General features: G+C 49.9%; 9 protein-coding genes, 1 long non-coding RNA gene and 1 pseudogene across 29 annotated transcripts; 6 read left to right on the plus strand and 5 right to left on the minus strand.

The window, feature by feature from the left end:
• Positions 1-50122: 50122 nt before the first annotated feature.
• METRNL (meteorin like, glial cell differentiation regulator) lies at positions 50123-65655 on the minus strand. The gene is made up of 4 exons (XM_069541843.1): positions 65028-65655; positions 58864-59249; positions 51913-51972; positions 50123-50946 (listed from the first exon to the last, which is right to left on the minus strand). The coding sequence occupies exons 1-4, from the start codon at positions 65186-65188 to the stop codon at positions 50624-50626; spliced, it is 930 nt and encodes a 309-aa protein (XP_069397944.1). The 5' UTR covers positions 65189-65655; the 3' UTR covers positions 50123-50623.
• A 22240-nt stretch (positions 65656-87895) lies between these two features.
• Positions 87896-219627, plus strand: B3GNTL1 (UDP-GlcNAc:betaGal beta-1,3-N-acetylglucosaminyltransferase like 1). Of its 13 annotated transcripts, XR_011246830.1 has the most exons (16): positions 87896-87995; positions 89883-89999; positions 90100-90199; positions 108126-108190; positions 132420-132485; positions 144867-144962; positions 172001-172096; positions 174686-174876; positions 178015-178139; positions 185100-185235; positions 185354-185422; positions 185864-185938; positions 193103-193207; positions 209463-209538; positions 215183-215441; positions 216982-218164. XR_011246830.1 is itself a non-coding variant. In XM_069541862.1 (14 exons), the coding sequence occupies exons 6-13, from the start codon at positions 132429-132431 to the stop codon at positions 193181-193183; spliced, it is 735 nt and encodes a 244-aa protein (XP_069397963.1). In that variant the 5' UTR covers positions 87906-87995; positions 89883-89999; positions 90100-90199; positions 108126-108190; positions 124172-124274; positions 132420-132428; the 3' UTR covers positions 193184-193207; positions 194418-197094. The 13 variants fall into 13 exon arrangements, 6 of the variants coding, with proteins under 6 accessions (XP_069397957.1, XP_069397958.1, XP_069397963.1 ...); XR_011246827.1 differs by lacking the exon at positions 174686-174876; XR_011246828.1 differs by lacking the exons at positions 174686-174876; positions 215183-215441.
• Positions 195513-337997, minus strand: TBCD (tubulin folding cofactor D). Of its 4 annotated transcripts, none has more exons than XR_011246826.1 (39): positions 337647-337997; positions 336418-336468; positions 329368-329465; positions 328311-328412; positions 326939-327085; positions 324972-325027; positions 316633-316765; positions 303773-303818; positions 302203-302335; positions 298476-298612; positions 297774-297834; positions 296650-296724; positions 296296-296390; positions 257854-258010; positions 248343-248400; positions 242755-242784; positions 239759-239844; positions 233179-233259; positions 229577-229650; positions 228024-228141; positions 227387-227447; positions 225776-225798; positions 220536-220567; positions 217512-217574; positions 216516-216592; positions 214812-214893; positions 211083-211201; positions 209787-209878; positions 208969-209109; positions 207970-208053; positions 207318-207476; positions 207098-207236; positions 205874-205995; positions 203907-204100; positions 201495-201584; positions 201030-201117; positions 200017-200123; positions 197840-197924; positions 195513-195729 (listed from the first exon to the last, which is right to left on the minus strand). XR_011246826.1 is itself a non-coding variant. In XM_069541844.1 (39 exons), the coding sequence occupies exons 1-39, from the start codon at positions 337852-337854 to the stop codon at positions 195715-195717; spliced, it is 3603 nt and encodes a 1200-aa protein (XP_069397945.1). In that variant the 5' UTR covers positions 337855-337997; the 3' UTR covers positions 195513-195714. The 4 variants fall into 4 exon arrangements, 3 of the variants coding, with proteins under 3 accessions (XP_069397945.1, XP_069397946.1, XP_069397947.1); XM_069541844.1 differs by having other exon boundaries at positions 204023-204100; XM_069541845.1 differs by lacking the exon at positions 195513-195729 and having other exon boundaries at positions 197706-197924; positions 204023-204100; positions 337647-337984.
• ZNF750 (zinc finger protein 750) lies at positions 279765-288575 on the plus strand. Its single transcript, XM_069541847.1, has 3 exons — positions 279765-279840; positions 285374-286998; positions 287138-288575. Exons 2-3 carry the CDS (start codon positions 285557-285559, stop codon positions 287805-287807), a joined length of 2112 nt encoding a protein of 703 aa, XP_069397948.1. The 5' UTR covers positions 279765-279840; positions 285374-285556; the 3' UTR covers positions 287808-288575.
• An 876-nt stretch (positions 337998-338873) lies between the features above and the next one.
• On the minus strand, positions 338874-348397 carry FN3K (fructosamine 3 kinase). Its single transcript, XM_069541871.1, has 7 exons — positions 348245-348397; positions 347612-348055; positions 345255-345406; positions 344143-344234; positions 343582-343664; positions 340177-340299; positions 338874-339317 (listed from the first exon to the last, which is right to left on the minus strand). The coding sequence occupies exons 2-7, from the start codon at positions 347750-347752 to the stop codon at positions 338979-338981; spliced, it is 930 nt and encodes a 309-aa protein (XP_069397972.1). The 5' UTR covers positions 347753-348055; positions 348245-348397; the 3' UTR covers positions 338874-338978.
• A 7545-nt stretch (positions 348398-355942) lies between these two features.
• Positions 355943-363612, minus strand: FN3KRP (fructosamine 3 kinase related protein). 2 transcript variants are annotated; one of them, XM_069541869.1, is made up of 6 exons: positions 363371-363612; positions 359499-359650; positions 359036-359127; positions 357868-357950; positions 357115-357237; positions 355943-356904 (listed from the first exon to the last, which is right to left on the minus strand). In XM_069541869.1, exons 1-6 carry the CDS (start codon positions 363509-363511, stop codon positions 356566-356568), a joined length of 930 nt encoding a protein of 309 aa, XP_069397970.1. In that variant the 5' UTR covers positions 363512-363612; the 3' UTR covers positions 355943-356565. The 2 variants fall into 2 exon arrangements, with proteins under 2 accessions (XP_069397970.1, XP_069397971.1); XM_069541870.1 differs by having other exon boundaries at positions 359499-361742; positions 363371-363542.
• A 15436-nt stretch (positions 363613-379048) lies between these two features.
• RAB40B (RAB40B, member RAS oncogene family) lies at positions 379049-410270 on the plus strand. The gene is made up of 6 exons (XM_069541872.1): positions 379049-379776; positions 405024-405084; positions 406695-406755; positions 407370-407447; positions 408119-408341; positions 409241-410270. The coding sequence occupies exons 1-6, from the start codon at positions 379635-379637 to the stop codon at positions 409510-409512; spliced, it is 837 nt and encodes a 278-aa protein (XP_069397973.1). The 5' UTR covers positions 379049-379634; the 3' UTR covers positions 409513-410270.
• On the plus strand, positions 396110-397931 carry LOC138414427 (uncharacterized protein C5orf34 homolog; annotated as a pseudogene).
• A 7723-nt stretch (positions 410271-417993) lies between the features above and the next one.
• Positions 417994-441420, plus strand: WDR45B (WD repeat domain 45B). 4 transcript variants are annotated; one of them, XM_069541863.1, is made up of 10 exons: positions 417994-418220; positions 422098-422172; positions 430306-430407; positions 433879-433966; positions 434999-435093; positions 437447-437586; positions 438167-438252; positions 439087-439188; positions 439667-439788; positions 440165-441420. In XM_069541863.1, the coding sequence occupies exons 1-10, from the start codon at positions 418154-418156 to the stop codon at positions 440269-440271; spliced, it is 984 nt and encodes a 327-aa protein (XP_069397964.1). In that variant the 5' UTR covers positions 417994-418153; the 3' UTR covers positions 440272-441420. The 4 variants fall into 4 exon arrangements, with proteins under 4 accessions (XP_069397964.1, XP_069397967.1, XP_069397965.1 ...); XM_069541866.1 differs by having other exon boundaries at positions 418013-418220; positions 437396-437586; XM_069541864.1 differs by having other exon boundaries at positions 418017-418220; positions 437396-437586; positions 441225-441420.
• Positions 441421-451841: 10421 nt separating this feature from the next.
• Positions 451842-503608, minus strand: FOXK2 (forkhead box K2). The gene is made up of 9 exons (XM_069541848.1): positions 503112-503608; positions 479242-479436; positions 476464-476611; positions 473944-474090; positions 468802-468995; positions 467864-468039; positions 466470-466766; positions 465793-466002; positions 451842-455076 (listed from the first exon to the last, which is right to left on the minus strand). Exons 1-9 carry the CDS (start codon positions 503522-503524, stop codon positions 454880-454882), a joined length of 1977 nt encoding a protein of 658 aa, XP_069397949.1. The 5' UTR covers positions 503525-503608; the 3' UTR covers positions 451842-454879.
• A 186-nt stretch (positions 503609-503794) lies between these two features.
• On the plus strand, positions 503795-506881 carry LOC138415307 (uncharacterized). Its single transcript, XR_011247180.1, has 3 exons — positions 503795-504058; positions 504681-504827; positions 506562-506881. It is a non-coding gene; the product is annotated as an uncharacterized lncRNA (long non-coding RNA).
• The last annotated feature ends 11048 nt before the right edge of the window (positions 506882-517929 follow it).

A 517929-nucleotide genomic window follows, 5' to 3' on the forward strand; every position in this document is an offset into this window, starting at 1 on the left:
GGAATCAGCGAACTAAAATGGACTGGAATGGGTGAATTGAACTCAGATGACCATTATATCTACTACTGTGGGCAAGAATCCCTTAGAAGAAATGGAGTAGCCATCATAGTCAACAAAAGAGTCTGAAATGTTCACAACAGATCTGGGCTAAAACAGAGGCTCACACACCACAGATTGCCCAGACAGGCTCACCTGGCCTTGAGGGATCGGAGGGTACATGGGGAGTAGAGGCAGGGACCCCAGGGTCACCTGGTGTTGGAGGGACCTCCACTGGGAGGACAGATCTGGGCACCTGGATCCCTTGCAATGTGGGCAGTTTCGGGGGGTGGGGGGGGGCTCAGGGTTCTTCAGGCGAGAAAGGTGTTTCTCATGAAGGAACTGGAGGGTTGACCGAGGGATGTGAAGGGAGGGTGAAGCACAGAGGGAGATGAGATTAAAACCCATCTGTCCTTCTCTAATGCAGAGAACATCATCTGGGCCCTGTGGGTCCCGTTAGTCCCTGGGAGAGCGCTGACAAGATCCAGGGGCTCCCAAGATCCCCGTGATTCTCTGGACCGAGTCCCAGAGGCCCCTGGAGGCCCCTTCAGGCTCCTGAACTCTGGGACTCCCAGTATGTGGCCTGAAGTGGGCCTGTTGCTGGTGTAGAAAAGGGGGATCCCTTTGGAGCAGGTTTGGGAAGAGCTGGTAGAGAGATGGGATGGGTGTCCCAGATCCACTGATCCCCCCTGCTGCCCCCAGGCTGGAGGAGGGGCAGGCCTGACCACATCCAGCTTTGTCTCCCCTGCGCCTCCACTCACCCTGAACCTCAGCAGGGAGAAGCCCCCACAGCCACAAACCCCGTCCAGGCTGGATGTCTAGGGAAGGAGGCAGGACAAGCGGGGCAGTCACTGATGCCCCGAGTAGGGCCCTAGGGGATTGAAACCAGCAGTGGGTGGGTGGGGGAGCCCCAGGGCAGCATGTCCCCCAGTCTGGGCCCCCACTGAACTCCCAGGAGTGGCACCTGCAGGAAGGTGACCGGCCATGACCTCAGGACCCTCGCACCCTCCCTCCTGCCCCGAGGGGTGAGGACAGGGGTACAGATATGACCCAGGCATCACAGGCCAGCCACTTGCAAACAAACTTGAGAAATGAGGTGTCCAATTGTAATTTTTTTTAAAGAGCCAGGCCGGACACAACCAGAACCAGGACGCAAGAAGAAAGTAAAAGGAAGAAGCAAACTGAAGAATCAAACCCAATCTTAAGAAGAAGTGGTGAGAAAACAGGGAACAGAGAAAGTAGGGGTGGGACCCAACATTTGTGTTTCCAATTAGCCTATTGCGGTGATGCTCTGGGGAAAAGGGCTGGTGACAATGAGTAAAACGTGGCTGGAGGAAAAGGAGCTGGCCAGGTGGCGGGCAAAGTGTGTCTCACAACTGCAGTGATTTGTTTTCACAAGTAAAATCTCTCTCATTTCAGATCACAAGGGAAAAGGCTTGGATAGCGGCCTGTCTGATGGCCCTGGGGCCTCAAGTCACACAGCCTTGAAGTTTGACCCCAGTGTCCCTGCTCCGAGCTGTGTGCCCCTAACTGTACTCTCGTCTGCCCCTCCCTGCACAGATGGGGGTCTCCTCTCTGGTTCTGGCCCAGTTTCCTTTCCAGGGACCTGCCTGGTGTTCGGTGCAGACGAATTAGGTCAGACTTGCAGCTTCACTCCTTCCTGTCTTTTGTAAAGGCCCGGGGGACCTGGCACCATCTCCTCCTCACGCCAAGCTCCCCACCCGCCAGCCTCACCCCCAGGACTGTTCCTTCTCCATTTGCCTCCCTCCCACTCACTTTTCCGTCTGGATGTTCTCACTCTCCACCCTTTCTTCCACACTTCTAGTTGAGGTGTCCTGACCTCGTCAAACAGCCAAAAGCACAGTCCCCCTCTCAGGTGCTTCCCCAGCAGGGCTGCCCCAGGTCCCCTTTTCTGAGGTCCTTCAACAAGAGTAGGTGACCAGGACAGGGTGGGTCCCTGCCTCCTGGCCAGACCTGGAGAGAGGGATGAGCCTCCCACCTCCACGTCTTCACCCCCGAGTAGAGGGGGAGTGTGCTGACCATCCTGAGCCTGTGGCCAGGCCTGTCAACCCTGCAGGTCGGCCTGCAGACACCCTCCCCTCAGCTCCCTGGGATGCAGATTCCTCACTGCCTGTGGGAGGAGGGGATGCCATCACCTCCCAGGTCAACTGGCATCTGTCTGCACCGTAGTATGTTCTGTCCGCGGCCGTCCGTGAAGTCCCAACGTCGATGATGGGGGTGGGTTTTGAAGCTCCATGCTGGTCTGTGCTCCCAAGTTCCCAACAATTTAAGGAATGCCGGAGGTCTGGGGTCAGAATGTAAACAAGGCATCGCACAGCATCAGCAAGGGCAGTGACCTCGCCGTGAACCGCAGGGTGTCCCTGACGCCTCAGAGGGCCCTTTGTGACTTCGGTCTCATGAAAACACAACAGTTCGGCTCTTACGAGTGTGAAGTTCAAGTCTGAAGTTAACCAACTTTCAAGTTCCAGAAAAATTGCCTACTTGTTATTTTTTCTCATGGAGTTTTTCCTCTTCTTAGGCGTGTGGCGTGGGTCAGCAACCCTGACACGGACCATCTCGGCACTGCTGCCCTGGTTGCAAGAGGATCAGCCCGGAGGGCAGCTGGAGGGCCAGGACGGGACCAGTGTCTGTCCCCGAGAGACCTCACTGGCCGGCCCGAGAGGCAGAGGGACAACAACTCTGAAAGGGGCTCCTCTGAGGACAAGGCTGCAGTGAAGAAAAGGCAGCGTGCAAATGTCAAGGGGGAGGGAAAGAAGCTGGCTTTGTAGGAAGATATTCCCCAGGAAGAAAGCGGGGATTATTCGAGATCTGATGATTCTGCCATAAGAAACAGAAGCTCTGATAGGAAAATATATACACAAGGGCATGCGAGGCGGGGTAGGGTGGGGGCGGCGGTGGTGGTGGGGCAGTAGCACCCACGTCCTGAACTTTCATACTGTTTGCATTTTCTCAGCTCGCATGTGCATTATTCGTAGAAAAAAGTGAAGTTGCTCAGTCGTGTCCAACTCTTTGCAACCCCATGGGCTGTAGCCTACCAGGCTCCTCTGTCCATGGGATTCTCCAGGCAAGAGTTCTGGAGTGGATTTCCATTTCTTTCTCCAGGGGATCTTCCTGACTCAGGGATTGAACCCGGGTCTCCTGCATTGCTGGCAGACACTTAATCGTCTGAGCCACCAGTGAAGCCCAGAAAGAAAAAAAAAAAAACTGATATGAAGAAAATTATGTGGGAAGGACTGAGGCCATGTGGATGCTGCATAAGCAGGGCAACTTGTTATCTCCGCAAACCCAGGACATGGCCCCAGACACCGCCTCCCAGGCTGCGAGTTGGACAACTGAGAACATCAGAGTCACCTCCTTAGTCCCGGAGAACCTGCAGGCTCTGTAGCTGCAGCTGCGCCTCCTGCCTTCCTGGTTGCTGCCTCCTGTGCGAGGGCTGGGGGACTCGCAGTACCAACCTGTCTGAAGATGGATTTCCCAGATCCCAAGAGGAGCAGTTGTTCTAGATCACAAAATTAGTCTGACACAAGAAAAGAGAAGGGGTAAGAAGAAAAGTGGGTTCTAGGACAAAAGTCATGATTCTTTAATGTGGCTCAGGAGGTGCAAAGCCAAACCCCTACCCTGCTCAAGGGTTAGGACTGCGCACTGTTTTTGCAGGATGGCCCCTTCACGGATCACTGTCTTGTGGCTCATCTGGCGTGCTGCAGTCCATGGGGTCGCAAAGAGTCAGGCACGACTTGGTGACTGAACAACAACTTGCAGGATGGAGAGGCACCCTGGGGGACCCAGTCTTGTCCTTTGGGATGGTCCCAGGGCTCTGACCACTCACACCTGGACTTTCCTGGGCAGAGCAGACACTTGTGCCCCGTGTGCCCCGTGTCTGATTTCCTCTGAGTCTCTAGAGGGGAGGCAGGTTCACCTGGAGCTGGGCCACCAGTGGGGAGAGAACAATCCTGAGATGAATCCAGAATGTTCCAGCCGCTCTACCAGAAAGAGGGAGGGATGGGCAGGTGGCCAAGCCGTGGGTGTCTGGAAAGCCACAGGGCCTGTCACAGGGGCCACCACACAAGGGACTCACAGAAGTCCTGCCTCATTTCCCAGAGACCAAGGACAGCGGCTGCAATGAGGAGCCGAGAAGGGGACTCACTTCACAGTTGGTGTGGGCCCAGTAGAACAACGTGCCTTCCCTGCTGGGGTCCCTGGGCACGGAGCAGGGGGGCCCGAGAGGGTGAGGGAATCAGACCAGCCTCTGCTCACTGGTGACACCACCAGGAGCCCAGCCAGGAAGGTGCCCCAGGGCTGTAATTTAGAGTGCTTATGGCCTGGGCTCCGTGGTGACAGTACTTGGACAGTGTGTTACTCTAACTGGCAGGGTTCTGAGCCAGACTCTGGAGAGGAGTCAGTAAGACTCTCTCAAATCTTCACAAGCAGCTCTCAAAAGTTGGGGGGAGGACCCTGTAAACAGTGCCTGGTCAGGACCCACATACACGGCTTTTAAAACAAAGCTCTTCTCTGCTCTTGCTGAAAAGATCACATGAGCCCCCCAGGCAAGGCCTCCTAACAGGCCATCAGGATCCCCTCATCTGGGGAGTTCCTGTCCCACTGTTTATGCTTAATTGGTTTAGATAGGAATAAAAATGTTAACAAGGAGGGCAGCAGCCAAAACCCACATGGTTCCAACCAATGAGCAAGAGTCTGTAGGCATGCTTTCATCTCTTACTAGCATTTACAACTCGATTGTATTTGACTCCAATAACATTTTTCATTATGGCTCCTTAAGGGAGAGGAAAACAGAAATGCCAAGAAGGGAGGGTCTGTCTGGGTGGCCCTTGTTTGTAAAGTACATCTTCCAGATCTGACTGGGATCCTCACTGTGGCCACTCCCCATTCCAGATGATGGGTTCAGCAGGAGCGAGTCGGGGCCCCAGTTCAGTGTGGCCTGGGGCCAACACAAGGAGGAAGGGCACACAGACACAGCAGTGGCGACTGGCCAAGCCCAACCCCCAACATCCACCCTACCTTACCCTTCCCTGACTCTAAGCTGGCACCAACACCAGCTGTGCCCCTGGAGGTGGGAGTCCACCAGGCTGTCTATGCTGACCGCACTCCAGCCCCAGCCCCTTTCCAAACATCACTCTTTGTAGGAGACACCGTAGAGAAATGCCGAGTACTGAGGAGTCTGGACTCCAGCACACTGAGGGTTTGTCTTTCCTGCGGTGGAGGAGGGCATCTCTGCACTCGGACCGGCTGCCCTCCAGCCAGCATCGGAGGAAAGAGGTTGGAACTCTTGTATCCAGGCCATGTGGGGACTTCACCAAAGTCCAGGCAGGTTCAGGGTCAAGGAAAAGAAAAAAGGGAAAAAGCTAACGTTTACGGAGCCCTTTCTAAGGCCAGCCATTGAGGTGCACAGCTGTGTTATCGCACGTGACCAAAAAGCCCAAGTTAGATGACCACCCAAAGGGAGCTACTGGGGATCAGCTTAAGAGGCAGGCTCCAAGGCAAGGAACAGATGCTATGAAGCAGAAGCAATGTGAAGGGGCAAAAAGGACAGGAAATACCAGAATCGGGAAAAAAAGAGGAGTTGGTTACCATTGACCTTACAGAAATAGAAAACAACACTATGACCAACTCTATACCAATAAATTAGATAGCTTAGATGAAATGGACAAATTCTGAGAAAGACATAAATTACCAAAACTGACTCAAAGAGAGATAGAATCTGAACATGTAAAGATAATCAATTAGTAATATCATCCCACAGGAAAAACCAGTTGACTCCATTGGTGAATTCTACCAAATATTAAAAGAAGAAATGACACCAATCATTCACAAACTATTCAAAAAAATAGAAGTGGTGGGAACACATCTCAATTCATTTGATGAGGTCAGTATTATCTCGATATTCTAACCAAAGACATCACAAGGAAAGAAGACTATAGCCTGGGAAGCCTCATGAATATAGACACAATAGACTTCCTTGGCAGGACAGTGGTTAAGGCTTCACCATCCAATGCAGGGGGTGCAAGTTTGGTCCCTGGTTGGGGAGCTAACATCCCACATGCCTCATGGCCAAAAAACCAAAACATAAAACAGAAGCAATATTGTAACACATCCAATAAAAACTTTAAAAATGGTCCACATCAGAAAGAATCTTAGACAAATACTGTATGACATCACTTCGATGTAGAGTCTAAAAAGTGCAGCAAACTGATGAATAGAGCAAAAAAGAAACAGAATCACAGATATAGAGAACAAAGTAGGGGTTACCAGTAGGGAGAGGAAAGAGGGGAGGGACAATAAAGGGGCAGGGGATTAAGAGGTACACAAATTGTTATGTATGAAATAAGCTACAGGATATATTACACAATGTGGGGGAATATAGCCAGTATTTTTATAATAATTATAAACAGAATATAACCTTTCAAAGTTGTGAATCACTGTGTTGTACACTAGTAACATATGATATTATACATTAGACTTTAATAAAGCAGTTAAATGTATTTATATAGAAAAAACTGTACTAAGTGCCTCACGTTTGTGTGTGCGTGCTAAGCCACTTCAGTCGTGTCCAGCTCTTTGCAGTCCTATGAACTGTAGCCTGCCATGCTCCTCTGTTCATGGGTTTCCACAGGCAAGAATACTGGGGTGGGTTGCCATGCCCTCCTTCGGGGAACCCAGGGGCTGAACCTGCCGCTCCTGCAGCTCCTGCATTGCAGGTACATTCTTTACTGCTGAGCCACTGAGCAAGCCCTAAGTACCTCACCTATTCTGTTAGTTAATTAAAAAAAAAAAAAACGTTTTAAGTAAAAATTTGTCAATGGCTTTAGGCACATGAAAAGATGTTCAGTATCCTTAGTCATCAGATAGCTTCAAATTAAAGACCACAATGAGATACTACTCATATCCACTGAAATGACTATTATCAAAAAGACACAATAACAAGAGTTGGCCAGGACACAGAGGAACTGGAACCCTCAAACACTGCTGGTGGGAAAGGAAAAATGGAAGAGTTATGTCAGAAAATAGTTCGGCAGTTTCCTTTAAAGTTAAGTATAAACTTACTGTTTAACCAAGTGATTCCACTCCTTGGTACCAATCATGGAGAAATGAAAACATGTTCTCACAAAGACTTGAATGTGAATGTTCACAGCAGAATTATTTATAATGGCTGAAACCTGGAAACAATTCAAATGGTCATTAGCTGGTGAGTAAACAAACAAGGTGTGGCCTATCCACACAATGGGATTCAGTTCAGCAACGTAAAGGAACACACTATTGATGCATGCCACGTGGGTGAGTCTCACAACAAAAGGCTACCTATTTTATGATTCCATTGATATGAAGTGTCCCTAAAGGGCACATTTATAGGGACAGCAAGCAGAATAGTGGTTGCCTGGAGTTGAGAGGGGTTTGGGGGATTGACTGCTAATGGGCATGAGGAATGTTTTGGGGTGAAATGAACATTTTCTAAAACTTTCAGGGTTATGGGGATCACTGCACAATTTATAAATTAGCTAAAAAGCATGCATTTTACACTGAAATGAGTTTTATGCACATTATACCTCAATAAAGCTTTTTTTTTTTTTTTAGTAAAGCTATTTGTAAAAAGCAACATCAGAGACCCTACAAACCAGTGTTGCTGCAATTTGAAAGAAGAGTACACAGTGAGGACAGGAGGAAGCTAGAGGGGTGGCCCTCTCAGGGGACTGACTCACAATAACCAAACCCCTAGATACTGATGTACAAACCAAAAATGCTGACATTTCAATTTACCGCTCATCTGCCCGTCAGTATTTTCTCATTCAACAAATCAAAGGAAGCTAAGTTATAAGCAGAAAATTAACAGAGAATCAGTACTAGGGGAATAGACAAATGAGCCCAAGAGAAGACTTGTTAATACATAGTAGGGATGCCCACCTCCACCACAGGACTGTGCCTCCCATGAAGTTCTGAAGCCCACATTCAGGGCCAAAGCACCCTCCTTCCAAGCAATGCTGAAGAGCAAAGCCAGATCTGTCTCCCTGCTCTCCCTTTCTAGGTGCCATGCAGACCACACCCAACCATTTATACATCTTCCCTTCTCCAGGGGATCGTCTGGACCCGGGGATCAAACCCAGGTCTCCTGCATCGCAGGCAGATTCTTTACTGTCTGAGCCACGAGGGAAGCTCTACTTTTCAAGCAGAGCAATACAATGCCTTAGAGAGGCACTTCTGTATCAGCGCGTATAACGTAAATACCTCACAGTCAGAGCCAATCTGTTAGGCCATTTCCCAAATGGTTCAAATCTTACATTTGGATTCTCCTTAACCTCATTCATTTGGGGAGCATTATGTGCCAGTCTGGGTCAGCTTCCCTGCTTCAGGATCACTCTCCCTGGCCTGGGCTGTGGATCTTCAAGGACTCGGCATTTGTCTGTTGGAGTTTCTCCAGGCGGTGAGCCAATAGCGCCAAGGAAGTCACTACATGACAGTTTAGCCAGTCCCCAAATTTCTCAGGGACCCTGCGGTGTTCAATGAGCTAAAACACACATGCCCCCCTGCCCACTCCTCCCCCAGACTCCTGTTCGCACACAAAGGGTTACAAACCAAGCAGAGCATGAAAGATGCCCAAGCCTCCACACCTAGAAGTCCTCAGCTTAATCCTACAGCAGGAGAGCTGAACAACACTTCTGTGATGGACTGGGGTAAGTGGCCCAAATAGGAGAACCCCAGAGTTTGGGTAATTGGGTGGTAGAGCCCTGGGCTTGTCTGCTGAGTGGTGGGTAATGGTCCCTGGACCACTTGCCCAGGGCAGCTGCAAGGATGGGCAGCCGGCTCCACTCCTGCCAGGACCACTGATGCCCTGGAACTGTGGCTGTGTGTGTGGTGGGGTCTGGAGCTCCAGGAGCCAGTTGGTCTGAGGCTTGTGAGCACCATGTTGGCACCTCTGGGAGCTGGGCGTGGTGTGGATTGCCCAGCGGCCAGCAAGCCCCACAAAGGTGCCTGCCCACGTGGCCTGGCAGCGACCAGCTCTGCTAGGCAACTGCAGCCTCATCTCCTGGTGGCCTCTGCTTCTTAGCTTTGTGTTGCTGGGGGCAGCCACTCAGGAAGAATGCGGGCATGACCCGTGTCAAGCCATGCAGGATTATGCCTCCCCGGCGCTCACAGAAGAGTCTCCAAGCAGTGTTTACTAAGAGCCAAAGGCAGAACACAGAATCACCAGCTGGGGCTCCCAGGTCCCTTCTGAGCTGGAAGAGAAAGGCTACACCCCAAATGCCTGGGAGCACGGACAGCGCCTTCCTCTTAGCTGATCATCCAGCCTGCTGTAAGGTCTCTGAGAGCCATCAGCCTTCTTGGCCTCTACCATGGAGTCAGCGAGGCCAAGAACCTTCCCGTGGGCGGCCCCATGCCTGGCAGCGGGGGTGTGAAGTGAGGGCCTGGCTGCACTTTGCTCAGCACCAGCACCACTTCCTGAGGGTTACATGGGGGATCTGGAGAGCAGATTAAAGTCTTCTTTTGATTAAAAACACAGAAAACTTCTAAAATACATACAACTAACACTAAAGACCAGCTGAGGTGGAGAGATCAAAGGAAAGTGGAAAAGAAAAGAAAAAAGTAATGGAAGCAGAGAGAAAATTGACAGGCTGGGGAAAGGAGGAAACCAGCAGACAGAATGAGCAGAAATTGCAGGGGCCAGGGCAAGTCAGTGAGTGTCCACAAACCAGCCCATCTCACCTGTGTCCAGCCATGCTCTGCAATCCTTGAAAGGTTTACCCCAAGGGTTTTTCCTGCATCCCTAGTTCACCAGTTAGCTGAGCTGTGGCCAAATTCACATCCAATTAGCTTTTATCAAGCGCTGAATATGTAGAGCTTTGAACACATAGTTCTGCCTGGGCAGATTCTAATGGAAGGAGCCCTGGGAGGTGATGATGGGAGACATGTTTTGTTCTTAGAAGTCCCGTGGTTGACTATGACCTGCGGAGACCCAGCTGGCCAGAAGCTCACCAGTGCTGTCCACCCAGCTAGGAGGTAGGGGCCCTTCTGCGGTGAGGAAACTGCTCCTTAGCATAAGGATTCATACGACCAAGGTCACAGACAGCAGGCTGCAAGAAAAGATTCCAGGCCAGGACTTCTGACCACATTCAGGGATTTCAAGTGCTCTACATGAGGAGTAGACAGGATCAGACTATAGCCCAGACCAGCCCAAGGCCTGTGGCAGACTCTCACCTTGGGAGAGGTGATCCAGCAACGGCTTTTGGAGTGTCTAAACCTGAGTTCGGTGTGAAAGTGTATGGCTTTCTGGGAAGAAAATCTAGAGCTTTGAAGATCTTTTCTTTTTTTTTTCTTTTTAAAATTTCCCTTTACTTAAATGCATATGTAATTTTCAATAAAATGTCATCAGGTGTTATCACATTATGAGTCTGTAGTGTTTTATTTCCTCCTCTTTTTTTTTAACTTTTAAGTTTATATCGGAGTATAGCTGATTAACAATGTTGTGATAGTTTCAGGTCCACAGCAAAGGGACTCAGCCAATCCATACGCATGTATCCATTCTGCCCCAACCTCCCCTCCCATCCAGGCTACCACGTAACATTGAGCAGAGTTCCATGCGCTATACAGTAGGTCCTTGTCGGTTATCGTTTTAGATACAGCAGTGTGTACATGTTGATTTCAAGCTCCCTAACTATCCCTTCCTCCCATCCTTTCCCTCCTCCTCTGTTTTTGCCCTGCTGATCTTTCTTTCCTCCCCCACCATACCAACCCCAAGCCCTTCCTAGGTAACCCGAGCTAACAAAAAATTGTGTTTACTCCATGTTTAACTTCATGTTCATATACATCATATGCAAATACACAGTGGCTGAGCAAGACAGGAAGCAGTGGCAGCTGTACCCGCTGGCAGGGAGAAGTGTTTTATCACTAACAGGGTTTAGAATTGCTGATGCCAACGGTGATACTAAAAAGGAGACAAACTTCTAGGCACTTGTATTATTAAGACTCTCTACAGACAAGGTACCCAATTATGGTCTACACCTGCGACAGACTGCACCATCTCCCCGCCTTGGTATCACACTGGAAACACACACACGCAGATGGAGACAAATAAATGAGAACTTGTCAACCCATTTTTGTAAAACTGTCACCCCTTCCATGTCAACATTGCTCTCATTCACGTCTTTGTGTGAATAAAAGTACATGTTATATTTGATGGATGGTCTATTGTTTCTCAACCATGTCGCATTGATGGGATCCATATTGCTTTTAGTTTTCATTGTGTCTTCTTTCTTGAAGACTATTTTCTCTTTCTTCCTGTTTCCCAGAGCAAGCACTCCCCACCGGGTCCTTACTCCTTGGAAGACTGACCCAGGGAGGCTGAGTTTTTTCCCCTCATCTCCAGCTCCGAGATCACAAGCCCAGGATGCCTGTAGCCTTTAAGCCTCTTGAAGATACCATTTATACTTGAGCCTCTTCTTTGAACTTTTAGAGCCTGCAGATCTTTATCAGCAAAGTTGCTGTTGTTTAGTTGCTAAGTCGTGTCCAACTCTTTTGCAGCCCCATGGAGTGTAGCCTTCCAGGCTCCTCTGTGTATGGGATTTCCCAGGCAAGAATACTGGAGTGGGTGGCCATTTCCTTCTCCAGGGGATCTTCCTGACCTAGGGATTGAACTTACTTCTCCTGCATTGGCAGGTGGGTCCTTTACCACTGACTCACCAGGGAAGTCCTTACCAGTAAAAGGTTTTAGATAATTCTCCCTTTTCACATTTTTTTTTTCACCTTTTATTCTTAAAACAATGAGCTTCCATAGGAGGCAACCTTAAGAAGAGTGTGTGTCCCAAGCAGAGATGAGGTGCCCTCTCCATCCCCAACTCCCAGACTTAAACCAATGGAAAATCTCCCAGTGACATTCCCTCCCTCCACAGTGGATCACCCACCACATCCCAAGATGATGTGTGTCATGCCAAGGTTGGCCTGAAAATAAAGGCTGAATGTCCTTTTGAAAAGTTGACCCGGAAACTTCAGAAGAGACAAAGTCCGCAATCTGCCATCACCCTATCCTCCCACAGAGCTTGTGGGTTTCCAATACATCTCACATCTGTTCTCTCCATGAGCTGAAATATGACTGTACTACATGGGAAACCCAGAACCAGACCCAATCTTGGAGGCTGTTTGCACCTCCTGTGCCCACAAGGGCCTCATTTCAGCAGCTTGAACTTCCCTTGCCTGGTTTCTTCCCTTTCCTTTTTTTTTTTAATTAAAATTTTTTTTCTTTCTTCCCTTTCCTTTTCTTCCTCACTTTCCCCCATCATAACCCATGCGGTCTTCCCCCAGGTTGTTCAGTGAAATTGCAGGGTTTGGAGGTTGCTACCAGCACAGAGCTGAATCCAAGCAGGTTCCTTAAGATGAAATTGTACTTTAGAAGGTGAGGAGTCAGGGTGCTGAAGCCGAAGCCCTGGTCCTGCTCTTCCTGCCTCTGACATGAGGATGGTCTAAGCATCACCTTCCTCCTTTAGAAGCCTCCTCACCGCCGTCTCTGGATGGGGGAGACTATATAGGCAAAGCAGCCACAGTGTTAACACAAATCAGGTGGTTGATGAACTTATCTACAGACTATAAAGCCTTTTCCTTTTTTATAGTTTATTATATTCAATTTATAAAGCTAATAGAAAACACTTTATGAGACAGTAAGTTGGTAGTGTGGAGACCAGCGATCTTTGATGGGCACTGTGGGTGACGCAAAGACTTCTCGGGGACCCCTGTACACGTCCTCTGCTCCTGTCCTTGTCCTGCCTGGCTGATCCCAACCCCAGCCACCATGCAGGTCCCTCCCTCCACCCCAGGGCTCCAGCCATCTCCTGGGGCCTTGCTGTGTCTATGGGCTTACTCTCTCGGATAGTAATGTCACTTGACTCCAGTGGAGGAGGCCACCACAGGCAGCCAGCTCCTGGGAGAAGCTGTGAGGTCCCACCCACAGGGATGAAGCTCTCAAGTAACATGAGAGGAAGAGGAGAAAGTGAACTCAGAATAAGCTCCACGTGATTCTGTGGGTGAGGTATTAAGGACCCTTGAACAACCCAGACTAATCTCTTTCATTTGCCTGGATCCTATTCAGGCATTCTTCGGGGGAGAAAGTCACACAAAAGAGTATTAATCACCAGGAAAAGTGCATCCTGGTGCATCCTGATGTAGTTCATGTGTAGCTACGTCTCCCCTCCAACTTCCCTTTCACTCCCTGACATCTCACCACGCAAATAACAGAATGGGAAGTGAGAGTGAGGGACGGGGACCGGGGTGGGGTTTCCTGCCTATGATCTGAGCCACCCTGGGGGGACCTTCCCCTGCCCAGGGCAAATCCCCACTCTTTCATCACCGCTAAAACCCCAGCATCACAGGTGGAAACTTCAGAATTCGTCATCACTCATTACACCATGCAGCTTGGTATTTTGACTATGACTGACATATAACTCCCTAGCAAGATAAAACTAGGTGAGGTGAAGGTTGCTCCATGGTGTCTAACTCTTTGCAACCTCATGCACTAGGGCCCACCAGGCTCTTGCTCCAAGGGATGTTTCAGGCAAGTATACTGGAGTGGGTTACCATGCCCTTCTCCAGGGGATCTTCCTGACCCAAGGATCAAACCCAGGTCTTCTGCACTGCACTTCTTTACTGTCTGAGCCACCAACATGAAATCAGTTATCAAAGCATGTAACGCTATAGCTTCTCTTTAGATTTCCCATCATTGTTGCCTCCTTCCACCGTGTTCCAGACAGCACCCAGGCATAACCGTCCAGACGGTGAGATCACAGGGTGCAGCAAGATCCTCTCGCTGTGCTTGTCAGGGATGCATTTTATGGAAGTAACTTACTTGATTGACCATGTCTCTGGAGAGAGCCCCCACGTGCGCTGGAATGTGGCTCCATGCGGGGTTTTAAGGCCGCAGGCTTCAGCCCTGGCATCTCCTGGTCTGTGCACTAGATTAGTGACCCGTGGGCACCAGGGTTTCTGTGCAACCTTTGGGATCAGGTAGATGAGGATGGCCTCTGTTAGACTTATAGCCTCTCTCTCACTGACTGTGTATGATCCAGGCCCCCAGGCTCATCAGGGGATACTGCACAGCCCTGACTGAAGACCACGGGCAGACTTCAGACACCGGGGCGGGTGGTTCACCTGGGTTACCCCAGGCAGTGGGGTGACTGCAGCCACCACGGTGCACACGGATCCAGTGGGGATGTGGGCTTGCACTGCCCTGTGTGGACCCATGGCTTGATCACAGACAGTCAAGATGGAAGTTGTTGTTGTTCAGTCACCAAGTTGTGGCCGACTCTTTGCAACCCCATGTACTGTAGCATGCCAGGCTTCCCTGTTCTTCACTATCTCCCAGAGTTTGCTCAAATTCATGTCTGTTGAGTCGGTGATGCTATTTAACCTTCTCATCAACATGGAAGGTAGGGGTGCAAAGGACTGCATACAGCTCCTGGAGGGCCTCATACCTGCTGTCTCAGCTCAGCTGTCTGAAGCTGGCTGGGCAAATGAGTTAGGTGGAGGGTACTTACTGATTTTCTAGAATCTCCTATCAGAATACCCATATCCTCAGGAAGGAACAGCCTCTAAGGTCTAAGTTGAGACCTCATACATTCAAGGGATTTGCTGACCATGAGTTGGGGGAAAGGGAAGGAAGATGCATCCGAGGAGTATCAGGAGGAGAAAGAGGAGCTTTGGAGAGAATGACTGATTTACTTGCTTTATAACTTGCCTAGTAGGGGCTTTGGTGGGTAGGGTGTGGGCACACAGGGGTACAGGGACAGTGCAGGGTAGGAACTCAGGATGGCCACACAGACTTCCCCAGTTCTAGAAACTGCTGCGCTGTGACCGAGCACCTTTGCTCCACGGCTACAGAGAAGTCAGAGAACCAAGGCCATGTACTGCTGAGCACCAAGGCGTACGTTGCCTGGTTTAGAACTCAAACAGCTGTACATACACACAGCTTGTCCTAGGTGGAAATTAATAATAGCAATTCATGAACTATCCTAAAACCCTCAACACCCTTCAATTCACTTCATGAGCCCTGGGGGCTGAGAAGAGACTCCCAGCCCTGACTTCAAGGAGCTCAGAGCTCAGATAAAGACAAACAAACACTTCCCTGCAGTTTAAGGATGATGCCTGGGAGGCAGAGTGGCCCAAGCAGGACGCAGTCACTCTGCCTGGGGAAGGGGAGAGGAGTCAGGAAAGCCTCACCTGAGCAGGTAACACATGCTCAGATGAGAGACAAGGAGGCTTCCAGCAGGGATCGGGCAGCCTTGTCCACACACAGCTGGGGAGGAGGGAGGAAAGACCTTGAGCTGGCACAATCTGAACTTCACCCTCAGGTCAAAAGAGTGATCTTGTGAAACCCCAACAGAACCTTGTTCCTCTCTGAGACCAGCATTGCGGCCAGCGGGCTGCATGGCGCCTCTGTGAGCCCCAGATAACATGGCAGCTTCTGAGATCTCAGCACATAGATAAGGAACCTGGACATTTTGTCTTCTGGTCATTCCTGTTTAACTCACCCCTCGGGGGGTGGGAGGATGGGGGAGTAAGAAGTCACCCTGGTGAAGAAACAGGCTGGCAGAGCCACCCGCCCAGGAGACCTTTGGAGGATACTACTCCCCAGAGCCTTGATGTTCTAATCAGCAAAATGGGACATCATGTGACCTGCCTCCTGGAATACACCTAGCCAGAACATGGAACAGAACAGAGGCCAGAACAGGGGATGCTGCTGTGTGTAAGGGTGGTGCCAACAAGGCGTTATGAATAGATGCTCCTTGAGCAACAAGGTGACCAGTTAGACACACAAGTTAGACACACACCTCTCACCAGACACCAGCATCATTCCAAAAGGATCAGAAATGTAAAGCAGGAAGATCCTAAGAGTACTAGAGGAAAGCATTAAAAAAAAAAAAAAAGCACCTTTCATCACCTAAAAAAACCCAGAAACAATAAAAGATAAAAATGTTTTAGTTAAAAAACTTTTTAATGGCCAAAATAACTACAACACAAAGTGCAAAGGTGAACGACACCAGGCTATTCATACTATGTAGGAAGGACTAATCTTTATATTCAAAGAGCTCTTACAGACCAGTGAACAAATTGTTCACCAAAAAAACCAGAAATACAAATGTAGCCCCTTGAAACACATGATATGCTCAAACTCTTCCATGATAACAGAAATAAATTTCAAAACGATATCAAGAAACTGTTTTCCATATATCTGATTAGCAAAAGCCTAGAGTTTACCCATACACTGGTGGGCAGCACAGGAACACAGGAAGGCGGTGAAATGGTACAAATTCCGGCAGAGAGAGGGCTCTTGCTCAGCAATTTGACTTCTAAGAGTTTATCAGATCTATGTAAAAACTAATGTTTGAGAGGAACTGATCACTAAATAGTGTGTTTAGAATCTACACAGTTATTTGAGCCTTACTTTTTAAATATCTCTGAACAGTCTTAAGCTTTGTCAGTATTATCACTTACTGGTATTTATATTTAAAATATGGCATTGTATATTGCTTTACTGCCTTTCACAGTAAAGTTACAATGAGAAGATGAATTTGTTCATTATTTTTCCTGATGGTAGGTGTGAAATGGTGCTTCAAAAAATTGTCTGTCCATGTGTGTGAGTGTGTGTGTACTTGGACATACGTTTTAAGTATAAACTGGCTCTTTCAAAATAGGGCTGCCATCTGAAAATGGGAAATTGGGATCTGAGACCTGCTAGGGTGTAGAAGAACTTGATGGAGGGTTTTTTTAAAAGCCCTAGTGAAGTTAATAATGAATTTAAAAAATATATGTTCAAAATTCATGTATTGGTTTTGAAAACTTTATTAAAATTAAGAGAATAATCATCCTATGTACTTACATTAAAAATAAACCTAATGTTTGAAAAATTATGTATGTTCACATTTGGAAGACATAAGTTAAATTCCCAGCTGGTACTATGCTCCAGAGGAAAAATTTAGGTGTTTAAAAAGCCAAATTAACAAAACAAGATGAAGTATTAGGTTAAAAATACAGGATAATATATCTATAATCCTGGGATAGGCAGGCTTTTTATGTCTTTAATTTAAAAAAATCTTTATTTTGAAACAATTTAATTTGGAGATGTTACAAAAACAATCACCAGATTCCCTAAACAGTTAATATTTTAACACATTTGCTTTTTCTCTCTCTTCCCTTCTCTCTCATATATATGTAATGTATATAACCGTATATTTATTTGTATGCTGTGTCCTTCACAGTGTATCATATTGAGATAGGCTGGGACCCGGGACCCTTTGCTTGCACTTACATCTGTCTCCTGGAGCAACAGAATACAAAGAAACTACAAGGGACTAAAAGTAACTGCCTACCTGCTCAGTTGGGTCCAATCATCAACAAGATAGAAAAAGGCCACAAACCAACTGTCATTTCTGAGGGGCCAGGAGCAAAAGCTGGGTCCCTCACAGGATCTCTGCACACAGCAGCACCAAGAGGGTGGACCCACCACCTAAGTGGCACCTCCAGCCCAACCCACTGATCAGCCCCCACTCTCACACCATTTAAGGAACCAGCTCATCCACCTCAGAGAGCAGGCAAAGGGCACCTGTTATTTATTTTTATTCCCTAGTGCTGCACGAGTCCCAGCACAGCTTTGTCTGAATTCCTTGTCTGGCTTCTCAACAATTTTTATTGATTCAAGAGCTCAAGGACCCTGGTCTGTAACAATATCAAGAGGGAAGTGATATCTATTTGTCTCATTACAGATAATGTCAACTTGGATCATTTGCTGAAGGTAGTATCTGCTTGGTTTCCCCACTTTTATTCTTTTGTAATTAATAAGTATTTTGTGAGAGATAATTTGAGACTATTAAATATACTGTTTCTCATAAACTTTTATATCCTAGTTTAAAAAAAATTATGCAAGTTCAATATTCTTTACATCCTAAATGTATACTAAGGAGAAAACTGGTCAAATTAGTGATGGCAGGTACATACAGTGGAATACTATGCAGGTGAGGAAAAGAATACAAAGTTCTTTAGTATCAAAAGGAAACGCTCTGCAAGAAACAGCAGTGAGGGACTTCCCTGGCAGCCCAGTGGTTGTGACTCCATGCTTCCACCGCAGGGGGCACAGGGTTCCATCCTCGGTCAGGCAACTAGAATCCTGCAAACCACATGGAGTTGCCAAAAAAAGAGAAAGAAACAGCATTAAATTAAAAAGAAGTGTGCATCCCTTAAATGTGGGCAGTGGTAGTGACTTCCTAGGATGCAAAGGGAGAGAAAAAGGAACCTGTCTCCCACACGCTCATGAATTCGGGCGTGGGGGTGGGGGCAGGGCTCCATGGGTGAGGCTGGGTGGTCATCTGAAGCGCTGGCAACTCTGCGCCATCTCCGAGTCCCTTTGTGATGACCAGGGTCCAAGAGCCCAGTGGCTGGGGAGATGGACAAGTGCAGTGAGCACTTGCGAGTGAAAGGCCCAGCACATGGGCACCAACATACATCTTCCAGGGATGCTTTCACTGTAAAACCCGCAGCAAAGCGTCCTTGGAAAAATCACAGATCCGTCGGTAAATCCTGAAGCAAACGTGCTCACCATGTCAGACATCTGAGACTTTCACGGTGAGAGGACCGCCCACTGGGCTCAGGGGCCCCTAGACTCGCTCAGAGCCGGATCCGCCCCTTCTCACTGTGGCTCCTCCCTTTCTCACCGTGCCCCCGCCCCTTCCCACCATGGCCTCTCCCCCTTCACATCGTGGCTCCTCCCCTTCTCACCGTGGCTCCTCCCCCTACGCTCGGCTTAGGCTGCTCAGTTGTCGGAAACCCAGAGAAGCCTCGATGGCCTCGAGCAGTGTGATGTTAACCTCATGAGATGAGTAAACAACGGTGGTTGTTGAGGTATCCACTGGCGGACAAACATGCTCAATCACGTCTTAAACTCCACAGACAGGTGAAATGCACACGAGTCACAGGATGGTCCCGGAGCCCCAGAAGGTCTCCAGGACCCTATGTCCATGGGGTTTAGGACCACCCTAGGGAGGGACACCCCCAGCCCCTGCCCTCTCAGGGGAGTGGGGTGGAGTATAGGTGTGGCTGAGCAGGCCCCCCCACTCCCCCTCAGATGGGCTACAGGGAACGTCTTTCTCTGTGGGGCGGGGGGTGGGACTTCTGTCTTGACCACAGTGTCCCTGCAAGCACAGTTGTGACTTTGCCCATCAGAGAGAGAGAGGCCTGGCTCCCACCCACCCCAGAGGAGGACACGCCGTGGCGTGGCTTTGGGGAGTGGGCCCCTGAGTGGGCAGCAAAGAGAGTGGCCGGTGGCAGACGTGACCACCGTCTTGCCCAGAGAGACCAGGCAACCTGAGTCATTGCAGGCAGCCTCTTGAAGGACACAGCACTTGCCGAGGGTCCTTTCCTTATACCTCTCAGTGCTCTGAGGTCTCAAGGGGCCTCAATTGGTCAGTGACCTGCTCAGGGAAGCGGGGCAGAGTCTTGAATGCCTGTGCCGGTGAGGCCTGACCACCACTGCAGTGAGCAGTGTCTTTTACTCTGCAGCTTCCTCCTTCCTCATTTCATTCTCTTAAGTGATGACAGTGGTGACTTTTGCAGTCGCTTTATTTTTAATTTGGGTGGGGGGTGGGGATCAGGCAAGACTAAGTCAGTTTGACCAGTCCTCAGACTTGGGGGGATCCTTAACTGGTCCCTGAAATTCAGAGCTAAAATGCTGGTTTGCTAGATTCTGGTTGAAGCTTGTTCTCCTTGAGGAGCCAGATCTTGTGCAGCTGTGAAATAGACCAAGTTATAAATCACACGACATAAGTATCCGAAAACCACAAACAGGCTATTTCCATAGACGCCCAGGCATCCATCAGAACGCACAGCATCACTTAGAGGAGAACAGGCTCTGGGAAGCTGGCCACCTTGGATGAGGCCAGAGCCCTCCACTCTCTTCACAAATACCCCAAACAGTAAATCTCACTGTGGTGTGAGACGAAGTGGGATAAGCTCCAACCTCCTGTGTGAACTACAAAACCCAAGCCAGCTGGTGTGGGTGGTTGCAGTTGTCCCTGGTCCTGACCTCTGACCCTCACTGCCACCGGCTCTGAGCTCCGGGAGGTGAATTCTCAGTGACTGTCCATGACAAGGGGTATGGATAAAGGGACTGATGGCTGTCAGCTTATCACAGAAACCTCAGGTCAGAGGTGGCGGTGAGCCCAGCTGAACCATGGAGCCCTGAGCTGGCCCAGCCTTGCCAAACGCTTCTCCATCTTCCCCCAGTTTCTCGTCTATGAAACAGGGACAAGGGGCTGTTTCAAGGAGGAGACCGCACCTGGCCACACCACCCAGGCCTGGCTGCCTCCACAGCTGTGGGGCTGTCACACTGGACAGCCAGCAGCACCAGTGTCCAGCAGCACCCAGGGCTCAGAGCAGGAGCCTAGGGGTGTTTGCACGGGAGCAGATGGACAAGACAACCTAGGGATGAGCCCCAAGATGCTGACTTAACAGGAAGTTTTGCTCACCGCCCACGAGGGGCTGATCCTCCTACCAAACTCACAGGGAAACAGAGCTTCCGGCAGGCGCCTGGGCCCCCCTGCCCCAGTGGAAGGACGGAGACCAGACCTGAGCAGCCCACCCGGGGTTCCCCACCCTCCCCGCTCAAGCTCCACTGCAGGGACTTCCCTCCCCGGGCCAGGTCAGGCTGGGCTTCACCTGCTGTAGGAGCCGAGTCTGAGGGCGCGGGACTGTCTCTCCTGGCAGCCCGTCCCCACCCCACGCAGATGTTTCCTGCTGATGCTGCGCATTTCTGCTTTAATGCGAGGCCTGCCCAGCACTGAGCACGTGGTGGAAATATGCCGACACAGCCATTTATCTCCCTGTGTCGCAATTCACCCTCTCGGGGCAAAGTTCCAGCTGATGCCTCCAGAGGCGCCGAGGCTGAGCTAGAATCTCGGTTCTCCAAGGACCCAGGCGGCCCGGAACCCAGGGCGCGGCAGGAAAAGCGGTTGGGAGTGACGCATCACGGGCCAGGGGAGCCGTCTGACCACAGCCGCTCAGAGGATGTGAGACATGAGGGCACTGCAATAGCCTCACGCCTGCAACAGGGGGACGAGCACGGCTGGCCCTGCCGGGGCTGCTGCCCCCACGCAAGTGGGAAGCGGCTAAAGGACCCGTCCCAGAGCCCTCGGGCTGCTGCTTCTTCCTGAAGACTTGGAAGGTGGCTGCAGTCACCCCCTGGGTATTGCCAGAGGTGAGAGTGTGTGGAACAGAACGCAGAGCCAGAGGAGGAAACTGCCACCATGGGGGCGGGGGCCCAGCGGGCAGGTTCCCCTGAGTCTGACCCCTAGGGTGGCATCCGGGTGACGCCCTTCTTCCTTGGGCTTCTCAGAACTTAGCTCCACACGCCACCACCAGCCCTGGGCCAGCCCCTCTTTGCTCTGCCTTGTTCACCGACTGGACTCCGGTCAGCTGATCTGCACCCTTAGTCTTGATCAAGCCCATAGATGGTGGTACACTTGCCAGGCCTCTGCCAGGGGCTCCACATCCCCTCCACCTGACAGCTGAAGTCTCTCTAGGATCTTACCCCTCCCCTTGGATGGCAGGCTGCTCCTTTTGCAGCCTCGGCCTTGGACGTCCAACTCCTTGACTGGACTGCTGTTCACCCCCACCCACCCCTATCTCCAGTCACTTTCTCAGTGAGACCCGCCCCACAACTTAAATCGTAACACCCCCTACACATACCCTCCCTCTCCCTTGAATTAATACACAGTGCAGCGTTCTCACTTATCCACCTCACAAACATGCACAGCAAAGCGTCTCTAAGCTCCATGGGGGCATCGATTTGTAATGTTTTTACTATGGAAAATCTCAAACATAAATGCTAAAGTAGACAAAACAGTATGATGAGCCCAACGTCCCATCACCCAGTTTCAGCAATGCTCAACCCTTGGCCTGGCTTATTCCGTCTCTGCCCCACCTTCACACATACCACATTTGCCTGTAAATGCTGCCAAAATAGACGCACTTTTAAAGAATTTAACCACACTACCATTATCACCTAAAAATTTAGTAGTCTTCAAACCAAATAAACGGCCCCTGTCCAGAATTCCCCAGTTGTCTCACTTCATACAGCTGTCGTTTTTAAACATCAGAATCCAGAGTCTAAAAAAGGCAATGTGTTAATATGCCCCAAGCTTTATGAATAACACTCTCTTTCGTTTTAATTTCTTGTTGAAGCAACTTCTTATTGCTTACCCTGTAGAATGTACCACATCCTGGCTCCAGCGGGCTGGGTCCCCAGGTTGCCTGGCTATACTTCTGTGCCAGTATTTCCTGCAAGCCCGTAATGGGCACAGAGATTGCCCCATGTCAGGTTCGCTTTTCAGCAAGAGCGCATCCTCACTGGGCTTCCCGGCCTGTCTCCTGGGGGCTTTCTCAAGGATGTTGCCCTTGACCAAGGGTCCAGGGCTGTCCAAGGCTGCTTTTACCTTCCCCACTTCCCTGTATCTGTCAGGTGGGTGTTTCTCTAAGAACCTTCTTGTCAACTGTGTGGTTACTGTTCATTCAGGAAAAGCAGGATAAATGCCTGCTGCTTTCCTTTCCTTACCCATTTTTTTGAGTAACGAGTTGGTTTCCAGCATTTCCCAAAGGTGACTGAGAGCTCTTTATTTCCCGCCCCCCCAAGTTTTCTTTCTTTTCTGGATAGTCGTGGACTCATGCATTGTAATTTATTTATCGCATTTCAACCCATTTTGGTCACTATATTTCCTGATGCTCTCCTGTCCCGCCTGTGGCCAGGGCGGGGTCCCTTCCCATCAGCTGCATGTCATTGGACGAGAGTCAGGATGGCCCAGGCTCACATAGGTGCCCAACCCCAGCAGCCCAGGCCCTAAATAAGGACGAGTGCAAGAGTGGGCCGTGGCCCCAAGGGGACAAGCACACGTGAGAGCCTCATTTCCAGACGAAGCCCCGTGCTTCTTCATGAGCTTGCGTGGGGCTCCTGCAACGCTCTTTCTTCTGGAGGTAATAATGCCTGCTCTCAGCTCCTTAATATCTCCCCTCTCCCTTTCCAACCTGCTGTGATGGCCCCTGTCCCGTTTTTGGCTCCGTGGGCTCCACAGCTTCCCAGCCCGGCTCCCAAGGCCCGCAAACCACCCTCGACACCTGCACCAGACCGCACGCTCCACGCTCTGTGCTCTGAGCTTCCGAAATGTTTCTAAAACCAAACAAAGCCAGACACTGGCACTGGCACTGCCCCCTTGATGCCATCCTGGTGTGTCAATTCACTCCTTCCACAGGTGCCACGGTTTCAGTCACAGGGCCGCCTACCCTCCTCTGCCATGTCCCCCCCTCCACTCCAGATTCCCATCACACTGTCAGCCTCCACGTCCTGTCCCAGGGACCCTCCTCCGCAGGTATGTTGGGCATGCATCTGGGTGGACCCCTCGCCTCCTGTCTGGGCCCCCTCCTCCTCCATCAACTCCTGCACCGTGTCTTCCTGGTTTGGGAGTTGCCTCAGTCACCACCATCGCCACCATCACTCACCCCAAGCCATGCTCTTCACTCCATCAGTCCACAGACCTCTGGGCCCCCAGCCCCACTCCCATCCCCTCTTTCCAAATAAAGCAAAAACAATTCACATCTCCTTCCAGCACCACCTTTGCAAGCAGTTTCCCCCATTTCGTTTGTAGGAAGGACGTACCATTCAGAAAGCAGACCTTTCTGCCTCTTCTTTTAAATCCAAAATAATCTAAGAAAAGAGCTGGGCTCTATGTAATAGTTTCCTAGCACCCTTATCGTTTATGGTTAAGCAAAATGCTCCAGCACACACGTGTGCTCCCTTACCTGCTGGCTGGTGAGAAAAGCCCAAAGCTGTCTTTTGTGGAGCAGTAGACTCTCCGCTCCCTCAAAGTGAGCCTGTATCAGGTGAGGCTCATTCCCTACAGACACGGGCCCCATTTGGCACTCAGGTGAGATCATTTACCTGCGGACATGAGCACTACTCTGGTGAGGCTGTTCACCTGCAGCACGGGGTCCCCCCTCGGCACTTGGCATGGCTTCGTGACATCTAGGTCCCACCTTCCTGTCTGCAGCTACCCATCTAAGTGGATTCTTGCCCTGCGTGTTCCTCTTCCCCTTCTCCTTTCCCTTGACATCTGCCTCTCCTTCTTTGTCAAACAGCTTCATTGAGAGAGAGCTCACACACCATACAACCCACTGTCTGAAGTGTACGATTCAGTGGTCTTTAGCCCATTCACAAAGTTGTGCGACCAGCACCTAATCTCAGCACATTTTCATCACATACCAGAGACCCCATACCAGCAGCGGTCACTCTCAGTCTCCCTCTCGGAGCCCCTGGCAAACACTCATCTCTTTCTTTCAGCGGATTTGCTTTTTCTGGATGTTTCGCATCAGTGGAACTGTGGCTCTTTTTCACTGAGCATCACGTTGTCAGGGGTCACGCACGTTGCAGTCTGGTTGGCAGTTCATTCCTTCTGTGCGGCTGAATAACTGTCCACCGTGTGGACAGACCATGTTTTGTTTACCTGTTTGTCCACTGATGGACATTTGGATTATGTTGTAATTCCTAATGGCTTCCCAGATGGCACCTGGTGAAGAATCTACCTGCCAGTGTAGGAGATGCAGGTTCTATCCCTGGGCTGGGAAGACCCCCTGAAGGAGGGCATGGCAGCCCACTCCACTGTTCTTGTCTGGAGAATCCCATGGACAGAGGAGCCTGGAGGGCTACAGTCGCAGAGTCAGATGTGACTGAAGCGACTTAGCATGTGCACATACATTATTCCTGACAACACTTTGGGATTTATATGAATAACGTCATGTACAAGGTTTTGTGTGGGTGTAGGTTTTCATTTCTTACAGGCTTACCCCTAGGAGTGTTATTGTTGGTCCCATGGTCACTCCATCTGACACTTTGAGGAGGTGCCAGACTGTCTCCCATGTCAGTGACCAGGACCCCCATTTCCCCGGCTCCTCCCTCACCAGCACTTGTTATCCTCTGTCTTTGTTTGTAGCCAGCAGACTGGTGAGGACCTGCGTCCATTCCACTCTGCTCTCAGAGGCTCCCTCCACATTACCCAGCTGTGCTCGGCCTCCTGAGTCCAGGTCTCCACGTCGGGGAGGCTGGAGCCTCCTTGCCTCTCCGCCTCCCCATGGGCCTGCCCCTCTGCTTCCACTGGGGCCTCAGGATGCTCCTTTCTGCTGCCTGTCCTGTGACCCCTCCCCAACACAGCAAACTTTTCCACATTTCTTTGTTAAAATAATTAAGCATGAATATTAAGAACATGTTTTTATGTCAAGTGCGCTGTAATGACAATTGATCAGGGGAGAAAGCTTAGCGCTCCTCTGAATCCCAAGCTTCACAAACCTGGTCTCCCAGCACCAGGGGAGGACTGAGGACAGGCCTGGGAAGGATCTCCCTGGGTCCAGAACATTCTCCCCGTCCTGCTCTTGCTGTCCTGATGGCTTCTCCTGCTCTTTCCTGGTTCTTCATCTTGATGTTCCTTGTACCTCCCTCACCTCCCCATTTCCAACAGGACAAAACCCAAACCTGTTTGCCAGCTGTTGCTACAGGGTTTCATGATGGCTCAGGCATAAAGAACCTACCTGCCAATGCAGGTGACACCGAAGACATGGGCCTGATCCTCGGGTCAGGAAGATCCCCTGCAGGAGGAAATGACAGCCCACTCCATCATTCTTGCCTGGGAAATCCCATGAACAGAGGAGCCTGGCGGGCTATAGTCCAAAGGATCGAAAAGAGTAGGCCACGTTAGACATACACGCTGCAGAACAAGAATTAGTGACTTAAAACACCAAGAAGCACTTGCTGGCCGCATAGATTCTATGGATCAGGGATTTGGAAGCCACAAAGCTGTGTTGCTTTGTGGTCTCAGCCCATCTCACCTGAAGACTTGACTCAGGCTGGTGGTTCCCCTGCCAGGGTGGCCCTTCTCAGGGCTGGGGGCTGTTGCTGGTTGTTGGTGGAGGCACATTCCCTCAGGACAGGCCTCAGGCTGCTAGAACGTCCTCTGATCATGGCAGCTGGCTTCCCCTAGAGTGTATGTTCCTTGGGAGAGCGGCCCTTCCTCTGGCCAAGCCCCAGAGTGCACACAGCATCCCATCCTCCACTTTCTGCTGACGGGTATCAGACCACAAAGCCCAGCTCACACTCAGGGGCAGGGGACCGGTCCCCACCTTCTGGACAGAGTATTGTCAAAAACCTGCAGGTGTTTCCACAACCATCATGCCCACATCCAAGGCCCCTCTGCTGGGCCTGCTGCTTAAGTAGATTCACAAGAAATACAGGCTAAGGTTTCTGACAAGTTCTGCAGGTGCAAAACCTGCTTGATTTTTGTTAATTCCAAGGTCTCTAAGGAAGGACAGGTGGGGCTGGTGTGGGCCCACACACCCCAGACGCCACGGGAGATGGTGCCCACCTTCGGGGGTGAGTGGGCACTGCCCCCTAGCCAGTGCTGCCCCCAGTCAGCATGGTCCAGCGAGAGCTGGGGTCGGTGTTCATTCTGTTTGCCCTTCTTGGCCTTTTCTCAGGCTTGGTGCCTCCTTTTTTTGTGTTTGGTCAACAGTCCTCCGCTCCCATCACAATTTTCTCAGTGTTTGCCCACCAGGGCTGCCTGTCAGCTGTAAGAGGGCCCATAAAGCTGCCCGGCGCTGCAAGGCCACAGTCGTCCAGGGGCCCTGGCTGCCCCCACACACATTCTTCACCTGCCTTTAATTTACTTTTGACACCAGGGGTCTGAAGTCTCCAGCCCCAGAGGCCCCTCGGGTCCCCAGCTCCACAGCAACCCCACACGGGTCCCCGAGCTAACGAGAGCTCCGGAGTGGCATTGGGAGGGGCCGCTGCCGTGGAGACAGCTGGCAGTCACCCAGTTATCTCGACGGCCGGCCGCGCCCCGGATTGGCCGAGGGAGTCATCTAGAAATATCCTGCTCATCTTGTTTGCACCGAAACTCTGAAGTCAAAGCTCTGCCCCTGAGCTAAACCCCTACAGTGTCACACAGAAGGTCTGAACTGAGCCCCTTGCCCAGCTCCGCAGCCAGAAGGCCTCCAAGGCAGGCTCCTCCCAGCCCCTGACATGCCCTGAGCTTAGAAGAACCCACAGAGCTTCAGGAAGGGGAGGGCTCAGGGCAGTGTGGACCCTGGATGGCAGGGTGATATTCTGAGGGCTGCGACAGGAACCCGCTGTGTCCTGTCACCCCATACCACATCCCCTGCCCCAACCCTTCTCTCTTCAGACCCCACCATGGAGAGACCCATGCCCTCCCTTGCCAACCTGGCTGCCCCCACCCCTGGGCCACAGTGCCCCTGAGAATGGCACCCCTCTGTCCACATCAGGGCCCCTCAACCCCCTCCCCCCCAGCAAAACACCGTCACATGGGAGTGAAAGTGGAAACAAGGAAGCAAAGGGAGCTGTGTGATGAAAGCCCACTCTGTGCCCCGCTTCTCTGCTCCCTGAGGAGCCCCGAGAGGCCAAGCAACTGGTCTAAAGTAGAACAGCCTTGAGTGGCAGCCCTGATGCGAGCTGAGAACCTGCCTTTCTGACTCACTCTCCCCAAGGAGGGCGTTTAAGGAAGACAGACGCCTGCCTTAAAGGGACAAAACAGAGGACAGTCACCCACTAGAGCGCGAGCGCGTTGCTGTCCTTGCGGCTCCAAGATTCCAGGACAGGCTGATTCCCTGAGTCGCACAGGACAGACACCAGCAGCCTCTGTGGTGCAGTGCTCCGCTCTGCTCGGTGTTGGAGCCATCCCCCCACCCCACCTCCTGCCCCAAGGTGCCGTTGAGAATGAGAGCTAGTTACATCTCAAGGGGCACCCCACTGGACAGCAGGCACTGGATGCAAAGCTTCCAGGGTCCTTCTGTGTCCGGGTTTTACTGTTGACAGTGGAGCGTGGGAGGCATGCCAGACCTGCTCACCCTTGAACTTCCAGCAAGTTCACAACACAGCTCATGACCCCGGGTGTGTGTGTTGCGGGGGCGGGGGGTGGGGGTGGAACGGAACTGCCAAAGCTGAAAAGACTTTCTCCAACACTTTCACACACCTCCCGATGTTTAATGTCACTGTACAAATACTGGACAGGGACTTGGGGCTAGGACCACCCAGCCCTGAACAAAGATTCAGAAAAACTCACAGAAAACGCAGACCCCTGAGTTTGTCTCCACCATCCAGGCTTCTTCCTGCTCTCAAGCCTAGACTGCTCAGATTCAAATAGCATCTGATCTGCGCCCCCCACCCCAACCCCGCAGCCCCAGAAAGTCTGCCTTGCCTCAAACTCCCAACATGAAAGGGCTTGAGGAAGATTGTCAGGAAGGCAGACCAATGCCGCCCCACCCTCAATGAGCGACACACCCCTCCTCAATGAGGCACACTCCTCTCCTCCCTTCCTGCCCATCTCAGATTTCTTTGGGAGAAAACGGTGGAAATCTATAGAGATAATTCCTGTGAGGCTTTTGGTTTTGCGGGAGGCATTGGTTTGGGGGGTGAACTCTTCTCTTTTGCTGTCTCTCCCTCCTCCTCATCCTCTTTGTGAACCACGATACAGAAGAAACATGGGTTTTCAGACGACTGGAATTCACAATGGCACACAGTATTGCCTACAAGACCCTTTCGCAGCTTCCTATCGAAGCCAACCCTTGGCCAGCGTGTGCGTGTCTGGGGTGAAGGGGGGCTGAGCATGCAGCCTGGCGCTCAGGACCGAGGTGCTCGCTGCCACTGGGGAATCTCCGCAGCTCATATCGTCAGCACTTGTCACTCAGGACTGCTGGAGTGTGATGCCACTCTCCCTGACCCTCACCACCTGCTCCTCTCCAAACGGATGGCACTCTCCTCCAATGATGGTCATGGAGACTCCTGGGCTCCTCATGGGCGATGTCTGGAGGAGGCGGAGGAGGAAAGTCCTCGCAGAGCTGCTGGGTCCTCAGCCCCGGGCAGTGCTGTGGGGAGGGTGTCGACCCACAAAACACAGATGGAATCACTGACGTGGCTGAACCACATGTGCACTGAGAGGTGCTTTATTTACCAGAAACGTGGGGAGTTCTTGAGCATTGTCCTATAAGCAGTACAGTTGATTGGATGTTCAGTTCAGTTCAGTTGCATCGGTGGTTAAACATCTAAAAAGCAGTCTGCTGGGTGTTAGGGACCCACGGTGTTTGGACCCCGAGTCTCCAGCCTCCAGCTTAGTCAGGACACAAGCCCAACCTGCTTGGGCTCAGGCCAGTGGCCAGAGGACAGGGGTGTCTGTCCGACTCATCGGCTTGCAGTTTGGCTAAGCTGCACCCTGCTGCTCGTTTCAGACATGAAACTCTCTTCACGGGGAGAGATTGTGCAACCCCAAGGAGCAGAGGGAACTGGAGGAATATCTAGTCTTCAAGCTGCAGTATTACTCATCCCGTTGGACGTGACTGGGACTCCCCAGACTCTTCTAGAACTCTGCAGAAGGCTCCATACAAACCAGAGCGGTGTTGATTATCACCCTATGCTTATCGTTTGGGTCGTGTCCAGGTTCTTGTCACTTTGCAGCTAATTACAGGGCAATGAAATGGTGCTGGCTGTACTTTGAATTTGCAAGCTCAGAGCAAAAGTCCTGATTCCTCTTGTGTCCCTGGCCTGCAACAGGACATGTTGCCAGCAAGTAGAAGAAGCTGCAGGGCCTGGCTTTTTAGCCCAAACAGCCAACGCTCTCAAAGGCAGGGACACGTGGTGACCCGTCCCCTAAGAGGGAACCCAAGCGTCATCCGACCTCACAAAGGAGAATTCCTTCCTCTGGGATGCTGGGCAGCAGGGGACTGTCATGCCCTAAGCTGACCCTAGGCTTTGGAAGCGACTCAGGCTCAGCCACCAGCCCTAACCCACAGGGTCCCCTCCCCTTTCCAGGATTGACTACTTTTCCCCCATCTCTTCTGAAGACCTTGGCTGCAGCCCTGGTCCACCTGGCCCTCCTATGAACCCCACTCCATACCCTTAAGATTTAATCATGTCTGATCGTGGGACACATTCTGAATGATTTCCCTGGACTGCCATTTTACTCCCAGAACTTTAAACTCTGCGTGTGCCTCTCACAACCAATCAGCTCTATTTGTGGGAGGGCCATGCATGAGACAGCACTGGTACAGCTTAAGATCTCAGAAAATGAACGCAGATGAACAAATATGCTTTAGTTATTCTTAATATACTTACTTGTGAAAACGACATAGCATAAACTTTTACAAATAAGACAGATAGTTTTAAACCTAGTATATTTTACAAGGGGGTTTCCCAGGTGGCGCAGTGGTAAAGAATCCACCTGCCAATGCAGGAGACTCAAAAGATGTGGGTTTGATCTCTGGGTCAGGAAGATACCCTGGACTAGGAAATGGCAACCCATTCCAGTATTGTTGCCTGGAAAATTTCACAGACAGAGCAGCCTGGTGGGCTACAGTCCATGGGTCACAAAGTTGGACATGATTGAGTACACACACACACACACACACACACACACAGTGTGTGCGTGCATACACATGTTTTATTGGAGAAGGAAATGGCAACCCACTCCAGTATTCTTGCCTGGAGAATCTCATGGACAGAGGAGCTTGGTAGGCTACAGTCCACGAGGTCACAAAGAGTCGGACACGACTGAGTGACTTCACTTTCACTTATAGGCGACATCGAATCCAAGTTCCAAACCTTTCTCATTGCTTTGGGTCCTCCTTTTCCTATCCTGGCCCCACCTCCTCCCCTCCTGGCCCCACCTCCTCCCCTCCTGGGCCCACCTCCTCCCCTCCTGGCCACACCTCCTCCTCTCCTGGCCCCACCTCCTCCCATCCTGGCCACACCTCCTCCCTCCCGGCCCCACCTCCTCCCCTCCTGGCCACACCTCCTCCTCTCCTGGCCCCACCTCCTCCCTTCCTGGCCCCACCTCCTCCCCTCCTGGCCCCACCTCCTCCCCTCCTGGCCCCACCTCCTCCCCTCCTGGCCACACCTCCTCCCTCCTGGCCCCACCTCCTCCTCTCCTGGCCACACCTCCTCCTCTCCTGGCCCCACCTCCTCCCTTCCTGGCTCCACTTCTTCCCAATGACCCAAGTGCCATTGGGAGGGTCAGTGCTGGAGGGGAAGGGGCACATTTCAATGTCACACCCTGAATCTGAGATTCTTTCTTGTTGTTCAGTAGCTCAGTTGTGTCTGACTCTTTTCCACCTCATGGACTGCAACCTGCCAGGCTTCTCTGTCTTTCACTGTATCCCAAAGTTCGCTCAACCTCATGTCCTTTGAGTCGATGATGTCATCCAACCATCTCATCCTCTGTCTCCCCAATCTCCTCCTGCCCTTAATCTTTTCCAGAATTAGTTTCTCTCTAGTTTCCAGTAAACAAAGGTGTGCAGCCCTGGAGGACTTTGGGCTTCTGGTCTCAGGGAATTCTCAAACAGCTTTTTTTTTCTTTCAATTAAGGTAAAAATCCATGTAGAAAATTATTTAGTCCTTTCACAATGTTGTGCAGCCATCACCTCTATCTAGTTTCAGAATATCGTCATCACCCCAAAAGGACATCTTGTACCCATTAGCAGTCACTCCCCATCCTCAGCTTTATGCAGCCACCAATCTGCCTTCTGTCTGTAGGTCTGACTGCTCTGGATGCTTCTCATCAATGGGATCATAAAAGGTACAACATGTGGCCACATGTCAGCGGCGGGTTTCCCAGGTTCCTTGTGCTGTAGTACATACTGGTGGGCCCTTCCCTCTCAGGACTGAACAGTGCTCCATTGTGCCCACCTGCTTGGCCCTTTCTGAGCTTCTGGCCCACAGGCTGCTGGGTCATCCAAATTAGGGAATGTCCAGAGGGACCCTGTAGGAGCTGGGCGGGCAGGGAGTGTCTGACCATGAGCATCAGGGCATTGGATGTCCGATCGTTTTCCTGTGCAGCCACTGACTACTCTAGAGGAATGTGATCTATCTACAGAAAGGGGAACTGGTACCCAGTTCTCAGGAGCAACATTATGGGATGGCTAATACTCGGCAGGAGAATGAATGGACCAGAAGCTGTCTGTGCTCAGCCCCAAATAAAAGACAAAATTGTAACACTTAGTTTGTCTATGTAGGAAAAACGGACTTCCCTCATATCCCAGTCGGTAAAGAATCTGTCTGCAATGCAGGAGACCTGGGTTCAATTACTGGGTCAGAAAGATTCCCTGGAAAAGGAAATGGCAATCCACTCCAGGATTCTTGCCTGAAGAATCCCGTGAACAGAGGAGCCTGTCAGGCTATAGTCCATGGGGTTGCAAGAGTCGGACGTGACTTAGCGACTAAACCACCACATAGGAAAAACAGCAGAGCAAAATCTTCCTAAAATACACGCACAGATGCTAGAGAGAGAAAACCAGTGTGGAGGCCCTTCTAGATCAGACGGGATTCCTGCGTCCCACGCCTGTTGGTTGCCCATGCCTGTCGGTTGGTACGTCTCTAGCTGCACGAGGGGAGGAGGATGGAGAATGTGTCTGCCTCCCTGAAAGCGACAACACACACCCAGGCCGCACACCCTTCCTGGTCACCTGCCCCGGGAGCCCCTTGCCGGGACCACGTACCTCAGCTCTGGGGTTTTCACCCACTCCCTGAAAGCCCCGTGAGGTTCCTGGGTCTTAGAGAGATGCATGCCAGCCCAGACCAGCCCCCTTCTTGCAGAGAATGAATCTCCATCTGTTTCACCTCCAACCAGCCTCTCCCTCTCAGCCAGCCTTGGACACCCAGCAGGCGTCTGTCGTGGGGTCACCCGCTGCCCATGGAGGGGGAGTTGCATTTGAAGTCGCCCTGAGCCAGATGAATAAGCTTTTCATGGTCCCCCCCCCCCGCCCGCCCCACCCACGCTGGACTCAGCCAGAATGTCAAATGGTAATTAGCAGCAGACCCGGCTCTGTCCCGGGCGATATTATCATCAGACTTCTTGGGTTTCAAAGTGAGCAGCCGACATGAAACGGTAGGCGGACTGGTCTCCAAGATGGGCCTGGTGGGGCCCGAGAAGTCTTGGAACCAGGACAGGGAGGAAGTCCCCCCACCTGTGGAGCAGCCCTGAGGGTCTGCACGGATGACAGTGGCCAGTGTGATGCCCTTGGGGCCTCAGCGCCTGCATTCCTGGGGCCCTGCACACTGTGCCCCTTCCCTCGGCCTTTGGCCCTGAGGTCACAGAGATCAGCCACCATGGCCTCTCGGGCTGGCCAGTGAGCGGGACTCCCTGGGTACAATCTCGGATCCTAGCCTTCTCAAAGGTGATGGGGGACAGGCTGGTGTCCACACAGACAGGGGCTGTGACCAGGAAGGGGAGAAGACTCTGCAGCAGAGAGAGGGGCTGGGGAGAGGAGGGTCTGGCCTACCGTGAGGTGAAGCCTCCTCTTTCCTTCTAGAACCTTCTCTGTACCAGGAAAGGGCTCTGTATCTTAGAATGCGACGAACTTCCCTGGTGTTCAGGGACAGCGGCAAACTCCATGCCCTCAATGGCCCTGGAGCAGTAGGACCTCAGGAGCCCCCTGCCCTGTGAGCCAGTGACTAGGGCCTGGGGGCCAGGCACATCCTCTCACTCCAACACCAAGCTGCCTCTCTGTTCCCCAGGCTAACACTTCTGAGAGTTTGTGTGAAGGACAGAATGAGAGAAGGGTCAGATGGTCACCATGGCCTTCCTTATCCATTCAAGGAGAAAAAGGAGACTTAAACCCTAAGTGTCCATCAACTGTACTTGCAAAATAAATCTGATGCAATTATTAGCCTTCATTTGTGGTCACGGAAATCTGTCTGCAAGACATTAAATTAAAAAAAATCAAGCCAGAAAACAGTAGATATAATGTGATCCTAATTTTGAAAAGCCTGGAAACATACCTGTGTGTATTTACAAGCGGAGAGAATGAGCTACACCAAAGATTAAATAGATGATTCTGGGGTGTGACCCCAGCGGGTATTTTTTTTTTTTACTTATTTTTTTAAGTGGGAGAACAATAGTCATTTTGTGGTTTTATCTATTTTAAAATATTTAAAATATATTTTTGGCTCTGCTCAGTCTTTGCTGCTGTGCGTGGGCTTTCTCTGGTTGTGGCAAGCAGTGGCTATTCTAGTTGCAATGAGCAGGCTTTTCATCGTGGCAGCTTCTCTGTTTTATGGAACACTGGTTCTAGGTGTGCGGGTTTTTGGAGTTGCAGCTCGCCAGCTCTAGAGAGAGAGTTCAGAAGTGGCAGTGCACGGGCTTAGTTGCCTGCAGCCTGTGGAATCTTCCTGGACCAGGGATCGAACCCATGTCCCCTTCACTGGCAAGAGGATTCCTAACCACTGGACCACCAGGGAAGTCTCATTTTGTGATTTTTAAAAAACAAGCCCCTCAAAATCTGTTCTCAAAAGTGTTGAAGAAGGAATCTCATATCCCCTGACTCAGGGAAGGCCGAGACACACCCAGAAACAAGTATCACTCATTGCTGGAGATTCACTCAGGCTCACCCTGCGTAGGCACACCAGAGCTAGGGTGCAGCGTCTTGTCTCACAGGAAGCGGAAGCCTGAGGGAGGGACAAGGACCCTCTCTGAGGCTCCACACAGGTTCCTCCAGGGCGCCCCTGACTCTGACGTCTCCCGGGGACTCGCAGGGTCCTGTACCCCATTCTCATTAAGCACGTCCCCCCATGCAGACCACCATGGGCCTCTCCCAAAGCCCTTCTGCAAACCTTCTCCTGTCCAGCTTCACAATAGATCTTGTAAGTTCTCCTGTTGGTTAGACTTTGGTCTAAAGTCTAACTTCTGCTATTATCTGGTTACTTCTATCTCAATGTTCTGCCTGACCACACTCCCTTTCGTAAGGAAAAAAGGAAATGAATCCTTCACACAATCTATCCTCATGAAGAACTCACTGCCAGAGTGCGCAGGCGCTGGAGAAACAAAAATGGCGCAGGGACCAGCTTCGCTGAGGGCCCCGGGACCCAGACCAGCCGAGGCCCCTTCCCTGCAGGTCAGGCTTGGCGACCCCGTGCCTGTCTTCCCTCGGGAGTCCCAGCAGAGGATGGAGCCCGTACCCTCCTCCTCTCTCGCTCTCAGTCAGCAGAGAAAGCATCAGATGAGGAGGGGAACCCCAGCACCCTGCATTCCGTCGGGGAGTCTGTGGGCCTAAAGTGCCCAAGGGCAGAAGTGGCATCTCCCACCAAGGAGTAGAGTTTGTAAGCGCAGCCGTCATGCTGTCAGAGTTAACTGGCACACACGTTTATCCTCAGAAGAGGAAACAAAGAAATAGACTCAGGTTGGCAGCGAGGCTGGGGACAACCTGACCCTTCAAACGTGAAACCCTGAAGACCCAGGATATCATGGGTTCCAAGCACACCACTTCTGCCAATTCCTGGGTCTCTGGGATGCGACAGGAAACAAGAACATTTTGGAAGAGAGGAAATGTGTTTTGTTTGAAACAAAACATTATACCATATTTACACACCCATGTTCATAGGGTAATTCAGAGTAGACAGAATGTAGAAACAGCCCAAGCATCCATCGATGGATGGATGGGTAAACAAAATTTGGACAATGAAATATGGTTCAGCTTTAAAAAGGAAGGAAATTCTGGCATACGCTACAGCGTGGATGAACTTTGAGGGCACTGCGGTCAATGAAAGACAAATAGAGTGTGATTCCACTCACATGAGGTCCCCAGGGTAGATGAAATCATAAAGAGAGAAAATTAGATGGGGGGTGGGAAAGGGGAGTTGGTGTTCAATGGAGACAGAGGTTCAGTTTGGGAAGATGAGAAAGGTCTGGAGATGGACAGGGGCTCTGGCTGTCCTGCAGTGTGAAGGTCCTTAATGTCACCGAACTGTATACGTTAAAATGGTAAATTTTAGGTTGTGTGTATTTTACCACAATAAAATAAATGTTTAAACATATACATGACCCCGTCATGGGAATGCACACACACATGCATAAACACACACACAGACATATGGTTTAAGCGATTCTGAAAGAAACATACCAGCAGGCTGACGGTTGTCAGCTCTGCTAGTGAGATCACGCTGCTTTCCCTGCCTGATCTTTGCTGTGATTTCCAAGTTTTCTGAAAGGGGCAGCAGCATTTGCACAATGGAATAGAAGTTATCAAATGCACATCTTTCCCCACTGAGCCTGCTCCACTGGCCTTTCAGCCTCCACACAATGGGTCATTCAGCCGCTCTGCCCACTGCCCGCGCACTCGGCCATAAATCAGCCTGCGGCCCCCTCGGCCTCTCTTCTGCCTCCTCCGGGGCCGCAGCAGGGCCCCGTGTCACGCCCACCTCCCTCCCACGCATCCCCCACCCCTCAACCCCAGGCCGCCCATACCCAGCCCCTGGAGGACAGTGACCCACATCAAGGCGGGTGCTGGGTACCCGCCAGCATCTTTCATCTCCTTGAGCGGAGAGATGCTTTCCCAGCTGCACCACTTTGCTGTCGCCTCGGCTCTTGGTAAAATAAACAGAACCGGTGGCATCTACCGGGTTTCTTACGCATATTCCCCAAACGCATAATTATCTTTCTACGAGACACATTCTTGGTGCATTGCCATGCCTCCATGCCAGAACCCCAGACTGTCTTCCTGCATTCCTGGGCCATGACACCACCACGCCGTGGCCTGCTGTGCTCGACCAGATGTGTGCAGAGTGCCTGCCATGCCGGCTTGGCCACGCAGGCTCAGCTTGGGGCGAATGGACGCTGCAGGTGGGCACCGCAGCCACTGGGATGAGGGGCTGCCCAAATCCACAGCCGGTCAGAGTCCCCCGAGCCCAGCCTTGACACTTCCTGCCTGCTGCAGGACCTGGACTTGTGGTGGTCATTGTCCCGCCAGCCCCGGGGTGACTGCCCTGTTTCCGGTTCTGCAGAAGAGAGGGCCCACTAGGTCTGAGATCCAAGAGCAGTCAGCAGGCCTGGGGAGGACCTTCCCTCTGACCCCAAGCTCTGCTGTGAGCGGCCAGCCAGAGACGCTGTAAAGTGAAGCCAGATGGGTCAAAACAGCTTTCAGTCTGCTCCGGCCAGCTGGACCAAGACCTCTGGGTTAAGAGACTGGTGGGCCAGCTTGGAAGGGACAGTTGGACCCCGCAAGCACATGAGGGGTCCATAGGCCAGGACAACCCTCACTTAGAGATCACCCCAGGAGCCACTTGGAACAGCCCAGCCCTGGGGCCTGGCAAGCCAGGGTCATCTTCCTCTGAGCTGCTGAAGAGTCTGGGAGAGGGGAGACCTCTCACCACAAACTCACCGAGGGCAGCGGAGACCTCAGTTATTAGAGTTGACCAGACTCCATCACAACCATTACGTGTACAGTACCTGTTGTGAATGTTGCCTGAAAATTCTGAGTTACTTCCTCGGCTGTGTGGCCTTGGCCTAGTGACTCACCCTCTCTGTGTTATGGTTTCTTCACTCGTTAGTGAGGACGTGTGTGCGTGTGTGTGCTCAGTCGTGTCCGATTCTTTGCAACCTTGTGGACTGTAGCCCGCCAGGCTCCTCCCTCCATGGGATTACCCATGCAAGGAGAAGGAAGTGGGTTGCCACTTCCCAGTCCAGAGGATCTTCCCAGCCCGGGGATCGAACCTGAGTCTCCTGTCTCCTGCATTGGTAGACAGGTTCTTTGCCAACTGAGCAAATGAGCATGACAATAGTGTATATTTCATTGAGTGGTTGTGCCATAGGCAGAATGCAGGTTCCGGTACGTGCCCTACACTCGGTGTTCCCATTGCACAAATGAAGCTCGGATGATTGAGGAGGTTCCCCCTGACCGGGAACCTCACGGCCTCCTGATCCCCGTGCTTCCCAGGCATGCAGCCCAGGCCCCTCCACCCCCCACCATCTCCCACACTCGCCTCATCCTCCTTCCAAAACCCCAGCCTTGTCACTAAATCCCCTGTTTGGAAGTCTTAACCAGGAAGCACATGGGCCACAGGGATGCAGGTGCCCAGAGCCATCGCTCAACTGGCTGCATGTGACAGGTGATGGGACGATGGCTCATTTCTCTTACTTATTTTCACTTTTATGACTTTTTCCTTTTTCTTTCATAGCACACTTTTCACATGTTGTTTAAGACTATAAAGGCTTTATTTTCAAATCCTCAGCACTGGCCCTCTCCTTAGTACATCTTCTCTGCTCTGGTCAATTTGACCCAGGCCCGCCCCCACCTCTGCCTGGACTGCCCACCATCTACCTTCCTTTTAGTGTCTCATGCGCACCCCCCCCCACCTCACACCCTCCATCTGGGGGCTTCTCAGCACAGCTGAGCCCACCTGGACCTTCCTCATTTTCCACGGGGCCCCCTGGAGGGGCGACAGGTGACGGCAAAAGAGGGAAACCGGGCCTGTGGGAAAATTCATCCCTTCCCACGCCTCCCCTCCTTTGTGACAGGAACATCCATCACCACTGGCCATGGGACCTGAGTCTTCTGGACTCTGTCCTCAGGAGGAGCCCCGGGAGGAGACCTGGGGAGGACGACTGGGGAGGAGTTTTGGCAGGAACCCGAGGAGGGGAAGAGTCCCAGGAGAAGAGTTGGGGGGAGGACTAGGGAGGACCTTCAGGAGGAAGATTAGGGAAGAGCTCTGGGAGGAGCCCCAGGAGACCACCTCGGGCTGGGTGGAAAGAATGAGGGGAGGAGCTGCCTGAGGCTCAGGTCTGTATCTCAGACAGCCTCTCACCTGAGGGGAGATGGAGGCAGGGTACCCTGCTCCCAGCAGGGGGTCTCCCCAGAGCCCCTGGCTGGCTACAGACTCAATCAGGTTTCTGAGGTTCCCAGTCAGAGGACTCAAGACACTCTCATCCTTGGTCTTGAGGCTGGCAGAATCACAGAGGTGGCCTCCTCACCATGCCCTGTGCACAGCTTCTGGGGTGACCTTGGAGTCTCAGGGTTGTTCTGAAGTCCGGGGGTGCTGCCTTTGGACTCTGAGCTGCCTGGAGTTGCCATGGACATCCCAGGCACCCATGGATGACAGGCCCATGCTGGGGGATAGGAGGCAGGGGCCCACTGTCTGCACCCCCCAACCCCTGAACTGTACCAGGCTGACCAGCCCAGGGTCAGGAAGTGTGCATTGTCTAGCCCACCTCCTGAGAATCCTGCAGCCTCAGCTGCCATCCACACTGTCTCAGCCCACCGTGACCTCCCCTTCCTGCCCCTCTCTGCCCCTCTGTTCACACTCCAAGAAACTGCGCTGAAGGGATTCAGTTCAACAAATTGGCCCTTGAGCCTACTCTAGGTTCTCCAAAGATGCAAGATTGCTTGCTCCCCACATCCACTTTGCACGGACCATCTTCGTCTTCCTCCCTGACCCCAGACTCCCTGCTGTTGCCAATTCACCCAGCCCAATGGCCAAATTTGCTAACAAGGTTCTGTATATATCAAAGCTATGATTTTTCCACTAGTCATGTATAGATATGAGAGTTGGACCATTAAGAAGGCTGAGCACCAAAGAAGTAATGCTTTCAAACTGGTGTTGGAGAAGACTCCTGAGAGTCCCTTGATCAGGAAGGAGATCAAACCAGTCAATCCTAAAGGAAGTCAGCCCTGAATATTCATTGAAAGGACTGATGCTGAAGCTGAAGCTCCTGATGCGAAGAGCTGACTCATTTGAAAAGACCCTGATGCTGGGAAAGATTGAGGGCAGGAGGAGAAGGGGATGACAGAGGATGAGACGGTTGGATGGCATCACCAACTCAATGGACGTGAGTTTGCGCAAACTCCAGGAGACAGTGAAAGACAGGGAAGCCTGGCATGCCACAGTCCATGGGGTTGCAAAGAGTCAGACACAACTTAGCTACTGAACAACAACAATGACCAAATTCCCTCCTGTTTCCTCCCATGTCCGGGACCAACAGTGCTGGCCTGGCCAGGCCAGGGCCGTGACAGCCAAGACCGCCCACAGCGGCCCTCAGTCCAGCAATTGTCTCCCCAAAGGATCCAGCAAGTTTGTTTCAATTGCTCTGATTTTCATTTCCTTCACAAGGCCCTTTAAATCCAGATTTTAAAATCGCTCCAACATTTGTCATCCTGACAGATGCCAGGAGCAAACACGAACCAGGCCTGAAGTAGGGCATCCTGTGGACTGAGGGTCTCCACCCAGGACGGTCTGGTGCCTCGCAGGCAGGGGTGTGTCCTCTGCCCAGTGCCGAGACCCCAACAAAGCTGGGTTTAAATCCTGGTGAGAGATTCTGATTGTCAGGCTCAGGTCATCCTCAGGTCCTGGTGGCAGGCGGCAAGGGTCTCAGGCAGGAGTGTGGGCAGGCGCCTGCGGGGACATCATCATGGGTTTGTCATGCTTGACCTCATCTCAAGGCCAAACCCAAGAGCTCTCTGGCCAGAGTTGACCGCTCACAGACACACCCTGCTGTGAACTGAACAATTAGTCCACCCACCTCTTCAGCCTTTGAGGACTTGAAAATGAACTCAGGGAAGGGACCCAGAGAGGATTCTTTTCTTAACATTTATTATTAAAAACAATTTTTTTAGCCACGCTGTGTGGCATGCAGGATCTTCGTTCCCTGACCAGGGATCAAACCTGCACCACCCCCAGTGGAAATGTGGAGTCTTAACCACTGGATCACCAGGGAAGCCCCAGAAAAGGCTTTCCTGAGAGGAGAAGCCTGGCGTCCCAGAACCAGGAGGGAAGGTGAAGAGTTCCCATGAACTCAGTTCCACCTGTTTCCATCTGTCCACAGTCACAGGCTGGTTGGGCTCATTGCCCCGGGATGGGCAAGGGAGCCAGACTTCAGTCCAGGTGTGCTGGGCTGAGAGGCGGGGGGACTCCAGCCCAGGCCCACTAATAACGACACTTGTGAGTCTGTGAGATGGAGCAGGAGGAGGTGGAGGCCCTGGGAGCAGCCAGGACATGGGGAGTGAGGTGGTGGCCACCTCTCTGAGCCACAGACTTTGGGCTGAGGGTCATCCTTCAATCCTTGCACTTTGGCTAAGATTCCCCAGGCATGGGCCCCGCCTCCTCCCTGTGCGGGACAGGTTGCCAGGTCCCCCCACCAGGGCCTGGTGTTGGTCCCCAAAGTGCCTCGTGCTAGGCTCAGGTGTCACCACTCAGACAAGGGACACAGAGGAGTCTGCTCGTCCCTCTGACCAGCAGGGGCCTCTGGCGGGGGGGGGGGGGGTCCCATCTCCTATGATCCTCCCGTGATTAGACCTTCAGGGTCTGCCCCACCTGGATGAGCGCAGACTCCCCCTGAATCTGCAGCCATTCCACTTGGAGGCCCTTCCAGAGGTGGAAGGTAGCTGCCAGTGCCCAGATGCCAAGAAAAACACGGACGGTGGGGTTCATGTCCTCAGCCCTCCACCCCCAACCTCCCCTCAGAGGCCAGGCCAGTTCACATAGGACAGGAAGCCACGAGTCTGATGGCTGGACCGGCTCCCTCACATCTCACCAGAATGTATTCTCTATCTCATCAGGAAACGCAGGCCGGTCCCGGGTTCGGCCTCTTTTACGTGGGTGGAGGCAGAAAGCTTCTCGCAGGCCCTGGGGGCCCTAGAAGGAAAGTGCTTCCACCTGGGGCCAAGGGGCCGCCCGTGGGCTTGGCTGACCTTCCTTCAGCCTTGGGAGCTCGCCCCTCACTGAGTGGGATTTATAAGCTCATCACCCTGCGATGATAACGACTTGCACATGTGTGATCAGCGTGTGTCCTGCCTTTCGCTTTGATTCGGTGTCAAATGCTAGAGGAGGTGGGCGTTTTGTGGCAGAGGGCCAGTGCCGGTGAGGGACAGCCTCCTGTGGGGGCTGGGGGCAGAAGTCACATGGTCTTTGTTATGAATGGCGTGGTCACATCGAGTACCCCTGGCCCGGGATGTGTCTCCTCTCCTCTGTGTCCGAGCTACACTGAGGTGGACCAGGCAGATGCCCAGGTGGAAACAGAAAGGATAGGGTTGGAGGAAGGTACCTGCCCGACACCAATTACCTGTGATCAAGAATGTGCCCTGGACTATTTTTACTTCGTCTGTATTTTCTTTATTTCCCTCCCATTCTGGTAGAGCTGCTTTTGGACATTTGGTCCAGTTCAGCAGAGCTAAAAGGGAAAGAGGGGTAGAGGCCCCCATGCTCCTTACCACGGTAGGATGCTGGCATGGGAACATCCTTCTGCACTGCCCCCAGCCCTGGTCCACAGGACCACCGAGGACTCAGGTCAGGGAGCTGCAGAGTGGCCATGGGGCTCCGGGCTCTGACACTGCAGGGGTCTAGCTGGGACCACAACACACACACACACCCCTGCCTTTTTTGGGTTCAGGTGTGAAGGCCATAACACAGAGACAGACATACAGACACACACAGACACACACACACACACCTGCCTTTCTGGCCCTGAAGTCTTGTTTCTCTGCCTTCCCCTCTCCATCCCTCACACAAAACCCACAGAAGCTGTTTTTTTTTTTTTAAGCATTTTTTTCTTCTTACCCCAATCAAATTGATGACCAGGAAAATATGTGGCTTGGTAAGCAAAATTCTTGTGAAGACAAAATTCCAAAGCCCTTGGCAGCCGTGACCTCACTGCACGGATACGCAGCAGATCACGGCTGTTTTTATAAATCGCCGCCCGCCCGGGGGCAGCACACAATGGCCAGTGTTGACACCGGATTCCTCACGTTCCCCAGGCCCCCACTCTACATGCTGCTGCTTGGGGTGCATCCCCTGTGTGGCTCCGCGTCCGTCCCCAACCCTGGAGCCCAATCTGTCCTTGAGTGGACGCTCACCCGTGACTGCATGAGGAAGGACAGGCTGGACCCTGGGGCAGGTGTAACCCCAGGAGCACAGGCCATGGCCCAGGAGGGACAAGCCTCACTGGGAACTGAGGTCCTGCCCTCCTCTCAGCGCTCAGAGCCTCCCTGGGAGACCCAGCCCCGCACCCTGCATCTCCGGCTGACTTTGTCCTGGTGGGAAGGTCTAGGGTAGGGGAGGTGGGGCCAATGGGTGTTCAGGGTGCCCGGGACTATGGCTGCATGCCCCTCGCCCAGAGGACTTTCCAGGACCCCTCGAGGTGGCTTCCTTTGGCCTCTGCCCCAGCACAAGCCCCTCAGACACCACCAACCCTCTATTACCATGTACTGATTTTTCACAGCACTTAGCCACCTGCCATCCGGAGTGGAATCACCAAGCAGGCAGGGACTCTGGATCGTGCCGGCACACAGTAGGCTCTGCTCAGAGTGAATGTCAGCTCACACCTCTGGGGGTCTCACCAGCTCTCTGGGGGCCCCCGCCAACTATGACCACACAAAACAGCCGCTCAGAAGGGCGGCCTTGGGGGAGGGGACGGCACCCAGGCCTGCATGACTGATCTCACGGATCCCCTGTCACATGACGCCCAGAACCACTGCTCAGGCAGAAAGCTGCCCCAAATCTTACTCTGCAGAAGGGAATGCTGACAGCCTGGCCAGGCCAGTTCCCACCACACAGGCCTGAATTAAACAGTTTAATCAATTAGTGAGATGGAAGCCTCTGTGTCAGCTGCAGCTCTAATGAGGGGCTCCCTGCCCCCACCCGTGGGACGCATCAGCCTTCTCCCTGGGCGCCTCGACAGGGCCGAATTCAGCCCAGGTCCTCCCCAGGCGGTCGCAGCCCCAGAAGCCGGTCTGGGAGCCAGGCCCCAGGGCCTCAGCTGGATGCTCGGCCACAGAGGGCCAAGCCCTCCCTGCAACCAACTTTCCCTCCACAGCCCAAGCGGCAGAGCCAGGAAGGCCTGGGGTGGGGGCGGTGGGGACTTGGGGGAGAACTACACAACTGTCTCTGTTTGTGGATAAGGACACAAAACTCCTGGGGACCTGGATGTGGCCCAGTGGGACTGAGGTCACAGGGATGACAGGTGGACGAGCCAGCCCACCCCGCTCCCTTCCTAGCGTTTCTCAGCCTCGAACACACACGCACCACAGGTCCATGCACAGACACAGGAGCAGACACACGCATCTGCACGCACGGGCTCCCAGGCTGCAATCTCCCAGCAGTTTCAAAGCATTGGCACGGGACCCAGGCACCCTGCAGAGACTCAGGCCTGGAACCTCCCCTTGATCTGTCCAGGTCAAGGCGCAGGGTCAGGGTCCATGCCAACGTATATGCGTGATCATGTGACATGGTGGGGGCATGTCTCTTTGTTTCTGCCTACCCCCACCCCCACCTCCCAGCCTCTGCGGTGTGAGTGACTCGGCACTGACTGCACCAGGCTGTGTGTGTCCTTCTGACAATCAGGTTGGACTTTTCTCAGTGCATTAGAGATAAAGCTGCCAACCCGCTCATGATCACTAGAAAGTTCCTCATATATTTGCAGCGAGGGGGATGGACATTTCAACGCTTGGCTTCAGTGAGCAGGAAAGGCCAGCCAGAAAGAAAGCAAACCTCAGCCCAGCCCAATGTCCTCCGACTTCCGTTCTAAAAAAGACAGGGGCTGTGGGTCGCTGACCTTGCACAGGGACTGGGCAATAATCTGGTGCAAATCTCTTTTCTTCTCTGGGCACTGACATGTCCTGGAATGGAAGCTTGCCCGCAAGCGTGGGGTCAGGGCTGCATGCCTATCTGGCAGGGAGACCCTCACCCATACCCCCAGGCCCTGGGGTAGCTAAGGAGATGGCTAGGGAAAAGTCCATTTAACACCCACGACAATCTCCGCTCTCCTCAGAGAGGACCCTGAAAAGGAACACAGGAGCCCAGGCTCACACATGCCGGCTGCAGACTCCATGCCCCAACACCCCAGCACCACTCACCTCCACACACTGTCCTTTGTCCACTGAGGTGTTGAACGGTGGCCCCGCCTGGGGGTCCCAAGTGGGGGTCCGGTAGTGACATACCCACCGCAAGGATGCAAGTAGGACGGCTGTTGTAGTTGCTGCTGCTGCTGCTGATAGTTGCTAAGTTGTGTCCAACTCTTTTGTGACTACATGGACTGTAATCCACCAGGTTCCTCTGTCCAGGGGATTTCCCAGGCAAGAATCCTGGGGTGGGTTGCCATTTCCTTTTCCAGGGGATCTTCCCGACCCAGGGATCGAACACACGTCTCTTGCATCTCCTGCTTGGCAGGTGGATTCTTTACCACTGCGCCACCTGGGAAGCCCACATGTCATGTTCAAAGTCACCGAGGGCCATGCAGGCTGGGGTGCGGGCTTCCTCGGCCTCTGGGAGCTGGGGACAGATCCTGTAGTGAGAGTCCTCCACCAGCCTCCTGGGTGCTGAGCACAAGGGACCAGGGAGCCCTCTCAGGGCAGGGAGGTACCATCCCACTCTGCCCTTCTTCCCCTAATGCTGTGGGGAGGGCAAAGGACAGAGGGGCCTTCGGGAGGGGCCTCGTCTTGGAAGTGCCTTGGCAACACTTTGGAGCACATTGAGGGTCATCTTGGAGGGTGAGAAAATGCCATCCATCCATCCAAGGCGGCAGGACGCAGTGTTTCACGGGGAAAACCCCAGGCTGGGCTTCCTATTTACTGTACTTACTCCCATCTCAAAGTGGGCCCACTCCAAGGGCAAAGCCATCTGAGGCCATGACAGGACTTCTATGGACCAGCAAGGAACCAGTGAGTCCAGACCCGCCCCACCCCCAGCTGTGCCTGCAGCTGCCCTGGTGAGACTGTCCCCACCCTTCTGAGCCCACCCTGTCATGCCACATCTGTGTCAGCTGTGCAGGTGAGTGGAGCCCAAACACAGGGCAGATGGGGCATCTTGCGGGGAGGGGGTCAGGGGGGACAGGTGAGGTCCCGAAATCCAGCCAGAGAAGAAGAGAAGCTGGGAAAGATGGGACGGGGCGGGGGTGGGGGTGGGCGGTCCACAGACAGGACAGGAGAGAGCAACGGGGAGGAGGCATGTGCAGGGCTTGAGAGGGGCCACCCACAGTGAGAGAGGCCTAGGACGCTGGGCAGAGGGGGGCTGCGGGTGGGCCTGGTAGGCGGTCTCTGGGCCACCGGGGCCCGTCATCACCCTTGGTGCCTGGGGCAAGAAGGTGACTCAGGACAGGTAGTGCTGGAACCACACCTGGACTTTCCTGGCAGTGAGCTCAAAGGCAACCGGTTACAATGTAGCATCAGGTGGCGGAGACACCTGCGATGGGGGGTGGAGGGCTAAGAGAGAGAAGGAGAGACAGAGAGACAGAGACAGACGGGATGGGGAGGCAACCCGGTCCCTCGCATCAAAAACCACACCTGCCCCGTGGCTTCCACCTACACAAATCACTGAGCTCTGAGAGTCAGATACAAGTTGGGGGCCAGTTTTCTAAAAACGCAGACACAGGCACATACACGGCACGCTGCACACAATTTTAGGGGGAATTCACAAGCACTCAGGCTGCCTGGGGACACTGCCAAGCCCCCTTCATCGCAGGTAAGGAGGTACCTGGGTGGGTTTGTCTCCTATAGATGTGGCAAAACATTCCCACAAACTTGTTGTGGCTTAGAAAGCAACACAAGGTTATGATCGCCTGGCTCTCGAGTGTCAGGTGTTGGCTCTCTCTGCAGGACCCTCCTCCACCTCCATAGCCAGCACACTCTGTCTCTTTGGTTCTCGCTCTTCTCACTCTCCTCCTTAGATGGGTTCTTTTAAGGACGCCTGTGATGACAATAGGTTTCCCCGGTGGCTCAGCGGTAAAGAATCTGCCTGCAGTGCAAGAGCCGCAGGAGCCTCAGGTTTGATCCCTGAGTCGGGAAGATCCCCTGGAGGAGGGCATGGCAACCCACTCCAGTATTCTTGCCTGGAGAATCCCATGGACAGAGGAGCCTGGCGGGCTACAGTCTATAGGGTCGCAGAGTCAGACACGACTGAAGCGACTTGGCACACGTAATGACAGTAAGCCCAGCAGGATAATCTCCTCATCTGATTAGCAATCTTAGTTCCATGTGCGGCTTTAACTCCCCTTTGCCATGTCAGGTAACATATTCACAGGGATTATGTGGATAATTACTCCAGGGATTCCAATGAGACACCTTTGGGAGCCACTGGTCTGCCATCCCCTCCACAGCGGGTGAAGAGGACAGAAGGGATATGGACTAGATTCGTGGAAACGTGGCCCAGCCAGCAGGGGGTTGAAACGAATTGTCTCCAGGAGACCCTGCTCCTCCTCCAAAACCGAGTGGTTTCCTCAGTGCTCCAGAGGCAGACAGCAAAGGGAAAGGTCACGTGGTGCTCCATCACTGTCCCCGCCCACCGTTCCTCCCTCCCAGGCCTGTTTGCTCCTCCCACACACCAGCTCCCCCCTTCCTCAACGCCTGGCTCAAACCCCACCTCAAACACCATGGATAAAACGGCAGTTCATCCGCCTCTGCCCACCCACACTGCATCCCAGCCCCAGCTCTGCCCCCCAGCCCCAGCTCTGCCCTGTTTCCCTCGGCACCAGCAGTCACCTCAGTGTGATTCAGCACCTGTCGGTTTACATGCTGACTGTCCCCCAGCTCTGGGGCAGCCTCCTGGTGCTGGAGCTGGAATGGAAGCCCCGCAGGTGCGTCTGACTCTAGGCTCCACCCTCGCCCAGCAAAGAGGAGACTCAGAGTGACAGCACATGTGTCAGGCCATCCAGTCTGGCCTGGGATGTCCACAGGGGCCCTTACCTGGAGGCCAGCTGGCCTCTGGAGGCCAGGCCAGGGACTCCCACATGCAGCAGTCTGGAGGTTTCCCTGGGTCCCAGTGGACCACACAGGCAGGCGTGGGTCAAGGCCAAGCCCTGGCGAGCACACAGCCCCTACACCTGGGGTCCATCCCACCCCGGCTCCTCCGGGCAGGCAACGATGGTGCTGGAAATGAGGTCTGGGGCATATGATGAGCAGCCCCCAGCTGGAGGTTGCAGGGTCAGCCTGACTCCTCAGGTGGTCGGGACAGGGGAGAGGTGGGTGGTCTCCTTGCTTTGGGGTTCAGGAGCCTGAGGCTTCAGGAAGCCCAGACCAGCAGGAGGAGAGGGCCAGGGACCCATATGTGTGCTAGGAAAGCACCCTTAGCACAGGGGTGCCATCAGGAAGCAGGAGAGCTGCTGCCCATGGATGCCATGATGGCTGAGTCTCAGTGTTTCCTAACCTTGATGTTATTGGACAGCCCAGGACTTGGGGCTCCCATCAGCATGCCCAGTGTCACAGGCCAAGAGAGTAGGGATCTCACTTAGGGTCTGCCAGGAAGAGGTGTTTCTCGGGTGGTTTCTGGGCTTTGGCCGACCGGTGCAGAGTGTGCAAGATGAGAGGGAGTGGACACGAGGGGTGGGGGTGGGGGGCACCACTTGGCAGGACGGAGGTGGGATCCAGGGCACCCCGGGCCAGGACTCAGGGCTCCTCCACGCCTCCCCTTCAACTTCTGGATGGAGCCACAGCGGGCTGCCGGCCTCTCCATCCACAGAGAGACGGGGGTTGCCCAGAGCCAAGGGCCACTGGTCAGTCATAAGGACCCTCCAGAGAGCCTCTGGGTGCCTAGTCCCCTCAGGGCTCCAGTGTTGAGGGGGCAGGAGTTCTGGTGTTAAGAGAGTGGGCTGGTGCATGTGGGGGCCTCAGACCCCACAGCAGCCCCTGGGCAGCAGGAAGGCACAGGTTGGATGGAGGTGGGGGCTCTGCACCCCCTCAAAAATGGTGACCTTTCCAGCCCCTCCCCAACACCCAGCAGCCCTGGACTACTGCCAGGGCTCTGCTTGGCCAGAGAGAAACCTCCCACGTGCTGGCACTAGGCACCCACCTGCGGGGCCACACTCTCAGCGCCAAACCCCACCCTCTCCCCAACCTGTCCAACACGCTCCCTCCAGGCTCCCTCCAGACTCTCGCCAAGAGGCCTCTACCCCCAGGCACTTCCTGCAAAGCTTCAGCCTCACGTGGAGGAAACACTGCTGTCCACCAGACATCAGCACATGGGGTCAAGGGCCCGGATCCTCCTGGGGCAGATCCTGGCGTCCCTGTATTGACTGACGTGAGGGACGCCAGCCCAAAGCCCGACAATCTGGTTCTGCAGCATCCGTGTGCCCAGCCAGCCCAGAAAACCCAACGCGTGAACCCAGGAGCGGGTCAGCTCCTCCCCTGCCTTGGACCAGGCACGTCTGCTGCTGTTACAGGCGTCCTCCTGGTGTAACGCATCCCAGTGACTAGCCACAGTGGGACCTGTGCCCGTCACCAGACCTGCTGTTTCAGGTCATCACCCTGCTTCTTGTTGGGCAGGTATTGAGCACCTGCTTCTTGTTGCGACCTGCAGGAGCCCACAGGCCTGAGCCAGGGCACACCTGAGCTGACCCACAGGCCTGAGCCGGCAGACAGCCGCTCCTCACAGTGTGCCTGAGTTTTCCCTGCAGGGGATCAGTGTCAGCCTCTCCCAGGTCCTTGGCGTCTCAGCAGTTGCTTGGGAAGAATCACAGCCTTGGGTCTGATTACATGACAAACCTGTTAAGGTGAAGCCCTTAGCAGGATGAACAGAGTATCTCCTGAGATTCTTATCTTACCCAGAACCTGTGCATGTGAACTCATCTGGAAATGAAGTCTTTGTAGGTATGGTCAAGATGAGGTCTTACTGGATCAGGATGGGCCTGGGTCCAGCAATTATTGGGCGTATAAGTGGAGGGCCACGTGGACAGAGATACTCAGAGGGAAGAAGGCCAAGGAACAGCAGAACAGAGACTGTGATGTGTCCACCAGATCAAGGGCCAAGGACTGTTGGCAACACTAGAAGCTGGAAGAGACAGGGAGGGGTCTCCCCTGGCACTGTTGCAGGGAGCGCAGCCCTGCCCACACCTTGATTTTGAATTTCCGGTCTCTAGAACCGTGAGAGAATAAGCATCTGTTGTTTAAGCTCCTGGGTTGTGGTCATCTGTTTCGGCAGCTGTAGGATACTGACTCATCCTTGAGGATCTGGGGCTCAGAACAGCCCCTAGGTATCTAGACACTTGCCCTGGGATCAGGCATTTGGGGGAAGCTGAGGTCAAAGGGCAGGATCTGGGTTAACAGGAAGGGGGTGGGATTGGTCCACCAGAAAGACAGGGGTTGTAAGTATGGAGGTAACAGCCTCACTTAGAGTTGGGTCCAGTATGAAAGGTCCCTCACGGCAGGGCTGGCAGTGGGGGGCACTGACCCCAGGAGAAGATCTGACCTGGACCCCCAGCTAAGGGCCACACACCCCTGACCAGGGCTAAAGACAGACGCGTCATTGATCCGTCAGAGGCTGGTCTTTATTCCCTGGAATGGAAACACCTTGCAGTCCCAAAATGATGATGACTGGCAAAGCCCCTCCTTTAAAAATCCAAAAACAAAATGAAAAACCATTAGGTGTCTGGCTCCATAAATTTCCATCATAAGAAACAACTTTGAATGGTACCCAAGCCTGGTGTTGGGCGTCCATGGTGGGCTACAGCCCCCACACTTCACCCAACAGACCAGCCAAACACAGTGACTTCAGATGCCCAGAAAACAGTACGAAACGAGACACAAAGGCATTTTACGACACGGGAGTTTGCTTCCTATGGACATTTCTTTTTTAAAAAAAATATAATAACTTAGTTGGCATGTTACAGCATCTCCGATCAATCCGGCAGGGAGTCCTTGGCTGGAACCTCGTGAGGCCGCAATGCAGCGTGTGCCTACTCGGCCTGAGCGCCAGGCACTCACCACAGTGTGAGTGTCCACTGCTGCGGCCGCGGTCACCTGGCGCTTACTCCGTGCCCATCTCGCAGGGGTTCAGCCCCCTCTCCTCAGCGTCCCTGTACATCCTTTGGAAATCCTTGAAGCGTGGGGCGCAGCCAAGCCAGGCCTCCCCAAAGTGCATGTGGCCGGTGAAGAGAAACTCGCCGTGCCCGGGCCGGACGCCGCACTCCAGTAGCGTGGAGACGCGCCCCCGCCAGCCTCCGCCCTCGCCCTCGGGGGCCAGCCGGAACACCCTGCTCTTCTGCCGGTAGAGCCGGCTCACGTTCAGGTGGATGGCCGACTCCTGCCTCTCCGGCTCGTGGGTGACTTTCTGGATGGAGCCTCGGACGACTGCAGAGGAAGGAGGGGGGGGTCAGCAGGGTGCTCACCAAGCCAAGAGCACACCCCACACCCCGCAGCCAAACTGGGAACTGATCCTGAATGCTGCCTTCCAGAAATTCTCATTAAAAAGTGCAATCCACACACAAGAGGCTGCCTAGGGGCTGCTCTGCCACTCACACTGTCGGGGGGCAAAGATGCCCTTCTTTCAAGGTCCAGTCACAGAAGTGGGGGGAAACAGAAGGTACAAACCTCACTGTGCACCAGCTTTTCAAGTTGGAACAAGAAAAATGACTGCAGTTAATACCGAAGTTCTGCTGTGGTTCTGCATCAAGATCGGACAGAAAGGGTGAAGCTTGGAGAAGAGGAAGGTGACAGGAAGAAGGACAGAGCAGGCACAAGCTTGGGGACCCCTAGCCTGGCCCCAGATCCCGTCTGTGTGGGGCCAGAAAGAAGGGGGATTGCACTTCCTCTCCCCAACTGTCCTGGGAGCCTAGGGGGCTGAGTCAGGTCCTACTGGGCCGGTTCCAGCAAACTCATACTGAGTGTTGCCACCCTTAACCCAAGAACGTTTGTGCCAATGTCACAAACAGGCAGAGGCTGAGTCCCTGACCTCAGCCCTAGCCCCGTCAGTGCCTCTAACTCCCACTTCGGTGCCTGCAAGGAACCTGGCTATGGGCAGGGGCGCCAGGACTCGGGCTCAAGCACAAAGCAGGAAAATGCTCAATATCCCCTCAAATAGGAATTCCCACCTTAAAGAGGAATTCCCAACTCTCGCCCGGTCCTGCACACAGGTCCCTTCCCTTGGGCTGGGGTGGGGTGGGGGTCACTCTAAATGAGTGGAAAGGAAGGCATTTTCCCATGACCTGCAATTGGTGATGGTGGGGGGGGGGGGTCAGCAAGCCCAGTCTTAAGCACAGTCTCTTCCCCCCGGGGAGTTTATTTCTCCCACATGTTGGGACCCTCCAGCATACTCACCAAAGTCGCTGGTGCAGACAGCCAAGAGAACCTCTGTGTGGCTGCAAGGGCGGCACGGGGCTGCAGGGAGAGGAGAGAGCCAGGTGCGGGGTCAGATGGGGCCTGTGGAAGCTCGAGAAACACAGACCCTCCCACCCTCAGCACACAGGCCACATGACATCCTATAAATCCTCTGCTGTCAGCAGCAACTGTCTAGGCCCGGGGGCCTCTGCCATCAAGGTGCCAAGAGAGAGCCAGCAGGAGAGACCATGACCTCCACCTCGTGGGTGGGGAGACGTCTCTAGAAGCTCCAGGCTCACCTAGGCCGCCTGCGATGGCATGAAAATGAAGGGCAAGTGGAGTTTTATGCTGGACTGCACTCAGCTCATGTCTGCAGTCACACTTGGTAAGCAACCACTGGGCTCTAACTCGCTTTTCGGTGCCGAAACCAACCTGAGCTCATCTGAAGCCGCATTCCTGACACCAGCCTGGCCAAGAGCCTTGCGTGGCCTCGGTGGTCAGGCCTGGAAATGCCAGGGCCTCCCACTCACATTGCCTGTCCCCACGGTCCCATCTGCCACCCCCATTCCACAAGAGGTCAAAGCACTGTCTAGAAGCACCACGAGGCTGTGGCCCTGCTAAACGCATTGGTGGGAGTGAGAGACGTGTCCACCTGCTTCAGTGGTGGAGTCCTTGTCTAACCGATGGGACCGGATGACCACCTCCAAACCCCTCCAGACACCTTTCACAGCAAGTCCAGTTCACAGGATCCCCTCTGAGATCCCGAGATGTTGGAGGGGGCTGATTCCTCCAGACAAACCAGTCCCTCTCGGTGGGCCTCTGCCCCAGGTCAGTCCTCACTCTGCCCTCCACCTGCTGACTCAGACGGGCAGGAGCCCTCCAGAAAGGCTGGGGATGGGGGAAAGAGAAACCTCGAGACTCAGGGGACCCCTGGGGACCACGGTGCGCCTAACTCAAGAGTGGATGTGGGGAGACACGAGTTTATCATCTGGCTCTGATTTTGCACTTTTCCTCACCTGTTTCTAGGGGCCCAAACTCCCTAACAACAGAAACATTAGGTATGAACGCTCACCAGGACAAGCTTCCCTCGGCCCTTTCATATTCTAAAGGCCCCACAGGGTCTCCAGCCTTGACACCCACTGGGCTGGACAAAGCTACAGCTGTCTGCCTGCCTGGCTGTGAACTGGGCTGAGCCGTCACCTGCCCAGGGGCTGTAGTGACTTGGGCCCTGGAGGAGACAGGGAGACGCGGAGGAGAACAGGAGGGGCCTCCAGGACCCAGAGTGTGTGGGGGGGCACCCAGAGATGACCCTGGAGTCTCCAGCATCCTGGGACCCCCGAGGATGGACATGACGTGTCCAGAGCACTGGCCTTCCTGTCCTGCCCCTGGTGGGGGTGGGTGCACGCATCCCAGTCCAGTCTGGCGAGTACATGACTCACGGGCGCTTCTGCCAAGTTATCAGGAAAAAGGAGAAGCCGCAGAACAAGAACAGCCTGTTGGACGCGTCGGAAGCATCTGAGAGGACGGAGCACCTCCCACCCCAGCTCCAAATCCCGTGCCTTCTGCCCACCTGTGGCTCTTGGTCATGAGTGTGGACCCCCAGCCTTGAGGCCTCCCCTGAAAAAGAGGGTGGTCCACTGGGGGTCCCCCACCTCTAGCCTGCTGGGAGCCTCCTGCCCACAGTGGGCCTGACAGAGGTCACTATGGTGAGGAAAGTGGGTTGCACGGCCTCACGTGCACTGGGGGGACTTGTATCTTATGAGACATGGCAGTGGGGAGACTTCCCATCCTGGCGGTACCCCCAAGGGGCAGAGGCCCCCATCTGGGACCCCGGGGCCAGGCCTTGCAAACTCCAAGGGCAGGGGGATGAGAGGTGAGGCCCGCACAAGCTCTCCAGAAGCTGAGATGGGCCCAGGCCACGCACCCTGGTCGGACTGCAGGCCTAGGTATGTGTAATTGCCAAGCCCTGGAGCCTTACCTTCTGTGGGTCATAGGCCCCAGGACCTTGGCTGACTGCTGGGGAAAAAGGTGGCACAAGCTTGTCCCGGGTCCTGACTCAAGCCCAGTCCCATGGAGGATGTCCAAGGACCCGGTGGCCCCAGGGGCAGGTGGGCAGCAGCCTGCAGACCCCTCCTGCCGAAGCCTCAGTGAGCTGGCGCCACCCTGACAGCTGGAGCTAACAAATCCCGCACCCCCTGCGACTCTCTCTGACCCTGAGCTTTAAGAAGTGTAGGCACCTTCGTGGAGAATCCGGGCTGCAGATGCTAACAGCAGCAGTCTGGAAACAATTATTAATCGGAGTCAGGCTTGTAAAGGCAGAGTGGAATGCGCTGGTTCCTGACACATCGAATCTCGTTTCCTTGCGGGGAAGGTGGGGAGGGGGTGACCCAGGGGCCGGGTGGAATTCTGGCCTGTGGTTCTCGGAAAAGGGGAGGGGCAGGGGAGTGTGGACATGGAGCAGATTACTCTGGAATGTGTAAAAAATGAACTGAATGAAGTGGGGAAAAAAAACAGGGTCGAGGAGACCAGCCTGGGGGTGGCAGGACGCAGGTGAGAATGGCAGGTACAGATGGGAAGGGCAGCACCTTACTGTCAGGCTCCGGGCAGCCCGACGCCCAAGGAGATGTTTGCAGATGGTGGGGTGCTGGTTCAGCAGGTGGGACGGCCCAGGTGAGGATGACTGGGATGGAGATCTTGTGTGAGACACTCTCTGGGGTCTCCAGCACAGCCTCACCAGGTGGGGAAACGCAGCATTTCAACAGGGAGGAAAGTGCAGGTGGTGAAGTGGCCAGTGTTCCCTAAGCCGAGAGCCTCCTCTGATTGGCACGACAACCCCGCGCTCACCCCAACTCCAGGCTGCAAGGTAACATCGTCCCACAGGACCCTGAGGGGCCTAACTCAGGCTGGCCACCCCGTTAGAGGCCCCACAAGCACAAGGAACTCCCCCCCAGCTCACCAGCCGTCTCCTCCACACCTGCTCTCCTCCCTTCCTTTTCCTGGTGGGCAAGGAGTCACACCTTCCACCCCAAGAGCCCGGAGCTGGATAAGATGAAAGGTAATCTTAATAATGACTTGGGGAGCTGGAAAAGCACTGGTGCAAGAAACTAAATTTTCAGGGAAAAAATTAAGTTCTGTTTCCAGGAAATAACCAAGTTTCTTCTCATTCCTGCACGCTGTTGTTTATCTCCCATGGCCCCTCAAGGCCACTCCTATATTCTAAGGTGCCTGAAGGGGGGGAATCTCAGCAGGGACCCCCCAAAGGGGTCATTTGCCTCTGACTCATCAACAGAGCGGTTTCAAAGGGGATGGGGAGGTGAAGCCCATCAGAAACTGTGGGACCCAGGCCGCCTCACCCCACCTGGCACCCACAAGCAGTGATGGGTGCCACTCCTGAGCCTTCACAGCTGGCACAAGGGTGAGTCCTCCTGCCCCTCCCCACCCTCCAGCTGTGGATCTGAAACACTACTGCTGTCCCCCTTCACCTGCACACAGGGGGCCAGCTCCAGGTGGGCATCACACACAGCCCTCCCCTGCTTCTCTGCTCCCTAAGCATTAAAAGAACAGGCTGGAATCAAGGGTCCCAGAAGAACCCCAAAGATGGGGTCTACCTCTGTCCCTTAGAACCAGACCGAGTAACACCCCTGCCCTCCCTTGCTGGCCACCCCAATGGGTCCCCCAGGCCACTGGGCCACGAGGGTGCTGCCAGCGCCTGTTTACCCGAGTATACTGGGACCCTGCGGAAGATGGTCAGCCGGGGCCACAATGAGGCCTCAGCACACGGTCCAGGCGTGGCCTGGAGCTTCTTCCACTAGTGAGTTGCATCTGGCTGCTCGTCTGCCTTTTATATCCTGCTAGACTTTTCCAGCACCAGAGGAGGGAGTGCTGGGTTCCTCAGGTGCCTGGCGAGGCCCTCATGGGAGGGGGAGGGGAGGGGGCAGGTTCCCCCGCTCCGGCCATGTGGCAGCCCAATCCTGAGTCCCCCAGGGCTGAGGGACCCCTGCCGCCCGCCTGCCCCCGTCTCCGCCTGCCTCTCTGTTCTGGCCTCCTCTTTGGCTGTCGGCACGTCTCAGTTCATACGAGGCAGCCGATTGTGCAACATGATGAACACGAGGCTGACACGCTCACCGTCAACATGCCCGGCGGAACCACCCAGAGCTGCGGCCGGCGAGGCTCATGCACACCTCCCCTCCTCCGGGATCCCGGCCCACAGGGCCTCTGCTCTCCTGCCAGCACCAACTGGAACTCGTGACTCATCGGCGAGGGGGAAGGCTTGTCCACCTCCCCAGCAGGTTGCTTCCTGGGCTTCTCGGCCCCAGGACGTGCGCTTACCTCCAGGGCCCACGCACCAGGGATCTGGCTTCACCGGGGTCTCCCAGATGGAGCCAGGGCCAGACAGGAGGGCACTGCCCTCTGAGAGCCCGCCCGGTCCCGGGGGAGGTCACTGCTGCCAGATGGCTGGGACCAGCATTCCACATTACGTACCCATTCCTCTGGCATTAAAAGCTTAGGGACGCATCCCTGGGGAGAAGGGACGGACCAGCCTTCCCGGATCCCTGCTACCCTCGCCTTCTTCAGGACAGAGAGGTGCTGGGCCCACAGCTGCCAGACCCTGGGAGCGTCTTGAGTCCCCAGCTCCAGTTCTGACAGTCACTGCATCTATACTGCCCCAGGCCAGCGCCCCAGCCACTGGGCAGATAGACGGACACTCACGCCCCACCACCCCCAGGGTCCCTGGGATCGCTGCAGGCCCCAGATTTAACGTGACACTCCAGGGCCAGGCAAGCATATGGCTGGGGGTAACAAGAGCACCCCAGCAGCCCAGTGTCCAGCCGCAGCCATGCAACCAGTGTGGGGCCCTGGCTAGTGACCAGATGACCCACCTCATCACATGGGGCCTCCTCTCTGGGACCCCACGGGGCTCTCCCAAATCCACTTACTGCCCTAGCCTGGAGACATGGACCTGGGGTCTGGGGGAAGGGGAGAGAAAGTCTCAGGTCCCCAGGGCTGAGTCACAGGCTGAGTCATCCCAGGTTGCATTTTCCACCAGAGACTCCAGTCTGTGCTGACCAGATCACCCAGGTGGCATCGCGGAAAAACCTTTACACCATGGCCTCTGAGAATCTGGTGGGAGCCGCACAGCAAAGCAGAACAAAATTCCAGCCGGAGAGAACAAGTGACCAGTAGCTCATTGGTCTCAACCCTTCAACATTTTAATCAGTAAAAGGACTGCTAGCAAGTTCCTAATATCTGCCCCCTCCGCCAACCATCGCCATGGTCAGACACATCAAATTTGGGGACTGGGTTTTTCCAGATTTTGTTTTTATGGCGAGTTTATCTCCAGTGGCTCCCCGCTCCATACGCATACACACCAGAGAGAGCCCTGGTGATCACTTGCTGGTGATCAAGATAAAGGCTGTTGTGGTTAAAGTTTTATTCAAGTCCTGGGGTTTTATAGCCACTTTCAGCATTCCTGACAGGGTCCTACCCAGTCAGGCCCTGGGGGAAGGGGTCCTACCTGGGCAGTCATACGCTAAAACTCTATAACAGACCAGTTTAGGTCGAGAGAGAGTTAAGGTTTTAGAAAATCATCGGAGTCAAGAACAACAGGACAATATTCTATAGATTTACACTCAGGAGAAAAGTCTACATTTCAAATCCTAGGAGGTCTGAGTTTTCCCAGTGGAAGATTTTATTCACTAAAATGTGGAGATTCTACTATTCTTGGGGCTGATCCACCCCTCATACCAGGTGCTTCACCCTCAGCACTGCTGACGCGTGGGGCCAGGCCATCCTCCATGGTGGAGGGACCATGCCAACACTTGGGGCCAGCTCATTCTCCGTGTTGGGGCTGCCCCATGCACTATGGGGTGTGAGCAGCACCCCTGCCTCACCTCCATCACTTGATGCCAAAGCACCCCCAAGGGCCCATCATCTCAGCCGGTCACTGAAGAACAGCTGCCTAGAACCTGCCCCCAAGCTAATCCGAGCTCCCACCTTCCCCTTGGGAGGCATCTTGCTACCAACTAGTTTTGGAACTGAGGAAGATGGTGCAGATGGTGCACCCAAGTGCTACCAGCCCCCACCCCACACACTCGGACCCTGCAAAGCCATCTGTGCCTCGGGGCTACAGCCCCCCGGGCCTGGTTGTCCCTGATGAAATGATGAGGACCCTGAGTTTACCCTGTGTGGGAGCTCTTGGAGCCACACACTCCTTTCTGCCCACAGAACTTCCAGAGACCAACACTGCTCTCCCCACGGGGTTCAGCAGAGCTGTCTGCTGGCCTCAAAGAGAAGGAAGGAAAATCTGAAGCCAACACACCAGCCCTCAGCCACCCAGAGACTCCCTTGGGGACCTCGCCCGGAGTCCCCGGATCATCACAGCCACTCAGTCGCCCCGCCTGGCATGGCGCTGGTGCCCTCGCTCCACAGGGGCGAGTCCTCACTGACACCCACACATAAATCGGCTCGGGAACCTGGGACTGGCTCATGATTCAGGACACCTCAGCTCCGGAACAGGAATCAGCCTCAACTCCCACCCAGAACTCAAATGTTTCAGGGTCTGCAGCCGACACCCAGAGCACCTCACCGACTCGTGTCTCAGGAGAAACTCTGGAGGAGTTTGGACGGTAAAAGCACCCATTTCAAATTGCAGTCACAGCTGGTCCAGGGAAGAAGAGTGTACTAGGGGCCAGGACCGTGTCACGGCTCTGTTCTGACCCACGGCCATCGTCCTGAGTCCAAACTGCCCACAGCACACCAGGGGCAGCCTCGGCCACCCTCAGGCAGACCCGCCAGGTCTGAAGCCCAGACTCAGGTAGCGTGTTCTTGCCTGGATATTCTTCCCCATGGGAGGAGGTCAGGGCAGGAGACGATGGATGAAGGACAGGCCCAGCAAACAGGAGAGGACCCCCCCCCCCCGAGGCCACCCCCGCACCTGCGTGCCACACTCACCCGACAGGGCGTGCAGGTCCAGCCCCGCGCGCCTGCTGGTCAGCTCGTACTGGAAGCCCGTGGTCCTCCTGCTGATGTCTTGCTGTGGCGTCGCCTCCACGAACAGGCCCCCCTGCTCAAAGCCTAAGCACGGCGCCTGGCCAGGCCCGAGGTCCCCGTCCCGCACCAATAGTTTCAGTTCTCCAGTCTTTTCCAAATAAATATTGGCCCCCGAGGAGCCCCTGAGGGGCTTGATGCACAGAGTCAGGTTCCGGGAGGGCGAGAAGGTGTTGGGCCGCAGGTTCACGATGAGCGCCCCGGTCGGGTACATCCACTCGACGGTGCCCGCCGAACAGCGCAGGTAAACTTGCTCCACCTCCTTCCTGTGGGCCTCGTGCGTCAGCCCGCTGTGGAGGGGGAGAGACACGTCAGTCGGGAGATGCACCTGAGCACCGCGGTAAAGAATCCACCTACAATGCAGGAGCCACAGTAGACATGGGTTTGATTCCCGGGTCAGAAAGATCCCCTGGAGGAGGGCACAGCAACCCACTTCAGTATTCTTGCCTGGAGAATCCCATGGACAGGGGAGCCTGGCAGGCTACAGTCCATAGGGTTGCAAAGAGTTAGACAACGACTGAAGCAACTTGGCAGGGCACGGCAGCACCCCTCGCCCACAGACAGGTGGCCGCTGTGGCCACCATGCAACTGAGGGCCCATCTCCAGGGAGGAGGTGCGGCCACGTGGTCCCACTCGTCTGGCTCTGAGCTCTCTGGTGCATGTGGGAGCTCCTGGCTCCTGGGCCCTCTCAACACCCCGACACTCCACTGGCCTTGAGCCCAAGTCCTTGGAGTTTCTCCCTGAGCTGGGATGGTGACGGGTGCAGTGGAGGTGGGAAACATGGAAGGGACGGATCTTCCAAAAAATAAACAGGGAAACACCAGCAAGATGTTGGCACCAACCCAGGTTCCAGATGACCAAATGAGGGTCAGGAAGCTCATTTGATGGGAGATTCCCATTGAGTGGAGTAGAGACCAGGGAGCAGATTCAAGTGACAGGAAGCAGGCTGGAATGCCATGCACAGACAATAAAGAATGCACTCCAGGGAGCAGCTTTTAAACCAAAGGGAACGTTAGCAATTTGGTTGGGGGGGGGAGTTGTTGGTAAGTTTTGTCTTTAGGGTCCCCATTAGACACAATGTTCCTATTGTCTTGAAGGCAATGATGTGACCGCTTTGTCATTCATTTGTAAACCTGAAGACCCTGCATTGCCAATCTTTTTTTTTTTTTTTCCCCAAAACAAACTCAAATTTCATCAAAGCAAGATACACAAGTCAAGGAAAGGTCCTCCATGGGGAGACACAGGAGGGAACTGTGGAAAAAGACCACAAAAGATCTGTGGGATGCCTGTCTTCCCGATGGGGACTGCTGAGGAGTTCAGTGGGTTTCAGTCCTAATAAATGCCAAACAGGAAAAAATGAAGTGTGCTCTGCTCTCGGGGTGGCAGGTCTTGAGTAAGTTGTAACACTATGTTTTCGAGAAATTGAAACCATCAAAAACGTTCAAGTTTCCCTTACTCAAGACTTGTAAATGTCAGCTTGTGGTAGCGGTTACGTCATGACTGAGCAGCCCTGGAACTCAACCCGGCGACTTCAACTAAGTGTTTTATTACATGAAATTTGGTTCTGATCAGATCTCAGACAGGTTCACCCACATTCTTAGGATTTTCACGTGAAATAAACAATGCTATATTCAGAGCCCTGGCCTGAGTGAGTTACCAGAAACCTTTTCTGCAGAGGAGAAAACACATAACATATGGTCTGCATTTACTGTTGGTGACTCATGCTCGGGGCCCCGAAAAGCCTCGCTTTTCATACGACGGCCAGCTGCAGGCTGGGGCTGCACAGTCACCCTGCAGACCACATCAGAAGGAGGTGTCAAGGAGGTGAACTCCCTCCTAACCCCACTCCCCACCCCCAAGGCCTTGGGTCATAGGCAGCCTGGCCTCAGACGCCTACCGGGGCCGCACACGCAGAACAGACTTACAAATTACAGCCACATAAAACTCACACAAGCTCATCTGACACACAGGAGGGGATGGGTGTAATTACAGTGCTGGGTGACAAAATTAGACTAAATGGTGTGTGGCTGCCACAGATGACTATAATCAGCCCAGCTCTTATGCAGCCAAACAAACTTTATCACAGTGTCCCTCCTCTCCTGGCTCCAGCCTCAAGGGGCAGCTGGACACTTGCCCGATGCCCAGGCACCAATCCTCAACTCTCTCTCCCACAAAAACCATCCCGTTAAAGGTTTTACTTCCTTCTCAGTGGGAAGAGGGGACCCTAGGGGCCAAGGGAGTGGAGAACCCACGGCAGAGGCCGTACCTCTCACTAAGCTGCCTTAACCTCAACAGTGGAGGGGGGAACAGGGGTGGGCTTACTCTCCACCCACGTCTTGGCAGGGGTGAAGGCAGCCCTCATGGGGACTGATGGCCAGCCCACGCTGCCCAGGGGGAGGTGGACCCGGGGCCCCGGGGGCTGCCACCACCAGCCTGTGCACATGACCACATGCATCCATTTACTAACAAGTCACTCACCACCTAAAAGAGGACTAGCAACAAAGAGACAGTGGACAAACAAGAAATCACTTGGCACCCATCACTTTACCCTCTAGCAGGTCCACCCCATCCCCAGAATCTGCACAGGCTCTGCTCTGCCTCTTCTCTCTTTTTTAAAAATTATTTATTTTTATTTATTTATTTGGCTGTGCCAGTTCCTACTTGCGGCACATGGGGTCTGCTATCTTCGTTGTGGCACACAGGACCTTTAGCTGCATCATGTGAACTCTTAGTTATGGCATGTGGGATCTAGTTCCCTGACCAGGGATCAAACCCGGGCCCCCTACATTCTGAGCACAGAGTCTTAGCCACTGAACCACCAGGGAAGTCACCACCTCTGCTGCTTCTCTCTTGTTCTACTAAAACATCAGGACCAACAAGACTCCCACTAGGCACCCAACACAGGAGTGTCCACGGTCGCATTACAGCAAGAGCTCCATTCAGACAGACATCTGCTCAGTTCAGCCTGGGGCCAGCTGAAGTAGAAGATTCACGGTCTACCTAGTACCTATCGGAAAATCTAGTCACCACTGAAACACTGAAAAAAACTTCTGTTAATGCAAAAGTGCTGGAGATGCAAACACACAACACATGGGTAATGGTCACTGGTGATGGTATTTTACGATTTTCATATGACATGCAAATGACATCCTAACCAAGCAAAAATGAAATAACTATGCCCTGATGTGATGAAGCTCAAGGATGCAGGGAAAAAATACATGGTTCTATTCAGCCTTAGGAAACTGAGAAAACTGATTTGATCTTGGATTATTTTAACTGAATTAATGCATTAAAAAGGGGGGGGGGTGGGAGTTGGCAAGAGTCACTCCCCAGGAGGACACACACCTGTGGAGCACCTTTATGGGAAAGATGGCAAATTCCAAGTTGCTGCAGGGACTATCTGACGGGGTCAGTGTGGTGGCAGCAGAGCCCACACCACTCATACCCACAGCCTGGTCCAAACCTTGAGTCACTAGAAGGAAGTGATGGTCTCTGGTTGACTAAAGTCAGGAAGAGCTTCAGATCAAGGGCGAAACCAAAAGGCTCTGCTTCCTGGAGTTACCTTTCATTTCCCCACCTCGCAGGAGAGACAGCCCAGGTGTGACATACCAGCAGTGCCCAGCCCATCACAGTGGGAAAGTTCATGGTCCACCTTTATGACCAGGGCCTAATAAAGATAGGACGCATCCTGCCCTGGCCGAGGGAGAGGGATTTCAAACCCTTCTACTTAATTGTTTGGATACACCCAGAAACACATCCAGCCTGTCAAATAAATGTGAGTGGCCAGTGTCATAAACAAGCAACTCCCTTCGTATCAGGCGATCAGAAACCGCCCGGCGCATTGGGGCTTGCACCACCCTGTGCCGTCTTTAGAACAGCTCATAAAAAGTCATAAACGCTATAGAATCAGCAGGCAAACCGGTGCACCAGGGTAAGAATCTGTCAGCTGATCTGCGAGAGAGAAAGAAAAAAAAAAAAGGTAACTGGAGGGGCAGCGATTACAACGCCAGAGGCGGTGGGGGTGTGGGTGGGTCTTTATGCTCCTGAAATGTGACTTGGACCTATCTCTGCTCCAGATCCTGCCCGTAACTTCTACAGCCACGGCAGCCACCCTTGACAAGTTTCTACCTTTAGGTTGAGTGGAGGACACTGGAGGGTGTCCAAGACCAGGGGTTCATTAGCAATGATGGAGGGAGAAGGGGGTACAGGCAAGTGGCTCTGCTTCTGCAGGTAGGTAAGAGGATGCACAGGAAGAAGAGGGATTCCTCTACCCAATACAAACACCTGCATGGTCCTCAGCTCCCTCGGGTCTCCAGAGGAGACATCCTCTGCACACTGGTCCTCCAAGAATGTGAAAAGGGTGTCAGCTCCTCCTCTGGAAATTCAAGCTCACAGGGGTGGGACTGGGTTTCTGTTTTTGATCTGCTGAAGCAGGACACCCCACGGCCTCATTTTGGGGATGCACTGATTCATCCAGCAGAGGCTGCAAAGCAGGGAGTTTAATTACCAGCGAGGGGGGAAAGGGCAGCCCCAGAAGAGTGTGTCAGAGTCAGAGGCTCCCAGCCAGCTCTGTGCTGGCGCCAGCATTCTCCAGGCCAACCCTCCCCCAGAGCTCGGATCTGCCGCGCAGGGCCCAGTCTCAGCTCCACCAACCCCTGCTGGCGGGAGACCTTCTGCAGCCCAGAGGGCGGGTGACACCAGCCCAACCTCAGGACACCGGGACCTTCACTCTGGGATGGGTGGGAAGTAGAGAGAAAGGAGCAACGTGATTGCTAATTTCCACAGAGAACTGGGGACTTCCCGGGTGGCTCAGCAGTAAAGAATCTGCCTGCAATGCAGGAGACGTGGGTTTGATCCCTGGATGGGGAAGATTCCCTGGAGAAGGAAACAGCAACCCACTCCAGTATTCTTGCCGGGAAAATCCCACGGAGGAGCACGCACACTGGGTCTGGACGTATCCAAGATGACCAGCAGCTGCCCTGCTGACGCACAACCCAGCACCCTGGCACAACCCTGCCCTTCTCGGAAAAACCGTCTTCACTCAAAATAACCCCATGACACCCCCACAGCATGAGGCGTCTGCCAGCGGGAGTCTTCCCACCAGAAGGCAGGGTTTTAGGGGCCCTGCACGGTGGGACGCCCGGACACCCAGACCCCAAGGGAGTCCCGGCCCACAGTGTTTTCGGAGAAGACAACGCTAGCATCTCCGTTCCTCTGCAAACTCTTGAACCCGCAACTCCCGAAGCACATGCCGTCTTCTCCGACAGCGAGGTGCCGGGCTCTGGCCGGCGCCCTGGTAGACGGGTGTTCTCCTCCTGAGTAGCTGCGCTCTCACCAACCACCCCCACTCCCCACCCACGCTTGTGACTTGCCTGTCACACTGCAGTTAAAAAAAAGAAAAAAGTCCTCGGCTGCCTGCCTTGGCGGAGGGCGTGAAGGGGGGTCGCCGAGCCCAGCGCGCGCTGCCAAGGGCGGCCTGACCTTCACCGGGCGGGGCGGGGGGCTAGACCAGGCCCAGAACTCGCCCGGCGCAAGGTGCCCGCCCGCGCGTCTCCGCCCGCACCGACGTGGTCAGCGCGCGGTCAGCGCCAGGGCCCCCTCTCCGACCACCGGAGCCGCCGCTCCCTCCTACCGACCCGTCAGTCCCTTCCCGCTCGGCCCTGAGCGCAGGCCCGGCTCCTCCCGGCCCGGGGCGAGCAACTCCTCGCAGAGGGCAGAGCCCGGGAAGGGAGAGAGGGCTGACCCCCGATCGCCTCTAGTGAAGGGTCGCGGGGTCCGGGCTGCGGCTCTCTGGGAACCGAGTGGCGACCCGCGCGATCCTGCGCCGGGAGAACGGGCTGCCGGACCGAACCGACCCCACCGCGCTGCAGGAGCTCCTTCCCTTGGGCGTCCTCTGGGCCGGGGGACCGGGACGCCGCGGGCTCTTTTGTTCTAGAACCGGGGGCGGGGGAGGGCGGGGACCGCACTCTGGCTGGAGAGCGGGCCCCCGGGCCCGCGAGCCCCCGCGCGCTCGGCCCGCGCGGGAGGGGAATGGACGCGAGGGCCGCGCTCGCGCCGCGCGGACTCACCTCCCCTTCCAGCTGCACAGGTCGCTCGAGTACTGCGCGCCCGCGCCGCCCAGTAGCACGGCCAGCAGCAGCAGCAGCGGCGGCGGTCCTGGGCCCGGGGCGGGGGGCCTCGGCCACAGCTGCCCCGCGCGCCCCCCAGCCGCCCGCGTCGCGCCCCGCATGCTCTGGCTCCGGCTCGGCCGCCTGTCCCGCGTCCGCGCAACAGAGCAGACCCTCGACCCGGCGCGGCCGGGCGGCCGGGCTCCGAGTCCAGGCGGTCAGGTCGCGCGCCCTCCGCGCCTCCAGGGCGGCCGCCCGCCCATCCCCGCCGGAGTCGGGGCCGCCGGAGCCGCTGGAGCCGCTGGACCCGTGCGCTCAGGTCCGCGTCCGCCGCCGCCGCCAGAGCCTCTGAAGTCTGCAAGTCCGCGGTCCCGGTCCCGGCTCAGCTGGGGGGCGGTGCCCGTCCCGCCGCTCCGCCCCCGCCCCGGGTCCGCCCCCGCGCGCCGGAACTCCGCCCCTTGCGCCCGCGCCCCGCGCCCCGCGCCCAGTACGCCCGGCTGGACGCGGCGGATACCCGAGTCTGCGGCGTGGCAGGGGCGCGGAGCGCCGGGGGCGTGTGGCTCAGGGGTGGGACAGGCTAGGACGCCGCGGAGAGGAGAGGGCTGCGCGAGGGACGGGGAGGAGGGCCCGGGAGGGAAGAGCCAGGTTGGAAAGTGGAATTTCGAGCGGGAGGGGGAAGGGCAGCAGCGCGTCCCGGGCTTGTAAGGTGCGGGGGCGGGGTAGAAACCCGAGACCCGGTGTCTGTGCAGACCCTGGCCGAGCGCCTGGCCGGCAGGTCCCTCCCGCGGGCAGACTGAGTCCGGAATGGCCTCTGGGGTGTAGCAGGGGCGCCTGGCCATGTCACTGCTGTGTGACCAGCCTGAGGCCGTCAGGGATGTTCCTGGCACCCACCCTCCACGGGATCTGAGTGTGCTTTGCGGAAGTTCAGACTGTCCCGTCCCGCGGCCCACGGGGGAGCGGGGAGGCCCGGCTGTGGCCGGGGATGTGGCTGACTCACAGTTGAGTGTGCGGTGGACCCTGGGACACCCATTTCACAGAAAGGCTCTGGATTTGCCGGCCGAGGTCACCGCTCCTGTGCGTCCCTCCCCCTGGTCCCCCCCACCCGCCATCCCTGCTCAAAAATTAGTCTCCTGCCCGATTCACCAGCTTCGCACTTGATTTTCGAGGTGGGGACCCTCTTGTGTACTGTAGGATTTTAGCAGCATTCCGAGTAGCAGTCCCCACACCGCCAGGCTTGGCAACAAGACCTGTCTCTGCCGAATGCTTCCTGGGTGCAAGTTTTCCTTCTGAGCTCCCTGTTTGCGCAGCACCCAGCCTCGTGAGCACAGCATGAGGAGAGCCGCTGCCTTCCCCAGCTGGTCACTGGGGCCAGCAAGTGCCTGACATCCAAATAGGAGGACATAGGCAACTCAGAGGACCCTAGCCTCTGGAAGGATGATAAGGATCTACCAGGTGGAGGGAGGGAGCCCTGGCACACCAGCCAGCCACCCGCCACCCCAGGAATCAGAAGCAGGTTTTTCTGCTTCCTCAGACTCGGGTGTTGATTTGAGTTCCAGATTCTGAAACTCCATCAAATAGTAGAGAAATCTGACCGGGTTTTAGCACTTCTTTTCTGGCCAATATACATTTTGGGAGGAATTGCAAATGACCCGTGGGGGAGGTGAGTTACTTCCTATTATTTTTGCGTTGCACCCTTTCATTTGGTTAGAGTTTGGAAGTCTAAATCGGTAGTAGAGATGGAATTATCACCCTCTGGAGAAACTGGAGGCTGCAGGGTCCAAAATAGATGAGTCTGGGAGACAGCCTCTGGAGTGCTGGGGCAAGGCTGGGTGCGTGGTTCACCCTTGAAGGGGGTTACAGTTGAATCTGCTTAAGGCAGCCCCGAAATAGCAGGTCAACCCACCCAGCCTAAGCCTGGAGCAAGGACCTTGCCTGGTTATAAATGGTGATGTCATCCCAAGACCCAAAGTCAGCTTTGAGGCTGGAGGACTCTACACACATCCATTCTGGGCTTGAGTGCCTGCTGCACCCCTCAGCACATCCCCTTGGAGTGTGTGCCCCCTCCCCCCCCCAACTTGCTGCAGGTACCAGGGTGCAGAACTGCTCTGAGAAGTGAGTGAGCCAAGTGAAACTGCCACCCAGGCGGCAGGGGAGTGGGGTCTGCTGTTTGCAAGTCTGGAAACTGCAACCACTTCTGTGCACCCCGAGCATGTCTGCATAGCAGCACCTCTCACCCAGGGCACTGTGGGTGGTAAGGAAAGGCTATACAAGCAGCCTGGCCCAGCTCATCGACCTCTGAAGGGCCCTGGGACTGGTCAGGGTCCAGGTCTTCATACAAAGGAAGGTGTGGGTCGGTTTGAGGGCCCCTTCATGTTACAAATGCAGATACTGAGTGCTGTGAGCCTGAGGGATCTGCTCAGGGTTTCAGAATTCCATAGTGACCGCTGGACCAAAGAGGAGAGCCGTTTTGGGGGGGCAAAGTGGAGCTGATTCCTGTCCCAAGCTCAGGACTGTGACCTGGAAAGCTGCCAAACCACCTCTGCTCAGGTCCACTTCCCTAAAACAAGCTCTGCACAGTGGTGCTTGCCGGACCAGTGGAGCAGTGACCAGGAGCCAACTCTGCAGCCTTCAGTTAATAATATATCCACATTGGCTCAGCGATTATAGCACCGGTGCACATTAATGCAAGATGTCAGTAAGAGGAGTTGGGCAGGGCAGGGAGTATATCGGAACTCTCTGTAGTATCCGCTTAGCTTTCTATAAGCCTAAGACATTTAAGACAATTGATTTAAGACAAAAGTTCTAGCAGTGTTCCTGGGAGAATCTGATAGGCTCTTGGGACCGTCCAACCTAAGTCTCTGTCAGGCCCTCACTTCTGGGGACACAGGTACCTCTGGATTTCTGGAAGGTCCCTGAAGCAGGAATTTCCTGATTTCCCTCCTCATGTCAAGCGCCAGCCTTGAGGTGGGGCCACAGCAGCAGAGCTGGTTCCTCACTCGCCTCCGGGCCTCCTGGGCACCTCTCTGTCCTGCAAGGTGGGGCTGACGACCCCTCCTGGCCACGCAGAGCCACCTCCTGGTGCTCACGGTGTCAGCTCTTGGGGGGCATGTGATGGTGGGGGTCGGGGCAGCACAATGCAGTGGGTCATGGCTGGTTGAGGCTGCCCAGCAAAGACCACCTGCCCCGCTTCATCACCCCCCGCCCCATCAAATGCAAAACAGGGAAACCCTGCAGGAGTCCAGTCAGAGAAACTTGGGGTGTGTTAGTCCACGGATGGCTGGGGTCAGAGAGCACTTCCCAGTGAGACTTTCTCCCAGTTAAACCCAGGAAGGTGGTGTCCCCACCCCCACCCATAGTGAGAAAGAAGATGGGTGTCGTGGCGTCTGAGAAAAGCTGGGTGCTGCATTCACGGTCCTCCCTACACCAGCATGCCCACTGGAAGGCAGAATGGAGGACCAGACCCACTGTGGTCAGACAGCAAAGCTGCCCATCCGCACACCTGGGTGACAGCCCCACCGTCTTGCCTGAGTTCCTTCCACGGCCCCATGAGGCCAGAGGAATAGGGCTCAGCAATGACAGAGACCACGCAGCTCAGCGTGCCCTTGAGGTGCATACCTCTGCTGCGCCTCGCCTCTGCCTCGTGTGGAGGGGCAGTGATGCAGAGCACTTAACCACAGAACCGCCTGTCCCATCTATGGGTCCATGCAGAGCACATAATGACGGAGTCCATGGCCCAAACTCAGGTCAGTATCAACCTTTACTCCTGATCTGTCCATTCACTTAAAGAGATGTTTCCCAGGCACCTGCCTGGCACATCTCTGGGGTGAGTTCCAGGGCCGCAGCCCCGGATCTGGGCCAGGCTGAGAGGCAGCAGCGATGGCCTCCAGTGAGACCACGATGACGGTTATGGCCGGAGAGCTGCAGCTCTGGAGTGTCCACCTGACTTGCAAGCGCTCATGCGCTCCAACCTCTCCAGTTGTTCCTTTTAAGTGCGGCAGGGACCCACCACCTGAGGAAGGAAGCTCGCTGGGGTGGGATCTGTGGGGCCAGACACGCTTTACCAGCCTCTGAATGTCAGGGTGCAGGAGGCCCTGTGGGTGGTGGATGGACCGCAGACATGGGCTCCGATATGGCCGCCCTCCATGGGTCACACGGGTGGAGTCAGGGTCTGTTTCTGAGTCTCGTTACCTGCAAAGTAGGTGGAATCTTGATTCTCAGGGGGATATAGAGTGTGTGACATCATCACACAAAGCCTTATATAAGGTGGGCGTGATAAACCTCAGGTCCACACAGATGCTGATGCGGGGGTCATGGTGCCACCCGACTCTCAGCAGGGCTCAGGACCTCATGGGGGAACCCTCTCCCCAAGCCCTGCCCTACCACTTTCATTGCATCGTGAGTTCTTTGAGCCAGTAACGCTCGGTCCCTATAAATGCTTTCATTTTCTGCCCAGTCTTGGGGATTTCAAATGTGTATTGACGGTCATTCTATCATGCATAATGTCCAGTCACTTGAGTCTGCTCACTGAAGAATTAACTTCCTCCCCTAGAAACTGAACACTTCCAGAAAAACTTTAAAGGTTTTCCCAAACGTGTCCAGGGAATTCATTCTTTGGCATTCGAAAAACACATGTTGTTGACGTTGCTAAGTCATGTCCGATTGTTTGCAACACCATGGACTGTAGCACGCCAGGCTTCCCTGCCCTTCACTATCTCCTGGAGTTTGCTCAGACTCATGTCCATTGAGTCGGCGATGCCATCCAGCCGTTTCATTCTCTGTTGCCCCCTTCTCCTCCAGCCCTCAATCTTTTCAAGCATCAGGGTCTTTTTCAGTGAGTCAGCTCTTTGCATCAGTTGGCCAAAGGACTGGAGCTTCAGCTTCAGCATCAGTCCTTCCAGTGAATATTCAGGGTTGCTTTTCTTTAGGGTTGACTGATTTGGTTCACATGAAAACACCCAGACCCCCATCTGCCAAGGGAGGTTTACACGTGGACCCAGCCCTGTCCCTCCTCAGCCCCTGGATCACCGTCATTTCTGCCATGCTGCTTTCCCCTTCCAGGTCATTTTTGCTGACCTTCTCACCGGGACATAATTGTTGTAATCGTGGTGAAATGATGGATCACGAGCAAACGCTTGTAATTTAACATTTAGCAACTGTAGCCAGCAGTGTGTAATTACAACGTGAAACAGCCGGGAGAGTGCCTGCTGGCCCCAACCCAAACACCTTCACCCAGTCACCTCTTTAACCTAATTTACTGGTATGTTTGCTGTCTGTGCGGTTGAGAAAAGTGGGAGGGAGAAAGTGAGGGGATCCTGCCAGTCAGCCAGGTGTGCGCGTGGGTCAGCAGCGAAGGTGGTATGATTATTCCTGCGCCCTCGTTGCCATTGTTTGCAGCAGCCACCTTGGTTCAGCCTGGGCTTGACAGCATCTCACTCTGCCTGGCCGTCAACAGGCCACACAGTGTTGATCTCTGGTGACCCCACGGCCATCACACCAGCAGGAACGTCTCTGTTCTCTGAGTGCCTTGAGGCAGCACCCCACAGGGGAGAAGGACCCCCACCCTGGCACCATATATTCAGCGAGTACATGCTGCCAGTAGTTTCACAACCTTCCTCCTCACCCAGCTCAAACATCACTTCTCCTGGGAAGCTGGCTGAACTCCATCTCAATGACTCTGTCCCAGGCAGCTACAGGCCAGGCCTGGCAGTGCCCCCCAGCAGGTACACATTTCTACAATCCAGCGGCTGCACCTGATCGGTCATCAAGGCTCCTAAGCTGGGCTGGGATCATCTCCGAGGCCTGGCGACCCCAGGGAGGCAACACTGAGAGGGTGGTGTCCCGGTTGCTGAGGGTGGCGTGCCAGGGAGCCAGGCCCAGAGATCCTCCTTCTGTGCATGGATGGTGGCCTCACTGTTTACATCCTCACCTGCGCCAGGCTCACCACTCCGCTGGAGCTCCCAGGTGTTCCCAGGAGACGCTCCTGTATCCTCCGGTCGCTGCTCATGTGTCTCCTGGTAGGTGTGCCACGTGGGCTGCTTCCCACTCAGCCACCCAGCTGAACTGCTTCTGAGGAAGGACTCAGAACCACACTGCCTCCTTGAGGAGCAGAAGTTTCTGATACAGCAGTTACCAGTGCACATCCCAGGTGGGCATTTTCAAGTGTCTGAAGCTGCACAAGTCAGCTGCCGTGCGCCCAGCACCACACGCCCTTTGATTCACCCCCTGTCAGCTCGGGCGCATCTTTGTGTGTCTCGTGTGTGCACGTTTGTCCATTTTCCACTGGGCCATTTGTGAGTGGCAGAGGTCGTGAGTTTCGCCTTTAAATTCTGGAAGAAGAGTTGCTTGCTCCCTGGATGGTGCCGACACCACTGTGGTTCCGATAGCAGGTGAGGAGCTCACAGGGAGATGAGATCCCTCTGAGGAGAGGTCCGAGTCCCCGTTTTCTCATTTGTCCCCAAAACATCCAGTATGAGGGACAGAGTCTGTCTCTGCCAGCAGACTCTTCCTTGTGCTGGGATGCACTAGCCTGGGGCAGGTGGCCCTGGGGCGTGGCCAGCGCCCCATTCACATATGAATTCCCAGCCACGCCTGCTGACAGCTGGACATGGGCTGGCGGTGGCCTGTCTTCTGTCTGTGGGCCCGGGAATCCAGGCATGTGGCATAGAGACAGTGACCAGGGGCACTCCGGCCTTCAAGTAAACCAGGTGTGGCATCCCCTTCCTGCCCAAGAAAGGAGAAACAGAGAAGGCAGGTCCTGCAGAAGTTCCTGTGCACTCAGCGCCCCGCCCCCCGCAACGGGCTCTCCCCTCCCAGGTCCCACGGGTGCCAGCGCACTTGGGGACCCTTTTGTGGTCTCAGCCGGGAGCCCCGGCGACAGGTTCCTGAGTCAGTTCTGGGTCACCTGCACCTCTGTGACTCAGCCCGGGCAAGCAGGCGGGGGCGGCTGTAAAACACGCTTGTCTGGAGCCTGGGGGGCGGGGCCTCATCCCTTAGCTTCTCTCTCACTTGCCCCGCCCTGGGGAGAGGCCATGGCGGGCTGGGCGACTCCGGGCTGGCCCCGCTGGAGGGGCTGAGGGCAAGCCTGCGGGCCCTGCCGTGGTGTGGGGGTCGGGGTCGCCCCAGTTACTGGAGAAGGCCAGAGGTCGTCACTGCAACCGTGGGCCATCATCTACTTGCCCAGAGGGCTCCATCTGGATGGACAGTCCCACTCAGAACCAAGAGAAGCAAGGAAGCTAGTCTGGGAGGACAAGTGAGGGTCACTTGCTGAGTTAGTGGTCCGTGCCATGCAGATGTTCTGGGACATCCTGTGTGCCAAGGGGGCCTCACCTTCCCTGGGCCCCAGAACCGCGCAAAGGTTGGGTGTGGAGTGTGGGTCCTGGGGCCTTGGGGGGCTCCGGAGGGTGATCACATGGGCTGGGCAGACCAGGAGACAGGCAGACAGTGTCAGGAGGATGATGCAGGAAGGGGTGGGGGAGGGGAGGGACAGGTGCTGGGACCTGGGGCAGGAGGAATGTGGGGGCAGGGCCGGTGGCGTGAGGAGTGTCAGGTCGGGTCACGGGTGTGCTCCCCCAAAACTGGACCTAGATGAGCTCACCAGGCGGTGAGCTGTTTTCATTACAGCCTTGTTCTTCTGGCCTCTGAAGTCGTAGTGGGATGTGTCCAGTCCTTAGAGAAGGCAGAGGAAACCTATTCAAGAAAACACAGGACAGGAGCTGGGAGGTGGGCAGAGGTGATAGTTTGTCCCAAGTTAAAGAGAAGATGTGGGTGGGGCACTCAGCGCCCAGCCCCGAAGGTGGCCCTCCTCCCAGAGCAGCACCCACGCCCCCAGTGATGTCAGCCTCTCCCCCTACTTCTGAAGAGGTCAACCCCACACTGCCTGGGTGACCAGTGTCGGCCTCCCCTGAGGCTACCGAAGGTGGATAAGAGGTGTGACCCACAAGGAGGAGGGCTACGCTCCCAGAGAGGGGCTTGAGTCTTCCGATTTATGGGAGCAGCAGCCCTGGGCACGTGTGACGGGACAGAGGAGGGTAGGGGATGCAGTGGGGGGAAGATCAAGGTGTCGGACACGGGCCCCACTGCGTGGAGACTGCAGCGGAGGTCGTGGTGCCGGGGCAGGAAGGGCTCTAGTGGGCTGTTTGGCTGTGAATGAATTGGAAATGCAGGACTTGCCTGTTTCCTGCAGGAGGGGCTCAGAGGCTGGGGGAGATGGCCCATCATTTGAGACCTGCTCACCCACGTGGGAGGGTCCAGAGGCACAGCTCTTCCCACAGCGGTGAGAAACCTGAGACGGGAGCCCTGGCACCCTTGAAGGGCTCCAGTCACTTCTCTGTGGGTCAGAACTTATAGTGGGAGCCACGGCCACTCAGTCTGGAAAACTGAGTGCCGTGGGAGTGACTGGCTCCTGGGGTGGATGGCCCCGGGGCAAGAGGGATATGGTCCCCATGATGGACAGCAAGGAAGCAGGCCACCTGGCACAGACTATGGCCTTGGTCTTCCTGGGAGTGAGACGGATAGGAAGCCTGTTGGATCCTTACTTCATCTGTGTAAGCAGAGAAGTTCTAGGTCAAGCAAACAAAAGTCTAACCCGATTCATAAAAGCAGACTTATGGCTTTCCATCACTTCTCAGACAAGAGCCAGTTTACAGACTTCAGAAGCCCCCAAATGAAGGGGAGGCCAGGTCCCCTTAAGGAAGAAGCCCGGTAGAGTGCCAGCAATTCATATTATTACTCTTTCTCCTCATATTCTCTGAGGGATTTGTGACCTTTCACCAAGGTAACTGTGCCTTTAGAAAATGTAACTCTTTTGGGAACAACTGCATGCTGCTGACTCTGGACTGACCCTGATTCCAAGACCTGAAACATCACAGTCAGAGTAGGGCTGGTGGAGGTCACATGGTCAATGGAGTCTTCACTCAGGTCCACCTCACAGTGAGTCCAGTAGGTCCTGGAAACCATCCTGTGTTTATTTCCCCAGTTCCAGGCCTGACTGGAATAGGCATTCTCAGCAACCAGCAGAATCCCATGTTCCTTCCCCAACTTGTGGAGTAAGGGCTTTTCTGGTGGGAAAGGCCAGGTGAAGCCACTATAATAGCCTCCGCCTAGTAAACCAAAAACATCTGCTTTATTGACTACGCTAAAGCCTTTGACTGTGTGTTTCACAACAAACTGTGGAAAATTCTTAAAGAAATGGGAATACCACACTACCTTACCTGCCTCCTGCAAAACCTGTTTGTAGGTCAAGAATCAACAGAACCGGACATGGAACAACGTGTTCCATATTGGGAAAGGAGTACGTCAAGGCTGTATATTGTCACCCTGCTTATTTAACTAATATGCAGAGTGTATCATGCGAAATGCTGGGCTGAATGAAGCACAAGCTCGAATCAAGATTGCTGGGAGAAATATCAATAACCTCAGATATGCAGATGACACCACCTTTATGGCAGAAAGCAAAGAGGAACTAAAGAGCCTCTTGATGAAGGTGAAAGAGGAGAGTGAAAAAGCTGGCTTAAAACTCAACATTCAAAAAGTGAAGATCATGGCATCCAGTCCCCACTTCATGGCAAATAGATGGGGAAACAATGGAAACAGTGATAGACTTTATTTTCTTGGGCTCCAAAATCACTGCAAATGGTGACTGCAGCCACGAAATTAAAAGACACATGCTCCTTGGAAGAAAAGCTATGACAAACCTAGACAGCATATTAAAAAACAGAGACATCGCTTTGCCAACTAAGGTCCATATAATCAAAGCTGTGGTTCTTCTAGTAGTCATGTATGGATGTGAGAGTTGGACCATTCAGAAGGCTGAACACCATGGAATTGATGTTTTTGAATTGCAGTATTGGAGAAAACTCATGAAAGTCCCTTGGACTGCAAGGAGATCAAACCAGTCAATCCTAAAGGAAATCAGCCCTGAACTGGAAGGACTGATGCTGAAGTTCCAATACTTTGGCTACCTGATGCAAAGAGCCAACTCATTAGAAAAGGCCTTGATGCTGGGAAAGATTGAAGGCGACGGCAGAGGATGAGAGGGTTGGATGGCATCAATGGACATGAGTTTGAGCAAACTCTGGGAGATGGTGATAGACAGGGAAGCCTGGTGTGTTGCAGTCCATGGGGTTGCAAAAAGTCAGACATGACTTAGCAACTGAACAACAATTTGGCGGAAGACAGTGGGTCTTGGAAAGTGACTGGAGTGTCGTAAACTTAACCAGGTGGTGACTGCAATTGCAGCTGCTGTTACAGCTACGGTTCCACTGATTGAGCAAATTAACGCATCCCTCGGTACCTGGTATGCAGCCAGCGATCTGGAAAATGCCTTTTTCTCCATCCCATTCCATAAGGCCCACCAGAATCAGTTTGCCTTCAGCTGGCAAGGCCCGTGACACACCTTCACTGTCCTAGTTCAGGGGTTCACACCCCTTCTTTAGGCCTACATCGCAGTTCAGTTCTCAGGGAATATGAGCCATTCCCTTCCACCAGATAGCACATTGGCCCCCTGCCTCGATGACATCATGCTGATTGGAAGTAGTGAGCAGTAAGGAGCAATTAGACTTACTGGTCAGACACTCGCATGTCAGAGAGGGGGAGTTAGATTGGACTAAATTTCCGGGCCTTCTCCCTCTGTGCGTGGGGCATGCTGAGACATCCCTCCTAAAGTGAAGGATGAGCTGCTGCGTCAGCCCGTCCCAGAACCATGACAGAGGCACAAGCCTCGTGGGCCCCTTGGGATTTCGAGGCAACCTGTCCCTCACTTAGGTGTGTTACTCTGCACCTTTTTCTGAGCGACCTGAAAAGTTGCTGCTGTGAGTGGGGCCCCAGGCAGGAGAAGGCCCTGTAGCAGGTCGTTCTGCCCTGCAGATACACTGACACATTCTCTGCGTGTTGTTTGGGGAAAACCATCTTTGCTTCGATTTACCATTCCCCATCTGTAAGCTGATCGGCTTCCCAGGTGGTGCAGTGGTAAAGAGTCCACCTGTCTGTACAGGAGATGAAGGAGTATTGGGTTCGACCCTTGGGTCAGGAAGATCTCCTGGAGTCAGGTATGGCAACCCCAATCCAGTATTCTTGGCTGGGAAGTTCCATGGACAGAGGAGCCTGGTGGGCTACAGTCCACGGGGTCACAAAGAGTGGGACACCAGTGAGCGCACACACATCTGTCAATGGACCTGATGAATTCACGGTGTGGATTCTGCAGGGGCTGTGGGGGCCCAGTTGGTTTGTGCCTAGGTTCCAGGGTGGGTGAGGGTCCCGTTTTCCTTTGTGATTCAGGAGCACCAACCCTCTCCTTCCTCATCCTCCCTGCTGTCCAGTCCTGACCCCCTCTTCCTAGTGTGGCAGCACAACCACTGGAAACTGCTGACGTCAGTTTCAGCCTGGAGGCACCAGGGGCTGATTCTGGGTACCCTGGGCCCCTTGCTCGCTCATGGCTGGTGGGGAGGTGCCTTCCCACCACCCTTCGACTCTGCCAAATAGCCACATGTGTGATGGAGAAAACAAGGTGAAAGATCATGATTGAGTCTAGAAAGCTCACTGAAGTGTTTACAGTCATTCTTCTTCATTTTAAAAGTAAATACACTTACTGAAAGAAAGGTCAATTCTTCTGGAAGTGCGGAGAGAAAAGAAGGGGTTTCCCTTCGGTCCTCCCGACTATGCTCCACAGTTGGTGTGTTTCCCAGTGTCCTCTGTGTGCTGCAGGTGTGTGTCTGCACACACACATGTGTGTGTGTTGTGTGGATGGGGATTCGGCAAACTAAGTAAGGAGCATCCACAGTGGGCCTGTTGCACCTTCAGCCCTGGCAGGAAATCTGCAGGGCACTGTAGGGGCCACGCGTCTGGTTCCGATGTCTGTGGGGCAGGGTCTGGATTTCCAGCCCAATTTTAAAGAACAAATTACCACGCCAAGCTGTGGCTGACGGCGTGACTTTCCTTCTTGTCTTCTCGTGGTAGTGTTGTCGCCTGGGGGACGCAGCGCCAGCCAGGGCGCCGGCGTTGGGGTGCGAGGAGAAAAGACTTAAGCCTGTTGGTGTCAACAGGAAGCCCTTTTGTTGGCGTCTTTGAATTCTGTCTGTTCTCACTTCTTTCAAGTCCGGCCGAGGGCGGGCAGAGCGGCTGCCATCTCCCTGGGTGACCAGCCTCTGAATGTCCACAGTCTCCTTTGCTGGCGACCGTCCAACCTGCCCACCCCACAGTCCCCCCTGACCCTTTCTAGGGTTTCAGACCACCCCCCCCAAGGCCACAGCCAAAGGCAGGGATGTGACATGGCCCTTGGGGTGTGGGCCTGCTGAGCCCAGTCCCTCCTGCCCACCCCCAGCCCCCACCACCTCCACCCAGTGAAGGTCCCAAGCAGGCTCTCCCTGGGAGGATGTCAGACTGCCATCCTCAGGGTGGTGGTCAGGGCACTGCTACCAGCTAGGGAGGTGGGAGCCCCCAGGCCCAGCTCCCGGAGGCATCCATGTCTTACTCAATCCCCCACACAGTAGGTGTTCAACCGGACTTTAAATCTGTGAAGCATTCTGACCTCAGCAAATGCGTACTTGAAAGGCCTGGGGCAACCAGTCTCCAAGACATCCTCAGGGGAAGGTGCCCTGCACAGGACGCCATGGCTGTTGGGTGTCTGCTCCTCATGACGCATTGCTCAGGCCACGTGGGGCCGTGACCCAGACGTCCCCCATCTCTCTTATCCTCGGCACTGTCTCCCAGAGGCTGTGAACCCCAGCCCAGACCCTTCATGTGGCCCAACTTGGGAGGCTGACTCCAGCCTCCGACACCTCCTTCCCTGACTTGGAAGAGAGGTGAGAAGTCCCTGGATTAACTGGTGTGGCTTGTGTGCCCGAGAACGAGGGCCATGACGTGGAAGGAGGGGCGGGCCCTGGTCTCAGCCTCAGGTCACGATCTATCCTCCAGGGCTCACACCCACATTAGCTGTGGGGGAGGGAAAGGCATCACCTTCCAGAAGGGCCGTCTCTGGCTGTCTGAGGGTCCCAGGGCCAGACCCCATCCCCAGCACTCACTGCTGAGGGCTTGCTGCCGAGAGCATGGTGGGCAGGTGTGGCTCATGGCCTGGTTCCCTGTTCTCAGCTCCACTGTGGGGGCCACGACTCTGTGTCCCTGCCTGTGTCATGGGGCTGATGATGGTGGCCCCTTGGGATGACCCCAAGAGGCCCCCTGCCACCGCCCTGGGATCAAGCTGGTGTGCAAAGCTGTTCGCAGTGACACACTTCCGTGCTCTCTTGTTTTGTTTTATTCGCCGCATTCCCATGCTTACAGGGGTGGTTTCTGTGGATCATCAGTGGCTTTGACCGTTTCCTAAAACGTCGCCGTTTTGGTAAACTGCGAGGATTTTTCCTTCAGAGAAAGCCGAAGTGAGAAGGGATCCTCGAACTTCCTAGCAAAGCAGTGGTGCCTCATCCAAGTCCGATTTGGGCTTTTGTTCTCCATTACCTACGTGTGAAGGACCTCAGCCCCACCGGGCACACTCCTTGTGGAAGATGAAGGTTTTGGAGGCACTTTCCCTTAGTTAAACCCCATGTGTTTCCTGTACTTCCAAAAATGTCCAAGCAGGAAGGACTAAACCTCAAGAGGCAAAAATAACTGTGTCTCCCCTGCCCGAGGTGGCCCTCACGGCCACAGAGCACCGTCTGGGCTGCCCGCACTTTTAGGTCCTGGGTTAACGGTTCTTCTCATTTTAAATCTGAGCCGAGCCCACCTAATCTAACCCCACCCCATTCCCCCAAAGACTAAAGTTTGCTTTTCTTAGCCAGCTCAGAGGCCTTAACTATGGCCTGTCTCACTGAGACAGACTTCCCTCGTGGCTCAGATGGTAAAGAACCCACCTGCTATGCAGGGAGACCTGGGTTCGATCCCTGGGTTGGGATGATCTCCTGGAAAAGGAAGTAGCAACCCACTCCAGTATTCTTGCCTGGAGAATCCCATGGACTAGAGGAGCCTGTAGGCAGGCTACAGTCCATGGGGTTGGAAAGAGTTGGACATGACTAAGTGACTAACGTTTGCGACTTGTCTCTGTGGGGTCCCCAGGAATCTTGCAGGGCAGCAAGACAAACACAACTGCAGACACCCAAGCAGAGGGAAGGGAGTGCAGGGGTCAGGCCTAGTCAGTGCGGGCTGTCCATGCCTCCCAGCCCAGGGACCAGGAGCAGCCAGTGTGGTCAGCTGGATGTAATGGCTGGGCTCAGAGTGTCTATGGGCTGAAACAGCTGTCCTGGGGATGTTAGGGGGATCTGAGAGACGCCTGGCCTGGGGCCTCATGATGACCCCCACTCCAGCCAACATGGCATTCTTGTGCTTTTTGTAACGTTTCTCCACTTAAGGGCTGACAAGAAGCCAAGCGTAAATCAGTGAGGATGACAGGTGACTTGGTGTCACCCTTCTCAGAGGCAGCCCACCGGTTTGTGCCCTCACTGGGCCCTCCTTTTTCAGTCAGGAAGCAGGCTCTGGGTCCCACAGGCTGGCTATGGGAAAGCCGGTTCCTGCCTGCAGCTCCGAGGGGTCCTCCTGACCCAACCACCAGTCTCCCCTTGGGTCACACGAGGCCTGGACTCTGACAGTCAGGACATACAGGCACTGTCGTCGGGGCAGGACCTGGGCCAGGCAGTGACTGGATAGAGGGGAGGGCAGAGCTGAATCTGGGAAATGACCACCACTGCTGTTGAAGTTGTTCTTGTATTAATACTTTCCTGATAGAAACGGATAAAATGGAGAGGAGGAATTCCCAGGGGAAAGGGCAGCCTGGTGACATTTCAGGGTGTCCTCACCAGGGTGGGGATGGAGGGACCATGGGAGAATCCCTGGGTGTAAACTCAGGAGCTCCTCACTTTGGACATGGCCCGAGACGCCCAAGAGTATGGTCCCTCAGGACATGGCATCTGTTCCCGGTGGTGTGGCTAGTAAGGCAGATAATTTGGGGTGATTTCGGGTGTCTACAGGCAGGGCTGGCTCTGCAGGGGTGCTGATGGCCACAGATGGTCAGGAGTCCTAGCCTTGTTACCTCCCAGAGTCATCCTGAAACATTCTGGGCCAGAAAACTCTCCCAAGGTGAGCCGACCAGGAAGGGGTGACTGTCTCCCCCACACTCTGGGGTGTAAGAGCATCCTTGACCCCATCTACTGGGGGGCTGGGCAGGCCTGCCTGGGACGAGGTGCCCCTCCCTCTCATGGGCCCCCGTGTGTGCCCCCCAAGTGTATGCCGTGCCCATGTCCTGTCGGCCGGCCACTGGTTCTTGTTGGAGCTTGGTGACCAACAGTCCTGATTTTCTGGGACTAAGGGGATACTGGGACATTGGACTCTCGGAGTTAAAACCAGAACAGTTTTAGGTAAACTGGGATGAATTGCCCAAGGCCGATTCTGCCGAAGCTAGAGGGAGGGGGGCTCTGACCGGGGTGCCCACACTGGCAGGAAGCTCTGCTACTCCTGGTCACGCAGGCATCTAGAGGACAGTGGGGCCCATGAGCCGACAGGGGGCACATCCAATGACGTGCTGGCAGCGCATAGACTCAGCTTCCCCGACACCAGTCTTACCGGGACACTGACAACCAGCCAACTCTATGTTTTTTTTGTTTTTTGGTTTTTTAATTAATGTATTTTTTATTGAAGGATAATTACTTTACAGAATTTTGTTGTTTTCTGTCAAACCTCAACATGAATCAGCCATAGGTATCCCCAACCCTGTGTTTTTTAAAGTCAGGAGTTCTGATTCACACATACTCCAAACTCATGCGTTGGGTGATGCCACAGAGTAAGGTCAGCAGGAAATCTGAAAACCGGATTTGGGCTCCATGAGAATGTTCCTCGAGGCTTCGTGGACCACACCCCATCTGGACATTTCCCCTTGTCCCCTTGCATGTCCCGGCCAACTGACTCTTCCCCGTGACAGCTCCAGCAAGGGCCCCATGTGGACGCTTTTCTCTCCAGCTACCCCTGCAGCTCCTCCATGGTCTCCCTGTCCCAACCCCTCCCTTGGGTCCTTCGCATCACTCAGGGATATAGACATTATTCGTCTGCTTTGAAGGCAAGGACGTGAAGCTGAAGAGAGGCTGTGATGAGCTGAGATCTACATTGCACCTTGGTGTCCGCCCAGTGCTCTGTGTGGGCCAGGACCTGGCTGGAAATGCTGCTGCCCTGGGGTGAGATGATTCAGGGGTGCTAAGCAGTCAGAGCGTGCCTTTCTCCACGGCCAGGCCACTCCAGGGTGGCAGGGCTGAGGCAGGACCTGAAAGGCCATGAAGAAGCCAGGCAGCTCCCAGCTCAGCTAGGGGTAACCAGGGGCATCTCAACTCCAGGGGGAGTGAAAGACCCACCGGTTGAGCATGCATGCTGTCACTTCCGTTGTGTTCAACTCTTGGCGACCCCATGGACTGTAACTTGCTGGGTCCCTCTGTCCATGAGATTTTCCAGGCAAGAATACTGGAGTGGGTTGTCATTTCCTCCTCCAGGGGATCTTCCCAACCCAGGGCTCAAACCCGGGTCTCCTGCATTGGCAGGCTGGCTGTTTACCACTAGCGCCACGTGGGAAGCCCCACTGGCTGAGAATTGAGGCCAAAAACTCCTCACCTGTTCATGGCTTTGTGGTTTGGGCCCTGCGTAGTTCTCTGTAAAGACCCCTTGCACTTCCTCTCTCTTGGCCTCCTGCAAGTCACCGAGACTTACCAGTCCAGTCAGCATCCAGATCCCCGCGCCAGGAAACCTGCAATTCACAAGCATCAGCACACAGTTTATCAGCAGTGCCTCTCATTCCACTTACTAGATCTCCGTATATTTGTAGCTCTTCTCAGGAGAAAACCCTGACTTATTTCAGCCAGTCGGCTGTGGACCAGCAGAGGACTGATGGAGAGCTCTCAGCAGGCTGGTTGCAAACTTGGGATTTGTTGAATCGCTGGTTGGAACACCAATCATTAGACTGGGACAGACTGGCAAGAGTCAGTGTTCCGGGGCCAATGCCCCTTCCTTCTGAAGTTTGGCAATGCTCGGTGTTGCTGATTATTATTTCTTGTTTTTCCGTATCATTAATTCAGGAAGCTTAACAGTCATGCTGACAGGCATAATGGGCAGTGCAGAAATGCCAGACATGGCCTCAAGAGACAAGTTTTGCTTTAAAGTACTCTTACATTTGAGTGTTGTTTTTTTTTAACTAAATGCTCCTATTTGATTAGGGCTGTATCCATTTTAATAGAATTTTAGACTTTACAGTATGTACAGAAGTGATGCCAAGCACCCTTACAGAGAGATCTTCCTGCTCGGGAAAAGCAAATAAGTCACAGACATCGGTGACCAGTGAGGGGGCTCGACTTGGGGACAGGTTCTCAAAAACTGCAGCTGTGATGATGGTGCACTCACTTGTCCTGGGCAGTAGGGCCTGGGCAGGACTTGCAAGAGAACCCCCGCCCAGCTCCCAGTGTGGATTCCAGCAGGGGACGGCATGAGCCCAGGGTTGTCAAACAGTCCAGTTCTAAGAGAAGCCAGGACCCAAATACTGTGGGACTGCTAAGAAGCTGGATGTGGCTATGGGAGGGGGAGGCTTGTAGCCCCACCCACAGCCTTGGAACTGGACCATGTGAATTCCAGGATAGCCTGAGTTATCAACTGACTTTACTGACCACATCAATCAAAATAACCAGCAGTTTATCCAGACAGAATATACCTTGTTCAGTTGCTAAACTGTGCCTGACTCTTTGTGACCCCATGGACTGCAGCACTCCAGGCTTCCCTGTCCTTCACCATCTCCTGGAGTTTGCTCAAACTCAAGTCCATTGAGTCAGTGATGCCATCCAACCATCTCATCCTCTGTCGTCCCCTTCTCCTCCTAACTTCAGTCTCTCCCAGCATCAGGGTCTTTTCCAATAAGTCAGCTCTTTGCATCAGGTGGCCAAAGAATATAGCTGGGGTTAGGCAGTTTCTACACTGACCATGTGAAATTTTGAGTTATTTGATAACATTATTAAGGACTCTAACTGGGCTCCCCCGGGGGCACTAGTGGTAAACAACCCACCCGCCAACACAGGAGACATGAGGCTTGGGTTCAGTCCCTGTTTGGGGAAGATCCACTGGAGAAGGGCATGGAAACCCAGTTCAATACTCTTGCCTGGAGAATTCCATGGACAGAGGAGTCTGAGGGGCAATAGTCCATAGGGTCACAGAGAATCAGACATGACTGAAATGACTTAGCGCAGCACAGAACTCTAACTAGATCTAGTGTAGGCACATCTCATTGTCCAGATTTTGTTATGGGTGGGCTGTCCCGCCTGCATTCATTCATTCTTTCCTTTCTTCTTTTGTTCCTGGTCAGGTACCCTATGCCGTTCTGTTCTGAGTCAGAGGCTCCAGTGAACAGCTGAGCAGTGTCTTCACGGACCTGGCTTCCCAGAGCTGGCTTCCCAGAGCGAGTGAATCAACTTGGGGATTTCAAGGACAAGGGTGAGTGGGGAGCAGGGCCGTGCGCTCTGCCTGGGGAAGCGCCCCCACCTCTGCTTCACCGGGCTGCGGGCTGAGGTGTCCTGGATGCAGGTGTGCAGCACAAGACAGGGGCTCGCTCTTGGGAACCAGCTCCCCCATTTCCCAGCCTCCCATCCTGGCCCCGCATCGGCAGCCGGCTCACGTGGCTGCTGGCCTGTGCCAGCCGCAGAGAGCTGGCAGTGGACAAAAAGACGGTCCCTGCCCCCACCAAGGCGGCAGCTTAGGGGGAGACAGTGCAGTGAGCACTTAGCGTAAGGACCCACGCAGATGGGCCAGGGGGGTGGCGGGGGCTCTGAGGAAGTGAGCCATGGGGGAGGCCCGAAATTGAGAAAAGATAAAAGTGTGTCAGTGTTGGTACTTGCCCCGTCATGCTGGGGTTTTGTGCACCGATTTTCCTCCCTGCCTTTCATCGGCCGGGACTCCTCAAGCTGGTGGGTCCAGGGCAGGTCCCTGGAAGGGAGGAGGGGGTTGTGAGGGTGGGACGCTGCCCAGAACCGTGAAGGAGTCAGAGCTTTCCCTCCTCTTCAAGCTAATGGGATGGCCAGCTGGTCACATTCTTCAGGTGCTGACTGAAAATACAGGCTCCTGTGCATATTGTGTGTGTGTGTGTGTGTGTATGTGTGTGTGTGCGCACGCGTGCGTGTGTGCTTAGTCATATCCGACTCTTTGTGACCCCACGGTCTATAGCCTGCCACGCTCCTCTGTCCATGGAATTCTCCAGGCAAAAATACTGGAGTGGGTCACCGTTTCCTCCTCCAGGGGATTTTCCCGATCCAGGGACTGAACTGGCGTCTCCTGCATTGGCAGGTGGATTCTTTACCACTGAGCCACCTGGGAAGGCCCCAAAGAAGATTATTACTTGCAGGAAAAGCAGTGCTCAGAGGGTCAAGATTAGCATGTGTGTTCCTGGAGCCTCCATTCTCCCGGGGGTGACACAATGGAGCCCTGATGGACACTGATGTGCAGGGGGAACAGGACAGAGGCAGCAGGCAAGCCCGCTCTTCCTCTTGAAGGGCACCATGACCTCATTCCTCAAGGCTGCTCAGGAAACAGGCCAGGTAACCAGGGCGCCCAGCTGAGTGGGGAAGAGCTCGGGAGACCCATGCAGGAGTATCTCCCAACAAAGGCCAGTTAAGGAAGCTTTGAGATCCAACCTCAGGTCTCGGGGCTCCGGGAGGCAGCTCTGAGGGCCAGACGATGCTGTTCTCAATTCACATACAGGCCACTGATTCCTTGGTGACTGCTGGGTGCTGTTCCCTCGTCAGGGTCAGGGTCCTGCCTACCTCTTAGGCCTGATGATCTGTGTGTGGGCAGCACCCTGGTGTGGAGCCAGCCCTAGGAGGCAGGAGGCCTGGGTGTGGGCTGAGGGGACAGACAGCTCCTCATGGGGAGGCATGGCTAACGTTTCCCTCTTTGCATCCTGCAAACTCTCACTCTGCCCCATAAAGGGGGAAACTCACCACTGGACCTGGGCTTCCCAGGTGGCTCAGTGGTAAAGGATCCACCTGACAATGCAGGAGATGAAGGAGATGCAGGTTCCATCCCTGGGTTGAGAAGATCCCCTGGAGGAGGAAATAGCAACCCACTCCAGTATGCTTGCCTGGAGAAGCCCATGGATGGAGGAGACATAGGGTAGCACAGAGTTGGACATGAGGAGCGCTCACACAGGCACTGCTGAATCCAGCCCCATGGTGCACCCCCTTCTAAGATACCCCACTTACAGCCTGGCCCTGGCCTTGACAGTGATGCCAGCAGCACTGGCAGGTGGCCCCTAAAGCCTCTGGTGTGCCCACTCTTCCACCAAGTTCTATCAGATGTGAATTTATCCACGTCTCTGCTCCCACACATGACATTTTTCTGTTAATATTTAGGAGGAAGATGTCTGGTTGGCCTCTCCTGGCCTTTCACTGAATACCCAAGGGCCTCAGGCACTAGCACCCCGTGCTGTGCACACATCTCCTGCAGGCACCTGGCGCCCACCTGTGCATCATCCCAGATTTGAAAAGCAGTTGCTTAAATCACTCCAGAAGGATCCACATGTGCTAACTGTACAACAGGGCGGTTGGAGGGGATGCTATTTTGAGTTTCCGTCTGCCTTCCTGGTCACACATCAGGCTCCTCTGGCCCCTTGCTCCACCCTTCCCACATTCCTGGTCCGAACTCAAGTCCAGCCGCTGCACACAGTTCTGGGCAGGTCTCACCTGGCCTACAGTGTGCTGTGCACGCCAGTGCTGAGGGCCACCTGTGGGATCCTGAAGTCACCACCCAGAAGTGTGGGAGAGGTAAGGTTTCCTTCCTTCTCGCTCAGGTGGTCAGCTCTCCAGGTCTCTGGGAAGGTCTAGGGGCTCAGCTCCAGTGTCCATGATGGGGGCTGCCTCAAACACAGCATGCTGGTCCTGGACTGTCTCCTCCCCTGCCTTACTCCCCTGCTGCAACTTCCTGGGAACAAAAGCCCAACTCAGGCTCCGCTTTCTGGGCTAAGGGGGTTGGCATCTAGGACATACAACCATTCTATGTGATACTTGAATGCTCCTGTCAAATCCATACCAAACGTTTGCCCAACTGTTAGTTGAATGCTTCCTGTGATGGGAACCTCATTACTTCCCACAGCTGGTAAAAAGTCCAGCTTCAGTTTCTTAACTCAACACGGTGAATCTCAACTAGTCATTTTAAAAAAAAAATGAGAGAGGAGAAGATAGACACTGGTGCGCATGACACAGTCACACGCCGGCTGCTCTGCTGTGAATGGATTCATTATCAGGGTACTTTGGCCACCACAGGCAGCCTGTCTTCACCCATTCAAGTGCACTGTCCTTCATGGTGCTGGGCAGTTCCTGACCTCCCAGCAGTATTACTGCCCAGTAGAGGTCCAGCTGGAGCACTGTTGGGGTCTGTCCCATCAGGAAACTTGGACAGGATGCTTGCTTGGTAGCCTTGCAGTGTGGGCTGTAGGGAAACATCGAGCAGCTGGCTTTAAAGCTTGACTTCACTCTTCATGGGCACACCCAGGGCAGACTCATTCTGACTCTGGATCCAGTGTAGTCAAGCCTAGACCTAAGCCCATCTTTGCTGCCTACACCCACCTCATAAGAGGGCTTTTAAATTTTGGAGGCCTCGGCAGTTGGCACTGGGTTTTCTGAATATAACCAGGATTCGCCAACAATCTGCAGAAACAACATTTAAAAATAAAGAAAACTGTCACTCATGGGGTGAGCCAAGAGCTTTGGGAGACCTGCATCACTTCCTCTCCAGAGGCCCATGACTTTGTCACCTCCTTATCCTACCCTATGTTCATGTCCCTCGTGGTGGTGGGGGGAAAGGGATGGGTTGGTGTCAGGCCTCATAGCCTGGCCCCTCTGTTGAGAATCTTCCTACCACGAAGAGAAGAATCTAAACGTCACCCCACCCCCATCCCCAGCCAGATCCTGCACTTTTGAAGTGCCTCTTGGCACTCTGAATGTTTGCAAAAAGCAGACTCTAGCCAAATTTTTATTAGGGGGAAGGCAGTGAAAAGCAAACTTCTGGCAGCAGGAGATGTACAGGAAGCAAGACAGGAGCAGCCAAGCCCAATTCTGATAGCATGTGCTGTGGAGTGGAGGTGCCAGACGCCGTGGGGACCCCTTATCTCTTCCTCCCACTGATTACTGAGCCAGTCGAGCTCCAAAGCCCACAGTACGATCTGGAAGTTACAATGTGACTTTTTTACGGAGTCCCTTAAAATGGAACTATTCCTAACGTACCAACCCTTGGAGCACACCAGGTCCTTGGAAACAAATCCTCAGATTGCTTTTGTCCCATTGTAGATAAGGATGCATTTTTCACTCATCTGGCCTAAGTGTTCCAATTTTTACCACAGGCTTTGAAAACACTGATGCAATTTAAGGAACAATGACATTTGAAGCAATGCTTGCAAGACATGAAACAGCGGTTCGGCTCTGTCATAATTGCTGGTTTGTCGAATGATTTGCATTCAACGTTAGTTTGGGTGGTGAAGGCTATGAAGTTGTGCTCACTGACCCAGATGGGTCGGGGCGCCCGCGTGACAGCCGGTGCACTCGGGCGCCACTCAGGCGCCCCGTCCCCCGAGCCGGGAAGCGGTCACCTGCTCTTCACATAGAACCTTTCCATGTCAGATGGCGCAGTCTTCCCACCAACCCCACCTCCTGCACAACCCAGGCACTCCAGTAACACAAGCGTCCCTGAGGATAAAGAAGCTGACAAGCTCTCTGGGGAGCCCTCCAGCCCCTCTAGACCGCTCCTCTCCACTGCCCGCGGCTCCCCGCTTGATCGGCGTCCCACTGCGCCAATCGGAGGCGCTCGGCCTCGGTCCCGCCTCCCGGCGAGCCGCCCGCGCAGGCGCTGTAGCCTGAGGTGGGCGGGGCAGCCCGAGGAGCGCGCGCCATGCTGGCCAGGGGGGATCCAGGCGCTATCGGCCCTGCTCGGGCCCCCGCCCAAGTGGTAGGTGCCCGGCTGGCGGGGTGGGGTGTGGGGGGGCGCCCCGCCCCTCCCCGGCCCTCCCCGCCCCTCTGCTCCAGTTCAGGTCCCAGTCTCTCAGATTCCAGCTTCCTCTCATCCGCTCCTCACGTCACACCTCGGTCCCGCTCACCTCCATCCCTCCACTCTCCGCTCCTCCTCTCTTTTCACCTCCATCCCTCTTCCCTCCATCCTCCTCTTCTCCGCCCTGCTCCATCCCTCCATCCTTCTCCCCTCCGTCTTCCGGGGTCCCCGTTTCACACACTACCACCACCTCTTTTGGGCAGCCTGTGAGGATCTCCGCCCAAATAAACGTTTAAGCACCAGCAAGCGTGCGGACGACCAGCAAGCGTACGGACGGAGTAATCTAGCTCATCTCTGGCAGAAATTCACATTATGTTTTGTATTGTAGATCTCGAGAACAGTAAAAATATCCTCTCCTTTTTTCCTTAAAAAAAATAATTCCAAAGTAAATATGTAAGTAAGCTAGGGAGCTACTTTTGTGAATAACATAAATCTAGGAAGGGATAGTATTGTTGAATTAGATCTTCAGAGTAAAGAACTTGCCTTGACAAAACTATTTTCAGTACTTATATCTGTGAGCTTTTCATAACCATATTCAGATTTAGCATTTAAAAGTCCTATCTATGTTTTGTATAGATGTATTTGCACATGTGTACCCATACATGCATATGTACACACTCACTTGGATGATCTATGTTTCTGTTCTCTTGTTTAGAAATATGTCCACTCTTCTTTAAGGTATAAACTCAAGAGTGAGGACTGACTGTAACTTCTGTTTTCATACCCAAAGTCTGTATTGCTTAATGTACTCTGGGATTTCTTTGGAAGGAATGATGCTAAAGCTGAAACTCCAGTACTTTGGCCACCTCATGCGAAGAGTTGACTTATTGGAAAAGACTTTGATGCTGGGAGGGATTGGGGGCAGGGGAAGAAGGGAACGACAGAGGATGAGATGGCCGGATGGCATCACTGACTTGATGGACGCGAGTCTGAGTGAACTCCGGGAGTTGGTGATGGACAGGGAGGCCTGGCATGCCGCGATTCATGGGGTCGCAGAGTCGGACACGACTGAGCAACTGAACTGAACTGATACAGAAGATAAATCCTGTAATCAGTCATTTTGTTGGCACTCAGGTTTCACTGTTTTTACTTTATACACTTCAGAAATGTTTGTTTTATGTGGGCCTGTGAGAAGAGGACAGTGCCAAACTGTCCTAAACTGAATAGACCAAAGGAAGAGAGAGCTGTAGGGAGGTTGCCTCCTTTTTTCCCCAACCCTGTCCCCATACTTTGTTAAAGTATGTGTGTATTAGTTGCTCAGTTGTGTCTGACTCTTTGGGACCCCAGGGACTGTAGCCCTCCAGGCTCCTCTGTCCATGGAATTCTCCAGGCAAGAATACTGAAGTGTAGCGGGTACTTAAAAGGGTTTCTTTGTTGCAGTTCCTCTAACATCATGGTTTACTGAAAATGCTTATTTCATGAGTGGGTTCAGAGATACACAGATGCTTGTTTCAACCAAAATGATGATGTTTCTGACCACTGATTGGGAACCACATGAATTTGCCATTGAATTGGGAACATTTTTGATGCCTTTCAGATTTTGTTTCCTTTTTAAAAGCAATCAGAGCAATTCAGGGAAATCTAAGACAACAAATCTTGAGGCATAGGCACCTTTTGTTTGTCAGGTTATACTCTCCCTGGAATCCTTATTCTGGGTTGTTCTGTGAGTCATGTCTTGAGCTTGGAAAATGAGCATTGTGCACATGGTAATGGGGAAGTAAATTAGAGTCTTGGAAAGAGAATTCAGTTTCCACACTTGTTTCTCAATTCATTTGTTTTGAATTCCAGTCTGTTATCCTCCCGGTCCATGACGCTGAACCGTGGTTGGACGAATGCTTGGGGTCGGTTTTGCAGCAGGACTTTGAAGGCTCCATGGAGCTCTCCATTTTTAATGATGCCAGTAAGGTATTTACAAACTTCCTGTTGGTCATTTAGCCTTAGCGTAAGTCACCTCTGACCATTTGGAGGAAAGTTTCCTGACCTGCCAACCTCCTCATACTTTCAGGACAAGTCCATGACTATCATTGAAAAATGGAAAAAGAAGCTGGAAGATTCCGGCATCCTCGTGGTCATTGGAGGGCATGATTCTCCTTCTCCCCGAGGAGGTCAGTAACCGTCTTTAGTTTATTATTCTTATCAACTTATGTACTTAAATAGTTTCCTGTTGTTCAAATCTTGGTGAAAAGTATGCTAAGTAATATTGGAGTGTACCACTTATTAAGGACCCGGTAGGGCTGGTTTTCTTGTGCTTCAGTAAGGATTTGTGTACGACCTCTGCTCATTCTTTTTTTTACTTTTTATTTTGTATTGGGGTATAGCCAGTTAACAATGTTGAGGTACTTTCAGGTGAAGAGTGAAGGGACTCAGCCATACACATACGTGTATCCATTCTCCCCCATACTCCCTTCCCATCCACGTTGCCGCATAACATTGAACCCCTGCTCATTCCTTACTGATTTAGCCTAACAGAAAGCCCTTAAGTGTTTTTATTCCTGATGTGAATGGTCATTATTGATCATTTCTAATTCTTTTTTTTTTGGCTGTACTGGGTCTTCGTTGCTGTGTGTGGACTTTCTCTGGTTGTGACCAGCAGGGGCTGCTCTTTGCGGTGCACCGGCTTCTCACTGCAGAGGCTTCACTTGTGGAGTATAGGCTCTAGAGCACATGGGCTCAGTAGTTGTGGCCCATGGCTTAGTTGCCTCTCGGCATGTGGATCTTCCCAGACCAGGGATCAAACCGGTGTCCCGTGCATTTCTCGGTGGATTCTTAACCACTGAACAATCAGGGGAAAAAAAGTGAAAGTTGCTCAGTTGCCTCCAGCTCTTTTCGACCTCGTGGACTGTAGCCCACCGGGTTCCTCTGTTCATGGAGTTCTCCAGGCAAGAATACTGGGGTGGGTAGCCATTCCCCTCTCCAGGGGATCTTCATAAACCCAGGGATTGAACCCAGGTCTCCCGCATTGCTGGCGGATTCTTTACCATCTGAGCCACCAGGAAGCCCTGGAGCACCAGGGAAAGTGAAAATGAAAGTGAAGTTGCTCAGTCATGTCCGACTCTTTGCGACCTGGTGAACTGCAGCCCACCAGGCTCCTCTGTCCATGGGATTCTCCAGGCAAGAATACTGGAGTAGGTTGCCATTTCCTTCTCCAGGGGGTCTTCCCAACCCAGGAATTGAACCCAGGTCTCCCGCATTGCAGGCATACGCAGGCACGTGCTTTAACCTCTGAGCCACCAGGAAGCTCCCCCTCTAATTCTTAAAATTCTTTTCTTGTGACATTAGATTTGTTTTTGTCCATTTAAAAAACAATCTTCTTGAAGAATCAGCTTTTGGTTTCATCGATTGTTTATATTGTTTTTCTTTTGCCTATTTTGTCTGTTTTCTATTTCCACTCTGAATTGCATTTTCTTTTTTTCTGCTTACTTTGGGTTTAATTTATTCTTCTTGGAATTCTTAAGGTGAAAGCTGAGGTCACTGGTTTGAGACCTTTCTCATTTTCTAAAACAGGCATTTAGTGATATAAACTGCCCCTAAGTATCGCATTAACATCCCACAAATTCTGATATATTGTGTTTTAATTTTCATTCAGCTGCAAAATACCTTCTAACTGCTTCCTTTGATTTTTTAGTTGATTTATGGATTATTTGAAGTAGAGTATTTAGTTTCCAAATATTTGAGGGATTTTCCAGATATCTTTATGTTATTTATTTCTTATTTTAATTCCTCTGACGTAAGAGAACATGTTTTTTTGATGTGAATCTTTTAAGTTTAGTAAGATTTACTTTACAGTCCAGGATAAGGCCTATCTCGGCAAATGTTCTGTGTGCACTTGAGAAGGTTGTGTATTTGCTGGTGTTGGGTGGAGTTCTCTGTAAACGCAAATGCAGTTGAACACAGTCTTGTTTAAATCTTCTGTATCCTTGCTGATGCAAGTTCTGCTTGTTTTATCAGTTACTGAGAGGGGTTATTGAAATCTGCAACTCTAATTGTAGATTTATTATTCTTTCTTGCTGTTCTGTCATTTTTGGCTTTATGCATTTTAAATTTTACTCTGTTAAAATTTGAGACTGTTGTGAAGAATTGACCCCTTCATCATTACCTAATCTCTGGTAATGTTCTTTGCTCTGAAATGTACTTTGTTTGATATTGATTTAACTGCTCTGGCTTTATTTTGACTAGTGTTAGCATAGCGTATCTTTTCCATCATTTTTTCCCTTAACCCTTCTTGTCTTTATATTTAAAGGATGCCCCCTTCGTTATAGATTCTTATAGGGGCTTCCCAGGTGGTGCTAGTGGTAAAGAACCTGCCTGCCAGTGTATATTTATGAGCCATGAGTTCCATCCCTGGGTCAGAAAGATCCCCTAGAGGAGGGCATGGCAATGCATTCCAGTATTCTTGCCTGGAGAATCCCATGGCCAGAGGAGCCTGGCAGGCTACAGTCCATAGGGTCACAAAGAGTCAGGCATGACTGAAGTGACTTAGCATACATACACATGTAGACAGCATATGATCGTGCTTTTTAAATCCAGTCTGACAATCTCTGCCTTTTAACTGGGATGTTTACATTAGATACATATAATGTGATTATTGGTGTGGTTAGATCTGAGTCTCTCTTCTTGCTATTATTTTGTTAATCATATCTATTCTTCACTCCATTTTCCTCTTTTTCTGCCTTTGTTTGGGTTAATCAAATATATTTTATAACAGTGTTATTGAAATATAATTTATACACCACATAAGTCACCCATCAAAATATATAATCAAGTTGTTTTTAAGTAGATTCACAGATGCGTGCAGCCACCACCACAGTCAATTTTAGAACATTTTCATCACCTCAAAAAGGAACCCTGCATCCTTTCATTGTCACCCTCCATGCCCTATTCCTCCCAGTTCTGTGCAACCACTGATTTACTTTCTGTCTATAGATTTGCCTATTTTGGACGTTTCAGATAAACTGAATCATATAATATGTGTTCTTTTTGTGACAGGTTTCTTTCATTGTTCAGTGTTTTTAAAGTGTCTGTTGAGGCATATATTAGTACTTCATTCCTTTTTATGAGAGAATAATATTTCATGGTATAGGTGTACCACATTTTGTTTATCCATTCACCAGTTGAGGCACATTTGGGTTGGTCTACTTTTAGGCTGTTGTGAAGCATGCTAGTGTAAACATTTGTGTATAAATTTTTGTTTGAACACGGGTTTTCAGTTTCTTCGGGTATATACCTTGTAGTGGTATTGCTGGGTCATATTGTAATTCTTTGTTTGAACACATTGAGGAACTGCTGGACTATTTTCCACATCAGCTGCACCATTTTACAGTGCCACCAGCCATGTATGAAGGTTCCAGTTTCTCCACATCCTCACAAACACTTCTTATTTTCCGGGTTTGTTTTTGTTATGGCCATCCTAGTGGGTATGAAATGGTTTCTCACCTCATTGTAGTTTTTATTTGCTTTTCCCTTCTGACTAATGATAGGGAACTTCTTTTTGTGTTTGTGTTGGCCATTTGTGTATCATCTTTGGAGAAATGTCTATTCAAGTCATTTTAAAATTTAATTGTTTTTTTTCTTGTTGAACTGCAAGTTTTTTACGTATTCTGAATACTAGACTCTTATCAGATATATGGTTTGCAGATATTTGCTTTGGGTTGGGCTGTCTTTGGGTTGTCTTCTCACTCTTCTGAGAATATCCTTTGATGCACAAAAATTATAATTTTGATGAAATCCAATTTATTTTTGTTGTCATTACATGTACTTTTGGTGTCATATCTAAAAACTCATTGCCAAATCAAAGTCATGAAGATTTATTCCTTTGTTTTTTTCAAATAATTTTATAATTTGAGCTTTTCTATGTAGGTCTTTGTTCCATTTTGAATTCATTTTTTATAGAGTGTAAAGTAAGTATAACTTCATTCCTTTGCATGTAGATGTTGAGCTGTTCTGACAGTATTTGTTTCAGACTATTCTTTCTTCGTTGAAAGTTTTGGTACCCTTTTGAAAATCAGTTCAGTTCAGTTGCTCAGTCATGTCCGACTCTTTGCAACCCCATGGACTGCAGCGTGCCAGGCTTCCCTGTCCTTTACCAACTCCTGGAGCTTACCCAAACTCATGTCCATGATGAGTCGGTGATGCCATACAATGCTATCATTCCCTTCTCCTCTTGTCTCCAATCTTTCCTAGTATCAGGGTCTTTTCAAATGAGTCAGTTCTTTGCATCAGGTGGTCAAAGTATTGGAGTTTCAACTTTAGCATCAGTCCTTCCAATGAATATTCAAGACTTATTTCCTTTAGGGTTGACTGGTTGGATCTCCTTGCAGTCCAAGGGACTCTCAAGAGTCTTCTCCAACACCACAGTTCAAAAGCATCAATTTTTCAGCACTCAGCTTTCTTTATAGTCCAACTCTCATATCCATGCACGACTATTGGAAAAAATGTAGCTTTTACTAGATGGACCTTTGTTGGCAAAGTAATGTCTCTGCTTTTTAATAATGTCTCTGCTCTCTAGGTTGGTCATAACTTTTCTTCCAAGGAGTAAGTGTCTTTTAATTTCATGGCTCCAGTCACCGTCTGCAGTGATCTTGGAGCCCAGAAAAATAAAGTCTGTCACTGTTTCCATTGTTCCCCCATCTATTTGCCTTGAAGTGATGGGATCAGATGCCATGATCTTAGTTTTCTGAATGTTGAGTTTTAAGCCAACTTTTTCACTCTCCTCTTTCACTTTCATCAAGAGGCTCTTTAGTTCTTTGAAAATTAGTTGCTGGAAATGAATGTCATTTCTGGACTCTAAAGCCAATAAGCATCACACTGCTTTGATTACTATAGCTTTGTGGTAGGTTTTGATATTGGGAAGTATGAGTCTTTCAACTTTGTTTTCCTTTCTCAAAATTGTTTCACAATTTCATATGAACTTTGGGTGGGCTTCTCAGGTGGCACTAGTCGTGAAGAACTCACCTGCCAGTGCAGCAGACGTGAGTTCGATCTCTGGGTCAGAAAGATCCCCTGGAGGAGGGCATGACAACCCACTCCAGTATTCTTGCCTGGAGAATCCCATGGACAGAGGAGCCTGGCGGGCTACAGTCCAAAGGGTCCCAAAGAACTGGACACAACTGAAGTGACTTAGCATGCACACATCCATGAACCATAGGATCAGATTTTCCACGTTTTTAAGAAGGACCATTAGAATTTTGATGGGCGATGGCATTGAATCTGTAGATCTATTTGGTTTGTATTATCACTTTAACAGTAGTAAGACTTCCAGTTCGTGAACACAAGAGTGTCTTTCCTTAGGTCTTCTTCGGTTTCTTTTATCAATGCTTTGTAACTTTCAAGGTACAAGTGTTTCACCTCTTTCTTCAGCATTTGTTTTTTCATTGAATTTGTGAATGGAATTGTCTTTTTAATTTCCTTCTCAGATTGTTCATTGTTAGTGTAAAGGGAAACTGATTTTTCTGCATGTTAATCTTGTATCCTGAAATTTTGCTGTACTCGTTTATTAGCTCTAGCAAGTTATTTTGTGTGTGAATTTTTAGGATTTTCTATATTTAAGAGTATGTCATCTGAAACTGAAATAGTTTTACTTCTTCCTTTTTAATTGAATGGCTTATTTCTTTTTCTTGCCTAATTGCTCCAGCTAGAACTTCCAGTGTTTAGTAAGAGTGGGGAGAGGAGACATCCTTCTCTTGACCCTGATCTTAGGGGGAAAGCTTGTGGTGTTTCACCTTTGAGTATAATGTTAGCTGTGGATTTTTATAAATACTGATTTATAATCATGCTGAGGAAGTTACCTTCAATTGCTAGTTTGTTAACTGTATTTTTCTTAATCATGAAAGAAGATTTTGTCCATCCTTTTTTCTGTATCAGTTGAGATGATCATATAGGTTTTTTTCCTTCAATTCTATGAACATGACATATTAACATCGATTGATTTCATATGATGAACTACCCTTGCATTACTGGAACAAATCCCACTGGGTCATAGTGTATAATCTTTCTAATATGCTGCTAGATTTAGTTTGCTAGTATTTTGTTGAAGAGTTCTATAAAGATTCATAAGGGGGTATGTAGTTTTCTTTTCTTTGGATGTATCTGTCTGGCTATAGTATCAAAGTAATGCTGGCTTCATAGAATGAGTTAAGAGGTGTTTTCTTTTCTTCTTCTTTTTTATTTTTGGACGAGTTTGAGAAGGATTGTTGTTAATTCTCTAAATGTTTTGTAGAAGTCATTAGTGAAACCATCTGATCCTAGCCTTTTTGTTGGGGGATTTTGATTACTGATTCAGCCTGTGTTTTTGTTACAGGTTTGTTCAGATATTTTATTTCTTCTTGAGTTAGTTTTGGTAGTGTGTTTATAGAAATTTGTCCTTTTCATCTAAGTTTCTAATTTGTTGGCATGTAGTTGTTCATAATATTCAGTTATAATCCTTTTAGGCTTCTGTTAAGTTTAGTAGTAATGTGCACCCTTTTTTTGGGGCTATGCTTCACAGCTTGTGCAGAGTCAACCACTGGACCGCCAGGGAAGTCCCCCCACTTTCATCTTTCATTTTAGTAATTTGAAGCTTCTTTGTTCTTAGTGTAGCTAAAGATTTGTCAATGTTGTTGATCTTTTCAAAGAACCAACTTTTGGTTTCATTGAGTCTCACTTTTTTTTTAACTCCCTATTTCATTTTGTCTCTGCTCTGAACCTTTTATTATTTCTTTCCTTCTGCTAGCCGTTTGTTTAGTTTGTTCTTCTTTTTCCAGTTCCTTAAGGTGTAAAGTTAGGTTGTTGATTTGAGATCTCTTATGTAAACATTTATAGCTATAAATTTCCCTCTGAGCACTGATTTTGCAGCCTCCTATAAGTTTTGGTATGCTGTATTTTTATTTTGGGGCTTCCTTGGCAGCTCAGCTGGTAAAGAATCCACCTGCAGCACGGGAGACCTTGGTTTGATTCCTGGGTTGAGAAGATCCCTTGGAAAAGGGATAGACTACCCACTCCAGTATTCTTGGGCTTCCATGGTGGCTCAGACAGTAAAGAGTTCACCTGCGATGCAGGAGACCTGGGTTTGATCCCTGGGTGGGGAAGATCCCCTGAAGGAGGGCATGGCAACCCACTCCAGTGTTCTTGCCTGGAGAATCCTCATGGACACAGGAGGCTGGCGGGCTTCAGTCCATGGGGTCACAAAGAGTCAGACTTGACTGAGCGACTAAGCACAGCGCATTAGTTCTTTGAGCATATGTATAATGGTTACTTTGAGGTCTTTGTTAAATCAAACACCTGGTGCTCTCATTGGAAGTTCCTGTGCCTTCTTTTTCTTTGGTGTCTGGGTCTTGCTTTCTTGTTTCTTCACATGTCTCCTAATTTTGTTAGAAACTGGACATAGTAGATAACATGTCCCAGGTACTGGTTTCCCATCCGTCTAGGGTTGTTACTCTTATTGACTTGTTTGCTTGTAAAGTGACTGCGTGGATAGTCTTAGTAAAGTCCGCTCCCCTGTGCCTGCGGTATGGAACCGCTAGTGCTCTGCCTCAGGAGTACAGTGCCGGCATGCCCACAGTCATCCTGAGGGGCAGTGGTGTGGGCCGGCCTCTCTTTCCCTGACCACACTCAGCTGTCAAGCTCCACTGATTGCCGGCTGCTTTACTGTTTTCAGCTATACCTAGGGGCATAAGAATAATTCAGGTGAACTCAAGCTCCTTCAAAGGAATAGTTCTTGAGGTCAGTGTTTATAGTTTGTTCTGACACTGGGAGAGCTCTTCCCAGCAATCTCTTACCCATTTATGTTTGACAAACTGGTCGTCCCACAGCTTAACCAGTATTGTCGATGAATCTATCAGTCGCTTCTTCCAGCTGCCTTTACTTCTGTTTTGAGCGTACCCTAGGGCTTAAACTTCACACCCTATTGCAAGTGAAGTAGGGGAAGGGCAGCAACCCCTTATCTCTCTTCATAGGAACCCCCTACCCCACAAGCCAGAGCTAGGGCATTTGGGTCCCCAGTTTTCTACCCAAGGTGACAGAGCATCCAATGCAGCATGGGGGCTGGTGGGAAAAGGGAGCCCCACTTTTTGACTGCACTTGCCTGGGCCTCAACCTCAGCAACAGGTACCTGGGGTCAGGATGAGAAATATCACTGCCCTGTCTCTTCCAGGAAAACAGCTTTTGACAGGCCAAGCAGAAGAGGGAAGCTTGTGTGTTTGGCTATATCTGTCTAGGGTGGGCTTCCTCCTTAGGGGGAGGGAAGGAGCAGATCTCAGCTCAAACATCTTGTTGTTGTTCAGTCTCTCAGTTGTGTCCAACTCTTTGTGACCCCATGGACTGTAGTGTGGACTGCAGCCAGACTTCTCTGTCCGTCACCATCTTTTGGAGTTTGTTCAAACCCATGCCCATTGTTGTCAGTGATGCCATCCAATCATCTCATCCTCTAACGCCCTGTTTTCCTGCCTTCAATCCTTCCCAGGATTCAGGCTTCTTTCCAGTAAGTTGGTTCTTTGCATCATGTGGCCAAAGTATTGGAGCTTCAGCTTCAGCATCAGTCCTTCCAGTGAATATTCAGGGTTGATTTCTTTAGGATTGACTGTTTTGATCTCCTTGCAGTCCTAGAGACTCTCAAGAGTCTTCTCTAGCACCACAGTTCAAAAGCATCAATTCTTTGGCGCTCAGCTTTCATTATAGTCCAACTCTCACATCCATGCATGACTACTGGAAAAACCATAGCTTAGACTAGATGGACTTTTGTTGGCAAAGTCATGTCTCTGCTTTTTAACATGCTGTCTAGGTTGGTTATAGCATTTCTTCCAAGGAGCAAGTGTCTTTTAATTTCATGGTTGAAGTCACCATCCACAGAGATTTTGGAGCCCAAGAAAATAAAGCCTGTCACTGTTTCCCCATCTATTTGCCATGAAGTGGTGGGACTGGATGCCACCATCTTAGTTTTTTGAATGTTGAGTTTTAAGCCAGCTTTTTCACTCTCTTCTTTTACCTTTATCAACAGGTTCTTTAGTTCCTGTTCCCTTTCTGCCATAAAGGTAGTGTCATCTGCATATCTGAGGTTTTTGATATTACTATTACTGAGTTTTAGTAGATTTTCTTGAATAATTTTTTTTTCATTTGCTTGGTGCCCTTAGGGCTATTTCCAGAAACTGTAAATGGTTGGGTTTTTAAAAATAAGTTTCACCAGTTTTGCTGGCAAGCAGCTGTGGAGCTCTGCATGCTATCATACCAGCTCCAATAAAAATTCCTTATGGTTCTTCTTCATCTTCTTTGTTGGCTTAATAGTTACAGTTCCCTTTTTTGCTGTTTTAATGGTTGGTTTGAGTTTATAGTATATACAACTTAGCAAGTTCAATCCCTCAAATGTATGTAGAACCTCATGTATAGTGTGAGAACTGGACAGTGCATGGCCATTTCTCCCTTCCTACCTTTTTTGAAGCTGTTGTCATGCATTCTACTTTTACATGTGCTGTAGACCCCACAAATGCTGGTATTAACTTGGTTTAAATAGTCAATCATCTTTTTAAGAGAGTGAAATAATAAGAAAGAAAATTACTCATTTACTCATAGAATTATGGTTTTCAGTGCTCTTCATTTCTTTGAATAGAACCAGATGCCCATCTGCTTTTTCTTCTGCCTGAGGGGCAGTTTAAAACATTTCTTGTAGTGATGGTCTGTTGGCAATGAATTCTTATACCTTTTGTATGTCTTTATCTGGTGCATTTGAGTGTTGGCTGGTGAATACTGTGATGAAGAAATTTCATCACAAGCTTTATTATCCTTCTTTTCGTCCATGAGAAGGAAATGGCAACCCACTCCAGTACTCTTGCCTGGAAAATCCCGTGGATGGAGGAGTGTGGTAGGGTACAGTCCATGGGGTCGCAAAGAGTCGGACTCGACTGAGCGACTTCGCTTCTGCCCCCAGAGCCCTGCCCCATTCAGGTGAGCTTGTCTCTTGGGTAACCTGCCTGTACTGCTTTTGCCTTCCTCCCTTTCGCTTCCCTTCCATTCGTGCTTCCGTCTTACTCTGTTCCTTTTCAGAGTGGACAGGGAGAAGAGAAGGGGAGGCCTTAGGTGGCTGGCCTTGTGTATTTGCGGGAGCAGCTTCTCCCATCCTGTGCTGTCTCCTGAACCTGCAGTTCCTGTGCTTCGCAGAGATGGAGGGACGGCTGGGCAGTCGGCTCGCCAAACAGCAGTGAGGGGAGGAAAGAACACGGTCCAGAAGTTCCTGCCAAGCAAGCCCCCGAACTGCGGTGTTGGGTTTCCTTCCACACCAGCCTACGGCCTCTTTCTGGCTCCTCTTGAGGTTCCTACAGTTTTTCAACTGGGTGTTCAGAGCCTTATGATCTTTTGCCTGTAGTGTTGACTTGGGTAGAGAGGGAAGACTCCCAGTTTCTTTGGTTCCCTGTCATATCCAATGCCAATAGTTTATCACATTATCTTGGATTTTCTAGTTAGGCAATCTAATCCTGAATAAATATTTCAGTTTTGTTTCTTTATTTCTGATTTATTCTTTGTTTTCATAAGTAGCATTGGGGTAGGAAGTCTAGAAGAACAATGTGGGATCACACTAACTTTATTGTGCTGTCTTAGTGGAAATGTTTGTAGTGTTTCCACGTTACAGGCATGATATTTACTATTGCTTCCTGATAGATACTTTTATCAGGTACCTTGATATCTCTAATTTAGTAAGCCTTCAGAAAATGAGGTTTGAGTATATAATTTAATTAAATGTCTTTTAGATATCTGTTAAGGTGATTTTTTTTTCCCTCCCAAAATTTTTATTGTGGTAAATTACATCAGTATTTTTCTTAATAATGAATCACTCTTACAGTGCCAAAATTAATCAACAGTGACAGTATAGTGTTTTTATGCAATGAAATTGATACGCTTTCTTAAGGATTTTTACATCTGTGTACACAGAGAACATTGGTTTGTAGTTTTCTTGTGTGAGTTACATGTCTGGCTCCATCTGGGGCTTGATAACGTAGCTTTGTAAGAGCAATGACTGCATAGAACAATTCGGCCCCCTTTTGTTTCAACCTCCCCAGTAAACTAGCTTCCAGCCTACGTTTAGATGGCAGGAAAACCATTTACTTATTTTCATGAATAAATGTCTGCTTTGACTAATTGCAGATATTTTTAAAATAAAGAAAATGTGGTTTAAAAAAAAATGTAGGCATATAGGAAAGTCTGCAATGAAATGTAAAAGCCCCATACCCTAGGAACAACCAGTGTTTCTTAGTTCCTACTGGATTTATTTAACTCACAGAATCAGTTGATACTTGCTATGAAAGAGGAAACATTTAACCCACTGAAGGGACTTCACACTTCCCTTTCTCTTTTTTCCTCCCTCAGAGTTTTAGTTTGTTATATTTATATTGTCAGCGTTTATAATCTTCACATTCTGTTCTGTAACTCTTGTTGTTTTATAAACTTGATTAATAAGTTGATTCCAACCGTTTAAACCTTGTAAAAACAGCGCTAGTGGTTTTTTAAATAAGTAACCGTTCTTCACTGCAGACCACCTAGTGGATTAGACTTGGAAGAGGAACTGAAATGACTCTGCTGCTAACCCCGGGCTGCACATTGAGGGGATTCCCAGGTGTCAAGATCTATGGAGCCTTTAAAAAATCTTCTGCTTTATTCCCTTCTACTTTATATGCATGTGCCACTGTTTGTTTTTTTTCCCCTTCGCTTTTTATTTTATTTAGTTTTATTCTTATGTTCCTTTTTCCTTTCTCTGAAAAACTTCTTCAAGTAGTTTTTCCATATCTGGTATGTGGATTGTAAAATATTCAGGGTATTTACATGTCTGAAAATGTCTTTATTTTGTACTATGCTTATTTGACAGTTTAGCTGTGTATAGAATTCTAGGTACAAAATATTTTTCCTTAGACTTTTGGAGTAATTGCCTCATTATCTTCTGGTGTCTGCTGATTCCAGTAAGAAATCTTATGTCAGTCTGATTCTTATTATTTTAAAGATATCTTTTCTGAAAGTGTCTAAGATTTTTCTCTTTTTGTTTTGAGTTTTGAAATTTCATGAAGCTGGGTCAAGATGTGGTAGTTTCTTCATTTACCCTTGTTTCTTTACAGAATGATCAGCTTTGCATTCTTAGCTTTAATTGTAATGTATTGTGCTTCTAGTAGTTTGACTTTACAGTTTTCAGGTAAAACTTGAGAATAAGTTTATATGCCTGCACAGACTGCTAGAACTGAAGGTGGATGCAGGACAGATGATAAAGACTGGCTGGTGGAAAGGTTCCTGTAACTTTTAGGAGTCATATCTTTCTTTAATTTTGGCTGCATGTTAGAATAATCTAGGGGGCTTTAGGAAACCTGATGCCCAAGTCCTGCTATGCTAAGATTTTCTTGTGTAATTTGTCTGGGGTACAAACATAGCAGGGGGTTTGTAAAGAATCTTCCCAAGAGATACTGAGGTACATCCACTCCTTTAAAACCCTCAGGAATGTGCAGCTTCACCTCCACTCTATGGTGGGCTTGGTCCTGAGTGAGTCTTGTTAGCTCCTGACACAGCTAAAGATTTTGGGATCCTCCTGGAATACCCCTCAGATGAGATCCAAGGGGGTGTTCACTTTGAGATCCTGTTCTGACCCAGTGGGTGACTTACCAACACACAGGGTCGCCGCTGCTCAGATCCTTTCCCGGTGAGGGGGTCAGTATGGTTTGGGTTAGGACTGGAGCAATCAGGATAGCTCTCAGGGGAAAGGTGTGAGTGGGAGAGATAGTCCTGCTCTCTCTACACCTCTCGTCCTATAAGCCCCCTTCTCATCTTCCTGCTTTCTCTCTGGTCCTTTCTTCCATCGCGGGGCGTTCACTTTCACTTGATGATTCTTGCTTGTGCCCCTTGCAAGTTCACGTGGTTCTCGCCTGAGTTCTGGGAGGACTGTGTTGCCGCCCCTGGGGGACTTGCTGATTTACCTGGAGTTCATCCCCCACCCCCGAGTTGAGCTTTCTGGGGCCCGCCCTCTAACGGGTTTAAACATCTCTGAACACTATCTGTTAAGGAACACTGTTCTGTGAAGGGGCTTATCCTCCCACCGAGGGCAACCAGGACAAGTGCCCTTTGCTTTGCCTTTTGTAGCTTCCAGCCAGTATTTTTGTTTTTGTTTCTTGGGGGAGGGGGACAAGTAAAGGGTGAATGTTGGTGAAGGTGAGTTAAGAAACAATTGGACTTTTGCGAATGAAACAAACTTCTCTCCCAAAACAGGCTCCCCTGCCCTGCCTCGTGTTCCTCACAAATAGCAGCCAGTGCCCTCTACCTAGGAAAGCAGAAAACTGTAGAAAATATTTTAGAAAAAAATTAAAAATCACAAATAGTTTTAAAATCTTGGTCCTTTAAAAGAAGAAAGCTCTTTTTTTTTTTTTTCCTGCTTTTAGAAGGTTCCTATGGAAAGACTGTGTTCTTTGACGTTGCACAGTGACCCCATGCAGAGGTGCCTGTTGGTGGGTGAGGGCTCCACAGTTGGGTCCACTGCACCCAACCCATGCCTTGATTTCCTTCTTTGTGAACAAGCCATATCAGTAGTGCCCACGTGGGTGTTGGGAGGGTGTAGGACAAGCTGATGGGAGCAGGGTTCCAGAAGAGGCCGCATGTGGTGGGCTCTCAAGAAGTGTAGCAGCTGTTCTGTTACTGTCTTCTTCCTCCTCCTCTTCTTCATTATCTGGTGCACATTTTTAATATATCCCCCCAAATATTTCTTGTTTTCATTATCTTTAGTCTGTTCAGTCAGTTCAGTTCAGTCGCTCAGTCATGTCCAACTGTTTGGGACCCCATGAATCACAGCACGCCAGGCCTCCCTGTCCATCACCAACTCCCGGAGTTCACTCAGACTCACGTCATCGAGTCCTTGATGCCATCCAGCCATCTCATCCTGGGTCGTCCCCTTCTCCTCCTGCCCCCAATCCCTCCCAGCATCAGAGTCTTTTCCAATGAGTCAACTCTTCGAATGAGGTGGCCAAAGTACTGGAGCTTCAGCTTTAGCATCATTCCTTCCAAAGAAAACCCAGGGTTGATCTCCTTCAGAATGGACTGGTTGGACCTCCTTGCAGTCCAAGGGACTCTCGAGTCTTCTCCAACACCACAGTTCAAAAGCATCAATTTTTCGGCGCTCAGCTTTCTTCACAATCCAACTCTCACATCCGTACATGACCACAGGAAAAACCATAGCCTTGACTAGACAGACCTTAGTCGGCAAAGTAATGTCTCTGCTTTTTAATATACTATCTAGGTTGGTCATAACTTTTCTTCCAAGGAGTAAGCGTCTTTTAATTTCATGGCTGCAGTCACCATCTGTTTGGAGCCCAAAACAATAAAGTCTGACACTGTTTCCACTGTTTCCCCATCTATTTCCCATGAAGTGATGGGACCGGATGCCATGATCTTTGTTGTCTGAATGTTGAGCTTTAAGCCAACTTTTTCGCTCTCCTCTTTGACTTTCATCAAGAGGCTCTTTAGCTCCTCTTCACTTTCTGCCATAAGGGTGGTGTCATCTGCATATCTGAGGTTATTGATATTTCTCCCGGCAATCTTGATTCCAGCTTGTATTTCTTCCAGTCCAGCGTTTCTCATGATGTACTCCGCATATAAGTTAAATAAACAGGGTGACAATATACAGCCTTGACGTACTCCTTTTCCTATTTGGAACCAGTCTGTTGTTCCATGTCCAGTTCTAACTGTTGCTTCCTGAACTGAATACAGATTTCTCAAGAGGCAGGTTAGGTGGTCTGGTATTCCCATCTCTTTCAGAATTTTCCACAGTTTATTGTGATCCACACAGTCAAAGGCTTTGGCATAGTCAATAAAGCAGAAATAGATGTTTTTCTGGAACTCTCTTGCTTAGTCTGTTAGAAATTGTTTATAGATCAGTTATTGGGGAACGTGTATTTCAACTTCCTTCTGAAACATGCCGAAGAATTGATGCTTTTGAACTGCGGTGTTGGAGAAGACTCTTGAGAGTCTCTTGGACTGCAAGGAGGTCCAGCCAGTCCAACCTCAAGGAAATCAGTCCTGAATATTCACTGGAAGGACTGATGCTGAAGCTGAATCTCCAGTGCTTTGGTCACCTGATGCAAAAAACTGACTCACTGGAAAAGACCCTGATGCTGGGAAGGATAGAAGGCAGGAGGAGAAGGGGATGACAGAGGATGAGATGGTTGGATGGCATCACCGATTCAATGGACGTGAGTTTGAGCAAGCTCTGGGAGATGGTGAAGGACAGGTAAGCCTGGCGTGCTGCAGTCCATGGGACGGCAGAGTCAGACATGACTGAGCAACTGAACGGCAACAACGACTATGAACAACCTTTGAAGATTTTTTAAAATTAAGATGTTTTGCATCTTCCGTAGTGGAATGAGAGTAAGTTAAAGGCATTTTGATGATTCCTGTGATTGGTTATATAATGTCTACTCTAAAAGCAAGTTTTATCTTTCATAAAATGCTTTTTATAGAGTAGATATAACTTGAGCCACATCACCTTTGTATGTATTCTACAAAAAAGTAAATTGTAATATTGTAAAGAAATGATTCTGCTGTCTCTTTGAGGTTGGATAAGGCGAATTCATGGGAATCCTGTGTTACACATTAATAAAATGGAGTTAATTTGATTATGTCAGAAAGGACACATTTTCCTATAATAATATTTTCTTAAATAGGCAATGTTACATCGACTATTGGATACTGTAGATCCAAAGTATCTATTTTTAGAAGTGTTGGGTATTTAAATTGAGTTAAGATTCATTTACTATTATTTCATATCATAATAGAGCAAAACATTTCTTAATAATGTGATCACTTGCTAAAACTGAAGTAAAACACAATCCCACCCTCTTCTCTCCAAGAGTTAGGAATGTTAATATCGCACCGAGGCGGGAGATTTCCTGCTGTGACCATGGCAACCGACTCCCCTCACAAAGGGACAGGCCTCCCCAGACATCAGGCCCTGGCACAAACATTTGACTTTTCAAGGCAGTAATATTAAAGCAAATTCCTTATCTTTGCCAAACACAAGACTCATCGTGAGAAACTTTCAGCTTCCTTGGTAGATGCGTTTTCCTTCATTACCCAAATTCTTGGGGTCAATTTTTCCCCTTCTAAAACCCAACGCCAATAAAACCACTTTCTTGCTGATTTCAAAGTGATTATGAAAAGTCTCTTCCCATTTTTTTTTTCGTTTTGATTCCATGCGCTCTTTCTCTGGGCCTGCCTTGCTTTGCAGTGATGATGGAGATTCAGCTCTAGCTGCTAATCCATCCCCAGGGGTCAGGAGGCAGGCTCCTGCCTCCCCTTCTGTGCTTTTCCTTTGCTTGCTTGTTATATATACCTGTGGTTCTTTGAAATCTGTGACAGTCCCACTAAGTGGTTTGGGTTGGCCAAGCTCTAGGATTAATGCTGGAAATTAAGGTGCTACTTCACGTGATAATAGCCAGACACGGCTCTGGGTCATACCCTTTGACACCCTGCGCGAGGGCCGTGGTCCATCCTTGTGGTTGCAGTGCTCCAGAGCATGGCTGAGTAACAGGAGGGACCTGCTTTCTCCACCTGCTCCCCTAACTGCAGAAAATTGCGGAGCACCTGGGGTGAGGCCTGGGACAGACCTTTGCTGGTGTCCCCTGGGACGGACCACAGTCTTCAGGTCATCTCAGCTTTGAGTCAGAGGGATTTATTGTTTTAATTCTGCACACACCTGTTCTGCTTTGTGTGACTTTCCAGGGTGGCACCAAATCTGTGTCTCTGTAATGCGATTAGGGTACTGGAACTTCTTTTCTAGGGAGGTGGGAATTGTGCCCCACAAAGGCCCCTGGCTCCTTCTTTGGTTCTCAGTGCCTCCTCTAACCTGCCCCGCCCTGGGCATGCCGACTGGGCCTGCTGTGTGTTGATTTCTGCGCTCTTCCTGTTCTGAAGCCTTCCCTAGCTGCCCTCCCTGTGAGTGCTGTCTGTGCTCCCCATGTTGCTCACTGCCCAGCCCATCACTCGGAACCTCATTCTCTGAATTTACACTCCTGTTGCCTCTCTGACCTCCTCTGCCATGGTCTCATCTCCTCTCCATAAGCCTGCCTAGTGCTTCCCACCATTCGTTTGGCACTTTACATAGGTTTTTGGTTACCTCTCTTTCCAACTCTGTTGTAATTTCTTTGAAGACTGGGATTTTAAACCATTTTTTAAAATGTAATATCCATGTAGGAAAGTACACCTATCATCAAAGTACAGCTCAATTGTTTTTCCACAAACTGAACACACCCTGCAGCCAGCTCCCTGAGGCAGAGCTGACCTCACCAGCCCTGGAAGCCCCCATCCCTGGGGCACCGCTTCCCTGATTTCTAGGCACAGGTGAATCTGCAGCCTTTGTGCTCCACGTGCCGTCCCGGTGCTCAGCAGTGCAAGTGGCACCAACTCTGTGTGTGGCCAGGATTTTCATACATGTGGTCTATTTTCTATTCCATGAGGGGTTCTTGTGCCAGTCACGTCTTGTTGAAGTTCAGTCTGCATCTTCTGGGGGAGCTGGGGGGTCCCAGGACGTGTAGGAAGAGTGGACACTGACAGGGCCTGTAACTCATCCCCGGAACACGTGTTCAGTGAAACCTGTGCCCGTGATGCGTCCAGTCCAGTGAGCTGCTTCTGCAAGCCGATCTCTCATGTGTTTGTGGCCCCATCTGTCAGGTAACTGTATCGTGACTTTTATCAGCAGAGGCTTTAGAGAAAGTGTTTCTGCCAGTTCTATTCAAGTCCTTCCATTCAGGGACATTGTAATTTTGTGCTTTAAAGATACTCTCCAGGGTTACCTTAGTGCTGTGCTGGGTAGCTGTTTGCCAGCTTTATTTCCCTTCTGTGAGCGCATTCTGCCTTTACACTAGTACTGGGTGGACTATTGTCTGTTATCATTATATTCACTGCATCAGTTTCACCTAAATTGGTCTGATTTTTTACTTGGCAGTGAAGAGTGTTCCTAGCTTTCCTACCGTGTATATCGCAGTAAGTTTTATGCAAGAGAATCCACTAAAACTGAATTCTAAAAGAGCTTTTCCTTTTCTCTTTTATCAGTTGGATATTCTAAAAATCAAGCAGTAGCACAGAGCTCAGGGTCTTACCTTTGCTTCTTGGATGCGGTAAGTAACTGTTTTGTTTAACATGTCTGACTATATGTTGGTTCAGTAAATAAGAGATATAACATTTTAGTGTAGGTCTTCAAAATCATTATTCTAATATGTTATAATCAGTCTCTGACATTGGCAAGTTGTTTCTGTGTAATTCCTGTAGCACCTGTTGAGGGGATTGATTTTTGATAAATGGGGTTACATAAGAACAGAAAATTGTACAACAGAGAAGCATATAAACAAAGTGAAGATAAACTAAGGAGATGTTGGCAGGTACAATACTTAAAAGATTAATAGCCTTTAATAGAACTAATTCATGCAAGTTGGTGAGAAAACACAAAGAATAACAAATAGTAGATAAACATAAAAGGACAGGAGTGGAGACTTTCAAAGGTAGATATGCAAGCAATGATTTTTAAAAATGTTACATCATTTGTGATCAAACACAAATTGAATTAGTTTGGTGCTACTTTTAAAAATAAAATTAACCAAGTTCTCTAAACATGTAGATACTCAGTGTTTGGAAATGCCGTGTGAACTGGTAGCGTTGACAGCATAATTTTGCATTTTGTATTAAGAACTTTAAAAAGACTTATGCTCTGGACCCTGAATTTCACTCTAGGTATCCTTGAAATTCTGAAAAAGATATATATACAAAGAAGCTCTAGTGTTATTAATTATAATGGAAAGTTAGGTAATGGAAACAAGTTAATACTGGACAGGAGAGTAATGGTGAAGTTAATTGTGGTCAATCTGTATGAGAAAATTAGTGTAATGTTCATAAAGAACTTTTAATAACATGACAAATGATGATTGTGAGTGAAAAAAGAACCCGCAATTGTATGTGTTGTGTATACTCATGTGTAGATTTTCTTTTTCGTGGCACTCTGAGAACATTTATCTGTAGGCAGTCTTCCCTTGGCCCCCTCCAGGCCTGGGGGCGTAAGGTGGGGCTGCACTCCTTTTGTCTGACCTCTGCCCTTGGGGCTCCTTTTCCTCTATTTCTGTTTGTTTCTTTGATTTTTGATCTTTGTGGTTTTGCATCTGGATTCGTCCTGGTGCTCCACCTCTGACACCTGAAATTGGACCCTGGGCTCCATACTTGCAGCCCTTCCCCTTCTCTGAAGTGCAATGTAAGGCAGTCGTTTTCTTCTCGTGACAGCTGTGTGGTGTCCCATAGGTTCTGAGCAGAAATCTTAGTTTATTTTCCAGTGTCCATGGTAATTCCTTTCCCTCTTTGTGACCGTAAGTCCCCGGGTCTCAGGGGCACAGAACTGGATGAACCCTGACCCTGGGTTCAGGACGCATCCTTGTTGCTGGGCCGTGCATCCATCTCCTTGTTTGTTTCTGTGCCCATGTCTCTTTTGCTAACGCTCAGCACCCATAATCCTGCTGTCCAAGACTAGTGCTAACTCCTGCTCCAACCTTGTTTACACTGCCTTCCACTCCTGGCAACCACCACACAACACCCTGTCCCCACTCCCTGCTGAACTTTTTGGTGTCTAAGCAAATCTGGAAAAAAAAAAAAACAATTAAAAAATTTTAGTTGTATTTAACTTTATAAGAAGGGTACCAGGCTGTATAAAATATTCTGGAACTTTTTAAACTTATATTGTTAAGGTCCATCCGTATTGTTGCACGGCATTGTAGTTCGTTCTGTTTTGTTTTTGTTTTTGAATTGAGGGAGAATTTATATACAGTGAAAGGCAAGATTTTCATTTTGCATCAAAATGTGAAAATGTTGAACAAAACGAGCAACGTGAGGGTTCTGACATCCGTACACACCCCTGTCACTCACAGCCGAATCGGAGCAGACGATGATTCCGTCAACCAGAGCTGCTCCCAGACAGAGGCCACGCGGTGTGAGCACCTGCATTTAGCATTCAAGCAGTTACTAGTTTGGGTTATTTTAATAAAAGTGCCATAAACATCCCCATGTAAATGTTCCTGTGGGTGTGTGTGCCATTTCTCTCGGGAAGATAAAAGGTGCGGGGTTGAAGAACCACAGGTAAAGGGACCTGCCAGGGGCAGTGTGGCCCATCTGTCTGTTCCACATTCTCCCAGCACTGATGAGTCAGCCTTGGCTTCAACCCCTCTAGCAGAATCGAAGTGCATTTCATTTTTTTCAGTTACATTCCCTGATGGCTAGTGATGTTGAGCACCTTCTCATCGCTTTACGGGCCATTCATAAGTCCTCTTTTGTGAGATATCGAAATCTTTGCCCATTTTTAAAAAAAATTGGATTGTCTTATTGGTTGTCAGTGTTTGATATGTATTCTGGATACAAGTCCTTTGTCAGATACCTGCTTCCTGAGTATTTTCTCCATGTGACTTGCCTTTTCATATTTTAATGGCGTCTTTTGATAAGCAGAAGTTTTAAATCTTGATGAAGTTCAAATCATTGACTTTTCTCTTTTTATAGTTAATTTTTTTTTTCTGAGAAGTCTCTGCTTGAAATTATTCTCTTGTTTTCTTACTTTTGTATTTAGACCCATCATCCACCTTGTGTTCATTTCTGTGTCTCCTGTGGTAGGAAGCAGGGGTTAATTTTTTCATATGGATATTAAGCTGCACCAGTGTTGAAGAGACTTTCTTTTCGCGGTTGTATTGCCCCAGTGCTTTGTTGAGAATCAATTGGCCGTGTCAGTGTAGGTTTATTTCCAGACTTTCTGTTCCGTTCTGTCTCTCTATTGTCTGCAGCTCATTCATTCGTCCGCTGTACAACATTCCACTGGGCAAACACACTGCACGTATTCACCCGTGCTCCCACTGACGGGCACCCAGGCCGTTTCCACGCTCTTGCCCTTGTGCATAGCTGCTGGGGACGTTCTTGCACGCACCCCCTGTTGTACACATACGAGAGTTCCTCTGGGGTTCACACCCAGAAGTGAGTGCCCAGGCCTCCAGGGACGAGCAGTTTATCTACAGGAGAGGAGCTGTGCTGCTGCCATGTGGCTGGAGACTGGCTGGAGATGTTGTCGCTCCTGGTGGGTCACTATGGGTCCCGCGCCTCCCCAGCGCTGGGTGCCCTCAGGCTCTTAGATCTCGACCAGCGGGCAGGAGTAGGCTGGAGCCTCACTGTGCTTTGATGTGTGCGCCCTGGTCTTGAGCCATGGTTGGTATCACCCCATGTTGATTGGCCCTGTGGGTTTCCTTTCTTCATGATGTGTGTTTGCATCTTTTTACCCACTTCCCCTTCCAACTGCGAGGAAAGCTGTAGGGATAGTACAGAAAACTCTGTTTTCAAGGCCAGCATTGCTGACCCGTTCCTCATCATCCCTGAGCCCGTCCGTGTGTATTTCCTGCAAACAAGGACATCTCCTCTGACCCAGAGCAAGGATATCCTGCCAACAGGGGGCTGACCCTAGTGCCCACCTCCTTCACAGTCACCTAAGGGCCCCAGAATCCATGTTGCCTTTACCTGGGAGTCTCTCATCTCCTCATCTGGAACATTCTGCAGGCCCTCCCTGACTTTCTTCATCTTGATGTTTTCAGAGATTCCCAGGCATTTTTGTAGAATGCCCTTTAAACTGAGTGATGGTATTAGGCCAAGTGTCTGTCCAGAAATCTCAGAAGGGGCACTGCCTTCTTCTCGTTGCCTCCCTGGGTACCTGTGATTTGTGCCCCAACTCTGACAAAGCCCTCTGGTCACTTAATGAAGAAGGCATCTCCTATGTGGGATGCCCCACAGGGCCTCCTGTAGAGACCTCTCCTTTGGCCTGGGCTTTGGGCAGGGGGTGTGGGAAATGGGTCTCAGCCCGCTGAGCACGTGCTTTCTGGGAGAAGATGGTTGTTGTCTCCAGTGAACACCCGGCTTGAGCATGACCAGTGTGTTCTCAGTGCAGGAGTGATGCCAGTGCAGCACGACCACAGCCTGTGTCAAAATGGACCATTTCTGCAGGAAGAGTGGGTTCACGAGGCCCCTTTGCTGGGGCATCGAGGTTGTATTTTGACTTGTTAGCTTCCTGGGATGCAGTCTGGTGACTGTGTCTGGATTCAGAATGTATTTCATTAGGAGCAATAGCATAGCTGGAGGCCAGCTCCCATGCTGCTCCTGGACCAGAGCTCCTTCATTCATCAGATCAGTACCTGGGTGTGCCAGGTGCCTCAGCGGGTGCAGGGCATACAGCAGCAGACAGACAGATGGAGACAGCGAAGGCCAAAGCTCAGGTGACCTCAGGCCCTGAAGTCGCTGCCTCCCCAGCTGCCCCTGACAGCAGCTACCGTGCCTCCCGCTCCCACCCCAGGCCGTGCCCTTTGTCTTTCTCTCAAGTACTTGTGTGGCCTACTGTCCCCTCTGGCTTCTCAGTGATACTCTCACCCCTCTGCGTGGTGGTGGGACCTGCCTGCATCTGGGATGTCCCTGCCCCTGCATCTCAGTTCTGCACGCAACATTTCTCACCTTCAGTGCTGTGTCCTTTATTATTGTCTTTGTTTGCCTTCCCTTGTAGAATACCAGCTCCACACCGGACGGAGTAGGGCTTGTTTTACGGAGTAGGGCTTGTTTTTTCCCTGATGTTTCTGAAGCACCTGGAACTTGGCAAATAGTAGATAGCAATAGATGGTTGTGAAATGAATTAGTGGGGTTTGGGTTTATGTGTTCAATGTAAATGGTTACATTAGATTGAATTTGTTACTTCTGTATACTTATCTTGGAACCCAGCCATTCTGTTGGCTGTCATTTCCATGGAGAGCGATCCTGAGTGTGTTTACAGATGGATTTTTGGCACCCATCGCTGTAGTATAGCCCTTCAGAGAGCGTGCTCTTAGGAGCCGTCCTACAGACTGCTGCCTGGGTCCAGTGGTGCCTTTCTAGTGGGTTGGAAGGGCCACCCGGGGCAACCTCAATGTCACTCCCAGTCCCTGATGTGTCCAAGGATATTCATCTTGGAGAGAAAGTGAGTCACACAAAGATCCCAGTTGTCTCAGAGGGTGTCCCATCAGCAGTGTTTCGGGTGAGCGGGAGGTTGATGCCCATCCCCTTGTGGGAAGGTGAAGTCCTCAGGTACAGTCCCTCCAAACCTGAGAGGCAAAGCACAAAGCTCAGGAACACAGGGACCCGCCCCAGAGGGAACCCATGCAAAGCAGGCCTGGCGTCTCCCGTGGGGCTTAAAGGCTCTGTCTCCAGCCTTCAGACAGAGGACCCACACTCTGTGACCTGGGCACTGCTGTCAGGAAATAAATTCCTACTTAGAAGGGGGTGTCAGTGTCCTTTCGTAAACATACGTTTTGCATTTGCTTACATCATCTTTGATTTCTTTCATCAACATCTTGTGGTTTTTCACGATACAGATCATATACATATTTTGTTAAATTTGCACCAAAATATTTCATTTCCTTTGGAGGACCTGTTCATGAACATAGCATCTCTAATTTCTGTGTTCATTGTTAGCATCTAGAAATGTGATCATTTTATCTGTTGATCTTGCAAAACTCACTGGTTCTAGGTTTTTAAAGTAGATTCCTAAGGATTTTCTAGATGGACAGTCACATCATCTGCAAATGGTGGGCAGTTTTATTTCTTCTCCTCTGATCTCAAGGCCCTTTTATTTGCCTTCTTGCCTTACTGCTCTGGCTGGAACTTCCGTGTGTGTGGAGCAGACATCCTCACCCTCTCCTGAACTGGGAGGGAGCACCAACCTTTCATGTAGTGTATTGTCTTCCATTCCTAACGTGCTCAGAATTTTTATCGTGTGGACAGGTGTTGGATTTTGTCACATGCTTTTTCTGTATCAGTTGGAATTTGTTGGTTTTTAAAATATGGTTGTTACCGAAGAGTTATACGATTTTTTTCCATCTTCTTGGAATTTGAGAATTTTTCTCTGTGTGTCAGGAATCATTTCTGGAATGTGGTGAGCTCTTTTAAAATGCAGACTCAAGGTTTTTTTCAGATGAAATGAAATTTTCTGTATTGGCTGTTAATTCCTTCCTTGTGCCTTGTTTCTTCCTTTGGCTTCTGGTGTTTGAATGCTGGGTCTTATCATTTGCTCATTTCCCTCTTGATTTCTGTTTCTCTATAACTTTGCATTTTACAGTTTGACCCTCCAGTTCATTTATTCAGTTGTGAGCTGTGACCACCCTTTTTGTCTTCGCCTTTGCTGTTAGAAGTTAGATGTATGCTTTCCATTCCTCCACGTCCTAGGGCACCTTTGAGAGCTCTTCTTTTTTGTTTTTTCCTCCAGCAACTCTAGAGGACTGCTACTTTGTTTTGTGTCCTGGGTCCTCTTAGGTTCATTAGTGGTTGTTTATGGCTCTCTGCTCCATTGGAGGCCAGACCGCATGGCCCAGGGACCGTGGCAGCAGGTGAGCCAGGAGGTGTGCGGCCTCCACTCCTGGGATTGAGCCCTTCTGTCCGTGGGTGAGTAGTCTCTGCTGGGTCTGGGAGAGATCTGTCCTCGGGTGTCCTATGTTTCTGGCCAGTTCAAAACCCAGCTCTCTCCCAGCCTCACGGGTGAAGAGAAGCTTAATCGTTTGGTGTCCCTAATCCTCCCAGCAGCTCTGCAGACCCTCCTGGTGTGCCTGGGCACAACGGCCCTCCCCAGGGCATCTACGGCTCTGCAGGCTCCTGGAGCTTGTGGTCGGTCCTGGGGCTGCTAGCTACTCTCCCCGCGAGTTCCTGTGCAGTTGTGGCCTTTTGTTGCACTCTGGGCTGGCCATTGAGTTCCTGGAGAGACTGTCCTGGACCCTCACGTTCTCGGCTCTGTGCCACCCTTCCCCCACCCCGTTCACCTTTGGGTCTAAAAGGAGATGTGGGACGGGGGGCCCTGGGCCAGGCTGAGTCCTCCTTGTGCCATGCCCACCGCAGTCTGGCTTTTTTAATTTATAGGATCAGAGAAGGAACTGGCTTACAGAATCTGGTTGGGGGAAGAGAGGTCTTTTAAATAACTGATTTACAGGTGACTGGAAAAGTGATTTCAGCCTCTTTTGCCGTTAAACATTTTTTCCAAACTTCTGGTAAGTGGAAATATTGGCCGGTGTAGATATTAGTGGTTTGTATTTCTGTTTCCCCAGTTCTTCCCTGTGCTTGTGGAGAGGGGGAGGAATGTGGACGCAGAAGAGAGAGGACTGAGTGCCTCCCGCCACGTACCTCCTGGGAGTGGAACACAAGGCCACGCACTTTACTCTGAGGTTTCTTGAGAGCAAAGCTTTTGACCACAGGGCATGGTGGTTACCACAGGGCTACTGAATAATGTTATTTTCACTATATTTAGAATGGCACCCTTGCCAGTAACTTACTAAATGCAGATGTTCCCAACAGAGTGAGGAAGTTTGTTTCTCCTGTCTCCACAACACATGCCACCTTACTTTTTAAAAAAATTTACTGAAGTATAGTTGATTTACAATGTCGTATTAATTTCTACTATACAGCAAAGTAACTGTATATTTATATGTATATATTCTTTTTCATATTCTTTTCCATTATGGTTTATCACAGAATATTGAATATAGTTCCCTGTGACCACCTGATTTTTCTGTTTGACTTCAATTTTAGTACGGGATCATTCAGAAAAGAATATTGTTATCAGCTAGAGAGAATCTGCTACAACTTTAGAAAACAGCTGAGAAATGTGCGTTCAGGTCTGGAACAGGTGGAGGCTGCTGCTTTCCCAGGTATGCCACCTGGGAATTTCAGCTCCACAGGTAAGGGTTGCTGCCCCTCAACCCGAAGCGGAAGACATGTTGCTTGGAAGCCCCAGGAGAGAGGCAACCAGGCCGGGAAGAGCCAGAGCATGAGATGCTGGGGACCCTCCAGCTACTGTCTCTTGGTATCTCGCTGTCCCTGAGTCCTCTCCCCTGGCTTAAAGCTGCTGGTGCAGAGGAGGTTGTGTGTTTTCATGTAAATATGTTTATAATTGAGCTGAACTTTAGTGGTTTTCACGTCAAAGATACTTCTGCCATGTTTTAAAGTTATACTTTGATTTGAAAACCACTGAAGTTCAGCTCAATTTTAAACATCTAAACACACCACTCACTTTCCTTTCTGCTCCCCCTTGCCTCTTCTTTCCTTAGAGAAAAATTATGGACTTGTGTGGACCCAAGGCCTGAAGGGTATTAGTTAGCTCAGGAGCAGGGCCGTGTGCTTTAGTGATGGCTGTTTCCCAGGAAGCTCAAGCAGCACCGCTGGGAAGTGGATTGGGCCCTTGGTTTATTGAGGGGGGAGGAAGGGGTGAGCCCTTATTTGGTGGCAGCTGCAAATTGGTGAAGATCCATGTGTGTAGAGTCTTCTACTTCTCTTCTTTGAAAGAAGAGACAGTCCTTATTCTTAACACTCCTGTTCAGAAGGGTTTTTCTTGAACAGAGGAAAGACAGAAAAGAGTTGAAGAAAGACCTGAGGAATCTTGGCACCCTTGCTACCCACACTTCCTCAACGTCAGCCGCTCGGCGCCCTGCATGTTCTTGTTTTGTCGGTATCATAACCTGTTGTGCTTGGAAAGCTATAGTTCTTGCCAAGTGCCAACGAACTTGGTGTTTTAAAAGAGAAGATGCTTCAGACGCTAGTGAGCTTTTGAGATATTTTTTATTTGTGCAGAGTGTTTTCATTTTAAGGCTTGGGGAAGGGAAGTGACCTGGGTATTTGTTGGGCTGCTCCTCCCCAGCGCTGGTTCCAAAACCCGGTGGCCAGGGAGAGAGCCTGTTAGAAACGCAGATTTGGGGCCTGTTGCTGCAGGGGCTCAGGCTCCAGGTCTGCTCAGCAGACTTGGTTTTAAGGAGCTCCGCAGTGGCTCTTCTGTACCCAGCCCAGGCGGCATGCGTGTTTCTGTTCCCATCACGGTCAGTGCTGGACCATGCTGCCCCAGGCTCTTCATCCACTGGGCTCCTGAGGTCTGAGTGGTCATCTTGTCCACTGCTGTGTCTGGCCCTTACTGCCAGTTTCACTGTCCCTCACTGTCTTACCAAACTGTGGGCACTGTGAAAGCAGAGGCCTCTCTGCCTCCTGCGGTAGTGTCCTGGGCCCAGTGGGCACTAAATTCCAAGCTCCTGCCCTGCAGAGCCTACCCCCAGGGTGGACTTGCGGAGAAGTGGCAGAGTTGTAAGGAAAGATGGTATGGATTCCACCCCAGAGATGGCGCGCTCTGCTCTGCATGCGTGTGCTCTGGGCGGACCAGGACCACGGACAGTGCCAGGCGTGCCCTCCGCCTCCAGACTCCCTCTGCCCGCCTTCCTGCCAATCTCCTGCTGGTCGGAGAGGATTCTTGTCTTTTCTCCCAATTAAAGGGAATTCCTTCCTCTACCCACCCAGGACAGAGCAAGAAGCGGGGGCAGGGGCATTGGCAGCACTCAGGTTTTGGGTTCTGTTGGGAGCGCTGTCAGCAGAGGAAAAGGCACAACTTGAATTTTTGTGTATGTAGTAAAATTGCATGTTTGATTCTAAGTTATTTTTGTGTTTTTCTTATGCTATAATTATAGCTGTTGAAAAATTATATATGCATATAGATAGAGACTAGAAGGGAACTTAGAATGGTGAAAATAGTATGTTCAGAGGATGATGATACTGTGTAATATATAATACTGAGCATTTCTGGGATTCCTGCTGTGGAGCTTGTGCAATAAGCCCAGAATTATAATATTTTTAAAAAGCGTCATGGAATGAACTCAGGTTCGTTGTCCCCTAAACACTGAGTGTCCTTTTCGGTGGGCTCCAGCAGCCTCCTGCCCATGGTTGTGCACTGGATAGCCGCAGTCTCCGCGCTGTCTCAGGAGGGGAGGGCTCATCCTTCTACTCCACCATCTTGCACCGGAAGCCCCACGCTGAGTGTACTTTGTTAGAGACATTATACTTTAAAAGGGCTTCCCCTGTGGCTCAGCTGGTAAAGAATTGGCCTGCAATGCGGGAGACCCAGGTTCAGATCCCTGGGTTGGGAACATCCCCTGCAGAAAGGAAAGGCTACCCACTCTAATATTCTGGCCTAGAGAATGCCGTGGACTGTATAGTCCATGGGGTCACAAAGAGTTGGACATGACTGAGCGACTTTCACTCACTTACCTTAAGAATCAGTATTACTGGAATAGTACTTACATATAATAAAGTACACTCATTTAAGTGTACATTCCATGAGTTTGACAAATGTATGCACACATGTAAAAGCCAACTTAGTCAAATTTAGAATGTTTCCATTGCCATAAAAAGTTTCCTCATGCCTCTTTGCAGTCATTCTCCCATGCCTTGAAGCAACCGCAAATGTGATTTCTTTAGGTTAGTGATCTAATTATATTATCTGTTCTTTCAGTACATTAGGTTTTTTCTCCTGTTCTAGAACTTCATGTAAATGGAATCATACAATATGTACTCTTGTGGTTGGCCTTTATTGGCTCAGCATATGTTTTTGAGATTTATCAATATTGTTTCTTATACCAATACTTCAGTCTTTTTATTGTTGACTAGTATATCCTAATGCATGGATTAACCACAAATTGTGTATCTATATAGTCATCCATTGATGGACATTTAGGTGGCTTCCTGTATTTGGCTCTTATGACTAAAGATGCTATGAAAGTTTGTGTACAGGTCTTATCATGAACATATGTGCTCATTTCTCATGGATAAATATCTAGAGATAGATTGCTAGATGATACAATACATGTACATGTAACTTTGTGTGGAACTTCAAAACTATCTTACAAAGAGACTGAATCATTTTACACTCCCACCAGCAGTCTGTGAGACTTCCAGTAGTTTCGTGTTCTTCCAATACTTGGAATTGTCTGCATTTTAAATTTGAGCCCTTGTAGTGTACATGTGTTTCTGTTTCATTGTTTTAGCTTGCATTTCCCTGATGACCAAATATGTTGAACATTTATTTGGGCACTTAGTGATCATGCTGGAGAATCCCAAGGACAGCGGAGTCTAGGTTGCTTCCATGTCCTAGCAATTGTAAAAAGTGCTGCAATGAATATTGGGGTACATGCGTCTCTTTCAACCCTGTAGCAACTATAGTGATAAAGCTACAGTGTCATTTTATTGAAAAAAAAAAATCAGGTATTGTAAATCCTCCAACTTTGTTCTTCCTTTTCAAAATTGTTTCAAATCTCTTTAGCTCTTTTGGGATTTCTGCAAAATTTTAGAATCAGCTTGTCTCGTCTGCTTGGATTTTTTTATTGAAATTGCATTGAATATATAGTTCTGTTTGGGAATCTTAATATTGAATCTTGTAATCTATAAACATGGTATATCTGCCGATTTATTTGGGCCTTCTTGAGTTTCTCTCAGAAATATTTTGTAGTTTTCGATAAATTTAACAAAATACTTCCCAAATGTGTTTTGGTGCTAACAAAAATGGTTCATCTTCCAGTTTTATTGCTATAAACATACTATTAATAGATTACCTTATTTGTTTTAGTTGGTTTTGTTTTGCCTTTGGTTTTTTTCGATTAAGAACTCACTGTTTAGTGACCATGGTATCTGTGAGTAAAGACTCTGCCTCTCTCTCTGGTCCACGTGTTTTTCTTCTTTGTTCTTGGCCCACTGTCCTGGCTGGGACACCCCCATGCAATGTCAAGTAGGAATGGTTCTGGTGACAGTCCTTGTCGTGTTCAGATTTTTCTTTGTTTCATCATGTACATCATGGGGAAAAAAAAAAAAACCACACATAGAGAGGAGCATAAACCGCAAATATACAGCTCAGTAAATTATCATGTGGCAAATATTTCTGAACTAGCACAGAAAATAACCACCTCAGTAGCACCTTTCTTGCCCTTTCACAGTTACCTTCTTCATCCTCCCCAAAGCTAAATATTGCCCTGCCTGTTTTGGAAGATTTTATAAGTGGAATCATGTATAATCTTCCATGTCTGGCTTCTCCCACTCTGTGGCTTGTCTTTTCACTCTCTGAAAGCTGTCTATTGATGAATAGAATTCTTTAAGGAGTTTGATTTAGTGATCTTTTCCTTTATGGTCAGTGCCTTTTGTCTTCTTCATGAGTTGTTTTCTCTTACTTGAAGGCCCTGAAGTTATTCTTTAATGGTCCAGATGCTTTTTTTTTTTTTTTTTAACCTCTTCTATTTTGATGTAAACCCCACTTGAAATTGACTTTGCTTATTTCTGTTTAACATGTAAACACAGCACAGATCATAAGTGCCCAGTCTGCTGAGTCTTGAGGGAGTGAACACTCCAGGGCAGCCCGTGGCCCAGCCTGGGAGTGGAACACGGCCGGTGTCACACATGCCCCCCTGTTCCTCGTCAGTAATTCCCCTCCTCTTCTCCACAAGTCAGCTGGGATACTAACACCCTAAGTTAGTCATTTTGACCTTTATGTGATTCCTCGTGTGTTCTGTGCCTGCCTTGTCTCACACAACATTACATTTTGGAGACTAGTTCACATTATTTTGTGGAACGGAAGCCACTCCTTTTCATTGCTATGTAATATTCCATGATATGAATATGTCCAGTTTATCCATTCTGCTGTTTGGACATTGGGGTGTTTGAGTACTGCTGCCAAGAAATCCTTGTGCTTATCTCTTGTCACACATACAAATGCACACGTAGGGGATGGAACTGGATGTCCTCGGTGCCTGTGCTCAGTTTTGCTGGATGCTGCCAGGTTCCCATGTTGGCCGGTCAGTTTGCACTCCCTCTAATGAACAGATATCCTGGCTGATTCGTATCCTTCCTTGCAGCTCTGTGAGCTGACTTTAGCCCAGCGTGAATGTGAGTGTGGCCTGTTTCTGGCCTGTGTTCTGTCTCGTTGGGTTGTCAGTCTGTCCTTTTGTCCGCTGATACCACAGTGTAGCTTTATTGAACATCTAATTTCATGCTATATGCTCTCTTGTTCATCTATGTAGTAGTTAGGGCTATTTTTTAAAAAATCTTTTTGCATTTTTTGGATAGATGTTAGAGTAATTTTGTTCATTTTCACAAAATCCGCTTTGAGGCTTTTGATTGGATTATATTGAATCAGTAGATCAATTAGGTGAGAACAGCTTCTTTACAATAGTCTTCCTAACAATGACTATATGTTTGTTGATTTTTTTAGATCTTGTTTAATTTATCTCAATAGCCACGAGTAGTTTTCATACAGAGGGCTTACAGTCCTTTGTTAAATTAATTCCTTGATATTTGATTTAAAAAAACACATTTTTATCAGCTCTCTTGAGATGCAGTTCACATAAAATCCACCCATTTAAAGTGTACAATCCAACGGTTTTTGGTATATTCACAGTGTTGTGCAACTGTCACCACAATCTAATTTTAGACTTTTTCCATCACCACAAAATTAAACCCCGTACCTATTAGTAATCACCCCTCATTCCCCCAGCTCCCATCTGTGGGCAGCCACTAGCCTTTCTGTCTCTATGGATTTGCCTGTTCTGGACATGTCATATAAATGGAATCTACATTATGTGGTCTCTGTGAATGGCGTCTTTCACTTGGCGTGATGTTTTCAAGGCTCGTCATGTTATAGCATAGAAATGTACTACATTTCTTTTAATTGGTGCATAGCAGTCCTTTGTGTGAATATACACTTTATCTGTTTGCTAGTTGATGAACATTTGGGTTGTTTCCACTTTTTGACTGTTATAAATAATGCTGCTATAAACATTCCTGTACAAGTTTTTGTGTGGCTAGGTGTTTTCAGTTCTTCCTGGAGTGGAATTGTTGGGTCATATGGTAACTCTATGTTTAACATTTTGAGGAACTGCGATAATGTTTTCCAAAGTGACTATACCACTTTACATTCTAACCAACAATATATGAGAGTTATTTGACCTTTCTTGATACTACTGTAAGAGGCATCATTATAAAGAAATTACTTATTGATCTTATATCCAGAAACCTTATTAAATTCATTTTTAATTCTAATATTTCTCTGTTGATTATTTTGGGTTGTTTATGTAAGCAGTCATTTTTCCTCTTTCTACTAAGCCTTGTAACTTTTATTTTTAATACTTATTTACTTGGCTGTGCTGCGTCTTAGTTGTGGCACGCAGGATCTTTACTTGTAGCACCTAAACTCTTAGTTGTGGCATGTGAGATCTAATTCCTTGATCAGGGATCAAACCTGGGCCCCCTGCATTGGGAGCTCAGAGTCTTACTCACTGGACCACCAGGGAAATCCCAAGCCTTGTATCTTTTATTTCTTTTTTTTGACTCAAGTCTCCAGTGAATTGTTAAATAGAAATCATGATAATAGGCATTCTTGTCTCCCTTCACAGAGAGAGCTTCAAAGAGAGAGCTGAAATGTTTCACTGTTAAGTATAATGTGTTGTTTACCGTAGTTTTTTTTCATATATAGCCTTAATAAATTCTCTTCCAAATGCCAAAGAAATATAGGATACCCTGAGACAGAAAAAGTGTACTGGGATTGGGTGGAAATGCTTCAGAAAAGTGTCATTTCTGTTTCCTTCCACTTTAACTGCTCTCCTGGCACTGTGAGCTCCATCCCACTGTGGTCATCGTCCCTCGGTGGTCGTCACTCACCGGACTTCCATTCAGGATCTCTCCTTCAGCGAAATGCAGTAACACCCGCCTCTGCAGCAGACTAAAAGATTAAATGTCAGGAAGGAAGTCGTGTCTTTAGGGTGATACTCCTTAGTGCTGGATATAGAATTTGCAAAGATTTTCTCCCATTCTATGGTAGTCTTTTTACTTTCTTGATGAATTTATACCTAAATTCAGTTCAGTTCAGTTCAATTCAGTTGCTCAGTCATATCTGACTCTTTGCAACCCCACAGACCGCAGCACACCAGGCCTCCCTGTCCATCACCAACTCCCGGAGTTCACCCAAACTCATGTCCATTGAGTCGGTGATGCCATCCAACCATCTCATCCTCTGTCGTCCCCTTCTCCCACCTTCAATCTTTCCCAGCATCAGGGTCTTTTCAAATGAGTCAGCCCTTCACATCAGGTGGCCAAAGTATTGGAGTTTCAGCTTCAACATCAGTCCTTCCAGTGAACACCCAGGATTGATCTCCTTTAGGATGGACCTAAATTAAAACACAAAATTTTTAACTTTTGAAGAAGCCCAGTTTGTCAGTTCTTTTTCATTATTTGTGCTTTTGTTGTCATATCTAAGAATTCTTTGCTTAATTCAAAATAACTAACATTTATTCCTAAGTTTTTTTCTGAAGAGTTTTTTTAGTTTTAGCTCTTACATTCAAGTCTGTGGTCTATTTTGAGTTAATTTTTGTGTGTGGGTAGGGTCTTATTTACCTTTTCCCTGTGGTGATCCACTTGTCCTAGCAGTTTGTTGAAAAGACTGTTTTATTCCTGTTGAACTGCCTTGAATCAACCATAATTGCCAAGGTATTTCTCTATTCTCAGTTATGCTTTACTGATTGCTATGTTTATCTTTAGGCCACCACTGTAGCTTCCCAGTAGTGAGTTTCAAAGTCAGAAAATGTGCAGAAGCTAACACAATTGTGGTAAAGCAATTATATTCCAATTTTTTAAAAAGTCAGAAACTGTAAGCCCTCCATCTATAATATTTCTTCCTTTTTCAACATTTTTTCCATTCTGGATCTTTTATATTTCCAAATGAATTTTAGGGTCATCTTGTCATTTTTACAAAAGAAGCAAGTTGAGATTTAGATTTCAATTAGATTGAGTCTATAGGTCAATTTGGGGAGAATTGCTTTGCTGAGGAATTGAGTCTTCAAATCCATAAACATGAGATGTCTGGTTTGTTTATTTAGGTCTTTAATTTCTTTCAGCAGTGTTTTGTAATTTTTACCATACAAATCTTATACTTCCTTTGTTAAATTTATACTTCAATATTTTATCCTTGTGATGCTATTGTGAATGTATTATTTTCTTAATTTTATTTCAGATTGTTCAATGCCAATATATAGAAATAATATTGATTTTTGTATCTTGATCTTATATTATGTGACCTTGCTGTACTTGTCTGTTAATTCTAGTAGTTTTTAGATCTAGTAGTTTTTGATCTCTTAGGGTTTTCTAAATATAAAATCTTATTGTCTGCAAATGGAGGCAATTTTTCTCTTTCCAATCTGGATGCCTTTTATATCTCTTTCTTGCCTGATTGCACTGACCAGACCTCAATACAGAAGTCACAAGAGCAGATATCGTCCCTGTTTCCAGCCTCGGGGAAAGCATTCCATCACTCACCATTAAAATGTGGCTGCAGGGGTTTTGTAGGTGAGTTTTATTGGGTTGAGAAAGTTCCTTTCTTCCTACTTTGTCAAGAATTTTTATCATGAATGAAAAGTGAAAGTGGAAGTCACTAAGTAATGCCCGACTCTCTGGGACCCCGTGGAATTCTCCAGGCCAGAATACTGGAGTCCAGGCCAGAATACTGCAGTGGGTAGCTCCCTTCTCCAGGGGATCTTCCCAACCCAGGGATCAAACCCAGGTCTCCCGCACTGCGGGCGGATTCTTTACCAGCTGAGCCACCAGGGAAGCCCAAGAATACTGGAATGGGTAGCCTATCCCTTCTCCAGCTGATCTTCCTGACCCAGGAATCGAACCGATGTCTCCTGAGTTGCAGATTCTTTACCAGCTGAGCTATCAGGGAAGTCCATGAATAACCATTAGATTTTATGAAATGCCTCTATGTACTTACTGAGATCATCATGTAGTGATTCTTCTTTTTTTTCTTTCAATATGATCTGTGACATTAATTGGCTCTCAGATATTAAAGCAACCTTGCATTTCTGGGATAAATCCCACCTGATTATAGTGTATAATCCTTTTTATATGTTGCTGATATTTTGTCAAGGACTTTTTAATCTGTATCCATGTGGGATATTGTTCTGTACTTTTCTTGTGATGTTATTTTCTTCAGTATCAAGTAATATGAGCCTCAGAGAATGAGCTGGGAAGTAATGCTTCCTCTTCATTTTTCTGGGAGACTTTGTAAAGGTGGGATGTTCTTTATTCTTTGAATGTTTATGGAATTCACCATCTGAGTTTTTCAAATTACTAGTTCTTTTTTTTTTTTTTCACTTCTTATATAGATCTATTCAGATTCTATATTTCTTCAGTCGGTTTTAGTAATTCATGTCTTTCCAGAAATTTGTTCATTTCATTTAAATTGTCTAAATTGTTGGCATGTAGTTACTTATAGTACTCTCTCATAGTCCTTTTAACTTTTGTGAAGTCAGAGCTGCTGTCTTATTTTTTCACTCCTGAATCAGGTATTTGTGTCTTTTGTTTTCCTTGGTCTGTCTAGCTCAGGAGTCTACAGACAGCAGCTCATAGGCCAAACCCACTGGCAGCCTGTTTTTGTATAGCCTCTGAGCTAAAAATGGTCTTTATATTTTTAAAGTGTTGTAAAAACAAGACAACAACAAAAAAGAATATTGACAGAACCCATATGTGGCAGAAAAGCTAAAATATTTACTATCTGACCCTTTACAGAAAAAGCTTGTTCATCTCCAGTCTAGCTAAACGTTTGATACATTTATTGATGTTTTCAAAAGACCAACCATTGTTTTAATTGATTATCTGTTTTTCTTTTTCTTTTTTTTTTCCTGCTTCATTGATTCCTGCCATAATCTTTGTCTTCCTTCTGCTTACTTTTGGTTGAGTTTGCTTTGTGTGTGTGTGTGTGTGTGTGTGTATGGTTGGTTCCTAAGATCTTTCTTTGTTACTTTAGGCATTAACAGCTATAAAATTTTCTCCAAGAATTGCTGTATCTGTTTTGTATTGTGTCCTGTTTTCATTTTCATTCAAATACCTCAGAGTAGTTTCTGATTTCCTTTGTGATTTCTTCTTTAACCCATTGCCTATTTAGAAGTACATTGTTTATGTCCATATATTGGTGGTAGATTTCCCCAAATCCTATTTTTGAATTCTAATAATTTTATGTGGTCAGAGAACACCCTTTATATGCTTTTGTGTGCTGTGGCTAGTCGCTCAGTCATTTCTGACTCTTTGCAACCCTATGGACTGCAGCCCACCAGGCTCCTCTGTCCATGGGATTCTCCAGGCAAGAATTCTGGAGTGGGTTGCCATGCCCTCCTCCAGGGTCTCCCTTATTGCAGGCGGATTCTTTACCAACTCAGCCACCAGGGAAGCCCAAGAATACTGGAGTGGGTATCCTATCCCTTCTCCAGGGGATCTGATCTTTAAAATTTTACAATCCCTTTTTTGTGGTGTAGTATACAGTCTGTTTGGAGAAGGCAATGGCACCCTACTCCAGTACTCTTGCCTGGAAAATCCCATGGATGGAGGAGCCTGGTGGGCTGCAGTCCATGGGGTCACTAAGAGTCGGACGTGACTGAGCGACTTCCCTTTCATGTTTCACTTTTATGCATTGGAGAAGGAAATGGCAACCCACTCCAGTGTTCTTGCCTGGAGAACCCCAGGAACTGCGGAGCCTGGTGGGCTGCCATCTATGGGGTTGCACAGAGTCGGACACAACTGAAGTGACTTAGGAGCAGCAGCATACAGTCTGTTGTTATTGGGTGGGAGTTCCATAGGTAGATGTCAGCAAGTTGATGTTATTGGGTGGGTGTCCATAGACAGAAGTCAGCTGGTTGATGTTGTTGGTTGGTGGTGCTCATATCATCTGTAGCTGCACTATTTTGTCAAGTTATTCTGTCCATTCTTTTTAAAATATATTTATTTTTTATTGAAGGATAATTGCTTTACAGAATTTTGTTTTCTGTCAAACATGAATCAGACATAGGTATACATATATCCCCTCCCTTTCAAACCTCCCTCTCATCTCCCTCCCCATCCCACCCCTCTAGGTCGATACAGAGCCCCTGTTTGAGTTTCCTGAGCCATACAGCAAATTCCCCTTGGCTATCTATTTTACATATGGTAGAAGTCATTTGAGTCTATTCTGTCCATTCTTGATGGTGGCTTATTGAAGTCTCCAACTCTTATTGTTGAATTGTCTATTTTTCTCTTCAATACCATTCATTTTTGTTTCTTTTTGTTCCACTGTTGTTATATACATGCCTATTTATAATTGTTATATCTTTCTGATGGATTGACCATTCTGTCAATGTTTAATGTCTCTCTTAGTTTCTTTTAATGTTCTTTGTTTTAAAGTCTGTTCTGATTCGTGTTAGTAAAACTACGTCTCTCTTATGGTTATAGTTTGCTTGCTGTATCTTTTTCCATTCTTTTACTTTAATCTATTTGTGTCTTTGAACCTGAATTTTTGTCTCTTGTAAATAGCTTATAGGTAGAACTTGTTTTTGTTTTTGTGTGTGTGTGTATGTGTGTTTTATTGCAGTTTGACAACTTTTACCTTTGATTAGAGTTTTGAATTTATTCACATAATTTAAGTTTTTTACAATTGGATTTATGTCTGCCATTTTGCTATTTATTTTCTTTTCTATTTTCTATGACTCATATTATTTTTGTTCCTCTGTTCTTTATTTACTGCTTCCCTTTAAAAAAAAATGAAATAGATATTTTCTGCTAAGTCACTTCAGTCGTGTCCAACTCTGTGCGACCCCATAAACGGCAGCCCGCCAGGCTCCCCCGTCCCTGGGACTCTCCAGGCAAGAACACTGGAGTGGGTTGCCATTTCCTTCTCCAATGCATGAAAGTGAAAAGTGAAAGGGAAGTCTTTCGGTCGTGTCCGACTCTTAGTGACCCCATGGACTGCAGCCTACCAGGCTCCTCCATCCATGGGATTTTCTAGGCAAGAGTACTGGAGTAGGGTGCCATCGCCTTCTCCAAGATATTTTCTAGTGTACTATTTGTAATAAATTATTGATTTTTAACTCTTTTTAAATTATTTTCTTAATGGTTGCCTTGGGAAGTCTTTTATTATCTGTTCTTTTGTGTGTTTTTACTTACATGTCCAGTTGTCTTTGTGTATTGGCCATTGTATTTGAATACTTCTCTGTGGTGTTAATTTGAGGCCATGGATGAAAGTTTTTTCCCTCAGAGATTTTCCTCTGCTTCTTCCAGGTGCTTGGGAGAACCACCATCCTGGGACCCTTGTTACCCTGTTTTGAGGCTTCTGGGCTTTTAGGCTTCATATCCCATTCACCTTTTGAGGAAGTAACCTGCCTTAGCCTGAGCTCAGAACTGTTGTGGGTTGAAAGCTGGCCCCGCCCCGACTCCCAGTCTTGAGCAGACCGCTGACTCTGATCTCCATTCCCTGCAGCCTCGCAGGGTTACCAGAACCATGGCTCAGAGTTTAGCTCTTTCTCATAGATCAGTGAGGACTTGCGGGCAGAGGTGGCTTGCTTCCTCTCTCAGCTGATGATTCTCAGAGATTTGGGCTCAAGGTAGTGAGCTACCTTGTTAACTCTCTGTTTAAGACTCTTTCAGTATCTTTGGGAACTGTTTGTGTGCCATTAGCCTGTCATTTCTGCAACTGGATGTGGAGGCGTTGTGACCTCTGTGGGGGTCCTGCCCTGCCATGACTTAGTTACTCAGGCTAAGTAGCAAATCACAGAAGACAGCTTCTCTCAAGCAGACTCGCTTCCCCTCAGTGTCTCAGGCTTCAGGAAAATGTAGGTGAGTCACGTGCGTGAGTCCCTGATGCTGTGCTTTGGAAATCGGCTCTCGGCGTGCAGATGGGGCTTCCTCTGCTCTCTCCCCTGTCCTTCAGGGTCCTCTGTGTGAAATGTGCATCCTGAGGTTGAGGTGTGACCAGGGAATTGCTACCTGTGTCTTCAAATCTTGTCCAAAAGTCAAGCATAGGGAGACTTAACATCGACCTTGCTTTCTTCACAGATCTCCTTGACTGTAGGCTGCTATTTCCTTCATCTGCAAGTGGTTCCTCCTGCCCCTCACCCATCCTGGGAGTTGGTCATCCCTGGGGGTCCACAGCCTTGCTCCCTCAGGACCACCCTCTATTCACAAGCTACTGAACTCAAAGATGCAGGTTTCTTTTAACTCAAATTCTTTGACCAGATTAGTTTTTCTCTACCCAACATTCTTATGGTCAGAAAGGGAACAGTGTTTCATCTTGAATTAGTGTTATTTTTATAATACATTAAAATTCTTTCCCCTTGGCTGCCAAGAATATTTCTTACCTGGTAATCATCGTGGAATCTTGCACACTTTCAGCAAATAAATCTGGAGGTTTTGAACCCTTCCCTCCTGTGGTAGGGAAAATCTGTTTCCAGATACACCTTGGGATCAGGACATGCAGACTCTGGGTTTTTGTAGTTCATGCTTGATGACCTTTTATATCCATCCTGTAGGCCCCCTCCTGTTTGCATTGCAGATACCAGCTGACTTTTATTAAAACCAGCTCCTGGTATTGGGTACCAGCTGTGAGCACAGTGATCTTGACCAGAGCAGGCCCCCTCCCTGGGATGGACATCAATGAAAGGCAGTGGGATCACGGCAGAAACACATCTGGGCTTGTTATTAAAGTATCACATCACTTTTCATGTATAATAAAGACCTTTTCATGCTCCCATCTTTCAGCAAGCTTTTCCTCTTTCAAAATGGTCTTGGGAGAGCAAGGAGCTTATCTGTAATCTGCAGTCACTGTGCAGCTGAGACAGTCTGTTACCCTGTTACGCTATCACTTTTTGACTTGAATGTTTACTCATTTTGTTCATCTTTGAGCTTCTCAGCTTAGGGTCAGGGGTGTGTTAAATGTCTCCTGTATGCTCCTTGTACTTGCAGATGTTCACTTTATTCAGACACCTAGCAGCAGAGGTGATAGAAGACTGTATTAGAATGTTCTTGAGAGCTAAGACTTTTGGGGCAATTTTGCTTTTTGTGTAAATCCTTGAGCTGTACAACTGGACCTGCATTCAAATTTTAATCCTGACGTGTAATTGCTATGAGATCTTGAATGGGTTCTGTAGAGATTCCAAACCTTGGTTTCCTTGGCAAAAAATGGGGGTAATACTAGCTGCTCTGCCTCCAACTGTAGAAGATGGTGATAAATAGCACACACACAAAAAAAGAGTGTTGTGTAAATGGTGAGGTGAATTGAAAATACAATTCCGCCCTGAACAGACACTTCATTTACTCGGCAAATATTTTTGAGGTCCAGCCAAATACACCAGCTGAGCTGGTTCACACACCATCCCCATTGCAGTGGCTGTCTTGGTGTCATTGAGTGTGTATGGGAACTAGAGGCCAGAGGCTTGTGGTGCTGTTCCCGGGGTTCTCACCTGAGTTTGGAGGAAGTGGGGCTTGCGTGTGTGGTGCTAAGGTCCCAGGGGAGGTCATGCTGTGGGCAGAGGCCAGCGCTGACCCTGACCCTGTCTGTGGCTTCCTCAACCCTCCCCACTTTCACTTTGAAACACTCGCCTAGTCCTATGCTGACCCGTGCACCTTCCCACTTGTCACCAGGAGTGGGGGCTGGTTTAGGAAACCCTCAGAATTTCTAGGATTCAGCATGAGGCCACCTGACACGGGGTCACTTTTCAGGAATTTAATCAATAGACCTCCCCTTTCAGGGAAATTTCCCGCGTTTGTCTCTGCTCTGCTGCTTTGCTGTACCCTTTCTGGGAGAGAAATAGGCTGAGCTCTAGCATAACTTCTTTTTATTCTCCTCACATTGCTCTCCCCACCCCCCAACCCCTACCCCAACCGCCACTTCAGTTTTCCTTGTTTTCCTTTTTACTGTCTGAGCAGCCAGGGAAGCCCCCCTGGTTTTCCTTTTTAAGATTCCCAGCTGTGGTTGACCACGCACATGCCCACAAGCATGGTCCTGATGGGAGCCAGGGAAGGATTCCCGCCTGGAATAGACAGCTCCTCCACTCCTGTTCTGACAGCTTCCTCCCTGCGTTTCTCTTCCTGCCTGCTGAGGGCGCCACTGTGCATGGAGGGGCCCCTGCCCTGCCAATCCCCTCCCCCTCCCCTCCCTCCCCTCCCCCTCCCCTCCCTCCCCTCCCCCTCTCCCTCCCTTTTCCTCCCCCTTCCCTCCCTTTCCCTCCCCCTTCCCTCCCTTTCCCTCCCCTCCCTCCCTTTCCCTCCCCTCCCTCCCTTTCCCTCCCCTCCCTCCCCTCTCCCTCCCCTCCCCCTTCCCTCCCTCCTCCCCTTTCATCACCTCCTTTCCCTCCTCCTCACATTAGCCACAAGCTTCCTCTCAGCTTACTTCATCTGCAGTTCATTTGATTAGCACATTAGCTCATGAGGCTATGTTGAAGAAATGAGAGACACAAATACAAATCTTTCCGTTTATCTCATTGCTCAGTTTAAAGATAAATATCCTCCCAATGACATTATTTTTAGCTCTTCTATTGGGCATATTGATACCATATTTGAATTTTTATCAATTTTAAGGCAGTTTTAAAATTGTGAGATGAAACATACCTATAGAAAAATACACAGAACATACATGTACACTTTAAAGATTAATTAGGAAGTAAATACACGTGTATTTACCTCCCAGCAAGTAACTGCATTGCTAATACTTAAGAGTTATACCCTGATCCCCTCTCTACAAAGTCACCACTATTTTGACTTTGGGATTCTAATTGTCTTGCTTTCTTTATGGTAGTTCATATTATATGTATGTGTGTATCTTAAATAATCACGTTAATTTTGCTTGATTTTTGATTTTAAATAAATGGAATAATACTATATATATTCTATTGTCTCGCCTCTTTCCCTCGGCATTGTAGCTGTGAAATTCACTTATGTGTGTGTAGCTGTCTTTCACTCTCAGACCGCAATGGTATTTGACTATAGAGATGCACACGATTTGCTTACCTTTGCTGGTCTGTGTGAACATCAAGCTGTTCCCCATTTTGAACAACACTGTGGTGAACATTTCTCTACACCTCTCTGGTGTGTATATGTAAGCCTTTTTCTGCCCATTGAGTAAATTAAGTTACTGGCTCTCGGGGATCAGAGTCTCCATCTTGCTGGACGTGCCCCACTGTCTTCCTCAGACCCTCATTCCTGCCTGCTGTGTGGTTCTTACTGGAATTGTCCAGCTTCTCACTCGTGCTCCACTGCATCCTGGGCAGCTGAGTTTCCCGGATGCTTGATGGGGTCGTGGGTCACTGGGCACTGTCTGCACTGCCTGTTCTGGTCTCCTGCCTGCTTTGCCGTCAGGCTGTCTGTCTTCTTGCTTGTTTGTCACAGTTGCTTCCTGGAGTTTCTTTTTTTTTTAATTTATTTATTTTTAATTGAAGGATAATTTACAGTATTGTGTGGGTTTCTGCCATATATCAACATGAATCAGCCATAGGCATGCATATATCCCCTCCCTTTTAAACTTCCTTCCCCACTTGCACAATTCTTTTTTTTTTCTTTTTTATTTATTTTAATTGGAGGCTAATTACTTTACAATATTGTAGTGGTTTTTGCTGCTTTGCTGTCGGGCTGTCTGTCTTCTTGCTTGTTTGTCAGAGTTGCTTCCTGGAGTTTCAAGTGTGTTCCCTCCTGCAGGACGACGTGATGATGCCTCAGAGAGTGAGGCTGCAACACGAAGCCGCTTTGCGACACCCGGAAAGTGTGAGTATGGATGTTTATGCATGTCTCTACAAATTTTGGTAGAAATGCCGTTATAGTGTTTTTAGATTAGGATTCTTCCTTAGGACTGAGAGAGTCAGTTTGTAGCCAGACTGCCCTCTTGGAGAAAGATGTGTGCCTGGTGTGTCCACACGCTCACAGGTGTTTTCCTTTCAAGAAAAATGTGCTTCTTGTTTTGAGTAGCACTTGTTACTTTCAAATGGGTCCAGAGGGGTTTTAAATTTATTTTTTGGCTTGGTTTATTTCTGTCAGCATTTTTGAAGCTGTGTGCCTTGGACATGAAAGCAGATTGAGAGCTGTAGGGTGTATCAGTTTAAAAAAACTTATTATCTGCATAACCTCAGACTACGCTCTCATCTTTAGAATGGCTTCCTCAATGGCTCCCATGAGTGAGGCTCGCCAGGACCCGTCCTCCAGGCCAGGGAGGCTCACGTCCCCCCACAGGAGCCCCGTGTAGGGGAGCATCTCCCACCCACTTAAACTTGGAAGGACATCTCAGGCCCATGGGTCACTCGCCCCCTTGAGGTTCAGGGTCCAGGGTGTCTGACCACAGGACTCACTGCTCAGATATCTGTGCTGAAGTTTTAATACAAACATCTTTGAATCCCTGGTTTTGAAGGTGGGAAGGAGAAGGTCCAGACTGTCTTGGGTGCGTGTGCCTGGCTGCCGAGGAACGGCCCCTGGGTTTTGCTCACCTCTGTCTCCCTGTGCTGTGTCCACCCACAGTGTCTCCAGGTCGTGAGTGCACAAGCCCCTGAGATCTGACCCCGGTTGTCTGTGAGGCCCGAGACTATGCATTTCTCACGGGCTCCAGGTGCTATATTTGACTGACTATTGCCACTTGGCCTTCATGAAGGAGAGAGCCGGTTCCTGGCTCAGGGCTCAGGGCTCAAAGCATGCACCCCATGAAACATGTACTGAGTTACGACAAAGGTTCAAAAACATACTTCCTTCAGATGGTTTCTCAAGGAGTTTGAAGGATGTTTCTTCATCCAAGATGAATTCTTTTTCTTCCAATAGCCCCTAATTTTGGAGCTCTGAATTCAATCTGCTGATTTTCTCCTTCTAAGAAACAAAGATCTGTATAGTCAAAGCTATGGTTTTTCCAGTAGTCATATAGTGAGAGTTGGGCCATAAAGAAGGCTGAGCACCAAAGAATTGATGCTTTTGAACTGTGGTGTTGGAGAAGACTCTTGAGAGTCCCTTGGACTGCAAGGAAATCAAACCAGTCAATCCTAAAGGAAATCAACCTTAAATATTCATTGGAAGGACTGATGCTGAAGCTGAAGCTCCAATACTTTGGCCACCTGATGCAAAGAAGTGACTCACTGAAAAAAATCCTGATGCTGGGAAGGATTGAAGGCAGTAGGAGAAGGGGACAACAGAGGATGAGATGGTTGGATGGCATCACCGACTCGATGTACATGAGTTTGAATAAGGTCCAGGAGATGGTGAAGGACAGGGAAGCCTGGCACGCTGCAGTCCATTAGTTTGCAAAGAGTCAGACACCAGTGAGTGATTGAACAACAACAGCAACAAAGAAATGTACCCCTCCTGCTGTGTCCGACGGCCTAGCCCCACACACGTGACTAGGCTCTAGGACTTGGCTGTCCTGTGAACACACCTGCACACTCCTCCTGAGAGCTTTTGTTGTCTTTTCATGGAATAGGTGATTTTCACAACCTTAAGTTTGATGTTGAGGATTCTTATTCCCTAAATTGTGGTTACACTTATATTGCTTACATTTAAACATTGTTAATATAAACAGGTCCTTGAAATATGCCTGTAAGAAGATAAAAATGGTTGTCAGCTATGTCTTGAGAGTCTACGCCACTGCTTCTCAGGCTGAACGTTTCCAGAAGGCTGGACTTGAGAGAGGCTCGAAAATGCCCAGCTGCTCCTTTATTGACAAATGGCCCTTTGGCCAAGGTAGCATCAAGGGAACCAGTGTGTGGCCTGGGGGCTGGTGTCGCTGACTCACTACGGCTGCTGGAATCCTTGGGCCGGTTCCTCATGGCCCAGAGTCTGTTCTGTGACCAGGAGGTCAGGGGTGGTGGTAGCTAGAGCCGCCTTTGGAAAGGAACCCGCATCCTCTACTCTGGCTCAGCAGCCAGCACTGCCTACCAGAAGCTGCTCCCAGTGCTCCCAGGTCCATCTGCAGTGTCTCAGAGGTCTGCTCTTCCCAGAAAACTCCCCTGCATGCTGACCAGGGCCTGTGGGTTTGTATGTGTCCTTGCCCTAGCCACCTCCCCCATTCCCACAGGTGGACATCCCAGGCTTCCGGAGCCTTGGAGCTGTCTGAATGAGACCAGGCTGCAGTACCAGTCCCTCTGTGGGTTGTGCCAGCGTATGACACTAGCTTGCCTGCAGACCTGCTCTATCCATGGGTCCTAGGGGAGCCCCATGAGGCTGTGGGTGCAGCTGAGGAAGAGGTCGGAGCCACAGGTGGGTGACCTGGGACCTCCACTGTCGTCTGCATAGCTGTAGGGCCACTTGACCTCATGCTTCAGTGTGGTCTGAGAGTGCCCAGCTGCTGGTGGGCAGTGTGACCATGTGCCCCAGCCACATCACGTTGACTGGCCCACAGCTCTGTGTCACAGGGTTCTGGGGCTTGTGCTATGACAGCCCTGTTGGGGCTGCTGGTCTCCTTGTTGACCACCACCAACTTCCTCCAGGGCTCTGTAGCCTGAGAGCCAGACAGCAGGCCTATATTTCTCCAGACTCCACTCTCAACAAGGTCAGGGGTAAACAGGACCCCAAGAGGACCAGGGAGACCTGCCCAGTCCTGTGCCTCTCTCTCTGTGGACCCTCACCTCAGAGAGGGAGATGTGGTGCCCAGACCTCTGGACCTGAACGTCTTGCTCACCAAGTGCCACAGATGTCCTCAACGGGGTGGCCAGTGAGGGAATGTCCAGCATCCAGACCACGGAACAAAGTGAAGACAGCAGAGAGGGTCCCTAGTGCTGACTTGCTGATGCAGTGTGTGAGCGAGACAAGTGGTTCTGCAGGGGTGTGTGGGGACCAGCACCCCCATCCTGCAAGCCTCCAGGATGGCCCAACCTCTGCCTTTTTTTCAGAATGTGATGTGGTGTTGGATTCCACTCACCTGGCCCTTCTCTTACATGCACCCCCAGTCACATTCCAGGGAACCCACGTGAGGGCTCGGCCAGGCACTGAGCCTGCGCTCTCTGATTGCACCTCAGGAACCCGAAAGTGGTCGTTGGTAGGGCCTGTGTGCGCATGAGCCCAGGTTATCACTGACCCATGGACCCTTGCTCCAGTGGCGTGATGGGCCTGGTGTTGCCGGTGTCCTGTGTCCAGCTGCCTCACATGATCAGGGTCGCCTCCTAGCCCTACATCCTGCATCCTGGGTGCATCGCCCTTGGCATCGCAGGTCCGTCCTCATGGGTGGGGCCTCTCCCTCAGCTGTCGGGCCTAAGTCTGAGAACGTGTCCAGGCTGGAGACACCAGAGGTGATTTTCACATAACTGGATATGGCACACAGTTTCCAAACATGGACAACATCTTTTGCATTGAAAGAAATTTTGTGTGAAGAATTTTGTAACCAGTGTTGACATTGTAGAGAGTGAGATACGTTTAGATATATTGTTCCCCCCACTTTTTTGTGATTGGCTCACATGTGAAGTTACTTTTGGCGGTTCTCACTGGAAAAGGTCAGTTTTCATTCCAATCCCAAAGAAAGGGAATGCCAGAGAAGTTCCAACTACTGTATATTTGTGCTCATTTCACATGCTAGCAAGGTAATGCTCAAAATCCCTCAAGCTAGTCTTAAACAATTTGTGAACTGAGAACTTCCAGAGGTACAAGCTGGGTTTAGAAAAGACAGAGGAACCAAAGATCGAAATTGCCAACATCCATTGGATAATAGAAAAAGCAAGGAAATTCCAGAAAACATCTACTTTTGCATCATTGACTACACTAAAGCCTTTGACTGTGTGCATCACAACAAACTGTGGAAAATTCTTAGAGATGAGAATACCAGACCACCTTACCTGCCTCCTGAGAAACCTGTATACAGGTCAAGAAGCAACAGTTAGAACCAGACATGGAACAATGGACTGGTTCAGAATTGGGAAAGGAGTACATCAAGGCTGTATACTGTCACCCTACTTATTTAACTTATATGCAGAGTACACCATGTGAAATGCTGGGCTGAATGAATCACAAGCCAAAATCAAGATTGCTGGGAAAAATATCAACAACCTCAGATATGCAGTGATACCACTCTAATGACAGAAAGCAAAGAGGAACTAAAAAGTCTCTTGATGAGAGTGAAAGAAGAGAGTGAAAAAGCTGGCTTAAAACTCAACATTCAAAAAATGAAGATCATGGCATCTGGTCGCATCACTTCGTGGTAAATAGATAGACAAGAAGTAGAAACAGTGACAGATTTTATTTTCCCAGGCTCCAAAATCACTGCAGTGACTGCAACCATGAAGTTAAAAGATGCTTATTCCTTGGAAGAAAAGCTATGACAAACCTAGACAGAATATTAAAAAGCAGAGACATCACTGCCAACAGAGGTCTGCATAGTCAAAGCTGTGGTCTTTCCAGTAGTCATGTATTGATGTGAAAGTTGGGCCGTAAAGAAGGCTAAGCATCGAAGAATTGATGCTTTCAAATTGTGGTGTTGGAAAAGACTCTTGAGAGTCCCTTAGACTGCAAAGAGATCAAACCATTTCATTGTAAAGGAAATCAACACTGAATATTCATTGGAGGGACTGATACTGAAGCTGAAGCTCCAATACTTTGGCCACCTGATGCAAAGAGCTGACTCATTGGAAAAGACCCTGATGCTGGAAAGGATGAAGGCAGGAGGAGAAGGGGGCAACAGAGGATGAGATGGCTGGATGAGATCACCGACTCAATGGACATGAATTTGAGCAAGGTCCAGGAGATGGTGAAGGACAAGGAATCCTAGCATGCTGCAGGCTATGGGGTCGCAAAGAGTTGGACACAACTGAGCAACTGAACCACAACATGTAAGTTCAAAGACCTTGAAATCTAGGGATATATAAAGAATTTGGGGAAAATATAGACCATGTCAGTTTATGTTGTGAAGTGAAAGTCACTCAGTCGTGTCCAGCTCTTTGCGACCCCATGGACTATACAGTCCATGGAATTCTCCAGGCCAGAATACCGGAGTGGGTAGCCTTTCCCTTCTCCAGGGGATCTTCCCAACCCAGGGATTGAACCCAGGTCTCCCGCGTTGCAGGCTGAGTCTTTACCGCCTGCAATACAGTAAAGCTTATCTTAATCTTCCAGTTTGTCTTAATCTTAATTGAAACACATTGTCTTGTCCTTTTATAAGGTTTGAGGTTAGGGCTTTTCTCGCTAAGCTTGTGTTAAGTGCACTGGATACTCTGATCCAACAAAGGAGAAGCTTTGCTCCCGGCAGTGGAGCAGCTGTGCCTCCTCCTGCCCCACATCACAGGTCTGCAGCGAGACCAGGGATTCAGAGCAGCCCTGCTGCACTAGACAAAACCAGCTCAAGGGTTGTTGCTGTGGGGCCGGGTTTTATAAAAGTCATGACCTACAAAAATCTTGATTTGCAGTTGCCAGTTGGTGGTTTTGTTGATTATATCATATAGTTTGTTTGGAAAGAATGAAATGAATGCTAAGTATATGTTTGTCCTTGGTCATTACTTTAAGGCCATTTACAAGAAAGCCATTTGATTATGAGGGTGGCCACGCCCATAAATCGTGCAGCTGCACATTCTCTGCAGAGCTTCTGAGATGGCGTGTCGGGCGTTTCCCCACCCACCTGTGGAGCATTTTGGAGCGGAGATCCACTCTGGGACAGGAGTTGGGTGGGCTCAGGGAAGCTGCTGTGTTTGGTCCGGGCCCCTCCCTGAGGGGTCACCTGTGATGGGCAGAGGTGGGAAGCTCTGTATTCTCAGGAATATGGAGGCACTGAGGATGGAGGTGGGAAGGAGGCAGGGAGCACCCTGCAGAGGTTCATGGCGACCCAGAGCTTTTCCAGCACTCCTGGGCGGGTCCTTCCCTGTGGTCGTGGGACAGGGCGGTGGCAGGACCTCCCTACATCCTGGATGTGAGTCTCCAGGGGGCTCAGGAGGAGTCCTTGGTGACCTGGCCTTTGCCCACCCTGCCTGGTGGGAACATGAGGCGGGAGGTAGGCACTGTGGATCAGTCTCCATCTTCAGGTGACACCAGGGCCGTCATCTCCCCTCTGCTCAGTGCAGCCTCATCCCGCCCTGTGGGGGTGGCTACCGTGCCTCCACAGAGAGGCGCTGACTTGGTCAGGCTGAGGGTGTGCCTGGGGATGGTGCAGCCTCATCCCGCCCTGTGGGGGTGGCTACCGTGCCTCCACAGAGAGGCGCTGACTTGGTTGGCTGAGTGTGTGCCTGGGAATGGTGCAGCCTCATCCCGCCCTGTGGGGGTGGCTACCGTGCCTCCACAGAGAGGCGCTGACTTGGTTGGCTGAGTGTGTGCCCGGGAACGGCGCCGGCGCTGCAGAGAGGGCACAGCTGTTTGAAGGGGCTGACAAGGAGCTCATGCTACACGAGGCTGGGAGGTGGGTGGGTCTGCTGTCAGCACCTAAAGCCCAGTAGGCGCCGCCTCACTTTGGCTCAGTCCTCACTTTGGCTCAGTCCTCACTTTGGCTCAGTCCTCACTGCACCTCACACACAGTGGGCACCATCTGTGTACCCAGCAGAGGCTGGAAGAAGTGAGTGCAGATGGGGGCTTCACTTAGTCACATAGGACGGAGTCTGGTGGCCAGACTCCATGGTCCAGCTCTGCCTCACAGTGCAAGAGACTGGCTGGGGAGCCTTCTGGCCTGCAGTGCCTGGGGATCGGTTTGCAGGTGGGCTTGGGGGCCTCTGTGTCCACGGCTGGCCCTGATGGAGCCTGGGGAGGGGGCGTGTTGCAGGCCAGGCACCCATCTCTTGGTATTTGGGGGGTGGGGTGAGTCGAGAAGGGAAGGCTACAAGAGCCCTGCTGAAGATAGACCTGGTCCAGTGCCTGGGAGATTCGAGAGGCAGAGGCGATGAGGGCACCTCACCTTCTACCGTCCGGAGAAGTTTCTCAGGTTAAAAATCACAGTGATGGAGCGGTGTTCTTCCGCATCTGCCCCATGTTGACGTGACTACCACACGTGGACAACACACGTCTATGTGTTTAGGTTTCGTGGAGCGTGGCCGCCCCACATCCCAGTCACACCTGATACATACCGCTCTTGATGAGTAAACACAGGTGTGCCTCTCGGGAGCTAGGAGGGTGTTTGAATGACCCTGTTTCCTAGTGGTGATTGTTGCCCAGGTGATTACACGTTGATCTGTAAGTCATGATTTAGAAAAGATTTTTGATGACAAGAAGCATTTGGGAGTATGAAATAAGGAAAATAGTTAATCTAACTTAAAATATCAAAGCACTGCCTCCATTCCTAAATGTACCCACTTTAAGTATTTTGAGGATTGGATCTATAAGGCAATTAGTTCTTAATGAAATCTAATTTTTGTTTATATTTTAGTAATCTTTAAACTGTTGATAAACATAAATTAGGAACTAATTTCATAAATGTAGTTAATAAAATTTTATGCTTTACATTTCCCCCCACCCCTTATTTTTCATCTTCAGGCCGTGGTTCTGAGAGGCCTTGCGGGAGGGACCCTCCAGCAACACTGTGAGGACAGTGGGTGGGGAGGGTGGGCTGCCTTCCTCTCAGAATTCAAGGTGCAGGTCCTGGGCTCATTTTACAACTTCCTATTCAAGCTTGTTGTCTGGTTTGTTATGTGGGTTTGCAGTATAATTTCTCATTTCCATGAAGAACTGAGGTTAGTGAAGTTTAAAAAATTCAGTTTCTGGGACTTCCCTGATGGTCCAGTGGTGAAAACTCAATGCTCCTAATGCAGGGAACCCAGGTTTGATCCCTGTTTGGGGAGCTAGATCCTATATGCAGCTAAAGATCCCATGAGCTGCAACTAAGACCCAGCTCAGCCAAATAAATAAAAATAATTAATTTTTTAAAATAAATTTAAAACCTCAGTTCCTCAGTAAGAGCTTGAATGTGGGTACTGATCCCAGCAACAGCCAAGCCAAGCCACCTTGCACTGGCACCCCTCCTAACTCGGCCACATGCCAGTCCCTTCCTCCTTTTTATTTTTTTCTATTTTACTGACTTTTGCTGTTTATTACTGTGTTCCTTCTGTATTTTATGTAATTGGTCTTCATCTTCTGGTCTGGGTTTTGCCTCGAGCCTCTCTCCTCCTGGTTTCCTCTTCTCCGTGTTTTGCTCCGTGATCCCCTCTACCTGCGCTGTTGCTCTATCAGCTACACCTCTCTGTCTCCCTAGTTCCCAGGGGTCGGCTTAGGGCCGTGTGCAGTGTGTACCTTGTCCCTTACACTCTACCGCAGATAGATGGCAGAGTCTCACGTGGAGCATGAGATTACAGGATCACATCCTGTCACACAGTTTATGCTGTAAACCCCACGCTATTTGTTTTTATTTTTACCAAAATGAACTATCTTATAAAGAGGTTACAGATGGCAAAATGTCTCCAGCTTTTACACGTTTACCATTACTGCCACTTACCATTCCTTCTTATCAGTCAGATCGTCTTCTTTCCCCCAAAGAGCTTCCTTCATCTCCTTTGGTAATTTAACTCTTCTTGTGATGAATTATTTTGGCTTTTGTTTTTCTGAAAAAGTCTCTTTTGCTTTAAATTTTGAAAGCTATAGTAGCTGGCTAATGAATTCTAGGTTGAGGTCCTTTCTTTCATTAAAGATGCCTCTCCCTGGCCCTTCCCGGTGGTCCAGTGGCTAAGACTGTGCTCCGAATGCAGGGGGCCTGGTTTTGATCCCTGGTCAGGGAGCTAGATCCCGCATGCCTCAGCTAAGAGTTTGCATGTTGCAACTTGAAAAAAGATCCTGCATGATGCAACAAAGATTGAAGATTATGCATGCCACATCTAAGACCAGGCTCAGCCAAATAAATACAAATAAAATATTTTTTTAAAAAGATCCCTCCCCCTTGTCTGGTTTCCATAGCTTCTGCCAAGAAGTCTGCTGCCTTCCTTATGCCTCTCTGTGTAATGGGTGTTTTTCTCTTGACTGCTTCTAAGATTTTTTTTCTTTAATATTACTTTTCAGCACTTTGGTTATGATGTACAAACCAAAGTTTGTTTTTTCTTTTTTAAAGGTTGACTCTAATGAGGCTTTGTTGAATCTCTGGGATCTGTGGTTTTATAGCCTGCATCAAATTTGGGAAATTTTTGACCATTATTTCTTGAAGCGTTTGCTCAGTCTCCCGCTCTTTGTGTCCGTTCAGCCTGTGCCTGTTGAGCACTGACTGTGTACAGGCCCTGTGCTGGCGTGGTGTCCACAGCGGTCTGGCGTGAAGGCAGGGCAGGCAGCACAGGAGAGGAGCTCGGCGCCCTGCTGCAGGCGCCTCTTTTTATGATTTGCCTTTGTCTGCCCTGTGGCCCAGGCCAGCGTTCTTTTAAAAAGTGTTAACACAAACAAAGGACTGCCCTGGTAGGTCAGATGGTAAAGAATCTGCCTGCCAGTGTAGGAGACCTGGGTTCAATCCCTGGGTCGGGGAGATCCCCTTGAGAAGGAAGTGGCAACCCATTCCAGTATTCTTGCCTGGGAAACCCCATGGACAGAGGAGCCTGGCAGGCTACAGTCCATGAGGGTCACAAAGAGTCAGACACAACTGAGTGTCTGACTTTCACTTTTCACTTTCACAAGGCAAACAAAATATCCTTTCGTTCTTTGTAAACCAACACTCACATTGATTAAAGCCTCAAAGAACAGCTAGCCCCTGAAGCTCCAGCTTCATTTCATGTCCTCCTAGCCCTGCTCCCTGTGAGACCCCACCCAGTGTGGTTCAGCCTTCCTCAGAGGCAGAGAGTGGAAGGTGAGGTTTGGGAAGGAGGCTCAGGTGTTCACTGTGGAACTAGCGTGAGTCAGCTCATGTCCCAGCAAGGCCATGTCCGCCTGCCCGCGGTCTGGCTAGAAGTGTGTCTCTCAGCGTGGGCTGGGCTGTGCTAGGCTGACCCTCCACCCCCAGCAGCTGTTCATGACACAGCAGTGTGGGGCCGGGGCCTGGGTGTTTATACAGAAGTTAAGCCTCTTCATCTTAATGTTTGGGAATACTTTTGAAACAGAGGGTTTCTATCTCACAGCTTTGATCCACATGTTTCCTTTTTTCTTCAAAACCTTTTCTGTTCAGCCATCAAATGCAAACCAGTGTAAACGATACCAGAAAACAGATGGAATAGACAGTTAAAAATATACGCCTTGGTCACATCAGTCCTGCAGCCTCGCACTGGGCAGGCTGCTCATTCAAGAGCTGTTCTGATTTGTAACTGTGTTTAGTATGTGCTTTTAGGAGAAATACATAAAAGGTTCACAGAATTCAGTAATATGTAAAAAGAATACACACCTATGGCCAAGTGTGTTTTATCCTAATAAAACTTCTCTGGAGGGCCAGGCAGATGAGAAATAAGCCCCCGGAAGGAGGTTCAGCCTCACGAGCCATTGGGGATGCGTGTTATAAGTGCGAGTCACCGCACACACCGGTCGGAAAAGCTAGACCAAAACACACGGCGAAGATGTGGGGGAACTGGTCACATGTGCTGTTGTGGGGATGGAAGTGGTGCAGCCGCTCAGGGAAACAGTTTCTTAAAACGTGAAACTACTGTATGACCCGCAGTCACACTCCTGGGCATTCATCCCAGAGAAACGAAGACTTCTATTCACACAAAAGCCTCCACATGAGTGTTTGCAGCAGAATAATAGTAACAGCTTCAAACTGGAAACAGCCCAGGTGTCCTGTAGAGGGTTAAGCTGTGGAGTATTTTTCAGCCAAAAAAAAACAGGGAACAAATCTCCAGGGAATCACCCAATTGCTAAAGGCTACACACAATGTGATTGCATTTTTGCAGCGTTCTTGAAAGAATTATGGCATTGAAGTAGCAGGTTTGTGGCTGTGAGCTAGCAGTGTGGGGAAGGAGCAGGGCGGGTGGGGTGGGTGTGGGGGGTTGGGAGGGGCGGGAAGCAGCCATAAAGGCACCATGAGGGCCCCTGTGGCCGTGGAAACGCCCAGTGTCCCTGAGCCCAGTGGAGGCCAAGTGTTGGTTTTTCAAGATGTTACCATTAGAGGAAACCAAGTAATAATACACATGGGATCTCTGTGTGTTATTTCTTACTACTACATGCGAATCTACCATTTCTCTCTCTCTGTCAAGAACAGATTAAAAAACCACAACAAACAAGGACCTACTGTGTAGCACAGGGTATTCTATACTCAGTATTCTATAATAACCTGTGTGGGAAAAGAATCTGAAAATGAATGGAGATGTGTATATGTATAACAGGATCACGAAACACAACCACCACAACAAAATGCAAGCAAAGCAGACGAAAACCTTCTGAAACCTTCAGTAGCATAACTGAATTAATATAAATTAATCACCATGTGTAAGTGTTGTGTATATTAGAGCAAGTTTTAAGAAACTCATGAGATGACTTTTGCTCATTTCTCAATAAGGAGACTTAGGCAGTGACATAAGTCAGCCAGCCACCCTTGACCTTCCTCACTGTGTTACCCGATGGTCTGGAAGGTGGGGAAGACAAAGCCTGGGATCAGAGGTTAGTGTCATCTTCCGAGGTCAGCCAGCCTGTGAGAGCCTCATAGGACCCTCACCCAGGAGCGGGCTTTCTGCCACCCTCGGATACCCCAGCTGCCCTCCCCTGGCCAGAAAGGGGGAGAAAGGCCTCCTCCTGCTGCTGCGAGGGGCCCCTCCCTCGGAAACTGGCCCATTCTCTGCATCTGAGCCCTGGGGCTGCTGGTGTCTGAGCATCAGGACCCCTGATATCTGTGGGAGGGCCCAGCCTCCCTCCAAGCCTGCCTCACTGATGGGAGGGCTGGACCCTTTACCTCTGAGCAGTCTTAAGGATGTTTAAATGCACTGCAGGCAGATACCCGAGGAGAGTGTGCAGGGGGGCTTCCCTAGGTGTTGGGTGCTGGGAGTCAGCCTGTGAAGCTGTGGAGAGGGGATGGTGTCCATGGCCAGGAGGAGGCAGGGCCAGGTTCCAGAACCAAGAGTAGAAGGAGGGGTGAGAAGTAATCTGGCAGGGTGCAGGAGAGGATTTAGATGGCAGCTAGCATGGCTTCTCCTGGGGCGGGAGTGCCTGTCTGATGGCATCACCGTGGAGGCTGCTGTGGCAGCCTAGATAGAGGGAGCCGGCCGGGGGCAATGAGCTGTTAGGGCTGCAGCTCTTGTTTATTTAGAAGCTGAATGGAGAAAGTTATCAAAACACAGGGCCGCCCCCAAGGCTGCATGGCTTTAAGTCCTGTTTGTTATTGTTTTACAGATTATTGGTTGTCAAGTGACAAGGGAGCCCCCCAACTCCACTGAGCGGTACATGCGGTGGATCAACCAGCTGGCGCCCGACCAGTTGCTCACCCAGGTATGTCTGCCGTCTGGGGGTGGGAGGGAGTTTCTGTGCTCTCAGCACCTGTGCCTGCTGCCTCCTGAGTGCCAAGCACCATCCTGGTAGGCGCTGCCTGGAGGAAGGGGAACAGCGTTTCACAGGAGCCTGGCTTGGGAAGGAGCCAGAGCCAGGAGGCAAGTGTGGAGGGCCTGGATCAAGATCGGGGAGCAGGACCCATGCAGCCCGGTCACATGGGCTGAGGTGGATGGAGGCAGAGGGCAGGAGGTGGGGGCCTGGGCAGTGCTGAGCAGCTGCAGGGGTGGGGGTATCCAGGAAAGGTCTGAGTTTCTAGTGGAGCAGGGCCACCCCTGAGCAGGGCAGCTGGAGGGGGCCCGGGTCTGGGGAACCAGCTGAGATGTGCTGTGCAGGGTGGGCAGGTAACAGAAGTCCACGGAGCTGGAAGTGGGTGTAGGCTGAAGTCAGACTAGAAACCACGACAGGGCAGGGGCTGGAGGAGGAGGTCAAGAAGGGTCTCAAGGTCTTAGCCTGGGGGAGGTCCCAAAGTCCATGGGATGTCGAGGGAATCCTGCGAACTGACCACATGTTGATGAGGTGTTAAGTGAGGATGAGAACCAAATATTCTCTCTTCGTCCAGCTTTGAAAACAAGCCACTGCCTCAATGTGTCAGCACCCACTCTAAGCTCTGTAGCACGTTACCCCAAAACAAAGACCTAAAGTTGCCCCAGGCTCTTGGGGATGGGCCCAGGCCTGTTCTGTTTGCCTCCTGGTCCCGCCCTGGCTGCCCCACTGACAGCAGACACTTCAGGCCCCATCTTGCTGGACAAGTCCCTCCCAGGACCTAAGTCCTCAGGGCGGGAGAAATGTGTTCCTGGGGGCAGGGGGCCCCAAAGCCCAACCAGGAAGAAGCTCTAGGAGGCGTGGAAATGTTCTCCCCCCAGTGAGGTGCTGGGGTCTGTCCCACATTGCAATTTCTTGCGATCCTACCATATAATGAAGTGCTTTTTTCTAAACTCTCAGTTTTGAAAACTGAAATCTCAGTATAATGGAATGATTTATAATGATAATCAGCTTCTGAAATTAGAGCCGCTTATAATTCTGACATCAAGCATTCTGTTCACTGAACTCAAAGTGATGCTGAAGAAACCCTGAGAGTTGAATGGTGCCTGGGACCACCACGTCCCTCTTGTGGGCTATTTCACATAGTTCTCTGGATGATCTGAGTTCTTTACCCTTTCCTCTTTAGTTTTGGGTTTGCCTGTTGCTTCTGTTACCAAAGCTGCTTCACTAGCTTTTAGGTTCTGTGCCACTCGTGCTGGTTCACACACAAAAAAAGTTCTTTTGCATTTGGATTTACTTTTCCAAAGGAACCTTTTTGAGATGACTATTCCAGGAGCGGCCCAGTGGCCGCAGGTGGTGCACTCAGAGCAGGTGGTGATAATAGAGGCACTAGTAACGGGAAGGTGGCGAGGGCACTGGGAGGCTCAGTGGTTTTCCTGCTGCTCCTCCAGCTATGAGGGTAGGAGGAGAGCCAGCATGCATCTCCCAGGAGCTGGCAGGGTCTCTGGTAGTGGTGGGAGCACTCGGGTTGATGTTGACAGTCATGCGGGATGGGGGCAGCTCTGTCCTGTCTGCACCAGGTGGTCCTGGTTCACCCACAGCCACACTGAGCGCTTGGTTGTTGCAGAGCTGTTGGGAGGCTGTCCTTCCCCTCCAAGGAGTGTGTGAGCTGGTGGAGCTCTGAGTCCATGGCAGCTTCAGGTCTCTGAGGAGGACGGAGTTTTCTGTCCTCCAGGTTGTGACCTGAGCATCCAGAGTCAGGAAGCCAAGGGCTCTAGGCACACACTCGCATCACCTTGCATCTCAGCTGGCATTTGGATATGAGTCTGCAAACCATCATTGGCGCACGGGGAACAAGCACCGGGTCTGGGACTTCTGTCGCTACCCCGGTCCTTCTGTCCGTCTGTGGAGCACGTCCAGCCCACGGGTCATGGTTCTGGGATGTGCCCACCCTTTTACAGATGATTTCCCAGCACACGCACTGCTGGTTTTAGAACAAAGAATCACAGCCATTTCGGTGGAGAGCTAGTAAGAGCTTTCATATCCTAACTGGGAAATTAAAATGTCCCATTGCGTGTGAAAATGCTGGCTGGTGGTCAGCCCTAGGGGCCCCTGCTTTAGCTCCCTCAGATGTGGAGCTCTGCACCCGCAAGGGGTCTCTGGACACGCTCATCTCAGCCCTGAGCGTTCAAGGGTCAGCGAGTCAGTGGGGAGGTGGCCTTGTGAGAGAAACTGCTGAGTCGGCTTCTGCCGTGTGCTGGATTCTCTGGGAGAACGTGAGTCACGCGGAAACTATGTGACTGAATACTGAGGGTATAATTTACATGCAGCACACTCTCAGCCAGAATGACGAGTTCTGAGCCCAGGGCAGACTTAACTATAAAGCGTCACAGAAATAATTAAGGGACGATCTTCCTTAGCAGTGTTTCTCTTTAGGAAGTTAGGGGAAATTAAAGAATAAGGTTTCTCAGAGCAAAAGAAAGTATCTCTATTTAAGCCATTTCTTAACTGTTACAGTTGCAGGAATCACCAGCACTCTGTAGGGTCTTTGTTCATAGTCTAAATTGAGTCATGTTTGTGAGATGGGGAGCAACGTACTTTGGTTTGATTTTTTTTTTAACTTTTTATTTTGTATTGAAGTATAGCCAATTCACAACGTTGTGCTAGTTCCAGGTAAACAGCAAAGGGGCTCGGTCATACTTATTGGTTTGATATTTGTGTGTCTACTTGAATGTCTGATTAGATACCAAGTTCAGTTCAGTTCAGTCGCTCAGTTGTGTCCGACTCTTTGCGACCCCATGAATCGCAGCACACCAGGCCTCCCTGTCCATCACCAACTCCCGGAGTTTACCCAAACTCAAGTCCATCAAGTCAGTGAGCCATCCAGCCATCTCATCCTTGGTCGTCCCCTTCTCCTCCTGCCCCCAATCCCTCCCAGCATCAGAGTCTTTTCCAATGAGTCAACTCTTCGCATGAGGTGGCCAAAGTACTGGAGTTTCAGCTTTAGCATCATTCCCTCCAAAGAAATCCCAGGGCTGATCTCCTTCAGAATGGACTGGTTGGATCTCCTTGCGGTCCAAGGGACTCTCAAGAGTCTTCTCCAACACCACTGTTCAAAAGCATCAATTCTTCAGCGCTCAGCTTTCTTCACAGTCCAACTCTCACATCCATACATGACCACTGGAAAAACCATAGCCTTGACTAGACGGACCTTTGTTGGCAAAGTAACGTCTCTGCGTTTCAATATGCTATCTAGGTTGGTCATAACTTTTCTTCCAAGGAGTAAGTGTCTTTTAATTTCATGGCTGCAGTCACCATCTGCAGTGATTTTGGAGCCCAGAAAAATACGGTCTGACACTGTTTCCCCATCTATTTGCCTTAAAGTGGTGGGACCAGATGCCATGATCTTAGTGTTCTGAATGTTGAGCTTTAAGCCAACTTTTTCACTCTCTTTCACTTTCATCACGAGGCTTTTTAGTTCCTCTTCATTTTCTGCCATAAGAGTGGTGTCATCTGCATATCTGAAGTTATTGATATTTCTCCCAGCAATCTTGATTCCAGCTTGTGCTTCTTCCAGCCCAGCGTTTCTCATGATGTACTCTGCATAGAAGTTAAATAAGCAGGGTGACCAAGGACAATGTTAAATCAGAGTTCAATTCAGTCCCTCAGTCATGTCTGACTCTTTGCAACCCTGTGGACTGCAGCATGCCAGTCCATCACCAACTCCCAGAGCTTGCTCAAATTCATGTGCATCGAGTCGGTGATGCCATCCAACCATCTCATCCTCTGTCGTCCCCTTCTCCTGCCTTCCATCTTGCCCAGCATCAGGGTCTTTTCCAGTGAGTTCCAATAAATCAGAGTACCATAAAATTAATGTTCTGCTAATTCCAAATAAACTAAAAGATGGAACATAGCCTGGACCAATGGCCTCAGGCCTGTGCCAGCCTGTGCCAGCCTGTGCCACCTGTTTCAGGCAGTGCCCACTTTACACCTTCATTGAGAGGCTGTTCCCAACAGAGCTGCACCTCCTGGATGGGGGTATGGTGAGGGGGAAGGGAAGGCAAGGCCAGACCACATCCCTGCCTCAGAGGCTGCCCCTGGAGGGTCCTGGCAGCTCCAAGGAGAGGTTGGGGGTCAGGGCAGCTTGCATGTGTAGCTGTGATCAGCTCTGGTTGCCTGGAGTAGGTGCTCAGGTTCACAGCGGAAGGAAGACAGCAGGTGTGGGTGTGAGATGCATCCCTCATCTCAGCCCCACCTGGTCCTCATCCTTCACACCTGCTCCCAGCTCCCCTTGCGCCTCTCTGGGGGGTCCGTGCTTCCTTGGTGTCTTAGCCCACTCACACTGCCACAGCACATACAGCAGACATCTATTCCTCACAGTCTGGAGGCTGGACGTTCGAGATCAGGGTTCTGGCAGGTGGTTCCTCCTAAGGCCTCTCTCCTTGGCGTGCTGATGGTCATCTCCTCCCTGAGTCCTCTCATGACCCTCCTTCTCTGCGCTTACTCACTCCCGGTGACTCTTGGATTAGGGCCCCACCCTTATGACCTCATTTAACCTTAATTACCTCTTCAGAAGCCTCATCTCTGAATACAGTTTCAGGATGGGGGGTTAGGGCTGCAGTGGACTTTGGGGGACACAGTTCAATCCATAGCATTTGTACACGCTCCCTGGCTCCTCCACAGACCCCTGTGGTCGCCTTGGCCTGGGCCCATAGGACACAGTGGTATGTGGACAAGGGCTGCACCAAGGAGAATGGCCCGCCTCCTGTACAGCCTCTCCTCTCATTCATGGCCCCGTGTGTTCCACGGAGAGGGTGCCACCCAGCTACCATTTCCCTGCAGTGTCTGAGCATCCTGAACATAAATGAGAAAGATGTACAGCCCACCTGCCAGTGCTAATGTACAAGCTCTCACTTTATCTAGCACCCAAGGACTCCAGAGAAGCAGACTTTCTAGATGATTAAAGTTTACCTCTGCCTCCGTAAGTACAGTCTACCTAAACCAGTGTCCCCAGACTTGTTTGATCATAAAATAGCTCGAGAACTTGAAAACAATGCAGATTCCTCATCTACTTCCATAGTTTCTGATTTAGTGGCTCTGGAAATGTGCATTCATAACACATGCCTGAATATTTTTGATGAAACTCTTCGAGAATATTATTCCTGCTTAGAAAAACTGCTTCCCTATAGATCGTAGAGTCATTTTACGAAATCTGCCCAATTTAAACACTGTATTGACTCACATAAAAGTTGCAGAAATAGAGTCCTGTGTGCCCTTCACCCAGATCCCCATCCGAAGTGTCTTACACCCATAGTATGATGTGCAAACCATAAGATGCACGTTGGTACAACCCTGCTCGGCGTTCATGCATTCTTGAGGGGTGTGGAGTATATGGAATTTCATCACAAGCATCAGCACAAGCCCTGCCACAGTCAGGATATGGAACTATCCTTCACCCCAGAGAAACTGACACCCCAGAGAAGCTGACCCTGACAACACCTGATCTGTCCGCTTCACTGGAATCTTGTCATATGAGACAGTTGCATTAATGGAACTGTGACTTTGTCATTCCACGTGATGCCTTTGAGGTAACAGTTCATTCCTCTTGTTGCTGGAACGTGCCGGTCGTTGTGGGGTTGTTGCTAGAAGGGCTGCCATGGCCCTGATGGGCAGGTTTCACTTCCTGAGATGAGCACCAGGCTTGGATTATGCGGCTGTGTTCAAACTGAAGTCGGTTCGAGGCTGCCGGAGCAGCTGCACCATTCCGCCTCCCAGCGCTTGGTGGTGTCAGATTTTTCCTGCAAGCCGCTCCAGCGTGTCTCGCCAGCGCACTGCCCTGTGTTCCCTAATGGCGGCTTTTTGTGATCTTTTGCCTATTTTCTTATTGGACTCTTTGTCTTCTTACTGTTGGGTTTGAGTTTCCTTGTGGACAAAAGTCCTTTGTTGGGTGTCACTTTTGCAAGTCCTTTCTCCTCATCCATGGCTTTTCTTTCATCTGCTTAACAGAGCCCTTCCCAGAGTCCAAGTTTTTAATTCTGGTGAAGTTCAACTCATCTCCTTTTTAAATAGATTGTGCTTTGGGTACCGATGTCTCAGGATGCTTTATGGAACCATAGATCAGGAAGATTTTCCCCTGAAGCTTTATAATTTTATGTTTTACATTTAGAACTATGATTCATTTTAAGTTGTGTTTTTGCAAAAGAAGTGAGCTTTGGATCAAGGCTCTCCTTTCTTTCTTTCTGTTTTGCTTACAGATGTTCAAGTGCTTCCACACCGTTTTTGTTGAGAATGCTAGCTTCCTCCATAGACTTGCTTTGGGGCTTTGTCAAAGACTGGTTGGCTGTGCTTGCGTGGGTGTGTTTCTAGACCGTTCTGTGGTGGTGATCTGTGTGTCACTCCGTGGCCACACTGTCCTGGTCACTGTAGCTATAGGGGAAGTTTGGGATCAGTTAGTGTGGGTCTTCCAGCTTCATTCTTCCTTTTCAAAATTTTTGTTATTCTCGTTCTTTGCCTTTTCCTCTGTGTGTTTTTTCAAACACTGAGCAGTTCTTCCCTTCTGAGCAGACACTGAGTTGGTGTCCTACAGTTTCACTCAATTCTGACTCCATTTGTCTGGAGACAGCATCAGACCCCACAGATTAAGGGCTCTGCCCCACGAGACTGCCTCACTTCAGCCCAGTTGCAAGTCCCGGCTGTCACGCCACTGGCTATAAATCAGGGCTCCCACCAACCCCCTCCTCTGTCAGTTAATTTGCTCCAACCACTCACAGAACTCAGAGAAACATTCATTTACGGTTACAGTTTACTATCATGGAGACAATGGAAAATGCAGATGAACAGGTACATGGAGAGGGGGTCCAGAAGGGTCCTGAGCACAGGAGCTCTGTCCCCGAAGAACATGAATATCCACCCACATTGCGTAGATGGGGGCTGCGGGGGGGTGGGGGACCTTTCATGTGTCACCCCCGTCACCCCTGCCCAACCACCATGACTCAGGGACGATGGTCCTCATTCCTTCTATCCCAACCGCAGGCAGGTTCCGCTCTGGTCTGGCTCTAACCTGGATTCCCACTGAGAAATCTGGTGCCCAGCTCTTGCTCAGTTGACACAGCACAGTCCAGCATAGTAAGATTTCTTTTTAAGTGGGGGAGAGCAAATTAGCTAAGAATAACTTTGCTAGAACCAAAGATATGGGCAGTCAGATTAAAAGGGCCCTGGAGTATCTTGCCCAGGAGATGAGAAGACCTTGCCCAGGGAGAGAGGAACGGCGGGAGCAAATGCAGTCGTGGGTTTCTCAGCACCTGCAGTGGGTCTGCCAAACACCAGGACACAGACTTCAGAATTCTCGCAGAAGCGGTTTTGAATGTCGAATTCAAAGCCTAACCAAATTGTCAGTTGTGTGAAAATACAACTAGGACTTTTTCATGTTAGGATTCAAAATCTTTGCCCCTGAAAAATATTTGTGTCCTCAGAAATGTACTGGAAGACGCTCCATGAAATTAAGAAGCAAATTGAAGAGGAAGAAGATAGGAGATCTAGGAAGCAGGTCTCTAACATGGGCCAGAAGAAGCCCAGGCAGGAGTAGGGAGACAGAAAAAGTGCTTTACACTCAAGGAGCATGTGTACAGAAGCACTCAGGGAGAAAGGAAAACGAGGAAGAGGCAAGGGGGTGTGTGCACCAGGAGATGTTGCGGGCGTGACCACACGGAACTGGTTCCCTGTGCTTGAGGGGGCTTCCTTGGCGGCTCAGTGGTTAGGAACCCGCCGGCCAGTGCAGGAGACATGAGCTTGATCCCTGGGTTGGAAAGATCCCCTGAGAAGGAAATGGCAACCCACTCCAGTATTCTTTCCTGGGAAATCCCATGGACAGAGGAGCCTGGGGGGCTACAGTCCATGGGGTCACAAAAGGGTCAGACGTGACCGAGCAACTAAACAGCAACAGGTGCTTGAATGAAGGTGCAACAGCAAAGGAGCAGAAAGGCACCAAGAAGAACGGGGAAATAGAAACATGTCAGTTGAGGCAGATTACCTCTCGAATGCAGAAGGAGGAGAAACCCAGCAGCAGGAAGTGCCTGTTTTCATTCTAATCCGGTACCTGCGACATCCCGACTGCACGCTCCGTGCCCTCATCTCCGTCTCCAGAGGCTGCCGGGCTCACCCTGGGTCCCCAGCGGGTCACATCCAGCCTGGTACCTGGCGCAGCAGGCCACTTAGGTGTGTGATGCTCTGGTTGTTCACAGAGGGGCCCAGGCCACCCTTTACTCTGGTCACCCCTCCCCTAACAAGAGCAGCCCCCAACCATCTCCTCTTACTTGCCACTGCACATACATTTTCTTTAAAAAAAAAAAGAAAAAAAAAAGGAAAACTTTTTTTAAAATTAAAATATTCCAGGTCTACAAAAGTGCAGAGAATACATCTCCATCCTACCCTCTTGCTGCGGTGAATGCCCTTGGGTGACCCCCTTGCTGCTGGGTCTCATGCGCAAGCCAGCCCCTCCTCTTTCCCTGGACAGTGTGCCTGGGCCCCCCTCTTCAGATTCTGCTGCTCAGACCCATGAAGGTCCCAATGTGAGTGCTGGGTCCCAAGGCTGCGTGCTGTTCCCCACCCGCAGGAGACCCGAGAGCCCAGGCAGCTGCAGTGTCTCCACTGCCAAACGTTCACTGTCGACATCGCGTTCCTCAGTTGACACCCTGAGGCGGTCAGCTCTGCAGCCAGCAGCCCCGCTGCAGGACACCTGCCTTGGTCCCAGCACCACCTCCCAGCGCCCTGACCCGACTTCCAGCTCCCTTCCCCAGATGGGGCTGACCAAAGTGGGAGCCTCGGTGATCTGAGTGGGAGCCACGTGACCCGCCTCTCTTGGCCCGGGAAGAGTAGGAGAGTTTGATAGGATGCTGTTGAGTGGCTGAGAATCAGGTTGGGGAGGCAGGGAGGCGGGTGTCTCCACCCTGGGGGGGGCGGGCAGCAGGGCAGAGGCTCACCCTGTGGGGTCAGCGCTGCAGGAGAGCAGGGGCGGGCTGGCCGGAAGGCTCTCATGAGGTCCAGGGCTCAGGCCACACTGCAGGTCAACCGCAGCCCTGGTAAGAAAGCATTGGTGTCCTGCTCCCTGAGTCCTTGTTGGAATGAGTTCCCCCAAGGGGTCGCTGCCCCAGAGGCCCCAGCCTCTGTCACCCATCCAGCTTGTGTGAGAGTTAGCAGCAACTCCCGGGCTCCAGGGCCAACCATCTGTTTGACCCACGGGTTAGAAGATATTTGACAGAACTAAATGAAGGTAACTCCAGCTAACCGAGAAGACAAGGGTGTGCAGTGGACTTGGGGTCACAGGGGTTCTTTCCTGCCCGTGGGGCCAGGCCTCGCATGAGCCCACTCGCATCTGCTCTGTCATAGCTGCTTTGAAAGACCTTTCCTGTCATCCAAGCAGAGTCTCACAACCAGGCTATTGGAACCCACCCGGGTCACGTATTCATTCAGCTCAGTGTCTTTCCCTTAAAATTTTGTTCTTCACAGCTCAGTGGTGTTTACCTCATTCTAATCAGTTAACGTTCATGAAATTTTAAAAGTACACATTTCAAAACAGATTAAGCTGTACCGTTTTTATTCATTTTCTTCTTTAAAAGGAGTATCAGAATGTGGCATCTATGTTATACGTAGTAGAGCTAGCAACTTCTACCACTGTTAGAAAAGTGGTTACTTACCCACTTTCTCTGAAACATACTATTGAGAAAGGAAACTTTGTATTAAAGTCTGTGTCTTTATTAAATCCAGAAGCCATAGGTTTTGGATTTCACATCAAAGTTTATTCTTGTTGCTATGTGGGTGTTAAAAAGTCAGAATACTGGAAAATTTGTTATCTGTCTAAAGATAGTCTTCCAACAAATTAGAATTTAGAAATAAGGATAATAAACCACAGGAATCTGGAAATGAGTCATATAAACTTTGCTCTTTTTCTCTAAGAAGAATTCATATCACTTCCTGGTAAGATATAGCTAATGAGGTCTATAAATTTCATTAAATGCTTCATTTTCTTTAACTCAAGAGTTTCTTCTTTCTAAATAAAAACTGAGCTCATTGTAAGTCTATCATCTTTGCTTTTGTATGTTTTAAGCGCCGAAAGCGTTAAGAAGTGTCCATCCGAACCTATACCTTTTCATGTGCATTTCTTGAGAGCCAAGGGTGGACTCATTCAGGACAAAGTATGGCCAGGAGCTTAGGGGATGTTTCAGTTTGTGCTGTATACTCCCTGAGGCACACTGGAATCAATTTTTAGCTTGTATGAGCTGCGTAGAATGTCTTTTTGCAAAATGTACTTTCGATTGGTGGCAAAACGAGGGGAGAGCACAAAAGCAAACTGCCAGGACCCAGAAGAACAGTGTGACCCTGAGCCTTCTTCTGCTTCACAAAGTTCCAAGAAGCTAGGTTATCTAAATCAGAAACTAGATTACTAGATTATAGAGTACACTTGGTGACACATCAGAGCCAGAAGACGCGGTGACAGTGAGAGGCAAAACTGACGAAATGGGATCTGCCGTAAACGTGATGCCCCGGGGAGCCACCATCTGCACTCCCACCTGTGTGCTGACCTCCCTCACCTGTGTGCCCACCTCCCCTCACCGTGTGCCCACCTCCCCTCACCTGTGTGCTCACCTCCCCTCACCGTGCCCACCTCCCCTCACCTGTGTGCTCACCTCCCCTCACCTGTGTGCTCACCTCCCCTCACCTGTGTGTCCACCTCCCCCACCTAGGTGCCCACCTCCCCCTTACCTGTGCCCACCTCCCCCACCTAGGTGCTCACCTCCCCTCACCTGTGTGCCCACCTCCCCTCACCTGTGTGCCCACCTCCCCTCACCTGTGTGCTCACCTCCCCTCACCTAGGTGCTCACCTCCCCCTCACCTGTGTGCCCACCTCCCCTCACCTGTGTGCTCACCTCCCCCACCTAGGTGCTCACCTCCCCTCACCTGTGTGCCCACCTCTCCTCACCTGTGTGCCCACCTCCCCTCACCTGTGTGCCCACCTCCCCCACCTAGGTGCTCACCTCCCACTCACCTGTGTGCTCACCTCCCCTCACCTAGGTGCTCATCTCCCCCTTAACCTGTGTGCTCACCTCCCCTCACCTGTGTGCTCACCTCCCCTCACCTAGATGCTCACCTCCCACACACCTGTGTGCTCATCTCCCCCTTAACCTGTGTGCTCACCTCCCCCTCACCTGTGTGCTCACCTCCCCCTCACCTGTGTGCTCATCTCCCCCTTAACCTGTGTGCTCACCTCCCACTCACCTGTGTGCTCACCTCCCCTCACCTGTGTGCTTACCTACCCCTCACCTAGGTGCTCACTTCCCCCTTACCTGTGTGCTCACCTCCCGCTCACCTGTGTGCTCACCTCCCCCTCACCTGTGTGCTCACCTCCCGCTCACCTGTGTGCTCACCTCCCCTTACCTGTGTGCTCACCTCCCCTCACCTAGGTGCTCATCTCCCCCTTAACCTGTGTGCTCACCTCCCCTCACCTGTGTGCTCACCTCCCCTCACCTAGATGCTCACCTCCCACACACCTGTGTGCTCACCTCCCCCTTAACCTGTGTGCTCACCTCCCCCTTACCTGTGTGCTCACCTCCCCCTCACCTGTGTGCTCACCTCCCCCTCACCTGTGTGCTCACCTACCCCTCACCTAGGTGCTCACTTCCCCCTTACCTGTGTGCTCACCTCCCGCTCACCTGTGTGCTCACCTCCCCCTCACCTGTGTGCTCACCTCCCGCTCACCTGTGTGCTTACCTCCCGCTCACCTGTGTGCTTACCTCCCGCTCACCTGTGTGCTTACATCCTGCTCACCTGTGTGTGTTCCTTCGTTGTCCTAATGAACTAAGAGGCTGTTATATTTCTCTTCAGCTGGGACCGTCCCCACCTGCCTGCATGACCTGTGTTCACAGCAGGACACCTGCAGTGGCCTCGTGACCAGAAGTCCCTCCCCCGCCAGGGTCCTTCTGCCCCTTGAAAACTTGCCTTTTCTCGCCCAGACATGAGCCAGAGGAGTTCACTGGTCCTCTGGGAACCACGGCCACCGCTGCTGCTTTTGTGTAGCAGGGGTTGCTGTTTGGCTCCACTGTGGAGAGGTTTGATCCTCTGGTTGGTTGTGAATCTGCCGTGTTTGGGAACAGACTGTGACTCATACTTGGGTGTCAGAGCAGGGGTGCTGTTTGGCCCTGACTTCCAGCTGCCATCTTCACTTCAGGCGCCACTTGAGTTCAGGAGCTTCCAGTGTCTGCTTGCCGAGTGAACGTCATCCTCGAAGGTCCAAGAAAATCATTGCAATGTGTCCTGAGGTTGCAGGCAAGACCTGTTGTCTCAAACAGGTCTCATCCCGCAGAGGGTGCTGGCCTCATCTGTTCACATAACAGCTTCTGGTCATCTAAGGAAAAACTCTTCTTTCACATACTCACCCCTCCTCAAGTAAAGAGAGCTCTTCCCTGAAGACAAACTTTATGATCCAGGAGGAGGGATGCAATCCCTGGAGAAATACTAAGTAGAGGTGAGGTGAAGAATGTACTTGTAAAAATATCACTGAAAACCAACTAAATGACTTCCCACGTGCTGGAGACAAAGGCCACTCGCTGGGACTCCTGGACAGAGGGTGGTGGGTGGGCCAGGGCCCTCCTTGTGGGTGAGGAGGGCAGAGAGGGTCTAGCCACCTGGCACAGGGGGTGGGAGAACTGAAGGCAGAGCTAGCCACATCTCTTCCTTGGGGGCACGGAGGGATGGAGGCAGGAGAGGGTGGGAGGGGACTGCTTCCCTTCAACCTGTGAGAAGCAGCCAAGACGCAGCTCCACACCCCGCCGGGTGTGCAGCCTCACTGGGCGCCTCATGGGGCGCCTCTGAGCAGTTTGCTGGCGAGGTGCGTTTGTGTTCCCAGGTGGTGTGTGGTCAGCCACGAGGTCTGCAGCTGCTGCTGCTGCCCGCGGGTCAGCTCCCTCCTCGCAGCCCGAGCGCCCTCTGCTGGGGCTCTTGCCCACACAGTGCACAGTCATCTGATAACAATTGCACTTCTGTCACTACGGAACATGGATAGGACAGTCCCAGGGGAAAGGAAAGACCACCACAGCTTGTGTGTGTGTGTGTGTATGTGTGTATGTGTGTGTGTGTGTGTGTGTGAGTCATTTAATTGACTAAAGGGATGATCTGGAGCAAGCCAGCCCCCGCCCGGGAGCAGGAAGGTGATGGACCAAGTCAAGCCCACCCTGGTACTGGCTAGAATGTGCTGGTGAAACTCCTGGTCCCATGAATATGTGATTTATTCTTAGCCTGGTCTCCTCGTTAAGAAGGACGCCATCTTGGGTGTCAGCTCTGTGTTGAGTGGCTGTCCATGTGCAATTTATTGGAGGTAAAGAATGAAGATAAACTGCTCATTGGAGCCAGATGTAGGCTGGTCTGGAGAATGACAGCAGGCAGGGACCCTTGAAGCAAACAGGGAGATTGTCCTCATAGTTCCTTTGCTATAGCTCCCCGGGGGGCTCAGATCCAGTGGAAAGCCAGCGTATTCTCAGGTGTGTCCAAGGCTTCATGTGAGTTTTAAGGCACAGGCAGGACGCAACCCCTCAGCTGTGGGTGGCAGGAGGCTGCTAGTCTGAAATCATGGGTGGCTGTTGGAAGCGGGAGTGAAAGAAAGCTTGAAAGAAACCATCATGACGAGCCAACTTCTCTTTGAATTTTGAAAATAATTGCCTTGCTCTGATGGGACCAAAAGAAGTGGCCACCGAACTTGTACTTTCTTCGCTCTTTTTTTTAATTTGTCCTGTTTTTATTGTTTTGTTCCCATTCTGCTTTCAGGCAGTGTAGGGTGGTGGCAGTGCCTGTGTCTGTCACAATTTCATGCCTTTTTGTCACTAAATAATATTCCATCATGTATCATATTTTGTGTGTCCATTCATCGTTTTGAGGGCCACTGGGTTATTTCCACCTTTTGGCTCTTGTGGCTAATGCTACTGTGAACGTTGCCTTACGTGTGTGTTTCAGTCCCTGTTCCTGATTCTCTGGGGTGTACACCCAGCAGTAGGATTGCAGGATCATTACATGTTTATCATTTTGAAGAATGGCAGCCGCAGTGTTTTATATTCCCAACAGCAATATAAGAGAGTCCCAGTGTCTCTACATCCTCGCCATTACTTACCGTTTTCTGGTTTCAGTTTTTGTTTGCATTTTTATATTAGCCATTTTCACAGGTATAGGGTGGTATTTCATGGTTCTGATTGGTAGTTCCCTAATGATCAGTGATGCTGAGCATCTCTTTTGTGTGTTTATTGGCCATTTGTGTATCTTCTTTGGGAGAACATGTGCTCAAGTCCAAGTATGCAGGGTCCAGAGTGTTGGCGTCCCTTCTCCTAGCCCTGTTGTGCAAAACCCCACAAATTTCTTTTTTTCCAATAACTGACTCTTGGGGGTCATTATATTTTAGACTACTTGAATCAAATATGTGTCTCTTTAAAAGAAGAAATGTTTAATGATTTAGGGTAAAAAGTCAGGCGTCTTCTGGACATTCATTTTAAGGAAGTTTTTTTTTTTTTTTTTATCTGGCTTCTCTTGTTTGTTTTTAATTCTACTTTTGATTTTAAAAAAAATCCTTGGGAATTCATCATAAAATTGCTTAAGAATTGCACTTGATTTCCATGGGTCTTGATTGGAGAAGGAAGAGAGGAAGCCAAGAGCTAGGAGGCCGCCTGCTGGCCCTGCTGGAGCACCGATGGGCAATGGGTCTGAGTCCCCAGCACGGTGACCGTCTCCACACGGGGTGCCGGGACTGAGTCAGATGACCTTCAGCAGGACGACAGGCACAGCCAGGCCACAGTGGGGAGGTCCGTAGCCCTTTCCGTTGGAGCCGTGATTGGAGCCAAAATGCCCCCAGGTGTGGTTCAGGTCATTCAGGGTGAGATGTTTCCTGGAGGAGATGCCAGTTCACCAAAACGGGAGAAAGAGGTGAAAAGGTGAGAAAGAAAGAGATAAGAGGTGAGAGTGAGGAGCGGCAAGTGCAGCCCCGAGAAATGGCCAGCCCCTCCCCAACAACGCTCAGTAGGAGGCATGAATGTCGAGAGGTGCCCCGGGAGTGGCAGGTGGGGACGGAGTCCTCTCACTTTGTTCTTTGTAGATCGAGAGAAACATTACGAAATGCTTTGGAAACTGTTCTGTCTTGTTCAAATAGGATTGGGGCAGGCGGGGGTTGATAAGACGGAGAAAGTAAGAAGCTTTAAGAAATGTCTGGGAAGGAGCAACCCCCCCAAAATTATAGGTGTTCTGCTCTCGGTGATTAAGTATAATCTGAAATGATTCCATGTAAATTGGGTGTTAAGGAATTCTCCATGTTGGGTTGGGGTGGGGGCTGGGGGCTGACCTGCAAAGCCCGCTGGGGATGGAGGCTTTGTGGCACATTCAGAAAAAAACTTTCCTCCTTCCCTCCCCCAGGGCGAGGTTGAAATGTGAATTTGGAGATCAAAGCACAGAGCTGAGAAGATCCTCAGCGCTGAGGAGTCCTAGAGGGGGAGTCCAGACGCAGCTCGTTGCCCTTCCCCTCCCTCTCTTTTTTCACTCTCCTCTCACTTTCATCAAGAGGCTCTTGGGTGCCCCCATCTCTGCCAGCAGCACCCCTGGAACAAACGTGTCTCTCCACCCTCCTTCCACCACTCCTGATCCTTGCTCACCTCCTGGGCACCCACCGTCCTCACCTGCCTAGGATGCACAGGCGTGAATGACTTGGGTTCCACAAAGCCGAGCTTGAGACCGTAGAGACACGGCAGGGGAGAAGCCAGCCCGAGGCCGCCCCTGCCGGGCCCACGGGGGTGCTGGACTATGAGCTCACACCCAGCTTGAGGGGTGGCACTTCTGTGCCCCCCACATCGGAGGTCCCCCAGCTTTGCCGCCCCCAGGGACACAGAGTACCCTTGGCATTTCTGGAGGACAAGTTCATGTTCCTCTAAAGGGCAGTTCCCCCAAGGGGCAAGCTTGAGCTTAATGTCATGAAAAGGATAATTCTTCCCTGTCGTTGCCCATTAAAAGGAGTTAGTTTAACAATTTCCTCAAATAATGACAGACGGGCTTTTCCTGACATTGTCCTTTTTATCATTATCACCAACCCAGTGCTGGGTGGCTGGCAGCCAGCAGGGCCACACGGGAGCCAGGGCAGAGCCAGCCTCAGGCTGCACAGTGCCCTTGGCCCCTGTTCCAGGGAGACCAGGGGTGGGGGTCCACCTGGTCAGCGCTCCCTCCACTGACACAGGATCCCTGGCGTCGGCTTTGTGAAGGAGCCGTTTCAGGTGCTGGGCTGTGAGCATGTCAAGGCCACCCAAGAATATGGTTGACACGTGAGCCGTAAGGCTAAGGAGGGGTGGCCGTCAGGGTAGCATGTAACTTCCTGGTGGTGCCAGTCGGTGTCATGTGGCGACAGCCCCAGGTCTGGGGGCAGCCGAGGCCTGCTGAGGGCCCAGCCGGCACAAGTAAGGTCCCCACGGGCAGAGCTGGGAGTGGCCGGAGGTGTGGCGGCGCTGCTGGCCCCTTGCCCAGACTTTCCTTCCTCTCGCCCCCGTGGGAAGCTGGCGTCTGGGGGTCCTGGCTGCTGCCCTGTTAGCCATCTGCTGCTCCTTATCCCCAAATTTAGGGCCTTTTCACAGCCTTGGTGCAGGCCATGTTCCCCTGTGGAGCCTGCCCCTCTCACTGGCCTGGAGACTCTCCCAGGCCTCCCGCCCCTATGGGTCAGCATGTGAGGCTCTGACCTCTAGCATCCTGCAGCTGAGTCTGACCTGGAAGGATTTATGGGCCCTCCAACCCCTCGTGGCCTCATCGTGTGGTCTCTGCTGGCCGAGGGCCTGCAGAGCCGAGGGTGGGACAGTGAGGCACACCCAACAGTCACTGGGCTGCTCCTCTCTGGGGCCTCCAGTTGAAACAAGCGTGTGTCCTACCCAGGGCTGCGCGTCCACCTGTGCCCATGCACTCGGGGCTCCCTTGGTGCACTCAGCCCCACACGGTGTCTGTTCCCTGCTTTCCCGTCACGGTGGACACCCGCAGCCGTGTGTGCCTGCACACGTGTGAGCAGAGCGCAGGCACAAGCTGGATTCCCTCGGTCAGCCCTGCCCCTCAAGCCCACCCACTCACCCACTGGATGATCGCTGAGCCCCATGGTGAGCAGGACGCCACTGGATGCCGTGGTGCCAGAGCACAGCAGGATGGACTCCCCTGCCCTGCATGGGAGCCTGGGTGGTGCCAGGCTTGCTGACTGCCTGTGGGATGACTGGCACCTCAGACACAAGGGATGGGGTCGGAGTCAGAGGCGCCTCCTGGCCAGAGCTGGGCTGGCATAGCGCTGCCCAGACGGCAGCACTAGGCCCCAGGAGATCCAAGCAGTGGTTCTTGGGGCCAACACTGGCCGCTCAGCAGTCGAGGGAGGCACATGGGTGCTGCCCGGCCCAGATTTGCCCCCAGGTTGGGAGCAAGATGAGGGATTCTGCAGCAGCTGGGCCCCCAGGTGGGCCAGCAGCTGGCTGGGGCAGCGTGTGCCCGGTCGCCAGGCCAGACCCTCACCTGCAGAGAAGACCAGTCCAGCCACCAACACCTTTCCTTCACCGCAGCCCACGACAACATCGGAAGTGGCTCAGCAGGTGTTTCTGGAACCAGGAAGTGCGGTAAATTGGGCCCCGTCCACATGGGATGAGTGTGGATGTGTGTGAACCAAGCCTCTGGCCCTGCTTGGGCATCCTATGGGCAGAACTGCCCACGGAGAGCTCCTGGCTATGGCGTCTCGGTTTAGCATCACCCATGTGGATGGCCATGCATATGCTCTGTGTTGTCTGTGCTGGAGGCATGTTGACAGAGCCCCCCACCCCACCCCGAGGGGGATGTCATGAGGCCACAAGGCCACAGAGCACAGACATGTGAGGACACGTGGGATGTCGTGGTCGACACGGCACCACGTCCGGTTCTCAGACACAGAGCTGCTTCTAAACCTGCTGTAAACCCTTTGTTTCTCTCATTTCAGGGGGAACCCAAGCGTTCTGCATTTCATTCTCATATCAAGTCAGTTTTATATCAAACGAGTATTAATTTTCTACTCAAAATACTTCAAAAAGTGTGCCCGGATACTGTAGCCTACTCATGGTAGGCTGTAGTGTTTTCTTGCTTAATCCCATTTAATAAGTGACTTTTTAGCATTTTAGTCCCAGGGGAATGCACTGACCACATATCTGTGAATGGATGTGGGCCTTCTCTCCCTGTTCTCTCTTATTAGGATTTCAGATTTTAAGGCCTGTCTGAAATCTGTTAATTCCGCCTTCCATCCGGTTCTGTCCTAGATTCAGATTTAGCAGGTGGGCCTCGTTCCTCATTCCTGGTGCTGGAACAACTCAGAGAAATAAAATGGTGATGGTTGAGCATGGGCGAGAAGGGTTGATGAATCTGATGGCCTCCCTGGACCATATGTAGTCAGTTCTCTAGTGATGGTTTGTGAGTGAAGGGGTGCCCAAGCCTGTGGTCATCTGTCCTGCAATACTTCCAGAAAGTTCAGTGATTCAGACTGATTCAGGCCCCTCAGGGCTGATGGGATAGACAACCAGTGCAGATCAGCTGCGTAGGCCTGACCCTTGGACTCCTTGAACCAGCCACACATGAGAACATTTCCCAGCAGTGTCCTCATCAGCTGTTGCATATTCACATGCTGGAAACCTTGGTGCCTTGAAAGAGCTGCTGGCAAATCTCTCTGGAACTTCGAATGATTCCATCATTCCTCCAGCCCAGCACTGGAGTTGCAAGTGGAGAACGTTTCCAGGACATGGGGGTTTCCATGGGTTCAGTCTGGAGGTCAGATGCCAAGGTGGACAGGCCCCACCTCATGGAGTGAGACACCATGGATAACACAGCAGTGCCCAGTGTGCATGCGGGCACTGGGGCTGCCAGGACCGGGGAGGCCTGCTCTGGACCCTGGGTGACTGTCCCTTTGGGGACCAGTATGCAGTCCACAAACAACACGCCTGACCCACGGAGGGTTCACTGTGACGACTCAGCCATGAAACTGGAGGAAAAAGGTCCAAATCTTTGCCTCTTGTCTAGCAGCTGCTCCATAAATCTGCATTCAGAGCCCTCATCCTGGATGTGGGGTTGGTGGGACCCCAGGCATCTTTGGCCTGGTGTCCTTCCTGGGGACATGTGTGGGGGGTCCCGGAGCAGCTATGAAGGACCATGGCCCTGCGGGCTCTGCTCCCTCTTCCGGCTCTGGGGGTGGTCCTCTTCCATCACTCCCTCCACACAAGCCCTGGACCGAGCACAGCTGCCTGGGGCACTTCTGGCTTCCTTACCTTCTGGTCGTGCTATCTCCACCACTTAGGCCATCCAACAGACGCTTAGTTGGTTCTAGTTATTTACTGCTGCTTAACCAGCGACTTCAAACTTAGGGCTTGCAACAACTTGCTGTCAGTGGTCACGGTTTGTGGATTAAGTGGGCAGGCGAGTTTCTTGGGCTTATGGTGGGCTGGGGACGTCTGTGGCACTTTTCCTGCTTCCCCCCAGATCAGGTGCCTGGTCTCCTTGGCTGGAACGTCTGAGAGTGTGTCCATTTTATCTGGTCATTGAAGTTACTGGTATAAACTTAACAATGTTCCTTTACTTCCTTATTAATGTCTACAGTTTTATAGTGACATGTTCATTTCTCATATTGATCATTTGTATCTTTTATTTTTGACAAGCTAGATATTTATCAATATCACTGGTGTTTTTTTTTGAAGATTAAGCTTCTGGTTTTATTGACTTTCTTGATCATTTTCTATTTCACAGATTTCTGTTCTTTTATCTGTTCTATCCTTTTTCTGTTTACTTTGAGTTTACTTTGCTATTCTCCTCTCTTAAGTTAGAAGCTTAGATCATTGATCTGAGACCTTCTTTTCTAATATAAATGTTTCAAGCTATAAAATCTCTGTTGTTCTGACTGCTTCCCACGATTTTAATGTATTGTTCATTTTCATTTGGCTTAAAATATTTTCTAAGTTTCTTGTGTTTTGTTTTTTTTTTTCCTCTTCATCCCATGGAAATCTAGAAATACTTTGTTTTAATTTCCAAATATTGGTGGTCCTACCAAAGCAGCAGGCAATGCAGGAGGGAAGGCTGGCTCACAAATTCCACAGCTGCCCAGGCCTGACCCTCAGCCAGTCTGGTGATGGCCGCACTCTTTGCTTAAATTCCTTTCCTCCCACTGGAGCTGCCCAGTGTCTGAACTAGTCTTTGCTGTTTCTGTGCATTTCTTCCTACTTCATGGGCCTATGCCACTTAAAGAATGGATTGATGGACTTCCCTGGTAGTCCAGTGGCTAAGACTCCATGCTCTGTGCAGGGGGCCCAGGTTCCATCCCTGGTCAGGGTACTGGGTCCCCCTAATAGCTCTCCTGCTGCAACTTAAAAAGATCCTGCATGCCGCATCAAAGATTGAAGATCCCACATGCTACAGCTAAGGCCCAGTGCAGCCAAATACATAATTTCAAAAGAGAAAAAACAACTCTGAAAATAAACTGTTTTTAAAAAGAAAGAAGAACGTATTGAACTGTTTGGGGACAGATACTTAGAAATATGATGTGATGCAGTGGAAGTTGACACCACATTGTGGATCAACTATACTTCAAATTAAAAAAGATGAGTCACAAATGGAAGCCAAAATACAATTTTTTTAAATGTAGTAGTTACATTAAAAAGGTTTCAAAACAGATTAATTATAATATCTTCTTTAGTTAATGTATACACAATATTATCCTTTCAACATGTGATCAATATGAAAATATCAGTGAGATATTTTACATGCTTTTTTTCATACCAGGTCTTCAGAATCTGCTGTGCATTTTACACTCAAAGCCTCATTTCATGCACCCGTGTGTCTGGGGACTGGGTCTGTTTCTCTGGTCAGTCCCACAACCGGAGGAAACAGCTGGAACATCAGGTGTGCAGCTGTGGAGTCACTCGCCAGAAAATGCATCTGGAGTTTTGGCAAGTCAGCGTTGAAAACAGGAAGCTCAGTTTTGCTTTGTAATGGTTTCCAAATAATAGTGTGAAATCAGCTTTTTTCTGACTGTCGGGAAATTATGGAGCACGTTTGTTGGCACTGATGTTTTTGTATTTGCTATATAATGCTGAGTTCAGAGGGCCTCAGGGGCCCTTCTGTGGCATTTGTTGGCTGTAGGCCTGGCTTCACAGACCTTTCAGACCCCCTCCCACCCCACCAAGCATACCCCCCTAAAAACCCAGATGCTGAGATGCTGGGAGTCACGGGGCTCAGGTCTGTACTGATGGCTTCAGGACGCTTCTGCCAGCAGCTTACTGCGTGGCAGCAAAGATTTTGTTAAAGACTTTTTAAGTTTGTGTCTTTGTACCTCAACTGCAGGCACCACTGACCTTTTCTCTGTCGCTAGTGGTTAAAGCTCCCATTTTTAAGATTCCACACAAATAAGATTGTAATGGCCGCACTTGGCTGACGTTCCCCTGTGTTGCGTGCGCATCAGCCGCTCTGTTGCTGGGGGCGCATGCACGGCATCTGCACTATGGATCCTGCCATATAGTGTTGACACATAAGGTTCAGATTCTAAGTGTTTTGTCTGCTGTGAAGAAAGCCGCTTGGAACATTCGTGGACACTTTTGTGTGGTGTGTGCCCAGGAGCGGAGCGACTGGCTGTGCAGAAGGTCTGAGCACCTGCTCAGCTGCTTTGCAAAGTGGTTCTGTCTCACTGTCCTTCCCGAAACCTGTGCGATTTTCACTTGGTGTCATCAGTCTTTTTAACTGCAGCAACATGAGGGTGTAGTGTGTTTCCTCACAGTTAAAACTGCATTCCCCTGTCCCAGCTATATAGCAGGAGTGCCCCTCCCCATCTCCTCACCCCTCCCACCCTCAGGTGTAACCACTGAAAAGGTCTGCAAACATAGACAAATGTCCCCTGGGGATGAGGGGTGGGGTTACACTGGAAATGTTACTTCAAATGGAAAAACTGCCTTTGCGGATGTGATGAAGGACTTCAAGACTGCCCTGCCATCGTAAGTGTCCTTGTGAGGAGTCAGAGGAGATGTGACCCAGACAGATGAGACACCACGCTGCTGGCTGTGAATACAGGAGAGGGGCCCTGAGCCAGGGAGGGCGAGTGGTGCTGGGGGCCTTCAGAAGCCGGAACGGTGGTCCCCCTGCCTCTGAATGGAGCAAGGCCCTGCTGACACCCCCATTTCACACTGCGAGACTCACTTAGAACTTCTGGCCTCCAGGACTTTAAGAAAATAAACCACTGTTGTTTTAAGTCACTAAGTTTGTGGTAATTTGTGACAGCAACCACAGGAAACTAGTAGTTACTGCAAGAAATAAGCCGTAAGTGAATGGGGAGATACTCGGTGCTCATGGGTTGGAGGACTCGGTGTTGTTGAGATGTCTATCTTCCCCAGACTGATCTGTATGTTCATCATGATCCCAGCTGATATCACAGCATGGTGTTTTGTTGTTGTTGTTTTTAGTGGAAATTGACAAACTCATTCTAAAATTTGTTGGAAATGCAAAGGATTTAGAATGGTCAAAATTCATCCGAAAAAGAAGAACAAGTTTAGAGGACAAGCACTACCCAACCTCAAGGCTAATCCAGACAATGTGTGTTGGCATAAAGACAGACAGACAGATCAAAGGGACAGAGGAGAGTCCAGAATTGACGTACACAGACAACTGGTCTTTTATCAAAGTGCAAATGAAGCTCAGTGGGAAAAGAGCATCATCTTCGAACAGATGGAACACATGGATATCCATACGCAATAAAATTGAACTTTAAAACTTCACACCATGTGTGAAAATTAACTCAAAATGGATCCTAGAATGAAATGTAGAACTTAAAACTGTAAAAATTCTAGAAGAAAACTTAGAAAAGAAATCTTTACATCCTTGGGTTAGGCAAAAAAGTTCTCAGATAAGATGCCAAAATCACAATTAATAAGAGGAAGAAAATGGGTCAGTTGGAATTTCAGAATGTTGAAAACTTCTTTGAAAGACATTGTTAAGAGAATGAAAAGACAGGTCAGGGGAATGGGAGAAAATATTTGCAGATAATTTCTGATAAAGGGCTTGTGCCCAGAGCTCTGTAGGGCTCTCAAAGCTCAATGATAAGAAAATAAACGTGCCAATAAAAAGATGGGCCAATGATTTGAATAGATGCCTCATCAAATAAGGTATATGGATGGCAAATTAGTTCAGCATCGTTCCCATTAGAAAAATGTTAAGTCCTCAGTGAGATACCAGTGCATACCTGTTAGCAGGTCTGGAATAAAAAGGCTGGCCATCCCACGTGTTTGCAAGAATGTGGAGCAACGGGAACGCACACTGCTGGTGGGAACTCGAATGATCCAACCACTTTGGAAAACAGTTTAGCAGATTTTTTAGAAGCTGTCCATTCAACTGTCTTTTCATCCAGTCATCCCCTCCTGGGTGTTTACCTGAGAGAAACAGAAGCCTAGAGACTTACACCCAGATGCTTGCCACATAAACTAGGAGCAGCCCACATCCAACAGGCAAAAGTGAAAACAGCTGTAGTTCAGAGCGAACAGGTGGTACTGAGTGCAAGAAACCAGAAAAGAGCACGGACTGCGTGACTGAAATCCTGGTAAATGCAAGTAATTTACTTGTGATAGAAAGCCAATCAGAGAATCCCCTGGTGGTCCAGTGGTTACAATTCCACACTTTCATTGCCAAGGGCTAGGGTCTGATTCCTTTTTGGGGAACTAAGATCCTGAAAGCAGTGTGTGCCCGCTCCCCAAAAAAGCAAGTTAGCAATTGCCTGGGGGAGGGAGGTGGGAAGCTCACCCCCGGGGACGGACAAGGGCACAAGGGAAGCTGGAGATGGGGTGGTTAGGTGTGTATACTTCGGTCACATTCATCATGTGTTGCGTGTTAATCATACTCAACAAAATTGTAAGTCATTTGAGTCGTCCCTCATGCAACTAAGGGAAGATGTTAGGGTGCAGCCAGGTTTGTAGTCTGGAGCTTGGGGTCAATTAGAGATGAGTGATCATTGCTGATGGTCTCCTGGGTGCGAATGCCTGTGGATCAGGGCTCGGGAGCACTTGCCCCTGGGGGACAGGGCAGAGCTGGAGGTCTGAGAATGGGGTGGACCTGTCCTGGACTGAATGCCCATGTCTTCCATTCTTGTCTTGAAGTCCTGAACCCCCAGTGTGATGGGACTGGGAGACGGGGCCTTTGGGAGTGACTGGGGTCAGCTGAAGCCGTGAGGGTGGAGCCCTGATGGGATCAGACGCCAGAGCTCTTGCCACCATGTGGGGACACACGGAGAAGGCCGCCTGCAGGCCAGGAAGAGGCCCCACCAGACCGGCCCCCGGGCTGTGGTGTGAGTCGCCAGCCGCCGTGAGCCTCTCAGCAGCTCCAGCCAAATGAAGTGGCGCAGGGGAACAGGGCCTGTGTGTACTATCCAAACGTTCAGCTTGGTGGTCTCGGGCCGAGTGTGTGTTAGTTGTTAGAATCAGGAGCACATGCTGGTCACTCTAAGCCAGTGCCATGGCTGGACACGGCGCCCAAGCTCGGAGGTGTGGGTAGGCATGGCTGTAACCAGGCCCAGCATGGGGATGCTAGCCCTCCTCCCAGAGCCTTGCCTGAGACACCCTCAGCCGCTGAAGCTGCTGCACTGCTGGGAGGGGGAGTTCGTATTCTGGGCTGAGAAGGGTGGGCCCAGCGCCTGCCCTGCGCCCCCAGTGACGGCGGAGTGAGCTGACTTCAGTACTGCTGCTGCTGCTAAGTCGCTTAAGTCGTGTCCGACTCTGTGCGACCCCATAGACAGCAGCCCACCAGGCTCCCCCGTCCCTGGGATTCTCCAGGCAAGAGCACTGGAGTGTGTTGCCATTTCCTTCTCCAATGCATGAAAGTGAAAAGTGAAAGTGAAGTCAGTCAGTCGTGTCTGACTCTTCACGACCCCATGGACTACAGCCCACCAGGCTCCTCCGCCCATGGGATTTTCCAGGCAAGAGTACTGGAGTGGGGTGCCGTTGCCTTCTCCGGACTTCAGTGCAGGAGTCTTCAATTCCTGCAAATCCCCCTTGCAGGTGGTAGGCTTGCCCTCAGGGCCCGCCTGCCCAAGGCAGTGGGATGCATGTTGTCTATGTGTGTAGGCGTGTGCGTGTGCAAGGGGCTTGTCCGGGTTGAAGGCTCTATGCCCGGAGTCCAGGGCAGAGAGAGGCAGATGTTTGGGTCTCCCTGGAGAACTTCGCTCCTGGATGCTGCCTCCTTCTCCCTCCCTACCTCAGGCTCAGTGCAGGCAGTGCAGCGAGGGAGGGAGGGGGGCCCAGTCCCCTCTGTATTCTCCCCACATCCTTCGTGCCCCAGGGTGTCAAGGGAAAGAGCCCTGTGTTCTGGTCTCTAGTTGTTGTTGGCAGAACCTCCATGGCCCAGGCCAGGCGTTGTGGCTACAGGCAGGGCGAATCCCAGGAAGCCAGGAGCCCCTCTCCACTCCTTGTGGGCTGGCAGGACCAGCCTGAGCTCGTGGGAGCGATGGAGGCAGAATCGTGACCATGCCAGGGAGTTGGCCCTGAGTCCTGCTGACCTGCTCGACCCACACAGGGGCCTGGCTATGTTTCACATCCAGGAACATGTGACCTGAGTGCAGGAAGTGGCCGCAACGGCCATTCATGGGAGAAAGGGTTGTTTTTCTTCTAAGACAGTTTTGCTCAAGGTTTCTTGTAATGAGTCCCTGGGGTTTAGAGGTGGGATACGCTCATTAAGCCTACACCACCTTCTCCCGAGGGCTCCACGGCTCCCCTGTTCAGGGGCTGGGCTGGACAGGACCTCGGCCCCCTGCTCTGCTGCAGGACAAGGAAGGGGGACCCACTGGCAGCCTCAGGGGACAGACCGGGGCACCTGTACACAAAGGGGCTCACACGTCACACTTCACACACCAGGTTAAGACACGACATTCCTTCACCTACACACAATTCAAACAGTGACTAGAACTGATGACTGGCAAATTTCTAAGAGGATTGTTAAGACCCTCACGAGTTCTGTCTTGCTGGAAACCACATTTAAAACTCAGAACCCAGACGTCAGCAGCTGCTCCACTTCTTAAGCCCACAGTGGGGTGGGGTGCAGGGGGGATCGCATGTCAATCACCAAGCCCTAGTCACCACAGCAGCCTCGCCTCTTCCCTGTGTCACCAAAGAGAAAGTTCCACAAACAGGTTTCCCCAGTCACCTGTGGTCGGTGAGGCTCCTGAGTGAGCAGAGAGCTTGAGAGGCGGGGGCTAGGCGTGGAGTAGTCTCTGGTGGAAGTGTCTCGAAGCAAAAGTGCAGAAGACAGGCTTGCTCGGGGCTGAGCGAGCTTGGCAGGTGAGGGCTGCGTGGAAGGGGTGGGCTGTCCCAAGTGACTGTCTGCTGCTGGATGTTCACAAACCATGTCCAAATACAGAAGAAACTTGTCCCGGGCACAGAGGGTGGGGGTCTGTCTGTCCCATTCTGTTCCAGCTCAGCTTCTGGGCGTGACTCCCTGTCCCCAAGACGTGCTCACAGCCTCACACTGTCCATGATTTGGGTGCAGATCGGACCAGACGTCAGGCAGGTTCTCACAGAGTCCGTGGCACAAGTTCAGACTTTATAACCTAGCAGAAATAAAGTAAGAGTTCGGAGCCCCCACGCCCAGCTGCCCACCAGTCAGGCAGACAGAGCCCCACGTGGGGGACACGCAATGCCTCTCTGTCATCACTCTTCATTTTAGGCATTCCTTTTCATTAGGGTGTAGCTGAAGCTCGATCAGGAAGTGAGTACAGCACAGCCCCCGAGGAGCTGGGGGTGGGGATCCCCTCTGTCTGTCCGCCTAGGGAGCCGGACACCATTGACCTGCCTCTAAAGCCACTTGAACCTTTGTACTGACAGGGAAGGGGCATGCAGTTTATCGCTTTCTGAGTGACTTTCTGGGAGATAACCTGAGGGGCTGTGTGGCAACTGCTCTTCTCTGTTAATTTTGTTGATGCTAATTGCCTCCAGGTGTTCACCTCCAATGGCCCCACCGTGATCATGCCCACCTGGTTCTGCTCCCGAGCCTGGTTCGCCCACGTGGGCCCGTTTGATGAGGGCGGGCGGGTAAGTGTGGTCCATGGATCCCTCCTCTGGGCCCACGGGGAGGGGCTTTGAGGGCCTTCCCGGCGCTCCCTGGGGCTGCGTGCGGGTGCTGGGCCTCCCCGGGAGCAGTGGGTTTCTGTGTGAAGACGGTGGGCATCTGTTCTGGGCTCACACCTGCGTGGCCACCTCATCCTGGTTTAAGGGCTGTTTGTGGGAAAGCGCAGGACACGGGCAGTGCTGCCCTGCCACCCTGGGTGGCAGCGGGAGAGGAGCGCCCCTTGCTCCCCTGTGGGCAGCGGCCCCGCAGCACTGGGGTCCGAGCTGGCCCGGGCCTCCCTCACAGGGCAGGACCCATGCTGGCCTCTGGCTCAGAAACAGGGACGTGGACCCCGACTGCTCTCCCTCCCTCCTCGACAGCCTTAGAGGGAACACTCCGACAGAACACCCGGTCAGAAGGTAAATCTCACGGTTGAGTAGTTTGCTTTCCTTTAACTCTTCTTAAATTGGCTTTGAGACGTGTGTCTGGTCTTATGGTGGATGGAGCCCATGGGCCAGATGTGTTAAGGCCCAGCAGGCCGGAAGGTGGGGTGACGCAGGCCCAGGCTCCCCATCTGCCCCAGGACCGTGGCCCCCGTCCAGCCTGCTCGGAGTCTTCTCTCCACTTTGGAGGGGACTGTCACCCACTGCTAGGGGCCCAGTGGATCCTTGGCTTGGGGCCCCCCTCCTCTGACCGCCCCCCAGCCGGCTCCTCTGCTGGGCCTGCGCTGGACCCTGGCCAGACAGTCCCTCGCGTGTCTACCCAGACGTGCCTTCCAGGAGCCATGCTGGTCTCGCGCATACAAACCAGGGGCCCAGCCCGCCTGTCCTCAGGACTGGCCAGACGGGAATGTCTGTGCCACAGCTCCACTGGCCTCCCTGTCCTGGAGGGTCTCGTGAGCGCATAGCCGCACTCTGCCCAGGGGCTCCCACCAGGAAGGCCAGAGAGATGGCGGGGTATCCTCTCTGCCAACAAATTCTCCTTGAACTCAAGGTGTAGGGGGGGCAAAGGGACACCCCATGAGTCTCCCCGCCACTAAGCAGGTGCTGCAAAAGCTGCTTTCACTGGTGCTGAGTCCAAGCACCTGTTCTCATTCCTCTGCGGCGAGTAGCTCCAAGATGGTCATCAGGAGGCATCCCTTAAGTCACAGCCATGAGCAGCTTCAGGACGGGAAGTGTGTCAGGCCTCTTAGCACAAGTTAATTCTTCCTGGAGAGAGCGCTGCGGAAGGAAAAGAAAGTCCATCCCTCTCTGTACAGGGCTCAGGGATCAGGGACCAAGGACCTGGGCTGGGATGGGGCCGTGGCTGCAGCAAGTGAGGGATATGGGCATGAGGAGGGGGTCACAGATGGCCATGAAGTCCACCGCCAGGATGAGGACATGAGATGTTTCCTGGTTCCTTCAGGCCCTCCCCCAAGAAAACAGGTTGAGCTGAAGAGTTCTTTGTGGAATGCATTTGAGGGAGCACTGATATGCTGGGGGCTGGATTTAGGTTTGGGGGCTGGTCCTCAGCTGATTCTCTGTGTCTGGGAGGCTGCAGTTCTCACCCAGGAGGGAAGAGCAGGGAACTGGAGCCGCCGGGACAGTTGAGGTGCTAAAGGTCTCAGAGCAGGATGGCAGCGAGACTCGGGGATAAACGAGGATGCAGCGGGCATGAGCTGAGGACGCAGCGGGCATGAGCTGAGGATGCAGCAGGCACGAGCTGAGCCTGCAAGGTGCTCAGGTTTTAAATCCAGAAGATGCACTCCCAGAGTGAGGTGGAGGGGAGAAGGAGAGTTGGAGGAAGGTGTGGGATGACACCCAGCTTGAGGGGTCTGGATGCCCCCAGGAGGCAATTGTTTCAGGCCCTTAAACAAGAAGGAAAGTGACCAAAATGGTGTTTGTTGGTTCAGAACAGAGCTCTTCTGAGGGCGGGGATGGCCCAGAGCGGGTCATGGTTGCTCAGAAGAGCTGCTGCCCAGCACGGCAGACACTTTTCAGAAGTGCCTTTGCACCTGTTGGAAAGATCCTCGGGCTTGGAGTCACTGTGTGGCTTGTGAGCTGCCACCCCCTCTCTGGAGGGGGGACCCCCAGCTCCTTTGCATTTTAGCCATTCTGACTGGAGTTGTGTGGTTTCCTGTTGTGTTTTAATCTACATTTTCTAGATGACTTACGACGTTGAGCAGTTTTTCATGTGCGGATTGGCTGCTCCTGTTTTTATGAAGCATCCAGATTTTTTTGCCCGGTTTTGGGTGAAGCGTCTTATTTGGCCAAGGAGGTCTCCGTTGCGGCACGCGGGATCTTCCATCTTCGCTAAACCGCGTGGGGTCCTTAGTTGCAGTCTGAGTGCTAGTGCTAGGGATCTCGTTCCCTGACCCGGGATCGACCCAGGCCCCTGCACTGGAGGCCCGGAGTCTTAGTCACTTGGACTTGATGCTTCCGATGCAGGGGGCCTGGACCGCCGGCAAAGCCCCTGCGGTGTCTTCTTGTTGAGGTGTTGCTGTGCTGGGTCAGATGCGTGCTCGTGGGCGTCTCCTCCCATCCTTGGTCTCTCTGTTCTGGGATTTTCCCTCACTCCCACCTGTGTTCGCCCAGGTTCTGTCCAGAGGACGTCAGGGCAGCGAGGCTGGGGCGTCCACCTCTGTTTCGTGGGTTTCATCTCCCCACCCCGGCGCCCCCTGCTCTGAGCCTGAGCCTCACAGGTGCTGCAGAGGTTGGCCTCTCAGACACCCAAAGCCAGAAGCCGGCATCTTCTCTCGTGCCTTAAAAACCTCTCGGTATCAAAGGTTAGTATTTTGTCATCTCTGTATGGAATGCCCTTAATCCCATATGCTCTTCTTAAACCTCCCCTGCTCAGCTTTTTGTGTTTGTTTTTGAAGGTTTTCTGACTCCTACCTGTTGCTTGAACGGCAGCCAGTGGGTCAGCCTATTCCTTCTCTCTCTCCTGCTGATTTTGATGTGTGATTTCTGCTCACATCAGAAGGCGGCTGAGTCTCTGGGTGCCTGTCCGAGTCCCTGGACTCGGCCTCCCACGTCAGGCTTCCCCACGTCTGAAGGGCCATGGCATTGCTTGTTCCTGCACAGACTGTGGTTTTGGACACATGAAGGAGGGATGGACTGCACAGAAAACACTGGGCCACACCGTCCCTCCCGTCCTGAGGACACAGCTCCCCACTGCCTCACTTTGCCTGACACTCCTCAGACTCAGCTGGAGGCAACAGGGGAATTCCTGCCTTGTTGTTAAAGATTCTTGCTTTCACTGGGTTCCGACGTGATCTGGTTGCCATGTGTGGGGACCAGGTCTGCTCTCACCTCTCTCTGGCTTATAGTTTTAAGTCTTAGCTGTCTGCCATTGCTGTGGTTTTCTATTTCAATATTCATTGCACATTGTCTAGATTTTCTTTGTCTTCCATTTCAACAACTTTCTCTTAACCCTTTTTTATTATTTAATTTTCTTCACTTCCCTGTGTTTCTTCAGTGCCCCTTATTTTTATTCAGATCTGTTTTCCTGGAGAACTTTCTAGTTTCATCTTCACTTCTCACATAATTTTGTCTTTTTCTTCTATTTCTTTTTTGAGTTCAGTCAATCCCCTCTTATTTAAAAGGTTTATTGGGGTATAATTCGTATAATTCACCTGTTAAGTGTGCAGTTCAGTGTATTTCAGCACATTCACGGGGATGCACAACCATCACCACCATCTGATGTCACGAAAGAGCTTCACCTCCCAGGGAAGCCCACGTGCGGTCACACCCCCAGCCCAGGCTAGTCCCCCTCCTCCTCTTCTCCTGTCTCCCCTGCTCTTTGCACGGGTCCAGCTCTGTTAGTTATGGCATTTCTGGCTCAAGATGGCCTCCCCCCGTTCTCAAGCCTTGTGGAGGACGTGAGATTTCACTGGGAGAGTTGTTCACAGAATTTTCTTCTCCTTCGTGATTTTTGGTGGTGGTGGTTCTGTTTGGGGTGAATGTCTGTTCGCAGAGTGTTTGTTTTCTGTCTCTCGTCATGCTGGCTGTGTAGCCTCTGTTCACAGGATTTCGACCCCAAGGTCGCCCCTTCTGAGACCCCAGGGAAGGACAGCAGCGTTGAGGGCAGGAAGGAGAGGAGAGTGTGTCCCCCCTTCTCCTGTTTCATCCCGCAGGATCTGCATTCCCTTTCTCCACATCTCCGAGGGCACACGCCCTTCCACACCCAATGAGCCCCCAAGGCAGGGGTGACCCCCAAGTCCTGTAGGGCCCCGTCTCCATGGAGGACTGGGCTCAGCACCTGGCTTTCCACCTCCTCTGGCTAAATTCTCAGTTGCCTCTTTGCCAGAAAAGAAAACTCTGGGGTTGAGTTCCTACTGGTCATGAGCAGAGAGGACATCTCTCCTTCCTAAATCTATAAAGCGCGGAGTTACAATGTGCTCTTGAAAGGTGCCTTTGAACATGCAGAAAATTAGCAAAAGGAAAAAAATATAAATCATCTGTGAGCCCATCACCACACAGCTGCTCTGAACTTTTGTGTGTGGTCCTTTTGTCTTTCTTTAACCGTGGACGACTTTTAGCTGAGCTGCAGACACATTTTTTCCCTTAATTTTGGCTGCGCTGGGTCTTCACTGCTGCTCGCCGGCTTTCTCTGGTTGCGGCTAGTGGGTGCTCCTCTCTAGCTGCAGTGCGCATGCGCGCACAATTGTGAAAGCTGACTTTTAACATTTTGGTATAAATCCTTTCATGACTTGTGGTCTTTGTGAAAACACTTCAGTCACCACAGTGGTCCATCATGTCACGGAATGACTCAGCAGCTGACACTGAAGTGAGGCTGTTCGCGTGGCTCCCGCGTCACTTTCCTCTGCGGCCTGCTGCCTGTCAGCCTCCCATGTGCTGAGACGCCCTGGCGGCGATTCCCTGGGCAGGGTGGCTCTGTGTGGGGACCGGCGCGCTGCTCAGTGTGGCAGCTCAGGAGTGAGCCCAGTGGGCTGCCCACAGGGTGGCTCTCAGGCCTGAGCCAGGAGGTGGCAGAATTCATGGCCGGGTGATCACAGACAAGGGGTATCAGTTCATCACAGACCCCAGAGGCTGGGTGCACAGGGCCCAGTCAGGGGATACACTTGGGCCAAGAAGCTGGCCAAAAGCAGCCAGGAGTCCCCTCTCTCCCCAAGGGTAACAGCCACAGGGCTCTACCAGGGCATCGAGACCTCAGAGGCCAGCCCTGCCTCCTTCCCCTTGGGGTGGATGAGCTGGGCGAGCGACAGTGGCTCTACTGGGAGCAGTCAGCCCTGCCATGGTGCTGGCGCTGCCCTGTCCTGAGCTTGGTCTGAAGAGGCAGAACAGGCTGGGGCCAGCGCACAGCAGCCTCTGCACTGTGGGGAAACCAGCCTCTGCCCGGAGCAGGGGTCCTGGCAGCTTGCCCAGCTCTCGATGGGCTCTGCTCGCCAAACACGCCCTGGGTGACCTCCTGTCCAGACCCTCTGCTTTCTTGGTTTTCACCTTGAACTCTAGGAAGTGAAGGAGCTGCGATTGTTATCCCCATCAGGACTGAGGTCCCCCAGACCTGGACTGACCAGCAGGGCAGCCGCGGCCCCGCCAGCCAGCCCTGATCTGAGCCCTTCTCCAGACAAGGGTGGGAGGCCTGGCTTCTCACAGGACAGGAGGACCCCGTGGGACCCTGCAGACCCTCGGAGCAGCGTGCCCGTCAACAGAGAGGGGCCAGTGAGAGCAACGACAGGGCTTGGGTCTACGCCTCAGGCACCTTCTTGCCCTGGAGCCGCCTCTTATGGTCACATTTGCCGAGCTCTGGCCATGAGCTGGGGGCGGCTGGATGTGTTGTTTTCCAGCTGAGGCCTCACCGGTCAGGCTGGGCTCAAGTGTGGGGGCCCCGGGCCGACCTTCATCTCCCGTTGCCTGAACCAAGGCTCTGTTCTGAGTGGACACGTTTCTTCACTCTGCAGGGTGTCCCTGAGGACCTGCTGTTCTTCTACGAGCACCTCAGGAAGGGCGGTGGGGTCGTCCGCGTGGACCAGAGCCTCCTCCTCTACCGCTACCACCCCGGCGCAGCCACACACTCCGTCCTCGAGTACGTGGGCCTGGGATCCAGGCGGGGTGGGGGGGATCCCAGTCAGGTCTCTGCCCCAAGGTGGGGACCTGGGAGCGTGGCTGACACCAGGGCCCATGGCCTCCCAGGAGGGAGGTCGTCCCCAGTCTGTGGACCAGCGTTTTCCTCAGGATCAAGGCTAAATGTCTGCTCTCACTTTTATTATTTATTTCAGTTGCTTTGGGTCTTTGTTGCTGCACAGGCTATCTCTAGTTGCAGCGAGCAGGGCCTACTCTCTAGTTGCTCCTCATCGTGGGGGCTTCTCTCATTGCAGAGCGCAGGCTCTGGGCGCTTGGACTTCAGTAGTTGCGGCTCAAGGTCTCTAGAGCATGAGCTCAGTAGCTGTGACACGGGGCTAAGTTGCCCCGTGGCACGTGGGATCTTATTTCCTGGACCGAGGATCAAACCCGTGTCCCCTGCATGAGCAGGCAAATTCCTAACCCCTGGACCATGGCTCAGTGGGTAAAGAATTTGCCTGCAGTGCAGGAAACACAGGAGACGTGGGTTCGATTCCCTGGTCAGCAAGATCCCCTGAGGGGGCATGGCAACCCACAGCAGTATTCTTGGCTGAAAACTTCCATGGGCAGAGGAGCCTGGCAGGCTACAGTCCAAAGGCTGGACACAGCTGAGCAACCAGGCGCACCCAGAATTCACATGTAGATTTGTCTGGGGGTCCTGCTCTCACTTGATTTGAGCTGAAAGGACTCAGAATGAGCCCAGCCCACCACTGGTGTGATTACAGGTGGGCTGGGGGCGTCCTCTTCCTTCTCTGCCCACCAAGGGGAGGGCGGCTGGGGCAGAGGTTGGGTCATCCCCTACGCGGGCCATCGCAAAGGCTGGCCCCCTCCTTGTCATGGCTCACGGCCTCCCAGGTTCCAAAGCTGGAGACCGACTGCCAGGGGTAGGGCAGGGGTGGTGCCCGAAGTGCAGGCTGGGTGAAGTCGAGGGAACCGTGGGTTTTCCTTTCTTTAGTTTGAACTCTGTGCATGCGCACATGCATGTTTGTCTGGTGTGTGTGAGTTTTGTTTCAAACAACCACGAGTGTGGAGACCCTTGGTGCTACTGTGATGCTGCTCACTTGGGAACAGAGAGGAGTGGAGCCCTGAAACAGGCCTGTGATCAGGGCATCTTCTGAGTGAAAACAGTGTGATGCAAAGGCATGCATTTGAGTTTCTGGACACAGAGGAGACTCTGTTCTTCCCCAGAGGGTATGAGACTTGTTGGAAGGCGTGGCTGCTCAGCTGCTGTCCAGAGAGGTCTCCTGTCCGCTGTCACAGCGGGCGTGATGCTGATTGGAGAATGTGTCGTGGGGGGATCACAGATTGCAGTATTTGTATTCATTTGGGAGATCCTTGAACTTTCACACGTGCGCTATTCCTTACTGAAGCTTAGCTTCTTTGTTTTCTAGCTTTAAGCAAAAGAGCTTGATTTCTCTTGTCTTTTGATAAATCTGAATTTGTATATAGTAGCTTTAGTGTCCAGTACTCTTGCCTGGAAAATCCATGGATGGAGGAGCCTGGTAGGCTGTAGTCTATGGGGTTGCTAAGAGTCGATTGAGCGACTTCACTTTCACTTTTTACTTTCATGCACTGGAAAAGGAAATGGTAATCCACTCCAGTGTTCTTGCCTAGAGAATCCCAGGGATGGGGAAGCCTGGTGGGCTGCCGTCTATAGGGTCGCACAGAGTCGGACACGACTGAAGCGACTCAGCAGCAGCAGCAGCAGCTTTAGTGAAGCATCACAGGGAGTTTATTGTCACGAACTTGACTCAAGTAAGTGCGATTTGCACACATGGGGTGAAGGTCTAGGGGGACATAAGAGTCCTAAATGTGTGTATCCCTAATCACAGAGTTTCAAAATACACAGGCAAAAACTGGTAGAAATAGAGGGAGAAGTAGACAAACCCATAGTTGGAGCTGAAAATGTTAATATTCCTGTCTCAGTAATTGATAGAAGTTGGGAAGTCTGTGAGGATCAGAAGATTTGAGCAACACTGTTAATTAACCAACATAAAAGTAGACATTTAAGGAACACTATAGAAAGAAAGTGAAGTTGCTCAGTCATGTCCAACTCTTTGTGACCCCATAGACTATAGCCTGCCAGGCTCCTCTGTCCATGGGATTTTCCAAGCAAAAATACTGCAGTGGGTTGCCATTTTCTTCTCCAGGGGATCTTCCTGACCCAGAGATCAAACCCGGGTCTCCTATATTGCAGGAAGATGCTTTACCATCTGAGCCAACAGGGAATCTACAAGGAACACTAAACTCCAGAACATACATACTTTTAAAGTACAAGATAGACATTACTTTGGGCCAATAAGCAAGTCTGAATACGTTTCAAATGATTGAAATGGGTGTTTTATAAATTAGAAATCATTAAAACATCTTGAATATCCAAAATATTTGGAAATTAAGCAACCAAGAGAAAAAATTACAAGGATACTAGGGGGAAATTTTAATGACAAAACAGTATGTAAAAGTTTGTGGGATTTAGCTAAAGCAGTTTATAGTAAGATTTTATGGCTTTAAAAGCTTATGTTATTAAAGAAAAAAGCAATTATCTAAGTCTCCACGTTTAAAAGTTACAAAACCAACAGCAAAGTAAACTCAAATAGAAGAAAAGGAATAAAGAAGGTACAATTGAAAATGGACTATCAATAGGAAAAAAATGAGCAAAACCAGGAATTGGTTTGAAATCAGTGCAACTGAAAAACCTCTAACAAGACTGATTTTTAAGAGAACAGATTGCCGATATACTGAGAATTAAAGAGAGGACATCAGTACAGATCCAAAAGATACTTAAAGTATAAATAATAATTAAAATTAGATTAGTAATTTTAAATTTTTCATAAAAGCCAAGCCAGATGGCTTTCCTGATATATTCTATCAAAAATGTAAAGTGAAGTCACTCAGTCGTGTCTGACTCTTTGTGACCCCATGGACTGTAGCCTACCAGGCTTTGAGGAGCCTCTCAGTCCGTGGAATTTTCCAGGCAAGAGTACTGGAGTGTGTTGCCATTTCCTTCTCCAGAATATTAATCTTACATGAATTCCTTCAGGAAATAGAAGAGGAGAAAGATCTATTGGGTGTTGGGAGGGAGGAGCTTCACACTTACTCCCTAAGACTAGCATGACTCTGAAGTTTAAAATGCTACATGAATATTACAGGAAAATAAAATTACAGACCAATATCCCTTATGAGAATAGGTGCAAAAAATCATTCACAAAATATTGCCAAGTCAAATTCAGAAATATATATGAAAGGATAATACATGAATACAATTCTGGTTTAGCTCTCCAAAATCAATTAGTATGATTTGCTACAGTAAAAGAATAAAGGATAAAAATCACACAGCCCAATAGATGCAGAAAAAATAATTAACAAAATTCAATATCCCTTCATGGTTTTTAAAAAATCTCAGAAAACTAGAAATGGAAACTTTCTCAGTCTGATAGTATCTACACAAACCCATAACTAACCTCATATTTAATAATTAAAGACTGAAAGCATTCCCTTCTAAGATCAGGAGGAAGCGATCTCCTGATTATTCCTCCTACTACTTCTATTCAACATAGTAAGGGAAGTCAGTGCAGTAAGATCAGGAGAAAAGACACAAGCATTAGAAGGTGGAAGGAAAACTAGCATCATTTGTATCAATAGATGGCATGATTGTGTCTCATAGGAAATCAAAACCAATAATATAGTGAGTTTTCCAGGATACAAATTCATAGACTTGCAATAAAACAATTGAAAAAAAATGCAGTTTAAAAAATGTACAATAACATCAATGATAAAATATTTTTAAGTGTAACAAAGTATAGCTCTATCTGCTAAAATCCATTCCAAAAAATGCTGAGGGAAATTAAAACCTATACAATAGATAGATGGAGAGAGATACCACATTCATGGATTGGAAGATTCATTATTGTTTGTTTGTGTTTTTTTACTTATTTTTGGCTGTGCTGGGTCTTGGTTGCTGCATGCAGGCTTTATCTAGCTGTGGCGGGTGGAGGCTGTTCTCTAGTCGCCGTGCACAGGCTTCTCATTGCAGTCACTTCTCCGTGCAGAGCATGGGCTCTGGGACATAGAGGACTCAGTGGTTGAAGGGCGTGGACTCAGTGGCTGCAGTCTACACTGTCGAGAGCTCAGGCCCAGTAGCAGCACACAGGCTTGGTTCCCCCGCGGCCTGTGGAATCTTCCCAGACCAAGGGTCGAACCTGTGTCCCTGCATCAGATTCTTAACCACTGAACTATGAGGGAAATCCCAAGACTCAGTATTGTTAACATCAGTTCTGCCCAAACTGATCTGTAGATTCAGTGCAATCTCTGTAAAAATCCCAGCTGGCTTCATTGTAGAAACTGATAATCTGATTTTAAAATTCACAAAAAAATCAGAGGACCCAGACTGGCCTAAATAATTTTGAAAAGAGCAAAATTTGAGGATCCATTGTGCCTGATTTTAAGACTCACTCTGAAGCTACATCAATCAGGAAAATGTATTAGTAGCATAAATGCAGAAATACATATCAGTGAAGCAGAGCAGAGTCCAGAAATAGATTCACAACTGATTTTCAACAAAGTCTCCAAAGGCATTCAATGGAAAAAGAAAAATGTTTTGAACAAATGAATATGCATATGGGAAAAAACTCACCCCCTTATTGAAGAATTAATTCTAGATGGCTTAGATGTAAAAATAGAAGCAGTTAAATGATAAAGCTTCTAGAAGAAAACATCAGGGATTATCTTCACAGCTTTGGGATAGGCAAACATTTATTAGAGAGGACAGCAGACTCTTCAGCCGTTTAAAACTTGACAAATCGAACTTCAAAATTAAAAACTTTTTGCTCCTAAAAAGACACCATTAGGAAAATGAGTAGACAAACCACAGACTGGGAGAAAATATTCATATTTGATGTATCTCACAGAGGACAAGTGTAGAAACTATATTAAGAACCTCTACCACCGAAAAATAAAAATCTAATAAAAATAAGTAAAATTCTTGAATGGACATGACACTTCACAAATAATATATAAATGGGCAATTAGTCCATGAAAAAGGTTTCATCATTATTATCAGAGAAATGAAAACTAACCTCTTCACACCCACTGGAAGGGTTAAAAGTAATGTCTGCAATTCCAAATCATGGGGAGGATGTGGACCACCAGACACATATTCATTGTTCTTGGCAGTGTAAACATGGTGCATCCTCTCTCGAAAGTTGTTGGGCCTTATTTTATTAATTAACACCTGCCCTGTGGCCCAGCAATTCCATGTCTAGGTGTTTATCCACGAGAAATGAGTGAATTGCCCAACATTTCTCTATTAGCAACCAAGAGCGGGAGCCGCCCAGATGCCAGTCAGCAGGTGATCGATAAGCACTGCTACAACGGAGTACTGCTCAGCAGGAGAACAAGCAACTGATGCCTGCCAGGCCAGGATTAATATAAAATATATATATGTATGTATGTATATATATGATTAGTAAGAGAAACCGGATACAAAAACACACACACTGTGGCTTCCACTTTTGCAACAGGCAGAACTAGTCCACAGTGACAAAAGTGAGACTGCTCTTCTCAGGGAAAGGAGGTGCCAGAAACTTTCTGGGGTGATGGAAGTGCCCCACATCTTGATAGGGGTGGGGGTTACCTGGATACCTATGTTTGTCATAACCGCCTGACTTGTATGTACACCTAAGCTCCTTGCTCTTATTCTATGTGAATTTCATTAACAATTATCCAACTGTCTGGCAAGTATATCTTTAGGAAAGTAACCACTTTCCCACCATCCATAAAATGGGGGTTGGAAACTCTGGGTGAATAAAATGCAAAGATAGTTTTTCTGGACACAAGTCTTCTGCAGAGCTGAGAAGTGCTTGGGCACCTAAGATGCTCTGCAGGGCTAAGAAATGCCTGGACCTCTAGGATCTCTTCCACTGTCTCCTGAAGGTTCATGTGTCTGTATGTTGAGCTGCTGTGAAGCAAGCTGATGTGGAGGCAGGTCTGTGGTGGCCCACCGCGCCTTGCCACGCTGTGCCCGTGTATCTGGGGGGCAGGTATCTGGCCAGATGGCTTGTGCCACACACATCCATATCCTGTTTCCATGCGATAAGTCTTTTATGCCGGGACTCTTCTCTTTTTGCAGCGTGAGGCTTTGCCACCCACAGTGTAAAAGAGGTGATCTCATGTTAGTTTCTGTGTTGGATTAAAGTCTTTGAGCAGCAAAACCTCACAGAGCAGTGACCACTAATTACACCTTCAGGCTTGTCAATAACTGAATTCCTTCAAAGTCTTTCCCCAAAAGCCCTATGAGAGGCTCCTTGAATCTTGTCCTTTACATTTTAAATTGAGAATGATCAACATTTATATCATTTAACAGTTTCACTATGAAATACTTCCAACAGCCAGAAGGCATGGGGGAATCGTCTTTAAGATGAAGTTACCCATTTCCCCAAATCTCCTGCATCTCCCAGGTTCCATTTCCTGGTGTCCCAAGTGGGAAGTTTATTTGCCACAGGACCCATTTCTTTATACTTTGATCACGTGTGATGTCCTCTAAAGAGTATACTTTGCCTCTTTAAAAATGTGATGTTGGTGGCACATTCTGCCTCATTCTTTCTGAAAGTGGCAGGTGCTGGACACCAGGGCGGCCGAGTCTCCCTTGGGCTCCTGTGCCTGGTGTCCCCCACATCTCCTGAGCACGTGGACATGAGCTGGGCATGTCCAAGGGTCCATGTGGGGCAAGGAGTGTGACCTTGTCGTCCACGCTCCTGGGTTCAGTCACTCAGCCAATAGCTGGAGCGCTGCCGCTCCCTGCTGCCTCAACCCGGGCCCCAGACCAGGGGGACTTGTGGGGCGGGCTCCAGGTCAGGGAGGCAGGCCTGGGGCATCAGAGGCCCCGCACTCCTCGCTCACACCCCTCACCCACCCCTCACCCCTGCAGGACCACCATCTGGGCCCACCGTGTTCGCTTCCTGGAAGAGCAGGCCCTGCCCCACTGGGCAACTTTCACCATCTGGAACGCGGGCCGGCAGGGCCGCCGGCTCTACCGCAGCCTGACGGCGGGCTCACAGCGCAAGGTGGGGGCCTGCCCCTGCACCACCCCCAACTCCGCCCCAGCCCCATCCCACCCCCACCCTGCCCGTCAGGCAGCACTGCCCCTGATGCCCCTGAGGCTGTGTCCTGTGTCCTTCCCAGGTGGCTGCCTTCTGCGACGTGGACGAGAACAAGATCAGAAAGGGCTTCTACTGCTATGAGGACTCTCAGGTGCGGGCCCCCCACCCCCCGCCTGGGAGCCACTCACACCACACCTGGTCCACCCCTGGGTGCCATCCAGGTCTTTTGAGTAGACACTTCCCAGAACCTTCCTCCTGGGGAAAGGCCATCTGAGCCCAGATAGCTGCCAGGCTTGGCAGAGGCAGCCCCCAGGCTCCTGGAGTCTCTAGGACCCCAGAGGGCCCCTGTGCCTGCCCTCTGCTGCCCCCAGCCCCACTGAAGATGCTATTCACAGGCCTGGGTCTGTCCGTTGCCTGCCTCGGGAGTCCTGGGCCAGCTGTCGATGGCTGGGCCAGGGTGTTGGGGAGCAGGTCCAGTCCTGGGTCCGGCCATGGCCCTGGTGCCCATCTGAGGGTGTCAAACTGTGAACAGGGCAGACGGGGGGGAGCAGGGAGCAACGTGGGGCAGCCCATGACCCTCCTTTCCTCTCAGGAAAGGCCCAAGCCCCGGATCCCAGTCCTGCACTTCCGAGCTGCACGGCCACCCTTTGTCATCTGCGTGAAGCTGGTGAGTATCAGCTCTCCTCCCACGTGTGGCTAGGACAGTCCCAGGGTCAGGTAGTATGGTGTGTCCACCAGGAGGGCGTGGGCTAGGATGGCAGGTGGCAACCACTGCTCTGGGGGTGGAGGGCAGGAGGGTGGCCTGCATGGGGGCGGGGACGGGAACAACAGGGCCACCTCCAGCCAGGCCCGGGGTGTCGGGGAGGCAGCGGTGCCCCATAAAGCAGGCTGCATTTCCCACGAGAGCTGCAGGGGACGAGGCTGCCCAGCTGCACCCGTGTGGCCCTGCGCACGCGCCCACTGGGTGACCAGCATCCTGGCGGTTGTCTCCATCACACCCTCGCCTTTTCTCCCTATTTGTGGCCTCATGGGACAGGTGCTTGTTTCTTGGCTCCAGACTGGACACTGGGATCCCACAGGGAGGCTATGAGCTGGGTCCTTGAACTACCCTCTCCTCGTGGGGGTCTCATTCCCGGTGTGTGAGTTTCCATCACGAAGCCCGCTGGTGGGCTCTGGCAATGGCAACCTTCTCTTCGCTTTGGAGCCCTCAGCCAGCTGGCCTGCCCGTCTCTTCTCCTTGGTTTCCTCCTTGGTCGACTGGTGTTCAGCACATTTTCTCTGAACAACAAGACAAGTTGTGACTTGTCTTTTCATAGGTTCTTCCCAGAAAAACTTACTTTCAACACAGTACATTTATCAGCTTTTCTCATGATGAACACTTCTAGTGTCCCCCCATTTTGGAAATTCCTCCTTGTGGTCAGAAAGATAGTCACCGATGCAAGTGTAAAGTGTCCTTAACCCACCTGGACTGTGGGGCCAGTCCTGTGGGCTTGTGTAGGGTGGGGCTGCCCCAAAGTGTCCCCGGTGGGGGGGGGGGCGGTGGTGGGTGAGTGAGCAGGGCCCCGTGCTGTGCCCTGGGGACGTGGGACAGTACACAGATGTGCACACAGGCGGCGGCTTCCAGCCTCTGAGGTTGGAACTTCAGTAACCAGGGTGCCAGGCCAGAGGCCTTCCTGGAGGCAGTGGCTTTTGCAGAAGGGAGGCAGTGTTCATTCAACAGTTAGGCAACAGCAGCAGGCAAGCGAGAAGGACCCGCCTCTCACCCCCACCTCAAGCGCAGGCGTTCGCTGAGTCTTGGGCTCAGGGAGCCCATGGGCCCACACACGCTTTCACAGAAAGGTGGCCCACTCCGCATGTATGCAGTGGACAAGCCCGTGGAGGGCACCGGAGAAAGGAGAGCCCTTCGCTGGTGACTGGTTTTAAGATCCCAGGCCGCCTCCTGTACCTCCTTCTGCACCGTAGCGTTACTCACAGCTTCTAGTGCAGTTAACTGTGGTCCGGGGTCCCCCAGAGGGGCCAGGGCAGCCCACGCTGATGGGGGATGTTGCTTCCCTGAGGCTGTGCTCCCGCGGGGCTCAAGCTGACATGGGGGGGGGCGTTGCAGTGTGTTGGTCAGGCAGGGGTCACGTGCGGGGCTGGAGCACAGGCTGGGCATCCCTATTCTTCCCATCACTCAAAGCACCACTGTGGTGAAGTCACTCAACTGTTGGGAGAGCGGGCGTGAGGACAGGCTGAGCCCAGGAGCCTGGTGCAGGGAGTGGCCTCAGAGCGCCAGCTGGTCCCGCGTGGCCAGGCCCAGCCCTGGGCTCCAGCCCCACAGAAGCTGCGAGGCCATAGAGGTGAGGTTCCCACTGCTCAATCGGTGACTTTGACCCATGGGTGAGCTGAACACGTGGACCAGGACATAACTTCAGGGGCATAACAGGCTTTGTCAGTCTGAACAAGGCCACGTGAACATTCAGGTCCGATTTCCGTGGGTCATGTATTCAGTTCTCTCAGACACAGACCTGCGGTGGAATCGCTGGTCTTGGGGCAACTTACGCTCCACCCGTCATGGAGAGGTCCCAGTTTCTCGCATCCTCTCCCACCTCGTGACGTGTGTTCATCACAGTTGTCCTGGTGGGTGACATGGCTCTTACGGTGGTTGTGGTTTGCGTCTGACAACAGTGGACTCAACAGCATCTTTTCATGGGCTCGCTAGACATTTCTTTGTCTCCTCTGGAGAACTGTCTGTTCAAGTCTTTTGCCCATTTTCTGATCAAGTTGTCTTTTAATCGAGTCCTGAGAGTTCTCTATAGTTCTAGATTCAAATCCCCGATCAGATGCTTCGGCAAAAGTTTTTTCCTACTCCGTGAGCTGTCTTTTCACTCTATTAATGGTGTCCTTTGGTGCGCAGAAGTGCTTAACTTTGACATAGTCCATTTTATCAGTTTTTAAAGAATACTATTTATTTTTGGCAGGGTTGGGTCTTGCTTGTAGCCTGTGGGATCTCTTGTGGTGGTACCTAGGCTCAACAGTTGCATCAGGCAGGCTTACTTGCCCCACGACCTTAGTTCCCCAACTAGGAACTGAACTCAGATCCCCTGCCCTGGAATGCAATTTCTCAACCACTAGACCACCAGGGATGGCCCCATTTTATGTATTTTAAATTTGACTGCTCCTGTTTGGTGTCACAGCTAAGAAAATAGCACCCAATCCAGGGTCATGAAGATTTACCCCTGTGCTTTCTTCTAAGAGTTTTATGGTTTCTGCCCCTTCATTTAGGTCTTGGACCTATTTTGAGTTGATGTTTGTGTGTGGGCTCAGTAGGGGCCAGTTTCATGCTTTTGCTGGTGGCTGTGCAGTGACAGTCCCGGGGCCAGGTGGCCAGATGGCTCCAGTGCCAACCTGTCACCCTGAGGTTTTCTTGTTCGACTCTTTGCCAGGTTCAACCTATGTTATTTAACTAACGCTGTATAGAAACTACAAACTTAGGCCCAAACAGCACACATTTCTTATTACTTCACGTTTCTGTGGGTCAGAGGTCCAGGTGCCACAGGTGGGTGCCAGCTTCGGGTGGGAGCGGTGGCGCCTGCCAGGATGCCCGCTCACTGGGAGGCTCACATGCAGCAGGTTTGCTTCCAGACTCTCGTGGTCACTGGCAGCCATCAGAGCTCAAGGATGTGGGCCAAGGGCCTCAGTGCTTTGCTGGCTGTTTGCCACCTGCCCCGACTCCCCCCGGGATGGCAGCTTATTCTGTGAAAGCCAACAAGGGGCTGGGTCTGTAGCAAGACGCCCATCCCAGCAACGCGTGACATCATGGAGGTGACACGCTAGAAGCAGGGCTTCCACGGGGCGCGGGCGCTGAGTCAGGGTCACGGCTTGCCGGGGCCTGACCCAGGGACGGACTCCCTGCTCCTGTGGCCCTCACCCACCTGGTCTTGGGTTTCCTGGTTTGAAAGCAGTTTCCTGAGAGGCCAAGAGAAGCGATGTACCAAGTTGCCAGGGACATTGGATGAACGATGATGGGGTTGCAAGGAGCAGTTGTAACGTGAAAACTTAAACTATACACAGATGATACCTAATTTTTCAAAGATGGGTTCTCTTAAGGGTCTACTTCTCAGGGACCCAAAATAGCCATGAAGCAGACACCCCCACCCACGCAAACCTTCCCTGGGGAGCGGACATTGGGTGGGGAGGGAGCACCGTCCCCGTCCCGCCACCTGCTCTGCGCCTTTGGAGGGTCCAGAGGCAGAAACGCAAACACCACGTGGTGTGCAGGGTCCTCCTCAGCCAGGGACCGAAGCCTTGCCCCTGCACTCGGTGAGTGTTTTAAACCGCCAGCTGTACATGCTTATTCTGTATTTTGCTTTTTCACCTGATGGTGTATCTTGGAGTTAATTCCACATAAACCCACTGGCGCCACCTAACCCTGTCGTGCTCACCTTCACCATGAAGGGAGCTTTCCAGCACATTGGGCCAAAGCATTGAGCCCCAACTCCCCCAACCTGCGATCAAGGCAGATTCTAGCCTTGTTTCTTCATCATTGTTTCCTAAAAAGATTAAAAGCTTTAAAAAGAAAACTACCCAAGCAACACTATCTCACCCTAAATTTTCAGATATCCCATCAGTGTTGAAATCTGCCTTGTAGGCGTGTTTTATCTTTTCACGCTTGTGTGCCCGAATGCAGACCTGAGGTAACCTCCGCCTCCCTCTTGCGACCTGTTTGTTGACGAAACTGGCTTGTGGTGTAAAGTGTTTCTAGGGGCTCAGGTCCAGGGTTCCTTGTGTCGGCAGGAACACCTCCTTCACTGCTGGCTAGAGGAGCCTCTGAGGGAATCACGTCCCTCGTCCTAAAAATATCTGCATCCTACTCAATTATACGGATGTTTCATACATTTATTATCCAGATATTATCTATTATTAGCTTACAGAAAATGTACAGAGTGTAGCATCTTGCAGAAAAACCCCAACGACCTTTTTGGCCAACCCAATACTTACTGATATAGCTTTAGGCCATTTTTATTCTTTGCTGTTAGAAATAACGCCGCTTATCTTTATATATGCATAATTTTGCTCAAGTGGCTACACGCTTGGGAGAAATGTTTGAAAGGTACTGGTCAACCAGCATGCCCGCCATCAGCCATGAGACCAGCCATTCCATCCCTGGAGGCTGAGCCAGTTTACACCCCCACCCGGAACCCTTCTCCAGTGGGACCCGATGTCCCGTCTTTGCAAGCTGCTGCTGAGAAACAGTAAGGCCGTGGTTCCAACCGGCGACGTCACGTGGTGGGTAAGGAGGGCGTCTCGTCACGCTGGTGACCATCTGCTCCCTTTGGTGCATTATCCTTTGCACTGGCCCGTTTCTCTCTTGGTCTCTGTTTTTATTTAGCAACAAAAACCAACCACTGTCTGTGAAGTGCTGCAGATTCTTCTGTGCCATTTGACTAAATTTGTATCTTTCGCCACTTGGAAGTTTTTTATTCAGGTATAGTCAAAATAATTTTTCCTTTTAAGGCTTTTAGATGTTTTATTCATTCTAAGACAATCATTCCTCGTTATGAAATTTTATAAAAACATCTAAGTCTAGTCCTCAGACTCCAGCATTTTCCTTAAATCTTTGATACAACTGGAATTTATTGTGTTATGGAGACTGTTTCTTTCCATGAGGATCCTCAGTTGTCCCCACGTCATTTGGTGAGACGCCCGTCTTTGCCTGTCAGCGAGTGCCATCTTTGTGTGTTAGGTATGAATGTGTATTGCGAGCTACTTCTGGAGTCCTGGCCTTTTTCTACTGATCTGTCTGCTTTGCATCGTTACTGACCGTAGCTTTATAATGTTCACCACTGAGTGCAGCTAGTCTTCCTTCATTATTCTTTTTAGAACTTTTCTCACATTTCTTCCACTTACTCTTCAAGGCCATGCCAGGTCTTAGCTGCAGCATGTGGGATCTAGTTCCCTGACCAGGTATTGAACCCAGGACACCTACACCGGGAGTGTGGAGTCTTAGCCACTGAACCATCAGGGAAGTCCCTCTCACATTTTTCTTTGATAAACTTTATTGTGAACTTTCCACACCTTTAGGAGATGGCCAAAGTGTGGCCTGTCAGCTGCGTCTGTAAATATAGTTTTACCAGAACAGAGGCAACAAAGGCGTAAATACGAACCACCTGCCCTTTAAGAAAACTGCGGCATTTGTTCCAGAACCTGCCACACAGTTTAACAGACGAGAAGCCACTCCCCCAGCACTGCCTGGTTCTGTGGTTCGTACTTTCTCAGCTAGTCCTTCCAGTCGGAGGGTGTGGTCCTGGCTTGTGTGGTGGAGTCGGCTGTGTTCTCTGGGGTCTGGCCTCCACACCACAATGGAGGCCAGCTGTTCTCTTCCCGTTGGTGGTGTGGGATCCAGCCACGGGCGTCACACCAGAGCTTCGCGTGGAGGGTCCTGACTGGCTTGTGGGGCGGCCACATCTGCTCTGCTAGACGCCGCCTAGGGAGTGGCCAGGCCAGGGGACACACCTGGAGGCAGGGGTGGTTCCGAGGCCCCGCAGCTAGATGGTGGGGTTCGTTTCTGCCTAATCACGGGCAAGGCTGAGACCTTTCCCACATCAGGTGTGTGATTTCCTCCCTGACGTTTCTGGCCAGCTTCTCTACGGGGTTGTGTTTCATGACCGGTAGAAGTCCCCTGTACCCCCTGGGTTTGCGTCCTTGTTGGTTTTATGTCTGACCTTTCTGTTGTCTTAAGGAGGTCTGTCTGCTCATGGAAGCATCTAACTTGAACAGTTTTGTGCAGTCAGTCCCCTCCCCAGGTCAGGGACGGGCCTGCCTGCCCGGTGGTCCCTTTATCAACCCAGGTCTGTGACCGGGCGGGCCCTGAACCCACACGTGTTTCCTTTGAAGACTGGAGATAACGGGAGGAGAAAAGCGGGGCTGAGACCAGGCAGCCTGTAGAGAACAGAACATGGAGATTCCAGTTGTTTTCCAGGTAGAACGGTTTCCATTCAAATACTTCTAGCAAAACTTAGGTAATAGCAGTAAGTTGCAGAAACGGCCAAGGACAAGGGGGAGCCTCCATGTGGGGTCCCAGTAGAGGTGACACCCAACGGGAGGAACGTGGTAGTCAGGTCACCCCTCCCACGTCCTGCTAGAGATGCCCCTCTCTGCTGGTTATGGAGGCAGGAGGGAACTTGGCAGGTGGCGCTGGGATGAAGGACAGGAGCCTGCAGGCATTTCCCCAAACCCGCTGTGGCCCACACGGGAGGTCTGGGGATTCACGGGGTGGCCACCAGGCAGGCTTGGCCGAAGGGTTTTGGACCACCGAGTCCTGCGCCAGCAAGATCCCAGGGCAGACGTGGGCGGAGCCTACCTCCTTCAGGGCCACAGCTTGTCACAGCCATGGGCACAGGCCTGGGGTAGGAAGGGCTCTGCCTGCAGCTGGTTGTGGAGTCACAGGCTCTGTCCCCCGGGCCGCCTCCCACCTGTGGCCCCTGAGGAGGGCGTAGGGGGTGGGGCAGGGGGACATCAGAGAGACCCCGGGATCAAGTCAGGACCAGGAAAGCTGGCTCTGCCCTGGACCCAGGCATGAGTGAATGGGACTGCCCACGTGAGCCTCACCTGAGTCCCTGGGGTGGGTCAGCCACTACCTGCAGTGGGAGGGCCAAGGGCAGGGTGGATGGAGGCCCCTCAGAGGACCCCCTGCCCCCCATCTCCCTGGTGACCAGTGAGATACAGTGGCCAGCAGATTCTCTTGGGGTCCCTCCCTCCTCTCAGCTGTGGAACAGGAGTTCATAGGGAGTAAGTACCTTGGGGTCCCCAGCACAGGCTGGATAGAGCTGACCTGTCACTCCTCCCACAGGACCTCACGGGGGGCGTGTTTGAGGACAACCTGAGGTCACTGAACCTGCAGGAGGGCCGGGACTTCCTTCACTTCAGCTGACGGACCCATGGCAGCTGCTCCCAGGTACGTGCGAGGCCCCCAGCAGCTGCAGCCCAGGGCTGAGGGCCCCACATGCATGTGGGGGGTGGTGCCCAGATGCCCTACAAACCCCACTCACCAAGAGGGTGCTCAGTGTTTTTACCAGGCATGTTTTACATCTGGTCTGCACCCCACCATGTATTTCTGACATGGGTCCACATGAGTGTACACACAGACCAAGACCCGGAGCAGCTCCCCTGCTTGGGGCAGGGGCTTGGCTGCCCACCACAGCCTCCTCAGCATCCCTCCCATCAGTGGCACCAGCAGCTTGTGCCTGTCACTCCCAGCTCCCCATGGCCACGAACCCCAATGCCTGCCTCGTTCCCAGCTCTGGCCTCTGTGGGGTCTGTGTGGGGTCAGACTGTGTTAGAGACGAAGGGCTGGATGAGGCTCCCCGGGGGACAGAGGCTGTGCGCTGATGCTCATCCAGTGGGGAGTCACCCCCTCTCTGGGTGTGGCGGAGACCTGGGTTGTGGAGGGAGAGGCCCGCAGTGGCTGGCAGGGGCTGTGGGTGTGAGTGGGCAGGGGAGCGCCTCTTTCTCTGGTTGGTCCTGTGTTGGAGGTGTGACCAGAACTGGGGAAGTGGCAGTTCTGACCACATCCTGGCCACTGGACGTCCGCAGCTACAGCGGTCCTGAGTTGAGAATGGCCTGGCAGTGCCCATTTCTCCATTTGGTCTCTTGGTCTCAGGAGCCCAGTGGCTCTTCCCTGAAGGTGATGCTGGTGCCACTGGGCTTGTCTCCTTGATCCAAGAGAAATCGACGTGTTGAGTTGTTAGAATATTTAGCAACAACCGGTTTTGATGACATCATCAGCGATGCCGGAGTGAGTGATGACTCCCAGGGATGGAGCCCTGCCCTAGTAGTTCACATGAACAAGGCAATAACTCCTGGCGCCAAGGAGGGTCAAGAGGGCTTGAACAATCAGGAGTGGCCGCGTTGTAAAGCCACATCTGAGTCGGAATTCCCAGCCTCGGTGATTAAAGCACTGTGGTCTCTGTGTGCAGAGGGTCTTGGAAGACCCTTCACAAAATACAAAGGTGTCAGTCAGAGGCAGGAGAACTGGTGTTCTGGCCACAGGGCTCTAAAACCCAAAACTGTGTGTATTCATACTGCTGCTGCTGTTGTCAAAATTCTACGCGCTTTTGAAAATCCACACAGAAGCTGTTATTCTGTTATGTGGTCACTGTTTCCAGGAATCTGCCTGAAGATGTTTTTGTCATCAAAACTGGGAGGGGCTCCCACCGGCATCGAGGTTGTTGCTAAATATTCTGCGACACACAGGACAGTTCCCACAGCAGTTACTCGACCTCAGATGGCAACAGTGGAGACTGGAAACCAGCTGTGCACCAGGGAGGTCTGCTGAGCCCACAGGGTCCTGTTCTGAGCAGGTGTGGGCCGGCTGGGGCGGGCTGAGTCCACACGGCCCCCACGTGTCCCACAAGAGGCAGTCTGTCCTGTGGCCCAGGTGCAGTGGCGCCGTCCTGGCCCAGCGGCTGTGCCTCATATGTTCTCACCTGTCCATCCACATCTCTGCTGTGTCCAGACCTCACCCCGGGAGGCAGCAGGCGGGCGGGCCCGAACCCCCTAGCCACAAAAGTGCCCAGGTGAGGAACCTTTACACGCATTGGCCTCTGGACAGGCCCGCATGAGCGCCAGCCCGCGTGGAGAGAAGCCGCCTGTCTTTGCTTCACAAACCCCGAGTGTAGACCCCACTCTGGACAAATGGAAAAAAGGTACAGACCATGTGGTTCTTCCACTTCCTGGAGGTCACACATTGGCACAGCTGTGAAGCTGCCAACCACACCGTTTCAGTGCGGGGTCTGGGCTACCGTCACAAGTCCCCTGTGCAGATGAAACTGGTCCCCGCAGCATTCAAAACAGTGTCAGCTCCAACTGAACAAAACCACACCAAGGCAGGTAACTCGCTATGGCCGTGTGCATTGGATGCTAGAACAGGGTGATGGCGGAAGACGCTACCACACAACCCCTCAACAGCCCCCGCAAAAGGACCCGGAGCAGGTACCCACTCCCACCCTGAGGCGTGGCGCCTTCTCTGCCCTGTGATCTGACGTTAAATGTGAGTCTCCTAGAGCCTGTCAGCGGGTAAGACCAAGCCCAGCAAGGCCATGGGGGGCTGCAGCCGGTCTCTCCAGGCCTGTGCTCCCGGGCACCCCTCCCAGTGGGTCTCAGCATGGGGGTGGGTGGGGAGGGACCCTACACGCCTTTCTGGTTCCAGCTCCCCAACCAGACATCCCCACCGGCACCAATGGCAGACACAGGCAGGCAGCTGCTCGGCAGGGAATTTTATTAAATGTGGGTTGGGGATGAGGATAAAAGTACTGATGGCCAGGGCACTCGGGCGCAGGACGCACGTGAGGAGACGCCACCTGCAGGCAACAGACGCCGGGTCCCTTGCACACCAGCCAGGCCGCCATCTGTGTCTTCCCCGTCAACCGTGCCCAGGCACAAGCTCAGCTTCTGGGACTGGCCTCAGCGGATGGCAAGCTGCGGGGACACGGGGCAGGGCCAGCCGGTCAGTGCCGTCTCCCTAGCCGTCCCTGCGCCCCATTTCCTGCAGGAAACTGCATCTGTGCAGCTTCCCCGAACGTGCCGGGAGCCCTCTAGCCGACACCACCTCTGGGCAGCGAGCGGGTGCAGAGGGTGACTGTCCTGTCCCTACAACTTCACCCATCTTTGTGACATTTTCCTAATAATGTCAAAAGCACGTTTCCTTAGGAAGCTGGTGGTGTGCGTGGCCATCACACAAGGAAACAGTAACACTCAGCGGGCCGTCCTGTCACCAGCAGCAGCACCTGGGGACCGACCAGCGCTGGCCCTGCCCCACATCTGAGGGGGGTCCTGCAGGGCCCCCAGAGAAGGCAAGGGCCGTACACTTGAACGGCAGGCGGGGGTGGGGGAGACTTCACCTCAGGAATAACTCTGCCCCAAAGAGAAGAAACGGAGAGTTAAGAGCACAGTGAACTGACGGACAATGAAGGGAGAGGTGGCTGAATGGAAGGCGTGCCGCAACCACCTGGGCCCTGGGAAGCGAGGGCAGCAGCCTGAGCCCCCTGCGTGGCGCCGCAGTTCTGACCGCAGTACATCAGGAAGGAACGCCGCTGACGAGCGGTCCCTACAGAACAGCAGGAAAACTGCAGGAAGTTAACAGAAGGGGAAGCGAGACAGTGAAAATGCCATTAACCACCGCAAACGATGCCGAGAAAGGAAAGAAAGAGGACTGAAAAGAAACCGGCAAACCAACCCGATAAAGCCAAAATCACACATTAAATGCAAGTGGAGAAAACACTCAAGTTACCAAAAATGGTTAAACTGGATTAAAAAGAGGTAAGACCTGTCTACTGTCAAATATAAGAACATACAGAAATTGGAAGTGAAATAATGAAAAGAGAGGCACTACATAAACACTCAGCATCACACCAAGGAGACGTCGAGGCACGAAGCATTGTCACAGATAAACAAGAAGGTTGCCACCGCTGTGGCTCTCTCGACATCACACCAAGGAGACGTCAAGGCCTGAAGCATCGTCACAGGTAAACGAGAATGTTGCCACCAATGTCGATCCGCCAGGAAGACACCACAGACTTTAAAACATACAGGCTCCTGTAGTGAGTGAAAGCAGCTCAGTCGTGCCTGACTCTTTGCAACCCTGTTGACTGTGTAGCCCGCCAGGCTTCTCTGTCCATGGGATTCTCCAGGAGTTACGGGGAGACTATCCCTTCTCCAGGGGGTCTTAACAACCCAGGAATCGAACCAAGGTCTCCTGCATTGCACGTGGATCCTTTACCAGCTGAGCTACAGGGAACACAGCTTCAAATGCATCACAGAAGTTAAGAAAACTAAAAAAAGAAATTGAGACTTTTCTCAATAATCAACAAAATGGCAGCAAAGTACAGTCAGGCAGATTTGGGGAGCTCTGACCCCAGCTCGAGCTGCTGTGACCCACCTCAGCTCCTGTAGGACCCACAGACTGAAAAGAAATAGAGCCCTGATCCTCTGCCAGGAACACACAGAATAGTCTCAAGTCTCCCAATGCCACACAAGCTGCAAGAGCAGCCTGGAGCCCTCAATGTCAGAAAACCGCAGCGACAAGGCACACGCGCCATGGCGGACGGCGGCCTCGGCGGGCGGACAGCAGCCAGCGCTGGGGGGACAAAGGCCCGGAGTTGGATGGGTGTCCGGGGGGCAACGGACACAGCGGAAGGCTGCTGTGCTGCTCCAAGGGCAAGAGACTGGGCTGCTCAGCGGGCCAGGCCTGGGTGCTGATGCTCCACAGGACACACGTGAGACACGCCTGACGGAAGAGCATGGGGCGCGGGGGAACAGCGGCAGGAACACCGCCCATCGCTCAGGACGGCCTCAGGGCAGAGGCTAGGACGGGCACGGGGTGGGCTTATCTGGTGGGATGGGGGGCAGGTGGGAGAGGAGAGTGTGGGCCTCGGCTCTGCCCCCATCCCACAGTCCTGCTGTGCTGCCTCCTGGGGTCTTGAAAGGGATCAACATGGAATGTGCGGCAGGCAGCTCAGCCTGGAATGTTCAGAGGTCTCCTAAGGAAGGGACCCCGGGTCCCCCAGGTGGCCTGAGGGGCAAGTGATACCTTGGGCACCAGCTGCGGTCTAGGCACACCCAGGAGGTCACACAGGTGGTTCCGCTGGGCTCTTACGACCGGGAGCTCGGCGTCCCTGGGGAGGAGAAGGCAGGGAGCAGTGTCAGCCATGTAGACAGTCCACGTGGGTAAATCTGCCAAGATCTTCCTGTTGGGTGTGCAGAAGCCCCAATGCCTGAGATGAGGTAGAAATCAGGGAAAAGGATGCCTCACCCGCACTCCCAAGGCCTTGCTCCTGAATGCTTTCTCAGGGAACCCCAGAGGATGAGCCCAACAGGGAGCCCCTCGAGGGGCCCTCGGCCCCCAAAGAGCCCCACGCAGGGGCCAGAGCCAGGAAGCACCGAGACAGCAGGGAGATGGGGGCTAGGGCACAGATGGGTTTTATTTGACTTTGAAAGCTGTTTACTTACAACTTTCATTGAAAATAAAAATTCTATTTAGCAACACCATAAAGAAAACTGGGCATGTTTTTCTTTTGTAGTAAGAAAAATAAGTTATCCATAGATCCTCTGGAATTTTTTAGCAAAGGAATCAAGTTATGGGAAAGCACCCCCTCTGCCCTGAACTGAGAGAGGAGGGTGGCGGCAGGTGTGGGAGCTCAAGGAGACCCTGGGGCCCACCGGGCACTGGTGGCTTCATGTCACCCTCCCTTCACTGTCCTCAAGCATGGAGGACACACCTCTGTGCTGTTATCACTGACAACATCACAGACAAACGTGTCCTGTCCAGCGGCTCACAGAGCAGACGCATCCCGTCTCCTGGGGCCATGCTTTCTGCTCTGGAATTTTCATCGCGGGGCCTGCAGCATGTTCACCAGAACACCCTCCTCCCGGAAGCAGGTGTCTCCTGAGGAAACCTCAACGAGGCCCTAGAGCCAGAGGCCCTGCCCTGTCCTTCAGGGCAGCTGGGCCGCCAGGCTGGGGGGAGCCGCATCGCCGCTCAGCCTCCGTGTGCCGGGCTCGGCCCTGCAGGAACGTCACTTTTTTGAGGGAGGGCCACGTGAAGACATGATGCATGTCCCTCCCTCGTAAGCAGGGTGACCTGACCTGGACGGAACCCAGTCCTGGGGGCCCCCACTGCTGCTGCCTGAGCAACCTCTGAACTTTGGTTCTGTGCCCAAAATGGGGACGAGGAGAGTGGTCACCTTGAAGGAGCACATGCAAGTGCCGAGGGTGCGCACATACGTGTGAGCGGTGCCTGGAGCAGGACAAGCGTCACCGCCTGTCATCCTTCAGTGCCGCCCGCTGGACCCGTGCTCAGGGGCCACCCCAGCTCTGCTTCTCCATCAGCGCCTCCTTGCCCCACTCAACACCCCTCTTTCAAACCTGTCATCCAAACCCATCAAGAGTCAAGGAGCCAACAGAGATGGCAGGAACTGTGCTTAAAACACACCTGGAGCCCTGACTTGGAACAAGGGGTGACCCTGGTGCAGGAGGGAAGTGAGTCTCTGGGCTGGGAGGGAGATATTCTTCCTGGTTCCCTCACTCTGTTTGATTTCTGAACACGTCCACGTGTGGCCTTTTCCAAGAAAAGTGAGCAAAGGCCAGCGGATGGCCCTCCTCTGAAGTGAGTCAGGGCCCAGGGGCTCCTTCTCTCCTCGCGGCCACGGCTGACACACGCGGTGCGTCCCCACGGGGCGAGACACTGCCCGCCACACCACGCCTCCCTGCACTTCTGACGCCATAGTTCAGGGGGCAGGAGCTGCCGTTCAAGTGATTTCAACCCCAATAAACTGCAGAAAGGGCGCCCAGAGCCATGGCACCATCAATGGAAAAACGGCCACAGAAAAACAAGAAGTTAGCTTCTAACCAATCAGTGCTCAGAACCACCCAACTTTTCACTTTAAAAAATGGTATTTGGGAAAAAATAACTTCACTTCGAAGATCTTCCAACCCAAACACCCCAGGAGGCATCCTCTCCTCCCTCATCCTCTTGGGTGGGAGGAAGTGAGCCTGTGCGACAGAAACACAGACACGTGGGTGAGGAGGGGTCGGCCAGACACCACTGCCACCTCGTAACCCAGAGCTGAGCCGAGGGCTGGGGCCCCGGAGCCCCTTTCTCCTCTAACCTCCGGAGAGCTTGGGAGAGACCATGACACGCTCCTGGGGTCCCACTCACTGGGCTGCTGCACCCGCTGCGCTCCCAGGAGAAGGCCGGGCCACACTCACCAGGCCGTGCTGCTGAGCACAGCCATGACCTCGTCCAGGACGGCGGCAGGCACCACGTCGTAGGTCAGCACCATCTCATACACCTGGCTGGCCGTGTGCTTCCGGATCTGGCGGGACCGAGAGCAGAGCTGACGGGAGCCTGCCTGGGAGCAGGGACGGGGGCCAGGCAGCTCCTGAGGGCCCAGAGTCCCGGGAAACCAGGAAAGGCTGGCTGGGCAGACAGCTAAGAGGAGCTGACCTCAGACCCCAGTCAGGATCCGTGGCCACAACCACCATGGCCCCCCGTGCCCCCTGGCGGCGCTTATCAGGAGGAGGCCACACAGCTTCCGATATGTCCTCACTGAAATGCTGCATTAAATCCTGCCCCTGATCAGAGCAGTCCTCTCACCTGTTTTCTTGTCTAGCTGTGCCTGGTGGGGACTTATTTCAGAGAACAGGTGCCCTCAGAACCCCCAGGCCCACCCCCGGGGTCCTGGCCAGCAGCTCAGGGCCTGGAACCTGCATTTCTGATCACAGGGAAAGGGGCATCCAGTGGCCCCACTAGGAAGATGTCACATTGGGGTGTATCTTCTGCCAAAGGAAGAGAAGACTGCCTAGCAACCTGACTCTGCGGTGGGGGCTGTGGGGTAGGTGTTGCCCCAGGTGGGGGTAAAGCCACTCAGCTTGGGCCTTCCAGGAGCCCCTGAACCAGAGCCCGCGGGACACTGATAGGCTGAACGCCCATTCTCGGTGGGGCACCCAGGTCCAACTTCAGCCAGGATCCCAGGGGGAAGGGGTCCCGCCGAGTGTGGGCATTTCCCTGGCACCTGGGCCCATTGCCTGGGGCTCCAGGTGAACATCAGGACCCGCCCCCAGGGGCAGGGGCCAAGCTCAATCATCACACGGCAGCTGCTGCACCCACCAGGCACGGGACGCGCCACCCACCGTGACGAGGCCCGCGCTGGCGCCAACACCGGAAAGCATCAGCCCCCGGCACTGATGTGGGGGCCGGGACCCGGGGCTCAGACACTCACCACGGGGAAGGGGTGGCAGAGCAGGAGGAAGAGCTGCAGGAGGGCCTTCTTCCTCACGTCTCCGGGGAACTGCACCAGCCCACAGAACCTGCGGGGACCCCACACTCCAGTGAGTGACCCAGGACGCCCCACGCCTTCACTTCCCGGGGGTGGGAGGGGACCCCCAGACCTCAGGGCCGTCTCCCGCAGGGAGGCAGCCCAAGTTCAACATCCACTTTCCCTCTGTCGGTGGGGGCATCCATACCTCCACTGTCAGGGGATCGAGTCTTGTTCTATGACAAGGCTCCCTGACCCAGTGCCCACTGACCTGTCTAGGAGGCTGGCCCAAGGGTGGGCAGGGTGTGGCAGGGCGCCCCTGCTCCGCCAGGAACACGGGAGGATCAGAACTAACATCCCCAACCCTGTGCTCTCAGCTGTTGGGCCGGCCTCTCCCCTTCCCGCCTTAATAAGTTCTTTGGAACTCACACCGCGATGCTGGACCGCAGTTTCTGAACGTCTTTGGATTTCTTGATCTCTTCCTTACAAAGCGCAAGCAGCTTCACACAGAAGGGGTGACTGAAAGGAAAGCACAGGACCTGGGGTGGGCTTCCGGGGAGCATCTGCCAATGGCGGCCCCCAAAGACAACTCACCTGGGGATGCACACCAGGGCACACAGCAGGGGACAGAGCCCCACTGTCCTGTGCACTCGACAAACCGCCTCCCCACAGCACCTCCCTGCCCCATGGCCCCGCAGCAGGAGGGCAGGCCAAGCCCTGGTGGGGCCTCGAAGTAACAGCAACGCCCAGAACCCCCGCCCCACTGCACGCCCAGCCAACGTGTGCCATGGCAGCACCAGGCTCAACCCAGGACCAAGGAGGACGACCGCACCGTGACTGGGTCCCGGACTCCTGCATCCAGGTTCCTGGAGGGTCAAGGGGGGACCAGAGGCGCCCCCCACCCAGTTCTGCTTGACCGAGGAGAACGTGAGGCCATGGCAACCACGACCAGCGTGGGTCCCCATGAGAGGAACACGCTCCTCTCTGGCAGAGCCGCGACCCCAGGCCAGCTCTCGACGCTGAGGTCCCTCCCGTTCTCAGCCTGCGTAGCTGCACCCCAGCTCGCCTTCTTCCTGCTGGTGTGTCTGCTTCCCCTCTGCTCCCCTCTCCCTAATAGTGGGGCACCCCCAAGGCTCTGCCGAGGCCCTGCTCATCTACATGCCTGCCCCGGCCACTTGTCTACACCTGCCCCCTCCGTGCCCCCATGAGACCACATGCCACCCGTTTACTGAGGACTTTCTACTGGGTTCCAGCCTTGATGATCCATCTCCTCTGGACAAGATCTATAAGCACCTTAAACCAAGCATTTCTGCTGTGAACCGAATGTTCCTGTCTACTATGCTGAAGTTCTAACTTGGAATGTGAGGGCATTAGGAGGTGGGGCCTTGGGAGGCTGACGTGGAGGCCATAGGGGATCAGTGGGCTAAGAGAAGACGTGGTCTCTAGGTGGTCTCTCTGCCACTTGAAGACACAGGAAGACCACGTCCCTCTGCTGAACTTGGACATCCAACCTTCAGCACTGGGAGGAATGAGTTTCTGGCGTTCAGTCACCCGGGCTGTGGTATTCCTTACAGCATCCTGACCTGCTAGGAGAGCCTTCCAACTCGGCCCCCAGGCCTCTGGTCCACACCTGCTCCATCCAGCCTTCCTGTCTGAGAACCACTGCGCCCTCCCAGGGGCCTGCCCAGGAGCCCACGGTCCTCGGCTGCCTTGTGCCCGCACACCCACAGAGATCTACTGGCAAGCTGCTCCCCTCCAGCACCAGCAGCCACGCACCCCCCAGCTGGAGATAAGCCTGACAGCCTGAAGTGCTGCTTTCTGCTACCATTTCAGTCTGAAAATTTTCAAAGCAGGAAAATAGGTTAAGATCTGAAACAGAACGCTTAGCAAGTACGGCCGTGCAATATACACGAGGATCACATCCCACAGCCCGTGGGCACAGCCCGTGCACACACAGGCTACTGCTCAAACAGGAGGCGTAACAAACACGCTGGGATGCACCACCAGCAAATTAGAGGAGAAACCCTTCGATGTCAGAAGAGCACTTCAGAGTCTCAGCAAAGGCAGAGCAACAGGGACCAACCAGATCCAGTCCCAGCTGGAGGAACTCAAAGTGAACAGAACTCACAGGACGGCAGGCTGCGAAGGATGGGGGCCGCCGAGGCCTGAGAGGCACAGGAGGGGAGCCTGCAGCTGCCCAGCTTCCTGCCTGTGGCGGGGATGTAGCGGGCACACAGAGGGGACCTGGGCAGAAGCCGGTGCCACCCTTTTTTAAATTACAGGCCAGAGGCCCCAAAAGAGTCACCCGAGCCCTGGTCAGCACAAGGATGCTTCCCTGGCTGTGGAAGAACCCCCAGAAATATGACCCTCAACGACTGTCACCATCAGCCTAGGGGGAGCTCTGAGATCAAGTGACCGAGAGCAGAGACCTCAGGAGTGGGAGAAAATGAACCCCAGATGCCAGAGATGCAGACAGGGAGGCCGGCACAGCGGCTGCGATGCTCCGTGCTCGGCAGCTGAGCAGCCCTGAACCCAGCGGAGAGGGAAGTGGGCTCGCATCCGCTCCCTGCGCCCACCCCACCAGCCTCCCAGCGGCCCCGCTCTGTCTGAGGTGGGCTCTTCACCTGGCCCAGGTCCCGGCACCGTGACCATCACAGGCCCTCTGCGATCCCCGTTCACCATCCAGCCCACCGTCCACAGCTGTGCTGACTGCAGGCCCCCGTCAGGGGCGACGCCCCACCTGCTCTGCCAAATGGACAGCGGGAGCCCCCAACCCCCACGGGAGCAGCCGATGTTCTTGGTGGCTCTTAGAGTGTGTATGAAAGCTGACCCTGAACATACCAGGAAACTATCTCCCAGAAGCCTGATCTCTGGATCTGATCAACGTTTCTCTGAAAGGTGAGCCCGGGGCTGAACCACTGAGGCAGCACTGAGCACAGAACACGGGGAGCACTCACTCCTCCTGGGTGGTGAAGACGTCGAAGCACCCGTTGGCCAGCATCTGGTCCAGCGTCTTGAGCAGTGGCACGGACACCCTGGGGGGAAGGCAAGTGTGAGACGCCAGGTGTCAGAACAGCGGAAGGGCAGACCCGTGCACGCGGGAAACTCAGTGCTGCTGACACGCGGGCCCTCCCTGGACGATGAACAGCTCAACCCCAGCCAAACTCCTGGCAGGACGTGCAGGAAACGACAAGCCAGTCCTGAGGCTAGTGTGCAAACACCAAGGGTGAAGGCAAGCCCACACGGCGACGGGAAGAAAGCATGGGCCGGGGGAGCTAGCACCGCTGCCTTTACATGATCGTGGCAGAGCTCAAGTGACCAAAACCGTGATCCTGGTGTGGAGACAAGCAAATACGCCCAGGAACAGGAGTCCCAAGCTGGGCCACACACCCACCATTCCTGAGAATGATGCAAAAGCAACGCAGTGGGAAGGCCAGTCTTTCCCACACGTGGAGCACCGGGGCATCCACAGGCAAAACCGGGACACAGACCTGGACCTGCAGTCGCATCACACAGAAACCAACGCCACACAGACCCGAGGTCTGAACGGACACTCAAACTACGAAACTTCTAGGAGAAAACGTAGGAGCCAGTCATGGAGCCTTGAGTCAGGCAGAAATTTCTTAGATAACAACACAAAAAACACCATTCATACAAGAACAAGGATACAAACAAGTTTATCAAAGTGTAAAATGCTTTTCCTTAACAGAGAGACTGTCAGGAGTGTGGAAGACAAGCTAGAGACTGGGAGGAAACGTGCAAATCACATCTCACAGAGGACTTGTCCGACACGTGTAAGGAAACCTCAAACTCCAGCAGCATGTTAAAAACAAGCATCCAGTGAAAAAAAAATGGTCAGAAGATCCGATTTAACCAGACTGAAGAGGCTCTGCAGACAGCCACCGAGCGCCCAAGAAGAGGCCCGGCGCCCTCAGTCCACAGGGGAGGCAAACTACAGCCACAAGGAGACACCGCGCCCCGTCACAGCTGAAGTGAAAGGACCGACCAGGCCAGCTGTGGTGAGGATGTGGGCACCCAGATTTCTCAGTGACAGAAAGCAGATCGGTGGTTGCCTTGGGGCTAGGGGGCCGCAAGGGGTGGGGGCGGGGGTCAGGAGGCAAACTGTGGGCGACAGATGTGCTTGCTTCCTGGTTGTTGACATGAGTCAAACTCAGACTGCACTCTTTACGTGCCTCTCGTTAGGTGTTGCCCACGCCTCAGAGCAGAGGGCCCCGGGTCGAGTTCCTGTTGTTGAGACTGTCTGGCTCCCAGGAACAGGGCCTGGGTGAGGGGCGTGCAGTCAAGCCACAGTGACCGGTGCCCGGCTGCCCTGGGCCAGCCGAGCACCGAGTCCAGGAACAGCCGTCTCAGAAGGCGCACGAAACATCCCCAAGTCTGCGGTCAGGGCTTTGGGGTCTACACTCCATCTTCTTGGAAAAGCAGTTAACAAAATGCTACAGCGGAAACGATGAGAAGACCGGTGGCTTTCCAGTCCTGGCGGTCACGGTTGTTCGTGAGCCACGTGTCGGAACAGCGGCTGTGACATGCAGGCAGGCACAGCCGGGAAGCACCCAGGCCAGCGCTGGACAAGCTCTCCTGGGCTCACAGCCCCCGGCGTTCTACTTCCAACATACACAGCCGCTCAGAGTGCAGGCTCTGAGGGGTCTGGGAGGTGACGGCCAGACCCGGGGATGCGCGCTTGGGGCATGCCCTTGCCTGGCTGTGCCCACCTTACCTCCCCACAGAATCCTGCTGGGCAGTGAGACCCTGGGTGTCTGAGAAATCACTGTGACAGCGCCAGTGCTCACCTGTCGTTCAGAAGATTATCCTCAAAGACCTGCAGGAGGGTCCCACCGAAGTCTTCCAGGGCCGCTGGGTCGTTCTGAATCTCCTTCATGTGCTCGAAGAGGCCCTGTGTTGAGTACCTGACCTGCCACACAGAGAAGTGTTCTCATAAGAGGGACAAGACCACCCTGCTCCCAGTTCCCCTCCCCCGGGCTGCCTGTGGACAGACTTGAAACATCCACTACACAGCACGGGGGTCCGGCGGTCCAGGCCAGGCGTGAGGGGCCCCTCATGGGGGTGTCGACACCCATATCAGGGACAGCCCAAGCCCTCACACCCTGTCACTAAATTTCTAAGGAGCACTGCTTAGATGCCTGGCATCTGGGCGACCACTGCTGCTGGGCAGCAAAAGCAAAGGCACTCCCCTCAGGATAACACGAAACCCCATCACACACCACCTGACAGGCGAGTCCTCAGGGAGGAGTCAGCAGAGCAAGGGAGCAGATGCGGGGCCCCCTCAGACAGCAGACCCCGGCTCATGAAACAGAGCAGGACGACAGTGGGCGATGGTCATTAAAGAAAAATGCAATCACGAGATGGATGTGCGAGGAAAAAGCACAGATCAAACTGAACGTTTGGTAATGAAATATACAATTACTGAAACACTGAACATTCATGAGTCTGAGCAAGCTCCAGCAGACAGTGAAGGATAGGGGAGCCTGGCGTGCTGCAGTCCTCGGGGGTCACAGAGTCAGACACAGCTGAGGACTGAACCGCAGCGACAGAATATTCAGCAGTGGGAGGGAACAAGCTGGATACACAGAACCGCAGAGCCGGAGTCACTGAAGAAGCATGAAGGCGGAGGGCACGGACAGCGAGCAGCAATAAGGAGGGCAGACACCTTTCAGAAGTGATGAAAACCACAAATCCGCTGAATCGGGACTGAGGGAGGGATGGGGGGGGCGGTCACACAGGGGCGACAACAGAACAGGACAGACAACGAACCACCAACAAAACACACAAGCAGGGACAGGAACCCAGAGAGACCGACTGGGGAACCACGCAGCCCTCACTGCGCGGGGGCATGAATCCAGACCCGAACAAAGGCCAGGGAGCCGGCCGCCGAGCTCCTGCCTCACGTGCCGTCAGGTCAAGGGAACACCACCCCCCACCCCCAGCAGAGGGTCCCGAAGGAAGGAAGGAGGCGGCGCTCCCTCACGGGGACGCCCACCCCGGCGCCTGCTCACCGTGGACTCGGTCAGGCCGCCCACGGACACGGCCAGCCCCAGTAGCACGTGGTAGCGGTAGGCAGGCAGCCCCAGGAGGCGGGCCATGCACGGGAAGGCCTGGGAGGGCGCGCCCCAGTTCACGGAGGCCACGGCGGCCCTGCAGGACAGGAGCACAAGCTGGAGGGGCTGCCCCACGGGGAGCAGGGCTGTCCCCCCGCCCCGGAGCGGGGCCCAGTACCTGGGGAAGAGCCTCTCCAGCTCCGGCCGGGCGGGCACGTGGGGGATGGCAGGGCTGTCAGCGTGGAGCAACGCCAGGAACACGCGAGCTGCATGCGCACGGAACCGGTCGATCTTCTCGCTCGCCTGCTGGGCCAAGCAGCACATGAGCCGCTGGCAGCTGCAGACCAGAGCGCAGGGTTAGCTCGTCGGGAGCCGGGGAGTGGGCACCTGGGCCAACCCGGTGGCGGGTGGGACACGACCTGACTTCAGAAGCCCACGCGGGAGGTCTGGAGTGGAAGCAGTGGGCCTGACGTGACCATGGACTCCAAGAAGGGGAAGAAATGGAGGAAGGGGCACCTGCAGCCAGAGGAACTGGGCGGGGGCTGCCGGGGAAGCCAGTCCGGGTCTCCTCAGGGGCTCCGACAAGAGCAATGGAGGGGGCCTGGTGACCCCGGGCTGGCAAGGTGCCCAGAGGCAGCCAGTGTCCAGGGCACCAACAGAGGACAGGACAGCCAGTCCCCAGCGGCAGCAGGCACAGGGGCCCTGAGGTCAGGCTGGCTGTCCTCCAACAGGCCTGAACCCCAAGAAAGGCCGAGCCCGGGGCAGGGGCCCTGGTGTCGGGAGGGAGGGCCCGGGCTGCCCCTCTCCTCACACGGGGAGAACAGACTCACAGCGGGGCCTCGATCAGCTCTGGCTGGTTCCGACCCAGCAGGAGAGTCAGGTCCATCAGACTGGTCATGGCGGCCTCACGGACCCTGCAGAGACAAGGAGGGGTTGAGGAGCCGGCCTACTGCCCCAGGTGCTACATGACCACAAGCCACTGGGCAGGGCCAGGCTCAGGCGCCCTCACCCTGGGCTCGACAAAGGCTGCTGGCAGCCTTTCTCTGAGAATGCTTCTCTCACACATTATCTCAGAAACACCTGTCTGACACCCGAAGACAAACGGCCAGCGCCCAGAAAACTCTCCCACAAGCGCACACAGAGAAATAGCGCTGGTCTCCCCATGAACCTTCAAGCACGGAACATACCCACTCTACAAAGTCAGTTTGTTTTTTTTCTCCTGGCAAAAACACTTTTAAAGGCTTTTGGCTTTTTGAGGGATAAATGTATATAGAACAGCTCCTGCTTGCTGGTCTAACTCCAGAGTGAGAGCACCATTTCAAACTTGGGACAAAGAATACTCAGTCCAGCTGGTCAATGGGGACCACAAACACTGCCCCACATCAGCAGAGACTACACGCCAGGGGCACCCACCCTTCCACCAAAGAGTGAGCACCACCCAAGAGGCAGCACGCGCCATCACACGGTCCGAAGAACAGACCCTGAGCAGCCGCCTACACCAGGCGAGATGGAGACCACGGCTCTGCATTCAAGGCAGGCCCGTTGCCTGCTGCAGAGCCGTCAGCGTCCTCTGGAAGGACGAAGCAGAACCAGAGCGTCCTCAGTGTCCAGGATCCGCTCGAGAGCCACACGGCACACCAAGAACCCGGAAGAGGGGTCCCGTGTCCTGGGCAGACATGTGAGCCCCGGCTGCAGGCAGAGCACCATCGCCCACACTGCCCTGGCAATCAAGGGCCCAGCCAGGGTCAGAGCAGCGACATGGACCGCCTCTGGCCTCAGTGGGACACTAGTGAGAAGAGCAGGGGACGAGGCCAGCGCGAGCGCCTCACCATGCGCCCACGTCCCCACGGCTGTCGGTGGTGTAGTCCTTGAGACAGTCCAGCAGCGTGCAGTAAATCTGGGAGACGTTCTCTCTGCACAAAGCTTCATCTGGAGGCCCTTCTGCCCGCACGCCGACAGTCTGGCAAATCCTAAAATTAAAGCCGTGTGAAACCCAGCTAACGCCTGAGAGTCCCATGCAAGCTCTCCTGCCGTTCTCATCATTTTGGCTGGATGTGTCTTTCCTGACAGGATGCCCGCAGAACAGACCCGTAGCCTCAGAAGCAGACTCGGTAATGCTCCTGCACTAACACGGTGCTGAGTGACATGCTTCTCCAAGCCACGTTCCTAGTGTCTTCAGTTTCAGGGTGCGCCGGGGGCTGTCTGTGGCTGGTCCCTCCTACCCTGCCACCCCACAGAAGGCACTCCACGGGGCTTGTCAGAGAAAGGGCAGCCCCTCCCAACATGCATATGTGTGGCTAACGCCAGCATTCCCTCCACACAGGCAACCTGGGGGCCACGGTCACGAGCAGAAAACAGCCCCAGTCCCTGAGCAGGCCCACTGTCCCCAAAACACAGAGGTAGGTGCACAGTGGGTTTTATTATTCATTCTAATTATGACAAAACCGTAATCCTCTATGAGTTGACATGTTCTCGGACAGTCCTCTGAAAAAAGAAGAAACTAGAAAATAAAAATGTTTGCCTCAAAGTAGACTCAGCCCCTGACACACAGGGCTTCTCACACGAACTGCTGTGGACATCCCTCCATGCTCGGTCGCTGGCTTTTGAGAGAACAATGATTTTGGAGAGAAAAACCATCAGGGCTCACCTAGAGATGGCCTTCAAGGCATCCCGCCTGGCCTCAGCAAAGCTCACGTCCTTGGAAGAAATGTGGGTAACGGCCCTCAGGCCTGCGAGAACCTGAAAAGCAAAGGCAGGGCTGCTAGCCTGAGGATGCGTGCACCGTGCTTGCAGGTAGAGACCTGGCCTGGCACCCTGTGCCCAGAACACAGCACAGCACGGCTGGTGGCTTGTCCGGGTAGACCACACGCCCTGGAGAACACACAGAGCCCCGAGTGGGCTAGGGGTGCCTCCAGCCCTTCCCACGGCTGTCCTAACTACCCGCCTACCCACGCCCCCATCACTGGCACTGAGGCAATCTCTGCCAGTCTGGCTCCTCCCTCCAGGGCAAGACCCTGCACCCAAGGCCAGCCATTCCCTCCCGCTCCCTGCTTGGAGCTGGAGCCCTCGGCACATGAAAGTGCCCAGCTGCTCACATCCCCACCAGTTACTTCTGGAAGTGACAGTACCATTCTAAATGCCAGGTGTTTCAAATAGAAAAGCCCCCAGGCAGGGTTTGGATGGTCTATTCCCTGCCTTGATACCTAAGCTGGCCTGGTGCCTTGGATCCCAAGGTGTCAGGGGCAAGGGAAGGCGACACAGGTGAGGGGCACGTGTGCCAGGCACCTGGCCACAGTGACACCTGGGAGGTGGGCCGCTAGGACCATGACTGATATTTGAGTCGAGGGAAAGGGGAGCGTAAGGGGAAGAGATGGGTGGGCTGAGACCGACAGGGTCTCCTGGGTCTGACTCTGGCATGCACTCTCCCAGGGAGCTCAGGAGCCGAGTCAGGGTATGAGGGCAGCTGATGGATCGCCCTGAAAGGAGACAGGCCGAGGACCGTGGAGCTCAAGGGCAAGCAGAACCCTGCCCCCTGGCCATGCCAGAGCACAGGACCCCGTGCTGGGGAGAAAGGGCCCCTTCCCACGGAGGAGTTCTAGGGTGGGAGGCCCGGGACCCTTCACGTGGCCACGGGGGCAGCCTTCCCAGACGAGGCAGGAAACATTTGCTCCTAATGCAGAAAAGGCTGGATGGCACGCCACAGGCCAGGAAAGGCCGGGGGTGTTTCCACGGAGGCCGAGGCTCCCTCCTCTGCCAAGGATAGCTCCCCTGAGTCTCCTCAGGCCGGACTGCTCACCAGGTTCTCAAAGACCACTCACTGCCCTGGGTGTCCCCTCCCCTTTCTTACGGATGCACACGCTGGCCTGCAGGAACCCCTTCAGCCTACATATCCTGCTCGTGGGTCCGGTCCCACACGACCCCCACCATGCTAGGCCAGCCTCACCTGCTGGAGCCGGCCCTTCAGGAAGAAGGCCGGCAGGGCGCCCAAGGCCAGGGCACAGCCACAGCGAGTCATCTCCTCGGGGCTCTGGAGTTCTGCGAGATACAGCCTCACCAGCTCCTCTGAAAAGAAGGGACCAGAGCGTGACCACTGTTGTCCATTATCCACAAGACACACTTCTCAAGTACAGTCCAGAAGACGAGCAAACAGTGCTGAAGGAAGAAGGGAGGGGTGGCTTAGACTCCTAGAGTAGACGTGCTTTCAAAGCAGTGTAAATCAGCCAGACTGAAGAAAAGAGGTTTTCAGTAGGTGGTTTTAAGATTTTCATAAGCAATTTTAATACACAATTTCACTCTTGAGAAAATAAAGCCAACAGTTTTACCAGTAGTCAACCCAGTCACACTTCTGTTTTTCATTCACTAAGAACACAAATGCTTTCCTCAGAAGATGAGGATACTTCCTCAAAGACGGAGAGCAAATGTGGTCCCAAGTGGGACCCCCAGGGCCAGGTGCTCAGGCGCAGCAGGGGTGCAGGGGCCGCTCCACACGACGCCTGCGGCCGGTTGGGCAGAAACGGGCAGTGCAGTGCAGTCAGGCTGAGCGTGCGCAGGGCTGGGAAGGCAGACCATCCATCCCACACGGGAGAGGCCAGTCACGGGGACTGGGGAGCAACCGAAACAGAGGTCTTGACAGGGAGACACAGGAAAAGCGGGCCTCCCCTGCGGCTCGGCTGGTAAAGAGTCCGCCTACAATGTGGGAGACCTGGGTTCAATTCCCGGGTTGGGAAGGCCTCCTGGAGAAGGGAAAGGCTACCTACCCATCCAGTCTTCTGGCCTGGAGAATTCCATGGATTATACAGTCCATGGGGTTGCAAAGAGTCGGACACAGACTGAGTGACTTTCACAGGAAAGGGGGGCCTGCAGCTATGTAAGAATTCAAGGAAGCAAAGTGGAAAATCCAGCTCTGTGCTCTGGAAAGGCAGCTCCGAAGTCGAGGAAGGCCAGACGCCCTTGCTCTACACCTACCACAACCGATGAGGTTCGTGCCATCACTGCTTACACTTCAACACAGCAAAGCTTCTGTAACATGTACGTGAAAACCTTAGAGCCTCATATATTAGGGTAGGAAAAAAAACTGGAATTCCACTTGCACGGACACTAAAATGACATCTTTGGTGGAACTTACAATAACACACCTCAGCTGAAGCACGAAAAGCCTCTTTCTAGATGTGGAATCTGCGGATACAGAGGACAACTGTGCTAGCTCTTTAGGTAAAACTGCGTGTGGTACAAGGACACAGTATAACATCACTAATTTAGAAAGTCTATCAGAAGATCAAATGACAAAGTATTTTCTAACTTTTGAAAAAATTCACAGAAAGTAGATTTAGACTGCTGCATCCAGGATTCCAGATGCACAAGCTGGGTTTTAAAAAGGCAGCGGAACCAGAGATCAAACTGTCAGCATCCACTGGATCACAGAAAAAGCAAGGGAATTCCAGAAAAACGTCTATTTCATTAACTACGCTAAAGCCTTTTACTATGTGGATCACAACAAACTGCAGAAAATTCTTAAAGAGATGGGAAAACCAGACCACCTTACCTGCCTCCTGAGAAACCTGAATGCAGGTGAAGAAGCCACAGTTAGAACCAGACACAGAACAGACCGGTACAAAGTTGGGAGAGGAGTGTGTCAGGTTGCATACAGCTGCCCTGCTTATTTAAGGCACATGCAGCGAATATCCTGTGAAATGCTGTGCTGAATGAATCACAAGCTGGAATCAAGACAGCAGGGAGAAATGCCAACAACCTCAGATATACAAACGGCAGAAAGTGAGGAACTAAAGACCCTCTCGATGAAGGTGAAAGACAAGAGTGAAAAAACTGGCTTAGAACTCAACATTCAAAAAACTAAAATCATGGCATCTGGGTCCATCACTTCATGGCAAATAGATGGGGAAAAAATGGAAACAGTGACAGACTTCATTTTCTTGGACTCCAAAAATCACTTTGGACAGTGACTACAGCCATGAAATTAAAAGACACTTGCTCTTTGGAAGAAAAGCTATGATAAACCTAGACGGTATATTAAAAAACAAACATCACTTTGCTGACAAAGGGCTGTAGAGTCAAAGCTATGGTTTTTCCAGTAGTCATCTATGGATGTGAGAGTGGGACCATAGAGAAAGCTGAGCACTAAAGAACTGATGCTTTTGAACTGCGGTGCTGGCGAAGAATTGAGAGTCCCTTAGACAGCAAGGAAATCAAATCAGTCGATCCTAAAGGCAATCAACCCCAAATATTCATTGGAAGAACTGATGCTAAAGCTGAAGTTCCAATACTCTAGCCACCTGATGCGAAGAGTCAACTCACTGGAAAAGACTCTGATCCTGGGGAAGATTGAAGGCAGGAGGAGAATGGGGTGACAGAAAATGAGACGGTTGGCTGCTGCTGCTAAGTCGCTTCAGTCGTGTCCAACTCTGTGTGACCCCATAGACGGCAGCCCACCAGGCTCCCCCGTCCCTGGGATTCTCCAGGCAAGAACACTGGAGTGGGTTGCCATTGCCTTCTTCAATGCATGAAAGTGAAAAGTGAAAGTGAAGTCGCTCAGTCGTGTCGGACTCTTAGTGACCCCATGGACTGCAGCCTACAGGCTCCTCTGTCCATGGGATTTTCCAGGCAAGAGTACTGGAGTGGGGTGCCAGTGAGATGGTTGGATGGCATCACTAAATCAATGGACATGAGTCTGAATACACTCATAAGAGATAATAAAGGACAGAGAAGCCTGGCATGCTGCACTCTATGGGGTCGCAAAGAGTCAGACAAGACTTAGCGACTGAAAAATAACCCATGATTCTTCCAAACTTAAAATAATTTTTGAAGTGTTTCATATATTTTTGAAGTAACTGCAATAAATATTCTGTAATATGATACAGAGGAAAGCTACAGGGCCACATAACATGTAAATACAAAGTTTTTTAATATGAAACTAACACTCCTGAACTAGACCCTACAAACAGGACCATGTGATGCGTCAGATAAACTTCAGCTTAGAGTTTGGTTCTGGAAAAACCCAACTGATGCAAGGACATGCAACAAGACAGCTACTCCGACGCTGTTCACAGGAAGAGGAAAAGATAACACACGAAGGGCACGTGCCAGAAAGACACTGTGGGTCACTCTAAATGCATTCAACCATGAACTAGAAAAGTCTATGAAGTAATCACTGAAAGAGCAGACTCCAAGGAAGAAGCGTGAAATCAGGAGGTCGCGGGAAGGCAGCAGAAACGGACAACTCTGAGCTGACATCCTGGGAAACGAGTGTGAACGACAGTCCCCTGATAATGAAGGCTGGGCCCCGAGGAAGACCAGGGACAGGACAGGAGAGAGGTCCTCCCAGAGACACAGAGCTCCGCCACAGCGCTGGGAGCCTCCAAAGTCCACAACAGGGCAAAGCCGACTTAGAAACATAACTTAAGAAAATACTGCTGAAATAAGAGTCGATTCTACAGTAAAGTGGTAACATCTGGGGAACTGAACCCCACGTGGCCTCAGAGAAATCTGGCTCCAGGTGAGGATGGGATGGGCTGAGGAGGGGGCGGCATCACCACGGCCTGACGCCCTCTCTCTACCCCCCAGGCCCGTCCACACTACAGCAGGAGAGGCAGGCACCCCACAACCACCCACCCCCCAGCCCCACTGGATGCAGGGCTGAATGCAGACACCCACTCACCCTGCGCGGCAGCTTCTGCCTCCCCAGGTTCCCGGGCGTGGTACTCGCTGCAGAGGGCGGCCAGGGCCGACACAGCCGCCTCCTGAAACGGAGGAGACGTGAGTGAGCTGCAGGCTCCTGGTCAAGGAGCAGCCAGGTGGCCCTGCGGTCAGGCCAGTGACTTGGTTTGAAAGACCCAGAAGCTGAATGACATCATCCTTTCTGGTATGTCTGCTAGACAATGTCATCATCGTCAGTCAGATGTGGTCATAAGTTTAATATTCTCTGCAACTAATACGCTGGATATAAAAGTTATTTCCTCCATATAGTACAAATTTCACGTCTTTCCATGTGAAAGGCAATAATAAATGTGGCGTTTTATTCTTTCCCAGCTGAAATGATGATGGAAAAGCATGTTAAACACCAGCAGCAGCGTGGCAAGGCCCCTCAGGCGAGCCACGCAGAGGCCTAGAATGGAGTGGAGCTGCGGTCCCAGGAGCACTGGGAACAGGAGTGCCTGGACAGGAGGAAGGGCTGACCCAAGGCTGGAGCACCTCAGGGGACAAAGCGCAGGAATGGCGTTCACACCACACAGAGGTCCCTGGCCCCTCCTGTCGCCTCCACAGTGACTCACCCAAGCCTTTCTCCATGGTAACGACCGCATGGGGCAGATGCTGGGTTCGTGTGTTCTTCCCAAGTGAAAGTCGCTTGGTCACATCTGACTCTTGCGACCCGATGGACTATACAGTCCATGGAGTTCTCCAGGCCAGCATCCTGGAGTGGGTAGCTCCCTTCTCCAGGGGATCTTCCCAACCCAGGGATCGACCCAGGGGCTCCTGCACCCCAGGTGGGTTCTTCATCAGCTGAGCTACCAGGGGAGCCCGGTTCTTCCCAGGGCTCCTTCAGATCTGGGAGCAGCAACAGAGGTGCTGGGGGAGGGGTGTCCTCATACAAATCAGAGGAGCAGACCAAACCACGATCACGACTGGCGTGAATGAACTATGGGTGTGTCTTTAAAAGGACTTCTGACACTGATCATGAAGATCTCAGATTCAACTGGTAACGCTGTACCTGGATTCTACAGGATGACAAGGTTACTTGTAAAAAAAAGGGATAAGGACTGAAGATATGTCCTATTCACCCAACAGAAAAGCTGAGACACAGGAGGCTGGAGAGCTATAAGAAAGACCAATATGTACTCCCACTCCTTCATCCTCCACATCAAAGCCTAGTCATTATCAATGCCAAGGCTGTTATCCCTGCGTGGGGGTGGGGGTTGCAATGCTGCTAGTCCAAAGTTCACCTGTCCTGAGGCAGGACAGTGGTGGCCACGGGGACGGGGACACACACCACACTCTCTTGCTCACTTGGCGTGACTGACACTGACATGCTGTCACAATTCTAGCAGTTTGCTCATCTGCACGTGAGCGTCACAACAGGAGCCTCCAACCCTAAATTCTACAACTCTGTAGGGAACATGTTTAGAAGGCAAATATAATTAATAAGAAACAATAATAAAAAATTTAAATATTCTGGTCAATGATGGCTGCATTAGTTGTCCTGATCATAAATTACATAAACAATATCATTCAGAATTCCAAATAGAATTACTGGCATTTATCAATCATGTTGGTCTACAAAAGGGACTCATAATGCACACAGACCTTTGAAAGACTCAAATATTTATACACAGCGCAAAAGCCAGAGAGCCCTTGCTCCCCACACCTTTATATGTTGTCGAGAGTGACTTGAAATGAGGTGGAGGTTTCTCAAGGTGTCGTTTATCAGCCACTGCCAACCATCTGTCAAAGAAACAAATTCATTCAGCTGGTAAAGAACATTTGTATTAAATTAGAAACACCACCACACGGATCTTCTATCTCTCAAGTCAAAGTAGAATGGTGACCTTTGAGAGGAACCTGCAGGAAACCTGAGGTGCACGTTCTCCAGGTGGAACGAAACTCTAAAGGCCTTTGCCCTCTCCACCTACAGGCGTAGACTCTTCTTTCTGCTGTTGAAGTGTGAAAACTGTCACGATGGGCAAGTTTTTATTACACCTGCAAGCTCCAAGTGGTCTTTGACTGTACTTCTTCCCTGAACAATCCCCCCACCAATAAAAACCAAACACAAAATTCAACTAAATCTAATACCTGGAAACAAACACTAACTCACTTTTTTCTTTTTCCTCAAGTTACAGAACTTCTGAGGCTGTAGGGCAAAGAGCCAGCACAGCCCAGCAGGGGCGGTGACCCCAAGGCTTTTCTCACTACCTTTCTGTGACCAGTGGCTACAGAACGTCAGAGCCTGGAGACACTCCAGACAAGCACCGGGGCTGGACTGCCACCCCTGGAAGAGCCGAGGCAGCTGCTGGCCCTCCCCTCATCCTGCGAGAGCCTGCCCCTTGGGCTGGCACCATCCAAATGGGAGAGGAATGGCCGAGAATGCCTGGTGCTGGGCACAGCCGTGACAGGCAGAGCCCCAGTCGGGAGCCCTGAGGAAGGAGCTTGAGCCCTTGGAAGAGAAGGGAGAATCTCTGCTTCTGTGGGGAGAGTGTGGGGGATGTTCCCTGTTTACAGTGGGTTCTTAACAGCAACCTCAAAAGAGATTCTAACAGGATGGAATTTACCATCCACCCTAACAGGCTGGTCTTCAATTTTCAAGCTGAAGTAGTTCTGGAAGAAAATGCCACAATGTGAGTCACTGGAGGAGAGACGAACTTACCAATCACGGCGTCACCTCTGAAGGGCATTTTGGAAAGGGCCAAGTTTTCTATTAAAATGCACACTAGGAAGAAAAAGGATGAACGCAATGTCATTTCCCTAAAGTGCCCATCCCAGCACCCACCCTGACGCACCTGAGCCCAGCGCTGCCAACACCAGCCTTCCTGCCCCTGCCCCTCAGCGCTGGTATCCGGAGGCAAGCCCCCAGCATGTCCTCAGCACCAGTCGTGGGCCAGGCTCGGGGGCAGTGCCAGGAGCCAAGAGCAGCAGCATCATGCCGGTGCCCTCGGGGAATCCTGCCCAGACAAGGGAGCGACACGTGGAGACTGCAGGTTTGACCCCCATACGAATCCCCAGGGACAGACAACTCAGCTCTCAAACCACGGACACCCACAAGTGACCAGGCGCTGTGGCTGAGCAGCAGGCACCTGCCCGATGAGGACCAGGGAGACGCAAGTTCCCCGTGGTGGGGTGGGGGGGCTCCCCCACGTCAGGTCAGCACCAGGGTCCAGACAGGGTCAGAGGAGGTAACATGTATCACCCCCACGGGACAGTGCCCAGATGAGCCACAGTGCGCAAAGCTCTGGTAAACTCCTGACTTCTGTAAATAATGCAGTGTCCATTTTAATAAACCACCACTTCTGCACGTGGAAACATAGCCCAGTAGAGCTACTCAGTGGCCACCACCACAAGGACACCTGAGCTTCTGTGTGGTGGCCTCACATGACGGTCCTGGCACCAAGGAGGCTCTGCTGTGGGGACCATTGCAGGGACCTGACCTGCCCGGCACCTGCCCACAGGCCATGTGCCTCAGCCCATTCCGCATGGCTCCTCACGCCTCCCATTCACACAGCAAATGCACCCCCACCTCTACGATAGAACAGCCTATTGGTTTTCTCCTACTGAATGAGTAGTTTGCATTTGCTGAAAAAACTCTATCACTACAGAAAAATAAGATAGAAAACCACCACTGACATTTTGGTGGCCATGTAATTTGGGGGTCCCATCACGGGCCTTCACAGGCTGAGAGAGCACAGGCACCCCTCCCGTCAGCTCGGTGCCCTGACCCTGTCTTCGCCACCTTGCTCCCGCCTTGACCCCAAAACTAAGCTGAGCTGGAGCATGGCTCCCATACCTCCTCCCACGCTCGGAGGGTCACAGACCACAGGCAGCCCCCGTGGCTGGGCTGGGCTGGCAGCCACAGACCCCAACCTCGGCGCCCACGGCAACAAAGGCGCCCTGTGCCCGCTGCGCGCCTGCACCCATGTCTCAGCAGGGGCGCCCGCCACTGCCCCCAGGGACCAGGGACCGGCGGCGCTGTCCTCTGAAATGCTGCCAGGCCAGCGAGGAAGCCAGCTCTGCAGTCTCTGCGAGCACGGACGCCATCCCGCCTCCTCACGCTCCCGACTCCCACCGTCCTGAGCACAGACGTGACCTGCAGGCATGAGGGGGCCTGGGGGCCGGAGGAGGGGTGTCCCAGCAGAGCCAGGATGCACACAGGACCCCCCTGGCTCCAGCTGCCAAACCGCTTTTCTTCTCAAACAACATAACTGACCACAGGAGAGCCCGCGCTCTTTAGCAGACGGGCAACATCCCACACTATGGTTATGAAACTGTTAACCCAACATTTCCTGTCGGGCTCAGCTCTCCTTCCAGTTTCTGTCACGTCAGACAAGATGGCCACACATATCCCGTCAGCACACAGACTGCCTGTCTGTCCAGCAGGATGCCTGTCACCCCTACACGTTTTGGGGGTGCAGAGTCCTAGGAGTGGCCCTGCAGGGCAGAAGACTGCACATTTTTCATCCTAAGAGACAATGCCTTTGGCAACCCGAAAATGCTGTAACAACATATATTCCAGAGCAGGCACTCCACTGGCAGAGGGCCACCCAGCTCTGACTTAGCCATTATGATCGAGGAGACGCATCCTCCTCGTGGAGCTAACCAGCATCTCCCCAGCAACCGGGTGAGGCTGAAAACTTCCTGAGTAGGAAGTTTTTTAGGGATCAATGTGATCCTCTGATTTCTCCTAAAATTTCTTTGAAGTTTTAAAAAATGTATCTCTTACACGTAAGTTTAATCAGAAATTAATCTGTTAAGTATCCGTTAATCAGAAATTTGGTTTTGTGTGTGTGTGCAGTGGGTACACGATTTTGTTTCCTTCCGCGTGGTTCCCTGGGACAGCATCAACCACTCTATCAGCTGCCCTCTTCAGCGAGGCTGGAAACACATATCTTCTTTGTCATACGTGAAATCCCATGTACGTTTGAAACTTCTGATTCTCCCTTCTGTTTTACCAGTCTATTCAGCTGCTCCTAAGAAATGCCATTCTGCTTTGAACAGAGCAGTTCTGAGGGCTGGAGGAACGGACACCCCCCACCCCTCGCCACTAGCCCGCCCCTCCCCTGGGTGAGGGGCTCTCCTGTACCCGAGCCCAGCATGGCACCAGCCCAGATCTGGCGCCTGATAAGCACCGAGTCCTGGGTTTTCTGGTAGGTTTAGCTGGAAAAGCATCAGGAAATCCAGATATTTACATGTTGGCAACTTTTGAATTCCCCGCAAACATTTAAACATAACCTTTAAGAACTGTTCCTTGCTCTACATTGACATTTAAAGATCATACTGAAGAGGGAAAGATGGCAACATTCGCATTCCTAACTTCATCACCCTTCACGGCAGACTTGCCTCTCTACTCATCCATCCCACCTCAGCAGCCGCCAGCCCCGTGGCTACTAAAATGTATCAAAACCCACAGAAGCTGAAAAAAGAGCCTGGAGTGAACATACACAGGAGAAGCAGCGGGCTGAGCGGGCAGCCCTGAAGTTGCGACGTGCAGGCCAGGTGCACCGCCAGGGTAACTCTGACCAGAGAACGGCTGGGCCTTTGTCACTGCAAAGGAACCCATCAGGGAACTTTACAGGTTTGAAAACAAGTAGATAAATACCCTTAGGACTTTTGTCTTCCCTCGGTGGTGGGAAAAAAGGACCTTGACCCACAACCCGCAGCCTCTGTTGCTCAGACCTACCTGCTTGTCTCATGAGCTCTCCTCCCAGACCCCTGAAAATTAATGAAAACAAAGTTAAAACTCTTGTTATACAAAACAACGTACATATTTTCACCAAGTAACAGATGTAACTTCAGGCTCCAAAAAGTATTACCACGTTAAAGAGCTGCATTCGTTGTTGGTCACGTGAACTACTTTTTATGAAAAGAAATGAAAATAGGTGCTGTGACCGCTTACGTGATGATTTTCAGTTTTCACTGGAGCCTCCAATCCCTGGTATGAATTATATCACAGAATCACATGTAACAAATTCCAAACACTGTAATTTTTACTTTGTAAAAACTACAGGAACTTAAGGCACCGGGAAGATATCATCACCCAGCAGGACCGGGAAGCGGGGCTCCCCACCTGGACCCCGACTGACGAGGGATGCCAATGGGGAGCGGGTGGACATAAGCTCGAGAAACACCCCGGGAGAAGGTAGGAAAGCTATGAGACCACGGCTGCTGGCCCAGGCAGAGGAACAGGATTCGAGTTTGCCCTCCTGCCTCAAACAAGTGGAAAACTGGACAAAAATTCAGAGGCTGGCAGACAGAAGTGTGGAAGGAGGGAAGGAGTAGCCAGGGCCCAGCGGGGAAGCCCCTGCGGATGGAAGGTGGGGAGGCCACGGCGGCCGGAATCTGAGGGGACGCGGAGCAGCACCCCCAGCGCTGACCCTGAGCTGCACGTTCGAGAAGAGAAACCACCTGAGCCTGAAAAAAGAAAAACACTCCTAAGGAGAAGGCGGGGCACGCGCGGGAATCCATACAGGCGGGGAGGAGCCCCCCTCAGTCAGAGCACTGGCCTCCTTAGGCACGAGGCACCAGAAGACCCCTCGGAAGGACCACCTGAGCAGCCGGCCCACTTGTTTCGGCCCTACCAAGCCTCCAGAGCTGGCTGTGAAAGGATCCAACTGCGCCCACCAAGCGAGCAGCACCGGACAGCAGCAGCTGGCGCCCAGCTCCCCACTGAGAGTCCAGAACACACGCCATGACCCCAAGAAAACCACCCACACAGACCCAGCAGCTCCCCAAGAGGACGGAATACACATGCAGGGTCGTCAGAACAGCTCTCAGCTCATGCACGCGTCCCAGGAGGGGAGGAGAGAGACTGAGTCATAGCAAGACACAGACAGGACCTCAAGAAATAAAACCACAGATCTGAAAAGGAAAGTGCACCAAACGCAATCAGTGATGGGGACAGAAACCAAAGCAATAAAAACGAAGAGGTTTAAAGAGACCCTGCTCAGAGACAAGCGTGAAAATGACAGAGGAGGCCATTCAAATAGAGGTGGGCCAAGTACGGGCAGCTTAAGTCACAGGAGGAGTAACAAGGATGCTACTGAATTACAACATGGTGTGTGTGGTGGCAGGGGGCGGTGGGGGGGGTGGGGGTGCACAAGTCCATAGTGATACACCAGAAAGACAGACAGCAGGGTGGGAGTGGGGAGGGACGCTGCTCTTTCTAGACAAGTCCCAGAAAATGCACATGGAAAGAATGAGGGAATCAGCCAGGCACCCACCGGCAGACCGCAGGGTGATGACTGGCTCAGGCAAGGCAGGCGCTGGAATCCAGAATCCGTGAGTCTTGAAACCACCCGTCAGGCCAGTCGCTAGCTGCAAGGGGGTGCATGCCTCTCACCATCACGTCTGACCTTCTGGAGGTCGTCCCTAAACCCAGGGGTCAGCTCAGCGTCTCCACCAGGGGGCAAACACACCGACTTCACAGGCAACACCAGGGTCCGCGCCAGCCGCGCCATGGGCAAACCAGATCCAGTCACGCAGGGAGTAACCCAGCAAACCCGGGATGTGCGATGTCACCCAGCACGCCCGGCCTGAAGAGAGGCTGCACCGTGAGAAACAGAAAGGGAGCTAACTGAGTAACGCCAGACACAGCACAGACGCCGGAGTAGGCCCTAGCTCAAGGGGAAGGGCGGCTACAGAGAGCACTTGAAGACAAGCTGAAGGAGCCTCCGCTTACGGGTCCCGGAGGTCCCACGGAGCCTCCGGTGCGCTGGGGACGCTGGTCGTATGCGATCGCACAGGAGAAAGGCCCTGCTCTTCCCTGATGCTTTCTCAAGTCTTAAAGAGGAAGTAACAGGCCCACAACTTACTAAAGAAAACAAATAATACATGTATACAGAGGGAAAGAAAACAAACGGTCCAGATGTTATGAATAACTGACTGAGGTCGGGGAAGGGTGAACAGGTATTCACTGCACGAGTCTTTTAATTTTATTTAGACCCCAAACAAGATAAAATGTTCGGGGTTAGGGAAAATCAGTCCTTGCTACGTCCTCCCCCAGGAAGATTTCTGAGCACAGTCCACCCAAGAGAATGCAGTTCCCAGAGTCGCTCAGATTGCTGAGAAAGCCTGAGGGGCCCCAAAGAGACCAGCGGGACCCAGCACCCCCGAGGCCTCAAGGCCGTGGCTCCCAGGACAGCAGGCGGCCTCCCAAGGGCCGACTTCCTCACTCACAGAGGGGCAGGAGCACACCCCCCAGGGGACCAGAAGAAGGCTGGTGCAAACCCCACGCGCAACTCGCACTTCCCTCCAAGATCAAGATCCAGGTCCCCTGGACACATGGCCTGCCGTTTCCGATTCCCCACAGTTCATGCTTCTTCAAGGCTTTCTGTCCTGCCAAGGATGGCCTGCTGCCACTCCTGCAGGAGGGCCTGGCGCTGCCAGGTGGCACGTAGGGACTTGGGCATGGCATCACAAGCAAGAGGCCCCACGCACTCAAGTGTCAGAAGAGATTCAGCGAGGGCTCCCGGCCCGCTGGTGGGAAGTGCCTGCCAGGTTTCAGAGCTTGGGCACTCCCAGTCAGGAGCACCACGCAGCCTGGTCAGGAGTTCTCACCCTCCTGCCCCTCCCCTGCAGGGATTCTCCTTCCAACCTGCCCGACACAGCGAGTGCTCAGAGCTCCCACTGCACACAGCAGTCCTCCCAGCACAAGCCCCCAAAAGCCAGCCAGCACTGACCACCCCTGGGTGTCACAGGGCTGCCCTGTCAGTTTGTCAGACCTGTGAGATGCTCCAGCCCTGTGTCCCTTGCCATTGTAAGAGGGATCTTCAGGTCATGTGGGACCCAAGGCTCTAGCACCAGACTGACCTAAGGGGTCCCTTCCAGGAGAGAGGGTTTACTTCCACAGGCAAGGCTGCTTCCTGGAGGTCAGGGCCAAGAAGGAAGGGTCTGGAGCTTTGTCCCAACTATGGGGGTCCGAGCCCGAGAAGGCTCTGCCAGGCAGGATCCTCCGTTTACTTGGGCTGGGGGCCCTGTGGGAGGTCAACACTGGTAGTGCCATCTGTGGTGGGACCTGACATCACAGAGAATCAGCTCAGCCCAGTGGAAACCCTGGATGCCAAGGCTGGTGGGGTGGTCTCCCTGGGCGGCAATAGCTGTGTGTGTGTCACGAGTAGCCATCAGGAGCATTCGGTGTGACTCCACGGGGACAGGACCCAGCCTGGAAGCTGTGCCTCGTCTACCGTGGACTCTGTCCTCTGGGCCTCTTAGGTTGCTGATTTGAATGAACACTTTTGCAGCAATAAGCCACAACCACAGCATCAAGAGCTCAGCTGGTAAAGAATCCGCCTGCAATGCAGGAGACCTGGGTTGGGAAGATCCCCTGGAGAAGGGAAAGGCTACCCACTCCAGTATTCTGGCCTGGAGAATTTCATGGACTGTATAGTCCATGGGGTTGCAAAGAGTCAGACATGACTGAGTGACTTCCACTTTCATTTCTTTCACAACATCAAGAGCTATGCTGAGTGCCAAGTCCTTCTGCCAGCCCAGTCCCTGAGCCTGGGAGTGGTCTCGGGGACCCCCAAACTCACAATGAGAAAACAGTCAAAGGAAACAGTGGGGCTAAGCTGGATCTCACAGGTCAGGACTGGACGCTCAGATTCAGGCCCCTGCAGTCTGGTCCTGTGGGGCACGTGCCCTCCCTTCTGTGGTCTGTGTGGGAGTCATACCCGGGGAACAAACACTGCTGAGGCACCAGGCCTGTCCCACCCAGAGCCCTTGCTACACCAGATGCCACGTGCATCATCTCCCTACGCTGGCCTCAAGGAAGGGGCTTATTTTCTACTTTTGAGATTTATCACTAGAAAAGAACATTTAGAGGCAATGAACAGACATGCATTTGGAGTTTGTAAGATGCTAACGATATCATCAGACGCCTTCAGCCCCAAAGAAAGCCACACACGACAAAAGCACGATGGCCCAGGGTGGCCAGCGGTTCACTGCTCCGTCCCCTCGGCGCGCAGCTCCCTCCCTGCTCATCCACGGTCAGTCCACGGAGCACGGGCCGCGCCATCAGGACCAAGTGAACACGTTTCGAGTATGAGAAAATGAGTAGTTCCTTTCTTTCTATTTAAAACAGATGAAAAGCAGGCAGGCAGCATTGGTGGGACAGCCGAGGGCCCATGGGAACTCCCTCCAGGCCTCCGCCCGAGAAGCAGGAACCGGGAGGCAGAGCCGCACCCACAGGTCCAGGTCCACACCAGGCTCCACCCACCCAGCAGGAGAATCGCCCAGCAGAGTTTACTACCTGCAGGATGTCTCTAAGGGAAGGACCATTAAACAGGAAACAGACACCACCAAAGAGCCCCGGAACCTCGTCCCACCTCCACACTGACCATAGAGGGTCCTAACACAGGTAATCACCCAAGAAAAACAGAAACACACGTCCACACCAAGACTCATATGCCAATACTCATAGAAGTTTTATCCTCAAAAGCTGAAAGATGCCCATCACCTGGCAAGAAGATGCCAAGCACACAGGTCGCTGACCAGCAACAGCTCTATGAGAGAACATACCGCTGTATACCAACGACACAGTGAATCCCAGAAACAGCGCTCTCGGTGAGAAAGACCAGACCCTAAGACTGCACAGTAAGTTCTATCCACATGACATTCAGAGGGCAGACCACAGCCACCAGGGCAGAGGGGGCCTGCTGCAAAGGGCAGAAGGCAGATCCAGGCAGGGCCGCTGCTACGGGTGGTCTGTCCACAGCTACGAGCCTGTCAGACTCCACAGTCGAAGGAGGAAGCTTCTCGTCATGTTGTCTGTGAAGCTCAGAACCCAACCACCCCTTTCACGGCTCTTAACTCGCTCAAATACGATACACCGATGACTCAGCCATGACCACTCAGCAGATGCCCGTGACTAGGGGCCCAGCGTTTTCTTCACAAAACATAAAACTTCAGGTATGTAAATCTTACCTGTATAACTGACGATCGTAAAGCTAAAAATAAAGAATTGAAAATTAGTCATCTGAATTACTAGGATTTAAAAATATAACACAGCAGGTATATAACATCAACGAGCATCAGGAGAACAGGGAGACAAGCACAGGTGGGCGTCTCCCAGGAGGGCTGATGGAATGCACTCCACTCTCCAGGAGTGCCTCGCTAAGAAGCCCCTCCCTCGCTAAGACCCTCCTGCACAACTGCGTTTGATCCCCAAGATGCCCAGATTCCTCCTTCCCTGGCCTGGTAGGGAAACTGAGGGTCAGAGCGGGGAGAAAGAGGGTCACCAGCCAGCGACAGCGGGGAGATGCCTGGATACCAGACCAGCCCCCCAACAGCCCCTCAGGCAGAAAATTAAGCCTGCTGGCCCTTCTCCTGGCAAGGAACTCAGAGAAGCACCTCAGCATCACTACTAACTACCGTCCCTGCCCCGACTCACTGAAAGCTCATGCTGTGCCAAAAACTCCACCCAACTCTCCAGACACATTCTTCAGTTCTCACAGAAACTCGAGCAAGTAGGTTCCGCTATTATCCAGGCTCTACAGAAAAAGGAAGCCGAGGACGGGGTGATCCCCACACTGAACCTTCTACAGCACCACATGGCATCAACCTGGCTCCACAGTGTCCAGGTAGCACCAGACTCCACTCTACAGGTGAGAAATGAGGGCTTCCCTTCTTCTAGGGGTTAAGAATCCGCCTTGCAATGCAAGGGACACGAGTTAAATCCCTGGTCAGGGAAGATCACCCAAGCAGCACAACTCCCAAGACCAAGCTCTGGAGCCCGAGCGCCCTGGAGCCCACGCCCCGCACCAAGAGAAGGCACCGCCATGAGCAGCTCGAGCACGGTGTCGAAGAGCAGCTCCCGCTCACCGGAAGAAGAAAGCCCGCGTGCAGCAGCGACGACCCACCACAGCCAGACATACATACAGGCGTCTTTAAAGGTGAGAAATGCACCCAAACAGACGAAATGCCTTTGCTAAAATGGAAAGGAAAGCTAACAGCACCAACGGGATGAGGGAAGGACGTCAGAATGGTCAATTACCACATAAAGAAAACTCTTAAACTGGAACTCAACCCAGAACGACAAACGGTAAAGCCATTTAACACTCAAGAGTGACTTTCATGTTATCCTATAACATTCAGACCCACAGCTCATACTTCACCAATTCTGAGTCACAAAAAGCCTTTGAGAATCTCAAAACCCAGAAAAACACACACACCTCCTACCCAGGGAAGTGCATACACAAAGCCGGGGTGTGACTGCAGACGTGGAGCTCCCCTCGTGGGGCAAAGGTGGGGGTGCAAGGCCTTCTGTGAGCCACCACCCGCCCACCATCCCGAGAGGACGCCCCGAGCGAGGAGGGCGGCCAGGCAGTGCAGCAGGACCAGATGAGAGGCTGGCACTCCCTGCCAGGCCCAGCAGGGGACACTTGGCCACACGGGAGAGCCTGAGCTCACCCCCAGGGTTCGTGCCCAAAGCCAGGCTGCACTTGGAGCTGAGGAGCAGGAAGGGCGTGGGGGCAGGGAGGCCCCCAGGCCCCGGGAGACCTGGGAGAGAGATGGCCCCAGCGGCTGCACACTGACCTGCTGGTGGATCTGCTTCAGGCCACGCATGGCCTTCTCGTCCAGGAAGTCCGAGACGGGCCTGCAGGAATTCAAACACAGGTGAGGACCATGGTTTTGAGTCTGGGGCGGTGGGGGGGGCTTGAAATTCTCAGGAGCCCTGGGGAGAGAAGTAGGGTCAACTCAGATCTGCCATCATCGTGCCCCCAGGGAACCACCTCGAGGGACAGGAATCGACTTTATATAACACAGTATTCCTCAAGGTGGAGTTCAGGAACCATGGCACAGACATCACAGTGTGTGGTGAGCTGTATCTTTGAGGAAAAGTTAGTCAGAAAGTAAGAGGATGGAGCAGCTGCTTCACAAAACATTCTCGATGTTCAGACGTTCTCAGCCCCCCATACTGCGTCTGTTGTTATTTACACCAACTGCGCCAACAGAAGAGGCTCCTGGTTGAAACTCTTATATCCTCTGGTATTTTAAATTATTCAAAGTGATACATGAACACAGAATACTGAATACACGGGCTACTCCACACCAAGTCTGGAAAGCGTGTCTTTGCTGCACAATCTGTTTGGTGACAAGAGAAGCCCAGTGAGGCGGGACCCCCTAGAGAGGACAGGGGACCACTGACAGGTGCGAATGGAGGGCTTCCTACCTGCCCTGCTGCGTGGCCAGCATGTGCAGGCTGCGGGCGACCTCTGCGCAGGCGAGCACAGCCCCGTGCCGAGTGTGCAGGTCTGGACTCTGTGTCATCGACAGCAGACGCGGGAACACTGCCAAGGCACAGTGGGAGAGGCACACGGGGTGACTGTCAGACGCGCGGGTTCAGGGTCCAGGGGAGGAACGCACCCGCTCAGCTCTACCATTACCCCACAACCAGGGCGAAACTAGGGCCTCCAACACGCCGACCCCCATCGGCAGACACATGAACAGGAAGGACGAATGTGACTTAAGAGTCCCAAATAGCACGCATCTCCGGGGCTCCAGACAGGCTGGTAACTCAGGGCGAGGACAGACAGCAGGGAAGAAAGAAAACAGACTGTTTTCCAGGTCCTTCCTATTGTTCAGGGACCCCCAGGGCTCTGCTGGGGGGCAGGGAGGACAGAGGCTGGGCTGCAGAACCCTACAGCCAACACACGCTGGCTCAGCCAGGAGTTTCCTCCTTGCTGCTCAGAGCAGAGAAAGCCTCAGAGCCTGTGCTCTGGGGACAGAAAGCAGGATCAGAGTCCCTGCAGCCTGGCCAGGAGTACAGGTGAGAAGTCACAACCACGGAGGCTCTGTCCGTCCAGCCCCACCAGCCAGGAAAAGCACAGTCCCAGCCACGCAGAGGCCATGGAGGCCAAGGGCATCCTTGCTGGGAGGGGCCGTCACAGGCACTCAGATGCGGCAGCCGGTAGTGGTCAGCACTCCTGAACTGGGAAGAAAGTGTCCCCTTCATTCAGGCAGCAGGATTATCATCGAAGGAAAGTAAACACCAGGTGAGATTTCTGACATTAATTAAGAGACCACGAAGCTGAAAAGGCCAGTCTTCATGTAAAATCCTAGAGTGTCTGAGTAAAATCAGCAGTAACTCCAACTGAACAACTGTAATCCAACAACAGTTACCTCTCTAATAAACGTCAGTGGGAATAAGTACAATTCGAAGAAACCTATGTATTGTTTGCTGAATTGAAATCAGATGCCTGTTGATTCCAAATGGAAAAGACACGATGGAACAAATACAGGGTCTTTTTTAACGATAAGGGCATGTCATTAACTCAGACTGGCCGTCTTGTTCCTGAGTTGAGCGCACTCAGGCCCAGCCCAGAAGTCAGCGAGTCCCCCACAGCCCCAGGGAGGCAGCTCACTGTTTTGTATGTTACATTATGAGCTGCTTCATTTGTTGTTTCAAGGCTCATCCTGAAACGCACACAGTGCACAGCAGATCCACCCCTTCTGGTGGGACGGCAGAGGAATGAACCCTGGGGCTCCCGGGGACATGCACACCTTGGTGCTCACAGCACCTGTGCTCCCAGGGGCTGGGGCACCTGGTTCGTGTTCTGTCCCCAATGAAGCACAGACCAGTTCTTCACACCCTTCCCAGCAAGAGAGAAACCCTCAGGTCTTAACATCGGCGAGGGGGCCTCCGGGGCTTTCTGCTGGGTGTGTGCGCGTGCGTCTGTGGTGCACACGCATATGCACGCGTGAGGGCATGTGGGGAGCACCTACCTTCACAGGCAGTGTGCTCAGGCGCTCGCTGCGCCAGGTTCCGCAGCGCCTTGGCGGACAGCTCCCTGATGGTCCTGGGGGCAGGGCAGACAACACTGTTAGTCCTGCAGGCTGAGGAGTCTGGCTTTCTCTCAGAGAGAACTGTGTGCAGGAGCTGTCGCCTGGCCCACTTAGCCAAACGCTATGAGAAAAAATACAAATAAACTAGCAAATAAGAACCTCTGTTCGTAAACGAGGGAGAGAGCCTTCACCAAGAGGCGGCACTACATGCAAGCCTGTGTCAGGACAAAGCTGCCATCTGCACGGCACCGGATGGCCCAGCGCCGGATGGCCCAGCGGGTCTAACCTCCTGCACCCCGAGGGACACAGAGGACAGGAGTGCCAGAGTCTGGTAAACACTACCGGGAAGACCGTAGGCTGAATGAGGGAAGTTCCAGTGGCTCAAGCTCATCAACAGGAGGTGCACATCACATCAGTGTAAATATCTCCAATCAAGGCACAGTTGGTACGTCTCAACACATAGATCTGAAGGACGACCCGAGAGTGGTTTAAAAAACCAAGCCTGCCAGGGGCCAGACAGGCTCTGATCAAACCCAGAGGGTCACCTGTGAGATGGATGCCCGCCTCCACGCATGCCCCCCAGCCCCAACCCAGCAGTGATCTTCCCAATTAGTGCACTTTGAAGATAAACTTTCTGTATTTAAAAACAATATTTTTTATCATCTAAATATCAGACCTCATTTATAAAACTCTTAGAAAAAAAACATAAGGGGAAAGCTTCATGACATTATATTTGGCGATGTTTTTCTTGCCAAATCTAAACTTTTTTAGATCTTTTTCTAAAATGTTTTTCAACACCAAAAGCACAGGAAAGGAAAAACTATATATACCGATAACAGAAAAACTGATTATAGTTAAACTGGACTGTGTTAAAATCTAAAACTTCCAAGTATCGAAGGATACAATCAACAGAGAGAAAAGGCAACTTACAGAATAGGAGAACATATCTGCAAATCATGTATCTGATAAGGGACTAACATCCAGAATATATAAAGAACTCTTAAACCCAACAACAACAATGAAAACGAAGTAACCCATAAAGATCAACACTTCAGAAAAAACAGAACGTAACAAGTACTGGTGAGGATTTGCACAAACTGAAATCCTTGTGCACTGGGATTGGGAATGTTAAATGGCACAACCATTATGAAGAACTATGGATCCCACTTCTGGGTATATACCCCCAAAACAGAGAGCAGGGTCTCGAAGAGATGTTTATACGTCCATATTCATAGCAGCATTACTCACAATAGCTGAAATGTGGAAGCAACCCAAGGATGGTGGATAAAGAAAATGTGTCAAGTATACAGAATGGACTCCTGCTTGGTCTCACAAAGGAAGGAGATTCTGACACACGCTACAGCGTGGCTGAACCCTGGAGGACAGTATGGTGAGTGAAATCTGCTAGGCACCAAAGGACAAACCCTGCAGGAGTCCACATGAGATTCCTGTAAGATTCAGATCCACAGAGACAAACAGGGTTGCCAGGGGGAGGGGGAGTCAGTGATTAATGGGTATGGAGTTTAAGTTCTGCAAGATGAAAAGGTTCTGGAGATTGGTTGCACAGAAAAGGGAACGTACTGAACTGAACACTAAAAATGATTAAGACATTATATTATGTGCATCTTACCACAGTCAAAATTTTTTAATTATGTTTATCTTGATACATAAATTATTTGGGGTGAGTATGTCCAAGTATCAGAAAATGTTAATTTTTTTTTAACTGAAGCACAGTTGATTTACAATGTTGTACTGATTTCTGCTGTATAGCAAAGTGACTCGGTTACACATATATATTCTTTTTCATCTTCTTTTCCATCATGGTTTATCAGGATATTAAATACAGTTTCCTGTGCTACACAGTAAGACAAAAGAAACCCAAAACACTGGATAATACCTTTCAAAAGTATACACTATTAGAAGTGTAACAGAATATCTACACTGGAGAAGGTATATTTACATCGCTGAAGAATTCTGTAACGCTCCCCATTTCCCACAAGCCATGTATTCACAGGAAATTGAAGAGACCCCATTTATCAACTTTTAGCTCATATCTCTTTATGGATATAATCCAGGCCAAAAACAGAGAAAGGCAGAAGTTTCTCCGCCTCTGAAGAATCATTTAAAAATTAGGCATAATCTTGTTCCATGAATCCTAACATTTGAAAAAAACCTGAGCAGGTATTATCATGAGGACCTTCAAATCTGACTGCAATTTCCCCTCCATTTATGAATCCTGGAAATTTCAGGGTTTTAGAGCTTATACTAAAAAGAATACTTCCACAAAGAATGTTTTAAATAAAATTAACAATTTAAAAAATGAGGAAGAAACAGAAACCACACAGTAAAATGACAAGTGTAAATTAAACGACATGGATAACCACATCAGATGTGAAAAGACTACAGCCCTCAAATAAAAGGCGTTGGTCGCCAGGCTGGACGTAAAGGAGGCACCATCTGCCATCCCCCCACAGACAGACAGGGGTGCAAGGTGACGGGGGCTGTGACAGGCCTCTTTCTGTAAGGCCCCAAGCTTAGAATGGTTTTCACATCTTTAAAGGATTTTATAAAGGAAAAAAACAATAAAATACATGGGACAATGACCTAAAATATTACTCTCGGCAAGAAAAAGCTTGCCGACCCTTAAGCTACAATAATATCAAATTACACTTTAAGAAATCTAACATGAAACGAAAAGAGACAATACGTTTGGAAGATACAAAAAAAGTCAGAAATGTATATGCACCTAACCAGAGTCTCACCCAGAATACACCAAGGAAAAAAGACAGAGTCGAAAGAAGAAATGAACATTTCAACAACAGCTGGAGATTTCAACAGCTAAAAAGTTTAGTCTAACACCATGGGTCACATAGTTGCAATTCTGGTTTTAAATGTCCTATTGACCACAAGCAACAACCACTCTAAGCTGGGATTCCAGATGCAGAACCTGAAGAAGCTCCTTACACACACAGGCGTCTGTGTCCCTCAGACCTTGGCCTGAGCGCTACGCAGAGCTTTCCAAGAGAAAGTAAGCCGTTTTCCCAGAGGTGCTGATGGCAGCGCTGATAACCCGCTCTGGGTCATACAATGGCCCTCCCCATTGGATGGACACGTTTAACTGCTGGAAAATGCGAAGACACCTTGAAACTGCTCCGTAATCAGGAAAAAGGAAAGGCCTGCCTGGCTCCAGGAAGGATGGAGGAGACGGCTGAGCGGCCAGATGGAGCAGATGCAAGGTGGGAGGCCGTGGCCATAGAGGGTAAGTGGATCCCACAGCCCACGTTCCCTGCCCTCGTGACATGGGAATGTTTACACACCCAGCAGATGTCACTGAAGTCTCCAGGTAGACCATTAACCAACACATCAGGTGTGAATAGTGGAACTTACATTACTTCTCAAGAGTTCCTTCAAAACTACGAAATCTATAATCAAAAAACGTATTAAAGGCTTACGAGCTCAATTTAATCTCTCCCTTGGGAAATAACAAGAATTCTTATTTGACAGATAAATTAATTAGGCAAACACAAAAACACAAAACCTACCCATCCCAATGGTTGATCTTCATGGTAACCAGGTGTTCTATCATTGGTTGTGTGTACTCAGGAAAGCCGGCAATAAACATGCTGGAAAAAAACAATATTCAGAGATGGTGAGAATGTGCAGGAACAGGAACTCACACATTGCTTCTGAGAACATAAAGTGATATAACCACTTTCAAAAACTGGCAGTTTCCTATAAATCTTTTAAGTTTCCTATAAACCCCCTTTCAAGTATTTATCTAAAAGAAGTGAAGATATAAATCCACAAAAAGACTTCTAAATAAATAAAGACTTCAAGCAGCTTCATTCACCAGAGCCCCAAAGAGAAAACCCCCTAAATGTCTGTCTCTAACAGGAGGACTGACAGGTCAAGTGCAGCACAGTGGCGGACTCAAGACAGCTCAGTAATCAAGAGGAACAAGCTACCAGCACACGCACATTAAGTGTGGCTCTCTGAAACCACCGTGCTGAGAGAAAGCAGCCAGGTCCAAGAATCTGATCTTTCTGATTCCACTTGTGCAACATTCTACAAACGGCATCAGTGAGCTACGGTGATGGGCAGAGCAGCCTGGGGCCAAAGAGCTGAGCTCCTTACCTCTCAGTGGCAGCGCTGGCCACCCAAGTGTGCAGGCTGCCAGCACTCACTGAACTGTACGCTTCATATGAGGACAGCTGATGAAGCGTAATTACGCCTTAAAAATAAAAGCTACATCTGAACACACCATAGCAGAACTTCTAAAAATAATTTCCAAGTGGGACACGCCTTTCTAATTATGAGTCAAAACCCAGAAGCCAAAAAAGAAGAAATTGGTACCTTCAAAATACTCAACCAAAGGAGATGAACGCTGCTGGGAAAAACACACCATAAAACAAAAAAATATCTGCAACTGCTATCACAAACAAGAGACTTCTGTAACATGGAGTATTTCCAAATCAATAATATCATCACCTAGGAGAAAAATCACCAAAGTTTACAGAAAAGATACAGCTCAAACATTCAGCCTCATTCAATGGGAAACAGAAAGTAAAAGTTTTGTCCGAAGTTTTTGGCAAACTGCCAAAATCAGGGTTTTACAGCTGCCGCTGGAAGGATCTAGAAGCACCCAGAAACACTGCCAGGGACAGCATCTTGGCACAGCCTCTAGAGACAGCAAGTGGCACTGCCCAGGAAATGGAAGAAGAATACCTGTTGGTTCAGCAGTTCCACTTCTGGTTAATTCACTCAGATATAACTACACAGGTGAGAATATACACAAGAACATTCACTCCACAGGGTTCATAACAGCAAAAGACAGAAGCCAATGGCCAGGAGGGGGAGATCTACAGGTCACAGTCCACATAAAAACATGGAAGGTTCTCCAAACGCAGGACGTCACAGGCAGCAAACGGCCTCCAGGCTCTGCTGTGATGGCACACGCGCAGAGCTGCTCCTTACTACTGGCAGCCCAACTTGGTTACTACAGGCTGACCTCGTTTTATTGCACTCCACAGACACTGCACATTCTACAAATTGAAGATACATGGTAACTCTACATTGAACAAATCAGCATCATTTTCCAGCAGCATCTGCTCACTTTGCGTGTCACATTTTGGTAATTTTTGCAACATTTCAAACTTTTTTTTCAGTATTGTTATATGTGTCATGGTGATCTGTGAACAGTGACGGCTCACGTTATTATGACTCGCTGAAAGCTCAGATGATGGTTAGCAGTGGTTGGCAATAAAGCATTTTTAAATTAAAGCATGGACTTTTTTTTTTATAGATACCTAACTATTAACCCCTCACAGACTTGAAGATAATTCTCATATGCAGTGGGAAACCAAAAAATTCATCTGACTCACTTTAACACGATACTCGCTTTGTTTCAGCGGTCTGGCCCGGAACCCACAATATCCCCACGGTGTGCCTGTATCTGGCCAATCCTCCGTGGATGAGCACTTCAGTGGCTCCAACCTTGCGCACCGTGTGCCACTGCTCAGCATGGACAGAGGGAAGTCAATACGCCCACAGCCATGAACCGAATCTCTCTAGAAGACACAGGAACTGGGGGTCAACCAGGTGCCTCAGAGGAGAGGGGAGATGCCCTCGTTTTCCCTAAACAACTCCTGCACCTTCTGAATTTTATACCATGCACATGTATTACTTACTCCAAAAAACGCACTTTTATACTTAATGCCTCTAAAACACCAACTGCTTACACGTATTGTCTGAACCTGCCATACCATCTACATAGCCCCACTATGGACTTGTCCATCACCCACGTGTTACACAGAGGCTGAAAAATACAGTGGATGACACAGAAGGCCAAGAAGGGGGAACAGGATTCTACCCAAACCCTGTGTGGGCACACTGCATGTACACAGGGTGAACACGGGTGCCAGGTGGGCATGCCTGTGCTACAAGGCATGAGCTCTGGGAGAGTCAAGTCAGGGGAAATCTGTGCTCCGGGCATGAGAGGAAGAAAAGCAGAGGCTTCTCCAGCAACAAGCCAGATTGAGAGACCCTCTAAAAATGAAGAAATCACTTAAGTGAGAGTCAGAAGAAGAAAACAGAAAACTCAGGACAATGAAAGCTGTCAGAAATGGAGCCAAGATGTGACTCCTGGTCCCACATAACCTAGGGGGCCCTGGGCCCACCCAACAAACAGACCCAAGCCAGGCCAGCAACCTGAGCTCCCAGAGAAGTGGGCAGACAAACCAGCAGCCTCGCAGGAAGAACCAGACAGGGGCTGGCCACCTGAATTCCAGTCTGAGCTTTGGCACTAACTAGCGGCTGACCTTGGAGAAGACGCACTGCTGGAACCACCAGCCCAGGTGGCGCTCAGCACTTACAGGGACTCAGGCACGGAGGCCAAGTGCAAACTATGAGGGGCACCCACCACAAGGCGAGGACTACAGGGAGGAGAGCCAAGGAGGGTGCGTGACCCACTGGGGGCCAGGAGGCAGGCTGGGGCCGCGGCAGAGAAAGCATTCGGTCCTGCACTCAGACCAGTGACAGGGGTGGTCACGGAGGCTCTGCAAGTGTACAGGACAGTGAGAGCTGGGCCACGGTGACAACTGGGCAGACGCGCGGTGAACGTTTGAGGGTCGTTAGGAAGGAAGGAGTGACAGAACTAGGTCACCAACTGGACGTGCGGAATGAGAGCAGGAGGAGGGGATGTGGGCAGCACGATGCTCACTGAGTGAGGCGGAGGGAAAAGTGCGCTCAGGGCTCCCCTAGTGTGGAGCATGTACGGGACAGGAACGTGCAAACGGCTGGAAAGCGAAATAGGACAGAGTCCATCTTTAGACGGGTGCACAGTGCTGAGGTGCCAGCGATGTATTAAGGAAACTCACAACTCCAAGAAGACACACCTACACAGTGCTCACAGCTGCTCGTCACACTACAGCAGAAAACAGCTGGGCAAAGAGACGCGCCACCCGGACGCACACGTCCAAAGTCGAGAGCCTCAAACGGCCACCAGCTGGTGAGAGGGACAAGCCCGTACAGTGGACCAGTACCGAGCAGCACTGACGGATGATGACACACGGTGACAGCAGCCCACATACCACGTGACTGTCCTACACGCTCTAGAAAAGGCCAGCTCCAGCGACAGAAGGCAACTCAGAGGCTGTCAGGGCCTGGGTTTGAGGGAACTTTCTGGAGTGACAGAAACATTCCCTGCGTTGACTGCAGAGGTGATTATGTACCTATTTTAAACTGGTGAATTTTACTGCATGCAAATCAAATGTAATAAAAGAGGAGAACAAAACTTCAGCTGATTTTTAACAAAGGGTTTCATCATGGGAATACGCAGCACACTGTAAGGACAGGCCACAGACAAGGAGGAAACGAGCAGATCATGGGCCTGAGAGAGGATCTGCATCCAGAACACAAGAAGAAATCTCAAAGTCTCAGCAACACGAGAACCACTAGCCCAGGAGACAAGCAGGCAAAAGACTGGTCAAATACAGCCCATGGGGAGATGCTCAATGTCATTAGTCACTGGGAAAAAACAAATTAACGAGCTTCTCCTGCACATTCACTAGAATGGCTGAGGTTAAAAAACAAAAACAAAAACCTGACCAGACCAGGGTCCGGCGAGGACAGCGTAAAATGAGGTAGTCACTGTGGAAAACCATCTGGCAGCTTCTTAAAAAACCAGTGTCCAGCCACTCCACTCCCAGTGTTTAACCAGATAAAGGAAAGCACCTCCCCACATATATATACGCACTCGAAGATGATCGAAGCCCCCACCTGGAACTCTGAGATCCACTTCACAGATGGACAGACGTGGTTCATCACGTGAAGGGACGAGGAAGGCACGGGCACAGGAAGGACACATCCAAGGAGGCAGGCGGAGCGCAGGTGGCCGGAACAGCGCCCGGAGTCCACACCACACGGCTCCAGCCACCAAGCGACCCAGGGGGACGGGAACAGACCGGTGCCTGGAGGAGTGCCTACGTGCGTGCTCAGTACTGTCTGACTCTTTTAGACCCCACTGAATTCTAGGCTGCCAGGCTTCTCTGCCTGTGGGATTGAATGTGTCGCCATTTCCCACTCCAGGGACCTTTCAGACCCAGGGACTGAACCCGCGTCTCGTGGCTCCTGCACCAGCAGGCAGATTCTCTGCCACTGGAGGAGGGGCACCCGGAGCTCCTGTGGAGCCAGGTCTCTCGCTATCTGTGTTCTGGTGGCAGAGATCTGTGCCCGTCAACACTGACCGGAATCTACACGTTAAACACAAGCGATCTTCCGTGTGTCACCAGTACTGTGACAAAGCTCTGAGTCAGTCTCCCCACCCGATGGTCCTCGTCCACAAGTTTCAAGTCTGCATCAGACACTCCCATCTCCAGGAGAACCATCCACACATCAGCCCATACATCCACTCAAGATGTACCATGAGCCCCTCATGATGGGTGAAGCTGAACTTCCCCAAAACCCAAGGCATTTTCTCCCTCGCTGGTGCACCCAACACCCCAACTCTCCTGGTGACCCAACTCCTGCACCCCAGCTGTCTCCTGACCATGTCCCCCCACCTCAGGAGCGGCCCTGTCTCCTTGCTTCCAGTTACCAAAACGTAACTACAGTGATATGTTCAAAATGTAGATTTGACCATCAAACCTGGTTCCTTGACCTCAAGACAACTCAAGGACCACTGCGGCTCAGAAGCCCCACCCTGCCGGGCTGGGCCCTGCTCTCTGGACTCTTTCCTGCAGGGCTGTCCTCCCAGCCCCACCAGGCTCCTTTGGCATAGGACCCTGGGTGTCAGCCCTGCCTTGGGGCAAGGGGAGAGCTTCCCCCAAAGTGCCCTATGGTAATGGGGTGCAGCCACAGCCCCCAGGTCCATGACGGCTGGACCCATCTGCATAAACTCCCTCTTGTCCAGGCAAGTGTGCAGAACTCTCTGTAAAAAAAGACAGACCCCAAGCCAGCCCATCTATGAAAAGCAGACCAACTAAGAGACCTCAGCCACAAGAAAAGCATGCCAAGGCCAAATGTTGTAAGTTTTCAGCCAGGAAACTTGGGCAAAGGTGGGAGATTCTCCATATATAATACATGTTCAAAGATTAACAATCAAAGAAAACAGAATTAAAACAGGAAAGAACTGAGAAGGCAAAGAAGGCCATTAAATGCTGAGGAAAGGTGGAAAGGATGCTAAGAATACAGTCTGTTTGGGCAAAGATTGTTTCTGGGAAAGATGCCAAATGCTACATCTTTTTAAAAAAAAATCTGTCCATGCTGGTTATGGAGAAATGTAGTTTCTGCACGGTTTGCACAGCAGGGGTGTTGGGGAATCTATCTTTCAGACACATAACGGGTGACACTTTAAAAAGGCATTGGTGTGCTTCCTCTCCCAGTTTAAGGCAAATAAGTCACTTCATGAAATCATGCCCATCCAGTACTAGGGTTGCAATGGGTTAATTAACTAAGACACTGAACTCACTGCCCCACGACTTATGTATTTAAATTATGTAAGCTTTGACGCGATTTCTGCAAAACTGCAGTTAGGGACATTAAATATTTAATCCTTGACCTGATTTCTCAAATACCTCTGTTTTACTCATAAAGAAGCTAGAGATAACTTCCACTTGGGAAACACTGCTTCACTGAAACAATAAAGGAACAGTCACTTTCAATCTGAGGGTTCATTCTGAGAAGCTCCCCAGCGGAGCAGTGGCCACACAGAAAGCAAACACAGTTTTGGCTCGTGGTGACTCCCTGTAAAAGACCATGCTCTCAATGGAATGATGGTCTAAGAAGAAAATCACCACCGCAGCAGTGCTCCTCAAACCGTGGACACCTCTAAAAGGTGAGCACCCCCTTCCCCAGCACCGCCCCCCCGCCCCCTGCCTACGTGCTACTGTCCTCCTTTGGATTCTTTCGTATTTTGTCAAGTTTTATGTAAACGGACTCATACACTAGGCACTCTGTCCCATCAGTGAGAAAGAAACCTTTCAAAACAGTTCTCAATTACTCTTTCAATCTTTTCACACATAAATTTACTTTCAGCGCATCTTCCAGGCTCAAGAGACCAAACGGTGGAAACTGATCTGCGATTCAAAGAAAACACTGTATTTTACAATGACTATTAAAACTTACCTTATAACCAGGAAACAGTTAGATCTGTTACCAACAGCAAAGTAGTCAGCTGTGGTCAAAATATCGATCCCATGAGGGAAAGTACCCTAAGAAAAAGTGGCGGGGGCGGGGAGAGACAAAAATTATTTCAATGAATAAAAAAGGCATTTTCAAAGTCTGATAACCATATGCACATGAGTTAGGTTTATAAACAAACTGAGAAGTGCTGGGGAACGTAGACTTGGTTACTAAACTGACAGCAAAAACTACATGCCTTAACCAAGCTCACCCAAGGACTTTCAAGTCAAGGACTACTGACTGCCTCTCCGAGGCTGGACACTATGCTAAAATTATCTGAAGCACTTAAAAAAATTTTTTCCCTAATAATTCTAGCATTTCAACTTTGAAATAATGTAAGAGCCCTTTCTTTAAACCACACATCACAGAAAGACATCAGATTTCAGCAGAACTCAAGTTCAGATTTCATTCAACCAGTGCCCCTCCAGCCAGGACTCCAGAACCCCTGAGGGGGGCCAGCACCTGCCTGGGTTATGAATCCTGGACAGGAGCCCACCCCCCCCCCCCACCCACAGCTGGTGGGAGGATGAAGAAGATAAAAACTGGGAGGTCATGTCTGGGGGCCCGACAGCTGACAACCAGGACCAGACTCTGAAACAGACGGTTGGGAGGTCAGGGACACTGGCCACACCCAGGGACACGTTCCCAGCCTAGGCCCAGACCCCACCCCAAAGTCTGCAAGTTACTATTGATACCACTCTCTGGTGACAATACTTGAAAATCTGAAAATGAGACAATACGTTCCCTAAAAGGACACAAATGACAACCTTGCAACCAAGGAGGGACTGCGGTGCTGCCACTAACCACGAGAGGACCCGGGGAGGCCTGGGCCCCTGGCACGCTTCCTCACTCTGAGCAAGCCCTGCGCACGGGGACCCACGACCCGCTGATCTTCCACTCTCTCTCTCTGAGGGAGCCCCACACATGAAGAACTGAACCTGAAATCTGACTCCAAACTGTCAATGGACCCTGGCAAGTTTGTCACGGACACGACCTCAGGATCAGAGGTTTGGTTCTCGAGTGAACCTAAAAGTCAATCCATCTCCCTACACAGCTCAGTGCAGGGGAGGGCCCCCAACACCCCAGGGGCAACCGCGCACCGGGCTGACTCCTGCTGGGCCCCAGGCCACCCACACCAGCCTGAGGCCGAGTTAGAGAGAGGCCACTGCGGCTGCAGGAGGCGGCGGCGCCCTCTGCTCCACTGCGCAAGCCTGCCGGCCCGGCCAACGCTGAGACGCCTCCCGACGCCCCAGGGCCTCCTCGGGCCAGCCCCCCTCCAGAGGCTGGCAGCTGCTGAGTGACCAGCTTTCTTTCTTCTAAGTTCTTGGGGTTCCAGGCAGGCAGGACTAGGTGACACTCAAGCACACTGGGTCTCAGTCGCCTCACAGCAATGGAAGAAAGGCTGAGCCCTTACTAGGGTCTTTCCTCAGAAAAACACCCCCGAAGGATGAGGTGGCACCTCAGCAATCTCAATGTAGCACAAATTCAAATCCAAGCTGCGCGATTTGGTTCCCTCTACCTTTGGCAATGACTATGGAATTCAAGTCTTCGTGTGAAACCACCTTGGCATCAGCTTAGCCTTAACACTGCATTCAGAACTGGACAGCTCACCCCAAGGCCCTGACCCCTCCACGTGCAGGGCCACAGTTCACAATACAGGCTACAGAACTCCCAGCTAATCCACCCTCCTCACTGCCCCTTGGCGGTTCTACGGCCTTCGATGGGAGGTGAGTAGGTCGGCCGCCTTCAGACCTGGTCGAGCCTGAAGACCCACTGATTCCTTTCTCGGCTCCACCCTAAGGGCTGGGGGACCCCTCCAACACCCGGGCCACATGGATGGAAGCACCTCCATGCCCAGTACGCCATGCTTCCAGGAGACCCTCCCACCGTGTACCAAGGTCATCCCTGTGGAAGCTGCAGCATCAGCCCTCTCACCCTGGTCCCTCCCTGTCGGCCCAGGAAAGGCGAGTCATCCCAGAGGCCGTGGGCCCAGTGCTGCGAACACAGGCTCTGGTTCAGCTGCAAGGCCGACCCTGCTGTGAGAACCCTGACGGACTCAGCATCACCCAAGGCAAGAGTTCTGCACACACAGTCTCTTCCAGATGTCCAGGCAGGAGTCTTAGAATCCTGTATTCATCCAAGTCTTCCCTCTCGAGGACAACCACCTCTCCCACCTACCACCACTCCTGCCCTTCCACCTGCCAAGCAGCCACTCTGCGTGGGCTCCCCTCAGTCCTGCAGTCTGAACTGTGCCCCTCAAGACCCCAAGGCCCATCACTGCTTGTCCCCAGTATTCTCACACCTGCAACTCACTCACCTCCAGCCCAGACCCCTCTCCTGGCGTCCTTCTCAACAGAGCTCAGCTTGGTATCTCCGCTAAGAAGACCTCTCCCCCATCTGCCACCAGCTAGGCCACAGGTCCCAGGGTGGTCATCACCGCATACAGTATGCATGACTTGGGGACAAACGCCACACTCCCAGCCCAGGCTGACCGGTGCTAAGGGATTCAGGGTCTGGGGCAGGATGCTGCGTCAGGAGGGGCCGTGGGGCACTGGCATGAGGAAGCTGGCTCCTTCCACGAAGGGGATAGGCAGGGGTCATGTCCCTGCCCCTGCCCAGGCAAGCTCCTCTGCCCAAACCCCTCCGGCGCCCAGGGGCAACTGCTGACATCAGAAGGGTCTCTGCAACGCACGAGGCAGGGATTTCTGACGTTTGTGAAAATTACACATTCAAGTTTCCTGTAAGACAGCTACTAATTGTTTGAAACTTGTGTCAACACTCACCTGAGCTGAGTTATGAGTGAACCTGTGACCAGAAGTCACCCTGTGAAGTACTAGCTTATTTCAGGTCAATTCTTTACCCATGTCGGCGGCTCTACTATTTTTACTTCTACATCTACAGGAAGTTTTAGGAATGAAGATATTTAAAAGCAACCATACCTGTCGTCCCACATTCTCCTGGAAAGCAGCCTAAGGAAGAGAAACACAGAGTGGTGACTTAGGTGCGCACTCGCTGGCCATTGGTGACGGGCGCGCAGCAAAGCCGGTGCAGAGCAAATGAGCCATGACCTTATTTTTTTTTTTAAATAAAGGTCTCATTGTTGGCCACTCAGAGCCTCAGGGGTGGTTTTATCTTTCTCTTTTTACATCCTGGTGTGCTCTCAAACCACAGGCTAAGAATTCAAGTTTATAAAATCTGCTAAGCGGCCGATGCTGACTTTCACACCAAAGCCTGATTCAAGGCCCTAGATACAGAAACAGGAATAAAGCCAAGTCTATTAGGTGAACTAAAGGCCCAAAGCCCAAGTCATCTCACTGGGGACCTGTGATGACAGCACATAGGGGGCGACACTGCGTGCCTGGCCTCCCCACGCCGTCTTCCCCAGGACGACAGTGGACACGCTCCACGTCCCGCTCTCAGGCCCCGAGCGGGGCTGTTCAGAAGGTCCAGACCTTCACTTAGGATGAGGTGTCCTCAGACAGACCTTCTTGTTTGCTGTTCAGTCGCTCAGTCGTGTCAGACTCTGTGACCCCCTGACTGCGGCACACCAGGCTTCCCTGTCCTTCAGGGACCTTCTCGCCACCAGCTATCAAGTGTACACAATGCAACCTCATCGCCACGCGCCATCCACCAGAGATAGGTCAAAGGGCAGAGGTCAGGTGGCCAGTGGCTTCAGGGAGCTCCTGGGAGGCACAAATCTGCTTACAGACACAGGCTGAATGCCTGGAGCAGGAGCATCTTGGGAATGAGGTCATAACCTCCAGGACTTTCATCTCACACACACCATCATCATCCCCTGGGAGTGCTGGGAGGAGCTCGCCTAGCCGTGCACAAGGAATCAAGACAGCAGAACACAAAGACCCCCACATAATGCTTAAATGGGCGCCCAGCACCCCCCGCAGGCGACAGAGGACGGCAAATGGGCGCCCAGCACCCCCCGCAGGCGACAGAGGACGGCAAAGGACTTGGCTGTCTCCAAGACCAAGCATGCGGTGGCCTCAGGGAGGCACAGCCAGAATCGCCCTTCCCTGAGGGCACTCGGGCAGCTTTCACACTGGGAGCAGGGAGACTGGACTTCTGCTATGTACTCTTTTTCAGCTTTTGCAATAAATTCATTAAAGAAAATAAAAAACAAAAATGAAACCAACCAAAAGGCAATGAAGAAAAGATACAATGTCAATTTATGTAACATGCAATATTTAGGAACACGTTTACTATACTGGTGACATCGTTTAAAAGATTAAAAAAACACAACATTTTAGGAGAAAGCACAAGGCCTAAAATGGTGACACAATTTGGCGGGGGGGGGGGGGGGGGGGGGGGGGGGGGGAGTCAGGGAGAGAATGAGAGGACTCGCTCTATCCAGTGTTAGGGTTACTATGGAGTCGTGGTAACACAGACAGACAGACAGACATAGATCAATGGGACAGAACAGGGAAAACCTTTAGGATCAAGAGCTAGGCAATGAATTCTCAGATTCTCAGACCTGACACCAGAAACATGATCCATAAAAGAAAACAGTAGTGAGTTGGATCTCATCAAAATTAAAAGACTCTTGTTGTTGTGAAAGACTTGTAAAGAGGATGAACAGAAACCAACCAACTGGTAAGAAGAACATGCAAACCACTTGCCCAAGAAAAAAGGACTCGTATCTGGAATACAGAGACTCCCAAATTCAACAATAAAAACAAACAACCCAATACAAAAGGGAGGCAAAAGACTTTGTTGGAGCTGAAAGCAGCCCACCCAGGCCATATATTCTTATTCCGAGTTAAAGTTACTTGACAAATGGCCAGTGGGGGGGATGGTATTTAAAACACCCCGACTCTGAAAGCAAGAATAAATGTCTCAGGTTGAGGGTACATTCCCCATTTCAGGAGGCAAGAAAGCATCCTCATCACCAGTTATGGAAATAAATCTTCCCACTCCTTCACCAGCCCCTTCTGTTAAATCTTCACAGATAACTGTTTCTTTGTCCAAAAAGGATATATAAGCAGCCTGCTTTGGTCACTTTAGGGGGCCTATTTTATGAGACCGCCGTCTGTACTAATTAACTTGTTTTTTTTCCCCTGTTAATCTGTCCTGTGTCACTTTAATCACTAGACCCACCAAATGCACACAAGGAGCATCAGTGGTTAAATATCGCAAACCAACGTTTCAACGAAGAGGACACAGGTGGTAAATATCACATGAAAGACGCTCAGCATCACTGGCATCACCGTGAGAGAAACACAAGTCAAAGCCAGGGTGAGCTATCGCCGCGTATCTAAGCAGCATCGCTAACACAAAGATAATGGCACCACCAGATGCTGGGGAGGCCGTAGGAAAACTGATCACTGACAGACGATGGAGGGCAGGTTGACAGTGGTGCAGCCCCTCTGGAAAACAGCAAGGCCCTTCCATACAGATCTAAACGTGCAACTACCATATGTCCCCCAAATCCTATTCTTGGCATTTATCCCAGAGAAATAGAAATTGTATTCACACAAAAACCTGTACATGAATGGTCATAGCAGCTTAATTCCTTTTTTTTTTTTTAGCAGCTTAATTCTTAATGAATAGTTCCAAAGCAGAAACAACCCAGAGGCCCAACAGCAGATGTGCATAGCCGGACAGGGGACGCGACTCAGCCAGGGATGGGCCGGAAGCAGGGGCTGCCAGTACTGCCAAGGCCTGGCTGGACTCTGGGAATCGTGCTGCAGGAAAGGTAGTCCTAAAGGTCACACTGTATGTTCTTGTTCAGTCGCTTAGCTGCATCTGACTCTTTGCAACCCCATGGACTGCAGCACGCCAGGCTTCCCTGTCCTTCACCAACTCCCAGAGCTTACTCAACCTCATGTCCATTGAGTCAGTGATGTCATCCAACCATCTCATCCTCTGTCGTCCCCTTCTCCTCCCCCCTTCAATCTTTCCCAGCATCAGGGTCTTTTCCAATAAGTTGGTTCTTCGCATCAGGTGGCCAAAGGACTGGAGTTTCAGCTTCTGCATCAGTCCTTCCAATGAATATTCAGAACTGATTTCCTTTAGGATGGACTAGTTGGATCTCCTTGCAGTCCAAGGGACTCTCAAGAGTCTTTTCCAACACCACAGTTCAAAAGCATCAATTCTTCGGTGCTCAGCTTTCTCTATAGTCCAACTCTCACATCCATACATGACTACTGGAAAAAAACATAGCTTTGACTAGACGGACCTTTGTTGGCAAAGTAATGTCTCTGCTTTTGAATATGCTGTCTAGGTTGCTCATAACTTTTCTTCCAAGGAGTAAGCGTCTTTTAATTTCATGACTGCAGTCACCATCTGCAGTGATTTTAGAGCCCAAAACAATAAAGTCTGACACTGTTTCCACTGTTTCCCCATCTATTTCCCCTGAGGTGATAGGACCAGATGCCATGATCTTCGTTTTCTGAATGTTGAGCTTTAAGCCAACTTTTTCACTCTCCTCTTTCACTTTCATCAAGAGGCTCTTTAGTTCTTCTTCGCTTTCTGCCATAAGGGTGGAGTCATCTGCATATCTGAGGTTATTGATATTTCTCCCGGCAATCTTGATTCCAGCTTGTGCTTCATCCAGTCCAACATTTCTCATGATGTACTCTGCATATAAGTTAAATAAACAGGCTGACAATATACAGCCTTGACGTACTCCTTTTCCTATTTGGAACCAGTCTGGTGTTCCATGTCCAGTTCTAACTGTTGCTTCCTGACCTGTATACAGATTTCTCAAGAGGCAGATAAGGTAGTCTGGTATTCCCATCTCTTGAAGAATTTTCCACAATTTGTTGTGATCCACACAGTCAAAGGCTTTGGTATAGTCAATAAAGCAGAAGTATATGTTTTTCTGGAACTCTCTTGCTTTTTCAATGACCCAGATAACCACAATGGTGTGATCACTCACCTAGAGCCAGACATCCTGGAATGTGAAGTCAAGTGGGCCTTGGGAAGCATCACTATGAACAAAACTAGTGGAGGTGATGGAATTCCAGTTGAGCTATTTCAAATCCTGAAAGATGATGCTATGAAAGTGCCACACTCAATATGCCAGCAAATTTGGAAAACTCAGCAGTGGCCACAGGACTGGAAAAGGGCAGTTTTCGTTCCAATCCCAAAGAAAGGCAATGCCAAAAAATGCTCAAACTACCACACAACTGCACTCATCTCACACGCTAGCAAAATAATGCTCAAAATTCTCCAAGCCAGGCTTCAACAGTGCGTGAACCATGAACTTCCAGATGTTCAAGCTGGATTAGAAAAGGCAGAAGAACCAGAGATCAAATTGCTAACATCCACTGAATCATCAAAAAAGCATCCAAACAACAAGAGTGCAAAGACGGCAGCTCACCACGCTCATAGCGCCCCCTACACCTTGGTGCCAGAGGAGAAGGCCCCAGGTCACTGGGTGTGGTGTCCCGTGGATCGCACAGAAACAAGAGCACAAACCGGAATCCAAAAGGGCCAAATACATCGTCACAAGGAAGCAGCTTTGTGATAAGAGAAATTTTATCCCCGACAATTAGGTACTTGAGCCCTACCTTTTCAAATGAGCTTCAAACAGAAGCACCTTTCACTGCGATAGACATGCGCCACTAAGTAAGGAGGGGTCACTTAGGTGGTGTATAATGCAAAGAACTTCCACTAATTTTAAAGGATTTTAATTGTAACTCGAAAAAGAAAAAAAAAAATTCTGTTCTTCTATTCCACCTCTTCCTTAGGATATCATAAAAGCATCAGTGCTTTGATTTTATTACTGCTTCCCAAAATTAGTTCTCAGGTTCCAATAAACAGAAAGAAAATATAAAAGGCAATTTCTTTAAGGCCTTGCAGCGCAGCTTGCGAAGATACTGGGGATCGAACCCAGGCCCCCTACAGTGGAAGCCGAGTCCCAACCACTGGACCACCAGGGAACTCCCCAACAAGCAACACAGATTTAACAAGAGTCTTACTTTATTTCAAGGAGTCTTACAATTACTGCCTGGGGGGAAATATCAAGGCACAAACGTGAAGATTTTTCAAGGAATCATTAGGTTTCCTACTGATGCTCAAGACAGAAGAGAAACTGCAGGACACAGACAAGGTCTTGGGCTTTCCTGGAAAACTTTTGCTTGAAACACAGTTTCAAGGAACCCACGTACTTCAGAGAACAGAGAGCAGGCAGGCCATGGGGAGCTCTGTGACCTGACGCCCCGACATCTGAGGACAGAGATCGCAATTCCACATCACCCACGAGTAGAGGGCACACCTGCAACACTGATCCCAGGCCCCACCCTCACTCAGACGGCAGCACCCACTCCACACTCGCCCCTCCAGGACCCCCTTGCATCTCCACCTGAAGGCCGGCAACCCATCGTGACCCGCCCGCCACAGGCTACAGCCCACTTCCCCGCTGGGACCCAGAGGGAGTGGGAGCCATCCTCCCCCTGCCCCTGGGCCTCGCTCCTGCTTCCCAAGCCGGTGACAACAGCCTCTCGGGGGAGGTGGTCACGGGTAAGAGCCACCCACACCCTCAAGAAAAGACCCAAACAGGACAACTTACAGAGGCTGCTCTCCTGCAGTTTACATCTCGGTCGAAAACAGTGGCAATCACCAGCGCGCTGTGAGGAAGAGACGAGGAGGTTCATGAAAGGGACTCTCCACAGACCCCGGGGCGCTGACCCCACAGTCTCCCTCCTCCACGTGCCCGTGAGCCCGCCCACGGCTCGGGGCCTCAGTGGCAGATATGCTCATAGGGCAGCTGGGTGGCCAACCCCAACTCCACCAGAGCCAGCAGGCTCACAGGGAGGGTGGCCTCGTGCATGGGCCTTGTAGGGCAGGACGAGGACAGCAGTATTGGGGGCAGGACCACAGGTACAAACAGAGAAACAAGGGTGCCCAGGAGGCCAGCAAGAGCAGCGATGAGCCCTGCACCTCCCCAGAAATGGCAGCCAAGCGGAGAGCTGCTCTGAGAGGCCTATTCCCCAAGTCAAACTCTGACCACGGCTGGCAAGAAGGAAGCCCCCCTGGGCTCAGACTGTCCACCAGCTTCACTGAAACCTTCCTTCGCTACATCGTCACCCTCAACCATCAGGGACACATCAGGAGGAGCTCAAGTGCCTACTGGGATTCGGCAACAACAGAAAGCAAACTGGGGCAGAGCGCTGTTGCTGATGTGACCTGTGAACTGGCATCTCACATCAGCCCCCAGAGGAAATGCTTGAAAAGGGGTCATTTCAGACACACGGAGATCTCCTGAAAGAGATGCTGCCCTCCTATCTGACAGCCATTCTGTTTGGTAATGAAATCGGGGGACCCAACTCTACGAATCTGTCAACAGCTGTTCATGACGGGTGAATTTCCTGAATGCAAATTAAAAAGTATAGGCAGCAGGGCCCCTGGGACAGTGGGAATGTGCCTGTCTTAGCCAGGGGCACCCCACTCAATGGACGGGGAGGACACAGAGGAGCACTCGCCCCTGGAGCAGTTGTGTTTCTCACAGGGAGAGTTAGCAGTGTTGAAACCACTGCACACACACGCTGGGGAGGGAGCCGGGATGAAGAAGTACTGCGCACAGGAGGGAGGTCAGGGGACCGGGCAGGCCTGGGCTGGAATCGCAGGTGTCCATGCAGTTGGCCAGGCTGGAGGTACAAAGGGTAGTGTAGGAGTGGGTGTGGGCGTGGAACCCAAGTCTTGGATTCTAAACACCATTCTCCACTAAGAGGAACAAGGACTCCTGGAGGTGGCTGACTCTAAGGCCGGGGCAAGGAAAAAAGAAAAGCCTGGGGCATCTTGTTGTGCTAGAAATTGAGAAACCATTAGGAAAAAGAAAAAAGGCACAGAAGCCAACCTGAAATTGCTCCCAATAACTAAACGCACTGCAATCTGACAACAAAATAACCAACAGTGCTAGAAGACAAGCCGCGGTCCACACTGATGTAAGTCAACAAAGGAGCAGAAAGCAGAGGGACCCGATTTCCTATGAAACCACCACCATCGCTGCTGGCCTGGCACAGTAGCTGATGGGCACTGAGTGTGAACACTGGGCAGTTATTACAGAGTCTCAAAGCACCCCAAAAATGCTTTATCGTTTTTTAAACATTAATTTCATAGACTTCAACGGGGGCGGTGAGTTTGGGACACACCCCAAATCCAACACCAAGATGGCACATCACCAAACAGCAGCTGCGGTTTAATCACTGCTGCTAAGTCGCTTCAGTCGTGTCCGACTCTGTGCAACCCATAGATGGCAGCCCACCAGGCTCCCCCGTCCCTGGGACTCTCCAGGCAGGAACACTGGAGTGGGTTGCCACTTTCTTCTCCAATACATGAAAGTGAAAAGTGAAAGGGAAGTCACTCAGTTGTGTCCGACTCTGTGCGAGCCCACAGACAGCAGCCCACCAGGCTCCCCCGTCCCTGGGACTCTCCAGGCAGGAACACTGGAGTGGGTTGCCACTTTCCTCTCCAATGCATGAAAGTGAAAAGTGAAAGGGAAGTCACTCAGTCGTGTCCGACTCTGTGCGACCCCACAGACAGCAGCCCACCAGGCTCCCCCGTCCCTGGGACTCTCCAGGTAGGAACACTGGAGTGGGCGCCATCGCCTTCTCTGGGTTTAATCCCTGGCCCCACACGATGTTCATTCCTTGGTCTCCTTTGTGAGAAGTCAACATTCAGGGAAGCTGATGAAGGGCTTTTATGGGAACTGCTATTATTTTTGCTATTCTTCTTTAGGTCTAAAGTTAGTTCAAACTTAAAAGTTTTTTTTAGATTTTTTTTAAAAATCTAAAGATTTTTAAAGATCCAGTATTAGTATTTGGGGTCCTTTCACTAGTTGAAGCTGAAATTAATTTCAGCAAAACTCTTATTCAAGGGAAGAACCTTTTCCTTTAATAAAGGCAAGAGAGAGCGGTTTCCTTTTCCTCTCTCAACTCTTTACTATATTATAAACTATAGCCAAGATGAGATTAAAAAAAAAAAAAACCTAGTCTTAACACTAAAGGAAATTCATTGACTTTAGCAGGACCATTTTAAGATTAATTGATTCCATTTCAACATCTAAATGCTTTTGTTAACAAAAATCTCAGAAATCATTAAACTGACCAAGACATGTAATTCTGTGATCTTTCAATAACCAAAACTTATAAAACTACCGGCTTTTTCCTTTTTTGAAGTATAGCTGACTTACAATGTTGTGTTAGTTTTGGGTGCACAGCGAAGGAACTCAGCTGTACCCGGGGGTGTACCCCCTCTCTTTTCAGATTCTTTTCTCTTATAGATTATTCTAACATACCGAGTATGATCCCCTGTGCTATATAGGAGGTCCTGCCGTAACTGGTTTGTAACTGGTAAGCATAATGCCAACTGCAGCAACAGGGATGGACCTGGAGATTACCAACGAAGTAAGGCAAAGGCAAATATCACATGATATCACTTACACAGAGGGAAGAAAAATGGTACTAAGGGTGAGAAGCGTGGCAAGAGCAACGTGGAAACTTGCATCACCATTTGTAAAACCGAGAGCCAACGAGAATTTGCTGTATGTCTCAGGAAACTCAAACAGGGGCTCTGTATCAACCCAGAGGGGTGGGATGGGGAGGGAGATTCAAAAGGGAGGGGATACACGTGTACCTATGGCTGATTCATGTTGAGCTTTGACAGAAAACAACAAAATTCTGTAAAGCTGTTATCCTTCAATGAAAAAATAAGTAAGTTTTTAAAAAAAAAATGGTACTAATAAACTTATACAAAACAGAAATAGACCCACAGACATATAAAACAAACTTACAGTTACCAAAGGGGAAAGGTGGTGAGGGATAATTTAGGAGTTTGAGATTAACATAGACACGTGACTGTTCTTAGTGAAAACATATTTGATGTTTTACTCTAAATATACTCTCATCATCAATGGAATTTTAAGTATTATATTTACATATGAGTAAGTGCTAATGCTAAGTCATTTCAGTTGTGTCTGACTCTTTGTGACCCCATGGACAGTAGCCTGCCAGGCTCCTCTGTCCATGGGATTTTCCAGGTAAAGAAACCAGAGTGGGTTGCCATTTCCTCCTCCAGGGGACCTTCCCAACCCAGGGATCAAACTCGCGTCTCCAGCATCTCTTGCATTGGCAGCCAGATTCTTTACTACTAGCGCCGCCTCCATAGGATCATATGTATTCTAGGAAAAGATACTAACCAAGAATTCCCGCTTTCCTTTAATGTCTGACATAAGAAATATGTGGGCATATTTTCACTGACTCTGGGTCCAGCCAACACTACCAGAAGTTCACATTACACACTGAATTCTTGAAATTTCCTGTCAATCTATTTGTCCTAAATTACAATTTTTAAATTATTGGACACTTATTAATAAAGAGAAATGGAAAAAAACAGAGAAGAAACTTAGAATCACCTGCCAATCTATAGTTCACCATAACCCCTGCAAGGTCACTGCTAAGTTATACACCAAACCCCTCCGACCCCCAGACCCCCACCCCCAGCTGTGGACATGCTGGCCCTGCCCAGGACACACTGAGTCCAGTTTCAACCTTGGTGCAGCCAAGACCACTGAGCCAAGTCCAAGTTCCCCTCTGCGCCACCTGCCGCGCCATGCAGGTCAGCCTGGGGGGGCCTGCCCTGTGGTGCCAAACAGAGACAGTTGGGCTTTAAGACTGTATGTTTACGTTGTAATCAAGCCAGACAGTAAAGAACTCCTGTGTTGAAGGGCCCTTCCCAGCTTCATCACGTGTGGATTACCTCCTTCCAGCCACAGGCAAGGGGCTCTACCTACTTCACTCTCTTTGCACACGCTCCCTATGGTTACCTGGTAGTTGCGAGGGGCGCAGCAGGGGCTGTCCAGGTCGAGCTCAGGCATTTACTGCAGGTGATTCCGTTTACACTCCTCTGCAGACACCTCTCTGTGTTTGCCCTCAGGTGGGTCTGTGGGCACCCTCCCGCCCCCCGCGGTAAGGCCCAGCCCAATTGGCTCAGTTCCTGCGGTCACTAGCCACACAGCAGTCACTCCTGGAGAGACTGTGTGTCATGGGAACTCCAGCAGAAAGACCCCTGAATGGCAAGCAGCGGTCTACCTCTGGGTGCAAGGCCCCTGTTTCTTCACAGTGAGCATACCCTGGCCTTGTGGTCACAGGAGCAGACCCCCACAGCTCAGGAGGGCCCCGGGGCCAGGCCACCGACGCAGACAGGCAGGGTGAGGCTTGCCCAAAGACCGGTTACCAAAGTGCCGGCACTGGCTACAGCCTGAGAACCTGGCCCTGGGGCACTACAGATGGGCCCACAAACCCCCATCAGGCTGCTTCTGCATTTGTGAGTACACGGCTTAAAATATTTACTGCTTTATCCACGTTCTACCAGCCTTCACAGAACACAGTAGGACAAACATAACAAAACCCCTTGAAAAGCACCGCTTTTAAGTGCAGACTCGATTCAACAAGTCCACTGTGTATACCTCTGTGAATGTAACAGGGTTTTAATACTGTTCTGCTGTGGACTAAATTTTGAAAATTGTTCTGATTTCACACTTTCAAAACAAAACTGGCTTATCTGGAAATACTAGCATGTTTCAAATGACAGTACTCGTGACAACACTGGTCACATTTAAACATGAGAGATCCCCCCAGGCCCCCACGTCCCGTGGGCTGTGAAGCTTTCCTCAGCAGAACGGGGCAGAGCATGACTCTGCGCTCTCTTTACCCACTTCTGAGAGGGGTGCAGGGGCCAGGCTGCAGCCGGCTCAGGACCATTCTGAGCACACGGCAGCCACTGGGCCTGGAACGCTCTCGGTATCTTATGAGCACATGGCAGCCACTGGGCCTGGAACGCTCTCGGTATCTTCACCTGCTTGCTTTCACTGGGAGAGTTCAGGTGATACTTCACCAGGATTTCCCAACACAGAAGGATGGTCTGTGTCAAACAGAAAGGGATTTTCTTTCTTGTCCAAGTCAGGAGAGCTGCATGCCCAGACCTGCTCCAAGTTCCAGGCACCTGGCTTTTAGCAGGTACAGCAAAGAGCAGATCTTACCCCAAACTCAATTTTTGTTCGTTCGTGTCATATTTTTGCGGCAATAAAAAAACAAAACATCCCTTTTCCCTTGAGTAACAGTAACCTTGTCATTTCAAAATATCAAAATGTCATTTCAAAATATGCTTTTCAAAATATCAAGATGGATGATTTCTTACCCATCCATGCTTAAAAGCTACAAGTCACACTATTTGGGGAATAAACTGCAAGACCCGCCTGTGGCTAAATTTTTCCCTATATCAGAATTAAAGCTCAGGAGCCAGCTGACATGACGGTGAAACACAAGACATCTGCAAAGTGCTTTCAATCACAGCAGAGCTAAAATGGAGGCCGAGGGGAGACCTAACAGGCGGACGGTGGGAACACTCTGGTCAGTAACCGCCACTTAATTTTTCTCAAGAAACAAAAAAGGTTATCTTCCCCCTGGAAGTCTGCCATCAAGAAACGCTGAGTGGGAACAAGACGTAGCTTTGAGCAATGCTTGCCATTTCCTGATTTTTCAGGACAAGCTTGCCCTCGAGGAAGAGATCTGGGAGCCAATCCCCAGGCGCTGCCCACGCTGCCCTGCTTGCCCAGCTTGCTCCGCGAGGCTGAGCCGGGCACTGCCCCTAGCACGGGAGGGGCCCTGCAGGGTTGATGTCAACAGGAGCTCAGCTTACAACAGAGTTTCAGGTGAGGAAATCGCTAGAAGGTGACAACCAACGCATATGCTGGCAGCAGGGCTCTTTTTTTTCCCTTTTCTTCTTGCAAATTAGCTTTTGATTACTGGTGAGCAGGTTGTTTCAGAATACACGACCATCCTCTACCACTGTAACTTCGTGTTTCTCTGTCCCTAAATTATGCTTGGCTTCTCAGGAAGCCCGATTTACCTATTCACAAAATTATTATTCCATCTCTTAATCTGCGTATAACACTTAGGAAACACAGGTTTTCAAAACCGACCAACACTAATTCAAACTATGTCATATACTGACCTAAAAACTTTCTTTGGGGTATTTCTAAAACAGAGACGGTGAGCATACATCCACAGGTGAAGCGAAAGGACAGTTCCTCACGTTCCTCTAGGAAGGTGAGCGGCTGACCCGAGCTCCTCCCTGCCCGGCCGCCTGAGCTGGGGGCCAGCCACACTCTGGCCTCTCCCCCTGTGTGGGCTGAGCCCAACCCTGCCTCGTTATTACCGCCGCCTGACTCTCTCCATCAGATGTGTCTAGTTCGTTTATAGAATTATAGTTTGATCTCAACTGTCTACTTTTGCAGGATCCAAACTGAAGAGTTTGTGAAAGTATAGTTGAAGATCTCAAGATTTTATCATGTACCAGGATGAATGGGCTTAAAAGCTGACAATTAAAATGTGGTCACTTATTACAAACCAAGGGAGGGAGATCTCGAAGGACACACCCCAACCGATACTTCTGAGGCAGGGAGGCGAGCACCAGCAGCGTCCTGAAGGCTCACATAGCACCATGACTCACCCTCCAGCCCGCCTGCTCCACCCCCCAGGCCTGCCGTGGAGATGGACCGGGAAGGGTTGGAGCACAGGCTCCCTAGGAACCTGCCAAACTGGACTGAGAAAGCTGCCAGGCATAGCTCCAATGGGCACTTGCCAATCCAGTCCTGGGATGGGCACAGGGGCAGGGGACAAGAGGGGCCCCCTCTGAGCAGAAACTCCACAAGGCACCAACTCCAGGGTCAATTAGGAGAAATTAGGAGGGCTGTGAAGCAGGAGTCTCTGCACTCCCCTGCCAGCTTGCACTTTCGGTGAGTTGTAAACTCATCAGCGATCGCTTGGGCGTGCCCAAGACGTCAGGGAAATTCAGCCTTCCCCGAGATCAAAGGTCCTGAGTGAACCACACAAGTTTCTGTGGATGGATGTGGCCACCAGTCCCTGCAGATGTGATCTGTCCTTTAATCCAAGCACCATTTCTTAAAATAAATCCCACCTCAGAAAGCCTGGCAGCCTGACCACCCACCTCCACTCCGTCCCCCCACATTCCAGAGCCCCCCCACATTCCAGAGCCCTTGGGGGTCCCCTGGTAGGGCCTGCCCAGGCCCTCAGGTACACACAGACCCGCAGCACCCTTGCCCTGAAGGTTGGCCGCAGAGGCCTCTATCCAGTGGGGTCACTGGTCTCTTCAACACCTTCCCCAGACAGGCACAAGCTCCAGGATGAGACCCCTTCACCAGACAGGGTCTTCCCTTTTCTGAGTAACAGGGGCCGCCCTGGAGTAAGATGTGCAGTGCCCCTTCAGCCTCCTGGAGAACTGGATGGGAGTCTGTGAAGGATCGCCCACACCGGGACGCCATGCTTCGAGCGTCACACGCTACACGAGGGCCAGGCTTAACATTCACCAGCACTCCTGCGCACCCTCACTGGCTGGCACTCTGCATTAAAACCTCTGCTGAGATGAACACTGCAACGTTGTCTGCTTGCAGCTGAAAGAGCCTCCGTTCCGAAGTCCAGGGCCTGCACAGAACCCTGCTCTCCGGCTCATCTGTGCCCACAGGGCTCAGGACTCTTCACACTATGTCTCTCCAAGTTGGCGATGAGGTCTTGTGACTCTGACGCTCTCACTTATGGGGTGGCGAGAAGCTTCTGCCCCAAGCAGAGGATGTTATGAGTGGTGGCCACCCACCTCTGTGCCCAGTGCCTCTGCTGACCCTTCAGCCCTCAGTCCTGATTCTCTCTTTGGCTGGGCTGAGCCAAAGACAGTCCCCAGAGAAAGGAGGGGCCCAGGTTCCTGCAACCTTCAGTGCTTTCAGCCACAAAGGTTAGAAGCCTGCCGAGATGATTTCACTCTGAAATGGGAATGACCCTTTGAAGCCAGGTCCCCCGAAGTCGGGGCATGTCAGCTTCCGGCAGAGGCAGTGCAACAGGTGCAGAGCTGGACCTGCCTGGGCCCTGGGCACAAGACCTCAGCCGGGTGGGAAGCCACGACTGTGAATGAGACAGCTCCCATCTAGAGGCTCATCATGCTGTGGCTGCTGATGGAAACAGCGAGCAAAATACACCTTGCGCTTTCATTCTAGTTACAGAAGCAGCTTCCAAAAAGCTGAGGAGCAGAGCAAGAAAGCAGTAGGCAGAACAAGTATTAAGTAAACAGCAAACAATCTCCCCTTTGCAGACCAACAAGAGAGCGGGGAACACACGTGAGGGCAGGAGCAGCGGACAAAGGCACGGGCAGCCGGGTCTCCGCAGCCAGGCCTCAGGCCGCAGACACCCACCACAGCCTCTCAGGAGCCCACTGCCCTCCTGCCCCTCCCGGGGTGGACACGGCCAGAAGTCGCACTTTTACGACTTCCTAGGAAGCAGTGTATCTCCCTGAGCAAGGATCAGAATCCACAGGCTGCTCTGCAGGCTTTCCCTTCACATGAGGGTCAAGATTGCAAGATACAGCCTGGCCACGCGACCTGAGCAGTAAGCGAGCCTGACAACCCTCTCCTGACCCTCGAGCGGCCCCTGTCCCCTGCGGCTTTCCCCCAGGCGCCGCTGGTGCTCAGACCATGGGGAAGCCCATTGCACTGGCCAGAGGAGGAGACAGAGCTGCCCTGTGGATACGTTCTGAGGCCTGAGGGTCTCCCGCTCTTGGCAGGGCACCTCCTTGGTGGGAGGCAGCTTCCAGGACTGGAGATCATGTTAAAATCCATCTCTGAGTAAAAGTGGTTGGGTTGGTGTTATATCCATGACCAACCCAGTGCTCAGCTCCTCCTCCAGCGTGACACAGACCAACCAGAAGTGGACAGCCGAACTCCGTTTTCATGTCAAAGGGACTCACTTCAGTCTAACAGGAGACAGGGAGAAAATTAACATCACTATACTAGGGACACATCTCTTTCGAATTTTCCCGGGCGCAGACATCGGATCCTAAAAGTGGGGCCCACGCCCATGTGGCTGGCACAGCCCACTGCCCTCAATGCTCTGCCCAGGAAGCCATGGAAAAGTATTGCGCTGGCTTCGTGAGGTTGTGCTGGTTTTCACTGCACAGGAGCAGACAGTGAAGCAGGCAAGCCAATGCTGTCACTAGTCCAAATTAACAGGCTTTACCTTGAGATTGCCGCGACGAACGGCTTCAACTCCTGAGGCTCGTAGGCACGTGCGAAGGCCCAGCACACGTAGCAGGCGGCGTCCCGGACGTTGGAGCCCACGCTGCAGGCACCCCGCTTCTCCTCGTACGTCAGAGCCTTCAGGATCACGGGGACCACTGCACATAGCAGAGAGAGACTGTGAGGCGGCCCTGCAGCAGCGCTCCTGACTCCACAGACACTGTGCCCGCTGGAACACCACCCCGCCTGCACCGTGGCCCCGCAGAGCCCGGCGCGAGCAACACACACCACGGTCCCACCCCAAGGCACTCGGAAACTCACGACCTGCTCAGGAAGTCACTCACGAGTCCACCAGCTCGACTCAGGTGAGAATGTTCCTGAACAGCTGCCCCCAAACATGCCTGCCAGCCACACCCAAGGGACACTGCCAGGTCCTAGGAGACGCAAAGGGACACAGGGGCCGCCAGGAGCGAGGGAAAGGGCTGGCACATCAGAGGAGTGAGAGGAGGGTGGGCAACATCACCCAGGACACTGTCCGGTGAGCAGAGTACCTGACCCAGAGGCCACCTGCCCCCAGAGTCTTGTTGTCAAGGGGACCACGAACAACACATGGGTTTCTAATTCTGGCCAAAAGCAGTCACCAGCTGGGGAGTGAGCGTGGACACCGTTACACAGGTGCGCTAACTCTGCTCAGAGGGCATCTGTGACCTCGCTGAGCTTCAGGCCTCAGAACGAGGATGACAAAGTAAAGCAAGCCCAGGGTCGTTCTGTGCTAACTTCAGGAACTACCCAGATATGTTTAATTAGGTAAATCATCTGTGACATTTAAAATAACTGGAAGTACATACAGATTATCTTTCTGGTTCCATTTTAAAATGTCTCACTGAGTTTCTAATACTGCAGTTGTAGTTTTTTATATAAAGAGACGAGTGAGTTTAAGACCCTCGAGAACAACATTGTACTGTTTAAAGGAGCTGCAGTTGTATGGTATTTGCCTGTTAAGTTTATCACACTCGTGTATTTCATGTATATGGGAAGGGTTTGTCTATTAGAGACACGTAAATTACTGTAAAAGAAAATAAAATACATAACACTCATGCACAGAGTTTTATGCTGGTGTGCTGCAGTCCATGGGGTCACAAACAGTTGGACTCAGTGGCTAAACAACAACAAATGGGGTTTAAAAGTGTAAGAACTAAGCTCGTGTGCCCCAACTACTGAGCCCACGCCACAGAGCTGTTGTGCTGCAGCTACTGAAGGCCGTGCCCCCAGAGCCCATGCTCTCCAACAGGGGAAGCCCACGCGGCACATCCCGAGCACAGCCCTCGCCCACTGAGCACCGCGACAGAGCCCCAGAGCAGCCAAAAATAAATAGCTTTCTAAATAAAAATAAAACAGATAACCAACATGGAACTATACTCAGTATATTTTATAATATCCTTTACGGGGAAAAAAATCTGAAAAACATACGTGTGTGTGTGTATATATATGAAAACCTAAACCACTGTGCTCTACACCTGAAACTAACATGATAGTGTAAATCAATCATACTTCAATAAAATAAAAAATACAAAGCATGTACAAATGCCAAACCAAACCAGAGGACACTACCACAGCTATTTCAGATAAAGTGGTTAAATCTAATTAGCCATTTAAAAAACCATTATCTCAACTTGAACTAAAGCTGTAATGCTTAAAACTGGCCTTCATTTGTCTTACCTGGGGAAGTTCTACTTTACCTGAAATTACTCTTAGTTTTCTAGCGTTGGTCATACTCTCTGTGCTAAGAGGGTAGCCTTTTCACGGCCCAACGCATGTCAAAACTAACAGGCTATGGCACCTTGACGGGTCGCATCGTATAAATTCAAGAGTCACTGCCTCGCCACATTCTCTAAAATCACCACTTTACCCAGCTGCCCAAACACTTCTGGGGAAGACTGTTCAGCAACTCTATAGCCTGAGGGAAACCTGGATGCTAACTGCTGAGTCCCAATTTATCGGTCCACTGGACAAAATCAATTTCCAAACAGACAGCTAGGAATGACAGCGGTCAGTACTGTCCACATGTACTTCAGGTGGACGTCACAGCCAACCACTACCCTGAGAAATGCTCAGGGACCCCCGGGAGAAGGCCAGCTCCACAAGGACACAGCCTCACCCTGGACCAGCTGGCCCCCGAGGCCTCTGAGCGGGTGGGGGCGCCTGACGCCAGGGCCAGAGTGAGATGGCTTCTAAGGTCAACCAGTGACAAAGAAAGGGACACACACTGTGACCTTTGCCCACTAACAGAGGTCTGCCTCAGCACAGTAAGAGACCTCACAGGGCTGACCGGCATTTGTTGATGGGAAAATCGACACGCTCGGAGGTCCGAACGCAGGGCTATCTGGCCCACTTCTCTGCCTCAAGGAAGGGGAGGAGGCCGGCTGTGAGAGGGCACTGGGAGCCGTATGCTGCCCTCAGGCTCAGCCCTACTCGAGAGAGAAAAAGGCAGCACAAAGCATGGGCTCTGAGTTCTGTGTAGCAAGGCGGCCCCCACAAACCCCAGCTTTGGCCCCCGGCACCCACATGCGCCAGGTGATGTGCTCAGGTAGCTACTGGCCCTCATGACGCGAGGGCTCTGACTGCTTTGCATCCGCCCAGCTGGGTCAGAGAAGCAGAGACCGGAGCCCCGCCTGGGCCTCAGGGCCTCACTGCCAGCCCTGCCCACCCATGCGACCAGACTGCTGCAGCTCCCCTGGGGAGTCCCTTGCCCAGTTCTCGGCACAGGCAGTTTCAAATTCTTTCTCTACAAAGCTCCGGTGACCCCTCTATTACACCTGCCACAAACACCAGTGGCTGAGGCCCAAGTACAGGTGAAGAAGCGCTCAGTTCAGTTCAGTTACTCAGTCATGTCCGACTCTTTGAGACCCCATAGACTGCAGGACGCCAGGCTTCCCTGTCCATCACCAACTCCCGGAGCGTGCTCAAACTCATGTTCATCGAGTCGGTGATGCCATCCAACCATCTCATCCCCTGTTGTCTCCTCCTCCTCCTGCCTTAAATCCTTCCCTGCATCAGGGTCTTCTCCCCCGAGTCAGCTCTTCACATCAGGTGGCCAAAGTACTGGAGCTTCATCATCAGTCCCCCCAGTTAATATTCAGGACTGGTTTCTTTTAGGATGGGCTGGAAGAAGTGCTGCCAGCAATGAACGCGGGCCTCGCTGCTGGACTGGAGTCTGGGAGGGGACTACACGGCCACTGACAGCAATGCCGGGACACCTGCCTCACGGTCACTAAAAAGGGCTTTGATTTACCTAAAGTAAAACCGCTCAGGAGGAGAGAGAGAGAGAGAGAGAGAGAGAGAGGACGGATTTCCTCAACAAGAAAATTGGAAAATGAGGCTCTTGGCTTCAATTCATCCAAAGGTGGTGGTAGTACCAGGCCCCAGGCGGGCAGAAGGGTGGGGTCGGGACTGCTGGGCAGGGCCCGTGGCTGCCCCCGACCTCTCGGCCCTTCATCACCAGGCTCTTCTGTGCAGAAGGATGAGCTCGGCTTCCAGTTCAGACATCCGGGGACAGGAAGACAAGAGACAGATCAGCCCTGGTCCACACAGGGTACGGAGTAATTACCGAGCTTTGGGTGGTATATGAAAGAGACACAGTCTTTGCCCTAAACTTTTATAAGAAGCCATTACCAGAGGAAAAAATTCAAAAACTAACAGCTCTTTCCAGATTCAACAGGTTTAAAATAAGGAAACTCTTCAATCGCACTGAACAAAAAACCTTTCTCACGGTTCCAATTACACACTGCAAATACATGTCAAATATATAAGGTTCCCCAGAGGGCTTCCTTTTGGCAACCCAGAGTCCAGCAATGTAATTTAAATACTCTTCTCTCTAGACAGCATGTCATTTGTCTAACGCCAACTGCCTAAGGACAAAGCAGCCTCTAGGTGAGAGAAACGAGTTAACCCTCAGATCACCAAGTCCCCACTGCAGGGCTTTACAGATGTACATCCAGGGGTCAGGAGGAACTCAGACGTTCTCTGCAGCATCCTTAAAAAATAAAAAAATCACCATACAGCCAGCCAGCTCAGAAGTTACGAGTTTTGATAAGTAATTATACTAATTCAAGCAGTCCATGGCGTCCCAAAGAGTTGGACACAACTGAGCAACTGAACAACATACTACTTCAAAATCAAACTCATCACATAAGGAATATCACTGCGTGGGGCCAAGTCTCCCAGAATCACTGAGCCATGTCCCCTGAGATGCACTTCAGTATCTACCAGGATGCACTGCGCCAAATCTCCCAAGTAGTACTAGAATGACATCTCCCAGACGCATTTGGCTGAGTCTCCCAAGATGCCCCTGAGCCTCGGCACATGATGGATGGGACTGCCTATGCAGCCAGGAGCCTGCCTGCCTGGTCTGAGCCCAGGAAAGCACCAGTTTCCCGGGAGCAGGTGTGGCCAAGCACCACTCAACTTCTATTTCAGCCACCAGTACAAACAGCCATCATACCTTCCTCAAGAATGCAGTCCAACTTGCTCGGAAAAAAACATGCTGAATTTGCTGGGAGAAAGGAAATGACGGACAGAAAATCTGGTTCTACCGACATTTAGTTTTTAGTTCCCACAGGACATCTGAAAAAACTATCCCAAAGGCTGACCTGTGGCAGCACTGCGAGCCACAGCACCAACCACTCTGCACACGGGGGCAAGCGCAGGCTTGGGCACCGGCGTTCCCTGGAGGGTGAGGGATGCCCACCCCACAGGCCCTGGGAGACCTCAGCCAGGGCTCATCTCCACAGGTACGATGGAGCAGGGTCTTGGGGCATCCTGTGTTGCTGGGGTGGGCACCTGGCCCGCACACCACCTGCTTTCCCCTCCCCCAGGTGCTCCCAGCACACGCACCCTGCCACAGGGGAGCACCCGTGAAGCCCTCTGCCTCCCTTTCCGCAGGAAAGTCACGTGGCCACACTGGTCCCAAGGCCCTGGTCCCTCCCACATGTCCTCCCTGTGAACAAGACCCACCCCCCCTCACTGCCCATGGTGCTGCGGCTGCGAGGCAAGGCTCAGCTGTCCAGAGGCCAGAAATGGACATTCCCCTCTCCAGGTGCCGTAGAAACACGAGAGGTCCCAGTGGAAGCATGCAGTCCAGGATTTCCTGGATAAAGGCTCTCCTCCAAAGAGAAACACAATGGCAAGAGAGCAGGAAGTTACTACTTTAGAGCAGGAGCCCACAGTGTTGGGGCAGGACCTTGTGAAATGCGTAACACAACTGCAAAGCAAGACTGGGGCAAACACCTACTCTTCCATCTGACGGCACCCTGTCCCCTCGTGCAAAGAGATTAGTGAATATTCCTACATAAAGCATCTCAAATCTCAGTGGATCAATACACTCAATAAAGTTTTAAAGCGAATAACAAACAAGGTAAGTATGGTATGATGGATAAGGATGTGATGGCGATTACATGTAAAAAACTCACATACATATATCATGGGAATATTCCAACCTAAAAAGGGGGGAAACAGCAGATGGGGAAACTTGGGGAAAAATAGGAATGTTAAAGATAAGGACAAGAGAGCCGTTTCTGAAGATCACACGAGCAGAACCAGACTTTCAACAAAACCTCCAGACCTGTGTGTTGATGCAGTAGGCCGAGTGGCTATGACCCATCCACAGGGCACCTGTCCAGAGGGGAGAGTGCGGGAACCACCGTGTGCAAGCCACTCACCATGGGCTCAGGAGGCACGGGTAACCGGTGATGGGGGCAGCACCGGCAGACGGCCCTGCCCCTGTGTGCCTGGGCCTCCTGGGCTATGTCCCCAACTTGGCACAGAAGCGGCACTGCTGCCACCATGGTTCGTAAGCGCAGAAACAAACCCTGCCATGACGGGACGGGGCGTGCTATTTAAATACAACAGGGCCACTCAATGCAACGCATGCTGCTACCCAAAGAACATTTAATAACAGGAGGACACTCAGAACCCTCAAGCAGGCTGCATGCCGTCAATGGCTCACGTGCTGATACTGGTGACAATCAGCACTCACTATGGGCCAGGCCTTTGTTAGACTGACCCTGGAGGTAGGGGAACCGAGGTACAGAGAGATGGCCCAGCCCCTGGACTGCAAAGCCAGCCCAAGCATCACACTGAGAGCCCCAGGTGCTCATGGCCCCCACCTGGTATAACCTCAACATGCTGACCTCCAGGCAGCGAGATTCCAGGTTTCCTTAGCTGCTGCTTCATGTCACTGTCCCAAATGTCCGTAATGATCACTCACAATCTTCATAATCGTTAACAAAGGCAATACCACACTTTAAAATGTGGTTTCACCCTTTCCACTATTCAGAGGACACCACTTAGCCACTAGGCCAAGACCAGGGGAAGGACCCTGGGACCAGGATGACTGCTCCTTGGGGTCCACCAGCTAGCGTGGGTCCCAGGAGTCTTGACACTTCAGACAGGATCACAGCGGGGTCCTGCTCAACATCAGATACATATGTTCCATTTATTAACAGGAACCATTCCTGTGTGGAACACGGATCAGAGAAGAGGCCAAATCAAAGAAGAGTAAACACTTATCACGATCAGAGTGCTGGCTACAGCAGCACATATACCAAACGTGGGAGGGTACAGAGAAGACCAACACGGCATCACTTACATCTAAATCTGAATACGACACAATCTAAAACACAACACAAAGGAACCTGCCGACAAAACAGAAGCAGTCGCACAGACAGAGAGACAGACGTGAGGTCGCCAAGGGAGGGGGGCTGAGGGAAGAAGGGGTGGGAGGCTGGGGTTAGCAGATGTAAGCTGTTACATGCACAATGGATAAACAACAAGGCCCTGCTGTATACCACGGAGAACTATACAGTCAATATCCTATGATAAACCGTAATGGAAAAGAGTATTTTAAAAAATTAACACAACATCGTAAATCAACTATGCTGCAATAAAAATAAATAAGAATGACCAACAGCAGAAAAAGATCTGACCCACAGGAAGACAGGTCCTCCCACAGCAGTGACCCATGACACACACAGGGGTCCTCCTCCAGCCCACAGCAGTCCCCGTACCCAAGCGGCAGCCCCAGCCCAGAGTGGTGCCCCTACCTCACCACCAGGGTGGCCGTGGCACAGTACCAGTGAAGCCGAGTGACTGAGAACCTCTGAGCCATGGCTTCCTCGCCACCTGTGCTACCAGAGCGTCCACCCAGGTGACATCGGGTACCTCCTTCCTCCCCTCCAGCTCCCTGGGCTCCCAAGAGGCTTAAGGAAGGTACTGGCTGAGAAAGCAAGTGTCCAGTGTAAGAGATGCCCCTGTGACCACCATGGTAAGTTTCCACCAGGCTGGACGAGCAGGTGCGCTTTCCACGGCAACTCCTGGTTAGACTGTTTATACTAAACATCTGGTATCCACCTGGTACAGACACAAACTGTTCTAAACCAGATGGTTCCAAGTAACCCTTCAAGTAACCTTGGACTCGGCGTGCTCAGCCGCTTTCTGTGACCTGCCACAATGGAACACGACTCCAAAAACACAGATTTCACATGATTCCAGGTGTTCAAAACTTAACAAAGATTTCAATCAAGAGTGCTTTTCTTTAAAAATTTAATTTTTTTAAATGTCACGTTTTGGACTACATTGTAAAATAACCTAAACGAGTATCTTTCCTATTTCAAGAGACAATTACATGTCTTTTTCTTAAAAAATCAATTAAACTCCCCCTCTTGTAGCCACAGCACCCCTGCTTTAGCACCCCCCACGCCTCCCGGGGGGCTTACCTTTCCCTGCCACTCAACGGGGGTCTGCCTGCCTGGGGTGGGGGGAGGGGAGGAAGCACCAGACTGCTTATAACTCAACTTTTTTTTCCATTTTTAATAAAACACCAAAAAAAAAACCCACAAAAAAAATCAATTAAAATACACTGACGTACTAAGGTTTCAATAGAATGTAAACAAAAGCACCTCCTAAGGGGACAGTGGTGGCTGATTCTAGAATCTGATCCCCCCAGGGTGCTGCCGCAGAGGCCCTGCCCCAGGACAAACTTCGGGGTGTTAGGATCTTCAACTCGCCATGACTGGGGACAGGGGCTGACCAGTGTGGCCAGGCAGCTGACCTCCCAGGTCTGTGCCCACGTCCCCACCACACCCTGCCCCCTGGACAGCTAACGTGTGGCCATCCCCAGGGGTGGCATGACAGGTCTGCACGCCATGAGACAACCCAGTGCTGGCTGGCCCTTCTGACCGTGGTGGGGCCAGCTTTGAGTCAACAGATTATCTCCACAGGACCAGCTCTCTGGCGCGGGGGAAACGAGCTGCTGATCCTATCGAACGAAACACGACTTCCACAGGGTATGAGGATGACACTGAACACAAGGCGAGTACGCGAGACAGCACCTGAGCCTTCGGCGGGAAGGGCCTCCAGGGAGGAAACGGAAATCGTGGGGCTCCCAAATTCCCTACCACCAGGCCCAGAACACAGGACGACCTGCACCTTTTTTGCTGCCACCATCGACACAAAAGATAAGCAACAAGGCACACTGACAAGGCCTCCCTGAAGCCACTCTCTTGGGGCCAGCTGCTCCCGAGCAGGCCGGAGCAGGAGCCAACAGCTGGGCCTCTGTCAGGAAGTACCCACAGGGCCGTACGCCGCACGCAGGGACTCAAAGAATTACTGAAGAAGGGCAGAAGCGTGCCCGCCACGGAAGGTGAGCAAAGATGGCTGGACGACAGCTGTGAGGGTGACGTCCCAGTAAGACGTCAGCACAGGGCACAGCAGGTTTTACATCCTGAAGACAAACTGCGCTCTCCACGAAATCATGATGCTGGGTCCTTTCACAGAGGCCTGGAAGAGCGAATGAAGTTCCAAGGCATGTGGATGGTTCCTCATCTTCTACTCACTTTCTCCAAGAAGTGAGCCTAGGAAGACGACCCCATGGGAAGACGAAGGAAGACGACCCCACGGGAAGACGAAGGAAGACGCTCCTAAGAAACAGCTCGTGGAGGGCTGCCAGCATGGAGAACTGGGATGTGTACATGACAGACACATTTCTCCATTTAAACCCGAAGGTGCCATGTTAGGAGTTAGTTCACTGAACTGCCCCTGAAGGTGAATCAGCATTTGAAAGGCTTGAGGACCACACCTCCGGGTGAATGCAGGTCCCCCACTTAACGCCCTACTCCCCTCAAGGTGGTTCAGGCATACATCAAGGGTGCCAGCATGTGGAGCCCGGCCTCCACAGCAGCCTCCCTGCCCACACTGTCTAGAAGATGCATTGCACACAGGAGGTACAAAACCGAGTGTCTCTCTCGCTCCTTCTCCAACAACACACATCCTTTGAAATTTTTTAAACTGCTTAAGCCATTCCTCCTGGAAATATTCCCTAATGTTTCCCACAAACATAATCTTCTTTATAACTGAAGGATTACAGACCCCTTTCTACTCCTCTTGAAATACACTTACCATGACAAGCTTTCAGCTTCTCCAAATTTTATGTGTATCAATGACAGTCTAATGCTTTGGAGGAAAACCTCTTTCCTACTCCCACCCCCCGACCTGTTGCCTAGCCTAAACTAACTGTGACCATGAGTTTGATCTGTGAATAAGGCTAGTGCCTGGACGCTTTGTGGACAATACAAGTATAGGGACAGGCAGAACTGAGGTTTGGTTCTCTCACCACAGGCCCCTGGACTATTGGCAAGTCACAGCAAAAGATTAAGGTCCAATCCTTGCATCTCCAAACACATTAATGAGCCTCCCCAAAGAAGGAGCATGAGAAAGCAAGGAGCTACTTTCCATCCAGGTGACCGGCCCCCACATCCCAGTCATACCACCAAGGAGAAGAGCCTTCCCCAGCTGGTCACAACCCACACGCCCCACAGCACATGGCAAAACCGCCTGCAGAGGAGGGTCTCCAGCCTGGGGTGGCCACCTGGACGTGTAGAAACCTCCGCAGGTGACTGAGTCCATGGCCACCGTGGGAACTGACTGCTTGAACTCTTAGCTGGGAAACAAAGTTTCTAAACTGAAACATCACTCAACTATGCTTAAATGCAAATACAACTGTTTGCTTAGAAATAACCCTCAGAGAAAATAGTCTTCTACTGACAGACTGATTCCCTTTTTTCAACACTGAAAACCCAAAATTTCAGACAGTTTCTCTAAGATCAAAACATCCTACACCTCCTCTAAGTCCCCGGCATCCCCCCACTCCCCAATCTGCGAGGAGGAAGTGCATCCCAGGAGGAGGGAGCAGGCGGCCCCCACACCCCTCGTCCCCGCTGGACCCAACGCGGGGCCACCCGCCCTGCAGAGAGCCTGCGGCCAGCACACACTTCCCGCTGAGTCAGGGCTGTGCGTGAGCAGCTGTCACTTTGTCAGCAGCGATGACAAGCAGCACCACAGTGCCTGGAGCAAGGCCACTGAACAGGGGCTCTCTCCTCGCCCAGCTGCGGTTTATTAAATTCGAACTAGAGGACGCCAAAGGGCACCCAGGGGAAGCTGTCACCAGGAAAACACAGGCACAAAACCATTTCACCAGTGCCGCCCACACCTGGTCCAGGTGCCCACTGTGCATGCCAGGGGCCAGGACTTGGGGACAAGCAACACACTCTCCCAACACCCAAAATGGAGGTGAGATGTGAACCCCCAGGGGGAGGTCCCATCCTCGGCAGACAAAAGCGCTCCCCTGCTCTCGCAGCAGCAGCAGAGCCAGAGCGGCCCCTGGTTCTCAGCTGTCACAGGGCTGCTGGCTCCCCAAAGGACCTGCCCGGCCTCAGTCTACAGAACTTTCTTTTCAGGCCACCTAAGTAATGGTTCTTGTCAAATTAAACTCTCGTGATCTCTGAATAACCCTCCTCGGGGAAAGATAACACAGGCTCTTTCCATCTCTCTGCCCCCGCCTAGGACACAGCACAGGGGCCCAGAGCCTGCCCACCCAGTCCCTTTGCCAAAGGCCACGCATGAGAGGGGGCGGGACAGAGGAGGGGGCGCAGCGGTGCCGCTGGCACAGGAAACGCCCACGGCTGCTGACAGAGTGGCCCAAGTACAACAACTTGAAAGAAGCAAAAACAAGCGTTCGGGAGAATTAAAGGCTTAACCAGGAAGTCAGGGACCAGTTCTGTCACTGACTCACAGCCCTGGATTCCTGGCCACAGTGCCCAGACTGCCACTGGCCCCAAGAGTGTCCAGGGCACAAATTTCAGGACTGGCAGGACTGGAGGACCATGCTGCCAAAGATCCCCCTTCACCGAGCTGAGGGTCACTGGACTGGAGGCCTGGCCCAGGGTCAGACGGCCAGAAGGAAGGAGGGTGAATGTCAGACGACGGGTCGCTCGTGTTTGATTGATGACACGTCTGTGCCCGGCTGAGGGTAAGTTCTCCGTAGAGTTTCCTCCTCTCATCTACCACCTGGGTCACCGGCTTGGAGAGCTGGGACAGGGGAGTGTGGACGGCAGACTTTCAACCACAGTTGAAAGCATCTCACACAGCCACATTGCCGGGCCTGCCCCAGTGACCTCCCACGTTGACCTCCAAGAGTGAAGGCAGACCCTCAAGCATGGTGGTGCCCGCCCAGCAAGGGGCTGTCCCACCAGGGACGGGGAGAACTTGGCCCCATCCTCCCTTTGCCCAGATAAAGGCAGGTATCCCCACCACGGGCCCCTCCTCATGACACAGCCCAAGGAGAGCTCCGCCCTCACTTCTTGGGCCCCCTAGCACTCCTCTGCTGCCCGCTGTACCCCCTGAAGATCTGGACCCAGCCCAGAGCTACGCTTCGACTCTCACAGCACCCAAGCACAGAGCAAGCGGAGAACCCTGCAGCAGCACCAGGCCTGCCGAGTGAGAAATCAGGCCTGAGCGTCTTCCCCTGGTGTGACCACTGGGCTGCTCCCCAGGGCACTCCCACGGGCTCCCTTCCCAAAGCCTGGGACCAGTCTGGGGCCAGGGACAGGCCCACACTGGCACGAAGAACGGAGCGGCAGCCCCGTGGCTTTCACAGTGGGAGCCAGGCAGGGAAGCATGTGCAGCCGCCCAGCCCCGAAGAGGCTCCTATGGGAGCAAGAACTGTTGTGTGCCAGGCAGCCTCGCCCACGGGGGCAGCGAGCACAGGGCAACACGGCAAGGGTACAGCAACCTCACCCCGAGCACACTGAACCAACGTCACCGTGTCCTCGCCCTGGCGCCATGGTGCCCTTCCAGACGCATTACCTGCTAACAGGCTACTTCCATGAGCAAACCTGAAACTCACGTGAAATGAACCTGCCAGCCGTCTCCCTGGGTGACAACTAGCTCCCCAAGCGAATCAGCCAACCTGCACTGGACTTCAAACACCAAACAGGCCTGCTGCTAGCAGAAGCAGGTGACAAAATTAAGGAGAGGCAGAAATACATCAGTGGACAAAGGGTTCTTCCTGGCAGCAAAATTTCCCACTAAAAGATTCAGAACAAGATTTTCCATTAAAATAGCATAAATATTACCAAAGTGTCTAAAACAGTAAACTTTGTGGACAGACGTGACTTTCTGAGCACACCATATATAACGGACACACAACTCAATCACTTTATAATCATAAATGTCACAATCTTGGGTTTGAACCAAACTATGAATTTCAACTCTTAAAAATAATATACAGTAATATGATACAAGCTGTTTTATAATTTGCATGGCTTCCACACTTGTGTCAAGTATAAATTCTAAACACGTACCACTCAGGCATGCTTAATACTTCCTTCAAACTATGAATTCTTTCATAATTTCAATACTAATTTTAAAAAGTTACCAAATTTTAAAACCAAAAAAAGACACTCTTTAAAAAACCATACATATACATGTATATACACATTCCCATCCCCCAAAACTGCACACATAGAGAGAAAAAGAACTCAAGTGAGAGAATCAAAGCAAAGGTGAGGGAATTCCCTGGCAGTCCCGTGGTTGGGACTGAAGAGGGTGGAGGTTTAAGCCCTGGGGAACTAAGATCCTGTAAGCCACATAGCACGGCCAAAAAAAAAAGAGGGGGGTGAAATTTCTACATCAAAAATGACACAGTATAAGATCAAGAAAATATACAACCTCAGAACTGGAGAAAATATTTGCAAATTGTCTACCTGATCTTAAGAGTCTAGAATCCAGAAACTACAAAGAGCTTGTATAGCTCAACAACAAAAAGACAACCCAATTTAAAAATGGGCAAAGGACTTGAATAGATGCTCAACGTTATTAGTCATCAGAGAAATGCAAATCAAAGCCATAATGAGATACCCACTAGGTTGGTTACAATTTTTTTTTTTTTTTAATGTAAAATGACAGGGACTGGTGAGGATATGGGGAACCTGGAACCCATGCCCTGCTGGCGGGAACATAAAACAGCAGCCAAATCTCCATCCGCTGACACATGGATAGACAGTGTGGTCTGTCCTTCTGCTATGAGCTGAACTGTATCCCCCCAATAACTCATAAGGGGACTGCATTTGGAGACAGGGCCTTTAAAGAGGTAATCAAGGTAAAACGAGACCATACGGATGGGCCCGAATCCAGGAGGGCTGTCGTCCATCCAGGACACAGACACTGATCAAAGGGCAACCACGTGAACACACAGCAAGAAGGTGGCCACCTGCAAGCCAAGGAGAAAGGCCTTGAGAGAAACAGCCCTGCCAGCACCCTGACCTCAGGACACCCAACCTCCAAAACTGTTGTTCAAGCCACTCAGCTTGGGTACTTTGTTATAGCAGCCTGAGCAAACTAATACACCACACTATGCAGTAATCCTCAGAAAAAAAAGAAACGAAATACACACGCTACAACGTGGATGAACCTTGAATCGTGCCAAGTGAGAGAAGCCTGTCACAAAGAACCACATACTGTATTATTCTATTTATCAGAAACAATCAGATTAGGCAAATCCACAGCAATAGGAGGTAGATTAGTGGCTGTGCATCGCTGAGGAGGATGGGGGTTCTGGATGACAGCTAAGGGTCATGGGGTTCCTTTTCGGGGTAATGAAATGTTCTAGAACTGACTGTGGTGCATAACTCTGCGAATAAACTAACAGCCACTAATTTGTAAACTGTAAATGGGTGAACTGTACAGAATTAAATTATATCCCAATGAACCTATTTTTAAAATCTCATAGATAAGCAGTTACTATCTCAAGTAACTAATAAGGATTCTTCAAGCACAGATAAGTTACCTTTCTACTTCTACTGGGGTCAGTTTTAATAAATTACATTTTTCTAAGAATGTCTATTTTTGTCTGAGCTATCAAAGTTACCAGCAAAAGACAGTCTGAACATGTGGCTTTCATTCTCTGCAGGACCTGCCTCACAGCCCCCATCCAGGTGTCTACTGTGGTTTATGCGCTTCCCTCCTGCTCTGCTGATGAGCCGAGGTCTCTCTCTTTGGGAGGCATTTTTGGCCACTGATCCTTGCAGACCTGTGTCTTCTCCCTCATCTCCCCTGCTCCCCTTCACTGTCTTCCCTGCTACTACCCTTGCTCTTTCCTTGGCAGTTTGAGCCTTTCTTCTCCTCCTTACAACATTGGAAGAGGGATAAGGTAGGGGTCAGCAGCAGTTTCTACAAAGGGCCAGAGCCCAAACAGTGAGGTTTTGCAGACCACTGACTACTTCCCTTTTCAAAAAGAAACCACTGTTGGGCGGGGGGGGGGGAATAACCACTCTTGGCTCCAAGGCCATACAAAAACAGGCCAAGGCCAGCTTGGGCCCGCGGGCCACGGTTTCACAATTCCTGCTTAAGGTTTTAGATTGCCCTGTAAGTACACGGCTAGCTGCATCTGGATAGTTCTGATTTATAATTGCATTACTGTTCATTTCTATCTTTAAAATTTCATTGCGGAATTTCTACTGGGATTTCTTTTTTAACTCCTGTGTTATTTAGAAATCCATATATTTTCAAACTAAATACTCATGCCTTCATCGTTCTGTATCCAACTTTCAATTTCATTGTTTTGTTGGTCAAAGAATGTAGTCTGTACACCAGTGGTTCTTTAAAATTTCTTGAGACTTGTTTTACAGCCTTACTAGTAAGCGTACCGCATTTGTAAATGCTCCTGTGTCTAAGAAAGCATCCCCTCAGCCACAGTGGCACAGCCCTACAGGAACCCACAGAATCAGGCCTGTCTCCTGCTAAGTCTCAGATACAAGGCTCCCTGCTATTCCAGTTCATCCCACTATTCTCTCATACATGAACTGTCGGCAATGGAGAGAGGGGTTCTGAGTTCTCAGGACGACAACAGATTCGTCCATTTCTCCCTGGAACCCTACGATTTCTGCTTCTCATGTCCTCAAGTATAACAGCAACTTGCGTCAGTCAGGGTGACGCCAAGTGTCCGGGCTACCCACGTCTGTTCCCTCTGTCTCTGCTACTGGTGTCGGCGGGATCTGGGCACGGGGAGGGGACAGGACACAGGGGACCTCTGGGTGAGCGCCGCAATGCTCGCATCCACCCTCCGGCCTCCCAGCCGCCAACATGGAGGACACAGTCACGCTGCTGAAGTGCTGGCCCGCCTCCCCACGGGACTGCCTCTGGGTCTGGATGAGCTGGGGAGGAGTCCTGGGGGAGGGGAGGAGCCATGACAGGACAGGGCGAGGGGGCAGCCGCATCGTGGTGTCAGCACACCAGCGGCCACACACACCACCCATGGAAGCACTGCCACAGGATCCGGCCCAGAGTGCGTGGCCACCGCCTGACTTCCGCCTCACGCACGCCCTTCCCGCAGAGCCAGAAGGGGAGGGGATCTCGGCAGGGGGACCCAGCTCAGGCACTGCGGCAGTGTGGTGGCAGCCTGTGGACAGGAACCTTCCAACACAGGGCTGGAGGAAGAGGGGGCCATCGTTCCCTTGGTTCTGGACGAGCCCTCCCCTTCTCACCTGAATGCTTCGGTCCCCACGGTGACCAAGAAGACTCACAGAACAATGTCTGGTGCCCAGGAGGTACTCAATGAAGATTCTCAAACTGCTGTTTTGGTTATTTCTGGCAAGCATGCCTGGGAGCACCATTTGCCCTGCGGCCAGGGGGTGGGGTTTGACACTCAGGTCGACTTGGGACATGTGGCCTTGGGCCTGCTGAGACCCTGCACAGCTCCAGGCCACCCAGCCCGAACTCCTGGAGGAAACAAGGACAAGCACAGCTGCCAGCAGTGCCTCGTGCCCTGCAGGACCCTGGAAGAGGGGAAGTTCCACGAGGAGTCAAAGCCCCACCTGGGCCACGTGAGCCACCCGGAGGGGGTGAGCCTGTGCTGAGGGACACACAGGAAGCCAGCTCCAGCTGTCCCCCAGGTTCTGGACAACCATAACCAGCTGCCTCGAAACAGGTGGCATGAAAAGCAGTCACGGTAAAATCACACAGGAAAAGCACACACCTGAGGGAGTCTCTCCAGATGCCACAAACGGACAGAAACCCAAGCACTCCAGATAAAACCAGAACCTAAAAGATAACACTGGAGGGGCTTCCCCTGGTGGTCTAGGTGGTTAAGAATCTGCGTGCCAAGGCAGCAGACGATCCCCGTGGGAAGATTCTACACGCTGCAGGGCAACTGAGCCCCTGCGCCCCAACTGCTGAGCCAGTGCTACCTCAGAGCCCATCATCACAACGAAGAGCAGCCCCCACTACCAGAGAAGCAACTAGAGGAAACCTGCGCGCAGCAACAAAGGCACGGGGCAGCCAAAAATACATGCGTAAATCTTAAAAGAAAGGCAACACTGGAAATGGAGGCCCAGAATACTAAGAGGAGGAATGAAAACCAGTGAAGGACCCGAGGAAGATCTTAAAAAGAACTGAAACGATGTCTGGAAATAAAAGGAGAAAAGATTCATGCCACGGATGGAGCTCTACGGTGGCCCTGGAGGCCAAGCTCAGGAAGTCAGCCAGGCCGGCGGAGCAACGCGACACCACACGCACGGGGGCTGGCAGCCCAGCTCCACTAGAACAAGGGAGCGACTACAGGGGCCTGTCCCCACTGTCTTTAGTCTGTTCACAGCGCTTTCGCTGCTGCGTCCTCACTGATGTTAAATGTAGCATGAGACAAAAACAAATCGGTGTGCTAATTCTTTTCCTTGGCCTTGTTTACTTTAACTAAGCAACTTCTACATGTGGTTGTGAACATATCCAGAAACATCAGGCAAAAAGCCCTTTTAAAACACAAATCCAGGGAATCTCCTGGCGGTTCAGTGGTTAGGACTCTGTGCTTCCACTGTGGGGGGGGGCGTGTGTTCGGTCTCTGCCTGGGGAACTAAGATCCCACAAGCCACGTGGCACAGCTGAAAAAAATTTGTTTAATGAATAAACAAACATATACGCACATAACAAATTCAATAAAAGGAGGTAAGGACCACGTCACTTGCTCTGGGAAAACCATAACGAGCCTGATGAACGACCAGCGAGGACCCTGAAACATCGGCAGATACTGTCGGGCAGGCAGAGGGGAAGAGGAGAGGAAAACTGTGGGAACCCTCGAATCTTGGCCCAAGTTCACAAACCTGAATCATTCTCCCAGCCAAAGACAAAACAAGCCGGAGCTCATGGTTTCAAGTTTCACTTGAGACACAGAGGCCACAGCCCAGATCACGCTGGGCTCAGAGCCCCTGCCCACAGCAGAGCCCCTCCTCCCAGCCCGGGACCCCACGCAGGCAGGCCAGGTGAGGAGGAGCCCTGGGTCCAGCTCAGCTCGGCTGGGCTCCACACCTCCCTGGGGGAAGGTGTCATCAGGGAGGAGCCTCGGGAGCTGCCGGCACAAAAGCTGCCCACAGGCCACAGACACCGAAACTGGAAGCCCTACAGCCACCGTCCAGGAGCACAGGACACAGGGCGGCCGGGCTGGAAGTGGCCGGTGCACTCCCTTCCAAAACACAGAGCAGCTCCTGTCCATAAACATTCCAACAGCGACCTTACTGGGATCATAAGCAAATTAAAATTCAAGTAATGCATTACACATCTCAGACTTCAAGTTACAAATGAAGCCCTCCACTTACTCATCAAAGGAAGGTAAACGTCCAACAATAAAACTTTCCCTGGACACTCCCACATCCCCTGGCCTACCTCACTGGACAGCCAAATAAACTCTACTTTCATTTCTATTTTCCAACTATTTGATAAGCAAAAGATCAGTTGATACCCTCAGGATTTCCTTTTTTAATGAGACACCAAGTACCTCACCTGACAAACACAGTCACAGTTCCAGCCCCCAACCTCAGCCGGCATGTGCCCCATGCTCCCTACACTTGGTCTTGCAGGCCCAGCTCTCACATGTTGACAGGGGAGGACCCTGAAGACCTGGAGGGCGAAAGTCCAGCCCCTGTACACACTACACTCAGCTCAAGCGAGGTGCATCACACAGGCCAAAGGCTTGATCAGCACGGGGGCAGGGCAGCACCCGGAGCCTTGGTCCTGGGCCTCCTGCAGGGGCCTGGGAATGTGTCTGTCCTGATCCCCTGGACTCATTCTCCAACCAATGAACAAAGGCCTCGTGAGCACATGTGCACACACGTGCATGAACATAAGCCACCAGGAAAGACCTTGGGCCTGTGCTCCAAGGCCCACAAGTTGCAACTACTGAAGCCCGTGTACCTAGAGTGTGTGCTCCGCAACCACACTGTACCCCACTTGCCGCAACTAAAGAAAGCTGCACATGCCAGCCACGAAAACCTACCCAGCCAACAAGTGAAAAAGAACACGCTCATCTCTGAGAACTCAATGAATGTCGTCTTGGCAGCTGGTTAGGGCTTACTGTCCTTAACAACAACCGAAATTCGAGAAACTGAAATTATGCTTAGGGTTTTCTGTAGAGTTTTCATTTCCTTTTCCTTTCCTCCGGATGCCATATCCCAGAGGAGCGCTAACAACTGAAAGTAAGACTAACTGGTATTTACTTGTAAGGTCAAAAGTATAAATAATCTGCTTCCTTCATCAAAGATGTTTTGTTCTGTGACACACACCATTCCCACTGTACAAAGGCAATTTGGTGGGATACTGTAATTAACCCATCAGTTTCCAGAAAAATCCAGGAGTAGAGGCCTCCAGGGTACCTGCTACACATAGGAAAGCTGAGGCCCAGGTCAGATAACTACTCTAAGTCATAGGAGGATGAAAGAATAGAGCCCAGACTCAGAAGCAGCCACAAAGTACAAGTCCCTGATTCAACTCACAACATGGCATCCCTCCCCCAGTGCAAACTTTTCACTGCCGAGAGGACTCTGCTCTGTTGTCCTTGAGGCTGGGTGACCTTGGCCAAGTTACTTACCCTCTCTGTGCTGCCTGACTCTGCAAATCAGGCTCCTGAAGTTCCCATTTCAAAGAGTTACTGCAGTGATTAAATGGATTAATAGAGATAGAATGTTTACTCAGCACAGGGCCTTACATTGCTAACACTCAATAAGTGCCTAACCACCCCCTGCCCCACCAAGAGAGTAAACTCTGGCGATGATAAGCAGGTGAAGGAGGAATCACAATGAAAAAAGAAAACCTTTGTGGAAGAAACGGAGACTGCAGAAGGAACAGCACCACCTGTCAAAAGCCATCATTCAAACTCTCAGAGAAACTGGAGAAGCCTATTGCATCCACTACCTATAAGATACCAAGAAAGGAGCACTCAGAGAGCAAGCACGAACTCATGGGACCAAAAATCTTAACAGCAGGATAGAAGGGAAAGCTAAAGAAGGTGAGAACAGAGAAAAGAGCCTACAGGAGAGAAGCAATGGCACGTGAAGAACCAGGAATCACCATTCACACAAATTTTTACAACAGGTAAAACTAATCTATAATGCAAGAAAACCCAGCCAGCAGCTGCTTCCGAGTAGTGATCATAGTGCTCTACTTCCCAACAGAAGGCATGCCCAAGATTCATGGAAGGGTACTCTTGGGACCTGTGCCCTCATCATGTGTGACTTCTACCTTCAAAAGAAGTATTAACAGTTAACAACACGCCTGCTGAACACGGCTGTCTTTGAAATGCAACAAATGCTTGAGATGGATCAACATGTGGAAAAGAGGAGGGGAGAGAAAACGTTCACTGCAGAACCAGTGCTGGGTGTCTGAGCATTCACTTATGTGAATTTTGTGACTCATCTATATGTTTGAAATTTTTTGTACTAAAATGTTGCAGGGAAAAGAGTCAGGGATCAGAATCACATCAAACTTTTCAGAAGCAGCACTGAAAGCCATATCAATGGAAAACACTTTCAAAACACTGACTGTAAATACTTTTTGGCCTAGGATTCTATACCTAGCCAAACTATCAACTAGATAGAGGGGCAGAAAAAAGACACTTCCAATCATTCAGGGTCTCAAAGATTTGCCTCTCTCGCATTCTTTCTAAGGAGCCTACTAAAGGGCTGTGCTTCACTGATACTCAAACTAAGGATCAACCCAAGAGAGAAGACAGTATGAGATCCAGGAAGCCTGGCTTCCAATTCAGGAAAGAGGCAGAGGGAATCTCAGATGACAGGGAAGGCAGGCGTGGAGGCAGAGGCGTTAAAGGGCTACACTCTCATTTCCTATAAAGACAACAGACAACACCCAAAACTGGGCACAGTGAGGGGGGTGGAGGAAACAAAGCAAACAACAGAATAGTGTTACTTGTCATCAAGGAGGTACATTTCCAAAATCATCAGCTAAGAAAAGGTCCAAGTGGGGCCCCTGGCAGCGGGGATGGGAGGGGAGCAGCCAGTGACACCCTCCCACTGAGAGGTTGGGGCCCCTCCCCTCCTTCAAACCCAGAGAGCCAAGTGGGATCCTGTGGTGCTTTGTGCTCTGAGTCCCACATGGAGTAAGACTGACCACCCTCCTGGAGAGGCCTCTGGATGAAAACAAAGGGAGGAGGAGGGACCAGCTGCTCCCCCAGGACACGAGGCAGCTGAGTGCCCACTAATGCCACAGCACACAAGGCCGGCCTGGAGCCGGCTAGACTCTTGACCCGAAAAATCTGAGATCATAAAAATGGAAGTTTTTAAGCCACCTGTTTTGGGTGGCTTGTCATCAGCAAGAGGTGAGGGGAGCAGCAGGAACCACTGTTTTTTTTTTTTTGTGGTAAGACAGGACTATTTTTTTAGGCTCTAAATTCTGTGGATATCTAATTTGGATGAAAATAACTAAAAGACCTTTTTTTTCAATTAAACATGAAGGTAAAGCCAAGTAAAATCTTAAGCCTAAAAAGAAAAAACTAAAACAGCATCTGGGCTGGTAAGCCCACCCTGGCACCCACGCCAGGCACACCCGTTCCCCCATCCCCACACCTGCACCACATGCAGCCTCCCAGAGAGCGTGGAGGCAGCCAGTGACGCGACAGCAGGCAGTGGAAGGGGAGTGGGGGGTGCCCCGGATCACAAACTAAGTGTCTTAATCATCTGAAGGGAAAAAAAGGGGCAGCAAGGACAGGCGTGGAGGCCGTTCCCAACAGCAGCACACAGCCACGCAGCACGGCAGCCTTGCTCAGGGCTGGTCCTGGGCGTGCACCGGCAGGTCCCCGCGGCAGCCCAGGCGGCCCCCCTCCGGCTCTCCAGGAAGACCCGGGCAGGTCTCCCAGTCCCCGGGGTGGAGGGTGACAAAGGTTCCGTCAAACCCTCACGGGGAGGACACCGGGGCTGTCGGCATCCGTTAGAAGAGATGCATTTCAGGCTAAATGTCAGCATCGGCTGCCGCCGCCTGCACACACTACAACTCCTCTGGGAGGCCTCTACCCTCACCTCGAACGTGTGCAACCCCCGAGTTCACAAAGAGCCAGGCGGCACTACCATGGCACTCAGGAAACCTGGGCAGGGAGCTGCCGTGAGGCATGGAGGTGGCACTGGCTGGCCGGCTTGGTGGGTGCAAACACATGAATCGTAGCTGCGGGCGGGAGGAATATCAGGTGCATCTCTACGCCCCGAGGGCTCGACTCCTACATTAAATCCCTCCCACTGGAACAGCCGGCTCCAGTTTCAGCGAGAGCGAGCGTGAGAACAGGTCCTGCTCCGGCCCGGCAGCCACAGCTTCTACCTCCCCACCTCTGGTAAGTACCTACTATTTGTACCTACTATTTCTTCTCAAATGCAAGTTTTCTTTCCAAACTCCTCTCAGATATATCTTAAAACTATCTGCTCAGTGAATCACCTGCCCGGAGTCTCTCTGCCCTGCTCTCTTCTCTGTGGATTACTCAGGACCCAGCAGGTGCACTGCTGGAAAGGAGACCATTATTACAAAACTTTTAATAAGGCTTACACTTTATTCTAAGAGTATAAACGAGTTTATTTGGATGTGAAGTTCTCATTTCTACCATAAAATTCAACAACTTTAAACTCAAACTCAATTTGATGTTATGCTTATCTGTTCTTCACCTTAAAAAATTAACAAGTTTCAACATAAAAGGACCACATATATACATAGATAGTTGCAGATCTTAATTTATAATTTAATTTTACAATCTTTTAGGTTAAAAAAATGATTAACATTGGTAGTCCCTGTGGAAGAGACCTGGGGAGCAGAGGTGGGAGTGAGATTTTTTTTTTACCGTGCAGTTGTTCACGCTTTTTGAATTCCAAACTTTGTGAATGTATTCTCTCCCCAAAAATTTTAAATTAAATATTAAAGAGGAAAAAAAATTCAAACCTTTTGGAGTTTAAAGTAAGTGCTGTTTTGACATAAGCTTACCAAGTAAACAAAAAACATCTTAACTAAAGAGGATCTCTGTACATACAAAAAGGGAATTTTCTTACTCTTAAAAAAGTTTCTCATAAATTTGCATGAAAACAATTACTGATCAAATTATTGGTCAGACTGGCCAACATCAGACTTAAAGTAATGAAAACCTGTCTACTTGTTACCCTGATTTTTATTTTGTATTAGCCAAATCCTTCCAATGCTTTATCCTGGTGCTTTAAGGTGAGGAGGCGGGCAGTTGGGAGCTCTGGCTTTAGGGAGGTGGCCCGAACATTAAAGCTGTGCGTTCACTGCTGAACACTGTCTGTAACCCAGGGTCTCTGGCTGAAACCAGAAAGAGCCCCTGGTTGTCTTCCTGGATCCATTTCTCCAAACTATATCCCAGAAAACTATCTTTTACCCTAGGTCATGGTTGCCCTCATGTTTATCCTTCATTTTAAAGAACTGAAAGTCTGGGAGGGAGTGGTGGTTAATCACTGGAAAAGCTCAATTGGGAGTAAAACTCACAAATCTTGTTCTTGCGACACCCCAGTGGGTAGGCGACAATGGCGTGTCCTTGAGTTATGCAATAATGCCACATCACAATATCGTAATTATAGCATGCCCTTCAGAACGCGCTACCTGGCGAGGCTCCCTGCCAGGCAGCTGGACACCACTGGGGAGGGTGGAAGATTCTTCCAGTGCAGAGGTTAGTACGCGTGACATGCATAGCTACCCGGCACGTCACAGCAATGCCCCATAAAGTTAAGCTATAATTACCTCTATTGTGTCCTATCAAAGTTCAGAAAACATCTTTCTCTTGCCTGTTTTTCGGAGTTCAGACTCTCTAGAAAACTGTTAAACACACTGGCCACTCACTATCACCCTAATGACCGGCAACTACGGAGACACTTGTCCACACTTAGGAGGCTACTGCAAGACGCGCGCTGGCACCTCAGTGCTTCTGAAACAGGCAAAGCCCGTGGACACGAAACCACAGGTGGCTCAGAGCGCCGTGTGGGCAGCACCACCCAGGCCTGTGGGAGGGGACGCCGCAGCCAGCTCCCCAATCTCCGGGTGGGACATGGGCAGGGGTGGCGGCACGTGAGGGGTCACAGGGGGGTGTTTTGAAACAGAATGGGCTCAGGCCAGGGGCCACAGTGTCCCTCTGGCCCTGCTCCCTACCCACACCCCTCAGGGTGGGACCCGACTCCGCTGAGGGCACAGCTGAGGGCCAGCCTCGTGCCAACAGCTGCTCGCAGGCAGGAAGGCAGGCAGGGACTCCCCCTGCATTCGAGGACAGCACCCTGACCTAACATGCAGGGCTCCCCACGGCTCCTGCTGACCCAGTGAGAGGTGTAAGAAGGGTGGAAGACACTGCCCCACAAATAACCTTCTAGGACTAGGCTAACATCTGCATTTTCAACTAACATGCTAACGCTGCACTTCTCCCAGGAAAGCCAAACCGAGGACCCTGCTCTGTTCACCTCTCCCTGTATGGCACCCTGCGCCCCCGCCCCCCACCAGCCCCCAGACTGTACCAGCTTTCCCAGGACAAGGATAGTGAAACACCAATCTTATCCCCTTCAGAAAAACTTCACCTCTGATTACTAATCTAAACTTAAATTCTGGATTATATTGTTTTGGCAACAACACCCTTTCTTTCCCCCATCCCCACCCCGCTGCCAGCCTGCACCAGGTCTGGCAGATATAAACTGACCAGAGATGGGCAAACCCTGTTTCTGCGGATGGCCAGACCAATGAGGTCCTGGGCACTCAGCTTTAGCTTCTCACCCTGTAAACCTCACCTGGGCAAGAGAGAACCCACAGAGTGACATCATCTTCCTAGAGGCTGTCCCCTTTGGAAGCTTACAGAAGCTTCAATCTTACCCCATTTATTTCTCGGACATGATTGCATTTTTATAACCCAGTGAACTAGTTCGTCTCCCTCGGCGTCTGAAGCAGCTGCACTCCCTTGTTTTAATTAGTGAATTGTGCAACCCTGGAGAGGTCAGTTTACTCAAAGTTACTACAGCTGCTGCCCCTGTGACTCCATCCAGGCTCACCTTCCAACAGCTGTGCCCCGGAATACTCTCACCTCCCGGAGCACTGGCACCAAGAAAACCATCCCCTGAAACCTGTTCACTGTCCTTGTAAGATCGCTGACCAAAGAACTAAACGTTCAGACCAAAACTGCGGGCACAAGATCCTCTGACTGAAAAAAGTACATATTAACACAAGAGCAATTAGTGCCCAAACTATTACTTTGAGTAACGCTGTGATAACTCACATACAACCGATCTCCTATAAACCTTTGAGAAAACTTAACCAAAGTGAGCTTATTTTATATTTTGGCCTCAAAGTATGAGCACTATCTGACAATACTGCTGTTAAAGCTAACACCATCGTCATCTTAAACCCGAGGGGTTTTCGGCTGGTCTGGGCTCGCGGGTCCGGGCTGGTGCAGCAGATGTGTGTCTGTGCTCACTCCTGGTACCACCAGGACTCTCGGGCTCACACTTGATGAGACGTTTTGCAACTGTCATCATTTTGATCACCGTGCTTCCAGCTAGTGATGAAATCATCAGTTTTCAGATCTCTGCCATAACATATCCTATACAATCATGGGAACCTGACTTGCAGAGGTTCTCACGCCTTCAGAATCAGGGAGCATAATGGGACGTGCCAGCACAGGTTGCCCTGACTTATCAGGCTGGCCCCGAGCTGGCTGGAATCGCTTCCTGACGGGAGGCAGGAAATAATGCTTTTATAGCCCAGGGCACACCTGCCCCACAAGGTATGGACTGAACTCGTAAACTATTTCGCATTTTCCCTTAATAAAAGGGGAAATTAGGAAGACGCAAAGCTGTGACCACATGTTTAACCAAGCTGGGCTTTCACACTGCGCGCAGTTCCCGCAATTGTTCCCAGGGGGAGCGGAGGAAGACGAGCGAGAGTTGGGCACCAGGTGCCGCTGGGCTGGCCGCTGCCCACTTGGTACCCTACCAATGAACACCCCCAAAGAGGGCCTGCGGACCCCACCTCTCCAATTAGGGGGCAGCCAAAACTCTTGTTTCTCATCCAAACTATGCACCCGAGCAACCCTGCTCTGCCGACACTCTCCCCACGACAGAAGGCAGCAGGCCACCCAAACCACTTCTCAGAAACAGGTTTTCAAGGGGATGGGACAATAAAACAGGTTAACAGAGGCAGCTTGTTGGGGGGAGAGTGGTTCTTTGTGTTTTTAAGAAATATGAAAATAATGAGCAGAGGAACCAGTCTGCTGAGAGTAAGATCAGAGTTTTGGGTTTTTTTTTAAAAGAAGATATCCAAGTGAAATTAAAATCCCACTCCCTCCCTGCTTAAGCCCTCCTCTCGCAAACTACCCATTACCTCATCTCCAATGTGTGAGACGGCACAGAGGGTAGCTACATTTTATTCTGTGAAAACAAGTCTCTTAGATTTCCCATGCATATTTCTCTGTTTTTAAAGGGCTGCTTTCCAGCTCAGTGTTTTAACCAACCCGGTGTCTAGAAGGTGATGCTTTATACAAGCAATTTCACAAGGCTCAGAACTAACCGTATTTACTCATTCCTTAAAACAAAACTGCAGTTGCACGTTATTTCCTTTATAAGTTTATTTTTTAAAGTGTTTAAAAATATTGAGAAGCTAAGTCCTTTCGACATTCTTTTACGCAAATTAAAGTGCCGGCCTCGATTCCTCACCACCACCGCCCCCAGCCCTTCCCACCCACAGGCTTTCTCTAAGACACAGTCACCCCATGGGCTGGTCCTGGACGCGCAGCCGCACCCGGCCCTGCCGAGATCCTCCCAGACCTCACGCCTTTTGTTCTCAGCTTCAGTTTATGAGGCAGAGTGAGAGCTCAGGGGTGTGCAGAGCAACCTCTGAAGGAAATTCGGGAGATTAAGCTTGGGGGTTGGGCAGGGATAGGAGGACCCTGGGGAAGAAATCTGGAGGCCCTTTCTACAGGTCAGAGGCTGGGCTGAGTTCCTCTCAGAATCCAGTCATTTCTAAAATTAGGCACCACTCACTCTGGTTTCCTCTTGCCAGGAGGGCTGCTAAGCTTTTCTGCCTTCGGGTAAGGCCAGAACAGGCAGGGATGGGCTACTACCCAAGGTGGGCAGTGGAAGGCGAAAGCACATGAGGACAGCTGCTTACTCACAGGCTCATCGCATCTTAATATCATTCAAATCAACATAAACACAGCACTTCTGTTTGTATGCGGGCCAACACAAACACTACTCACAAAGCTGACTTTCCATTTGTGAATTTAGAAGCGGGCGGGGGGTTGCCCAGAAGGGGATGTCGCATTTTCACTTGTTCTTTTAAATATTCCCTCGTAGAACAGAACACTGTGATTAAATAGGGCAGATGAACTGAATGTTATAATCACACTCACCTTGTTCTCAGTGAGCACAAATGTGAATGTCACAGGCACGTGTGAGCCCAGGCTTTCTCAGGTCGCACTGGAGCTCAGCACTCGGTCCAGGTGACAGGACTCGTCCAGAAACCCCAGGCACACGGACAGGGGCGGGATCTCAGCAGTCACTCAGTCAGCTGGGTGCACAACCTTCCTGGCACATGAGGCCTCAGATCACAGGTTAAAGGTTCCCAAAACCCCAAGAGTTACAGGTTTTCTGTGAAACGCCACTAAGCCCTTCTGCAACCACACTCCCCCTAGGGTAACAGAGAGCACTGTAGGCGTGGCACCGGGGGCATCGCGGAGGGGCGGCTGGTGCCCGTCTCATACCCGCCCCTACTTCAGCAGTTACACCACCTGCAGGGGCCTTTGCTTCTCCTCCTCCGTGAGCCAGGCAGCTCAGGCTGGTTCTTCATTAGCTTGTTAGCCAGCATCCTAACTCTAAGGCTCTGCTCCTCCATTTCAGCTCCTGGTCCCCAAATGAGCAAGACTTCCCTGGTCACACCCACAGCCCGTGAAGCCGGCTTCAAGTAGAAGCGCTCAGAAAGGAAAGCAAAGGAAAAGCGGTGACCTGCTTCCTTAAAAGCCACCAAGGCTGAGCTACACAGGAGCCAGCAAGGCTCAGACACCACCAAATCACAGGAAGAAAATGAGCCTTCTCAAAGAGCGGAAACCAAAAAAGCCACACTACATCCCCAGGCCCCCAGGAAAGCCGTTCAAGTACAAGTGTTTCCAGTGTCCCTTTACTTGCAATGAAAAGTCACATCTTTTCAACCACATGAAATACGGTCTTTGTAAAAACTCCATCACTTTAGTGTCTGAGCAAGATCGCGTTCCCAAGTGCTCCAAACCAAACTCTTCGGACCCTAAGCAAACCAATCAGCCCGACCCTGTGGTGAAGCCCACCTCTTCCAAGCCTGTCCCAAGCGGGCTCTCACACCTGGATGCCAAGCTCCAACACGGCCTCGCCAAGGACGACATCAAGGAAAACCTGGACCTGCCCACACGCGGGCCTCACAGGTGCCTCGGACAGAAGCCCACTCCCCACAAGGAAGCAGCACCCCCAAGCCCAGCCCCAGAAGCTGCCGTGGGCACCCAGCCTGTTCTGGAAGGAGCTGTCCGGCCTTCAGCGTTCGTTCCAGTGGGGGAACACAGACTCAAAGGCCAGGAGCTCACGGAGACTCCTGAAGCGCTGGCCCTGACCCACGCCCCTGCCAAAGCCACCTCTTTCCACACCAAGTCTGCCTTCCACACCCCTGGCTACCCCTGGAGAGCTGGCTCACCCTTCCTCACACCTGAGTTTCCACATAAAATCCCATCCACAAAGGGCTTTGGTGCCGCTTCCCCGTATGTGCACCCCAGCATCACAGAGTACCCGCCTCATTTTTACACAGAGCACGGACTGGCCACCATCTACTCACCCTACCTACTCGCAGGGAACTCAGCCGAGTGTGACAGCCCCCTTCTGTCTGTCTACGGGGCCCAAGACCAAAGACACTTTCTGCCTCACCCAGGGCCCATCCCTAAGCACCTGAACCCGGCTCCCTCCACATACGACCATTACAGACTCTTCCAGCACTATCACTCCAGCCTGCCAATTCCTTACGGATTTTACAGACCCGAGTCTGCGTTCTCCTCCTACGGCCTCAGACTCCCACCCGTGGCTGGCATTTCACGGGACCAAAGCTCGCATCTACTGGAAGAAGCTGCCCTGGGTTACCAGGCCCTGAGTCCCTCCAAGTTAAACTCCTCCAACTCCCACAAAAAACACACAGAGTTGGAGAAGGAGAGTCCGACTCCCGAGGCTAAAGAACCTTCCAAAGATGGGCAGAGGGACACGGAAGGGACCAAAATGAGCCCACGCGCGGGCAGCGCGGCCACAGGCTCCCCAGGAAGGCCGAGTCCCACCAACTTCACACAGACAAGCCAGCCGTGCGCTGGCCTGTGCGGCCTCCCAGATGGGCCCGCCTCCGGTGCCCCAGGAAGGATCCTACCACCTGACCAGGGCCTCGCAGCCTTCAAGCCCATCAAGAAGAACACGGAGCACCCACATGCCCAGGCCCCAGACAGCAGAGCGGCATCTCCAAAAAGGTAAGCGAGTCCATTTTCCAAACCTCTGAAGTCATGTCTCTGGTTGGGCTCAGTCAGAGGGAATGGCACTTGCCCAAACCCCCCGTGGGCAGGGTCCCTTAGCAAGGTCCCTGTGACGCCCTCTCTGTGTCTCTTCCAGCCTCGAGGCCTTGAGCACAGACGCTCCAACTCAGCTGGGGAGCCTGGAGGCCGCCCCCTCCAGCCCGGAGGATGGCTCCAGGGCAGCCCCGCTGAACCTGTCCACAAAACCAGAGGCTGAGCCGGCTGCCGCGTGCAGCCCTGCCCATGGAGGATTCGTGGAGCCGCAGGATGCACCCCTCAACCTCTCAGTGAAGGACCCCTGCAACGCCCTGACCTCAAGGCCCTCTATGTGCAGCCCCCCTCGAGGGGCCGAGCCTGCCACTGCCCCCACCCCCTCTCCAACTCAGCAGAGGGAACCTGCAAGTTCTGGGGATGGGCCTGACCCCAGCTCTGTGGAGGCCCCGGTGCCCAGCCCCACTGGGAAGGCCCAGGATATACGTGCAGCTGACAGCGATGAGCAGAAGCAGACAGCGGCTGTGGCCCTCTGCCAACTGGCAGCCTACAGCCCAGGGAATGTCGAGCCCGCGGCCCACGAGCCCACCTGCCAGCCAGATGCACCCACCCCCAGGGCCCTAGAGAGACAGGAGGCTCAGTGCGACCTCAGACCCAAAGGGCAAAAGAGGACGAGCCCCAGGGAGGCGGGGAAGGGCCAGCAGGGATCCAAAAAGGCAAAGCCCAGTGACACAGCCAGAGTGTTCACACTCCGGAAGAGAACTCGGGTGTCTTAGAGCCGCTCCCTGGCGGCCAGAGCTGCGGCCACAAACACGACTTGCAATGTAGGCAAGACAGCAGCAAACCCCACCCCGGCCCTCATTTTTCTCGTCTGGTCAATCTTGACAACTCAGTTGTCTTCTTCACAAAATAGGAAAAAAAAAAAAAAATTTAAGATAAAGCTGCAACTCAACCCAGTTTTGTAAATATTAAGCATAAACGTTAAATGGTGCTTCTACTTCTGTCTGTAAAATATTTGAATGACTCACACTTTAGGACCTGATGCAAAATGTCAAATGAAATGCACAGGACCGAAAGGTAACTTTTAAGTGTTAGCATCTTAGAGGAACTCTCTTTAAAAATACTTTTATTTTTAATTGTTTTTTTCTATTATGTCTACTATGTGTTTCAAAGTAAAGAACAATTACTGGGGGGAAAAAATGCCAGGAAAAGACATTTCCAGTACTAGCATTAAAGTGCTAGATGTAAAAATGCTGTTTGTTATGACTGAATCACAGACAGCAAGAGGCTATTTATACAAGTAATTTATTTCCACTGGGAAGAGTGCATTGCTGGGGAAGCTATTCTCAACGTGCTCTGTCTTCTCTACATTACGGTGCGTCTTCTGACACATTCGGCCTGGTTTTCCACTTCCTAAAATGATGTACATGTTGCTAATTCTCCAATAAACTCATAGGTAAAATTCGAGGCTACGTAAAAAGAAGATAAGCATAAATGCTGTGTTATATTTTGCAACAATAAATAAACTCAATGAAAAAGAAAAAGAACTGAAGCAGCAGCAGTTAAAACTGAGGGTGAGGATGCCTCAGTGTGTGTGAGGGTGCATGCGCGTCCACTGTCCACCAGCAGCCATCAAGCCTGGGTGAGTGCACGTGCCTGGGGTACCCGTGGAGACCAAACGCCCAGGGCCTGTTTCCTAAGCCACTGCCTAAAAAGCCACAGGGCCCCTCACCCTTCACAAAGGCCATTCCCCACTGTTCAGAGGGTGCCTCTCAAAAACACAACGTGTGGAGAGAGGGGGTCAAGAAAGGGCCTAGAAACGGTGGTATGGAGCTAAGCTGATTGGACCGAGTGAGCTCTCTCCACAAGACGGGAGGCTTCAACACAACTTTGACCAACACAGGGGCAGTCCCAATAGAGCCATCCAATGAGAATAAGCACTGCTAAAGCTAACACCTGCCGTTCCCAGTGACATGCACGTATAACAAGGCTTCTCAGTGCTTACAGCCAAAAACGTAAAAGTTTTAAATAAAAAGTTGCCTTGTTCTAGATGTAAGCACTATTCACCAAAAGACTGTTTAGTCCCTAAGTTGTGTCCGCCTCTTGCAAACTCATGGACTGTAGCCCGCCAGGCTCCTCTGTCCATGGATTTCCCAGGCAAGAATACAGGAGTGGGTTGCCATTTCCTTCTCCAGGAGATCTATCCAACCCAACGATCAAATCCCCATCTCCTGTGCTGGCAGGCGGATTCATACCACAGAAAGACAGCCTGAACTAAAAATCCAGCTGGTTAATAGTTGCGTTTCAATAAGATATTATTTTCAGTTGTTCTGATCAAGATTATACTAATAACTAATTCTGTAAAAACTCAATCTAGAAAACTTCTTAAACAATTAGTATCTTTTGGCAGAACAAAATGTGAAGAGCTGATGTCTGCGTACAGACATCCTCATGCTGAAGACACTTGACAGAGAGATTAACAGAAGATTCTCAAGCACAGAAACATGTTACATTAGGAAAAGATCCTCTGGGAAAAGTAAATGGAAATACAAGTTCAAGGAGACGAAGGATATAGTCCCTGCATTTTAGATGGAGTGTGGTGTATTCCAAGGCATCATGTTGCCTGGATCCCACCAGACACATCCCAAGCAGTGATGCAGAGGCTTTCTGTTAAAACGACAGCATTCATGGGACTTCCCTGGCGGTCTAGTGGTTAAGACTCTGCTTCCGAGGCAGGAGGCCTGGGTTCAGTCTCTGGGTCAGGGAACTAGATCCCACATGCTGGAACTAAGACCTGGTACAGCCAAATAGTTTTTACGAGAAATTTGTTTTAAATAACAAGGACTTCCCTGAGGATCAAGGGGTTAAGACTCCACCTGCCCGCTAAGACACGGGTTTGATCCCTGGTCCGGGAAGAGCCCATGTGCTGCGGGGCAACTAAGCCCGTCACCAGAAAGACTAAGCCTGCTTTCTAGAGCCCACACACTGCAACTGCTGGAGCCCACGAGCCCACGCTCTGCAATAAGAGAAGCCACTGCAATGAGAAGTCCGTGTGTTGCAATGAGAGAGCAGCCCCTGCCTGCCACAACTGGAGAAAAGTTCACGGGGAGCAATGGAGACCCAGTGTTGCCCAAAAATAAATAAATAAATAAAAATAAATTTAAAATCTGCTTATTAAAAAAAAAATGACACTATTCAGTATGGCAAACAACCTGCTTTCTAGCAAGTTAAATTTATATAAAACCACTGATACCAACTCACATACTCCAATACTTTAGCCACCTGATGCGAAGAGCCAACTCATTGGAAAAGACCCTGACGGTGGGAAAGATTGAGGGCAGGAGGAGAAGGGAATGACAGAGGATGAGATGGTTGGATGGCATCACTGACTCAATGGACATGAGTCTGAGCAAACTCCGGGAGATAGTGAAGGACAGGAAAGCCTGGCATGCTGCAGTCCATGGGGTCTCAAAGAGTCAGACACAGCTTAGCGACTGAACAACACCAACCCACAACAGGGATGCAGAGCTGGTCTTGATTCTCTTAAGGTAAATAGGAAGCCGCTGTTACAAACTGTTATAGATCATCCAGGATGGCCTATGAGTCCCTGGCCCATACCACCAATCCAACACATGTGCTGTCGTGACCTGAAACCAACGCACACATGCGCAGCCTTCACTGGCAAGCCTGGGCTCCTGTGTTTCTGTATACCAATGTGCTTTGACAAAGACCAAAAACAGGGTACCCTTGCTTTCCAGCAAGTCCACACCCTGCAGGAAGCAGAGGGTCAGAAGCTGTTCTAGGCTTGGGGCCCAAAGCCTCAGGCCCTAGAGATAAGCTCTCACCTCGTGCCTTACAGGCAAGAACATAAAACTTCCGTTTTGGGGACCCAGAGATTCTAAGCTCACCCAAGAATGTCTACCACCATCTTAAATGACAGTAAGAAGAAACGGAGACAGTTAACGACTGCTCAGAGTCCTGCAGCCACACAAGTCAGGGAGCCCCAGCGCTGCCTGCAGATGTTCACGGTGGGAGCCACATGTGCCTGCAGCCCCATGAAATTAACCCGCCTAAGGGAATTCCTCCAAAAGGTCATCTGCACACGTACAGCCACAGAAACCATGCAGGCTCTCTGCAACTACCTCTACAAGCACAGTGGGTTCTTAGAGCTTAGCAACAACAGCAAAAAAAAATTCCGTCTTGCTGATATATCAATGACAGTACCTTTCTTCATTCACATATAACCCAGCTCCAGAGCTGTCTCTGACCTTCATGTATAAAATGCGGTAAGTCTTCAAAGATTTTAATACAGAATTACCATGTGAACCAGCAATTTCACCCCTAGACATACACCTAAAATAAATGAAAACCGGGATTCAAACAGATGCAGGCACCCAATGTTTATGGCAGCATTATTCAAAATAATAAAAAGACAGAAATAACCCAAAAATCTACTGGCAGATAAAGACGTAAATAACAGGCCATCCATACACACAGGGGACTGTTACTCAGCCATAAAGAGTTTGGCATGAGCTACAAATTGAACTTAACCTTGGAATCCTGAACAAAGTAAGTAGGACACTAAGGACAATCCTGCACAATCCCACTTATATGAGGTCCCCGGAGCAGCAGACACAGAGGCAGACAGACTTGTGCGTGTCAGAGGCTGAGGGGAGGGGAAGGGAGGGGGAGTTAAGTGTTTAGGGGGACATGGTTTCTATCTGGGAACATAAAAAAATTTGGAAATAGATGGTGATGATAATGGTTATACAACACCGTAAATGTAGTTGACGCCACTGCATTGTACACTTGAAAATAGTTAACATGGCAAGTTTATGTCATATATGGTGGGATGACATCACCAACTCAATGGAGATGAGTTTGGGTAAACTCTGGGAGTTGGTGATGGACAGGGAGGCCTGGCATGCTGCAGTCCATGGGGTTGCAAAGAGTCAGATGCAACTGAGCGCCTGAACTGAATTGATGTCATATTTATTCTAAAATGTTTTTTGAAAATCGATAATGTAACAAACCAAAGCCACTGAATCAGACACTTATAATAGGTAAACTGTATGTTAGGTTACTACACATCCTAGTAATGCTGAAAATAACTTCTAAAAAGGATCCTTGTATTCACATTGAAGAAACAAAAGTACTGACAACCTGCTTTGTAACAGTCTTACCAGCAGCCCACAGCCATCTACCTCTACCCCTGGTTTAACCTTCAACCAAAATGCCCCCACTCCCAAGACAGGGAGAGGAGTGAGTATGAAATGAAGTACGCACACACTTTCACTCAAGGAGAAAAACATTCCGATACAGAAAAACACAACCCCTACTCCACGCACTAAGCCAGAGACGTCTCGATACGGCTATCACTTTTCTTACAGGCTGGAATGTCCAAGAGTTCAAGATTGCACAAAGGTTAAAAATCAGTAAAGCGCAGAGTAGTCAGGAGAACAGGAAAGTGCTAGGAGAGGTCAGGAGCAGTGGAGAAGGAAAGCCAGGCACACAGGCCCATGGAGAGGGGGCAGTAAGGAGACAAGCGAGGTCAGCACTCTGCACACAAAGGCTGTGGCCAAGGCAGGACTCACCCACAGGCACAGGCTGACCCCAGGCCCCATGGTGACTCCACCAAGGAGGCAGGGCAGCAGCCATGCCTTGCAGACCATCCCAGGAAGCTGAGAATGTGTCTGAGGCTGACTTTGGCTTGAGGACCCCCACTCCCCTAGAAGCCCTTCCTGAGACCACACGGCCCACCAGGACTCCGCCACCCACACCCCAGCCCCGCAGCTCTTGGGGTTGGATGGTGGCTCTGCCAGCCTTTCCAACATTTCCTAATAAAATAACTTGCACACTTAATCCTGTCTTGGGTGTCCACATCTTCTCAGAGGACCCAGAGTAACACTGGAATGCTATTCAGATGCTGGTTTTTGGATGATGTCACAGAATATGGCCGTAGGGGACTCCACGAATTGGTCCCTCTACCAAGGAAACCAGTAAGCTGGTAAAAGCAGAATCTAGCTTTTCAGCACTCTGGAATCTAATAAAAAAAAAAAACCTGCATCAATCAACAGGGTGCTTAGCGAACAAAGAGGCTACTAAATTTCAGCATCTAAGAAACCTCTGTTAGGTCACTGGTGATACACTAAAGCAACAGAAGAGAGACCTCAGTGACCAAACAAGGAATAAAGTCATTGCAAAAAAAAAGTCTGGGAAAAAGTCACTAAATAAAGAGACGGCTAAACAAGCTTCAACAACAGCAAGCGCAGCAAACCTCGGACAAGGCAGAACTCAATTTCTAGAGTTACCACATCATCTGTCAGGGCGCCCGGTTTTCAATAAAACAGTAACAAAGCATACAAAGAAACAAAAAACTATGGTACAGTCACAGTGAAAAAAAAAAAAAAGTTGACAGAAACCACCTCTGAGGAAGGCCAGACGGCGTCTTACAAGACACTGACTCTGAATCAATTATCTCAAATATGCTCCAAGAGCTAAAGGAAACAAGAGAACAATGTCTGTACAAACATGGAGTGTCAATAAAGACACCGGCTGTAAAAGAGACTACAGAGAAATTCTAGAACTGAAAATATAGCCAATGAAATGAAAAATTCAGCTAAGGAAGGAGAACAACCTGCAGGTCTGAGCAGATAGAAGGAAGGATCAGAGAACTTGAAGACAGGGCAATTCAAACGGCCCAGTCTGAGGAGCAGGAGAACGGGCTGAAGGAAAGCGAATGGTGTTAGACCCGTCACCTCTGGAGCCTGCTCCAGGATAAGACCGCAGCTGCCTGCACAGCCCGTCCGAGGCAGGAGACAGCACAGCTCCGCAACCCACCAGCCACACGAAGGGTCTGCGGAAAGGCTTGGCTCATCTGGAGGGCGCCACAGGCAGGAGGTGGCCAGCACCTAAGACTACAGGCCAACTCCCCACGTGTGACGTCTCACAGTTTTTGGGCCCCATTTTGACACTTTCCATCTACAATACATTCGTCTGCAGCAATGCACTTCATCCCCCACTCTGTGTTCTCACTCTGGCTGCTTGCGGCTGGTGGAGGCTGCTGACGTCATGATATATGACAGACACGTACACTGTGCCAGCCGGCCTCAGGCGTGAGCAGCAGTGAGGACTCTGGTCTCCTTCAAGTTAAACTGGAATCAGCACCACAGAGGCAGAGACTTCCTCTTGACCCATGACACCCTCGCGCGCGCACACACACACTCTCACAGGTCTATTTTCACAAGTAAATGTGTAAGTCACTTAGGATGGAACGAGAGTAAATGAAAGTACAGCAGTACATCTCCGTGGCCTCAGGGTAGGCAACGACTTCTTAGATATGAAACCAGGGGCACAGGCAACGGAAGAGAAAACTGGTAAGTTAATACAGCTTCAGTGCATCAAACTCCATCAGCAAAGTGGCAAGACAACCACAGAGGAGACAGAATATCCACAAATCATGTATCTGATAAAAGGCTTATATCCATTAAGAACTCACAACGACAGAAAGACAAATAGCCCGATTTTTTAAATTAACAAAGTACCTGAACATACATTTCTCCAATGAACATAGCCAAATAGTCAAAAAGCACATGAAAAGATGCTCAACACAGTTGAGATGCAAATCAAAACCACAGTAAGATAGCACTTTACAGCCACTAGGATGGCTATTAAAAAAGAAAAAAAAAAAACAGAGAAACACAAGAGCTGGAGAGGACGGGGAAACTGGAACCCCCTACGCAGCTGGTAGGAACGCCAAGTGGTGGCGCATGGAACAACCATCTTGGAGAAGTCTGCAGTTCCTCAAGAAGTGGAAGGCAGGTTTAGCATTGGCCCATCACCTCTACTCATGGAACAACCATCTTGGAGAAGTCTGCAGTTCCTCAAGAAGTGGAAGGCAGGTTTAGCGCTGGCCCATCACCTCTACTCCTAGGTCTACACCTAGGGATTGGAGGATGAGAACTCACCCGGCCACACAAACACTTGTGCACAAATGTTCAGGGCAGCATTATCCACAGTAGCCCAGGGTAAAAACCCAAACGCCCCAACTATGAGAGGATTCATAAACGTGCAGCCATACCATGGAATATTATTCAGCCACAGAAAGGAATGAAGTACCACCGCTACACGGTACAACGGGGGTGAAGTTAGAAACATTACGCTCAGTGAAAGAAGTCAACACCGAGACCACTATGGGAGATCCTACTTACATGAAGCATCCAGAAAAGGCAGTTACAGAAAGACATCAGCGGGTGCCCAGGACTGGGGCTGCTGAGGGAAGATGGGGAAAGACTTCTCCCGAGTACAGGGTTTCTTTGAGGAACAGTGAAATCAGACTCAGATGGTGGCAGTTACACAACTCTATAAACGTACTAAAAACTACTGAATTGAATTCCTTAAATGGGTGAGGTTTACAATATGTTAATATGAATTATATCTCAGTAAAGCTGCTACAAAAATAAGCTGAAAGAGCCCACAGAAATCAAGCGTCAAGGAGCTCTGCACGCGCCTCACAACAATGGGCGCATAGCCAGCACCTGCAGCAACCCCACCGCTTGGCTGCTGACCAGCGCCTTCTCTGCACAGACGTCCCCGCTCTGGACAGAAGTCATCCCCAGGGTGCGTGGCACCTGTGGAGACACACTCCAGCAAAGGGCCCTCTTCATCCCTCACAGGTATCCGTCCCTTTTATCCACAGGCACCACTGCTCCCAGGGACATCCCCACCCACCACAGACAAGCTTCTTGTGGCCTTGGTCCCAGGCTGCACCTCCATGCAGCTGGGTCCGAGAGCTAGGACATGCAGGCCTCGAAATCAGTGATCCGTCTGCACCCGCCACGCTGTCCCCCTGCTCAGGCCCACTGCGAGCTCCCTCCCCTCCGATCCCCTCACTGGCGTGAGTCTTGCTCCCAGGAACCATGATGTCACTGTAGGAGAAGAACCAGGGCCATGCACACACTCTTAATGGGCGACAGCACCCCCACGAGGGTGAAACTGGTTCTGGGGGACGAGACAATCCCAGACGTCACAAGAGCTCACAACACTCCAAATCAGGACCAACAGGATACTGAAACTGCACAGAAGGGAGGAGAGACACTGGGCCTCAGGAAGGCCTACGTGAGAAAGAAGCCTAAGGACAAAGGCCTAGAAGGCTCTCTCCTGCAACACTCACGATGCTCACGTCACTCCAGGGAGTGGGCCATGCCAGGAGGGGGCTGGATGGAGCACCCCAAGGTGCACACACAAACTGAGCTTCACACTCACCGTCTGAGAGCCGGGAAGGGAGCAGCAGGCCTCGTCTGCCCAGTTCCGCCAGCGCCAGACACCCGCCATGCCAGGCACTGTCCGTCTCCTGGAAACTGAAAATACAAGAGAGCCTGAGACCCCAGCACCATGCCAGCTTGTCCCCCCAGGACCCAGAGCACACGTTCACCCACTGGGGTGAAAGCATCACTAAAACTTAGTAAGTTTGTAAAATATCAGTCAGCTAACGAGATAAAGTACTGCAAACCAACTGGAGACGACAGCCATGTTCAGATCTCCAGAGAAAGAGTCGAAGTCCTGGGTCAGCCTCACATGCCCTAGAAACACGCCTCCCTCCGTGATCTCCCCACACACCTGAAACAGTCCAGCACCGACCCGGTCACGTCATCCGCCAGCTCTTTGGGCAGTCTTCCGGCCATCCTACCAATTCTGAAAAGGAAAAGCAACGTCAGCATCTGTCAGCATCACCAGCCTGTCGAGGGCCCATGCTACACTAGGAACATCCCGAGAGATTGTCCTTCCCTCCAGAGAAGGGCAAAGTGGCTGAGTCTGTTCCACAAAGGCCACCTGCCCCATCAGGGGGCCCATCACACTGACATGAACACAGGACAGGAATCTGGGGAATCCACACGGCACATGTTTGTCTCGGACAGTCAAAGCTCCCAGCTCAGGCCACCAAGGTCTGCCCAGCAGGCTGTCCCAGCCCCATGCTGGATGCCAACTGGGCTGGCTCCCATAAGGTCACCTGCCTGGGTTGTGTCCCGGCCAGCAGCACCCGAGGAAGACTCACCCTCCCAGCCCATCACATTCCAAGCAGACAAGACTCTGGGCTTCAAAGCTACCCAAAAGCCTCCATGTGAACCTCCTTTACCTGGTGCTTGCTACATGAATTAGTTGACACAGAAACCCAGAACTCTCGGGGGAGGGCCCACCAGCACTTCCATCAATTTTAATTTTCCCCATAACCATTTCCTTTGTACTCTGTCCCCCATGCCCCTCTGGCCCACCTGGGTGGGCCTGGGCACCTCTGCTGGCTGTTCCCTCAGGTGCAGCAGAGGGGACATGCCAGACTCTGGGATTAAGTGGGGCTGTGCAGCACCCCTTTCTACATGAGGGGTGTACCCCTGGCCATGGGGGCAGGAAGTGAGGGTCACGGTGATGAGGACATGGACGAGTAAGGAAAGGAACACCTGAAGGTTAAAAAAAGGCAAATGTGGCTCACTCCAGCCAAAAATGCAAGAAAACGAAGGAGCTGCTGACCAACCTCAGCAATGTTCTTGAAAATTAGGACATAAAGCAATAAATATAAATTAGGAAAAAAAAAAAATCAGTCTACCCTTTAAAACTCTCAGAGCTGCCCACAGCTATCAAATTGCACAAGAAGCTCTTCATGATTAAGAAGACCCAGCAGACTGACAAGCATCTGGGGAATAAGCTGCCAGCCCCTAGCCCAGCCCCGGCCTGAATCAGGCACCTACCCTTTGGCCGCAGACCACCGCACGATCGTGTCCTTGTCCTTCAGCCCAACCAGCAGCTGCTCTGGAAGAACACAGGAAGGCCAGTCTGTGAGCCGCATGGAAGCACCCGGAATTCGAGCTGAGCTCTCAGTTCCCAGCTGTAAGGTAACCCACCCTGCACGCCACTCCAAACAGTACCATGAAGGGAATTACAGGGAGAGCCTTAAGTCTAATCACAAGAAAAGGACGTTTCTTCCTGTGTGTTTTCAAATCATCATTTAAGACCAACTTCTGCCATAGCTCCTAAAAAGCACATCCACCCATCCTCACAGGCACTGGGCGGAGAGCACGAGAGAGGGAGGCGGCCCAGAAAAAACAAGTGCCTGCTGGAGGCTGCAGAGAGCAGTTCTCCTGGGGACCGGGTCTTGGGAACGGTCAGCCACTAGGAGAGGCTGCACAGAGGCCTCGTGAGCACGACGGGCCTTGCAGGCCAGTCAGTGGAGGCCCTGCTGGAGAGCAGAGGCAGCACAGAAGTGGACAGAGAGGCACGACGGAGCCTGTGGCGGTGTACACACACGCGCACCCTGACCACAGCAACCTAGGCCGCGTCAGAGGGCAACAGGGACTGCGGGTGCAGGAACCCCCAGCCTCTCCTCCTGCCCTGCAAAGACCAGAGGTCAAACTGGGTGCCCTGCAGGTGGAGATGAGGCGGCCCGCACTCACCGATCACACTCTCCACCTCCGCGGGGACGTCATCCTCTCCGTCGCTGTCGGGGGTCTCAGCCTGTGTCATGGGCTCTTTGGGATTCTGAATGGAATGCTGTAAGCTCTCGGCCAAGGAGCGGCAGCCCCGCTGGTACCTGCAAGGAGCAAATGAACCTCAGACCCACTGGGACACCTTGGAGCTAGAAAATCCCAACTGAATCGGCAATTTATGAATAACATCACTGTGAAAATTCCATGTGCTTTCCAGGGATGGGATGGACAGGAGGAAACGGAGCAATAACAGTTGCCAGCATGGACTGTCAAAGAAAGATAACCACCTCATCTGAGCTTCAGAACAGATTCACCCTCTAGAGGACTCAGAAACCCTCACGTGTCTGAGGGCTGACCTCAAAAACATGTGCGCGACCGAGATGGCAGGAAAGGCGTGCTCGAGCCCAGTGGTCTTGACCCTATTTCCATAGGCTCCGCCTCCAGGTCCCAGCTGAGTATAGTCCCACCCCGCCCCTGGGCCAGACACTGCTCTCCGCACCCCAGGGGCCACAGCTGGTCCTCTCCAGCTCCCACAGAGCCCGCTCCTGAATGGCTCTCACTACTTCCTGCCCACCACACCCCCCTCCTCCACAAACTGAGGTCACCAGGATTATCTCCCACGGCGCTGTGAAGGGTCCCACAGCACAGTCCCCAAACCTCTGGTTGCCTCAGTTTCCCTGTCTGTAAAATGAGGCCAGATGGGAGCATGTGCACAAAGCACTCAGACCAGGGCCTGTGCAGAGCAGGCCCATGAACACCGCCTCCCTTCCTGGAAGCCGGGCAGGCACGCTTGGGCCTGACTCTGGGGCACCTCTATCTCAGGACAGGGCCTGCGGCATAAACGGTGACAGGCTGAGTTACAGCATGGACTAGGGGCCGTAGCCTAAGGCCAAGTCCGGTAAGAGATAACTGGGGCTTTGGAGATAGAGGCAACCTGGACACTGTTAGCTGTGGCCTTGAGGCCTCAGATTCCATGGGGCAGTTCCCAGGATGGAAGGTCAATCAACCACCAATGGCCAGTGACAGAATCAACCATGACTATGCAATGAGGCTTCCAGTAAAACCCACGGAAGCCCCATGCCCTCTCCCTGAGCCCTGCCCTCGGCATCTCTTCCACTTGATTATTCCTGAGCCTTTTGCAACAAACCAATAATCTCGTAAATACAATATTTCTGAGCTCTGTGAGCCACTCTAGCAAATTATCAAACCCAACAAGGGGGTAGTGGGAACTCCCAACCAGCAGCCCAACTGTCAGAAGCACAGGTGACAAATGGGACTTGCAACCAGTGAGGGGCGGGGTTGAGGTGGGAGAGACAGTCGTGGGGGCTGAGCCCTTCATCTGTGGGATCCGGTGCCGTCTCCGCGGACACAGACTCAGAACTGAGTCCACACTGCAGGTCACCCAGAGGGTGTCTGACAACTGCCTGGGCTGGGGGAAAAAATGCAAAAGAATCAGAGCAGCGACAGGCAACTGAATCAGGGAGAAGGTCACAGGTGCCATAGGACTGTGTTCATGAAGCGCCAGCAAGCAGCAGGCACGTGGTGACAACTGCCGACTCTGCCGCTGCTCTCCTCCAGTGAGGACATGTGCTCACCACCTCACAGGCAAAGTCCTCATCACTGTCCAGCAACCAGAGACCAGAAAGGCTGCCACTGGACTCTCCCTCCCGCCTTAACCACAGACCTAGACAAAGTGTATAAAGCAGCGCTGGCAGGCACAAGATACCCACGGCAAGGCTCCAAGCCCTCACGGCAGAGAAGCCCTCAGGCGCACCCACTGTTCCCCTCTGCTTCCTCCCAGATGAACTTTCTAAACCACAGCACAGGAAAGCAGAGCCCAAGCGGAGAGCCACTGTCCTGATGGGCAGGAAAAAAAAATTGTGACGAGATGGCTACTAAGTGGGGACAGACACTAGAGGAAGGGGACCTGAGAAAGCCCCCCAAATTCTGCATACGTCTCCCTGAATCCTCAGGCAACTGTGAGGCACGTTCAGATCCAGACATGCCATCAGAGAGCAGGTAAGAGGCCAAGAGCCAGAATCCAGAGGTACCCATGTACCACCAGGCAGTCACTGAAGGGTGGGTCCAGTAGGGGGGACTGAAAGGCCACACGTAGACACGAGCGGCTGCTGCAGGAGCAAGGGCCGCATCCCACTGGGAGGTACTGACCAGGCCCACGCAGACAGCAAGTCACCAAGAGGGGCAGTGCAGCCAGTTACCCGCCTGCCAGACAGACTCACTCCTCCTAAGGGGACGAACACCAAAAAGGGAATGAATCTACAAGAGACCGTGAAAGTGCATCAGAGGGGATAAAATGAAAAGAAAGATGGAAGAGAGAGAAAGCAAACAACACGACAGAAGACCGAAGCCACCACGTTTAATGATCACACTCAGTGTCCAGGGAGGTACAGCCTGAACAACGGAAGTGTGATGCTGAATTCCTCTGCTTCCCGAGTGAACGCCTAGAGTACTTGCGGCGGTTCACTCAAATGTGCCAAGCTGGCCGGGTCACAGGGCCCAGATATTTGTCCAAAGGTTATTCTGGGTGTGTCTCTGTGGGTGACTCTAGGTGAGATGAACGTTTACCTTGTGGGCTGAGTAAAGCAGCTTGCTCTCCCCAGTGTGGTGGGCCTTGCCCAGTCCGGGGAAGGCCGGGGACCACAGCCTGGATCACTCTCCCCTCAGTGAGGGATTCTTCCTGCCTTCAGACTCAGACTGAAACGTCAGCGCCTCCTGCGTCTCTAAGCCTACCAGATCTGGACACTCACAACCACAAGCCAATTCCTTGTGTCTCTTAACACACATACACACACACCCACTCCTACACTGGTTCTGTTTCTCAGGGGAACGCTGACACAGTACAGAATGTTAATCTTTTACAGCATCTGGAAAGAAGACACTAACATTAGTTTCATAAACAACTTACAGAACATACTTACAATATGCAGAATACTCAAAAGGCATTTTAGTAAAACATCCCTAATATATAACACACTTCTCTGCAATTTCCTATAACTGGAAACATAATCAATGATTCTTCATAATCAAATAATTCCTCCCAAAACACACATATTAATACTTGAAATAAAACTGAAGACTGGGTGGGAGGGGGGGTTCAGGATGGGGAACACATGTACACCCATGGCTGATTCATGACAACGTATGGCAAAAACCACTCCAATCTTGTAAAGTAGCCTCCAAATAAAGTAAATTAATTCTAAAAAAATACTGAAGACTGTTAAAAATGTAGTACCCCGGCACAACAGAACAAGCTGTTTCCACGGGACCCACTTGGACCACTAAGACATCTTTTCCATCCTCAGAAAGAGACAGCTCTGAGTAAACCCTGAGGAGTGAGCCTGAAACCCGGACTGAAAGGACCAGAACAGAGCCTCCCCTGCGGTGTTACCCGCCAGTGACGCTGCCCTACACTAGGACAGGCACTTTCAGAACGAGGGGCAAGCTTTCCCTCTCATCAGCCCCACTTCAAAATTCTACCTGGAAGATGTGAAGTCAGAAAATTACCCAAAGAAAAGCTGTTCCTTTCAAAATCAGAAATGCTCTTGGGACTGGGGAAAAAGAATGGAAGCAGGAGGACACATGATTAGCCCACTGTGCCCAGCAGCCTGAAGCCCTGGGCCCCACACCAGCCTCCAGACACCCTGGCTGCACGGTCACCGCTCCGTCCACCAACCTCCATCCGGCCACCCGGGGCTTCAGGAAGGTCAGGCCCAGCCGCTGCACGAGCTTCACCCCCAGCTTCCGGAGCAAGGTCTGGTTGCTGTCAGGGAGCCTGCAGCTGTCCAGGCACTGGAGAACAGTGGCAGCTGCAAACACAGAACACCCTGCTCAGTTTGCTGGGAGGGTTTGTGTGATCTCCCGAACCCACCAACCCCACCTGACATGCACAACATCAAAGCCAGACACTTCCCGGGCCCCCCTCCTCCAAGTCAGTGCAAAGGCCTACGTCTACGCTGTACCCCTTGAGCTCTGCTTCACAGAGCAGACCCCTTCACCTCATGTCATTTACTAAGTGCATTGGAGCTGGACCTGCTCCACCAGGCATCCAGAGGTGGAATGCAGAGGAGCCCAGGGAGGGAGAAGCAACTTGAGCAGAGGGGCTGGGTGCGTGCATGGTGGGTGGAGCACACACTAAGGGCCACGAGGACCACGCAGACAGACTTCGGTGTGAGGCTGTAGGAACAAGGAGGGATCTCCACAACCAGGGGAGCAGTGTGATCAGGCCCCCTGCCACTAAGGCTGGTCAGGGTAATAAGGAGAGCATCGGAGAAGGCGGAGGCGAGGAGAGCACACAAGACCATGTTTCGTGTTGAGACAAGAGCAGGGCGGTTTTCAAGCCAAGTTGTGATGGCTTCTGGGTAACTCCCCAAAAGACCCAAACGTCATACAGTGACCAGCCTGGGTACAACTGATGGTAACTCAAGATGGAGTCGGGGTCTGCATGTGCAAGGCTGTTGAGGACAAACACGATGATGCTGAGTGTCAACTGCTCACGTTCTCAGGTGTGACCGTGACATCAAGATTATGTTTCTTAAAAGAGTGAACAGATGCCAGTGGGAAGACAGGGTGTCCGGGGCGGGGGGGAAGGTGTGTGAGGGGAAGCATGGATGAAACAGGATGCCCATGCATCAAAAACCTGAAGCTTGTGATAGAAACATGAGCGCCCGCTATACCAGTGTCTCCTCTGTTGTGTATATGAAATGTCCCATGATGAAAATGTCAAGAAATAAACAGACTCTACTGCCCAAATCTGATCCACGCATCTTCTAACACACAGACTAAGAAATTTCTCTTGTTCCAGGTAGTAAGCTTTCCCGCAGCAAGAATGACTATATAGGTTTTCATAAGCTGAAGTTTAATCTAAAATTAAGAGAATGAGACGAAAAGGGCACATGATGTAGCCATGGTGCCAGCAAGAATGCAGCTGGGCTCCCAAGAAGTGAGCTGAAGACCTCAGGGCTAGGTCTACATTCCAAGTCCCCAGGATCGAGACCTGTCAATCAGGAACCCAGACCTCCTCCCGTACAAGGCCTGAGGCCAGACTTAGATTATTCACACATACACGCACACACATACACACACAGAGAAGACCCAAAAAAAAAAAAAAAAAAAAACTATGACAACATCCAAATACAGCAAGCCACAAACTTTCGTGCCTATGAATAAACTTAGTGAGACACATTTGATCAGAATTTGGGCAAACTCATGTCACAAACACATCCTCACTTACAAATAAATCTTACCGTAGGGTAAACAGTCTTCACGTTTTCCATGTTTAAATATTTGTGCCTAAAAAAAAAAAAAAAACTATTAAAATATCACAAAAACCTTTACAAATTTAAAACATAAATTATCAAAACAACTAGTTGCAATCTTCCAAAATTTTTATCCTAAACACTCGCCATGAGTAACAAAATTTGCTATACAAGAAAGAAATTACGAGACTGAAAATCTTCCAAGTGGGCAGCATAAACCAGGGACGCAGCCTGAGGTGGGGCTCACTGACGCATGCCGGTGTTGAAGTAAGGGCACTGGCCTGTAAGGAGGAAAAAATCGCACCAGGTTCCAGGAACGGCGTGTAACTGAAGGTAACAAAGGATAAGAACTACAGGTTGAATTATCCCACACAAAGGTAAGCCTCCCACAAACTCATCCTCAACCTGAGTCAGCAAAGGAGAAAGGGCCCCTCCTGCATCGCACCCACGTGGGGCCAGCAGGCCATCAAAACCCTGAAGTCCTCAACCTGAAATTTTACCCTCTGGTTTCAAGTCTGCACAGAGAAAGTGTTAGTCACTCAGTCGTGTCCTACTCTCTGCGGCCCCATGGACTGTAGCCCACCAAGCTCCTCTGTCCATGGACTTCTCCAGGCAAGAACATTGGAATGGGTTGCCATTTCCTTCTCCAGGGGATCTTCCCAACCCAGGGATCGAACCCAGGTCTCCTGCATTGCAGACGGATTCTTTACCATCTCAGCCACCAGGGAAGCAAGTCTGCAAGACTTGTGGTAATTCACACAGGTACCCAAGCCCTTAAACAAAGAGCTCTAAAGCTGAGCACCTTTAAGAAAACAGCTAAGGAACTCCTCCTTCAGGAATAGCTTTTAACTGGCACAGGAGACTACTTCTTAGACCATCTGAAGGTGCATGGGCCTGACTTCCCTGGACCCTGTCCCCCAATACCAGGTCCTGCCGGCCAACGAGCTACACTGAGTTGAGATGAAGAGGGTGACACTTAGTCAGCGGCGTTTCATGTGGAGACTGACCACCCGAGAGCCCTGGACGCACCAAGGCAGGCACACAGGGGCTCAGACCCACAGGCCCAAGACATCCCAGTACTCAAAGCACCAAGGAACCTCCTAGCCAGCAGCCGACAGCTCCACCACCATGTCCCAGCACGTGGGAAAACATCCTCGCCACACCAACCCTGCTCTGCACCTCTGCTGCAAAGCCCCCCGGCAGAAGTCACGCGCTCCTCTGCACTTTCTGCCCTTCTCTTCCCATCAAGGCAACCCCAAAACCATGAGCCAGCCATCAGACTGGGAAGTTCAGGGCACTTCGCTCCTCCGTGACACACACTATAAATGGACAAGGACCCCCAGACATCCACAGGTCACATCTGAAATATACCCATTTCAGGACTGGTAAACCACTCCCCAAACACTTGAAATCTTTGCCTTTACAATCTGCATTTATGACAAGTGGGAAAGTCACCCAGATCCCCGAGCTTCTTCCTGTTGAACTTTGGAAGCTGTCAGGGAGGTGGCTCTGTGGAAAGGAAGGAGGAAACCATCCAGCAGCCGGATGAGTCTCAACAGGATGTGGAAGCCCCCAGGCGAGCCACCCACGGCCCCAGGCATAGCACTCTGCACCCTGCTCCAGCAGCAGCGGCCACAAGAGCAACCCTCTCAATGCCAGCCGTCAGCCTCCCACCCAGACTGCCAGGACAGGCCCAGTGGACTGGCTCAGAAGGACAGAGGCCCAAGCTGGTGGCCGCGGATCTAGTCTGGGACCAGGAGTAAGGAGAGGGCAGGCCACACCTCGAAGCCCACTGCCAGCCCTCACCTGCCTCGCATCCCTCCAGCTCTACCTTGGCCTCCCCAGGGAGCCAGGCCAGCTCTTCACATGGGACCCAGACAGTTCAGACCCCAACAATAAGGCTCACAGGACACACCACTGTTAGATACTGCTAACTTTAAAGAACTAAATGTCAGGGTTCGCAACAATAACCTGGCCATGGTGGTCTCAGCTCTGAAGTGCCTCACGTACAAACCAGGACAGAGTGCCCGGCCAAGGATGGGGCCTCACTGAGGGTCCGGCTTCTCCTCCAAGCAGAGCAGGGCTGGGGGGAAGGGGTGCTCAGGGCTGGCCCAGCCCAGGTCATGGCGCCAGTGCACCGTGGTCACACACCACCTCCCCTCTGTCCTCGGAGCATAAGGCCATCCCCACGGCCAGTGCCGCTGCACACAAAGAACCGGAGCCACTAGGTTATGAAAACCACAACACGACAAGCACAAAGTTAGGAAAACCACTCAGGTCTCAATCGACTTTCAAGGTGATAGCAATTATACACTTCAGAACACAAATAAATGTCTTGGTATAAGAATAACTGCTAACACAAATTTTGCCGAAATTTTCTAAAACCATGAAGCACACCCTAGCGCGCCAACAGCTCTAGGAGGTGAAGCAGAAAATACCACCAGGAAGACCTTCTGTCTCAACTTCTGAAGCACCAGAACCACCGACAGCTCTGAACCCTGCCCTCCAAGCTCCACACCGAGCCCGGGTGGCAAGAGTGGAGACCCCGCCACACAGGGCGGCAGGGCGGGCAGACACAGCCAGGTTAGCAGACACGAATGCATGCTGGGCACCACTGAACTCAAAGTGCCCACCCTCCCTTCTCTTCCAAGGGCTTCTACCATCAGAAGTACTACCATTTGGGCATGCTGCTGCTGCTAAGTCACTTCAGTCATGTCCAACTCCGTGCGACCCCATAGACGGCAGCCCACCAGGCTCCCCTGTCCCTGGGGTTCTCCAGGCAAGAACACTGGAGTGGGTTGCCATTTACTTCTCCAATGCATGAAAGTGAAAAGTGAAAGTGAAGTCACTCAGTCGTGTCCGACCCTTAGCGACCCCATGGACTGCAGCCTACCAGGCTCCTCCGTCCATGGGATTTTCCAGGCAAGAGTACTGGAGTGGGGTGCCATTGCCTTCTCCGATGTGGGCATGAAAAAGGACAAATCTGAGCCAGTTCTAGTGAGGTAGATGAACCTGTTAAAGGGAAGGAATTCAGAAAGAAAAATCTCCTATACTAACGCATATATATGGAATCTAGAAAAATGGTACTGAAGAACCATTTTTTGCAGGGAAGGGATAAGACAGACATATGGAGAACAGACCAGTGGACACAGTGGGAGAAGGCGAGTGCGGGACAGAACGGGGAAAGTAGCATCAACACACATATCTACATATACGAGAAGGGAATGGCAACCCGCTCCAGCATTCTTGCCTGGAGAATCCCATGGACAGAGGAGCCTGGTGGGCTACAGTCCATAGGGTCACAAAGAGTTAGACGTGACTGAAGCAATTTAGCAGGCATGCATGCTACATATACATGTGGAGATATATACACACACACACATATACCAACATATATATTGATACATATAAGATAGCTAGTGAGAACATAGGGATCCCAGTCTGGCACTCTGTGATGATCTAGACATGGTGGATGCAGAGAGGGGAGGGAGGTGATATATGTATTAATTATGGCTAATTTGCATTGCTGTATGGCAGAAGCTTCCCTGATAGCTCAGTTGGCAAAGAATCCACCTGCAATGCAGGGGACCCCAGTTTGATTCCTGGGTCAGGAAAATCTGCTGGAGAAGGGATAGGCTACCCACTCCAGTGTTCTTGGGCTTTGCTTGTGGCTCAGCTGGTAAAGAATCCGCCTGCATACCGGGAGACCTGGGTTCAATCCCTGAGTTGGGAAGAGCCCCTGGATTCGGGAAAGGCTACCCACTCTAGTATTCTGGCCTGGAGAATTCCATGGACTGTATAGTTCATGGGGTTGCAAAGAGTCGGACATGACTGAGCAACTTCCACTTTCGGCAGAAATCAACACAATACTGAAAAGCAATTTTCCTCCAGTTAAAACATAAGTTACAAAACAGAATTATTACCATGTGGGGGAAAAATTTTTGTTTTAAAAATCAGTCCTCAAAAACAGCCCGCTGATTATGTGGAATACCCACTGAAGTATTTAGAGGCAGTGGAGTGATTTAAAACAGTTCAACAACACAAGTGTGTGTGGTTGTGTATTTTAATATACACACACAGGTGCACACTAACACATATAACATGCATCCATAACGTCAGGAATTCAAGGACTTCCCAAGAGTCCACAGAAACCAAAAGGATAACCAAGGAATTTTGTAAACTTTATGGCAACAAGTAAGACAACTCAAAGGAAAGTGACAAACTATGAGATTCCAAATTAGCAGAAATGACTTAAAACAGAAAATCTGAATGGACCTGGATTATGTAACAAAACAAAAAAAAAAATTAATTAGTACTGCACAATCTTTCCAGAAAGAAAACCCCAGGCCCACATGGCTTCATAACAAATTCTAGCAAACGTATTGTGTACAACATGCGTGGAGAATCCTCAGCACATTAGGGGGTAGGGAACGAGGAGACCCCTTTGAAAACACATCTTTATTCTATACTTGGTGACGAGCTCAGCAGTTTAGGGGCTGTGCATTTGTCCCATAAGCTTTACTGTTGGGGTGTGAGCTGTCTGGGTCCCATGCGAGGGCCTGGCCTGGCTTCCCGGGGAGGCCATGGTAGAGCTGGAGGGATGCGAGGCAGGTGAGGGACAGCAATGGGTGTGCAGTGAGGCCTGCCCTCTCCTTACTCCTGGCCCCAGACCAGCTCCACAGCTGTCACCGGGCGGACTCTGTACACGCGAAGAGAAGGGTCACAGGAGTTATGGATTCTCCCGTGAGTGCACTCAGAAGCACAGAAGGGGTGAACAGGACCAAGAACCAGAGGCCAGGGCTTTGGTTTTATTGGCTGCTTTGCTTTTCCACAGGAAACGGGGCCGTCTTCACCGGCCTTCCCTCCTGAAAACACACGGTCCAACCCAGTGTGCGCAGAGGACGGTGACCCTCAGCAAGGGGAGGAAGTGGCCCACAGAAACCGTCCGGCCTTTAGATGGTCAGGAGGAGCCATCAGCCAAGCCACTAAATGGGGAGGGTGCCCCACTTCTCACGGACGCATAAGACACGCGCCCACTGCAGACCACTGAGGCAGTCACTCCACACAGAGGCAAGACCATGCAGCACGCACGTCTGAGGCGAGGTGACTGCTCGGGCTCTTCCAGAAACCGGCACAGCACAAGGTGCAAACACACGCATTTCTCAGTAATCGCTCTCAACCACCACACCTTCCAGTCACCACCCACCCAAGCCGGCTCTTCTGCCCGCTGTGCAACCAGCTTCCCTCCCCAGGGCATGTTCTCTAGCCGTAAATCACAGGCTGTCAGCTGCTGGAAGCAAGTCTGCCTGGCTGCCGAGCAGGAGATGCTGGTCTGAGGCCCCTGAAGGCACCACCGAGTCAAGGCCAAGAAAAGCAGCTCCATCCCAGGCTCCGGGAGAAAGGGGCCCATGCCATGTGGCTCAGGGGTGCTATGAGTCCCCAAGAACTATCCTGCGAGCTGAGGAGCACTGCGGGACACCTGGCTGCACGACAGCCCATTCCCCGTCCCTCAGAAGACGGGACATCGCCAGCAGACGGCACGGGGCCAGGAAGGGCAGCCTCCCCCGTTCTGTGCTCCTGAGTCCAGGAGCTGAGTTTCCAGGCTGAGGAGGGCATCGGGCCCCAGTACCACTGTTCCTGATGTGCACACACAAAGGGGACAACACGTGATCAGAAAGGACCATCGGCACCAACACTTCAGTTCCAGGCTGGCTGCCACTCAGAGCTTGACCAATGGTCCTCGTGGGAGCCACAGAGCCCAAGCAGGGCCAAACCTTCCATGGAAGGCAACAAAGGCTAATTGCTGAGCACCCTTCAAGTAAACCCAAAGGCACTGTACAGAGGGATTCTCTTAACTCACACTCCGGGACCCCCCCAACAGGTCAGAGAAGAAACCTCACCACCACCCCTCTTCCACCACCCTCCATTCGCCCACCCTGACATACACACACACACCTGGAGGCTTGCAAAAATAAAAGGGGAGGGAGGGACATGAAAGGTGCCGTCATCTCCCTAAGAAATCAAAGCAAGCTGAAACTAGATGAGGGAGAACGAAGAAATACAGAGGAGAGCTGACCTGGAGGCCACGCCCAGCGGCCACGCAGAGGGACCGGCCCGAGGGAGGGGAGGGCAAGCCAGCCCGCCCAGAGGCGCCTCCAGCTTCAAGAGGCAGCGGGCAGCTGCTCCCCTCAGAGTGTGCCTGCTCTGTGTCCTCAGGGCTGCTGCTGCTGCTGCTAAGTCGCTTCAGTCATGTCCGACTCTGTGCGACCCCATAGACGGCAGCCCACCAGGCTCCCCCGTCCCTGGGATCCTCCAGGCAAGAACACTGGAGTGGGTTGCCATTTCCTTCTCCAATGCATGAAAGTGAATTCGCTCAGTCGTGTCCAACTCCTAGTGACCCCATGGACTGCAGCCCACCAGGCTCCTCCATCCATGGGATTTGCCAGGCAAGAGTACTGGAGTGGGTTGCCGTTGCCTTCTCCACGTCCTCAGGGCTACATACATTAAAGGGAAAAGAAAAAAACTTCCTCAACTATGGAAAAATTCTAATTGCTGAAGTTGAGCTTTCAATGGTTGGGATCAACAGCTGACTATTATTGGCTAAAACCCAGAATGAAAAATTACAATTCTGATAAAACACATTTATTAATACATCAAGTAAACTTAAAAGGATTTTAAGTACATAAATATGTAAATAATACTTAACAGTTATAAAGAAATGTTTAAACAATCAAAACAATCACATCTAGCTTTATCTTCCCGCTGTGTGTTCAATCTTTCCCTAACCTAACGGTGAAATCCCAACCATAAACACACACCTTCACAGGCAGGCAGATGGAGCCCCACCCCAGCCCCTGACCACAGCTTCCAGCGTCCCACCTGGAAAAGGAGGCCGCACAAGAGCTCAGAGGACACCGGACAACCATGCCCTCCTGTCTTCAGACGTCAACCTGCTTGTGACGATGCATTCTACCACCTTATTAGCCGCCGAGCTTTCTCAACCGCTCTGAGCAGAACATGAAGAGGTCAGGATCCTAACAGCAAGCTGCACTTTGATGGTCCCATTTAAATGACCCCTCCCCAGACCCGAGCACTTGGGCCACCTCTGGCCTCACCACCCGGAGGAGCCGTTTTTCCAAGCAGGGGGCAGACGACTGGGAAGCTACTCAGGTGGCTCTCACCTGGCCCAGCCACCCCGACAAAGCCTGGTCAGACACCACAAACCACAAGCAGCCACACAAAGGCACAGGCAGGCTTTCCACCACCCCTAATACATGAATTTCAAATACCATGAAGCTAAAGAAGCTCAAAGCTCTGCCCTTAAAAGGATCAGAATCAATCTGAAGAGCAGTAAAGATGCTGCTGCACCTCGACCTCCACACTGGGAAGCTAAACCCCGAGGATGGGAAAGACCAGAGGGACAGTCTTGGGGGCAGAGCCACACCAGCGGACTTCCGATCCCTCCCAAACGGGCCTCAATAGGACCACTGACTTTACTGCTAAAGATTCCTCAGATGAAAACAGACTCTCAGTCGACTGACGAGTACCAAAACTACTGACTGCACAAACTATTGGCCAACACACGACATACAAAGGATACTAAACACACGACCCCGATCCCAGAAACTGAGAAACGATCAACATGGAGCCTGCACAGCTCCTAGCGCAGAGGTCAGAGGAGGGGCCATGCTCCCCAGAGAGCAGTCCCAAGCAGAGCTGGCTAGGACGCAGGAAGGGGCAGGGGCCGAGCTCGGGAGCCGAGCCCAGCAGGAAGACAGGACTATGTGCAGGAGGGAGACACGAGGAGGGAGACACGAGGAGAAAGGGGAGAAGAGCCTCGCCTGGGACCAGACGGGCAGAGCTGAGCCTACTGAACCGAAGGGCTTTGACGGGGCAGGCCACGTGGGCAGCAGAAACGAGCATGGGACGCAGAACACCCAGAGGCAGCGCCCCTGCCCAGAAGGACCCTCAAGACAGGGTGGGCCGCCGAGTGGAGGGCGGGCAGCAGCGGGCAGACACCCACGCTTGAGGCGAGGACCTGGGTGGAGGCTGGGGGGAGGCGGCGGGGGCAGCCAGCATGGAGTAAAGGAGGGCTGGGCCAGGGAGACACCTCACGCCACGTCCCTGCCGTGGGGCTCGGCACTGGACCTGGCCTGGGGGGCACAGACAGCGCCGGCCGGCACCCTCCTCTGCTACGGGGCAGCACTCAGAACTCGGGCGGGAGAAGGGCAAAGCCACAGCATGGCAGACACTGCCTTGAGCTGTGGAGCCTGAAGCACCAGAGGTGAGCAGAGCCGGAGCTCTGGGAGCGAGGACAGAAACCAGGGACGAAGGTCAGGGAGACTCAGGCACAGACAGCGCGCTGGAGGGCAGGGGAGGCTGGCCAGGCAGCCGGGTGGGTGGGGGCTTCGAGGCGGGGCACCGCCCACCTGGGTGGAGGGACATTGGCCAGACAGTCTGCGTCTGTCTCCCACAGGGCACCGAGCTCTGTGTTGTCTCTCATTCAAGCGTCGGGGGGGCGGGGGGGCGCGGCGATGGCCGAGTCCCTTCCCCTGCAAGCGTGGGCCCAAGCTGGGCCGCCGGCGAGGGCGCACCTGTCCTGCAGGACACGTCACCCCACCACACAGCAGGTGTACAAACCAGGCCGCCGGGAAACGGAGGCCAGCCTCACACCGTGCGTGTTCTAACAAAACCCGTGCACTGGGCCGCCCGCCGCGCAGAAAACAATGAGTCACGTGAGACGAAAGCGGCCTCGGAGTTGGCTGCTCCACGTCTCAGACACAGGGGGAAACTGAAGGTGCCTTATTTCTGCTGAATCTGACGACAACACAGGAACCTTTCACAGACGTGCACACCCTGAAAACGGCCACGTTCAAAGGGTTCTTACCCCACATCCCTCCACCCAGAACCTTGCTCCAGGCAAGTGCTGTGACTAAAATCCCAAGCAGGTTCGTCTGTCCTCTGGCCAAACACCTTAAATGAAACCACTGGGTGCTGTTTCCAAAGAACCCTGGACGGACAGGCATCACACCCTCATGAGAAAGGTTCTGAGTGAGCCAGCGCCTTCTCTCCACCTCCCTGGCTTTTCATGTTGTGACTGTTTCACCCTTTAACAAGGTGTACTTCTGACAGTGATAGAACGGACAGAAGAAGCCTCACTGTGAAGGGGGGATACACCCCAGACGCTGGCAAAGAGGACAGAGCACCCCTGTCCAGTGCCAGGGCGGGGGTCACAGAGTGGCAGGGCAGGGCGCACAGAGAGCCACCCGTCGGTCTGTGAACCTGCAGGGCCAGGGTGAGGCGGGCACAGCTGCCGGTGCGAGCAGACTGCAGCAAGTCCAAATGGCCACCAGCCTCCATTTTCAATACTGTGTTTCCTTTCCTTGAATTTCCTAGATTTCCACTAATCCTAATGCTTAAGGAGGGCCTAAACCAAAGAATGTTTCAAAGAGATAGAATTAAGGGGCCTTCCAATGACATGAAGCCGCCAGATACTTGTTTCCCTCCCACAAGAGTTTAAAAAAAAAAAAAAATCACTGCTGCAAGAGGAATATGCTTCTAGGGAAATAAAAATCAAGCCCCAGTTTCGACGGTACTTGTTACAAGTCCACCTGTTTCGCCTAACCCACACTAATGAGCAGGTGGATAGAGTGAAGCCAAGTGCATCAAAGGAGGCAGATGGAATCCTGAAGCGCAGCACACCTGCAGGTTTCGTCATGCACAGCGGACGCCGAGCCTCCCCGTTCAGGTCTGACGAGCTCATGGCGAAACCGCTCCTGCCCGGGAGAGCTCAGCACCAACACTGCTTCCTCCTGCCCAGGCAGGCAGCGGCAGCAGCAGCAATTAGACCAGATTTCTCCTTCAAAAGAAAGGAAAGAAGGCACATGATTCCAGGGAGACCCTAGGGCTTTGTTTTTTTTTCTCCAGAGGAACCACCGGGCTTCTGAGGCTGCAGAAGAGATGGGCCTGCCCCCGGGAGCACAGCAGGGCCACCTCCCCTGGCAGAACTCTCGAAGCAGGCAATACCCTCGCCGAGGGCACATCTCCCCAGAGAGCACCAGGGCGTGGCTGCCAAAGCACCTCGGCCTGCAGGGCTTCCTCCTCTGGGCCAACACGGGGGCAGGGACGTGAGGTTCAACTTTGCTAAGGCTTTGAGAAAATCACTTTACTCCTCAGGAGGAAGACACAACAGGCCTTCACTCCTCCTGAGTGTAAAACGGGGAGGCCTCCCGGTATAAAGCCCTTCCCCACTTGAGGCCAGTGAAGGGGCAGGAGGGCAGCAGCGGGCTCGCCAACACCTGTGCCCCACGCGGGAAGAAGGAGCAGAACTTGGGAACAACCTAGAAACAAGCAGTGAGAGGATCAAAAATGTTCAAAAAAAAAGAAAGAAAGGACCTCTGGGCCCAGCCACAGCAGAAACTGGGCAGGAAGTGACCCCATGACCTTCTCAAGCCAAGAGGCCCCAGCATCCCGAGGACTTGAGTTGGAGGAGGCCACAGGACCGCTCGCTGGTGGCCTGAGCACTAAAGCCCACCGCCACCAATTCTGGGCGAGGGCCACAGAGGCCCCGCCAGCTGCAGGCCCCAGGGGGTGGTCACCGCTGGCTCCAGCCCCGCAGAGGAGGCACCCACAGCCCAGGTGCCCTGACCCGGATGCAGCAACGGCCTCAGGAGGGGTGGCTTCCAGGCCAGGGGGCACTGCCAGGAGACCCCAGGAGCCTATCAAGGACACAGATTCCAGACTAGGCGGAAGAGGTCTAAAGCAGGACAAACGTGAGTCAGGAAGCGGCACCCATGTCCAGACGGGCCTACCCTGCAGGCCCAAGTGGACTGACAGGCTCAGCGGCGTTCATCAGACCCTTGTTTCTCTATGACCTAAGACTTCTCAATGTGACTCACCCCAAAAAACTAAGAATCCACTTACACTCAAACCTTCAAATAAACCATCTCAGCCCTATTCACCCCATTCTTCACCAGGACTCGATGCGCTGCACACGCCCACCCAGGAACCCTGCAGCGAGAGCCTGGTGACTAGGACCACTCCCTCCCCTCTGCTCCACGCTCAGCACCGTTCTCGGCCAGCCTCCCCCAGCACCAACCCCCAACAAAGCAGAGTCCTCCTGAAGCACCTCCCCACACAGGTGGCTGGAACGAGAGTTGCCTGCAGCCACAAGCTGATACCCATGTTTCGTCAATATGACAGGTGGGTCTGCCATAAAAAGTTTCTAGAAGGCCTCAGAAACACAGGAAGTATAAATTGTTACACTTAAAAAAATCTACTGCTACTACTGTAGCAAGGAAGCGGAAAATATATGCTCAAACAAAATCTTACACAGGAGTTTTCAGATCAGCCTTATTGAGAGTATCTCAGAATTCTGAGTAACTACAATGGAGCATTAAGGAAGGAAGCACTGACAGGCTACAACGTGGAAGTCCTGCGGGAACACGATGCCAAAGAAGCCAGATTCAAAAGGTCACACTGTACACGACTCCACTTGTATGAAACGTCCTCGATAAGCAAAGCCAGAGAGACAGAAAGTAGGCCACTAGCTGCCAGGAACTGGGGGTGCTGGGGGCGACGGATGAGGAGGTGCTGCTCATGTGTGTGGGGTTTCCTTTTGGGGTGATCAGAGTATTCTGGAATTACACAATGGTGACAGTTGTATCTTGTGCATGTACAAAATAATCACTGAACTTTAAAGGGTGTACTATGCAAATTATATCTCAACTTATTAAAAACCATTGTAATAACATATTACATTTATTTACAGAATAAAAGGACACATGAAAAAACAGACATCACCTCAACAGACTACAGGAATTCAGGATAGGTTTTATTTTTCAAGGTTTTTGGTGTTTTGTTTTTTTTTAAATGTCGAGATAGTCTCATCATTTAAATGACAGTCCTTCCTGAAGACACTGTGAATGAAAAGACACAGATGAGAGAACATTCTCGGAGTGGAAGAGGCAGGGCAGAGTGCTGTCCTCTGCTTCTCCCACCTCCTGACCCTCTGCCCTGGGCTATCACGCCATCAGCCCCACTTTCCCCAGGCCCTCTCGCCTCCTACACTGTCAGAACCTGCCACTGCCAAAGAGAGAAGATGGGAGGACACCCAAGAAGATGACATCACACTGAGTCACGGCACAAATGCCCCCGTTTAAACACAGCCCAAAACACCCTGCTCTCCTCTAAGCGGGCCCTGGGCCCTCCAGCTTCAGAGACAAGGACAAAGTCGCCCACTGCAAGGACCACAGGGCCCAGGGAAGGGAGCCACGACCCCAGAGCTTCAGGTGCGGCAGCATCCCCTCCCTTGAAGAATTTAAACTAACCTTTCCTCCCCGCCTACACTAGAAAAAGTCCCACAAGACGAGCAAAGAGCCAGGAAAGGGTGCGGGTCCGGTCTGCACGTGGTGCGAACACCCAGGGCATCTGAACAAGAACAAATTCCAGATCACCTGCCTTGTTCCCTTCACGCTGGTTCTAACCATTTTCCTCTGTAACATGTCTAAGCAGCAGGAAGCCCGGGGAGGACACTCCCCTGCCCGCCCACTGGCCCTGGCTCTGCTCTGTAGGCACCAGTGCCCCCTGGCGGCGACGCACAGCATCACCAGTCCATCCCCTTCACCTGGGCAGAAAGTCGATCGTCAACAGCACAGGGCCAGCCCTGGGTCCCAGGGCCCAGCGCAAAGCAGCAGAGGAAAGAAATCGAGTTGATCATCGTGTCGGGATTCAATGTCTCCTGTGCTCCAGCCACTTCACAATGAAACCAAGGGATTAAACAGGGCTTGTCCCTGCCGTTCCCACAACCCCAGACTGCTGAAGCCCCACTGGGGCAGTGTTCATTTTACCAGGGCCTGCAGCGTCCCGTCCATGGCGATGACCCCCTCGATGGTCTGGAAGGAGGAGCGGGCCAAAGTGCACAGGCTCCAGTCCAGGAAACTCGCCATCTTCTTCTGCTTGACGTCAGGCCGCGTGACAAACCTGCCGGAAGGGAACAGACAGGTAGTGACAGCTCAAACCTGGCCTCGGCTGACAAGAGCCCACCCTTTCCTGGCCTACCACCACTCTCCAATGAAGACCCTGGCCCTCGGGTGGCGATTCCCACCACCACCTCTCTGGAGTTTCACACAGTCCCTCCCCTCCCAGCTCCTGCCTCCTGAGCCCCTGCTCATCCCAAGGCCCCGTGAACCACAGGCCCACCTTCACCCGAGCCCAGCAATGGCCACTCTTTGGCCCGACTTGGCATCCCTTCCCCATGGGACTCCGCACTGCCACCTGCGATCTCCGCTCCGCACCTGCCTCAGGACTCGTTCCCCATCCTCTCTGGCTGCTGCAGAGCCCCACGTGGAGCACCGGCCGTGTCCACGGCCCCACTGTTCCCATCACAGGTGCGTGCTCAGCGCAGCCCTCCCCACGTGCTGGCGCTTGCCTACCCTCTTGCACGCTGATCTGGGCCAGCAGCCAGCCTCAGGCTCCCACACTGAAGCCTGGGCCCCCTTCGCTCCTCTCCAACCAGCACACACGCCTGTCCCCCGGCTCCAGGACTGAGGCCGAGCCCCCATCCTCCAGGGGAGCCTGCAGTCTGGGGGCAGAAACACAGGAAGCAGGCAAACAAGGAGGAAAGAGCTGAGGGGAGGACAGGAGGCCCAGGGACAGCACAGGGAGGTGACCTGTGAGGACTGCTCACTCTGCCAGGAGCAGAGTGCCTGGGCACCAATACCACGGAAACACGCCAGGTCACACTCGCCCCAGGAGCAGCATTTGGCAAGCCCAGCACCGTCCTCTGCACCCTGCAGGACCCTCTCATCCTGACCAGAAGCCCCCCAGCCACCCCCCACAGGCCCCTCTTCTCTCAGCCACCACTACCCAGCACTAGAATTATACTGCAGCCACGTGGAAGGTCTCTGGGTCAAAAAAAACAAAGCTGCCATTACCGTCTTCCGCCACCCCCAACAGGGCACACACCCAGAGACACGGTCACCAAGGATTTACCAAACTTTAGGAGGCTGGTTACCAAGGAAAACTCACATGCCACACCCTCAAGATGTCTTGTTTCGGTGGGTCTGGGAAGAGGGGCCACAAATTTCACAAAATCTGCACTTCAGGGGGATCACCTAAAATGGATAATTGGTGATATATACACATCTCAATGTCCTTGGCCCGGTTTAAAGCCCTTTGATGAGGGGGAGGGTGCGGATAGGATGAGGGCTACACCCATAGTGATCTGATCCTCAGCCTGACCTCCAATCAGCCCACAGGCTGAAGACAACAGCCAGCCGCCAAGCACCATACCACGCCAGCAGGCATGCACCACACCACGTGGGCAGGCACAGCATTCGCAGTGGGGCAGCCCTCGGGACAGGCAAGGGTACAGGCAGAGTGGCCCACAGGGCCGACAGGCAGCCCGGCTGGGACCCAAAGCCCTGCTCAGAGACACAAGTCACGGCGCTGGCCACTTGGGGCCACACTCCGTGCTTCCTCCACCCGCTCGCCTGCGGAGTCAGCAGGAGCCCAAGGTTCTGTGCACATCCTGCAGTGGCTGACTCCCAATCCTAGGCAAAATCATACAAGGTAAGTAGCCAAATCACAGTAAAACACCCAGGGCTCCTTTGAAAGATTTAAGCAAGTAGATTTTTTTTTTTTCTTACCAAAAATGTAACGTTGGCAGCAGAGGTCCTAAAGTACAGATAAGCAAAAATGGAAAACATCTACACCACAGATGTAACGCCCAGAAAAAGACCCTTCTGCACACACTGAAAGATCTCTGAATCCTCTGCTTCCTTACTTTTTAGGAAAACTTACATCACAACTTACATCCACTGTCAATGTGGAGCCCAGAAAACACATTCAAGTGTTTTCAGAGACTCCCCGCCCCCGCCGCCTTTTCCTTCTCTAGAAAGGTAAGTGCCAGAGAGTGAGCAGCAAAACCTTCTAACAACAGGACCAGACCTACCAGGGGGACAACGTGCAAAACACTGGTGGGACGGACACACCGCTCACCGGTACTGCTACCACACGGCACCTGGCCCAAGAGTGAAACAGCACAGGTGACGTGACAACCCTACTTTGTGTAAGAACTTATTGTGTGTTTTTAAATTAATAAAGGAAAAGGGAAATGTTTGTAAAATGATGAATTTAGTTACAAGAGGGGAAAAAAAAATCTGTTATATAACCTATAACAAAAGAAATTCCAAATGGATTAATAATTCTGTATGAAACAATAAAAAGGTAGAAAAATATCAGTCAGTCCACTCGCTCAGTCATGTCCGACTCTTTGTGACCGCAGGGACTGCAGCACGCCAGGCCTCCCTGTCCATCACCAGCTCCCTGAGCTTGCTCAAACTCATGTCCATCCAGTCAGTGATGCCATCCAACCATCTCATCCTGTCGGCGCCTTCTCCTGCCTTTAACCTTTCCCAGCATCAGGGTTTTTTTTTCAAATGAGACAGTTCTTCACATCAGGTGGCCAAAATATTGGAACTTCACCATCAGTCCTTCCAATGAATATTCAGGACTGATTTCCTTTACGATTGACTGGTTTGATCTCCTTGCTGTCCAAGGGACTCTCAAGAGTCTTCTCCAATACCACAGTTCAAAAGCATCAATTCTTTGGCGCTCAGCTTGCTTTAAGGTCCAACTCTCACATCCATACATGACTACTGGAAGGAAAAACCATAGCTTTGACTAGACAGACAGTTGTCGGTAAAGCAATGTCTCTACTTTTAACATGCTGTCTAGGTTTGTCATAGGTTTTCTTCGAAGAAGCAAGCATCTTTTAATTTCATGGCTACAGTCACCATCTGCAGTGATTTCGGAGCCCAAGAAAATAAAGTCTCTCACTGTTTCCACGGTTTCCCCATCAGATGCCATGATCTTAGTTCTCTGAATGCTGAGTTTTGAGCCAGCTTTTTCACTCTCCTCTTTCACTTTCATCAAGAGGCTCTTTAGTTCCTCTTCACTTTCTGCCATAAGGGTGGTGTCATCTGCATATTGATTATTGCAGGTTATTGATATTTCTCCTGGCAATCTTGATTTCAGCTTGAGCTTCATCCAGCCTGGCATTTTGCATGATGTACTCTGCATATAAGTTAAGTAAGGAGCGTGACAATATGCAGCCTTGACCCACTCCTTTCTCAATCTGGAACCAGTCTGTTGCTCCATGTCTGGTTCTGTCGCTTCTTGACCCGCAGACAGGTTTCTCGGGAGGCAGGTAAGATATCTAGTATTCCCGTCTCTTTTAAGAATTTTCCAGTTTGTTGTGATCCACAGAGTCAAAGGCTTTAGCCTAGTCAATGAAACAGAAGATGTTTTTCTGGAATACTCTCTGATTTTTCTATGATCTAACGGATGTTGGCAACTTGATCTCTGGTTCCTCTGCCTTTTCTAAGTCCAGCTTGAACATCTGGAAGTTCTTGGTTCACATACTGTTGAAGCCTGGCTTGGAGAATTTTGAGCATTACTTTGCTAGCGTGTGAGATGAGTGCAATTGTGCGTTAGTTTGAGCATTCTTTGGCATTGCCTTTCTTTGGGACTGGAAGGAAAACTGCCCTTTTCCAGTCCTGTGGCCACTGCTGAGTTTTCCAAATTTGCTGGCATATTGAGTGCAGCACTTTCACAGCATCACCTTTTAGGATTTGAAATAGCTCAATTGGAATTCCATCACCTCCACTAGCTTTGTTCATAGTGATGGTTCCTAAGGTCCACTTGACTTCACATTCCAGAATATCTGGCTCTAGGTGAGTGATCACACCATTGTGGTTATCTGGGTCATAAAGATCATTTTCGTATAGTTCTTCTGTGTATTCTTGCCACCTCTTCTTAATATCTTTTGCTTCTGTTAGGTCCATACCATTTCTGTACTTTATTGTGCCCACCTTTGCATGAAATGCTCCCTTGGTATCTCTAATTTTCTTAAAGAGATCTCTAGTCTTTCCCACTCTATTGTTTTTCTCTCTTTCTTTGCACTGATCACTGAGGAAGGCCTTCTTATCTCACCTTGCTATTCTCTGGAACTCTGAATTCAGATGGACATATCTTTCCTTTTCTCCTTTGCCTTTCACTTTGGAATGCAGAGTTCCAGAGAATAGCAAGGGGAAATAAGAAAAATATGGTTCTTTGTAAAATCTCTTATGACAGTAAACCTTTAAGCATAAAAGTAAAAAAATTAATAAAGGAAAATAGCTACCATGTTGACCTTAGAATTAAAAACTTCAGTCCAAAGAACTAAAAGGCTACCATCCAGGCTTCCCAGGGGGCTCAATGGTAAAGAATCTGCCTGCCAGTGCAGGAGTGGGTTCAATCCCTGGCACAGCAAGACCCCACGTGCCATGGAGCAACTACGCCTGTGCACCACAGCTACCGAGCCTGTGCTCCGGAGCCCGGGAGCCACAACTGCCGAGCCCAAGTGCTGCAGCTACTGAAGCCCGAGCACCTGAGAGCCTGCGCTCCACAACAAGCGACGCCGCTGCAACAAGCAGCCCGCACACAGCAACGAGAGAGTAGTCCCCGCTCACAACAGCTAGAGAAAGCCCATGCAGCAACACAGACCCAGCACAACCTTAAATAAACAATAATTTTAAAAAAAAGGTTACCAACCACCTGGAGAAAACATCACACCCTCCTTGAGCTAACAGCCTTCACAGAGAAAGTGCACACTAGCACAGAAAAAGCACCAAGAAACCCACAGATATTAGAAATCAGATTACAACACAGGACGTAAGATGTCTGAAATAAGCTTAATGTGTTGAAACTCACCAGCGATCAGTGAAATACAATCTAAACATTAGTAATAAATAAAACAAATGCACAATGCAACTGGGGGAACAGGGTTGTGCTGTAGGCTGCCTGTGATGGCAGAGATTTTGAAAACTTGCTCCCAAGAGTCACTGGTGTACAGATTCAACAATGTCCTTGTGTCCTGTGACTCAGAAGGCGGCCTCTAGGGGACTATCCTAAGAAAATAATCCCAAATATCAAAACAGGTTTACACCCAAAGCTAGTCAGTACATCACTACTGATAAGAGGAAGACGTGAGGTAGCTGGTTAAGAGTAAAAACAGTGGAATATAAAGGAGCCATTTAATCAGTGGTAATGTGAAATTAAGTGGAAAAACAAGTGTTAATTCAATGAGATTGTGCTATGCAAATTCCATACAGTGACAATACAGAAAAATAAACCAAAAAATACAACACATGTATTGTGTATTATGATTATAAATGGGTGGGGTTTTCCTAATTTTCTATGTTCCAACTTTTCCACATGGAGCATACATTGATTTCATAGTTAGATAAAAACATCTGCTTTTTAAAACTAATATAATCAGGAAGAATAAAGGCATGTTTTTCCATTGATGAGTTTCTGTACAATCAGGAAGAATAAAGGCCTATTTTTCCATTGACAAGTTTCTGTAAAGTAACGCTCATATCCAAATGTCTTGGCAACAACGTAACAAAGTTACAGAACGCGCAGCCCATGTTTAAAGGTTCTGGTTGATGAAAGGAAACCGATGCAGCTGTAGATGAACTACACATGGTAAGGGGAAGCATTCAAAGCTGATAGGGTAGACAGGCAGCTCCCTCATGGAACTCCAGAAAACAGAAGACAGTGGGTCAAAGGCCACAGATGACCACTCTTCATAGCCAGGGTCTCACTGTAACAGCTCATCAAAGACAGACAGGTGAGTCAGAACCCACCTGTGAGGCAGGTCAGCTAGAGCAGCTCTAGACCTGAGGTCATCTGCCCTTTCTACGGCTAAAGGAAACTGGGTGTGCACCTACAGTCTAGCTAAATCAGCTGGAGCTCTTTTAATGCGCTAAATAAAAACCCGGCCGCAACCTTATGAACGCCAGCTCGCCCAACCACTAGATGGCGCAGGAGCAGCCAGTCAGCAGCACACAGGCCACCAGGGGTCTCTGGCTACCACCTTTCTGGAGGACACCTGGAGAAGAAGCATTTAGGGTTTCAGCCCTCCTCGCCCCACAGTGCAGTACTCCACCAGGCCAAGCTCAGCAGAATGCTACCAAATCAGTACTGCTGATAATAAAGACATGAGGCTTCATTTAACAAATTTAGCAAACATTTGGGGAAAAGGAGACTTTCGACTTGATCAACCTTTCCAGTAGCTGCATTTAAAACCCCTAGAATGTTCATTCCTCTTCTAGGAATTCATCCCTAAGAATCAATCAGAAATCAAACAATCTATGGCTACCAGAGAAAGGGGTCAGGGAGGGGAACTGGGGAACGGCAGTCAAAAAGGTAAAAATTTCCCGCTGTAAGACGAATAAGTACTAGAGATGTAACATGCAACATGATAAATATAATTAACACTGATATATTCATATATGAAAGTTGTTGAGAGTAAAACCTGGGGGGGAGAGGCAATAACGGATAGAGAAAAAAGGAGTTATGATGAGATTATATGAAATTATGTGTGTGAAACTTCTGAAAACTGGGAAGCACTACAGAATATGATAAATCTTTCATTCAATTAAAAAAAAAAAGAGTAAATCCAGAGTCATCACAGGAAAAAAAATTTTTTCCTGTATCTTTACTTTTGTATCTACATGAGATACCTGATCACTAAGCCTACTGCAATAATCATTTTATGATGTATATAAGTCAAATCTCCATGCTGTAAGCCTTAAACTTGTACAGTGCCATACGTCAATTATATCTCAACAAACGTGGAAGGAGAAAATAGAGCCAATCAAAAGGGTACGAAGTTTCATGTTGAGTGTCTGCTGCTGCTGCTAAGTCGCTTCAGTCGTGTCCAACTCTGTGCGACCCCACAGACGGCAGCCCACCAGGCTCCCCCGTCCCTGGGATTCTCCAGGCAAGAACACTGGAGGGGGTTGCCATTTCCTTCTCCAGTGCATGCAAGTGAAAAGTGAAAGTGAAGTCGCTCAGTCATGTCCAACAGCGGTGCTAATTTTACTAACAAAAGGTCTACTCGTGCATGGGGCTAGAGAAAGAATACATCACACCTTCGTCCCGTCTGGAAGACTGACCAAAGGTCTAGGCCAGCCTGCCGGCCCCTGGAACAAACCTGCATTTCCCCCGCCCCGGTGCCAGGGATCAACACGCCCACCGACAGTGGAGAACAGAAGACCCAGCAGTTACATCTCTGGGGATAACAATACATGTGAGTCTTATTCTGCACTTCTTTTTAATCTTCCAAAACACACATGATTACTTTCACAGTTAGAAAGAAACCCATGCTTTTTCATTCCTTGTCAAAACCATGAGAGAGCTCTGTCGCTGACTTTCTCCTCACCCAGGGGAGGTATATCAGACATGCTTCCTTCTTCACTCCTAAAATCAGCCTCTTGAATTCAGGCTCTGCCCAATGGTTTAGCAAGTACTTCCACAAATACTTCCTTCAGTGTCCCTAAATGCCCCATAAATCAAGCATGTCTCTTCCCACCTTGCACAAGATCACGGCTACACACCTAAGACAAGGTGACTCTGAAGTGCTGCCACAATCAAGACATCCAAAAGCTCTTACAGCCAGTTTTCAACTTTCATAAACATGGAGAGGGGATAAAAGTCAAATTTTTTAACTCGTTTACACTCTACACATACTTTAAATCACATCATACAAAAGATTTGCCTTCTTCCATTCTCACATTCCATGAAACAAGTTACTCAGTTTTCATACCCATCTCTGGCACCTTTTTTTTATTTTTGAGACTTCTCAGGCCCTGCTGCCTGGGTCGTCTTACTCAGCTCATCAGAAAAATCCATCTGTGCCTGCTTCAGGCACAGACTGTTCTTAGTTAACATGCGATGTTTGGGGATTTTTATCCCCAGCCACAATGACGCAATCACAGCCCATGATCTCCACAAACCAGTGTGGACTGCTCTCTAAGTGACTTCCAAAGGCTCTTTTAACTGACACCCTGCTGGAGGAGAGATCTGGCCCCACAAAACTGCCACACCTGTTCAAAATCTGCGCTCCCTTGATGGGCCCACGAGCCACTAACCTGGCATCAGGTAACCCTGAGCCCCTAACCAGCACTGACGGGGGCCACATCAGGGTCAGGTTCCCTTTACCAGTGCTGGGTTCCCTCAGGGAAAGCAGCACAGTCCTCGGACAGCAAAGATTCCCCAGGACTTGCAACCGAGTGTCCTCTCTGACGACAACAGAGAGACAGGTAACAGATGGCACACCGACTCAGAAAGCACTTACTTGGACACGAGGACAGCAGCTGCGTCTCGGGCCTTGTCACTGACGACCAGGTAAGACTACAGGGAAGGGTAAAAGGGCAGGCATCATTACACGCGTGATATAAACATCAGGGACCCGCGCAGCTGCCTGGGCCCTCACCCAGCAGAGCCACACTGCTCAGGGCGCAGGCTCAGCGGCAGAGGCCAGACACTGAAGCTGCATGAACCACTCATGAACGTGAGCTCAGGGCTGCAGCTGCCACACGTGTGCTCGCTCTCAGGGGAGAGCCCAATCCGCACGCAGCATGTGGCCACACTCCTTGAAACGTACATTTGCAAAAGTGACTGAAAAATGAGGCACATGTGTTGCTACCCAGAGTGTGCATGGAACAGGCCTGGGGCTGCCAGCACCATGGCATTCAGAACAGCCGGGAAGCCCGGCTCAAGCACGGGAAGGCTGCAGTTTAACGCAGTGACTCTGACACTTCTAAGAGGTTTCCAAGTCTCAACCGCTTCCCAAATAAAATACTTAAAAGATCCTTCTTATGAAGGACAAATCTCTAGAAACTGGGCCTCTCCTTGGACAATCCCACTTAGGAGACAAGCACCCAGAGGGTAACCAAACTCAGCTAGAAACAAACCACCCATCTAGAAAAGACTACTAATATTTTAGAAATAAGGATACAGTGGTGCACCTTTTCTCTTAACGACTCTGAGGGAGATGTCTACTTACTGACGTGAGACATTCAGACCAAACTACTCCAGGGAAAAGCAGGTCCCAGAGCAGCAGGACACCCGGGGCCCTGTACATGTGGGCCACATGGAGCAGGCTGGCAGCCAAACCCCTGGATTCAAATGTGGATCCACTATGTGGGAGAAAGAGAGCTGGCAAAGGCATTTATTTTTATACATGTTGCCTCCTCAGTAAAATGAGGATAAACAACAGCAAACTGTCTCATTAAGCAGGATGAAAGGAGTTAATGTATCAAAAGCCTCTTAGAAGAACGTCTGGTGCAGAGCAGGCACCCAGAGCAGCTTAGTTTAAGTGTGGCAGGCATCCTGCCCTCCAGTGCCCACGCCCTGTGTAATCCCTCCCATGTGGGCTGGACACAATGACTTGCTTCTAACCAAGAGAATTTGGCAGGAGGTAGGATGTCACATCCATGATGTTACCTCTGCCTTGCTACAGACCCTGCCCCTTGCTGCTTTTCCACAGAGTAAGCCACCACTGTTGTGGGGGGGCGGCTGCATGGCAAACACCCAGCAAAGCACTGAAGCCCTCAGCCAACACCCTCAAGATCTGACGCCTGCCAACAACCATGAGAGCTTGGAAGCAGACCTGTCCTAGGCGAGCTCAGCCCGCAGCCTGGAAAGACCTTGAGAGAGAGGGCCCAGTGAAGCCACGGCCAGATTTCCCAATTCACAGAAACCGTGAGATGATGAATGTGAGCTGTGTTAAGTCATTCAAGTTCAGGGCCATATCTTCCACAGCAGAATATACAAAAACCTAAATCTATACACACAATGCATGCATCAGGAGAACCTTGAAGAAAAAAAAAAGATACAAGTGTCATCTCTCAACACCAGTAGCTGAGAGATTTCACTTCAATATTTTTCCTGCTTTTCTTTACTTTCTGATTTTCCTGTGATGATCATGTACTATTTACACAGTGATAAAAATTAAAAGTTAGATTTTAAATGGACCTTTAATTTCTCTTATCACTGCCCCCTGAAACCCCTTTTATGCTACCATCAGAGTATCTGTATTATCTACAGAGAAATGAGATTTGCTGAAATAATTCATCCTGATCCCTATAAAAATTATCAGCTTCATGTTAAGTTATGAAATGGAATTCCACCTCACTGAAAAAGAGTAACAACAGCGGAAGAAATATCCAAGCGTCACAAGTGTACCTATTAAGTCCCAGCTGCAGGATGGCACGAGAAAGGACACTGGTCAGCAGCTCATTACTGCAGGGCCACACTCACCTCCGCTACCTGGAGGATACGGTCCATGGTGGACACTCGCTCTTGCCCAGGCTGAGAGAGGAGGTTTCCGTCGAGGCGGGAAAAATCAAACGGGATCAGGCAGGTCACAGAGAGCCAGAGAAGCAGCATGTAGCGGGTCTCCCAGGTCTACGGGGCCGAGACAGAGCGACATGATTCCTGTGTGGAGGGCATCCACGGGGTCCCACCGCCCCTCCCGCTCAGCGCCCACCCAGGACTGCAAACACACAATGCTCCACCACACGACCTGTGGCACGCAGCCTGGCTGCTACCTCAGCAGGCAAGAGAAACAGCAAAACGAACAAACAAAAATCATCAACATGTCGGTGCAACGCTTCTTATCCCTAGCACCCTTCATCGTGCAATCAGCATTTCAAGAAAAATGGAAAACAGAGTAAAAGATTAAAAAAACAGAAGCCTTAAGAGTAAAGAAAAAAATGCTCAACTTCTTGCCACAGAGGAGTCAACCAAACAAGATCCCGCTTTGGCTCCAGACTCCCTATCGGAGGCATGAGAAACAGAGGAAAGCAGGCCACACACAACGGCAAGACAATTTCCTGAGTTTGAAGTTACAACCCATGTGCCCTTCTGAATGAGTCCTGCGCCCAAGCGCCCTCTGCAGCACACACAACTGCAAGGCTGGCCATCGGCAGCCATCTGGGGGCCTGACCTGTGGGAACATTCCCACTGCCTCCTAACTGATGAGGCTCACTCTGTGCTCAGACCGCTGGCACACACCAGGTAGCTTATGCTCAACACCTGTTCGCCTTCCGTGTTTTCATAGGCACCTGGCAGAGTACCCACATGACCAGCCTCCTAGAAATCGTGGGTGCTGGCCCCTGTGATCTTCCTGTTGGACACCTCATGTGTTCTCACAGCTTGGTGCTGTGGGAAATCACAAGCGCCTTGGGTAACCCAATGGAGAGAAGACTGGAAGCTCATGCCTGGTTTCCTCTGGACTTCACCCCATATGCCTTCTCCTTCTGCTGATTTTGTTGGAGTAAGTCATAGGAGGATAACTAGATGCCAATTCTTGTAGTGGTCCTAGGGAATCACTAAACTTGGAGTGGTCTTGGGGACCCCCAACATAGTTCTATTTTAAGTTAAAAAAATTTTGGATAATAATATAGTTATCATCACACTATATTCAGGTATAGTTTTCTTTATAAAGGGCATTTTGAAAAGAAAATAATTTAAAGCAACATACATCAAAAGACAAAATCAAAGGAACAAATGAAAAAGAAGGAATGGCATAAAATAACACAAGATAAAATTGAAGGAAACAGGAAAGGAACCTGCCAGTGTAGAAGCAGGCGAACCAAGGAATCAGCAAGGAGAGGAAAGGGGAGCTTACTTCATGGTCTTTAGGATTCTGATTTGTAAACATGTCTAACACAGGGTGCACATCAGCCACTTCATGCGGAAATAAACGAAGAAATGTTTTATATCCTCGAACCTATCAAATAAAAAGATACTGAATTATATAAGTAGAAAATACAGAACGTAGCAAGATTATTTCTCTATTATCAAAAATCACCACCTATGCCACCCAATGATCAAATTACATATTATAGTGATACAACTTAGTAAGACTAAACAAGAAGAAAGCCACCTTTCCTTCTTGAATCATTTCAGAAATGTGTTCTGTCCCAATTTGACCAACCAATCTTGGCTCATCAGAAATACAGGTATGTTACAAACTAACAAGTTTTGCTTCTACCTTGATTATGAGGAATAAGTCCTCGAGAACCCAAAAGGTCCCAAATTCATTAAGGCTTCCGTGAAACGCGGCGCTACACCTTCAGGAGACCTTACATTCAACCAACCGAGGGCAAGCAGTGTGCACGCAGGCCTCTCTCCGCCACACTGCAGGCCCCACAGAGGCAAAACCCCAGCCAGGAGGGGCCGAGTCTCTCCCATGGTGCATCTACAGGCCAGCACACATATCACCTGGGAGCCTGCAAAAATGCAGAGTATCAGGCCTCATCCCAGACCCACTTAACTAGGAATCTGCATCCCATGAGATCCCCAGAAAGCCATCTGCACATTCATGTCTGAGAAGCATTTCTGCTTCCAAGTTTGTTTGCCTTCTCCTCGTAGGAAACTTTTCTCACTCACATATATATACACGTATGTATGTGTACATATACCCTCTCCCTCCCTCTCTGGTTAGCTGATGGCGATCCATTCAAGTGCAAGATGATGAAAACAATGCTGAAAAAGGCTGCTGCAGCTAAAGGACCCCCTGGGTTGCTAACAACTGATCCCCAGCACATGGTAAAAAGAGAAACGATGAAACCCACAACTTTTGTGTGAGAAACATCTTTCCTGGTTACATTTTGGAAGGTACCTCTGGACCAAGTTTATCAAGACAGTGTTTTGCCAGCTACAATGTGCTATCTAAATATTACCTTGGAGATGATGTAAAGAAATTTAAAAGCCAGATGTACAAGGTCTGCAGGAGATGCCTTGTTTTGCACAAATTCCAACAACAAGTTCAACATCCATTCTAGGGAAAAACAAACATAAAACATTTGCTATTAAACATCAACATGGCATTAAAACAAAATGCCCAAAGGAAAAAGAGCTATTTAGATATATCAGAATAGTTTAATATTAGTAAATCTCTATAATCCAAGTATCAACAGAGCAAAAGAAAAGGTTTCGTCTTCAGTTTCCAAAAGGGAATTAGAATTAACATAACATTCACTTCTGCTTTTAAAATGTAGAGAAAATATTATTATTACTCCGTCTCAAATCAATATCTAATACCATGCTTTACAGAAGACACCTCTACAACTACTATGTTTAGAACAATCTGGGCTCTAAACAACAAATAAGACAGACAAAAAGGATTAAAAGGATTTCCACTTCCAGTTATAAGGGAATAACTGATATGGAACTATCTTACCACCACCAACAATTAGACAACCCAACAATTGTACTAGGTCAGCCAAAAAGTTCCTTTGGTTTTCAAGTAAAAATAAAAGACATATCTTCATTTTCACCAAGGATTTTATCAAATAACATATTCACCATTTTGTTCCACTACATTTTGCCATGTTTCAGGCAACTTCATAATTTCATCTTCCCAAAACTCTTTTATCTTTTTGAGCAAATAACTGTTCCAGGTGCCTTTTACAGCCTTCCAGGGAATTTGAAATCTTTTCCATCAGGAGAATTCAGTAAAGACCTTTGAAATAAACAGAAATCCAAAGGTGCAATGTTGAGGCTTCCCTGGTGGCTTAGCAGTAAAGAATCTGACTGCCAATGCAGGAGACACAGGTTCGATCTCTGATCCAGGAAGATCCCACGATCCACGGAGTAGCTAAGCCGGTACGCCACAACTACTGAGCCTGGGCTCTCGAGCGAGATCCGAAACTACTGAAGCCCGTGCGCCCTAGAGCCCATGCCCCACAGCAACAGAAGCCACTGAAATGAGAAGCCCACGCACTGCACCTAGAGAAAAGCCGGCGCAGCAACAGAGACCCAGCACAAGTCAAAAATAAATTTTTTTTTTCCCAAAAAAAGGTGCAGTGTCTCTTGAATATGGCGGATGCATTAGAACAGCCAAGCTCTAACGGTTTTTGCCAGATCATCAAAGAAACATGCAACCTTGTGTTATCCTGATGGAAGATTATGTGTTTTCTGCTGACTAATTCCAGATGCTTTTCTTCCAATGCTGCTGTAGGTCTAACCGGGAGCAGTACTTGTTAGAATTAACTGTTTGGTTTTCCAGAAGAAGCTCATTAAGAGAGGACTCCCTTCCAATCCCACCACAAATACAGCATCACCTCCTTTGGATGAAGACCGGCCTTTGGTGTGGTTCACTCAGTTCACCTGCCCCATAATCTCTTTTGTTCCACATTACTGTATAGTATCCACTTCACTGCCCATCACAATTTGTTTTTAAAAACAGAACCTTTTCATGACATTTCAGTAGAGCAGCATCACATGCAGAAATATGGTCAAGAAAAAGTTTTTTCGCAGCTTATGTGGGACCCAAACAAAGCAATAACATAACCAAGCTAGTACAGATGATTTTTTTTTAACATTGTAAATTGTTTAATAAGAAAATAAGTGCAAATGATTTTCAACACTTGATTTGGATATTTTGAGTATGTAGGCTATCTCCGGAGAAGACGATGGCACCCCACTCCAGTACTCTTGCCTGGAAAATCCCATGGGCAAAGGAGCCTGGTAGGCTGCAGTCCATGGGGTTGCAAAGAGTCGGACACGACTGAGCGACTTCACTTTTACTTTTCACTTTCATGCATTGGAGAAAGAAATGGCAACCCACTCCAGTGTTCTTGCCTGGAGAATCCCAGGGACGGGGGAGCCTGGTGGGCTGCCGTCTATGGGGTCGCACAGAGTCAGACACGACTGAAGCGACTTAGCAGCAAGCTATCTCCTGCATGGTATAACGCTGACTATTCTCAATTAATGTCTCAATTTGATCGCTATCAACTTCAACTGGTCTACCTGCCCATGGAGCACTGTCCAGTGAGAAATCTCCAGCATAGGGCTTTGCAAACCATTTCTGACAGATCACACACAGTCCCTTCTCCATACACTGCCCAAACCTTTAGTTTTATTTCCACCGTGTACCTTTCTTGAAATAATAAAGCATATTTTGCCAAAAATGTTGTTTTTCTTCCATCTTCATTATTGAAATGGCTATATAAAAACTCACCAATTTTGATAAAAAAATTTTTTTTAATGGATGCTGACATGACAGCTGTCACAATATAATCTAACAAAACTGTTTCAAATGAAGTTAAAGACAACCAAGCATTACTAGAGCCCACTTATGGAAAAAAACAAATGAACTTTTTGGACAACTCAGTATTTTCAGGCACTAGGACGACAGCGACTTGTAACCAACCAACTGGACTCTACAGCTGCGCAAGCTGTCCACTAGAAAATAATTTTTAGAACCCACTGCAGAGAGGGGGGACTCAAGCAGAGCAGAAGCTGCTTTAGCTGAAATTTGCAGGGCAACATGCCAGAAGAAGCTAAGCAGAAAACGAGCTCTGGAAGTCTGAAAGGTCCCCTCAAACCTCTGGCTGAATCTTCACACGCACAGTGGCTAGAGTCCAGAGCCCCATAGCCCATACAGGGCTGACATTCAAACTCCATCGGACCAGAGTGCAGAATCCTTGTTGAACACCCAGAGCCACCAGCAGACATTCCAGAAAATTCTTTACTTAGTAGTAAAACTAAATTAGAGAAAACCTAGAGAAAAAGCTACATCTTCCTTAACAAAGCTTAAAAAGGATTGAAAGGATATACATGATGTGCAATTAACTAAACTGTCTGCTAAACTTCACTCTTTAAAGACAAAAACTTTAAAGCCACCCAACATAAAAATCACAATGTCAATCATCCATTCAAAAGTTACTAGACATACAATAAAAAAGGACAAAATAATGCCATTTGCTGAAATATGGATGGACCTAGAATCGTCACACTGAGTGAAGTCAGAGAAACAAATATATGCTATCCCTTATATGCGGAATCTAAAAAGAAATAATACAAATGAAATAATTTACAAAACAGAAACAGACTCACAGACTTAGAAAAGGAACCGACTGTTAGCAGGGAGGGAAGGGTGGGGGAAGGGATAGTTAGGGAGCTTGAGACATCCACATGTACATATTGCCATACTTAAGATGGATAACCAGGACTTTCCTGGTGGCCCAGTGCTTAAGAATCTGCCTTGCAAAGCAGGAGACGTGGGTTAAGACCTAAGGGGCTATAACCAGTACCTGACACAGCCAAATAAATGGATAATCAAAAGGACCTACTGTACAACACAGGGAACTCTGTTCAATGTTATGTGGCAGCCTGGATGGGAGGGGAGACTGGGGGAGAATGGATACATTATACATATGGCTGCTTTGCTCGCACCTGAAACTATCACAAGTTGTTAACTGGCTACACCCACAAAGTTTCAAAAATAACGACCTTCCATAAGTATTAGCAGGCTATTGTGATGATTAAACTGAAGCATTAAAAATCATTTAGAACAAGGTAAATACATTAAGAGTAAACGAGTATGAATGAGCAATTCACAAAGGGGAAAAATATTGTGCATATGTAATAATAAATGTTAAAAAAAATTCGTCCTCACTAGGAAACAACAAAATGCAAAATAAAAGCACATGATGCCCTTACCCCCTTTAATAGGTTAACTTTACATTGGTAAAGATTTCAAATAGTCAAATCTCATCTTGGCAATGATATATACTGTTGATAAAAACATAAGGTGAATTTGAAGTTAAGTATCAAAAGCCCGAACTGACTGATCAAACCAGTTAATGCTAAAGGAAATATTCATTAGAAGGACTGATGCTGAAACCGAAGCTCCAATACTCTGGCCACCTGGTGTGAAGAGCTGACTCACTGGAAAAGACCTTGATGCTGGGAAAGACTGAAGGCAGGAAAAGGGGGCAAAGGGGATGAGATGGTTGGATGGCAACACTGACTCAAAGGACATGAGTCTGAGCCAACTCCAGGAGACAATGAAGGACAGGGAAGCCTGGTGTGCTTCAGTCCACGGGGGTCACAAAGAGTCGGATGGGACTGAACAACAAATCAGAAGCGCAGCACTTCCACTTTTAGAGTTCCTGAAACTCTAAATTGTGCAGAGGTGCATGGATGTTTAGGCTACTTGGAAGAGTACAAAACTGGACAAAGCAGGAGTCCACACACATCTGCTTCCTCTTTCTCCTAAGAGCCAGTAAAATTAAAGCACAGCTGCACAAAATGGAAAGTCCTAATCAATGGCAAGAATGGGAGAGAGCAGATGTAAAGACTTCTGGGGAAAAGCCAGCTCCAAATTAAACAGGCAGAGAAGCCCACTTTATAGACGCCCAAATGCAGAACCAAGGAGAGCCCAGAGTCAGGAGGCACGGTGCAGCCCAAGGTGGGGAAGGGCCTGCAATCACTAGCCCCAGACGCACTCCACTGGGACCAAGCTCTGAGCCAACCCTTAGGAAAATGGGCTCTCTGGAGAAGAAAAGAGCGCCCCAGATAAAGGCCTTCATTCTGGCATCTGGAGCATCCTCAATGTGATAAAGAATTCTCAACCAACCCAACGGCTCTAAGAGAAAATCTGTCCATCGACTCGTCATACTGCCCCACAAGAAGCTGCCTATCAGAATCCCGTTCAGGAAAAGCCCAGATGAAAATGCTCCAACCTACAAAACAGAAGCAGAGGAGCCGTTGTCTGCATCCATTTGGTCTGAACCAGCAAGATGAAAAGATCAAATTACAAGGAAAACCTGACCCCAGAGGAGAAAGGAGAACCTGGGGACCAGCAGAGATAAATCAACAAAGAGAAAAAAATCCACAAGGAAGAGAAGAAACAGCAGCCAAGAGACTTCAGCATGATGCCCAAGCTGTCACTGAGCCACCCACGGAAAGCGCAGCAGCAGCTCCGGTGCCACAGCTTGAGGCCAGAGGCCTGAGGTGCCAGGGACAGCCCAGGACAGAACGGAGGTGCGGCTGAAAACAGGAGGAGTGGTCCAAGGTCTCCAGACCACAGCCCTGTGCCAATCCAGGCAGAAAACTAAAGGCTTACTCAAGAGTGGAGAATACTATAGCCACTGGCCACATCTGGGCTTTTTTTTTCTTTTTTAAACTTAAATCAATTTTAAAATTCAAAGAAGCAAGCAAAAAATAAGATGAAATAAGATTAAATTCAGTTCCTCAGACATACGAGCCATATTTCAAGTGCTCAACAGCCACATGTACCTAGTGGTGACCTTACCAGACAGACAGCACAGATCCAGAACATTCCATCATGACACAAAGCTCTCCTGGACAGAGGTATCCCAAAGACAGCAGGCTGAAAGGCTTAAGGCTGGAAGCCAGCCTCGGTGCCTGACTCAAAAGGGAATTCTGGGTTAGGAAGCCTACTACAGGACCCTCCCCATGGGGCCATGGGACTCCCCTCCCCACGGGGGGCTGAGGGACACAGCAGCCAGGCATGTGCTCCCCAGGGAGGAAAACCTGACCAGTAAGACAACTGTGAAATACACCCAACCAGGGACAAGCACTCTTAGAAACTAAAAATGATTGTAAAAATAATTCAAGAACAGCTTCTATGTGCAAAAACAAAGATCTGAAAGTAGGACTATAAAGGAAAAACCTTAGCGACCCACAGGATCACTCCTAGAAATTCAATACCCAGTTCACAGGCACACCAGAAGGCAGAGCAGAGAAGCGATCAAAAACACACCAGAAGCAAAGCCCCCTAAAAGATGCAAGTCTTTAGCGTAAAATTGTCCAGCTAATGCCTAACATAAGAAGAGAATGGGATTGTGGACACAGAGAGGGAAGGGTGGGATGAATTTAGACAGGAGCACTGATATATATGCTGCTGCTGCTAAGTCACTTCAGTCGTGTCCAACTCTGTGCGTCCCCATAGACGGCAGCCCACCAGGCTCCTCCGCTCATGGGATTTTCCAGGCAAGAATACTGGAGTGGGGTGCCATTGCCTTCTCCATATATATGCTACCATGCGTAAAATAGACAGCTAGGGGCATGCTGTGTAATACAGGGAACCCAGCCCGGCACTCTGTGATGACCTAGAGAGGTGGGATGGGGGAGGCAAGGTGAGACAGAGGCTCAAGAGGAAAGGGACAGATGCATACACTTATGGCTAATTCATGTTGGTGTACAGCAGAAACAAATACAGCTTTATAAAGCAATTATCCTCCATTCTTAAAAAAATTTAATAAAAACACTTAAGAAAACAAACAAACAAAAAAGGCCAAGAGTGAGTCATACCCTCCTAAAATACCAAGCTCCAGAAACTTTCCAAGGCAAAAAGGCTCCTGAGAAAGAAACTCAGACATGCACTTGGCATAACTGGATGAGAGACTATGGACCCATGCCCTCCATCCCCACGCAGCATGAAATGCATTTATTCTGCCCAAGACAGTGCAGAGTTCAGAATGCTGACCTTCCACAAAACCTGCTGGTTACTTAGAAAAATCAACACACACAGCACCAGCCCACTTTTTAAAAGGCACCTGTGTGCACGCTGAGGCTAACTATTGGTGCCTCTCTGGTGATCTGAGATCTCCACAGCCCGGCGGGCAGGCAGCACTGATGATCCCACATCACAGGTGAGGAAACTCAGGCATAGAGCAGCTCAGCGGCAGAGCTGGGATATAAATCCAGGCAGTCCAGCCCCAGGGCTGGTGACCCTAACCACCACCCCGTGTTTCCCTCAACGTAAGTTACTATCACTACCTTCCTCCTTCCCAAGTTCACTTCCAGGAGGAGGTGTTACTACTGTTGGCCCCACTAACAAGAACAGCCTGGGCAGTTTATCCTGATAGTCTCAGCTGGTGTGCAGGCACGTGCGTGCGCATGCACACACACACACACACGTTCCAAGGCCTTTATGATTATCTGTAAATGATCAAAACCTCAGCTTCTGTTCTTACCTAGGTGTGGGTCCAACAGGTGAGGCTGCTCCTGATATTTGTCCATTATTACTAAAAAGAAAAACGTGAGACTTAACATGAACCCTGGAAACCCTTGAGTTTTCCCATGCGGACTTCCCAGGCAGCTCCCAAGAGCACAGGCCAGCTGGAGTGAGCCCCCCAGCCACGCGTCTCCTCAGGGCCACACTACCCCAGCCTCTGCTCTCTGTGTGCTCAATCCACCTTCCTCTCAGATCCTCACTTCTTCCTTCCTTCACTGCCTGCTGAGAGCCAAGCTGAGTTCTCCCCTTCATTAGGACAAACACCTTCCATGCTCCCTCTGCCACACACATCAAGCCATGTGCCCTTCTAACCCCCTCATACTATGGCTTTCTTTATCCCAGGCAGCCTGGTTTCTACTCCTACCAGCAGCTAGAACCGTTCCCATCAGATCCCACGCCCACCTGGCCTATGGCAGTTCTCACGAGCCACACACCTCCACGTCTGACCACTTCCCATGAAAGGGAAAGCCGGCTTTCATTGCTCCCTGGATTTTCACCTCACCCTCAGGACAGTTCTGTGCCCGAGGTATTTTCAGTGCTAACCCAAGCAGACAGCCAGAGAAACGGGCACAATCAAGCAACTAGCCCAAGTGGCAGAGCAGGATTCGAACCCAAGGAGGAGTTGCTCAAGTGAGTGCCCTTCCTGAAGTTAAGAACTGTTATCACAAGTCCACCAAGGCAAAATCATGTAGAAATTTCTATAGCTACAAAGGTCCCCAAGGACGGTTTTACTGAATCACAAAACCCTACATAGTTATCTAACCACGGGATCTTAAGGAATCGTTTGTAAGTTATCCGTTATAGACAACGGCAAGGGTCTGACTAAGCATCTTGCGCTGCCCGGAGCAGCGCTACCGCACTGGGCTGCATGCATGGTCTTGGCAGAGCCACGGGCGCTGAGGAGAAGGCTCTGGGTGGGGGCCCCCGCCCGTTCCTGCCTGTTGGGCCTCTCCTGCACCCACTGCCCCGTTCACACAGCTGTCTTGGAGCAAGTGCGCTTTGCGGTGGTCCCAGGACAGGGTGGGGACAAGGACTGGGAAATGACCCACCCAGGGGAGCTCCACCATCCCTCCTCGTGACGGTGGAGGCCCACTGCCCTCCCTCTCTTAGGCACGCCCGTGTCTGGGGCCGCAGGAAAGGAGACTTGCACACCCTGCACGGTGTTCCCCTCCTCCGACCCGTGCGCACCCCGAAATCGCTCCAGGGCGCCCTCCCGGGCCGAGCGGTCAGCTAGCACCGCCGGCAGGCGGCCGAGCAGCTCCCGCGTCTCCGCGCTCTCGCCGAATGACTCGAGGGCGGCGCCGCAGGCCAGAGCCGCGTCCTCCGCGGCATCCTCCACCGGGTCCTCCGCAGGGTCCTCCGCGGCGCCCGCGGCCGGCTCCTCGCTCAGGGCCATCTTCGGCAGCCGGACTACGCCCTCGCGCGAGGTGCGTGCAGTGGGACTCGGGGCGTGGGACACTGGGCACGCGGCGCTGGGCACGGGACGCTCAAGACGCCGGAGGCTGAGAAGGCGGCAATAACGCCAGCCCCGCCCCCAGGAACTCCGACCTTGCACGCCAGCCCCCGCTACGGAACGCGCCGGCCACCAAAAGAGTGCGCGCGGAGGCCGTGGCGAGCCCGGGTGGGGCAGGGCCCAGGGGACAGGGGCGGGGCGGGGGCGGAGCACAAGACTCCGGGCCGGCCGCGCCTCCTTCCCCGCGCATGCGCGCTGTTTCCCGGTGACCGCGGACAGGTGTCGGGAATTTTTCTACAATACAAAGCAGCCCACAGGTGCGCAGGCAGCAGTGGAAGATAGGTACTTAACAGAGAAGGGTTGACGGGGCGCTCGTAACGCCCCGAAATAATTGGTGATGTGGGCGACTTGGTCTTCAGAGACCCACACTTGGGTGGCTGCGGGGCCAGCAGCCCCGCCCCTCCACGGTGACACCCCGCTCACCCTGGACACCCCGTGCACCTACCAGGGCACACCCGCTACCCAAGACTGCCGCCCGCCCCCCTCTTGTCGACCAAAACTACCAACTGCAAAATGGAGCACGGGAGAGGGGCAGTGGCTCCAGCACTTGAAGGGTAAGGGGGCTTTCTCCCACCCGGCCACCTCAGTAAGGGTGGACTTGAACACAGCCTCAGAGCCACTGCTCAAGAGCTGGGCCCATTCCATGGTCCCCAACTCTACCTAAGCCAGAAACAGGAGCCCTGAGTCCACGGCGGGGACTGTGACACCAACTTCTACCGAACCAAACCCCAGATCTGTGTGAATTTCTATACAATTGTCATGAAAGTATCCAAACTCCATGTTCCCCCTAGATTGGACTAGGTGATGAGCCTGGCAGAGAACTTGCAGGTGGTCTGGGCCCCCAGTAAACTAACCCAGCTGCATGGAGGACAGAAATGCAGGTGAAACTAAGACACACACAGTTCCATCCCTGACACCCCCATGGGCTTTATTTGTCCCTGAAACTGCCTTGGTGCAGCCACCCTGGTCCCTTGGCAAGCAGCTGGGCAGGGAACACAGGCAGGCTGCTATTTGAGAAGCTTCCTCATGGTGCCCAGGGATGGGCTCCTGTACTGCCTACCGAAGTGGTTCCAGTGGTTCAGGTAGTTAAAGAGCTGATAGAGCAGCAGCCGCCTGTCAAACCCTGGAGCCTTGGGGACCTTCTGGTGGTAGGCGGTGAAGAAGGGCCTGGGAAACCCCCCGAACATCAAGGCAATTGCCAGTTCAAACTCAGAATGGCCATAGAAGGAGGCTGGGTCATAAATAATGGGCCCGCTGTCATCCTCTGCCACATTTCCCGACCATAGATCCCCGTGAAGAAGGGCAGGGACAATCTCCAGGCCACAAAACAAATCCGGAATCTTCACCTAAGAAAATAATTATGGTACATAGAGTTATCACAGGCCTGGGAGCCACAGTCTCCTCATCCAATACTTGGAAATAAGGTAAAGAGGACCTTGTGTTTACTCAGGGTCCAACCACCACTGCCTACTAAGCCCAGAGATAAAGATCCTCTGACTCCAGGGGAATGTAATTTTGTCTTGGTATTTACTGTTAATTTAGGTCTAAAAGCTCTGCAACATTAGTGATTGTCATAGTAGAGAACCTCGGAGGTTATGGTTTTACCATTGTGTAGAATATGAATCTGAGTGAAGTTTTTTTGTATGTAACTTAGCAAACTGTCTCTGCTATTCTTTTATTTCATAGCACATACATATCTGCACCTCTTTTGTAGCCTGATTATTTCAGTAAGGAGTTCAATAAAATTTCTTTTATGCGTGCTCATGAGGGACTGATATGCGAGTTCTGTTTTTAACATCTTGAGAGTTCTGTTTTGAAGCCAGTCACTCTGGGGCACCTGCTGTTCACACCTGCTCTAAAAGGTAAGACATTTGTGCCTTGGTGGAAAGAACAGCATAAGAGTAGGCAAGAAAGTAGTAGTAAGTGCCACCAATCACAAGTCAAACACCTACATTTCACGTGAGCAAAGTTTGAGGTTAAGTATCTGATGACCCAGGAAGTGAGAGGTGCTCTCAGGGGCCACCCCCTTCTCAGTTTCTGCATCGAACCAATAGTCAGGACACTTATGTGTCCATGATTTGCCCAGCCCTGCTCCAGGTTCAGCGGTCCCCTCTCTGGCTCTGTTCTAGCAGAGGGCCCCACACAAATGTGTGGAAGGCTCGTAAGAGGACAGCCCTTCTCCCAGAGGATAACTGCTGTGCCCACCTGTAGCTGTGACCAGAGTTCTCGTGCCTCTCGGTCAGCATAATCCTTCTCAATGAGGTCCAGCTGTGCTTGGAGCCGGTGCCGGGTGAAGAAGGTTGGCCAGTCGTCCTGCCACTCGTTGACCTGAGTGACAAGGGAAAGTAAGGGGCTGGTGCTGCAGCTGGTGGTCACAGGACAGAGTTATGCGTGGAAACTGCCTAAACCCTAGAGCAAACACTAAAAGAGCACAGCAAATGTTATCATTGGCCAACAGGGGAGACAAGATGAAAGCATTAAAAAAGGGTTAATTCAGAAGAGCGTAAAGGGGGAACAAAGAACAGATAAGACAAATTAAAAAAAAGAATGACAAGACGACAGATCCAAACCTAACCATATCAATAACTACATTAAACATGAATGGTCTATGTGAATGTGAACGTGAAGTCGCTCAGTCGTGTCTGACTTTTTGTGACCCCGTGGACTGTAGCCCCCCAGGCTCCTGCGTCCATGGGATTCTCCAGGCAAGAATACTGGAGTGGGTTGCCATTTCCTTCTCCAGGGGATCTTCCCAACCCAGGGATCGAACCCAGGTCTCCCCAGTTAAATGACAGATCAACAGGTTGAAAAAATAAAGCAAGACCCAGTTATAAGCTGTGAATAAGATATGCACTTTATACATAAAAACAGAAACAGGTTAAAAGGATAGAAAAGATAAATTGTGCTAAAAGAAAGCTGGAGTGGCTATATTAATATCAAAGTAGATTTCAGAGCAAAGACACTGACTATAAAGTCATTTCACAATGGAAAGAGAGTCAACTAATGAGGAAGATACAATAATCCTAAACATTTATGTCCCTAATATACAGCAAATAAGCACCTGAATAGATGCTCCACATCCTTAGTCATTAGAGAAAATAGAACTTCACTGAGATACCACTTCACAATCACTAGGATGGCTACAATTATAGACAAAGGAAATACCAAGTGTCTGAGGGTGCAGAGGGCCTGGAACTCTCTACACTAGGGGTGCGAATGTAAAATGATAGAACCACTTTGGAATATATTTTGACAGTTTCGTAAAAAGTTAAATATGGGGCTTCTCTGGTGGCTCCGTGGTAAAAATAAATAAATAAATAAATCCAGCAGCCAGTGCAGGAGACATGGGTTTGATCCCTGATCCAGGAAGGTCCCACATGCTGCGGAACAACTAAGCCCAGTGGGCCAGCACACTGCAACTAGAGTAGCCCCTACAGCAATGAAGACCCAGCACAGCTCAAAACAAGAGATAAATGTTTTTAAAAAGCAAAATATGAACCTACATATGACCTAGTTATTGGCTCCTAGGTATTCACCCAAAATGTGTCCACACAAATTCTTGTACACAAAAGTGCATAGCAGCTTTATTTGTAAAAGCAAAACTTGGAAACAACTCAGATATCCATCAACCAGTGAATGGATAAACAGACTGTTGTTTATTGTACAATGGAATGGACTTTTGACATGTGTAACAACATGGATGACTACTGAAATGACTGTGCTGAGTAAAAGAAGCCAGCGTACTTCATGTGATTTCATTTACATTAAATTATGCAAAATGCAAACCAGTCTATGGTGACAGAAAACAGATCAGTGGTTGCCAGGGCAGGAAAGGGCAGGAGGAAGACATTACAAAAGGGCACTGGGACAATTTGGGGATGACACTTTTTGACACACTGACCTGACTGTGGTTAGTGGTTCACAGGTGTGTACACATGTCCAAACTTACCAATCTGTACACTTTAAATAAGCGCAGTTTATTTTATATCAGCTATATACCTTAATAGAGTTTTTTTAAGATGCAAAGCTTATTTTATACAAAGGGTTACTTAATGAAATTCCTTAAGGGAAGAACTTTCCAGACAACATGCGCCCCCGGTCAGCATCCTGGGCTAAGGGTTGTGGTCACTGAACCCCTGGGTTCATCCCCTTTGCTAGGTGCGCCTCAAGAGAAAACGGGAGTTCCCCTCCCCAAATGTCCTAAGGTATGGGGATGGCATGCCCTCCTGCCCCATCTCCTGCCTAGGCCCATCATGTCCCAGCCTTGGTCTTCCTCCTAGATGACCAGGTCATAAAAGACACAGACTGTGTTTGGAGCTGGAGACCGGCATGGCTAGCCCTCCCCCTGGACAGAGGGGCCATGATCCCCTCACCCACAGAAAGATACGAACTTCCCCTGTGCTACCAAGGCAGGGCCACCTGGGTTCATGGCTGGTGGGAGGACCCAGGCTTCACCTGGACAGAGGACCAGCATGTGTGGTGGTCAGGGTCTGTGCTCTGAAGTCAGAGGGGCCAAACGCTGGCCCCTCTACTTACCAGCTGCACGACGAGACACCGCCTGGCTTCTCTCCACACATCGTTTTCCCCATCTATAAAATGAGTCAGTAAAAACCTGCCTCCTGAGGTTGCTATGGAAACTAGGGAGCTGAGTTGGACATGGCAGCAAAGAAACTGAGTCAGTACTCTAACAAAGCCAGTGGTCCCAAGGGGGCTCAGCTCAGGGTACCATCATTCAGGGTTGCCCCATCAGTCGTCCCAAGGAGTAGGAAGCTTCCTGAAACTTCAGGCTGGACCCTCCAGGCTGTGTCCATCGGATGCTACGTCCTATACCATCTTGTCACCGCACAAGGAGGTGGACCAGGGGTCCTTCCAGGTCTCCCACCCCTTCCTAGCCAGGCTGTAACTAACCTAAGTTGGTTCATTGATCCTAGACTCTGATGGGCATGCTCAGTGGCTGCCTGTGTCCCTAACAGGCCAGCTTCATCCTCACCAGCTTCACACATTGGGGTTCTGTGTACAAGTTCATTCCTCAGTTCTTGAAAAATCAATGTATGAGGTCAAACGAGCCTTTGTAGACTTGCATTCTTAAACTCAACATCTGAAGCAGGACAAGCCACATTTGGACACACTGGCCTGGAACCAGTGTTGTGCTGGTCACTAGCCCCAGATGGCTATGTAACCCCCGGGGGAGCTGGCTTCAGCAGAGATTCATAGGGTCTTAGTAATCCTGGTAAACCACGGGGTACAGTTCTAGGTACCCCAGATCTGAGGGCTGGCCCTTGACTGAGATCCCCAAATCTGCCTCTAGCTTCATAAGGGTTTTGCTCCTAGTGACTCTGCCTGGGAAAACAGCCCTCTGTCCACAGCGTTTGCACCTGCTGTTTCCCCTACTTGGAATGCTCTTCCACCTGCCCCACAGCTCCTTGCCTCCTCTGAGCTCAGCACAGTGAACCTCAACATCAACTCTTCCAGCTCACACTCTGCTTTCAGGAATCAGGTAGTCAGACTTCCTGATGCCCAGGGAACTGGAACTCTGTTATGCACAAGGGGTGGAACGAGCAGCACTGGAGCACCAGGAGCTAAGCAGGCGGACCCTCGCCAGGCACTCACCTGCGGGATGAAGCCGCAGCAGGTCACTGTGTGGAAGCCGAACTTGGCCACATACCGGGGCCCGGTACCCTCAGCCCTCTGGCCTGTTAATAGAAAGAGCTGCTCATCTTTCTCTTAATGTCAGACCTCAGCAGAGCATCAGGACCACACTGCTAGGATATGGGTGGCTGAGGATGTACTCCAAGAACATCGTGGAGGCACACCACCTGCCACATCTTCCCAGGTCCCTGAGCCCCACAACAATCCAGCCTTGGGACCCAAGCCTGCCCAGTTTCCAGGGATGCGATACCAGCTAAGGTCACCATGGGATGACGTGGTCCACACACAGACCAGCCAGAACATGCCTGTCTCTAGCACACTGTACAACAGGACTGAGTATAAAGGGGTCATGAGCCAATTCTACTAACTTATCATCAAAACTTTTTTAACAACCTCATTTTTCACACTGTAGTCTATGAGCAGGTGGCATGAAACCCAACCCATTATTAAAATGTCCCCCCAAGCACCTACCCAGGGTAGACGCACCCAGGTCAAGGGTTCACAACAGCATTCTGAACGTACCCACTCTGTTCTCCTCCTCCCTCAGCTTCTCCCCGAGCTTCTGGTTGTAAAGGTGCAAATCTGCCATCTGGTCTCCAAGTTTTGAGGCCTGACTGAGGATAGAAGAAAATGCAGCCAATTGAAATCAGAAACAACAACCAGGGAACATGTTCCGTTTTGAGAAATGTTTTAAATACCTTAAAAACAACTCTCTGTTCTTTAAAAAGTGAAAAGTGAACTGTAGGCAATAATCTTCTCCAAAACATCAAAATAGTGTAAAATCACCCAAGAAGGGTAGGCTTCTCTTGAAGCCTATGGAAATACCAGGAATAAAGGATCAAACACTGAAAAAAGAAAAAAAAAAAAAAAAGAAGGTCCCAATTTTTGTAAAAACAAATATAAATCACAAAAAGAAAACAATAATCACACATCATAGCTGTGACTGCTCCCTGCCGCTGGGATGCCATGTGCCTCTAGTCTTCTTTTCAAGAGTTTGCCTCTTCCACCATTTTTTAAACAATAGACATACATAACTTTGGAGCTCCCCAGGTGGCGCTAGTGGTAAAGAACCCGCCTGCCAGTGCGGGAGACATAAGAGACTCAGGTGCCATCCCTGGGTGGGGAAGATCCCCTGGAGGAGGGCATGGCAACCCACTCCAGTATTCTTGCCTGGAGAATCCCATGGACAGAGGAGCTTGGCAGGCTATGTAGTCCACAGGGTCGCACAGAGTCAGACATGACTGAAGCGACTTAGCATGGCATAACTTTAATAATTAGATTTTAGATAATTACTAGATCAGACCTCACTGCCCATACTGAACAGGCACTGGTATTCACTAAAAACAGAGTAACAGATGGTTCAAACGTGCTTATTTGGTGTAGCTTTGTGAAGCCAAACTAGCCTCAGACTGGCCCTGCGTGGAAAGCAAGAGCTCCTGTCTCCAACAGGGAGGCAGGTGTGGCTCTTGGCCCTGCCTCTGCTCCTGCACTGAGTGATGTGGGCAGCTCAGCAAGAGGCTGTTCCCTCCGCCTCTCATCTCCCTCTCTCTGTCCCTCGGTCCCCCTCCCTCTGTCTCTCTCTCTCAAATACACACACACACTACACACACGCACACTCTCTGTCTGTCTCTCACCTGCTCAGGCCCCTCATCTTCAGATGCTCCATCACAAAGGCAGCCCCACCTCCAGGCAAGTCAATCACCTTGATGGGCTGAGGCACCCGCACCAGGCCAGTGCTCCGAAGAGCCTCCAGGCTCGCCATCTCCCCCTCAAACATCTGCCGGGCCTGCGTCCAGAACATGGCTGTGAGCTCCGAAGCCAACAGTGGCTCTGCAGCCAGGCTGAAGCCAGGAATCACAAGTGCCCAGGACCTCCAGATGCCGAAAACTGACTGGGGAGCAAGGCATCAGCCCTGCAGAGAGCAGGATGCAGGTGGCCCCCTTCGGATAAGACAGGGCTACAAAGATGAGGTGGTGCAGGGAGCTTGGGGTGGACAGGATGCTGATGTCTGCAGCAAGCGCCTGCCCTGAAAGGGGAGGAAGCACAGGCCGTGGTGGGGGGGCGGGGTGCTGGGGGTGCTGGGAGCACCATGGAGATACCGTGGGGCCTGTTGGGGTACTGGGAGTATCATGGGAATACTGGGAGGTGCTGGGAGGCCATGGGGGTCGTGGTAGACCATGGGGGTGCTGGGGTGCCACAGGGTGCCACGGGGTACTGGTGGGGCAACTTGGAGTGCAGGTTAGTGGAGGATCCAGGGTAGGGCCTGGATCCCCTTCCAGGCTACCTGCCCCCACAATATCTGGGGCACTTACAGCAAATGAGGGGCAGCATGGGGATGTGACTGGGGCACACACTTGGGGCAGGGGAAGCCAGGGGCTGGGGGGGATCAGCTGGGCCTGGACTTGGGTCCAGGGCCAGTCCCCAGAGGCAAGCACCCAGCAGGGCCTGGGGACTTGGAAGGAGACATCCACCCCACCCAGGAAGAAGACAGTCATGCCCCAGGGAAGCAGAACAGCCTTCACCGGGACCCAGGGGTCTTCCTACTTCTAAAACATTTTGTACAAATATCCCAATTTTAAATTAGGTGAACTCTCACTTCAGGTACACTACACCTGGGTTAAAAATGTGTTTGTTATAATATGATTTGTGACTATCTCTGGCTATAGAATTAACCCTCGTGAACAAGACCAAAACATCTATGTCCACATAAGGAAAGAATTTCATCTTTTAATTCAAGTACCTGAAGGGAGAACCTGCAAGACGTCCTAACTGCCAATCCACACCTAGAATCATGGAGTAGGGTGTCCAGCGACCCTCAGTCATGCTCCAGGGTGAGCTCCTAAACACAGAGGGGCAGCACACACCTGGGCTTCAGCTTGCCTACGTCCTGAGGGCTTCACCTGTCCCCTGTTCTCGTGTATTGATTGAGCACCTACCGTGTGCCAGCACTGAAGGTTTCAAGGGTGAATAGTGGGATCCCAGCCTGGAAGAGCTTTTAGGAGCCAGCTGTGAAGGTTCTAGGGCCAGTGTGAACCTTGAACCCACTAACGCTTCCCGGTAGGTGGCACTGAATTATTTGGGTTCTGAAACCAGACTCGAACAGTTCCCAGCGCCAATGGAGCAGGGAACAGACCAACACCAACCCACTGGCCATCCTGGACAGTGCTGCAGGGAGACTAGAGGGATCATCCTGGGATTTCCTCCCTTCCACTGCCAGCCCCTCCACCCACTGCTGCATCTCAAAGGGGCTTGGCCCTTGGGGCCTCCCTGGAGTCCCCCACCAGAGTTAAGGGAATGCCATCCTTGGCATCCTCGGCACTTTCTGTAGGTGCACACACAGAAAGTCAGCCATACTGACTTTCTCCACCTGTGAATATATCTATGGAAATATACATGGATAGTATATGTAACAGCAATATTTTAGGATGGCAATGGAAATCAGGTCCAAACACAAGCAAGGCCTGTGAGTAGAAGAGCAGGGACCTGGCCCTCAAGGTCGGGCAAGGGTCCCTCCTGCCTCTTTCCATCTGCCCAGGAGGACCCAGCCGCTAAGGGGAATGCAGACTAGAGCTGGGCCCCAGGGGAGTGGCAGAAGCAGCTCAGGACCCCTAGCCTCACCTCCGTGTTTGATGGGTAGGGAAATTAAAACAGACACGTAAAACGCCTGTGCATCCAGGCAAAAGGGAGTAAATTAACCCCGCAGCAGAGAGAACCGTGGAATCCTGCAGAAAACACTTGAGCCCTCCTCCCCCAGCTGGTGCTAGCCCTGCAAGTCCGCAAGCTGACCCCGCGGCTATGACGCCAGGGTTGGCCCAGAACCAGACCACAGCGCCCCCTTCCCCTGCGCCCCGGGTCCCCTCGCCCCGCTCCTCCCCTCTCCCACTTCCCCCAGCCCTCCCCTCCCCGCAGCCCCTTCTGCTTCCAGCTCCGGAGGCGGACCCAGGCCGTGGGGGAGGAGTGGGGTGGGATGGGATGGGTGAGGGGCACGCACCAGCGTCCTGTGGCTGATCTTGACAAACACGGGGCCGGCATCTGTGTCGTAGGCGCGCCCCTCGCTGATGCAGCCGGCCCCGGGGCTCCCGAAGGCGCGCAGGGTCGTGGTACGCAGCTCGGCGCGCAGCAGCTGCTCCATGGAGGCGGAGGAGGGTGGGTGGCAAAATGAGGGACGGAGGACACGGAGACACAGGGGCCGGGGACCGCGCAGAAAGCGGGCCCGAGCTTAGCTCACCAATGACGCTGCCGAGGCAAATGTCCGCCGCAGGGGAGGCTCACGCTCTGCGCGGCCTGCGGGCTCCCAGCGGCTCACAGCGCCCCAGTGTCCTGCCTCCGGGTCCGCCTCCGGCGGGGAGGGGTGAGGTGTGAGGGCAGGGTGCTGTCAGGCCGGGCAAGCGTTCCTTGTCTCGCACCGGAGGGCCAAGCGGGGTTGTCCTAAGCCCTAGGGGAGAAGGGCGGGGCTCTCTGAAAGGGGACAAACTTGGCGGCGGTGCTCTCCCCTGTGTCTACAGTTCTTGCGCCTGGACCTGCTGGGGATTTGCCCAGGGCTCTGTCGGGCCTGACCTCCCCGCACTGAGGTTCCCTGAACCCTGCCGGGGCCTTGGCCCAGGCTCCTCCCACCCAGCCATACCCAGGACAGTCCAGGGGAGATTGCAGGTCCCTGGGATGAAGGTCAGAGGCCTAGCTAGGTCTCACAGGCTCTGTAGAAGGCTGGGGGTCTCCACCATGTCATGCAGGCCCCAGGCATGCCTAGTGACACCAGTTGCTGGCACTGGGCTTTCTCATCAGGGCACCTGGTGTCCATGAGAGATAGAGTGTGTCCTTGTGGTTCTGATACCCCACCAGAACCACAGGCAACTGACCCCACCCTGAGTGGGACTCCTGATTACAGACGCCAGCTGCCCTGGGAAGGGAGCTTCAAAACACACATGTGCCCTGCGCACACAGGCACGCATAAACGCATACACGTGCCCTTGCACACACAGGCCCAAGAGCAGGTGGGCAGGAGATTGTGTGGCATCTGCAGGAAGGGCCTGACTTCCCCCTTGGCAGTCTCCCTCCTCCCAGCTCTTCCTCTCATCCTGGTTAAGTCCAATCTCCTATTGCATCTTGAGAAGGAACCTGACAGTAGAGCTGAGCTCTGGCACTTCTGCAGATGTCTTTATTCTTGATGACCAGTCCCGCTGGGTATGGAATTCTGGGCTATTCTTGCATCACTGAGATGGCTCTGCAACCTCACTTTCCAGCTCTTGTGCCGTTAAGAAGCTGGAAGCCGTTTGGATTCTTATTCTCTGTGTGGACATTGTTCTGTCTCTCTGGAGGTCCTTCGGTCCTCTATCACCAGTACCTGACAATTCCTCAGGGAGGTGGCCAGGGTGAGTCTCCTCTGGGCAGGGCAGGTGAGCCCTTTCAGGATGGAAACTTAGGTCCTATACCCCTACAAGGTTGCCTTCAGCTTTTTCTGTTCTCTTTATGATTTCCATGGTTTTCTCTGTTCTTTTGGATTTCCAAATCTTTGGTCTAAACCCAGTCCCAAAGTTGCTGGGGTCAAGTGGCTGCGAGCTCTGCCCTCAAACCCCCTCCTGTCCCCTTTCGGGGGAGACGCTGGACTTGACTGAGCCCCATTCTGGGCCATGGCCAGTTTGCCCAACCAGGGTCTGAGCATGCCAGGTGGCAGCCAGGCAGGGGCACACCATCTTACTGGTCCCCAACCCAGGCACTGGGGGTACCCCCCAGGCCTCCCAGCTCCCATCTGAGCAGCCCGGGCCTGAAAGCAGACGCCTCAGCACGAAGACAGGTGTTGAGGAGACCACTCTGACACTGCAAACCAGCCCACCCTCCTTCCACACCTCTGGTTTATGGTCAGAAAACCAACTGGGAGACGTGAGTCAGGCACATCCGAGCAGCCCCTGCCCCACTGCAGCCAGTCTCCTTGTGCTACTGGTTCCCCGAAAAGCAGAATGATGGCTGCAAAGGCGCAGAAGGCGCCTCCCAGCCCCAGGTGTAGCCCAACCTTAGGGAGCTGCTGCATGAGTCCTCAGGAAAGGTGTCTGGGGGTGTGATCAGGATGGCGGGCCGGGCCAAGATACTGGGGTCACTAGGCAGAGGAATGACTGTCCTGCTCATCCAGACCCTTACCATGGGTACCAAGTCCAACGGCAGTGAGAAGAACGGAGCCCACAACCAGATGTGCCCTGCTACTCCATGTGGCGGAAGGCTTGAGGGAGGTGCGTGATGCTATTTAGAGAAGCGGCACCAAGGAGGCAGCTGACAGCAGGGCCCAAGGGCCATTATAATAGTCCATTCTGAAATCAGGCAGCTGGGACAGGGGTTGGGGTCCTGAGGCCTGGCTGCCAGCAGGGCCAGTGGACGCCGTCTAGGTATCAAGGCTAGATCACCATCCTGGCCTCCAGCGGAAGTGTTCCGGGTTCATGCCCCTCACCCAGACTCTGGGAAAGAGAGGGGAATTCTGATGTCGCTTCAAAATTCAGAGATGGCTGTGATGAGGCGGCTGTCCCATGCCCTCCACAGGTTCCTGCCACTCTGATCCCTGATCACTGTTTCTGAACAACTTCCAGTATGTCCACACACTTGTGCCTAAGAGGAAACCCCAGCCAGGAGACTAGTTCTCACAAAAGGGACTTTTGGAAGCAATTTCACTGCAAGACCAGGAATTCCCTGTCAGCCCAGGGGTTAGGACTCCGTGCTTCCACTGCAGGTGGCAGGTTCGATCCCTGTTCAGGGAACTGAAATCCCACGAGCCGCATGGTGTGGCTGAAAGAAATGTCTACTAGGAGACCATTAGGAGGAAGACCGAGGAAATTGCCCATTCACCCCACTCTGGGAGACAGGCTCTAGACATGCTGAACAGTGCTTACTGGCAAGGTACCCACCAAGGAGTTAATCTCCAATAACCCCTTGGGTATTGCTACCTAGGCCTTTTTTTTTTTTTTAATATTTATTTATATATTTAATTTGACTGTACCAGGTCTTAGTTGCAGCATGGGGGTATCTTTGATTTTCACTGCAGTATTTGGGATCTAGTTCCCTGGCCAGGGATTGAACCCAGGTCCCCTACTTTGGGAACACAGAGTCTTAGCCACTGGACCACCAAGGAAGTCCCTTTACTTTTTAATTTTTTTATATTCTATTGAAATATAGTTGATAATGTTAATTTCTGCTGTACAGTAAAGTGATTCAATTATACATTTATATATTTGTTTCATATTCTTTTCCATCATGGTTTATTATGGGATATTTAGTTTCCTGTGCTATACAATAGGACCTTGTTGTTTACCTATTTTACAGATAGTTGCTTGAATCTGCTAATCCCAAACTCCTAATTTATCCCCTCCTATCCTTTTTCCTCTTTGGTAACCATAAATTTGTTTATGTCTGTTTCACAAGTAAGTTAATTTGTCCTATTTTCAATTTCACATATAAGTGATATCACACAGTATTTTGTCTTTGTCTGATTTACTTGAGTATGATAATCTCTACGTCCATCCATCTTGTTGCAAGGTCATTATTCATTCTTTTTTATGGCTGAGTAGTACTCCATTGTATATAGGGACCACATTTTTATTCATTCATCTGTTGATTGACATTTAGGTTGCTTCCACGTCTTAGCTATTGTAAAGAGTACTGCTATAAATATTGGGGTACATGTATCTTTTCAAATTAGTTTTCACCTTTTCCAGATTTTTGCCCAGGTACGGGACTGCTAGATCACATGGTAATTCTATTTTTAGTTTTCTAAGGAACCTCCATACAGTGCTCCACAGAGACTGCATCAATTTACATTCCTACCAACAGTGTAGGAGGGTTCCTTTTTCTCCACGTTCTCTTTAGCATTTGTTATTTGTAGACTTAATGATGGCCATTCTGTCTGGTGTGAGATGGTACCTCACTGTAGTTTTGATTTGCATTTCTCTAATAATTAGCAACAGCGAGCATCTTTTCATGTGCCTGTTGGCCATCTGTATGTCTTCTTTGGAGATATGTCTACTTGGGTCTTCTGCTGAACCCATTTTAGAAATGAAGGAGTCAAAGTTCAGGTAAAACTTAAAAGTCCCCTCTCAAGCTGGTCTCCTGTCCCCACGCGCAGCTTGGTTTCCATTATACCGGAAGTGGAGGGTCTCCAGGCTTCTAAGACTGTCCACTAGGACAGTTCCTAACTCCTCCAATAGGATGTCATAGACATTTAGTCCTGTGAGATGCAGGTTAAGTGTTTGCTAGATTCACGTCTGTTTGAAGCAAAGTGGCACTTTCTTCTGGAAGTTGGGTGCACTGTTCTCTGGAACAAACTGAACTTCTTTCCAAATGAGCATTTTCCTCCCTGATTTTGGCTGTCATATCCCAGATTCCCTGTGAATCCCAGACAGAATACATCCCACATGAAAGTGAAAGTCACTCAGTCATGTCTGACTCTTTGCAACCCTATGGACTATACATTCCATGAAATTCTCCAGGCCAGAATACTGGGGTGGGTAGCCTTTCCCTTCTCCAGGGGATTTTCCCAACCCAGGGATTGAACCCAGGTCTCCCACACTGCAGGCTCATTCTTTACCAGTTGAGCCACAAGGGAAGCCCAATACATCCCATAACATCATCCTATAACAGAATCCCAACCATTTACAAGTGTTTTTCTGACACCCTGCAGATGTGAGGCTCAAGACAGCAGTAGACAGGGCCCTCCATGGCCACCAACTTATCCGAGCTGGGGCTTTGCACAGCAAGACAGGACCTGTCAGAATCCCAGCTTTTTACAGTAGGGATACCCACCCGGGTCAGACTCTCTTCTATAAACATTCTCTCCGTTGTCTCAGCTCATACTCTGAGCAACAAACTGAGAATGAGCCCAAGAATGATCTCAAAACCCAAGCCCTGAAGACACACACTTCACTCCCAACAGACTTCCAGGCCTTGCCTCGAGTCTGTTCTGGACGCCACCAGTTATATGATTTTCTGATGTTTCAGAAGCAGAAAGTTAGAACTGAAGGAGGGGAAGGTGAGAGGATACAGGGACAAAGGGAAGTGGTAAATGAGACAAAGGGAAAAGTTGTAGGCGAAACCTTAATGACGATGATGACATGCCATAAACTGGGGAGGGGGACTCTCAGCACCCCCACATCCAAGATGCTGTCAAGGACATAAACTGGGCACTCAGCTGGCTAAGGCCCCTTAACATAAACAAATGACCTGAAACATCTTTAGGCACACAAGGGGATGGTTTGGACAATGAAGACTGATCAGGAAGGCAGTAAAAGTCACTGGCATCCTCTGCTTAAGGTAGAAAAGCCCATGTTTCAGGTCCACTTTCATCAAAAGGATACAAAGTAAGTAGCTTTGGGTGGAAAGCTAAACTTCTGTTATCTGAAGACTTCCTTCTGAAAGGCTGATGCCCTGACAATAGCAGGTAACCAGATGTTTTGATATAATATTCCTATTTTCAGTAAGAAATAAGTGTCACTGTCCCAGAGCCGAGACCTGAGGCTCCTGCATGGGTGCCTGGGGCAGCTCCCACCTCCCTGGGCCTCCTAGGATGCTCGATCACCCCAAAGGGCACAGGCCTTGCCTCTTGTCTCAGTGACCAACGAGTCCAGGAGCTCCAGAGCTAGCCCCTGAGGGTCTAGTCATATTTTCCCCTTACTTAAGGGGTCAGTAGGCCACCCTGCAGGGACGCCAGCCACATACCTGCCCCTTGAGATCGCGCCTCTCTATCAAAACCAGCCCCACCCCAACCCATTTGTGCCACCCTCTCCTCAGATGCACCGAGAAGCCTTCAAGGAACAGAACACTCCACAACAGTAACTCTGGAGAGGCCAGTGGCCTTTGGCCTGAGGTTTATACAATTTTGGCAACCCTTTATATAGGAATATTTACATACTTATGAGTACAAAATGAGATGCCAAAATCATTATTTTAGAATGAACCACCGCAGCAAAGTGCAGTCTTCAAAGCTGACAGAAGGGACTTCCCTGGTGGTCCTGTGGTTAAGACTCTACGCTTCCACTGCATGGGAAGTCTGATCCCTGGTGGGAGAACCGAGATCCTGCACACTGCACAGCGCAACCAAAAAAACAGCTGACAGCTACTGGCACCATCACAAAAGCTGGGCAACACCACAGTATTGTCACCCGAGTGCCTGCCACAGCTCTGGGATATGACCCGACATCCTGTCCTGACCACACTGAGGGGCTGCCCCCCTAAGATGCAGCACCCCAAGAGCGCTCTGGCCTTGGCTCTCATCCCTGGTCATGTTGGGCTGACATGGCGGGGGAGCCACTGTAGGGCAGAAGCAGCCGCTCCCTGCACCTGGCACAGCCCCAGGACGACTCTCTTGGAAGCGGTCCACCATCCTCCTTGTTAGGGGGCCCCAGTGTCCTGTCCCTTCTCTAGGCTGCCTCCCCGTCTTAGAACCTGGAGGGTGGAGTGTGGCCTGCAGGAAAGTCCACTGGAGCCTCCCCATTACTAGTGACTCACATAAAGCCAGTTGGAGCTTCCACCCACTGGATGGTTTGTGTGAACCAAGGGACGTGAAATGGAGCCCCTTCCTTTAAGATCCTCTAACTAAACAAACACACATCCACCAGCGTCTGCCTGCTGACCCTTCTGCTTCTCCTCAGTCGACCACAGAGGAGGAGGAGCACTGGGCTGCAGCTCCCAAAAGGTCTCCATTACAGGATGTTCTCTCTGAGGAAGACTCAAGTCTGGCTGCTGCCAGAACCAAAACCACCCGGGTAAGCCACGTCTGTGTAATAACAGGTGTGAACACAGAAGCACACGTGCCATCATGATAAACCTGGTGGTGGTGGGGTGAACCTCCCGTGGAGACAGTCAGCAGGTTCCTCCAGGTCAGGGTGAAAGTCACTCAGTTGTGTCCAGCTTTGTAACTTCACGGACTGTAGCCCACCAGGCACCTCTGTCCATGGAATTCTCCAGGCAAGAATAAGAATACTGGTAGCCATTCCCTTCTCCAGGGGATCTTCCCAACCCAGGGATTGAACCTGGGTCTCCTGCAATGCAAGATCCTATACCAGCTGAGCCACCAGGGAAGCCACATCAAGGTCATAATTAAGGTGCTAAAATTCTGGCAAACAATAGTCTAGGAATTACTAGGTTTGAAACTTTGGACAACTACATGCTCTTAGTAGTCACAGTCTGGACAACTAGCACTCAGGTGAGAGGGACACATGGGGACTGCAGGGTGGTGGGAACTCACTGCTGGACCCCCAGGCACAGGGCCCCCCTCCATCCACCTGGTGGGACTTCTCAGCTCAGGGCCGGGGCCCCAGGGGGAGAAAAGGAGCCAGGGATGCCGCTGAGGGGTTGGAGGGGGCAGGTTTCTCCCCAACATGCCTTCTGGCCCAGGCTGGGTCTGATCTGGGGCACCCGATCTTGCTTGGAAGTTTCATTGCAGGTGCCCTACTGGGCCAACCTCAGCCCCCGAGCACAGTGAGGAATTTCCTCCAAACAAAACACATTCTTCCCGTGCCATCTTCGGTCAATCAGACAACCTTTGTGCATGGAGAAACTTTATTTATGTATTTTCTCATGCCCCTGCCACCAATACAGTGAAGAAACATCAATAAATGACAGTAATTTTAAAAAGAGTTAACAATTGAAATGATTTTTTTAAAAAAGGTCACTGGGACTTCCCTGATGGTCCAGTGGTTAAGAATCCTCGAGGCTTCTAATGCAGGGGAGGCGGATTCGACCCCTGGTTGGGGAACCAAGATCCCACTTGCTAAGGGGCCCCTAAGCCAGCACACACAATGAAAAGATCCTGAGTGCTGCAACTGAGACTCAACACAGCCAAAAAAAAAGTCACAATCCTCTCCCCAAAACCAAGCTCTGAAGCCATCAGTTCCACTTCTGAATTCCACTGAGGAGCCCTGACCCAGAAACAAAAGACAGATGAGGGGCAAACATGGATGTATCCCCTTGGACCTTCATCATGAGAAACTGTGCCCTCTAACACTAGTGTCCTCCAAGGCCCGAGCCAGAACTAGTAGCGGCCACCCATCGGCTTCTTCCTTGAAATGCAATTTGAGAGTCACTTTCAACCTCCCTTTACCATTAAGCAAATATCTCATAAGGTGACAGCAACAGCAGTTAAACTGGTAGCAGCAAGTCCTCAGGCCACACCTGCCCTTATCTGGAAGCTCTGAGCTATTCTCTTACTGAGCAAAGCCAAGAAAAAAAAGTGTTTTTTTAAGAAACAACAGTTGTACTTACTTATTGTCACATTACGAGAGTTTCCTGGCAAACAGCTCCAATAAACAGAAGAGAATGTAAATGAGGAAAATACAGTCTCACACATCACTGAAGCCATTCGAAGTTTATTCACATTTTTATGCAAAAGGATTTGTTAGCATCAGTGGCATTCATGAACATTTCTCACCACTGCAAGACTGGAGGAGGGAAACCACTGCTGTAGCACTGGTTTCTACAATGTCGATGAATGACAGCTCACAAGCTGTAGAAATGAGCGGGTCCAGCGGCAGCACAGAGAGGAAAGTGAGTGTATTTGGTTTGGAACTGGTCATCAGGAGGTGCCCCCAGGACAATGCCTTCACGTCCACAATCAAGTCTGACCACCAAGTAGCATTACCCTGGATCCAGTCACTCCTGCAGAGACGGGGAGCTGGTGGGAAGATGCCCTTGGTGGCAGCGCCTGGCACTCTGGCCACCTCCCTTCTCTACCTCTGGGGCAGCTGCAGGTTAAATGCAGCCCACCCTCCATTGGTCCCTTGGTTCACACCAATTTCTACTGCAGCTGCATCCAGCTATGAAGTCTAACTTTAGGGTGATAAAAGCTTTCTCCTGAGACGTCACATTATTTACGAAGCTGGGAAAGTTGGTCTGAAGCTATTCCAGGGTAGGAGAGGCTAGCCACAGGGGTCCGGTTAGGGTCTAGCGACCAGGACTCGAGCCTCCCTCCCGAGCTCAGGTGACGAGATTCCTCATGATGCTGAGGGAGGACCCTCTGTACCCAGATCCAAAGTGATTCCAGTGGTTCAAGTAGTGGAAGAGTTGATATAGCTTCAGGCGCTTCTCGAAGCCTGGGGCCTTGGGGATTTTGCTGTGGTAGGCGGAGTAGAAGGCACTACTGAAGCCCCCGAACATGCCGGCTATTGCCAGCTCATACTCCGAGTGGCCATAGAAGGAAGCAGGGTCAAAGATGATGGGCCCAGAGGAATCCTCCGCTACGTTTCCTCCCCAGAGGTCTCCGTGGAGCAGGGCTGGGACGATGTCCAGATCACGGAACAGGTCGGGGATCTTTAACTGCCAGGGTAAATGCAGCCTCATCAAAGTGATCGATGCGTGTGGGAGGGACACATGGGCTGTTTTGAGCGTGGCTGGTTGGTACACAGACACACCCACCTCCCGTCCTGACCCAGACCAAGGTGGCTGCGTTGGCCACAGCACCTACGGAACATGACGGGCACAGCCCGGGGCCGGGAGCGGAGGCGGTGCGGGGAGATGGACACTCACCTGCAGAGCAGCCCAGAGCTCACGGGCCTCCCTGTCCCCAGACCTCTGCTCTACCAGGTCCATCTGGGGCTGAATGCGCTGCCGGGCATAGAAAGTGACCCAGTCCTGCTGCCAGTCATTCACCTGTGTGGGAGACAGCAGAGCTCAGTGGAAGGTGCCACAGGGTTGAGAGGGCTGACCCTCAGAGGTGCCACTACAGGGACAGGTGTGAAGCAGGGGAGCTGACCCAGCAGCCTGGGGTCTGGAGGACATGCAGGGACAGCAGGCTCCTGGACAACCTCCCACAACACCTCAATATCTGAACCGAGTGGACAGCGCCCTGTAGGTTACTCAGTGCGGCCCTCCCAGGGTGCTGCTTGCTTCTCCTTGGAGGGCATGGCCACCACCCTACCCACTTGGCCCAAGTATAGCTCCCTGGGCTGAAACCCCCAGGGCAGCCAACCTCAAAATCATAAAACGCAAAGTTACAGTTCCTTTCCATTACGCTACCTTTAAGAGTCTTCTATTTAAAATCAAACACTGTTTAACCTTCTATTTTCAGCTCCCTTGGTATCCAGCATCCTGTTAGTCCTTCCTGGCTCCTTTGAGCTGACCTAGCATGTGAGGTGGACACTCTCCATGTCGACCTCTTTTCATTAGCAAAGGAAAAAAAAAGGAGCAGAAAGACCTTTTACCAAATTTCACCAAAAGCGAGGTTGTTTCTAAATGGTTGACGCGACTAGCAAATACGGGCAAAGCGCTGGTGTCACTCACCTGGGGGAGGTACCCACAGCACGTCACCACGTCAAACCCAAACTGGGCCACGAAGGGCCGCGCCACCTGCTCATCTCTTCTCCCTTGGAAGCAAAAGGAAACCAGAGACATGACAATCCCCCTGCTCCCTTGGGGGCCTGCTCTGGAAGCCCAGAGAAGCGCTGAGGCCTGACCTCAGCGTGCCCTTCTCCACCTCGGGTCCTCTTCCAGAGACAGACAAGGCTCCTGGCCTCCGCACACTATCAGGGCCCAGAACAGAGCCTGCCTCATCAGAGTCAACGATCCAGGACACCCACTGCTTCCCAGGAGAGGCATCAGAGGAGCAACAACAACCCTGTGTCCCAATAAGGAGGGAATCCACCCCATGACCCAACAGGAGAGAATGGCTTCCAGTGGCCGCTTTAGCATCTGCCACTTATGGGAGATAAGCCCCTGTGCTTATAAATGGTCATCCTCTGCAGCTTCCCAAACTCAAAGCAAATCCTGAAGGCCTGAACTACATGTGGGTGGAGGCAATGAGGCTTCTTTTCTAATTTATTTTTTATTTTTTGGCCACATGTCATGAAGGATCTTAGTTCCATCCAGGGATTGAATCTGTGCCCCTTGTAGAGTCTTAACCACTGGATCTTCAGGGAATTCCCCTAAGACAGTAAGTTCTTGGTCGTCTGTTCCTGCTGTGTCTGCTACTTTGCCTGGCGGAGAAACCATCTGGGCTACACGTGAATTATCCAATGTCAAAGGATGAAAATCCTGGAAGACACCCTCAGTGCCACCACCACACTAAGCTCTAAAAAGGTCACTCGTGAGGGCTCTCATTCTGAGCCTCAGTGTGACTGTTCCTAGAAGAAAAGGCACGGTATGGTAAGCCAGAGAAACTTCAACAGGCTTTCTTCTGGAGAGTGAGAGATCAAAGGAATTATAATATGATGGAGTTTCGAGTTCCAGAAATATTTCCTGTCTTTCAAATGCATTTTTGAGACAACACACTGGTCATATTCACTGTTTACTGCACACCAAATATGCAGCCTTGGGTTTACATTCCTTTCCTGTGGCAGCAACACAGGTTTGCCCACCCACAGCAGCAGCACAGCTCTGCCCACACACCCATACTGGCCAGATGTCTTCCTCTGTCTGGTGGGGGGGTGTCCCCTCGGGCCCACAGCCGTACCTACTATGCCAGCCTCCTTCTGGAGAGTCTCTCCAAGCCTCTTGTTGTCTAGGTGTAGATCTGCCAGCTGGGTGCCAAGCTTTGCAGCATGACTGTGAAACCAAAAGGCAGCCACTAAGCACGTGGCACAAATGGGGACCCACCTATAACTGAAAGATCTCAAGCAACATGAAGCAGGTAGGCAGTGAGAAGAGAATCTCTTCTGGTGAAGCAAGGGGGAATGGAGGACCTCATAGGAGCATCCTCAGAGGATCTCATCAGTCCTCTGTCAGCACCTCAGCACGAGATTCTTCTCCTGTTTGCCTTTGGCCCTCAGAGTACATGCCGTTCATTCTGCAGGACCCAGGGATGTGTGGGGTCACGGGTTTCTTCTATCACATCCTGCAGAACTGTACCCCCAAATGCAAGCTTCCCACTCAGAGGAAGGACAAAGCCACCCAGAGGTGAAGCTGCCAGGACGCACCTGCTCAGATGCCGCATGTCCAAATGCTCCATCACCAGCATGCTGCCGCCTCCTGGGGCGTCAAGCACCTTGATGGGTTTGGGCACCTTCACTGTGCCTGTCTTCAGGATGGCAATTAAACTTGCCACCTCACCTTCAAACATCCTTCTGGCCTGCCAGAGAAATAACAAGGGAGGGGAGGGGGAGGAAGAGCAAGGTGTGGATGTTCTGTGTGGATGTGTTTTCTCCAGCACCACAACCAAGGCTCTCTGCAGACTCAACAGAACAGACAGCTTTTTCGCTTTTCAGTACAGCAGATTATACCTTCTGAAGCTGCATAGGAATTAAAGGGACTGTGCTTGCCACTTTTGTGTATGTTTATGTTGTCACTGGGCTTCCCAGGCGGCCCAGTAGTAAAGAATGCACCTGCCAACGCAGGAGACGGATTTGATTCCTGGGTCATGAAAATCTCCGGGAGAAAGGTGTGGCAACCCATTCCAGCATTCTTGCCTGGAGAATCCCATGGACAGAGGAGCCTAGCAGGCTCTGGTTGCAAAGGGGTTGGACATGACTGAGCACATATGCTGTCACTGATCCCCGTCTCTCCAGAGGGAGGAACCTACGCCTCGTGCACCCCTGACGGTGCAGGTGTCATCCTCACACAGCACCTCAACCATAATCCTGTCCCCCTGGGCCCTCAGGCACAGGCGGCCCTCAACTGCATGTGCCACCAAGCTGGGGACTCTCCTCACCTGAGTGGACCACCAAATGCTACGGCATCTCTAGCACCGGACACCACTTCATCACCATCGCCTTTCCCATTTCTAGTTCAAAAGTCCTTGCTCCTGCTTTTGGAAGGCAAATCTCACCCCGGAACACACTCCAAGCTGTCACCCCACTTCCTGAGTGACAGCCCCGCAGGGTCTGCCTCTGCCCACTCCCCTGCACCCTCATCTGGGCCCCTACCCAGGCTCCACCCCCACACTTCTAGGCCAGCGCACACACCCATTTTGCTCCTGGATTATAGCCTCTCTGAGTTCCTCAGAGATCCCCAGGCGCCTCCAGCCTGGAGACCTCCACACGCCATGTCACCTCTGCATGGAACACCCCTCCCCATTCTTTTTGCTAAGTCAGCCCCTTCCTTGTCGCGCTTCACATTTCAACTTAATAAAAATTTTTATTTCTCAGAGAAATCTTCCCTAACTTTTCAGGCTAGGTAATTCCTCTTCTTTAAAGTATGTTTTTTTAGAGTAAAATTTCTACAGACATATATGAAGAACACTGCAAACTCAAAAGCATCCAACTCTAATTCTCCCAAAGTCAGCACATCCACATGACGGCCGCCTGGCACTCCTCTCCGCCCAGACACTGCCACTCCGCCAGTGCATCTGTCCATCTGTTTTGTCATCTACACAGAGGCAGTCAGGCCTCTTCATTTCACGCTGCATTTGTAATGCAGGTGCATCAGTAGAGTTTATTGTCCTTGTTCTGTAGAGCAAAGGTTCTAAACTGTGTTCGTCCAATGAAGGACGCTGGGGTTCCAGTTTGGGTTCACTACGAACAGTGACCCAGGATATTCTACTTCTGTCCCTCACAGTTACTAATTCTGTGGCCTTGGTCTCCTCATCTGTAAAATGGAGTTAATAACGGTACCAATTTCATAGGTTTGCTGCTGTAATTAACTGAGTTAGCAGCTAACAGTTAACACAGTCCATTCTAAACACTTTACAAATTATTAGTATACCACCTTGGGGAGCTAAGGTTGCTGAGAAGTAAGATAAGAACTGTGTCTTAAGAAGAATTTGCATAGCATTCTCTGAAGATGAAGGAACACACTTGGGCCTAGGATGTACTTTGTACTAAAGCACTGCTGTGCAGCATAAAGGAAGGAATCGAATTTTTAAAAATTTTTGATTAAAAAAAAAAAAGCAGGGAGAGGTGAAGAAGGGTCCATGAACCCAGCTAGAGGCAAGGCTCCCTCACAGAAGTGTCTACTACCACACAGTCCTAAATGTCTAACCCTAAGACCACTCCTCCAGAGTGGGACCAGGGCAAAGTAAGCATCAGCTGGGGTGCAGAGTTACAAAAGGTCCAGGACTTAGGAGAGGAACATGAGAGAAAACCAAATATACAAGCATGCAAAGGACAGATAAGCATAATGAAGAGGAAAAACTTAGACCAGGTCATTCGAGCAGAGAGTGAGAAGGAAAACAGAAGATCAGCCATGTAGTCTTGTCTTAGAAGTCCAGAAGACATTTTCACCTCCTAAAAGGCAAAGCAGAAAGAGAGTCCTGTTTTCCATACAATCAGCAAATCTTTCTGCTATAGGCGGTATATCTTCGTAACTCACACAAGTATCTATCCAAGCAAACTGGAAAGAGACCTGTTTGCAACTATCTACCAAAGGGTTAGAAAGAACTTACGTGAAGACTAGCAAAAATAAAACAGACCCTGATGACAAAATAAAAAACAACTGGAAGAAACATTTAGCAGAAAGACAATGTTTAAAAAGCACTGCTCAGTGGTTCCACTTTAATCGCTGGAAAGCATTTGCTTCCCTGTAATCCATACCAAGTTTTGAATTATTCAAAATGCTAATGACAGTGAAAATACAGACGTGAAAAGGACGAAGCCACATAATAGAAAAAGAACTCTGAGAAGGTCTGTGACAGAAAGGAAGGAAGGACACCTCCACTGCATTAGTACTGCCTGGGGGAAACCCATGGAAAAGAGCAACTTCAAGGACCATTATTTGCCAAATTCCTATAGAAGGGATGTACAGGATGATATGGAGCTGATCTCTGTAGAACAAAGAGTTGAAAGGTGGTCTTGAGAGAACAGCATCAATCCAGAAAGAGATCATCCCACACTAAAAGACAGAAGCGCTGAGGGTGTGCAACACACAGGACCTCGTACTCGGGTCACTGCCTTCAGCCCTATTTGAACCAAGGTATTGCCAGTCCTGCTCCCTGCCTACTAGACCCATCCAGGACCTCCCAGCTAACACTACAGGCATGACCCACCCAAAGTGCGCAAAGAAGGGACATCCCAGAGTAAGTCAACTTCAGCAGGGAGGCTCACCTATTTTATATGGGAACGCTTGAGAAAACGTTCAGATACAAAGAGAATGGAAGGGTGGGCCTAGGGACTGAATGTGACCCCGGAAAATTCATAGGTTGAAACCTAACCCCCAATATAATGGTGTTAGGAGGCGGTGCCTTGGGAAGTGACCAGGCCACAGGGGTGGAGCCCCTGTAAGAGATCCCAGAGAGCTCTCCTGGGCCTTCTGCCACATGGGGTCACAGGGAGAAGTGCCCTCCACACCAGGAAAGGAGGCCTCACCGCGTTCTTGGACGTCCAGCCTCCAAGACCAGATCCCGAAAAGCACATGTTCGGGTTCAAAGTGGCCCAGAGTGCGGGAGTGTTACAGTAGCCCTGAGGACGAAAGCCAGGGCTACGTTACTGCCAATACTCAGGAAGGGTTTTGATCTCTGCAAGTTCAAATAAACCCCAAGACAAGGGGTTTCTGTTACCCTTCCTTATTCAAAATTCGCCAAACGATGAACTTTCAAGGCAGCGGCCACCTGGGTCGCGCAGGAAAACCATCCACAGCGTCCCAGTGGCGGCAGAGGCTCGCGCCGGACCGGCCTGGATCCGCAGACCGACCTCCCGAGGGTTCGAGGGGCCGCAGGGCTGAGCCGCGGAGGCCGAAAAAGTCCAAGCCGGCCCGACGACCACACGGGTCACCGAGCGCCTCCTCAGCCAACGGCCCAGGCTCGGACACCGACCCCCAACTCCAGAGCGGCCCCCACCCGCGAGCCCGGACGAAGGCCTGGGAACACAGACCCTCGGCCCGGCCCCGCCCCCCAACCCGCACCCGCGGCGACCCTGACCTCTGCCTTGGGGTTCACTTTCACAAACACTCGCCCTTTGTCCGTGTCGTAGCTCTGGCCCTGGCTAATGCATCCGCCACCCGAGTGACCCGTGGCCTTGACGGAGCCGCAGCCCAGCTCCCGCTTCAGTAGCTCCTCCATGTTCCCCGCGCCGGGGCCGCCGACCCGCCTCAGGCCGCACGCAGGCGCCGCGACGCCACAGCGGCGCGCGGGGATTGGTTGAGGGGCGGGACCGGCCGGAGCGCGCGGGAATGGAGGGGCGGGGCGACGTGAGGTCGGGGCGGGGCTGTGTGGTGCCCCCGCATCCCCGAGACCCTGGTGACTCTCCCTGCCAGAGGCCTCGCCCAGACCTTTCCCCTGACCTGACCTGTGACCTGCCCGTGACACTGCATCCTGCTCCGGCCCCTCATCACCTCCACCGGCTCCAGGTCTGGGCATCACCCCTCCCAGAGATTTTCTCGACCTGGACGCGTCTGTAACGCCCTACGGAATGCTGTCTTTTGTTTGTTTGCAGGTGGTTATCCAGAAGGGCTTCTCAGGTGGCGCTAGTGGTAAAGAACCCCCCTGCCAATGCAGGAGGCCTGAGAGACACGAGTTCGACCCCTGGGTCTGGAAGATCCCTTGGCAACCCATTCCAGTATTCTTGCCTGAAGAATCCCATGGACAGAGGAGCCTGGCAGGTTACAATCCATGGGGTCACAAAGAGTGGGACGTGACTGAAGCGACATAGCACCCACGCATCCAATTATCTTGTCTCCCAACTAGATTTTAATGATTTGAGTTTTGAGGGCTGCATAAAGTCTTTATTCTGTCGACTGAAAACAAACAAACAAACACAGCCTAAAAGTTGAGAATTATGTTTGATTGGAGACATTACTGAGGACTTAAGCTGGGAAGATAGCCTCTCAGGTGGTTATGAGGGACTGTTCAGAAGAGGGAAGGAAAGGGTAAGGATGTATAGAAGTTTTTGCCAAAAAAATAAAAATAAAAAACCCTACCAAAAAAAAAAAGAAAGAAAGAAAGAAACAAGTGGTCAAACATGGAAAGACTACTGGTAATTACAGTAAACCAGACATCTCAAGTAAATGAATCTGGTGCTATTCTGTGTATGTGTCTGCTTAGTGCCTCAGTCATGTCTGACTCTTTTCGACCCTTTGGACTGGAGCCTGTCAGACTCCTCTGTCCATGGGATTTTTCAGACAAGAAATACTGGAGTTGGTTGCCATTCCCCTCTCCAGGGGATCTTTCTGACCCATCGATCGAACCTGTGCATTGCAGGCAGATTCTTGACCTGCTGAGCCACCAGGGAAGTCCTTTTCTATGTATAGGAAGATGCAACAGTCTGAGCTTAGTGAAACCGTTCCTTTGATACATACACCCTAACTGTCTAGGGCCAGTATGCTGTGTTCTCCATCCTGAATCTCCTCAGGGTACACAGTTGTGGGGAGAGGGCTGGCTTTAGTGGCTAAGGGCTTGATGGCCTCAACATCTTTTGTTTACTGGTATGGCAGGTGGCATTCTTTGTCTACAAATCCATGTGTCAATCAGCAATCTTCAGAGAAATCAAATCAACAAGGTGTGTGTATATATAGAGGGAGGTTTATTTTAAGGAATGGCTATGAGAATTAATAAAGGGAAACCTGTTTAAAATGGAGTGGGAAGGCCCAAAAGGGAGAGCTCTCACATAGTCCGCCCAGACCCAGCCTGAAGGTAAAGATGAGTCAGCAAGTGCCATTGCTTTGGGGCCACTCAGGGTCAAGAACAGGAAAAACTGTCAATTACCCCAACAAGAAGAATCATCAACAGGTAAGAATCCTCAATTAAGTGCCTCATCAGGAAAGGTGTTCTTTTTATCTCCTGCTGCTGCTGCTGCTGTCGCTTCAGTTGTGTCCGACTCTGTGCGACCCCACAGACGGCAGCCCACCAGGCTCCTCTGTCCCTGGGATTCTCCAGGCAAGAACACTGGAGTGGGTTGCCATTTCCTTCTCCAATGCATGAAAGTGAAAAGTGAAAGTGAAGTCGCTCAGTCGTGTCTGACTCTTCTCGACCCCATGGACTGCAGCCCACCAGGCTTCTCCGTCCATGGGATTTTCCAGGCAAGAGTACTGGAGTGGGTTGCCATTGCCTTCTTGTATCTCCTACAAGAAATTAATTACCCAGTCTACTCAGCCAATGAAAACCAGTGATTACTCTCAACTCTCACTTTCTTCAGTGGTGAAGTCGCTCAGTTGTGTCTGACTCTTTTTGACCCCATGGACTGTAGCCTGCCAGGCTCCTTCATCCATGGAATTTTCCAGGCAAGGATATTGGAGTGGGTTGACTTTTGTTCAAAACAACCCCTCCAGCTTCCTCCTTTCTGTCTATAAAATAACAATCCTCTCCTTTGTTTGTTGGCTTTGTCTGCAGCTTTTTCTTTCTTCTTTTTCAAATTGCAATGCTTTGCTGTTCCTGAATAAACCCATTTTGCTCGTATACCAACAAGATGTTTTCTTTTTTAGGTTAACAGGGCTCACACAACTGTGGAGGTAGCAGTAGTGTAGTAGTGTAGTGTTAGTTGCTCAGTCGTGTCCGACTCTGCGACCCCACAGGCTCCAGGCTCCTCTGTCCATGGGATTCTCCAGGCAAGAATACTGGAGTGGGTAACCATTCCCTCCTCCAGAGGATCTCCCTGACCCAGGGATCAAACCTGCATCTCTGGCACTGCAGGCAGATGAGCTACAGGGAAGTCCTTAATTGTGGAGAGACAAGATCAAAATCTGCAGAGTAGACCAGCAGGCTGGAGGCCGAGGGCAGAGTCCTATTGGCAGAATTTCTTCTCACTCACGGGAGGTCAGTGTTCTCAGCAGGCCTTCAGCTGAGTGGACATGGTCCACCCACCCTGGAGTGGGTAACTGGCGTCACTCAAAGTCCACTGGTTTAAATGTTAATCTCATCTAAAAAACACCCTCACAGAAGCATCCAGAATAATGTTTGACATCAAATATCTGAGCACTGTGCCCCAGCCAAACTGACACATAAAACTGACCATCACATTCCCCATTGTTTCCCAGTGCTTACTTAGCATGATTCACCAATGCCAGTCATGCTGTGGGCATTCACTGAAAATGTGCTAAAACAATGGAAGAGTGAATAATAATTCAGGTTCTGAAGTTTGAAGAATCAAGGAAAAAGCAGATAGTTCGGACCAACATTCCTGCTAAAAATAACTAGAAATGCTGATTCAGACGGCTTCAATACGTATACAAAGCACTGGAGAGATGACAAGATAGCAAGGAACATTCACCCCTAATCCCTCTTCATACATACACCAGGGAGCTCTACCCTGAACCAGGGCTGCTGGCACCCTGACATCCAGCCTCCAGAACTATTAGAAGATACACTTCTGGACTTCTCTGGTGGTACAGTGGTTAAAAATCCACCTGCCAATGCAGGGGACACAGGTTCAATTCCTGGCCCAGGAAGATTTCACATGCTGCAGGCAACTAAAGCCAGGCACCTGAGCTACTGAGCCTGCGCTCCACAGTCTGTGAGTCACAGCTACTAAGCCAAGAGTCACAAGTACTGAGTTTGCATGCCACAGCCACTGAAGCCTGAGTGCCTAGAGCCTGTGCTCTAAAATGAAGACATTTCCACAATGAGAAGCCTGCTCACCGCAACAAACAGTCATCCCCATTTACCGAAACTAGGGAAAGCCCACTCGCAGCAGCGAAGACCAGGAGCAACCAAAAATAAAATAAATTAATTTTCTTAATTTAAATAAATCATCTTTAAAAATGTGTTTCCGTTAAGTGCCCAATCTCAGATTCTATAAAGAACCCAAGGAAGTAAAATCTATGTTTTAAGGCAAAACAAGAAAAGTGAGGCATAACATACTTCCTGCCCGTATTGGGTCCTCCGTAATGTACATCTGCATTATATTAATACATTAACTGTGCATGCTCAGTCGTGTCAACTCTTTGTGACCCCATGGACTGTAGCCTGCCAGGCTCCTCTGTTCATGGGATTTCCCAGGAAAAAATACTGGAGTTGGTTACAATGCTCTCCTCCAGGGGATCTTTCCAACCCAGGGATCAAACCCACGTCTCCTGCAGCTCCTGCGTTGGCAGGCAGATACTGTGCCTCTGCACCACCTGGAAAGCCCATACATTAACCAGACCTCCTCAAAGCTGGAAATGCTAGCCTGACTGTAAATATCATTTTTTTTCTACTTCTGATGCCAGTAATGTAACTCTTTGGAAGATTAATTTTTTTCTTTCTTAATTCTGCAAGGGATCATGGGTCTAATCTGTTGAACCTGTTCACTAGGCTTTAAATTTTTAATATTATGTTTTTAATCTCTAAAAGCTCTTTTTGGTTTGTCAACAGCAACAAAAAATTAATCAATAGTCAATTTAAAGAGGAAATAGAGAATTCTAACTGAGCCGACCTGAGGACTATAATCTGGGAGATGGTCTTTCAGAAAGCTTTTGAGTCCTGTTAGAAGTTGAAGGCCTAGTCACATACACAAGACCTGGTGCTTGCCTGTACATGCAGATCCGGACTATATATATTTGATGAAGTTTATGTCTCCGACAATGCTGGCAGATTCTTTACCATCTGAGCCATCAGGGAAGTCCCTGATAACACCATAGTCTTTCACAAAAATCAGGACAGTGGTGTTGTTGGTATCCCATGCATGCGCCTTCTACATTCACTGACATTCACCAGCCCAAGCATCCCAGGATCCGGCTCCTGGGACGGTGCAAGAGTTTTCTCTACCCTTGGTGCTGGCCCAGTCCAGTGCCCCCAGGAGCAGCTATCTCTGAGGCTGCCCCACTGCTAAAGTTCCCCAGAAGGATGCATTCCAGTCAACTTAACATTCTTTTCTGACCTCCTGCTTCACTTTCCCACCCCCAAGAAGTCTTCCCAGGGTCACCCTCACATAAGCTATTGGCACTTGTACCTTATCTGTTCCTGGCGGAGCCCACCTCCAAGACAGTAGTTGCAGTCATGCAGGAGGAAGGGTGTTGTTATTCGGGACGTATGCGCGCAATCTCTGGCACACCAGCCATGCTGTATTTCTTGACCTGTGGGGGTGATTTACAATTCAAGTATTTATTATTTATTAAGTGGTACATATGTGTGTTCTCATGCACTTTTCCATATATATATAGTACTTCACAATTGAAAAAATATTTATTTATATTTAGTTATTAATATCTGGGGCTTCCCAGGTGGCACTAGTGGTAAAGAACCCACCTGCCTATGCAGGAGACATAAAGAGGTGGAAAAGGTTTGATCCCTGGGTCAGGAAGATCCCCTGGAGAAGGGCATGCAATCCACTCCAATATTCTTGATTGGAGAATCCCTTGGACAGAGGAGTCTGGTAGGCTACAGCCCATAAGGTTTCGAAGAGTCAGACACAACTGAAGCGACTTAGCACACCCACAGGCATTAATATTTGACTGCACTGAGTCTTAGTTACAGCATGCAAACGCTGAGCTGCAGCATACCAACTTTTAGTTGCAGCATGTGAGTGAGATCTAGTTCTCTGACCGAGGATTGAATCCAGGCTCCCAGCACTGAGAGCTCAGGATCTTAGCCACTGGACCACCAGGCAAGTTCTGTATTTCACAATTTAAAAAAGCAAAAATGAGCAGATGAAAATCTACAAATGGTAGCAGGTGAACTGACACTTCAGAGGAGAGTAAGGAGAATTTCAAAAATTTTGTAAAGGTTATGGAGTACCTGAATCACATCTGCCCAAGGTAGCAGAGCAGCGTGCAGGGTCAAGGCCTGTTACAACCTGTCTTTATCTGTGGTCTGCTGCTGCTGCTGCTGCTAAGTCGCTTCAGTCGTGTCCGACTCTGTGCGACCCCATCAATGGCAGCCCACCAGGCTCCGCCATCCCTGGGATTCTCCAGGCAAGAACACTGGAGTGGGTTGCCATTTCCTTCTCCAATGCGTGAAAGTGAAAAGTGAAAGTGAAGTCGCTCAGTCGTGTCCGACTAGTAGCGACCCCGTGGACTGCAGCCTACTAAGCTCCTCTGTCCATGAGATTTTCTAGGCAAGAGTACTGGAGTGGCTTGCCATTGCCTTCTCCGTATCTGTGGTCTAAGTCACTTTAACTTCATGCCATGAACAGGAAAGTTTTCATCAGAATTATGCCACCACTAATTGAGACTTTGCTGAGAAATTACTTTCAAGCGTGAGTTTTATCAAGTCCATTTAATTTCTGACCTCATTGAAATGGTTTATCTTTATACACCATTTTATTTTTCAATTTTCATTTGAATGAAATTATTGTCATCACATCAATTTAACCCTTCAGTCCATTTTTTTCTTTCTCTTTTGGTCCACATACAATTTTGCTGACTATGCACCTACTGGTACAAAGGCTATCCCAGGGCCATTGTATCTACTGAGTCTAATTTTCCTAAATCAAATATAAAGATGTAAATTCACTGTGTGCTTTTTAAGCCTATGCTATTTTAAAAATTCGTGTTGATATTTGAAGCAGAAATATTAATTATACATTAGATGTAAGGCTAATCATTTGTATGCGCTTATTCATCCATGAGAAAATGTCCCATGATTGCTCTGTGGTGGAAGATGGGACCATGGCCTTGCTAATCCAACCGCTCCATACGTTTCCAGATACTCTTGCCTTTGAGTCAAACATCCTGCTTCGTGACATCCTGCCCTTGCAGTTTCTCGGTGTTCCTTCTCTCCAGCTTCTCCCTCTTCTCATCTCAGCACAGTCCCAACTGAAAGAGCAGAGTCGGTGCGACTCCTTCAAATGACACTCTCTTCTCTGTGCCCTGAGGCTGTCCTCCAGAGGAGGGCTCCAGCCTCCCCCTCTCTGGGACCCTGTCTGCTCCTCTGTCTGAGACCTGCCTTGTGCTTGTGTACATGGGCATGTGTGTACCCCAATCCAACTGTCCTGTCTCAATGGCAAGTCCCAACCTCACTCCTCCCATCCCAGGCACCTGCTGCGGAGCCAGGGGCCCCTGGCATTGGTGTGGCAGAGGTGGCTGGCATGGTAGGGGTGACTGGTGGCAACATATTTCTACCTCACCTCTCCCTGGGATGCCTGTGATGACTGACACAGAATGAGTTGGGTGAGCTGCTGCTGTATCAAAAGTTTAAACCATAGTGGACCAGAGTGTGCAGGAGCATGAAGGGTATCCAATGGAGGCTCCATCAACACTCCACAGGGACTCAGCTGATGACACACCTAGGCGCTTGCTGTATACCAGTCACTTGCCCCAAACACTTGCCAAGTGTGAGGATCATAGACTTCTCACAAGCAGGGAAGGGGAATTCCCTGGCAGTCCAGCGGTTAAAACTCTGCACTTTCTCTGCTGAGGGCCTGGGTTCAATCCCTGGTGGAGGAACTAAGATCCCACAAGCCAACTGGCAAGGCCAAAAAAAAAAAAAAAGAGAGAGAGAGAGAGAAAGAAGAAGCAGGGAAACTGAAGCCCACTAATTAAATGATCATTCACCCAAGTTCACACAGCTGGGAAAATGGAATCAGGATTTCACCTCAGGCAAGTCTTTGACTCCTTCCGACCTCAAAGTCCACAAACCCACTCCCCAGAAGGGTCTCTGAACTGGAGACAATACGGGGACCAGACACCACTGATCCTTCTGCACCACCCACTTGCAAGAGAGTGATCAGTCCTCAGGGGGCCTTCAAGGGTCTGCATTAGCAGCAGCCCTCCCTGTCCTCCAGCTTGCACTTGCCCTGCGGGGGCCTGCCATCCGCCTCAAGGCTTCCATAGCCCATGGGGCCTTGGTGCAGGGACTGGGGGTCCTCTCCTCTGAGGGCATCCTGCTTTGCCCATCTCAGCACAGTCCTAACTGAAAGAGCAGAGTCAGGGAGAGCGCCCTAGGATGACTCCTTCCCAGCCAGGGAATGAGCGTGTCCCTGCTCTCACCCACACCCACCTCCTTCTTGGTGTCCACCTCCCTTCCTGCAGCCCCCATGTGCCCTTGTCAACCTCCACACAGAAGCCTCCACCAGATAGCCACAGAGACCTTCACTCCGGGGCTCAGCCGTGGACCTGGGGGCAGGGGCAGGCAGGACAGGGATGGGGCTGTTGTCCAGGGAAGGTGGATGCCAGGAGCTTCCCTTTCTCCCCAGGCAGGGCTTACTTGCGACTGGAGAAACTGTATTGCTCCAGCTGGCAAAACTTCAGAATTACTGTAAAGGACAAACTGGCTTATATTTCAAGAGCTCCCACCCTGACCCCCAATTTCTTTCTTTTTTTTTAATAATGTGTTTTTATTTTTGGTTGCAGTGGGTCTTCCTTGCTGCGTACCAGCTTTCTCTAGTTGTGGCGAGCAGGGGTTACTCTTCAGTGTGACGCTCAGACTTCTCATTTCAGTGACTTCTGTTGTTGCAGAGCACAGGCTCTAGGCACAGTAGTTACAGCACGTGGGCTCAGTAGTTGTGTGCAGCTCTAGCGCACGTGGACTTCAGTAGTTGCAGCACACAGACTCAGTAGTTGCAGCTCACAGGCCCTAGGACACTTGAGCTTCAGCAGCTGTGGCATGAGGGCTCAGAAGCTGCTGTCCATAGGCTTAGTTGCTCCGCAGCACGTGGAATCTTTCTGGACCAGGGACCAAACTTGTGTCCCCTGCACTGGCAGGCTGATTCTTATCCACTGCACCACCAGGGAAGTGCCCCAATTTATTTCTTATCTGAATCTTCTCTCCTTGACAACGGAGGAGGGGTTTCCACGTCCTCCAAACACCGAGTTGGAGTGCAGGAGCTGGGGGCAGCTCTGGGCCAGAGAGCCAGGACTGGCTGCCTGGAGTGGGCAGAGGGGAGCCAGGTGTCCCCTCCATGCCTCCACCAGGTAGGCCTGACGTTAACAGTCCTAAGAATGATGACGACGGGCTACTGTCTTGTGAGGACAAGCGGGGCAGTGCAGAAGAAGCCTGGCTCAGAGGCGGCCAAAAAGGGACACAAGCCTTGACGGCCCCGAGCACAGCCGGCCCTGGATGTCTGGCAGGCGGTGGAAGGGCCAGTCGCGCCTGGCAGGGGCGAGGTTGGAGTCTGGGAGGAGCACTGAGTGGGCGGGATAGGATATCAACGAGTGGGCGGAGTATGGCAGTGGGCGGGGCTTCGAACAGGCCGTGCGTGGGTGGAGCGACACTCTGACATGAAACCTATATTATATGGACTTTTTCTCTACCGCTCTGGTGCTTTCTGGGGGCATCTGTGAGGTTACAGTTTTGTCTAAAATAGGTTTTCTTTCCATGGCGCAAGAACAACTGGCACCTTGGCTGCGAATTCTTGGTGAGTCATCACCAAATATACACCCAGTGTGAATCTGTGCTCAGCTGTTAGTTTCTATTTACTTCTCGGCAGCAGGAGAAAGAAATAAGAAGAGTTAATTGGTGTGTGCAAGTGCCTGCCTTTGCGGAAAATATAGTTAGTCCTTTTTTAGTTCCTCGGTCTATTTTTATTTGAGCATCAGGGAAAGAAATTTGAGAAATGCTTTTCCATAGACGAATGGCATAAAGTGGCATAAAAAGATTCCCTGCGTTATCACCTGGCGGTGGCGGACACGCCTTCTCTCCTCTGCCGGCCCGCTTTCGGGCCAGAGGCCACTGTACAGTGCCACACAGATGCGGTGCAAGCTTCATAATGATTTCAGTGCTTCCGAAATTATACCATTGTCTGGCAGTTCCTCAAGCACGCACAATGGTTTCTACATGGCCCAGCAATTCCACTCCTATGTATACATCTAAAAGAAATAAACACACATTTTCCTGGAAAAGGAAATGGCAACCCATTCCAGTATTCTTGCCTAGGAAATCCCACGGACAGAGGAGCCTGGTGGGCTACAGTACATGAGTCCTGTAAGAGTTGGAGACGACTTAACAACTAAACAACAACAACGCAGAGACAGAAAGAAAATTGGTAGTTACGGAGACTTGAAGGGGAAGGGGAATAGAGCCTGAATGATTAATGGATAGGGAATTCTCTTTCAGAATGATGAAAATGTTTTGGAACTAGGTAGAAGTGCTGGTTGCATAACATTGTCAATGTAGTAAACGGTCCCCAAATTGTATACTTTGAAATGGTTACTTTTATATTTTGTGAATTTTTACATCAATAAAAGTATATTTGTAAAAAAAAAAAAAATCTGCACAGAAATTTGTACAGAAATGTTCATAGAGGCATTATTTACAACAGCCAAAAGGTGGAAGCAACCCAAATATCCATCAGCTGAGGAACGGATGAACAAAAAATGTGGTTTATCCGTACAATGGAATATTATTCAGCTTTAAAGAGGAAGGAAATTCTAACACATGCTACAACATGTATGAACATTGAAGACACCCTAAGTGAAATAATTTAGTCACAAAAGGATAAAGGATAAATACTGTTTGATTCTATATGCAATCCCTAGAGTGGTCAAATTCATAGAGGCAGAAAATAGATTGGTGGGTGCCTGGGCCTAGGGAGAACAGAATGGGAAGATATTGTTTAATGATGACAGAGCTTCTATTTTACAAGATGACAAATTCTGGAGATGGATGGTGGTGATGGTTGCATAACAATGTCAAGGTGCTTAATGGCACCGAATTCTAACACTGAAAAATGGGTAAGATGGTATAATAAATTGCATGTCACATATAATTTAGCACACTTAAAAAAGGAAAACAGGACAAAACCAGGTCTCTGCTGCCATACTGATCAGTTCCAGCCGTGAAACACCCAGGCAGGACCTCGGGCCTTGAAGATTTCTCTTAGCCCCTGTTTCCCTGGTATCAGCAGGAATGACACCCCGACTTCTCAAGGTTGCCGTGAGATTAATGTGGGCCAATCACAGACACTCTGAGACACCTTTACTGTCCAGCAGCCACAGGCCTGGACACTCTGGATTTTTTTTAACTCTTTATCAAATTTGTTACAATATTGCTTTTGCTTTATGGTTTTGGTTTTGGGCCCCAAGGCATGCAAGATCTTAGGTCCTGGACCAGAGATGGATCCCATGACCTCAGCAGTGAGAACAATGAGTCCTAATCACTAGACCAGGGAATTCTCAACATCTTTAAAAATGTTAACTTTTCTTGCAACTATTTCATCATCTTGAGTACCGTAAAAAGGCAAGTTTGCTTGTAAAAGCAGACATATCCTACCAAACACTTCTGAAGTTTAGGGTCTGCCATCTGCTGAGTTTTTGAAACAATCTCTCTGTCTCTGACATCTCTAAATATATTTTCCCAAATGCCTTTGTGTGATGTGCGGAGATTTTAATGCAAAAACTGGACATGGCTTGTTGAAACCTTAGGAAGCACAAATGTGTGGGAGCTTTTACTTAAAAGCACAAGGTCGAGGGTGAAGTTTTACACAAAAGAAGCTGCTTGTTTTCTTCCCTTGGCATTCTGAATCAAATAGATTTTCTCTGAAAAGAAATGTTCTTCAGGCTCTGGGGTTGAGAAGGGATATTTTCTGTAACTCAAAAGGGGAAGAAGTGGTGGGTTTGGCACAGGATGAAAATGTTCTCTTTCAATAGACTGCATACTTTTTTCCTGGAGAAAAGCACTTTGGGGGCCTTTCTGCAGAGCACTGGGCTGGCCGCCTCTTGTAGGACCTGGGCTGCAGTGTGTCCATGTTGCCTCCCCACCCCCACCCCTCTATCCTCCAACCCCTTCCCCACATCCCACTCCCTGGTGCCCAGAACAGGAGCAGGAGGATAGGTCTTCTCACTGCAGCCAAGGGTGCATGCTAATTCCCAGCTCCAGTTCCTTTGGATTCAGTGCTCAGAGTAACACACGGGGGATGAGGGCGTGGGTGGGGTGGGGGGCAGTGCAGGCTGCAGGTCGCTTCTGCATTCACCGCCCTGGGTCCTAGGTCTGCCTTTCCCATCTCTGCTCTGGATCTCATGACCCTGGCGACCCAGAGCAGTCAGGGTGTAGGGACCACTTCTTTCAGGGTCTAATTGGCGTGAGACCAACTCCAGCCTTTCTGTAGCCAAGGTGCACACTCCTGCCCCCAGCATCCTTGCCTGGCTCAGGGAGCTTCTCACTGAGAAGATGGCATGTGAGCAAGATCTGTGCTCAGGGGCAATGGGAGAGCCCACCATGGCCTTAAGTCCAAGTCCTCATGCAGCCCCTAGTGTTTGTGAGATGTGGGGTGGCTTCTTGGAGAGGGATACAAGCTCGGTCCCTACACACAGTCCATGACACAGTGACGGGTGCCATAGATGGGACCCCAGGAAAGGATGAGAGTGTCCCCTGACCTGGGCTTGGGGCAGCCAGCTTCTGAAAGACCCCACTGTCCTGTTCCTATGGACGGGGAGACAGGGAAGATGCTGTTTTCAACTCACTCACTCAGCACTTTGGGCCTCACATTGTGTCAGGAAGCTGCCCACTTCCCTAGGCATAATCACGTTTTCAAATCCCCAACTCAAGCGGTTGGTGGGAGAAGGAATGCCAAAACAGGAACATTCAGTTAGATACAAAGCTGATTAATGCCCTATAGGACAGTGAAAACTTAGCTGCCAGGCAGAAAAATAAGACTGTCTCACTTTTCTGTGTTGTGCCAAGTCAGTGTGGATAGTGACTCTTGAGCAGTTCTCTGGAAATTGCTTGGCCTTTTCCCTGTACTGTGGATAGTTGGTGCTGTTTGTGGAGATGATGGACATGCAAACGGATGTTTTAATTAGACAGGATGAGCCCCAGTGCAGGTCAGGAGGGTGGAAGTAGGGTTCCTGGGAGGAGGTGTCACTGTGGACACTGATCTAGTGGGAAGGAGCGAGTGTGCGTGAAGCAAAGGGCTGAAGTGGCATCAAGTGCTCCGGAAATACATTGGTGTCCCCAGCAAAGAGTCAGAGACGAGCAGAACACAGAGCTGAGCCCATGGGCGGCCCCCTGAGCACTGTGGCCAGGGCAGGCCAGGGAGCGCAGCTCTTCAGGGAGGGAAGATGTCCGAAGTGTGGGTGGCACCATCAACCCTGAAGTGAAACTGCAGTGGGGGTGGAGGTGCGAGGGGATCAGGTGAGGGCCAGATCAAAGTCAGGTGAGGACTGGGTGAAGGTCAGGGAGGGATCAGACAAGGGTCAGGGGCAGACAATTGTTTCATGAGGGTCAGGTGATGCAATTAAGCAAAATATGATGAAGGTGCATGGATGGGCAGGGTGGACCCTCACTTGGCCTGGAAGAAGATAAAGAACAATGATGCTCTGCCCCAAAGAAAAATGCTAGAACTAGATACTGGGCATGTTACTGAGGCTTATTTTAACTTCCAGCAACAGCACATCCATCTGGAGATGGCTAGGGCCATGGAACTATCCCAGTCACATGTCAAGAAGTCTGCAGCTTGTGGACCAGCGAAGAGGCTTCACGATGCCCTCGTGGTCACTAGCTTCAGCTGGAAGTTGGCTCCCTGGTGTCCCTTTTTTTGAAGCCCACAGCAGACATCCATCATGTTCCTGCGCTAAAGTCACATGCTAGGCCACACCTCCACTGGTTAGAGCCAGGGGACAGACAGGCTCAGATCAGCAGTTTTCAAGTGTGGTCCATGGGCTCTTTCGTGGTCATATAGGATTAAGGCCTACCTTGATGACCTCATCTTAACTTGATTATATCTCCAAAGACCCTATTTCCAAATAAGGTCACATTCACAGGTACCAGGGATAGGACTTCAATAGATCTTTTGGGGATAACCCTCATCATATATTATATGGCAAACAAGTGTCTCCAGTTTTCCACTATAGTATTACAGTCAAGGCTGAGCAGTATAGCTTTTAGCATTGATAAACAAGGCGTGTTATTTAGAAGCACAGAAAGAAGCTTGAAGCAGTTCATAAAATTGGGATGGCATGTCATGATGCCATCCTGGCCCCACTATGCCACCAGTGGGTCTTCGACATCTTGTGGTTACAGTATTGGTTCTATCTCCACTTGAAAGAGATCAAGTATTTGAAGGGGGCTTTTTCTGATTTTTGGAGAAGGAAGACTCTGGCCTTTAAAAACTGGTTTTCTTAAGACAGTTGGAGGCCTGATGCTATCCTAACAAAAATCAGCTGTAGGGATTTTGTGGGTTTTTTTTACATTTTATTTTTATTGAAGTATAGTTGATTTACAATGTTGCTTAATCTCTAACTGTAGTTTTATTTCAATGAATCCTTTAGAATTTCTAGAGCCCTGACCAGGGTGGTATGTTGTAGAAAAGCATAAATGACAGTCAAGGGTCCAGTAAAGGACCCGTTGGCCCTCTAGCCTCCTTGACCAACAGCACAGTGGCCTCCCTCCATCCTCCTAAGTATGTCTTTACCACTTCATCTTCTAATTACCTCTTATCCATGGAGAAGCATCTGTAAATAATCTTGTCTGCCTTTCTGTTTTACTTACATTGTTCCCAGTCAGTGTCTGTGCTAGCAGAAGCCGGGGGCTTTACTTTAGCCTGACCTCTGGAGCAGCTCCAGGACGTCAGGAGATGTTCAGGGAGCCAATTTCAGCCTGGCCACAGGAAGGAATTTTCCAATGGTCAGAGGTAGATGGGCCTAGAATCCTGGCCTTGAGTTGTCAGATGGGCAAGTGGCATACAGATTCCTCTACTTTCTGCCTGGACTTTGATTGAAATTTGCCAGGGTTGGGGGCACAGAAGTCAGTGTCTAGCCATGGAATCATCTCCCAGGAGGCTGGAGGAGGGGCTCTAGTTGTGGGGACCCTTCTCCTTTTGTGAAATAAACACCTCTGGTGGAGACATTCCAGGTACTGTTGGGTGGACCTTATTTTATCCTAGGGCAGAAATATGAAAATCCATATGAGGATATAAGCCTTTTCTTAGGTGGTTACTTTTATTTGGGAAGTCCAGCAGAAGGAGGGATCCTGCTTAACTAGATAATTGTCGAGTGGCTCTCAGCTGATAGGGACCGTGGAGCTGAGAGTTGGAGATGGGAAGAAATTCTCCTGAGTTTTTTGGTTTGTTTTTTACAAGAATAGGAGTTGGGGACAGAATTCCACCTCCTGCGTATTTTTCCAATGTCCACTTTCCATCTTTCAATCTTACTGTATTTCCTTTTTTATTAAATAGTGGCTTCGCCAGTACATAAACCAACCAATCAATCAATAAGCAGTAAGTTGTAAACTAGTGTTCCAAAGGAAACCTGTTTTTAGGTCCAAAGAAGTTCAAATGACAACGATAAAAATGTTAAACAATTGATTTTTTAATTCTTCTCTCTCTCCTCTGCCCCCTTTCCTCAAGTGGGGGGCTACAGCAGTTCCCTGCACACGCGCAGAGGCGCAGAGGTCTTTCCCCAACATTGGGTGGAAGGATGGAGCGGGAGAGGCTTGGGCCGCGGGCCTCCCAGCCGCTGGAGTTCTTCAGCGAGCCTCACGATGAAGCCCCAGGGTGGCACCTCCAGAGACTGAGCGCCATCACGCCGGCGCGCGCCGCTTAGCGCTGTCTGGATTCCGCGCGTAAAGGAACGCGCACCTGGTCAGACACCCAGCGCAAAAGACAGGCCCCCCACCCGGCGCCCACCGCTCCCTAGATGCGGAAAGGAGCCCAGGAACTGGAGGGTCCTCACCTGGCCCTCTCTCCCAGCATCTGCACAGACACTTGGACGGACTCACACACCAGCACCTGAAGACGTACCCAGGCACTGGTGCGCAGACGCCTGCACACACGCGCGCAGAGGCACGCAGATGCGCACAAACACGTGAACAGGCACTCACAAGCACGCGCACCCAGCACTCTGCGTGGTGCGGTGGGAGGACCCGTGGGAGCGACCGAGAGCCCGAGTTTGCCTGGGGCACGGCCCCTTGACATCAGGCCACCTCCCACGCGTCTGCGACCGGAACCGGCCCTTGCGACGACCCCACCCGGCCCAGTGAGGACTCTGGGTGGGAGGCGAGCCCTGGCACCCAGCCCCTGAGCCCACGCTGGAGGGTGATCACCCAGCCTCGCCCCCTGATCGCCCCGCCCCGCCCCAACCTTGGCCCCGCCCCGCCCCGCCTCCCGTCTACCATTGGCAGCAGAGACCGTAGGTTTCCGGGAGGGGCGGATGGGAACGGCCTGGAGGAGGAGACGAAAGCGAGATGGATGGGCAGCCAGCCAATGAGAGCGTACAGCTGCCCTAGCAACTGCGGCCGGCCAATGGCTGGGCGGAGCCCGAGTGCGCGCTGTCAGGCTGCGGGGACCAAGGGGCTAGCAGTGCTCCAGGGACCTCTGGACCCGCGCGGCGCTGGACTGCCAGGCCACCGCCTCTGCGCTGTCCCGTAGGCTGGGCATGGGCGCGGGCGCTAGCGCGGCACGATGAGCACCGGGGGCAGCCCGGTCCGCGCCTACGACTTTCTGCTCAAATTCCTGCTGGTGGGCGACAGCGACGTGGGCAAAGGAGAGATCCTGGCGAGCCTGCAGGACGGTGCGGCCGAGTCCCCGTATGGCCACCCCGCGGGTGAGAGCCGGGCCGGGAAGGAGAGGCGGTGGAGCGCGCGGGGGCTGGGGAGGAGAGGGGCGCAGACGCGAGAGCTAGGCGGGGGAGGGGTGCAAGGGAGGAGAGGAGAGAAGGGGTGGAGAGCGCCGGGGCTGCGAAGAGGGGTAACTGGCCCGGCGAGGGGCGCCAAAGAGCCGAGCAAAAGAGGCCCAGGAGGTACGGGGTCCCTAAGGGGAGCGTTCCGCGGGCGGAGGGAGCAGGGAGATCAGGAAGGGGAGCGGGGGCCGCGGAGCCTGGGAGGGAAAGCGAGGCCGCTGAGGCGAGGGGAGGAGGGGTGGAGCGCGCCGGGACTGTGAAAGAGAGGGGACGCGGGACCCGGAAGGGGAGCGCCGGGCTTAGGGCCGTCGAGTCTCTGCCTGAATCCCGCCCGCAAGACGCGGGCAGCCCCGGCTGCACACCCCGAACCCTGGACATGGGGGACCCAGGGGACTAGTGGGAGTGAGGCTGGGACGCGCGCACTCCGGGCGTGAGGCGGGAGCGAGCGGCTGAATGGGGAGCTGGGGTCCTCCCGACCTGGGGGTAACTGCCAGACGGAGGAGAGCGTACGGCCACACAGTCCGGGTTTGGGGAGGAAGCTTGGCGGGGCTGCTCCAGGGTGTCCTGCCGGGCGGTCGCACTTGGCACACGGCGAGTCTGGAAAGGACGCGTGGGGATGAGACGCCGGCGCGAGGGGCTGGGAGCGTGGGATCGGAGCACAGCAGCGGCAGGCTCACAGGTGGTGGCTCTGCGCGTAGGTCGGATGGAAAGGGAGGGAGAGAAAGCACAGAGGACACATCTCGAGGCTTCTTCAGGGTTCCCAGTGCGTGGAGGGGCTCATCCTCCTGGTGGACAGGCCTGAGAGGGCAAGGAACGCTAGTGGACCCTAGGGAGCATGGTCTGGGGTGCAAGAAGGAAAGGACAGACAGAGAGTGAGGGTCTCAGAGTGAGGGGAGACCAGAGCACCTGATGGCAACCTACAGGGAGTCCAAGAAATTTCTGGTTTGAGAGCAGCAGCCCCTGAAAGAGGGTGGACATTAGGAGGAAAAGAAAGGCAGCAGGGAGGAAAGTGGGCGGAACTTGGGCCAAGAGGCGGGAGGACCAGGTGTTCCCCGCAGTGCCCAGGTCTTTACCCACCAAAGGCTGCTTGGCTGGTGCAGACTGAGTAGCAGTGGAAGGAGAGCTGTGGATGTTCACCACTAAGCTAACATCGCAGGGGCAGGAGCCACATTTCCAATACGGAGGCTGCTGCTTGCTGTCTGGTTCCTGGGTAGCTGAGGAAGGCAGCCTAGGCAATGGAATCTTAATGTTCAAGCCAGCATGGGGGTGCTTCTTGTCCTGGTCAGCCAGGGTAGGACTGAGAAGACAATGGGCAGCGCGCTGAGTTGGGGAAGGTTTGAGATGGGGGCATGAGCTGATGGTGAAAACCTGGATCCATTCTCACACTGCAGTGCATGTAACAGTCACGCCCTGGTCCTATGAAAAGGCAGATTCTGATTCTAGAACAGACTGTCCAAGATGATGTCACCAGCTACATGTAGTTTTCTACACTTAAAGCATGTTAGAGGGAAATACAACGAAAAGTGTGCGTGCTCAGTCACTTCTGTCGCATCCAATTCTTTGTAACCCTATGGATGATAGCCTCCATCCATGGGATTCTCCAGGCAAGAATACTGGAGTGGGCTGCCATGCTCTGCTTCAGGGGATCTTCCCAACCCAGGGGTGGAACCCATGTCTCCTGCATTGCAGGTGGATTCTTTACCACTGAGCCACTAGGGAAGCCCTGAAAGGGTGCATTAGCCACACTCATAGTGCTGGACAGCCACTTGTGAGGCAGCAGAAGTGCTGGACAGCGCAGTGCTGGGTTTAAGCTCTATGAGAGTGGGGAGCTGCGACTGTTTTCTCCTCAGCTGGATCCTCTTGGTGTGGGGCTCAGGGAATGGATGGGCCGGAGGTGAAGTAACAAAACATTCAGCAAATACAGGGCTGTGTATGTTTGGGGAAACAGGCTGTGGAATGTTTTCTGTTCTGTAGCAGATGAACAACGTGGGGGCAAAAAGGAACGTGGACCAGCGTTTGCACAAAGGTCCTTCTGGCTGGTGTGAATGGAGGCTTGGTGCTTCTGCTCTGTTACGTTCATTCTATGCACTGAACCGAGACTTTTAACAACTGGTTAGGGATTTCTCCTGAAGTTTTTTCCTTGATACAGAGAGAGGATTAAGGCTAAAAAGACATGTTCCACAAAAGGTCTTGTCAGCTTGGCTTGAGACACTGCAGAAAAGAACTGATACGATAGATGCGCCCTCTGTGGGTTTTTGATTTACTGAAAGATTTTTCTTGGATTAAGAAAAGAGACTGTGGGGCTGCCCTGGCGGCTCAGTGGTACAGAATCCGCCTGCCAGTGCAGGAGACACAGGTTTGATCCCCGATCCGGGAAGATCCCGCATGATTTGAAGCAACTAAGCCTGTGTGCCACAACTATTGAGCCTGTGCTCTAGAGCCCAGAGCTGCAACTCTCGGGCTCAGGTGCTGCAACTTCTGAAACCTGCGTGCCCCAGAGTCCATGCTCCGCAATAAGGGAAGCCACCACAACGAGAAGCCCGCACGCCAAAACTGGAGAGTAGCCCCCACTTGCCACAACTAGAGAAAGCCCACTTAACACCAAAGATCCAGCACAGCCAAAAATAAATAAATAAAACTAGTCAAAACTGAAAAGAGATTATGCAAAATTGGAAGAAATTGGAATCATCATGATTATTATTTTAAAGATACACTTCACTCTGAAACAGTGTGGGTGCTTCTAGCAGAAAAGGCGAGGGCCTTTCAGCCTCACAACCCATTTCCCTCCACCCTATGCCTGAGTTCAGAGCCTCTTTATTATGTTCAGGTTGCCCAGATTTAAACACCCAATTCTGCATAGTAGCTATGCATAAAAGTAGCTAGTAGCTATTAGTGCCCACAATTGCTCAGTGTTAATTCAATATTTCAGAGTACTCTGTGTTCACCAGTAATCTTTTATTTTGCTGTCCCTCTGATTGGTAATTTCATTTCAATCATTTTTTCAGGAAGGGCTCATGAGTGTTTCCTAAGCATTTTCATGTCACTGTCCTTTGCCTCTGTCTTTGAACACTGTCTTGGCTGGGTGTGATAGTCTCAACTGCTGTTTTCTTTCCCTCAACCTTTGTAAGCGCTGCTCCATCCTCTGCCATTGGATGTGGGGAAGCCTGAAGTCAGCTGGGTTATTTTTCCCCATACAGGTGATTTGCATTTTCTTCATGAATTTCTGAAGGGTTCCTTCTTTTTTTTTTGAAGGGATCGGGATCCTCCTTTTTGCTTCATTTTATGAGCTTAACCAGACCATGTCTCAGAGCTGAAAGCTTCATTTTGAATTCCTGGCACTTTCAATTTGCAGATTTTTTCCCTCAATTTTAGGGAAATTTATTTTATGCCCTCAAAACATCTTCTGGTGCATTTATTGGTGTTTCTACTTCAGTGACACCAGTTGTATTAGTTTCCTGTGGCTGCTGGGCAAATTGCCACAAACGTAGTGGCTTGAAATAACATAAATTCTCCTACAGTTCTGAGGGGTGGTAGTCAACCCAATCTCATAGGCTAAAATCAAGGTCAGCAGGCCTGCATTCCTTTCTGGAGGTTCTAGTGGTGAGTCTGTTTTCCTGCTTTTTCCGCATTCTAGAACCTGCCTTTGTCTCTTGGCCTGTAGGTCCTCCCCCACCTTCAGGGCCAGCAGTGGGGGCTGGGGGGGGTCTTTCTCGAATCTCATCATTCTGAGCTGGACTCTGCCTCCTGCTTCACTTTTAAGGACGCTTGTGATCACACTGGGCTTCCCAGGTGGTGCTAGTGGTGAAGAACCCACCGGCCCATGCAGGAGATGTAAGACATATGGGTTCGATCCCTGGGTTGGGAAGATCCCTGGCGGAGAGTATGACAACCCACCTGGAGAATTCTTGTCTGGAGAATCCCATGGACAGAGGAGCCTGCAGGGCTACAGTCTGTAGGGTCACAAAGAGTCGGACATGACTGAAGAGACTTAGCACGCACGCATGTGATCACACTGGGGCCACTAGATGATCCAGAATAATCTCTGTATCTTAAGATCACCTCACTAGCAAAACTCAATTCCCCTTTGCCATGTAACCTAACATATCCACAAATTCTGTGAATTAGGACATGGATCTCTTTGATGGGCCATTATTCTGCCTGTTAGTAGCTCAGTTGTGTCCAGCTCTTTACAACCCCATGGACTGTAGCCTGCCAGGCTCCTCTGTCCGTGGAATTCTTCAGGCAAGAATACTGGAGTAGCTTAGTTTCCCAACCAAGGATCAAACCCATCCCTTCAGCAGTGAAAGCACAGAGTCCTAAGCACAGGACCACCAGAGAATTCTCTAATTTTTCCTTACTTTTAAAATTTTCCTCTTATTCAATTTTTAAAAACTTCTTTACAAGTTCATTAAAAAAACTCTCCTTTGAACTATTTTACCAACTTCATGTTTTTATTAGATTGTTCCATTGCATTAAGTAACTGGGATGAATTTCCATCTGCTCCTGGGCTCACATTTCCTTACAAGTTGAATTCTGTTTTCCATTCCTTTTTAAACTTTTATTGAAGTATGACGCATACATATAGGAAAATGTACTTATTATAACTGCATAGCTCAGTGACTTTTCACAAAGCTAACAAGCCCATGCACTACCAGCACCCCGGAAGCCCAATACCAACAGGTTCCTGGGCCCCCAACCCTTCCGCCAGCCACAACACCCCAAAATATGACATCGCGGGTCATTACTTTTTCATTCATTCTGTGTAAAAATTAGAGCTGTACTGTGACTGCTTCTCTTGCTATCCTTGTATAAGACTCTCCTGGGTCGTATATGGTTGTGAATGGTTTATGATAGCCCTGGTGTGAATGCACCGTGATCTGTTTATTTACCCATCCTCCTGGGGCTGGCATTTCTGTGGTTTCCAGTTTCTGACTGTTGTGATTAGTCCTGCTGTGAACGTGTCCACTGTGTGTCTTTGCAATACCAAAGACCTATTTCTGTCAGAATATACCTGGGATGGCTGAGTATTGTGGCATGCATATGTTTAACTTAAGATACTCTGAAAATATTTTCAGTTTAGACTCTTGCCACCAAGTTTGGGAGTTCTGTTTGTTCACATCCGTACCAACACTTGGTTCTTGTTCTTTTGCATTCTAGCCCTTCTGGAAAGTATAGTGTAGTTTGAATTTGTATCTCTCTAATGACTGATGAGATTGAATACTTTTGTCCATTTTTCATTAGGCTGAATTTACTGGGCAGTGCGGGTGTTTGAAAAAATACATTCTGGCTGTGAGTTTTTTGTCGGAAATTCGTACTGTGAGTATCTACTCGTGTTGATGTGTTGCCTTTAATCCCTTTAACAGTATTTTTAAGTACAGAAACCCTTCATTTTTACATAATCAAATGATGGGTATTCATGGGGGGGACTCTGGGTGCTGAACAAGTCTCTGCCTGATCCAGGCTGGGGGTGTCCTCTGAGGCTCCGCTGTCTTATCTCTGACATTGGTGGATGCTGTCCCACTGGACTGAGGAATGGTGGGGGTGGAAGTCAAGACACATTCTTTTCCAGTTGGATACCCAGTAGAGACCCCCTCCCCCCACCGCCCCCACTGCTCTGTCAGTCTTGTCACAGCCGGGGCACCAGACACCCTCCACCTGCACGCTTTCTGCTTTGTAGGCGGGTCTGCTCCATGCTCGCAGGTGGGTCTGCTGTGTATCCCTGTGTCTATCTCATACCCAGGCAACCCCACCTGCCCGTAGTCTGTGCTCCGACACAGTCTGGTGAGGCCTGGCTTCTCCACCGAGGACCTTCTGTTTGCCTCCCAGCCTACAGTTGGAGGGTGGGGGCCTCGGGGTCCTGACCCTGTCCTGCAACCCGAGCTCTGGGAGGAGCAGGAGGGTGCATGTGAGCTGTGGAGACCTCTCACGGGGTGGCCCATTGCCCAAGGAGCTGTCCTTCCGTCCCATGGGTGACATGCACACTCATGGCCCTACCGGGCCCTTACTGGCCCTGGAGCCTCACTTCTGTCCAGTGGGTTGGTGCTCAGTCCCAGCTCTTCACCCCTTGGAAGTCCTGCCCTGGGCAGAAATGGAAAGAAGGCCTCAACAGTCGGTATCCAGAAGGTGGCGAATCAAGGCTGTAGCTGGGCTCTGTCTTCTCCTCATCTTGGGTCCCCCCTGAGCCCAGGCTGGGGTGTTCCTGATGCCAGGTTCATACCCTTTCCTTCCCTGATTGCTGAGTTTCTACATTTTGTTCATTTCATGAGTGATGGGAGTGGATCATACTGACATCAAAAGCTACAATCTCCCGCCTTCAGTTTTTTTCCTTCCCAACAGGAGACTCACTGTTTCTCCGACTACTATCTTTTGACTATTTCTCCAGCTTCCTTTTCCCAGCAGGAAGCTCCCATCTTTCTTTCTCCATTTCATCTTTGCCAAGAGCTAAAAATAACAGTTCCCACTTATTGAGAGTGTGGAAGAACCATGGCGTGAAATAGGTTATTTGTCCTTTCTCTTTGCCTTTGACTGTCTTTCTGCCAGGATATGCCCACTCCCTCCTGCTACCTTCTAGATGCTGCAGACAGCTTACAGGGACTCTGCCCGTCTCCCTGGGCAACCACTTTAAGATTCAAAGCACGATTTATAAAGTCATCACTTTCCAGTTTGAACTGAGAGTTGAGTTGTGTTTTATCCTCCTTCCTCATGGTCAAACTCCTTCATCTCCCTCAGTACCACTTGTGAGCACTCAGTAAACTTAATGCACTGGGTTTTAAAAATTATGTCATAAATACTGCCACGTATTTGAAAACAATAAAATTGCATTTGTATGAGATTTTCTCGTTAAAAGCCCTTGGCTAAGTCCTACCTCTCCTGTGTCTTTGTGGGATCTTCTCCCTGCAGTGTGACAGCCCCTTTAGTCTGACCTCTAACCCCTGCAAGCCCCAAGTCCAGGGTGAACCTGACTTTAGGCGATGGGCAGGGAAGGGCTCAGAACAAGCCAGTCCAGGTCCCTTCTAGTCAGAGACTCAGCTACCAGAGCCGGAGGCCCAGCCACCACCCCTTGTGTCCTTTGGCACTGTCACGGGACGCCTGGTGGCTGCAAGGTGAGAGCAGCCAGGTAATCACAGCCTCCAGGTCCTGCCCGGGTCTTGCCAGCCACACTTGCTTGCTTATTCATGGCTGGCCCAGGAGCTCAGGTTCCACGTGTCGGCTGTTAGGGGTGAAGAGAAGCAGCAAGGTGTATGGAAATGGCTGGTGTATTACTGAGCACTTGCAGGCTGTGGTGGGCTCACTTCACCTTAAGAGATTGCTGTGAACTTCTGTTTCACACTTTCCAGGCTACTTTAGCTTAACTGGGGGCAAAGAGTGAATTGTGTATAAACAAAAACAGAAGAGCTGCAATGCCCGGGGGGCTTGGACCTAAAAATATCAGTTATGTAGATTTTGTCAGACACAAAGAAGACAATTTAAAGGGGCTGTCATGTAAGACAGCAGCTTCTGTGACATCTTCAGGGTTTACCTTCTTCAGAATTGAGCTTGCCTCCTTGGAGGCCTCAACCAAATTCCCCACTCAACCTGGGTCACCCTCCCCCCTCCTCCTCTCCAGGAGCAGGGTGTCAGTCCACCCACCCATTTGCAGGGGATCCAGGGGCTCCTAAAGCAGGTCTGACTGCAGCACGCTGGCTTAAAATGCTACCAGCGTTTCATCAGTTTACTAATACAGATGACTTGTCTCTTTAGGTGGTCTTTTTTTTTTTTTTAAGTTTAGTTTTGGCTGCACTGGGTCTTCCTTGCTTCACAAGAGCTATACTAATTCCTTTCGTTTTCCATATAAAATTTAACTTTGTCAATCTACCCCAACAAAACATCCAACCAGGATTTTTGACTGAGACTGAATCTATGAATCAGTTTGGAGCCTGGTGGGCTGCTGTCTATGGGGTCGCACAGAGTCGGACATGACTGAAGCGACTTAGCAGCAGCAGCCAGCTTGACTATGCTGGGTCTATCAATCTGATCCATGAACACATTATTTCTCTCCACTTATTTATGCCATCTTCTCGGTCAGCTGGCTTTCATCATATTCCTTGCCTCAACACCTTGTCTCTTGGATTCACTGACCTGTTGTGCGGCAAGCAGAGGGAGCTTAGACTCAGTAACATGCCCACTGAGCCCTGCTGGGGGCCTGAGTCCAGGTCTAAGCAGTGCCCACATTAAGGGGTGACCTCAAGACCTGGCAGGGGCAGCCTTGCAATTTGAAGGGACTGGGACCCTCTGAGGTGTCAGGGCTCTGGAAAGAAGGGATCGTCATTGGGCCATATCGAGTGATAGTTAGGGGAAACTCTGGATGACCCCTAATTTCATTCATGGTGGGTGATGTCCTGGGTCCTATCAGTATCTGGTCGGTGAAGGTTGTCCTTGCTGCGGAATTTCACAAGGCCTGAATGCAGTAGCTTAGCACATAGATTGTTAGGGGAAATGGCGGGCATGACAGTGGTCCTGTCCCTTCCAGGGAAGGCATGGGAGAATTTAGCCCTCAAATGGGGAGTGAGCAGCTGGGGCAGCTAAGAGCTGGGAGCTGTGTGGATGAGCTGGGGTAGCCAGGCCATGAGGAGGCTGGAGACACCTGGGTCGAACCACTTTGCTATTTTTTTTTTCTTTTTTCCACACTACGTGTAGGATCTTAGTTCCCTGACGAAGGATTGAACCCTCACCCCCTGAATTGGAAGTTCAGAGCCTTAACCACTAGAGCGCCAGGGAAGTCCCCACTTTGCTTTCTCAAAGAGAAAAACCAGGAAGGAGAAATGTGCAAGGAACACATTTTCCTCTCTGGTGATTCAGATGGTAAAGAGTCCGCCTGAAATGTGGGAGACCTGGGTTCAATCCCAGGGTTGGGAAGATCCCTTGGAGGAGGGCATGGCAACCCACTCCAGTATTCTTGCCTGGAGAAGCCCCATGGACACTAGGAGCCTGGTGGGCTACAGTCCATGGGGTCACAAAGAGCTGGACACGACTGAGCAATTGAGCACAGACTCTGAAAAAGAGCGGGACTGGTGTGGACTTTCTGTGTGGGATTCTCATGTGATGAACATACTTCAGATCCCCATTTAAAACATGACATTTTTAGAACTACTTAGAAACGTGAGGCAGCACCACAGGGGCAGCCTCTGAGCCGTGGGTGAATCTTGGGCCTATACCTCAGCCCTGGGGTCTCTGTGCTTCTCCCATCCTGAGCCCCCTCAGTCCTGTGAGGCACCCCAGCATTTCCCAACAAAGTGCCCTCCTAATCTGAAAAACCAGGCAGGGTACATCTCGGGATAGGACATATGTATTTAAGGTGAAATTCACATAATATAAAACTAGCCATGTTAAAGGACTTTTCCTGGTGGCTCATCAGTAAAGAATCTGCCTGCCCTGGAGAAGGAAATGGCATCCCACTCCAGTATTCTTGCCTGGAGAATTCTATGGACAGAGGAGCCTGGTGGGCTATAGTCCACAGGGTCCCAAGAGTTGGACATGACTGAGCAACTAACACTTTCACTACTATATATAAAATAGATAACTAATAAGAACCTGCTGTATCACACAAGAAAATCTACTCAATACTCTGTAATGACCGATATGGGAAAAGGATCTGAAAAAGAGTGGATATATGTATATGTATAACTGATTTATCTTACTGCACACCTGAAACTAACTCAACATTGTAAACCGACTATATCCAATAAAAATTTTTTTAAAAAAAGAAGGAAAAAGAGAAAGAATCCTCCTGCAATGCAGGAGCCGCAGGAGACACGAGTTCCGTCCCTAGGTCAAGAAGATCCTCTGGAGGAGGGCATGACAACCCACTCCAGTATTCTTGCCTGGAGAATACCATGGACAGAGGACCCTGGTGGGCTACAGGCTACAGGGTCACAAAGAGTTGGACACGACTGAAGTGACTTAGCACGCACACATGCAACTGTGTTAAAGTGAATCATTCAGTGGCATTTGAGACATTCACAACCCTGTAACTTTCTAATTTTAGAACATTTTCCTCACCCCTGCAAGTAGAAACCTGGACCCTCCCTCACCCCTGGCAGCCAGCACTCTGCTTTCAGATATTTTAACTCAACATAAGACATGTTCTCAAAAGTAAGGTTCTCATGATGAATACGTTCGTCAATGATACTTAGCCAGTATTTACATGTCTGGGTCCTCTAAGTCATAGAGATAGAATTCAGCAGGTGCAGGAGGAGCGGAAATAGATTATTTACACATCCGGCGGCCTCAAAGTGTAAGGAGTGGCTCGGCAGTTGACATTTGCTTTTTCTTTTAGGCTAAAATTATCTCTCTTCTTGTTCTGTCGTTCTGATTCACTCAGTGAACATTCCAACAGGCTTTGTTCTAGGAACTTTTGTGTATTTTTATTTTATTCGGATGGACAGAGCTCTTGGTGAATTGGCTGAGTGCACCGAATGTGTGCTATACCTTCTGAGCCTAACATGGACACTGCTGCTGTCAAAACTATCAACCAAAAAGTAACAGAGTCAGAGAAGAGGAAGTACAATAAATAGGCACAGAGCAAACACATAAATGGAGGAACATTAAAAAAAAAAACGGTTCGATAAATAAGTATATGAAAAAAGAGACCCTTCTTACAATGAGGCTTTGAACCTGGCATGAATAGGTGTGACTTGGGGGCTTCTCTGAGGCGGGCACAGCCTTGATAGAGGGTTTATCTTCTGGGACCCAGAGGCCTGGGGAAGAATGGAGCTTGTGCTAATCTGAGGCCACGGCTGGTGGCAGGTCTCAGACATGAGCCATCTGGGAAACTGAGGCACAAGAAGAGGAAGGAAGAAAGAGATAAATACCGTATTCTAACACGTATGTACGGAATCCAGAAAAATGGTACTGAAGAGTTTATTTACAGGGCAACAGTGGAGAAACAGGCATAGAGAATAGACTTATGGACATGGGGAGAGGGGAGGAGAGGGTGAGATGTATGGAGAGAGTAACATGGAAACTTACATTACCATATGTAAAATAGGTAGCCAATGAGAATTTGCTGTATGGCTCAGAATTTGCTGTATGGCTCAGGAATTTGCTGTATGTCAAACAGGGGCTCTGTATCAATCAAGAGGGGTGGGATGGGGAGGGAGATGCGGGGAGAGGTTCAAAAGGGAGGGGATATATGTATACCTATGGCTGATTCATGTTGAAGTTTGACAGAAAACAGCAAAATTCTGTAAAGCAACTATCCTTTCATAAAAAATAAATTTAATTGAAAAAAATAAAGAAGAGGGAGGGAACTGCTGGTCATCAGGAATGGGATTTTCCCAGGTGCCACAGAGCTTCTCCTTGCAGGGTCTTCACAGTCCTACATGGGAAACCTGTGGGATCCCTGGTGGGCTAGCCCATCTCTGCTCCCACTTTCCACCCTACAGATCAAAGGGGAGGAATGTTTCCTCAAGCTTTATTTCCCATCCCCCCGACCCTCCCCCGCAACCTCCCCTGTTCTTCCCTGTCCCAAATTCTCAGCTACAGGGATAAAGGAGGTGCCTGCCATGGGAATGGGGTACTCAGCTGCACAGATGGGTCTGTGCAGGAAGAAGGATGGGTCTCAGCACTAAAGGACATTAATACTGATAGAGACCACGTGGGCCTGGGTCTCCAAAGCACACAGGACTCGGGGAGGGTGCCTGAGGGTCCCAGGCATCAGGGTTGGTGTGCCGAGCGCAGGTGAGCTGGCAGGGGTTGGCCCTGATGAGAACAACCACCAGAGTCAGAGTTCAGTTTGGGTCCCAAACATTAATAGTTAGATCATTATTGCTGAGTTAGATTTTTATTTTTTATTTTTTTTAAATTTAATTTAATTTTATTTTTTAATTTTAAAATCTTTAATTCTTACATGCGTTCCCAAACATGAACCCCCCTCCCACCTCCCTCCCCATAACATCTCTCTGGGTCATCCCTATGCACCAGCCCCAAGCATGCTGTATGCTGCATCAGACATAGACTGGCGATTCGATTCTTACATGATAGTATACATGTTAGAATGCCATTCTCCCAAATCATCCCACCCTCTCCCTCTCCCTCTGAGTCCAAAAGTCCGTTATACACATCTGTGTCTTTTTTGCTGTCTTGCATACAGGGTCGTCATTGCCATCTTCCTAAATTCCATATATATGTGTTAGTATACTGTATTGGTGTTTTTCTTTCTGGCTTACTTCACTCTGTATAATTGGCTCCAGTTTCATCCATCTCATCAGAACTGATTCAAATGAATTCTTTTTAACGGCTGAGTAATACTCCATTGTGTATATGTACCACAGCTTTCTTATCCATTCATCTGCTGATGGACATCTAGGTTGTTTCCATGTCCTGGCTATTATAAACAGTGCTGCGATGAACATTGGGGTACATGTGTCTCTTTCAGTTCTGGTTTCCTTGGTGTGTATGCCCAGCAGTGGGATTGCTGGGTCATAAGGTAGTTCTATTTGCAATTTTTTAAGGAATCTCCACACTGTTCTCCATAGTGGCTGTACTAGTTTGCATTCCCACCAACAGTGTAGGAGGGTTCCCTTTTCTCCACACCCTCTCCAGCATTTATTGCTTGCAGATTTTTGGATCGCAGCCATTCTGACTGGTGTGAAGTGGTACCTCATTGTGGTTTTGATTTGCATTTCTCTAATAATGAGTGATGTTGAGCATCTTTTCATGTGTTTGTTAGCCATCCGTATGTCTTCTTTGGAGAAATGTCTATTTAGTTCTTTGGCCCATTTTTTGATTGGGTCGTTTATTTTTCTGGAATTGAGCTGCATAAGTTGCTTGTATATTTTTGAGATTAGTTGTTTGTCAGTTGCTTCATTTGCTATTATTTTCTCCCATTCAGAAGGCTGTCTTTTCATCTTGCTTATATTTTCCTTTGTTGTGCAGAATCTTTTAATTTTAATTAGATCCCATTCGTATATTTTTGCTTTTATTTCCAGAATTCTGGGAGGTGGATCATAGAGGATCCTGCTGTGATTTATGTCGGAGAGTGTTTTGCCTATGTTCTTCTCTAGGAGTTTAATATGAGTTAGATTTTTAAAATTTATTTATTTGGCTGCACCAGGTCTTAGTTGCGGCATGTGAGCTCTTAGTTGTGACATGCGAGCTCTCAGTTGTGACATGTGGGATCTAGTTCCACAACCAGGATTTGAAGCTGGGCTGCCTGCTTTGAGAGCATGGAGTCTTAGCCACTGGACCACCAGTGAAGTCCCTAGATTTTCTTTCAAATACATGTTTGGTGTTCAGTTGCTAAGTCATTGTCCGACTTTTTGTGATCCCATGAACCGTAGCCCTCCAGGCTCCTCTGTCCATTGATGTTCCAGGCAAGAAAACTGGAGTGGGTTGCCATTTCCTACTCCAGAGTATCTTCCTGACCCAGGGATTGAACCTGTGTCTCTTGGGTCTCTTGCAAGGCAGATTCTTTACCACTAGCACCGCCTGGGAAGCCCAAATACGTTTTTACTATTAGCGAGACTCTGGGGTGTAGAGAGCATTATGCTCTGCTTTGGGAAGATGTTAAAAGGTACTTCTGTACCTTTTCCAAGATTTGTGTGTTAAGTTTCCTCTGTCTCTCTCTCCAGTCACTGTGCTTCATGGGTTTTCCGTCAGAGCATCTTCTGGTGCAAAAAAAAAGAATCCTCTCAAAGAAGCTTAAGCAAAGAGAAGTGTGTGGCCTCATGTAACTGACAGATTGAGGGGTGTGCCTGGTTTCAGTCTAGATCCCAAGGCTGAGCCATTCTGGACTCTCCACTATTCCTTCTCCTCAAAGCTGCTCTGTGCACATGCCCCATCCCTGCTTCTTCTGTGTTAGGTTAATTTCCACCCGGGGAGGAAGCTGGCCCTGGACAACTCCAAACTATACAATCGTTGCAAGCTATGATGCCAATGTGGAGAAAACAGTGAAGACGCTCTCTCTCCTACCTGCTTGGCCAGTCACTCTCCAGGGTCGTCAGCTCACTGGTTTTTATATCATGTCCACTGCTGAGAGTTGTTATCTGCAGAAGGGCTGGTCCAGTAGGAGCTTTGCAGCTGTGACCAGAGGCAGAATGTCAAAAGGGAGAAATCCAAAAACGACAAAGATCTTGGAAACTGCAAATGTGATGGCAGAAATAAAATTTCCAAAGAAAGACCCCAGAGGAGGAAAACATATTTCAAGAAAGTTTCCCCGGGGACTTCTTTGGTAGTCCAGTGGTTAAGAATTCCAGTGGTTAATGCGAGGGATGAAAGTTTGATCCCTAGTCTGGGAACCAAGATCTCATATACTGCGGGGAAGCTAGGCCTATGTATCACAACTAGAGAGCCTGGGTGCCGCAACGAAGACACAGTGCAGCCAAAGAACTAAATATGAAAAAAAAAAAAAAGTTTCCCCGAATTGAAAGATTTGCATCTCCAGAGTGAAAGAGCCTGTTGAGTGGTCAGCAAAACAAAGAAGAATAAAGGTGCCCCATAATAAGGTTTGGAACTGCAAAACGCCAGCATCAAGGAGAAGATCCCCTCATACCCTGCCAGAGGAAAGGTCAGATTGTGTTTCTGAAGGAAAATTATTTCTTACCTCAGCTGTGGGCACACTTATTTATGTTGTGTCTAGGGCAGTCACTCTTCATTGAGTTTAGATAGGCCCACATCTAGAGATTTAGATGACTAGGGAGATCATAGGGAGGAGTTAGTGATAAATGCAGAGAAAACTAAGCAAGTAAACCAAAAGGCAATCTTTAACTCCAGAAGAAACAAACAAAAAAGTTGGGGACTTCCCTGGAAATCCAGCTAAGAATCTATCTTGCAATGTAGGGGACACAGGTTGGATCCCCGCTTGGGGAACTAAGATCCCACATGTCACATGGTGGACCCAGAACAAAAACAAATTGTACATGAAGGACAAATAAACACAGTATTCCACATGGTTCAGTTCTGGACAGTGTTCACTTGGTCATATTGATGTAAAATTGAATATAGATTTAGCTAAAACAGCAACATAACGAGACTCGGTTCGTGTGTGCGTGTATAAATGAGAGAGACAGTGTGTGTTTGAGATAGAGGCAGGGGGTACATCAGTGAAAGAGAACTCTATTTTCACCTTCTGTAATGGAAACTTGATTAATGCCTAAAACTGAAAAGTCAGGAAGTAGGAATATAAGTACGTTGTTTACAAGTTTGGAGAGACACAGCAAAAGAAAGGACTAGTGAAGGTTGGAATGGGGAGTGAATGGAATTCCCTGGCAGTCTAATGGTTAGGACTTGATGCTTTCACTGCCATGGACCCATGTGCAATCCCTGGTCAGGGAACTAAGATCCTACAAGCTGTGCAGTGAATCTAAAGAAATACATCAAATGGAGAGTGGAACACAGGTGTGGTACATTTTCCACACCAAGCCCTAGAGAATGATGTGACCCCTGAAACCATGTGCATCCACAACTCATGAAAACAAAAAGCAAATACAGTTTGAAAAACTCATTTTAGGTTTTGCCTCCGGTTTGTCTTCGCAGTCGCAGCTGCCGCTGTCCCTGGCTACTCGGACTTGACGAGAGACCGCCAGACCTCCTCCCTGTAGCCTTAACTCCTCTCCGTTATGACTTTTCTTTCATCGAGAAACATCACTTGCTGGGGGCTTAGGTTGGATCCCTCATCAGTGAACTGAGATCTTGCATGCCTCGAAGCTTGGCCAAAAAAAAAAAAAAGACAAAGTTGACACTGAGTGAATACTACACCTGAGAAGTTTATTGGTAGGAAACAGAGGTCTTAATTGCAGCATGTGGGATCTAGTTTCCTGACCAGGGATCAAACCCGGGACCCCTGCTTTGAGAGTACGAAGTCTTAGCCACTGGAGCACCAGGGAAGTCTCTGATTTACTGTATTCTTTTTGCAAAGATGGAATTTGCTTGTTATCTGAAGTGAGATCCTGAGCATCCAATTTGCAGAAGTTAAACTTCAGAAGTAAAGCTACTAAAATGATACGGGCAGTTATAACTTGGTGGGCTGTCTTCTCCCTCTCAATTATCTTCCCACACTACTGAGGTAAAGCCCTCAGGATTAATCAAGGCAGTCAGGTCAGGTCAGGGTAAGATCATCACTTTTCATCCAAAAAGTAAGCTCAGTGGCAGTGTGTTGTGCTTATGTTCATCCATTTATTTTGATAGAACTTTTGTACATGAAGAGAACTATTGGTGCCACTGTGTTTGCTGTTTCCTTCAGCCTTTGCCTTGGAAGGACATTTTGCCCACAGTCACAGTAATGGCAGCTAGAGTGCAAATGGTACTTTATGAAGATGATTCAGTGCAAGTGCAATGAATTGATGGTTCCAGACTGCAGCTTTCTCCCTGTGGCTCTGAATTTTTATTTGAAAAGGCACCTCCTGTTTCAGCACATCCTTAACAACAGCCAGAAAGAATTCGCCAAAGGACACACTTTGTGATCAGCGCTTACCGAGAGCAGTTACAACGAGCCCTCGATTTTTGTAATTCTTTTGCTACCTGTCCTTTTTTATCTGAAATGAAAACGCATATCTTGATTGATGTCTCAGAAGTGAGATGGCCCGGTCTCGACACTGATGATGGCATGACATGTATGCAGAGCGGCACTGTGAGGATATCATCTTTAGATGGTCACGAATACCTTTGCCTGCCCAAATCTCAGCATGAATTTACAGTACATTTTTTGTGTAAAGTAAGCCAGCAGCCAGACTCATCTATAGAAGCGTCTAAAAAAAATAATAAAGGCAAAAAGGACAAACAAGTTGAAAAAACTGGAAAAATCTGTACCCATGGAAGTTTATCAGGACAGAGACTGAAGAATAAAGAAAATGAACTTTATCATCAGATCATGAAATCCAAAGAACATTCAGAGAAGAGTTGTGTGAATGGAGCCAAACGGAGGGAGGTGCTGTCTTCACCTTGCACGAAGGACACGTGTATACACATGGGTAAAGCAGTGCTGGTCTGTGGCCTCCTGTCCGGAGGAATGGAAATACCCTTTGTCTTTAGCACTTCGTTTTCATAATAAAATCAGCAGTATGTCTGGAATTGATGCAGATATCACCCAGAAGAGAATGTTAACTTCTGATGTTTCTGAGGAACGAGGAAAAGAAGTTTCTGTTCTTCCTAGGGCCCCGTTACTGAGCTGTCCTGCCCCACACTTGCACAGGTGGAACTTTTCTGATTCACTTTCACAGAAACAGTTTGGTGAAGAAGAATATTCCTACCATGGACTAGTCAAAGTGGTTTGGTACAAGGGTGTTACCTATAGACTAACCCATAAACATATGAACTCAGTAGAGATTTATCCTGGAGATGGATCTGTTTTCAAATCAGAAGGAGCTTATTTGGGGAACTATTTTACATATTATTCCATTCAAGAAGAATCAGAAGAGAGAGAAGAGAAAACTTACTCAGTAAATAACCTTCCTCCGGATAGGCCAGGAAGTCCATTTTCTGTGTGTTCTCTAATTAAACAGGCAACCAGAATTCTTCAGCCTTGTGCCAAGATGAGGCTTTCTTTAAGCCATAACTATCGTATATGCTGCCCTGGGATAAATGACAGCAGTGTACTACTGCCTTTGCTTTTGAGAGAATCGTTCGTGCCCTGCGTGGGAAGATTTCGTGCATACTCAGATGACAAAGTACATGCTATCTTTTTAGATGGCATTACTTTAACCCTGAATTGGAATTTTGGCTCTTTTATCGAAAAGAGACAGGTAACTCAAGGTCTCACCTTAGGTTGGTGTAAGTTAACTTTTCCTGATGGACAAAATCAGTTAATTCAAATTCAACATCCCAGACCATATGAAAGATATGTGACAACAGTAATATCATGGTGCAGAAGGCTGACCCAGATTAGTCAGCAAGAAATACCCATACATCCTTCATCTTCTGTTCCTGAAGAAAGCTGGTCTGTGGCTTCTGAACTTGAAAAGATACAGAAGTTTAATTGTATCCTTTAAATATAATGTAATGTCCTGCACAATTTCTCTCTTTCCCTTGTAGGCTTAAGCTAGCCTATGGAGACTTTCACACTTATATAATTATGTTCTAACATTATAACTGAGAACTGCCTCTGACTTCTTTCTTTTGTAAAATCTGTATGATTTTTATTTACTATTATTTTTTTTTAAATTTCAGCTTCATTGAGGTATAATTGAAAAAACTGTAAGGTATTTAAATAGTACCTCACAATGACCTGACCCACATACGCATTGTGAAAGGATTACCCTATCTTGTTAATTAACCCAAGCATCACTTTACATATCTTCTACCTCTCTTTTTCTTGGGGACAACAGGGATGAGAACATCTGACTTCCACCCTCTCAGCAAACTTCAGTCATACAGCACAATGTTATCAACTACAGTCATCATGTTATACATTAGATCCTCAGACTTTATTCGTCTTATAGCTGAAAGTTTATGTGCTTTTAATAACTTCTCCCTCTTTCCCTACCACCCAGCCCCTGGCAACTACTACTCTGCATTCTGTGTCTATGAGTTTGACTTTTTAATAAAATTCTATATATGATCGAAAAAAAAAACCCTCATTTTAGTAGTATGCTTAAGAAGACCATCAGGAACAAATGCTTTCACATTTATGAAAACCTTTTTTTATTGTGGACCTAAAATATCAGTACGCTAGGAGACTTTCTAAATCAAAGGAGCCAGCCCAGCTCATGCAGTAGATCAACTTCCTTTAGGATAAAAGTGAAACAGCCCTCTAGCCTGTGAGTAGCAAGCATCCTCTCTCATTGTCTGGAAACAAATGTGTCAAAGCCCACGTTATCTCCAGATGCAAAAATAGATGCCCAAGTGTACTTGTGTGTTGCTTCAGGCAGACAGTGCAAAACCTTTAAGCATTCCAAGGGAAAAACTAAATATTTGTGTGTATGTATGTGTGTGTGTGTGTGTGTGTGTGTGCGCGCGCAAAAAAAGCATTAGCCCCTCAGTCATGTCCACCAGGATTGTGATCTCTGTCCATGGGATTCTCCAGGCAAGAATACTGCAGTGGGTAGCCATTCCCTTCTCCAGGGAATCTTCCTGACCCAGGAATCGAACCCAGGTCTCTCGCATTGTGGGCAGATTCTTTACCATCTGAGCAACTTCAAAGTTAACTTTTATGTGTGCTGGTGGTGGTTTAGTTGCTAAGTCATGTCTGACTCTTGTGACCCCCATGGACTGTAGCCTACCAGACTCCTCTGTCCATGGGATTCCCCAGTCAAGAATACTGGAGTGGGTTGCCATTTCCTCCTCCAGGGGATCTTCTCCACCAGGGATCAAACCCATGTCTCCTGTATTGAAAGTGGAGTCTTTACCACTGAACCATAAATATATATTTCTATATTCTCTCTATATAAATATGGATCAGTTCATGCTCAGTTGTGTACAACTCTTTTTGACCCAATGGACTGCAGCACACCAGGCCTTCCTGTCCATCACCAACTCCCGGAGTTTACTCAAACTCATATTCATTGAGCCCCCATCCAATCATCATATCCTTTGTTGTCCCCTTCTCCTCCTGCCTTCTATCTTTCCCAACATCAGGGTCTTTTCACATGAGTCAGTTCTTTGCATCAGGTGGCCAAAGTATTGGAGTTTCAGCTTCAACATCAGTTCTTCCAATAAACACTCAGGACTGATCTCCTTTAGGATGGACTGGTTGGATCTCCTTGCAGTCCAAGGGACTCTCAAGAGTCTTCTCCAACACCACAGTTCAAAAGCATCAATTCTTCAGCACTTAGCTTTCTTTATGGTCCAACTCTCACATTCATACATGACTACTGGAAAAACCATAGCCTTGACTAGACAGACATTTGTTGGCAAAGTAATGAATGTCTCTGCTTTTTAATATGCTGTCTAGGTTGGTCACAACTTTTCTTCCAAGGAGTAAGCATCTTTTAACTTCATGGCTGCAGTCACCATCTGCAGTGATTTTGGAGCCCCCCAAAATAAAGTCTCTCAATGTTTCCACTATTTCCCCATCTACTTGCCATGAAGTGATGGGACCGGATGCCATGATCTTCGTTTTCTGAATGTTGAGCTTTAAGCCAACTTTTTCACTCTCCTTTTTCACTTTCATCAAGAGGCTCTTTAGTTCTTCTTCCCTTTCTGCCATAAAGGTGGTATCATCTGCATATCTGAGGTTACTGATATTTCTCCTGGCAATCTTGATTCCAGCTTGTGCTTCCACCAGCCCAGCGTTTCTCACGATGTACTCTGCATATAAGTTAAATAAGCAGGGTGACAGTGTACAGCCTTGACTTACTCCTTTTCCTATTTGGAACCAGTCTGTTGTTCCATGTCCAGTTCTAACTGTTGTTTCCTGACCCGCATACAGGTTTCTCAAGAGGCAGGTCAGATGGTCTGGTATTCCCATCTCTTTCAGAATTTTCCACAGTTTATTGTGATCCACACAGTCAAAGGCTTTGGCATAGTCCATAAAGCAGAAATAGATGTTTTTCTGGAACTCTCCTCCTTTTTCGATGATCCAGTGGATGTTGGCAATTTGATCTCTGGTTATTCTGCCTTTTCTAAAACCAGCTTGAACATCTGGAATTTCACAGTTCACGTATTATTAAAGCCTGGTTTGGAGAACTTTGAGCATTACTTTGCCGCCATGTGAGATGAGTGCAACTGTGTGGTAGTTTGAGCATTCTTTGGCGTTGCCTTTCTTTGGGATTGGAATGAAAACTGACCTTTTCAAAACTGTGGCCACTGCTGAGTTTTCCAAATTTGCTGGCATAGTGAGTGTAGCACTTTCACAGCATCATCTTTTAGGATTTGAAATAGCTCAACTGGAGTTCCATCACCTCCACTAGCTTTGTTCATAGTGATGGTTCCTTAGGCCCACTTGACTTCACACTCCAGGATGTCTGGCTCTAGATGAGTGATCACACCATCTGGGTTTATCTGGGTTTAATCTGTGATTATCTGGGTTGTGAAGATCTTTTTTGTACAGTTCTTCTGTGTATTCTTGCCACCTCTTCTTAATATCTTCAGCTTCTGTTAGGTCCATACCATTTCTGTCCTTTATTGTGCCCATCTTTGCATGAAATGCTCCCTTGGTATCTCTAATTTATGTGTAGCTTATATAAAAATATATAAGGTAATTATATTTATTATGTGTATATATTATATGCAGTCATACCTGTTTATCATGCATATGTTCACTCTATTTAGTAAATGTGTATATATTCTATTTATTTATTGTGTATGTGTGTGGGTGTCTTATGCTCCATATGCCCCATTGCTGACTATTGCAAAAGGAAGGACATAAGCATTTGAAGGGATTTAAAGGACTGTACAGAGGTCCTTGGTAGTCGCTACAAGATGTAATTTCAGGACTTCCCTGGTGGCCCAGTGTTTAAGAATTCTCCCACCAATGCAGGGAACTCAGGTTTGATCCCTAGTCTGGGAAGAGTCCACATGCTGCTGGGCCACTAAGCCTACACACCACAAATACTGAGACTTCGAACTCTAGAGCCTATGCTCTGGAACAAGAGAAGCCACCACAATAAGCCCACTTGCCACAGCTAGAGAAAGCCCAAGTGTAGCAGTGAAGAGTTGGTGCAGCCAAAAATAAATAAAATTAAATACATAAACATTTATTTTAAAAAGATGCAATTGCCCAGATCCAAAACTACTGACCTAAACACTCTCTGGAATCTGTGCTCTGTCCTAAACACTTGGATGACGTGTCCTCAGAATGTGAAGCTGAATAGTCTGCCATCCACACCAGACACGTTGGCATTGCCCTTAACCTGCTTTAAGACAGGAGACTTATGAATAAGACTTCTTTTGTTGTTGTTGTGTCGGGTCTTCATTGCGGCAGGCGGGATCTTCATTGTGTGCTTGGGCTCAGGAGTTTCTGCGCATGGGTTTAGTTGCTCAGCAACATGTGGGATCTATCCTGACCAGGAGTAGAACTCGCATCCTCTCTGTTGCAATCTGGATTCTTAAGCACTATATGTCCAGGGAAGTTCCCCCCTTGGGGCTTCTGCATACAGATTAAAACAGGTACAATATTTTAAGATGAGTTTTTTGAAATTTTGACAATTAGGAACCTTTCCAATTCAAATGATCCAAGAAACTAGCCCCACAAATATTTTCTGCGGCTAATCCAATTTTAAGGCTTCCCAGGTAGCACTAGTGGTAAAGAACCTGCCTGCCAATGCAGGAGACATAGAGATGCAGGTTCGATCCCTGGGTCGGGAAGATCCCCTAGAGGAGAGCATGGCAACCCACTCCAGTATTCTTGCCTGGAGAATCCCATGGACAGAGGAGCCTGGCAGGCTTCAGTCTATAGGGTTGCAGAGTCAGACACGACTGAAGCGACTTAGTATGCATGCATGCAATCCAACTTTAGAAAAAAGAAAAGCTTTTTATCACTCTAGTTTCCAGGAGACCCTGTAGGCAGGGGTCCTGCAGACTGACTGACATAGTACGAAATTATCCTCTGCTAGCTTCCTCTGAGTGTTCACACAAAAATCAGCTTTGGAATGCCGAAAAAAGAATCCCAACTTGGTCATCTCAGGGCAGGATTTCCTTTAATTCCCAATTAAGTAAGCACTTGCAAGCATCTGTTCTATGTAAACGCAGCTTGTGTCCCCATAGGTGGCTCTCCATCCATGAGCTGTTTGGCCTCTGAAGCACAGTTTCCCATTATCGATTTGGTTGCTTAATTCAGAGATGAGATATGATCTGAACAACTTTCTGAGGACAGCGTGGTTGATGAGCTTTGAGCTGCTTCTGAGTCTAGCTCTCCAAGGAGTTACTCCCAGGATCAGCTCGACTTTTTTACTTATCTCAGTTTCACCCTCTGACAGTCTAAAACCACCATGGGTGGTGCTTGGAGTACTTGGTGATCAGCTTTTATCACGTGTGTCCCCAGAAGAACAGCGTTTACTTAATCCTTGTAATGGGATCTGGGATCTGCTGTAGCACTGCTCGGAGAAGGCAATGGCACCCCACTCCAGTACTCTTGCCTGGAGAATCCCATGGGTGGAGGAGCCTGGTGGGCTGCAGTCCATGGGGTCGCAAAGAGTCGGACACGACTGAGCGACTTCACTTTCACGCATTGGAGAAGGAAATGGCAACCCACTCCAGTATTCTTGCCTGGAGAATCCCAGGGACAGGGGAGCCTGGTGGGCTGCCGTCTATGGAGTCGCACAGAGTTGGACACGACTGAAGCAACTTAGCAGCAGCAGCAGCAGCAGTAGCACTGCTACACGTCTGGAGGATCGATCCTCAGACATCTCCGTTAGGTTCTCAGTCACCTGAGGACACCTTGTGGCGGCCTGATGTCCCTTGTTCTTGGGGCTGAGCAAGCTGTCTTGTGTCACTGGCAAACTGTTTGGTCAGACCATGTATCGACTTGGTTTTTTTTTTCTTTTTTCTTCTTAATTGGAGCCAAATTTAACAAAACTCCAGCTGTCCATGTTTCTTTGGGCTTCCTGCCCAGACCTCCCTAGGACTCTACCAAGGAAATTCACTAGTGCCCCTTAAGACTCCAAGTCAAGTACAGAAGACCTTAAATAAAAGTTGTAGGATCATCACTTAAACAGTGAGATCTGGATATTAGGAGAGCTCACCAGAACACCCGAGGAATACCGAGAAGCTGGCGGGGCTCAAAAGGCTGATACCAAGTGCCCATTCAGGGTAGACCCCTGGTGTCCTCTGGGGGGGTGTCTCTGATATCCTGTCACTACACCATGACTGTCACTGAAAATTAGACTAATTAATCAATTAGTCTAAGAAAGAAAATGAAGGGTTTCCCTGGTGGCTCAGATGGTACAGAATCTGCCTGCAATGCAGGAAGCCCAGGTTCAACCCCTGGGTTGGGAAAATCCCCTGGGGTAGGAGATGACAACCCACTCCATTATTCTTGCCTGGAGAATTCCATGAACAGAGAAGCCTGGTGGGCCCTAGTCCATGGGGTTGCAAAGAGTCGGACATGACTAAGAGACTAACGTTTTGCAAGAAAGTAATGGAAAATTTTATTTGCACCAACCTGTGAATTATAACCTGGGAGACTGTCTTTCGGAAAGCTCTGAGGACTGCTCTGCCTGTCACAGGTCAAAGCACAGTTATAAATGTTTTTGAGACAAAGGGATATACATCAAAAGGCATGTTGAAGGTTGATACAATCTAGGTCTGCTCATCCAAAGCAAATCTGGGTCATCAGGATCCCTCACAACATTACGCAAGGTTATCTCCTGAGGAGTTATCAAGTGCTGACCAGGCCATCCTGATGGTTTACAAAATTAAGAAGGAATGTTCTCTCCTATGGGCTTTCCCGGCGGCTCAGCAGTAAAGAATCTGCCTGCAATGCAGGAGATGCAGATTGGATCCCTCGGTCGGGACGATCCCCTGGAGGAGGGCATGGCAACCCACTCCAGTACTCTGGCCTGGAGAATCCCATGGACAGAGGAGCCTGGTAGGCTACACTCCATGGGGTCACAAGGAGTCGGACACAACTGAAGTGACTTAGCAGGCACGCATGTTGTCTCCTATGGAGTTGTGGTCAATGCAGATATCCAATACATAAAGCGGAGGAGGGAGGCAGTCCATATGGGCAGAAAAACTATTTATGTCTGTTTTTCTCATCTTGCCATAGAACAGGAACTTTATTTCATCACCCTAGTGCATGTAGGTACATGTTTCGTCTTTGTATAGTTGAGAAAATACTTCATAACTAATTTCATTTTCTATACACTTTTACCTTACATTCACAGTGCGATAACTTGGAGGAAAGGAGCACCATGTTCTAGCCCTGGGTCCAGCAGAGACAATTGTGTGTGGCTGGGCTGCCCACAGTCTCTCAGCAAACCTGGGGCCAGCAGGCCATGTGTAGAGCCCGCTGCAGAATGGTTCTGGGGCTCCTGCTGCCCACCGCTCAGGTAGTGGCAGGGACCTGGGCACTGAGCTGGAGGCAGTGGTGGTAAGGGAGGAGCGGAGGTTGGAGACCCTGCTTCAAATAGAAGGTAGGTGAGGCTGGTGGGCCAGGGTCCAAGTAGGGCCCAGTTCAGCAGCCCCATGAGCGCTGGATCCCACCAGTGGGAAGTCCTCTCTCCCCCAGCATGAGATTGTCCCTCTGATCTGCACCTTTTACCTGAACAAGACTTCATGGAAGTGCTTGGCACTTAAGCTGCCTCGACCCTCTTTCACAGGCATCGACTACAAGACCACCACCATCCTGCTGGACGGCCGGCGGGTGAAGCTGCAGCTCTGGTGAGTCAGGGGTCCCTCCTGACCCCTGAAGATGGGATGGGGGAGCTGTCCTGGCCCTTGGGGACTCTGGTAGCACCTGAGGGAAGACCCACTGCTATAGCCCCAGCCTGACCCAACAGCTCCCGTGGGAGCTGACATCTGCATGGGCCTCAGAGTCAGTCTAGAGCACGTGGACTCTTCTTCTGCCTCGCTAGTGCTGAGGGGCCACACGCTGTGACCAAGCTCAACAGGGCGGAGGGTGGACAGGGGTGGGGTGTAAGAGGCCAGGGTGTCGCCCAGCTCTGGATTGGGTCTCTTTCTTGGTCCCCACTCCAGGCAGCCTTGGTTCTGTTGCTCTGGTGTGATACCCCTGGCCCTCCAGTTCTAGGGGTGGGTGACTAGGGCTTTCCTGCTGTGACTAATCCCTGGGTTGCCCCCACGCCGTGTGGCTTTCCTGACCACCATCACTAGCTCCTGTGTCATCCCCTCTCCTGGGCCACCTGCATGGTTCCATTCTCCCGCCTGACCATGCCAGACCTCTCAAGGCCGCAAGTGTCTCCAGAGGGCCCAGAGCCCCTTCTCCCACCCCCACCTACCCTTAACCAGGAGCAAGTAAGCCCCCAAGGCGGACCCAGGAAGCCTCTCTCCATGATGTCTGCTCGATGTCCCTGTCCCTGCTGACTCTCAAATCTCCTTTCCCTTCCTTCCTCCCCAGAGACCTCCTGAGGGCTCCCCTCTCAATCCAAACTTGTCCTGGACTCAGAAGGCTGTTGTAACAGCTGCTCCTGTTTCCTTGGCATCTGAAATGGAGCCCCTGTGCCTGGTTGGGGTGGTCGGTCCATCTCAGTAAATGCCCTGAGACGGTGGAGTCTGTCCCAAAGTGCTATTCTTCTTTATCCTGATGAATGCATCCCAGGATCACTTCCTCATTTTGAGGAACATAGGGATGTATCCACAGGGCTGGCTTCATGTGATCTTTTCTTACCAGATCTTAGTTCCCTGAGCAGGGATTGAACCTGTGCCCTTGGCAGTGAAAGCGAGGAGTGCTAAGCACTGGATGTCAGGGAATTCCCATGATGTTTTTGACCTAATTGGAAGTGGAGTGGCCCCACCAAATCCTTTGGCCTATTTCTCCCTCAGTGTAGACTCATTCCAAAGATAGCTTTATCTCCAAATTAAACAACTTGTAAAAAACCTAAATTAGATTTATTGAAATGTCAGAATTATTATGTGGAAACCTGTTACCCTGGAGAAGGGAAATGGCAACCCACTCCAGTCTTCTGGCCTGGGAAATCCCATGGACAGCAGAGCCTGGCGGGCTATATATAGTCCATGGGGTCGCAAAGAGTCAGAAACGACTGAGTGGCTAACACATCACACTTCAACCCATTATTACTTTCTCTAGTTGACTTTTCAAATAATTAGAAAAGAGAAAGCGCCCAGAAGGACATCTCAAGGTCTGGATCTCTCCAGGGAAAATGTGCCCAACGTTTTGCTGGGGGCTTGGAGTTTCCTTTGGGATGGCCACTGACTGACAATTATAAAATATACTTGCTCTGGCTCCCAAGTTCAAAAACTTTATTGTCAGGAAGTAGTGATTTCTTCTTACAGGCCTCCAACATCTTTTCCAGGGACACATCGGGTCAGGGAAGATTTTGTACCATATTCCGCTCTTACTCTCGGGGCGCACAGGTAACATCCCCTGAACTGGGAGGTCAAACTGACTTTAATAATGACTTTCGGAATGCTCGTTAATGGATACTTGGAGGACAAAGCAATTAGCTCACATATAAGCTGATGCCAGAGTCTAAAGTTGTGCTGTGGACTGTTTGGTGACTCCCAAGCCTTCAGCATCAGGGGGGTGTGGTTGCATGTGTTATATTTGTACACGCGTGTGCATGAGTGGTGTGCATTCACGTGCATTTATGCATGTACACAGATAAATATGCAGGCATGTGGGTTGTGTGTGCACCACACTCACATGTGTGTGTCTGCACGTGTGTGGGAACTCTCTGTCCAGGTGGGCGGGCTCTGCAGTCCCCCCACATTCCATGTCCCTAGACCAGCTCATGAATGTGGGGAACTGAGTTCTACTACCCAACTTACCTTCGCATTTGAGGGTTTCTCCATGAGCTTATGAAATTATCATTGGAAATGATCATATAGCTGCTACATTTGGCACATAAATTTTAAAAAATGTGTTTTGCATTAAAATAAGTAGAATGACTGTTTAGCTCGTTGTGAGTGTGTGCCTGAGTGGCCTGCGTGCTGGCCAGTCTCTCCACAAGTGACTGTTGTCTCCCCAGGGTGTGATCCTGGTATACGACATCGCGAACCGCTGGTCCTTTGATGGCATCGACCGGTGGATTAAGGAGATCAATGAGGTATAACGGGGCAGGGCTCCCTCCCTGTGGGCCCATGGAGGGGTGGGCAGGGGAGCCAGGGCACAAGGCTCCAGCCACAGCGGGGAGGACATGTCACCTCTTAGCACAGGACGAGGCCCTGCACACAGTCAGGTGGGTTGACCAGTGCTAACTAGGCTGCTATCTGCGGCCCTGACCGGCCCAGCTGCCAATGGAGACGTCTAGTGGTCAGTCCCATCCACCGTTGTAAGTGTCCTGGGGTGGCCGTAACAGCTCACCACAGACTGTGTGGCTGAACACAAAGGAAACTCATTCTCTGCGTTCTGGGGTCAGAGTCCAAAATCAAGGTGTTGGCTCCCTCTGTCTGAGAGGAGGGTCCTTCCTGCCTCCTCCAGCTTCTGGTGTTGCTGACAGTCCCTGGCCTTTGATCTCTGGACGCCTCACTCCATCTCTGCTCTGCCGTCATGTGCCTTCTTCCCTGAGCGTCCTGTGTCCTCTCCCCTTCTTATAAGGTCACAGTGACGGGATGTCAGGTCCACCCTAAGATCTTAACTAATTCCATCTGCAAAGCCCCTATTTTCAAAAAAGGACATATTCTGAAGTTCTACATGTATATCACCCCAGGGCACCTGTCATTACAACAACAAAGCTTGTGCCTGACCCACTTTCCTTGCCTCTTTGTCACCCTTTAGCATGCCCCAGGGGTCCCTAAGATCCTGGTGGGGAACCGCCTGCACCTGGCCTTCAAGCGGCAGGTCCCCACGGAGCAGGCCCAGGCCTACGCAGAGCGCCTGGGTGTGACGTTCTTCGAGGTCAGCCCACTGTGCAATTTCAACATCACTGAGTCCTTTATGGAGCTGGCCAGGATCGTGCTGCTGCGGCACGGGATGGACCGGCTCTGGAGGCCGAGCAAGGGTAGGTGCTCCTCCGGGCTGCCCGGCAGCCCCTCCAGCGGTCAGCCTCCCAGGACCTGCCCCCAGGTCGCTATCTCCATTCTCATAAATCAGAGCTTCTGCCCCTTGGCACTACAGCCAGATGGGATGGTGTGTCCTCTAGTGGGGGCATCCCCTATGCTGTGGGTGAGCTGCACCCTTGGTCTCCCTGCCCCCATTTGTGAAAACCACAAATGTCTCCAGATTTTGCCAAATGTCCTAGGGAGTCAAAATCGCCCTCAGTTGAGAAGCACTGTTCTGAAAGTTGTTAGGACCTTGATTCTAAAAGGAAGCAAAGCCTTGGGTTGTGTTTCTTCTGTCTGATGCTCCAGGGGTTGAGGAGTGCCCTGACTGCACCAAGGGTGAGACGAAGTCTCTGCTCCCAGCAGGCCCCTGGGGAGTCCCGCTCTGTTTGAGCAGGGGCTCTGACTCATAAAACGAACAATGTAGCTGAAATATAAGTGACAGCATTTGCTTTTCTGGTGTGTTCTCCAGTATGTCTTTATAAAGCTGATAACACATTATTCTGGGTCAGCTACTCTGTTGGGAAGCACATTTCCTGAAGCCCTTGGCCTCAAGCCCCAAAAGCTGGTTGCATGAATCCTGAGGAGACGTGATTGGCCATTGCAGGCCAGGACTCATCTCTCAGACCCAGTGGGAGGGACGGTTGTGGTCTCAAGTTTGGAGGCAAACTGGGTTTAAGGAGACAAAAGCAGGACCATCTATTTCTAATTGCCCCCTGTAGGCACAGGGTGGGAGACTGGGCCTTGACGTCTTGCCCCAGAGTCCCAGAGAGGAGGGTGGACAGGCATCCTGCCGCCCCGGGGCTGGCCCCACACCCAGGACACTGCAAGTGAACCGGGTTTCCTTTTCTTTCCCAAGTCCTGAGCTTGCAGGACCTGTGCTGCCGGGCAGTGGTGTCTTGCACGCCTGCACACCTGCTGGACAGGCTGCCGCTGCCCACGGCCCTCAGGAGCCACCTCAAGTCCTTCTCGATGGCCACCGGCCTGAGTGCCAGGATGGCGCACGGCCGGCCCTGCTCCCTCGCCACCAGCTCTGGCCACAAGAGGACCAGCCTCCGAAAAGCCAAGGGCACCCACCTCCCCCAGAGCCCCCCCAGACGCTGCTCCAGGAACAACTGCAAAGTCTCTTGAGGAGGGTGCAAGGCAGAGGAGGGGCACAGATGGGAGGGGGAGGCCGCTCTGGACCTAGACGCCTGCCAGTGTCGTGACCACGTGGCCCCGAGCAATGAAACCGAGGCTGGTACCCTGCTTACCAGATACTTCTGCATGGATGGGCATGGGGCTCTTATTTCAGACATGTGTTTATAAAGGGAAGAACTCTTGATAACATGGAATTTTGAATGTAACCTATCATGATTGCAGTGCAACTTTTTTCTTAAAATAACTACTTTTTATAAGAATGGTGATATGTTTGTGATGAGTATAAATTCTAGGGTCTACAAAAAGTGGAAATGGAGAGAGAAATTAAGAGTTTTTGATGCTATGAGGGGTCTTTTTATAAACCTCCTTTTTAATGTCGAAGCACTAATTTATAAAACGCCATAGATAAGTTAGAGATTACGCACAGCCAATTTGTCCAGCTTGTGTATGAAACGGATTTGATCAAGTTTTTGCTACGTTATTTACTACGTTTTAGGATAAGTGATTTATATGCATATTTTCTGTAAATCTACATTTTTTTGTACAAATGTTTTACAAGTTATGACGCTAAAGGGAAGAAAATGCCAAAGATATTTCTAGTTACAGCAAACACACTGCAGCATGGTTACACCACGTCCAGACTGGCAAGAGAATGTCACTCAGAGCCATTTTCAGCTAAGAGTGAAGCAAACACTGTTGTTTAAGAATGGATGTTTCCTGACAATAAAAAGCATACTCGTTTCTTGGTAGACTCGTTGGCTGCTTCTTCCTGGTCTTGTGTACTTCCATCACCCTTGATCCCATTTGCTTTATTGCCTGTTTCAGTTACCACAGTCAGTGCTAGTACCTGGCATTGGCAACAGGGCTGTGTCCCTGACCTGAACCACCGAGTGAAAAGATGCCTTTTCCTGAAAAGAACGCAGAGGCAGACAGTGGGGCCTCAAGGGGCAGCTGTCCAGCCTGTGTCTGTACAGGAAGAGTGGGAGGTGCTCTGGCCCCAGTGCGTGGGGCATCACTGCCCAGCATGAGTGACGTCAAGATTGGAGCTGACTCTGCCAACACTCCTGGCAGGGCCTCCTTCCTGGTTCTACGGCTTGACTCTCTGTGGCAGATGGAAAATGTAACAATGGATTAAAAAAATAACTCTCAGAGAAGAGGAAACACCCAGTTGTCCTTGCTTTCTGTTAGTAATTTATAGTTTTTGTTTGCTTTTGGGGCTGTGCCACCTGGCATGTGGGATCTTTGTTCCCCAACCAAGGACTGAACCCACACCCCTAGCAGTGGAAGTATGGAGTCTTAACCACTGGACACCCAGGGAAGTCCCTGATTTATAGGTTTTTAGAAATCAGAGAAAGTGACACCTTCAGAGATGGTGGAGGTGTGGCCTGGAGAGGAGGAATGAGCGTAGCTGCTGCTGGTCACCCAGCCCCCTGGGCATGAAAGGGACAAATGTCCACAGGGGAGCAGGTGAGGGCATAGCAGGTAAGCCTGGGGACGGTCCCTCTGCAAGGGGCTTCGGCCCTGGGAGGACTTGCTGCCGGACTATCACATCCTTCTCTCTGTTGGGCAGCGGATGGAGAAAGGAGAGTGAAGGGCTGACCTGCTGACCATGAAGCCAGACAGCTGTGGTGGGGTGTCACTTCCCCGACTGCGACCAGCAGAAATGAGGAGGAGTCCATCCTGAACACAAGCCCCTCTCCCCACCCTTGAAGGGTACATGGAAGTACAAGGTGCAGGTTCCCAAGGTGGAGGGGAGGAGGCTGGGGAGAGATGCCTGGTTGCAAGGCTAAACCAGGCCCCTTCTGTCCCTTTTCATTGTTTAACTGAAGGACCCCTGGGGTCACCAGAAGCTGCAAGAGGCAGAAGAGAGCCCTGCCCACCCCTGGATTCAGACTCTGGTCTCCAGAACTGTGAGAGGCAGATTTCTGTTGTTTTAAGCCCCCCAGTTTGTGGCAATCTGTTATAGCAGCTCCAGGGCTCACACAAGAAAATAAGTTATGCTTCACAGTAGAAAGTGCTATCAAAGTGGCATTCCTGTGAAATAAAAACAAACCCTAATACAGTGATGCTAGTGGTAAAGAACCTGCCTATGAATGCAGGAGACCTCGGTTTGATCCCCGGGTTGGGAAGATTTCCTGGAGGAGGGCATGGCAACCCACTCCAGTATTCTTGCCCAGAGAATCCCTACAGACAGAGGAGCCTGGTGGGTACAGTCCATAGGATCACAAAGAGTCAGAGATGACTGAAGTGACAGCTTTACTTGTGAAGCATGACTCATGTTTTATAGAATGTATTAAGTACAAGTATGTGTGTTTTGGTGGTGAGCACACAGAAATCATAATTGAAATGTAAACTGAACTCTGGAGAAACTGTTCTCAAACTTCACCATTTTCTCCTGTGGCTTCTCCGCTGGCAATCCACCCCCCAGTATAAACAAGAACACCAAATTGTGTCCCAGCTATTTGTAATTGTCTTTTCAAGCATCTAGATTCAAAATGTATTATGTACAATTATGTCTTCAATTGCCCTGTGAAAATTACTGCAGTGCAGAATAATTTCCTAGACAGAGAGTCTACAGCTTTGATGAGGAATGATCCAGGCAAATATTGAATCTGCAAAAAATGTCAATTACAGGCTTGATAATATTTGTTTTGCCAAAGAGAGGGAGATAGAGATGCTTCCCTTTGCGGGAGAAGCATGTCATCAAAGTAAATGTGGATTTGAAAAGCAAGCATGAAGCTGCATGTATCGGGGAACTGGAGGGAGGTAGCCGAGCTGTCATGGGGGGCAGGGGATATGCCCTAACACACCAGGAGGGTGGAACCCTGTGTTCACTCCCTGCTCCCAATGTGCTCTCGGACCTCTCTTCCCGTGGGGCCCCAACCTCTACCAGGGGTATCCTCAATATGCTGACCTAGTGGTTGAGGCTGACAAAGCCTCAGAACAGGGTGGTTGTTATTGCAGATGCTCCTGCTGGCAGCAGGCAGATGGGTTGATGGTAGTAATGGGAGCCACCTCTCACATAGGCAGCGGGTGCCCAGTGGGATCCCTGCCCTGGGAGGAGGGGGTCGGGCTGGCCCTGCCCCTCCTCACCTCTGACCCTCGATCCCCAACCTTTGCTCTCCAACCAGCCTCAACTCAACAGTCGGGGTCTGGCTCCATCTGTTCCAGCTTTGATGGACTATTTAGGCCTGTGCCCTCTTTCTTCGGATCTCTGAAATCTCACATATTGCTCTTCTCAAATAAGGCTGATTTCTGCCCATCAAGTTTTGGCTTTAAATCCTACTGTTCCCTCCCTACCTCAGTCTAGAAATCAAGTGTGGACTATTGCTTCTTTCATTCTGCTTTCCCATGAGAACAGTGGAACCAGCCCAGGCACAGAGGCCTCTGAGTCACTGCGGAGAGGAAGACAGAGACAAGGAAGAGGTCCATAGTCCACTTTGGTCCGAAGGCAGTTGTTCCAGCCTTTACCCTCCCTAGGCAAGGCAGCCCAGAGACGCTCCAGCCTTTACCCTTCCTAGGCAAGGCAGCCCAGAGATGCTGTCACTGCTGTGTCAATCAGAGATCATCAGGAACTCAGCTGACTCATCACAGTGAGAGAGACCGCACAAGGTCGAGAAACAGGGGCATTTCCAGAGGATGTTGGAAAGGATTCAGACTAACTTGTACTAGAACACTTTGCTGTGTTCAACGCTCTCAGGGAGCAGGGGTGATTCTGGGATCACTGTCTTAGAAACTCTTACCTAGAAGGTGTGAAGACTGAGCCAGGTTAAAGCTGTCTCTGCTAAGAGCAGCAGCAGCTCCGACTCCATGATGGGGTTTGGTCTTTGCAGGCTCAGACACTGCTCCATTCTGGACTGTGTTCATGCAAGGTTTTGCTTTCATGCGGTGTCTCTAAGCCAGAGTGGCCTTGTCCAGGGAGCTGTCATATCCTACGGGGCCTGCTATGGCTAGACTGTGTGTGTCAGAATCTCTGGTGCTTTCTGTACCTGATGAGATGACAGGAAGATGACTGTCTCGGCCAGGAGTAGACTTGATACTCAGGTCTGGAAAATGCCTTCTGCCCTGGCAGAAGCTGACTTCCTACTTCTACTGCAGGACAGTGCCTTGTGTAGCTCAAAGCCAGCCAGCATTGCCTGCTGGTTTCTTGATTCCTTGCCCCCGCCCCAATTTTATCTTTGTTCCTTGGTCCACTTCAGAAATCAGGGGTAAGGATGGTAGCTTTTTGAAGGTTCTCTAGATTGTTTTACTAGTGAAACACTCTATCATATGAAACAACTTTATTTCCAGAGCCCTCTGCTTGTTGTAATAGTTTCCTACTGCTCTTGTATTCTGAGTTTCCTGTGGCTGCTGTAACAAATTTACCAATTGTAGAAATGTATTCTTCCACAGTTCTGGAGGCCGCAAGTCCAAAATGGGTACCACTGGGCTGATGTGAAGGTGTGGGCAGGGCTGTGACCTCTCTGAAGGCTCTAGAAGGCTCTTTCCTGCCTCTTCCAGCTTCCACGACCTCAGGTATTTTGCCTTGTGGCTGCATCATTCTGACCTCTGGGTCCGTCTTCACATGGCCTTCTTCCTAAGTGTATCAAACCTCTCTCTGCTTTCCTCTTCTAAGGACACATGTGATGGTACTCAGGGCATATCCGGATAACCCAGGGTCATCTCCCCATCTCAGGTCCTTAATTTAATCACCGCTGCCAAGATTCTTTTTCCAAAACAAGGTAATATTTGCAGGTTCCAGGGATGAGGCGGAGAAGGCAATGGCACTCCACTCCAGTACTCTTGCCTGGAGAAACCCATGGACGGAGGAGCCTGGTGGGCTGCAGTCCATGGGGTCGCTAAGAGTCGAACACGACTGAGCGACTTCACTTTCACTTTTCACTTTTATGCATTGGAGAAGGAAATGGCAACCCACTCCAGTGTTGTTGTCTGGAGAATCCCAAGGACTCGGGAGGCTGGTGGGCTGCCGTCTATGGGGTCACACAGAGTCGGACACGACTGATGCGACTTAGCAGCAGCAGCAGCAGCAGGGATGAGGACCTAATATCTTTGTGGGCCAGTCTTCAGCCTGCTACATGATGTACTGATTCATTGGCTGTGGTGATTTACAATATATATTTATTCTCTCATGGTTCTAGAGGTCAGAAGCCCTTAGTCTTAAGGCACTAAAATCAAGGTGTGGGCAGGGCTGGTTCCTCCTGGAGGCTCCAGGAGAAATCAGTTCCAGGCCTCTTCCAGCTTCTAGAAGCTGCCATTCTAATCTCTGCCTCCAGGGTCACCCTGTCTTCCTCTTCCCAAGGGATGGCATGTACAGCCCAATCCTCTCCCCATCTCAAATTCAATAATCCCATCTGCAGAGTTGCTTCAGCCATATAAGGGGACACATTTACAACCTTGGGGGGAGTTTTCCAGCTGACCACACAGGGCCCTCCCTTCTTGCAGATGACAACCCTGCTCCAGGAGAAACCACCACCTCCAGTTCTGATGGTTCAGCAGATAAAGAAACCGGCTGCAATGCAGAAGAGACGGGAGATGCAGATTTGATCCCTGAGTGGGGAAGATCCCCTGAAGGGGGGCGTGGCAACCCTCTCCAGTACTCTTGCCTGGGAAATCCCATGGATGGAGGAGCCTGCGGGCTACAGTCTATGGGGTGGCAGTCAGACTGACTGAGCGACTGAGCACAACAGCACAGCCAGTTCTGTGCTGTTTTCTTAACTTGTCTGCATCCACGTCCATATGCATCCCTCAACAGCGGGTTCCTGAGTCTGCCTGCTTTGAGCTTTGTGCAGAGGGAACTGCACGTGGGTCTGCTTTGTAACTTGCTTTCTTCGCTCAACATGTTGATAGCTTACAGTGAATGACGTCGGATTTGTGATCCCGGAAGATTTAGCTTTGGGACCAGTGACCAGGCTTGATCACTCAGGAGCTTTTGTATAGCAAGAGTTTTATTAAAGGGACAGAGAAAGCTTCTGCCCGGGGGCTCCGCATGCTGTAGCTGCCCCTGGGCACCCCCTGCCACCGCCCTTGCCCCAAGCCGAGCTAGCGGGCGTCCTGGAGCGGTGCGCAGGGAGGGGCCAGACGCGCACACGTGGCCATCGCGGACAGCGGCCCCGGACCAGGGAGTGGCGGCCCAGGGCCCCGCAACCACTTTCAGAGCCACCCTGGGGCTGCAGGCGAGGGCCTGGGCGGCGCGGACAACGAGGGCCGAGTGAGACGCCAAGGGAAGGTAACAGTCAAGCATGACGGTAAGGAGCTACGGAAGCACCTCAACGTGGAGGAGTGGATTCTGGAGCAGCTCACTCTCCTCTACGACTGCCAGGAAAAGGAGATCCCGGAGCTGGAAATCGATGTGGATGGACTCCTGGACATGGAGAGCGATGATACCCGGGCTGCCAGGGTCAAGGAGCTGCTAGTTGACTGTTAACAAACCCACTGAGCCTGCTGGACAAGATCCCGGGCATGCAGAAGCTGAGCACACCCCAGAAGAAGTAAGGGTCGTCGACCCAGCTGAACGGTGGCTCCACAGGACAATCGCTGCCCCCTGACCTCGTAGGAACAGCAATACCAGGGGGCTCTGAGGCCAGGCCTGGTGCCACGAGCAGGGCTCCCTATGCCCCTGGCCCAGGGGCCTCTTCCTTGCCCCCTCAGTTTTCCATTTTTGGGGGTTTTATTATTATTAAACTGATAGGACTTTTTGTGTTTTTATATTGACTGTAGCGTGGGCCCTTTAATAAAGCTAGGATATGCCTTTGGTGCAAAAAAAAAAAAAAAAAGAAAGCTTCTGACAGAGACATCAGAAGGGGGCCGGAGAGTGGCCCCACCCACATCTTGCTGCTGCTGCTAAAGTCGCTTTAGTCATGTCCGACCCCGTGCAACCCCACAGACGGCAGCCCACCAGGCTCCGCTGTCCCTGGGGTTCTCAAGGCAAGAACACTGGAGTGGATTGTCATTTCCTTCTCCAACCCACGTCTTATCAAGGTCTTATATACTTTAACCAGACCTACTCCCACAACATACATCTTAAATTAACAAGACTAGAACTAACAATAGAAAGGTCTTACCAGACCCACTCCCACAACATACTTCTTAAGATAACGAGATTAGTCAGAAGGTTCTTGTTAAGGAGAAACATGTCCTCGAGCAAGATACTTTGTTATACTGACTGATACAAAGCAGTGTAGAAAAAAAAAATGTCCTTTTCTCCTCCTTGAGAGCCCTGGCCTGGGACCCCTTTCTCCTTCTCAAGGGCTCCAGACCACTTTCTCTTCCTCGGAGACCCCAGACTTATCAACCTGCCTAGGAATTGACTCTTTTGATGTTCATCCACGTGGACATAAGGGGCTCTGGTGTTCGCTTCTTGCCTCTCTGGTGTTGCGTATCTGTCCATTGATGGGTAGATGGAGTGCAACTCTTTTCCACTGGTGGCTAAATTCCCTGGCCTTGCTTGGTACATTTTATCTTTTAAAAGAAACTTTTAATAACCCCACAGTAGACAGACAACTCACTGGATGCCCAGCCCCTAGTGGAGACACACTTGGTCACAGGGACACTGACAACATTCCAAAAGCATTCTGAGAAGTCTCTTCCTGGGGCCTACGCCGTTAAAACGTTAGAAGGTGTTTTTCCTCTTAACAAATAGAAAGCTGGGTTTTAATACAGAACAGATTAGTGCCTGTTAGGGGGGTTTTGTGTCCTGGGGAGCCCTGTGTCCCTGTAGGAGGTTCTGCGCGTCCTGAAGGGGGCTCTGTGCCTTGGGGGTTCCATGTCAGCTGTGTCTGTGGGTAGCTCTGGGTCCTCGGTTGGGGGGCAGTCTGTGTCCCTGTGGCGGGGGTCTCTCTATGGGGAGGTGGAGGGTGGGGGTGGGAGAGTCTAGACATTCCTTTACACTTGACTCTCGAACAACACAGGGGTTAGGGACACCCGCCTTTCACACAGTAAAGAAATCTGCGTCTAATTTATAATCTTCCCTCTTATCCATGCTATCTACGGTTCTGCAGCTGCGGATCTAACCAACCAGGGTCGTGTACTCTTGAAAAAAAATCTGCGTGTTAACTGGCCCCGCATTGTTCAAGGAACATTTGTACTTCCATTTCTTCACTTCCACCCATTTTGCTCTTTTCGCGAACATTTTACTAGCACACCTGTTAAAAACTCCACAAAGCATTGTTATTTATACTGAGATACTTATCCTTTTATCAATTAAAAATAAGAAAATCTCTTTCCTTAATTTACATGATTTCCGGAGGGGGGCGGGCTTGAGTTAGTATGAGAGTCTGGGTCCTGCCTGCTCCTGAGGTTTGAGGGGCACGTACCCAGTCAGGTGGTTCCCACCTTTAGCCCCGCGCTCGAGATGCGACCCCGCCTCTCAGGTCAGGCCCCGCCCCCAAGCCGAGTCGACCCTCCCTCTTCAGACGCGGCCCCGCCCCCCGGAGACGTGACGCTCTCGGCGTTCCCTGCCCCCCCGGCAGGCCGTGGGTGGATTGCTCGGCGCTCCGCGGTTCCCTGGCTGCGCGCGCAGGCGGTGGGCCTTTCGCTTCCGGCCGCGGCAGCATCGGCGCTGGCCAGACCGATCCCGGCGGTCGACCTCCCGGAGCGGCATGCGGCGCTGAGGCGCGGTGGATCCCGCGGCACCATGAACCTCCTGCCCTGCAACCCGCACGGCAACGGGCTGCTCTACGCCGGCTTCAACCAGGACCATGGTGAGGAGAGCCCGTCAGTGGCCCCGGCCCCCCCCCCCCCCACCGTTTCCCCTCCTAGCGGGGTCCCGCCCTCAGCCCTGCGGCGGCGTTCTCACCGGCTTCAGGCCTCTTCCCCTGCCCCTGGCGTTCTCTCCCCTGCCCCTGAAGCCGCCCTCCTCCCCCAGGCCGCTCCTTTCCCCTCTGCCCAGGCCGCTTCCCCGCCGCCCTGACCCCCCACCCCCATCCAGGTCGGACAGTGATGGGATTTTCCGGGGCGGCGTCGGTTCTTTCTTGCGGGTTTAGGGTCCCCAGCGGCCGGGACGGGGTCGCATCGAGGTGAGAATGCCCCTGCAGGCCCAGGACCTCGTCCACGAAGGTCCTCACCTTTTCTGCTGATTGTCGTAGAATATGCCGCGGAACTCACACTTTTTTTCTTTTGTTGGGTGGCAACCGGACTGTTCAGCCCGGCTTTTCGGGAGATGGCCTTTTTCGCCTTTCTGAAATCCTGCGTGATGCCGGACTGCGCCCCACTCTAGCCCAGGGAGGGGGATCCGCGTCTGTTCTGAGGGTTCGCTTTGGAAGCGCGTTTGAAGAGGATCCAGAAGCAGGAACTGCAGGATCCATGTCTGTGGAGCCAGTTTGGGGTAGAGTTACGTAGGCCGGGCGGGGGTCGCCCAGCTGTGTCAGCGCGTGGGCGCGTGGGGTGCTGGCTCCAAGGTTCTGACTGTAGGGCCCCGGGACAGTGAAGTGTGTTCTGGGAACCGAGGCGAGGCCGCGATTTCCTACAGGGAGGAGCCGTTAAGGGCGGGAAGAGTTCTTGGAGGAGTGGAGTTGGACGAGGGGAAAAATGTGGGATGCGGGCGGCTGGGCTGGGGACCGCAAGGGTTGTAGGGTCCGCTTTGGGGGCCAGAAGTTGGGCATCGGGCAGTGTGTGGCTGAACACTTTGGATTTTGATTTCCAGAGGAGAGCCAGTAGATTTCTGAAAAGGTTCTGATAGTTGAAAACTCATTAAGGAGTTAACCGTGGTGTAGCAACTTCTTAAGAAATGTGCTTTCAATGGAAAGAAATGACTGATTAAGGGCAGGGAGAGGCAGTTCTAAAAAACAAACCGGAAACACAAAGCTTACTGACTCCGTGGCCTTTAAATCCAAGATCTATACACACACGACTGAGCGACTAAGCAGACATACCTGTCTTAGGGCCAGATGAGGAATCCTTGTAGTAGGTTTCGGTATAATAATTGAGGTTCACAATAAAGCTAATTATTTTAGAAACCAGTGAAGTTGATAATTTTTTATAAAGTGTTGCTGGAAAAAAAAATGCATTTATACTTAACATTTTGCTTACCCTTAGCTTAATTCCCTATAATTAAAATGTATGCCAGGTTATTGAGTTAGTTACATTTTGTTTTTCTGTTGACTTTTAATTTTTATTCCGCATTTTTAGCACTCTCATTGAAACTTTAGCTTTAGAAACCTTTGCTCATAACTTTAAATTGTTTGAACTTTTGACTTATCTTCTCCCAAAGATAAGTTGTATTAGTTTAGAGATTCTGAAGTGTTGATATGTGTGCCTCTCTGTAATCCGGCTGCCGCTTTTCTTTCTCTTCCCGTGGGAAACAGAAGGTTTGAGTGGACACACTTCTGTAGATTAGCTTTAAGATAGCAAGGACGGGAAGGTTCATGCCAACTGTCGTGTGATAACCAACTAAAATCAGTTAATTTATTTCTCCCACCCTGCAAAATAGCAAGGATAACGCCTAGCCTTCTTAGAGAGTGGTCTCCAGTCTTGTGTTTGTAGGACCTTTTTTCTAGCTTTTTACTGAAGTGCGTTACTCTTACAGAAAAGTGCATGTATCCTAAGTATTCAGCTTGGTGAATTTTGCAAACTGAACACACCTTCCGCAGCACTCAGGGTAAGAAACCAAATGCCTTGGCACGCCGTGCTCCTTCGGGCCACTCGCCCAGCCTAACTTCCAGCGACATGGACTAGTTTTGCCTGTCTCTGTACTGTATTTTGTTTCTGGCGTTTTTATTCAGCATCGTGTTTGCAAGAGCTTTTTTCCCGTACTGTTGAGTATAATGGAAGGTCATCCTCATGGGTGCAATATTTCTCTGTGTGACTACATCACAGTTGGCTTGTCCATTCAACCTTTGGTAGGCATTTGGGTAGGTTCCCAGTTTGGGGCCATTTTGAGCATAGGGGTGCTGCTGTGACCATTCTCTTACCTGTCTTTTAGTGAATGCATGTCATTTTTACAAGGCTTGTATACCTAGGAGTAGAATTGACAGTGGCAGTCATGCAAACAGTTTCCTGGTTTGCCCTCCATTCCCATGCCTCGGCACACTCATTTTGGCCATTTTGGTGGATGTTTAGTAGATCTCATTGTGATGTATATGTGAGATTGTATTTGCATTTCCCTGATTCTGTAGGTTTTAGTAAGCATTTGGATATTCTCTTGTGAAACGTCCAAATCTTTTGCTCATTTTTCTACTGGAAAATGAGCTCCTTTTTCTTATGGATTTATAGGGATTGTTTGTGTATTTAGTACAAGTCTTGTCAGAAATATGTGTGTTCTAGTGAAGACAAGTAAGATCGGTGCAGGCTTGAAACTTGTGGAAGGTGTAATAGTTGAGAAACAAAGGAAAACTTTCAATTTTTGTATTATTTCCTTATTTTCCAGAAAGCCAAGCTCTGATTCTTCTGTCCAGATTACATGATTCCAGTAACACAAAGAGGGAGTTACAACCCAGAATAAGAGATAATAAGTAACATTGTACTTTCCAGTGAGTGTCAGACTCCAGGCCCAGATAAAGTTCATTTCAGAGCCTGAGAGTTAATTACAGAACAGATTACAACTCCTGGGAAAGCTGATACGGTCCTTGTAGTTTTATGCCTAACTTGGACAAAGAAAAACAGAAGCATGCTTTTCACACTGCGGGGGTGGAGTGGTTGATAGACTAGAATAATGTCATCCCAATGCTGGAACACGGATCAAAGCCAGAAGAGACTCTGAGGGTGGCTTTGGCTCTCAGGTCAGTGCTGTGTCGTGGTGAGGGTCCAGCCACTGCAGCTTGTCTTGGGAAAAGAAATGAAGGGTTTGGTGTTTCTCTTTCTGGTCACAAGCTTCATATGAGCCAGCAGTCGAACTTGGTGGTGTTGATGGAGATTAATGTGGTCTTGATCACACTTGGGCAAGTGAAGTCCAGATCACAGGGTCATCTTAAAACTTGAGTGCTTCCTTCACTTCCTCACAGCCTCTTCAGTTGGACCATTAACAGTCTGGCGTGTGCCCTGGGGATGGAGACTGAGATGGGTTTAGGGAGTTAGGATTAGTTCCGGGTGGAAGTGAGGTCATGGAGACCTCATGCTGCCTTCTAGAAGACCCTCCATACTAGCCCTTCCACCTCTCCCCACCTGGATGTGTCCCTGCCTGCTGAGGTGTCTGCTCTGTGGCTGTCCTTGCGGACTGTCTTGTTTGTCGTTGGCTCTCTAGGGCTTGGTGCCTGATACAGCCCTGGAGAGGTGTGTTGGGAACGGGGAGGCCAGTGGTGGGCCTTAGAGGCTGGAGCTGAGGGACACGTGGGGTGGCAGAGTGGCTGGTTCGGTAGCTGCTGAGCCCCTCTTGCCCGAGTTAAGTGTTGGAGCAGAGAGCCTGGTCCATGGGATGCCAGAAGTGCCCTGCGGGGGCAAGTGGAATAATGTGCAAACCCTTTGATAACAGTCCACGAGGAGAGTCATCATGACGCGTGCGGACTGCGTCCGTGTGGCCTGAGCATCCACAAGAGCTCCTCAGAGAGGCTGCTGTCTCTGGACCCCTTGCACGTGCCGCTCCAGGCCTGGGGTCTTCAGCTGAGAGCCCGGTGAGGTGATTAATTTGTCTCTCTCACACTTTAGGATGCTTTGCGTGTGGGATGGAAAATGGATTCCGAGTCTATAACACCGATCCACTGAAGGAAAAAGAGAAGCAAGGTAAGAGTGATGCATTCTTGGTTTCTGCCTGTTCCCAGGCCTCAGCGTCTAGGTGCTGTCCTTCAGACTGGAGAGCAGTGGGTTGTGAGAAGTTGTTTGTGGGCCTGTCAGCCTGGATGCAGCTCTGCTCTTCCTTGTGTTGAGCTTCTACGAGCGCTGGGCTCTGCGGACTGGGTGTAGCAATGCTTCTGTGGGTCCAGGCAACCCTGGTGCATCCAGCACTGGCTCGCCCTGCTGGGAGACCCAGGCGTGGCTGCCCCGGCCTCTCCATGCTTTGTGTCCATCATGAAGCTGTGGGGAGCCGAAGAGAGAGGCTTAGGCAAGACGGGTAGGGCTGACTCTGAAAATAATTCTTTCTTCGAAAATACTATTGTGGCAATAAATTATAGTTGCTTTTGTTTTCTTATTTCAGTGTCTTTTTTTTTTTTAATTTCAGTGTCTTAAATTATGTTTTCATGGAATACAAGTTTTCACAAGCTGAAATCAGGAATTCTTTTTGTAAAATAAAATAATGATGGTCCTTTTCCCATCTGGCAGGAAAAATGTGTAATTTAATAGGTAGACTTTTCCCATTTGCTTCTTTTCTATGTATTTTTCTTGAGCTTTTAGTGACTCCTGGTCCTTACCTGCCAACAGATGAACAAATCTCAGATAAATCATAAACAGTGAGAAACCTCCTTTTTCTTCCTGCAGTCATGGTTTTGGTTTTTATTCAGTGTGCAAGTTATATTTTCTGATGCAAGAACCGTTTCTCATCTGTAAGAGGAAGTCACTGTATTCTTATGCTCCCCTATCAGCCCGCTTCCTTTTTGACAACTAATAGTCTACATCAGAGATTTTCAGATTTTTATTTTTTTCAGCAGTGAAACCTCTTTGTCAAGTAAAATCTTTTGTGCAACCCTGGTATGTAAAACAGCAAGTGATACTTTATTTCTAGGAGTTTATTTTGTAAGCTGAAGTCTGTTCAGTTCAGTCAGTCAGTCGTGTCCGATTGCAGCTTGCCAGGCTTCCGTGTCCATTACCGATTCCAGAGCTTACTCAAACTCATGTCCATTGAGTTAGCTGAAGTCTGTAATTTTTATTTATTAGAGAAGGCTCAGGGCAGCCAGGTGGTAACAGGCTCAGGTCTGGGCCCACACTATTTAGGTCCCAGTCCTGCTCTTCCCCATATCAGGCTGCTGTGTGACACGGGGCAGGCGTAACCTTGGGCAGATTACTCACCTTCTCTTGGCCTCAGTTTGTTTTTGTGTAAAAATGAAAATGTTAACTGCCTACCTCCTAAGTTTATTGTAAAGATGGATGAATTAGGATGAGGGAGACACACACCCAAAGTGCTTTGTAAGCTTATTGGCTCCTCATTGGTGGCAACAGTGTTACCTTTGAAGAGTGGGTCTTTGGAATTAATGAGCCCTGCCAGGATAGTGGGAGTCTCCTCTAGTCTTTCAGGTTCTGACTTCTGTTTGTTTCAGTTGCATTGTAAATTAAGACAGTTCTGTTGTATACAGAAAAATAGTTCCAAAGCATTTTGAAACAGCTTGCCTTGCAAATTTCCAGATGCTTTTTACCGAAATTGACCTAGAAACTTAGGAACTAGACTTCAGTGTCAAAGTTGAATTGTGAGCGGCATATTAAAAGTTGCTTCCTAAGTAATGAAATGTTTACAGTGGATCTAGGATTTCTTATAACAGTGAGTGAAAACAAGAAGTATCTCAGCCTCCAGGAAGGCTTGCTACTGTCATGTCGCAGTGCTGTGTCTGTTCCCGTCCCTGCTCAGCTGCTCTGTGTCTGGCTCAGACTGCCTCTGAGCTTCACTTGGGTGAATTTTGCACTTGCCGGGGATCCAGCAGGGCCATGTGGTGGCTGTTGATGGTGTGTTTAAGGACCCCACCTACATGCACTTGCAGGCTGGTCCGCTGCTTTATTTCTGGCAGCGAACTCAAAACAGGCAGGAGACTTGACCTTGTTCCTGTTTTATCGTCCAGACTTGCTTTCCTGTATGAGAAAGGAAGTGTGCCTGCATTGGAGGGTCAGTCCCAGACCTGGGCTTTCAGCCTTGCCTCCGCTGTGACCGTGGCTCTGCGTAGGGGCACTGCACGACAGGCTATGATCCACAGGCATCTTGCAGTCACACCCACTGCTGGATGGAGCTGGCAGTGCCCGGAAGCCCTCTTGGGCATCCTGGGCCCCCAGTAGAGGCAACGTTCTCCTCCAAGGTGTTGGAGGTCCTGTGTCCCTTGCACAGAGCCGAGCGGCTCACTTGGGAGGATGGGAGCTCGGGGAGCACAGCCTGTGTGGCGTTCTCACTAGGGTGCTGCAGGGCCGGAGCGTAGGACTCTGATTCACGTATATCACGCACACATCCAAGCATATCCTGGCAAGAAGGTTCACGTCATAATTTGAACAAAGATGTGTCAGGAGTAATACATTTGGGTAAAATTATGTCTATGTGGTTATAAAAATGAAAGGAGCACTAAAAGGTTGGCTCCCGTCTTCACTTAGAAACACAACCCTCCCACATCCCAAAGGTGCCCACGCTCGATGAACTTGCAAGGTGCTCAAGCCCCTTGTCTTCGGTGCTGCCTGACTCTTCTTCCACACCGCCAGCGCTCACACGTGTAACGTGGGTAGCCGTGTGTGGGGAGCAGAGGGCACACGGAGGCCTAGACGGGATGACTTGTGACAGATGGGACAGCAGGTGAGGCCACTTGTTTCTGAGCCCACTAAGCACTGCACTGGGGGTGGAGGATGCAGAGATGAATAATGTGGGCAGGGTCCTTGGCGAGACCACCCAGTGACTGGAAATAACAGGTGGCCTGTCTGCACACGGTCCACGATGCCGCCTAGTTCAGCACCTGCCTGACCTGACAGTCTTTCAGGGTCTTACCCATGGCCCGTCATCCTCCAGTTTCAGAGCAGGTCGTGTGGGCCCCATGGCCTGTGTGGTCAGTCCAGCACGCGGTGGGTGAGGGCACAAGAAAGAAGTGGGAAGCATGTGAGATGGAGGGGGCTGAGCTGATTGTGGGTGTAGGGGGTATGGGGTTGGGTCCAAGTCAGCGATGGCTCTGGGGAGGGTGTGGAAAGGCACATTCCTAGCCTTGATGGTGTAGGTTACAAGTTTACATTGGTACAGCCTTTTTTGTAGAAAAATTTGACAAATGGTTCATTTTCTATATTTGCACACACACGCATGCTCTGATCCAGCGATCATACTTAAAGGATTTTATCTGAAGGAAAAACATGAGAAAAAGACAGTAGATGGTACATGCTGTGGCACGTGCTGACGTGAAGTACAGCTGTGACGGAATGTAAGCGTGAAGAAGTTGGAAACTAGTGTGATGGTGCCATTGGTTTGAGTCCAGAAGTACACACGTGATCTCGCCTGCAGCTGTTCCTACTTTACGCTGTTCTGTGTTTCATTTTTATAGTGATAATATGTGATTTGTAGAGTGAGAAATAATTAAGCTATTTCTATTAAAACACCTGGGAAATAGGAAAGAAGAAGCTGACGGTTGAGGGGCAGATGCCGTGGGAAGAGGCTGGTGGGTAATGTCACGCTGGAGGGCTGACTTCTGCCCCTTCAAACAAGAGCCTCTCAGTGGAGTGGAGGTTAAGCCAACACTCAGGACGTCCCTCTCCCCCATTTTCTTTCAGTTTCTGTGTGTGTGTGTGTGTGTGTATTTTGGCCAAGCTGCTTGGGATCTTAGTTCCCAGCCAGGGATTGAACCCAAGTCGTTGGCAGTTGAGAGCTCAGAGTCCTAACCACTGGACCTCCAGGGAATCCCTCCAGTTTATCGCTTGGAGGCAGATTCTGCTGGGAGAGTAGGACATGTCAGACATTGATTCGTGCCTGAAGCTGTCACCGGTCAGTTTCCCAGGAGCCTGACTTGTGTTCTCTGCCTCTCCTTAATTTTAGTCCGCTGTACAGCCAGCCACTGGGCCTGGCCGCTTTCAGAGACATGGGCGCGTCTCTCTGCTTTTTCCGCCAATTGGCGACCCCTGTGGATCTTTCAGGACCAGCCCTGGGGTTCTGGGGCTCTAGTGGCAACCTTGGGCTTCCTTTCAGGAGACTCCTCCTCTCCAACTACTTGGGGGCTGTGGCCCTTGGTTTGGGGGAGCTAAAATCCTCTGATTCTCCTGGAGTTTGGAGTCTCGCTTTTGTTTGCTTCTGCTCTTCCCAGGAAAGCCTCTTGTTTTTCTTTCCCTGCCTCATTGGTTGATGCTGAAAAATCTGCCCTTCTTTCTTTCCAAAGTTAAATCCCAGAGGCCACGACTGTTTCCAGTGGTTAAAACTGCTTCTCTGTCTTTATCCTTAACCCTTAACATCTTTGTAATCTTGACATTGATTAAAAAAAAAAAAAGCATCAAAATGTTAGCCATAAATTAGCATCCAGGTAATATAAAATAATTCTGATTTCATGTAACACTGGGTTTTTTTGTTTTGTTGTTGTTAGAAAGAGGCTTAGAGAAAAATCACAACCTATATCATTTAAATTAAAATTAAAAAAAAACAGCCCTTTGAAACAGAATGTAATTTCCTTTTAACAGAAATTTTTGGTGATTTCTTTGTGTGAAGTACTTCAGTTTTTGTTTTTTTCCCTGATTGGTTCACTGTGCCCAGGTCACATTTCCAAGGCTGTTGTGCCTCCTGGCATTTCTTTATTCTCCCGTTAGCTTGGTCACATCTGCTGGTGACTCACTGCTTTTGGAACTTGAGAAGACTTGCGACTGACAAGTCCAGCAGTAATGAGTTTGAAGCCTCAGTGCTCACGTAGTGTTGTTATTAGTCTGAAACATTCTCCCTTGGTTGGAGAGTATTTTTAAAATGTATTAGTTACCTCTTGGCATAATTTACAGGTTTCTCCTGATATATTTCATTCTAGAACTTACTGAACCTGCGCTGAGGAAACAGTTGCCCTCCTCACAGACCCCCAGAACTCTTCATCTTGCAAAACTCTGTCCGCATTAGATGCTGACTCCCCCGCCACCACCAGCCTAGTTCCTATCTTTATGAATTTGTCTCTAGGGACCTCATATAAGTAGACTTGTGCAGTGTTTGTCCTTTTGTGACTGGCTTATTTCGTTTAACATAATATTATGTAAACATAGAGGCCGCTTCTACCTCTAGGCTGTTGTGAATAATGCTTCTGTAAGCAGGCATGTGATTTCAGTTCTTTTGCATGCACGCCGCCGACAGGGGCCGCTGCAGCAGGCGGCCTGGGTTCAGTAGTTTGAGAAGCCACCATACAGCCTCTAGCACCTGCACCATCCTTGCCAACACTTGTTTTCTGTTTTGTTTTGGTGGTGGCCTGGTTAATGATTGTGGCGACATACGAGTGATACCATGTGATATTTGTCTTCATCTTTGACTTACTTCCCTTGGTATGATCATCTCTGGGTTCATCCATGTTGCTGCAAACGGCGTCGTTCTGTTCTTTTTTATGGCTGAGTGATATTCCATTGTGTGTATCTATCCTGTCTTCTTTATCCATTTGTGTGTTGCTGAACAGTCAGGTTGCTTCCGTGTCTTGGCTGTTGTAAATAGTGCTGCTGTGAACATTGGGGTGCATGTATCTTTCCGAATTAGAATTTTCTCTGGTTATATGCCCAGGAGTGGGATTGTAGGTTAATATGGTGACTCTGTTTTTAGTTTTTAAAGGAACCTTCATGCTGTTCTCCATAGTGGCTATACCAGTTGGCATTCCCACTCAGAGTGTAGGAGAGTTCCCTTTTCTCTACACCCTCTCTGGCATTTAAAAAAATAACCCTTATTTGGTCTGAGTTGCAGCACCCAGGATCTTGCATGTTGGCACAGGCTGTTTGTTGCAGCATGCAGGCTTCTGAAGTTGCGGGGCTTACTTGCTCCACAGCATATGGGATTTTAGTTCCCCGTCAGGGCTCACAGCCACGTCCTCTGCATTGGGAGGCAGGTTCCTAACCACTGGACCACCAGGGAAGCCCCTCCAGCATTTACTATTTGTGGACTCTTGGAGGATGGCCATTCCGACTGGTGCGAGGTGGTGCCTCAGTGTAGGTTTTGATTTGCATTGTCTAATGACTAGTGACATCGAGTGTCTTTTCATGTGCTTGTTGGTTTGTCTTTGGAGAAATATCTCTTTAGGTCTTCTGCCCGTCTTTTGTTTTGGTTGTGTGTTATTATTGAGTTTTATGAGTTGTTTGTATGTTTTGGAAATTAATCCCGTCTTGGTAGCATTGTTTGCAAATGTCTTCTTCCAGGATGTAAGTTGTCTTTTTGTTTTGTTTCTGATTTCCTTTGCTGTGCAAGAGCTTTTAAATTTAATTAGGTCCCATTTGTTTAGTTTTGTATGTATTTCCATTACTTCAGGAGATGGATCCAAAAAAGTATGGTTGTGATTTGCGTCAGGAAGTGTCCTGCCTGTGTTTTTCCTCTAGGAGTTTTATAGTGTCTGGTCTTGCATTTAGGTGTTTGTTGTTTCTTCATTTGGTTTGGTTTTTGCTGGGTTTTTTGCCCGTGCTGTACAGCGAGCGGGGTCTTAGTTCCCCAACCAGGGACTGAGCCCACACCCCCTGCAATGGAAGTGTGGCTCTTAACCACTGGACCACCAGGAAAGTCCTACATTTAGATTTTTAATCCATTTTGAGTTTATTTTCGTATATGGTTTTAGAGAGTGTTCTGATTTCCTCCTTTTACTTGTTGTTCAGTCATTTAGTCGTATGCAACTCTTTGTAACCCCATGGACTGTAGCCCACCAGGCTCCTCTGTCCATGTGATTTTCCATGCAGAAATACTGGAGTGAGTGGCCATTTCCTTTTCCAGGAGATCTTCCTTACCCAGGGATTGAACCCGAGTCTCCTGCATTGGCAGGTGGCTTCTTTACTGCTGAGGCACCAGGGAAGACCCTCTTATATGTAGTGGTCCAGTTTTCCCAGCACTGTTTATTGAAGAGACTGTCTTTTCTCCATTGTATTTTCTTCCCCCTTTGTCATCTGCCTGCCAGTGCAGGAGATGTAGGAGACCTGGGTTCGATCCATGGCTCAGGAAGATCCCCTGGAGTAGGAAATGGCGACCCACTCAGTATTCTTGCCTAGAAAATTCCATGAGGTTGCAAAGAGTCGAACACAACTGAGCAGCTGAGCACACCGCACAGTCTCCCTGGACCTGGTGAGCGCCAGGGAGCCAGGCGATGCCCCTGGTGGCGGAGGCCTGGCCTGTGGGGCGGAGGATTCCTGGGCTGCCATGGGTCTGAGGCCGCACACCAGCAGGGAGCAGTTTAAGGACTGAAGCATTGTGGTCCTTTGAGTTTGGGGTGTGGCCACATCCTGTTACAGCCAGGATCACCTGAGGCGGCTGGTGTGCCACAGGACAGTAAACTGTTTGTAAGGAGAGCTGTGTTCCTTGTGGATGGTGTTAGATGCAGAGTCCTCTCTAGGCTTTCTGCTAGGCCTTGCATTTGAAACTTCTCGAGTGAGCTGATGGCCTTTGGGTCCATCTTGTGTGGCTCCGACTAGACAGGTAGGAGTCCGTTCTTAGTTTAACTTCTGATTTTCAAAGGTTTGGGTTCCTTGCTTGCCCTCTGCTGTACCCTCACTGTGCCAGGAGCCTGTGGTCAGGCCAGACCAGAGTGGGGGCTGAGGGGCCAGGGTGGGGGCGCCCAGCTGTGGCGTGAACTGCTCGGAGAGCAGTGTGCTCCTTTGGGGGTTCTGATGCTCCCCTGAGGATTGGGCTTCTTTCTGTCGTGGAGCACACCTGAAAATCTGCTGACACACTCCCCTTCACATGATTTGTGAACATTTGGGAACATTTGGGACTTCCAGGGGAAGAAGTGTTTAAAAGTGGTGAAAAGGAATTCCAGCTTCTGCATCAGACCATTTGAGATGCTTTCTCAGATCTTAGGTACTTTGCTGCACTTTAAACTATGAATTTGGATATTTCATACACTTGGCTATATTGGCTTCTTAGGTGCTCAGTGTTTATACATGAAAATACAGTTCTTGATGCTGAGAGGTTTGAAGCTAATTATTTTCCTAGCTGGTCACTATTTTCATTTCTGATCGTAGATACAGATTGCTGATTAAAAATCAAACGCTGACTGTTTTTACCTTTTTTAAAAAAAACTGTAAAATATACATACTGACTTCTTTTTATCATTTCAGAATTTCTAGAAGGAGGAGTTGGCCATATTGAAATGTTGTTTCGCTGCAACTATTTAGCTTTAGTTGGTGGTGGGAAAAAGCCAAAATACCCTCCGAACAAAGGTAGGTAAAATAATCCTGCATTTAATAATGCGTCTCACATGTAGTCTTGTCTTGAACTTTTTAGAGTATCTTTGTGTCTGGCCACACTGGACCTCCCCTGGTGGCCCTGTGACTCCTGAAGGGACGGAAGCGTCCAGAAAGAGAGTGGTCTCTGCTGTTCCCAGGAGAAGAAACATGTGACCAGAGTCGCTTTTCCCCGTGGACAGAGCACATGCTTTTCACTCGGGTTGACTCGATGGGGCCCTCCATCCCCATTTTGTCCTGGGTGTTCTTCTGCGGTGGGTGTTCTGTGTCGTGAGTTTCGCTGGAAGCCAGGTGTGGGGAGGTGGCTTCTGCGGAGAGCCATGGACTCGTGGAAACGTGTAGACCAGAGCAGCTGGGCTCTGGGTTGAAGAATGTTTTTCCTCGTGTGCATGTGTGAGCCTTTGTTCAAAGAGATGGCAGTGTAAAGGGCGTGGCTCTTTGAAAGTAAAGGAGAAACAGGAACTTTACAAGTTCAGCTGAATATCATGTGTCTGTAAATGTAGGTATCATTTGGGGCACAAGGAAGAAGCACAAGGAAGAAACCCAGTGAAGGAGAACAGAGCAGGGGAAGAAGGTGGGGACAGACCCCGGAGCTTTAGGTGCCAGGTGAGGGTGTGGTTGGGAAAGCAACGCCAGCAGTTCTCAGGAACAGTCTCAGGAAGCAGTTAAGTATAAGGCTCAGCAGACTCGGCGGTTGGAAGAAAAGAAAGGGGAGCCGTGTTCACAGAAGAGGCATGAGAGAGGGAAGTAAGTGTGGGCATCAGGCAGATGTTAGAGACGGGAGGAGGCCTGGGTGGCCACTGCACCCCTAGGGGGCTTTGAGTTGGAGCCCACTGGCAACAGGCTCCACCACGTCAGGGGCCATGGAGACCATCTCTTTTAAGGCTTGGTGGCAGAGGAAAGGAGTATAGCAAGGGAGGTCTCCCTACAGAAAATAAAGATGGGGGTGAGCTGGAGATCTGCCTGAGACCATGAAGTAAAGAAAGAGGGCAGGCAGAGTTCTGTGTGGCCCTGGGCAGGGTTGGGCCTGACTGGCAGTTTCTCAGTAGAGCCTGGCGGGTTGTGCGGATGTGATGTGGGGAATGGAACCCACTCTCGGGTTGAGGGTTTGCCCTGATAACACAGGCCGAAGGGTAGGGAGCCTGGCTGCTGTCCAGGTCATTGCCAGCGTGGCGTGGACGGGCAGGACTGTGGCTGTGAGTCCTGGAAGAGGCCCCCCAGAAGTGACAGTCCTGCAGCTGTGCTGGGGCCAAGGGCAGGTCTCGCGGTGGAACAGGAATTACCTGACCTGGGCTCCGTGGGAATAGGCACAGATCCTGCTGCTGGATCAGCCTTTGTCATGTGAAGAATTTCATCGATGATTGGTGAGGAGTCAAGAGCCTGGCCCCACCTGTGGCACTGTTGGGGGAGGAGGGGGTCACTGCTCCCCACCCCCAAGGAAGCAGTGGATTGGATAATCTGGGGTCTCTCACCTGTAGCATCTTACTCTCAAAAAAAAAAAAATTCTGAAGTAAGAGAGTCTCAGGAATTTTACAGACTTAGAAGAAAGCAATTTTCTAACTGAACATTTTGAGTAAAATGTAAGCTTTTTGTAGTGTGCTAAAGGTGATTTTTAAGAAAAGAGCTTGGTCTTTATTTCGGTAATGTCAAAATCACTTCTAAATATTTTCTTAATTGCCAGTTAAGATACATGGTGTCACAGTGTAAAGAATCTAGCTGCTTTGGTTTGTGAGAACATCACGGCGACCAGCTGGGCCCAGACAGGGTGCTGCTCAGGTAGCAGAGCGGCCCTTTCCTTTTTAGAAGGGAGTCCAGAATTTTGAAATACTGTTTTTGCTATTAACAACTATATTATTAAAAGACAGAATCCTACCCAGAACATTTTAAATTTCCAGTTCCCTGCAGCAAAGCAGCTTGCAGCCTTCAGAGGCCACAGGGAGTTGGCATTAACTGGAGTCCTTGGATTTCTCTCACTGCCCAAGTCTCTTTTGTGAGTGACAATTTGTGCTGCTGCCTCTGGGGCTTCATCATGCTGTTTCCAAACATTTCTGAAAATGGGGTTCACCTGTTTTTGCGACACCCTTGACATCCTTCTGTCTGGACTTCTGTCTAGTTTGAGCCGTTTCCTGTTGAGTTACAGACTTTCTGGTGTTAGGTTGCAGGGCCAGAGGAAGTTCACTGAATCGCCTTTTGTGTTCAAGAGTAGAGTCTCCTTTGCCCAGAAAAGTTGTGACCATTTGGTTTTGGAAAGATACTGTTTTCGATAAGGTAACCGTCTACTCACTGACACGTTGGTGCCCTTTAAGGAGGAGCTGACAGGAGAAGTTTATCACAGATGGTGTTTCAAGGAGCAAGAAACACTGCTTCATTTTTTAGTGGTTATGAATTATAACTAACCTCTTCAATAGTAAATACATTCTATGTTAATAATTTTGGCAGTTCTGGTAGGCTGGTATTCATTTCTTTCTTGATTTGAAACTTAGATGACACTTACCCATTCTAACAAAACTGATCCCTGAATCCCACTGCCTGGACTGTTGTTGGTCACATGTTGAGACCTTGAGGAGAACATTCTTTCCCTTCCATTCTCAGTCAGCTGTGACCTGACTGTGGAGGGAGCTTATTTCCCTCACCCCACGTGCCTCATACCCAGCTTTTCAAGTGGAGGAGAGAAGAGGTCTGGACACACACTCCAGGGTTGTCTGTAAGTTATCTCAGCCTTTGGGACGTAAACTGCTGATCCATCCTGACGGAAGCTTGTGTTGTGAGCAGAAGGCATTCTCCAGCTTGAAGCAGAGCGAGAACTTGGGGCGGAAGAGCCCTGGCCCGGGTTTTATGTGTCTGATTGCCTCATGAGACCGCCCTTTCTTTCTTGATCCAGGCTTATCTCCAGCACTTGGTACCTGTGGTAGGGCTTGCTTTTCGGCTCAGTCTAATGGGACCCAGGAGAGAGAGAAGTTTGCCTGGAAGCTGGGCGAGGGTTGTTAGGGAAGAGGTTCGCGTGAGTGTGCAGAGAGGCAGAGGCTGGGCACCTGCCCTGTGAGCAGGCGTGCGGGAGAGTGAGGTGGGGGGTGGGAGCGAGCGGGTGAGCAGGAGCCGTGGCTTGAGACCTGGGGGCTGGGCCTGGGAGAGCTTTATACCTAGGAGCTTATTTTGTAAGCTGGTCTGTAATTTTTATTTATTAGAGAAAGACTGTGTGGCCGGTGGTGAAAGACTCTGGGCCCACACTGTTCAGATCCCAGTCCTCCTCTGCCCTTTGTCAGGTCGCTCTGTGACCTTGGGCAGGCGGCCTTCTCTTGGCCTCAGTTTCTTTACGTGTACAAATGCAGAGGATGACTGCCCCCGCCCCCACAGGTGTTCCACTGCGAAGACTCCCTCAGGAGTGCCTCTAGCAAGCCAGCCCCTGGCCTCTCCGTTGTCGTGTTCATAGAGTCTTTCTCCTTTCAGTGATGATCTGGGACGACCTGAAGAAGAAAACTGTGATTGAAATAGAATTTTCTACCGAAGTCAAGGCTGCCAAGTTACGGCGAGATAGGTAGGTGTGGTGTCTCATTTTTTAAGATAGAATAGTCACCTTCTCTGAAGATGGCTGAAATCATTTTATACTGAAGGAAGAGACGTGTTTGGGAAAATGATGTATAAAAAATAAGGCTGTAGTTTTTGACTCAAGAACATAGGTCAGTGAGTTTCATTTGCCTCCTGGGGTTGTTCGGAGGTGAGCAGTCAGTGGGAGTGGGTGCAGTCAGTGGGAGTGGGTGCACCCCGTGGACCCGGCCCTGGGCTGGCCCTGCCTCCAGCTGTCAGTCCTTCAGGGGAACCGCCCTGCCCGTCAGGTGCAGGCTGAGGACATGAGTTTTGACCCCTGAATTGCCTCCCTCTTTGCCCACGCTTGTCCACATCATGCCTCATAAATGTTTCAGTTTGAAGGTAAAGGAACACTCAGGAACTGCTCACAGAGTGTCACTGAATCTCACCTGTTGAAAGTAGCCGGTCTCTCCCAGACATTGCCGCTTGTGTTTAGTAGAACGCAGGAGTTTTTCCTAGTACGTTGATCGCAGTGGAGCAGAGCTTCCATTTGTATTGTGGCGTGGGGTGTGAATGGAGTGTAGGTAGACTTGTATCTTCTGGGAATGTCAACATTTAGGGCTTGTAATAATGCAAATCTTGGAGCCAAATCAAAGATCTGCTTTCTCACATTTCTGAATTGTCAAGACATGTCTAAAAGTCTGTTAAGATAGAATTTCTGGCTTTGTGTCCTACTTGGTTCTTACCCTGTAGACAGAATGGCTGATGAGAATGCCCTCCCGCCAGCGCCCCACTGTAGGCTGTACCTGCCTCTTCCGAGTGGGAGGGCATCAGTCCTGGTGTCAGCGGCCTGCCGTCGGGCTCCCTGCCGACCTCCCTCGCACACCTCGCTGCCCCGCTCCCGGGGTCAGGAATGGGAATGATCCTCTTGTATGTGGTTGTTGGAATGTTTCTGTTTCCAAATAATAAGAACGAAAGCCACAAAATGTTTGAGTTTCACTCTGGGGGAGAGAACATTCTGATGGTGTTTTCTTCTTTCCAGAATTGTGGTTGTTTTGGACTCTATGATCAAAGTGTTTACATTCACACATAATCCCCATCAGTTGCACGTCTTTGAAACCTGCTATAACCCTAAAGGTAAGAATCCAGAGGAGGACCGATGGTGGAAATGGGCTTCTTGAGTCCAGACCAGGTGGGACGCAGACCCGTGCTGGGCGCCTCTCCTCCAGGTGGTCTTGGAGCGACGTCACCCTCGTGGTGGGTCCTGGAGCATCTGGGGTGCTGGGGAAAGGTCTGAGAGGTGCAAGCTCTCCCCAGCCCCCTGTGAACTTGCCCTGGGTCACAGCCCAGCCTCCTCACTGTGGAACTGAGACCGTGCCTCTTACCAGAACCTTCTGGGTCTCTCGGGACTCTTCACAGTGACTGTCAGCCATTCAGGAGCTCCATGGTGAACCTGGAATCCGTGGTTTCATTGAGTTCTGAGGCCTCTCCTTCCTGTTCTCTTCTTTGCACGGGGCTTTGTTACTCATTGTATCATCTTTGCTTTGAAAATTTTTGGTTTTTTCTTCTAGCTTTATTGAGGTATAAAATTCACTCATTCTAAGTGTATCGTGTGATAAACTCCAGCCACTGTAAACAGTCGTGCGGCTGCCACCACAGTAAGCAGAACAGCCCCAACCCCCCGAGGCCCCCCAGGCTGCACGTTCCCCACCTGACCCTCAGGTCTTGCCTTTCCAGATGCCTTGGCTATCTTTCTCGTAGCTTAATGTTTTAGATGCCTTCATTTGTGTGTGTGTGTTATTGTTGTGTTCATTTTTATTGCTGAGTAACATACTATCATATGGGTATATCACAGCTGTTGGTCCACACCAGATTTTTTGGCTGTTAGGAAGAGAAGCTGCTGTGTATGTTTACATGCAGGTCTTTGTGTGGATATATGTATTTTTTCATTTCTCTTGCCTATATACTGAAGAGTACAATTGCGGGGTCATACTCTAATTATTCTTTAGAGTCCTCATTGTGTTAACGTACAGTAGCTGTCTTTCTCTGACTCAGCAAAACACCCTGCATGTCATCCGTGCTGTTGCAGATGGCAGGATTTTGCCTTTTTTTTTTTTTTTTTTTTATGGCTGCACTGTATTCCATCAGGTATATATCCACTCTCTGTGTTTGAATGGAGTGTCTAGTCCATGTCCATTTAAAGTAGTTATTGATAGGTGGGCACTTACTGCCACAAACTGTTTTAGGTTGTTTGAGTAGGTCCTCTTCATTCCTTTCTTTTGTTTTCTTCTTGAGTGTTCCGTTTGGATTCCTTTCTCTTCTTTGTGTGTCTATTATAGGTTATTGGTTTGTGGTTACTGTGAGGTCTATATATAGCAATCAGTATGTGTGCGTGTGATTATTTTAAATGGCTGACCTCTCAATTTCAAATGCGTTTTAACGGCCCTGCGTTTTACTTCCCTCTCCCCAGGGTCTCTGGTTTTGGCATTGGGTTTTACATCTTCTTGTGTAGCCTTTACTCCTTGCAGATGCAGATGATTTTACTGCTTTTGTCTTTTAACCTTCCCGCCGGCTTTGTGTGTGGCTGATCTTACTACTACTGCTCTGTAGTTAGTTGCCTTAACCAGTGAGCTTTTTCCTTTAACAGCTTTCATGTCTCTACTTGTGACCTTTTCTTTTTTGCTTAGAGAAGTGCCTTTACCGTTTGTTTAAAAACGATTTTTTCTGCACTGGATTACTTTAACACTTTTTTTTTTTTTAAGTAAGTGTAGGATTTTTCTGGACTCTGTTCTGCTCCAGTGTCTGTGTTTCTGTCCTTATGCCAATATCAGGCCACCTTGATTTCTGGAACTTGAAGATAATTCTTGAAATTAGGTAGAATTAAGTCCTCTGATCTTGTTCCTGTTATGTAAAAATTGAAGGAGCTATTCTAGGATCGTTTACTTTCCTTGTAACTTGGTGGCAGCTTGCCTGTTTCTTCAGAAAAGCCTGCGGAGATTTGTACTGTGACGGCGCTTACTCTGTCAATGGAGGGAGGTAGGCTGCAGCCTGAGGTCCTAGGACAGCTCCCCCCCCCGCCAGGTCTTTGGTTTTCCTTTGCGGTGTGTAACAGTGTTTTCCATCTATCATTAAATTTATTGTCGAGTTTTGGGATTTTTTTATGTATTTGTTAATGGATTCATTTTTAGATTTTACAGTTTTGCATTCTCCCAAAAGACATACATTTGATAAAGTAAGTTCAGCAAATGTTTCCAATCATGAAGCCATCTCGAGGGAGTGAACTCTGCTTGGCTCCCTGCTGCCCTTTACTGGGAGAGGATTTTGTGACTAAATCTTACTTTTTCATGAGACCTGGAAGGCAGAGAGTAGGTGTGGTTGTTTAAAAGCAGAAACATTGGGACGGTCCTGAGTCCTTGACAAGTTTCTTGTCTGTCTTTAGGCCTCTGTGTCCTGTGCCCCAACAGTAACAACTCGCTCCTGGCCTTCCCAGGCACGCACACAGGCCATGTGCAGCTTGTGGACCTGGCCAGCACCGAGAAGCCGCCAGTGGACATTCCCGCCCATGAGGGCGTCCTGAGCTGCATTGCTCTCAACCTGCAGGGAACAAGAATTGCGACCGCATCTGAGAAAGTAAGTGGGTGTCCCTGTCCCACTGGAGGTCGTGCCTGTAGAGTGACCTCGCCTGCTCTAGGGTGCGGGCTCCTGGCACACTAGTCCTTCCCTGAAGATCTCAACGCCCCGAGGTTCTTTGCTCAGATAGCAGGTCATAGCTGACAGAGGGTCCAAAAGTCATTCTCTTCAGCTGTGCTCCGTCTGTTTGGCAGCAGAGTTAGTGTTTCTCTTTCTGACTGGCTGTGGGAGCTAGAATTAAGATGCCGTTTCCCTGGGTGGCAAGTGAACTGACGGCTCTCGGGGACCCAGACAGCCTAGGGCGTCTGCCAGGGGAGCGTGTGCACAGGACTCCGAGAGGGCCACATGCGGGCTTGGGCCCTGGGCTCTCTGACCCTCTCTCAGCCCCTGCCGGCTGCTGTCAGACTAAAGAGACTTCGGTTCGTTCTCAGTGACAACGGGGAAAGTTGAGTTTTAGTTTATGTGGGCGAGTTTGGGAAAGACTCCGATGGGCTAATGGGTTTGTGAATAAAAATCATTTCAAAAAAAAATTAAAAAGTTGTGAATCTTTGATAATGAAACACTTCACTGTTTTTCAAAGGGGACCCTTATACGAATATTTGATACTTCATCAGGGCATTTAATCCAGGAACTACGAAGAGGATCTCAAGCAGCTAATATTTATTGGTAAGAAAGCACGTTGTTTCACCCTAGAGAAGGGGCCCTGTGTGATCTGGCGGGAGAGGCAGGACCACGCACATGAGGCGGGCGGGGCTGCTGTACTGGAAGGGGCTGGGTTTTTAGTTCACTTTATTATTACTGATTTAACTCTTTATCATGGGGATATACACAGAAGTAGAATATTACAGTTACCATGGACCTGTCACCCTGCATTTGTCAGAATTTGCCTGTTTTATTTCATCTCCCCACTGTCCCTTCAGCTTATTTTCTTGATAGTGTCTTCGAGCAGACACTGGAGGCCTTGTTAGCCCGTCCCTAGTCACTTCAGCCTCCAGTGAGGCTGACCTGGTCTCTCTGTGGTGGTGGTGACCACATCTCACAGTGTCTGTAGCTCTGAGGGGGCTGCACCCCTGCTTGGGCAGGACCTCAGTCCTTGTGTCTGTGGCTTTTGCGAGTGTGGAGCTGCACTTGGGCTTAAGTGATAAAAATGTAGCCAGTATCTGCATGTAGTGTCCGTGGGGCCCGTCATGCAACCCACTCTCCCATCTGTCTGCTCTGGGGCCCATCCAGCCAGTCCGAGTGACGCCCCCCACCTCGGGGGCCAGATCATTGGAGGGGAGTTTTTCTTTCCCGGCCAGCTTGTGGCAGTGGCCTCAGGGCCCCTGGGGTGGCAAGGTGGTCTGCTCTTGGCACCTGAGGAGGGGCTGTGCCCTGGTTTTGACCCTGGTAAAATGACTGTCCGTCCTGACCACGGGGTGTTGGAGCGGGAGAGCTGGGGTCAGGGCTCGCTCCTGAGTCCACACAAGACCGAGACCCGAGCTCCATCCGCTTCCTCTGCAGCATCAACTTCAATCAGGACGCTTCCCTCATCTGCGTGTCCAGTGACCACGGCACGGTGCACATTTTTGCAGCTGAAGATCCAAAAAGGAATAAACAGTCGAGGTAGGTTTCCCAGTTAGAAGGATGAAGCCTTGGCTGAGTGCTCGCCCACTGGGTCTGAGTCACAGGCAGGATGCTTCTCGTTGGTCCTTCATTTGATTTTCTAAAAACCAGTGCAGATTACTTGATGCTAAGACTGGCATCACGACTCATCCTGCCATTAGCTCCTTAGGAAATCTGATGAGGCTCCAGGCGCCTTCTAGGGAGGCAGAGCTTGGTCCTGCACTCCAGCAGTCATCCTCGTGTTGGCTGTTCAGACAGTCGATGTGGTGGCAGCAGGGCCCTGTGCCCCGTCTGGTGGTGATGGTTTCTGGGTTTCTGATAGAGCCGTTTGTAACAGCTTAGTTATTTTGTGTGAAAAATAAAAATGAAAAGCAAAAGTAGAATTTGAATCATTAAGGCTAAGCCGACGGTAAGGAGAGCTGTGTCTAACTTTGTCATGTGACCGTCACTTCCTTTCTTTGCTTCCTTGTCCTCACAGTTTGGCATCAGCCAGTTTCCTTCCAAAATACTTCAGTTCCAAGTGGAGTTTCTCCAAGTTTCAGGTCCCCTCAGGCTCTCCATGCATTTGTGCCTTTGGAACAGAGCCAAACGCTGTCATTGGTAAGTGGTCCTTCCCGGGGAGAGTGGCCCCGGGTGTGATCAGCGCCACACCGGCCTCACTGGTCTTCCTTCTTCTCTCCCGGGGGTCCTGTGCATCCCTCTCTGGGTTCACGCAGCTACCTGCCTTCTGGGGGTTCCTGGGAAGTTGACAGGGCAGATCATTTGGTCTTGGAACCAATGACCTGAGAGGGTTCTCCTGTTGCTGCACGAGCTGAGTAGATGCAGCTCAACCCCTCAGAACAGTGGGTTCTCGGGCTAGCGTGCCCCTGCCACGCACAGATACCTGAGGGTGGCTCAGCCTCCACTCAGGCTGCGCGGCGAGCTCAGTGCGGGCTGCTTGCTTTTCACCCTGAGTGACGCGGTCTCCTCTGCCCAGCGATCTGTGCGGACGGCAGCTACTACAAGTTCCTGTTCAACCCCAAGGGAGAGTGCGTCCGGGATGTGTACGCGCAGTTCCTGGAGATGACCGATGACAAGCTTTGACCCTCCACCAGGAGCGCGAGCACCGTGGCCCCTGGCGCCCAGTGGCCCCTCGAGCTCCTGGGGCTGGTGACAGTGGGCTGGAGGGACGGCCCGGGACCTTGCGCAAAGCCACTTGTGGCTGTTTTCTGAAGCAGGCCTCCTGAGTCCAGTGTTAAAGGAAGAATCAGCAGGGCACGGGGATACTCAAGCCGGACCGCCGGCTTCACCTTTCGCTTCAGCGGTTCTGCCGCATCCGCCACCTGCAGCCAGGGCTCCAGACACACTGGGGGCATGTTGAGAAAAGGAGGGACAACGTGAAATTCGTTTGTGGCGCCAGATTCCATCTTTTTTGCTGAGTCTGTGATGGAGAGGTGAACACACGAGCAATCTTGGTTCTTTCTCACCAGATATAAGTGGGATTATCACACCGCCAGCCTTAGGAGGAGGAGGGAGGAGGCCCTTCTCCCGTCTAAACTGAAGAAAGTTTAGAGTTCACAGGCTTGGTGTCTCCCTCAGGAGTTACATATCACATGTCCCCCTCTTGTTGGAGCCATTGGGATTGAGGCAGCGCCAGGCCCACCCCGTGAGCCGCACCTGTGGCCTCCTGGCGACACTCTGGGTCAAAGGGAGTTCCCCTTTCCTCGCAGGGAACAGAGTCACATGTAGACTTTAAAACTGAGTCACAGAGGAATGCATTGCTTCATTCGGAGGATACGAAGGGAAACCCACATCTCAACAAAAGCAGTGCCCGGTCCTGTGGGCTTGGCTGGCTGCTTCCACTTCCCTCTCACTGTCTTCTCTCCCTGTTTTTAACAATAGTTGCACACTAACATTCTGGGAATGAGAGGCACATACTTTTTTTTTTAACATTTGGTAACTAAAATAGGTTATGGGCTCTATATTGTTAGTACTACTTGAGGTATATATTTAATTTTCTTAACTTCCCTTTAAACTTAATTTTATTTTGATTTCAGGTTGCAAACATTAAAATCTGCAGCTGCAAGTTCTCAGTTTTGCCAGTTCTTTTACTGTCATGTAATCAACTAACTTTGTCTGTGGATTTCAATGTAAATTATGCATGTTACTTTTATGTGTATTTAATCATGAAATTTAATTTTGCACACTTATTTGTAACGTTTCTTTTAAATAAACGTGGCTAATTTTGTTGTATTCTGTACCCATCAAGGGAAGAGAATTGTATGTTATAAAACCACAGCCCCAGTTTTGTTGGACTGCAGGCTGCAGGAACGGCCCACTGTGCTTTGTGGCCTGAACTGTCCACGGCCACATGGGGGCCGGGGGCAGCCCAGCTTCGGGAGCAGAGAGGAAGAGAGTGGTGTTCCCTAGCAGTGTCCATTGTCTCCGGTCAGGAAGCTCTGTCTGAGGTCTCTTTGGGGGAAAGCCTGGTGTTGGGCCACCCATCTGTCTCTGACAGCCTTAACGTTGGGCCCAGGAGTAAGAGGGCATTTCACATCTGTGTAATCACTAGTTTACATTTTCCCCAGTACAATGCCTTTAGTGTATCCAAATATACATTAAAGTAGGAAGAGAATTTTGCAAAGGTTGGTGTCACGGTGTGTGGAGATGCTACAAGCTGGTGAGGAAAGCTGGGCTGAGTGAGGAGTCAGCTCACTGGCCCCGAGAGAGGCCGTACCCGGGAACATTCCATATCCAGATTGTTCTGGCACATCCATTAAGAGTCCACAGTGTGGGAGCAGGTGCGGGCTCTGCCACCCCAGGCACAGCCTTGCATGCTTTGTAAAATGACCGAACAGGGACACCCTGGGTGGTGTGTGAGTGACCGCCATCAAGAGGTTCTGGTTGTCTTCTCAGGGGTTTCTCCTCGGGATGGTGACAGTACTACATCTTGCCGGGGAAATGCCCTGGTAAGGCTCCTGGAGGGCAGGCTGAAGTCTGGAAGGCCGAGGGAGCGTGGCCTGTCCACCCTCCTCGGGCCTGGGCATGTGGCCTCACTTCACCCCCTCAGGGAGGTGGCGGGAAGAGCTGTCCCTGGCCAGTGGGCTGTTGGGTGAACCTTCCTCAGTTTAGGGACAGCAGCAGACTTGGTTTCTCAAACTGATAACCACTGAATTGTTGCCTAATGTAGGGAAAGCATGTTATAAGCCACGGCCGCCTCTAATTCCCCGCCGGCTGCATCCTGCCAGCCCCTGAACATGGATATGGAGGGGCAGGCATGAAAGTCTCATGTCCAGGGCTTCCCCAAGGCCCACTTGGTGGCTAGGTTGGACCAGCCTGATTAATTTTCCCCCAAATGCCCGTGTGAACATTCAGGAACCACCTCTTGGGGCCCTACACACTGGGCTCTCCTGCCTGCTCTCCAGGTCATGAACGGGGGGGGGGGGTGGAGGGAGGGCTCCAGTGTGTCAGTTGGGGACAGAGCCCTCTGTGCCCTGCAGCCTCGCCCCTGCCCATGCCCCTGGCTCGTCTGTCCCATCAGTCTTCAGTCCCATCAGTCTTCAGTGCTCACCGTGGCCTGGAAGGCGTGGCCCACTCCCCTCCTTACCCTGCAGCTTGTGAGACCAAAGCTTCTCATGTTTGCATTTCCTTTCTGCAACCAAATCAAACTTGTAGGTGATTTCACACATCTTGGTCCCTGGCCTGTTTTCTTTCTGTAAAAAGTATTTCATCAATTTTAGTGTTTTTGGAACTTGTGCTGAAATTTTGGTCTTCAGAATGGATCAAAAAACACTAATCACAATACAAAATGTTCATTGTAAGGTGAACATATAGAAGAATATGAAGTGGGAATCAACATCACCCTGAGTTGCCATCTCCAGAGACGATGACCTTTGGAACCCCCGTGCCTTCGGGGGTGAAGTCTGTGATTCTCAATCGCATTATTGGGACCATTCTTTTAACATTTTCACAATTCAAGAACGTGTCAGGATGTACTATAATTGCCCGAAGATGCCTACTTTTATTTTTCGCTTTCATAAACATTTTGGAAATGGAAATCCTTGTGCATACATGTCTATACACTTGTCCACCTGTTTCTTTGGATAACAGAACTGGAATTGCCAGGCCAGAGGATCTCTATGTGTAGGACGTATCATGCCTGCCACGACTGTGTCAACTTCAGTAACCAGCACCTCATCCTCACCAGAAGGCTCTGAGCACAAGCTTTTTAATCTTTGATGGAGAAAAAAGATCTCTGATTTTTAGCCAAGTTGAGCGTTTTGGAATACATTTGCTGGCCATGTGAAATTACTTTGTATATTGCTTACTCATGCCTTTGGTTATTTTCCTGTTGGTGTATTTTATTTATAAGGACTTTAATCACCCCATGTCATTTTTTTCACTTTGTTTCAGTTTGAGGGGTTTTACTTTGCTGTGTATCTTGAATCTTTACATAGTCTGATTGCTCAGCCTATTTCCGTTATGATTTCTAGTATTGGCTCGTGATTAAAACAAAACGCTTTTCACTGGGTTCAATGTACGGGTCTTGTTTTCATCCTTCAGTCTGGGTGTGATTGCCCAGCATGTAATGAGGAAAGGGCCTCATCTTTCTGCACCAGATGGTCAGGCACTGCTCAAGCCAAGGGTGACTCAACCCCAGCTCCTCTTCCTGCCCCAGGGTGTGGTGTCTCATCTACCTGAGCGCTGTTTTCTACTCTGGATGAAAATTGCGCAGTTGCCCTACTATAGTTCCATCTACCAACTGATGTGTTTATTACCCAGGGACTTCCTGCACTGCTCCATGAAGAAGTGTGTTCTGGTTACATGGCTCTGCTGATCTCAACCATTTTTTTCCCCCCAGATGAAAGCAAATGGAATAATAGGTAAAAATAAAATTTTAGTGGAATTTAAAAAACTCGAAAATGATTGCTTCTGTTTCTGAAGAGCTGAGGGACAGAATGTATCAGGATGTGCTAAGTATTTTCTCCCCAGCAGTAATGTAATGTCACAGAGAACACAGTAAGAGCACTGTCATTCACGTTTGCTTGTTTTAATGGCAAAGCCATTCAACCTGAGTGGAAAGAAGCTGTGAGTCTTCCTTTTGTCCTTCCCATGTCCTCTATTTCAAGAGGATAAGGATTGTTTTATGGAATTACAGCTTGGAAACTATGATATGTTTACATTTGGTATCCTTTGTGTTTATCATGCACGGGGCTTGCTAAGCTGCTTGAGTCTAGATTTATGTGGGATTTCCTAGCTGTTCCCTCAAATAAGTCTGCTGCTGTTGTCTCTTTCTTGTTGGGATTCAAGTACACATGCATAACACCTTCTATTATCTCACTCAATGATTATTAAGGCTGTTCATACAGTTCTTAAAGTATTTTTTCCTGTTTTAAAAAATAGGATCATGTCATTGAATACCACACTAAAGGACCTATTACTGCCCACTGTTCTTTAAAGACTTTACAATATACTTTAAACTTTAGATGAATCTAAAATGTTTCTAATCCTTAACTAAGCTTTTTCATTTGCTCACGCACGTGAACGATTTTTACATCCTTGTGCATACATATAGTACAGGAGTTAAAACCTTTCGTCATTCTTCCGTTTGGATCTTCTCAGAGCAGGTCTTCGTCGATTTTCTTTTCTTCTGTGTACTAGTCATAGTAAACTGTGTCCTAGTACTGTGGGCTTGTATCTTGGATGTTGGTATGTATGTTGTGGATTCTGTTACGTTTCCCTGCAGAATGCAGGGTCTTTTCACTTTAAAGCATTTCAGGGCTCTGGACCCACCTGAACAGTGCCCCGTAATGCAGCTGGGTGGGGTCAAGAGGAGAGGAGGGCAGGTGAGCTGCTGGGAGCACCAAGTTGAAGGGGGTGTGAGTGCTCAGCTTCATGCCGCTGCAGATGGGTACGTGGTTTTGTAAGATGGTTTCCTGCTCTGTTCACATGGTGAATCGCATTGACTTCTGAGGGTTCAACCAACTCTGCAGTCCTGAGATAAACCTCACCTGGGTCATGGCGCGTTGTCCTTCTCTTGTTATTCAGATATTATTATTGCCAAATCTGACTTGCTGTATGTTTAAGGATTTGTGTGTGTATATAAGAAATACTCGTCTGTAATTTTCTTATAAAGTCCTTGCCACGTTTTGGCATCATGGATTTCGAGTTAGTAATTTTATAGTTTTGGCATCCATTTAAAAAGTATTTATACCACAGCCACCAAAATAGAAACATACAGTGGATTTTTACAAAAAAGATCTGCGGCAACACCTAGTGAAATTTATATATATTTTATCTGTGAGAAATGTCACCATGAATAAAGGCTGTTTTCACCTAGGCGTCTGTTCTGATTGTGCTGCCCACAGATGCTGGCAGAATATCATAGACTCTGTGTAGAGTCCTCATCCTGGGTCATCGAGTACGGTCTGCGTGACGGTTTGTCTGTCTTCTGGGGGGTGTGAACTGATGAGGGCTAGTTACCTCAAAGGGCCAGTTACTTTCCTGGGCAGGTGCTACGGAAGAAGATATCTTGATCTCCGGAGCAGACGTGTGACTCCAGAAAATCACAGTGATTCCTGCTGTTCTGACACAAGAGAGGCTGGACTTGGGTCTACCACGCCCAGGGGACAGCGTCTGTGCTGACAGTGTCTGTCTTCCCAGTGCCTGCTGGACATGGCCTTGAGATTGCAGATTGACACCGCTCCCAGTCCAGCCCTGAACAGTCACCACCTTAACACTGTGAGCAAGAATAAGACTTTCCTAACTACTACAAACTACTTTTCTAATTCCAAGAAAAGAGTTGTCTCCTGTTCCTCCCATTGAAGAGCTCTTCAAGTTAAAATCAGAATTCTAACATCCGCTCTTTTGAAGGTCAGCCTGTCTTGGAGGACACCCTTCAAAGCCTTCCGAAAATGGTCCACAAGGGAGGATGGAACAGCTGTCAGGCACCTGAAGTACCCGCCAAGCAACCTCACAGCTTCAGGGAGATTAATTCCATCACAGCCCAGTCGGGATCAAGACTGGGGGCAGGGGCCGGACATCTGTAAGAGGTCAGGCAGTCCCGAATCTGCTCTGTACACAACGGCCAGTGTATAGTCTGTTTTGATTGAGGCTCCAAAGAAAATCCAGCTGGAGCCATTTTCCGTAAAATTCCACTTCAGGGTGCTTTCAATTGTGATGTGGTGAAGGGCAGACACACACAGCCTTTGCATCCCAGTTTCTGCAGTCATTTCAAGGCCTAGGTGTGCCTGACTCTGCAGCAGCCACCTCTGGGGCCGGTGTTGAGCGGATGAATTTGCTTCCTCCTTTAGCAAATTCCCCAGGGATCCTGGGCAGAACACGGGTTAAGCCCCACTCTCCTTTGCACTCCAACCCCTGAACCTTCAACCCCTCGTTTTGCTCAGCGGCTGTGTTGGGTCAGATCTGTAAGCTCATCACATATTTTTCACCCCCACCTTCTTCCAGGTAAAACTTTTAGAAGTCGTACAGTATGCATAAAATAGACCATTTAGATCAGTTTACAGAGCACAGTTCACAGCACTGAGTACATATGTTCAGATTGTTGTGCAGTCTCCCTAGTTCCAGAACTTTCCATCATCCAGTACCGAAGCCCCCATTCTCCCCACCTACAGCCTCTGGCAAACACAAACATCCTTTCTGTCTCCACTGATCTGTCCCAACCAGGGTTAGGACTTGAGCATATTTAGCGGGGAGGGGGTACAGTTCAACCCCCAGCATGCAGTCTGCATCTTGAGTCTAGAGTCTTCATTCTGTGGGAAATGCCTCTGAGATTCACCAGTTGTTTCAATAGCTTCTTCCTTCGATTGCCAAGTGGGGCTCCACTTAACAAGCATAGCTTGTTTATTCCTTCACCTACTGAAGGATGTTTGGAATGTTTCCAGATCTGGGCGATCACCAATAATGCTGCTATCACTGGAGCTCATCACAACGGCCCCCTGGTCATCTGTGTCCTTTTTCCTTGGTCGTTCCAGATGGAGTTAATCTGCTAATTTTTTTTTTTTTCTTTGCAAAGAATCAGTTTTTATTTCATTGATATTTTTCTTATCCCCCTTTTCAATTATATTGACTGCTGTGGGTTTAGTTCATTCTTTTCTAGTTTAAGGTAGAACTGTAGATGACTAAATTTTAGGTTTTCTCTTCTATAAGCATTTTGTGCTATAAAATTTCCTATGAGCTCTTTTAGCTGTTTTCACAAATTTGATATATTTCATGTTCATTCTGCTACAGTTTTCTAAGACTTCCTCTTTAAATCATGGATTATCTCAAAATCTGTTGTCTATGGGACTTACCTTGTGGTCCAGTGGTTAAGACTCTACACGTCCACTACAGGGCACAGGGGTTTAATCCCTGGTCCGGGGACCTAAGATCCCACATGCTGTGTGCTGTGCAGATCAAAAATGAAGTTTTTTCCAGTATCCACAAACATTTGAGAATTTTAAAAATACCTTTATTATTGATTTCTACTTTGATTTCCCTAATTGTCAAAGAGCATACATACTATGTATGGTTTTAATTAAATCTTGTAAAGATGTGTTTCATTACCCAAGATTTGGTATATATTGGTGAAATGTCCCATGTGCATGTGAAAAGAATGTGTATTCTGTTCAGTAGAACACTCCATCAATCACAGTTACATTGACTGGGGTTGCTCAGGGCTTACAGACTTGCTTTCTGTCTACATATTTATCAGTCACCTAGAGTTGAGTGTTGAAGTGTCAAAATGTAATGCGGATTTATCTGTTTTAGTTCTGTCAGCTTTTGCTTCATTTAATTAACGTTGTTTTGAAGAATTGCTCCTCTTATCATGACGCAGTGCCATTTATTGGCGATAACTTTCCTTGGTTTGAAGTCTGCTCTGTCTGAAAACAAAACAACTACTCCTGGGAATTCCCTGGCGGTCCACTGGTTAGGACTTTGTGCTTTCACTGCTGAGCGTTCAATCCCTCGTTGGGGAACTAGGACCTCATAAGCCGCATGGTGTGGCCAAAACAGAAAAACTACTCTTACTTTCATTAGTGTTAGCATGGTTATCTTTTCCTGTTTATTTACTTTTAATCTATATGAAATGTCTTCATATTTAGTTTCTTGTAGACAACATATAGATAAGATCCTACCATATTATTGTTGCTTTTCCCCTCCACCTTGGTTTCCTGTTCTCTGCCTTGTGTTATTTCAAGAAAAATTTAGCATTCCATTTTAATTTGCCTATTGGATTTTTCCTTTATCTTTGTTATTAGTGACTGCACCAGGGACTGTGGCACAAAAAGCTAGCTTTTCAGTCTACTTCAGAACGTTTTACCATTTCAATATAGAAATCTAGAGACCTATAGACCTTTGCCTTCCTCCTTTATACTGTACCTTCGTCAATGCATATTACGTATATACACTGAAAACCCGGACAATCTTAAACCTTTTACATTGGGAGGTTAGGATATTTTAAAGAATTTAAGAGGAAAAACTATTGTATTTCTCCAAATATTTACCATTTCTGTTGATCTCTTCCTTCATTCCTGAAGTTCCAAGGTTTCTCTCTGCTATTACTTACTTTTTGCCTGAAGAATGTCCTTTAGCATTTCTCTTTGAGCATCTCTACTGGTTAGGAATTCTCTCAATTTTCTTTCATCTAAGAATATCTTTTCATCTGCACTCCTGATATTTTCTATGGATATAATATTCTAGACTGACAGTTACTTTCAGCCCTTTAAAAATTTTCTAGGCATATGGCCTCCATGGTTTCTGATGAGAAATCTGTATTCAGATTACTGTTACTCTGTATGCCACGAGTTACTTTTCTTTGGCTGCTTTCCAGATAAAATGTCTTGTTTCATGGCCAGTGGTAATGCCTTGACATGGTTTTTCTTTGGGTATATCCTATTTGAAACTCTGTGAATCTTTAGAATTATATCTGGGACATTTTCAGGCATTAATTTAAAAAATATTTGTCTGAAGCACTGATGTCTTCCTCCTCTTACCGGAAATTCACTAAGCCAGTGTATATTAGATCTTTTTATATTATCTCACGGGTCCCTGAGCCTAAGGTTTGTTTCCAAGCATCTTTCTGTTGATCCACTGGATTTTTCGTTGTAATTTTTTTTTTTTGTTGTTATCTTTAAGTTCTGTAGCTCTTGGTTCATTTCAAGAGCATCTGCCTTTACTTTGGAGTTTGATTACAATAATTACAGCCATAGAAAGCTGATGTCCTTTTCCAATTATTCCAACATACTTCCAACTGACATGTTAACTTTCTTTCCCCTTAAGAGATTTTCCTGGCACAAAGAGATTTTTGTGCATTCTGGACATTGTTCATTTTATGAATCTGAGTCCTGTTTACATCCTCTAGTGAATGTAGAATCTTTTCTTTCTCTAAGCAGGCAAATAACCTAGCTAGATTCAGACTAAACATGCTGACCTGCCCTCGGTAGGCTGTAGTTTGGGGTTAGTTGTTTGCCAAGCTCTGCAGTGCTATCTGGGGCCAATCTTTATGGGAGTTTGTTCAATTAATAAAGCCTTTGCTTTGCTTCCTCAAGGTCAATTCCAGGCGTGTGCAGCTGAGGGTGAGCCCAGAATGCCATACCTAGCCATAGGGAGTCTTTCTCTAATGTCCTGTCTCCCAGGTACCCCCCTTTTCTGGCCTTTGGCTAAAAAGCTCAGGCTTTAGCCTCTGTGTGATGTTGTACACTTCTTGGGGCCAAAGAAAAGTACTTCTACCCTCCCCCTCCCTGGCCTTCTCTGGACCAGAAAGGAGTCCCCTTGCCTGGCTCCTCTTCTGAGCCCTCAGTGTCTCCAGGGCTACTGCTTACAAGTAGAGTTTTGTGACTCCCCTCCCCATGTCCCTCAGGGGTCCCCCCTTTCCTCATGGGGAGAGGGCTTCTCTTGGGTATTCTGTTCGTTCCTAAGATGCAGCTCTTATATTCAGGCTGTCCTGGAGTCTACACTAGGAGATACAAGAGGGAAGAAAAATTCAAGAAAATGGTCACCACCCCGGTTGTTCTTACAGTTTCAATACTCCTGCTCCTGTTTCTTTTTTCAGAGATGTGATAGATGCTTTATTTACTCAGCCAATGGTTGAGACATAGGGCAGAGTGTGGGACCTCAGGACATTTCTAAAATCAGAAATTTTGTGCCTGCAGCTTTAGTCATCTCATCAGAGGTCACCTGAGACCCATGTTAAAATCTAATTTTGTACTGCTGTGCATATAAACGTGGAGGGAGAGGCTGCGAGAGACGTGTCACGTTAGCACAGTGTTCCACAAAGACCTACGGGAAGTGCTGGCCAGCAGGCCACCATGGAAACCACTCCAAACTACGGATTCCTTTACCTCCCATGTTCAGGCCTCCACTTACTATATGGTGACTACAGAGTCATGACACGCCCCAATGCCTGCCCTTCCTTCTCCTGCCTGGGCTGCGCCACACTGTATGCGGGATCTCGGTTCAGTGACGGGACTGAACCTGTGCCCCTGGCAGTGGAAGCATGGAGTCCTAACCACTGGGTGCCAGGGAATGCCCCTCGATGTCTTCCTTACAGACAAAATATGGCCTGAATGTGGGCCTCCTCACAATAGCTTGGCTTTTGCTACATGAAGAAACTCTTTTATCAGTTAACTGAATTGTTTCCTATACCTAAAGGCTTCCTTCAACATCTTTCCTAAAAAGTATGTAATTCATTTGGCTGTGCCAGGTCTTAGTTGTGGCATGTGAACTTAGCTATGCCATGTGGGACCAAACCAGGAACAGCAGCCAGGCCCCCTGCTTTGGGAGTGCTTTGGGAGTCTTAGCCAGTTGACCACCAGGTCAGTCCCTTATAACATCTTTTCCTTGGGTAAAGGTAGATTATTCTCTAAGATACCTGTCCCCTCTTATTTGACTCAGTTTAACTTCAACAAGGTGACCCTAATAACTATCGGAGTAGCTTTTCCTGAGTGAGAAGGGGGAGGTAAGACCTAACACATCCTAAAGCATCTATTAATACAACATGGACAACAGATCCGAAAAAATATTTAGGGATGCTTCCGTTAGTTGGGAAAGACTGTCTCAGTACATGAGGAACAGTTCTTTTATGCTAATATGAACTGTTTTTACATTAGGACATGAATGTCAAGAACAAAACTCCCTGTGAACTCTGTCCTTGAGGTTCAGTTATCTCCCAAAGAGGCCCTTTATGGCGTCATTTCAGTAGTCCTTTCTCCTCCTACCCCTTAGGACATCAGCAATCTGTGCCACAGACTTTTCGGTAGCTGGACAATCTAAGTGTTAATAGTGACTTGGGGACTGGAGTACCCGTGTGCCTCTAAATTTAGACACAATTTCCATCTCATGGGAGAATGTATCTCACTCAGGCTCAGGAGCAAATCAGAAGAAATGGCAGCTACACCATAACCTCAAAGTTAGTTTTAAAACTCCGACAGGATGGATAAAAGCCAGCGAGTCTTTGTTAGCACTGCCTGTGACCCAGCTCCCTTTGCCCATGCAGACACTCAGGGCCCCCTCTCTCCTGGTGGAGGCAAGGCGCCTGCTCTGCTGTTGTCATAGCAGTGTCTTGGCACAGGCGCTCCAGTGCTACCTAGGCCTTTGGCGCGCTCGGAAAAGAGCATATAAAAAAGCAGTGCCTGCTTAAGCTTATCAAAATGACAATGATACTCTGTATTCAATTAAAATTAATAAAAATATTTTATTGAATTTCAGGAACTTGGTACTTTTAAAATTTCAAACCTTTGCACACAAATCAGCACTATCCTTTCTAGAATAGTGGAGGTTAGGACTTGAAGATTGTCACTTGTCTCCTTGTAGTCACATAGCACAGAAATCCCAAGTCCTGACACGCCCCACCCCCTTCCGACCGTGGCCTCGCCTACTCTGCTGTTCTAGGAGAGGACGATGTGAGGGGTGATGCATTTAAGGAGCTCAACTGTCTGAGTGGAGACTCCACGGACACGAGGGGAAGATCAACCCTAAATCATGCGCGGACACCCTGGGATACGCCACATCACTTGGCTCACGTGAGAGTTTCCCTTTTGTACTTCTGTCTGGTTCGGGGCAGAGCTGCTGAAATGAAGTCTGTCATCCCTGAGGGAGCTTGGAAGTTTGGCAAAGGACAAAGCAGAGACTTTCTGAAATGACTTATTTAGGAACCACCAGTGGACTGCTGGGCGGGAGTTAAGCGCAATGTGACTGCTGACGTAGCACCAGGCATCAAGTGGGGCCACAAGGACACAAGCTCAGTGACTCCCAGGTGTTAAAGGGAATTCACAGCTAAATTCAAACATTTTAAACTGCCCAGGACATGGGCAGTTAATCTATGTCTTTCCCCCCTGCCTTTTCCTTGATATTCTTAAATATCTATGTGCCAATGAATGAGCCAAGACAACAGGAAAAAGGAAAGAGAACGCCTCGCCTTTGAAAAAGACATGCTTTAGCTCCTGGCAGCAAAAACTATCCTTCTCCCTTTAGATTTGAGAGCAGGGTACTTTTCTTACCTATAAACCCAGCAGAAATCCCTCCAAACCCCAAAAGTCTACATTTTAGGCTCAGAAATCATCAACTGATAGACTGGGCTTACACAGGGCAAGTCTACCAGGGTCTCTCAGGGTGGTGGTGGAGGTGGTCTCCTGGGCAACACACGAGGCATCTGCTTAGTGTGGCCTGAGCCGTCTCCCTCCCAAGGTGGTCTTGTCCACTCACCTCCCCAGAGCTCACGGCCAGGGGGCTGCAGTGGCCCATGACTGGCGGGTCTGGAGCACTCAGTGGAGTGACCCGACCCCACAAACAGGACACAGCACATCTGAATTATTTTTCAAATTGCAAACCTTCTGTGTAAAAAGACAAATAAAAATATACATTCCAAGGTATCTGTACAGTGCCTGGGAGATGCAGACAGCTGCCCTGAGGTGCTCTGATCCGTCCGTGCTTCAGTCTGCAAGTTAGATTTTGCTACTGTCACACACGTGGTCTCATTCACAGGATGGTTTTGTTTTTATTTTTTTAAATGGCTGAGTTATAAATCCAGCTAGTGTGCAGTAATTTCATAATTTTAATATGCATTATCTGCAATAACATTGTGACAGCTCCATACCGTGGATTGACACACAATACTTAGAACAGATTTATCATATTTGGTCTTTAGGTAAATAATAAATGTTTTAAAATTGCCTAAATATACCATTCTGAGCCATTTCATTCCACCAGGAAAATACAGGGTTTTTTTTTTTCTTTTTTCTCTCTTTAAAAAAAATTAAATACCAAAATAACTACATTTAAATAAATAACGTTATGATGATGACATTTAAAAATTCACAATAAGGCCAGAGCCCTCTTTCTGTTTGCATGCTGCTCAGCTCTGACCCCAGAAACCTCTGGAAAGGTGAGTGGCTTTCTTCCAGAGAAACGCAGGCTGAGGCCGAGTGGGCCTCCGACTTTTCATTCTCTCACCTTTGTTTCCTTTTCTCTCGCTTTTATTTTTTACAGGAGAGAGATCAGCCTTAGTATTAGATTCAGTTCTAAAAGGTTGAGGGGAATTTCCTATTACAAATCAGAAAGCAACCTAGGTGTTTCCAACGCTTACCGGACGGAGGGTGCTTGCTTCCCAGACCCTTGTGTTTACAGGCAGCTTCTGTTCCACCCCAGCAGCTGCTCCTGCCATGAGTGGGGCAAACCGCAACATCACGGGGCGGCTGGCCGGCTGGCCGATGCCAAGAGCTGGCGACGGCACCTAGAATAGTGAACGCGTCACGGAGAAATCTGTGGCCTTTGTTTGAAAAAGGTGTGATAAAAGGTTGAATCTTTTTTCCAAATGACGAAGTAACAGTTCTGTCGTTTTAAACATACACAATACGTAGGAGATTTGTTTTACTCAGAGTGGAAAATTATGCCAGGGACAAAGTCAACACAAAGAAACAAACAACAAAAAGTAGCAAGAAAGAGAAATGGGTAAGTGCAGCTCCAGGAGCCTGGCAGCGCTTTCCGTCAGGGTTACAAGTGGCCCGCGGGTGTCCGTCTGTATGTCCGTCCTACACATGGAAATGGAGGAGGATTAAATTCATCAGGTAACTGCTCTAACATGGGAAATTTGCAGATGTCAAGTAGCTCCATCTGACTTAAACAGGACAGACAAAAGTAAATCATTCCATAGGCTGAAAACAAACAACAGAAACAAACAAAACTACGTTGTTTCTTCTCCCCAAATGAAATCCACACAAAAGGTCCTGTGTGATTCCAAAATTTCCAGAGTAGAAATGGAGTGATCTGAAATGTCAAAGACCCCATTATTTTGTAAAGAAAGAAAGTACACCTCAAAATATTCTAATTCCACATGTGAACAACAAAATACTGTCTCGCCTACTGGCAGCGGGCGGTGGGGTGGCTCCGGCCCAGGCCCAGCAGGTCCGCTCGCACCGGGCGTGTCCTCCCGGGGCAGGACCGTGAGTCTCTACTGGGAGCTGAGCTGAACACTGGGCGGGGAGACATGCCGGAGCCCGGCTTTGCTGTTTGTGGTTCTGATGTTCAGGGGTGACTTCAGTCTTTTAACTTAAGGAGTTTTAAGGCCACCTGGGTTTGTGTTTCCAGTGCTGAGGTGAAGTCCAACCGCAGGGCCCTCTACCCACCGAGGGAACACGCTCCGAGCGTCGGTGAGAGGCAGTGTCTCCTTCTGGCACCAGAGTTGACGTTAAAGTGAGAAACGCTCTCCCGGCTGCTAGTTCTGGACGCCCTTCTCCCGCGTGGCAGCCGGCGGCGCGTCCACACTCAGGGCGATGACGAGGCCCTCGCTGTCCTCCGTCTTGGCCCGCTTCAGCTCCGGCTGCTCAGCGGGCTCGCCGCTCTGGCGCTTGGTGGGCAGGGAGGCGGAGGCGGAGGCGTGTGTCGCCAGCATGTGCAGGGGGCTTGCTGCTGCTGCGGAGAGACAGTGGGTCAGAGCCTGCGCGTCTGGGCGGACGCTTGTCCCTGCCAGGCCCCTGGGCATCAGAGACCCCACCTCATGTTAACTGTGCGAACAGCAAGTCTTTCTGTGAATGCACAGCATCTGTTTATTGCTTCCAATAGTGGGCTGCCTTGCTGAAGTGGGAAGGGGGGAGGGCGGAGGCCTGAGGCAGATGGCTTTACTGTTTTGGCCAAGGGGCCGGTGCTGGCTTCTCCTCGACACAGGGCCCCTGAGCCCAGGAGGGGACTGGGTTGTATCAAGCTAAGCCTGCATCTGAGCCACATACCTGCTCCAAGTCTGTCAGGGGAGGGACCTCCAGCGAGCCCTAGGCTGGCTTCCCCATACCCTTCCACCCAAGCCCATCCTCTCTCTGGTCTTCATCACCGAGAGGCCCTTCCTCCTCCTGGACTCCCGCTGGCACAAGGGCCTCCTCCACCTCTGATCACGCCTGCCTCATGCTCTGCATAACCAAACCGCAAGGGATGAACTGAAGGAGGTCATCCCACACCTAGAAGTGCTCTTCCTCCAAGTGGGAAGGCAGACTGGGCCTGGGCTATTTACCACAGCGGGGGTGGGGGTGGGGCAGGGTGTGGGCTGGAGGAGCGACCTGGAGAGGCAGCATCCTGTCCAGGAAGACCCCTGCCCCCTACCCAGTCCCTTCGCGCCCCAGGGGAGGTTTAGGACCGTAGCAGCAGGCGGCCATATGGAGAATGACGTGCACACGAAGACCCTGAACAGTGACCTCATCTCACGAGCAGGCCCGAGTCCCAGCAGGGGCGTGTGTGCTGTCCCGCCTCCCTGATGCTAGTAACTTGATGTTACCGCTGCGGTAGCTCATGACAGCTTGCTCTACATGTTGCATAAGCATAAGGGCTTTACACCAAGCTTTATGACTGGGTCTTCTAATAGATCGCTTTAGCTAGCACAGGGGGACGACAGAATTTCCTCCCAAGAAATGGAACTTGAAGCTAAGTGAAGAGACAGGGGGTGGGGGGTAGTTTGCAAAATGAAACAGATGGGAAGCCACAGAACACACACTGAGGTCAAAGAAAGGGGAGTTCAGCACCGCCAGGACTCCAGCGCCCCCGTCCTCAGCTCCAGATTCAAAGCCATTCCACTTAAATTCCCGGTAGGCTTTTGCATAGGAAAATTCATACGATTGTGTCTTCAGGGAACAAAGGGGCTGGCAGCTGGACCTGGTTAACATGGGGCTTCCGGCCATCTCAGCTGTCATCTCTTGAGAGTGACTGCTGCGTCACTTTCAGGAATAAGGACCCGTGTGGTGCGGGGGCAGCACTGCAGTGAAGCCGGGTTCTTCAGGACGCACACGTCACTGCTGCAGTCCATGCAGAGACAGAGCCCTGGCGAGTTTGGGAGATGTCCCACAAAATTCTGGCTTGAATAAAATTGCTGTTTCAGGAGGATGTAGCAATGATTCAGAGCAGAATGGAGTTAATGGTAAGTCAGGACAAATCGGAGAAGGCACCCCCCACCAGTACTCTTGGTACTGGAAAATCCCAGGGACGGAGGAGCCTGGTGGGCTGCAGTCCACGGGGTCGCTAAGAGTCAGACACGACTGAGTGACTTCACTTTCACTTTTCACTTTCATGCACTGGAGAAGGCAATGGCAACCCACTTCAGTGTTCTTGCCTGGAGAATCCCAGGGACGGGGGAGCCTGGTGGGCTGCCGTCTATCGGGTCGCACAGAGTCGGACACGACTGAAGCGACTTAGCAGCAGAAGCAGCAGCAGGCCAAATGGCCAAAGCCTAAAAAATTATGTGACTGGAAGAACAGGCTGGTGCGGTGGGGCAGGGTAGCAAGGCCTGCTCTATGGGAGGTGTGGCTGTAGGTGGGGCCCGGGCCCCAGATTCTGAAGCAGGCACAGTGTGGTTCCTAGGCCATGCTGAGCAGTCTTCCACTAACTGATCTGCAAACCCTCAGGAAAGGTGACAGCAAAGGAAACGACCTGGGCAGTGAGGGAGCCTGAGAGTGGGCAGAGAAGTCTCAGAAGGAAGACGGCAGAGGGGCACTGGCGCCACAGCGAGCAGGTGGGATGCCACCTAAACATGCGTGTTGCCCCAGGGACTCCACACCCAACCCACACGCCCCAGGACTCCACATCCAACCCAACTGTGTCGCTGCCCCAGGACTCCACATCCAACCCAAACGCGTCGCTGCCCCAGGACTCCACATCCAACCCAAACGTGTCGCTGCCCCAGGACTCCACATCCAACCCAAACGTGTCGCTGCCCCAGGACTCCACATCCAACCCAAACGCGTCATTGCCCCAGGACTCCACATCCAACCCAACTGCGTCACTGGAAAAACGGCACAACCATAGCCGTACTGGTGAGCCGCAGGTGTGGGCCCGGGACTGAGACCTGGGTTGAGAGCCCGCCTCACGGCCAGACTCATCCCACCTCTCCGCCCCTCCGTGAGCAACAAGCATCAAAACGTGCCCTCCCTGTGCCCATGGCGGCAATAACCAGAGCTCAAGGCACCTGCCTGGAAAGACAGGCTTCCTTTTCTAAGGGTGGGAGGGCGGCCTTGATGACACACTACACTGAGGCCGCCACACAGGTGCCCACCAAGCAGGAGGAGCACTGTGTTCCGGTTGAGGTGCCTGGCCCTCAGTCACATGGTGCCTCAGCAGGAGGGGGATTCAACTCCAGGGTCACCTTTCAAGGGGACGCCAGGCACCATCCTGAGCCCCCACGCTCCCCACCCATCCATTAGCATAGTCCGCATACAGGCAGAGGCCAGTGGCTACACTCTGGACGGTGGCAAAGCCCCCAGGGGCTGTGAACACCTGTCTCTGTCCCGGCCCCCAGCTCGCCTGCTTCCCGCAGCAGGCCTGGCGTTATAGGTCTCCCTGCCCGTGCACCATCCTGCATGGTTTCCTGGCCGTGTCCTGGGGTGCCCTCCCCCCTCAGGCAGGGGCTCCACTCCTGTCTGAGTGTAACTCATGCACAAATTTCCTGCTACAGCCCAGCACCGCTGCTCCTGAGAGGTGTCTTACACAGCTGTGAGTCAATCAGAGCCCCGAGCTGAGCCAGACCAGACGGCACATCAGGCTGGCGGCTGGTGAGCCACTGTCTCAGGGGGAACACAGGGTGGGGCTTGTCAGCTGATTGACACATACCCTGTCTTATGTGTTTTTTGATTAAAGACAACTCAACCTATACTGTTTATCCATTAACACAGAACTCATGCCTGTATTTTCCCCATAAGGCACATCACAACCTTCATGCCTAGAACACTCCAGGCCTTCTCAGAACCAGGCCCAGAGCCCACTTTTAATAGCAAAACCACCACCAAGAAGCACAAAACATGGAACACACGGCCCTCAGCAACAGTGGGGGCTTCCCTGATGGTCCAGTTAGTTAATCTGCCTGGCGATGCAGAGGACCCCAGTTCAATCGCTGCTTCGGGAAGATCCCACGGGCCGTGGGGCAGCTAAGCCTGTGCACCACCGTCACTGAAGCCCACTCCCTGGAGCCCGTGCTCTGCAACAAGTCACTGCAGCAAAGAAGCCAGCACACCATAACCAGAGCGCGGTCACCACTCGCAGTAACTAGAGAAAAGGCCATGCAGCAACAAAGACCCAACACAGCCAAAGAAAAAGTAACTTTAAAAGAGAAAGAAACAGTGGGAAAGACACAAGTTCATAGCGGGAGCTGAAACAAGGGGATGGGTGCTACCACACCCTGCTCTACTGGGAGCCAGCATGCCCAATTCAAATACCTTGCTGCTCTGCACAAGCCTGCAAAGGACTGTGAAAGCGCAGAGTGTCGACTTGGGAGTTATAAGTAAATTTCAGTGATCTGCAAGAAATCTGCAAACATGTCATCCAAGTATGGAGGCTCAAGTGCGTGTGTGGGACCACCTCCCAGGGGTCCTGCCAAGCAGCAGCTTCACACCAGGCGGGCACTGCAGGCAGAGGTGGAATATTGCCCCGGAGGTGATGCCGCCTCAGTGCTAGCCTGGCTGCGCCCCCAGGTTCTGGCCCAAGTCCAAGCAGCTCCTGCCCGTGCACCAGCTGCTGGTCCCGTGGGCACCCTGCCTGCTCCATCCACAACCTACACGTGGTTCCCGGAGGAGGCCGGGGGGAGTTAGAGAGCACACCACTGGGCAGACAGCCCAGGTTTCCACAAAACCCTTTTGCTTCCTCAGCACCAGGACCTGGACCCAGAGAAGCACAGGCTGGGGGCCAGCCAGGGCCAGTTTTTGTGAGACGGGAACAGTACCTGTGAGCATAGCAGAGGCTCTTTAGGATGACAAGTGAAATGCTGCTCATAGGGGAACACTGTCAGCAAGGTAAAGACTCCTTTCTTCCCCAGACCACCACCCCACAAGCTGGAGGTCAAGGGCAGCAGAATCTCCACAAAAGTAGACTGAATCTGTGACCAGAATTGTGGTCCAGTGCAAAAGAGGCTGAGAAGTGACCTCAGCATGTTGGGCTTTGGGGGGAGCAGTATGACTGGCCCCAGAAAGTGCCAAGAAGAGGTTCCAATACACAATGGCCTGAGCCTGACTTCCAAGTTCATTCTACGAGGCCAGCACTACCCAGATACCAAAGCCAGCCAAAGACCATATGAGAAAACTCAAACCAATATCCTTGATGAATACTGATATAAATATCCTCGAACTAAATACTAGCAAACTGAATTCAATAGCATATTAAAAGGATCACACACCATCACCAAGTGAGATTTATCCCAGAAATGAAAGGGTGGTTCAACATATAAAATCAACTAACAGAATACACTGTTTTGACAGACTAAAGGACAATATAATAACATGTATGATAACCCACAGTTAGACAGCGTCAATGCTGAGAGACTGGATGCTTCTCTCAAAATCAAGGATGCTCGTTTGCCAACACTAATCAAGTCCTACGGGCAGCTGGGCGGGAAAGGGAAATAAAAGGCATCCAAATGGGAAAGGAAGTAAAACTACCTCTACTGGCAGATGATGTAATCTTTATATATAGAAATTCTAACAAATCCACATAAAGAAACCCCCAAATAAAAAATTCATATAATCAGCAAATGTGCAGGGTACAAGATCAACATGCAAAAAATCAGTTGTATTTCTATACAGTAGCAATGAACAATCTCAAAAGAAAATTATGAAAACAATTCCATTTAGAAAAACATTCAAAAGAAATAAAAAAACAACAAACAAACAAAAAAAAACAAAACAAAACAACAACAACAAAAAAGAAATAGGGAGAATTTTAACCAAGACTTAAACACTGTAGGACTTCTATAGTGAAAACTATAAAGCACTGTTGAAGCAATTAAAGAAGACCTAAATAAATGAACAGATATTTCATGCTCAAGGATGAGGGAACTTAGTATGTTAAGATGGCAATACTACCCAAAGCAATCTACAGATTTAATGTAATCCTAACAAAATTCCAATATTTCCCCTCAGAATTGGAAAAGCTGATCTTAAAATTCGTACTTCCTACCCCAAAACTTCCTACCAAGCTACAGCAGTCAAAACAGTGTGATTATGGCATAATGACAGACATAAAAATCGATGAAATAGAACCAAGAGAAATAAACTCATACATCTGAGGTCAACTGATTTTCAGCAGCGGAGCCAAGACCATTTAACGGGGAAACAACAGTCTCTACAACAAGTGGTCCTGGGAAAACTGATCTCCACATGGAAAATATGAAAACAGGCGCTTGCGTGAGATACAAGAATTAACTCAAAATAGATCAAAGATCTGAATGTAAGAGCTAAACTCTAAAGCTCTTAGTAGAAGAAAACACAGGGGAAGGTGTAGGTCTTCATGACCTGAGGTCTGGCAGTGAATTCTCACCAAAAGCACAAGTGATGAAAGGGAAAGAAACTGGACTTAAACTTAAAAACTTTTGTGCATTAAAGATACTATCAAGAAAGTGAAAAGACAAACTCACTGAATGGAAGGAAATATTTGCAAATCATATACAAGTATCCTCCCTACGCCCTTCTATAAAAGCTTCCTTTATGCCACTTTGCTTTTATGAAATAACTACATCACTACCCACTTTCACTAATGGAAAGAAATCTAAAGAGGATTTTCACTTCTATGGAGAAAGGGGAAAAGCAAAAATAATGTTTACCACTTGTTTTGCAGCAAGCCATTAGAGTCAGCAGCACCCCAAGCAGTGAGTGGCACAGCCAAACTCCTCCCCAGGAACCACACTCCATCTCGGCATCAAGACAGCAGAGCTTTGCGCTCTGTGAGCATGTGTGCTCTATCTTGATTCATTCTGTACATCCGTTAGCTAGACATGTTCTCAGGTTTCACGGGAACTCTCTACTTTTGGATAGCAGGGGATACCTGTATCTGATCAGGACCTAAGTTTCTAGAATATATAAAGAGTTTCTATAACTCAACAACAAAGACAAACCCACTTTAGAAAAAAACAGTGTAAGGATCTAGACATTTCTTCAAAGATGCTACAAAATAACCAAAGAGCACATGAAAAGATGCTCAATGTCATCAGTCCGATGCTCAACATCATTAGTCACAAAGGAAATGCAAATAAAAACCACAATTAAGATGACCATGATCAAAAATAAAAGGAGAAAACATCAAGTGAGGTTGAAAAATAGAACCCTTATACATCACTGAGGATGGAATGTTAAATTGCTGTGCCTGTTGTGGAAATCAGTTTGATGGCTACTCAATAAAGTAAACACAGATTTACCATACAACTCAGCAATTTCACTTCTAGGTATACACCCAAAAGAAATGAAAACAAGGATTCAAACCAATACTTTACACGAATGTAATAGCATTATTCCAAATAGCCAGAAGGTGGAAACAACCCAACTGCCCACCAACTGATGAATGAGTAAACAAAGCGGAAACACATTCAGCCAAGGAGTGATGCACTGATGCACGCTGCGACATGCCCGAACCTCGAAACGTTAAAGAGGCCAGTTAACAGAAGCCACAGTTCTTATGGTTCCATTTACAGGAAATATCCAGCACAGGTAAATCCACAGAGACAAAGTAGATTAGTGGTTACCAGGGACTAAGGTAAGTGGGGAATGAGGAGTAACTACTTAACAGGTATGAGGTTTCCTTTTGGGGTGATGAAAATGCTTTTCAACTAGTTAGAGGTGATGTTTTCAAAATACTGTCAATGTGTTTAATGCCACTGAACAGCATACTTTAAAATGGTAAATTTTCATGTATATTTTACCACAATTTTTAAAAAGTACATATTATTTGAATCCTAAGGAGAAAAGAATTTGTTTTTAAAACTATAATAATGGTATTGCGCTTATATATTAAAAGAGAGTTCTTATCTTTTAGAGATGCATGCTCAAACAGGGAATGACATACCTGGGTGGGAGCAGACAGGGCAGGTGGGGAATATGAACAAGGTAGGCTATGACCTGATTTCCAGAATGTCTGTCATTTTCCACAATAAAAAGTTGAAATATCAAACCTTCTGATTTTCAAAATTCATTAGTAACAGGCACACCTTTCTCAAGAGTGGTTTTCAAGAGTAAAAGAGGCCACAGCTGGGTCATACAGCATCCACCCAACACCAGTTTTCAGGAAAACCACCATCTCCACTTGCCCGCACAATCTTCCTAAAGCTGATCTGCCACCTCCTCCCTCCTCCCCTTTCTTAAGAGCCCCTCTCTAAAGCCACTCAACTGTGCTGGTTCGGGAATGAAAATGTCAAGATGGAGCCTGAAACCAAGGAAGAGTGAAAACACTGGCACTGTGAACCTCAATTACTACTGACTAGGTAGCAAATTCTTCTGGACCAAGTGATTTCTAAGTAAAAGATTGAGACTAAACTGATGGAGAACCAATAAAATTTCCTACTAACAGATAACTTAAAATAGTTTTTGCTGAAAGATGACTAAAACTGGAAGGAGTTTCAGCATTTCTTCTATCCTTCCTTCTTCTAAGTAGGAACAAGGTCTCTGCGGGCTGACCCAGCACTTTCCTTACTGTTGCCAGCAGTGATCATCAGTATAATTGTGTGGTTTTCTTTAAAGCCCAGATGTATTGAGAAATGCATCTTTACTAAAAATGAATGAATGAATAAATCGATTTATTTGACCATGCCGTGCAGCTTATAGAATCTTAGTTCCCCAACCAGGGACTGGACCTGCTCCCTCAGCAGTGAAAGCTCGGAGTCCTAGCCACTAAACTGCAAGGGAATTCCCAAATACAATTTTTAAAGAATTAAAATTTTGGTTTTGGAAGGACTGATGCTGAAACTCCAATACTTTGGCAACCTGATGCGAAGAACTGACTCATTTGAAAAGACCCTGACGCTGGGAAGGATTGAAGGCGAGAGGAGAAGTGGACTGTATAGGATGAGATGGTTGGATGGCATCACTGAGTCAATGGACATGAGTCTGAGTAAACTCGGGGAGTTGGTGATGGACAGGGAGGTATGGCATGCTGCAGTCCATGGGGTCGCAAAGAGTTGGACACAACTGAGCGACTGAACTGAACTGAATTTTGGTTTTGAACAATTCTTCAGTTACAACAATTGATAAGTAAATCCTTATAGTCACAGATAATTAAATCTTTAATATTTCTACATTTTGCTGTTGCAGAGAAAAGACGTACTCAGTAAATGACATTCAATCATAAAGTATATGGCATTAGCACAAAATCTGTGGGGGACATGGGACTTAGCCATGAGGATGCATGAGCTTGCCTATCTGTGGACTGATATATGGGTGAAGTGAAAAGTGAAAGTCACTCAGTCGTGTCCACCTCTTTGCAACCCCATGGACTATACAGCCCATGGAATTCTCCAGGCCAGAATATTGGAGTGGGTAGCCTTTCCCTTCTCCAGGAGATCTTCTCAACCCAGGGATTGAATCCAGGTCTCCCACATTGCAAGTGGATTCTTTACCAGCTGAGTCACATGGGAAAAGTGGGTATCAAATCAAGACAGTATTCAGAGCCAGGAGCACATTTAAACGAATGATGTGTTATTTTAAAACATCAGTAATGGGAATTCCCTGGTGGTCCAGTGGTTAGAACTTTGTGCTTTCACTGCTAAGGGAGAGGGTTCAATCTCTGGTCAGGGAACTAAGCTCCTACAAGCTGCAATGTGCAGTGAAAAATAGTAGTAATAAAAATTAAACATCAATATTTTTAATAGTGGAAAATTTAATTACTTGCTTATTAAATTTATGAAGAAAAATTTTAGATACCAATTTAAATATGTGAAAGGGACACTCAGTTTTTTAAATTCCTTAGACAGGCAGACATAAAAGGTTCCTGATATGCACAGTGCTTCTTGGAAGGCCTGCAACACGTGAGAAATGTACATTCTTCAGCCCCAGGCCGGATCTGCTCAACTGGGGACTCTGGGACAGAGCCCTTGAGTGATTCTAAGGCACATGATATGTCTGGGAATCACTGGCCCACACCATGTCTTCATGACTTAAGACAGAGAGGAACAGCTCAGACCAGAAATGGACCGTCCACCTCAACACCATCTGCTTCCAGCCACGCCAAGGGTCACCAGGTCTGCCACATCTGGACCGCCTGTGACAATGAAGTTACTCACAGAGAAAAGAAAAATGAGGCCTGAGCAACTCTTACTTAGGAGACACATGGCTTAAGGAAGAAAGCATTTTAAATGGGCAACTGGTTGCAAATTTCCCAATTTATCCACAGGTGGCATGTTATCTATTATTTAAAAACAAAAAACTCTCGGTGGTTAATCCTCCCTAGAAAACATTACAGATCTTGTCTGTAATGTTACAATAGAGATCTGCCTACAGATCTCTGTTAAATTCAGGGAGGAGCAGGGGGAAGTGGAATCACATGAGGTGTCCCAGGTCTCCATCCCTTAATAGCTCAGTAAGGATTCAGAGGTCAACACAATCAAGCCTTCTGTTCCCCGCCCTCTTTCAGAGAACCTATCTCTGGGCACAAAGAGCTAGTTTGAGCCAATAGCTTCTGATTCTACTGCTTGAGGTCCTGCAGCTGAATCACAACAGCCCACAATGTGGACAGCACACACTTTACATACCTGAGTGAAAACCCACTGCTAAGATGTCTGCATACAAGCTCCAAGGACCCAAAAATCTTGAGTTGACTCAATAGCTAGCCGGACTCCTACCCTTCACACTGCTCCACGGAACTGGATGGAAGGAGGTTCTCTGTTTTCTGATTTAAAAGCCAAGCTCCCTTAAGCTCATCTATGTCAGAACATCCATGTGGAACCATGTCAACAGGGCTCCTGAGGGCCTTCAGAACAAAGAGCACAGCAGATACTCTCAAGCAGCCCCTGCCCCAGGGGAGGGCACTGTCTCTGGAGTCAGCTGAGACGCCCCCAGGGGGCAGTACGAAGTCAGGGTCCACCATCCAGCCGCCAGGCTGTTTCCAGGCCACACCTAGATGGCTACGAAAGGCGGGAGTGTTTTCATCTCTCTAGGTACTTAGAAACGCTTTCCTCTTCAGATAGTTCCTCCAATGGGAATTACATGGGAGCCAATTCCCACAGCTACTTCCCAGCTACTTCCTATTCCGTTTCCAATAGTTTAGAAATGCAAACATTTCTTCAGAAAAAATAAAATGAGAACTGTAACAGAACGAAAACCTTGAACACCACGCTTCATAAAAGGAGAGCAGAGGACCTTCATTCACGTTACTGGCACCCAGTTACCCACGGGGGACACTGCTTACCATTGTTCACCTGGCCGTGGACAGCGGCGGGGATTGGCACCACGTGAGTCCCGTTTTGTGTTACAGTTTTTATTGGAAGCTGGTGCTGACCTAGAGGTGCCTGCTGCACTATGGTGACCGTCTGGACAGGGGTGGTCTGTGACGTCTGAATGATCCGGCCAGCAGCACCTAATGTGGCATGGCTAATCGCAGGGATAGGTTCTACTTTCACTAAATTCAAAGAAAAGAGAAAAAAATGACATCAACTAATATTACTGGATAGCTTACAGAACTCTCACTAATTTAAAGCAAAGCAAACCAGGTGGCGAACATCCCTGCTCCAGCATAATGTTACGTAACATGTTAGCAAAGGGTCAGGTGAACAAGGCTGGCAGGTTTTTGTTTTTTTTTTTATATTGAATATTTATTTGCTTATTTCCCATGAAAAGAATAAGTATTTTCCCATGAAAATTGTAGGAGGTCAAAGTATTTTACTTGTACATTGATGAATCTTAGGATTTTATTTTTTTATTGTATTCCATTTTATTTTTCCTTTTTTTTTAAAAAATTTTTATTTTATTTTTTAAATTTTAAAATCTTTAATTCTTACATGCGTTCCCAAACATGAACCCGCCTCCCACCTGGCAGGTTTTTAAAAGCTTGAAAAACTGCCCAAAGCGACTGCCTCTACTGCTTACCTTTTACTTCTCTGTGGTCTCCATTCTCTTGTGGCTCCGCCTTCGGGGGGGCCAGCACAGCTGCCTGAGTGACCACAGCCTGTCCTGCGACGGTGTATGTGTTTGCTGGGGCCAGTCCAGCCACGCTGGTGACGGACACCGCTGGGATCTGGTGGACGACGTGGACCGTCTGCACCACGGGCTGCTGGGAAGTCGAGGTGGTCACAGGGGCGGCGACAGTGTAGGTGACAGGCTTGATCGTCGGTGGTAGTGGTCGCTGCACGGCGATTAAGACGGGCTGACTAGACAGAGGTGAGCCTGCCGAGGACGGGAGCGGAGGTGAGGCTCAGGTATCCCAAACCAACTAACTGACCCCTCAGTTGCAACCTACAGGCTGATTTAAAAAAACAGGAGGTGGCCCCTTTCATCTGGTAATGATGCAGTCATTCACAATGAAAGAAATGACATATTTAATGGGGATACTTAATGTATATCTAACTGCTAAAAATGCAATCTCTGCTTTGTTCAGATTTTCTTTTTTTTGGCTACACCTTATGGCATGAGGGATCTTAGTTCCCCAACCAGTGATCAAACCCATGCTCCCTGCAGTGGAAGTGTGGAGTCTTAACCCCTGGACCGCCAGGGATGTCCCTGTTCCGATTTCTTACAACACTTCTTCCCACAGTTCTCGCCTCATGAAAAGGAAAACATCAACACAGGATATGGGAAGGAGCTGCCCAATGAGGCCTGAAGAAGGGGGCCATGCTCCCTGGTATCGAAGTCTCCATCTCATGACAGGTGTGGAGAAGCAGGAAGCGTGGAGACAGAGCTGTCCACCAGCAGCCCTGCCAGCCTCTGCTCTTTCTGGTTTGGGCATTTGGCCTCCAGCAGCAGGAACTACAGATGGGGGCTGGCAGGGGTTGTTGCCAGCATGGCCAGGAACTCCAAAATATCAAAATGCACATTTTGCCAACCAAGTAGGAACCATAGCAGAATTACCTTGAACACATTTTCACACTACTTTTTTTTTTTTAATTCCCCAGGGCACACATTTTTATTCCACATTACAACTTTGTATGTACACTAGGAAATATTCACCTACCTACTAAATAGACATTTATTTCCTGACAGTGTCTACTTTGTCTAATTTATGTTATTTCTTTTTGAGGGAATTCTTTTTCATAGACTTATGAATGATGAAACAATTGAGAAACAGGTTAATTCTAAAATTCTTCAGGTACCTACACATACGAGTCACAAAAGAATGTTAACTGATTAGGGAAAAAAAACAGAACACAGTGCAGTTAGCTTCTCAGAGCCTATCAGGCACAAGGCTCAAAGGCTCCAAGGCCTCTGGATCACACGCTCATCTGACCCGTCCCTCTCCCACCACACCTGCCCTCTGTGCATCTTACCTGGTGCACTCTGGGCAAACCGCGCCTCCTGGATGACAGCGAGTTTGGGCTGTGAGGCACCAGGCTCGGGCTCCAGAGGGGCTGGCGAACCTTCCCGGGACAGGCTCTCAGGGGTCTGGGCACCACTGGAGTGAGCAGACAGCACTCCAGCATGATTGGGAGAGGCTGGAGCACTTCTGTACGACCAAAAAGAAGACAATGGATTTTTACAATAAAGCACTCAAGCTACCCCGTTGTTTTTAGTAAGTGTATATTGCAAAAAGGGGTGTCATTTGTCTTCTGCCAACCAACTACAGTTCTTAAGTCTTACTTTCTGTGTGACGCCTATACCCTGAGACACTCAACAAGGCTGGCACGGCTGGGACAGAGCCAACGTGTGCAGGACGCTGCTGCTCCACACCCAGCATGGGCCACACAGCATGGGGCAGGACTGGCTGCCTCTCTAAGCAGCTCCCACCCACAGCCAGGCAGCAGAAGCCGGCAGCCTGCAAGTGGAGCTGGCTGGGTCTCAAGACTTAAATTACAGCCATTTCTTTTTTCATTTCAAAACGCAGAGTAACTATTAATGAAGCTAAAAATGAAACAGCAAAGATGTAGCTTTAAAGAGCTTCTCACATGCCAAGGAAAAGGAACAAACTATCAACATGGCATCATCATATTGCCAACTCATCATATTGACAATATGCATTCAATGAAGCAACAATGCTACACAGGAATACAATTTAAATAAAAACTTTATAATCTGAATTGTTTTAGCACTAGAAACAAAAATACATGAGAGGCATCCAACACTTCTTTTTTTCCCAAATCCCCAGCCCAACATTTAATCATAATGCATTTGGTAATTCCTTCATTTTCAAAAGGAAAATTTACCAATACATCAAAGGTAAATCCACTGACCATTAAGAGAGGTCTTTTTGTTTGTCTTTTTTCCTTACCTAGACGAGAGCGGTCCCAGAGGGGTTCTAAAGCAAGGCACGCCCCTAGGCCGTCTTTTCCTAAAAGCCTGCTCTATTAATTTGCTTTCAGAGGCAGGATCTATCCTCCAGAATGAGCCTTTGCCTGGTTCTTCCTGGGAACGTGGTACTTTGATGAAATAACGATTCAGAGAGAGATTGTGGCGAATTGAATTCTATGAAACATAAAAAAATACGTAGAATTCATATATTTCTTTGCTGAGAAATAAAAGTGTGCCCCAGTTTTAGTGCCCTGAAAAGGTCCTGTAGCTCTGTGCTGGAAGAAACCGGCCCTCCCCGAAGTGCAGGAGGAGCTGCGGGCATGACCACTCAGAGGCTGCCAGGCAGCTTCTACAGAGGACATGGGGCACTGTCAACAGCATGGCAGGGTGGGCACTGGCAGGCAAGGAAGGGAACTGGGGCATGGAGAAGAGGAGAGAAATCTATACCACACGAAAAGAGGCTACTTCCAATGGGAAAAGCATCAACTTCTACCTTTTTACCAGGTAGGAAATCAAGGACTATCACTGTGACCTCTCTCCTTTTGGAGAGGAACAGTGTTGAGAACAGCCATCCCTTTAAAATATTTTATCAGTACAAACTTAACTTATAGAATCCATCACAGCTTTTAAAATGAATTAATCCGCTATAAGGTATTTGGCAAACTAGCAAAGCAGAAAAAAAAAAATAAGCCAAAGTTTCAGAAATATTATTGACACCATCTTCCAGTCAAAGAACTTCCATATACTTTGATCTGCAAAATAATCTCGTGAAGCACATGGAGAAACTTTCTCAATCCCTAGGTCCATTCTTCCTTCTGTTACAAAAAACTCAGCTCACAGTTTACGGATACTTGAGGAGACCTCTCCGCTGCACCGAAATTGGAGACCTCCAAAAGCTCAGGAAAAGCTGGATGGAAGTCACGCATTCAGATCATTTTGTGAACTTATGTTAGTGTTAAAGTTGAAAATTAATGGATTAAATTACTAAAATTTCAACTCAAACTAAAATTCTGGGTTATCAAAAAATTATTTCTAAGTTCTCCAATTAACTTTCTAATAGAACTGTCAGCCATAACCTAAAATTCTGAATTGCCAGAGGTGGCTCAGAAATCCAAGTAAGTCAAATACTACTTTGCAACCAATCTAAGGGACTATTCAAGAATCGAACCAGTCACAGGACTATTCAAGAACCATACCAAAAAAAAAAAAAGAACCACACCAGTCACAGGCCACGACAAACCACCAACGCCTATGGACATCAATCATCTCATTGGCAAGATGAAGGGACAGGCTAGGCTGTCTGATTTGTGAAGACTGTTTATAAGGAGATGTATTATATTAGATTCAGAATATTTCCATAACCACAAAGACACTTGCTATGATGTTCTATTACAGGGTCTGGCTGATAATCAACCAAGCCCTACTGGCAAATCCCTCCAGAAAATCTAATCTATTCTTGGTGTCCCCATCAAGACAGAGAAAGCAGTCCTCTGTCTGCACTCAGACCTTTTGAGTGTGGAGTAGAAGGCAGATCCTAAGAAAAAAGAATGAGAAAAGCCAGCCCAGAAATGAGAGTGGAGGACACTCGCACGGTGAACTGGATTTGAGGGTGCAGAGTTCTGCGCTGCACCACGGGAAGCCGGCACTCAGACAGGAGCTCGGAAGAGACTGCCTAGCCCCCGTGCTGAGTGAAGCATGACAAGGGCAGTGCTGAGCCCCACGTGAAGGCGGGAACTGCACCGACGGGGTGAAGCAGGCTCACATTCATGTTGTTAGGAGGAGAAAGGGAGGTTAGCTCAGCGGCGATCTGAAGGCAGGAAACGCCACCTCAGGGGTTGGGGCGCTAGGGCTTCTACTCACTGACAAAAGTCAGGACCAGGGTCAGCAACATAGCGGCTGTTACCCCTCACACCACCACAAGCTGTATGGTCAGTCCTTAGGTCAGGGAGTTATTTTCTGTTCTGAACCCAGTCTGCACCATCAAAAGAGGGCCTAAATTCTCCTCCACTCTGACAACAATCCCACAGACAAATGAACCCAATTAATGGTCACCTGTGATTCTCCAGCCAACAAGACTCTAGAAAATATGAAGAGGTATTAAGAAATATTTGACACATACACAGAAATTGTATTTCTAAGGTGAAAGTAAAGGCCTTCGTAATTTGATCAAATCAAGCTACACACATTAAGACGACACTAATTTGATTCCAGTGACTCAGATTGTTATGAAGTATTCAGAGAAAAGGTGGGTTATTATTTAAAACTAAATATGAAGAAAAAGATCTGCAATACTTTGCACATTCTCTTTCCTCCAAATTCTCCCAGCAGAGGCTGCTTCCCGGAACCCAGCTGAGGAGGGGAGGGCACAGGGGCGGTCACTTGCGCCTGTTGTACTGCCCTCCCTGAGCGCTTCCAGCCTTCCTGCCCAGAACGCAGTTTCTGTCTGTTAGCCCCACTCAGCACTGAGCACTTGCCAGTGTGTATTCTGTGTAGTAAGAACTTGCAGAGAAATTCACAGGAAGAACTTTCTAAAGGAGAGTCCAATGTGTAGGGTGCAGTTGAGCACAAGTCACTCCCTCTGCTCTCAGAAACCAGCTCTGATCCTTTGAGGGGCCAAGAGAACCAGAATTCTCAAACTTCTCAGGCATAACAAATACCTCTGTTCTGAGTAGGGTAAAATTATAAGTCATAACAAAGTAAAACATTTTGGCATAAGTAGGCAACCAAAGTAGATAAATATGCCATCCCCCAGCTAGTGGCATTATTCAGACCATCTTGCTCTACCGTCAAATTTGCTCCAGACTAATCAAAAACCTTTGCCATGGGCAGACTGCAAAATACATAAAGTAAGGAGCCACGGACTTCCATTAAGTGCTCAGGACTGGTATAGTGGGAAGAGTCCACACACGTCATCTTAGAAACTGAGGTGGAGGGAAGGATTCAAGCTCTAAGAAGCACAGCACTGCCGCCGCCTCTGACCCACTGGGGGTGGCAGGATGCAGTCTGCAAACCCCCAATTGAAAAATGCCTGTTTTGGTTGACAGCTGGGTGTTTTGTTTTTTTCTTCCCCCTTAAAAGAAAAAGGATCTGGGTCTTTTATGAAACAAGGTTGCAAACTCCTTTTGTTTTCAGCCTGGAGAGAGGGAACAGGAATAGCCTTCTGTGTAGAGACTGCAAGTGCAGTCCCTCAGGATGGGCAGCTCAGAGTCCAGTGACAGAAAAGGACACAAACAAGCCTGCTGGGGAGAGCAAGGACTGCTGAGGACAGGAATCTGAGTGCCCGTCCATAAATTAAAGAAGGCTGGAGCAGGAAAAGTCATTTCCCGCTAAAATAACCGGGGCAGGTACACAGCGTCTCAGGAGCAGCCTTTCACAGGCAAGAGGCACAGTCATCCTTGTGACCTTTATATGGGCAGAAAAGATGTTTCAATAAAAAGTGTTAATGACAGTTTGTAACTCTCAGTTCTAAGTAGGCTGTGAAGTCAGTTTAGGAGCCAGCAGCAATCTGTGCTTAGGGGTCACCTCCGTGGGCCTCACCTCTCTGTGACCATAGCCCCTCCTGACCTAACTCACTTCCCAGGAGACTAAGGCCAAGAATAGGTTGCCCTTCAGCCTCTAACAAGAAAACCTTGTAATGCACGGTATCAGTTCTCACATAAATGGATGCTACAAAGCACAGGAAATACAACCAAGAGGGAAACAGAATGTTCAAGTCTGGCCAGGTTTTTCAGAAATACTCCCATTACAGCCCAGCTCACTGGCATTTCAAATTATCAAAATTCTACACACAGTGAGGTGCGTGGACCTCTCCCGAGCTCCTGGACAGGGCACTATGTGAGACCTCACCTGCCCGTGCACAGGAAGCTGTGCCCCATGGACACAGACTATTCTCTGCCTCTGCTTCCTTTGTTTTACACTTTCTTAGAAGCACAACCTCACTGTTACAGATTAAAATATGGCACGGGACTTAATGTTGGGACTTACTGTACATCATCTTAAGGGACCTGCCAGGTAGCTGAATATGAAAGTGTTTTTCCCGAGCCAGCATTTCCTTCATGGCCAACTAGGAAATGCCACCTGGCTGTGAACAGGAAGGCGGGCAGGACACAGATGCTCTAGCCCAGGAGAGTAGCCTTTACAGACTAAGATCCTTTACAAAGGAAACAGTCAGGATTTTTATCAAAACATGTTTATAGATCTGCAGACAGAAGAAAAAAGTCTTTACCCTCCATTAAACAGAAAATGGCTTACTCCCCAACCCCTTGGCCAGATTACTTGACTGTGGTTATGGTTCAACAGATGTACTTGTCAAAGAATCATGTACTCATTAACAGTCAAAGGAATTCTGTGGCCATTCCTGATTACTTAATGAATTCAACATTTGTAAACGTATATTTCTTCTCTCTTTTGATACGCTTTTACTGTTCCTCACTTCAAAAACACAAGGAAGAAAAACATACAATGTAGAGGTTGAAAAACTAAATTAAAAAGCTAAACAACGGAAATACTATGCACCGATTTCCGAATGTCCTCTGAGGAGACCCAGATTCACAGACAGCCTAGGAACAGGCTGTAAGCACAAGTCAACAAGTAGGCAGGCTCCCCAGGTGAGTAGCGCTGTGTCCATGTTTTGTGTACTGGCTACCTGGAGGAGGCATCAGGCATCTTTTGAAGAAAGGGATCCTCAGTAACAGTTTGAAAACCATCTCTGTGCAAAATTCAAAAAGCTATGTATGTTTTCAGAAGTCAATGAGGAAGACAGAAGACCGCCAAAGTAAAGGATGGGCAGGATTTTTAACTCTCCCTCCCTCACTGGTCCAAGAGAAACATCTCAAACGACCCATTCCTTTCCCACCCGTGAAGACCACGACAGTAAGAAACAGGGCTGGGGTTTCCTCAGAACCATGGTTCCTTGTGCCGTGTGCTAATAAGGAGGTTAGAAAGAGCACGGCAATAGCAGGTGTCTGACACTCCTCCTCCCTCAGCACGAGAGACCCTCACTCATCTCACGTTACCTATGCCCCAGCTACATACACAGCCACTCCGTGCCCCTCTCAGCTGTCAACCAGCATATACAAGACATGGAACAGAAACATTTAATAACAAACTGAAAAGGATTTACCTGCCAGCCCTTGTCCGCAGTCCTGTAGTAGGGATAGTTTTTTGTGATGTGCGTATAAATTCCATTTAGGGTGAGTTGTTTATCAGGAGCCATTGTAATCGCTTGTACGATTAATTGTGCATAGGAATAAGGTGGCTTTGAATCATCCTGTATTAAAGTTAAAAAAAAAAAACAAGTATTGAAGTAATCAAAATTTTTATTAAACTTACTGAAGTTCAGGATTCTTGACATTTTTAAGCATTTCTATGATAATACTCGTCTTCCTTCCTATAAAAGTGAATTCCCTGGCTGTCCAGTGGCTAGGACTCTGTATTGTCACTGCCCAGGGACTGGGTTTGGCTGTATGTGTGTGGGGTGGGGTGATGGTGGTGGTGGTGGTGGATGTAATATGATGGGAAAGCATTTGGAAAATCTGGAGGAAACAAATGAAGACATGTAGAACAGCAGAAAAAAGAACATTAAAAACACGTAAGGGAAAAGTCCCAAGGGCAAAAACAAAAAGAATAAGAAAATGAGGAAAAACTCAGTAGAATTTCTGGACCTCAGGAGAGTCCAGAGCATGCATGCTGATCCACGCCATAGGCTCATCATGTTGATCTCACAGTCAGGTGAAGAGCTGGGCCAGGCCAGTGGTGGGAACTGGCCTATCTCCCAGGCCCTGGTGGGGGCTCTCATGCTCACAAGGAGACGGGGCAAGAGCGCTGAACACCCAAGCAGGAGAGTGCTGTCCACTCAGAACCACCAAGAGTCCATCAAGGGGCGCCTCTTGTAAGAAAACCCAAGCAGACGAGAGCACCAGGAGCCAGACTCGGGGTCCCCACACCGGGGTCCAAGGCATCCGGGCAGGCACTGCTCAGGTGTGCAGGGCCGCCGGCACTCCTGGTCCCAGCGTACTCAGACACACCAGGGCTCTTTGCCATTGGGACGACTCCGAACCGCATACACATGTACAAGCCCACTGGGGAGAGGGTGTACCTCTCTCTGGCTGTGAACTACACATATCAATAAAACATAACATTGAATACAAACAGTAAACTGCAAAACAATACCTTCAAGATGATGCTCCTTATAAAGAAACGAACAATTTAGATATTGTTTAGAGAGAAACACAGCTGGCTGGAGCATGTTCTCTGCACAGAGAGACTGAATCACCCAGCACCTCACTTTCGAACAGCTGGCATTTCCTGAGCACTTGGGCCAGGCACTGCCCTGTCCGTCCTCTGAATGTGCTCACCCTGAGTTACAGGACAGGGATGGTGGAGCAACTGAGCTGCAGTCCTACCAGGCAAGAGCATAAAGCCTTCCTTACTGTGCTTATGCTGCTGTGTGGGTTTCTTTTTTTATCTTTCTTCTATACATTTCCATTAAAAAAAAAAAACCGTAATAGATAGGAAAGCCCACAATATATCCGTATCAGCCAAACACAAATTTTTATAAAGTGACCAACAGTACAACCAATGCTAGGTCGAGAGAACACAGCCCACATCCCAGAAGCTTCCTCATGCCCTGCCCCGCCCCCCGCCCACTTTCAACCTCCCAGAAGGCCACCACTTCTCCTGACATTCTGTACTAATCAGAACCCAGCTGTGACTTAAGTTTTACCATCTAAGAATGTATCTGAAAACAATACAACTTAGTTTTGCCTGATTTTAAACAGGGAAATGGACAAGAATGGAATCCTACGGAAAGTGCCCCGTGTCTGCGCCTGCCCAGTACCCTGTGCAAGAGGCTCCTGGCTGCTGTAGACAGGCAGATGGTGCACAGCCCGACATATCCACTCCCACGGGTGTGACGTGCCCTACTACATGAATAGACCACATTTCATATAAATGCATGCTTAAAGTAACACTATGTCTGGTTTTCTTCTCTTTTTTCACTCAGCGTTCTATCAAGAGCACTTTCATATCAGTAACTGTGTCATGTAAGATCCCCTTACTTAATCAACGTTCCTTCATTTAGGGGCATTTAGGTTGTTTCCAACTTTCTGTTTTGTTTGAACTTTAGTTTGAGATTTCTGTCCATTTCCCTTAAATGAAGTCTTAGAAGGGGCATTATTGGGGCAAAGAACAGAAACAGGCAGGGTCCTACTGTAAATCATCCAATAATTATCATCCGAAAGGGACTGATGTGTCCTCCCCAAGGTGTGTGTGTTCATGCACATGTGTGTGCACACACACGTTCAGACATGCACATGTGCAACCTTCAGCATTTGGGACAGCACTACTGAACTCCAAGAACAGTTTCCTAGGACACCAGGCACTTGACCCCATGAGGACCAAGGGTTCAAACCCCTAGCACCTGGGCCCACAGCTGCCACCGAGGACGGCCCAGGGCTGAACGATCAGAAGAATGCACCTCTGCGAGCCCAGCACTGAGAACACGCTCAGCAATCCCCCCGCACCCACGCAATCGGGCACTTCTCGAAAGGCCCTGGGCGGGTGTTCCCTGACATGCAGGTAAAGATAGCTGCTACCCAACAGGCCCTGGGTTCTGTTTCAAAGCTATGAAATATTTATTTACCTTTGGGCTATCTCCACCTGAAGCTTCCTTCTCGTTTTCCGGCTGTGAGTTGTCGGCCATTAAATTGAGGTCAGATGGTATCACACGGCCCATTTTGTACCCTGAAGACCCTGCTCCCCGGGGGCTAGAAGGACAGGAGTTCGCAGCACTGTGGACAAAAAAAGGTTGTTCCTATCAGAACATACCTCACACTGTATTTCGGTAACTGGTTCTTATTTCAAGGAAAACAAATTTTAAAAGTAAAAGAACTTCAGTATGTTCACTGGAAAAATGGAATCATTAATCTTTGTGAAATTTAAGATCACTCCAAGAAATCAGGTATTTGCTTCCACACGTATCATCTTAGGAACTTACCAGGGACACAGAGCCATACGTGACGGCTCTCGGGCTCAGCCTGGAAGAGGAGCAAAGAGCACCGCTCTGCTCGTCCCCCTCCACCAAGGAGCTGAGGACAGGCAGCAACGAAGGACAATGGCTTCCAAGCTATACCAGAAAGGTCAAGGGAAACTGGGAGAGAAGGGAACAGCAGCCAGGCTGAAGACAGGACACACAAAGAGGGAAGGAGGTGGCAGACACAGATACACATGCAGGCAGGCTGTGAGGGGCTCACAGGAAACACACAGAAACCCGAAACAGAAACCTGCTTTTAAAAATGCACTTTTTTTTTTTCATGAGGTAGGGCTGGCCCATGACACTGAGAATGTTTTGATTTTTGATCTTTGCTGATTAGAAGACACTTCATTTGTAAATTCACCAAGTTACGTATTTAATTTATGCTCCCTTTTCTGTACAGTATTATTATACTTTACAGACAGAACAAGCTACTGAAATGGAAGGATGCCAAGAAAAGATTGTTTTAAAAATCCAGTAAGTTATAGAACAGTGTATATATTTAGCTCTCATTTGTACTTTGGATAAAAAATAAGTATTGAAAATGTTTAAGAAATTTCTGGAGAAAATATTTAAGAAACAGTAGTTACCCCTGAAAACTGAACTAGAAAGGAATGGGCCAGAAGGTGGAGCAACACACTACTGCCTGGTGCCCTCTGCAGCACTACTGGCCTCCCTACCAAGAGTACGCACCGTCAGTATTTGCACTCACCCTCCAAACAAGAGTGTACTGCGCGCCAGGACAACTCCAAGCACTGAAGAGAGGACAAGGCAGACGGCAGAACCACAAGCACGGAACTCTCGCTCTATGATCTTAAAACGAGCTAACATTTCAGAAAGGTCAACATGGGGCAGGTGACTTGTCCCCCTGGCTGGGCGGTGGTGGGTTCCCCCATGAGTCATCTCAGCAGCAAAGACGCTGTGCTGCTCAAAGCTGGTGGAGGGCCGTGGGGTGAAGATGAGCAAGGAATACAGGATGAAGACAGGCCAGGAGGTGAGGAGAGGTTGGGTCAGGAGCTGATCCAAACTCTGAGGTTTCCAACAACCTCCGGTTCCTTGAGTGCCTATGGGCCATGTGTCAGTGGCCTGACCTCAAGGCTGCTGCTTCCACTGTGGGCCGCTGTCCCATGTGGGTACACAGGGGCGTTCTCCTCTTCCTCCGTGAATTCTGCACATTTTTCATGCAATGCTGAATAAAAATCTGGCCATGCAGCTGCTGATATTTGCCTACTCACTGCCACACTTACTACCTGATCCATCTAGTCACACAGAGACAAATTCAACTAAGTTGGCGAGACAGAGGCAGCATCCTCAGCAGAGCGGCTGTGGCAGGGTCAGAGAAGGGGCCCAACCAACAGCAGCTGCACTCACACGGAGCCGAGCAGCCAGTCTACCTGACACTTCCTCCAGAGGCCTTTCCAGAGGGATACCTTTCTGTCCATGCTGGTTTTCAAGATAAGAAACAGAAGTGTTTGACTGAAAGCTACAACTCAGAGCTGCAGCATCCCCTCTGTACCCTCCCCACTCAGCTACATGTGGGGTCAGCCACAGTGGACAAGGCAAGCAATGCCTTCTCTGCCTCCCAGCCAGGCCCTGTGGACAGCAGGAGCTAGGCTCGCAGGAGAAGCGAGTGTGTTCATCTGCACCGAGGTCTAATACTACTCACACTGAAGAAGATGCCTGAATACATACTTCACTCTTCTAACCGAACGGAAGAACACTGACCATCTGAGCCTTATCCCAGGGTCTCATCTGCAGGTCCTGGGTGATTCCTGACCTGACCCTCAGCTACTGCCCCTTGAAAGCTCAGCACAACGTAACCATGTTGCACTGGATTCCATGGTGAAGAGCAGGCCCGGAAGGCACCATTCTCTACTTCCTGACACTCTTGGAACAAACATTAGGACAAACACAAGTTTGTCACCTTACTGAGGTCAAACTCAGAAATCCAAACTGTAAGTGATCAGAATTTACATAAAGTTGCGGCAAATCAAGATACTCTTGGTATCAAACCAAAATGCAATTGAAAACATGACTCACACTTTAGACCAACACCACAAATCACCTATTCCTAAACTTACACTCAAAAGAATCCACAAGTGAAAACCAGGAACATTTGGGAACTGTGTTTCACACGCAAGAAACCGAGAGTAAGTGGTGTTCGGAAACTGAACGATATCTTAAGTGCCTCAACATCTCTCTCTCCATGCAGGTCAGTGCCTGGGAAGGAAGGCGTCATCACTATATACTACCGTCCACTACTGTGATGCATGATGGCTTCTGAACGTCCCAGAGCAAGAGGCAAGGCCTGAAACTTGGACAGGGTCGTGTCCACACTCACACCCTGACACTATGGGGACTCCCATCCCCATGGAAGCTGCTGTATACCTGATGGTTCCTGTGGGGGAGGGGAGGGGGCTGATGAGGTGGGCCATGGTGTCTGGAATGTTGATGGTCAGCGGCGAGATGTGAGCCTGCACAGGCTTCACCGGGGACTCGGGCGCCTCCTGTTTCTCCCTCTTCTCGCTGGACAGGGCAGTGAACGTGATCTTGATGTTTGTGCTCGGAAACCTGAACGTGCACCTAAAAAAGAAAAGCCAACTGTCAGCACCTGTCTGCCAAGCGGCGGGGCAGGACGCCCCACCCACAGCAGGGGACAGAGCCCACGTGTCCCCAAACATGCTGGAGCCTCGACTTGCGCCAAAGAATCAGCGAGAAGCCCATTTCAACCTCACCTCAAGTGTTACAGGTTGCTTAACACATGATGCCACAAGGAGACATCGTCTCATGACTTAAAAACACTAGTAAGCAAAAGCCTCATTTAGACCAGCCCAATAGGGGAAAAAATGGTAGAGCAGATTCAAAAAAGACTCAAATACCACTTAATCTGCACCAGGCAGGGTCTGAGACAGGCTCAGGATTGGGAGACGAGCCCCAGCCATGGAGTGAGGAAGGCCAGGCAGGAATGCTGCTCACCCACAGGCAATGGATGGCCCCATCACGAGAAGGAGGAGCCCCGGGTCCACCTTTCACCTGCTGCCGACCTCCGAGGACATCTTCTGCCCAGCCCCTCTCTTAGGTTCCCACCCTGGTCTGTCTGCAGCCAAGATCTGCATGTGGTGTTCAAAGACAGAAAAAAGCCAGACTCTGATTCTCCTGCCCTCAGGCAAAGCCCTGTCTCTCTTGAGGTCCCCCTCACATGAGGTCCCATGGGTGCTGCCCTTCCTCCACTTCAGTGCTCCAGGGACCCCACCTCAGGTCAGACCCCACATCGCAGCCTCTTGTCTTTTCTTCCCCTCGTTCACTACCCAGGGGCCCCCTTCGACCCTTCAGTCACCTATCCAAGGGTTTCCTGATCACCCTGCACCCTCCCCTTGCTGCCTTGTTCATTTCACTCTGGCCACTTGACTCTATGTTACCCCATTTCTGCTTGTTGTCACCCAACAGGATACAAGCTCCACTGGAACAAAGTCCTTGCCTGCAGGGTTCCCTGCTATAATCCAGAGACCAAAAGAGACCCTGATAAATGCAGAGAAGGGCCTCAGTGCACACTTGTTGAATTAGTGAAAAAGTGCCCCATTTGATACATTAGAAATGTAATTAAAATAAGCAAATCACATGAATAAATCAATAAATGGTAAGCCCACAACTGCCTCTTTGTTGCTAACATGAGATTCGAATAATCAACTCCAGGCCTAGAAAAGAAGGGCATGAAGACTCTTACTGGCCTTGTAATACAACACACGTAACAGTGATGAGAGTGAGGCAGTCTCCTCCCTCTCCTCCCCTATGAGGCTCCTGAGCCCCACCCTCAGGTGATGGTCCCTGCTCACCAAGAAGGCCGGCTGTGAGAACAAGCATTTTCACCAGCAGGAGGGCTTCCGATCCTGCAGAGCAGTTACCTGGCTGTGCTTGTTTCCTCATCCACAGAACAGATGACAGCATCTCCCTCCACGAGTGCCATGAGGATTAAGTCAGATGCTTCTCACATTCAAATGTTTATCAAAAAACCAAGCTACCTTCAGCCGCACTGAAAGATGTCAAAACTTGCTTTTCCTACAGCTGGACAGTCACCATCCACTGCGCTGTTTGCTTCATTGTCACCCAGGAACTCACGGAAGCCCAGCCCGGAGCAGCGGAGCAGCACATGCACCAGCCTGTCCTCCACACGCCGTGGAAGCAACACAGCCCTGTGCGCAATTCCAGCGCAGGGATGTGAGAATGGGACTGGGCCACCTACATGTCCCTTGGGGTTTATTTCTGCTTCTCGTAAGACAGGACCACACACTCCACACTAGTCCCTGGCACGTGTGTGTTCCCTCAGTGTCACCACCCACAGGGTCCGTTGCACAGACGGACAGAGTGCTGCCTTCAGGGCAAGCAGCATCACATGGAGGACTTCCTTCCTTTGTATCCTATTCCCAAAGTCCTCAGTTAAGACAACCATCATCTCCTCAGCATGGGTATCATCTGTAAACCTCAGGCTCCAAGGACACACAGAGCATCTAAAGCGACACAAAGTACCATCAGGCCACCTGCCGACAACCTCTGACAAACAGCATGTGAGAGTGCCCTAGCCATCAGTGGATGCTGCCATCAACCCAAATCCCACCTGACAGGTGAAAATGGTATTTTTGTTTATATCCAAACATGAACTACTTCTCATGTGTGTAAGCCATGAATCACAATTAAAAGCTACCCAGGTAGTCTGGTAACTTTCTATTTTTTAATCTGGGTTCTGATTACATGAGTGAGTTCCTATTAGTGAAAAATCATTGAGTTATACTATAGACGTATGAAGCATACACTTTTCTGTACATGCAGTATGCTTCAATAAAGAGATTTTCTTTAAAAAAATTTTTTAAAAAGCCATCTGTAGATGGATACAGAGATTGATAAAATGTTGATAACGTCAGGGGGTTCACAGTCCATTTTACTATGGGTACTCACGTTATAATTGTAACTCATTTTTCTATGTTGGTTACATTCAAAGCCAAGTACTTCAAAATGTTTTTTGAGTTCTTTGGGGTTCAGTTAGTGAACACATCCTTGTTCCCCTTTAGGGGATGCGAAAAGCCACTGCTTGACTTTTCTAAGTCAGAAATAAAAAATAATGGGATAACTCTAATTAATTGTGTCATAAAAGAAAAAAGAGCAGCAAAACATTAAAACAGCAGACAAAACAAGGTGAGTATCAGCACTCTGTCTGCCCCACACCACCACCAGAGGTTGTTTACATCTGGGCACGCTGGTCCTTGTTCCCATGAAGCACTTCAGGTCATCTAAGAGTTTAAGAGCCTGTAAGATACTATACTGATTTGGAAAATTAAGAGCATGCTATCCGTGTTTCACGCTGCTTTGTACCATCACTATATCTAACACCGTGTGCTCTTTAAAAACACTTTGCTGCTGCTGCTGCTAAGTCACTTCAGTCGTGTCCGACTCTGTGCGACTGCATAGACGGCAGCCCACCAGGCTCCTCTGTCCCTGGGATTCTGCAGGCAAGGACACTGGAGTGGGTTGCTGTTTCCTTCTCCAATGCATGAAAGTGAAAAGTTAAAGTGAAGTCGCTCACTTGTGCGACTCTTAGCGACCCCATGGACTGCAGCCTACCAGCCTCCTCTGTCCATGGGATTTTCCAGGCAAGAGTACTGGAGTGGGTTGCCATTGCCTTCTCCATAAAAACATTTTAATTGTTCCTAAAAGATCTGTAATAAACTCCGTGTGGGCTCTGAAGTTGTGGTGCTTGGGCTTAGCTGCCCTGTGGGCATGTGGCATCTCAGTTCCCCAACCAGGGATGGAGCATGGGTCCCCTGTATGGGAAGGCAGGCGAATCTTTAACCAACTGGACCACCAGGGAAGTCTCAGGGAAAGATTTTAAAACGAACAATAAGAAAAGCCAGACAGCAGAAAGCAGAACCACAAACCCCTAAGCAAAAACTGAGCAGGCACTGAGCAAAATCTGACCAGATACTGAAAAGGCACACACCTCGAGTCACAAATCAAAACTGAAGCAACACAACAGCTGATGGTTTCAAACTTAGGCAAGGACCCTGATAAAAACTAAGTTTCTTTTACTTGAATAAACATTAACAATTTTAATATGGATTCAGAGTTGCAAATACCCTTCTCTCCACCTCTCTCTTAGTCTCCTGTATTTGGTGACAGGCATCTTTCTTGGAGTGGAAATTCTTACAAATGAGACACACAAGCCAATGGCTTGGGTCCAGAGATCTGAATTTCCTGATTCACAAAGAAGCTCTAAGGATTCTGAAAATCTGTTCTTTATGTACAAAGCCAGGCCTTGCTGCAAATACTTAATACTAACATCATATAGCTAGATAGAAATTAGCCACATTGAAATCTCCAATCAAATAGAAAGTCAAATTTAGTGATATCTCTATGCAAAGCAAGTTTAAACAATTAACCAATCAGCCAAACTATTCCCTACAACCAAGTCCAGTTGGGCCATTTCAGAGGTGGAGCTGGTCTCAGGGAAAGGGTGGTTCCCATGCTCTTTACCCCACAAAGGATAAGACAGGCGGGAGCAGTGGTCCAGCCCCACAGCGCCGCTGGGAAAGGAGCAGAGCAGAGCAGCGTTCCACCTTGACGCTAACTAACAGTGACTGCAAGCCCCAGGGGGACAGCCACCTTGTTCCCCAGCCTCCTGCCATCCTTTCTCGTGGCACAGATTAACTACTCAGATAGACACACATTCTAAGTTGGGAAAAAAATCTCCCTACAAGAGGGTTCCATTTCTAGCTATTTCAAAAAACATGTCTGAATGCAACTCAGACAGTCGTTACGAGGATAACTCTGGAGTCCCTCGGTTTTCAGAGTATTTTAGGAAGTTTAATGGGCAAAGGTCTACAGATGCCACCCCCATGGGCCATGGCACAAAGCAGGAAGACTGCCCCCGCCACAGGGCTGAGGAGACAGAGCCTCACCTCTGGATTTCCTGCCAAAATAACAAATCTGAATCTCACCAAGAGGAAACATCAGACAAGCATTCTACAAAACAACTAGCCCATCCTCTTCTAAAACATGAATTCACAGAAGACACAGGCTGAGGAAGTCACAAATGAGAGGAAAGTTCAAGGCATAGGTGACCTGAGTCTAGAAAATGGGCGTCAGTAAACAACTGCTACGTCCAGTTACGGTCAAGTGCTGTATCAGTGCTAAGTGGTGTCAGTACCTGGGCGATAGTTATGGAAGAGAATTTTTTAGGAAATAGACATGGAAATATTTCAGAGGTAAAAATGCATCCTATATGTAGCTTATTCTCAAAAATTTCAGGGAAAAAATACAGCAATGAAGCAAATGTGGTCAATGTTAATATTTGGGGAATCTGGAAAAATGAGAAATTTGTTCTATTTTTGCAACTTTTTAATAAATCTGCATAATTTAAAAAAAATAAAAAATTTGGAAACTTCTACAACATCCAATGCAAAGCTTGACAGATCACCCCAGGTGTCACTGGGCCTGTACCAGGCTAGGCTGTGCACACTGTCCATGACAAGGTGAGCACAGACATAAAGAGCGTGGAAACCACCCATTCTTCTGTCAGATTGGACCTTCTCCATGGTTGGTCTGAGAGCCCGGTTCTGGGATACACCCTCGTCATTAGCTCTCTTCTATGCAGTTCAGAATCCCATCAAATCCCAAGAATAATCTAGTGATAGTTACGAAACATCACCTCACTGCAGTTTTCACCCCTCCTCCAGAGCCTGTGTCCCTGACAGTCAGGCCTGAACTAAGCAGGGGAGTACAACCCCAGTCCTGCAGTACACCGAACAGAGTCACGGCTATCTACACAACAGACCCTGACTTCTGTGCCCTCAGTCACCCAACACAGCTGACGCCTGTTGAGTCTACATGCTATCCCGTCACTGGGCTTCCAGACTGTGACCCAAGAAGCTGTGGTTTGTGGTAACAGCATATTCTATAGTTTGTATTTCTTCTCTCCTGGGAAGAGTGTCTGTCCCATCCTACATGTATCAATATTCACACAGAACAGTATGTCCCAACCATGTTCCCAGAGCATAGCACTGAATGTCCTGACACCCAGCACAGGCCCAGCTGTGCTGCAAACGGCCCCAGCTCTCTGCTGCTCACACCAAAGGGCTGGGTCCAGCTTTTGCCATCCACTCACTCCATAAACACGGCTGCTCTGCGCCACTTTTCCCTCACTCTGGGGTCCAGGCCGATGCAATGACCTCACTGAGGACACCGATGGTTTCCAGACAGACAGAATAAATGAGTCCTGTGGCCACGCCTGCAGTCAATGGGCAGGAGGGGCCCCAGCGAGAACCCTCCTCACACAACATCACCTCCTTAGTGTTAGCAATCCCAAGAGACATCTGGAAAAGATCATTTCAAGCCCTTTTAGCTATGCAACTGGCCACAGAGACACCAACTGAACTGCTCTCCAAGGGAAGAAGTAAGAGGCCAGTTACTCTGTCACTCACCTATGACAGCTGACAACGAGACTCTACTATGAAGAGGAAGAGAATCCGATCCTTTAATCTCAGGATTGGCAAAGGAAAGACTGTGATAACAAAAACAGTGTGTCACACAGGGTGGACAGAAGTGACTGCCAAGGAGGAGGGCAGCAGGATCAGTTACACCTAAGGGTGGATCGGGAGGTGGGGGGAAGTAAGGAAATGAGTGAGGAGGTTCCCAAGCAGCCGAGGTGTGTGGTGCTCACACCGCAAGGATCTGTGAGGACAGAGAGGAGATGAGGTCTGACTGGCTTGGGAGACGGAAATAGAAACGGCCCTGCTGACACACCCACGTGTGCAGCACCCAGGGGAGGAGACCGCAGGACGACTAGCTCCGCAGTCTGGCTTCTGACTGAGGGAGCGTTGCTACCAGTTACTGAGGTGCAGACGGATGGGGTGGATGAGGAACAGGCTGTGTAAGTGGACACATGGCCTTTGAGGTGCCCATTCCCCACAATCCCAGAGGGGGCATCCAACCAGCACTTCCTGAACCTAGACAGAGACACACTTGCTGTCCTCAGTGGTTAAGAGGGTACATTCGCAACATCACAGAAGGAGCCTAAAAAATTCAGCTCGCAAGTCTGGTATTAGAGAACAGCCTTCAGAACTCAAGCAAGCATCACCTTGAAGGAGGAACCCTATCATGGGAGTTTTGACCATGTGCTCCAGTCCCAACTCAGCTACGACAAGCCATGCCTCTTTATCTTTTGCAAAACTGGAAGAAAAATTCCTCCTCTTCTTCCCAAGCCCTACGGAGGCTTAGCCAAAAAGCACTTTAAATGGACCCATGTATACGTTTTCATCATTCTCTTCTACTAGTTTCCTCTAATTTATAACAGAAAGATTGAAACTTTTACTACAACCTTTAATAGACTGTGGCCCTTAACAGTCATATTTGTCAGTGACTGATAAACCACCCCCCACCCCAGGCTGCCTTTTCTGTAGCTCCAGGAGCAACATGTCCACACAACCAGTCAGTCCTGCCCGCTGGTCACCCTGAGCTGCCACCACATGGGTCTGAATGGGCCACCCAGAGCCTAGCAGGCACTCCCTTCATCCCAGAAGACGGTGTGTGGAGTGGCAGCTCACCAGCTCATGAGAGGGCTTCCCTCAGAGGAAGTGGTTTTGGGAGGCCAGTGTCCACCCATCAAAGAGAGCAAGTCACAGGTCAAGAACCTGACCCAGTTTAAGATGGGTAAAAGGACGATGAAGACCATACTGGGAGGAGCCTGGAACCCTAAACAGTCCATGCGTTACTTTGCTGGACCTCAGCAGTAAACCTCAAGCAACACCTACTATTACCTCGGCGTGACTTCTTACCCTGACAAACACGAAAACATTCTATGAAAATTCATGAAACACAATGGTGTTTTTATTAAAGGAGCTCACACTATTGTAGGTTTTGTTGGGTTTAGCATGAGTTTCTAGCCGGAGCCTCAAAAGCCTGATTCTGTAAGACACCTGCAACCCGAGTTCAGGTCCTGGCCTGTGAGTTTCACCTTTGAGTAAAGAACTTTCACTCCATGTTTAGCCTTGAGGTGACTTGGAAACCACACAGCACGTGAGTAGACAGGGGCACTGTGGACATGTGGGTCGTTAGCGAGTAAAGGGGAGCTGTGCTCAGAAGGGCCCACATGTAAGGCTGAATTTTGTAGCCAGCACCTGGTAATCTCCTTAGCCATTACCTGAGTCTGTGTTATGTAAGTGAGGCCCAACAGGTCAATGGACCGCAGCTGTGGGCTTGGAAGCTCAACTCACACACATCTTGCCTCTTGCAACCCCTTCCCCTCCACGAACACCCACTGTCCAAGAAGTCCTAGACAGGGGCACCTTGGGCTCCTGGGAGAGTCTGCACTTGCCCCACAAGTACACTTCCACCTAAAAAAGCTTGGTGTCAAGTAACAAAAATACCACAGCAGGTTGAGAGAAACTACAGAAGAAATGAAAAGCTTTTGCAGCTTTTTTAAAAAAATTGAGGTGTACAGTATTATTTAAGTTTCAAGTGAATGACACAGTGATTCACAATTTTTAAAGACAGGTTTCATTTACGGTTATTATAAAATATTGGCTATATTCTCTCTGCTGTACAATACATCCTTATAGATTTTTGCAGCATTCTTAATCCACAGTTTCATTTTGCACTGGACCCCATATAGCATGGAGCTGGGCTTGTACCCTAAGGTACTAGTATCCTGGGAAATGGTACATTTCCATAGGCAGATCTGCCTTTGTACCCACAGACGAGGAAGGCTTGATTCCAGAAGCATTCCTGACCCAATTTAGAGGGCCGGTGTCGGGTTTTCCAGCAACACATGTGACAAGCACCTTCACAACTGCTTCTGAGTTTTTCTTTGGCTTGGAGAAAAATTTTGTCTGTTGGCCATTTGTTGCACTGTGATTCCATTAATGAAGGCACTGGAAAGAACTGCCTTATCTACTACTCTGAGTGGCAATTTGCTGTTTAGGGGAGGCTGACTCAGGAGCACATCCATTTAAAATCCTGATGCCAGGCTGAGGGTGGGGGTAGTATTGGAATATCAGTGTAGCCAATGTGATGCTTTGTGCTTCCAGCAGTTTGACCAAAAAAAAAAAAAAAAAAAGTACAAATTCTACTTTAATTTCCAGTTATTCAAAACATGTTCTAGACTAACAAAGATTTCCACCAATATAGAAATAATCCCATGAGCCTGCTCTCACCTGGATCACAAGTCACCACATCCACGCTCTGAGTGCAGATGGCTCGGCCCTCCGGCCATGTCACTGACAGTAGCAGCAGACAGGCACACTAAGCATACGGCAGGAGCTCAGAGAAGCGGTTACTCCTCTGAGGTAGGACTACTGAGATGACCCCAAACTTGCCAAATAACACTCACACGAAACCAAAGCAGGCTCTCCAACAGACACCTCACTAAGATAAAACTCATAAGCAGAGCCGTGCACAGGCCCTGGGCTCCCTTCTTCCTCTCCCCAGTTCACAGCAATTTCTTTTGCCAGTGCAGAAAAGCAACAGCCGCCAAATATTTTTGATTGCATGCTTCTAAGTGAAAAATTAAGCAGGAGTCAAAATATGAATAATATATAATCAAGAAATGAAAAGGAAAGGGACAGAATCAGAGAAATATTCCCAGTACACACAATTTACAGCTGACTTGTGTTTAGGATATACAAAGAATTCTTAAAAACACAAACCCATTAAAAATGATCAAAGAGAAATTCACTGAAGAAGATACAGGAATGGGTAACAAGCACATCAAGAGATGTTCAACATCATTAGTAATGCAAATCAAAGACCATGATACCACTGCACATCCACGGAATGGCCAGTATTAAAAAACTGACAAATCAAGGGCTGGCAAGGTTACAGAGCAACCAGAACTCTCCCACGCTGCTGGTGGGAATATAAAATGGTGGGACTGCTTGGGGAGAGTCTGTCAGCTTCTTAGTAAAGCCACTTCACCCTCAGGTGTTTGACCAAGAGAAATGAGACCCTCTGTCCACACACTCTTTCACAAATGTTCACAGCCATACCATGCCCAACGGTCCAACCTGGAAAAGACCCAGGTATCCAGCAATAGGTGAATGAATCAACCAATGATGTTAAGTCTATACAAAAGAATACTTCTCAAATATCAATCAACAATCACAAAGGGAAAAAACTGCCCAAACAAGCAACATGGATGAATCTCAAAAACATGTTAATCAAAAAAAGCCAAACTGAGGAGTACACATTGCATAATTTCTTAAGAAATCCTAGGAAAGATACAACTAGTCTAGCGATGAAAAGCAGGGCTTTCAGTTTCAGAAGAAGGGCAAAAGGGCAGGAGAGAGATTCTGGGAGACGGAAACCTTCTCTTACTTTGAACTGGGTTTCCGTTACACAGATATAAGTACCCATCAAAATCCTTTGAAAGGTACCCTTAAAAGAGTTTTGTTTTATCCTATTAAAGTGTATCTCAGAAAATGTTTTTTAAAAGAAAAAATTAAAATGGCAATAATACGTTCACATACGTATAAATTATATTACTGTATTACACACTAAAAAACACAAAAATAGCAACCAAACAGGATGAGAAAAACAATCAGAAGTATATCTTCTTCCAAACTCTAAAAGATCATCTTGATCTCCTTCTGGAGTAAGTACACACACACACACATTATAGAGACTAATATACTAAAGAAAACATTGCCTTTGTTTTACCTCTGAGGTTCCAAACAAAAGGAATACAATGTCTAGAACGGAGGGATTTTCTTTTTGCTATATTGAGATATAACATGGTTTAGGTTTAAGGTGTACGATATAATGATAAACGCATATAGTGCAGAGATTAGCACAGAAACGTTAGTATCCATCAACTCATTATAGTTACAGTTTGTGTATGTGTTGAGAACTTTTAAAATTTACTGTCTTAGCAACTTTCAAATTTTATGAACAGTATTATTACCTACAGAGGTACCATGTTGCACATTATAACCCCAGGACCTATTTATCTTATAGCTAGAAGTTTGTAGTGTTGACCCCCATCCTCCCTAACCCACTTCCTCCATCCTGTGTTTTATAAATCACTGATAAAACTGCCAATTACATAGCAAAAAGAGATATGATTGGATCAAGTTCCTTATTAAATGGAGAGTTTTTACATACGTTCAACCCTGGAGTAAGGCATTCCATTCTTAAGGGCACTTTATAAAATGATAACTTTTATTTTATGGGTAGAAAAACAAAGGCATAATCCATAAGGTGTGTGCTCTGAACCCACAGTTCTCATGCAGTGTCACCCGCTACCACGCCTTAGGCTTCTTACCAGGGGAGCTGCACACAGGAGGTGTGCATTCACTCAATCTGTAGGAAAATCTTCTCAAAATACTCTGCTGAATGGCCAATATGCACATGAAAAGATCAACATCATCAATCACCAGAGAAACGCAAATTAAAACCATAATACGATATACCACAACATACCCATTGAAAACCTAAAATGAAAAAGAGAAAATGCCAATGCTGATGAAGCTGTGAAGACATCTGAACTCTATCTTACTCAGTGTCAAAGAGGTGTAAATGTAGAAAGCGCTTTTCCAAAGTGGTTGTACATACGAAAGCTGAACACACACACATCGATGGTGAACCACTGGAGCCCACCCAGCAGACACGTGCACGTGCTTGTCAAAACACAGCTACCAGAATCTCCATCAACTGTTCAACTAAAAGTCTTCCAACTTAAAAGACTCAGAGCAGCATTATCCATTATAACAGCCTAAAATAAAGCTACCTAAATGTCCACCTATGGCAGAATGTCAAATTGGAGTATATTCACAGTATTAAACATAGCAATGACTATGAATGATCCACAGCTAAGTACAATAATGTGGGCTAATCTCAAAAACATTTTATTCAGTGAAAAGGCAACACCACCTTCTGAACTCCATTCTGTATAACTCCATGTACATGAAGCCAAAAGAAAACAAACACTCTACAATTTAGAACTTAGGATCATGGTTCTGTGGCTGGGAAGAACACATGGCAGGCTTCTAGAAGGGTGTTGACAGTGCAGTGTTTCTTAACTCAGGGCAGGTTACACTGTGGGTTCTCATTAAGCTTTATACTTAGGATCTATATTGTAGATTATACTAAAAACAAAAATATAAACAAACTGTGGAGGGTGACAAGACTAGAGACCAACTAAGAAAGTGCTCCAGAAGGCCAGGTGGAAAATACCTAAGGCAAGAGCTATGCAGCAGGAAGGGTGAGGGATGGATCTGAGAAATGTCCAAGTGGAGTGAAGGGGACAGATTAATAACTGTATGAGTTCAGCAAAGCAGAGCAGACTGCGGAGAGGGTGAGCCCTGGTCCCAGATGGACATCAGCTCACAGGAGGAAAGGAGGAAACTTGAGCAGAGAGAAACAGCAGGACTGCAGACTTCAGGCCTGACATACCAGGATCTGACTCAAGTGTATAATATTTACCTATTTATTTGGCTGTGTCGGGTCTTTGTTGCAGCACATGGGATCTATCTTACGTCATGGGGAGTCTTTCCTTGGAGTGTTCAGTTCAGTTGCTCAGTCGTGTGCAACTCTTTGTGACCCCATGGACTGCAGCACGCCAGGACTCCCTGTCCATCATTAACTCCCAGAGTTTACTCAAACTCATGTCCTTTGAGTTGGTGATGCCACCCAACCATCTCATCCTCTGTCGTCCCCTTCCCCTCCCGTCTTCAATCTTTCCCAGCATCAGGGTCTTTTCAAACGAGTCAGCTCTTCGCATCAGGTGGCCAAAGTATTGGAGTTTCAGCTTCAGCATCAGTCCTTCCAATGAATATTCAGGACTGATTTCCTTTAGGATGGACTGGTTGGATCTCCCTGCTGTCCAAGGGGCTCGGGAGTTTTCTCCAACACCACAGTTCAAAAGCATCAATTCTTCAGCACCAGCTTTCTTTATAGTCCAACTCTAACATCCATACATGACCACTGGAAAGACCATAGCCTTGACTAGACGGACCTTCGTTGGCAAAGTAATGTCTCTGCTTTTGAATATGCTAAGTTGGTCATAACTTTCCTTCCAAGGAGTAAATGTCTTAATTTCATGGCTGCAGTCACCATCTGCAGTGATTTGGGAGCCCCCTCCCAAAAAAAGTCTGTCACTGTTTCCATTGTTTCCCCATCTATTTCCCATGAAGTAATGGGACCAGATGCCATGATCTTAGTTTTCTGAATGTTGAGCTTTAAGCCAACTTATTCACTCTCCTTTCTCACGTTCATCAAAAGGCCCTTAAGTTCTCCTTCACTTTCTGCCATAAGGGTGGTGTCATCTGCATGTCTGAAGTTACTGATACTTCTCCCGGCAACCTTGATCCCTTGGAGTGCACAGACTCTCTGACAGGGCGTGTGGGCTAAGAGTGTGGGCTCAGTTTTGCAGTGCTTTGGCTTATTTGCTCCACAGCACGTGGGATCTCAGTTCCCCATGTCCCTGGTTTTAGGAAGCAGAACCTATCTTATTCCCAATTTACTGCATATTTCTGTTCCAACCCATCTGGGGGCTACCTGAAGGGTGATGCAGGCACCTCTTTGTTTTGCCTACCTCAGAACTCAAGCTGAAAAAGCTTGAGAACACTGAAAGTGAAATTTGAGTCAGAGCCTGTGGTGAAAAAAATTACAGTCCAAACACACAATACACAGCCTAAGGCAACAGCTGGGGAGTTTTTCTGGGAAGTTAGGACCTTCAAAAGTAACAGGGTATGGGACTTCCCTGGTGGTACAGCGGTGAAGAATCCACCTGCCAAAGCAGGGGAAACAGCTTGATCCCTGGTTCCAGAGGATCCCACACACCATGGGGCAACTAAATCTCCATGTCATGACTATTATACTCAGCTACTAAAGCCCGTATGCCTAGAGCCCGTGCTCCACAAGAGAAGCCACCGCAACGAGAAGCTCATGCACCAGAACTAGAAAGTAGCCCCCAAGAGCCAAAACCAGAGAATATGCCTGAGCGCAGCAAGTTAGACCCAGTGAAGCCAATAACAAATAAATAAAGCTTAAAAAACAGACACAAAAGGAAAGGAGAAAATAATCAAAACAGCTGACTACAACAAAATCAACATAAAAGATGGCAACTGGGGAGGAAATGAGGGACCAAAAAACTCTAAGACAGAGAAAAGAAAACAAGTAGCAAAAGGGCAGAGTCCCTCCTTATCAATAATTACTTTAAATGTAAATGCATTAAACTCTCCAATCAAAATACTTCAGACAAGAAATTTAAGATGTTTTCTTCAGAGAACAAACATTAATATTCATTCAGCAATGCTCCTGCATCAGCCAAGGGTGATCCATACATCTCCATGAAGTTGATTCAATAATATCCATGTTTATAGAAGAGGACAGTGAGGTTAAGAGATTAGACAGCTCAGACACCGGGGTGAGGGCTCATGCCTTCCCTCAGCCAGAGCGATGCTACGACACTGCTCCAGCAGACTAATGAGCACACAGTGCCCTGCCCCGCCACCCTCAGCCCACCCCGAACCTTTCCTACAAGGAGAGGTCTGTGGCGAGAAACACAGAGGGGAGTGACAGGCAGCCTCTGGGATGTGATCCTTATTGTGAAGCCCCTGGGAAGCTGCCCTCCACAGAACAGGGAGAAGACCCAGGCTGACCCAGTGCCTACTGGACACCAGGAGCTGAGGGACACTCAACCAACCTTCTGGGTAGAGCTCCACTCCGACCTGTAGCCAATGCAATGACTCACACAGGTTCGGTCAGACCCCTAAACCGAATGCCGTTTCAATGGTCTGAGGTGGCCTCCGATAACTACTAATATAACCAAGGCTTGGCGCACTACTCTAACAAACAATGGCTTTAAGTATAGAAGCCGGTCCTTTAACAAAAGTGGTCAAATTGCCATTCCCGAAATACTAAAAGCATTTAAAAAATTTATTTATATAAAGACAAAGTTCTTCCCATTAGAGATACGCAGGAAAAGAAACCCTAAACACTGAATGCCTAGTTACTAGAACTCACATATGTTATAAAGAAATAGATATTTTTCAAAACTGTGACTAATGTAAATTTGCATCAATAAGAACATGGACACTCTGAAAAACAACTTTTAAGAGAGAATAAAATAAAAGGTTGGTGGCAAATAAGATACAACTTTCAGAGGTAGGGTGGGAGTGGGAGTTGGACCACTTCATCAGAAAAGGGTGTGCTCTGGACCAGGCAATCCCAGAAGGGTCTCCCAGGCCTCTGCAACAGTCCTCAGCCACAAGAACCACCAGCAGCCTGGCCCTCCTCCAGCCCAAGGCATGTGGCCACAGGAGTCAGGATCTGAGTGCCTACTCTGTGGGAGAAGTCACGACATATCTGCAGGGACGTAGGTACAACCAGCTCCACCTGCCCAGTGTGGAGCAGCGCTGGAGAGCAGAACACTGCATGGTCTGACCTGCCCCTAGAACAGGTCTGCAGGCTACCATGCAGCATGACCGATGCACATCCGCAAGGACGTTTTTATTTAGCTACAGGAACTTCTGTTCACATGTATCCAGGCTTCCCCTCTACGTATCAATCCCCCTCCAGGTATCAATCAACTGTAAAAAAACACATAATCCAAAAACAAAAAGGCCACTTAGGGTGGTCAATATAAACAAGAAGAAAATGCAGTGAATTGTAGAATCAAAGAAAGAATTTAATTTTAACTGTTCCCTTTGGTGCAGTATCTCCAAATACAAACCTCGAAGCCTATAAACAAATTCACCAACAGACCCTTGAGGCCTTTCACTGTCCTGGCACTACACAAGGTCACTGAAGGTCACGGGCTACATTTCCAGTAAGTGTACAACCTGCGGGTGAACGAGCCCAGCCCACAGAACGCTGGAGTGCCAAGGTCCAGGATGTGTGCGATGTTTAAAACACACGTGGGCAAGTCCAGAGGGAGACTAGGTAGAGCGGGGACACAAGACTCAAGGAGGAACCGGAATGGACAGTTCACATTTAGACCAATCTTCTTCAGCTCAAACAGCTGTAAAACTGATGCTCATAATCCCAACATCCTCCAAAAGTTTAGAAATAGCAAAAACATACCATTTTTAATATATCACTTTTGCACTCAAAACGCTATTACAGTCTGAAAAAGACCAGAAAAACACAAAGTCAGTCTCCGATCTACTTGTTTAGGGTTTTCTGTATCCTGTCTGTTTAAGTCAAAAGACAAGTTTCATACTGCTGATTGTGGGAGACTAAATAAATACCATGAGAAAACAGCATCCCTCTGACAGCAGTCTTTCAGTGTGGCTGTAGTGACACTAATTCACACTCCCTCACACCATCAGTTCATTTTCCAGGAGAACCAAGACCACAAAAAAACCGGAACAACTCCACTAGAACAGCTCAATGCTTTTCGCATTAGCCATAAACGTTAGTTCAGTAATTTGATCAACCTAACTAAAGAAACTGGATACATGTGAGCATACACATTCTACGCTGAGAACATCAGTCTACTCCCGAGTACTAAGACTGATCTCCTTACAACCCAAGTAAGATTTGGGATTGCCTCCTGGGAGTGTCCTTCCAAAGTTGCAAAGTGAGAGATTCTATGCCAGACCTCTCCACCTCAAGCTTCGTTTCAGAAAGGCACTGTCAATGAATGAGAAACAAATGTTATGGTACCTTCAAGGTTTAAACAGGTACCACTGTAAGTTATTAAAACTCACTGTCTATGGGGCTAGAAATTACATCCCACTGTTACTAACTGCTACGATCACTGTGCTCCAGGGTCTCCACCATCCTACCACTGATGCTTGGGGTGGTATTATTCTCTGTTGAAGGAGGACTATCCTTCAAAATCATAGGATTTTTACAGCATCCCTGGCCCCAGCCCACTAGGTGCCAGTTGCATCCCGTGCCAGTTGCACCAACCTAACATGTTGCCAAATATCCTGGGGAAGGGAAGGGTACACCAGTGAGAGTCACTGTCGTACTCTGATCTCTTTCAATGGGTAAGATCCAGAAGCATTCTGCAGACACCAAACTGCAGCAAAGGCCCAACGATGTCTAATATCCCTACAGAATTCTCAGCAGAGCACCAAGCATATACTCCAGGAACTGAGGCATGCTAGGCAAGGCAGCTTCCCACGAGGTGCCTTCTAATCTCCCCACAGCCGTTTCCCGGGATGATGGTAGTAACACCTTGTTGCGGTGCTCAAGCTGCTTGAATCATGGAAATGGCAATGCGTGCCTTCAACCTGTCCTGACGCATTTCATTAGCAAACTCAAACAATCCTCATTAAAAACTGGGACTAGAAGTGGGAGACGACTTACTGTATTATCATTTAAGATATTGTAAGCTGCTCCAAGGGCTTCCCAGGTGGCTCAGTGGTAAAGAATCTGCCTGCCAATGCAGGAGCCGCAGATTCGATCTCTGGGTCAGGAAGATCCTCTGCAGGAGGAAACAGCAACCCACTCCAGTATTTTTGCCAGGATAACCCAAGGACCAGAGGAGTCTGGTGGGCTACAGTCCATAGGGTCGCAAAGAATTGGACACGACTGAGTGACTGCGCACAAAATTCTCCAAAATCCAAACATAAAAGAAAGCAGGAGCTACACAAAAATGTTAAACAGATAAGAATATCATCCAAGATGCTAACAGCTTTGATTAAAAGCTTTCTTATTTTAGGGACTTCCTGGTGGTTAAGAGTCCACCTTCCAATACAAGGGATGCAGGTTCGATCCCTGATTGGGGAACCAAGATACCATATGCTGCAGAGCAACAATTAAGCCCATGTACCGCAATGAAGACTCAATACCCCAAAATTAAAAAAAAGAGTAATAATAATATTTTTTAAAGCTTCCTTATTTTAGAAACCCTCTTTTTTTCTTCTCCATTAAAAAAAAATAATAAGTTTTTCCTCAGCAAAACAAGAATAGCTGAATTTTCACAATGGAAAAATTTCCTGTTACTCTATAGTCTCATCTTCTGGAATATTTCCACCAATCACGAAGCTATACTGTGCTTCTGCAACTGTGGATCTAGATGAGACCTGCTGATGAACAGGGGACCATAAGTGAGGGAACCACATCTAACTAGAATCCTGTCACTAAATGATCAACATCTGAGAATATTAAAACAACAGTAATGTCCTAAATCAGTAGCCAACAAGCACACGTATATAGGTACTAAGTAATGATGGTCGCGTGCCATTACCAGAGGATACAAACTCAAGTAGGACCTTCCCTACCCTGGAGGACCAAGAGGGGAGAAAGTCAAGCAAGAGGACAAGTTGTAGCACAAGGTGATGAGGAGGGAACATTAACATTTACCCTTGCCCTCCAGAACGGGCTCCTTGACCTACCACTTCTAGTGGGTCCAGAGCACTTCTGAATGCCTGAAAAGCACAGAGCTGCCCTTTGAGGCCTGCAAGGGACCCCAGCTTCAGGTCCTCTCTGCCTTTAAGAAAGACAGCATGGACTTTCCTGGTGGTCCAGTGGTTGATAATCTGCCTTCCAGTGCAAGGGACATGGGTTTGATCCCTGGTCTGGGAAATTTTCACATGCTGCAGAGCAACTAAGCCTGCGCTCTGCAACTACTGAGCCCAAGCACCCAGAGCCCGTGCTCTGTAATAAGAGAAGCCACCGCAATGACAAGCCTGCACAGGGCAACTAAAGGGCAGCCCCCACGCACCACAACGAGAAAAAGCCCTGGCAGCAATGAGAGCCAGCCCAGCCGAGAATATAAACAAACGAGAAATAAAGAGCCCATGGCCCAAATTTCAAAAGTATATATGCTTTGTTACACTTCAATAAAAAGGCAATTTTAAAAAGAAAAACAGTAAATTGCAAAGTTCTTTGATTGGACAGAGAAGCCACCCTTCATTAACAAAATAACAGTTTGGCCAATGGCATTAAAGAACAAGAATTCTTCAAATCAGACCACAAACAGGACAGAACTTTTAACCAGTTCCCTTTCCTGACTTTGCCCCAAGGCAGAGGCACTTTTTCTTTCCCCATGAAACAGGGAAGGTTTGTGGTGAAGTTGACATACTGGAGTGGGGCGGAACCAGAACGGAGGCTCTAGGAGAGAGGGCACCCTGAAACAGACCTCTCCTGGCTCAGCCTGGCTTTATCTTCAGGTCCTGGTGGGGAAAGACAACTTTTCTTGGCTAAAGAAATTTCAAACTTTGCTCACTACTCCCAGAGGCCTTTCATCGATCTACTGCGTGCACGTGTGTGGAGCTATGAGCAAGTTGGAGAGTGCTGGCCCCTTGAGGACATTTTCACCAAGTCACATTTCCTGGGACATTAGATCTCCACAGGCCCCTCCATACCAGGACACTGTGATAAAATACAAGCAGCCCCTGATGTCTAGCAAGGGCAAGGGCACCGGCCTGGTGCCAATTATGCCACACAAGGTCAGTTATTATCCCTGTTAAAAGTAAGGAAACTAAAACAGGTTAAGTAGCAGGGCTGGAATCGGACTCCAGTCTGCCCAGCCCCAGTGCCCATTCTTGCTTCCTCCTGATACGACTGGCTGCACACAAATGACCACTACAGGTGACAGGTCCCATCAGGGAGCCCTGTTTCTCAAAATGTGTTAGAAATTCAAACTATTTAAAAGTCAAAAGCTACTCCTTAAGTAAACATTTTAAATGAACAGAGTTCTACCACTACAAAACTTACTAAGCACTAGTAAAGTACATGGGCGGAGGAGCCTGGTAGGCTGCAGTCCATGGGGTTGCTAAGAGTCAGACACGACTAAGCGACTTCACTTTCACCCTTCACTTTCATGCACTGGAGAAGGAAATGGCAACCCACTCCAGTATTCTTGTCTGGAGAATCCCAGGGATGGGGGAGCCTGGTGGGCTGCTGTCTATGAGGTCGCACAGAGTCGGACATGACTGAAGTGACTTAGCAGCAGCAGCAGCAAAGTACAAGTAAGCTGGTTATTGGGTTATTTTTAACATAGTAAAGAAAGTTTTATGCTAAAATGGCTGCACTATGCTCCCAATGTCTACAAATCAGGGATAACAGAAATGTATCTCAATTTGCCAAATGAATAAACATTGTAGCTTTAAAAAAAATACATAGTGGCTCTTAAAAGCAACTAATTTGTACACTGAGCACTTTATAAAGTCCAAAGCACCTCTGCTCTGTCATGGATTTGCCATTACATGTTGCCCACTTCTGGGGAGCCCAGCAATCCGGGGCGGCACCTCTTAGCTCTGCCCACAAGCTGATCAGATAAAATGAAGGTGTTTCAGCCAGTCTGGCAGCCCTGAGACAAGAAAACATGCCAGATCTCACTAATGGCTCTGCTTAGGTCTCCAAAGAAGACATCCTCATTTTATCATCTCCTACTGGGAACTCTATTCTGCTTCTAACCCTCATCTCACCTCTGTCCTTACAACATCTATGCCCTGCCCACAACCACTTCTTATACCTCCACTCTCTCCCTCTCCTTCCCCCAGGAGGTCACACCCTGTCTCCTTCCTCACCCTCCAAAACACCCTGGTGACGGAGGGTGACGTGCGAGGCACTGTCCCTTTCCCACAGCGCTCCTCTCTCGGCACTCCCTTCCTACTTCCCTCTTTCAGGGACTGGTATTCTCTGGGAACCTTCATTCTGCCCAATCCCTACCATCTAAGCAGGTCAGAGTCCCTGTGGGTTCCTTCAGTTTCTTTCCTGGGAGTCTTCACCTGCACGGCTCCAGAAGCCACTGTTTACTCAGTTCTCTCCCATCCTCACCTAAGAGGAAGCTCTCTGTGATTTAATGAGAAAGTCTTCAAGTGTGACATTACCAAACTTCATCTGCAAGTTAAAACATGCCACATAAGAAAGAGGAGGTGGTGGCGTACCACCAACTGATAGGCAGTTAATGCAGCATAGAAACAGGGTCACTTTTCTAAATAGGTACAATGGCAATTCTGCATGTTAAGTTTCTCTGGGCAATAGTAAATTCAACTTGCTCTATTTATAAGTCTGGCTATTAGATATTTAGGATCTTACTGATTAAAAAATACATCAAATTCACTTGACATTTCAAAGTACACACAACTGTTAAAGAGTTGCTCATTTTTATTTATCAGTTCTACTCAGTTTGCTACCAGGGCGACAAGAAGAGCAACAACAGCAAACCCAGACTCTCCTGCCTAACAGATCTTCCTAGAACACCTTACTACTCACTCAGGTGCCAGACCAGGTCCTTCGACAAACAGGGATCTTGTTCCTCAAACAAACAAACAAAAAAAAACATTCTTCATTCTCTCGCTGACCACCGTGAAAATGCTCCCCCACCAGGCCTAGGCAACTTCACACTCCACAAACCTGTCCCCAGAATCCTTTCCAGCCTGAGTTCTACCTCTCCAGCACTAGGCAGCTGGCCCCAGTCACACCTGCAAGGCCACTCCACTTGCCCACTTCAGGAACCTGGCCCAGAGCTCCACAGACAACCCCCTCTCCCAGTCCCAATAAGAGCTGAACTTCCAACAAGTCAGATACTCCTGGGGAGGAAAACATTGCATTTCTGAATACCCAGCCCTACATACTTGGTTACAAATTAAGGATTTTTGGAAATTACTTGTTTTCTGGAAAACCACACGCTTGCAACTCTTCATGTGTTCAGCCTACCCCCCCTACCGCCAACACACCCACTCACACACCAGTCCACACTATGTACTGAACTTACAAACACCATGGAGAAGGTGCTTGTACTTAGATCTTATCCAAATCATTTAAAATACTCATGACAGCCAACACACAGGATCACAGGCCTTATCTTCCTCTATTCCTCCCAAATTAATATTCAGTATTTTAATAAAATAGTGAACCATACTTTAAGTCTAAACTGCTTATGTACTCTTCTAAATTCTCTGTATATAAACTTTGAATACCATAAAGTGCAAATTCATTTTAAAGATGGAATAAAATTATTATTCAAATTAGAGACCATCCAGAGATTGTCATATTTTTAAAACTCCTCAGTGACTTTTCAATCCAGTAAGCAAGTCTGAAATAAGCAGTAAGAATATTTCAACCTCTGGGGACTTCCCTAGTGATTCAGTGGTTAAGACTCCAAATTTCCACTGCAGGGGGTACGGGTTCGACCCCTGGTCAGGGGGAACTAAGATCACTGCATACCTAGTCACTCTAAGTTACAGGTGCTTTCAAATGAATACAATTTGATTTTTCAATGTTAAAAAGAACTTAGAACATAAAACTGAGTTTAACTGAAAAAAAAAATTTTTTTTTAACAGTCTGTCTGCATTTGGCTGGTACCAATCATCTTCACAGTTTCTTCCATTAACCTGTACCTGTTATCCCTTACACTAACAATTCAGAAATAAAGTGAAGAGAAAGTCGCTCAGTCGTGTCTGACTCTTTGTGACCCCATGGACTGTATAGTCCATGGAATTCTCCAGGCCAGAATACTGGAGTGGGTAGCCTTTCCCTTCTCCAGGGGATTTTCCAACCCAGGGATCAAACCCAGGTCTCCCTCATTGCAGGCGGGTTTTTTACCAACTGAACTATGAGGGAAGCCCCAACAATTTAGAAATAATGTCTTACAAAAAGGGAGGTACTGCAAAATCCTAACAGCTATCTACTCATCTCACACTATAAAAATGCCAAAACCCCTTTCATGAAAAAACCCACTCCCCTCTGTCAGTATGGGCACAGGTTCCCAGGGCCATAAGAAGTCCAGGGCGGGTAGCAGCCTGGGTGGCCCAAGGACTCTTCCCTGTGCAAGAGCAGGAGATGAAGGCCAGAGGCCTGGCCTCTACTCCACTGCCTTTCTTAATCATCTCATTTAAAGGCTCACTCCACCCCTCAAAAGTCTGAATTCTGCCTCCTCACAGAAAGTCCTTGTATTGCCATGTTTGGTATGTCAACACAAATAAATGGTTCTGGTTGAATGGCAAAAATACAATTTTCTTTAAAAATCTCAAACTTCTCAGAGTAAAATTATAATAATACTCTTTGTTATGACACCAAGTTATTTGCAAAAAACAAACTGCCTAAGCAGCAGCTGTCAGATCTCTATCATTGATTTCAGGTGCTCTATAGAATAAATACACACAAACAGCATTCTGGTTTGAAAAATAACATTATTTGAAACATTCCCATCAAGGTTTAAAGAATTAGCTGGTACAGCTTTCCAGGCTAAGCAGTAACAGCACACGTGTACAAAAGTCAAGGAATAAAGAAAGCAACAAATCTTACCCCATCTCCAACAACCAAAAGCAGTCAAAAATTTCAGTTTGCGGAAGAAGGTTCTACTTATAAACAATCTCGAAGTCCCTGAAGAATAATTACCATTTCCTAGACAGCAAGTTTGTTTTTCAAGTAGACTAAAGGCTAACGTCACAAAATCAGAGAACCAAGCTAAAATGCTCTGTAGTGGGACTGATAGTTCCCCACGAAGCTCACTTAATTACATTCTATATGACCTTATAATAATCTCTAAGTAATTAAATGATTTTCCAAAAAGTTATGTTGAAAGTACCTAGTTTTCCCAAAAATTTAGGGTTCAGAGCACAGATTTTAAAATTCATCATGCTTCAAGAGCTTTCACTTTCTAGGCTACAAAGATACACAATAAGAAAAAGAAGTCCTTGGCAGCTTAAGAAACACAGGCTTGAAATAATACACTACTGAAAACAGGTAAAACAAAAAGTAACAGATAATCCATCATCAGTCAAAAACATACAGATTTTTGTTTTGGGCAGTTCCACCACCCAGACCAACGTTTCTAATCCACACTACCTAACATGCTAGTTATGAAAAATATTGTGCATACTCTCAGAACTGCACAGAGAACCCCAGAAAACCTCAGCCCACGTGGACAGCTGCCTGAGCCTCCAGCTTTGGGAAGGCGAGGGTGGGGGGTCCCGGGCTGGCAACGTAGTCTGCGTTTTGGTCGTGGGTACTAAGGATGAAGCCGGGACACTGGGGTCATGGAATGGGATCCTGCCAGGATGATGGAGTCAGGGTCTTAGTGTGATCATAGGGAAGAACAAGGCCAGACATCGAGATCCAGGTCCTGGTTGTGGGAGAATGGACAAGGGCTCGGGGTCGAAATGAGGTTTGGAGTCTCTGGGTTCTGACTGTGCCCTATTCGTGGCTAGGACTAGGGGAGGTTCGCTAGCGGGGGGCTGAGTCCCTCCTGGTAGTGGGTAGGGGTAGGGATCGTGGGTCAGAGCGGATTGAGAGTCGGTTGTCGGAGTCCGAGTCCCGCCCGTCAGGCCGCACCCCTGCCTGCGCCCCCAGGCCCTGGCCCCACTCACACGCGCGGCAGCTGCAGCGGCGGCGCCCCGCGCCTTTGGAACACCCCGTCCACGAACACGCCGTTCTTGCCGAGGCAGCGCAAGTAGAAGTCGCCGCCCGCGTCGGGCCCGGGCTGCGCCGACGGCTCCGGGGCCGCCCCGCCATGGCCGCCGCCGCCCGGGGGCGTGAAGATCTCGAGGTGGCGCCGCGAGATGAAGCTCGAGTGGCCCATGCTCACGTCCACCGAGCCCTGCGACGAGTTGCGCCCGATGGTCACCGAGCGCTTCTTCATCAGGTACTCGAACTCGCGGCCCTCGAGGCGCGCCACGGCCCAGCCGCCCGGCGGCGACCCGCCGCCCGCGCCCCCGCCACCCCCGGCCCCGCCGCCCGCGGGAGGCCCCCCCGCGCCCGGGAGCGCCGCGGCCGCCGCCATGGGCCTGCGAGGGCCCGGGCCGCCTTCCGCCGCCGCCACGGAGCTGAGGGCCGAGCGAGGCCGCCGGCCGGCGAGCGACGAGCGGCGGCGAGGGGCGGGACACGCGCGGCGCGCCGCGGGCCGGCGCCGGGCCGGTGACTGACGGCCGCGGCCGCCTATAGGGGCGGTGCACGGCAGTGGGGCTACCGGCAGCCGACCAATAGCGAGGCACGCCGGCAGTGCGCTTGCACGTCGGCCGCGGCGCCCGACGCAGGCGCGGCCCCGGGCGGCCTGGAAAACCCGAGATGGAGGAGGGAGGCCGCGGAGCCGACGCGCGGCACCACTGCGCGCAGTGCCGCGCGTGGGGCGGGGGCGGGAGCCGGGCTGGGGTCAAGGTCGGCGCGGGCAAGCGGCGGGGGCCTGCATGCGCCTCACCCGGCCCAGCGCTTTGCAGCTGCTGTCACTCGCGTACACTCAGGCTTGGCCGGAGCCTGCCGCGTGCTGGCAGCTGAAATCCAGGCGTTTCCACGGTTGCAGTGGCTGTGAGACCCCAGCGTGAGTGTCTGCGGGGCGGTGGGGAGGGGGAGGGGTGAGGGTCCGCAAGGGAGGAGGATGGGGAGGGTCCACGGGGGCGCGGGGAAGGGGTACGGGGAGGGGTGCAAGGGCGCTGACCAGCATCCGGAATGCCAAGGGCGCGGTGGGAGCGGGAAGCCTCGAGGGCCGCAGATCGGGCTCCGCTCACAGAGCCAGGCGCTTGGGATTCTCTGTGTAACAACCTATTCTAAAGAAATGGAAATTAACGTATCCCTCTGAATGCGACATCTGCCTGTCTCATTTGCCGTAGATGTGTTTGCGGTTATAGTACAAACCCCTGGGGGTTCACACTGCTTTGCGCCGTAAGTGTGGCAGAGTATCCTAGACAGAAGAAATGTAGTTTCCGTTAAAGTCTCATACTTGGGAGAGATTTTAGGTTGTGATGAGACAAGAATGGAAATAATAAGGGGGGAAACCTTTCATTCACAAACAAAGCACAATTGATCCAAAGAAAGAGCGTCCCGTCAAGTATGAAGTAACTGACCTGAGTTCAGAGTCTGTGCTGCATGCTGTTGAACTTATATAAGGCCGCTCACTAGAAACGTTCCCTTGCTTTTCATATTTTTTTTTTTCATCAACACAGAGTATCCACCACATCCAGGGAGCCCAAGCCAGAGGTATAAAGAGGGTGAGCTTGTCCCACTGCACTGATGTGTCTCAAGGATGTCCCTACTATGTAGGCATAAAGCTCCTTGATGAAAAGATGGACAGTGCCCGGCAAGTGGAAATGGTAACTACCACATGGTTCTGAGAAGGAAAGCAATTACTGACACTGGCTCCAGACCAGAGGGGCTTGCACCATCCATTCCAAGTGCTCAGTGAACAGCTGCTGGGTACCAGGCACAGGACAGGCTTGCACAGAGACCAGTAAGCGGGCCCCGGCTGCCACGTTCCAGCCTGTGTGCAAGAAGGACCAAAGGGAAGCAGCACCCGACACCCACTGAGATGGAGGAGCAGCACCCAGGAGATGCCCTCAGGGTCTGGCAGCATTGCTGCTGTTTACATTGAGCCACAGAAGGAAGAGATGTGAAGGAGACATACCCGAACCAGGGCTTCCAAAGCTTTGTTCTTTCATCCAGGGACTGTGTCCTTGCAGGACACAAGTGCGGGAAGAGAGCACGACCACAGGCCCCCTGCCTGGTGAGGCTTATGGAGGACCCACAGTGCACGCGTGAGCTCTTACAGTCACAGCCAGGGAGCAGCACAGAGGGCAGAGTGAGGGGACGAAGAGGCAGGCAGGAGGGTCAGGGAGGAGGACACCTCCGACCCGAGGCCTGAGGGACGTGACCTCGGCAGAGATCAAGGGCAGCAGCCCAGAGGTGGGAAGAGGCCCCTGCATGAGGGGAGAGACAGCCAGGGAGCCGTTCAGAGGCTGCTGCTCCACGAGGCCACATTCTCAGTTTCCTTACCTGGAAAAGGGGCCCCACACTGGCTGCTCTCAGAAGCCTCTTCCAGCTCAAACCCTCCATTCTGAGGAGGCTCTGGGGCTACCCTTCTTGAAAACCCTCTTTTTAGAAGGAAAGATTCGAACAAGGCCTGACACTTCCAGTGTTTCTATCCGAGCTGTCCTGACGGGGGAAAGTGCTATCAGAATTGTGATTCGGTCAGTAAACCCTCCTGCAGCATTCTCTGCCTGCCAGGTACTTCTCTAAGGACCATCTCGATACCAGCTCGGGCCATCCTCACGATACACCTCTGACTGACGGAAGCTCTGACTGCCCACATATTACTGCTAGGAGGCAGAGAGGTTGACTGACTTGCCCATGTCAGCAGAGCCAGTCTGCCCTTCATTACTTCGCTGGAGAAACAAAAACAAGGCTTCCTGTGTGCCCTTCACAGTAGAGAGGATGCATACTGACAATAAAATAATCGTGAACTTTGATACTCTTTAAGAAACAAAAATTCAGAGTAACCACCACCACTGGAACTGGTTTCTAACAGAATAATATGCACAATTCGTGATGAGAAGTCCTGTGATCTTGAGAATGTATCACCGGAGAATGTATTTTCCTACTAAAAAACCTTCAGAAGCTCATGGTTAGACACCAGAGGGAAGCCAGACCCAGCAGTCTGTTTCCTCCCTGTCCAGCTCCTGCCCAACTTTCCCAGTTCTTCCCACTACTCCCAGGTGGCCTGGAGGACCTGTGCCCACCAGCCCCTTGGCACTGCCTGCACCCAGCTCTACCCTAACCGCCACTTGCCCATTGATCCCTGCATTCCACCTTTGTTCATCAGCTGCCTGTACCCGGCACCCTCCCCCCACCTATCCAGTTGCTTCTTGCAGAAAGTATTCCAGTGCTGAGGCAACTCTGCTAGGCTCTCCAGGGCCCCAGACTTCCTAACTTGCTGTGTTCTGTGACAATTAATAACATAGTGCCTCCCTTGCATCGTTGCTTACTTTCTGTACTGTTACTTTTCATGAGTTTATGGTATATGCCTTGTCTCCTTGACTCTGTTACTGCAGACCTTGAGCTGTATATCTGACTCACTCCCAGTGATGGGCACTCAGCACGAAGCTGCCTCGGGAAATCAGGCCACTCCATCCGTCTGACTGGGCTGCCAGGCGCCGCTTTCATCTCTGTCCTTGGCTGGGGGTAGCCTGTCCATCTCGACAAGATGGAGACAGCACTTTGAATTGCATGGAAAAAAATGTACTCTACAGAGAGACAAATATGGCCAAGCTTTCAGAGGAAATATAAGGTATGTTCATTAAAATATGTCCCTGCTGATAATCAGCACTGGAAATTCAAAAGGTGTTACCTTGAATAAATGTTATTTTTCACATTTCTGACTGTCTTCTTTATAAAAAATACAAACACCATGGAGTAAATTTCATATTACCATAAACTTTTTGCTACCCAGGATTCTGAGATGAATGAAATATTCTCTCTGGGGACTTCCCTGGTGGTCCAGTGGTTAAGACTCTGTGCTCCCAATTCTGGGGCCTGGGTTCCATTCCCAGTCACGGAACTAGATCCCATGTGCCACAACTAAGACCCAGCACAGCCAAATAAATAATTTTTAAAAATATTCCATTTGATCAAACATCCTTGACTCTGAGGCAGGAATATGGTTGTTCTTATGTTCCTATCTCAGCATCACAGTAGCAAGCAGGTAGTAGGTATTCCATATATTTGTCAAACCATAGAGCTGAATTGAGGTCCACTTGGTAGAGAGACTGAAATTTATCATGATGATATCACTTATGTGTGGAATCTAATATATGACACAGATGAACTTATCTGTGAAGCAGAGTCACAGATGTAGAAAACAGACTTGTAGTTGCCAAGGGGGTGGGAGGGTGGGGAGGGAAGGACTGGGAGTTTGTGATTAGCAGATGCAAGCTATTACATATAGGATGGATAAACAACAAGGTCCTACTGTACAGTCTGGGGAACTCTATTCAATACCCTGCAATAAACCATAACAGAAAAGAATAGGAAAAAGAATGTATGTCTCTATATAACTGAATTACTTTGCTGTACAGCAGAAATTAACACAATGTTGTAAATCAATTATATATACTTCAGTAAAATAAGACAAATGTAGCATATGACTATGACATTTCAAATAATTGTGACACAGTCACAACCACCTGACATTCAAACCTTATGTGTATTTTCTTGACAATTCAGGAGGCATTTCACGATCTCATGGCGCCTTATCATCATGATTATGAATACTGTTTTTTTCACTGCCATACTATATGCAGAGAAAAGAAAAAGAAAGTGAAAGTCACTCAGTCGTGTCCAACTCTTTGTGACCCCATGGGCTATATATAGAATGGGGATCTTCCCTACCCAGGGATCGAACCCAGGTCTCCCACATTGCAGATGGATTCTTTACCAGCTGAGCCACCAGGGAAACCTAAGAATACTGGAATGGGTAGCCTATTCCTTCCCCAGGGGATCTTCCTGACCCAGGGATCGAACCGGTCTCTTGCATTACAGGCAGATTCTTTACTAGCTGAGCTATCTATCAGGGAAGCCCCTATATGCAGAGAAGAACCTGCCAACTTGAAGTTCATCCTGATTGGTTTAGTTAACTGTATTGGTACAGATCACTAAACAAAAGCAATGTATTCTTTAATATTGATTTGCTAAGTTTGTTATATAGCCCAATTGGTCTATAGAATCAATATTATCCCACTCAAATCCCTAGTTGGCTTGCTTGTAGGAACTGACAAGCTGATTCTGATATTCATAAAGAGGTGCAAAGGATCAAGATGATCTTGAAGAACTAAGTTTGAAGGATTTATGGCTATATTAATACAAATTAAAATAAAGCTATAGTAACCAAGTGAATATAACATGCCTTTTCTAATTCAGCTTTTAACAAAAAGCTAATAAAATACAGTATAGCTATAGTTTTCAAATCAACATAAAGCTATACTAATCAAAATTGTGTGGCATTGGTGTAAGAGTAGACAGACCAGTGGAACAGTAAAAAGTCCAGAAATAGACCTCCACATATAGAATCAATTGATTTTAACAGAGGTGCCAAAGTTACTCTGTAGGGAAAGGGCAATGTGATATAATAAATATATACTTGGTCTCTGCCCCTGGTTCCTGACACAGAGCTGTTAAATCCCTTGGAATTTTCCTGGGTATAGGAGCATCTTTTGTTGTAATGAGGCAACTCTGGATGAGCTCATGGCTGGGGGCTGGTCACCAGAAAGACCAAACCAGCGTTAGATGCCAAAGTTTTAGCCCCACCACTGTCCTCTGGGAGAGGGACTGAAGATTGTTAATCAAAGATGACTATATGATGAAACTTCCATAAAAGTCTCTAAATTATGGGATTCAGAGAGCTCCTAGGTCAGTGAACACATGCATGTGCCAGGAGAGGGGTACTCTGATCCCACACGGGCAGAAGCTCCATTGAAGATCCTTCTGGGCTATATCCCTTGTATCTCCTCATCTGGCTGTTGAGCTATATCTTTTAGAATGTCCTCTATAATAAGTCCATCATCATAACTATTTCCCTGGGTTTTGTGAGCCATTTTATCAAATTACTGAACCTGAGGGTGTCGTGGGAACGCCTGTTTGTAGCCATGTGGGATAGAAATGTTTAAGTATGGGTACCCTGCGGGCCTACTGCTTATAATTGGTGTCTGAAGTGGGGACAGTCTTGTGGGATGGGGCCCTCAACCTGTGGGGTCCGCAGTAACTCCAGGTAGTTCTGTGAGAACTGAATTAAATTGTAGGTGGCCCACCTGGCGTCCACAGAGAACTGGAAATTGCTTGGTATGGAAAATCCATACATTTGGTGTCAGAAGTGTTGTGTGTAGAGAAACTTTTTCTTTAGGAAGTCTATTCAATAAATTGCTGGAATAACGGGATATCTGAATAATCATCATAATCACAAATGAGAAATCTGTATCTTTCACCATACAGAAAAATTAATTGGAGATAGATCATAGAGCTGTATGTAATAGCTGAAACTATCAAGCTTCCGAAAAGGAAACAGGAAACTATCCTTGTATCTTTTGGGTTGCAGGACCCCGAAAGTGAAAACCATAACAGGAAAAAAATTAATAAAAGTTATGAAAAAATAAATAGGCAAGAGTCTTGAACAGCTACTTCACAAGAGAAGATATATGAATGATCCATATACTCAAGGAGAGATGTTTGATATCATTAGTCATCAGGGAAATGCAAATTGAAACCATAAGAATACTGGAAGAATGGCAAAAATTAGTAAAAGCAACCTTATCAAGTGAAGCAATGCAAACTCTCCTAAATTGTCAGTGGTAATATAAGTTGGTACCATCACTGCAAAACAGTCTGGCAGCTTCTTATTACATTAAGACTCTGAGTTTCCAATGCAAGGGGCACAGATTCAATCCCTGGTTAGAAACTAAGATCCCACATGCCACACGGAGTGGCCAAAAAACAAGTTTAAAAAAAATGAGACAGGCTTATTACTGTTTTACTGCCCTCTATTATGGTAGAGGGCAGAATCCTAAGCAGTGGGAGTAGCTCGTGTGAACATTCTGAGTGTTGTTCTGGGCCTTTCCTGGTGAGTAGGCGGAAGATCAACCCTGATCATTTTCCCTATTAATACATAAAGTATTGATTAATTAATTAGAGAATGAACAATAAAGAATTATAAAGTGAAGAAGAAAATGTTAGTCACTCAGTTGTGACTCTTTGTGACCCTGTGGGCTACAGGCCTGTCCATGGAATTCTCCAGGCAATAATACTGGAGTGGTTTGCCATTCCCTTCTCCAGGGGATCTTCCTAACCTGATCTTCCTTCCTGATCACAGGGAAAGGCCCAGAACAACACTCACTCAGCTGTTCACATGAGTTACTCCCATTTACTAGGATTCTGCTCTTTTCCATAATAAAAAAGAATAATAAACATGTCTCACCTTTTTAACTTTTTTTTCCCCGTCACACCCGAGATTGAACCTGGGTCTCCTGCATTGCAGGCACATTCTTTACCATCTGAGCCACCAGGGAAGAGAATGAATGATAAAGAATGATAAAGTGCCCACGCCCCGTGCACTGGAAGCTCAGAGTCTTAACCACTGGACCACTAGGGAAGTCCCACATGTCTTACTTTCGTAATGACAATTTTAAAATACAATTAAGGTTGGAAAACATAAGTAGGTCACTTAAAAATTGGTAAAATGTTTTAAACTCCATTTGATTTTTGGAAAGAATGAATTTTATAGGTGAATAATACATTCCTAGTTGAATTTCATTCATTATCAAAAGCTTCAGAGATAAATCTTATAATACCAATTTAAAAAATACTGTAAATACCCTTAAATTTACTGATAACTGGGCTTGAAAGTATGTTTCCAATCCTCCACCACCGAAAGCTCTTCTCCAAAGACATCCCTTAGGTGATTTGGAAACTGGTGGGGCTGTATCAATACTTTATGTATTAATTATTAATCCTTATTAATACATAAAGTCCTACACACACACACCACAGACCCCTACCACATAAGTGTAGCTCTAGCCATTCCACCCCTAGGTATTTACCCAAGAGAGAAGAAAGCAGATGCCTCCAAAATTGCTTATTGAAGAATATTCATAACAGCTCTATTCATAATAACCAAAGTGAAAGTGAAGTTGCTCAGTCATGTCTGACTCTTTGAGATCCCATGGACTGTAGCCTACCAGGTTCCTCCTGGTTCCTCCTCTGTCCATGAGACTTTCCAGGCAGGAACACTGGAGTAGGTTGCCTTTTCTTAGGATTGAACTCAGGTCTCCCGCATTGTAGGCAGACGCTTTACCATCTGAGCCATCAGGGAAGTCAGGCTCAAACAACCCAAGCGCCTTCAACAGGCAAGTAAGAAACAAATGGAGGGGCTGATCACAGCAGGACAGGAGCGCCTCCCAGATTCCAGGGAGGTGGTGCAGGCTCTCTTGAGACCTTTTGTGCTTCCTCGTATCAGCATTTTGTGGAAAGTGTTTTGAGTTTCCACAGAAAGGTCATTCAAATAGAGCAAAGCTTGAAGTGTGGTGTCTTCAGACCTGGATGTTCCAGGTGCAGGAATTTACAAGTTACCAGCACAGTTGTGCTTGGTTGATTCCTGCAGGGTTCAAAATGGAAATTCACACAGTTCTGTAATGTACATCAGTGGCAGCTGGCTGAATATACTAGGACAGCCACACATGAAAGAAATGAAGGGGTAATGAGGATGTGGTAATGAGGATGTGTGTGCCCCATAGGGCTGATCTCCCACCTACTCACCAGGAAAGGCCCAGAACAACACTCACTCAGCTGCTCACATGAGCTACTTCCATTTATTAGGATTCTGCCCTTTCCCCTAATAAAAAGGTAATAAACATGTCTCACACTTTTTTTTTTTAACTTTTTTTTTTTTTTAACTTTTTTTTGCTACACTTCACAGCATGTGCGATCTTAGTTTACCAACCAGGGATTGAACCCACGACCCCTGCATTGGAAGCTCAGAGTCTTAACCACTGGACCGCTGGAGAAATCCCACATGTCTCACTAATGTAGTTGCAATTTAAAATTACATTTTCATTAGAGCACTTAAAAATTGGTAAAATGTTATATACTCCATCTGATTTTTGGAAATTGAATTTTATAGGTGAAAAATAAACACATTCCTAGTTGAACTGCATTCTTTAAAAAAAAAAAAATGAAAGCTTCAGAAATAAATCTTAAAAAAGAAAATTCTGAAAATACCCTTAAGTTTATTGATATTAACTGGACCTGAAAGTGTGTTTCTAATCCTCCACCAAAATCTCTTCTCCAAAGACCTCCCTTAGGTGATTTGGAAACTGGGGGAGGCATGATCACTCTGTACACCTGAGGGCAGAAAGCGGGTCTGTGGGTGTGTCGCTATGTAATTCTTCACAGGTATCATGGAAACCATTACATATTTGGCTATGTGTACAGTACTTACCTCCTGGATTAAGGCAATGGTCCCGGAAAGGCAGCCCTCCCTTAGAATGTGCCCTGGGGCAGATGGCCCTGCACAGGCTGTCCCCTATGCCTCTGTGTTCTAAGCCATATTTACCTAAGTTTGAGAAGAACACCAGGGACGGCCTGGAGGCAGGAGTTGAAGGTATGAGGTGCATGCCCCTTGTAGTGACCAGTGTGTCCCAGCCAGGTCAGTGGCCTTAGCATCATCACCAGTCAAGGATGTTACTGTCCCCCAAAGCACAGTAGGACAGAAAATTCAATAGCTAAAGGCTGTTTCTGAATAAAGGAGCTTCTATTGCCTTGACTCAGGGGCCCCATCTCCAGCCCCACTCCACCTGGGCTGTAGCTTCTCAGTGTTTGTCTAAGCATCCCTGGTCCTCTCATTGCCTGAGCTCTAAACCTCTGGGGAAATTTTGATTCACGGGCTACTCATCACCCATTCATGCATTCATTTTTTCATTCATTCATTCACTAGCTTGTCCACTCATCAAACATTCTTCATGCTGAGCCCAGTGCTGGATGCCCTGGCCCACAGGGAGCAAAGGGGACACAGGCCCCACCTTCATCAGGCCAGGAAAGGGAGGCAGCCTTGATTTAGCACTCCTCACCTGGACCAGCAACCCAAATTCCCTCACAGTCAGCTCCCTTCCCCGGGTTCCCCTCCACTCACATGCTAACCAAGCCACCTGAATGGAAGACCCAGCTCCCATGGTGACTCCATCAGCCACCCCAGCCACCTGCCGCACAGTGAGAGCTGCTCCTCCCTTGGACCTGCTTTGTACCCTCCTGGTTTCCAGCTCACAGTCTGGGACAGTCATTATGCACATTATCCCAACAGGACCCTGAGCTTGGAGGTGGAGCTCCTGATTAGTGCTGGCCTGATGCAGAGTAAGTTTGGGAAAGTGACCTAATGAGTGAGTGATTATATTCCAATTAGTTACTGTCCACTGGCCCAGGCGGAAAACTTCTCCAAAGCCTATGGATTGAAACACAGAGGACCAAGATGAAAACTGCCCCTTATCCTGCTGGCCCTGGGTTAGGGATAAGAAATTGAGAGGAAGCAGGCAGTCAGAACATGAGCATGGAAGCTGATGCAACTCTTCTGTAGAGAATTCTGGTGGCAAAAATCAAAGGTAAACATGTCACTTCAACATCAATGCAGAGCTACCTCCACAGGAGACACCGTGCTTCATTTAGGAAATAAAAAGATGCGACACAAACCCTGCCTCTAACAAATCAAACACCACAGTTGTTAAAAGTGGGCGAAGAAGATTTCTTATGTTGGATAGTGAGCTACAGAGAAGTAAGGAGGGGCTGGAGGAAACCACATGTTTCCGGACTAGAGCTGGAAACATCAGTATGAACTCATTTCAGCGTTCATATGACACAGCACAAGGGCCTGAAGAAATTCATTTTCCTGTGGTGGAACTCCTTACTCATTCACCACTCAGTCGCTGGACATGGTATATGATTATTTCATGACATAGTCATGAAGCTCAGTACTTGTAGGGGCAATAAGCAATGTATTTGAGTTGCGCTTGTAGTTGCCTTAAATTCAGATTAACTTCGTATACTTTTAAAGAATTACCGATCATATCAAAATTGAAACAGAAGGAAGTATCTTACTGGAAAGAAGGAAAAAAAGGGGGGAATAAACTAAAAAGGTCTGGCAGAAACTTCAAAATATCAAAAAGTATACCACAGTGGCGGAGAAGGCAATGGCACCCCACTCCAGTACTCTTGCCTGGAAAATCCCATGGACGGAGGAACCTGGTGGGCTGCCGTCTATGGGGTCGCACAGAGTCGGACACGACTGAAGCGACTTAGCAGCAGCAGCAGCAGCAGCAGCAGCAGCATACCACAATGGAAACTAAAAACTGTAATGATAAAAAACATGGAAGAATCATGATAGCCAAGAAAATATGGGTAATAAAAATGATAACACAGATGAAAGGTATTATGAGAGTCAGAACATTTCTTAACAGGAAGCAAAAAAAAAAAAAAACCAGAAGGGGAAAAAAAAAAAGCAGAAGGAAGATGATGGTAACAGAAAGGAAAACCACAACCCTCCAGTCAGCAGGACACAGCAGGTGGCCCCACCCACTGATTATATACTTCATTGATCACTGTGGTGCTTCACTAAACCTGTTAGAATGAACAATAATTCCCTCAAGTCTGTTTAATGAAAAATCTGTTTTTTCGAAATTGTAATCCCATTTACAAAGAATCAAGGTACAATGGACAAAAAAGTTGCTTCTTGAAATATTTTATTTTTTAACAGGAAATCTGTTACATGATATTGGCTAGCCTATTCCAAGACTAAACATTGCCTGTATTGTTTTGCATTACAGTTTTCAACAAGACAGATATCACTTACATCAGACTTTCGTTTTAGTGAATATCTTTAGAACTATCAAAACTCATGGACTGCACACAGCATATAAGCATGCTTATTTGAATGCTGTGTCTGACTCTGCAACCCCATGAACTGCAGCTAGCCAGGCTCCTCTGTCCATGGAATTTTCCAGGCAAGAGTCCTGGAGTGGGTTGCCATTTCTTCCTCTAGGAGATCTTCCCCACCCAGGGATCAAACCCTCCTCTCCTGTTGTCTCCTGGATTGGCAGGCAGATTCTTTATCACTGAGTCACCTGGGAAGTCCATGTTTGGCCACACATGAATCACATTAACAGAGTAGGCTCCTTCTGCAAGGAGGGCAGAAACACACTTGATCCAATTAGTTTAGACCAGTAAAGCAAACATGGAAAGTGTTTTCCATTTCTTCCCGATCTGACATGAAATACAGATCATGGAATACATGACACAAAGCTCCTAACAAGCTGCTGGGAGGCCACCACAGATTAGAGGTGGATCCTTGGCTCCAGACACAGGATGCTGCTGCTGTTGCTAAATCACTCAGTCGTGTCCGACTCTGTGCGACCCCATAAACGGCAGCCCACCAGGCTCCCCCGTCCCTGGGATTCTCCAGGCAAGAACACTGGAGTGGGTTGCCATTTCTCCAATGCATGAAAGTGAAGTCGCTCAGTCGTGTCCGACTCCTAGCGACCCCATGGACTGCAGCCTACCAGGCTCCTCCATCCATGGGATTTTCCAGGCAAGAGTACCAGACACAGGATTGGTTTGGCCAAATCTGAGGGCAACCCTAAAATAGTAACATTACCAAAGGAACGCAAGGCTAACAACCTTTTCCAAACTACTACTAAGAGCAAAATTTGATGAACCCCGCTCAAAAGTGAATTATCTTTCTGTTTACCCTGTACAAACAGTATTACCAAATCATTCCCATATGAAGGAGTAATTAAGGTCTGCATTTTAAAAATTGGGGAAAAAAATGAGGCGTGTTAGGCAGTTAACTAGAGAAAAGCTTTGTGCTTTAAGTTTGTGATATTAATCAGCTGTGTATAATTGACTTTTCTTGTTCTAATCAACATTCATCTTCATATCTAATTTCGCATTCTTGTTAAAAAGGGATCTCCAAACTTCACTAACTGGAGACCCCACCCATCCTGGGCCCTTCGGGGAGCGGGACACCTGGAGCCCGATCTGGAGCGCGCAGGATCTAAGTGGCCAGGCTGTCTGTCAGCGTGGCCCCGCGGAGGGGCAGCTCCGGAGGTCACGCTGTCTAACGTGCAGCACTCAGGATACCCTTACACACGCCGCAAGGTGCGAAACGCACACATCCCACTGGGGAGCGCGGACGTCGCACGCAGACGTCCTCAGAACACGTGACTGCCAGGCCACGTGACCACGCCCACATGACCGGCAGCGCCGCTGTGAGGGAGAAACCCGGTTCTGCCGAGACCCGGCGAGTTCCCGGCTGACTCCGCGGGCGGGCGGGCGTCGTCTGCAGCTTCAGTCGCCGACAAGTGGAGCGGGTGCCGGGCTTGGCCGTGGGCCCAGGGTCCCGGGTCGACAGAGCTTTAGGCCGAAAGCGAGGCGGCCTCCTCCCGAGCGGGAACGGAGAGCTCCTTCGCTTTGCTAGGACACAGGCGCTGTCTCGCCTTTCTAGGGCACTGCCTATGGGCGGTGAGGTACTGAAAAGAGAAACCCTTTCGCAAGAGCAGAATCCTGTCACTGTAAAGCCCCCTGGTTTGCCGGGAGCGGTGTTGTGTAGGGTGTGGTGAAGACAGTGGGAGTCCCGAAGGGGAAGCAGATTAAGTCCACGCGCGGACTTAGGGTCTGTTCCGACGTGGCCTAGCTCTCAGGTGGCTGGCTGCCCGCTCTGTCGGCAGCCGATAGTGGGATGGAGGCTTGGTCACTATAACTTGTACGTGGGGGTCAGCCAAGGCAAGCTTGGTGGGAGACTGCATGTTGTCTCCTTCCCTGTCGCCACAGCCAGTTCAGTCCAACGGTGAAACATCAGCAGGATGGCTGAAAAGAGTCTGACAGACATCTGCAGACTAGCTAGGCAACCTGGGTCAGCCTTTCCCACACTGGAGACCTTTGGAAGAGGTTTCGCGTGGAACATGAATATTCTCAAATTCTGCACCCATTCGGAAAAGTCCGTCCACACACATCATCAGAAAGCTCTTTGACCCGAATCCTCCAATCTGGTTTTGTCTAAGCCCTGCCCCCAGCATTGATAAGATGTGCGGCCCACAGGCGTTCCCTTTGTCTTCTCCCAGTGGCTACCTTTTTCCCTCCGGATGTACCTATGTAGTTAGATTTATCAGGCTCGAACAATATCCTAGACATCTTGGGCTTGATATCCCTTTGGAAGCTAAAAAATGATACAAATGAACTTATTTACAAGACAGACCCAGACTCACAGACATAGGATGAATTAATGAATTTATGGTTACCAGAGGAGAAGGGGCAGGGGAGGGATATTTATGGAGTTAGGGATTGACATGTACACACTGCTATATTTAAAAGGGATAACCAACAAGTACCTACTACTGGAACTCTGCAGGAACTCTGCTCGATATTATGTAACAACCTAAATGAGAAAAGAATTTGGAAAAGAATAGAAACATGACTGTATAAAAGAATCACCTTGAGGTATACCTGAAACTAGCACTATACTCTAACATAAAATAAGTTTAAAAAAAAATAGTTCCAATCCTTTGACTGGTATGGTGCTCAGAGTCTGCCCATGGAATTCCAGTAGTTTCAGTCTCTGTATTTCTTTTTCCTGATGATTCTGTTGGTGTGAGAAAGGAGACAGCTTACTATCTGCAACAGTAAGCTTCATGGACAGTTTTTACATGAAAAGTTTCAACACAAATTCAAAGATTTCCCCCCCACCCCTCACCCCACGAAAGGATTTATATTCAGAATATTCTTGGGAGAACAGTTTTTACCTCTTTGAAATGCACATTTATTTTTAATGTTTTCCTTCGAATTAGAATGCTGAACAGCAAGATTTTGTCACACTTGAGGCAGTTTCATATGAAAGAA

This window comes from Ovis canadensis, chromosome 11, assembly GCF_042477335.2.
Source record: "Ovis canadensis isolate MfBH-ARS-UI-01 breed Bighorn chromosome 11, ARS-UI_OviCan_v2, whole genome shotgun sequence".
NCBI classification, from domain to species: Eukaryota; Metazoa; Chordata; class Mammalia; order Artiodactyla; family Bovidae; genus Ovis; species Ovis canadensis.

Coding starts and splice junctions, on each gene's coding strand:
- METRNL (XM_069541843.1), bottom strand. CDS start 65,188: ATGCGGGGCGCGACGCGGGCGGCTGGGGGGCGCGCGGGGCAGCTGTGG. Junction 51,973..58,863: donor GGACCTGCACGCCCTGTCGG/GTGAGTGTGGCA, acceptor CTCTCCCTGCAG/CCCCGTGCCGCCCTTGCAGC. Junction 50,947..51,912: donor TGTCTGCACCAGCGACTTTG/GTGAGTATGCTG, acceptor CTTCCTCTGCAG/TCGTCCGAGGCTCCATCCAG.
- TBCD (XM_069541845.1), bottom strand. CDS start 337,854: ATGGCCCTGAGCGAGGAGCCGGCCGCGGGCGCCGCGGAGGACCCTGCG. Junction 303,819..316,632: donor ACGGGACGCTGCAGGCCCTG/GTAAAATGAACA, acceptor TTTTTTTTTTAG/GCACAAATATTTAAACATGG. Junction 207,237..207,317: donor CTGGAGAGGCTCTTCCCCAG/GTACTGGGCCCC, acceptor CCTGTCCTGCAG/GGCCGCCGTGGCCTCCGTGA.
- B3GNTL1 (XM_069541856.1), top strand. CDS start 87,939: ATGCTGGCCAGGGGGGATCCAGGCGCTATCGGCCCTGCTCGGGCCCCC. Junction 90,200..108,125: donor TTCTCCTTCTCCCCGAGGAG/GTCAGTAACCGT, acceptor CTCTTTTATCAG/TTGGATATTCTAAAAATCAA. Junction 185,236..185,353: donor CGGCGGGCTCACAGCGCAAG/GTGGGGGCCTGC, acceptor TGTCCTTCCCAG/GTGGCTGCCTTCTGCGACGT.
- FN3K (XM_069541871.1), bottom strand. CDS start 347,752: ATGGAGCAGCTGCTGCGCGCCGAGCTGCGTACCACGACCCTGCGCGCC. Junction 344,235..345,254: donor AAGATGAGGGGCCTGAGCAG/GTGAGAGACAGA, acceptor TTCTATCCTCAG/TCAGGCCTCAAAACTTGGAG. Junction 340,300..343,581: donor GCTGCGGCTTCATCCCGCAG/GTGAGTGCCTGG, acceptor CTTGTCACTCAG/GTCAACGAGTGGCAGGACGA.
- WDR45B (XM_069541866.1), top strand. CDS start 418,154: ATGAACCTCCTGCCCTGCAACCCGCACGGCAACGGGCTGCTCTACGCC. Junction 435,094..437,395: donor AACCTGCTATAACCCTAAAG/GTAAGAATCCAG, acceptor GTCTGTCTTTAG/GCCTCTGTGTCCTGTGCCCC. Junction 439,789..440,164: donor AGAGCCAAACGCTGTCATTG/GTAAGTGGTCCT, acceptor TCCTCTGCCCAG/CGATCTGTGCGGACGGCAGC.
- ZNF750 (XM_069541847.1), top strand. CDS start 285,557: ATGAGCCTTCTCAAAGAGCGGAAACCAAAAAAGCCACACTACATCCCC. Junction 286,999..287,137: donor AGAGCGGCATCTCCAAAAAG/GTAAGCGAGTCC, acceptor TGTCTCTTCCAG/CCTCGAGGCCTTGAGCACAG.
- FN3KRP (XM_069541869.1), bottom strand. CDS start 363,511: ATGGAGGAGCTACTGAAGCGGGAGCTGGGCTGCGGCTCCGTCAAGGCC. Junction 359,128..359,498: donor GACATGCGGCATCTGAGCAG/GTGCGTCCTGGC, acceptor TTGGTTTCACAG/TCATGCTGCAAAGCTTGGCA. Junction 357,951..359,035: donor GAAGGAGGCTGGCATAGTAG/GTACGGCTGTGG, acceptor TTTGCTTCCAAG/GGAGAAGAGATGAGCAGGTG.
- FOXK2 (XM_069541848.1), bottom strand. CDS start 503,524: ATGGCGGCGGCCGCGGCGCTCCCGGGCGCGGGGGGGCCTCCCGCGGGC. Junction 479,437..503,111: donor CCGCTGCAGCTGCCGCGCGT/GTGAGTGGGGCC, acceptor TTTCTTTTTTAG/GTGCACGTTCAGGTTTCCGA. Junction 466,003..466,469: donor AGACCACAGAGAAGTAAAAG/GTAAGCAGTAGA, acceptor CTTTGAATTTAG/TGAAAGTAGAACCTATCCCT.
- RAB40B (XM_069541872.1), top strand. CDS start 379,635: ATGAGCACCGGGGGCAGCCCGGTCCGCGCCTACGACTTTCTGCTCAAA. Junction 405,085..406,694: donor CGGGTGAAGCTGCAGCTCTG/GTGAGTCAGGGG, acceptor CATCTTTTCCAG/GGACACATCGGGTCAGGGAA. Junction 407,448..408,118: donor GGATTAAGGAGATCAATGAG/GTATAACGGGGC, acceptor GTCACCCTTTAG/CATGCCCCAGGGGTCCCTAA.